Genomic DNA, 496350 nt, shown 5'->3' on the forward strand with positions numbered 1-496350 from the left:
GTGCATCTTGTAGGTGAGCATATACTACTCTTTCCTTAACATTGGACAATTGTTGCTACTGCTTTGTCTAGGAGAAAGATTAGCAGATGCATCCAAGATCAAAGCATCGGCTGATCGATGACATTACAATCTGATCAAGAGATCACAGGATTTCATCAAGTCGTCAGTGACGGTTGTGTCATAACTGACTGATCGGAACAACCCAACTACAGTGTTTTTAAAGAAACCTTGCAAACACCAAAGGATCAAGTGAAACCAATAGGTGGCAGAAAGAAGTCCCAAGACCATTTAGGAAACAGCCTTGGGGTTGGGAGTCTGCTGAACAAGGCACCGGCTATGCAGGAGAATGTACCATTCTTTAACTTATTTGTCCATGGAATGTGTGCGTCAACGGCAATGTCCGTCCTGATTGTCCCCGAACTAAGATAGTTGTTAACATTCAGGAACTACAGGGCAGATCACGCAAGGACATCAGTGAACTAACTTGCTATTTCACAGTTTATTTAATTGCTTGAATTTAAATTTCCTGCTGGGATTAGAACATGTATCAGGATCAATGGTCCAGACCCCTGGGTGCTGGTTCAGTAACTTAACGCGATAGAACCCTTGTTAATAGTTCAGTGAAATTGGCCAACAAATACAATGGGGCCTTCTATACTGTGGGAAGAATCAGGTACGCAGCTAAACTTTTCTCTGACAGTGCAGCATTCTCTCAGTAGTGGCTCTGGAAATCTCAGTTTGGAACATGACTCCCAAGGAAAGTGGGAGAGTTTCCCAGGAAAAGTAGAATATCCCAAGAGGAACAAACTCAATTAGGAAGTTGCCGGTGTCAGTAGGTAAAATGGAAATAGAGGCATCAATAAAAGGCTTGTGGTCAGAGAGTACCAAGAGGTGCTGTCCTGACGCAGGAGGCTGGTGGGGGCAGGAAGAGATGGTATAGCTGCCCTCTGGTCTGCCAAAGGAAGAGGGTTCAACATTAGAATGGAGGGACCCAGGAGTACATGTTTCCCTGAAAGTGGTGTTGCAGGTAGACAGGGTGGTGAAGAAGGCGTTTGGCACACTGGACTTCATCAGTCAGGGCACTGAGTATCGACGTTGGGACGTTATGTTACAGTTATACAAGACGTTGTTGAAGCCACACTTGGAGTATTGTGTTCAGTGTTGGTCACCCTGCTATAGGAAAGATGCCATCAAGCTGGAAAAAGTGCAGAGAAGATTTACGAGGATGTTGCCAGGACTTGAGGACTACGCTATGGAGAGAGGTTGAGCATGTTCAAAGTGGCTGCGCAGGTTGACTCTGTGGTTAAGAAGGCATATGGTGTATTGTCCTTCATCTATCGGGGAATTGAATTTAGGAGCCGAGAGGTATTGTTGCAGCTATATCGGTCCCTGGTCAGACCCCACTTGGAGTATTGTGCTCAGTTCTGGTCGCCTCACTACAGGAAAGATGTGGAAGCCATAAGAAAGGGTGCAGAGGAGATTTACAAGGATGCTGCCTGGAATGCGGAGCATGCCTTATGAAAGCAGGCTGAGGGAACTCGGCCTTTTCTCCTTGGAGAGATGGAGGATGAGGGGGGACCTGATAGAGGTGTATAAGATGATGAGAGGTATTGATTGGGTAGATAGTCAGAGGCTTTTCCCCAGGGCTGAATTGGTGGCCACAAGAGGACATAGGTTTAAGGTGCTGGGGAGTAGATATAAAGGAGATGTCAGGGGTAAGTTTTTTACTCAGAGAGTGGTGAGTGTGTGGAATGGGCTGCTGGCAACGGTGGTGGGGACGGATACGATAGGGTCTTTTAAGAGACTGTTAGATAGGTACATGGAGCTGAAAAAAATAGAGGGCTATGGGTAAGCCTAGTAATTTCTAGGGTAGGGACATGTTCGGCACAGCTTTGTGGGCTGAAGGGCCTGAATTGTGCTGTAATTGTTCTATGTTGGGACTTTATTCATTGGAGCATAGGAGAATGAGGGGTGATCTTACAGAGGTGTATAAAACCATGAGGGGCATAGATAGGGTGAATGCACACCGTCTTTTTCAAAGGGTTGGGGAGTCAAGCAGTAGAGGACAAAGGTTTAGGGTGAGAGGGGAGAGATTTAATAGGAACCTGAGGGGCAACTTTTTCACCCAGAGGGTGGTCAGTATATGGAATGAGCCGCCAGAGGAAGTGGTTGAGGCAGGTACATTAACAACATTTAAGAGGTACTTGGACAGGTATGTGGACAGGAAAGGTTTGGAGGGATCTAGGCCAAATGCGGACAAATGGGGCTAGTTTAGATGGGAATCTTGGTTGGCATGGACTAGTTGGGCTGAAGGGCCTGTTTCCATGATGTATGACTCTTATTAGGTGGAGAAAAGATACCTCAATAGTCGAGTTAATAATTTGTAGATTTTCTTTTATTTATGCAGTGGCATCATTTGATACAACTTCACTTTGTTTATTATGAAAACTGATTCTTAAAAACCCGAATTGTACAACATTTCAGTGCAGTTCCTTTTGACCTCTGACCTGAGTGAACTTGGCACAAGGAGCGATGTGAGGTGGTGCACGAGAGTAGTGTAGGAATCCTGAGAGTCCCTACAGGTCCCCCTTTGATCCATAAGTCCCAATGCATGCCTCAAATTGGAAGGAAAAATGAAACCCTTGAATCGTGACAGTTTAAGTACAGATAGCACCAGGTCTCTCACATCACCACAGGGCACTGGGGAGTGGGGGTGGTGTGTCTGCCCAGAGGTAGCCCTAGTTCCTCAATGGATGGGTTAGGGGACACAATGCATGAAGCCACGTGTCCAGGGGATGGGTGACCAGCTTGGGGCAGTGAGACAACCAGAACACGGCAAAGGGACTGGCTGGGACTCCAAGGCAGGGAGAGTGGGCTGGTGCAGACAGCTGGGTTGAGGACCTTTTCTTGAAGGGGGTGGGGGGGCTGGTACCAGGAAAGATAATGGAGACACAGGAGACGGCAGACGCTGGAATACAGAGCAACACACAATCTGCTGGAGGAACTCAGCGGGTGGAGCAGTGTCTGTGGGGTCCCCATGCAGGGTTTGGATTCGAATTGTCGTCAATTCCTTCCCCCACCATAGATATTGCTGGAGGAAAGATTATGGATTTGGCAGTAAGGTTGGAGCAAATAGACTAAATAAGTTTGGGTGAAAGAGTTACCAGGATGTGAAGAACTCTTCAGAGGTCTTTAGTGTAAAACATCAAACAGCAAACAAAACAAAGTCAGTGGTTACAGATCACTGAGTGTGAATGTCCACAGCGGAAGTCACAGGAACATTTGCTGATTATTGCCTGAGGAATGGAGGTGTGTGAGGCATTGTTGCAGAAAGAGTCAGACAAAACTTCAGGCAAGAACTGGTTGTTTGGGCATTTCACTCAAGGTAACAGCGGCAGGCTACCCTGGCATCTCAGTGCATGTCAATGACCAATAATGTGTACACTCAATCCACAACTAAATGTGTTCAGGATTTAACAATCATCGGCATTCATAGGATAACATAGATGGCAGACAAGGTTGAGAACAGCACCTCATCTCTCTCTCTCAGCCAGGCGCCTTCCAGCCTTCCTGACTTTATATCGAGTTTAACAATTTCAGATCGTGACTCCTGCTTTTCCGATCTGTATCCCCTCTGGACCGATCTCGTTTCTGTACTCACCCCATGACCAACCCCTCTGGCTTTTTACCATCAACCCTCCTCAATCAACTTTTCCTGACTTCTACCCCATCACAGACATTCCCATTTACCCTCTCTCCCCCTTTCCTGCATCTATACTTGTTTAAGGCTTGCTTTAACCTCCTTTGTTGGTGTTATCTCTGTTTGTCCCTCCCAGGACACTCCCTGACCTGTTGGACAGTCCCTGCATTCTATCTGCATGTCCCATTACCACTTTACAGACCCTGTACAAGCAGTGGGGTTTGGCCATTGGCTGAGATTATGATCGAGTTGCCTTGCCTCTGCCTGTCTAGCTGATATGCTATCACCAATCACCAGCCAGAATGTTAAATGTCTACAGCGGACAGCACCTGTGAACTATGTACCCAGCTGGCAATGAAAACCAACCCAAGAGGAAATAATAGTGCTTTTTAAAACATAAGAGATCTTTCAGCAATCAAAAGGGATTAATTTTAATTTTATTCCTTCAGAAACGGTTAAGCCCACCCCAGAATCGAGCTTTAAGGCAAGGAGACTTTAAAGGACCGTTTTAAACCCAGTCCCGCCTCTCAGTATTCCTCCCGCGAAAATAAACACTTTTAAGATTGAATCATCTTTTTCTGTGGGTCGAATAAGTATCTCTTAAAGGCTAAGCTTATGGTTATGGGCTGTGTGTCGCTCTTCTCTTCATCCAATTTCGCTGGGTCGCCCTTTGACCCCTTGGGTTTTTTCTTGCTGGTCAGTGCGAGCTGCTGTTTGGTCTCCGGACTTAGCCCATCTGTAGAGAAAGAACAGGCATCGTCAGGTTACAGAGTGGGAGAAACAGGCCCTTTGGCCCATCACGTCCATGCCGCCCATTGTACCTGCCTACGTTAGTCCTATTTACCTGCATCAGGTCCGAGGCCTTCTACACCTTGGCGATTGTCTCAATGCTTCTTAATTATTGTCAAACATCTGTCTCCACCATCTTCTCAGGCAGTGTGTTCCAGACTGTGTGGAAAAATTCCCCCTCAGATCCCTTCTGTGGAGGAACAGAGGGATCTTGGGTCCATGGCCATAGATCCCTCAAGGTTGCCGCGCAGGTCGATAGGGTTGTTAAGAAGGCGTATGGAGCGTTGGCCTTCATTAGTCGGGGTATTGAGTTCAAGAGCTGCGAGGTGATGTTGCAGCTCTATAGAACTCTGGTTAGACCACACTTGGAGTATTGTGTTCAGTTCTGGTCGCCCTATTATAGGAAGGATGTGGAAGCTTTAGAGAGGGTGCAGAGGAGATTTACCAGGATGTTGCCTGGAATGGAGCGCATGTCTTATGAGAATAGGTTGAGTGAGCTGGGGCTTTTCTCTTTGGAGAGAAGGAGGATGAGAGGTGACTTGATAGAGGTGTACAAGATGATAAGAGGCATAGATCGAGTGGACAGTCAGAGACTTTTTCCCAGGGCGACAATGGCTAACACAAAGGGACATAATTTTAAGGTGATTGGAGGAAGGTATAAGGGGGATGTCAGGGGTAAGTTTTTTACACAGAGAGTGGTGGGTGTGTGGAACGCACTGCCGGTGGAGGTTGTGGGGGCAGATACATTAGGGACATTTAAGAGACTCTTAGATAGACGCGTGAATGATAGAAAAATAGGGGGTGATGTGGGAGGGAAGGGTTAGATAGATCTTAGAGCAGGATAAAATGTCAGCACAACATTGTGGGCCAAAGGGCCTGTACTGTGCTGTAGTGTTCTCTGTTCTATGTAAACCTCTTACCACTCACCTTAAACCTGTGTTTTCTTGTTTTAGACACCCCGACTGTAGGAAAATGATTTTTACCCTCTGTCCCCCTCATAACTTTATCAACCTCTATCACCCCTCTGCCTCCTCCACTCCAGGGAAACAAACCCAGCCTCCCCAATCTCTCCTTATAACTATAATGCTCCAATCCAGCCAACATCCTGGTGAATCTATTATTGTTATCACTGTTTATTATTGGTTTATTGTTGTCACATGTACTGAGATACAGTGAAAAGTTTTTGTTTGCGTGCTATCCAGACGGATCATTCCACACTTAAGTACATCGAGGTAGTACAAAGGGAAAACAGAAAGCAGAATATAGTGTTGCAGTTACAGAGAAAGTGCAGTGCAGGCAGACAATAAGGTGCAAGGGCCATGACGAGGTAGATTAAGAGATCAAGTGATCTTTTAGTGTATGAGGTCTGTTCAATAGTCTTATAACAGCAGGATAGAAGCTGTCCTGGTGGTACGTGCTCTCAGGCTTTTGTATCTTCTGCCCGATGAGACGGGGGGAGAAGAGAGAATTCACACATCCTTCCTATATCGTGGTGATCAAAACTGCACACAGTACCAAGTGTGGCCTAGACAATGTTTTGTAAAGTTGTGACATGTCATCCCAGCTCTAATGTTCCATGACACGGTTAAAGGCGAGCAGGCCATGTGCCTCTTTCAGCTTGCACACCTATACTTGGCATCGTTCTGCTGTTCTGCGCTCGTCACTGTATTTATTGTTGTACTTATCATTACCATGTATATTGTTTACTCTGTGAGCTCCCCATGAGCGAGGAATCTCATTGCATCCTGGTGCATATGACAATAAGCGAATCTAGAACATAGAACAGTACAGCACAGGAACAGGCCCTTCAGCCCACGACGTCATGCCGAACTAATGAAACTAGTCATTAACCAACTAACTAAATTAATCCCTTCTGCCTACATATTATCCATATCCCTCATTCTCTGTACATTCATATGCCTATCTAAGAGTCTCTTAAACACCTCTATCGTATCTGCCTCCACCACCACCCCTGGCAGCGCATCCCAGGCACCCTGTGTAAAAAAACCTGCCCCGCACATCTCCTTTGAAATTACCCCCTCTCACCCAATGCATGCCCTCTTGTGTTAAGACATTCCGACCCTGGGAAAAAGATACCAGCTGTCTATTCTATCTATGCCTCCCATAATCTTCTATCAGGAGTTGAAGTAACAGAATCTGAGTCTGAATCTTTAAGAATTTGTCATTAAAAACCTTGTCTTTTTGCCAGAGCAATAAGCTGTGAAAGGGTTAACAGGTCTACCTTCAAACACTGCTCCTGTATTTCTGTGGAATTCAACCAACAGACACTGTGGCATTGCTCGCATTGTAACAGGCACTGGCAGGGCCTGGGGATAATGTGGCACAAGGCACACCATCGCCACAGGGAAGAAGTGAGAGACGGGAGGGCAGATATGCAGGCAGACAAGGCCCCTGTAGGTATTCTGAATATGTGCACTCACACCTTATCTCGAAACACCAAATCAGATAACTGGTTCTGCCCCCATGACCAAAACAGATTGCTATAGGGTGGGCTGCCATCATGAATCTGACCAATGGTGAAGGGATTCCATCAAAAAAGACCCTGGTGCCTGGAGGTCTACAGATTAGTGCAACTTCATCACTGACTGCTCGGCATGTGAAAATCGTGGCAGACAGAACTCCACCTAATCTCACAGCCACATCTACCTACCTCTGTGGATTTCTCTGGTTACGCAAAACATGCTCCCTTTCACTTTAAGGGGAATTGGGAAAACAGGTCAAAATATTCCCTTGATCACAGTAAACAAGGAACATGCATTAACAGGGCAGAAAATGGGAGAACATTTCTCTGTATTTCTGTACTAATTTCCAGCATCGGTAATAGGCAATGGGATCTATATTTAAAGCTCTTGAACATTAGCCTGACTTAACCCTTTCTGGATTAAAGGTCAATTGTCAGCAAGAGAGGCAGCTGACTCCACTTAAGTGAAATGGACTCAGTTTCTCAAGGGATCCTTGACAACTTACTAACGCGTAATCACAAGTAGTTTATTGAACAGTTTGCTTCAGAATTTATTAGCCTAAAATTAGTAGCTGAAGGCATTCTCTGGACAGCAATTCATACTATGGATGCCACGTATATGATCTGAAGGGCTTTCATTTTAAAATTTTAGTTCTGCTTCAGTTTGGGAGTGTTTTTCTGATTTTTTTTTCACACAGAGAGTGGTGGGTATGGGGAAGGAACTGCCAGAGGAAGTGGTAGAGGCGGGTACAATTACAATATTTAAAAGGCATTTGGACAGGTCATAGAGTCATAGAGCAATACAGCACGGATACAGGCCCTTCGGCCCAACCAGTCCATGCCAACCACGGTGCCCACCCAGCTAGTCCCAATTTTCTGCGTTCGGCCCTTATCCCTCCAAGCCCCACCCCTCCATGTACCTATCCAAGTGCTTCTTAAATGATACTATTGTACCTGCCTCACCCACTTCCTCTGGCAGCTCGTTCCATCTACTCACCACCCTCTGCGTGAAAAAGTTGCCCCTCAGGTCCCTTTTAAGTCTTTCCCCCTCTCACCCTAAATCTATGCCCCCTAGTTTTGGACTCCCCTACCCTGGGGAAAGGACTGTTACCGTCCACCTTATCGATGCCTCTCATAATTTTAAACACTCCTATAAGGTCGCCCCTCATTCTCCTACGTTCCAAGGAATAAAGACCTCTCCTGGCCAACCTCTCCCTCTAACTCAGGCCCTTGAGTCCTGGCAATATCCTCGTAAATCTTCTATGCGCTCTTTCTAGTTTAATCACTTTTCTATAATAAGATTTCTTTATTAGTCACATGTACATCAAAACACATAGTGAAATGCATATTTTGCGTGGTGTTCCGAGGGCAGCCTGAAAGTGTCGCCACGCTTCCGGCATCAACATAGCATGCCCACAACTTCCTAACCCATACGTCTTTGGAATGTGGGAGGAAACCGGAGCACCCGGAGGAAACCCACGCAGACACGGGGAGAACGTACAATCTCCTTACAGACAGCGGCCAGACTTGAACCTGGGTCACTGGCACTGTAATAGTGTTATGCTAACTGCTACACTACCGTGCCTGCCAAAACCGTACACAGAACTCCAAGTACGGCCTCACCAATAACTTATACAACTGCAACATAATGTCCCAACTCCAGTACTCAGTGCCCTGGCTGATAAAGGCCAGTGTGCTAAATGCCTCTTTCACCACCCTGTCTACCTGTGATGCCACTTTCAGTGAGCTATGCAATTGGACTCCTAGGTCCCTCTGTTCCATTACACTCCCTAGTGCCCTACCATTCATAGTACAAATGTATATAGATAGGAAAGGTTTCGAAGGATGTGGGCCAAATGCAGGTAAATGGGACAGGCTCAGGTGGGCAACTTGGTCGGCATGGACAAGTTGGGCCGAAGGGCCTGTTTCCGTCCTGTATAACTCTGTGACTCGTGCATGAGCCAAAACTGCAACAAAATCGGATATTTTACGTTACTACAAAGAGATGCATTGACTTTCTATTTCTATATGGAAATCATGGACAACAACAGTACAACTACATTCAAGGTCATATTAAAATTAATACCGATCACGAACCAAACACCCTCCAAGCAAATGGGATTGTTCGGTAGTGTATGGGAGCATTTAAAAGCCACATGTGACATTCCTGTAGTAAAATGAATGGGTAAGAGAGATAACAAGTTGGTTCAAGTAGCAAGAACGGAGTTCTCTTGTCCCTCACTTTCTCCGCATTCAATAGATCTACCACTGCCTAAAGCAACTTGTTCTTCCTCTTTCCCAGTTCTGATGAATGACCCCAGACCCAAAACGGTAACTGTTTTGCTTTCCGCAGATGCTGCCTGACCTGAGCATTTTTTCTTTTTATTTCAGACTTTCAGCATCTGCCGTTTTGCTTTAATTTGGCAAATTGGTTTATTATTGCCACATGTACCGAGGTACAGTGAAAAACTTTGTCTTGCATACCGTCCATACAGATCATTTCATCACATCAGTGCATTGAGGTACGTTTAAGAGGTGCTTAGACACATGAAGAGGCAGAAAATGGAGGGACATGGACCATGTGCAGGCAGATAGGATTAGTTTATATAGGCACAGACTTGGTGGACTGAAGGGCCTGTTCCTGTGCTGTACTATGTTCTATGATCCTTTACTGGTGACTTCTGAAACCCCTGATGATACCAGGGAGAATGAGGTCACAGAAAAACCAATAAAGAGGAATAAAATTACGTGAGGGAAGAATTGTACAGATCTAGTTCAGAAACCTTGAATGCGCCTCAGAAATGGTTGTGTGACAAACTGCAATGGGACGAATGGTGCTCTATGATTCCCAGGACATGACTGAGAGAGGAGAGAGGAACAGATGACTGAAACGCTTTTGGTTTTCTCTCTCTCCCACAACAGTGCGGTTGAACTGCACTTTCCTTTTCTCAGCACTGCGTGTGTTGCTGAAGCGCCATCCAGTCGCCAGCTTATTTGCATTCTTGCTTTTGTGCAATGCTGACTCACCTGAAGAGACAAGGTGCTGGCCTCTGCTCGGAAGCCTCCGGATCGCTGCAGGGAGATAAGGCAGCAACCACAGTCGCTGGCAGCGTGATCACTGGCAATCGACGCGGCTGATCTTAACAACAATGCCCGAACTGGCGGCAGACTAGATTACAGCAGGCAAAATACCCGCAGCCTAAACAAAGCAGGCTGAGGGTGCCGAGGATGCCTGCAAGCTCTTGCTTTGTGCTCAGCCCTTATTTCGATATGGCCTGCATGTAAACAGTGGGGACAAGCAACAAGGGCGTCTGATTCAACCCATGAGACAAACCTTCAAAACAAAAGCTATCCACAGATGCCTGCTAGCTCCCCATCTATTGGCAGAGCACCAAGTATGCTCTGACTCCAGAATTCTTTTTTAACGTATAATTAAGCAGGAAGCAAGCCATTCAGCTGAGTCGAGCCAGACTGACATTTCTATTGCGCCATAGTTTCTCCCTGTACCAGCATTTCCTCCACTCCTTTCTCCCTCCTCTTTCTTCAGCTTCTTTTTCAAAGCACCTTTGTCTCTATTACTCCTTTGATGGCACATTGGCACAGCGGGTAGAGGTGCTGCCTCTCAGGTGTAGAGACCCGGATTCGATCCTGACCCTGGGCGCCGTCTGGGTGCAGTTTGCACGTTCTCCCTGTGACCGTGTGGATTGCCCCCGGGTGCTCCGGTTTCCTCCCACATCCCAAAGACATGCGGTTCGGTGGGCTAATTGGCCGCTGTAAATTACCCCCAGTGTGTGGGTGAGGGGCAGAATCTGGGGAGAGTTGATGGGAATGTGGGGAGAATAAAATGGGTCAGGGTAGGGATTAGTTTTAAAATGAATGCACGACAATGGGCTGAAGGGCCTGTTTCTGTGCTGTATCTCTTTATGACTCTAAATATGGTGACAACTCTATATCTATGGCCCTTTATTTTTCCCTTCCCTGCTCAAACATCATTGGAATTGGCTAACTTCCACAAGCTGCCCTTGGTAATGAACAGGATCTGTTTTTACAGAAGTCCATAAGTGGATTTTGTCCATAAGTTAGAAAATACACAAAATTCACTCAATCCGGTAACCATACCTCCACAGCATTGTAATGAACGGCATCAAAAGCACACAAGACTGATAAGAAAGAACAATTATTAAAAGTGGAGAGAGAGAGAGTGAGAGAGTGTGTGAGAGATTGAGAGAGAGTGAGAGAGAGAGAGAGAGAACAAACTAGTTCTGCCATTTGTACGACTGAATGTACGTCGGATACGTTGGACTTTTGAATGTAATAATATTCTGGGAGCTCGCTCGTATGTATGGGTGTCCATAGGTCAAGCATTCGTCACCTGGGGACAACCTGTACATCTATTTCATAATTTTAATGACCTCCTTTATCAGGCCACCCCTCAGTCTTTCTTAGAAACATAGAAAACCTACAGCACAATTCAGGCCCTTCGGCCCACAAAGCTGTGCCGAACATGTCCCTACCTTAGAAATTACTAGGCTTACCCATAGCCCTCTATTTTTCTCAGCTCCATGTACCTCTCCAACAGTCTCTCAAAAGACCCTATCGTATCCGCCTCCACCACCGTTGCCGGCAGCCCATTCCACACACTCACCACTCTCTGAGTAAAAAACTTACCCCTGACATCTCCTCTATACCTACTCCCCAGGAAGAACAATAACAGTCTGTTCAATTATCCCTGACACTTAAGTGCAATGTTTTTTTTCTTTTTCCAAAGGTGATTATAGGATCACATTAATACAATATTACTGTACGTCACGATACACACTATTTACAGTTTCAAATTAGAACATGGTCATTGCTATCCAGAACACACTCGAGCCCCTGTGGTGCCCACCGGTCATGGAAAGCCCCCACTGTACCCGTGGATACCGTGTGCTCCTTCTCCAGAGACACACGGGCACGGACGTAACTCGGGAAGAGGGGGCGGGCAATCGACTGGGGCAGAACCCTCGACTGCCCGCTGCCTGGACCCACGCGTGGCCACCTCGGTCAGGCCCAGGGGCAAACCCACCAGGAGATCCCCCGACCAACACCCCCAGACCCCCTCCGCACATGGTGACTGAAGATCAGGACTGTGGGGCTGAAGTGCAACCAGAACCTGAGCAGCAGCCCCTTCAGATACTCAGATAAAGGCTGCAGCCTCTCAGAGTCCGTATGTACATGATACACCATCTCCTCCTGGCCGCAGAAATCACAGGCGGCTGGGGAGTCCGTAAACCGACTTAAGAATCTGTTGCACGGTACTGCTCTCTGCAATACTTTCCACCCCATTGAGTGCAATGTTTAACTCAGAGTAACACCAAAGCTGGTTTGCATTGGCTCTTTCACCTTAAATTGATCAGGACTGGCTGAACCAGAGCAAAAGATTGCGGGATCTTAAATTACTCTCAATGCAAATGCCCTGACCTTATGGGTGGAGCTAAGAAATAGCAAGGGTAAAACGACAATAGTAGGAGTTATATATAGGCCCCCTAATAGCAGTCAGGAAGTGGACTATAAGTTGCAGTTAGAAATAGAAAACGCGTGTCAGAGTGACAATGTTAAGATAATTATGGGAGATTTTAACATGAAGGTGGACTAGGAAATCTAGCAAGGCAGTAGATCTCAGGAGAGCGGGTTTGTGGAATGTCTACGGGACAGCTTTTTGGAGCAACTTGTTGATGAGGCCACCAGGGGATCAGCTGCTTTGGATTGGGTGCTGTGTAACGAACCAGAGGTGATTAGGGAACTAAAGGTAAATGAACCATTAGGAACCAGTGATCACAATGTGATTGAGTTCAGTTTCAAATTTGAGAAGGAGAAGCTGATAACTGGTGTATCGATATTTCAGTGGAACAAAGGAGATGACAGTGGTATGAGAGGGGAGCTGGCCCAAATTGATTGGAAGAGTAAGCTAGCTGGAGGGACGGCGGAGCAGAAATGGATGGAATTTCTACAAGAAGTAAGGAAAATGCAGGATAGATATATTCCAAGAAAAGAGGTTTTGAATGGAAAAAAGGCACAAATGTGGATAACGAGAGAGGTGAAGGCTAAAATAAAAGCAAAAGGGAGGGCATACAAGGAAGCAAAAATTAGTGGGAAAACAGAAGACTCAGAAACTTTTAAAAACCTGCAGAAAGAAACTAAGAAGGTCATTAGGAAAGAAAAGATGAATTATGAAAGGAAGTTGGTAGATAACATTCGAAAAGATACTAAGAGTTTTTTAAAATATATAAAGAGTAAAAGACATGGGTTGATATAGGACCGATCGATAACGGCGCGGGAGAGATTATAATGGATGATAAAGAGGTGGCAGAGGAACTAAATGAGTATTTTGCATCGGTCTTCACTGTGGAGGACATCAGCAATATACCAGATAGGGGTCTCAAGGAATGGAACTGAGTTCCGTTAAGATTATTAGAGAGAAGGTGCTAGGAAAGCTAAATAGACTAAAGACTGATAAGTCTCCCGGACCAGATGAGGTGCATCCCCGGGTTCTGAAAGAGGTGGCTTTAGAGATAGTGGAGGCACTGGTGATAATTTTCCAGGAATCGATAGACTCCAGCATGGTTCCGGAGGACTGGAGGGTCGCAAATGTAGTTCCGCTGTATAAGAAAGGTGGGAGGCAGCATAAAGGAAATTACAGACCTATTAGTCTGACGTCGGTGGTGGGAAAGTTATTAGAATCGATCCTCAAGGATGAGGTTATGGAATACCTAGAGGTGCAAGGCAAGATAGGTCCAAGCCAACATGGTTTCGTGAAGGGAAGATCCTGTCTGGCCAACCTATTGGAGTTTTTTGAAGAAATCTCAGGTAGGGTGGATAAGGGAGAGGTGGTAGATGTTGTGTATTTAGACTTTCAAAAGGCCTTCGACAAGGTGCCGCACAAGAGACTGATTAATGAGATGAGAGGTCATGGAATTACAGGTAGGACATTGGAATGGGTGGAGCATTGGCTGGTTGGCAGAAAGCAAAGGGTGGGAATAAAAGGATCCTGTTCTGGTTGGCTACCGGTTACTAGTGGTGTTCCGCAGGGGTCGGTGTTGGGTCCACTTCTTTTTACCTTGTACATTAACAATTTGGATGATGGAGTAAATGGTTTTGTGGCTAAGTTTGCGGATGACACCAAGATAGGTGGAGGAATAGAGAGTATTGAGGAGACAGGAATGTTGCAGAGGGACCTAGATAGTTTAGGAGAATGGGCAAGGAAATGGCAGATGAGATTCAATGTTGAGAAATGTGCAGTTGTACACTTTGGAAACAAATAAACGGGCAGATTATTATCTAAAAGGGGATAAAGTTCAAAGTACAGAAGTACAAAGGGACTTGGGGGTACTCGAGCAGGATACCCTAAAGGTTAACCACCAGGTCAGATCGGTGGTAAGGAAAGTGAATGCTATGTTGGCATTCATTTCGAGAGGTATAGTGTATAAAAGCAAGGAAGTGTTGATGAGGCTCTACGGGGCACTAGTGAGGCCTCATTTGGAATACTGTGTACAGTTTTGGGCCCCATATCTTAGGAAGGATGTGCTGATGTTGGAGAGGGTTCAGAGGAGATTTACGAGGATGATTTCCGGAATGAAAGGGCTTACGTATGATGAGCGTTTGTCGGCTCTTGGACTGTACTCACTGGAGTACAGAAGAATGAGAGGGGACCTCATAGAAACATTTAAAATGTTGAAAGGACCGGACAGAGTAGATGTGGCCAAGCTGTTTTCCTTGGTGGGTGAGTCCAGGACCAGAGGGCACAATCTTAGAATTAGAGGGTACAGTTTTAAAGCAGAGATGAGGAGAAATTTCTTTAGTCAGGGGGTAGTGAATTTATGGAATTCCTTGCCACGTACAGCAGTGGAGGCTAGATCATTTGAGGTGTTTAAGGAGGAGATAGATAGATATCTAATTAGTCAAGGTATCAAAGGATATGGAAATAAGGCCGGAAATTGGGGTTAGAATAGTTTTGTTTTGCGCTCATGGAGTAGACATTCCCCCTCATTTCTTTTCCCCCTTTTCTTTGAAGCAGACTCGATGGGCCGAATGGCCTACTTCTGCTCCCTTGTCTTGTGATCTTATGACTGAATTAGCCACTCTTGGGAATTTCTGCAAAAAATGCAAGCCTTTGAGGAGACTCTAAAATTTAATTTTTTTGGTGCTAAGGAAATTAATAGGCACAGCTTAAAAGGTTTTGACTATAATTTAACGTTTACAAAGAACCTGACCATTGTAACCCAATGTAACTATTAACTGGTCTGCAAGGTGTTTTAAAGAAAGAATAGATTCCTCACTGGTGCTGGATTGACACTGTGATTGAAATGTTAATTTTTGGTGATAATTTCATTTTTTGCTGCATTTGTCAAACTGCACCAAGTAACCACTTAAATAGGGTATACTTTTAAACTTTTTAAAAAAACTTTAAACTTTATTTATATAGTATGGTGCTGTAATAGCGTTACACTAACTGCTACGCTACATAGAACATAGAATACTACAGCACAGTACAGGCCCTTCAGCCCAAAATGTTGTGCCGACATTTTATCCTGCTCTAAGGTCTGTCTAACCCTTCCCTCCCACATCGCCCCCCCCCCCATGTCTCTATCATTCAGAGATAAGATAAGAGACAAGATATCTTTATTAGTCACATGTACATCGAAACACACAGTGAAATGCATCTTTTACGTAGAGTGTTCTGGGGGCAGCTCGCAAGTGTCGCCACACTTCCGGCACCAACATAACATGCACACAACATCCCAACCCATACGGTTTTGGAACATGGGAGGAAACCGGAGCATCTGGAGGAAACCCACGCAGACACGGAGAGAACGTACAAACTCCTTACAGACAGTGGCTGGAATTGAACCCGGGTCGCTGGCACTGTAATAGCGTTACGTTAACCGCTACACTACCATCCCTGCCCCTTAAATTCATGTGTCTACCTCAGAGTCTCTTAAATGTCCCTAATGTATCTGCTCCCACAACCTCTGCAGGTAGTGCATTCCACGCACCCACCACTCTCTGTGTAAAAACCTTACCCGACATCCCCCTTATACCTTCCTCCATTCACCTTCAAATTATGTCCCCTCATGTTAGCCATTGTCGCCCTGGGAAAAAGTCTCTGACTGTCCAACTGTAAAACTGGTTAATGTAAAACTAAACATATAAAAGAATAAAATGTCTTAAGACACTGTGACTGGATGCAAAATCAGCTTGCTGGTCGGATTCAGATGGTGGTAGTGGAGGGTTGTTTTGAGATTGATCTGCAACCCATGGTGCGTACAGGGAATGGTTGTGTGTCCTTTACTGTTCATCATAAGTATTAACAATTTGGAAGAAAATTAGGTGGCATGAGTAGTAAGTTTGCAGGTGACACCAAAATTGGTGGCATAATGGACAGTGAAGAAGGTTATCTAACAGGATCTGGATGAATTGGGGTAGTGGGCCAAGGAATGGCTGATGGAATTTAACTCGGACAAGTGCATTTTGGTCAGTTAAACCAGGGCAGGACCTATGCAGTAACTGGAAGGGCCCTGGAAACTGTTACAGAACAGAGAGACCCAGGGGTACAAGGTCATAGTTCCCTGAAAGTGGTGACACAGGTATACAGTGGGGAAGAAGGCATTGAGTATAAGAATATATGGTGTGCATTGAGTATAGGAGTTGTTACAGTTGTACAAATTGTTGGTTAGGCCGCACTTGAAGTATTGTGTGCAGACCCTGCTATAGGAAGGATGTGGTTAAGCCAGGGAGGGTGGAGAAAAAATTCACAGGAATCTTGCCTGGACTGGGAGGTCTGTAAGGAGAGACTGGATGTTATGTTATAATTAGCTATAAGTTATAGGGAGAGACTGGATAGGCTGAGACTGTTTTCCCTGGAGCGAAGGAGGCTGAGGGGTGACCTTATAAAATTATGTGGGGAATAAATAGGATAGACTGTCAGTCTCTTTCCCAGGGCAGGGGAGCCTAAAACTAGAGGGCATAGATTTATGATGAGATGGAAAAGAGTTAAAGGGGATCTGAGGGGCAACTTTTTCCACAGGGAGGGTGGTGGGTGTATGGAATGAGCTGCCATGGTAGAGGCGGGGACAATAATAACATTTAAAAGACATTTTGGTCAGGTACATGGATAGCAAACGTTTAGAGAGATACAGGCCCAATACAGGTAAATTGGATTACAGTAGATAGGAATCTTGGCAGGAACGAGTTGGGCCGAAGGGCCTGTTTGCGTGCTGTATCTCTATGAATCTATAATTGCTTTGTGCCACGGCATAGTTTGTATCTGGTGGATATGCAAGTGAACTTAAGCATTAACCTTAGAGGGAAATGTTGCTTACAATTTCACATAATGTTGGTGCAATTTGCTGACTGCAGCCAAAATGAGAGAACAAAGAAATAAAGAGTAGAATTCAAGTGCAATGCATACACATTGGTGACAGGTGATACCCTGGGCAGGGAGAACTCCTCTGTTCATTAGAGATAAGAGTCATAGAATCATACAGAAAGGAAATAGGCCTTTCGGCCCAACTCATTCACACCGGCAAGTGGGCAGTCACCTGTATTAATCCATTGTCCATAGTCCTCCATGCCCAGGTAATTCAAGTGCTCACCTAGATACTTAAATGCTGTCAGTGACCCGGCTTCTATAACCATCTCAGGCAGTGCATTCCAGATACTCACCGCTCTCTGGGTAAAGAAGGTTCCCTTTGTATCCTTTCCAAATCTCTTCCCCCTTATCCTAAATCTGTGTGTCCTCTAGTTCTATCTCCCTCTTATGTTTCCTGCAGTCCACGCTATCTATACCTCTAATAATTTTATAGACCTCAGTCATGTCCCCTCTTAACCTTCTCTGCTCCAGGGAGAACAGAGCTAGCCCCTCCATGCCAGGCAACTTCTGGTGAATCTCCTCTGCACCCTCTCCAGCGCTGTCACATCCTTCCTGTAGGATGGTGAACAGAACTGCACACAGTGCTCCAGCTGAGGTCTTACTAAGTTGAAGCTTAACCTCCCTATAAGCAGCCAGCATAATCAAAGACCACTCCCACCCTGGACATTCTCTCTTCTTCCCCCCTCCCCCCAATCAGGCAGAAGATACAAAAGCCTGAAAGCACGTATCACTAGGGACAGGTTCTATACAGCTATGATTAGACTATTGAATGGTTCTCTAGTACGATAAGATGGACTCTTGACCTCACAATCTACCTCGTTATGACCTTGCACCTTATTGTCTGCCTGCACTGCACTTTCTCTGTAACTGTAACACTTTATTCTGTATTCTGTTATTGTTTCCCCTTGTACTGCCTCAATGCACTGTTATAATGAATTAATCTGTATGAATGGTATGCGAGACAAGTTCTTCACTGTACCTCAGTACGTGTGACAATAATAAACCAATTTACCAATTTATTCGATGTCCCAATATTCCTCTATACACCTAGAGAAGCTTCAAAACTGGACAGAACATGGAGCATTAAGGAAAAGACTGGGGGAAACAGTGTTGGGGTGTAAATTTGGGATCAGAACTGGAAACAGAAAGGGAAGATTGGGAGAAATATTTTCCTTCAAGGATCGACCTTAAATAAAATTTAAGTGACATGTGACTAAAGTCAATTCAATCACAACCTTTCAGAAGCAATAATGAAGAGCTGTAGGACAATGGAGTAAAATGAAACAACTTTGATGTGAAACTTTAATTCTGCACCTCAGAGAGCGGTGGATGCTGAGTCCTGTACATTTAAGGCTGTTATAACCTTATTACTCAGGAACTGTCCAGCTCTCTTCTGGGAGAGAAATAAATGAATCTAGCTTTGTCTATCAGATCCTAATCCATTAGAATTGGCAGCACTTGCTCCTTTGGATCTTCTAGAAAGTTACAATTGTCTGAGGGGTTCAGAGGGGAAATTCCAGAGCATTTCTCAAGCCTTGCGTTAAAATTTGGTTGTGTGAGAAGACATCAGAAATAGCCAGATATCATGTGTAGGGCAACTTGATGGATTGGCAGTTTAATCTTGCTCAACTTTTTTGTAAGTTTGTATATAATCACAGCCAGAACGTATGGGGGCTCAGATCCCATAAACATCTAATTGAAGCTTTCAAGGTGATGAATAAAAATGAGCAAGTTAATCAACAAAAATTGTTCTTTATATTGAAAAATTCAATGAACGTAGGCAGGCATGGTAGCGTAGCGGTTAGCGTAACGCTATTACAGCGCCAGCGACCTGGGTTCAATTCCCACCGCTGTCTGTAAGCAGTTTGTACGTTCTCCTCGTGTCTGTGTGGGTTTCCTCCGGGTGCTCTGGTTTCCTCCCACATTCCAAAGACATACAGGTCAGGAGTTTGTGGGCAGGTAGGTGGAGCTGAGTCCACGGCCAAATCAGCCATGATCTTATTGATGGCCGACTCCTGCTCCTATTTCTTATGTTCTGAAATTATCTGTATGGATGGCTTGCAAAACAGTTATAAATAATAAACCAGCACCAATTCCAATTCCATAGTGAGAGCTAAAGCCTTGAACTTGTGGGGGCTTTTCATGATCCCAGGATGTCCCAGCAATCTATAGCCAATGACTCAAGTTTTTCTTAAGTGTAGAAATTGTTGTAATGCAGGAAACATGGCAGCCACCTTATTCACAGCACTCTCCCAAAAGCAGCTCCATATAGTATATCGACCAGGTAGGTCTACTTTAGTGATTGGTCAGGACACTGAGGAGATTTTGTCAGATATTGGAGAGATCTTCAATTCTGCTGCCAAGCCTTCTATAACCATCAGAGAACGAAGAAAGGGTTTTAGGCGATTGTATCATTTAAAAAAAAAGCAGTTCTGGTGGAAGCAGATATGATAGTGGCGTTTAAGAGGCTGTTAGAGACATGAATATGCAGGGAGTGGAGGGATACGGATTGTGTGCAGGCAGAAGGGATTTGGCTTAGAACATGGAACACAGAACACTACAGCACAGTTCAGGCCCTTTGGCCCACAATGTGCCGACATCTTATCCTTCTCTAAGATCTATCTAACTCTTCCCTCCCACATGTTTAATTCAGCATCGTGCTTGGCGCAGACATGGTGGGCCGGAAGGCCTGTTCCTGTGCTGTACTGTTCAATGTTCTGACAGTGTAATATTCTTTGGACAGTCAGCCTACATTCCGTGCTCATGTTTCCAGCATGGGACTCGAATCCACAATCTTCTGAGTCAGCCACAAGTGAGCCCCTGGGGAGCAGAGCTCAATAAGGTTGCATCATTGCTCTACTCCAATATGTCAATGCAATCCACACAGGAATCTTTCTTTTCCTGTACACCTTCCATCATTTTCCAATAACTGTGTCCACTGAAATAATTACATGCATGATAGTGACCTCCATGAAAATTTACATGACCCTTCTCCAGTATAAAGTCTGGTCACTACGACCATGAACACATTGACTGAAGAGCTATTGAGATGATCCCTCAGGCTCAAACTTGGGTAACTTAAACCAGTGCAAGCTCCACAAACAAAGCCTAAATAGTTCTGTCCATATGGTACTCAGGGAGTGCTGAATGGTTCTTCAGATGAGATGTCAAGACATGGGCCAGTTCTGCTGCACTAATGGTCCAAACTGACTTTATATTCCTAGGGGCTATCTCAGGATGAGTAGCTGCCTTGATCAACAGTCTTCCCTATTTAATAACAGCTTGCACTGACATTTAATGTGGTGAAGTTTAAGGTGCTTCTCAGGAACATTACTAAACAAAATTTGTCAGGAAGAGGAGATATTAGGGCAGATTAGTGGAATCTCACAGGCTCCCCTCCCTCATCTCTCCTCTCCCACCATAAGATATAGGAGCAGAATTAGGCCATTCGGCAAATCGAGTCTGCTCCACCATTCAGTCAAGGCTGATTTTTTCAACCCCATTCTCCTGCCTTTTCCCTGTAACCCGTAACCCCCTGACCAAAACCTATCAATCTCTGCCTTAAATACACTCAATGACTTGGCCTCCACAACCATCTGTGGCAATGAATTCCATAGATTCTCCACCCTCTGGAGAAGAAATTCCTCCTCATCTCAGTTTTAAAGAGACATCCCTTTATTCTGAGGTTGTGCCCTTAGATCCCAGACTCTCCTACTGATGGAAACATCCTCTCCACGTCCACTCTATCCAGGCCTTTCAGTATCCTCTAGGTTTCAATGAGGTCCCCCTTCATTCTTCTGAACTCCATCGTACAGGCCCAGAGACATTAAATGCTCCTCATACGTTAAGCCTTTTATTCCTGGGATCATTCTTGTGAACCTCCTCTGGACCCTCTCCAGGGCCAGCACATCTTTCCTTAGATACGGAGCCCAAGATTGCTCACAATGTTCCAAATGTGGTCTGACCATCACCTTATAAAGCCTCAGCAGTACATCCTTGCTTTACTCCGAGACCATGTCTGGAGATGTCAGGGGCATTACTTTCTGCCCACACCTGATCCTGCCTTTCCGAGACACATTGCTTGCCATATCCCAACACTTTCAAAAGCTTCCTGTTTTGATGTTCCATTGTCTCAACTCCCTGAAGTCACACTTGGATGAATTACATGAAAGGAATTATGTAGTTCCACTTGACACTCTTCACGTTGTAGAAAACTTCATGTGCGCATTTTCTGATAAAAACTGAGAACAAAACAAGAAGTATACATGTAGGGAAGTCACAACAAGCGTCAAGGAAGTAAATTGCAAGGAAGTATTGTCCTTCATCAATCGTGGACTTGAGTTTAGGAGCCGAGAGGTAATGTTGCAGCTATTAAAGGACACTGGTCAGACCCCACTTGGAGTACTGTGCTCATTTCTGGTCGCCTCACTACAGGAAGGATGTGGAAGACATAGAGAGGGTGCAGAGGAGACTTACATGGATGCTGCCTGGATTGGGGAGCATGCCTTATGAAAGCAGGTTGAGGGAACTCAGCCTTTTCTCCTTGGAGCGACGGAGGATGAGGGGGGACCTGACAGAGGTATATAAGATGATGAGAGGCATTGATTGGGTAGATAGTCAGAGGCTTTTCCCCAGGGCTGAAATGGTGGCCACGTGGACATAGGTTTAAGGTGCTGGGGAGTAGGTTATAGAGGAGATGTCAGGGGTAAGTTTTTTACTCAGAGAGTGGTGAGTGCGTGGAATGGGCTGCCGGCAACGGTGGTGGAGGCAGACACGATAGAGTCTTTTAAGAGACTTTTGAATAGGTACATGGAGCTGACAAAGATAGGGGGCTATGGGTAAGCCTAGTAATTTCTAAGGTAGGGGCATGTTCGGCACAGCTTTGTGGGCCGAAGGGCCTGAATTGTGCTGTAGGTTTTCTATTAGAAACATAGAAAACCTACAAAAGCACAGGAACATTAGAGAGGCAGAGAGGTTTAGGGAGGCAATTCTAGAATTTAGGAACTTGGCAGCTAAAAGGCAAAGCTGCCAGTGGTTGAGTGATTAAATTCTGAGATGCACTGGTGGTCAGAATTGGTATTTGTATTGGTATTCGTTTATTATTATCACATGTACCGAGATACAGTAAAAAGCTTTTGTTTGCGTGCCCTCCAGAAAGATCATTCCATACGTAAATTACATTGAGGGATTAAAAAGAAAACAGAATGCAGAATAAAGTGTTACAGCTACAGAGAAAGTGCAGTGCAGGCAGACAATAAGGTGCAAGGCCATGACGAGGTAGATTGGGAGATCAAGAGTCCACCTTTTAGTGTATAAGAGATCCATTCAAGAGTCTGATACTCCTCAGAAGGCTAAGGAAATTTGGCACGTCCCCAATGACCCTTACCAATTTTCACAGATGTGCTACAGAAAGCATCATATCCAGATGCATCACAGCTTGGTACGGCAACTGCTTTGCCCGAGACCGCAAGAAACTGCAGGGAGTTGTGAACACAGCTCAGCACATCACGCAAACCAGCCTCCCCTCCATTGACTCCGTTTACACTTCCCACTGCCTCAAGAAAGCAGCCAACATAATCAAAGACCCTTCCTCTCTCAGACATTCTCTCTTTTCCCCACTCCTGTCAGGCAGAAGATCCAGGAGCCTGAGAGCACGTATACCACCAGACTCAACGACAGCATTTAATTGGGAAAAGTGCTAAGATTTTGAAGACTTGTAGGAGGTTTGGGTGAGGGGTGAGGTTGTGGAGGAATCTGAAAACATGATGAGAATTTTAACAATGAGGTATTGCAGAACTGGGAATTTACCATAGGTCAAGAAGCACAGAGTCATGAATGAATGGTGCAGGCTAGGATGTGGGCAGGAAAGTTTTGCATGACAGGATGTTAAAAACAATTGTCACTTGTTGCAACAGTACAGAATTTAGGTGAGACCACACCTAAGGTTCTGTATCCAGTTTTGGTCTCTGCAAAAATGAAAAACTACTTTTTGTTTTCGAGGCTGTGCAACACCGATTCTACAGTGATTTCTTCAAAGAAGGGCTTGTTCTATAAAGTGAGATCAAGTAGCATAGACTTACACTTTTAGGCATTTAGAAGAATAAAAAGTGATTTCATTGAAACATATAAGATTCTGAAGGGACACAACTAAGGAACTGTCTCAAGATAAAGGGTTGGTAGTTTAGGATAGTGAAGAGAAGGATTTTTTTCACTCAGATGAGAAGCTTTGAATTCTCTCCCTCAGAGGACACTCAGAATTTTGGATGCAAAAGGGATCCGAGGATATGAGAATCAGGCAGAAAAATGGCATTGAGGTAGAAGATCAGAATGAACAGGACTAAGATAGCCTGAATCCTCATCCTTAACCATACAAAGGTAGATGGAACCAGTTATTCATAGAATCATAGAACAGTACAGCACAATACAGGCCCTTTGGCCCACAATGTTGTGCCGAACTTTAAACCTCACTTAAGACTATCTAACCCCTTCCTCCCACATATCCCTCTATTTTAAATTCCTCCATATGCTCATCTAGCAATCTCTTGAATTTGACCAATGTACCTGCCTCCACCAACACCCTAGGCAGCGCATTCCATGCCCCAACCACTCTCTGGGTAAAAAACCTTCCTCTGATATCTCCCTTGATCTTCCCACCCATTACTTTAAAGCCATGCCCTCTTGTATCCACTCTATATATTCCTCAATATTTTGTACACCTCTATCATGTCTCCTCTCATCCTCCTTCTCTCCAAAAAGTAAAGCCCTAGCTCCCTTAGTCTCTCCTCATAATGCATACTCTCTAAACCAGGCAGCATCCTGGTAAATGTCCTCTGCACCCCTTCCAACGCTTCCACATCCTTCCTATAATGAGGCGACCAGAACTGGACACAGTACTCTAAGTGTGGCCTAACCAGAGTTTTGTAGAGCTGCATCATTACCTCGCGGCTCTTAAACTCGATCCCCCTTGGCTGCATGCAAAATGGTTCAACAGGACTGCATTTAAAACAACAAACAAGAAGCTGGAGGAACTTAGCGGGTCAGAGGGAAATGGACAGTCAACGATTTGGGTCGAGATCCTTCATCTGACCAGAGATGTCAACTGTCCATTTCGCTCCATAAATGCTGCCTGACTGGCTGAGTTTTTCCAGCGTCTTGTTTGTTGCTCCAGATTCCAGCATCTGCAGACTCTTGTGTCTGCATTTGAAGCAATCTATCACAACGCTTAGACATCAGTAACATCAGCCAAAGTGTTAGCCTTAGATGTTAATTAATGACTGGTTCAAAGTTATTGAGTCCTGCATTTACTTTGCGCAGAAGTCTCTCTGAATCACACAGTTTGAGGCAAAGTGGAAGCAGGTTCTCTCATAATGTTTAATATTTAGGTGAGCACTTTAATTGGTAAATTGGTTTATTATTGTCACATGCACCGAGGTGCAGTGAAAAACTTTGTTTTGCATGCCATCCATACAGATTATTTCATTACACAGTGTATTGAGGTAGTACAGGGGAAAACAATAACAGAATGCAGAATGAAGTGTTCCAGATACAGAGAAAGTGCAGCGCAGGCAGACAATAAGGTGCAAGGGCATAACGAGGTAGATTGTGAGGTCAAGAGTCCATTTTATCGTACTAGGGGACCGTCCTAGAAACGCCAGTGTATCCAGGTAACAGATGGGCACTTGATGGTTGGCATAGACACAATGGGCTGAATGGCCTGTTTCTGTGCTACATGACTATAAACCTGTACTTTCTCATTCAGTAGGACAGACTGTCTGTGAATAATATTTCATACTTGCCACCAGCTAAATGTGTTATGCCAAATGGCAGTTCTAAGCTTTACAGATGCAGGGAGGTGAAATCGTTTTAGATTTCAATGGGAGCAGAAGCAGCTGATGTGTGACTTGGAGGAATTGTTTAATTTTGCAGCTACTCTGTTTGACCTCGGGTCCCCGGCACTTCATGTTGTTAGACGTGGAATTAAATCCAGTCTCATCGGCCTCAACAACTTCCCCTTCCCTGCATTAACAATGCTGTAATCTAATTGATCCACCCTTTAATATCCTTATTTTCCTTCCCTTCTTGCTTTATCTCTGTTTTGCTTTTTCAAATCGAGCCTCCGACAGTTTACAAAAGCAGTAAGAAATTCTGAGCACAGTGCAGGTCACACCGGGGAGAGGTCGGTGAACAGGGCCCAGGGAGAGGTGGGTGAACAGGGCCCAGGGAGAGGTGGGTGAACAGGGCCCAGGGTGAACAGGGCCCAGGGAGAGGTGGGTGAACAGGGCCCAGGGAGAGGTGGGTGAACAGGGCCCAGGGAGAGGTGGGTGAACAGGGCCCAGGGAGAGTTGGGTGAACAGGGCCCAGGGAGAGGTCAGGGAATGGACACCAGGGAGAAGATGGGCAGTGGAGCCTCGGGAAAGGATGGAATCCCTACCCCAGTAAGAGAATGGGAAGTGGAGAGGGTTAACGAGCAGGGGGCAGTTGGGGGGGGGGGGGGGTCATCACACTGGGGCCCAGTGGCGGGGAGGGGGAGAGATCATCACGTGGGGTCCAGTGGTGGAGGGGTCACTGTGTCACTGTGTGAGGTTCCAGTGAGGAGCGGGTCACTGTGTGAGGTTCCAGTGGAGGGGGGGTGGGAAGGTGGGGGGGATAATGAGGTTAACAAGCAGGGTCCAATAGGGGCGGGTCACTGTGTGGGAGCCTGGTTAGGGAGGGGTCATTTTACGGGGGACCAGTTGGGGGAGGGGGTTAGTTGTCGAGGAGGACCCTGGATGGGGCGGGGGCTTGTCGAGGGAGGGGCAGTGTTATCCAGTAGGGGGGTTATCGAGGGGGGAGGACAGTGAGGTTATCGGGGGGGGCACTTATCAAGGGTGGGCAGTGAGAAGTTATTGAGGGGGGAGTGGGGGCATTATCGAGGGGGCAGTAAGTAGTTCTCTAGGGTAGGGGACCCAGTGAGTTATCGGGGGGGCACTGTTATCAAGGGGGGGCAGTGAAAAGTTATTGAGGAGGCAATGAGGTTATTGAAGGGGGGCAATGAAGAGTTATCGAGGGGTACAGTGAGGAGTTATTGAGGGGAGGTACAGTGAGGAGTTATCGAGGGGAGGGGCAGTGAGGAGTTATCGAGGGAGGGGCAGTGACAAGTTATCGTGGGGGTGAGTAAGAAGTTATTGAGGGGAGGGGCCGTGAGAAGTTATCGAGTGAGGGAGTGAGGTTATCGAGGGGGGAGTGAAGTGTTATCGAGGGGGGAGTGAGGTGTTATCGAGGGGGAGTGAGAGGCTTTCGAGGGGGGCAGTGAGGTGTTAAGGAGGGGGGGAGTAAGGTGTTATCGAGGGGGGAGTGAGATGTTATCGAGGGGCAGTGAGGGGTTATTGAGGGGGAGTGAGATGTTATCGAGGGGAGGGGCAGTGAGGGGTTATCGAGCGGGGCCACTGTGGGACCTGACAACAGCATCAGTGTGAACCAGGACGGTTGGAACTCTTTGGTTTCAGAGACCCCCCTGTTGTTCTGTCACTCACCGAGTTCCCGGATGTCCTGCTACCCTCACCAATTCCAGTTGCAATTCCATTGAGCTCTGCTGGTACGATGTTACAAGCCAAAGGGTGCATGAGGGTGTCTAACCGGGGAGGTTGAGGGTGTAAATCGATGGCCGCCTCTACAACTTCCCCTCCTCCTGCAACATCCAGACCATTACCTTCCCAGTTAAAGAAACTGTGTTTTCAGGTAAATAGAACACAAACACTGGGCCCAGTTAAATCCAGGTGCAGTGAAAATCTAACTGTGAAGAAGCAGGGATATACTTACAACAATATGCCCTTTTATAGGTGAAAGGGGAGCATGAGGAAAAAAGGGGAAGAGATATTTGGTAGAAATGTGCACTGTGAGGCCAGGATCCATTAACACAGCAATTACAGGCACTCTGAGCTGTTTGGAAACGGCTTCATTCCCACTGAATAGCTGCAGACCCATTCATTGCTGGACGGAGGCATTCGCCGAGTCTGCCCTTCTACATGAAAGTGACGCCAGCAATTGGAAGTAATTTGCTGAACTGTTTGAAGATTAAATTAATCATGGCACCAACAAACAGCACTTGGGAAACAGTTTTTGTTTTTCTGCATTCTTTGCTGATTACCCAAAATGAAAGCAAGATACAAAACGTGCTCTTGGTACTGGAAGTTTGACAGCAACAAACGCTCCCATACTCACTGCTTTGTTTGTAATTACTTAATACTTGAAAAGACTGAGTCAGATTTTTTTTACACCGTATACATGTGGTCTTTGTTCCTTTCTATCACAGCGTGGTTCCTACTCTCTTGTTCCCTTTCTTATCAAAAAATGGAATTCTTTCCCATCCTGACTCCTGCCCAACAGTAATTGGTCTGTGGTTAAGAATCCAGCTCTGTCATGACTTCCTGGAGCTCTCTTCTCCTTGATCTACAGAGGTGAATTAGCCAATCTTAACCCCAGTCTAAGGGGAGATCCCTAGGTCTCTGTGACACAAACATAACCTTCCTTCCCATTAATCAGTTGCTACAGTGGCAGATTCAGCAGCTACTTTGCACACTTCACTATCCCACAGCTGTTCATCTGTGCAATGCATTGTCAATTGAGGAAGGAATTATGATTTGGGCTGGGACAGGTCACTCATTCCATTCCAATGCTGTCACTAACATCCACTTGATCTCAAAGTGACTTATTAACATCTCACCTTTGGCATTGCAACCCTGGATTATGTGATCAAGCTCTAAAAGCAGGGATCAAGCGACACTGACTGTTAAAATGGGATAGACCATAAGATATTGGATTAGAATTAGGCCATTCGGCCCATTGGGTCTACTCCGTCATTCAATCAAATTATTCTTTTTTCAACCCCATTCCCCTGCTTCCTCCCCGTAACCTTTAACCCTCTTACCAGTCAAGAACCTATCAATCTCTGCCTTAAATACACCCATTGACTAGGCTTCCACAGCCCTCCGTGGCAACGGATTCCACAGATTCACCACCCTCTGGCTGAAGAAATTCCTCCTCATCTCAGTTCTAAAGGGACGTCCCTTCATCCTGAGGTTGTGTCTTTGGATCCCAGACTCTCCCACTACTGGAAACATCCTCTCCACATCCACTCTATCCAGGCCTTTCAATATTCAGTAGGCTTCAGTGAGATCTGCCCTCATCCTTCTGAACTCCATCAAGAACAGGCCCGAGACATCAAATGCTCCTCATACATTAAGTGGGATGTATTGCTTGCAGGCCAGTCTCAACACCACCATAATCACATCGAGGTTAGTTCCTTGATTAGGTGTCCATCAACCTCCTACAGATATTTGCCCCCATTAAAGCAGGGGCAGCATTTTGGAAAGACTTAGTTGGTTGTAAGGTGCTTTGGGACATCCTGAGGTCATGGAAGAAGTGGCATAAAGTTCATCTTTTGATATTAAAGGTCAGGCCCAAGACAAAATCAGGGAAAGGAAATCAAAGACTAGAGGGCATAGGTTTAAAGTGAGAGGGGAAATATTTAAAGGGGACCCGAGGGGCAACTTTTTCACGCAGAGGGTGGTGAGTATATGGAACGAGCTGGCAGAGGGAATGGTTGGGGCAGGTACAATAACAAAAGACATTTGGACAGGTACATGGCTAGGAAAGGTTTAGAGGGATATGGGCCAATATAGGCCAAAATCACTGCACTTATCTGAATGGTTGGGAGCAGGGACTCCCATGGAGTCTCAGAGTAACAGAGGCAAGGGATCTTCTGGTGATTACCACCTACTGTCCATCATCTGATGGTCAGTACTTCTCCATGTTAAATGGAGACACAAGAGGCTGCAGATGCTGGAAACCTGCAGCAACATACACAGGAGCTGGAGGAACTCAGCGGGTCAGGCAGCATCTATGGAGGGAAATGGACAGTCAACATTTCGGGTCAAGACCCTTCGTCTGGAGTGGCCAGCCGATCACCTTCATCTACCACCTATCACCTCCCAGCTTTTTACATCCCCCCCACTCCCCCCCAACCTGCCTATCAACCCCCTCACCTGAACCTACCTATCACCTGCCAGTTCTTGCTCCACCCCTTCCCCCCACCTTTTTATACTGGCTACCTCCCCTCTTTCTTTCCAGTCCTGATGAAGGATCTCGCCCTGAAATGTCGACTGTCCATTTCCCTCCACAGACACTGCCTGATTTGCTGAGTTCCTCCAGCTCCTTTATGTGTAGCTCCTCCATGTTAAACACTATTGGGAAGGGCGGTAACAGTAGCAAGGATACAGAAAAGGCCTGCAGAGAGTAGTGGACTGTGCCCAATACATCGCGGGCACATCCCTCCCCACCATTGGTAGTATCTACAGGAGGCGCTGCCTCAAGAAGGCAACATCCATCATCAAAGATCCCCACCATCCAGGCCATGCCATCTTCTCACAGCTCCCATCGGGCAGGAGGTACAGAAGCCTGAAGTCCCCACACCACCAGGCTCAGGAACAGCTACTTCCCTTCAACCATTTGGTTCTTGAACCAACCAGCACAACCCTAATCACTACAGTTTAACAACACTATGACCACTTTGGTTACTTTGCACTAAAATTGACTTGTTTTTGTTCTAATTGTGTTCTTTCTTGCAAAAGTTGTGCTTAATTTATGTTTAATTTATGTTTTTCTTCTGACTGCTGCTTCTGGCCACTGTCTGTAGGGAGCTTGTACGTCCTCCCTGTGTCTGCGTGGGTTTCCTCCCACATTCCAAAGACGTACGAGTTAGGAAGTTGTGGGCATGCTATGTTGGTGCCGGAAGTGTGGCGACGCTTGCAGGTTGCCCCCAGAACACTCTATACAAAAGATGCATTTCACTGTGTGTTTAGATGTACATGTGATTAATAAATAAATCTTATCTGATGCTATGTGCCTGTGATGCTGCTGCAAGTAAGTTTTTCATTGCACTTGTGCGTACGTGGTGCAGATGACAATAAACTCGACATTGACTTTGAATGTGCTCTGGGTAGTAGACTTCAGTGTCCATTACCAGCAGCCTGGAGCATCACCAAAGGCCAGGCCCTGAAGGAATTACCAGAGAGAACCGTTGTGAGTAGGGGAAATAAGTTGCGAGGCTTCAAAGGGATATAGACAGGTTGAGCAAGTATGCTAATAGATGGAAGTTGGAGTGTAATGAGGGGAAATGTAAAATTATCCACTTTGGTCAGAAGAATGAAAAAAAATTATTGAATTATTTACAACTGTACAAGGCACTGGAGAGACCACACCTGGAGTGCAGACAGGTTTGGTCTCCTTGTTTACTTGCTCTAGAGGCCAGTTCATTACATTGATTACTGGCATGATGGGATTGTCCTACAAGCAAAACCATGCAGATAGGGCCAATCCTCTCTAGAGTTCAGAAGAATTAGAGATGATTGCATTGAAACAGTAAAGATTCTGAGTGGGTTTGACAGTGTAAGCTTTGTGAGGGCGTTTCCCTTGTGAGGAAGACTAGGAATTAGGCACGCAATGTTTCAAAGGGAGGTGTGTTTAAGGTTGAGATGAGGAAGAACTACATAGAGTCATGCAGCACAGAAACAGGCCCTTCAGCTCACCGAGTCTCTGCTGACCATCAAAAACAGATCTACACCAAAGCCATTTTACTTTCTTCTTTTCCAGATCTTTGGATCGCAGATCTTTGGAACTTATTACTGGACAGAGATGTGAATGGTAGATCATTGGGTATTTTTAAACCTGAGGAAGATTTTTGGACTAAAAGCAAATTGACCGAGAGAGGGAATCAAACAAGGAACAACAAAGTTGAAGCCACGAAGCATTTTAGGTCATAGAGCCCTGGAACAATACAGCACGGGAAACAAGCCCAATTCGTCCACGCCAACCACGGTGCCTTCCTGAGCTGGTCTCATTGGTCTGCATTTGGTCCTTATCCTTCTAAACCTTCCCTATCCATGTACCTGTCCAAATGTCTTTTAAACATCAGTATTGAACCCACCTCTACCACTTCCTCTGGCAGCTCGTTCCACACACCCACCACCCTCTGAGTGGAAGAAGTTGCCCCTCAGGTCCCTTTTAAATCTCTCCCCTCTCACCTTAAATTTATGCCCTCTAGTTGAGGACTCCTTTACTCTGGGGAAGAGACTGTGGCCATTCATGTTAACTATGTCTCTCATGATTTTATAAACCTTTATAATGTCCCCCAATGAGCTCCCTACACTCCAGGGGAAAAAGTCCCAGCTTATCCAACCTCTCCTTATAACTCAAACCTTCCAGTCCTGGTAACATCTTCATAAGTCTTTTTTACACCCCTTCCAGTTCAATGGCATCCTACCTACAACAGGGCGACCAGAACTGTCTGCAGCACTCCAAATGTGGCCTTACCAATGTCTTGTACCGCTGTAACATGACGGCCCAGCTCCTGCACTCACTATCCTGACTGATGAAGGCCAGTGTGCCAAACGCCTTCTTCACCACCCTGTCGAGCTGTGTCAACAGTTTCAAGGAACGATGTACCTGCATCCCTAGGTCTCTCTGTTCTACAACACTCCCCAGGGCCCTACTATATATTATAATTTTATTGGATGGAGGAGCAGGTTTGAGAGAGCACATGGGGAGGGGTTCATAATGCCTACTCTTACTCCCATTTCTTATATTCTTATGTGTGGAAAGATTTACTTGTCCCAGTCCTGATCAGACAACCTGTCACGTACGGATCTGTCCATGGCCCTATCTGTAGGAGAGACCACTGCAGAAGCATTCAGATGAAACTCTGCTTTTGCAACCGTGTTTGAACAAGTGCTTGTGTGAATAAATTGACGGGATAACACAGCTTTTTAAAGTTGATTCTGACTGGCATTAGGTAGCTCCTCCAGTTCTATCTCCAGATGTCATTATTGTTCCAGTCTAAGGAATAACATTAATTTTAGTCTTAGTCTTTTTTTAATCCTTAATCTTCCAAAAGAATTCAGTATTAATTTTAATTTCACTCTTTGATCCCAAATTTTAAATCTAATTTTTTAGATGTGGAAAGAAAGGGAGACAAAAATATCACCTTAGCAAGTTTGCAGTTTGGAGTTTTAGGAGCACTTTGCCAAAAATTTTTTTTTTACTTTACCTACTCTTGCACAATGCACAAAGACACAAAAATTGGGAAATAAAGCAGGGCTTCAGTGACGACTGAGAACGTATTTAGCCAATTTAATTCCCATCATCTGTTGCAAGTGTTGTACGCTAACATTGGCTTAGCACTCAGTTTCATTTTTATTTGACTTTTAATCTCTTCTCATAATCTTGAGCTTTTTTTTAACAAATTTCATAAGAAATTTAGTTCTCATTTTAATTTACTGCTTAAATTACAATAATTTTCATCGCTGATTATTTTTCTGCCTGCTTTAGTCAACAAAAAACATCACTTACGTCAATCCACAACAAATAAAAACAGTTCTATTATATTTTAGACAGCTTAAGAGTCAAAAAGGATTACTGTACTTGGCATCTATCTGTGCAGTGGCTGATAAGCATTATGTAAAGGGAGATTATTGTCTTCTGTGTAAAGTTGCTGCCATCTATTAACTATTTGGAGAATTTTACGCAGTAAAAGTGAAGCAGAGAGGTGGATGTAAGTGGGAGAGTTGAAAGGCAGTAAGGGCAACAATGCATAAAGAATGAAGAGTCAGGACGAGTAAAAGTGAATGGAGGAGAGGCATGGGGTAGGGTACAGTGCAAGGAAGAGGCCAAAGAACAGTAGGTCGCGTGAAGGGTTAGGGGAAGAGAAGAAAGAGAGCGAGGCGGGGAATGCAGTGAAAAATGGTCAAAACCAGAATATACAGGATAGGAGGAGGATGAGAGAGAGAGGGACAAGAGAGGGAGAACATAGAACATAGAACAGTACAGCACAATACAGGCCCTTCAGCCCACCATGTTGTGCTGTCCTTTAAACCTCGCCTAAGACTATCTAACCCCTTCCCCCCCACATATCCCTCTATTTTAAATTCCTCCATATGCTTATCTAGCAATCTCTTGAATTTGACCAATGTACCTCCCTCCACCACCACCCCAGGCAGCGCATTCCATGCCCCAACCACTCTCTGGGTAAAAAACCTCCCTCTGATATCTCCCTTGAACTTCCCACCCATTTAGAGAAATGGAAAGAAATGGGGAGAGAAATGGGGAGAGAGAAAGTGCAAGGGGGGAGAGAGAGAGGGGAAGGGAGGCAGAGAGAAAGGGAGAGGGGGGAGAGAGAGAGAGAGGGAGGGAGAGAAAGGGGGGTGAAAGGGGGATGAGGAGAGGGAACAGAGTAAAATACAGGTCAGAGAATGAGTGTGTGGAAGCAAAAATGAGTAAAATCTGGATTCAAACTTGGCTTGGCCATAGAAGACAGAGGGTAGTGGTGGAGGGGTGTTATTCTGGCTGTAGGTCTGTGACCAGTGGTGCTTCGCGAGGATCAGTGCTGGGACCTCTGCTGTTCGTGATATTTATAAATGATTTGGGCGAAAATGTAGTTGGGCTGATTAGTAAGTTTGCAGATGACACAAACATTGGCAGAGCTGTGGATAATCAGGAAGCTTGTCAAACGATTCAGCAGGATATGGACCAGTTGGAAATTTGGGCAGAGAAATGGCAGATGGAGTTTAATCCGGATAAGTGCGAGATGTTGTACTTTGGGCGGAAAAATGTAAGGGAAAAGCACAGTAAATGGCAGTACCTTTGGAAGCATTGATGTACAGAGGGATATTGGGTCTGTCCATAGTTCCCTGAAGGTGGCAACACAAGTAGATAGGGTGGTAAAGAAGGTGTACGGCATACTTGTTTAATAGGTTGGGCACTGAGTATAGAAGTTGAGGTGTCATGTTGCAGCTGTATAAAACTTTGGTTAGGCTATATCTGGAGTATTGTGTGTAGTTCTGGTCATCCCATTACAGGAAGGATGTGGAGGCTTTGGAGAGGGTGCAGAAGAGGTTCACCAGGATGTTGCCTGGATTAGAGTATTAGATATAAGGAGAGATTGGACAAACCTGGATTGTTTTCTCTGCAATGTCGGAGTCTGAGAGGCAACCTGACAGAAATATATAAACTTATCAGAGGCCTCGATGGGGTAGATAGTCAGTCTTTTTCTCCAGGGTGGAAACGTCAAACACGAGGGGGCATAGCTTTAAGGTGAGAGGTGAAGAGTTTAAAGCGGGTTTAGGAGGCAAGTTATTTTATACTGCGAGCAGTAGGTGCCTCGAACACACTGCCAGGGAAGTGGTGGAAGGGGAAATGACAGCAATGTTAATGAAGCGTTTAGACAGGCACATGAACAGGCAGGGAAAGGAGGGATATCGACCATGTGAAGGCAGATGGGATTAGTTTAGATTGGCATCACAGACAGCACAGACATTGTGGGCTGAAGGGCCTGTTCCTGTGCTATATTGTTCTATGTTCTAAAAGTTTATATTTCTTGAAAAACCTATCAATTCTGATAGAAGTTTATAAAATTATGAGAGGCATAGATAAGGTGGACAGTCAGAATCCTTTTCCTGGGGTAGAAATGTCAAATACTAGAGGGCATGCAGTTGTGAGAGGGGGAAGGTTAATGGAGATGTGTGGGGTAAGTTTTTTCTACACAGAGGGTGGTGGGTGTCTAGACTGGGCTGCCAGGGGTGGTGGTGGAAGCAGGTATGATAATGGCGTTTAAGAGGCTTTTAGACAGACAGATGAATACGTTGGGAATGGAGGGACGTGGATCAGGTGCAGATAGAAGGGATTTATTTAATTCGGTATCGTTTTGGAGCAGACATGATAGGTTAAAGGACCTGTTCCTGTGCTGTACTGTTCTATGTTCTATGATTGTCAAACTTCACCTGTTATCACATGAGTTTGTGAGTGGGCTAGATTTCAAATAATGTAAAGTGCTAATACTGGTCAGCTAATAGCCACTCCAGGTGATGCTGAACACAAAGCGAGACAGTCTGCATACCTGCCAGACCCCAAACTCACTCAGTTGTGGAAAGAAGCTACTGATGAAGGCTTTATGATATCCAGCACACTCTCAATGCTTAATGATATCGGGAGGCACATCTGGTTGGGTGTTGAGAGATATATCTGGAAGAGGATAGGCCCATTTTGGCTTCTGCCAAAACAATGAATAAGACAATCAGGGAAAGGTAAGACTATCACTTCTGTTACTTCACGGGACTAAGTACTGGAGAAGATGCTGGCAGAGTCGTTATTCAACCTTGAAATGTGTGACCAGTTACAGATGCTGTTTACATCAAACTTTACAAACCAAGGTATCAGAGAAAGATTCAGCAAAGATAAAACTGAAATAGGAAATATGATAGAGAAGAAAAATTATTTGTCAAGATTCAAGCAGAGATAGTGAGCTTGTGTTGGAATTTCACAATAAACATGGATTGGAGGTGGTATGTTTTGAGTGTTGACCCATTTTTTTCTTGTACAAAGCAGCATGGTAGTGTAGCATTTAGCATAACACTATTACAGCGACAGCAATCGGGGTTCAATTCCCGCCGCTGTCTGTAAGGAGTTTGTAAGTTCACCCCGTGACTGCGTGGGTTTCCTCAGTGTGCTCTGGCTTCCTCCCACATTCCAAAGGCGCACGGGTTAGTAGGTTAACATGGGTGTAATTGGGCGGCGCGGGCTTGTTGGGTCTGTTACTGTGCTGTATACATAAAGTTTATTTTTACAGTGACAAGTCATTGGTCCCAAATCCTGTGCTGGGGATTATACAATGAATGAGCCACCTTTTAGGCCAATCACCTCAAGGATGATGTACTTGCCTCTCGAGAAAGACTTGAATCCACAGAGTGCTGAGCAAACTTTACAACCCAAGGTATTAGAGAAAGATTCTGACTGCCTCCTGGTGTCACTGACAGACATCATCAAATTGACTTCAACACTTCAGAAGAAACAACTACCTTGTGGGATCTCCCATGAAATCCCACAAGGCCTTAAAGCAGCGGGTCACGTGAGATGGTGCACCACCATCTACTTCAGTCGTAGGGATGGAAGAGAAAGACCATGCCTGATCTGTCCCTTTCATCCATCTTGGTTCCATATCCCTTCATAACCTTGCTAAGCATTTCTCAAAAATCTGTGATTTTTATCAATGACTTGGATGAGGATGTGGAAGGGTGGGTTAGTGAGTTTGCTGATGATACAAAGGTTGGTGGTGTTGTGGATAGCGCAGAAGGTTGCTGTAGATTACAACAGGATATTGATAGAATGCAGAGCTGGGCTGAGAAGTGGCAGATGGAGTTCAACCCGGATAAGTGTGAAGTGATACACTTTGGGAGATTGAATTCGAAGGCAGAATGCAAGGTTAATGGCAGGACTCATTAGCATTGTGGAAGAACAGAGGGATCTTGGGGTCCACGTCCATAGATCCCTCAAGGTTGCCACGCAGGTCGATAGGGTTGTTAAGAAGGCATATGGAGTGTTGGCGTTCATTAGTCGGGGTATTGAGTTCGAGAGCCGCGAGGTGATGTTGCAGCTCTATAGGACTCTGGTCAGACCACACTTGGAGTATTGTGTTCAGTTCTGGTCACCTCATTATAGAAAAGATGTGGAAGCTTTAGGGAGGGTGCAGAGGAGATTTACCAGGATGTTGCCTGGATTGGAGAGCAGGTCTTATGAGGATAAGTTGAGCAAGCGAGGGCTTTTCTCTTTGGAGAGAAGGAGGTGAGTTGATAGAGGTGCACAAGATGACAAGAGGCATAGTTCGAGTGGACAGTCAGAGACCTTTTCCCAGGGTGACAATGGCCAACACAAAGGGACATAATTTTAAGGTGATTGGAGGAAGGTATAAGGGGGATGTCAGGGGTAAGTTTTTTACACAGAGAGTGGTGGGTGCATGGAACGTACTGCCTACAGAGGTTGTGGGGGCAGATACATTAGGGACATTTAAGAGACTCTTAGACAGACACATGAATGATAGAGAAATGGGGGACTATGTGGGAGGGAAGGGTTAGATAGATCTTAGAGCAGGATAAAATGTCGGCACAACATTGTGGGCCAAAGGGCCTGTACTGTGCTGTAATGTTCTATGTTCTATGTTCTATGTCCTATCAACCTCAATTTTGAAACTTACAAATATTACCCAACCCTGTTCCCCCACTGCTTCCAGCCACAATTCCTTTTTTGGGGAAATTATCCCAGATTTTCGCTGCTATCTGTCACCACCTCGGAAAAGCCTGGCTCTAATTTTAAGGTTATGCTTCCATTAGAAACAGTTTTCTTTCTCATTACCTTATCAAATTCTTTAATCAAGTGTAACACCTCAATCATATCTTCTGCACTCAAGGGAATACTTGGCTGGTCTGAGCAACCTCTCCGCATAACGGTCCCTTTTTAGTACTGGTATTGCAGCCTCCATGGACAATTATAGATTGGGGCAAGGCCCGGGAAGGATTTTAAAGACAATGGAGGGGGATGGGAGCCCAGTGTAGCCTCAGCCAAGGCAATGAATGGGTCTGGGTGCAGGACAAGATGTGCACTGCACAGGTTGGGACAAACTGATTTACACAGAACAGTACAGCACAGAAACAGGCCCTTCAGCCACAACGTCTGTGCCAAACATGATGCAAATTAAACTAAATCTTTTCTGCCTGCACATAATCCATATCCCTCCATGCCCTACACATTAATGTGCCTATCTAAGAGCGTCTTGAACCTCTCTATCGTATCTGCCTCTATCACCACCCCTGGCAGCCCGTTCCAGGCACCCACCACTCTTGGTATAAAAAACTTGCCTCACACATCCCCTTTAAACTTTCCCCCTCAAAAGCTATGCCCTCTAGTTTTTTGAGATTTCTACCCTGCGAAAAAGAATCTGACTGCCTACCCTATCTATACCTCTCATAATTTCATAAACTTCTATCAGGTCTCCCCTCAAGCCTCTGACGCTCTAGTGGTGTAGGGGTCAGCGTAACGTTATTACAGCGCCAGCGACCCGGGTTCAATTCTGGCCGCTGTCTGTAAGGAGTTTGTACATTCTCCCCGTGTCTGCGTGGATTTCCTCCGGGTGCTTCGGTTTCCTCCCACATTCCAAAGACGTATGGGTTAGGAAGTTGTGGGCATGCTATGTTGGCGCCGGAAGCGTGGCGACACATGCGGGCTGCCCCCAGAACACTCTAAGCAAAAGGTGAATTTTATTGTGCGTTTCGATGTACGTGTGACTAATAAAGAAATCTTATCTAATCTAAAACAACACCAGTTTGTCTAACCTCTCCTTATCGCACATGCCCTCTAATCCAGGCAGCATCCTGGTAAACCTCCTGAACCCTCTTCAAAGCCTCCACATCCTTCTTGTAATGGGGCAACCAGAACTGCAAGTGAGGCCTAACCAAAGTTATATACAACTGCAGAATGACTTCCTGACTCTTATACTTTGTGCCCCAGAGATGAAGGCAAGCATGCCGTATGCCTTCTTCACCACTCTATCTACTTGTGTTGCCACTTTCAGGGAGCTATGGACTTGGACCCTAAGAGTTCTTTGAGAAGCCAGAAAGGCAGAGAGAAGAGCTAAAGGAATCAAAACTGTGCCTGACATTTCAGAGATTGCCTTGGTGGTGATGGAGTTTGGTGAGGAAGTGGAATTCAACCATCTTTGAGTGGGAGGGGATGCAAAGATGAAACTCTGTGGAAAACAAATCCTGTGGATGCTGGAGTGAGAGGCATAACTCATTCTTAATCACCCCTATTTTCAGCTAACTGTGGTCATTTATACATATAAAAAGCAGCGAGGAAGAGAGATCCTTGCATAAGTCCCAGGGACATTGCACTCAAAGTAAAGGGTCAAAAAAATAACTTCATAAAAATTTCCGTGTCGCCCCTTAGAATCTCAAAAACGATAATTAAATTTAAGGATGTGCCTGCTGGAAGGGCATGAATTAATGGAGTCAGAATGCCTTATAAAGTAATGTACAGATTTTACACCAGGTTAATCGATAGCAGATGTGGTCCAATACTGACAAAGGGGAAGGCTGCATTTACTGGAAATACAATAAGAGACACCAATAGAGTAAAGTAAGATAGATTTTGTAAAGAGTATTGGGATATGGTACACAGTGGTTAAGTTAATGGACTGGTATCCAGAGACCTGGACTATTAATCTGGAGACACAAATTATAGCTGGGGGATTTAAAATTCAAGTAATTAAATAATTCTGGAATAAAAAAAAAATTATATCAATAATAGTGACCATGAAACTACCAGATCGTCTTTTAAAACAGACCTTCTTCACTGGTCCATGAAGGAATTACCTGGCGATGTTAGGTGACCCAAGATCCAAATCAATGCGATTGACTCATAACTGTGAAGTCATGGATTTCAAGGGCAACTTGGGATGGGCAATAAATGCTGGCCTGGCCAGTGAAATACACGCCCTAAGAACAATTAAGTTAAAGGTAGTCATATATACACAATCATGAAGAAAGCACAGCAGCTTGTATTCAGGCAACTGGTTTAGTTTCAGTCACAACCATTTAGTTTGCTATTCACTTTCAATTGCACCCGCCAGTGGCTCTACTTCGTTGGAAGTTTGAGGAGATTCGTTATGTCACCAAAGACACTTGCAAATTTCTATAGATGTACAGTGGACAGCATTCTGACTGGCTGCCTGGTATGGAGGCTCCAATGCACAGGATCGCAAGAGGCTGCAGAGGGTCGTAGACTCAGCCAGCTCCATCACGGGCACAACCCTCCCCACCATTGAGGACATCTTCAAGAGGCGGTGCCTCAAGAAGGCAGCGTCCATCACTAAGAACTTCACCATTCAGGACATGCCCTCTTCTCGTTACTACCATCGAGGAGGAGGCACAGGAGCCTGAAGACCCACACTCAATGATTCAGGAACAGTTTCTTCCCCTCTGCCACCATGAACACTACTTCGTTACTTCTTTTTTTTGCACTATTTATTTTGTAATTTGTAGTAATTTTTATGTCTTGCACTGTATTGCTGCTGCAAAACAAATTTCATGATGCACAAGTCTGTGATAATAAACCTGATTCTGGTTCTGATTCTGGTGTACTGGAAGTCCCAGTTCACCTTTCCCTTCTGCCCATCACTGTCTCAGAGAGGAAGGAAAAGGCTAGCTTAAGGGGTGGAAACTTTGTACCTTGGTAAATTTGTTGATGGGAATCTACAGCTGGAGTCAACACTCAGACACGGAGATGATTCTGGTGGCTGAAGCCACTCATCTCAGTCTCAGTACATTTCAAATGCACTGTGATTGGCTCATTCAGCGGCTTCATCATTGACCTGTCTTCCATCACAGTGACAGAACTGGAGATGTTCACTGATGATTACAGAACGTTCAGTTCCATTCCATTCACAACTCAGATAAGCAGTGCCTGCCAGCAGCAATATTTAGACACCATTCATGCATGCTCTGAAAAGTAGAGAAGTAACAGTTGCACCACAATATCTTTGCACCACAATATAAAATGGCCAGGCAATATCTCCAACAAGGCGAGAGTTGAACCAACTTACTGTGACATATTGCCCAGTCCCTCACCAAGAACATCCTGGTTGCCACCAGCTTAATGAGATCAGCCACCTAAGCACTGGGGCTATAAAGGCAGGTCAAGAGCTGGGTACCCCATGAAGAGTGACTCACCATCTGACACCCTAAAGCCTTTTCCACCATCTACAACCACAGGTAAGAAGTTTTGCTGGACTCTGCATGTCCAGAGATAAGTGCCGTATCCACAACACTCCAAAAGCTCAGCACAGTTCAGGACAGAGTACCCTAACAGCCACACTACAAATTCCCACTTTCACCAACAATGTACCATGGCTGCACTGTGTGCTAAAGGAAAGTACATTCAACAACTCACCAAGGCTTCGGCCTCACCACTTCCCACTCACAACCTCCACTACCACAAGGCCGAGGACAGTAGACAAGATGGGATGTCACCACCTGCAAATCCCCTCCCAGGTAACGCACCATCCTGACTGGGAAATGTGTCACGTTTTCTTCATTGCCAACAAGCCTAAATCCTAGAACTTCCTACTTAATAACTCTGTTGATGTACTTTCACCATCTGCAGAGGCTGAAGAAGCATCTTGTCAGCACATTTTCAAGTAGCAATTAGAAGTGGACAGTAGCCAGCAATAGCCACATCCCAAAATTAGCAATAAATTAAAACATTTCTGTATTGCTATAACCTTACATTAGATATTAAGAGCCCTGGACATCCCAAGGGGGTTGCTTTACAGCTTGGAAAGGAAATGTTCAAGACATCCGAAGTATTTTCTGCACAGAGGAGTCTCAACAGCCGAGACTAAATGGCAAATGAGGAAAATTATTGAGGCCTGACTGGAGTTATTTATGAAACCACAAGATGCAATAGATGCTGAGGAATGGTACTCAGGAACATAACATGAAAAGAAGGAGTAGACTATAGAGTCCCAAAGCCTACTTTGCTCATTCATGCTGCCCAGTTCCCAAATTCCCCTTTATCCAAACTCTGCTGATCCAGACCTTGAATACACTCAACAACGAACCATCCATAGCCTCTGGGATAGAGAATTTAAGAGTTCATAACCTCGTGGATGGTGAGAACAAAGAGCCTGAAGAACCTTCTTCAATTAATCCTTGGACTCTCCTTCATTGAACCCTCCATCAGATTATTGGTCTCCTAGTATGTTAAGATGGACACGACCTCACACTTGACCTTGCACCTTATTGTCTACCTGCACTGCACTTTCTCTGTGCTGTGACACTTTATTCTGCATTCTGTTATTGTACTACCTCAATAAGATAAAATAAGATATCTTTATTAGTCACATGTACATCAAAACACACAGTGAAATGCATCTTTTGCCTAGTGTTCTGGGGGCAGCCCGCAAGTGTCGCCATGCTTCCGGCACCAACGTAGCATGCCCACAACTTCCTAACCCGTATGTCTTTGGAATGTGGGAGGAAACCGGAGCACCCAGAGGAAACCCACACAGACACGGGGAGAACGTACAAACTCCTTATAGACAGCAGCCAGAATTGAACCCGGGTGTTGTAATGAATTGATCAGTATTAACGGTATGCAAGACAAGTTTTTCACTGTACCTCAGTACATGTGGCAAAAATAAACCAATTTACCAATCTGAATATTTGTCCAGATATTCTACAGCAAAATGCTTGTCACAACAATACAATGACTTGACATTTCAGAGAAGCCTTATCAAACATTAAAGAATACTTTAAGACAATTGATCAACATCTTTGTTAAGGTAATAGTTTCAAAGCAGCGTCTTCGAGGCACAGATTAGTGCAACCCAGTGCTGCCAATAGTGCAGCGCTCAGCCACATGTGGCAAATGGAAAATCCAGATGTGTTGGATATTATTTTAAAGAAGTAGAAGTTTTATTTTCGTAATGGAATGTAGGTGTGATTGAGAAGGTTAACAATTATCACCCATACTAAAAGAACTTAGTGGATTGCTTATTTCTGAGGCAGTTAAAGGTATTGAGTAATTAACACAATCACTGGGGTTATGACCTCAATAATCTTATTAGAAGTAAGTTAAGAGATATGATATCTTTATTAGTCACATGTACATCGAAACACACAGCCTGCAAGTGTCGCCACGCTTCCGGCGCCAACATAGCATGCCCACAACTTCCTAACCCGTACGTCTTTGGAATGTGGGAGGAAACCGGAGCACCCGGAGGAGACCCACACAGACGGGGGAGGATGTACAAACTCCTTACAGACAGTGGCTGGAATTGAACCTGGGTCGCTGGCGCTCTAATAGCGTTACGCTAACCGCTACACTACTGATTTAAACTTTAACCTGTGTTGGTAAAACAGTGAGAAGAGTATAGTGCAAGCTTTTGTGACCAACGCAAGGGTAGTACTTCATTGTTTACTGAATGAAAATAGATATTTGTTAAGAAAATATCCACACATGAACTACTTTCACATGGAGGCTTTTTCTGTTAAAATCTGAGAGTACAACAAAAGCAGCATGACTACAGTCACAGCAGTGGACAGTTTGTGGGCTCTGTTGGTCAACAATTGTATACAGTGGTAATTCAATGCGGCCAATATTAAATAAAATCAGTAGGGTTACACTCCGGCCTCGATTAGACTGAAGTAGGGCATGTGTGCTGCTGTCAGCAAGTGTTAAAAGTTGAAGGTGTTCCTAAGGTAGCTGGTAATAGGTTTATTATTGACACATGTACCGAGGTACAGTGAAAAACTTTGTCTTGCATACCGTTCATACAGATCATTTCATCACATCAGTACATCGAGGCAGTCCAAGGGAAAAGGATGCAGAATAAAGTGTTACAGTTACAGAGAAAGTGCAGTGCAGGCAGACAAGAAGGTGCAAGGCCATAACAAGGTAGATTGTGAGGTCAAGAGTCCATCTTATTGTACAAGAGGTCTGCTCCAATAGCCTTATAACAGCGGGATAGAAGCTGTCCTTGAGCCTGGTGGTTCGTGCTTTCAGGCTTTTGTATCTTCTGCCCGATGGGAGGGGGGAGAAGAGAGAATGTCCGGGGTGGGTGGGGTCTTTGATTATGTTGGCTGCTTTTCTGAGGCAGCGAGAAGTGTAGACAGAGTCCATGGAGGGGAGGCTGGTTTCCGTGATGTGCTGAGATTCGTCCCCAATTCGCTGCAGTTTTTTTGGGCAGAGCAGTTGCCATAACAAGTTGTGATGCATCCAGATAGGATGCTTTCTATTGTACATCTATAAAAATTGGTGAGGGTCAACGGGTCATGCTGAATATCCTCAGCCTTCTGAGGAAGTAGAGGCGCTGGTGAGCTTTCTTGGCCGTGGCGTCTACTTTGTTCGACCAGGTGATGTTTACACCAAGGAACTTGCATCTCTTATGACTTCATTCCCTCAAACCGCCTCGGTCTTTTGATGTGGGTCACCATCAGGTTAGAGAAGAGCAGGAGAGAAATAGAAGGGTACTCAAGATGTAGTGCTTGGATGCCTATTGGGTTTTGAAGCATGTTGGTTGTTGGAGGAAGAGAGAATAGAGGAGTGCCAGGTGTCTCAAGGCATACTGAATTAGAGTAGGAGATGTGCCTTCATTTGAAATCAATGGTGCTTTATAGAGTCATTCTCTACAGCATGGAAAGAGGCCCATCAGCCCACTGAGCCTGTGCTGACCATCAATCACCCATTTACACTAATCCTACATTAATCCCCATTTATATTCTCCCCACATTCTCATCCACTCCCCCCAGATTCTACTACTCACCTACACACCAGCAGCAATTTACTCTGGACTGAAGGGCTTGAGAGATTGGGTAGGGTGGGTCTGCTTTTCTCTGAGTGAAGGAGGCTGAGAGGCGACATATCAGAGGTGTATAAAATTACGAGAGGCATAGAAAGGATAGATAGCCAGTGTCTGTTTCCCATGGGAGGAGTGTCTAAAACTAGAGGCCATGGGTTTAAGGTGACAAGGAGGAGGTTTAAGGAGAATCTGGGGGGCAATTTTTTCATGGCAGGAGTAATTGGTATCTAGAACGAGCTACCAGAGGAGGTCATGGACTGATACAGCATGGAAACAGGCCCTTCGGCCCGACTCATCTGTGCTAACCAAGATGTCTACTTGAGCTAGTGGAGGCAGGAACAGGAACTCAGTTGAAAGGTACTTGAATGAGCAGGGCATAAAGGGATATGGAATTATATTATTATTATAAGATATTTATTAGTCACATGTACATCGAAACACACAGTGAAATGCGTATTTTTGCATTACTGAGAATGTGCTGCGGGCAGCCCGCAAGTGTCGTCACTCTTCCGGCGCTAACATAGCATGCCCACAGCTCCTAACCTGTCTTTGGAATGTGGGGGAAACCGGAGCACCCAGAGGAAACCCACGCAGGCAGGGGGAGAACGTACAAACTCCTTACAGACAGTGGAGGGAATTGAACCTGGGTCACTGGCGCTGTAATAGTGTCACACTAACTGCTACACTATCGTGTCGCCGATGCATGGTAAATGTTTTCACGTTGTTAAATCTTGAACATTTAGACAATCGTCTGACATCAAAATTTTGACAATGCAGACAAGTTGGATTAGTATAGATGGGTACGATGGCTGGCATAGACCTGGTGGGCCGAAGGGCCTGTTTCCATGTTGTACAGCTCTATGACTCTACAGTGGTCTATTAACCTAGCTAGCCTACCCAGAGGGGGAAGGATGTGCAGGATGAGGCAAATACAGCTAAAGTAGGAGGTGAACCTTCAAATCATGCAACCTTCTCCAAGCCCAACAATCCTACAACATCTCTGGTCCCTTGTGGATCCCCATTTTAATCATTACACTGATACTGTTATGCTTTCACCTGGCTAGACCCCAAGAAATGGAATACCCTCCCTTAGCCCCTCTCCTTCTTTCTTGTCCATCTCCACAAAGAATCTCCCGTAACCTGTCCCAACATCTGTCTGCAGGACAGTGGCAAAACTCTCCTTGATCACACTCTTGTGAAGTGCTTCAGAATATTTTATTCTATTGAAGATCCAGTATAAATGTGCGTGTTTTTCGCTGGAAGGTTGAAAGAACCCTTGGCTCAAGGCAGTAATAAAAATTAAAATAAGGGAGAAAAACATGTTAGCAGGAAGTTGTTTCAACATTCATGGCTGATCATTCTTCCTTGACCTGGACAAATCAAATTGGAACCTTTGACTCATCTCTTAATTCACTTTTTGTTTTCATGTTATTAAATTTTGAACATTTAGACAATGATCTGACATCAAAATTTTGACAAACGGTTTTGAATGTGACCTGCCTCTTTAAGAGGTCCAGGCCTTTTATGTGGTTTTCTCTGATCTCTCCCTGTGATTCTCTCCTTAAACGGAAGTTGTGCTTCATTCAGGGAAACAGCCCAAAGTCTTGCATTACTTTCAAATGGTCCGCTCCCTCGTGTAACAGCGAGTTGTTCAAATGCAAAAAAAAGGAAGCTTATAATGCAAACATCCCAAAATAGTGCATTGCTGTTTGATGAAAACTGTATTACTTATGATGTCTTAAAAAGATCAAACAAAACCACATCAAAGAACTTGGTCCTTAAAGGGACAGCTCCAATCACAGACGTTTACTCCTGCTTGTCGCTGGACTTGCAAATGTCAAAATGCCACCTTTTGAACCCCAATTAATGAAAATTGCTCAAGCTTTCACATCACCATCACATGGCAATAGAACACATTTGCATGATATACTTCTCTTCATTGTTATAGCAGCGGAAAACATCTCTCTGTTTTACTTTGAGCTCTAGATTATGGAACTTCAGGACAATGCACAAAGTTGTTCCTTCATCTTATCATCAGGGCCTGGATTCTCACACATGGCATATAATGGGCTCGTTGACCAGGAAAAGCAAGACAGTAAAGCCCCAATACTTTGAATTTTGGCCAAAGAGAAGTTAGGTTCAGCGCCCCCTGTTGCAAAAAATTAGGAGGCACGAATAAAGTAGGGAGAGTCCTTTTTCCCAGGGTGGAAATGTCAAATACTAGAGGGCCTAGGTTTAAGGTGAGAGGGGGGAAGTTTAAAGGAGATTTACAAGGCAAGTTTTTTTTTTCATGCAGAATGGTGGGTGCCTGGGACGCACTACCAGGGGAGGTGGTGGAAGCAGATATGATAGCAACATTTAAGAAGCATTCAATCAGACATTTGAACAGGCCGGGAATGGAGGGATATGGACTATGTTCAAACAGATGGGATTAATTTAATTTGGCATCATGGTTGGCACAGACATCATGCCCTATTGCTTCACACACTGGTCTCTCCCACCTTCTCATCCTGACTATCATAGAATCATAGAAACATACAGCACAGGAACAGGCTATTTTGGCCCACCTCGCCTATGGCAACCATGATGCCTAACTACACTAGGCCTATATCTGTCTACTCCTTTACGAGCCAAATACCTGTCCAAATGCCTTTCGAACATTGTATTAGTATCTGCCTCCACCACCACCTCTGGCAGCTCGTTCTAGATAACCACCTCCCTCCCTGTGAAAAACTTGCCCCTCAGATCTCCTTTAAATTTCTCCGCTCTCACCTTAACTCTGCTTATAGGCACCTCTGCACAGGGAAAAAGATTCTGACTATCTATCTCATCGATGCCCTACACAATTTTGTAAACTTCTATAAGGTCACCCTGCAGCGTCCAGTGAGAATAACCACAGCTCTCCACATTCTCCTTCTAACTACAGCCCTCCATTCCAGGCAACGTCCCGGTGAATCTCTTCTGCACTCTCTCTATTGTTATCACATCCTTTCTGTAGTGTGGTGACCAGAACTGTACACAATACTAATACAGTACTAATCAACACGCTTCAAAACCTGGGCATCTGTACTTCCGCAACTGGATCCTCGACTTCCTTACGGGGAGACCACAGTCAGTGTGGATTGGTAGTAACACCTCCTCCTCACTGACAATCAACACAGGCGCACCTCAAGGATGCGTGCGTAGCCCACTGCTCTACTCTCTCTACACTCATGACTGTGTGGCCAGGCACAGCTCAAACGCCATCTATAAATTTGCTGAAGACACCACTTGCTGACAGAATCTCAGATGGTGATGAGGTAGTGTACAGGAGTGAGAAAGATTGGCTGGTTGAGTGGTGTTGCAACAACAAGTTCACACTCAATGTCAGCAAGGCCAAAGAACTGACTGTAGACTTCAGGAAGGGGAGGTTGGGAGAACACACACCAGTCCTCATTGAGGGGTCAGCGGTGGAAAGGGTGAGCTGCTTCAAGTTCTTGGTCATCAACGTCTCCGAAGATCTGTCCTGGGTCCAACACATTGATGCAATCACAAAGAAGGCACGCTAGCGGCTCTACTTCATTAGGAGTTTGAGGAGGTTTGGTATGTCACCAAAGACTCCTGCAAATTTCTATAGATGTACAGTGGAGAGCATTCTGACTGGTTACATCACCTCCTGGTATGAAGGCTCCAATGCACAGGATCACAGCGGCTGCAGAGGGCCAGCTCCATCATGGGCACAGCCCTCCCCACCATCGAGATACTAATACAATATTCAAAAGGTATTTGGACAGGTACTTGGCTTGTAAAGGAGTAAACAGATATGGGCCTAACACAGGCAAGTGGGATTAGGGTAGTTAGGCATCATGGTTGACATGCACGAGGTGGGCCAAAAGGGCCCGCTTCTGTGCAGTGCCTCAAGAAGGCGGCATCCATCACTGAGGACCCTCACCATCCGGGACATGCCGTCTTCTTATTACTACCATCGGGGAGGAGGTACAGGAGCCAGAAGACCCACACTCAACGTTTCAGGAACAGCTTCTTCCCCTCCACTGTCAGATTTCTGAACGGTCCATGAACCCATGAACACTCCCTTGTTATTCCTGTTTTGCACTATTTTATTTATTTATTTTTGGGTAACATACAGTAATTTTATGCCTTGCACTGTACGGCTGCCACAAAACAACAAATTTCACGACACATGTCAGTGATAATACACCTGATTCTGATTCAATACTCTAAGTGCAGTTTAACCAATGTTCTGTACAGCTGCAACATGACTTCCCAACTCTTATATTCAATGCCTCAGCAAATGAAGGCAAGCATACAAAATGCCTTCTTCACTACCCTATCCACCTTCAAGGAGCTATAGACTTGTACCCCTTAGGATCATCAGTGATCCTCAAGTTCCTATTATTTATTCTATATGTTCAAACAGAATTTGATCTCCCAAAATTCATTACCTCACGCTACTCTGGATTGAATTCCATCAGTTATCGCCCTGCACAACTTTCTAGCTGATATATATCCTGCTCTATGTTTAAACAACCTTCTTTGTTATCTATGACTCTACCAATTTTTGTGTGCAAACTTATTACTCATACCCCATGTTATTTATATATATTTCAAACAATAAAGATCCCAGCACTGATCCCTGTGGTACACCACTAGTTACAGATCTCCAGTCAGAGAAATACCTATCCACCACTACCCTCTGCCTTCTATCACCCAGCCAATTTTGAATCGGATTCCTTGTGCCTTCTGGATCAGCTGACCATGTGGGACCTTGTCAAAAGCCTTACTACAGTCCATATTGGCAACATCTACGGCCCTACCTTCATCAATCTCCTTGGTTACCTCCCCAAAAAATTCAGTCAGATTTGTGAGACATAACCTGCCCTTTTTGAATAAACTAACTCATTTCTTTCCCAGTTCTGATAAAGGGCTCCAACCCCGAAACATTAACTGCTTCTCTTTCCACAGATGCATCTCACTTGTTGAGTATTTCCAGCATCTTATGTTTTTATCCTCTAGGGTAAAGTATTTTGAGAGGGGCACAGTTCAGTCTTGAACTCAAATAAGGACAATTACAATGTGGATGCCAATGAACTAATAACATTAAGAAAGTAGATTAAAATGTTCACCAATGGGTAAACAAAGGCAAATGTTTAAAGAAGTATTTGGTAATACTCTGGAAATGTGCATTCTATTGAAAAGCAATCCATCCATGCCTCATTAAGGGTAGCATACGATTAGAAGGAAAAGGCTTATAATGTTGCTTTGAAGATTGAGGGGCATAGATAGGGTGAATGCACTCAGTCTTTTCCCCAGAGTTAGGGAATCAAGAACTAGACAGCAAAGGTTGAAGGTGAGAGGGGAATGATTTAAGAGGAACTTGAGAGGCAACTTTTTTACACAAAGGCTGGTATGTATGTGGAATGAGCTGCCAGAGGAAGTGGATGAGGCGGGTACAATAACAACTTTTAAAAGACAGTTGGACAGGTACATGGATTGGAAAGGTTTAGAAGATTATGGGCCAAATGCTGGCAAATGGGACTAGCTTGGATGGGGCATCTTGGTCGGCATGGACCAGTTGGGCCGAAGGGCCTGCTTTTGTGCTGTATAATTCTATGACTGGTAAATTAGGAGACTTTGGAGAGGGTGATAGAAAATAGCAATAGATGATCAAAAAATTGATAATGAAGACCCCACCCACCTGGGTCATTCTCTCTTCTCTCTTTTTCCATCAGGTAGAAGATACAGGAGTCTGAGGGCACGTACCATCAGACTTAGGGACAGCTTCTACCCCACTGTGATAAGACTATTGAACGGTTCCCTTATACAATGAGATGGACTATGACCTCACGATCTACCTTGTTGTGACCTTGCACCTTATTGCACTGCACTTTCTCTGTAGCTGTGACACTTTACTCTGTACTGTTATTTTTTTTATCTGTACTACATCAATGCACTCTGTACTAACTCAATGTAACTGCACTGTGTAATGAATTGACCTGTACGATCGGTATGCAAGACAAGTTTTTCACGGTACCTCGGTACAAGTGACAATAATAAACCTATACCAGTACCAATACCAAGAAAAAAGTTAGCAAGAAATACAGAAAATTGGAAGATTCAGTAATGCAGAGAGGGAAGAATATATCTTTAAAATAATAGAAAATTATAACGGGGAACAAAAAAATGGCAATGCATTAAGGAAATATTTTGTATCTGCCTTCACATTAAACATTCCAGTATTTATGGGGAACTCAGGGTTCAAAGGTGGTGAAGAACATTAAAGAGAAAGTACTGGTGAAATTCCCTGGGTTCGAGGGCAGCTCCCAGCAGGTTGGCAGGCAGTAAATCTAACAGTGATATACAAGGAAGGAGGGGGGAAAAGAATACAAAACTGCATTTAGTTACTCTGGCACGTCAGGGAAATGCTGGACTTCATTATTAAGGACGTGGTAACTAGACTTCTATGAAATCATAATCTGATTAGACAGTTAACATGGTTTTTTTATGACAGGGAAATTGGCTTTGACAATCTAATAGTTTTTTTTGAGTAACTAACAGAGGCAGCAGTATACTATATCTGGATCTCCAAAAGGCATTTGAGAATGAACTACTGTTACATAAAATAAAGGCTCACAGGATTTGGGAAAAAATATTAGCCTGGATATTAGATTAAAAGGACGGAAAACAGCAGGAATAAATGGGTCATTTTCAGAAAAGTCATACTGTTATGTCGGGCAGCCACAGGTATCAGTACTGGGTCCTCAGCCATTCACCATTTATTTTAATGAATTAGTTGAAAAGACAAAGTATAATGTGTTCAAACTTGTTGACAATATAAAGCTTTGAGGGATACATAAAGGGACTGCAAAGTGATATAGACAGGTTAAACAAGTCGGCAATAATGGATGAAGTATTTGGAGTATAATGCGGTAGAGTTATAGAGTCATACAGCATGGAGTACTGTGCGCAGTTCTGGTTACTGAGCTATAGGAAGGATGTTATTAAGTTGGAAAGGGTGAAGACAAGATCCACGAGATGTGACCAGAATTGGAGGGCTTGAGTTATAAGGAGAGGCTTGATAGGCTGGGACCTTTTCCCTGGGAGCAGAGGAGGCTGAGGGGTGACCTTGTAGAGGTGTATAAAACCATAAGGGGCATAGATAAGGTGAATGGTCACAGACTTTCTCCCAGAGTTGGGGGGCCTAAAGCTAGGCACAGATTTAAGTGAGAGGGGAAAGATTTAAAGGGGATCTGAAGGGAAAATTTTTCACACAGAGGGTGGTGGGTATGTGGAACGAGCTGCCAGAGGAAGTGGTAGAAACTGGGACAATTCCAACATTTAAAAGGCATTCAGACAAGTACATGACTGGAAAGGTATAGAGGGAAAGGGCCAAACGCAGGCAAATGGGACTAGGTCAGGTAGGCACCTTGGTCTGCATGGATGAGTTGGGCCGAAGGGCCTTTTCAGTGCTGTATAACTCTATGACTATGATATTGATATTGGTATTGGTTTATTATTGTCACTTGTGTTAGTGTGCAACCTTCTCGCCTCTTGAGTTAGAAGGCTGTGGTTCTACTCCAAAGACTAGAGCACAAAAAATCTAGGCTGACAGGCTCGAATGATCTATTTCTTATGTTCTTAAATTCAGATCATAAACTGGAACTTAATAACCACAAAACCACTCAACCATTGTAAAAACCCATCTGGTTCACTCATGTCCTTCAGGAAAGGAAACCTGCTGTCCTTACCTACTTAATTTATAAGTGCATCCAGATCCACCAATGTGGTTGACTCTCCAATGCCCTTGTAAACGGCCCAGCCTTACATTCAGTTCAAGGGCAATCGGGAGTGGTGAATAAAATGCAAGTCTTGCCAATGAAAGCCAGATCCCAAAAAATAGTTATTTTCACATTGCTGTTTGTGGGAGCTTGCTTTACACCAACCGGCTACTTAGTTTCTTGCACTAGAAAAGTGCTTCAGAGAGCGCTTCATTGGTCGCAAATCACTTTGAGGTTATGAAATCCCATGTATAAAAGCTGCCTCTTTTTCTTCTTGTATTATTTTCTACATTAAAGGTGTGTTATGAATGCAAGTTGCCGCTGAGCCTCTCTTCCCATTGCTATGCAATTTACTAATCCAATTTTCCAGCTCTCCCCACCCACACAGCCCCAGTGAGCTCAAGACATATAAAGAGAAATTTTAAGCTTTGATTTTTGAGAATTCTTGGCTTCCTCAAATCATAAGGCTGTCTCAGGCATTTCCAGCAGATAAAGAGAGAAAGAAACAACATTGTTTTTAAGAAAGTGCACCATTAGATATCGTGTTTATAATTGCAAAGGTCACAGCCCAGGTCCGAAGCATGGATTAACAACACGGCAGGCGGCTTGAAGCACTGTTTAGAATCTGATGCATTGCTTTTAATTAACAGCAAATTGATTACGAATTAAAAGTGCACATGAGAGGGAGAAGGAGAGGGAGAGGGAAAGATAAACACCTCTACCCCCATTATTATATTTGTAAAACCTTATTTCAGACTTTGTTATAAATTCTTTGCTTTTAGCTACAGCCCACCCATAAACAAAAAGACAGGACTGCAATAATTCAACAGCAAAGGGGAAGGATTTCTTTTAAGTCCCCTCAATGAAGAGACAGAACAAAGCTCTTTCATTTGTTATTCCCATTTTTCTCCCCCTATGCCAGAATCAACATCATTTTCTGAGGCTCTCAACTGGAGTGAATAACGTTCTTAACTGTCATGTGTTAAATACATAGGAATAATCACTTCTTTAAATGTTATCTTTGGTAATATTCCGTACTAAACTCTGCCTCCCACCCACATTATTCCATAACCTCCAAACCCCGAATGCCACTCCTAATTTATCAACTGATTAAACTATGGAGAATCTGGCCTCAAATGCACAGAATCCCTCCGGTACGATCACACCCACAGAAGGCTCCACTGGGTAATACTGTGCAACCCTCTGGAAAACACAGTGCTCAACAGACCCCTGCGTCAGTCCTGTATGTTTTGCAGTGTCTCATGTCAAACTCTGTTTCTCAGTGACACTGGTTGAGGGATACTATTAACCCGGAATACCTCCCCTGCTGATTACTGAAACAGGGCCTGCACATCCACCCTAGAGATCAGATGGTGGCAGAGGCTGATGCAACAGGGACATTTAAGAGACTCTTATATAGGCACATGGACGAAGAAAAATGGAAGGATATGGACTGTGCAGGAGGGAAGGGTTAGATTGATCATGCAGTAGGTTTATATAGGTCGGCACAACATCGTGGGCCGAAGGGCCTGTACTGTGTTGCATTGTTCAGTGTTCTCTGATGTCCTCGTATAACGTTTCATCTGAAACATGGCATGTCTAATAGTGCAGCGCTCACTCACTGTTACCTGAGAGCATTAACCTAGATTTTTGTGAAGTCCTTAGATTGGGACTCAATCCCATCAATTTTGAACTTAGATGTGCGACTTCTCAACCCTCTGTAAGGTAGCAAATTTGTTACTCTGATCAATTTGTAAGGTGATTTGGGACGAGTTATTGTCTTCAGGTGATGACTGAACTCTGCACATTCAATTCTTCTGATCTTTCACCATTTTTTCCAAGCTCAATTTCTTGAGAAGATCTTGATTCACTGTTATCTGCTGATTGTACCACAGAGTTCCAACCAACATTGATGGCCATCCAAGTTAAGGGAACGAAATGTCCCAAAGAAGTCAAACTCTGATAACAGTATGGTGGGATCTTGGACATTTTATCATATTTTATGTATATGAAATGTATATATTGCTAGATGACAGAGAAAGACAACAAGGACTGCAGACTAATCAAGTATAGTAGAAGATGAAGAACTTCCAAGCAAAGAGATTAATTTACACCATCAATATCCCTTGCAACCCACAAAATGCTGGAGGAACTCAGCGGGTCAGGCAGCATTTATGGAGGGAAATGGACAGTCAACGTTTCGGGCTGAGATCCTTCATCTGGACTGAAAGATAGAGGAAACATGGCTGGTATAAAGAGGTGGAGGGAAGGGGTGGGGCAGGAGCTGGCAGGTGGTAGGTGGGTCCAGGTGAGAGGGGGAAGATAGGCAGGTGGTGGAGGGGGGGAGTGGGAATGATGTAAGAAGCTGGGAGGTGACGGGTGGAAGTGACAAAGGGCTGAAGAAGATGGAATCTGATAGGAGAGGACAGTGGACCATAGAATAAAGGGAAGGAGGTGAGGAGGGGAACCGGAAGGAGGAGTGTGTGGGTGATGGGCAGATGGGGAGGGTGGGGGAGGGGTAAGAGAAGGGGTATAGGGGCTGGTAGGAAAAGGGAAAACAGAACATAGAATATTACAGCACAGTACAGGCCCTTCTGCCCACAATGTTGTGCTGACATTTTATCCTATATCTATCTAACCCTTCCGTCCCACACAGCCCCCCATTTCTCTATCATTCATGTGTCTATCTAAGAGTCTATTAAATGTTCCTAACGTATCTGCCCCCACAACCTCTGCCGGCAGTGCGTTCCATGTACCCACCACTCTCTGTGTAAAAAACTTACCCCTGACATCCCCCTTATACCTTCCTCCAATCACCTTAAAATTATGTCCCCTCGTGTTAGCCATTGTCGCCCTGGGAAAAAGTCTCTGAGTGGTCAGCGGAAGTTGGAGAAATCGATGTTGATGCCATCAGGTTGGAGACGACCAAGGCGGAATATGAGGTGCTGTTCCTCCCAATCTGCATCTGGCCTTAACTATCCCCTGTCTGGATTACAATCTCTCACTGTCCCGTCTAACTTGCATTGCAGAGGAAGTGAACCTGAATTATGAGATAATCCTCCAGGAGTTTAATGTGATTTACTTATGAAGGATTTCTCAGATGATTCTCACTCTGGTGGCTTTAAAGCTTTATAGAACCGTGGCCTGCGTTAGGTGACCATTTCCATTCTAAGCTCTGGAGTAGCTCATGAAAAGCTGGAGGAACTCAGCAGGTCAGGCAGTGTCTGTGGAAGGAAATGGACAGTCGATGCTTTGGGTCAAAAATCCAGTCCACATGAAGGGTTTCGACCTGAAACGTCCGATGCTGCCTGACCTCTAAACCAAGGAAGGATATACATTCAAAAGAAACTGCAAAAAGAAACATAGTGAGCTACCTGATCACTGAACTAGCATCTTTCTCTGATTTCATTTCTCTCTCTCCTCATGGTCGTTTTGAACTCATTTTGTCCACTAGACTCACTTCCTGCTGATCACCGAACCTCTATTCCAAACGCCTATGTTCATTGACATTGCAAACAGTTTTCTTTCAGGTACCGTCCCCTTTCCACTGTCACCTCTTGTCTCAAAAAAACCTTGAGCCCATCCTCCTTCAAGGTATCTCCAGCTTCATTTTCATCTTCTTGAATGCATTAGCTGCCCAAATGCATGACCATCTTTTCTGGTTGAGGTATAGTTGTTGGCCAGGACACCAAGAATAACTTAACCACCTGAGAGGACAGATAGTTAATATATTTTCCAAACGCAGGTAAATGGGACCAGCTCAGGTCGGCACCCAATATGGACGAGTTGGACTGAAGGGCCAGGTTCCGTGCCGTATAACTCTATGACTCTGTTAGACAGCAGCTCTTTAGTTCCTTACTTCCTTAATACTGCATTTGAACACAGATTTTGCGCGAAAGTCTCTGGAAGGAGCTCAAACCCACAATCTTCTGACACAGCTATCGGTGGAGTCATGGTCAATGGCCAAATCTGGTACCACCACTACAATCAAGCTTTGTGTTCCTGACCATAACCTGCTAACATCTTTTCTGTGCGCCAGCTGTCCAATCCCACCCCATTGCTCGATGGCCCTGCCAACTAAACCCCTCCCTCAGTGCACACTCCCCTGAAAGACCATGCTCCTTCATACTAGCGTAGAAAATATAAAGCAAGGTTTCTATATCATAACCATGTGTACTTGAACATCTGAGGGATGTGAAATAATGCATATGCAGAAATTTGCAACGACTTGCTAAGTGTGTGTAGATTATACAGAGCAAAATGTTGATATTATAAGCAAGATTGGAGAAAATAACCTAGGTGTCTTAATTACGTGTCTGTGGAGAATATGCAATGTGCTAATTTTGTGTGCATCTTATAGATCGTGTGTGTGGGTGTGTAAGTTATCAGAATCAGACTTATTATCACCGAATTAGATGACATCAAATTTGTTGTTCTGCTTCAGCCGTACAGTGCAAAGACATAAAATTAATATAAATTACAAAAATAAATAAATAGTGCAAAAAAAAGGAATAATGAGGTGGTGTTCATGGGTTTGTGGATTGTTCAGAAATCTGATGGTGGAGGGGAAGAAACTGTTTCTGAATCATTGAGTGTGGGTCTTCAGGCTCCTGTACCTCCACCCCGATGGTAGTAATGAGAAGAGGGCATGTCCTGATCACTATTCTCAGTTTAATGATTTTTTTTTGTGGTTGTGTAATTTTGGCTCTGGTGGATAATGGAGGCAAGTCTCCATGGTATTTTTTATAATTTCATTTTTATTTTAAGGAAGGCCATTTTCTTTGGGTACTCTTGTAATTGAGAGGGCCAGGAACCTGCATTGCTTTAATTGAATTTTATTAGCCTATTAAAATTGATCAGCACTTGTTATGAACTAAGCAGAGTTTCACATACTAAAACGGCTAACTGCAGGGCTGATTAAGTTGTGCAGTTGAAGGACTACAAAGTAAAGTTGCTCAGGAAACCATGTACAAACATTTAGAGGAGACTTTTATAGATGATGTTGTGACCATTAGTTGCAAATCACGCAGTTGTCCCTTGAGTTCAGGATAATTAGCATGCTTCTCTTTACTGTAAATCATATGGTATTCAATTTGAAAAAGATTGACCTAATTGCGTCCACAAATAGACTTTTTGTGGGGTTATTCAGGAGAATCTCATTAACTCAAAACTCCAGGCAAGCCCTGCTAGAAGTGCTTCTTATTGTATAAGTTTTGTGATTGAAGTTCTAAGCCACTTGTATTGGGAAGTGGAATTCCCAGTGTTGATGGCTACAGCCCTTATTTATCAGATGTTTCACTACGTTGGATGTGTGGGTGCTATGACCTCGCCACATACAATACACAGGTGTTTTCTAAACTAGTAGGGAATTTAACTCAGACAAGTGTGAAACGATGCATGTTGGGAAGTTAAACCAGGGCTGGGCATACACAGTGAATGGTAGGGCCCTGGGGATTGTTGTAGAACAGAGACACATTGGGATACAAGTCTGCAGTTCTCTGAAAATGGCAACACAGTTAGACATGTGGGTGAGGAAAGCGTATGGTGTGTTTGCCTTCTTTGGCTGAGGCACTGAGTTGGGACGTCATATTAAAATTTCGGGTAGGCTGCACGGAGTACTGTTTTCCCTGGAGCGAAGGAGGCCGATGGAGGTATATAAAATTATGAGGCATAGGTAGGATAGATAGCCAATGTCTGTTTCCCATGGTAGGGCTGCCTAAAGCTAGAGGGTATAGCTTTGTGAGAGGGAGGAGGTTTAAAGAAGATACGAGGGGCAAATTTTTCTGGTAACTGGAAGAAGCTGCCAGAGGAGGTGGTGGAGGCAGGGACAGTAACAACACTTAAGAGGTATCGGTAGCTGTCCACCTTACCTGACGTTTTAACATGACGTCACAACTCAGTCTTTCTGCCGAAGAAAGCAAACATTCCATGTGCTTTCCTTGCTGCCATGTCTAACTGTGTCACCATTTTCAGGGAACTACGGACTTGTACCCAACGTGTCTCTGTTCTACAACACTCTCCAGGGCCCTGGCATTCACTGTGTATGCACGGTGATGTAGCGGTTAGCATGACGCTATTACAGCTCCAGTGACCCGGGTTAAATTCTGGGCGCCGTCTGTAAGGAGTTTGTACGTTCTCTCCGTGTCTGCGTGGGTTTCCTCCGGGTGCTCCGGTTTCCTCCCACATTCCAAAGACGTACGGGTTAGGAAGTTGTGGGCATGCTATGTTGGCGCCGGAAGCGTGGCGACACTTGTGGGCTGCCCCCAGAACACCCTACGCAAAAGATGCATTTCACTGTGGGTTTTGATGTACGTGTGACTAATAAAGATATCTTATGAGCAGGGCATAGAGGGATATGGAATTAATGCAGGGAAGTGGGATTAGTGTAGATAGGTATGATGGTCGGCATAGACCTGGTGGGCCGAAGAGCCTGTTTCCATGCTGTACAACTATTTAAAATGAAGTTGTATAGAGTATAGAAATACACACACATATACAAATACTGTAACTTCTTCATTGATTACACACACACACACACACACACACACACACACACACACACACACACACACACACACACACACACACACACACACACAAAATAATGATTATAACATGAAAACAAAGTACGTTATATTCACTCCACAGATTGAGACTCCTAGGTTATATACCTGTTCCAAATTTTCCACATATTTTCCATGTGCACACATCTCTCAGTCACATAAACACCTAAGTCACATAACACAAAATATAGAAACAAGTTGTATGCACTTCATACCCATTTATGTAGTGATTTTGCTATAAATATTACACACACACACACACACAGTTATAGAAACTTGTTATGTATACTCCACACACAGTGTATAGATATCCTCACACACACAAATAGATTTGGTTTTATATTCACATACCTATGTACATACAGAGTTTTATTAAGGACACTTTGCTGGATAACTTCCACATATACCTATTACTGAAATCCTTATAGTTTTCAGTTAGGTAAATACAAATTTCACTGCTGATCAAATTGTGATCAGGTGACCAAGAAAAGCTCTTACATAAGTGGTGAAAAAATCCAAAACAATATCCTATTGGTGAGAAATCACACGATTTTTATATAACATGTTTTTGCAGTCACTCATCACCTCAAATTGAGGCTGTTCCTAAGCCAATGATAACTCCCCTGGAGGAGAAGTGTTCACTGAGTCATCCAAACTTGCCTCTAGTGTCACTGGAATCCCTCAAGGTGTTAACCTACACTGACTCTCAATCCAACAACATTTCAATTTAAAAACTCTCTCCTTTTTTCAAATCTCTGGTTCCTCCCTATCACTGTGACCTCCTCTGTCCCTGTAAGGTTTACCAGGTTATTGTCTGGACTTGGGGGCCTGAGTTGCTTAGACTAGGAGCTTATTCCCTGGAATGTAGGAGATTGAGGGGTGACCTGATAGAGGTATATAAGATCATGAGGGGCATAGACAGGGTGAAAGCACACAGTCTTTTTCCCAGGGAGGGGGTGCTAAAACAGGAGGGCAGAGGTTTAAGATCGTAGGCGAGAGATTTAAAAGGGACGTCAGGGGCAGCTTCTTCACACAAAGGGTGGTGCGTATTTGGAATGAGCTGCCAGAAATAGTGGTTGAGGCGGGCACATTAGCAACATCTAAAAGCCATCTAGATAAATACATGGATAGGAAAGGGTTAGAGGGCTAGGGGGCAAACATAGGATTAGGTTGCTGGGCAACACAGTCGGCATGGACCAGTTGGGCCGAAGGGCCTGTTTCCATGCTGTATGAGTCTATAGTGCTCCTGTGTCCCTCCAGTTCAGGCCTTTCGATCACTCCACCAGTTACGATCATGCCATCAGCAACCTAGGCTCTTAGCTCTGCAATTCCTGCTGTAAATCTCTCTGCCTCTCTCCCACATTTGTTATTAAAACTTTCCTTTATAACCAAGCTTCTGGTCATCTGTTCTAATACTTCTTTGTTTGACTTTGTGTCTGATTTTGTTCAATAAGGCTTCAATAAAGTACCAGGGAACCTTTTACTCAGGTAAAGGCACTGTATAGAAGTGGACACGAGATTCTGCAGATGCAACAGAAAAGGTGCTGGAGGAACTCAGCGGGTCAGGCAGCATCTACGGAGGGAAATGGACAATATAGCCAGTAATAAAAAGGTGGAGGGAAGGGGTACCTATCACAGGCTAGTTCTTGCCCCATCCCTTCCCTCCACCTTGTTATATCGCTATCCCCCCTTTTCCAGTCCTGATGAAGGGTCTCGACCTGAAATGTCAACTGTCCATTTCCCTCCACAGATGCTGCCTGACCCGCTGAGTTCCTCCAGGGCTTTGTGTGTTGCATGATACATAGAAAACATAGAACATAGAAAAAAAATAGAAAACCTACAGCACATACAGGCCCTTCGGCCCACAAAGCTGTGCCGAACGTGTCCCTACCTTAGAAATTACTAGGCTTACCCATAGCCCTCTACTTTTCTCAGCTCCATGTACCTATCTCAAAGTCTCTTAAAAGACCCTATCGTATCCGCCTCCACCACCGCTGCTGGCAGCCCATTCCAGGAACTCACCACTCTCTGAGTAAAAAAACTTACCCTTGACATCTCCTCAGTACCTACCCCCCAGCACCTTAAACCTGTGTCCCCTTGTGGCAACCATTTCAGCCCTGGGAAAAAGCCTCTGACTATCTACCCGATCAATGCCTCTCATCATCTTATACACCTCTATCAGGTCACCCCCTCATCCTCCATCGCTCCAAGGAGAAAAGGCCGAGTTCACTCAACCTGTTCTCACAAGGCATGCACCCCAATCCAGGCAACATCCTTGTAAATCTCTTCTGCACCATGGCTTCCACATCCTTCCTGTAGTGAGGTGACCAGAACTGAGCCTCCAAGTGGGGTCTGACCAGGGTCCTATACAGCTGATACAGATGTAACAGATTGAAGTCCCGGTAACAGTGAGGGCAGCATGCTGGCGCAACAGTTGTTGTTGTTGTTGTTGCCTCACAGCCCAGGCACCCAGGTTTGATGCTGTGTGTGTGTGTGTGTGTGTGTGTGTGTGTGTGTGTGTGTGTGTGTGTGTGTGTGTGTGTGTGTGGAGTTTGCACGTTCATGGCAGGGTTCCCCCGGGTGCTCCAGTTTCTTCCCAAACCTCGCAAAGATGTACTGATGAGTTAATTGACGACTGTAGATTACCTCTTAGTGCAGGGAGGTGGAAGAAGAATAAAACGGCCGTCCGCGCAATGGGAGAGAGAGAATAAGTTTCAGGGCTACAGGGAAATGAGGGGGAACGAAACTGGAGGGATTGCTCTGTTGGCTGGTATGGATCCAATGGGTTGAACGGCCACCTTCTGTGTCATAATAAGAAAGAAAGATTGGGGTTCATTGTCTGAACAATTACAACTTAAAAGGGCAACTGTTAACAACAGAGTTTAGATGTCCGTGCCTAGATGAGTGAAGAGTTCAGACAAAGGGTCTTGACCCGAAACGTTGACTGTCCATTTAGAACATAGAACAGTACAGCGCAGTACGGGCCCTTCAGCCCACAATGTTGTGCCGACCAATATAAACCTACTCCATGATCAATCTAACCCTTCCCTCCTACACAGCCCATAAGCATCCATTTTTCTCACATCCATGTGCCTATCTAGGAGTCTCTTAAATGTCCCTGTTGTATCAGCCTCTGCCACCACCCCCAGTAGCGCATTCCAGGCACCCACCACTCTCTGTGTAGAAAAACCTACCTCTGACATCTCGCCTAAACTTTCCTCCACTCACCTTAAATGGGTATACTCTGGTATTGGCCATTGCTGCCCTGGGAAAAAGCTGCTGACTGTTCACTCTATCTATGCCTTTCATAATCTAATACACATCTACCAAGTCACCTCTCAACTTGTGTCGCTCCAAAGAGAAAAGCCCTAGCTCGCTCAACCTTCCCTCATAACTCACGTTCTCCAATCCAGGCAGCATCCTGGTAAATCTCCTCTGCATCCTCTCTAAAGCTTCCACATCCTTCCTATAATGAGGCGACCAGAACTGAACACAATACTCCAAGTGTGGTCTAATCAGAGTTTTATAGAGCTGCAAGCTTACCTCACGGCTCTTGAACTCAATCCCCCGGAAAATTTGCCTCCACAGATGCTGCCTGACCCACTGAATTCCTCCAGCATTTGGCTCTTTTCTTTGAGTGAAGTTCACTTGTAACCAGTGATCACTTCCTTGATGAATACAACTTAATGTAGACCATCTACTTACTGCTTGTGGCTGGCACCAAACAGCTGCTGCATTTACTTTAAGAAAAAAACTAATCTATAATATCTTTATAGCCAAAGCACTTCTTGTGTCGTGTAATTACTGTTATACTAAAATGTGACAGTCAATGTACCTGCTCCAAGGTCTGACCAAGGGCAACATGCCAGTGACCCCTTTTAGTTATGTTGTGAAGGATGCTATATAAATGTAGCTTCTTTCTTTTCATTGGTATTGGTATTGGTTTATTATTGTCACTTGTACCGAGGCACAGTGAAAAACTTGTTTTGTATACCGATCGTACAGATCAATTCATTACACAGTGCAGTTACATTGGGTTAGTACAGAGTGCATTGAGGTAGTACAGGTAAAAACAATAACAGTACAGAGTAAAGTGTCACAGCTACAGCGATAGTGCATTGCAATAAGGTGCAAGGTCACAACAAGGTAGATCATGAGGTCAGAGTCCATCTTATCGTATAAGGGAACCCGTTCAATAGTCTTATCACAGTGGGGTAGAAGCCTTCCTTAAGTCTGGTGGTACGTGCTCTCAGGCTCCTGTATCTTCTACCCGATGGAAGAGGAGAGAAGAGAGAATGATCCGGGTGGGTGGGGTCTTTGATTATGCTGGCTGCTTCACCAAGACAGTGAGAGGTAAAAACAGAGTCCAAGGAGGGGAGGCTGGTGTCCGTGATGCATGGTTCTGTGTCTTAAAATGCAGATTTTCAGCTGTGTGATCTCACTTGGGTTAAAGCTTGCTCACCCTGCTGGTCATACGGAGCCCACAAGTCCACGTGGGTGAAATAGAAATAGGCGGGAGGCCTTTCTGTCAGCTCCCAACCCATCCCCCAGTTCCCTGCAGGGGGAGTGGTTCATAGTGTGGGAGGCAAGCATTTTCTTATATTTTCCTATCAATATTTTATTGACTATCAACTTACAAATTAAAGACCGTGTTACTTCCTCTGTTTGGAAGTGAATACATCTTCAATAAATGCCAGATGCCAATAAAACTTCATTGCACTTTCAAATATTGTCCATAACAGTGCCATAAAACATAGGTAAACCTGAATTTTGTGCATACCGTGGACAGAGCCTCATTAAACTATTGTGGGAGTCAGCAGAGAAATAGCATTGGCTCTTAGCCACAGCCAGCCTGAATCATCCAGAGCCAAATTTATCTTTGTTAGAATTATCTGCAAATCCCTTCTTGGGTCGGGACATGGAACTTTACTGTAGAGGAGCTTGAACTTCTGCTTTACCTTTGTTCTCTTCTAGTCTCCTGCCAAGGTTGCATGTTACTGAGATTTCTGTAATTCCTCTTTTTATCCTCCTCAATCCTGTTGGCAAAACGTCTAGCTCTCAAAGGGAAAAACTGCACTTGGCTCAGCTTTCTCCTCCAATTCAAACCTCTATGGCTTTGGTAAAGAACCTCTTTTCACTAAGCCAATCCACTGAAAATCCTTTCATTGCCACTGTTCTATAAAACCATAAGATATGGCAGCAGAATTAGGCCATTCAGCCCATCGAGTGTGCCCCACCATTCAATCATGGTTTTTATTTCTGAACTCCATTCTCCCGTCTTCTCCCTGTAACCCTTAATCCCTTTACCAATCCAGAACCTATCAATCTCGGCCTTAAGAACACCCAATGACTTGGCCTCCACCGCCCTCTGTGGCAACGGATTGCGCAGATTCACTGTCCTCTGGCTCCTCATCCCTGTTCTAAAGGGACGTCCTTTCATTCCAATACTGTGCCCTCGGATCCTAGACTCTCCTACTGATGGGAACATCCTATCCATGCCCACTCTATCCAGGCCTTTCAGTATCCGGGAGGTTTCAATGAGATCCCTCATCCATCTGAACTCCACTGAGTACAGGCCCACCTTGATCTACCTGAATATCACTAAGGAATTCTTGTCTTGATTCTAACTTCAGTTGACTGGCTGCTTCCAATTCTGCCTTGTCCTGTGTGATTCCTTAATTACACCCACTTTTATCATTCCTTGTCCTGGGAATTTTGCTCACTTTCACACCATGAAGCATGAGCAAATATTTCCTCATCATCTTACTGGCTCAGGGCACTTCCAGCAAAGGTAGAAGGTCCACTCATTTTCCACTCTCCAGGTGTGTTCTACACGGCGGAGGGGAACTCTCATGACAGAGAAACAAAGGACTGCAGATGCTGGAATCTAGGTGAAAAACATGACAATGCTGGAGGAACTCAGCAGGCTAGGCAGCATCCGTGGAGAAAAGCAGGCGGTCAACATTTCGGGTCAGGACCCTTCTTCCTTCAGTCCTGTCAAACCACCACAAGGCATCGTTTGAGGAAAGACCACACTGCCTTTCAGTGAGTAGAGACGTGAGAAAGGCTGTGGAATCAGTGGTTATCTACCACTGGTTATCTACAACAGAAAATGCAGAGTGCTCTGAACATGCTGGTCCAAGAGGATGCACTGAAGTTTGACCCCAAAAGACAGCTACATCAATGCATGGATTTCCCCCAGGTGCTCCTGCTCCCCCACCTCATCCCAAAGATGCGTAGGTTGGTGGGTTAATTGGCCGCTGTGAATTGCCCCGAGAGTGCAAGTAATGGTAGAATCTGGAGGGAGTTGACGTGATTGTGGAGAGAGAAAAAATGGGATTAATGTAGGATTAGTGCAAATGGGTGGTTGATGGCTAGCATGGACTCAGTGGGCCAAAAGGCCTGTTTCTGCACTGTATCTCTCTACAGAGTCATCAATATCGTGAGTGCACTGATCCAGCCTTCTCTCACCAAGATGGAAAATGCTCCCTGTGTTTCAAAGTACTGCAAGAGGCCCTTCAGCCCATCATGTTGCTACTAGTTCTTTGAAAGAGTTCTCCAACTTAGGCTCCACAAATCTATATCCAATTGAAACTTTTTCACCATCCATTTGCATACTCCATTCTGGATCGCAGCAACCCTCAGTGTACGGAATGTCTCCTCTTGTTCTTTACCAATAATTTTAAACCTATGCCTTATTGACATACTTGTCCGAGGAGGTAGTTTCACCCTATTCCCTCTGCCCTGGAACCATTTTTGTAAATCTCCTCTGCACCTATTCAAGAACTATATTGTTGCAGCTATATAGGACCCTGGTCAGACCCCACTTGGAGCACTGTGCTCAGTTCTGGTCACCTCACTACAGGAAGCATGTGGAAGCCATAGAGAGGGTGCAGAGGAGATTTACAGGGATGCTGCCTGGAATGTGGAGCATGCCTTATGAAACCAGGTTGAGGGAACTCAGCCTTTTCTCCTTGGAGCGACGGAGGATGAGGGGGGACCTGACAGAGGTATATAAAATGATGAGAGGCATTGATCGGGTAGATAGTCAGAGGCTTTTCCCCAGGGCTGAGATGGTGGCCACAAGAGGACACAGGTTTAAGGTGCTGGGGAGTAGGTATAGAGGAGATGTCAGGGGTAAGTTTTTTACTCAGAGAGTGGTGAGTGCGTGGAATGGGCTGCCGGCAATGGTGGTGGAGGCGGATACGACAAGGTCTTTTAAGAGACTGTTGGATAGGTACATGGAGCTGAGAAAAATAGAGGGCTATGGGTAAGCCTAGTAATTTCTAAGGTAGGGACATGTTCGGCACAGCTTTGTGGGCCGAAGGGCCTGAATTATGCTGTAGGTTGTCTATGTTTCTATATTTCTATAACTTCCACATCCTTCTTAAAGTGTGGTGATCAGAACTGGGGTCAATACTTGGGTTGTTACTTATTAAAGTTCAGTATAACTGGTAAAGAACTAGAAGAAAAGTCTCTCACACTGACAGTTGTTGCTTTTGTCTATTTATGAAGCCCAAGATCCCAAATGCTTTGCTCACTGCTCTGTCACCTTGAAAGATCTATCCATATGATCCCCCAAGGTCACTCTGCTCCTGTACATCCTGTAAGGCTGTGCCATTAAGTTAATATTGCCTCTCCTAATTCCTTCTGCCAAAAGACGCGAGGTAATGATGCAGCTCTACAAAACTCTGGTTAGACCACACTTAGAGTACTGTGTCCAGTTCTGGTCGCCTCATTATTGGAGGGGTGTGGAAGCGTTGGAAAGGGTGCACAGGAGATTTACCAAGATGCTGCCTGGTTTAGAGAGTGTGCATTATGAGGAGAGACTAAGGGAGCTAGGGCTTTACTCTTTGGAGAGAAGGAGGATGAGAGGAGACATGATAGAGGTGTACAAAATATTAAGAGGAATAGATGGAGTGGATAGCCAGTGCCCCTTGCCCAGGGCACCAATGCTCAATACAAGAGGGTAAGGCTTTAAGGTAATGGGTGGGAAGTTCAAGGGAGATATCAGAGGAAGGTTTTTTACCCAGAGAGTGGTTGGGGCATGGAATGCGCTGCCTGGGGTGGTGGTGGAGGCAGGTACATTGGTCAAATTCAAGAGATTGCTAGATAAGCATATGGAAGAATTTAAAATAGAGGGATATGTGGGAGGAAGGGGTTAGGTAGCCTTAGGCGAGGTTTAAAGGTCGGCACAACATTGTGGGCTGAAGGGCCTGCATTGTGCTTACTGCTCTATGTTCTAAAATGCACTACCTCACAATCTTCTGTAATAAATTCTACCCAGTGCTTGTCTGCCTATTTACATGCAGCAGTCCATTGCAACAATTCTCATTGTTTGCTATGCTTTGAAATTTCAAGTCATCCACGTACAGGTTCTCCAGAGGTTACGAACAGTTCGTACGTATGGACAAGTGTTTGGGAGACCAGCGGGATGGACTTGTTGGCTGGTATCTTCTGCCGACTGGGAACTCGGTTTATGGCAACATCATTGCACCTTGCAGAGAAAGCTGAATGGTTGAGCGAAATGCCCTGGTTTAACTACACGTTGCCTGTGGCTGGCCTATCGTTTTATTTAAATATATTACCGGGTGGCTGCATTTCCAACTTGCAAACTGTTCAGGGTACGAGCAGTCCTCAGGAATGGAACCCAATATAACCTGGGGAGGACCTGTCTATCAACAAAAGCCACGGTGCTAGTACCGATCCTTCGGGAACACAGCTGTCTCCCATCATCCAGTCCGAAAAAACACTATTTACCATGACTTATACTTTTCCTCCAACCTCTTATCCAAGATGCCATTGACACTCCTGTTCCTGAAACATGTTTCTTGTTAACCCTCCCCGCTAGCTCTCCACAGTTAACTCGAACTTTTCAATCTGTCTGTAAATATTTGCCCTGATGATTGTTTTTAAAATTTTACCCACTTGGGTGATTACGTTCTCTCTTCACCATCCAAAGGTCTGTGATAGCATATTCTCTTGGCATTTAACATCCACACGGTGTGTCAGCTCACTTATTGCTCGAGAGTACGTTCCTGTTTTGGTTTCTTTTCAGATGTTGTTTGATCTTCTTGAAACTCAGATGGACCAGGTAGCCATGGGGGGAGGTTGCAGTGGTGTTTGGGACTGAGGGGACTGTGGATTGAGAGGACGGAGAGTCAGTTTTCTCAGAAGGGAGGGTGACACCAAGCTTGGGTTTCAAAGGGGGAGGGATTGTGGAGGAAAATCAGGCGGAATAGATGTCAACGATCTGTGGCATGTGAAATAACGTACAGCATTACCTCACCATCAGCTATGTAGCAACTCTCTATACACCCCATGCTTTGCAACGAGTTTCAAAAGCATTGACAAAGTTACTACAGTCAAAAGGAGCAGAAGATGAATAGGAAATAAAAGAGGGATTAACCGGATTATCTGAAAGACCAAAGGAAATATCCCTCTAATTGATCGTTAGTGGGGATCAAATGCCACTTGGGACAGGGAGTATATACTTAGCCTGTTCAAAGAATTTTTTTTTATTTTAAAAAAAATTTTATTTACAGCATGGTAACAGGTCCTTCCGGCCCAACGAGTCCGCGCCACCCATTTTAAACCCCCAAATTAACCTACCTGTACGTCTTTAGAATGTGGGAGGAAACCAGAGCACCCGGAGGAAACCCATGCAGACACGGGAGAACACACAAACTCCTTATAGACAGCGGCGGGAATCGAACCCCGATCGTTGGCGCTGTAATAGCGTTGCGCTAACCGCTACGCTACCGTGCTGCCTAAGCTTATGTGCAATTTTTTCATATTTGTTTCGTTTCACATTGCCCCAAAGGCCTTTCGTATCACTTTCACTTAAAAGTATGCAAGAAAGGTAATGAATTTTAATTGAAATGGGTCACCCAGCTACTGTGGTTGAACTTTGAGTACAAGAGTAAGTCATGTTGCAGCTGTATAAAACTTTGGTTAGGCTGCATTTGGAGTATTGTGTGCAATTCTAGTTGCCCCTTTACAGGAAGGATGTGGAGGCTTTGGAGAAGGTGCAGAAGAGGTTTACCAGGATGCTGCCTAGGATTTGAGGGTGCGAGCTGTAAGGAGAGGTTGGACAAACTTGGGTTGTTTTCTCTGGAGAGTTGGAGGCTGACGGGAACCTGATAGAAGTTTAAAAATTACGAGAGGCATAGATAGGGTAGATAGACAAAATCTTTTTTCCCAGGGCTGAAATGTCAAATACTAGAGGACATGCATTTGAGGTGAGAGGGGGAAAGTTTAAAGGAGATGTGCAGGGCAAGTTTTTTTTACATAGAGTGGTGGGTGCCTGGAACAGGCTGTCAGGGGTGGTGGTGGAAGCAGGTATGATTGTGGTGTTGAAGAGGCTGTTAGACAGACACATGAATATGCAGGGAATGGAAGGATAGGGACCATAGACAGGCAGAAGGGATTAGTTTAATTAGGTATCATTGGTTTAATTAATTCAGCACAGCCGGGACATTCTCTCTTCTCTCTTCTTCCATCGGGTAGAAGATACAGGTGCCTTAGGGCACATACCACCAGATTTAAGGACAGTTTCTACCCCACTGTGATAAGACTATTGAACAGTTCCCTTATACAATGAGATGGACTATGACCTCACGATCTACATTGTTGTGACCTTGCACCTTATTGCACTGCACTTTTTCTGCAGTTGTGACACTTTACTCTGTACTGTTATTGTTTTTACCTGTACTACATCAATGAACTCTGTACTAACTCAATGTAACTGCACTGTGTAATGAATTGACCTGTACGATTGGTTTGCAAGACAAGTCTTTCACTGTACCTCAGTACAAGCGACAATAATAAACCAATACCAATACCAAAGATATCGTGGACTGAAGAACCTGTTCCTGTTCTGTACTTCTCTATGTAGCTCGATTGCTTTGACTAATCTGTGTGCTTGCAACAGAATTTGGAAAACCCATTTATTTGGTGATGTTTATTTCTATCTCTGCTTAGCTCTTTCCAATCTACGATGAAATCAGCTGTTAACTCTCCATCGCTGAGGCGCATTCAATGTTCCGTCTAGACATCGGGATGCCAAAGCAATGGGACTTCAACCCAGCTGGAGATAATGTGAACTGACCATCTAGAGTCAGATACCCAAACCTGACCCCTCTCAGATTCAGAGCTCTTTCCCCTGTTGCCATTCACTTAATCCTTTCAAATTAGATGCTTGTAAAAAGCTTGGAAATAGATTGAGGCCATCAGGGAAAGGTGGAATCTCATTGACCTGCTGACCTCGAGTTTAGTCCAAATTTGAAGGGAACTACAAGGGTGGGACTGGTCATCAAACAAGAATCAGCAGTACTGGGGCCATGTGATTTGAGAAAGAAACAGAAGTCCCAACAAAGGGAAAGGAACCACTCCAGAATGTTTGAATAGCCTTGTAACTTAGCATAAATTGGCAAACTCTCCCAGGCAGCCAGCAGAATGCAGAGGAGCAGCTTGGTGGAAAGAACTTTTCAATGAGGTCACCTCTCACTCCTCTAAACTCCAAGGGATAGATGTCTTCCCTATTCTATCACTCCTCATAAGACAAACCTGCTATCCCAGGAACCAGTCTGGTGACTGTCACACCCCCTCTGTGTCAAGGATATCCCTTTTTAGATAAGCAAGCCAAGAATGTACATGATACTCCAGGTAGGACAAACAATCTGATGGAGGGGCTCAGTGATCGAGCAGCATCTGTGGGAGGAAAGGGATTATCGACGTCTCGGGTCAAAACCCTGCATCACTTATCATGCATCCAGTGCTCCCGATGTGGTTTCCTCTACATCGGTGAGACCAGACACAAACTGCGTGACCGCTTTGCCGAGCACCTGCGCTCTGTCCTCTGTGGCCATCCGGATTTCCTGGTTGCCGGCCATTTTAATTCCCCTCCCCATTCCCGCACTGACATGTCTGTCCTTGGCCTCCTCCACTCCCAGGGTGAGGCTAAGCACAAACTACAGGAACAGCGCCTGGTATTCCCCTTGGGTATCCACAACCTGACGGCGTGAACGTTGAATTCTTCAACTCCTGGTTAACTGCTCCCCCCCGTCCCTTCTCTCTCCTCCTGATCCGGTTCTTCCTACACCCACCCCAGCCCCTATCCTCTTTCTTTCGATCTCCTCTACCCCCTCCATCTGCCCATCACCCACACACTCCTCCCACTGGTTCCCCTTCCCCGTTCCCACCTGCTCTCCTCACTTCCCTCACTCGATTCCAGGCTCCAGCTTCCCCTCCTGTCAGATCCCACCATCTGCAACCCCTTTGTCACCTCCACCTATCCCCGCCCAGCCTCTGTCGCTATCTCCACTCTCCCCTCCTCCACCTGCCTATCCCCCCTCCTCACCTGGATCCATCTATCACTCACCAGCTCTTACTCCACCCCTTCCCCTCCGCCTCTTTATACCGGCTATCACCCCTCTATCTTTCGGTCCAGATGAAGCATCTCGACCCGAAACATCGTCTGTCCATTTCCCTCCACAGATGCTGCCTGACCTGCTGAGTTCCTCCGTACTTCTATGTGTTGCTCCAGATTCCAGCATCGGCAGTCTTGTATGTCTCCACTTCTGGGATCTTGCCGTGTGCAAACTGGCTGTGCACTTCCAGAGGATGCAGCGAGGTTCAATATAACTATAGATTGCAGGATAAATGCTACAAGGTTTCCGTCCTATTGCGTACGGTATAACAAAGGAACAATGCTGAATTGTTGCCCTCATTCAACCCAATTCTGTGATAGCGACAGCTGTGCTCCCAGGTTTGGGGTGGAGCAGTGTGGGATAACAAGGGATGACTTAGAGAGCTTGGGTTTCGGTTTTCCTATTACACAGATTAACATTTTTATTACTGAGCTGGATTTTTACTTTGATTGAGCCTCACACAGGAAATGTAACCAAGGTGACACATCCCTTCTTAATTTTACACAAAAGAAGATGGTAATGCAAACTGAAGCACAATTGAACGAAAGCCACGGTTTCTAAAACTTCCATTGGTGCAAACAATTCTCTCTGGTTTCAGCTCGAGATCAGTTCAGAGAAACACCTGACAGAACCTAATTAGAACTGGAACAAATTCTGATGTGCCACGTGGTGAAAATTGGGGCCCCCCTTCCCTCATCAGGTTGTGGATGTCAGAGGGTCAGTTGGAGCTCCCAAGACAGACGTGAATTCTTGGTGTGTATGGACACCGTGGGACATGGTGCAAAGATGGGAAATTCAGCAGCCCAGCCCATCACGGAAACCAGCCTCCTCTCTACGGACTCTGTCTACACTTCTCACTGCCTCAGTAAAGCAGCCAACATAATCAAAGAACCTACCCACCCTGGACATTCTCTCTTCTCCCCCCCTCACATCAAGCAGAAGATACTAAAGCCTGAAAAAAAGGATCACCAGGCTCAAGGACAGCTTCTATCTCATTGTTATAAGATTCTTGTATGATAAAGATGAACTCTTGACCTCACAGTTTACCTTGTGATGGCTCTTGCACTTTATTGTCTACCTGCACTGCACTTTCTCTGTAACTGAAACATTATATTCTGCATTCTGGTATTGCTTTGTACTATCTCGATGTACTCATATGTTTCAATCTGAACTGTATGGATGGCATGCAAAACAAAGTGTCTCACTGTATCTCGGTACATGTGACAATAATAGACCAATTACCAAGGTGATGGAGGGGCTGACTAGTTGCCTCTTGTTCCCTTCTACTTGTGTCTTCACCTACTCTCACAGTGGGCCACCATCCATGAAGTAACTTTCCATAACCTTCCTCCAGCACCACAGAAGCTAATTATAGTTCACACAACATGTTGAGCCCACCTCCCATTTGGCAATTCAATGAACTCTTTTGCATATTGGTATTGGTTTGTTATTGTCACTTGTACCGAGGTACAGTGAAAAACTTGTCTTGCATACCAATCGTACAGGTCAATTCATTACACAGTGCAGTTACATTGAGTTAGTACAGAGTGCATTGAGGTAGTACAGGTAAAAACAATAACAGTACAGAGCAAAGTGTCACAGCTACAGAGAAAGTGCAGTGCAATAAGGTGCAAGGTCACAACAAGGTAGATCGTGAGGTCAGAGTCCATCTCATCGTATAAGGGAACCATTCAATAGTCTTATTACAGTGGGTTAGAAGCTGTCCTTAAACCTGGTGGTACGTGCCCTCAGGCTCCTATATCTTGTACCTGATGGAAGAGGAGAGAAGAGAGAATGACCCGGGTGGGTGGAGTCTTTGATTATGCTGGCTGCTACACCAAGGCAGCGAGAGGTAAAGACAGAGTCCAAGGAGGGGAGGCTGGTTTCCATGATGCGCTGGGCTGTATCCACAACTCTCTGCAGTTTCTTGTGGTCCTGGGCAGAGCAGTTGCTGTACCATATCATATCATTAGTGTGTGATTACACAAACTACTTAATCTTCTATTAGTAATTTAAAAGCTCCACTGATTGCAAGCAAATTAAATGCACAGTCTTTTTCCAGGGTTGGGGAATCAAGAACTGGAGGGCACAGGTTTAAGGTGAAAGGGGAAAGATTTAATAGGAACCTAAAGGGCAACTTTTCCACACAAAGGGTGGTGGGTATTTGGAACGAGTTGCCAGAGGAAGTGGTAGAGGTGGGTACAATAAAACCATTTAAAAGAAATTTGGACAGGTACATAGATAGGAAAGGTCTAGAGGGATATGAGTCAAATGGGACTAGCTTAGATGGGCATCTTGGTCAGCATGGATGGGTTGGGCTGAAGGACCTGTTTCCGTGCTGCATGACTCTATGACTCCAATAAATATTCATAAAATTCGGCTTGTCCCATGAATTGCTCACCTGGTACATGCCCTCAGGCTCCCGTATCTTCTACCCGATGGAAGAGGAGAGAAGAGAGAATGACCCGGGTGGGTGGGGTCTTTGATTATGCTGGCTGCTTCACCAAGATAGCGAGAGGTAAAGACAGAGTCCAAGGAGGGGAGGCTGGTGTCCGTGTGCCAAAAACACCAGCATCCTTTACAAAAATAGGTATGCAGGTAACTGCAAGAAGAAAGACTACTGGGTTAAGGGAGTCACAGCGCTGGCTCAGAGAAAGCATTTCCATCTTGAGGTCAGAGGTGACGGGTTCAGACCTATTTTCAGAGAGGCGAGCTCTAAATTCAGAATAACACTCCCACTTAGGGAGCACAATGCTGTCTTTTGGATGCAGTGTTAAACTAACAGTTTTCCTGTCCTTCCCCTAAAGTTAGTGAAAGATCCCACAGCCACTTACAAGACGAGCAGGGGAGTTTTCCCCAGTAGACGAGCTAATACGCGTCCCTTATCTAACACCTAAAAAGATTAATTGGCCATTAAGACATTGCTGTTTTTGGGAGCTTGATGTCTAAAGTTGGCAGCTGCAATAGCGGCAACACTTCAAACGGACATTATTGGCTGTGAAGCACTTTCAGAAGCTCTGGAGCTCTCTCAGTTCCAAAACATTTGTTCTTTTATTCATTCATGGGATGTGAGCATAACTGGCAGAATTTAACAGAGCCATAGAGTTATACAGCACGGAAACAGGCCCTTCAGCCCAACTTGTCCATGCCGACCAAGGTGCCTACCTGAGCTAGTTCCATTTGCCTGCGTTTGGCCCATATCCCTGTAAACCTTTCCTATCCATGTACCTGTCCAAAGGCTTTTTAAATGCCTTAATCGTACACATCTCCACAGCTCGTTCTATATACCCGCCATCCTTTGTGTGGAAAAAGTTGCCCCTCAGGTCCCTCTTAAATCCCACCCCCCACTTTAAACCTATGCCCTTTAGTTTCATACTCCCCTACCCTGGGGAAAAGACTAGGCTATTCACCTTATCTGTGAGGGATTGGGTCAAATGGAGGCAAATAGGATTAGCTTGGTTGGGCATCTTGGTCAGCATGGACGAGTTGTTACTGGGTCTGTTACTGTGCTGTATTACTCCATGACTACGACCCTCATGATTTTATAAACCTCTACAAGAACATAAACACACGATGTTGTGCCGACCTATATAAACACCCCTCAGCCTCCTATGCTCCAGGGACAATCCTTTTTGTACCTTTTATTTATTCATTCAAGGGATTTGGTCTTCGCAGGCTGAGCAAGCATTTAATTACCCATCCCTAGTTGCCCTTGAGAAGGTGGTGGTGAGCTGCCTTCTTGAACTGCTTCAGTCCTTGAGGTGTGGGTGTACCCACAGTGCTGTTAGGGAGGCAGTTCCAGGACTTTGACCCAGCGACGGCGAAGGAACGGCGATATATTTCCAAGTCAGGATGGGGTGTGGCTCAGAGGGCAACTTCCAGGGGGTGGTGTTCCCCATGCTTTTGCTGCCCTTGTCCTTCTAGCTGGTGGAGGTGGCGGGTTTGGAAGGTGCTGTCTGAGGCGTGTTGGTGAGTTGCTGCAGTGCGCCCTGTAGATGGTACAAACTGCTGCTACTGTCCGTCGGTGGTGGAGAGAGTGAACGGTTGTGGATGAGATCGAAGCTGCACTCATCCAGGCAAATAGAGAGTATTCCATCACACTGATAGGGGGCTTGTGAGCTACCTTCCTGAACTGTTACAGTCTGTGTGGTTAACCTGGGCATTTGGAATTTTCATCTAGTAATAGAGTCATTGTCATGGAGAGATATAGCACCGAAGTGAGTCCTTCAACCCAACGAGCCCATGCTGACTATCAACCTCTTGTTTGCATTAATCCTTCAATATTCACATTTGTCTTAATAATGAAGGAATGGCGATACATTCCCAAATCGGGATAAAGAATGGATCTAATGCTAAATCTTTCTCTGGCAGAACCCGCAACTGAGTATCCACCTACTCAAATGCTGTGTCTTTTCAAGATGCCTTGGGTTTCATTTTACATGTGCAGCCTTGTCGTACCGCCCTTTTGGTGTGTTCTGAGACTGTTAGCAGCCAGAAAACACTCTGAGGTTCCGCGAGCCTCTCATTCGATGTAACACAAAACTTCAGCCTCGCAAACCCGACCACTGCCAGAAACGTGAAGGGGAAGATGTGTCACCGCAGTTTGAGATGAAGTGGGGTCTCAGTGAGTAGAGAGTTCACAAGATGACAATATCACAAGACAAAGGAGCAGAAGTAGGCCATTCGGCCCATTGTGTCTGCTCCACCACTTCACCATGAGCTAAACTATCTCCCATCTAGCTCCAGTTCCCAGCCTTTTCCCCATATCCCTTGATACCCTGACTAATTAGATACCTATCAATCTCTTCCTGAAACACCCCCAATGATCGGGCCTCCACTGCTGTACGTGGCAAAGAATTCCATAAATCCACGACCCTCTGGCTAAAAAAATTTCTCCTCATCTCTGTTTTAAATGGGTACCCTCTAATTCTAAAACTGTGCCCTCTTGTCCTGGACTCATCCACCAAGGGAAACACCTTAGCCACATCTACTCTGTCCAATCCTTTCAACATTCGAAATGTTTCTATGAGGTCCCCTCTCAGTCTTTTGTACTCCAATGAATACAGTCCAAGAGCCGACAAACGCTCCTCGTATGTTAAGCCCTTGCATTCCGGGAATCATCCTCGTAAATCTTCTCTGAACCCTCTCTAACATCAGTACATCCTTCCTAAGAGAAGGGGCCCAAAACTGCACACAGTATTCCAAATGAGGTCTCACCAGTGCCCCATGGAGCCTCATCAACACTTCCTTACTTTTATACACTATTCCTCTTGAAATGAATGCCGACGTAGCATTCGCTTTCCTTACCGCCGATCCAACCTGGTGTTTAACCTTTAGGGTATCCTGCACGAGGACCCCCAAGTCCCTTTGCACTTCCGAATTTTGAATTTTCTCCCCATCTAGATAATAATCTGCCCGTTTATTTCTTCTTCCAAAATGTACAACCACACATTTCTCAACATTGTATCTCATCTGCCATTTCTTTGTCCACTCTCCTAAACTGTCCAAGTCTCTCTGCAACCTTTCTGTTTCTTCAACACTTCCTGCTCCTCCACCTATCTGTTTAACAGACCTGTCAGTGAGGCGCAGTTACAGCAGCCATTAGAGTTGCTCACGGGCGATGCAAGCTGCACTGTCGGGGAGAGGGCAAGGGGAGCAAGGAATGCAGTCAGTCAGTTTGTGAGGCTACACAGCCAGTCCTTAATGATGGGTGTGTGCACTTCCAGCACTTGGCTGTTCTCTGGCATTTTCACGCTGGTGGTCTGTGCAGATGCACTCAATTTGGAACAGGCTGGGTTCAAAAGTTCAGCTGGGATTCTTAACCTAAGGGTGGGGACCACACCGCTGCCTTCACGTACAAACCTCATGGCTGTATGTGGGAAAGAACTCGTGCTCCCTCCCTCCCTCCTTCCCCATCCACTCACTCCCCCTACCCACCCACCCCCATCCAGCACCCCACTACCCTTGCTCGTAAGCAGGGCAGAGTTAGTGGAGATCGCTCAGACAGTGCTGCTCCAGCCTTGCTGATTAAACCTAACCAAGCTCATTTAACTTGCATTTAAATGAGAAAATTACTTTTATTCTGAGTGAGTCCCGCAGTACGTCTCTGCAAAACAATCCACCTGTCACACTGCAGGCAACTTTCATCACTCTGGATCCAGCCAACTGTGGATTTGATATAAACTTTACCTAACATAAGGAAGTGCTGGCTTATAGTTACAGTGGAGTTTGGATAAGAGGAATAAGACTGGAGAGGCGGACATTAAAGCAGAAAGAAAAAAGACATTGTTTTAAGATCCCTTTTCCATGCACTGTAAAGAAATCCTACTATTTATATTGTTTTCTCTGGAGCGTTGGAGTCTGAGGGACGACCTGATTAAAGCATCTAAAATTATGAGAGACATAGATAGGATAGACAGTTAGAGTCTTTCTCCCAGGGTGGAAATGTCAAATACTAGAGGGCATAGGTTTAAGGTGAGAGGGGGAAAGTTTAAAGGAGATGTGCGGGGCAAGTTTTTTTTTACACAGAGAGTGGCGGGTGCCTGGAACAGGCTGCCGGGGAAGTGGCGAAAACAATGTTTAAGAGGCATTTGGACAGACACAGGAACAGGCAGAGAATGGAAAGAGACACTACACGGCAAGGGCAGGCACAGTAGTGTAGCAGTTAGCGTAATGCTTTACAGCGCCAGCAACCTGGGTTCAATTCCCACCGCTGTCTGTAAGGAATTTGTACATTCTCCCCGTGTCTGTGTGGGTTTCCTCCGGGTGCTCCGGTTTCCTCCCACATTTCAAAGACGTACGGGTTAGGAAGTTGTGGGCATGCTATGTTGGTGCCGGAAGCGTGGCGACACTTGCAGGCTGCCCCCAGAACACTCTACGCAAAAGATGCATTTCACTGTCTGTTTCGATGTACATGTGACTAATAAAAATATCTTATCTTATCTTACAATGTGCAGGCAGATGGGATTAGTTTATATTGGCATCATGGTCGGCACAGACATTGTGGGCCGAAGGGCCTGTTCCTGGGCTGCACTGTTCTCTGTTCTATATGTAGCACATCTCACAACCTTAGATATTCCAGGGTGGATTACTACCACCAGAATACTCCTGAAGTGCAGTCACTGATCCAGGGTAGGAAACATGCTAGCCATTCTGTACATAGCAAGCTCCCGCAAACAGCAATCTGTTAACGCCCTGGTAATCATTTATTACCGAGTCACTGAGTTACAGGAAAGGAACAAGCAAGCTGCGAGTAGGGAGAAAAGGTAGCAGAGAGGAGGGGCTGTTAAAGCAAATCCAAATCAATTGCTTTGTGCAGTCACAGACACCATAACCAGGGGGCACAGACTCCAAATGAGACAGAGAGAGGTGAACAGACATTTCAGAATTAACTGCATACAGAGGTCTGTGGAGCAATCAGAGTAAGGAGACGGCAGAGATGGAAAATAAAGAAATTCAAGGGACACGGACAGATTTTTGGAAAAATAAATAAATGCATGAGAGTAGGCCAGTCGGCCCCTCAATCCTGCCCCACCATTCAATATGATCATGGCTGATCTGTCCTAGGCCTCAACTCTTCTTCTATACCAGTTTACCATCGCCCTCAATTCCCCGATCTTTCAAAAATGAATCTACCTCCTCTTTGAATACCTCCAATGATCTACCTTGTTGTGACCTTGTATCTTATTGCACTGTACTTTCTCTGTGGCTGTGACACTTTACTCTGTACTGTTATTGTTTGTACCTGTACTACCTCAATGCACTCTGTACTAACTTAATGTAACTGCACTGTGTAATGAATTGACCTGTAAGATCGGTATGCAAGACAAATTTTTCATTGTACCTCGGTACAAGTGACAATAATAAACCAATACCAATACCAATCCTCCACAATCCGCTGGGGCAGAGAATTCCAGAGAATCACCACCCTCTTCAGGAGGCTGGAGATAAACTATCGAGTTTTAGGCAATGTGCTTTGTGAAGGACATTGCGGGTGAAGGAGCAGTTCATCAAAAAAGCATCAAGACTTAATGGAGGATAAATTAAAGCTGTTTTCACGAAAACCAAGGTTAGAGAGCTGGGAGAAATGCTCAAAACTAGGTGGAACTTGATAACATGGAAGGATTTGTTTTTACTGGTCAATGGGTTAGAAACTTGGTGAGTTATTTCTAAGTTTACCACCAAGAGGGGCAAAAAGGGAGAGGTCAAGAATAAAAACAGAAAATGCTGGTGATACCCAGCAGATCAGGCAGCATGTGTGCAGAGAGAAACAGCCCACCTGAAACACCAAATGCTTCTCTCTCCACAGATGCTGCCTGACCTGCTGAGTGTTTCTAGCATTTTCTGTTTTATTTCAGATTTCCAGCATCTGCAATTTTTAAAAATTTTTATTTACCAGACAGATTTTTTTGTTTCATTTTCTTTCACACAGAGGACCATAAGGACATACAAGGGTGGGCTGAGGGCTTGTTTCTGTGCTGTATGACTTTTCTCACCCCTTCAGTTACAATATCCTCCACTCCCTCTCCAAATTAAGACCAACTCAGTCAAGCCATACAGCAAGGGATTGCAGATTTGGATTCCAATTGGTTATTACCACTTTGGTACCATCTAGTATCACAGTCGAATGCCATCAGCATAAACTGACAGCACAGCCAAGTTTTGACATACTGGGCAAAACTCAACAAAGTCCTCCAAACACCAGAAAAAGATACAAAGAACAGACAAAAAGAGCTTTCATTCCACTAACACAAGACTGCTGTACTCAGCGGTTATTGTAACACATTCCGACGCAAACTGCCACTGACTAACAATTGAAGTGGAAGAGAACTAGAGATGTCCTTCCTCCCTGAGGTGGAATGACTTTCACACGTGCACTGCCGGTCTCCTGGTTTCAATAGGAGGAGGAAATAACAGGAATAGTCTTCTTCGTGACATAATATCTTGACAAATGGGCTCCCACTGAAAAAAAACACTTAACTTGCTATAAAGATTCAAAGATTTGAGAAGCGTTATTGACCAAGATATGGTTTCAAGATCAGGGCCAAATCACAGAAGAGACTTCATTGTACTCAGCCCTCATTGTTCACATCTTTTCTTGATTAGTGACTTGTTCATATCAAAGAATGATATCCCGATCTCCCACCTACATCCTATCCTGGCCTTGCCTGAATATCAGGAACCCTGGAAAACAAGGGGGTGCACAGGAAATTTAAGGGGGAAGTGCGCACGACTGAACTGTCACGTCAGGTAAAACAAACATTAAACGAAATGAAACTACCGCTAAATGACACAGTTGTAGAGGGATGGGGAGGGGCTGAGGGAGGGCCATTGAAGAACAGAGATATCTCGGGTGTTTCCACACGAATCTTTGAATGGGGGCAGGACAATTTAACAGACAGTTACTAAAGTGTGTGGGAAGCTGGGCTTTATAAAAAGAGACATAAAATATATAAGACACAGCATTATGCTAAACTTACAGAAAACATTAGTTAGACCCCTGTTTGAACATTGTGCCCAATTCTCATATGCTTTAGACGTGAAGAGAGGGTAGAGGGGATTTGTTGGAATGATTTCAGGATTGAGCGACTTCCAGTTACATGGTTAAATTGGAGAAGTTGAGATATCTCTCCTCCTGGTATAGAAGAGTGAAATGGAGATTTGATGACCTTGTTTGACATCATTTGTAGAAAGACTTCTCATCCACATTGGAGAAACCAGATGCAGATTGAATGATTGCTTTGCAGAGTATCTCTGTTCGGTCTGGAGAAGCAACCCTGAGCTTCCAGTTGCTTGTCGCTTAGTCTCTGCCCCATTCCCACCCTAGCATCTGTCTTTAACCTAACACTGCCCAACTCATGAAACAGCGGCTCAGCTTCTGACTGCACATTACAATCTGCAGGACTTAATATTGGGTTCAACGGTTTCAGGTCAATCCAGCCCCTCTTTAACTTTTCTTCAGGAAGCGGTCGAGGTAGGTGCAATAACAACAGTTAAAAGGTGCTTGGACAGGTACATGGATAGGATAGGTTTAGAGGGATATAGAACATAGAATAGTACAGCACAGAACAGGCCCTACAGCCCACAATGCTGTGTCGACATAGCTAATCCCTCCTACCTACAGAATGCCCAGATCCCTCCATTTTCCACTCATTCATGTGCCCATCCAAGCCCCTCTTAAAAACCCCCAATGAATTTGCCTCCACCACCCTATCGGGCAATGCATTCCAGGCATCCACCACTCTCTCACTAAAAAACGTACTCCTCTCGTCTGTTCTGAACCTACCCCCCGTCACCTTAAATGCATGCCCTCTGGTATTGGATCTCAACAATGGGAAAAAGATATTGCTTGTCCTCCCTATCTATGTCCCTCATAATTTTATACACTTCCAACAGATCACCCCTCAGCCTCCACCACTCCAGAGAAAAGAGCCCAAGTTTGTCCAGCCTATCTTGATAGCACATGCCCTCTAATCCAGACAGCGTCCTAGTAAACTGTAGGAATGCACTGCCTCAGAGGGCAGCGGAGGCCAATTCTCTGGGCACTTTCGAGAAGGAGCTAGATAGGTTTCTTATAGATAGGGGAATCAAGGGATATGGGGACAAGGCAGGTACAGGATATTGATTGTTGAGGATCAGCCATGATCTCAAAATGGTGGTGCAGACTCGAAGGGCCGAATGGTCTACTTCTGCTCCTATTGTCTATTGTCTATAAACCTCCTCTGCACCCTCGCTAAAGCCTCAAAATCCTGCCTTTAGTGAGGTAACCAGAATTGTACGCAATACTCTAAATGTGGCCTAACCAGAGTTCTATAGAGATGCATCAAATGCAGGCAAATGGGACTAATTTAGATGAGCATCTTGGTTGACATGGATGAGTTGGGTCAAAGGGCCTGTTGCCGTGCAGAATGACTCTATGTCGCTGTGTCTTTCTGGTTCAATTAGTGTTTTTCCATATTTCTATACCACTTTGCTCCAACTGCTGTTATTTGACAACTTTGCACTTTATTGCAAACAATCCCTTTCTCCAGTTCCCCCTCTCTGCAACTTAAAACATGTTAATCTGGAGTATCGCATTCAATTCTGGTTGCCCCATTATACGAAGGATGTGGAGGCTTTGGAGAGGGTGCAGAAGTTCAAAGGAGATGTACGGGGCAAGTTTTTTTTACACAGAGAGTGGTGTGTGCCTGGAATGCGCTGCCAGGGGTGGTGGTGGAGGCAGGTACGATAGAGGCGTTTAAGAGGCTCTTAGACACACAAATATGCAGAGAATGGAGGGATATGGACATTGTGTATGCAGAAGGGATCAGGTGTCATTAGCTTAATTAGTTTGGCTCAACATTGTGAGCCGAAGGGCCTGTTCCTGTGCTGTTCTATGTTCTACGTTTGTTTCTTTCACCTTTCCGGCTCTTGACCTGAAATACTGACTCTGCCTCTACCTCTACTGATGCTGCCTGACCTGCTGAGTGCATCCTCCAAGCTTTGTGATAAGCTAGCCCGTTTTTAGCACCATATAAATCCTATATGTGACAGATGTAAATCGAATGTGGCTTCTCTGACACATATGTTTTGGTCCTGTCCTCTTTTGGAAAAATATTGGAAAGACATTTTTAACATTATCTCAACTGTATTGAATATTGATTTACAACCTCACCCTATCACTGCAATTTTTCGATTACCAAGGATAGAGTCTGGCCATTTATCTCCTTCCGCTAACCGTATGATTGCCTTTGTCACATTAATGGCCAAACGATCCATTTTGCTTAAATGGAAGGGTCCAATACCCCCTACTACTTTTCAATGGTTCTCTCAAACTATATCATGTTTAAACTTGGAAAAAATTAGGAGTGGTACTGTTGATCCTTCGCTTAAATTTGAAGATATTTGGAGTCCATTTATTCAATACTTTCACATGATATAGATCCCTTTTCAACAACTTTTCAATTTAGAGGAACGGAGTTGACGACATAATATTGCTCTGTTTCTACTGAGAAATTTCAGTCCAGTTCTTTTTTCTTTTTTTTTGTCTTTTTTTCTGAAATTTTCTTTTTAGTTTGGTTTGATATATTATTTACAATTTTTTATTGATTTGGGGATTTTTTTTTCTTTTCTTTTATATACACAATAAATCTTTTTCTTTTCTTTCTTTTATATTATACTCATCTACTAAGAGATCGTGGGATCTAAATTTTTTTTATATTTTATTATTCTTTATGATTACCTATGCCATGATTGTTCTCTTGATCTCTTTGTATTACATGTACAATCATCGATGTTATATATTAATCTGTATTAATTTGGAAACTAATAAAAAGATTGAAAAAGAAAGAAAGGAAGAAAGAAAAAGAAAGCTTTGTATTGGCTTTGGAACTCCAGAATTTATAGCTCCTTACTCCAACGATTTTCAAATGGAACTGGGTAAATACTGTGGTTAAAACTCTGCAAGGATGTAAGGAAAGACATTAGTGGATCGGAGCATGAAGAAGCCAAGGCCGATTTTTTGACCTGCTGAGTTATTCCAGCATCCTGTTTTTATTTCAGATTTTTAACATCTGTAATTTTTTTATTCACATCAATCCCAGCTGGAGGTTTCGAAAATTATCCTAAAATCTGTTTACTAACACAAGAAATTCTGCAGATGCTGGATATATCTGGAGCAATACACAAAAAGTACTGGAGGAACTCAGCAGGTCAGGCAGCATCTATAGAGGGAAATGAACAGTCAACGTTTCGGGCTGAGACCCTTCATCAGGACTGGAAAAGAAGAGAGCAGAAGCCGGAATAAGAAGGTGGGAGGAGGGGGAGGAGCACACGCAGGCAGGGGAGAGGTGAAATCAGGTGATAGGCGAGTCCAGATGAGAGGGGGAAGATAGTGGGTGCGGGATCCAGGTAAGAGGGGTAATCCTCACTGTTTTCACCTTGTCTACTCTATCTGCCTGTCTTTTGATCACTGCTACATCTTCCCGTAATCTTTTCAGGCTAAAGTGTATAATCCAGTTATCCAAAATGTTTCATGTGTGGCAGCATTCGAATCTGCACATCCAAGTCCCTGGCATCTGTTCTAGACAGTGGGATATATTACATTGACCAGTGATTTATAAAGCTTCAGTATTTCCCCAGTTTATCCATCAGTTTATAAAGCTGAGGGTCTGGTGTTGTCTCTTTAACAGTAAGGATTTGCTGGGTATGAGTCAGAAGTTATTCAAGCTAAAGAGATTCCCAAGGATGTTGCCAGGACTGGAGGGCTTGAGTTACAAGGAGAGACTGGATAGGCTGGGACTGTTTTCCCAGGAGCAAGGAAAGATGAGGAGTGACCTGATAGATATTTATAAAATCATGAGGGGCATAGATAAAATGGATGGTCACACTTTATTCCCAGTGTAGGAAAATCCAAAACTAGAGGTTTAATGTGAGAGCGGAAAGATTTAATTTAAAGGGGACCTGAAGGGAAACTTTTTCATACAGAGGGTTGTTGGGTATATGGAACGATATACCCAACACCCTCTGCCAGAGGAAGTGGTAGACTCAGGGAGTCATAGGGTACTACAGCACGGATACAGGCCCTTCGGCCCAACCAGTCCATGCTGACCATGGTGCCCACCCAGCTAGTCCCAATTTCCTACATTCAGCCCATAACCCTCTAAGTCCCGCCCCTCCATATACCTATCCAAGTGCTATGTTTCTCATAATTTTAAACATTTCTATAAGGTCGTTCTTCTACGTTCCAAGGAATAAAGACCTCGCCTGGCCAACCTCTCCCTATAACTCAGGCCCTCGAGTCCTGGCAACGTCCTCGAAAATCTCCTCTGCACTCTTTCCAGTTTAACCACGTCTTTCCTATAACAGGGCGACCAAAACGTACACGGTACTCCAAGTGTGGCCTCACCTATGACTTGTATAACTGCAACATAACATCCCAACTCCAACAGGTAGAGGCAGGTACAATTAAAATGTTCAAAAGACATTTGGACAGGTTTATGGATAGGAAAGTTTCACAGGGATATGGGCCAGATGCGGGTAAATAGAACTACACAGGAAGACACGATAGAACATAGAACACTACAGCACAGTACAGGCCCTTCGGCCCACAATGTTGTGCCAACATTTTATCCTGCTCTAAGATCTATCTAACCCTTCCCTCCCACATGGCCCTCCATTTTTCTATCATTCATGTGTCTATCTAAGAGTCTCTTAAATGTCCCTAATGTATCTGCCCCCACAACCTCTGCCGGCAGTGCGTTCCATGCACTCACCACTCTCTGTGTAAAAAACATACCCCTGACATCCCCCTTATATCTTCCTCCAATCGCCTTAAAATTATGTCCTCTCGTGTTAGCCATTGTCACCCTGGGAAAAAGTCTCTGACTGTCCACTCGATCTATGCCTCTTATCATCTTGTACACCTCTATCAAGTCACCTCTCATCCTCCTTCTCTCCAAAGAGAAAAGCCCGAGCTCACTCAACCTATCCTCATAAAACGTGCTCTCCAGTCCAGGCAGCAGCCTGGTAAATCTCCTCAGCCCCCTCTCTAAAGCTTCCACATCCTTCCTATAATGAGGTGACCAGAACTGAATACAATAATGCAACACAATGGTCAGCACGGAGAAGTTGGGCCAAAGGCTGCATAAGTCCATGACTCTTAACTAACCTCAATTTCACCAATGAGAGAGAGGAAATTTGTACACCATTTTTCTGTGCTGTATTTACGTAACAGGGCTAGGGATGAATAATGTTCTAACTCAGGAGGATATTTTGTACCTTGCAGCCAGCAGTTCTGTTAAACTGATTTTCTTCAGTAACAGCAGGAGACTGAATATAAAAAAATGTCAAAAAATGTTTATGATCCCTAAATAGATGCCTTAGGATTGGCATTTGTCATGAATATTTGTTGCTTCAGTGTCAAGAGGGTAAATCCCAGCAAGAATTAGAAAAAATAAGCTTATCTTCTCCCTGAGTCAGTCCAGCTTGCTGAGTAGCATTTGGGGTGAAATAGTTGCAATTTTAAGTCCCATTTCAGGATTTGACTGCATTAGCTAGGTCAACACTGAAGTGCTTAAACACGGCTGTTCATTCAAGATTCTACAGGGCTATTCACAAGGATCTCTCCTGGGACTGGTTGTGTTCTGAATTCTGCACCTCATTGCTAAATGTGCCATTTGTCAGCAGGTTTTCCAGGAGCTATACATCTGCCTTAGGACATATTATGTCATAGTGACACAAACAATCTGCTGGAGGAACTCAGCAGGTCGAGCAGCATCTGTGGGGGGGAAGGAAGTGTCGACATTTTGGGTTGAAACCTGCATCAGCACCAGCATGGGTCCAAGCTATGCCTGTCTTTCTGTTAGCTACGTGGAACAGTCCCTGTTCCAAACCTTCTCTGATACCACTCCCAACTCTTTCTCTGTTGCACTGATGACTGCATCGGTGCTGCTCCTGCACCCTTGCAGAACTCAACAATTTGATCACCTTCGCTGCTACCTTCCACCCTTCTCTCAAATTCACATGGACCATTTCTGACACTTCTCTCCCTTTTCTAGATCTCTCTGTCTCCATCCCAGGAGACAAACTATCTAATGCGGTCCCAGTGCAGGGTTTCAACCCGAAATGTCGACAATTCAATTCCACCCTCCACAGATGCTGCTCGACCTGCTGACTTCCTCCAGCAGATTGCGCGTTGATTCAGATCCCAGCATCAGCAGTCTCTTGTGTCTCTGTTATGTCCTGGTGATTTGGTGAGTGGTATGTATGGGCATGGTAGGGTAGCAGTTAGCATAACGCTTTACAGAGCCAGCGACCTGGGTTCAAATCCAGCCACTGTCTGTAAGGAGTTTGTATGTTCTCCCCGTGTCTGCGTGGGTTTCCTCCCACATTCCAAAGATGTACGGGTTAGGAAGCTGTGGGCATGCTATGTTGGCGCCGGAAGCGTGGCGACACTTGCGGGCTGCCCCCAGGGCACTCTACGCAAAAAGATGTTTTTCACTGTGTTTCAATGTACATGTGACTAATAAAGAGATCTTATCTTATCTTATGTACATTGGTCTGTAATTCAAGTATGAAAAACCATTGTCCATACTGTTGTGAGCAATTTGGAGTATTGTCATGGTGAGCTTTGACACACAACTGTTTCCAGTAGCAGAGATGTCAATACTCAGAGCAAAGGAGGTTGAGAAAAGAGTCGAAGGGCAGGATGGATCATCTTCTGATGAAGGAGTTCTGAGCTGAAACATTATCTGTTTTGTTTTCCACAGACGCTGCCTTACATCCTGACCAGGAAGCATCTGCGGATAGCGACACAAACATAATATTTCGGCTCTAAAACCCTTCATCAGATGATTCATTCTTTCAGCATTTTGTTCATATCTCAAAGGGGAGAAATTTTTATTACGTACCAACTTGAGAATCCAAAGGCATTCTATACCTATGTCAGGAATAAGAGGATAATGAGGGAAAGGGTAGGACCACTTAAGGATAAAGAATGGAATCTATGTTCGGATGCAGAGGATGTGGGTGAGTTTCTGAATGAGTACTTCTCTGCAGTATTTACCCAGGAAAGGGACATGCAGGGCACAGAAACTGGAACAGGGCATTTAGAGGTCAAGGAGGAGGTCTTTAGAGGTCTCCTAAACAGTATTAAGGTGGATAAGTCCCCGGGGCCCAATGGGATATACCCCAGGTTACTGAGGGAGGCGAGAAAGGAAATTGCTGGGGCCTTGACCAGTATCCTTGTGTCCTCTTTTACCACGGGTGAGGTCCCGGAGGACTGGCGAGTGGCTAATGTTGTTCCTCTATTTAAGAAAGGAACAAGGGAAAATCCGGGAACTATAGACCAGTGAGTCCCACGTCAGTTGTAGGGAAATTGCTGGAGAAAATTCTTTGAGATTGGATATACAAGCATCTGGAATCCAATGGCTTGATTAGGGAAAGATAGCATGGCTTTGTGTGGGGTAAGTTGTGTTTTACTAACCTGGTTGAGCTTTTTGACAGGGTGACGAGAGAGATTGATGAAGGTAGAGCTGTGCATGTCATCTACATGGACTTCAGTAAGGAATTTGACAGGCTCCCACATAATTGGTTAATCAAGAAAGTTTGGATGCATGGGGTCAGTGGAGAATTGGCTGTATGGATCCAGAACTGGCTTGCCTGTGGAGGACAGAGGGTGGTACCATAGAACCATACAGCACAAAACAGGCCCTTTGGCCCACCATACTGGGGACAGTAGGTACTGGGGTAGGGACACAGGAGACTGCAGATACTGGGGACACTGGAGACTGTAGATACTGGGGACACGGGAGACTGTAGATACTGGAGACACAAGAGACTGCAGATACCGGTGACACAGGAGACTGCAGATACTGGGGACACGGGAGACTGCAGATACTGGGGACAGCAGATATGGGGAAACGGGAGACTGCAGATACTGGGGACAGAAGATTGCAGATACTGGGGACAAGAGACTGCAGATGCAGATATGGGAGATCTGCAAGACCCTCTCCCACTGACCTCCCCCCCCCCCACCCGTGGTTTCATTTACTACTCCATATTTACAATAACTATTGATAGAACCTGAAGGGAGAGAAGATTTTTCTTAAACACAAGTTGTTGTGATCCAGAAAACATTGTCTGAAAAGGAAATGGAAGTAGATTTAGAATGAATTTGTGAAAAAAAAAGCTGAATAAACAGTGGAAGAGATAAAATTTGGAGAGATTCAGGGAAAGTATGGGGCAGTGCCTCTGATGGGGAGCTCTTTCAAAGAGTCAGCACTGGTACAATGGGCAGATTGGCCTCTTTAAGTGCCGCAATACTCTGCAGTAAATGGAAATGTAAAGTAAACAGCAGATGCTTTAAAGCAGAAATGAAAACAGTTTGTCAAATTCTAGCCCTGCTGAAATACAAACCTGAAGCTGCCTATGAATAGAAACCCTGCCTCTACAGCACCAGCTGCTTTGGCGAAGAACATTTTACACCTAATGATTTGGATCTCGACTTGAAAGGGTGCTTTGCTTCTTCAATGAAAGAGAAAGCTTGACAATTAGAAATTGATTTGGAACTCCATATATACAGAATGAACTGTTTCGCATAATGTACTCCCATTTTAATTCAAGCTGAAAAGCATGTTAAGACTTATGGCTCTTACAGCTTTGATGATGCATTGACAAGACTAACCACAGGCAAGAGGAGAGGGAAGAAAGTTGACATGCTCTCCGAGGAAATATTGATAGCAATTATGCATAGTTAACACAAAACTGTGCCCAGTGGACAATGAGAATCACTCAGGGTAGTTGAGACAGTGGAATAATTCATTTAACACACAGCATTAGTTGTGTTGTGCACGGCTGATGAAGTAAATAAGTACACTCTGTTTCTCTCGCACCCAGCCCATCCCCCACCTCTCCCAAGTGTAGCTAATATAAATCTTTCCTGTGGCTGGTTTTCCATCCAGAGTCCTCCAAGTCAAATAAGCAAGAAAGAACATCAAACTATATAATGGATTTTCTCAAGTCCACATTGCCACCACAGGACCTAAGATTAATGCAGCACGTAACTGTAAAGTATATGTTTTCCCCTAAAGCCATCTTCCTGTGCTTCCTCTATATTGTCTGTGTTTAACCTTCTGCACTCAACGGCATTGCACTTTGCAAAACTAAAACAAAGACATGACTTAGTTCTGACTCCAGCTCTTTGTCGTCTGGGAAATTCAGTTATGGAGATTTCACTTAGGGGAATTGCTAGCCAGACTCCACGAAGCTGTGCTGTCTCGGCACTAGGGGTTAATTTGCAGACAGTAAAAGCCCTTGTCAGTACACTCAAAGGAGTGATAGACCTAAGTGACCCAATCAAATTTTGGCTGACTGGCCCTTGCTAATGCTCCAGGCTAAAATAACTGAATGGTGCCAGGAAGATTTTTGGTTTTGGTGATGTTCTGGGAGCGACTGGGAGGGAGACAGTGGGGTTACAGGATCGCTGTGATCCCACCCTGACAATAATTCTTCTGTTAGTGAGAAGGGGAAAGGTTATGCAGAATATACACGGTGTAATAAAACTGTTTGAGAACACAAATGAAGGTTTTCTTAAGCTTATAATTACTTTTTAAGAATGCAAAGGTTACTTTCATTCAGAGGATTCTGTTATATACATAATATTAGCTACATTTCATTAATTATATTGCATTATTGTTAAATTGGTAAATTGGTTTATTATTGTCACATGTACCGAGGTACAGTGAAAAACTTTGTTTTGTTGGCCACCCATACAGATCATTTCATTGCAACAGTGCATCGAGGTAGTACAAGGGAAAACAATAACAGAATGCAGAATAAAGTGTCAAAGTTACAGAGAAAGTGCAGTGCAGACAGACAATAAGGTGCAAGGATTCTGAGGTCGAGAGTCCACCTTACTGTACTAGGGGACCATTCTTATAACAGCAGGATAGAAGCTGTCCTTGAGCCTGGTGGTACGTGCTTTCAGGCTTTTATATCTTCTGCCTGACGGGAGGGGGGGGAAGAGACAATGTCTGGGGTGGGTGGCATGAAGTGATCAATGAATCAGTTGCATACTGCACTTGTGTTGACTCAGATGAAGATTGGTGCAAAATGGGAATCAGGAACTGGGTTAGTAATGAGAGTGAACACAATGTTCAGGCCAATAGATTGCTCCATCACCGTTAGGAGGCAGTTTTGAGCTGAATGGGATTCACAGCAGATGCATCTTTCCTGGAATCTGATGTAAAGCAAAGCTTAAGAAAATTGGCTAGCATGGGTAATTTCTACAATTGGCTCCCGCTGTTTTAACTTGTTCCTGGTATTGATCTTAAAAGACAGTTTCTTTCTTGTATACAGCATTCTACAACCTCCAATGTCCTAAAGTACAACGACCAATGTGCTGGAAACATGACAGCCAATTTGTGCACAGTAAGCCTTCACAAACAGCAATGAGGTAATAACCACTTCATAAATGTACTCTTTTTTGAGATGGTATCACGGGAAGCCCCTTTCACCTGAGAAGGTGAATAAGGTCTCGTTTCAATGCCCCCTCCAAAAGACAGCCCTCGCTCAACACCACATCGGAGGTGGCCTGGCCTTTTATCCTCAGTCTTTGGAGCAAGATAAACACGTGATCTTCTGACCAAGATGTGCAAAACTGTCAGAAGAACTTCAGGGAACCTTTTGAAGTGGAGCACAGGGTTCACAGTCTGATCTCTGGGGAAAGCATATCATTGGAGATGTACATCTCTGAATTTAAGGACTCCTTTATTACAACCCATCCTTGACTTCAGCACACTGTCAAAACATGCACACATACAATGTACATGGTATTCAGTAATAAGAAATTTGTGGACTGAACTGGAAATTGGTTCAGGACTCAGCCCAATACACCACAGGTACATCCCTCCCCACCATCAGTAGTATCTATGTGAGGCGCTGCCTCAAGAAGGCAACATCCATCATCAAAGATCACCACCATCTGGGCCGTGCCATCTTCTCACAATCACCATGGAGTGGGAGATACAGAAGCCTGAAGTTCCACACCACCAGGTTCAAGAACAGCTATTTCCCTTCAACCATTCGGTTCTTGAACCAACCTGCACAACCCTAATCACTACCTCAGTATAGCAACACTATGACTATTTTGCACTCCAATGGACTTTGTGATTTTTTTGTTCTAATAGTGTTCTTTCTTGTAAAAATTGTCTATAACTTATGCTTCATTTATGTTTTCTTGTGAATATTGCTTATCTGATGCTATGTGCCTGTGATGCTGCTGCAATTAAATTTTTCATTGTACCTGTGCACACATGTACTTGTGCACCTGACTATAAACTCAACTTTGACTTTAAAGAGAATTAGCAAGTCCTTCCACACTCAGTGCAAATGGTGGATTAACCATTCAGTTGTCATTTGATAATGGCCAACTGTGCACCGATACTGTTTTATTTACAGTGGTTACAAGATGGGTAAGGTGCTTTCAAGAAGTTTGCCATCATTTTGTTTAGCAGCTGTTCAAGTGCAGAGATGCGACTGGTTAATTAATATCTCTCGTGAAGGTTTAACCCTTACATTGGCCACAGCATGAAATCAATCAACCATTCCAGAGATTTCCTTTAAGACAAAATAGCAGGCAAATGTGAAGTGTGCACCATCACGTAAATATCACCTTATCTGCCAATTCACTAAATATTCCTGACTGAGGCTCAGTCTGCAGATATTTAACACTGAAAAACTTTCAGTCAAATGCCCTGATCAGGAAAGTTTGCTTGCAACTTGCTCTAAACAGATTATATATGATGAGGCAACTGGAGTGCGCTGTTACATTTTGCTGGCAATAAATTTAATTCAGTTGTCGAGCAGGTAAGACAACAATAAACTCTACATGGTGACCGGAATAAGCCCCGAGGTTAAGATCATAAATTAGAGATTCAACAGAACCTGTGAGGCATCAGTTTATAATAGAATAAAATTTACAAATGACTAGAAACTCGGGATATCCGGTTACACTAAACAGATGCTAAATAGGTCATTCACTGCAGCCATAACACCCACGTGTGGCTTTTACATGGTCCCTGTCACATACTTAACAAATTAACATTGAAATTGGTAGCAATATTTGCCAGATTTAACCATGCATTTAATAATCATTCAGAAGAGCAAAGATTTAAAACAGAATGTTTAAAAACAAGATTGTTTGTCTAACGGGAAGAATCAAATCTGAGGCACACTGTGCAGAATTCATTGCAAACACGGAGGCACTCCCTCTTAAGGATAAATGCGGCCCCTCAGGGTGACACAGTCATGAGGCTGATCCAGGCCTAGTCTGTGCTGTGTTGTTGTGACCACAATGATGCTAGAAATCTGAATTAGAAAAAGAACTTGCATTTCTATAGAGACTTTCTTGATCTCAGGATATCTCAAAGCAACCAATTAAATATCTCTAAAGAACAAACATAGAACAGAGAACAGTACAGCACAGGAACAGGCCCTTTGGCCCACGATGTTCTGCTGAACTAACTAAACTAATCCCTTCTACCTACACAAGGTCCATATCCCTCCATTCTCTGCACATCCATGTGCCTATCCAAGAGTCTCCTAAATGCCTCTGTTGTATCTGCCTCCACCACCACCCCTGGCAGCACATTCCAGACACCCACCACTCTCTGTGTAAAAAAACCTTGCCCCACACATCTCCTTTGAACTTTCCCCCTCTCACCTTAACTGCATGCCCTCTAGTATTAGACATATCGGCCCTGGGAAAAAGATACCGTCTGTTTACTCTATCTATGCCCCTCCTAATCTTATAAACTTTTATCAGATCTCCCCTCAGACTCCAGAGAAAACAACCCAAGTTTGTACTTAAACATTTACACTGTACAGTGGTATTTCTAAAATATGGCTACTGCTGTAACACAGCCACAATAAATAAACTCAAATGAATGACCTATCTTTAAGTGACGTTGATTAAGAGATAAGTGTTTGGAGACCTCGCCACAGTGGATATCACCTGCTGTTCTTCAAGTAGAGAAATGGGACCCTTTAAATTCAGCTGAGAGGCCTGGGACATTAAGACAACTGGAAGAGACAGGAGACCAAAATGCAGATCTTCACGAAACAGAAAACATGGGTAGGCCACCTAACCTCTTCAATCAAAGCATAGCTGACTATCTGCCTTTGGTCCAAAGCTTTGGGTAACGTTGTCAAACTAAAATGCGTCCATCTCAGGCTTCACAACTTTACTGAAGCCCAGCACCCTGGCCATAGGGAGGAGGAGGGAGAGAGCTCCAGATGTTACACAAACAATGGTTAGGTAGCATCTTTTGCCAAGGACAACTGGTGTTTCTTGAAGCTCTCTGAGCAGTTCTTTCTTTTTAAGAGGTTGCCTTCTGCCAGCTGCCAGTTTAATGCACAGGGCCAAATTTGGAGAATTTGTAAAAGGAATGGTTGGAAGAAAGTGGAACTTCACATAAACTGACACTAGAATGTAGCCGAATGATCTGCTGTTATATTTATTAGCAGAAAGTCCCTGATCTCCTTAACATAACTCCAAGCAAACTACTCCCAAACCTTCAGAAAACTTTCAGGTCAGGTTTAAGTGGGTGAGCTGTCACTACAGAGCAACTTCACAGGAAACAGAAATAAATCTCTCCTGCTCATCAGATGCACAAAGGACAAAGGAAAGGACAGCCTTTCATGGGCAGTATCTGACTTTGGAGTGTGGCTCCTCAATAGGAACAACATGTATTCATATAGGAACTTTAACAACTCAGGAATTGATATACAATGAAATGCATTTCATACTATATCTCATTATGACATAGGAAGCTGCCACTTGACCCCTTGAAACAGAAGCAAATAAACTAAAGAGCTGGTCATTGACTTCAGGAAGGGGGGCGGTGCACATGCTGCTGTTTACATTAATGGTGCTGAGGTGGAGATGGTTGAGAGCTTCAAGTTCCTAGGAGTGAACATCACCAACAGCCTGTCCTGGTCCAACCATATAGACGCCATGGCCAAGAAAGCTCATCAGCGCCTCTACTTCCTCAGAAAGCTAAAGAAATTTGGCACGTCCCCTTTGACCCTCACCAATTTTTATCAAAGCACCATAGAAAGCATCCTATAACACCTCATATTCCGCCTTGGGAGTCTCCAACCTGATGGCCTCAACATCGATTTCTCGAACTTCTGGTAACCCCTCTCTTTCTTTTTCTTCCCCTCCCCCCACCCTTATTCCTGCGGCTCCCTTCCCCCGCCTTGAGGACCTGCCCATCTCCTCTCCTCCCCTCCCCCATCCTTTATCCATGGTCCACTGCCCTCTCCTACCAGATTCCTTCAGCCCTTTGCCTCTTCCACCTATCACCTCTCAGCTTATTACACCTTCCACCCTCCCCCATCCACCTACCTTCCCCCCTCACCTGGACTCACCTCTCACCTCGACTCACCTATCCCCTGCCCCTGTGTGCTCCTCTCCCACCCCCCACCTTCTTATTCTGGCTTCTGCCCTCTTCCTTTCCAGTCCTGATGAAGGGTCTCGGCCCAAAACGTCGACTGTTTATTTCCCTCCATGGATCCTGCCAGAACTGCTGAGTTCCGCCAGCACTTTTTTTGTGTATCTATCCAGATGCATCACGGCTTGGTACGGCAACTGCTCTGCCCGGGACTGCAAGAAACTGCAGAGAGTTGTGGACACAGCTCAGCACATCACGGAAACCAGTCTCCCCTCCATGGACTTTATCTACACTTCTCGCTGCCTCGGTAAAGCATAGTCAAAGACCCCACCCACCGCGGACATTCTCTCTTCTTCCCCCTCCCATCGGGCAGAAGATACAAAAGCCTGAAAGCACGTACCACCAGGCTCAAGGACAGCTTCTATCCCGCTGTTATAAGACTACTGAATGGTTCCCTAGTACAATAAGATGGACTCTTGACCTCACAGTCTACCTCGTGATGATCTTGCACCTTATTATCTGCCTGCACTGCACTTTCTCTGTAACTGTAACACTTTATTCTGCATTTTGTTATTGTTTTCCATTGTCTTACCTCAATGCACTGATGTGATGAAATGATCTGTGTGGACAGAATGCAAAACAAAATTTTTCACTGTACCTTGGTACCTGTGACAATAATGAACCAATTTACCAATGTAATTTACCATCAAGTCTATGCTGACTTTCAGTGTCAGTCCCATTCCCCCATTGAGGGCAGCACAGTGGCACAGTTAGTAAAGCCACTGCCTCTCAGCTCCAGAGTCACGGGTTCAATCCTGAATTCTGGTGCTGTCTGTGTTCAGAGATTTCATGTTTTCCCTGTGACCGTGTGGGGATTCCCCCAGGTGCTCTGGTTTTCCTCCCACATTCCAAAGATTTGTGAGTTGGTAGGTTAATCGGTCATTGCAAATTGCCCCTAGTGTGTAGGTGAGTGGTAGAATCTGGGGTGGGGAGGGGGGGGATGTTGATGAAAATTTGGGGAAAATAAGATGGGATTAACGTTGGATCAGTGTAAATGTGTGGTTGATGGTTCTCTATGACTGTTGCCCTGTGACCTGTTCTCTCTCACATGCCCATCAACTCTTTCTTGACTCAAAGTCAAAATCAAGCTCATGCTTATTGTCATGTGCACAAGTCCATGTGTGCCCAGGTGCAATGAAAAACTTGCAGCAGCATCACAGGCACAGAGCATTGGATAAGCAGCATTCACAAGAAAAACATAAATTAAACATAATTAAACATCCCTCTCTTACCTGGTTCCACCTATCACCTACCAGCCTCTGTCTTGATCCCACCCCCACCTGGGTCCACCTGCCCATCATTCCTCCTCTCCTCTGATCTGGTTCCACCTATTACCTACCAGCCCCTGTCTCATCCCTCCCCCTCACCTCTGTATACTGGCTATCTTCGCTCTACATTCTCAGTCCCAATGCAGAACTTCAGCCCAAAAATTGACCATCCCCCCGTGTCCACAGATGCTGCCTGACCTGTTGAGTTCTTCCAGCAGATTGTGTGTTGCTCTAGATTCCAGTGGCTGCAGTCTCTTGTGTGTCCAGGAGATCTATTGGTGCTTTTACCATAGTGACTACTGGAGTCAACAGCACCAGGAAGGATGAGCTGGTCATACATCTCACTGCTGTTTGCAGGACATTATTGTGTGCAAGTTAGACTCAGTGTACGATTACATTAAGCCCTGACTACTCCCAACATGGTACAGAGTTACAGCAGTTAGTGCTGCTGCCTCACAGACCCTCGACCCAGGTTAACTGGTCACTGTAGATAGCACCAGTGTGTGGATGAGGGGTAGAATCTGGAGGTAGTTGATGGGAATGTGGGGAGAATAAATTGGGATTAGCGTTGGATTAGTCTAAAAGGGCTGCTTGATAGTCAGCATGGACTCAGTGGGCCAAGGGGTCTGTTTCTGTGCTGTATCCTTTGCAGTTTACTGAGCTTTAGCACATTCTTATGTGAGGGTACATGAACTTTATCACTCTCAGAATAACTTGCCACAATAGATACTGTGTTTGTTCCTGAAAAGTACCTGCACTGTTTTGTCCTTGGCATCGTCTTAATCCTTCCTTTTCCTTTCTTCCCCTTATTAAGAATATGACTGAGGCATACCAGGTTGGCAGGCCTTTTTAAATGAGCGTTTATAAGACTCTCATTCATTGACAGACAATGAACATGCCCTTCTACTACCTTTATTTTCTGTCATAATAAAGGCTTCGAGTCTTTTTATTAAAACAAGAGTGCACATAATATAACTATATACAAAAGAGCAGGTAAAGCACACCATTAACTTAAAACTGGGAGCTAATATTACACCCCAGGCTGACTAATCCAATAGTTAACAATCATTCAGTGCAGAGGAAGGCTCAAAATAACCTTACTTAAAGAATGACGACAAATCCTCTGCCATAGGCTCACCTGGTTTATTAACCATGTTGCCTCTCACAGCCCAGAGCACTCTTAAAATGTAGTCACTGTTCTAATTTAGAAACATGGCCACCAATGTGTCCAGTAAGCACTGTGATAATGAAGAGTTAGTCTGTCTCGTTGATTTTGATTCTACAGTTAACCAAGGCATGAAGGAGAAGCCCTTGCCCACTTTCAGAACTATGCCTTTAATGCCCACCTGAAAGGAAAAACAGGGTCTGTCTCAAAAAGAAAATGTTAATAACCACAACATACAGATCGACAAAGGGCTGGATTCATATGTGATGAAGCAGATGGACTTAACAGAGGCATCACTTGGAATGTTTTAACTGGGATTATCTTTTGCGTTTGGATATCCTCAGATAGCCTGTCACAGGCTGATCAATATTCAAATTTGGACATATTGGGCAACTCACACTGATTGAAGAGAGTCAAAGCCTTTCAGTGAGATTAACTACTGGTATCACATCAGCTGAACTGAATGAGTTATGGAGAGAGGTTGAGCAGGTTGGGACTGTTTTCATTGGAGTGTAGGAGAATGAGGGGTGATCTTATAGAGGTGTATAAAATCATGAGGGGCATAGATAAGGTGAATGCGCACAGTCTTTTTCCCAGGGTTGGGGAATCAAGAACTAGAGGGCATAGTTTTATGGTGAGAGGGGAGAGATTTCATAGGAACCTGAGGGGCAACTTTTTCACCCAAAGGGTGGTCTGTACATGGAACGAGCTGCCAGAGGAAGTGGTTGAGGCAGGTACATTAACAATATTTAAAAGACACTCCGACAGGTACATGGATAGGAAAGATTTAGAGGGATATGGGTTAAACGTGGGCAAATGGGACTAAGTTAGATGGGATCAGGGTCAGCATGGAGCGGTTGGGCCAAAGGGCCTGTTTTTGTACTGTGTGACTCTATGATACACATTTACACTGTGGGTATTTCTCTCCTTACGACACAGAGGAAGGTTGTTTTGGGCCATTGAGTCCACGCCAGCTCACAGAGGAATCCTATTCCTCCACCAATTTTCCCTGTCACCTATTCTCCCCACATTCTCATCAACTACCTCCAGATTCTACCACCCACTAATACACTGAGGGCAACTTACAGCAGCCAGTTAACCTACCAAGGTGCATGGTTTGGGATGTGGGAGGAAACTCACACGGCTGCATGGAGAATGTGTAAACCACACAGACAGCACCGGAGGTCAGGATCGAACCTGCGTTGCTGGAGCTATGAGTCAGCACCTCCACTAATTGCACCATCGTGCCTGAATCCAGTGTTTGACAGTTACACTGAGATGTGCAGGCACGGTAGCATAGTGGTTAGCATAATGCTTTACAGCACCAGAGACCCAGGTTCAAATCCGGCCACTGTCTGTAAGGAGTTTGTATGTTCTCCCTGTGTCTGCATGGGTTTCCTCCGGGTGCTCCAGTTCCCTCCCACATTCCAAAGATGTACAGGTTAGGAAGTTATGGGCATGCTATGTTGGGGCCGGAAGTGTGGCGACACTTGTGGGCTGCCCTCCAAAAATCACTACGCAAAAGATGTATTTCACTGTGTGTTTCGATGTACATGCGACTAATAAAGATCTTATCTTATTATTTAACTAGAGTATGTGAGAAGGCAATAGAATCCAGGGGTTCGCTAGAGTTGTATCAGTGGGTGAGAGGGACTGTGGATCACATGACATCTCTAGAATTTCTGCAGCTCCACATTTACACAAGCCACTTTTGTACAAATTAATTCTTAATGAGGATTCTCTTTGCATTTCCTCAATGTACTGTTTTATCCATGGTATAAAATAAAGTCTCCCTATAATTCAGTCCCTCAAGTCCTGGCAATATCCTTGTAAATCTTTTCTGCACTCTTTCCAGTTTAATGACACCTTTCCTATAGCAGCATGACCAAACCTGAGCACAATACTCCATATTCTACTTTGTTCAATGTTTGTATACAAATACATACTATTAAATACCTTAACCTCTGCTTTACAAAGGCACCACTCTGCTTAATTTACATCTTTCTATTTGGCTTCAATCTTTGCTGTACATTCAATATAAATAGCTTTCAATGAAAGCTTCAGGCAACTGTGTATTAATGTTGTACAGTGTCATTTCAAGGTCCCCATCTTTGCTGCCTATTTCTCTCTTGGATTCAAAGGAATGTTTTGACTCAATTGTTTAGGAACTAAATTTTCTACAGAAAACAGTTTGGATGATAAGCCATTAATTTATTCAAATGTCTGCCAAAGGTGGAGTGCCCTGTGCAGGTGGTGTTCACAACACAGTGACAAACTAGCAGCAGAAGATGGATTTTATTGCGTCCTCTGCTGACATATCCCATTAAAGTACAAATCACCTTGGTAGGAGATAAAGAGACGGTGAAAAGACTCGGAGAACTGAGCAAAGCTGCAGCACAGTTGATTCTGTTGAAATAAATACCTGATGTAGGACAGCAAAAGAGCTAAGAGAACAGAAGCTGAAGGGAAAGAAAACCTGAATGGGCCTTTCGATGGAATGCAAATCTCCCCCAGGGTATGATTTTGGTTATCAGGCTTGTCTTCATTCAAAGCTGCACTGGTTTTATTCCTTTCTTAGTTTGACCCCAATTAAATTAATGAAACACCGGAGAGAGTTACTGCCTTTACCATAGGTATTAAGATTTTGTTGTTTCTGCCATCAGGCATCGATATGTGGTTGTGGATGTCAGTGTGAGAAGGCAAAGCCCAGGGACAGAGTGCGGAATAGAGAGAGATGACATGCGAGAGAGAGAGATGACATGCGAGAGAGAGCGAGAGAGTGAGAGTGAGAGCGAGAGAGAGAGAGAGGGAGAGAGAGAGAGAGAGAGAGAGAGAGAGAGAGAGAGAGAGAGAGGGAGAGAGAGAGAGGGAGAGAGGAGTCTGTGCGGGAGAGACAAAGCGAGGAAAGATTAGTTGTAAAATCACAGGCACAACCCTCCCCACCATCGAGGACATCTTCAAGAAGCAGTGGCTCAAGAAGGCGGCATCTATCACTGAGGACCCTCACCACCTGGGACATGCCCTCTTCTCGTTACTACCATCGGGGAGGAGGTACAGAAACCTGAAGACCTACACTCGATGATTCAGGAACAGCTTCTTCCCCTCCGCCATCAGATTTCTAAACAGTCTATGAACCCATGAACACCACCACATTATTCCTTTCTTTTGCGCTATTTATTTAGTTTTGTAATTTATAGATTTTTATATCTTTGCACTGTACCGCTGCCACAAAACAACAAATTTCACGTCATCTATCAGTGATAATAAACCTGATATTGATTCTGAAGTAGTTGTAGAATCAAGGAGAAATAGAGCACAGAAACAGGCCCTTCAGCCCACCGAACATCAAGCATCCATTTGCACTAATCCCACATTAATCCTTTTTTTTGACCAAGCGGTCTAAGGCGCTGCGTTCAGGTCACAGTCTCCACTGGAGGGGTGGGTTCGAATCCCACTCCTGACGGTTAACTATTTTGGCAGACACGGTAGTGTAGTGGTTGGTGTAACACTATTACAGCGCCAGCAACCTGGGTTCAATTCTGGCCGCTTGTCTGTAAGGAGTTTGTACACTTCTCCCCGTGTCTGCGTGGGTTTCCTCCGGGTGCTCCGGTTTCCTCCCACATTCCAAAGACATACAGGTTAGGAAGTTGTGGGCATTCTATGCTGGCGCAGGAAGAGCGGCGACACTTGCGGGCTGCCCCCAGATCCCTCTACGCAAAAGATGCATTTCACTGTGTGTTTCGATGTACATGTGACTAATAAAGATCTATCTTATAATTTTTTTAGAATGTGCTTCTGAAGTAAGTTATCACAGGAAAATGAGAGAGGTCAGAAACAGCAAACAGTGACAAAAGACACAGACCATTAGACAAAAGGGTAGACTAGGTGAGATTCAGAATACAAGCAATTTACTACACTGTCCTGGTGTGACAGAGCACTGTTGCAGGGCTGCATAAGGAAACGAGTATCATCAGGAATTTGACCTCCAGAAGTACACATGCTTAAAGCTGGGTCCGGTAGGCATCTTTTACAACAAACACCACCATGCGGTTTCATGTCCAATCCATCTAACTCATTTGGAAGTTAAAACTCTTATTTATATTCTTAGTGTGGTCAGTATCCAACAATTGTAGTTGTGCACCTTTAATAAACATCTTGCCCTGAGTAGCAGCCAATGATAATTCCAACACAAAAGGAAGAAAATGCTTAAAAGATTTACTGGCTGAATTGTTTCCAAAAATATTTATTCATTGTATCCATTACTTACAGTCTGGAGCACTGAGGTAACACGGATGCTTGTAATATAAAACCATCCAACCCTTTCCTATAATGGATCAGGCCCATGTGCTAGTTTTAAGTTACAAATCGGAACAGAATTCACATTAAGTCAGGAAGTGTCTTGAGACTGTCCAATCCTTTTTTGGCGTGGGGGGTGAAAAAAGAGAGAGAGACAGAGAGAGATTATGGTTGTGTATATTTTAAATTCCTAAATTCAGCAGCAAAGAGTAAAAGCAAAGCAAACCTGACCAAGCTTCCTTTACACACTATCATTGACACTGGTATCAGTGGTAGGGAAGATACTGGAAACATTTCTGAGAGACAGAATTAATGATCAGTTGGAAAGACAGGTACAAATCAGAGACAGTCAACATTTCTTTGTCAAGGACAGATCCTGTCTGATTTAAATGAATTATTTGAAGAGGTAACAAGGTGTACAGATGAGGGCAGGGCAGTAGACGTGATTTACATGGACTTTAGCAAGGCCTTTGACAGGGTCCCACCTGGGAGACTGAGAAGGTAAGATATCTTTATTAATCACATGTACATTCAAACACACAGTGAAATGCACCTTTGCGTAGAGTGTTCTGGGGGCAGCCTGCAAGTGTCGCCACGCTTCCGGTGTCAACATAGCACGCCCACAACTTCCTAACCCATACGCCTTTGGAATGTGGGAGGAAACTGGAGCACCCAGAGGAAACCCATGCAGATACGGGGAGAACGTACAAACTCCTTACAGACAGTGGCCAGAATTGAACCCGGGTCGCTGGCGCTGTAGTAGTGTTATGCTAACCGCTACACTACCGTGCCTACTAGTTCATAAGTTTAGGGCCCATGAGATCTGAGGCAAGTTTGCAAACTGGATCCAAAACTGGCTGGGCAATAGGAGACAGAGGATGATGGTGGTGGAAGAACTCAGTGTGTGATGCTGCATCTGTGGAGGCAAAGGGATGGCCGACATGTTGGGTCGAGAGTATAAAGGGAAGATAGCCAGATGATGCCTATCTAAACTAATCCCATCTGCCTGCACATGGTCTACAACCCTCCATCCCCAACCTGTTCATGTGTCTGTCTAAATGCCTCTTAAACGTTGCTATTGTATCTGCCTCCACCACTTCCCCTGGCAGTGTGTTCCAGGCACCCACCACTCTCTGTGTAAAAAAAACCTACCTTAAAAATCTCCTTTAAACTTTCCCCCACTCAGCTAAATGCCCTCTGGTATTTGACATTTCCACCCTGGGAAATGGGCTGAGAAATGGCAATTGGAGTTTAATCCAGACAAATGTGAAGTGATGCATTTTGAGAGCACTAGGGCATAGACCATGAATGGCAGGATCCCAGGAAGTACTGAGGAACAGAGGAACCTTGGTGGGCAAGTCCAAAGATCCTTGAAGGTGGCAGTGCAGGTAGACAATGTGATTAGGAAGGCTAATGGGATACTGGCCTTTACTAGTCAGGGCACTGAATACGAAGTAGGGAGGTCATGCTCCAACATTGTAAAACCTTGGCCAGACCTCAGCTGGAGTAGTGCGTGCAGTTCTGCTCACCACACTATGGGAAGGATGTGACTGCTCTGGAGAAGACGCAGAGGAGACTCACCAGGACTTTGCCAGGGATGGAGCATTTCAGTTCTGAGGAGGGACAGGAGAGGCTGGGTCTGTTCTCCCTGGAGCGGAGGGGTTAAGAGGGGACATGGCTGAGGGATATAAGATTATGAGGGGTATAGATAGGGTAGAGTGCAGGAAGCTTTATCCCATATCAGAGGTAGATAAAATTACTCAGATTTAGGGTAAGGGGGAAGAGATTTAGAGGGGATATGATGGGGACCTTCTTCACTCAGAGAGTGGTGAGTACCTGGAATGCACTGCCTGAGAGAGAGGTGGAAGCAGAGTCACAAACAGCACGCAAGTGTCAAGATGAGAACTTGAATCATTTGGGCATAGAGAGCTGTGGACCAAGTTCTGGGAGATGGGATTAATATGAAAGTATGCCCACTGGTCAGTGTGGATGAGTTGGGCCGAATGGCCTGTTTCTATGCTGTACTATTCTATGACTCTAACTCAACTCACTTGATTCCTGAAGAAAGGCAAAGTTTCCCTCTGAAAGTAAGCAGAACAAAGTTCTGACCTGCTAATCTCATCTGGTGTGTTGGGCAGAACACAGCTTAGAACAATCACTCAGACCTTCTATAGTTCATGGCCATCTGTGTCTTTGCCCCTTTCAGTGTGCCTATTGGCAACGTGAGGACCATCTGAGTTGTTCATCTGATCAGTGGATCAGCGTGAGCAGTATCCAGACTACCAGCCTTATGCTCTGGGACTTGGTCTGATGGTTCACTGTGATAGAATGGGAGAGAAGATGTTTTGACATCGACAGAGCGTGTGATGGAACACTGGTCTGGCAATTCCAACACACAGGGCTGCCGAGAGGAGTGGACAGAGCCCTCCCTACCATTGACAGAAGGCAGCATCTATCTTCAAGTCAGGCAGTATCTATGGAGGGAAATGGACAGTCGATATTGTCGGTTGAGACCCAGTCCTGATGAAGGGCTATTGTCCATTCCCCTCCATGGATGCTGCCTGACCTGCTGAGTTCCTCCATCTCCTTTGTTGCTCCAGATTTCCAGCATCTGCTGCCTCTTGTGTCTCTATCTATCATCAAGGATCCCCACCATCCGGGCTATGCCCTCTTCTTGCTGCTACCGTCAGGCAGGAGGTACAGAAGTCCCACACCATCAGGTTCATGAACAGCTACTTTCCTACAACCATCAGGTTCATGAACTAACCTGCACAATCCTAACCCTACCTCAGCGATGAAACACTATGGACCACTGCCATGGATTTGTCTCTGATTGATTTTTTGCACTAATTACTTGTTTTTAACCCTTTTTTCACTGTCTTGTGTAATTTATGTTCTGTGTGTTGTCTGAACATATGTATCTGTGATGCTGCTGCAAGTTTGTCATTGCACCTGTATCTCACCGTGCAGATGTCAATAAACGACTTGACTTGGATGAGTGCAGTTCCAACTATATTCAGGAAGTTCAACCTTATCCAGGACAAATCATCCCACTTTACTGGCACCTTATTCACCTTTCATTTCCTCTACCACCAGCGCACTATGGCTACAGAGCACATCATTTACAAACTGCAGATACTCCAACAACATGTCCCTAATGCACAAAGGCAGAGGCACATAGGAACACCACCATCTGCAGGTTCCCCTTCAAGTCACACACAAGAACATATTAGGAGCAGGAGTAGGCCACTCAGCCCCTCAAACCTGCCCTGACATTCAATATAATCATGGCTCATCTACGCTGGTCTCAACTCCACTTCTGTGCCAGTTCCCCACAACCCTCAAGGTCAATGCTATTAGTTTATTATTGTCACATGTACCGAGATAAGGTGAAAAGCTTTCGTGCCATCCAGACATATGTCATACATAATTACATCAAGGTAGTAAAAAGAAAACAGTATGCAAAATATAGTGTTGCAGTTACAGAGAAAGTGCAGTGCAGGTAGACAAATAAGGTGCAAGGGTCATGATGAGGTAGATTGTGAGATCAAGAGTTCATTTTTTAGCATATGAGAGGTCCACTTAACTCTCCGATAACAGCAGAACAGAAGCTGTCCTTAAGCTTGCTGGCTCGTGCTTCAGGCTTTTGTATCTTCTGCCTGACGGAAGAGGGGACAAGAGACAATGACAGAGGTGGGATGTTCCTTTGATTATGCTAGTTGCTTTCCTGTGGCAGCGGGAAGTGTAGGCAGAATCCATGGACGGGAGGCTGGTTTGCGTGATGGACTGGGCTACGTTCATAACTCTCTGCAATTTCCAGCAGTGTTGGGCAGAGCAGTTGCCACACCAAATTGGTAAGTCATTGGGGACATGCCAAATTTCCTTCGCCTTCTGAGAAAGTAGAGGCGTTGGTGTGCTTTATTGGCCGTAGCGTCCACAGGACAAATTGTTGGTGATATTTACACCTGGGAACCTGAAGCTCTCAACCAATGCTGTGGTCATACCAGCTGACTTGGAAATATATCACCAAGCCTTCATTACAGTTGGCTCTAAATCCTGGAACCCCAATCCCAACAGCTCTGCAGGAGCACCTTCAGCAGAAGGAGTGCAGTGGTTCACACTCCCTTCTTCTCAAGGACAACTATAGAGGGCAATAAATGCTGATCTTGCCAGCTCTGCCCACATCCAGCAAATGAATGTGATGTGTGGTGGCTATACTGTGGTCTTGAGGAACACAACATTTAATCTTCTGTTTCCTAAACTTCCTTTCCAGTGCCAAATTTCTTCATTTCATGTCCAGTCTGTTGTCAAATCTTTGACAGATATTGTCCACTGTGACCTGATGGCAACTCATTTAATGTTTTTTAATTTGTGTACCGAGGGGAGAGGAAACCAAGACTTTTACTGCTTCAATGGTTTCTTTGTTCTCAATCAGTAAATTAACTTTTGCACGTATCCTAGATGCCAATAATGTAAAATGAATAGTTCGAACAACATTACTGACAAGAGCAAATGTTTTACAGTAAGTCATCACCAAGCATTAATATCTCCTCACATTATCATCAGGAAGAAAGAAACAGTGGTTACAGTGAAATTGACTTGTAACAACCACATGAAATGATCTAAATAACTTTTATCTGTGATGTAACAGATCAATAGTGTTTGAGATTGTTGTACTTACAGCAAGGTCAGGTCAGGAATGGAAAAATTACAAGTGGTTGGGGTGGGATTGGCTGTGGTCGGGTTTGATATTGTACCTGCGCAGATCTGTATTGACTTGAGGTTAGAGTCATAGAGTCATACAGCATGGAAACACGCCCTTCAGCAAAACTCATCTATGCTGACCAAGATGTCTATCTGACCTAGTCCCACTTCCTTGCATTTGGCTCATATCCCACTAAACCTTTCCTATCCATGTACCTGTCCAAATGTCTTGTAAACATTGTACTCTAATTGTACCCACCTCTACAGCTTCCTCTGGCAGGAATGATTCACAAGGATGTTGCCAGGACTGGAGGGCTTAAGCTGGGGACCTTTCTCCCCTGGAGCGTAGAAGGCTGAGGGGTGATCTTATGGAGGTCTACAAAATCATGAGGGGCATAGATGAGATGGACGGTCACAGTCTTTTTCCCAGGGTAGAGGAGCCTAAAACCAGAGGGCATAGGTTGATGGTGAGGGGAGAAAGATTTAAAAGGGACCTGAGGGGCAACATTTTCATGCAGAGGGTGGTGGGTGTATGGAACAAGGTGCCAGAAGAAGTGGTAGAGGCAGGTACAATACAATGTTTAAAAGACAGTTAGTCAGGTACATGGATAGGAAAGGTTTAGGGGGATATGGGCCAAATGCAGGCAAATGGGATCAGCTCAGGTGGGCACCTGGGTCGGCATGGATCAGTTGGGCCGAAGGACCTGTTTCCATGCTGTATATCTCTATGACTCTCTGACTCCACAACCAGACATATCTTCCCACCCTCTTTCCTTTCAGCATTCCAAAGGAACTGTTCCCTCTAGGATGCTCAGGTTTACTTTTCCATCTCCCTGCACCCCCACACCCCTTCTCTTGGCTCCTTGCCATGCAATTGATGCAACACCTGTTCTTTTACCTCTTCTCTTCCCACCACCGAGAGACCCACATGATTCTTCCTGGTGAAGTAACAATTCTCTTGCACCTCTTCCAAATGTAGTGTACTATAGTCATTGCTCACAATGTGGTCCCTACACTGGAGAAACCAAAATGTAGGGTGGGTGATCACTTCAGAGGACATCTCTGTTCAGTCCACAAGAAGGGCCCTGAGCTCCCAGGTGCCTGCACCCCATCTCCCCTCTGGATGAGTCTGGCCTCTTGCGCTGTTCCTACGTAAACTTGAAGAACAGCATTCGTCTTCCAACTGGGCACATTACCGCACTTAGAAGAACAATAAATGCAACAATTTCAGAGAAATAGCCTTTCTGGTGTATATCATTGGCTGCACGGTCCAGATGAAAGATCATCAACCTGAAACATTAACTCCGCTTCTCTCTCCACAGATGCTGCCTGACCTGCTGAGTACTTCCAGAATTCTCCATTTTTATTTCAGATTGCCAGCATTGGTAGGATTTTATTTCTCCAGTGTACATATCACAGTTCCTCCACAGCTTTCAATCATCTCTTTCTATTCACATCACAGCTTGGCATAGCAACTGCTCTGCCCAAGATCGCAAGAAATTGCAGAGTTGTGAACGCAGCCCAGTGCATCACGAAAATCAGCCTCTGCCCTATTGACTCTGTCTACACTTCCTGCTGTCTCAGTAAAGCAGCCAGCATAATCAAGGACCCCTCCCATCCTGGTCATTCTCTCTTCTCCCCACTTCCATCGGGCAGAAGATACAAAAGCCTGAGAACATGTACCACCATGCTCAAGGACAGCTTCGATCCTGCTATTATTAGACTCTTGAACGGACCTCTCAGACGATAAAGATGAACTCCTGAGCTCCCAATCCACCTCGTCATGGTCCTTGCACTTTATTTGTCTACCTGCACTGCACTTTCTCTGTGACCTCAACACCATATTCTGCTTTCTGTTTTTTTTTTCGCTTTGTACTTACTCGATGTACTTATGTACAGAATGATCTGTATGGATATAAGATAAGATCTTTATTTGTCACATGTACATCAAAACACACAGTAAAATACATCTTTTGTGTAGTGATTTTGGGGGGCAGCCCGCAAGTGTCGCCACGCTTCCGGCACCAACATAGCATGCCCACAACTTCCTAATCTGTACGTCTTTGGAATGTGGGAGGAAACCGGTGCACCCGGAGGAAACCCACGCAGACACGGGGAGAACGTACAAACTCCTTACAGACAGTGACCGGATTTGAACCCAGGTCACTGGTGCTGTAAAGCAATGTGCTAACCACTATGCTGCCGTGCCGTCCACGCAAACAAAAGCTTTTCTCTGTATCTCAGTAGATGTGACAATAATAAACCAATTCACGTCTTCTCCAGGTAGATCATTTGCCATTAAGCCTTCACCATTCTCTCAGCTACCACCATACTGTTAGTACCTCCAGTAGTGTGACTGAGTGGTTTAAGGTGCTGGATTAAAGCTTCAGTCTCTTCAGGGGTGTGGGTTCGAACCCCACCGCTGTCATTAACTTATTGCACAGTTCTGCTGCTGCAAAACAACAAACTTCACGTCATCTGTCAGTGATAATAAACCTGATACCGATTCCATCCTATCACAGACATCCTACCCCTCCTGCTTCTCTTATGCTTGAAACATGATTTCTAAGTTTTTTTTCAGTTTGTCAACCTGAAACGTTGACTGTTTCTTTTCCCAACGACATTGCTGTATTTGCTGAGTATATCCAACCTTCTGTGTTTTTATTATCTGTTCATTGTCAGATTGCTGTGGAAAGGTTGGCAGAGTTTTGTTAACCAAAGGTATTAAGGGATGTGGGTGAAGTTGTCCAGTGGCACGGTAGTGTAGCGGTTAGCATAATGCTATTACAGCGCTAGCGACCCGGGTTCAATTCCCGCCACCGTCTGTAAGGAGTTTGTACATTCTCCCCTCCGAGTGCTCTGGTTACCTCCCACATTCCAAAGATGTACAGGTTAGGAGCTGTGGGCATGCTATGTTGGTGCCGGAAGAGTGGCGACACTTGTGGGCTGCCCCCCAGCACCTTCTCAGTAATGCAAAAAGACGCATTTCATTGTGTGTTTTGCCGTACATGTGACTAATAAATATCTAAGTATCTATCTAAATTTGTGTGAAGTCACGACAACCACAATCTGGCTGGAGGGCAGATCAGGCTCAGGAAGCTATAAATGCAAGTTATTTTGTACTGTACATTAAGCAGTACAAATAGGAAAAGATGGGGCTAAAGGATATTTTACTCCCAATACTTTATAACGCAGAAGACCACTGGGCCCAGGCCAGCTCCCAGGATGCAATCCCATTGGAGACACAAGAGACTGCAGATGCTGGAATATGTAGCAACACAATAGTCTGGACCCAAATCATCGACTGTCCATTTCCCTCCACAGATACTGCCTGACCCGCTGAGTTGCTCCATTTTGTGTTGATGCAATCCCATTGGTAGCATTCCCCCTCTCCTTATTCCCCTGTGCCATTGGAATTTACTCTCTCTTACACAAGCTTATCAGCTTTACTTGGATTCTGTTTGCCATTAACCCACATCAAGGGGCAATTTACAGTGGCCAGTTAACCTACTAGCATCTCTTTGGAATGTGGGAGATAACTAGAGCACCCGGAGGAAAGCTAGAGAAAACTTGTAAAGTCGACACAGATATCAGAAGGTCCATCTGCACATGGAGAACGATCAGCACTTCAGCTGATGTAACGGGGGACCAGAGGGGCAAAGCTAGAAAAAGCAACAATTCTCATGGCAATGAGAGACCATAGTGATGTCCTGGATGGATGAATTAAAATGAGTGAAATGCTGTAACATACATTGGGGCAATAAGCAACAGAGCAGCACAGTGGCACAGCTAGGTAGAGCACTGCTTTGCAGTGCCAGAGACCAGGGTTCAATCCTGACCTCCGGTACTATCTGTGTGGAGTTTGCATGTTCTCTCTGTCACTGTGTGGGTTGCCTCCCAAAGACCACGTGGGCTAATTGGCCACCGTAAGTTGCCCCGAATGTGTCGGTGAGTGGTGGAATCTGGAGGGATTTGAAGAGAATGTGGGGAGAGTGAAATGAAATTTTCTTGTGAACTTCTACAGATGTACGTTGGAGAGCATTCTGATTGGTTGCATCACCGCCTGGTACGGAGGCTCCAATGCGCAGGATCGAAAGTAGCTGCAAAGTGTTGCAGACTCGGCCAGCTCCATCACAGACACAACCCTCCCCACCATCGAGGACATCTTCAAGAGGCGGTGCCTCAAGAAGGCGATATCCATCACTAAGGACCCTCACCATCCGGGACATGCCCTCTTCACGTTACTACCATTGGGGAGGAGGTACAGGAGCCTGAAGACCCACACAACATTTCAGGAACAACTTCTTCCCCTCCGCCATCAGATTTCTGATCGGTCCATGAACACTACCATTTTGCACTATTTATTTATTTTTGTAACTTATATTAATTTTTATGTCTTGCACTGTACTGCTGCCACAAAACAACAAATTTCACAATATGTGTCAGTGACAATAAACCTGATTCTGATTGGAAATAGTGTAGGATTAGTGTAAATGTGTGGTTGATGGTTAGTGGGGACTCGCGGGCTGAAGGGCCTGTTTCTGTGCTGCATCTCTCTGTGACTAAGATCAAGAACAGCTATAGATTTTGGAATCATGGCTGATCTGGATGGCCCTCACCTATAGAGCACCAGGGTCTGACGGATCCCTGAAAACAGGGGAGAGCATCAAACTTTACCTGCAATATCCTTTCTCCAGACTGCTTGTCTGCATCGCAGTGCAAAGACCTCACACCAAGAAAGACTGTTTGTCAAAGAGCTGCACAATTGGTCTCTGCTGACAAAGGTCAGGGGGTGGGGGGGGGGGGGTGCCTAGGCTTAGCAATAAACTGACAGCTGCTATTTTAGCTGAAAAATCACCCAGGGTTGCTGCACAAGAAGTGAGCTTTTGATTGATTGACAGCATTCCTGCCTTTCAAGTCAGAAGGTGGAGGTTTGAAACCAAACCACACGCTGTCCTATTGGACTCCAGTCTGCAATTCGGCAAGCACAGTAGTGTAGCGGTTAGTGTAACGCTATTACAGCACCAGCGACCCGGGTTCAATTCCCGCCGGTGTCTGTAAGGAGTTTGTACGTTCTCCCCGTGTCTGCGTTCGTTTCCTCTGGGTGCTCTGGTTTCCTCCCACATTCCAAAGACATACAGGTTAGGAAGTTGCAGACATGCTATGTTTGGCGCCGGAAGCGTGGCGACACTGGCGGGCTACCCCCCAGAACACTCTACACAAAAATATGTATTTCACTGTGTGTTTCGATGTACCTGTGACTAATAAAGATATCTTCATTCAGCGTTGACATCCAGCAAGATGTTTGTGATGTGGGTGTCCTCATCTCTCTCTGTACAATGGTGAAGGCCCCTGAAAGTCTCAGTGCACTGACCACAAAGATGGCTACAGCGTGGACTGTTCATCAGCCCACGAATCTTTGCAAGGTTTCACACTGTAATCCAAATATAAAGATACAAACTAAATTGTCAAAGCATTAGTCCAAATCTTATGGCAAAGTGCCTTCACATAAAAATTTTATCACAGATCTTCTCTGTGGGATCTTGCCATGAAGAAAATGTCTGTTGTACTAGACTGTGGCATTGTTTTCAGTACAGACATCATGGGCCGAAGGGCCTGTTCCTGTGTTGTACTATTCTATGTTCTAGAAATCAAAATTCATCTTTGATTACTAGCACAAAATGTATGGGTGAGTACTAGAGTCACAGAGCAATACAGCACGGATACAGGCCCTTCGGCCCAACCAGTCCATGCCCACCACAGTGCCCACCCAGCAAGTCCCAATTTTCTGCATTCGACCCATATCCCTCCAAGCCCCACCCCTCTATGTACCTATCCAAGTGCTTCTTAAATGATACTTTTGTATGTGCCTCAATCACCTCCTCTGGCAGCTCAGTCCACATAGATAACACCCTTTGTGTAAAAAAAAGTTGCCCCTCAAGTTCCTACTAAATCATTCCCCTTTTACCTTAAACCTAAACCCTCTAGTTCTTGATTCCCCAACCCTGGGAGCAAGACTGTGCACATGCACCCTATCTATGCCCCTCATGATTTTATACACCTCTGTAAGATCACTCCTTATTCTTCTACACTCCCAGGAATAAAATCTTCTGCACTACTAGGAACAAAGTCCAAGCCCGTCCAACCTCTCCCTATAACTCAGTCCCTCAAGTCCTGGCAACATCCTCGTAAATCTTCTCTGCACTCTTTCCAGTTTAATAACATCTTTCCTGTAGCAGTGTGATCAAAACTGAACACAATACTCCAAGTAGTTTTCTTTTAAAACTACTTTCAGTAACGTGAAAAAAAACTTTGTACATTCTTGAAGCATGACGTGGAAACAACTAATGGAAGACTTACACTTTTTAAATTCAGCTTTTACAGTGTAAATCTTATGTTCCTGCCATTTGTAATCAATCTTACTGTCAACTTCTGTCAGGTTTTGCTTTGTTGAAACAATAGATTATTATTGGAAAATTTCCCAGCTTGGACACTTTATATTAGAAACAAAACTACAAAAGACAGGTATCTTCAGACTGATTCAGTTTATCCTGAGTGAGAGACGGGGGTTTTCAGGGCAGTCCAGACAGTTCTTATGGGCTGTATGTGTATTGGCAATCCAATCCTCAAAGGGTAGGTACAGTGGATGATACTGGACTTGCAGTCACGAAAACATATGGAAATAAGAAGCAAGCCTGAAGCTGCTGGATTGTAGTCAAAACCCAACTCCCTTAAAATTTATTTAAATGATGTGTGTGCCACTGGCATGGTCAACCTTCATTGGTCAAGTATAATTGCTCTTGAGAAGATGTTGGTGGTGACCTTCTTGCAGTACTGTGCTCCTGGGTAGGGAAATACAGGAAATCCTGGCGAGTTCCAGGATTTAGCCTTGACGACAATAAATGCTGTCAAGCACTAAATGTTTTACATAGAAACATAGAACACTACAGCACAGTACAGGCCCTTCGGCCCACAATGTTGTGCCGACATTTTATCCTGCTCTATCTAACCCTTCCCTCCCACAGAGCCCCCTATTTTTCTATCATTTATGTGTCTATCTAAGAGTCTCTTAAATGTCCCTAATGTATCTGCCCCCACAACCTCGGCAGGCAGTGCGTTCCACGCACCACCACTCTCTGTGTAGAAAAACTTACCCCTGACATCCCCCTTATACCTTCCTCCAATCACCTTAAAATTATGTCCCTTTGTGTTAGCCATTGTCGCACTGGGAAAAAGTCTCTGACTGTCCACTCGATCTATGCCTCTTATCATCTTGTACACCTCTATCAAGTCCCCTCTCATCCTCCTTCTCTCCAAAGAGAAAAGCCCCAGCTCACTCAACCTATCCTCATAAGACATGCTCTCCAATCCAGGCAACATTCTGTTTTTTTTGAAACTTATTCACTGGTTAACTGCCAGAATAGTGTGCAATCTGAGGGCAGTGTTATTTCCAAATGCTTGAAACTCCTGCCCTCTTTGGTTTGGGAGGTACTCTCAGTGTAGTCTAGACAATGAAATGCAGTGCATTTTGTAGATGGCACACACCACAGCCACAGTGTGCCAGTGGCAGAGGGAGTGAACTGTTCACTTACATCTTTTAGAGTAGAAAGCTTTTCACTCTTTCCACGCTGGATCTATATGCAGCTTCAGGCCCACACTTGTGGATAACTGTCATTGGACAAGGTTCAGCAGGTCACTCAGTCATACCAATTCAGAACAAAGCTTTTGAAAGGATCCACAAGGGTGACATTTCCTAAGGCAAATTTTTTTCTGGGAAGAGCAGGGGAAAGCTCCCCAGTGTCTTCACTAATGCTTACTTCTCAACTACATCACCAAACAAAATGATTACTTGGTCTTATCACATTGCTATTTGTGGAAGCTCATTGCCCACAGACAGTCTACTGCATTCCCTATACCACAATTGTGATTACAGTCGAAAAGCAGATGCTGAAATGTGCTGTAAAGGACGTGAAAAGTGCTATAAAAATCCAAGACTTCAATCTCATGGAATGGATCCCATCTTGAACAATCAGGTCCAGTCAGGATGGATGAGGTTAATCACTGAACAGGTAGCGATCTACACAAAGACTGGATAAGGGCTCTATTCCAACAATTCCTGCAAAACCTTGGGTTGGGCAACCAAAGTGGGCTTTGCCAGTAATGTCCAATAAATCAAGCAGATTGGTACCATTTGTCGACCCATTAATTGCCTACATTTCATAGTTGTTTGAATTTTACACCATGCTACTGCCTTTTAACCTGTCAGTGCTTTTCATATTCAACATGACTGGATGCAAGTTTTGAAAACCGTTCACAAAGAGTTTCAGAATTTAGATCCAATGACCATTAACTCTTTGGAGTACTAATCCTCTTTTGGAACCCCTTGAATTTTGTCCAGCTGGATTATTAGCAAAGGTTAAAGGCTGATATTTAAGGTGATGAACCTGTCAATGTCCAGGGGTTATTTCATAAACTTTGGGTATTGATTCAGAGATATTGATTGAAGAGCAGTGGAGAAAATATGAAATTCATGCTACCCTAACCATACACATCTGCCCTCACTAGATCCAGTTCTATTATAGAATCATACAGCACAGAAACAGGCCCTTCAGCCCAACTCGTCCATGCTGACCAAGATGCCCATCTAAGCCAGTCCCATTTGGTCCATATCCCTCTAAACCTTTCCTATCTATGTACCTGTCCAATTCCCTTTTAAATGTTGTTAATGCACCTGCCACATCTACTTCTCCTGGCAGCTCGTTCCACACACTGTCCACCCTCTGGGTGAAAAGGTTGCCCTTCAGGTTCCTATTAAATCCCTCCCCTCTCACCTTAACCCTATGCCCTCTAGTTCTTGATTCCCCGACCCTGAGAAAAAGACTGTGCACATTCACCCTATCTATGCCCCTCATAATTTTATACACCTCTATAAGATCACCCCTCATTCTCTTACATTCCAATGAAAAAAGTCCCAACTTGGTCAGCCTCTCTCCATAACTCAGTCCCTCAAGTCATGGCAACATCCTCGTAAATCTCCTCTGCACTTTTTCCAGCTTAGTGGCATCTTTCCTACAGCGGGGTGACCAAAACTGAACACAATATTCCAAATGCGGCCTCACCAACACCTTGTACAGCTGCAACTGTTCTGAACCATCCTTTTCATTTGAGGTCATTGTCTGGCTATAGGGTCCTGGATGATAATTATAGCAGGTGACATTAGCCCAGTGGCTCTCCCCTCTTTTAGTATAATCAAGTCATTGTCAAAATACAATGGAGTAATTTTACTCTGGTCTTTGGGTTGCTCTTTCGTTCAGTAATGAGCAGCATTTTAAGGTTAGCCTTAACTTGGTGCTCACCACTGTTAATAATCCATAAAAAATCCAAAAAATCCCCAATAATCCATTAAAAAATCCATAATGCATCAAAGGAAGGAGATAGAGAGCCTAGTGACATGATGTCATAATAATAGCCTTACCCTCAATATCAGCAAAACAAAAGAGCTAGTCATTGACTTCAGGAAGAAGGGTGGTACACACGCTCCTGTTTACATCAATAGTGCTGAGGTCGAGAGAGTTGAAAACTTCAAGTTCTTAGGAGTGAATATCACCAATAGCCTGTCCTGGTCCAACCACGTAGACGCCACAGCCAAGAAAACACACCAGCGCCTCTACTTCCTCAGGAGGCTGAAGAAATTCAGCATGTCCCCTTTGACCCTCACCAATTTTTATCGATGCAGCATAGAAAGCATCCTATCTGGATGGATCATGGCTTGGTATGGCAACTGCTCTGCCTATGACACGTGGAAACTGCAGAGAGTTGTGGACACAGCTCAGCACATCACAGAAACCAGCCTCCCCTCCATGGACTCTTGTCTACACTTCTCGTTGCCTCAGTAAAGCAGCCAACATAATCAAAGACCCCACCCACTCTCGACGTTCTCTCTTCTCCCTTCTCCCATCGGGCAGAAGATACAAAAGCCTGAAAGCACGTACCACCAGGCTCAAGGACAGCTTCTATCCCACTGTTATAAGGCTATTGAACAGACCTCTTGTACAATAAGATGGACTCTTGACCTCACAATCTACCTTGTTATGTCCTTGCACCTTATTGTCTGCCTGCACTGCACTTTCTTTGTAACTGTAACACTTTATTCTGCATTCTGTTATTGTTTTCGCTGTTACCTCAATGCACTGATGCGATGAAATGATCTGTATGGATGGAATGCGAAGCAAAGTTTTTCACTGTACCTCAGTACATGTGACAATAATATACCAACTTACCTGCCTCCACCCCTGGCAGTGCATTCCAGGCACCCTCCACTCTCTGTGTAAAAAACTTGCCCCACACATCTTCTTTGAACTTACCCCCTCTCACCTTAAATGCATACCCTGTATAGTATTAAGCATTTTGACCCTGGGATACCAGTTGTCTACATGATCTATGCCTCGCATAATTTTATAACCTTCAATCAGGTCTCCCCTCAGCCTCTGACACTCCAGAGAAAACAACCCAAGTCTGGCCAACCTCTCCTTATAGCACATGCCCTCTAATCCAGGCAACATCCTGGTGAACCTCTTCTGCACCCTCTCCAAAGCCCCTACATCCTTTCTATAATGGGGCAACCAGAATTGAATGCAGTACTCCAGATGTGGCCTGACCAGAGTTTTATAAAGCTCTTAACAGATGGTTACAGCACTTATATTGCAGCTTGCCCAACAAACATCAGCCTGTAAGTTCTTTTCCACTCTAAGGGAAATTTAAATAGTGTCATGGAATGATACAGCATGGAAACAGGCCATTCGGCCCATAGAGTCCACACTGACCATTGAGCGTCAATTATACTGATCCTGCACGAATCCCATTTGTTTATTCTGCTATCAAGTCTGTCCAGATTCTACCACTCACTCACACACCAGGGGCCAATTAACTTACCAACCTCCACATCTTTGGGATGTGAAAGGAAACTGGTGCAACCATGGAAACCCACATGGTCACAGAGAGTAAAAAAACAAGGCTGCAAGAGAAACCGTGGAGGCAGAGGGATGGTCGACGTTTTGGGTCGAGACCATGAATCAGGACAGGGAGAAAATGCAAACTCCAGACAGAGGGATTGGGTCAGGATCGAACCCAGGTTGCTGAAGCTGTGAGGCAGCAGCTGTACTAGCTGTGCCACTGTGCCACTGTTAAGTGTACGGACTTCATGGTGGAGCAAGTTGAGAAGCCATTTAGCCTCCTTGTCCCCTTGGACCTTGTGGGAGGCTGGTGCAGAAATTGCAGGGGCCCTGGCAGAGATATTTAAAACGTCCTTAAGCACAGGTGAGGTGCCGGAGGACTGGAGGATAGCTAATGTTGTTCCATTGTTCAAGAAAGGCTCAAAGAATAACCTGGGAAATCATAGGCTGGTAAGCCTGATGTCATTCGTGGGTAAATTATTGGAAGGTATTCTAAGGGACAGGATATATAAGTATTTTGACAGACAGGGCCTGATTAGGGATAGTCAACATGGCTTTGTGTGTGGTAGGTCACGTCTAACCAATCTTATAGAGTTTTTCGAGGAGGTTACCAAGAAGGTCGATGAGGGGAAGGCGGTGGACGTTGTCTATGTGGACCTTTGCAGGGTCTTAGACAAAGTCCCGCATAGGAGGCTGGTCCTGAAGGTTGTGTCGTTTGGCATTCAGGATGAAGTAGCCAATTGGATTCAACATTGGCTTAGCGGGAGAAGCCAAAGAGTGGTAGTAGGTGGTTGTCTCTTGACTGGAGGCCAGTGACTAGTGGTGTGCTGCAGGGACCGGTGCTGGGCCCATTGTTGTTTCTCATTTATATTAATGATTTAGATGATGATCTGTTAAACTGGATCAGCAAATTTGCGGATGACACCAAGATTGGGGGTGTAGTGGACAGCGAGGAAGGCTATCAATGCTTGCAGCGTGATCTGGAAAATGGGCTGAATATTGGCAGATGGAATTTAATGCAGACAAGTGTGAGGTGAAGGATGAACCAGGGTAAGACTTGTACAGTGAATGGTAGGGCTCTGAGGTGTGCTGTAGAACAAAGGGACCTAGGAATACAGATCCATAATTCCTTGAAAGTGGCAGCACAGGTAGATGGGGTCGCAAAGAGATCTTTTGGCACATTGGCCTCATAAATCAGGGCATTGAGTACAGGAGTTAGGATGTAATGTTGAAGTTGTATAAGACATTGGTGAGGCCAAACTTAGAGTATTGTGTGCAGTTCTGGTCACCTACCTACATGAAAGATATCATTAAGTTTGAAAGAGTGCAGAGAAAATTTACACAGATGTTGCCGGGACTTGAGGACCTGAGTTATAGGGAAAGGTTGAATAGGTTAGGACTTTATTCCCTGGAGCACAGGAGAATGAAGGGATCTCTTATAGAGGTATACAAAATTATGAGGGGTATAGATAGGGTAAATGCATGCAGGCTTTTTCCCCTCAGGTTGGGTGAGACTAGAACTAGAGGACATAGGTTTATGGTGAAAGGTGAAATATATAAGGGTAATCTGAGGGGGAATTTCTTCACTCAGAGGGTGGTGCGAGTGTGGAACGAGCTGCCAGCGGAAGTGGTGGATGTGGGTTCATTTGTAACATTTAAGAGAAGTTTGGATAGGTACACGGATGGGAGGGTTTTGGAGGGATATGGTCTGGGTGCAAGTAGGTGGGACGAGGCAGCAGATCAGGTCAGCATGGACTAGATGGGCAGAAGGGCCCGTTTCTGTGCTGTTGCGCTCTATGACTCCTTCTGGTCCCAGTTTCACCTGTAAAAACTCAGAGCATTTCGGTCACTCTTAATTAAACGGGACTCGAGGAAGTGAGTCGGGACTTGAGGGCCTGAGTCAGAGAGAGGTTGAGCAGGCTGGGACTTCATTTCTTGGTGTGCAGAGAATGAGGGGTGATCTTATAGAGGTGGGAGCACAAACACGTACCCCAGGAACAGTCTGTGTGAAATGGGAAAATGTTCACTGGGTTCTGCAACAGATTGGACATAATTTACAAAAACTACAATCTGAGAGCCTCCCACTCCTTTGATATGATGTGTGTTCTAACCTCAGCAAATGATAGAACTGCTAAGATTTTTAATTTATTTCACTTTTTTGTCCATAAAAAGGAATTCAAGGATTCAATTCTCTTCTTACTTGAAAATGCAAACTGATAGAAATCTGTGTGTCCAATTCTAAATAGTGACCTTTCAAAAAGGTTAACATATGAAGTGAAAGAGAGGAACGTTGTTAGCAATACTAAGTTACAGCGATAAGCTGGACGAGATGATCGACCAGTGCTGAGGAATGCTATCTCTGTGGTTGCATGCACATATTATCTGCAAAATTTACCTGACAAAAACAGGCTTCAATAAATGAAAAGGACAGACAGGAAGATGAGGATGTGGGGGAGGGGGGTGGTGTGGGAGAAAGAGAGAAAGGTTTCAATGAAAAAAAGCATGCCCCGGGTCTCAATCACTGCCACTTTACCCTTATTGTGCACTTTAGGGATCCAGTTCTGATTCCTATCAAGGCATTACAGTGAAATTTAATATTGCAAACTAGCTAGAATGGCCAAATGCACTCTTTGGCAGCCTCCCTCCCCCAGTGCTGAATAGTCATCTTGGCTCCAGAGGCTGATGAGTGGCACTGCCATAGATGATCAAGGGTCCTTGAGCAGGAGACTGATTTAAGGTTGGGAGGAAGGTGGGGGTGGGGCAGAGAACTCCCTGGAGGAGACAAGCAGACGAGTGTAACCCCTTTCTAGATCCATCCAAATAAACAATCAGACATGAAGTGCCCTCACCAAAGGCACAGCTATTTACCTAACCCCTGAACCACTCAAGGCATCAAACCCAGCTTATTACAGGCACAAACACACACTGCCAGAGATTCCTCAATAATAGTTCTGGTTTATTCACACCTCCCAACGGCACAGGATGTTTATGCAGACACTGTGACTGACTATTTTGAAGAGAAAAACTGATACTCTGCAACCTTTTAAATATTTCCTTTTATTAGAACTATTATTTGTTTGAAGAAAAAAAGACTTGGATTTACATAGCACCTTATACGACCTCAGGACAACCTAAAGTGCTTCATACCCACATTGACCCAACTTCTGAAGTACAGGCACAGTTGTGTAGGAAATGTGGCGGCCAATTTGCAACCAGATAAATGGCAATAATCATACAATCTGTGACAATGATGGGATAAATATTGGTCAAGATAGTAGTTTGAAATAGTGCCAGGAATTTTATATGTCCATCTTAGTAGGGGAGCTGGATCCAACTCTGGAAACTCCGGCACATAATCCAGACCAACACTTCTAGTGCATTAAAGAAGTGTTAGACTATAGGTGTTATACTTGGATGACACTTTAAGGTAGTGTTGCACTAATAGTAATGTCCAATGAATGATACATTAAGGGAGTGTTGCACAATAATTGGTAAATTGGTTTATTATTGTCACATGCACCGAGGTACAGTGAAAAACTTTGTTTTGCATGCCATCCATACAGATCATTTCATCACATTAGTACATTGAGGTAGTACAAGGGAAAACACTAACAGAATGCAGAATAACATGTTAGAGTTACAGGGAAAGTGTAGTGCAGGAAGACAATAAGGTGCAAGGTCATGACAAGGTAGATTGTGAGGTCAAGAGTCCATCTTATCATACTAGGGAACCGTTCAATAGTCTTATAACAACAGGATAGAAGCTGAAAAAACACCGAGATGCTGGAGGAACTCAGCAGGCCAGGCAGCATCCGTGGAGAAAAGCAGGCGGTCAACGTTTGGGGTCAGGACCCTTCTTCGGGACTGAAGATAGGAAAAGGGAAAGCCCAATATATAGGGGGGAGAAACAGAGCAGTGATAAGTGGACAAAAGAGGGGAGGCGGGGTGGGCACAAGGTGATAATAGGGATAGAAGAAGATGTCCTTGAACCTGGTGGTACAGGCTATAGGTGCTGTCCTTGGATGATACATTAAGTCAAGGCCCTCTGTATCCTTTCAGGTGGAATCAAAAGATCCTCTGGAACTATCTTCAAGAAGAGCTGGAGAGCTCCCCCAAGAGAAATGCAAAAAAAAACTGCAGATGCTAGAAGTGTGAAATAAAATTGAAAAACGCTGAGAATACAATTAAAACAAATCAAAACTCAATGGTCTTTATTTAAATGCACATAGTGTTTGCAGTAGGATTGAAGAGCTGACAACATGCACAGCAACATATCATGTGGTTGCAGGGTGATCAAGCTCAGTATTCTTGGTTATACAATGTTGCCACAAACAGGCTAAATGGGAAAGGAGATGGGGGAGTGTTGTCAATCAAGGAAGGTATCAGAACGGCGTTCAGTCATGAGATAGAAGCAGTGGATAGTAATGTCAATCGGTTTGGTTTGAAATCATGAATAGCAGGGGAGAGAATACACGGGTGGGAGCGGTCTGCAGGTCCATGATGTGATCTCTCAATAGGGCGAAGCATAAATGGGGAAACATCCAGGATGTGTTTGAAGGGAACTGTGATTGTCACAGGAAATTCTAATCGACATATTGATTGGACAAAGCAAACTCGCAAGGGTATCATAAAAGAAAAATTTATGGAGCATGTCAGGGACTTCTTCTCAGAACAGTATGTTATAGAACCTACCTGGGAACAGGCTACTTTAGATTAGGTCATGAGTAATGGAAGTTTAAGGAGAGATCTCATGGTTAACAGTCTCCTTGGAGATAGAGTCATAGAGCAATACAGCATGGATATAGGCCCTTCGGCCCAACCAGTCCAACCCGACCACAGCGTCCACCCAGCTAGTCCCAATTTCCTGCGTTCGGCCCATATCCCTCCAAGTCCCACCCCTCCATGTACCTATCCAAGTGCTTCTTAAATGATACTGTTGTACCTGCCTCACCCACTTCCTCTGGCAGCTCGTTCCATATACTCACACCCTCTGTGTGAAAAAGTTGCCCCTCAGGTCCCTTTTAAATCTTTCCCCTTTCACCCTAAACCTATGCCCCCTAGTTTTGGACTCCCCTACCCTGGGGGAAAGACTGTTACCGTCCACCTTATCTATGCCTCTCATAATTTTAAACATTTCTATAAGGTTTCCCCTCATTCTCCTACATTCTAAGGAATAAAGACCCAGCCTGCCCGACCTCTGCCTATAACTCAGGCCCTCTAGTCCTGGCAACATCCTCGTAAATCTTTTCTGCAATCTTTCCAGTTTAACTACGTCTTTCCTATAACAGGGTGACCAAAACTGTCCACAGTGCTCCAAGTGCGGCCTCACAATGACTTATACAACTGCAACATAATGTCCCAACTCCTGTACTCAGTGCCCTGACTGATGAAGGCCAGCTTATTAAATGCCTTTTACACCACCCTGTCTATCTGTGATGCCACTTTCACCGAACTTTGCACTTGTACTCCGAGATCCCTCTGTTCTACAATATGATAGAATTCTAGATGAATTTTGAAGGTGAACACCACAGGACTAAAAAACACTGCCTTCAACTTAAATAAGGGCAATTATAATGGTATGAAGTTGGTGTTGTCGAAGGTAGACTGGGAAAATCAAAGAATTGTACAGCACAGAAATGGGCCCTTACGTCCCACTTCGTCCGTGCTGACCACGATGCCTATCTACACCTGCACTGGGCTCGTATTGCTCTCGCCTTTCCTATCCAAGTACCTGTCTGAAAGCCTTTTAAATATTGTAACTGCATCTGCCTATACCACATCCTCTGGCAGTTCACTCCAGATATTCCCCACCCTCTGTGTGGAAAGCTTACCACTCAGATCTCCTTTAAATGCCTCCACTCTCACACTAAACCTGTGCCTTCTAGTTCTAGACCCCTGCCCTGGGAAAAAGACTCTGAAATATCCTGTCTATGCCCCTCATAATTTTATAAACCTCCATCAGTTCACCCCTCAGCCTCCTTTGTTCCAGTGAGAACAAACCCAGCCTATACAGTCTCTCCTTATAACCACAGCCCTCCATTCCAGGCAACATCCTGGTGAATCTCTTCTGCACCCTCTCTACTGCTACTGCATCCCTGCTGTAGTGTGGTGACCGGAACTGCACACAATATTCGAAGGGCAATCTAACCAATGTTTTGTACAGCTGTAACATGATGACACTCAGTGCCACAGCCCATGAAGGCAAGCATGTCAAATGGATTCTTCACTACCCCATCCACCTGTGTCTCCATTTTCAGGGAGCTATGGACTTGCACCCCAAGGTCTCTCTGTACATCAACACTCCCATCAGCTTCTTCCCTTGCTTCCCTTAGCTTCCTGGGATAGATCCCATCTGGCCCTGGGGATTTATCCACCCTAATGTGCATCAGTATTCTTACTCTCTCTCCCTGATACAGATGTGCTCCAGAATACCAGCGTACCCCCTCTCTTAACTTTCCAGCCTCCACATCCTTCTCTCGGGTGAATATTGATGAGAAGCATTCATTTAGGACCCCATATAACCCCTGGCCCTGCACATAGATCACCTCTTTGGTCCCTAATGGGACCTACTCGTTCCTTAGCTACATTCTTCCTTCTAATATACAAAAAAGGTTTGGGTATTCTCCTTAATCCTAATTGCCAAGGTCATTACATTGCTCCCTTTTGCTCTCCTAATTTATTTCTCTTCTCCTATATCCACTATAAATCTCAAAGGATGCATTTGATGCCAATTTCTTATATTTGACATATGCTTCCTTCTAAGTTAAGAGACAGGTCAGTAGGTGAACAGTGGAAGATATTCAAACAGCTGGTATGTAACACGCAGCAGAAACTTATCTCAATTAGAGTGATTCCCTAAGAAAGAGGCATGATCTCTGGTTAAAAAGGTCAAGGATAATGTTAAAATGAAAGTTGGGCATACAAAGAGGCAAGGACTGGTGGTGTGCAGGAGGAAAGCCATCAGATTTCTGAACAGTCCATGAACCCATGAACACTACCTCATTATTCCTTTTTTTTTTTACATAGAACACTACAGCACAGTACAGGCCCTTCAGCCCACAATATTGTGGCGACATTTTATCCTTCTCTAAGATCTATCTAACCCTTCCCTCCCCCTATTTTTCTAACATTCATGTGTCTATCTAAGAGTCTCTTAAATGTCCCTAATGTATCTGCCCCCACAACCTCTGCCGGCAGTATGTTCCACACACCCACCACTCTCTGTGTAAAAAAAAACACCCCCGACATCCCCCTGATACCTTCCTCCAATCACCTTAAAATTATGTCCTTGCACTATTTAGTTTTGTAATTTATAGATTTTATGTCTTTGCTCTGTACTGCTACAGCAAAATAACACATTTCACATCATATGTCAGTGATAATAAATCTGATTCTGACCTACCTTTGCTGCCTTCTTCCTAATTATATGCCCATAGAAACACTAACTCTTGGTTTTGATATTACACACAGTTCAATTTTCTCTCTTGTTAGGAACTTTTTCTCAAAAATTTTTGAGGCAGTGAGTTGTGGACACAGCTCAGCACATCACAAAACCACCCTCCCCTTCATAGACTCTGTCTACACCTCTCGCTGCCTCAGTAAAGCAGTCAACACAATCAAAGACCCCATCCACCCCGGACATTCTCTCTTCTCCCCTCTCCCATTGGGCAGAAGATACAAAAGCCTGAAAGCACGTACCGCCAGGCTCAAGGACAGCTTCTATCCCACTGTTATAAGACTATTGAACAGTCCCCTAGTACGATAAGATGGACTCTTGACCTCACAATCTACCTCATTATGACTTGCACCTTATTGTCTGCCTGCACTGCACTTTCTCTGTAACTGTAACACATTGTTCTGCATCCTGTTATTGTTTTCCCTTGTACTACCTCAATGCACTGATATAATGAAATGATCTGTATAGATGGCATGCAAAACAAAGTTTTTTACTGTACCTCGGTACATGTGACAATAGTAAACCAATTACCAATTTTAGTCTTTCGCTGCTGGATCCTAAAAACTTCCCTGATCTGAAAGCAAATAAAAATAAATGGGTCCTTTACAGGCTGGAGGCACGTAATTAGTGGATCACCCCAGGGATTAGTTCTTGGCCCTCAATTGCTTACAATTTATGTTAATGACCTGGAGAAGGAAACAAAACGTAAAGTTTCTAAGTTTGTTGATGAATCAAAAATAGGTGGAAGGGCAGGTTGTGATGAGGACATTGTGATTTTGCAATGGGATGTAGATAGATTGAGTGACTGGGTGAAGCCTGGCAAATCGAGTTTAATGTGGAGAAGTGTGAGGAGTCAAAATGTGGATTATTATCAAAATGCGGAGAAGCAGCAAATGAGTGAAGCTCAGAGAGTTCGAGTGCAGGCAGGTCCCACAAGTAGTTAAGAAGACAAACAGCATGGGGTTGGAGTTTAAGTATAGGGAGGTTTTGTTGCAGTTGTACAGGGCACAGATGAGGCCATATCTGGAATACTGCACTTGGATTTGGTCCCCTTACCTAAAGAAGGGCATAGTAACATTGGAGATGGACCAAAGGAGATTAATCAGGCTAACTCCTGGGATGCGAGGGTTGTCCTATCAAGCGAGGCTAGATAGTTTGGGTCTGTATTCCTTGAGTTTGAGGGGTGACCTTATGACCTTATTCAAACATATAAGGTCCTAAGGGACTTGACAGGATAGATGTTGAGATGTTTCCACTAGCAGGGAAGTCACAAACAAGGGGACACAGTTACAAAGTAAGGGGCCTGTTATTTAGAACTGAGGTGTGTAGAAATTCCTTCTCTCAGAGAGGGTGAATCTCTGGACTTCTCTGCCCCCCAAGGGTGGTAGAGGGTGGATGATTGGATATAGTTAAGGTGGAGATAGATAAATATTTGAAAGATCGAGGGTTATGGGGAACTGGTATCAAAGACGAGTTGAGGCCAGCGTAGGTCAGCCATGATCACGTAGTACGGTGGGGCAGGCTGGAGGGGCAGGGTGGCCTACTCTTGCTCCTGTTTGGTATTGGTATTGGTTTATTATTGTCACTTGTACCAAGGTACAGTGAAAAGCTTGTCTTACAAACCGATCATACAGGTCAATTCATTACACAGAGCAGTTACATTGAGTTAGTACAAAGTGCATTGATTTAGTACGGGTAAAAACAGTAACAGTACAAAGTAAAGTGTCACAGCTACAGAGAAAGTACAGTGCAATAAGGTGCAAGGTCACAACAAGGTAGATCGTGAAGTCATAGTCCATCTCATTGTATAAGGGAACCATTCAATAGTCTTATCACAGTGGGGTAGAAGCTGTCCTTAAGTCTGGTGGTACGTGCCCTCAGGCTCCAGTATCTTCTACCCGATGGAAGAGGAGAGAAGAGAGAATATCCCGGGTGGGTGGGGTCTTTGGTTATGCTGGCTGCTACACCAAGACAGCAAGGGGTAAAGACAGAGTCCAAGGAGGGGAGGCTGGTGTCTGTGATGCGCTGTGCTGTGTCCACAACTCTCTGCAGCTTCTTGCAGTCCTGGGCAGAGCAGTTGCCATACCAAGCCATGATACATCTAAATAGGATGCTTTCTGTGGTGCATCGGTAAAAGTTGGTGAGAGTCAAAGGGGACAAACTGAATTTCTTTAGCCTCCTGAGGAAGTAGACGCACTGGTGAGCTTTCTTGACTGTGGCATCTACGTGATTTGACCAGGACAGGCTGTTGGTGATGTTCACTCCCAGGAACTTGAAGCTCTCAACCCTCTCGACCTCAGCACCATTGATGTAGACAGGCGCATGTACACCGCCCCCTTTCCTGAAGTCAATGACCAGCTCTTTTGTTTTGTTGACATTGAGGGAAAGGTTGTTGTCATGTTTTCTTGTGTTCTTGTATTCTCAGCAGTTCAGTAAGTGCTGCCTGACCTGCTGGGTATGTCCACCATTTGCTGCTTTTATTATTTCATTTCTGCACTGCATGAATTGGTTGCTATATTTCCTATATTGGTCTATTAGTACAATAGAGTAGACATCAAAAAGTATTTTGTTTGCTGTGTGATGCATTTTGGGTTCATCTGAAAGCAAATGCCAGTTTTATTTCCCTTTCACTTAAAATGTATTGATGCAAACTATGGAAGGACAGAATCTGGGAAAATACTCACAAACATTTCACTAGTCTGCAGTTTTAGTGAAGTGTGCATCCTACAGGCAGAATGAAGGTTGATTTCGTAGAATCATAGGACATAGAACAGTGCAGCACAATACAGGCCCTTCGGCCCACAATGTTGTGCTGACCCTTAAACCTCACTTAAGACTATCTAACCCCTTCCTCCCACATATCCCTCTATTTTAAATTCCTCCATATGCTTATCTAGTAATCTCTTGAATTTGACCAATGTACCTGCCTCCACCACCACCCCAGGCAGCGCATTCCATGCCCCAACCACTTTCTGGGTAAAAAACCTCCCTCTGATGTCTCCCTTGAACTTCCCACCCATTACTTTAAAGCCATGCCCTCTTGTGTGGAGCATTGGTGCCCTGGGAAAGAGGCGCTGGCTCTCCACTTTATCTGTTCCTCTTAATATTTTGTACACCTCTATCATGTCTCCCCTCATCCTCCTTCTCTCCAAAGCGTAAAGCCCTAAGTCTCCCCTAGTCTCCCTTTGTTGGTCTTCATACCACACCTAATTCTCACTCACCAGTGAAGGGAAATGAGAATGACACTGGGTAGTGTGTAAACCTGACAATTTGCCCCAGTCCACAGGTTTTCCGCCTAAATATTAGTTTAACACCCTTTTGATTTATTATTCTAACCTACCATTATAAGACTATTGAATGGTTCCCTAGTATGACAAGGATGGACTCTTGTCCTCGCCATCTATCTTGTCATGGCCTTGCACTTTCTTGTCTACCTGAACTGCACTTTCTCTGTAACTGTAACACTATATTCTGAATTCTGTTATTGTTTTCCCTTGTACTACCTCAATGCACTGATGTGATGAAATGATCTGTATGGATGGCATGCAAAACACAGCTTTTCACTGTACCTCGGTACATGTGGCAATAATAAACCAATTTACAACGTGTACCGAGATACACCAAAAAGCTTTTGTTTGCGGGCCATCCAGACAGATCATTCCATAGCAAGTACACCATGGTAGTAAAAAGAAAACAGAATGCAGATTATAGTGTAGTGTCTACACAGAGAGTGCAGTGCAGGTAAACAAATAATGGGCAGGCACGGTAGTGTAGCGGTTAGCGTAACGCTATTACAGCACCAGCGACCTGGGTTCAATTCTGGCTGCTGTCTGTAAGGAGTTTGTATGTTCTCCCTGTGTCTGCGTGGGTTTCCTCCGGGTGATCTGGTTTCCTCCCACATTCCAAAGACGTACGGGTTAGGAAGTTGTGGGCGTGCTATGTTGGGGCCAGAAGCGTGGCGACACTTGTGGGCTGCCCCCAGATCACTCTATACAAAAGATGCATTTCACTGTGTGTTTTGATGTACATGTGAATAATAAAGAAATCTTAAGTGCAAGGGCCATGATGAGGTAGATTGGGAGATCAAGAGTTCATCTTTACTGTATGAGACAACTGTTCAAGAGCCTGATAACAGCGGGATAGAAGGTGTCCTTGAGCCTGGTGGTACGTGCTTTCAAGCTTTTTTTTATCTTCTACCCAATGGGAGAGGAGAGAAGAGGGAATGACTGGGGTAGGTTGGATCCTTGATTATGCTGGCTGCTTTACCAAGGCAGTAGTGAGAAGTGTAGACAGAGTCAGTGGGAGGGGAGGCTGGTTTCCATGATAGACTGGGCTGCGTCCACAAGGTTCTGTAATTTTTTTGCGGTCTTGGGCAGAGCAGTGGCCGTACCAATATGTGATCCATGGAAGGCAAGATGAGTATCAGGCCCAGTGTGAGGGATGTGAAACAAATGAGCTGTTCTGCCTGGGTTCCTTCCCACTCTCTCTGGCTAAGGTTTAAGCTGGGAGTGTGCAGCACCAATAAATACTATCTCCTGGAGTATAAATAGGAAGTGAGAAAGGGACGAATCACAACTAAAGCAATCCTGAGGCACATTAATTTCCTTCTAATTGACATCTGCAGATTAATTTCTTCATGTTTTGACACCTCATAAATCAATATTGGTTGATCTGGCAGGCTTCATAGTCCCTCCAGTATCAGCTCCGATCACAGGGCTGATTGGGTGGTTCGAGACCTATGCAGTAATTAATGGGAAGGGTGTTGGAGCTGAAGAAATAGTTAGATGCAAACTCAATGCTTCCAGCTGAAAATTTTACCCAGAGCTGGAAAATAGTAATAATTTGGGGAGATTGCTGGAAAAATTAGCCTATTGCAAGAGGTAAGAATCGAGCATTAAAAAGATAGATCCAAGCACCCTACTGTTGGGATAAACATTTCTTTCCATAACTTATTCTATCGCCATCCCTGATTCTTTCTTCTCACATCAGGCAGATACAAAAGCCTGAAAGCACGTACCACCAGGCTCAAGAACAGCTTCTATCCCACTGTTATAAGACTATTGAATGGTCCCCTAGTACGATAAGATGGACTCTTGACCTCACAATCTACCTTGTTATGGCCTTGCACCTTATTGTCTGCCTGCACTGCACTTTCTCTGTAACTGTAACATTTTATTCAGCATTCTGTTATTGCTTTTCCCTTGTACTACCTCGATGCACTGATGTGATGAAATTATCTGTATGGATGGCATGCAAAACAAAGTTTTTCACTGTACCTCGGTACATGTGACAATAATAAGATAAGATAAGATCTTTATTAGTCACATGTACATCGAGACATGCAGTGAAATGCATTTTTTGCATAGTGTTCTGGGGGGGCAGCCCGCAAGTGTCGCCACACTTCTGGCGCCAACATAGCATGCCCACAACTTCCTAACCTGTACGTCTTTGGAACGTGGGAGGAAACCGGACCACCCAGAGCAAACCCACGCAGACACGGGGAGAACGTACAAACTCCTTACAGACAGCGGCGGGAATTGAACCCAGGTCATTGGTGCTGTAAAGCATTACGCTAACCGCTACACTAACGTGCCTGACCATACAAACCATAAACCAATCAAACTCCTAACTGCCCACATAAACCAATGAGAATTTCAGGAATGTGTGAAGATAGCTGCATTCCATGTTTGATTCCCCACCAAAAAAACCATGAGTAAGATTACAGATCTTGTCCACCCAATGTATCAGGTCCAGAGGGAGCACAGTGACATCTCTCTGGTGAACACGATAGGTGGTTAAAACTTTCACACAATGTCCAGTTGCAACATACACTGCACTTAACAGAGCAAAAAGGACCTAAAGTTCTTTACACCAGTGTTATCAGACATAATTTAGCAGTTGGTGCTGCTGCAACCTGGGTTCGACCCTGACCTCCAGTGCTGTCTGTGTGGAGTTTACTCTTTCTCTCCGTAACCATATGGGTTTCCTCCGAGTATTCCAGTTTCTTCCCACATCCCAATGACGAGCAGGTACAGTGGGCTCTGTAAATTACCTGTTGTGCAAGCGGGTGGTAGGAAAATTGGAGGGAGTTGGTGGAAACATAGGTTGTGGGGAAATAGTGGGGGAATGGGACTGATGAGAAAGCTCTGAGAACCAGCACGGACTCAATGGGGCAAAAGGCCTGTTTCTACGTCATGAGACAACATGCAATAATGGAAGCTTGCATAAAGAGAAACTGAAAGATAAGGAGGGAAGAAAATGGGGATAGAGTTCACCAAAGCAAGGATGCATCTGTCCCAGCCTGTGAACAAGAAATAATCCATGGTGGAAGGAGTAACAGCCCTGTGTGAGGACATGGTAGGAGTTGGGATGGTGGAAGGGTGGACAAGCTCCCAAACTGTTACAGTAACTGGAATTCTGTTGACAACTCAAAATGCATAGACAGAGTAAGGAAAGGTCTATGCATCAGATGGAGAATTCTCCTTGAGAATTATCTCCTGAGGTACAGAGCCAAACTTCCGTGAGTCACCGTTATACCAATGCATGAAAACAAAAACTGTGCAGAATGCTTTGCTGCTCTACTTTGTTAGGAGTTTGAGAAGATTCAGTATGTCACCAAAGACCCCCACAAATTTCTACAGATGTACATTGGAGAGCATTCTTACTGGTTGCATCACAGCCTGGTATAGAGACTCCAATGCACAGGATCACAAAAGGCTGCAGAGTAGCCTCTTGGAGACTCAGCCAGCTCCATCATGGGCAAAACACGCCACTACTTTTGTAATGTTTATGTTCTTGCACTATACTGCAGCCACAAAACAACAAATTTCACGTCATAGAAGTCAGTGAAAATAAACCTGATTCTGAGTCAGGTAGTATCTGCAGAAAGAAAAAATGTTAACGTTACAGTTCAGTAACCTTTCTTCAACAGCTCCAATGAAAGGTCATCGACTTTAAATGTTAACTCTGTTTCTCGATCCACAGATCCTGCCTGACCTGCTTGAGTATTTCCAGTATTTTCTGTTTTTAAATGTTCAGCATTTGTAGCATTTTCCCTTTATACTGAGATAATTTGCTCAAATTCTGCATCAAAACATTAAAAATCTTCGATGGAACTGCTGACTTGCACAATACTAAACATTGTCCTCACATCAATATGTGTCCTCAGGGTTGTGAACTATTGGGGTGGGTCCTCAACAGATTTATATCTAACATTTTGTAATGCTGATATCTGAAACAAAAACCCATAATAATTGAAATCAGAAACAGAAGAAGCTGGAAGAGAAAGAAGAGTCTGTAAACAGAAAGCGTCAATGTTTTAAATCAGTGACCTTTCATCCAATAACCAACAGAACTACCAAGCATTTTTAGAATTTTTATTCTCATTTGTTTTTAAGCTATTCTTTTCATTTCTCATACTTCCTTATGATGGCTCAGAGGAATTTCACTTATTTCCCTGTAATCTATTCTCCCTAATGCATAAATCAACTCCCACTCCACCCCCCCCCCCCAATGATTTTCCTAACACCCACCTACACTAGGGGTAGTTTACATTAGCCAATTAACCTACCATTCACCATTCTTTGGGATGTGGCAGGAACAAACCTTCCCTCCCAACCCCCATGGTCACAGAGAGAACGTGCAAACTCCACATGGACAGCATCGGAGGTCAGGATTGAACCCAGGGTCACTGGAGCTGTGAGGCGGTAGCCTTTTAATGGGTTAACATTTCCCTCATGATAACAGACAAATGGAATTTGAGATCAACATGGTAAGCCATGCTTGATTTCATCAAGGTGGTCGGTCACTTGCTTCTGAATCAGGTGTGGGTTCAGAATATGGATTGGTGGGAATACTGTAATTCCATAGGGTTTGTCTTTCCAATAAAACTTTAATCCAAGGCCCTGTCTTCCCTCTCAGATTCCAAGAGCCCGGCTTGAAAGGTATTCTTTCTGGTCTCCTGCCCAATATCATATTTCAATTTGTAACTAAAAAGCAGAAGATCCAGTTATCGCACTGCTGTCCGCGGGAGCTTGCTGCTTGCAATTTAATTTTCACATGTCCTACATTACAACACTGACTACACTTCAAAACCCATTCTATTAGCTACAAGTCATGTTGATACACTGAGGCTGTGAAAACCACTGCACAAAGCTCTCTCCTTTCACTGTGTCAGAGCACTTTCCCGTGGTACAGACCCCATTCATTTGCAGCTGTGCAGTTGCTTGCACTCAAGAGGTCAAAAAGGAAGGTTGCCTCTCGCGTGGTATTAATGGAGCATAACACTTCCAAGTGCAGCTCTATATTGAGAAGGCCTGCAACTAATAAGGTGATGGTTTATGGCTTTCCTTCACAAGCTATTAAGGCTTTGCTGGGTGAAAGCTGATAAGAATATGAACAATGTCAGATTAACACACCAAGTCCAGGGATAGCGGTATGTTTACAGCCAGTTAGGGGATGACACAGATAGAAATAATTAGTAAAGATCGTGCAAATGATCAATTTCTACTGTCCCAAGAAGCAAAAAAAATCTTGCTGTTTGACTGTTGCCCTGGATTTATGGGCCTGCAGTGAAGATGGGAAAATCATTGCATATTTTGGGCTTTCCTGTGGACATGTTAACGTGTAGTTCAACCTTGAACTCAACATGTGAAATATTCAGCAATGTTATTTTAACCTTTGCAAAGTATTGGGGGCATGCTTTCATTATTCTCCAAAGAATGTGGTTTTAGGAATTCTTTATGTAAAAAGGAAAGTCAGATGTAGCATTTTGAGTAGTAATGTGTAAGCAAATGATTTAATATTGTACACTTTTATGGAAAAGAAAAGGTTACTTTGAAAGTTTTGCAGACAGGACTTGTAACTGATGTTTATTAAACTGAAACAAGACAGGTTTTTAATCACTACAAGAATATGGATCCCATATTCTTCCTCCCCATTCCTTTTAACGTTCAATTAGCAACGACGAACAGAACAACTGCTGCCAAAACAGGGGAGGCCCACCAGAGATGGAAGGCTGCAGAGATCACGGCAAATGTTGTTGTTCATGGTGCAGGGATGTGGGGGTGGGAAGGGGTTGGCGGGTGAAGGATTGCACAACCTGATCCCAAAGTAATGACGCAATGTCCAGAATCACACCGAATAAAACAGGATTAGACTTATACTGTAAAGGCACATTTGTGCAACATTTACTAATTTCTGTAAATGTACGGTGGAGAGCATTCTGACTGGTTGCATGACCGCCTGGTATGGAGGGTCCACTGCACAGGATTGCAATAGGCTGCAGAAGGTTGTAGACTTAGCCGGCTCCATCACGGGCACAACCCTCCCTACCATCGAGGACATCTTCAAGAGGCGGTGCCTCAAGAAGGCAGCATCCATCACGAAGGACCCTCACCATCCAGGACATGACCTCTTCTCGTTACTACCATGGGGGAGGAGGTACAGGAGCCTGAAGACCCACACGCAATGTTTTAGGAAGAGCTTCTTCCCCTCCGCCATCAGATTATTGAACGGTTGATGAACCCATGAACATTATTCGATATTCCTCTTTTTGCACTATTTATTTTCGTAACTTATAGTAATTTTTATGTCGTTGCACTGTACTGTTGCTGCAAAACAACAAATTTCATGACATCTATGCCAGTGATAATAAACCTGATCTGATTGCTTTGCACTTGGAGACAGCAGAGTCTACTGGTTTATTGAGGATCTGATGTCCTGGCCAACAGTGTTCCTTCAACCAATATATCATTAAAGCAATACCTCACTGTTATTACATTGCTGTTTGTGGGAGCTTGCTATGTGCAAATTGTCCATTGTTTACATTTCCACATCGACTACAATTCTAATGGGATCTTAGTGGCTGTGAAGCTCTTTAGCACATCCTGAGGTCATGAAAGGCACTGCAAAAGTTCATTACTGAATGTTTGGGAGAGACACACACACACACAAAGTAAACCACTAATATGGGAAAATAAATAATTGTGATGCAGGGAACAGTTTTGGAACTAAGAACATGCAAATAGATATGTAACCTATTTTCAGGCCAGTTAGACCTGCATGTCCTCAAGCCTGACTCATTGAAGTAAATCAGTGTGCATGATCTATCCTGTGCCTCTCAAGAGGAAATGCCAAAAAAGTTAGGATCAACTCCTTAAAAAAATTATAATTTATTAAATAATTGAAGACATCCTGTGTTATTCTGGGGACATATATTTCCCTGAGTAGAATGCGTGGCGTCACTGTACGGTCACATAGAGGAAGCTTTTCATGTTTTCCTGAAATTATGTCAATTATCAGCATTAATTCATCAAAGGTCAGTCTCCAGTGACTTGTTTGATGTTTGATCTGAAGTTGTTGCAGAGAAATTTGCTGATCTGCGATTGCAGGAAAACTTTTCCTCCGATTCTCCCCACAAATGAACATTAACGTTTAAACTGTCAAGACATTCATTAAGGGGAACCCGTTTAAAAGAGAAATAAGCCTATCTCAGGGCTAACGTTGGAGGGGGTTTTCTTTTATGTTGAAGATTCTTTTAACCAGTGTGTCGGATGGATTTACTGACTGAGCTTTTGAGGGGAAGCATTGCTCCACACGCCCAGGTCCTGCTCACTGATATGGAGAACTACGTAGTCCTGAGCCATCTTGAGTCATAGAGTCATACAGCACAGAAATAAGCCCTTCCGCCCACTGCGTCCGTGCTGACCTTTTTGACCACCTACACCAATCCCATTCGCCTGCATAGGACCGTATCCTTCTATGCCTTGCTTATTTAAGTGTCTGTCTAAATGCCTCGTAATGTGGTGATGCCTAATAGCTGGTCTGAGAGCCTGCAGTCTGAACTCTGGCATGGGAGCATGTTATCCAATGGGTGGCCCAGGATCTGGTTGTCCAATGGCTGGCCTGGAAACAGGTTATCCAAGTCCTATGCTGGAAGCCAATTGCCCAACGGCTGGTCTGAGAGCCTGCAGTCTGACGTCTGGTGTGGGGGCACGTTATCCACTGGGTGGCCCATAGAACAGAACAGCAGAGGAACAGGCCCATCAGCCCACAATGTTGAGCCAAACTAATTAAATTAGTAATTAAATGCCTAACTAAACTAATCCCTTCTGTCTACACAATGTCCATATCCCTCCATCCTCTGCACATTCATGTGCCTATCTCCTAAACGGCTCTATCGTATCTGCCTCCACCACCACCTCTGGCAGCACATTCCAGGCACCCACCACTCTCTGTGTAAAAACCTTGCCCTGCACATCTCCTTTGAACTTACCCCCTCTCACTTTAAATGCATGCTCTCTACAGTATTAGACATTTTGACCCTGGGAAAGAGATACTGGTTGTCCGATGGCTGATTATTCAAGCCCTATGCTGGGAGCCAGGTGCCCAGTGGGTAGTCTGACAGCCTGCAGTCTGACCTTTGGTGTGCGGATTGGATATCCAATGGGTGGTTGTGAGATCGCTGGTCTGGGAGCTGATGGTCTAATGGCTGACCTGTAAGCAGGCTGACCATCAGCTAGAGCACCCATGAACAGTGCCCAGTGTAAGAGAAACAAGAGGTGTGTAGAGACAAATTTTCAGTGCAATTCATTCTCAGCCATCGGGCGGCATGGGCAAGGACAGCTTTAAATCCACCCACCACCTGATCCCCCACGTCCCTATCTCCGAACCAATGCACGAAGGTGGTTGAATGAGAAAGAGTTCAACATATACATCTGAAAAATGATAACTAAATAAAGCCCAGTGAAGTGAAGTTCAGATTCAAATCGACAAGAAGGGCAATTGCTCCCTTTAAACAGAATTATTTTCTTCTACTTCCAAGTAATCGCCTTCAGCTGAAAGACTGGAGTTGATTAACAACACACAGCTCACTGACCCTGCATCAAGCCCATCTGCACTACATTTTAGGTGAAGTTTTCTACCTCTTGCAACAGTTGATTCAGGAAATTACAAAGACCTTTAAAATTGCAGGCAAATCAGGTACGCCCTCCCCTTCATTTTGGGGAGGTAGCATGACGGGGCGGTGAGGAAAGCAGATTTCCTGGGCCATATCAACAGCCAAAGCAAGGAAAGACCTGACAAGCCCATTGTTCAAAGATTAACTCTCCCTCAATCCTCTCTCAGTCCAGAATTCAATCAAATTGCATAAAATCTGTACAGGAACAAGCCATTTTGTGGTTGGAGTAGTATTTTTGCTCCACATGAGTTTCATCCACTCTATTTTTCAGACCACACAACCAAATTATCCCTCAATTCACTTTCACTCCTGTGAACTTGCCCTAAAATATTTCCTTGTTGTTCTCTTCAGCACACTACTTTTGTACCTGGTAATGTGATAGTGAGACACCTGATGCCTTAATTTTAAAATGCTGACCCTTGTTTTCAAAACTCTCATTGGCCTTGCCCCTACTTCCTTCAGTCTGTAACTCTCCATGACGTTTGCATTCATCCAGTTCTTGCCCCTTCAACACCCCAAGTTTTAATCACTCCACGATTGGTGGCCCTAGCTCTCTCACCCCTACCTCATTTTTTCTCTGTTAAGACCCACTTTAAAATCATCTTCTTTGACCAAGCTTTTGGTAATATTCCTATGAAGCACTTTCAGATATTTTTCTATGGTAAAGGCATTGTAATCATATGAAGGAGCCTAAATGTACAAGAACAAAATGATGAAAAGAGTAATAGGCTCTTTGGACCCCTCGGTAAAATCAAAAACTACAAATGCTGGAAATCTGAAATAAAAACATAAAATGCTGGAAACACTCAGCAGGTCAGGCAGCATCTGTGGTGAGAGAAGCAGTTAATGTTTGGCCCCTCATGTCTGTTCCACCAGGATCATGACTGATCTTCTACCTCACTGCCACTTTCTTTACTATCTCTATATCCCTTGGTTCCATTTGTGTTCCAAGAATCAAATGACTTCTTGAATGAAGTCAATGAATGAGTAACCACAGGGAGGGAGAACTCCAAAGAGTTAGAACATAGAACAGTACAGCACAGGAACAGGCCCTTTGGCCCACAATGTCTGTGCTGAACACGATGCCAAATTAAACTAAATCTCTTCTCCCTGTTCATGATCCAAATCCCTCCATTCCCTGTATATTCATGTGTCTGTTCAAAAGCCTCTTAAACACCACCATCATGTCTGCTCCCACCACCACCCCTGACCACCCGTTCCAGACACCCACCACTCTCTGTGTAAAAAACTTGCCCCACACATCCCCTTTAAACTCCCCCCCCCTCACCTTAAATGCACATTCTCTAGTATCTGACATTTCTACTCTGGAAAAAAGATTCTGACCGTCTACCCTATCTATGCCTCTCATCATTTTATAAACTTCTATCAGGTCTCCCCTCAGACTCTGACGCACCAGAGAAAACAACCCAAGTTTGTCCACCCTCCTTTTATAGTGCATGCCCTTTAACCTGGGCAGCATCCTCGTGAACCTCTTCTGTACACTTCCCAAAGCCTTTGCATCCCTCCTATAATGAATTACAAAGAGGTACAAAGTTTTTCCAGGGTGCAGAAGAGGTTTGCCAGGATGCTGCCTGGATTAGAGGGCATGTGCTATAAGGAGAGGTTGGACAAACTTTTCTCTGGAGAGACAGAGGCTGAGGGGAGACCTGATAGAGGTTTATAAGATCATGAGAGGTATAGATAGACAGCTGGTATCTTTTTCCCAGGGTTGAAGTATCAAATACCAGAGGGCATGCATTTAAGGTGAGAGGGACTAAGTTAAGGAGATGTGCGGGGCAAGTTTTTTTTTACACAGAGGGTGGTGTGTGCCTGGAATGTGTTGCCAGGGGTGGTGGTGGAGGCAGATACGATAGAGGCGTTTAGGAGGATGTGCAGGAAATGGAGGGATATGGACATTGTGTAGGCAGAAGGGAATAGTTTAGTTGGACATTTGATTACTAATTAAATAGTTCAGCACAACATTGTGGGCCGAAGGGCCTGTTCCTGCGCTGTGCTGTACTGTTCTATGTTCTGTGGTTTTTCATTCTAGCCCTAAGTTACTGCCCTTACCCTCACCTTATGAGTCCTAGTTCCGAACTCCTCATGCAGGGGAAACATCCTCCTCAGAAACACCTGTAAAGCTCCTGCTGTGCACATTCCCAGCCAATGAAATGACAGTGGGTGCAGGGTGGGGAAGGATGCAGCGAGGGAAACAATTTCCAGTCAGATAGGGTAGGCTGAGCAAGGAACACTACACAATCGATAAATAAATACATTTTAGAGACACAAGAGACTGTAGATCTGGAGCCAAGAAAGAAAAGCTGGAGGAACTCAGCGGGTCAGGCAGCATCTATGGGGGGAAATGGTCGACATTTCGGGTTGAGACCCTGCATCTGGAATAAATTTTAACTGCAACAATTATACATCTGCAGACTTATAGACTTCAATGGAGATTTTGATAACCTAGAAGATATTAAACGTTTAAATAAATTTCAAGGAAATAAATGATCCAATTATATCTTTTTTTCTAGGCAAACGGGTGATATATTCTAGTTCTAAAATACATTTGAAAGATTTGTGAGATGGGAATTGTTAAGCATAGATTCTCACTGAGTTGCAGGAAGCAATATCCCTAAATAAATGTCATCCTTAGTAGAGGTACTGATTTCACTCCACATTCAGTACTTGTATATCATTGACTCAATTCCCGAACATAAGCCATCCTCAAACAATTCCTAGCAGATTACAGAGGGGGGGTTGGTGGGAGAGAAAATATTAAAAATACAATAAAATGTCAAGGAGGATCTAGTTTCTTAAATCTGAACCTTTCAAGGTTATCTGATTAAACAGTAATAAACCCCAAAGTGAACAGATACATCGAGTCCCAGAACAGCAAACAGCAGCCATGCATTAACTGAATCTCCACTGGAGAGAAGAGAGCTCGGGGGAGAGAGTATCAAAGTTTGTGAGGATCGAAGAGATGCTAATAAATGAATATGATGGTTGAATTAACAATGTCCACAAATCGGGTGGGATGGAGCAGATCTCAGGGAGAGGGAAAGCAAGCAGGGAGTTTAGAAAATACTTTATGCTGCTATAGAAACTACTTTGCACAAAACCACATCAATGGGTGAAACAGGAAGCCAAACAAAGAGTGGATGAAAAATCTTTTGCAAATTTGAGTAAGTTCGATTATTTTAAATGTGGAAATAGAAACAGAGGGATCTCACAATACTAATGCATGTACCAGCGGGGTCAACGACAGCTTCTATCCCAGTTATCAGGCTCTTGAATAGACTTCTTGTACACTAAATATGAACTCTTAAACTACCAATCAACCTCACCTTGCACCTTATTGTCTACCTGCACTGCACTTTCTCTGTAACTGTAACATTATATTCTGCAATCCATTTTCTTTTTACTACCTTGATGTAATTATGTATGAAATGATCTGTCTGGATGACATACAAAAACAAAAGCTTTTCACTGTACTTCAGTACATGTGACAATACAGTACGGTAATGTAGTGGTTAGTGTAACACTATTACAGCGCCAGCGACCCGGGTTCAATTCCAGTTGCTGTCTGTAAGGAGTTCGTACGTTCTCCCCGTGTCTGCGTGGGTTTCCTCCGGGTGCTCCGGTTTCCTCCCACATTCCAAAGACGTATGGGTTAGGAAGTTGTGGGCGTGCTATGTTGGCGCCGGAAGAGTGGCAACACCTGCAGGCTGCCCCCAGCACAATCTCAGTAACGCAAAATGATGCATTTCACTGTGTGTTTCAATGCACATGTGACTAACAAATAAATATCTTATCTTATAATGATAATAAACCAATAAACACAGCAAGCCCAGAGGATCCAAAGGGGTTTTAATAGAATTTTTAACATAAGCTGTGAGCTGGATGAAGATGTTTATGTATAATAAAGATATCTTGTATATCTTATGTGCAGGCAGAGGGGATTAGGTGTCATTAGCTTCATTAGTTCAGCACAACACTGTGGGCCGAAGGGCCTGTTCCTGTGCTGTACTGTTCTACGTTCTGTTCTGTGTTCTATGAATATTGAGTTGTACTGCTTTGTGAGCTGTGACCAGTTTTACCCACACCAGGTGGGTTCAACACAAGTTCAAAAAATTATAGTATCAGAGAGAGGGGAGGGTCACCTACACACACCTCGTTCTTCTGACCGAACTATTCCCTAGCACGACCCTCTTACTGATGTCCGACTCAACACTAATGCAATACATCACTGGAATATTTCAGTCCACTCTAATACCTTGGGCTGCTTGTACTGGCAAACATTGTTCCTCCAGCCACACAGTGTGACATCCTAACCCTTTGTGAAACCCAGTTCCCCATTGATCCAGCCCACATGAATATCCATGGGTTGCTCAGTCCATTCTGAATCCACACACCCAACCTCGAGTCTGTTGAAAGTATCCTGACAGGTTGCATTATGGTCTGGAATGGCAGTTCAAATGTGCAGGAACATAAGAAGGTGCAGAGAGTAACCCAATACATCACGGGCACACCCCTCCCCACCATCGGTAGTATCTACGTGAGACGCTGCCTCAAGAAGGCAACATCCATCATCAAAGATCCCCACCGTCCAGGCCATGACATCATTTTGCAGCTCCCATCGGGCAGGAGGTACAGAAGCCTGAAGTCCCACACCACTGGGTTCAGGAACAGCTACTTCCCTTCAACCACTTGGTTCTTGACCGACACAACCCTAATCACTACAGTTTAACAACACTATGACCACTTTGATCACTTTGCACTAAAATGGACTTTGTTTTTTTTGTTCTAATTATGTTCTTTCTTGTAAAAATTGTGTATAATTTATGTTTTCCTTGTGAATGCTGCTTATCTGATGCTATGTGCCTGTGATGCTTTTTCATTGTACCTGTGCATATAGATACTTGAACATATGACAATAAACTCGACTTTGACTTGACTAGGGAGGCATTTTCAATCCTGAAGCAGCTTTGAAAGCCAAATGTAACTCACAAGGAGACACAATTAAGTCAACAGTGAATGAGCCAACGCAGAGGGTCTCTTGTCTTTGATCTTCCACGTAAATTATGTTCATTCATAGATTACACCTTCATGAACCATGACAGATGTGGCCAACTAATAAACAAATGGAAATTAAAAACTTCTCCATAAGTGACTGAGGTAATTAGGAACAGACTATGGAACACCTAAGAACCCAATGAGCAATGTTCAAACATGAAGCAGGTATCACAGCAATACCGTCTGCCACCTTAGATTCAATTATCTGGTTTCAACGTCCAACTGTAAAATGATAGTTGCTGCTCTACAGTTACACCAGACAGCAATATGAAAGAGAGATCCAGCACATATTTAAAATGCTTTCTCTTGCCTTGATCTCATCCCTCGCATTCTCTGTAAACTCTGCAACTTTCCCTGAACTCTTTGTTCTGCCAACATGGGCTACTCAGATCCCTTTGCTCTGTGGCGGGTGCCCTTGCCCTCAGCTGTCTCAATCCAAAGCTTCTGCAACAACTCTACTTTAAAACCCATCTCCAACCAAGCTTTAAATCATCCTGATAAATTTCCAGCTTTGCCACAGTGATAATTTTGCCTGAAAATTCACTTTTTGAGTTTTTTTTCGTGTTCAATGCCCACTTGTTTGGATACTTGAAATTTTAAAAAGGCGTGTAAGGGTAACAATAGGGCATGACTGCTGGGTGAAATTAACCGATGAGGTGTTGGTGGGCAGGACTTGCTGAGGCCTGGATTGATGGACAGTGGGATTCTGATAGGGTTAATAATACCTATCGGAGGGAGATTCTCTCCTATCTGCTAGAGTTAGTGACCAAAGATGAATTTCGTCTGTAAAAATAGTTGGATGAACAAAATGATTGGATGAAGGAAAACATCCCAGAATAGTTATGGAGACACAAGAGATCGTGCAGAAATAAACAGTTGATGTTTCGGGTTGAGAACCTTCATCGGGACTGCTTATTCCCTTCCATAGATGCTGCCTGACCTGCTAAGTTCCTCCAGCATTTCGTGTGCATTGTTCCAGAATAGTTTTATCAATGAAGTCACTCTGTGAACTGGACAATGGAGTTTTGATTTTTCCTGGTCACCACAGTGCTCGGACTGGAACACTTTGTTTCAGGAATCCAGTCCGTTAAAGACACAAATGAGCCCTAGCATAGCCAGATAGAAAGGACTTCTGCCTTGGACATACCCTTGCAGACCAGCAACTCAACCACTTGGTATTGTTTTAAGGTACAGTGAAAAACTTGTCTTGCATACCGTTCGTACAGGTCAATTCATTACACAGTGCAGTTACATTGGGTTAGTACAGAGTGCATTGAGGTAGTACAGGTAAAAACAATAACAGTACAGAGTAAAGTGTCACAGCTACAGAGAAATTGCAGTGCATTAATGTGCAAGGTCACAACAAGGTAGATCATGAGGTCAGAGTCCATCTCATCGTATAAGGGAACCGTTCAATAGTCTTATCACAGTGGAGTAGAAGCTGTCCTTAAGTCTGGTGGTACGTGCCCTCAGGCTCCTGTATCTTCTGCCTGATGGGAGAGGAGAGAAGAGAGAATGACCTGCGTGGATGGGGGTCTTTGATTATGCTGGCTGTTTCACCAAGGCAGCGAGAGGTAAAGACAAGAGTCCATGGAGGGGAGGCTGGTTTCCGTGACACACTGGGCTGTGTCCACAACTCTCTGCAGTTTCTTGCAGTCATAGGCAGAAAAGTTGCCATAGGATGCTTTCTATGGTGCACTGATAAAAGTTGGTGTGTCAAAGGGGACATACCGAATTTCTTTAGCCTCCTGAGGAAGTAGAGGCGCTGGTGAGCTTTCTTGGCTGTGGCATCTACATGTTTGACCAGGACAGGCTATTGGTGATGTTCACTCCCAGGAACTTTGAAGCTCTCAACCTTCTTGACCTCAGCACCATTGATGTAGACAGGTGCATGTACACCGCCCCCTTTCCTGAAGTCAATGACCAGCTCTTTTGTTGACATTGAGGGAAAGGTTGTTGTCATGACACCATGCCACTCCCATCTGTCTGAGTGAGATTACAAACTTTTGCTTAGCTAGATGTCCACTATGGTCAGGACTCAGGCTGAACAACTTATTCTCATGTGGCCCTCCTGCTTGGTCTTCATCCCACTGGCTGGGGCTGAATATAAATTCAGGTTCCAGAAATATCCCTGTGATAAACATTTAATACTCCTCCCAGTAAGGTTCTGCTTGTGCTATGGTCACCCCAGCCCCACAGCTCTCTGGGATCACTGCAGTTCTAGCCAGCAAGTGCTTTTGATGTGGGAGGATCAGTCCCCACCGTGGGTTTTATCAACGTACTGTCAATCGTCCAACCACTGTCAGCCATGTCTTCAGTAGCCCAGGCCTTAGGCTCTGGAAATGACACTGCCCTTTGACCAACCAGCCACACCTACTGCCTCTTCTTTTGAGATGCACCTTACAATCTACCTCTTTGATCAAGATTCTTGTTGCCTGCCTCAATATGTCTAGGATCCGAGGGCATGGCCTCAGAATAAAGGGGCGCCCCTTTAACGCTGAGATGAGGAGGAATTTCTACAGCCAGAGGGTGGTGAATCTGTGGAATTCGTTGCCACAGACGGCTGTGGAGGTCAAGTCATTGGGTGTATTTAAGGCAGAGGTTGACAGGTACTTGGTTGGCAAGGGGATTAAGGCTTATGGGGAGGAAGCAGGAGAATGGGGTTGAGAAGGAGGATCAGCCGATTAAATGGCGGAGCAGATTCGATGGGCCAAATGGCTTAATATAGCTTCTATATCTTATGATCTTACGTCCTTATTTGAGTCAGTGTCAATATTTGTCCTAAAATTCTCCTGTGACATCCTTTGGGATACTCTACTTTCCTAAAGACGCACTGTATAAGTGCAGATTGCTTTTGTCTTAACACAGACTCTGTACATTATCAATTAGCTTCATAGAGTTGTACAGCACAGGAACAGGCCCTTCGGCCCACCATGTCCATGCCAACCTTCATGCCCATCTACACTAACCCCATTTGCCCACATTAGGTCCGTACCCTTCTATGCCTTGCTATCAAAGTGCCGATCTAAATGTCTCTTAAATCTAATGACTGTATCTGCCTCTACCACCTTCTCTGGCAGTGAGTTCCTGATATCAACCACTCCGTGTGTAAAAAAACTTTCCCCTCAAATTCCCTTAAAAACTCCTCCTCAATTCACTGCTATAATATTTTCATTACTGATTTTTTAAAATGTATTTTAATATTTTAAATAGCTTTTGAAGTTTGTTCTCGAAGATGTGACTCCCCCACTCCAAATAGGAACTGGAATTGGAGTTTAACTTTCTTTAAGAACTACATAAGAAATTCATTACTGTAGATTGCTCTGAGATATAAAGTTAAGAGTTTGGAGAGGAAAAGCAAGGAAAATTGTTTAATTACTTTTGCACTATGAATGCAGTGTAAAGGGTTTATTTTAGCCATTTATTAGAATAGAAAATGGAACACAGCTTCCTTTAACTCTGTACTATTGTATGCTATTGTGATTCTAAAATAAATCCTGGCTCCAAGGAGATAAGGAAGATTAAGATATCTTTATTAGTCACATGTACATCGAAACACACAGCGAAATGCATCTTTTGGGTAGAGTGTTCTGGGGGCAGCCCGCAAATGTCGCCACACTTCCGGCGCCAACATAGCATGCCCACAACTTCCTAACCCGTACGTCTTTGGAATGTCAGAGGAAACCAGAGCACCCGGAGGAAACCCACGCAGACACAGGGAGAACATACAGACTCCTTACAGACAGTGGCGATTATTGAACCCAGGTCATTGGCGCTGTAGTAACGTTATGCTAACCGCTACACTACCATCAATTTCCTGGGACTGTTGGCATGTGGAGAGTTAAAGCACATTGGAATTTCCATTTTTGATTTTAGAGACACATTAATCAGCTATTTATTGTAAAACATTGGTCTGAAATGGTTTTAATTAGGAATTCTTCCAGGAAACTAACATCCGGTGCTATTTAACCACAAGACTTTTACGTCAAAAAAGCCTTTGAAGATGGAGTTCAGTTGTTGCATTTTGAATATACCCTGAATAAAAGTGCACGTGGGCCAGAGGTAATATGCAGAGTGACACAGGGAAAAGAAACATTCCCTGCAAAAGAATTACCATTTCCCCACAAACCACGGCAGACATGCCAGCAGCCCCAAGCAGGGATCTGAACTGCACTTGACATCTATCCTCTGCATCAATCATTTTACTTACATAAACTTTTGCCAGAAAAAAACTTGAATTTATGATGGAACCCTTCGTGACATTAGATGTCCAAATGCTCTTTACGATCAGCTAATGTAACTTTGAAGTTTCACCACCAACACTGCACCCAATTTGTGCACAGCAAGCTCCCATAAAGAACACAGAGCGGCAGCAAAAAGGAAATCTAAAGTGTCATTTACAACCTCAGGGTGACTCAGAGCACTTTACCGTCAATACGTCGGTTGAAGGCAAATATCAGTCAAATGCTGAAGGAGCATCTGAGGGATGTCAGTCCTTAGTTTTAGAATATGTGATCTCCCTTGAGAAGTGCCATGTACTTATAGGAACAGGTCCCTCATTATAACAAATATTAACATCAAATGCTGGAAAAAACAATTCTGATAAAGATTCATTGACCTGAATGTGAACTCTGCTTCTTCCCTCACAGATGCTACCTGACCCGCTGAGTATTTCCAGCATTTTCTGTTGTTATTTTAGGTTTCCAGCATTTGCAATTTTTCGAGCTTTACACACTATAATGGCTTTGTACGACTGCCAAGGGGCATGGGTACTATGTTACATTCTCCAAAATCCAATATTTTGTAATCTCATAACAAAGGGCCTGTTCAGCAAAGGATATTTTCCAACATTACAATGACGAATAAAATTAATTTGTATTTCAATGCCTTTAGGGTATTTTAAGACATCCTGTGGTCATTAACAGTACCAGAGAAAGGTACTTTCTCTAAATTGACTCAGTTTAGCCCAGCCCTGCCAAGGTTCTTTAGAACACAACTCTGTCATTCTGGAGACACAAAAGACTGCAGATGCTGGAATCTGAAGCAAAATAATGAGCCGTTGCAGGAACTCAGTGGGTCAGGCAGCACCTGTGAGGGGAAATGGACAGTCGATGCTTCAGGTTGAGACCCTTCAGCTGGACTGAGGGAGGCACTTTGGCAGGGAGTAAAATATGGCTGGATCCTGCTAACCCAGTCCTCCCTGATCAAATAAGTACATGGCAATTCTCAAGGGAGATCACATATTCAAAAACTAAGGACTGATATCCCTCAGATGTTTCTTCAGCACTTGACTGATATTTGCCTTCAACCAACTTATTTACGATAAAGTGCTCTGTGTCACCCTGAGGTTGTAAATGATACTTTAGATTTCCTTTTTGCTGCCCCTCTGCGTTCTTTATGGGAGCTTGCTGTGGACAAATTGGGTGTGGTCTGTCAAAGGCTACATTTAGCTGAGCCTGATGTGGAGGGCCTACCTCGCTATCCTATTCTGAAGTCTAGCAGAGTTGCCGGAATGGCCTCCAGCAGTATAGTAACAGAGGTCACACACTATGAATGCCCCTGACAGTCAGCTAAGCTGAGGACCAGGCTTGGCCACTTGTGAAAGCTGTCATTGGTTTTGTGATTTTTAAAAATATCATTGACATTCAGATATGTGATAACTATTAAAACTGAAATAAATTTATAAAATATTAATAATTAAAAATATAAACAAAACAAAAATGTAAAATAATTAAAAACTAAACAAGCAAAAAATATGTAAAAAGTAACTTCCCTTCCCTTTTCTATCCTGATCTTTGCACTATCACCATTTACATCAATAGCACCTGAAACTCTGCAGGTCATAGAGTCATACAACACAGAAACAGGCTCTTCGGCCCAACTGGTCCATGTTGACTAAGATTCCCATCTAAGCTAGTCCCATTTGCCTGCGGTTGGCCCATATCCCTCTAAAGCTTTCCTATCCATGTACCTGTCCTAGTGTCTTTTACATGGTGTTAGTGTACCTGCCTCAACCACTTCCTCTGGCAGCTCGTTCCATGTACGGACTACCCTCTGAGTGAAAAAGTTGCCCCTCAGGTTCCTATTAAATTTCTCCCCTCTCACCTTAAACCTGTGCCCTCTAGTTCTTGATTCTCCAACCCTGGGAAAAACAAAGTGCATTCACCCTATCTTTCCCTCCCATGATTTTATACACACAATGTACGGCACGGCATGGAAGAGAATCACAGCGCAATTCCCTCACGATGACAGCAAGACTGGGCTCCACCTCTGGACTCTTTGGAATCCAGGGGAGGAACGAATTAACAGATTCAACTTTGGATCCAGTGGGAACCGTCAGCTAAAGTCACCTTGCTCAGCCTTCAGCATACATAAGGTAGACAGTAACAGTCTTTTCCCCAGGGTAGGGGAGTCCAAAACTAGGGGGCATAGGTTTAGGGTGAGAGGGGAAAGATTTAAAAGGGACCTGAGGGGCAACTTTTTCACACAGAGGGTGGTGAGTATATGGAACGAGCTGCCAGAGGAAGTGGTTGAGGCAGGTACCATCTGGATGTATCACGGCTTGGTATGGCAACTGCTCTGCCCAGGACTGCAAGAAACCGCAGAGAGTTGTGGACACAGCCCAGCGCATCACGGACACCAGCCTCCCCTCCTTGGACTCTGTCTTTACCTCTTGTTGTCTTGGTGAAGCAGCCAGCATAATCAAAGACCCCACCTACCTGGGACATTCTCTCTTCTCTCCTCTTCCATCGGGTAGAAGATACATGAGCCTGAGGGCAAGTACCACCACAGCTTCTACCCCACTGTGATAAGACTATTGAACGGTTCCCTTATACAACGAGATGGACTATGACTTCACGATCTACCTGACCTTGCACCCTATTGCACTGCACCTTCTCTGTAGCTGTGACACTTTACTCTGTACTGTTACTGTTTTTACCTGTACTACATCAATGCACTTGGTACTAACTCAATGTAACTGCACTGTGTAACGAATTGACCTGTACGATCGGTTTGTAAGACAAGCTTTTCACTGTACCTCGGTACAAGTGACAATAATAAACCAATACCAATACCAATACAATAGTATCATTTAAGAAGTACTTGGATAGGTACATGGAGGGGTGGGGCTTAGAGGGATAGGGGTCAAGCACAGGAGATTGGGACTCGCTGGGTGGGCACCATGGTCGGCATGGACTGGTTGGGCCGAAGGGCCTGTATCCGTGTTGTATTGCTCTACAGACTCTCTGCTCAACCCGGAACCCCTGAATCCCTCAATCCCATATGGTTTACTGACCTCTTTCTCAACATGCTCTGCCACATTCAAGGACTATGCACATGTACACCTGCTTCTGACGACACTCTTTACAACTGTGCCACCTCACACTTCTCTAAAGCAAATATCATCTGCTGTCTCTGCCCATTCAGCATGTCTTGTCATCTAATTGTTGTCTTCCACTTTGTTTGCCATACTTCTGAACTTTATGAGATTTGCAAATTTAGAAATTTTACCCCCCATGTCCCTATGCATTGGACAAGTTCAAGAGATTGTTAGATAAGCATATGGAGGAATTTAAGTTAGAGGGATATGTGGGAGGAAGGGGTTAGATAGTCTTAGGTGTGGTTTGAAGGGCGGAACAACATGGTGGGCTAAAGGGCCTGTATTGTGCCGTATTGTTCTATGGTTCTGTCCAAGTCATTAATATATATTTTAGGCATACAAAACATTTAGGTACATGGATAGGAAAGGTTTAGAGGAATATTGTGTGCAGTTCTGGTTGCCACGCTATAGGAAGGATGTCATTAAGTCAGAAAGATTGCAGAAAAGATTCACAATGATGTTGCTGGGACTAGGCAGCTTGAGTTATAAGAAGAGACTGGATAGGCTGGGGCTGCTCCCCCTGGAGCGTAGGGGGTTGAGGGGTGACATTATGGAGGTTTATAAACTCATGTGGGGTGTAGATAAGGAGAATGGTCACACTTTTTTCCCTAGGGTGGGGGAGTTTAAAATTAGAAGGGAAAGATTTAAAGGGGACCTGAGTGGCAAGTTTTTCACACAGGGAGTGGTGGGTATGTGGACGAACTGCCAGAGGAACTGGTAGAGGCAGGTACAATTATAATGTTTAAAAGATGTTTCGACATGATCATGTGCAGGAAAGGCTTAGAGGGATAGGGGCCAAATGCAAGCAAATGAGACTAACTCAGGTAGACAACTTGGTCGGCATGGATAACATGGGCTGAAGGGCCTGTTTCTCTGTTGTTGTAACTCCGTGATTCTATATCAAATAAAGCACTTCAAAGCCAGCAAGCACTAACATGATGATGGTGGCGTTTAAGAGGCATTTAGACAAGCACATGAGCATGCAGGGAATGGAGGGATATGGATCATGTGCAGGTCGATAGATTTAGTTTAATTTGGCATCATGGTCAGCACAGTCATCATGGGCTGAAAGCCCTGTTCCTGTACTGTTCTATGTTCATCAAACACTTCCGTTCTACCATCTACAGCATTGCCTTCGTCGACCCTTTCTATTACCTCATTAAAGACTTCAATCAGGTGGGTCAACTCTGTTTGCCCTCGACACAACTGGGCTGGCTGTTCTTTATCAACTCCGACCTCTCCAAATATCAACTATACCTTTCCTTGGATATTGTTTCTGGCTAAACCGGCTGACCAGTGGTGGCCTGGCATTTGTTTCTGCTTGTTGAAGAAGGATGGCACATTTGCCATTTTCCAGTCCTTTGTATCCAAGGAGAACCAGAAGATTATAACAAGCCTTTCTGCAATCTCAACCTGCCCCTTCCTAAGCAACCGATGATCCGTCCCATTTTCACCAGTGATTCGTTTACCTAAAAACATAACCAGCCTTTCCAGTATCTCCATTTATCATTTTCCGTCCATTATCATACTACCTCACCATCCACTGAAGTTTTGATAGCATCTTCCTTCTTTGGAAAGACCTTTATAATGTATTCCAGCTAACACCATCTATCTCTCTGCATTGAAGGCACAAGCGACTGCAGATGCTGGAATCTGGAGCAACAGAGAAATCTAACCTGAGCCATACAGTGAGTGTCAAACAACTTGCGGGAAGAACTCAGCTAGTAGAGCAGCATCTGTAGGAGGAAAGTCCTGATGCAGGGTTTTGACCCGAAACTTCGACAATTCTTTTCCTCCCACAGATACCGTTCGACCTGCTGAGTTCTTCCAGCAGTTTGTTGCTTCCTCTTTGCATGGGGCTCCTGTTTACATCAATGGTGCTGAGGTGGAGATAGTTGAGAGTTTCAAGTTCCTGGGAGTGAACATCACCAACAGCCTGTCCTGGTCCAACCACGTAGATGCCACGGCCAAGAAAGCTCACCAGCATTTCTACTTCCTCAGGAGGCTAAAGAAATTTTGCATGTCCCCTTTGGCCCTCAGCAATTTTTATCAATGCACAGTAGAAAGCATCCTATCCAGTATGGCAACTGCTCTGCTCGTGACCACAAGAAAAAACAGAGAGTTGTGGACACAGCTCAGCACATCACGGAAACCAGTCTCCCCTCCATAGACTCTGTCTACACTTCTCACTGCCTCAGTAAAGCAGCCAGCATAATCAAAGACCCCACCCAACCCGTACATTCTCTCTTCTCTGCCCTCCCATCGGGCAGAAAATACAAAAGCCTGAAAGCACGTACCACCAGGCTCAAGAACAGCTTCTATCCTGCTGTTATAAGACTATTGAACAGTCACCTAGTACAATAACATGGACCCCTGACCTCACAATCTACCTTATGGCCTTGCACCTTATTGTCTGCCTGCACTGTACTTTCTCTGTAACTGTAACACTTTATTCTGCATTCTGTTATTGTTTTCCCTTGTACTACCTTAATGCACTGATGTAATGAATTGATTTGTATGAACGGTATACAAGACAAGCTTTACACTGTACCTTGGTACATGTGACAATAATAAACCAATTTACCATTGATCCCTGAGTACCCTAACACCTCCCCCCCCCCCCCCCCCCCCAACTTACTAAGCATTTCCTACTCACATGCCTATAGGACATTTCTACACTGGTCGTCAGCTTTGAGCTCCTCCAGGCCAGTTAAACAAAGAGTAAAGCTCCTTTTACTGGGTGTCAACAATCCTGACCAACCCAGTGTGGATGACTCTACCAGTCTGGTAATACGTAAGTAAACTCTACCTACCCCCAGCAAACTCTGAATGAGAATGACATTTTGGTGGCACTTCAATACAGCACTAATACAGAAGATAAAGGAACTAGTTCCTCTTGCAGAGGGTCAGAGTCTAGAATCATAAGATAAGAGGCAAGCAATTCAGAGGTTTACGTCAGGAAGCACTTCGTCACACCAAAAGGAGGGGAAGTCTAGAATTCTATTTCCCATAAAGCTGCCAAATGATGTTTGTTCAGCAAAGGAATTGGAACTGGATTATTATTATCATGTACTGAGGTACAGTGAAAAAACTTAGTTTTTCCAAGCCATCCATACAGATCATTTCAAAATATGAAGGTGCATTGAGGTAGTACAAGGGAAAAGCAATAACAGAATGCAGAATAACGTGTTACAGTTACAGAGAAAGTGCAGTGCAGGCAGACAACAAGGTGTGGGAGCCATGATGAGGTATGAATGGTCATGGAACCAAGATGGGTAGATGGAGTTAAGATACTGATCATCCATGATCTAACTGAATGGAAGAACAGGTGTGAGGGACCGAATGTCCTCCAGCTGTTTCTCCTGTTGTCTATGTATCTTCACATTGAATCTTTACAGTTTGCAGACTTTAATTGATTGGTATTACAGAGCAGGGGCATTTCATGGGTAAGAAGTATTGTTGCAATGGATAAAGCTTGGGTGAGATCTAACAATAAGAGGTCAATCAATTCAGCTGAGAAGAAATTTCTTAGCTCATAGATTTGTGAGCTGGAGTCCTTTTTGTGGATACAGAGTCATTAAGTACATTGGGACTGATGGACTTTAGCAACACTGAGGATTGAGCAGAAAAGTGCATCTCATGCCGTGACCTCTGGACAAGCAGAGAGCAGATTGACAGGCCATGCGGTCTACCTCTCTTCCAATTCCCTTTGTTCTAATGCCTCATTGTGAGTAGTTATCATCTGCTTAATCGTGGCTCAAAAATAAGGCTTAACTTTCCCAGAGTAAAAGCAGTACTGCACCCCATCGTATTTCAAGAGGAGGACCAGGACATTCACTCAACAGGTCCATACTGATAAGTACATAAACAGCAGAAGCAGGAGTAGGCCACCAGCCCCCAAGCCTCCTTTACGAAGATCACAGCAAATCTGACTGCAATCTCAACTCCTTGTTCCATGAACCCCAGATAACCTTTCACCCACTGCTCTATCAAGAATCTATCTATCTTTGCCTTAAAATATTCAAAGACTCTGCTTCCTTTCCCACTTCCTGTCTGACGAAGGGAATTTGAAAGACTTACAAGACCATGGGGGAAAATTTTTCACTTCATCTATGTCTTAAATGTGTGACCTCTTTTTTAAACAGTTCTCCAACCAATTTTCATCTATAGGTACACAATAGACTGCAGATGCTGGAATCTGGAGCAAAAAAACAAACTGCTGGAGAAACTCAGCAAGTCAGGCAGCATCTGTGGGGGGAATGGATCAGAAGAAGGGTAACTTGGTAAATTGGTTGATTATTGTCACATGTACTGAGGTACAGTGAAAAACTTTGCTTTGCACGCAATCCATTCAGATCATTTCTTCACATCAGTGCATTGAGATAGTACGCCCCCCCGCAACTCTAGTTTAAACCCCCCTGAGCAGAACGACCAAACCTTCCCAAAAGGATATTGGTCCTCCTCCAGTTCAGGTGCAAACTGTCCCGTTTGTACAGATCCCACCTACCCTGGAAGAGAGCCCAATGATCTAACAATCTGAAGCCCTCCCTCCTGCACCATCTGCTTAGCCATATGTTAAACTGCACTATCTTCCTACTTCTTGCCTCACTAGCACGTGATGCAGGTAGCAATCCTGAGATCACCACCCTGGAGGTCCTGTCTTTTAACTTAGCACCTAACTCCCTGAATTCCCTTTGCAGGACCTCGTCACTTTTCCTGCCTATGTCACTGGTACCAACGTGTACCACAACCTCTGGCTGCTCCCCCTCCCCCTTAAGAATGCTGTGGACTCAATCTGAGACGTCTCTGACCCTGGCACCTGGGAGGCAACATACCATCCGAGAGTCTCGTTCTTGTCCACAGAACCTCCTGTCTGCACCCATAACCAATGAATCCCTCATCATTACCACTTGCCTCTTCTCCCCACTTCCCTTCTGAGCCAAAGAGTCAGACTCAGTGCCCAAGACCTGACTGCTGTGGCTTTTCCCTGGTAGGTCGTCCCCTCAACAATATTTAAAATGATATACTTGTTATTGAGGGGAACGGCCACGGGGTACCCTGCACTGACTGCCTATTCCCTTTCTCTCTCCTGACATTCAGCCAGCTACCTGCCTCCTGCAACTTAGATGTGACTGCCTCCCTGTAACTCCTCTGTCTATCAACCCTTCAGTCTCCCGAATGATCATCCAGCTCCAGCTCCAGCTCCCTAACGTGGCTTATAAGGAGCTGCAGCCAGATGCACTTTTCGCAGATGTAGTCATCAGGGACACTGGAGCTCTCCATGACTTCCCACATCATGCAAGAGGAGCACAGCACTGCACTGGGTGTCAATCCCACGTGCAATAATAAAGAAAAAAAGAGAACTTAACAGAACCTCACCTTGGCCTCCACCTCTTCATGCCTAAGCCTCTTGAACCAAAGCCTCAGCTCCCCACTCTTACACTGGCCCACTCACACAACGGCCGTGTCCACAAGTCTAGACCCAAAACGTCGACTGTCCATTTTCCTCCAAAGGCACTGCCTGGCCCATTGAGTTCCTCCAATAATTTGTCTTGTACTCCAATATTCATCTATCCCTTGCAACATATCTTTGTTATTTCTTCCTCCCTTGCTACCTTATCTTGCTTTTCCTTGAATGTGTCTGGCAGTCTGACTAATTAATTCATCAACGTGCCAAAAACCTCAAAGAAGTCCTTGCAGAAATAAACACAAGGGGACTAATTTTAAAACTGGGATCAGATATTGGCAAACTTTATTCCATAAGGCAACTCAGTTATTAAACAGAAATCTCTATCAACAGAGGCAATGTAGGAGGAACAATAACTTTTGTGTATTAGGGTGCAGGATTTAGCCCAAATACAGCAGAAAAAGTTTTTTTTTAAGAACAACTCCTTTCTACCTGCTAGCCCTAGTGTGTAGAACACTGCAGTCCCAAGATATGTTGATTGGGGAATCCCAGTTTTGATTCTTAACCTCGGCTCAAAGGCAGTGTCCCAGGACTCATCAAACCTGTATCGTGCAAACCTGCAACACACCAGTCAGTACTTGAAGTCACTGGGTCCAGGAGAGAAATGGACTAGGCAGCAGGGGAATATGTGGATTTTTCCGAGAATGGGAGTTTGAATGGCTGAGCCAAAAGCCTTTAAGAAATCAAAGTTGATGGATCAATAGGGGCTTGACTGAACATGGAACAGTAGAGCATAGGAACAGGCCCTTTAGCCCACGGTGGCTGTGCTGATCATGATGCCAATCAAAATTAATCCCATTTGCCTGCACACAGTCCACATCTCTCCATCCCCTGCCTGTTCATGTGTCTGTCTAAATGCCTCTTAAACGTTGCTATCATATCTGCTTCCACCACCACCCCTGGCAGCCCGTTCCAGGCACCCACCACTCTCTGTGTAAAAAAACTTGCCTCATACATCTCCTTTAAAATTTCTCCCTCTCACCTTAAAGCTATACCCGCTGATATTTGACATTTCCACCATGGAAAAAAGGACATTGACTACTGTATCTATGCCTCTGGTAATTTTACAAACTTCAATCAGGTCTCCCCTCAGTCTCTGACACTCCAGAGAACACAATCTGCCCTCTCCTTGTAGCTGAAAACTGAGAAACTGACTTTACTTATTATTCATGAAAAATCATGGTGTTGGCAGTCAGATCTTTAACACAAACCTCCTAATGGGCCAGATCTCCCCTAAATCATTTTAGAATCTTTATGCTAATATCACAAACGGTAATTTTTATGGCTATGTTTTTTGTATATAAATACAGAGCAAGTTTAGACATTGTTCTATCTGCCAGTGAGTTGGTGGGTGAGGCACAGAGCAAGTGGATTTGTTCCTAGGCCTGTACGAGGTGGCCATCAATAGGTTCCAGCATGATTGAGGGGGCTTATAGTCACTTTGCCTGCCTAACTCTCCATTTTGTGATATGACACGACACTCCTTTAGTACAAAATCCAAATACACCACACTCACTGGTTCCCCCTTATTCTATTAGTCACATCCTCAAAGAACTTCACTGGATTAGTCTTTCCTAAATCCATGCCGACTCTGCTCAGTTCTAGAATTTTCTTCAAGTGTTCTTCTTATCACATCCTTCATTATAAACTCCTCTGTTTTTCCTACTAATTCCCTGTTTTCTCTCTCCATCCTTTAGATATTGGGGTCACATTTGCTACTCTACAATGCAATGAAATGATTCCAAAATCAATACAACAGAGCATTCATTATCACTATAGCCACCTCTTCCAAGATGCTGTGATGTAGATCATTGAATGTTTGAAACTTCAATTTTCACCAACTTAAATTGGTAAAATTGATAACTTGGTTTATTATTGTCACATGTACTGAGGTACAGTGAAAACATGTCTTCCATACTGTCCCATATTGATCAATTCATTACAACAGTGCATTGAGTTAGTACAAGGTAAAACAATAACAGAATGCAGAATAAAGTGTTACAGTTACAGAGAAAGTGCAGTGTAGGCAGACAGTAAGGTGCAAGGTAGCAATAAGGTAAATTGTGAGGTCAAGAGTCCATCTTATCGTACTAGGAGACCATTCAATAGTCTTATAACAGCTGGATAGAAGCTGTCCTGGAGCCTGGTGGTACGTGCTTTCAGGCTTTTGTATTTTCTACCTGATGGGAGGGGGAGAAGAGAGAATGTCCAGGGTGGGTGGGGTCTGTGATTATGCTGGCTGCTTTACCGAGGCAGCAAGACGTATAGATAGAACTTCTCCAGTACTTTTTTTTTACTATTACTTTTACTCAAATACTACAAAATATGCATTTAAGATGAGAAGGGAAAGTTTAAGGGAGATGTGCAGGGCAAGCTTTTGACATAGTCTGGTAAGTGCCTGGACAGGGCTGCTAGGGGTAGTGGTGAAAGCAGATACGACAGTGGCATTTAAGAGACTGTTAGATAGACACATGAATATGCAGAGAATGGAGGGATATGGATCATGTGCAGGCAGAAGAGATTTAGTTTAATTTGGCATCGTGTTCAGCACAGACATTGTGGGCCGAAGGGCCTGTTCCTGTGCTGTACTGTTCTATGTTCTTTGTACATATTTCTTCCAGTTCCTCATTCTTGCTAGATTGGTTCTCTGGTATTTCTGGATGTGTTCTTTGTGTCTCCTTCCATGAAGACAGACACAACTTTGTTGTTTAATTCCTCTGCCATTTACTTTGTCCCCATTATAAGTTCTCCCATCTCTGTCTGTAAAGAGCCCATTTTGCCCTCAGTAGTCTTTTCCTTTCTACATTCCTATAGGAGCTTTTACAGCCCAATGATGTTTCATACCACCTTACTCCCATATTCTATCTTGGCTTTCTTTATCAATTTCTAGGTTCTCCTTTGCTGAGTTCTAAAATGTTCCCAAAACTCAGCCCTGTATATCTGACAACTTTATAAGACTCTACCATGGATTTATTTTTTTTTTGTTATCTATTCATTCAAGGGATGTGAGCTTTGCAGGCTGAGCCAGCATTTAATTGCCCGTCCCTAGTTGTCCTTGAGAAGGTGGTGGTGAGCTGCCTTCTTGAACCATTGCAGTCCTCAAGGAGTCTGTATGCCCATGATGCTGTTAGGGAGGGTGATGGTGAAGGAATGGTGATATAGTTCCAAGTCAGGATGGTGTGCAGCTTGGAGGCCAACTTCCAGGGCGTGGTGTTCCCCTGCTTTTGGTGCCCTTGTCCTTCTAGGACAAGGATGAATACTGGGTTTGGAAGGTGCTGTCTCTTGGTGAGTTGCTGCAGTGCATCCTGTACATGGTACAAACTGCTGCTACTGTGCCTCGGTGGTGGAGTGGATGTGGACATTATATCCACAATGTAAATGTTAATGTTGTGGACATAACGTTAACTGCTATGTGCTGTTAATACAGTGTTTAATTTATTGAATTGTCCATCGCTACTGTTGAAGCTCCCTGCCTCTGGCCCGTAGTGACTAAAGTGCACATCATGGGCATACGAAACAGCTGAGAAACAAAGGACTGCAGATGCTGGAATCTAGATGAAAGACACGATGATGCTGGAGGAACTCAGCAAGCCTGAGTTCTCTCACTTTAGGTAATTCCCTTCACCTCAACCACACCCCCCCACCATGCTTCTTCACTTCTTCCCTTTCCTAGCCTCTTTTTAAAATTTTTTTTAGAATTTTATTTACAGTGTGGTAGCAGGACCTTCCGGCCCAACGAGTCCGCGCCGCCCATTTTAAACCCAAATTAACCTACCCGTACGTCTTTGGAATGTGGGAGGAAACCGGAGCACCCGGACGAAACCCACGCAGATATGGGGAGAACGTACAAACTCCTTACAGACAGCGACGGGAATCGAACCCCGATTGCTGGCACTGTAATAACGTTGCGCTAACCGCTACGCTACCGTGCCGCCTAACTACCCTTTTTCCCTTTCTCTCCTTCCCTTTGACCCATCCCCCTGTGGATCTGCTCTCCCCTCCTCCCCCGCACCTGCCTATCATCATCTCTTACCTGCATCTACCTACCCCCTGCCTCCCCTCTTTTGTCCACCTATCACTGCTCTGCTTTTCCCTCCTATATATTGGGCTCCCCCTTTTTCTACCTTCAGTCCTGGAGAAGGGTCCTGACCCGAAACGTTGACCGCCTGCTTTTCTCCACAGACGCTGCCTGTCCTGCTGAGCTCCTCCAGCATCATCATGTTTTTCATCACATGGAACAGCTACTTTATTTAATCCTACATATGACCTGGCACAAGTCCAACAAATCTCTTCATTGTTCAGCATATGGAATTCTGACAGATGACATCATGTTCTCTATATTACCATATCGAAAATGGTAAATCATTAGTAGTTAACAACTAATAAGCTATTAAGTAGTTATTCAACCAGGTCTTAACTATTGTGACTGGCTATTATAAAAAGGCTTGTGTTTCCCACTCTCCCACCAACTACACACACAATAAACACTCCAATTACTCATCAAACAACACACAAATAAACTTCTCGGTGAACGACAGCAACAATAAAATTCATGACTAAAACTATGTCAACATCTAACAAAAAAGGGAAAGATTATTTCTCCTACAATGAGTGGTAGATAATTATATAACACGTACGAAGGACTCAAATGCAAATCACTTTCAGCAAATGCTTCTGACAGCAACTGAAGGGAGAAATCACACAATCATCTTTACTCTGGTAATGAGTGATGCCACTGTACTCCACCTTGTTGACAGGACAGCCTAACTTACCCTAAAGGTAATGTAATGTGGAAAAGCTGTGACATAACCCCAGTTGACCTACTTCACTGCAAGTCTGAACTGTATATTAATGCTTCACAGCTGTCTGAAGAAGGGGTCTGATAAGGAGGCAAATGTCAAGTTGGACCAGAAATGCTGTGGACATCACCAATATTTCCGATACCCACAGGCAACAATCCAAATAAACCATGAGATTTATTTAATAAACTGAACCTAAATGTCACGCACTTAATCATTGTCATCATAACCAAAACATGAATGAATTGAATCAGATCCTGCCATCTTTCCAATTTTGTACTTCATCAACATTCCACCTTCCACAAGTCTGTTCAAAAGTCTCTGGCAGATATAGATCCTCCACATGTCGAGTTAATGCTCTTGGTTCTCTCGGTGACGAATTAGCAAATGGACAACATGTGAGAAGATGAGAGAACAATTTTAAGCAAATCTGAGGTTAGAATAATTCATATTTTGTTCATGGAACCCCCTCTTCTCCTCAGACCAAGACAGCAAACTCAGAAGAAACCTGCAGGGATAAATGTCATATCTGTCCAATAAACCAGGGCTCAAATGTGCAAATAACAACATACCAAATAATATTTGGCGTGTGTACTTTCCAGTTTCCATTCATTAAAACCAAAAAAAAAGGAAACCATAGCAACTTACCTACTGAAATAAGAGCTTCATTTCACCGATAAAACACTCTGTTGTCAATAAATGTCATCTCTGCAGAATTTAAATTTTCATTCATGTTCTTTAAACATGGATTTCAAAATGCACCTACAAACCACAGACCAATCTCATTTATCTGTTTGCACTGGTCAGTAGCAAAACAATAGTGATCTGGCAGATGACAGTAAGTTTTAAGAAGTTCATATGACTTTAGGTGCACACATACTATCACTGAATTCAATTGATTTGTGCTTTACAGAGAATGGGAATTGATGCACTGTTTAACTGAATTTTATCAATAACCAAAGACACCAAGCGCTAATAAAAACAGAAAACACATCCTAAACTGGACCAAAAATAAAAAAAGGGGAAATTTATATATATATTAATATATTGTCACTCATTCTACAGTAAATAAGAAGGAGATCTGGGAAAGAGGAGAGGGTCTAATTGGACTGACTTCTCAGAGAGCTTGCACCAGTGCAAGGGACTGACTGACCTTTTCCTCGGCCATGTGAACACCTACCTGGAATACGGATTTTGAACTTCCCGCTCTGTCCGAAGCCCCCGTCGATCACTCCAACTTCGCCTGTCGACAGTTTGACTTTCATGCCGACAAACAGCTGCATGTTGGTCTCCTTCTTGAACAGGGAGCGGCCAATGACACTGTAATCATCTGAGACCTGAAGAGCAGAAAGCAAACAGCCTCAGCAGAAAGTTAACCACTCAAAATAAAACCTATTCCACTCCTCAAAAAGCTGATAGAGCGCACTCAAAGTCAAGGTTGAGTTTATTGTCATATGCACAAGTACATGTGTGCACAGGTGCAATGAAAAACTTACTTGCAGCAGCATCATGGGCACACAGCACCATATAGAGCCATAGAGCAATGCAGCACGGATACAGGCCCTTTGGCCCAACCAGTCCATGCCGACCACAGCGCCCACCCAGCTAGTCCCAATTTCCTGCGTTCGGCCCACATCCTCTAAGCCCCGCCCCTCCATGTACCTATCCAAGTGCTTCTTAAATGATACTGTTGTACCTTCCTCACCCATTTCCTCTGGCAGCTCGTTCCACACACTCACCACCCTCTGTGTGAAAAAGTTGCCCCTCAGGTCCCTTTTAAATCTTTCCCTGTCACCCCATACCTATCCCCCTAGTTTTGGACTCCCCTACCCTGGGGAAAAGACTGTTCCATTCACCTTATTTATGCCTCTCGTAATTTTAAGCACATCTATAAGGTCGTCCCTCATTCTCCCACATTCCAGCCTGGCCAACCTCTCCCTAGTTCTGGCAACATCCTCATAAATCTTCTCTGTGCTCCTTCCAGCTTAACCACGTCTTTCCTATAACAGGGTGACCAAAACTGTACACAGTGCTCCAAGGGCGGCCTCACCAACGACTTATACAACTGCAACATTATGTCCCAACCCCTATACTCAATGCCCTGACTGACGAAGGCCAGTGTTCCAAATGCCTTGTTCACCACCCTGAAAGAAGATCTAGCATCATATAAGTAGCATTCACTCCCATGGCTCCTGACAAGTTTTATCCATTCACCCAATTGTCTGTGCATGTAGCCCTGTGCTGAGTTTCAGAAAGCACTTGCCCATAAAGGAACATCACAGAAATCTTAAGTGAAATTTTTAATTCCTTCCCTCTGGAGCCTTAGATCAAGTTTTAAGTTCCCAAGTGCAGCCAACTAAACATTGCCCAGTTATTAGAGCTGAAAACTTCCTCGTCTTTGTAGCTCATGAAAGCCACAAGATTTTAAACAGCGACCTTCAGAGGGATTGTTGTACTCAACGTAAGAGTCATAGATGTTAACTTTGCTCCTCTTCCCACAGATGCGGTCTGACCCACTGAGTATTCCCAGGATTTTCTGGCTTTGTATAAGAACTATGAGCGGAAATGTGCTGCTTTTTCCATTTTTCCTTTCCCTTCTAAAGGGCATAGCCTGGAATATTTATTCCCCAACACTGGTCACTCTGCAAACACATAGAGCAGTGCAGAATAGGAACAGGCCCTTCAGCCCACAATGTCTGTGCCATCAATGATGCCAAATTAAACTAAACCTATCTGCTTGCTCATGATCCACATCCCTCCATAATGCCAAAAGGTCAATGCCATTTATTTATACCTTGATCTTGCTGAAAGTGGTTCATGCATTAAGATATAATGCTTTGAGCTTGAGCTTGTTTCTGCTCCTTTCCTGATGACACCTGGTGTCTGTAAGGTGAGTGGATGATATATTCCCACTAACAAGTTCTCTGCCATTCCTGATCCCTCTGCTTATTTAGGACTAAATCATGATCCTTCTCCACAGAAGATACAGGAGACTTCAGATGCTGGAACCTGGAGCAACGATCTGCTGGAGGAACTCAGCAGGTCGAGCAGCATCTGCAGGCAGGAGAAAGGAATTGTCGACGTTTCGGGTTGAGATCCTGCATCAGGACTGAGTGGGGAGAGGGGAGGTGGCCGGTATAAAAAGGTGAGGGGAGCGGAGAGAGAGGAGCCCGAGGCAATTGGTGGACTCAGGAGGGGTGGAAGATGGCAGGCAGGTGGTGCCAGGTAGGGGAGGTGAGCGGGGGTGGAGTTGGGAGACAGTGGCAGGTGGGTAATAGATGGAGGCAGACATAGAGAGAGAGGAAAAAAGGGACAAAAAATAGATGGAGTTGGGGGGGAAGGGGAGGGGAAGGGGAGGGGGAAGGTTGGAGACAGCTGCTGGAAGGAGATGAGCAGGAACGCAAAGGGCTCTGGTAAGTAAAGGAGGTGAGAATGGGAACCATTAGGGGAGAGGTGTACGGCCGTTGGAACCAGATCGTAGGTGGGTGGGGGGGAGAACCGTGTGTGTGTGTGAAGTGGGTGGATGGAACCAGGATGGGCAGGGAGATGAAGATGGGTGAAGGGGGGCTGGGGGGAGTGTGGGAAAGGAGACAGAAATGGAAGGGCCAGAGGATCAGAAGGCGGGGGGGAAGGGGAAAAAGGGGTTACCTAAAATTGGAGAACTCAATATTCATGCCATTGGGCCTGTAGACTACCCAGGCGGAATACAAGGTGTTGTTCCTCCAATTGCAATGGGCTTCATCCTGACAGTAGAGAAGGCCAAGGATTGACAGGTATACCGGCCGTCTCCCCTCTCCACTCCTAGTCCTGATGCAGGGTATTGACCCGAACCATCAACAATTCCTTCCCTCCCACAGATGCTGCTCAACCCACTGAGTTTCTCTAGCAGATTGTTTGCCACCCTTCTCCACAGACTATGACATTACCCATACGGCTATTCAATTTGCCTTTTTCCTGATTCCTCCCACCTCCACTCCTATGCTTTGTTACTGGATTCACTGAAGTACTAATCCCAGCACCATTTAAGTGAAAACCACCCAACATAAGAGCTCCCTCTTACCCCAAATGAATATCACCAGACTTAAGGACAGCTTCTACTCCACTGTGATAAGACTATTGAACGGTTCCCATCTACAGTGAGATGGACTATGACCTCACAATCTACCTTGTTGGACCTTGCACCCTTATTGCACTGCACTTTCTCTGTAGCTGTGACACTTTACTCTGTACTGTTATTGTTTTTACCTGTACTATGTCAATGCACTCTGTACTAACTCCATGTATCTGCACAGTGTAATGAATTGACCTGTTCGATCGGTTTGTAAGACAAGCTTTTCACTGTACCTCAGTACAAGTGACAATAATAAACCAATACCAATACAAGTGTCCCGTGAATGAAATTATGATTCCCACCCACGTGGCTGAATAACATTTACATGTTTGTACACACTAGTCACAGTTCTAGAAACCTGCGATCAACATAGCATTGAAAATAAATGTTGACTGTCAGACAGTGAGTTGGTGATTCTTGTTAGTTTAAACTTTAAGGCAATGCTGCTTTCTTAGCCCAGTTCAACCGAAACCCACGGCCACAACTCCTGTACCCAGTAATCCATTCAAAACGGTCAGCTGTCTTGCGGTTAATCCTCCCTTTTCAGTTTCAACAAGTGTCTGGTTAACTGATCCCAGCGTCCATGAAGAGAGCAGCCACACAAGAATTCTTCCTCCACCAATAAGCCCAAACAGCTAATACGGCAGTGAGAACATACAAATAATGGGCACAGTATGAGCAATAAGCAGCAGTGCAAAGGGCAGACCAATTTTATTAATGCCAGACAAAGATCAAAACCTCCTTAATGCCAGACAGAGACAAGTTTAAAGTGGATTTTCGTACAACATAAACAAAAGATTAGGTGGAGAGAAAGTTGAAGGCTCCTCGCCTTTCTTGTTCCTACAGTCACATGAGCCATGGAGTGAAGATAGATCCCAACTCCCGATCTAATCTTCTTGCAATCTATAGAAGCTTTTCAACATCCCTTAGTGAACACTGGGCTGAGAAGAGACTCTCTATATTCAAGAGCATTCAACCAGACAAACATTCCCAAAAGTCTCTTTCAAGTTTGCATTTCTGTGAAATGAAAGCAGAAAAATGTTGCACATACATAGCAGATCCATCTGAGAGAGAAAGGACAGGTTAAAATTCCAAGTGCTGAACCTTCTTCAGAGAACTCTGAGTCTACACACAAAATTTTAAACTGCCAGCTACCAGCTGAGTGGGAGGCAAGCACACAGCATTTTTGGTTTTCATCAAAAGGTTCCTTATTTCCTTTGACTTTTTCCTTAGTGTATATGTCATCTGACAGAGTGGACCAAGCTTCATTTCTACAAGACAATTTATGATGCTAAAAGAAGCCATCGACTAAACTCAAAAGCTACTGCCATTATGAATAAGATACATTTGCCCATTTGGAGGTAGGACACATTCATACAGAGCCTTGACATACCACTTAGCAGAGCGCTTCATACAAATAACTCTTTTGAAGAGTAGACAGTGTTTGTATGCATCTGAACACACTGCATTTTGAGGATACCATGCTACACATTCACAATAATAGCAATGATCCATTGACATTAAGATTGATAGCAAGGGTGAAAAAGATAAAATCTATCTATCCTGGGCCCAACACATGGATGCAATCACGAAGAAGGCAAGCCAATGGCTCTACTTTGTTAGGAGTTTGAGAAGATTTGGTACGTCACCAAAGACTCTGGCAAATTTCTATAGATGTACGGTGGAGAGCATTCTGACTGGTTGCATCACCACCTGGTATGGAGGCTCCAATGCACAGGATCACAAGAGGCTGCAGAGGGTTGTAGACTCAGCCAGCTCCACCATGGGCATTACCCTCCCTGCCATCGAGGACACCTTCAAGAGGCGGCGCATCAAGAAGGCGGCATCCATCATTAAGGACCCTCACCATCCGGGATGTGCCTCTTCTCGTTACTACCATCGGGGAGAAGGTACAGGAGTCTGAAGACCCACACTCAACGATTCAGAAACAACTTCTTCCCCTCCGCCATCAGGTTTCTGAACGGTCCATGAACCCATGAACACAAACTCGTTATTCCTATTTTTTGCACCTATATTATTTTGTGATTTATAGTAATTTTATGCTGCAAAACAACAAATTTTACATCATAAGACAGTGATAATAAATCTGATTCTGATTCTCAAATTATGTAGTTCGAGAGAGAAACTAGTTGGAAACTAGACTTTAGAACTTAAATAATACCAATTATGTTAAGCGTGAGAGAAGCATTAATTAAGGTAAATTAGGACATTGGATTAAATGTTAGTCAGTAGATAAACAGCGGCAAGCATTTAAAGAAGGCTGCTACAGTGATTATGCTGTAGCCAAGGAGAGAGTGGATGAATGGACAATTCCCCTGACAATCAGCCTTGGTGACCACATTGCTGTCATTGACTGAGGATGATCTTATGCACGTAATTTATTAGCAACAGTTATTCCACTCCTGTCTATTTCTGGAGAATTTACTTTGGCTTTTATTGGGAAGTTTTCTGGAGTTTCTGTATTCTCCACTCTTTAATGGATATTAATTTCTGGCTAAATTGATTTCATCCCCTAGACAACAGCTTGTTTTTGTGGGTCATACTCCCCACTCCATGGACTTGTCTCTGATTGTGTCTTTTCTTTTTGCACTGTCTTTTTTCCTCTTTCTCTTCACTGTCTTGTATAATTTATATTGTGTGTTGTCTGTACCTATGTGCTTGTGATGCTGCTGTGAGCAAGTTTTTCATTGTACCTGTACCTCACCATACTTGCACACATGACGATAAACTTGACTTGACTCCATCTCCAAGTCATTGGCTGAGCAAATATAAATTCCATTGAGAAATAAAAATTCTGCAAGAAAAGTGATTGGCTAATTAAGGAGGTTGACAGTATTTAAATTATAAGAGGCTGATAATGTTGCCAAGTCATGGAGTGTGTCAAAAAACAGAGTCACAGAGTTATACAGCACGGAAACAGGCCATTCATAGTGACCAAGTTATCTACCTGAGCTAGTCCCATTTCCCCGTATTTGGCCCATATCCCTCAAAACCTTTCCCGTCCATGTACCTGCCCAAATGTTTTCTTAAATCCTGTGATTGTACCCGCCTCTACCACTTCATCTGGCAGCTCGTCCCATATACCCACCACCCTCTGTGTGAAAAAGTTGCCCCTCAGGTTTCTTTTAAATCGGTCCCCTCTCACCTTAAACCTATGCCCCTCGAGTTTTAGACTACCTATCCCAGAAAAAGACTGTGACCATCCACCCTTATCTCTGCCCTCATGATTTTACGTACCTCTATATGGTCATTCCTCCATTCCAGGGGGAAAAACTTCCCAGCCTATCCAGCCTCTCCTTGTAACTCAAGACCTCTAGTGTCATTCTAACACCCTTTGTGAATCTTTTCTGCACCCAGTTCAGCTTAATGACATCCTTCCTAGTGCTGATCGACCAGAACTGCACACAATACTACAAGTGTGGTCTCAGCAATGACTTGTACAGCTGTAACATGACGTCCCAACTCCTGTACTCAAAGCTGGATAAGTATCTTGATTTTCTTCATTTAGTGCCAAGGGTGCTGGCCAAGGATATTTGGAAAAGCACGCTGGTGCTAATTTTCCAGTCAGCAGAAGGAATGTCATTCACTGCGAACCTCAAAGAAATCTTCTGTGGCAAGGACTATCCCCTTTTCAGAACTGAAGCTGCTGTCAAGAGACCTGATTTGGAGTACTGCGTGCAGTTTTAACCCCTAAAGGACAATATATCTGTATTGAGGTCAGTGCAGCACAGACTCTATGGATGGAAGGCCTTCAGCTTGTAACATTAACTGTTTCCTTTCCCACCGATGCTGCCTGATCTGTTGGATGCTTCCCAGCACTTTGTGTTTTTTTTATTTCATATTGGCAGCATCTGTTTTTTTTTTTTCCCCAGTCATTTTTTTTTCGAATTCAGCTGTGGTCAGGCATCAGTTCAAGGGATCTCTGGCATCTAGCAGCCGTGATGTCATCAAGCTGGCTGCATAGCCCAACAGGTTGAAAAGTTCAGACAAGAGAAAAAAGCACAACTTCTAATAACTTTTCTAATACATTTTAAAGAACAACTAAGCTTAGACCAATACCTACACTCTATGAACAGCTACTTCCCTTTCAACCACTCAGTCTTGAACCAACCAGCACAACCCTAATCACTACAGCCTAGCAAACTCTATGACCACTTTGCATTAAAATGGACTTTTTTTGTTTCTAATTGTGTTCTTTTTTGTATGATTTCTGTTTAATTTATGTTTTTCTTGTGAATGTTGTGTATCTGATGCTATGTGCCTGTGATGCTGCTGCAAGTAAGTTTTTCATTGCAGCTGTGCACACATGGACTTGTGCACATGACAATAAACTCAGCTTTGACTTTATTAAGGTAGGAGCTGAAATAAGTTAAATAAACATTTTAAGATATAGATTATAGCTGTTATTTTTCCAATTTTGTTTGAAGAAATTACAATAGAGTCATACAGCAAGGAAACAGGCCCTTTGGCCCAACTGGTCCATGCTGGCCAAGATGCCCATCTAAGCTAGTCCCACTTGCCCACATTTGACCCATATCTCTTTAAACATCTCCTATCCACGTACCTGTCCACATATCTTTCAAATGTTGTTATTTTACCTGCTTCAACCCTTCCTCTGGCAGCTCACTCCACATTTAAAATCTGTTCCAAGCCAGAGGGTTTGCTACGCAGTAATTACAATTAGTATGCTATTAAAAACTCACTTGGAACTCTTGAAGCAAGGTGTAATAATTTTCAGAGTAAGTTAGATTAAGTTTGTCAATACACTTGGGTACAATGAAATCCTTGCTCACGTTGAAGCTCACAGAGTAAACAGTGTACATGGTGATAATAAATACAACATTAAATACAGCGACGAACGCAAAACAACAGAATGGTGCAGAGTGCAGAGGTGTTGTCTGAGGCAGTGCAGAAAGAAATGTTAAAGTGACAATAACAGAAGAGAGAGAATTAAGAGTCAGAGAACGTGGCAGCACCACCAGGAAGGGAATGTGAGAGAGGGGACTGGTTCAGGAGTCTGGCAGCAATGGGGAAGAAGCTGTTCTTCAGTCTGGACTTTCCAGCTCCTGTATCTTCTCCCAGAAGATAGGAGAGAGAAAAGGGAATGGCCAGGGTGACAGGCATCCCTGACGACACTGTCAGCCTTCCTGACACAACACACGATAAAGACAGACTGGATGGAAGGAAGGGACGAGCCTGTGACGGACCGGGCAGTGTTTGCTGCTCTCTGCAGGTTCCATCGGTCCGAGCAGAGCTGTTGCCTGTAGCAGGGCTAGATGCAGCCCATCAGGGTACTTTCTAATAGCGCATCTGCAGAAGTTCGAGAGAATCCTTGTGGATAAGTCGAATCCTTCTCAGACACCTTAAGAAAATACTGATGCTGATGTGCTTTCTTGACCACTTCATCCAGAATAGCTGAAGTTCACTTCAATTTGAGTGATTTCATTGGTATTGGTATTGTTTATTATTGTCATTTTGTACTGAGGTACAGTTGAAAAACTTGTCTTGCATACCGATCGTACAGGTCAATTCATTACACAGTGCAGTTACATTGATTTAGTACAGAGTGCATTGATGTAGTACAGATAAAAACAATAACAGTACAGAGTAAAGTGTCACAGCTACAGAGAAAGTGCAGTGCAATAAGGTGCAAGGTCACAACAAGGTAGATCATGAGGTCAGAGTCCATCTTATCGTATATGGGAACCATTCAATAATCTTATCACTGTGAGGTAGAAGCTGTCATTAAGTCTGGTGGTACGTGCCCTCAGTCTCCTGTATCTTCTACCCAATGGAAGAGGAGAGAAGAGAGAATGTCCCGGGTAGGTGGGGTCTTTGATTATGCTGGCTGCTTCACCAAGACAGCGAGAGGTAAAGACAGAGTCCAAGGAGGGGAGGCTGGTGTCCGTGATGCACTGGGCTGTGTCCACAACTCTCTGCAGTTTCTTGCGGTCCTGGGCAGAGAAGGCTGCAAACTGCTTGCAGAGGAATTCACAGCAACTTTGAAACTTCCTCACAGAAATCCCTATGTTCTTGTTATTTCGCAACACAAGGGCACCAAATTCTGATAGTTTTGTTACCAATATCACTGTAAAATCCAGGCCATAATCATTGCTGAACACACAGGAATCCCTGTACCAGACATAGGACGGTAATTCTGATAACCAATTCCCCCTGAGATCTGCACTGGAGATCCAGAAGAGATGATAAATTCAATCCCTTCGATACACTTGGCCCAAGCAGCAACATACTTTCTGTAGCTTTGTTTGTATAAATGAAAACATCTCAGATCACTGCTTTGTGAAACCAGATAAAAATGGAGCAAGAAACAAAATAGTTTTGTGTAGACTTAGGGGCACAGAGGCAGATTGAGATCAAGACATTGTAGCCAGAATAATAGTACATTATTAGTGTTATCATGGGATAGATTTATTTATTGACAATTTAGTTAATGGGATAGAAAACCACACATCCATAATTGTCAATAACAGTACTGTGTGCATTAGGAAGTATAAAATTACAAGAGGATATTCATAGATTAAGTAAATGGCCAAAACAATTAATATTTTTGATAATATGATGGGTTTATTAACGTTATTATGTTGAAGATTAGACAGCAACATCTCACATATCCTCCTGATAGCTAAATGCTGATCTGCCTCTCCACAAGCTTCCATGCTGAAAGACTCACTTTGAATATACATGGAACAATATATTAGACCACCAGATACCCACTAAACATATTGTAAACATTAGGGCTCACCCATTAGGAACACAGATGCAGAATCGTCCTGAAAATAACTAATACTACCTCAGACTATATTTCTCTCAACTTGCACGAGTGTTGTTATGTTTATTTTGTCATGTACATTATGTATAACTTATGTTAATTGATGTTAACTTATGCTTGTAATTGTTACGAGCCAGGTTACTACTTGGTGAATGTCCCTTTAAGGCACCTGGACAGTAGTGTGTGTGTGGTGTCATCTGAGGACTGCAAGACTATAACTGAAGTGTAAAGGCTGTGAGAGAGAGGGAGAGGGAGAGGGAGAAGGCGGGGGGAGAGAGAGAGCAAGAGAGAGGGTGAGAGAGAGACCGCGACTGACCGACTGACTGCCGGTCTCTGTATCTATGGATGAAGAACAATAGCTGTGACTGTCACTATACAATCCATGTATGGATTTTTGGAGCAATCTGTGGTGCCCACTTTGTCGTTAACCTGTACTGGAAAGCAGGTGGTATATGTGGGTGGCCACAAATTGAGTGCCCTCGGTGTGGCAGATACTTTGGAACAAAGCAATGGAAATCATTGGTGATTGAGGTGTCGTATGGGTTCCATCGTGGAACATGTGGATTTCGTTAATTCCCTCTACAATCTACTGTGGTTTTGCAAAAGCCTCTGCTCATCATTCTACCTTATGACTTACTGAACTGAACTTTGAGAAGTATTCCCAGACTTGGGGTTTGGGAATTTGCCACACACACACTTCGAGTTATATTTTTGGGGTCAATGTTTAATATCTAGCATTTTTAATTTTCGTATTATTACAAGTAGTTATTAATAAATAGATTCTAACACTTATATATGGCTTATTGTGTTTCTGTTGTTGCTGGTACATAACAGTAGTGCATTGTGCTGCCGCTGCAAAAAGCTAATTTTCATAGTATTTATACCCTGATAATAAATTTGAACTTGGAACATAAGAAAATCAGAGTAGGCCACTCAGCCCCTCAAACCTGTGCCACCATTCAGTTTGACCTTGCCTGCTCTGTCCCAGGCCTCATCTCCTCTTTTATGCCAGTTCTCCATAGCCCTCAATTTCCTGATCTTTCAAAATATGTCTCTACTTCCTCTTTAAATACCACCAATAATTTAGTCTCCACAGCCCTTTGGGGTAGAGGATTCCAGAGACTCACCACCCACGGTGAGAAAAAGTTTCTGCACACCTCAGTTTTAAATGACTGTCCCCTAATTTTGTAACTACATTCCCTCATTCGAGATAGGGCTGTGGATATCATCTATATGGACTTCAGTAAGGCATTTGACAAGGTCCCACATCATTGGTTAATCAAGAAAGTTCAGATGCATGGGGTTAGTGGAGAATTGGCTGTGTTGATCCAGAACTGGCTTGCCCATAGAAGACAGAGGGTGGCAGTTGAAGGGACTTATTTGGGCTGGAGGCCTGTGAGTAATGGTGTTCCGCAGGGATCTGTGCTGGGACCTCTGCTGTCTGTGATGTACATAAATGACCTAGATGGGTATGTTGACGGGTGGGTTAGTTAGTTTGCAGACGATACCAAGATTGGTGGAGTTGTGAATAGTGTAGAAGACTGGCGACGGACACAGCGTGATATAGATCAGCTGCAGATGTGGGCAGAGAAATGGCAGATGGAGTTTAACCTGGATAAATGTGAGGTGTTGCATCTTAGTAGGACTAATGTCAAGAAGCAGTACACTCTTAAGGGCAAGACCCTCAACAGTGTTGAAGAGCAGAAAGACATTGGGGTGCAAGTCCATAGCTCATTGAGAGTGGCCACACAGGTAGATGGGGTGGTTAAGAAGGCTTTTGGAACGCTTGTTTTCATTAATCGGGGTATTGAGTATAGGAGTCAAGAAGTTGTGATGCATCTCTATAGAACTCTGGTTAGGCCGCATTTAGAGTATTGCGTGTAATTCTGGTCACCTCACTACAGGAAGGACGTCAAGGCTTTTAGAGAGGGTGCAGAGGAGGTTTACTAGGATGCTGCCTGGATTAGAGGGCATGTGCTCTCAGGAGAGGCTGGACAAACTTGGGCTTTTTTCTCTGGAGCGGTGGAGGCTGAGGGGTGATCTGTTGGAAGTGTATAAAATTATGAAGGGCATAGATAAGGCGGACAAGCAATATCTTGTTCCCATTATTGAGCGATCAAATACCAGAGGGCCTGCATTTAAGGTGAGAGGGGGTAGGTTCAGAACAGACGTGAGGGGTAAGTTTTTTACTGGGAGAGTGGTGGATGCCTGGAATGCGTTGCCTGATGGGTGGTGGAGGCAAATTCATTAGGGGCTTTTAAGAGGGGCTTGGATGGGCACATGAATGAGAGGAAAATGGAGGAATATGGGGATTCTGTAGGTTGTACTGTTTCTCTCTTGGACTGTTTCCAATGCCAGTATATCCTTTCTTAAATAATGGGAACAAAACTGTGCAAGGTATTCAAGGTATACCTGTACAACTGCAATAATATTTCTCTACGTCTAAGCTCTGAACCTCTTGCAATAAAGGCGAACAAGTCAATTTGCCTTCCGAACCACCTGCTGCACCTCCCTGAAAACTTTTAGGTCTGTGCATGTGAACACCCAGATCCTTCTGCACTTCACTCATCTACAATCTTTCTCCAGTTAGATATTAGTTTGTCTTTAGATTCCCCTCATCAAAGCATAATAATAAACTCACACTTTCCCACATCGAAATCCATTTGCCAAATTTTCACCCCCTCACTCAATCTATCTATATCCAGTTGCGGAGTCTTGTAATTGGCTTATTATTGTCACATGTACCGAGATACAGTGAAAAGCTTTAGTTTGCATGTCGTTTAAACAGATCATTCTATATGTAAGTACATTGAGGTAGTACAAAAGGAAACGCAATAACAGAATGCAGAATATAGTGTTACAGAGAAAGTGCAGTGCAGGTAGACAAATAAAGTGCAAGGGCCATGACGAAGTAGATTGAGAGATTAAGAATCAGAATCAGGTTTATTATCACTGACATATGTCGTGAAATTTGTTCTTTTGTGGCAGCAGTACAGTGCAAGACATGAAGACATCGATGGAGACGGGAGAGGTTCCAGAAGGTTGGAGGGTTGTGGATGTTGTTCCCTTATTCAAGAAAGGGAGTAGAGATAGCCCAGGAAATTATAGACCAGTGAGTCTTACCTCAGTGGTTGGTAGACTGATGGAGAAGATCCTAAGAGGCAGGATTTATGAACATTTGGAGAGGTATAATATGATTAGGAATAGTCAGCATGGCTTTGTCAAGGGCAGGTCCTGCCTTACGAGCCTGATTGAATTTTTTGAGGATGTGACTAAACACATCAATGAAGGGAGAGCAGTGGATGTAGTGTATATGGATTTCAGCAAGGCATTTGATAAGGTACCCCATGCGAGGCATATTGAGAAAGTAAGGAGGCATGGGATCCAAGGGGACATTGCAATGTAGATCCAGAACTGGCTGGCCCACAGAAAGCAAAGAGTGGTTGTTGAAGTGTCGTATTCTGCATGGAGGTCGGTGACTAGTGGTGTACCTCAGGGATCTGTCCTGGGACCCTTACTCTTTGTGATTTTTATAAACAACCTGGATGAGGAAGTGGAGAGATGGGTTAGTAAGTTTGCAGATGACACAAAGGTTGGATGTGTTGTAGATAGTATAGAGGGCTGTCAGAAGTTACAGTGGGACATAGATAGGATGCAAACTTGGGCTGAGAAGTGGCAGATGCAGTTCAACCCAGATAAGTGTGAAGTGGTTCATTTTGGTAGGTCAAGTATGATGGTAGAGTGTAGTAATAATGGTAGGACTCTTGGCAGTGTGGAGGATCAGAGGGATCTTGGAGTCCGAGTCCATAAGACGCTCAAAGCAGCTGCACAGGTTGACATTGTGGTTAGGAAGGCATATGGTGTATTGTCCTTCATCGATTGGGGAATTGAATTTAGGAGCCGAGAGATATTGTTGCAGGTATATAGGACCCTGGTCAGACCCCACTTGGAGTACTGTGCTCAGTTCTGGTCACCTCACTACAGGAAGGATATGGAAGCCATAGAAAGGGTGCAGAGGAGATTTACAAGGCTGCTGCCTGGATTGCAGAGCATGCCTTATGAAAGCAGGTTGAGGGAACTCGGCCTTTTCCTCTTGGAGAGACAGAGGATGAGGGGGAACCTGATAGAGGTGTATAAGATGATGAGAGGTATTGATCGGGTAGATAGTCAGAGACTTTTCCCCAGGGCCGAAATGATTGTCACAAGAGGACATAGGTTTAAGGTGCTGGGGAGTAGGTATAGAGGAGATGTCAGGGGTAAGTTTTTTACTCAGAGAGTGGTGAGTGCGTGGAATGGGCTGCCGGCAACGGTGGTGGAGGCGGATACGACAAGGTCTTTTAAGAGACTGTTGGATAGGTACATGGAGCTGAGAAAAATAGAGGGCTATGGGTAAGCCTAGTAATTTCTAAGGTAGGGACATGTTCGGCACAGCTTTGTGGGCTGAAGGGCCTGAATTATGCTGTAGGTTTTCTATGTTTCTATAAAAATTACTATAAGTTACAAAAATAAATAAACAGTGCAAAGGAGGAATAACAAGGTAGTGTTCATGGGTCATGGACCGTTCAGAAATCTGATGGTAGAGGGGAAGAAGCTGTTTCTGAAATGTTGAGTGGGGTTTTCAGGCTCCTATGCCTCTTCCCTGATGGTAGTAATGAGAAGAGGGCATGTCACCAAGTTCCTGGCTGTCAACATCTCAGAGGATCCATCCTGGGCCCAACACATTGATGCAATCACAAAGAGGGCGCGCCAGTGGCTCTACTTTGTTTAGGAGTTTGAGGAGATTTGGTACGTCACCAAAGACTCTTGCAAATTTCTACAGATGTACGGTGGAGAGCATTCTGACTGGTTGCATCACCGCCTGGTATGGAGGCTCCAATGTGAAGGATTGAAAGAGGCTGCAGAGGGTTGTAGACTCAGCCAGCTCCATCACCGGCACAACCCTCCTTGCCACACACATCCTTGAAGTTCATCTTTAGTGTATAAGAGCCTTATAATAGCGGGATAGAAGCTGTCCTTGAGTCTGGTGGTACGTGTTTGCAAGCTTTTGTATCTTCTGCCCAATGGAAGGGGGGAGAAGAGAGAATGACCTGGGTGGGAGGGGTCCTTGATTATGTTGGCTGCTTTCCCAAGGCAGCGGGAAGTGTAGACGGAGTCAATGGAGGGGAGGCTGGTTGCGTGATGGATTGGGCTGAGTTCACAACTCTCTGCAATTTCATGCGGTCCTGGGCAGAGCAGTTGCCAAACCAAGCTGTGATGTATCTGGTTGCTATCTTCATAGTAACATGCCCTCTCATCTACTTATTTATAATTGAGACACAAAGCCACTCAAAATTGTTCTGCTGTCTAAGGTCGCGACTGATCTGTGACCTAATCTCATATATTCACCTCTGCCACATTTCTACAAAATTCATCAATCTCAGGTTTAACTCTATCAGCTGATTAGTTGATTGTTGCAGTTTGTGACAAACAGTTTCAGATTTCCAATACCCTCTGCAATTTTCCTAACTTCATTGATCTGGCTTTAAATATTTAGACTTCCAACAAGCAGAAATAATGTCCCTCTCTTAACATAATGAAAACTTTGATCAAATCATCACTTAATTGTTTAGACTACTACAAATACAACATTAGTTTGAGGATTCTCCTGTCAAACCTAGATAAAAGTTTATAAAATTATGAGAGGCATAGAGTAGATAGCCTGTATCTTTTTCCCAGGGTTGAAATGTCTAATACTAGAGGGCACGCATTTAAGGTGAGGGGGGCAAGTTCAAAGGGGATGTGCGGGGCAATTTTTTTTAATAAGATATCTTTATTAGTCACATGTACATCGAAACACACAGTGAAATGCATCTTTTGCGTAGAGTGTTCTGGGGGCAGCCCGCAAGTGTCGCCACGCTTCCGGCACCAACATAGCACGACCACAACTTCCTAACCCGTACGTCTTTGGAATGTGGGAGGAAACCCATGCAGACACAGGTAGAACATACAAACTCCTTACAGACAGCGGTGGGAATTGAACCCGGGTCACTGGCGCTGTAATAGCGTTACACTAACCACTACACCACCGTGCCTGCCCCGTGCTGCTTTTTTTACACAGAGAGTGGTGGGTGCCTGGATTGGGCTGGAGGTGGAGGCAGATACGACTGGTGTTTAAGGGACTCCCAGACAGGCACATGAATGTGCAGGGAATGGAGGGATATGGACCATGTGCAGGAAGAAGGGATTATGTATCATTAGTTTAATTAGTTCAGCACAACATCGTGGGCCGAAGGGCCTGTTCCTGTGCTGTACAATTCTATGTTTTTTGTAATTCAGAAAATACTCTGGTGAATTTAGCTGCATTTGCACTTAGGTCAATATATCCATCCTGAGATCTGGTTCCCAGAACTGCTCAGTGTACCGGACATGATCTGACTAAGGCAGCAGACTTGTAGCGTAATACACACCCCATTTTCTTTTCTGCACCTGTCACTGACATTTTAATAATATGCATACATTCCCAAGCCTCGTCACACCAGCACTGCTTCCAGCTTTTCACCATTAACAATTCAGAAATTATTTGCCACTGCTTTGTCAAAATGTTAGTGTCTCTCTCCATTAACACCATTCACAATACTGCCGACATCATTGGCAAATTTTGAGATGTGGCTACATTATTCAATAGAGTTCAGGTCCTTGCTAGACAACTCTGATCACATCCTGCCAAACTGAGACTATGCAGCTTATCCCTAGTCTAGCCCCTACTGCTCAGCCAACTTCTTAACTGAGTCAAAAATTTGCTTTTAATTCCACAACCTTCCACTCTAGCTATCAGTCCCTTATGAGAATCCATATCGACTGACTCCACATAAACGGCATCCTCCATCCTCAGGTCTGGGAGGCATGACCCACCCTTTCCAATTCCATGCTGACTCTTTCAGACCAACCAACAATTTACAAGATGTTCTCAGGCACTCAATTAAAGACTCCAACAAATTTGCAACAATAAACGATAGGCTAATAGTCTGTAATTCTCCCCTCAATGTTGTTAATGCAGAAGCATGAACAACTTTCTAACCAAACCAAATGATTCCTGAATTGCAAGAAACTTGGAAGACTACAACTCAGCTATCAATGTTCTCACCTACTTTCTTCGATATCATAGAATGAAAAGAATCTTATCCTGGGAATCTGTCACTCTTTAGTGTCATTATTTTCTTCATCAATGCCATTTTGCTTTTGTTAATTATAAAATTGTTGAACTCCCATCCCCAATTCAACACTAGATTGCATGAGATATCCTGCATGCTAATCTTTTCCTCACCAACTTTTATCGCTCACCAACTTTTACCGATGCACCATGGAAAGGATCCTATCTGGATGCATCACGGCTTGGTACGGCAACTGCTCTGCCCATGACCACAAGAAGCTGCAGAGAGTTGTGGACACAGCCCAGCGCATCACGGACACCAGCCTCCCCTCCTTGGACTTTGATCTTTACCTCTCGCTGCCTTGGCGAAGCAGCCAGCATAGTCAAAGACCCCACCCACCCGGGTCATTCTCTCTTCTCTCCTCTCCCATCAGGTAGAAGATACAGGAGCCTGAGGGCACATTCCGCCAGGCTCAAGGACAGCTTCTACCCCACTGTGATGACTATTGAACGGTTCCCTTATACAATGGGATGGTCTATGACCTCACGATCTACCTTGTTGTGACCTTGCACCTTATTGCACCGCATTTTCTCTGTAGTTGTGACACTTTACTCTGTACTGTTATTGTTTTTACCTGTACTACATCAATGCACTCTGTACTAACTCAACGTAACTGCACTGTGTAATGAATTGACCTGTACAATTGGTATGCAAGACAAGTTTTCACTGTACCTCGGTGCAAGTGACAATAATAAACCAATACCAATACCAATAACATGTCACCTCTTCCTTATTTTCACTTACAATAGCATCATTACCAAGTGACCCACGTGACTCCTGGTGTCCTTTTTTTAAGATACACAACATAATATTTTGGGGTTGGCTTTGACATCCACTCACAAGTTTTTTGTCATATTCCCTCTTTGTAACTCTTATTTTGTCACTTCGTGTTGTTCTGATCTAATTTAATATGCCCTTTCTCTTTAGCTTTATGGTGTCATACAACTTTTTCATTAGACCATACCTTTTATTTTGGTCATTGGAGCTCTTTTCTCTTAGAAGTAAAAACTGGTTCTGTTTTACACAGAGTCATACAGCACAGAAACGGGCCCTTCGGCCCAACTGGTTCATACCGACCAAGATTCCCATCTAAACTAGTCTCATTTGCCCGTGTTTGGCCCATATTCCTCTAAACCTTCCCTATCCATGTACCTGCCCAAGTACCATTTAAATACCATACAAGTTCTTTTATGAACACCCCCTACTGATCTACTGATTAGTCCATTAACAGATGTGCAGGGTTCACATAAGAAATTGAAGTAGGAAAAAGCACCTGCTCCACAATTCATGAAATCTTGCTTGATATTTTATCTCTGCACATATCCCTTTATTCATTTAATTTCCAAAAATTTACAAATCTTGGTCTTGAAAATACTCAGTGACAGAGCGTCTACAACCCTCAAATGATGAAACTTCTTTGCTCACTCCTAAGTAACTGACCTCTTTATTCTGCCCCTGGTTCTAAACACCCCATCCAGGAGAAGCAGACTCCCTGCATCCGTCTAAGAATTTTGAATACTTGATTGGTCTCAAAAGGAATCCAACAATTGCAAGAGCTCTATAGTTCAACGCTGACATAAATTATAAAGTTCAACAACAAGTACTTCAAATAAAACATTTTATGACTATCACCTTACATTTGTGACTACATTGCAAAAGCACTTAAATAAAAACTCAGTAGGTCAGGCAGCATCGTTGGAAAGAGAAGCAGTTAATGTCTCAGGTTTGACTGATTGCATCATGGTCTGGTACGGCAATTTGAATGCAAGAAGCTGCAGAGAGTAGTGGACTCAGCCCAATACATCACTGGTACCTCCCTCCCCAACATTGGAAGTATGTGCACAAGGCACTGCTACAAGAAGGCAGCATCTATCATCAACAGGCCGTGCCATCTTCTCGCAGCTGCCATCAGGCAGGAGGTACAGAAGCCTGAAGTCCCACACCACCAGGTTCAGGAACAGCTACTTCCCTTCAACCATTCGGTTCTTGAACCAACCTGCACAACCCTAATCACTACCTCAGTGTAGCAAAACCATGACCACTTTGCACTAAAATTGAATTTTTTTTGTTCTAATTGTGTTCTTTCTTGTATAATTGTGTATAATTTATGTTTTGTTTATGTTTTTCTTGCGAATATTGCTTATCTGATGCTATGTGCCTGTGACGCTGCTGCAAGTAAGTTTTTCATTGCACCTGTGCACACATGGACTTGTGCAGATGACAATAAACTCGACTTGACTTATTCAGAACTGAGAAAGAGAAGAAAATTTGTCTAGGTAGCAGAGCGGGTGGGGCAGAGCAATGAGTGGAACAGAGAGAATTTCTCTGATAGCATGAAATAATGTGGCTGTTATGAGGCAGTCAAGCTCCTTTGACGTAGGAGACTGAGGGGTTACCTGATAGACGTATATGAGGGGCATAGACAGGGTGAAAGCACATCTTTTTCCCAGGGAGGGGGTGCTAAAAACAAGAGGGCAGAGGTTTAAGATCAGAGGTGAGATATTTAAAAGCAACATCAGCAACAGCTTCTTCACACAAGGGTGGTGCGTATTTGGAATGAGCTGCCAGAAATTGTGGTTGAGGTGGGCACATTAGCAACATTTAAAAGCCACCTAGATAAGTCCATGGATGGGAGAGGTTTAGAGGGCTCTGGGACAAACGCGGGCAGATGGGAGTAGCTCGCTGCGCAACACAGTCGGCATGGACGAGTTGGGCCGAAGGGCCTGTTTCCGTGCTGTGTGACTCTATGGCTACTGGGACGTGCTCAGTTGGACATACTATACAATGGAAGCAAAAGCAATCCTTTGGGAATAAAGTGTTCCAGGACATCCTGGGGTTAAAATAACACTGCATTTTTCTTTTCTTTCTCCCATTCTATACCCTTTATTTCCTTTATCTCTCTTCCTTTGCTTCTTCCTCTCTTCTTTCTTCTTTTCCTTGCTAAATATACTACCTCTTAAAGACTGATTTCTTCGATGTGTAGCATAGTTGCAATGAGGGCATGTGGCACCTTGTATAATGCAGCATCAATCTAAATGATACCATCAAATACATATGATTAATGGTTGAAATGATTAAATATTAACATCTTTTACCAAATAAGAAATCAGGAAACTCTACTGCCATCACTTGGGTAGTTGTCGGTGGTGGACAGCAGAGGAAATTGGAAGGAAGAAGGGGAAACAGAAGAGGAAAAAAAGAAGCAAGAAGAAACTGAGACAGGGAGAAACTAAGCAAAGAGAACAACACAAAGTAAAAGGGAAAAAAAAGCGAATGAGAAAGAAAAGGAGAAAAAGAAAGGAAGCTACCATGAAAAGATTGCAAAGAAGTTAAACGTGCCTTAACAGGAACCATTTTAATATTCAGATCCTCATTCCTGTTGTGGGCTTGGTTTAGCAATAATTAATTGCCTTATATGCTTGTGTAAACATTGCTGGAAAGGCTGAGTCAAATATCCAGTTTATACCTAAAATTCTTTTTCTTAGTATTTGTTAACCTTTAGTCGACCTTTATTGCAAGAGGATTTGAGTACAAGAATGATGTCTTACTTAAGTTATAAAGGCCCCTGGGAGGCTGCACCTGGAATACTGTATTCAGCTATGGAAGGATATACTTCCAATAAAGGTACTGCAAAAAAAAGGTTCACCAGATTAATACCTGGGATGGATGGGACTGCCCTATGAGGAGAGATTAAGCAGAAAAGGTCAATGTTCCCTAGAGCTTAGAAGAATGAGAGGCGATCTCATTGAAACAAACATAATTCCGGCAGGGGAGACACAAGAGACAGCTGATGTTGGAATCTGGAGCAACAAACCATCCGCTGGAGGAACTCGGTGGGTTGAGCAGCATCTGTGGGAGGAAAGGAACAGTCGAAGGAAGGAATTGCCAAAACGTCGACAGTTCTTTTCCCCCCACAGATGCTGCTTGAGCTCCTCCAGCAGATTGTGTGTTGCTCGTCATCCTTGTAGGGGTCAGCCAATGAGGACAGAGAGGAGAAGAAGCACAAGAGGGTGGTGAATCTTTGGAGGATGGTGTAAATCAGAAATCAATGCACTTTTGGATGTTTAGGGAATCAAGGGAGATGGGACTAAGGTGGTACTGAGGTAAAAGATTAAGCATGATTCAATTAAACACTGGAACTGGTGTGAGGGGGCAATTGGCTTCTACCTGCCTCTACCTCTTAGCTTAACTAATATAATTTGTGCCACGAAGAATCACTATGAGTGGTTGGCTGCACTGGGAGTGCTCACCCACTAGAGCAATTACAGAGGGGTCTGGGGTGATTTGAAGAATATATCTGAGGTTATGAGGGATCCAGAGAATTTGACAGAAAACTCAATACAAGGTTACCACAGGAACGCAGAGCTTGTGTTACAACCAGAGCAGCCTTAATCTTATTACATGGTGGCCTACTCTTTCTTCTAATTCATTGTGTTCATAATGGGAGAGGAAGAATAGCTGCTGTTGCTTCACTCCAAGGACTTGATTCAAATTCTAACCTAGAATAATTCATCAAAGATACCCTCACTGACTGGAAGGGTCTGGGTAAATTTTATAGAGTTCCCACTTACTGAGAAATTGGAGCAAATGAGACATTCTCAAAGAGGCTAAGGGAAGAGGAATGGGGGTTGGTAATGGCAAAAATAGTCTGAGATCGGGACTGAGGCCAGTCGTCGGTACAAAGCAAAATGGACTTTTGTTCAGCCTCTAACCAATGTTGTATTCCACTTGCAAGCTTCCCGCTCCCCGCCCCCTGAGATCTATTTTTGGAACACGGATGTTGCTGTCAAAGCCAACATTTGTTGCATATCACTTGAAAACAAAGTAGTAAGCTACCTCCTTGCCCCATGGTAGTCCTTCAGATGAAAGGACTCCAACAGTATGGTTGGACAAGATGGAGATCCAGTGACAATGAAAGAACAGTGACATCCAAGTCAGGATGGTGTGTGAGACTTGGAGAGAAACCTGCAGGGGATCTGCTAACGTTGTCCTTCTTGGTGGTAGAGGGCACAGGTTAGGGAAGTGCTGTAAGAGCAGCCTGGGTGAGTAACATCAGTGCATTACACAGATGGTACACACTGCAGTTACATGCACCAGTGATGGAGGACATTAATGTTTAGGATAATGGATGTGGTGTTAGTCAAGTGAGCTCTTTCATCCTGATGGCGTCTAGTTTCTTGACTTGCTGAAGCTATGCTCATCCAAGAAAATGGAGGGTTTTCCATCATCCTCCTGACTTGCGTTTGCTGGAAAAATTTGTGGTGTCACTTTCTGCAGTAAACTCAGCCTCGGAGGTGGTCTGGTGGCTGGTCCATTCTGTTCATCTGTTCTGGGACTCAACACCTCCCTCTACAACTGGATCCTTGACTTCCTGACCAACAGACTGCAATCAGTGAGGATAGGCGACAACACATCCAGCACGGTTATTCTCATCACTGGTGTCCCACAAGGCTGTGTCCTCAGCTCCTTACTCTACTCCCTATATACTCAGGACTGTGTGGCCAGATTCTGCTCCAACTCCATCTACAAATTTGCAGATGACACCACCGTAGTAGGTCAATAACGATGAGTCGGAGTACAGGAAGGAGATAGAGAGCTTAGTGACATGGTGTCATGACAACAACCTTCCCTCAATATCAGCAAAACAAAAGAGCTGGTCTTTGACTTCAGGAAGGAGGGCAGTGCACATGCTCCTGTTTACATCAACGGTGCTGAGGTTGACAGCTTCAAGTTCCTCGGAGTGAACATCACCAATAGCCTGCCCTAGTACAACCACATAGACGCCACGGCCAAGAGAGTTGTGGACACAGCTCAGCACATCACGGAAATCAGCCTCCCCTCCATGGATTCTGTTTACACTTCCTGCTGCCTCGGTAAAGCAGCCGGCATAATCAAGGACCCCACCCATCCCGGACATTCTCTCTTCTCCCCCCTCCTATCAGGCAGAAGATACAAAAGCCTGAAAGCACGTACCACCAGGCTCAAGGACAGCTTCTATCCTACTGTTATAAGACTATTGAATGGTTCCCTAGTACGATAAAATGGACCCTTGACCTTACAATCTACCTTGTTATGGCCTTGCACCTTATTGTCTGCCTGCACTGCACTTTCTCTGTAACTGTAACACTTTATTCTGCATTCTGTTATTGTTTTCCCTTGTACTACCTCGATGCACTGATGTGGTGAAATGATCTGTATGGGCGGCATGTAAAACAAAGTTTTTCACTGTACCTCCGTACATGTGACAATAATAAGGAGAAACAAAAGATTCTGTAGATACTGGAATCTGGAGCAACACACAGAAAATGCTGGAGGAACTCAGCAAGTCAGGCAGCATCTTTGGAGGGAAATGAAAAGTCAACATTTCAGGTTGAGACCCTTCATCAGGACTGGAAAGGAAGAGGGCAGAAGCCAGAATAAAAAGGTCGGGGGAAGGAGGAGGGGGAGGAGCACAGGCTGGCAGGTGACAGGTGAGTCCAGGTGAGAGGAGGAAGGTAGGTGGGGGGGGAGGGGGGATGAAAGGGAGAGATGTGAGAAGCTGGGAGGTGATAAGTGGAAGAGGCAAAGGGCTGAAGAAGAAGGAATCTGGTAGGAGAGGGCAGTGGACCATGGAATAAAGGGAAGGAGGTGGGGAACCAGAGGGAGGTGATGGGTTGGTCGTGAGGGTGGGGAGGGGAAAGGGAAGGCGTAAGGGAGCTACAGGAATGAGGGAAAACAAAGGGAGGGGGAGGGGGAAAACAGAGGGGAGGGGTTACCGGAAGTTCGAGAAATCGATGTTGATGCCATCAGGTTGGAGACTCCCGAGGTGGAATATGAGGTGTTGTTCCTCCAACCAATGTCCTCTTACCTTGACCACATCTCTTCCTGCCCTGTCAATTGTAAGGATGCTATCCCCTTCTCTCAGTTCCTTCCTTCGCCTCTGCCATGATGAGGCTTTCCATTCCAGGACATCATAGATATCCTCTTTTTTCAGTGGTTTCCCTTCCACCACCACCAAGGCAGCCCTCACCCTTCTGCCTTCACCCCATCCACCCCCCGAACATAACAGGTTCCCCTTGTCCTCACCTACCACCCCACGAGCCTCCGCATCCAACACCTCATTCTCCACAACTTCCGTCATCTCCAACGGCATCCCACCACCAGGTACATTTTCCCCTCCACTTTCCGCAGGGATTAGCTCTCTCTGCAACTTCCTTTCCACTCGTCCCTCCCCACCAATCACCCTCCCGGCACTTATCCCTGCAACCGTGGCAAAGTGCTTACACCTGCCCCTACACCTCCTCCATCACCACCATTCAGGGCCCTAGACAGTCCTTCCAGGTGAGGCAGCGCTTCACTTGCGAATCCGAAGGTGTCATTTATTGCATCCGGTGCTCCCGGTGCAGCTTCCTCTACACTGGTGAGACCTGACGCAGATTGGGTGACCGCTTCATCAAGCGCCTTCGCTCCGCCCGCCACGATCTCGCGATGGCCACCCACTTCAATTCCACATCCCACTCCCACACTGACATGTCCATCCACGGCCTCCTCTACTGCCACGTTGAGGCCAGATGTAGGTTAGAGGAGCAACACCTCATATTCCGCCTTGGTAGTCTCCAACCTGGCGGCCCCAACATCGATTTCTCCAACTTCTGGTAACCCCTCCTCACTGTTTCCCTCCCTTCCCCTCCCCTTTGTTTTCCCTCATTCCTGTGGCCCCATCAACCCTTGTCTTTCCCCTTCCCCACCCTCACAAACTTCCTATCACCTCCCTCTGGTTCCCCACCTCCTTCCCTTTATTCCATGGTCCACTGCCCTCTCCTACCAGATTCCTTCTTCTTCAGCCCTTTGCCTCTTCCACCCATCACCTCCCAGCTTCTCACATCACTCCCTTTTATAACCTGTCCCCCACCTACCTACCATCCCCCTCTCACCTGGACTCACCTATCACCAGCTTGTGCTCCTCCCCCTCCCCCGACCTTTTTATTCTGGCTTCTGCCCTCTTCCTTTCCAGTCCTGATGAAGGGCCTCGGCCCAAAACATCGACTGTTCATTTCCCTCCATAGATGCTGCCCGACCTGCTGAGTTCCTCCGGCATTTTCTGTGTGGTGTGACAATAACAAACCAATTTACCAATGGAGGTGCCAGGATATTGATGCTGGGGGACACAGCCATGATAATGCCATTGAACATTAAGGGTAGGTGGTTAGACTCTCTCTTATTGAATACAGTTACTGCCTGGCACTTCTGAGACATGTTTGTTATGTTCCACTTAACAATCCATGCCTGAATGCTGGGCCGGTCTCGCTGTAAGGAGTTGTTAAGAGCTATTGCTTATAACACAGGCACACAAACAGGATTACAATCAAAAATTAAGTTAGCTCCCTCCTTGGATTCTGTGTGCACTGAAGGATATCAGAAATGCCCTGGCAAGTTGCCAGCTACACGATTTTGCTTCCCTTTCACTTAATTGGTGGGCAGTGACCTGAGCTACTCCACAACCACTTAGCACCACTGCCGACTCCCACAGCCTTTCTCATCGTTGTAAATACAGCAAGTCTGGGATGGGTTTCAAGTGAGTGTACAGAGCTGATTAAAATAATGGGAGCAGAGCCATTAAGGAGCCGTGATAATATCGGCAGCCTGCACAGGGCTTGTTCCAGCCGTCATATTAGCTGGACTTCTTATCTGACCTGAATAATCACTTTCATTTTAATTGTTTGGCTCTCAGCAGAAAACATCTGAAGAGCAAAGCTATAAGATGTCATGGGTCAGATTATATGGAGCATCCTGATTTCCAGGGATAATCGATTCACAAAAACAAAAACACGGGCCCCGTTGATTTCTCAGAGTGAGCTCTAAATTGAAGAAAGGTGTCATGGATCCATTTCCTTGCACTGCACAAAGAGGTCCCTATTAATTTTCATTCATCACCTAATTCTGCTCCAGAAAATTGTTCCAACTCACAGCTCATTGTCCAAACAAAATTCAGCAATGCTCCACACCCCCTTCCGAACTTTGTTATCTGCCCCTAGTCAGTTTGGCCTTCATGACCCCTGCAGCGTGTTAATGTGCTGAATATTTTGTTTAATCTGTTGAGGTAGCAAATCAGATGTTAAAGCCTGAGATTCTAATGTGCTCGGCTTCCCTTCTCTCTGATTACTCACAGTCACCCCACACCACTCTGTCAAAGGTTATCAAACTCATCCAGCTTTACAGACATATTAAAAAATATAAAATCTGAAAAGCTTTACAGAATAAACTCCCTGTATTTATGATGCCATTGTTCTTTTTCCCATCTGCATATATTTAATCTTAAAAGTATGTAGAGTTTAAAATTACATCCTCTGAACCCTCTGCGTGGAGCTTGCACGTTCTCTCTGTGGCTGGTTGGGTTCTCCCCCAGGGTATTCCAGTTTCCTCCCATGCCCCACAAAAACTTACTGGTTGGGACATTAATTGGCTCCTGTAAGTTGCCCCGAGTGTGTAGGTGAGGGGTAGAATCTGGAGTGAATTGATGGGAATGTGAGAAGAATAAAAATGAGATTTATGTAAAGGAAAGGCTGGCACGGACTCAATGGGCTGAAGGGCCTGTTTCGGTCCTGAATAATTTTATAGCTCTTATTTTAATCTAAGGCTTCCTAGATGTTTACACCAAAGTAAAGGACAATGTCAATATTACAACCTGATAGGTATTCAAAGTGCTCAAATAGATTACGTTTTATTGCTTTAATTCATTTATTCAAAGGAAATAGAAAAGGTAGAAGTCTGTGCTGGAAGATAGAAAAAGAAATTGAACTGAAAGCACTGAATGGAATTTCTAAAAACATTCCTCACAGATTGAAATCTCAATGAAATATTAGATGGCATTCACCTCGATGATAAAAACTCAAGAAGAACATAAAAACTCCTTTGCATTTTATTGGGATATTAATATCAATACATTATACCTCATAATTCAGTAAATTTTAGTTGTTTATTTAATCTAACAAACTGGAAAGCAATGTATTCTTTCCTGTCTGATAATTAAGTTATTTCAGTGTGCACAATTGAATCTTACATGTGTTTCTTTAAAAACTATACCTGGTCACCTCAAATAAAAGTTATTCACCAATATGCGCACAAAAAAAATCTAATCACTAAATTCCACCGTAGATACTCTGCCCTCAAATTCCCTCCTGAAAATCCTGACTCTTCTTCCTGTTTACTTCAACACTGGCCCCAGTAGTACAATAGATGAAACAAGAAACAAAATGAAAGCAAGACAACAGCACAAGAGCCCATTCAGCCTGTGCTAGCTCTGTGAAAGAGTTGTCCAGACCCCATCTGTAACAAGAAAGGACACATCATCTAGCTGTAGCTTTTCGGTTTACACCTGACAATTCAGGTGTACGTGCTTCAAACGTGAATTTTGACTTGCAGTGAACTAAGTGGTACAGTACTCACAATGATCAAAACAACACTGACTAGTTGATGAGAAATCCACAGAAAGCTTAAAATTCATGTTTATACCACATATTGGTATTGGTTTATTATTGTCACTTGTACCGAGGTACAGTGAAAAGCGTGTCTTACAAACCAATCATACAGGGCAATTCATTACACAGTGCAGTTACATTGAGTTAGTACAAAATGCATTGATGCAGTACAGGTAAAAACAGTAACGGTACAAAGTGTCACAGCTACAGAGAAAGTGCAGTGCAATAAGGTGCAAGGTCACAACAAGGTAGATCGTAAGGTCCATCTCATTGTATAAGGGAACCGTTCAACAGTCTTATCACAGTGGGGTAGAAGCTGTCCTTAAGTCTGGTGGTACATGCCCTCAGGCACCTGTATCTTCTACCAGATGGAAGAGGAGAGAAGAGAGAATGTCCCAGGTGGGTGGGGTCTTTGATTATGCTGGCTGCTTCACCAAGACAACGAGAGGTAAAGACATATAAATGGGCAATTGAGATGACAAACCTGCTGAAACTGTCTATCACTATTTGGACTCCCAACAGCAACAAGTGGTTGTGGCTAATAAACTGGGCAACATTGGCCCCAACCACAGAACTCTCTCAGTGTCTCCTTCATTCTACAATTGGAATTAGTTTATTATTGTCACTTGTACTGAGGTACAGTGAAAAACATGACTTGCATACTGTTCGTACAGATCAATTCATTACACAGTGCATTGAGGTGGCACATAGCGCATTGAGGTAGTACAGAGTGTATTGAGGTAGTACAAAGTGCATTGAGGTAGTACAGGGTAAAAACAATAACAGAGTACAGAGTAAAGTGTCACAGCTACAGGGAGGTGCATTGCAGGTAGACAATAAGGTGCAAGGCCAACAAGGTAGATTGTGAGGTCAAGAGTCCATCTCATCGTATAAGGGAACCGTTCAATAGTCTTATCAGCATGGGATAGAAGCTGTCCTTGAGCCTGGTGGTATGTGCTCTCAGGCTCCTGTATCTTCTGCCTGTTGGGAGGGGAGAGGAAGAGAAGAGAGAATAACCCGGGTGGGTGGGGTCTTTGATTATGCTGGTTGCTTCATTAAGGCAGCGAGTGATATAGACAAGAGTCCAAGGAGGGGAGGCTGGTTCCTGTGATGCGCTGGGTTGTGTCCACAACTCTCTGCTGTTTCCTGTCTTTCTGCAATCTCCTGTATTTTAAGTCACTGCTGATATAAATAACTCAGTGTAGAGGCTGGTGCCAGCTAGGAGCACCTACCTAGTAGCACTCACACCTGTCACAGGAGGCTGGGAGTTCAAGCTTATTTCAACAGGAACACAAAATCCAGCAATCTAACATTTTCACACAATACCAAGAGACTGCTGCATCATCCTAAATGCTGCCATTCAGATAGGACTTAAACAGACGTCTACCTACCAGTTTAGATGGGCATAAAAATCTTCTTCCCAATCGCTTTGTTTGCCAGACAACAGATGGAATAACGATGCAGGTTCACTCCCATCACATTGATTTCAGTGGATCAAGAAGGTCACTCACAACTAAGCTTTTGTGTTCATAGTGCATCCTCCTCCTCCTCCTCCAGTTAGCTACTTAAGTGTCTACTACCACGTACGTGGATGTGGCAGGACTGCACAACATTGATCTGATCTATTGGTTGTGGAATGGTTTAACTGTGTCCATTGCACCCTGCTGTTGCTTCACCAGGGGTGGCAGCTTAAGTTGCTCCAGGTATGCTCATCCATGCTCCTCACTGAGTAACACTGGTCCTCTTGTTTGACGCTAACAAGAGAGTCAGGGATATGCCAGACCATGAGGTTACAGATTGGAGTGGAACACAGTACTACTGATGCTCACAGCCTCCTGTTTGTGAGCTCCTGAATCTCTTGCTTTGTCATGGTGACATTACATTACAACATACGAGTACGTCAGTGTGAAGACACAACACCATCTCCAAGAGATTGCATTGATGCTCATTTGTGGACAGATATATCAACTACAGGTACATTAGTGAAGATAAGGTCAAGTCAGTCTGTCCCCAGCTCACCACCTGCTATATTTTGAGTTCAAGAGCCGCGAGGTAATGTTGCAGCTCTATAGAAATCTGGTCAGACCACGCTTGGGAATATTGTGTTCAGTTCTGGTCACCTCATTGTAGGAAGGATGTGGAAGCTTTAGGGAGGGTGCAGAGAGATTTACCAGGATGTTGCCTGGATTGGAGACCATGTCTTATGAGGATAGGCTGAGTGAGCTAAGGCTTTTCTCTTTAGAGAGAAGGGGGATGAGAGGTGACTTGATAGAGGTGTACAAGATGATAAGAGGCACAGATCAAGTGGACAGTCAGAGACTTTTTCCCAGGGCGACAATGGCTAACACGAGGGGACATAATTTTAAGGTGATTGGAGGAAGGTTTAAGGGGGATGTCAGAGGTAAGTTTTTTTACACAGAGAGTGGTGGGTGCGTGGAACGCACTGCCGGCAGAGGTTGTGGGGGCAGATACATTAGGGACATTTAAGAGATAGCCACATGAATGATAGAGAAATGGGGGGCTATGTGGGAGGGAAGGGTTAGATAGATGTTAGAGGAGGATAAAATGTCGGCACTACACTGTGGGCAGAAGGGCCTGTACTGTGCTGTAATGTTCAATGTTCTATACAATCTGGCAGCTACGTGAATCATAGAATTGCACAGCACAGAAGCAGGTCCTTATGGTCCTCATCCATGCTGACAGCGATGCCTATCTATGCCAATCCCATTGGCCCACTTTAGGCTTATACTCATCTACACTTTTCCTATCCAAGTACCTGTCCAAATGTCTTTTAAATGTTGTCCCTGCCTCCACCACTTCCTCTGGCAGCTCACTCCAGATATTTACCACCCACTATGTGGAAAAATCTCTCAGATCTCCTTTAAATGTCTCCCCTCTCACATTAAACCTGTGCCTTCTAGTTCTCATCTTATCTAGACTCCACTGCCCTGGGAAAAAGATTCTGTCCACCCTATCTGTGCCATTCAAAATTTTATAAACTTCGATAAGATCACCCCTCAGCTTCCTGTGTTCAGTGAGAATAAGCCCAGCCTATTCAGTCTCTCCTTATAACTATAGCCCTCAATTCCATGCAATGTTCTGGTGAATCTCTTCTGCACTCTCTCTATTGCTACCACATCCTTCATGTAGTGTGGTGACCAGAATTGTACACAATACTCCAAGAGCACTCTAACTAATGTTTTGCACAACTGCAACATGACGTTCCAACTCTTATATTCAATGTCTCAGCCTATGAAGGCAAGCATATCAAATGCCCTTTTCACTACCCTTTCAGGGAGCTATGGACTTCCACGCCAAGGTCTCTCTGTACATCAGCACTCTTAAGAGACCCTGCCATTTATGTCCTACAAGAATTTGCCTTCCCAAAGTCCATTACCTTGAACTTGTTTGGATTAAATTCCATCTTCCACCTCACTGCCCAACTTTCCAGCTGATCAATGTCCCGTTGTATCCTTAGATAGATTTCCTTGCTGTCTATGACTCAACTAACTATTATGTCATTTGCAAACTTACTAATCATACCACCTATATATATATTACAAACAGCAAAGGTCCCAGCAATGATCCCTCTTTAGAATTTGGCTAACACAGTCAGTATGGTTGCACCTGAGGCACTCCTGATGATAGACATTGAATCTATCCACCCTTTCTCCCCTTGTCCAGTCCCTTCCCACCTGTATCTGGGACACCTCGCATGCCCTCCACCAGTTTGACAACTTCCATTTCCCTGGCCCCCACCACCTCATCCTCACTATGGTGTCCAGTCTTTATACGCAGTAGTGTAGTGATCAGTGTAATGTTATTACAGCACCAGTGACCTGGGTTCAGTTCCGGCCATTGTCTGTAAGGAATTTGTACGTTCTCCCCGTGTCTGTGTGGGTTTCCTCTGGGTGCTCTGGTTTCCTCCCATATTCCAAAGACATACGGGTTAGGAAGCTGTGGGCATGCTATGTTGGCGCCGGAAGTGTGGCGACACTTGTGGGCTGCCCCCAGAACACTCCACACAAAAGATGCATTTCACTGTGTGTTTCGATGTACATGTGACTAATAAAGATATCTTATCTCATCTAATACACCTCCATTTCCCATCAGGAAAAACTCTTCAATGGAAGATGTCTACCCTACCTCGTTTTATTCTCAATAATTTTTGATTTGGGATCATATTGGATTACATAGGATATACAGCACAGAAACAGGTCATTGGGCCCAACTAAGTCATGCCAGTTCCATAAGTCTCTTCCCCTCTTTCTCATCAGCATAACTCTCTATCCTTTCTCCCTCATATTTTACTTAGAATGACACAAGAGGACGCTATTCAGCCCCTCATGTCAATGCCAGGGGTGCATAGTCATTAGTTCCAATCCCCCTCTCCTTATTTCTCTGTATCTCTGCAACTTATTTGTTCTCACCCATGCCTATCAGTACCTCTTTGAATCGTTTTACCATGAGCCTACCTGCAAGTATTTTGCGATGGGGGAGCAGTCAGTGAGAAGGTGCAAAGTCCACACAGATAGTTCTATCTGTTCTGTTAGGATTGAGGCATGGAACTGTGAGGTGGCAGTACTAACTGCTGCGCTTGTCCAGCTTTCCCTAACAGTATCGATACTATTCATTCAGACATCCCCCGTGGTAGGGAACTCTACATTCTCACCAGTCCTTGGGTAAAGTCGTTTCTTATGAATTGCCGAAAGGATTTCCTTGTGACTGTCTAATGTTAATGGCATCTGGTTATACCACAAGTGGAGGCATTCCTTCTGCATCAAGTCTTATCAAAACCTTGCATTATTTGAAAGTCCTCTATGAGATCACCCTCAGCCTGAGACCCAGCACGTTTATCCTGTCCTGACATGCATACCCTTACATTTCTGCACCCTCTCCAATGCCTCTGCCTGTTTTTGTTCCAAAAGGCAACCAGAACTCTTTAGAATACTCTGAGTATGATCTAACCAAGATTCACGACAGGTTTAGTGTGGTTTTATTTCCTGACTGGGAAGCTTGCCCAGCATCATGATGCATCTGGAGCCAGAATTGGTCAAACTTGATAGATATCCTTCCACGAACTAGATGGATTCTTAATCGACAATCCAATAGTTTCCTGGTTACCACTACTGAAACAAGCTTTTATTTCAGAATATTTAATTGAGTTCAAATTTTCCAGTTGCTGCAGTGGAGTCCACAGCCCTGGATAACTAGTCCAGGTGTCAGGGCTGGTAGCCCAGTTATTTAAACGTATAGAAGTTCATCATACCCTTCATGCCTTTGTATTGCATGCCTCCACTTACAGGGCCTTCTGAATGTTGCCCACCCACATTCAAAGAGTTTCCTGCATGCATCTGCCCCAGATCGCTCCACTCCTTCACTTAGAGCCATAGAGCAATACAGCACTGAAACAGGCCCTTCAGCCCAACCAGTCCATGCCGACCACAGTGCCCACCCAGCTAGTCCCAATTTCCTGCGTTCAGTCCATATCCCTCCAAGCCGCACCCCTCCATGTACCTATCCAAGTGCTTCTTAAATGATACTGTTGTACCTGGCTCACCCACTTCCTCTAGCAGCTTGTTCCATATACTCACCATCCTCTGCGTGAAAAAGTTGCCCCTCAGGTCCCTTTTAAATCTCTCCTCCCCTCACCCTAAACCTATGCCCCCTAGTTTTGGACCCCCCTAACCTGGGGAAAAGATTGTTACCATCCACCTTATCTTAAACATAACGCTTGCCACCCTTCCAAGAAAAACCTCTATGTGAATTTAATTGGCCTTGTGTCTTCCCATTTCTCCGATTTGTTATTTGACAATCAGGGACATCTAAAAACCAATAAAAAGCTGGTGAGCCTTCCACTGGATGTCTTGGTGGGTATAGAGGGTCAGTTCCTCTGGTCCTACAGTACACCACTGGAAAAAGTACGAGCGGCAGGGACAGTGGGTGGTGGGTGAAGTTCCAGACAACCTGGCACATACTTCTACTCCTTTCTGTCTCACCTGCTGAACTGGCTAGTATCTCACTATTCTACAGGAGAAGACACGGATGTAGAACTGGCGCTGTTCTTGCCTTCGGAAGGGGAACCATTGAATTCTACAGCTATTCATTGCACGATGCACTGAACCAAATGGATGCATTAATGGTTGTTTTACAACACCACAGCACCATCTCCCCTGTTCTATTTATCATACAACCAGCACCTTTTAATATGTACAAGGAGCTCGTTCACTGCATTCTTTCACTTTTGCTTTAAGCATACTTTCTGTAGTCAAGCGAAACCAAACAATGCATTTCTCAGACTTCAAACGAGAAAAATATTTAATTCGGCGTCAGTGCAAACCCACAGTCCGGCGAGGTACATAATGCAGGGAGGTATTTACTCACGCTACAGACTCTGAACAACCCAAGACATGCCACCCACAGCTTCTCACTATCAGGGCCTTTTAAGGCCAATACAACCTCATGAGATGTTGTGCTCTGTGTTATACCCTTCCATCTGGAAAATTTAATACATAATGGAGACCTTTAAATAACTGAGGTCACACTCAGATTTTCGATCAGCAAATTGAACTGATTTTTTTAATCTGGTTTTGACTATGCCATTACTTTTTTTTCCCCTCCTCAACATAACCCCTTGAGCCTTGTCCTTGTTGTGAGTGAGTCCTTCTGGTTTTTCTGTTGTTGCTCCAGTTCTTTTAAACGTTTACAGTATATTTCCTGAAATGTCCAACAACAGCTTAAACGTCTTTAATGTGGAGAAGCATCTCAAAGTGCTTCAACGAAACAAAGGACAACGAGACAGAGATGGAAATGTTTGCAGGGGTCTGGTTTGCTTTAAAATTAGCCTCCTCTCCAACAGATTGCTGGATAAATGCTTGATGTAAAAATTTACTAGATCTTTCAACTCCAACTCCTCGTCCTCATTAGGTAATCACTGGCAGGACATAGTCAATTCATTTCACTGTCATAGAACCATAGAAAACTACAGCACAGAAAACAGGCCATTTGGCCCTTCTAGTCTGTGCTGAAACATTATTCAGCTAGTACCATTTACCTGCCCCAAGCCCATACCCCTCCAGACCTCTCTCGTCCATGTATCTACCCAATTTACTCTTAAGAGTTAAGAGCGAGCCCACATTTACCACACCCGATGGCAGCCCATTCCACACTCCCACCACCCTTTGAGTGAAGAAGTTCCCTCTAATGTTCCCCCTAAACCTTTCCCCTTTCACCCTAAAGCCATGTCCTCTCGTACTTACCTCTCCTCATCTAGGTGGAAAGATCCTACTTGCATTAACTCTGTCTATGCCCCTCATCATTTTGTAAACCTCTATCATATCTCCCCTCATTCTTCTCCGCTCCAAGGAAATAAAGTCCTAACATGCTCAATCTCTCCCTGTAACTCAACTCCTGAAGACCCGGCAACATTCTTGTAAATCTCCTCTGCACTCTTTTAATCTTACTGACATCCTTCCTGTAGTTCGGCGACCAGAACTGCAACAATATTCTAAATTTGGTCTCACCAATGACTTATACAACCTCACCAAAACATTCCAACTCCTATACTTAATACTTTGATTTATAAATGCCAGGATGCCAAAAGCCTTTTTTACAAGTCTGTCTACCTGTGACTCTAGTTTCAGGGAATTATGTATCTGAACTCCCAGATCCCTTTGTTCCTCCGCACTCCTCAGTGTCCTACTATATCCATGTATTAGGGTGAAGGAGAAAAAGGAAATTAATATTCTTACTAATGATCATTATCCCATGCACTCTGCTGTAGAGTGTCAGTGTACTCGTGCAATCACCTTCACGTTTGCGAGTTTGTGTTTGTGTGGGTGAGTGCATGAGGATATGCAACTAACGAAATTCAGCATGTCCCCTTTGACCCTCACCAATTTTTATAGGTGCACCATAGAAAGCATCCTATCCGGATGCATCACGGCTTGGTATGGCAACTGCTCTGCCCGGGACTGCAAGAAACTGCAGAGAGTTGTGGACACAGCTCAGCACATCACAGAAACCTGCCTCCCCTCCATGAACTCTGTCTACACTTCTCACTGCCTCGGTGAAGCAGCCAATATAGTCAAAGACCCCACCTATATTCTCTCTTCTTCCCCCCTCGCATCGGGCAGAAGATAAAAAAGCCTGAAAGCACGTACCACCAGGCTCAAGGACAGCTTCTATCCCGCTGTTATAAGACTATTGAACAGTCCCCTAGTATGATAAGATGGACTCTTGACCTCACAATCTACCTTGTTATAACCTTGCACCTTACTATCTGCCTGCACTGCACTTTCTCTGTAACTGTAACACTTTATTCCGCATTCTGTTATTGTTACCAATTTACCAATTCTCCAGCACCAAAAAGGCTACCTACACAGCCTCAACACACAAGGCCCACCCTGCTGACAGCCAAGAACAGAGGTGAATTTATCTAACAGGGAAAGGCAGTCAGCACTCACTGGAAGAAACACTCAATTCCAACTGTCATTGACGTGAGCGCCCTTGATAATTCACAGCAAATTACCAGTACCCTCGAGGTTCAAAAGAACACAATACCTCCCAAACTACCCAGCCACCCATCCCATCAAACACCTCCTGCCCCATCTGAGGCAGGTCCAACAAGGGCCTCCTCAAAACCCACAGAAGTGGAGTGGGAGCAAGTCCTCCTCAATCCCGAGTGACTGCCTAAGAGAGAGCCGATAACGTGGAAGTAAGTACGTGTGAATGGGAACGATTACTGGTGTTATGTTAGTACCGTGCCAACATGGAAAAATATGGTGGGGGGAGAGTGAGAGAGAGAGAGATAGAATCACAATGAAGGTCTTCATGAATGCTCACTGCCTCAGCCCAGAGTGGACTATGAAATCACGCAATCAATGCTTTTAGAACTAGGCAAGGGAATTTTAAGAGGAAGAAAAGGTAAAGAATACCTTGAGAGGGTTAGTAATCCAAAATAGTGAAGTCAACCATGCAAGGCATGAGACAGTCTTATCTCAATTCATCTATACAGGTCATGAACCTGTCAACGCCACAGCAACACGCTCACCTATCCACCAGTAAGCCAAACCGACCTGGTTGCCATGGTTCTGTTCTTATTATACAGACAGTATGGTTACATACTCCACTGATTTCAGAAGCTGATTGTGATTTTTTTGTTAAACAAACAAACCTCAAATCGAAATATTCACCATAGTTCATGCTCTATATCTCAGGTACATTGTGCAAGTCTGAAACTGGGCTCTAGTTCAGCTGGTACTGATCATTTGTCGTATCACACATAGGGTTGGTAAATTGGTTTATTATTGTCACATGCACCAAGGTACAGTGAAAAACTTGTCTTGCATACCATTCATACAGATCAACTCATAACACAGTGCATTGAGGTAGTACAAGGGAAAACAATAACAGAATGCAGAATAAAGTGTTACAGTTACAGAGAAAGTGCAGTGGAGGCAGACAATAAGGTGCAAGGTCATAACGAGGTAGATTGTGAGGTCAAGAGTCCACCCTATCGTACTAGGGAACTGTTGAATAGTCTTATAACAGAAGTTGTCCTTGAGCCTGGTGTCTAGGCACCGGTAGGGACAGCCATTGTCAGTGGTCTTTGTTACTAAATTCTCCTTCCTGCATCAGACTGCTTGCAGCCTGGGCATCTCACCTCTGCCTGCAACGTGACGCGGTCTGCAGATCCAATATTCCACTCTAGTTTTAATCCGCGGTGACAGTATTGAGGAGGTGCTGCACAGTCGTAACCGCCATTTTTTTGGAAAGAACATTAGGCCGAGGTACCACTTGCCCTCTCAGCTTAGTGTAAAGTTCATCAGGTTCTTCTTCAATGAGCGAGGAAGTTCTCCCCAGTGTACTGCCTGATATCCATTCTGCAAACAACACTGCTAAGGAAAGACTGTCTGTTCTCACCACATCACTGAGTGCACAAATTAACATTTATTGCAACTTAACAGTGATTGCACCCCAAAATAAGAACTTAACTGGTTGCAAAGCACATTGTGATATTCCAAGATCGTGACATGCTCCATTTCTCTGACCACCTAGCTTTGCCTCTATAACATCGCTCACCTCCATCCATTCCTCAGCTTGCTTGTTGCTGAACTCTCATCCATGTTTTTGTTACTTTGCAACACAATGATATCTGTTCAGTCTCCCACACCACACAATCTGTAAACTTACTGTTCACTGTAAGCTTGGTTGCTGCTGTTCTAACCAACATATGTCACCTATGGCGCATGCTGACCCATATTGGTTCCCAGTCAGCAATACTACAATTTTTAAGCTAATATCCTTGTTTTAAAACCTCTCCCTGTCCTCGTCTGTCCTTTTCTCTGTAGGGATCTTCAGCCCTACAACCTCCCAAGTTATCTGTGCTGCTCCACTTCTGGTGCCTTGCCCATCACTAACTACTGGTAATCTAACAAGGCAGATGGAATATAAGCATCCACTTTGATGCACAAAATGGAAAAGCAGAGCAGTTTTTTTTAAAAATGCTGATAGTTTGGGAAATGTTCATGTTCAAAGGGACCTTGGTGTCCTGTTTCACCTGCCTGGATTGAAGCATTACACTTGTAAGAGGAAACTAGGTAGGCTGGGTTTGTTTTCCCTGGAACAGAGGAGGCTGAGGGGTGATAGACGTATGCAGAATTATATGGGGGAAGATAGGGTAGACAATAAAAATCTTTTTCCCCATAGTGGGGCGTCTAAGACAACGAGGGCATAGGTTTAGGGTGAGAGTGAGGGGATTCAGAAGGGTTCTGAATCTTTGGAATTTTGTACCCTACAGGAGGTTCAGAAGTTAAGTTCAATCAAAACAGAAACATTTCAGGGTATTGAGGGAAATTGGGGGAAAAGGAGACAGAGTAGGAAAATAAAGCTGAGGCAGGAGATCAGCAAGGAGCTTACTGAATAGCAGAGCAAGGCTCGAGGGGCCCGAATGGCCACCTGCGTCTCCTATTTCTTATGTTCGTACATGGGCCTTAAGCTCTGGAAAAACCCTCCACCACCTTTATGAATTCCCTTAAAACCCATCTTAGTATCTCAGAAACAAAGTACTGCAAATGGTAGAACTCTGAAATAAGAACAGAAGATGTTGGAAATACTCAACAGACCAGGCAGCATCTGTGGAGAGAGAAAGATGTAACAGGACTAAATTGAATAGATCTCTCCCTTCATGGATGTTTCTTAAACCTTCATAAGTGTCTTTATTAAGTTTTGCTTCTCCTCACCCCCACTATAAAAGGCTTTGAGATGTGTTATTGCAAATAAAGCAATTTATAAACACAAGATGCTATTTATACCGTAGGTGGTTGGTTTAGGAAGTCTCACATGTCTTCAAACCAGCAAGTCTTTTTTCTTAAAACAGATGGGGATGTGGGAGGATTGCGTGGTTCAAATGAGGGAGAAATGTGCATCCATTTGGTTTTACAGGCCCAAATGAAGCCTGGAATGCTGGATATAAATTCTGATGCCTTGTTCCCATTCAGCCTTCAGATTTATAAAGCTTCTGATAGCAATTTTAGTGACCTGATTTAGAAGTAAAAGAAATAAATGTAAGATATCTCAGGATGTCCCAAAGCATTTCACAGACTGGACTTTTAAAGTGTGGTCACTGTGGACATACAGCGAGACTAGCATGAGCTTTGAACACAGCAAACTCCTACAACAACACTTATGATGTAACTGCTGTATTTTTAGGTTGAGAGATAAACACTGTCTCAAGATGATGGGGGAAAAGACTCCTTTAAAACAGTGCCTTAGAATCACCTGAGGCATACATGTGGTCTCAATTTAACGTATCGTCTGATAGAAGAAACTGCCAATATTGCAACCTACACTCCATCAGAAATCACTCAAGCATCAGTTTAGGTTACATTGTCAAATTTCTAAGATGGTACTTGAATTCAGAATGTTTTGCCTTCAAGGCAAGAGTCTTACCCACTGAGGTAAACCTACAACTCAATCAGACACCAATGAAAGAACCTTGCCAACACCAGATCCTTCCAAATCAGCTGGCTCTCCAATTGCAAAAACAGAGCTACAGGCCCTCTTTGGGTTAGGAACAGCTGGTTGGCTACAGATGTGCATAGTTTACATGAGAAATCAGAGCAGGAAAAGGCACCTGCTCCACGATTCATGAATTCTCAGGAACAGAATCCTGTCATAATCTGGGGACTGACTGTATAGAACAGCAGGTAAAAAGTTAGCATAGGACCAAGTTGCTTGATAATTGAGGACCAGGTACATTAAGTAGACGCGAGCAGTCACAAATTTCTGCAATAACTTCAAGGGCAAGTACCAAAGATAGATTTCAGTGACATCTAAAACAGAGATAGAGCTTGAGGAATAATGGAGGGTGGACTTCAATGAGAGCCATGTTGGACTTGGTTGACATGAGGAGACGATATGACAGAGTCACTCTGTACGGATGAGTCACAAACAGGCAAGGAAGTTTTGACTGGCACAGATTTATTAAATTCAATTTCATGAGTCGTCACAAAGAGATTTGAACTTGGGATTGACGGCATACCACCACAACGCTATATCTGTACCGGAGTGGTTCGCTCTGATGGCACAATTAGAATTTCTGATCATTTGGAGAGTTAACATTCCAGAGAATAAGCTCTCGGGGAGAAGGACGTGAAAACAATTTGTTTAGAATGGGGAGCTGGATTTGAAGGAGTACAAGTTGGATAGGAGATGAGGTTGCAATCTAAAATGAATTTTGATTGTTTTAAAAGGAAAACAATTAATTTAGTGGGCATTGAGATTTGTAGTTATACAAGGCTTTCTACCACTGCAGAATGCCCAAAGTGCTTTATAGCAAATGAAGTAGTTTAGAAATGTGATTATTGTTGCAAGTTAGGAAATGCAGCAGCCACAATAGCAACGAGATAATGACAAGATAATCTGTTTCAGCAATGCTGACTGAGGGATAATATTAGTTTATGACTTAAGAGGATTTTTTTTGGGAATAAAAATGCCTTTTTTGAGGTTTCCAACTTCCAACAAGGGAGCTACGCAATAGAAATGAGCCATCTTTGGGTCTAATGCCACAAGTTCTAACAACATACTGTCAGTAATCGTTACACACTGCTGCCTCAATATTGTGGGTGTCATGTAGAGTTCCAGTGCAAGGTTATATCTGGGTCAGTATATTCTTGAAAGGCTAATTTTATCTGACCGGGGTTAACAGTGAAAATGTCCCCAGACAACATAAATGTTGGCTACAGTACAATTAAGAAAGACAATATGTGGTAAGGATTAGTTTTTTTTGACATTCTTTTCTTTAACCCTTTATACACAAAGTTTCCTTTGTAGTTTTTCAAGCTGCACATGTGTTTCCTATCAAACAACAGCTGCTAAATCTGATCCTGAATATTTCAAGGGTAGAAGTAAAGAAACAAGGAACAGATCTTCACTTCAAATAAAAACAACTTGTGACTGAGTTATAAAGTTATTCTCAGTATGCAAGTGCTGCCACAATTCTCAAATATAAAACTGGTTTCAGCTTACAGACCGTTTGGATAATGCCAATGGTCAGAATTTAACAAAACCTTAAATAGGTTCTGTGAACTCCACAGTATCAATGAGATTCTTCCTTCCTGGGCTTTTAGTAAATTACTGAATATTTAAAATATGGGTTCTATGCGACATAATCTGTTGAGCACACACAAGTTGTGTTGTCTGTCTATCCTCTTTAGCTATTAGTTTACAAAATTTGTACACACAGAACAAATTATACTTAATACGATATTGCTATTAGTCTCATTACAAGAGCAAAATAGAATTATGCATCCAGAAACATGCCCTTCAGCCCAACTGGTCCATGCTGACCAAGATTCCCATCACACCTAGTTCTATTTGCCTGCATTTGGCCCATATCCCTCTAAACCGTTCCTATCCGTGTACCTGTCCAAGTACCCTTTAAATGTTGTTAATGTACCTGCTCAACCACTTCCTCTGGCAGCTCGTTCCATATACTGACAAGCCTCTGGGTGAAAAAGTTGCCCCTCAGGTTCCTATTAAATCCTTCCCCTCTCACCCTAAAACTATGCCCTCTGGTTCTTGATTCCCCAACCCTGAAAAAAGACTGAGCGCATTCACCCTATCTATGCCCCTCATTGTTTTATACACCTCTATAAGATCACACTCCATTCTCCTACACTCCAATGAATAAAGTCCCAACCTGCTCAACCTCTCTCCATAACTAAGTCCCTCAAGTCCCAGCAACATCCTCATAAATGCACTTTCCAGCTTAAACATCTGGATCAACATCAAGAACAATCTTCTTCTTGGCCAGCTCCTTGGGATTGAGGATGACTTGATTCCACTTTGTGGTTTCTGACATTGCTGATGAGACCAATGTGGGGCAGGGCTCCTTCTGCCGCTTCCACAGGGCTTCTGTGGGCTTCCAAGGTATGATCCTGAGGTCCTCAATACCATCCAGAATGTTTCTTCACCACTGTACGCAGACGTAGGCCAGAGGTTCTCAGAAGTCGAAGGGGATGGTGCATTTCTTTCAGTGAGCTTTGAGTACATCCTTGAATTTTCTTCTGTCCTTATGATAATCTTCTACCATGACAGAGCTCAGAACAGAGTGTTTGTTTTGGGGTAGATTGTTTTGTGGCATGAGAGGGTTGTCCTATCAAGAAAGGCTAAACGGGTTCAGTGTGCATTCTTTGGAGTGACCTTATTGACTGGTTGCATCACAGCCAGGTACGGCAATTCCAACGCACAGGAGCAGAAGAGATTGCAGAGAGCAGTGGACACAGCCCAGTCCATCACGGGCGCAGCCCTCCCCACCACTGACAGTATCTACAGGAGCCGCTGCCTCAAGAAGGCGGCATCTATCATCAGGAATCCCCACCATCCAGGTCATGCCCGCTTCTCACTGCTACCATCAGGTACAGAAGCCTGAAGTCCCACACCACCAGGTTCAGGAACAGCTACTTTCCTACAACCATGGTTCTTGAACCGACCTGCACAACCCGAACCCTACCTCAGCAACGGAACACTATGCACCACCTCTTGCAATACCGGGGACTTGTCTCCGATTGTGGATTTTTTGCACTAATGCTTTGTTTTGCACAGTCATTTTATTTTCCACTGTCTTGAATAATTTATGTTCTGTGTGTTGTCTGTACCTACGTACCTGTGATGCTGCTGCAAGCAAGTTTTTCACTGCACCTGTACCTCACTGTACTTGTGCACATGACAATAAAGTCGACTTGACTTGAGACATACAAAATCCTGAGGGGGCTTGACAGGGTAGATGTTGAGATAGAGACACAAGATACTGCAGATGCTGGAACCTGAAGCAACCCATGAGATGTTGGAGGAACTCAGCGGGTCAGGCAGCATCTGTGGAGGGAAACGGACAGTTGACGTTTCAGTTCGAGACCCTTCATCTCGACTGAAAGACAGATGGGAGATCGGCAGTATAAAATGATGGAGGGAAGGGGTGGATCAAGAGCTGGCAAACGATAGGTGGATCCAGGTACGCCGGGGGGGTGGGGGGGGATGAAATATTTTCACTAGTGGGGAGAGTCTCAGATGAGGGGACACAGTTACAAGACAAGCAGCTGGTCACTTAAAACAGAATTGTGTAGATATTTCTTTTTTACAGAGGGTTAGGAATCTCTTGAATTCTTACCCCAGAGGGTCGGGAAAGCTGGATTACTGGAAGCAGGTGGAGGTAGGTAAGTTTTTGAAAGATCGGGGAACTTAGGGCAACGGAAACAAGAGGTGCCGAGGCCAATGTAGATCAGCCATGACCATATTGAATGGTGGGACAGGCTTGAGGGAGCTGGTGACCTACTATTGCTCCTGTTTTCTTGTGTTTCTGTGAGTCTGGTGTTGGTCAGCATAGTCAACCGAGGGTAACTAGGGCCTGGGAAGAACACTGACATTGGTTTGCTTATTCTTTTTTAATGATGGACCATAGAAAGCATCCTACCCGGATGCATCATGGCTTGGTATGGCAACTGCTCTGCCTGAGACCGCAAGAAACTGCACAGAGTTGTGGACACAGCTCAGCACATCACGGAAACCAGCCTCCCCTCTACAGACTCTGTCTACACTTCTCACTGCTTTGGTAAAGCAGCCAACATAATCAAAGACCCCACCCACCCCAGACATTCTTTCTTCTCCCCCCGCCCATCGGACAGCAGATACAAAAGCCTGAAAGCATGTACCACCAGGCTCAAGGACACCTTCTGTCCTCTGTTATAAGACTATTAAACAGTCCCCCAGTACGATAAGACAGACACTTGACCTCACAATCTACCTCATTATGACCTTGCACCTTATTGTCTACCTGCACTGCACTTTCTCTGTAACTGCAATATTTTATTCTGTATTCTGTTATTGTATTACCTTGTACTACCTCAATACACTGTGTAATGAATTGATCTGTATGAACAGTATGCAAGACAAGTCTTTCACCGTGCCTTGGTACATATGAGAATAAAAAAAACAATTCCAATATTCTTCTGGAGAATATAGAGGGTTATATGCAGATAACTTTTGTTGTATTTGTCCAGTGCATTGAGGTGCCTGCTATAGGTAGTCCAGGTCTCAGAAACATTTCGGATGGTAGGGATCACTGCAGCCCAGTAGGCCGTGGGTGCTGTGCCAAGTCAACCGACCAAAGGTGTGCTGATGTACTGAAGGTGATGGTAAGTTTAATTATCAATGCCTGCCTTTGTCAAAGTTGGCTCCCAGAATATAGGAAATTGCCCATATTTCCCAGAGTCACGCCATGAGGGCACTTTGGTGCAGTGGGGAGAAGTTGGTAGAGGATCTTGGTCTGCCGTCTTTGAGTGTGAGGTCCGTCCTCTCGGACACTTCGGTGAATGAGTCGGCAACACCTTGGAGTTCGGACTCTGAGCACGTGCAGATGCAAGTGTCGTCAACAAACTACAGCTCGGCCACTGAGCTTCAGGTGACCTTGGTTCCAGAATATGGTTGAACAGTTTCCCATTAGTTCTAGAGATTAGCTCCACCACTCCCTCAGTAAGTTCATCGGAGATCAGGTGCAAAAGAAACTGTTGGGGTAATCATGCAGCCTTATTTGACACTGATCTTCACTGAGATTCGTTCTGCTGTAGACCCATCGGTTAGCACCATGGCTTGCAATGTACATTGGAGTCGAATTTCTGTGGCCATCGGAAGATGTTCCCCAGTCCCTCCCAAATGATGGAGGCAAAGACTTTACTGACATTGAAAGGCCACGTATAGGTGCTAGAGAGGCTAGCAGGTGACTGGTGGACTGAGGAAGGGTGAAGGATGTCAGGCAGATGGAGCCAGGTGGGGAAGGAGTGGAGCTGGGAGACAAGAGGCAGTTGGGTAATAGGTGGAAGCAGACAAGGGAAAAAAAAAGGGCAGATGGAGCAAAGTGCGGGGAGGGGAGGGTGAAGGTGGAGACAGCCCGGGTTCAATTCCGGCCGCTGTCTGTAAGGAGTTTGTACGTTCTCCCTGTGTCTGCGTGGGTTTCCTCCGGGTGCTCCGGTTTCCTCCCACATTCCAGACGTACGGGTTAGGAAGTTGTGGACGTGCTATGTTGGCGCCGGAAGTGTGGCGACACTTGGGGGCTGCCCCCCAAATCACTATGCAATAGGATGCATTTCACTGTGTGTTTGGATGTACTGTACATGTGACTAATAAAGATATTTTATCTTATCTTATCTTACCATCCCCTCCCCTGCCTCCTTCATCCCTCCTCACCTGGTTTCATCTATCACCCACTGGCCCCTGTCTCATCCCTCCCCTCTTTACACTGGCTTTCTTCCCTCTCTTCTCTTCCTCTCTTCTCTCTTTCTTGACCCAAAACATCGACAATTCCTTTCCCTCCACGGATGCTGCTCGACCCGCTGAGTTCCTCCAGCTGACTGTTTGTTGCTCCAGATTCCAGCATCTGCAGCCTCTTGCGTCATCAGCATGGAGCATTTGGGTTAACTGGACTGCTCCTGTCTTGTAGGTTCTGTGCAATGGGATGTAATTGTTGCGTACAATTCAAAGAGGAAGTCTGTGGAAAGGGTGAGCGGCTTCAAGTACTTGGGCATCAACATATCAGAGGATCTATCCTGGGCCCAACACATTGATGCAATCACGAAGAAGGCACACCAGCAGCTCTACTTCATTAGGAGTTTGAGGAGATTTGGTACGTCACCAAAGACATTTGCAAATTTCTATAGATGTACAGTGGAGAGCACTCTGACTGGTTGCATCACTGCCTGGTATGGAGGCTCCAATGCACAGGATTGCAAGAGGCTGCAGAGGGTTGTAGACTCAGCCAGCTCCATCACGGGCACAACCCTCCCCACCATCGAGGACATCTTCAAGAGGTGGTGGCTCAAGAAGGCAGCATCCATCACTGAGGACCCTCACCACCTGGGACATGCCCTCTTCTCATTACTACCATCAGGGAGGAGGTACAGGAGCCTGAAGACCCACACTCAATGATTCAGGTACAGCTTCTTCCCCTCTGCCATCAGATTTCTGAATGGTCCAGAACCTGTGAACGCTACCTTGTTATTCCTTTTTCTTTTCACTATTTATTTATTTTTTAGTTTATAGTAACTTTATGACTTTGCACTGTAGTGCTGCCACAAAACAACAATTTTCACATATATAAGTTAGTGATAATAAACCTGATTCAAATTCTGAGCAATCAAAAGTTTCCCAACTGCTCTTATTGTTAAGCTGGGTCACTGACAGCATTTAAGAAGCGTCTGGATGAACACTTGAATCAGTTGGGCACAGGGCTATGAACCAAGTGCTTGGCAGTGAGGTTATTACAAAAGGGTCCTCCACTGGTTGGTGTGGATGAGTTGGGCCAAATGGCCTGCTTCCATGCTGCACAATTCTACACTTTCTGTGATCAGCAGATATTCCACACATTTGCGGTGTCATTGTGACAGGAACACAGCGCTGCAGAGGTTTGACGTCAAAACTGTAAAGCAGTGTAAAATCACAAGTGCTGCAGGTTGGGAAAACACCGAAGGGCAATGTTTATCTGAAGCCTTGGTGAGACGGGTGCTGCACAGATGCTGAGCAGAAGCCACAAACCAAGTACCATGCCCTCAGCTAACACTTTACTCTGTACTGTTATTGTTTTTACCTGTACTACCTCAATGCACTCTGTACTAACTCAATGTAACTGCACTGTGTAATGAATTGACCTGTATGAATGGTATGCAAGACAAGTTTTTCACTGTACCTCGGTACAAGTGACAATAATAAACCAACACCAATACTACACATATCACTGCTGGAATAAACAATTCATATCAATAAGCATCCTGCAACATGTTCTAATTAGAGACGAGCAATTTTAGCCCTTGGAAAAGGATTTGCAGAAGAAAAACAACCAAAATGCTGATTTCCAAGTGGAACAAAATTAAAAAATGAATCAATTTTTTGGACCAATCGTTCTTCCAAAATATTGACATATGTGTCATTTCAAGGATGCTTTTCCCCAAGACATGCAAATAGATTTGTTAAACTTGGAACCATGTGATTTTTTTTGTATGTAGGAATTTCAAGCTCACTAAATTCCAGGGTTGGCGAGTACGACAAATCTGCAATGCCAACAAATACGCACCACGTTATACACAGAGTGAAGCACTTTTATATCATTGAACAACAGCTTTGAAACTGGGCTGTGCAATCTTTAACATTTGATTATGTAAAGCGCATATGAATTATTTTGTTTATTGAGGAACAGCTTCTTCCCCTCCGCCATCAGATTTCTGAACGGTCCATGAGCACTACTTTGTTATTCCTTTTCTGTACTAATTATTTATTTTGTAATTTATAGTAATTTTATGTCTTTGCACTGCACTGCTGCTGCAAAACAACAAATTTCACAACATATAAGACAGTGATAATAAACCTGATTCTGATTCTGAACAACAGCATGATCGCAATGGTGGTACAGTATCAGTTCAAAGTTATCCCAACAGTTGAGATACAACTGGAACTTGAAACCTGACATCAGCTCTGAATACCAAGAGCAATACACAGAGTGCTAGAGGAACTCAGGGTCAGTCCAGATGAAGGGTCTCGACCCAAAAAATTGACTGCCCATTTCCCTCCATTGATGCTGCCTGACCCGCTGAGCTCCTCCAGTGCTTTTTATGTTGCCCCAGATTCCAACATCTGCAGTCTCTCTTGTCTCTGAATACCAAGATGCTCTTTACATGATGCTGCCTGACCCCCATCATTTTTGGTTGGATTTCAGATTTCTAGCACCTGCAGTTTTTTTGATTCTCCTACTTTATCTCCTTTACTCTCTAGTTGATCTTCTAGGAGTTCTATGGAGCTAGGATTTGGGGGAGATGTGTATCGGATATTCCGCAAGATGGCACATTTTCTGATCTACTTGGAAAGAGCACAACATAAGACTAATTGGATAGTTCTTCAGATGAGTCAGACAGGGACTGATGGGTTGAATGAACATAGAACACTACAGCACAGTACAGGCCCTTCGGCCCACAATGTTGTGCCAACATTTTATCCTGCTCTATCTAACCCTTCCAATCCACATCGCCCCCTATTTTTATATCATTCATATGTCTATCTAGGAGTCTCTTAAATGTCCCTAATGTATCTGCCCCCACAACCTCTGCCGGTAGTGCATTCCACGCACCCATCACTCTCTGTGTAAAAAACTTACCCCCGACACCCCCCTTATACCTTCCTCCAATCAACTTAAAATTATGCCCCCTTGTGTTAGCCATTGTCACTCTGGGAAAAAGTCTCTGACTGTCCACTCGATCTATGCCTCTTATCATCTTGTACACCTCTATCAAGTCACCTCTCATCGTCCTTCTCTCCAAAGAGAAAAGCCTTAGCTCGCCCAACCTATCCTCATAAGACATGGTCTCCAATCCAGGCAGCATCCTGGTAAATCTCCTCTGCACCCTCTCTAAAGCTTCCACATCCTTCCTATAATGAGGCGACCAGAACTGAACACAATACTCCAAGTGTGGCCTGACCAGAGTTCTATAGAGCTGCAACAGTGTACTTGGCAGTGTAGAGGAGCAGAGGGATCTGGGGGTTCATATTCACAGTTCACTGAAGGTTGCCTCACAGGTGGATAGAGCAGTTAAGAAGGCCTATGGGATGTTAGCTTTCATAAGTCGTGGGATTGAGTTTATGAGCCACGAAGTGATGATGCAGCTTTACAAAACTCTAGTTAGACCACACTTAGAGTACTGTGTTCAGTTCTGGTCGCCGTATTATAGGAAGGATGTGGAGGCGTTGGAGAGGGTGCAGAGGAGATTTACCAGGATGCTGCCTGGATTAGAGCGTATGGAATATGAGGAAAGGCTTAAGGTGCTAGGGCTTTATTCACTAGAAAGGAGGAGGATGAGAGGAGACATGAGGAGGAGAGGTATATAAAATATTGAGAGGAATAGATAGACAGTCAGCGCCTCCTTCCCAGGGCACCAATGCTCAAGACGAGAGGGCATGGCTTTAAGGTTATGGGTGGGAGGTTCAGGGGAGATGTCGGGGGAGGTTTTTCACCCAGAGGGTGGTTGGTGCACGGAATGCACTGCCTGGGGTGGTGGTGGAGGCAGATACATTGGACAGGTTCAAGAGTTTGTTAGATAGGCATATGGAGGAATGTGAGATAGAGGGATATGCGGGAGGAAAGGGTTAGATAGTGTGAGGGTGGTTTGATGGACGGCACAACATGGTGGGCCAAAGGGCCTATTTTGTGCTGTATGGTTCTATGGTTAACATCACCTTGCGGCTCTTGAACTCAATACCCTGACTAATGAAGGCCAACACACCGTATGCCTTCTTAACAACCCTATCGACCTGCGTGGCAACCTTGAGGGATCTATGGACGTGGACCCCAAGATCCCTCTGTTTCTCCACACTGCTAAGAGTCCTGCCATTAACCTTGAATTCTGCCTTCAAATTCAATCTCCCAAAGTGTATCACTTCACACTTATCCATGTTGAACTCCAATGTCCCCCTTTCCTATGAATATGCATCTACAGGGCTCCTTTCACATTCTCAAAGCATCACAGCCAACAATTTTTTTTGCTATAACATCAGAAAACAACAAGAATTTATTCATTCAAAGGATGCCGATTTCATTGACAAGGTAAGCACTTATTCCCCAAAACACCTGAAAAAAGTGGCTTGCTGGACCATTTCACGGCGCAGTTAAAAGCCAACCACACTGGGCCAGAACACGCTGGTGGCTAGACAGCATGCAGGTGCAGAGCTCCAGGCAAGCCGCTGTCCACTTGTCAGCATGCCCTGGATCTCTGCATCTGTGTGCTGCAGCATGGAATCAGGAATGTATTGACTCTGCTCCCAGGTTTACCATCGAGTCCTGGATCGTTTCCCAAAGTTGCTGGGCTAAGGGGATGGATACAGCCCCACAGCTTTGTGTCACCCATTGGTGGCATCTCGAGTGAAGCTCCAAGCATTTGAATGGAGACACTGACTTTCTTTAAAAAGGGAAGTATTCGGTTTAGTTTTCTTTATTTCATTGTACATTTATGTTTTAAATAATTGTATTTATTATTACTCTGTGAGCTTCACATGAGCAAGGAATTTCCTTGTGTATAGGACAATAAACTAATCTGACCCCATCACATCAATTTCATGTGTTTTAAATAAATGTATCTTTTAACTCTTTTAAATAATTAAAAGCATTAAAAAATCACTTTATTTGTTTTCCAGAGTCAATGGGAAACCATCAGAAGCTGTCAGAAGGCCACCAGGGCAGTCTGTGGTTGGGGCCTCAGTTTGTACTGTCCGAGACCTACTCGCTAACTGCTGCTTACTGTGCCTCACAGAATAACCACCGCGACAAAGCCTTGAGATCAATGGGACTTTCACAGGGTAAATACTGTGGGGGCAGGTCCATCATAATGCTACCCATTGCTGGGGCTTTAGAGCAAATTACTGTCCAGTCTGATTAAGGCGGGCAATTAGTGAACTGAGTTTCTACTGACAATCTGTTCACTTTATGAGTGCGATTACTGAGGCTGCATTTTTTCTTTCAGTTTTATGCTTAAATGCATTCAATCAATTTAAGTTCCCCAGCTACCATGCTGAGTTTTGAACTCAGTCGGCACAACATCGTGGGCCGAAAGGCCTGTTCTATGTTCTATGAAATGTCTCTGGAAAGAGATCCAAGGCCTCAGGGTTACTTGTTTTGCAACAAAACCTCTATAAACAATTTAATATTGCTATTGATTAAACAGATATATGGCCCCAAGGTATGTCCGTAAGTAGCCAACCAAAATGCTACACACATAAATGAACACCAGATTACACAGAATTGCAGACATTAATTTAGCTTGTATGCTTTTCTTTTTGAAAATCAAAATAAAACTGCAGATGCTGGAAATATGGAATAAAAACAGAAAATACTGTAAACAGAGATACAAAAAATTCTGCAGGTGCTGGAATCTGGAGCAATACACAAAAAGTGCCGGAGGAACTCAGCAGGTCAGGCAGCATCCATGGAGGGAAATAAACAGTCGACGTTTTGGGTTGAGATCTTTCATCAGGACTAGAAAGGACTGGAAGCCAGAATAAGAAGGTGGGGGGAGGGGGAGGGGCATATGCAGACAGGTGATAGGCGAGTTCAGGTGAGAGGGGGGTGGTAGGTGGGTGGGGGAGGGGTAGAAGATGTAAGAAGCTGAGAGGTGATAGGTAGAAGAGGCAAAGGGCTGAAGAAGAAGGAATCTGGTAGGAGAAGGCAATGGACCATGGAATGGGAGGAGAGAAGATGGGCAGGTCATCAAGGCGGGGGAAGGGAGCCACAGGAATAAGGGAATACTGTAAGCACTCAGCAGGTCAGGCAGCATCTGTGGAGAGAGAAACAGTTTCAGGCCTGGGAACATTAATCAGAACTGGGAAAGAGAGAAACATGTTAGTATCTGCAACAGAGAATCTGGGAAAGCGAATGGTTGGAACAAAGGAAAATTCTTTGATAGGTTAAGACGGGAAACCTGATGTGGAAGTTAAGATCAGATTAAGCTTCTTTTTCTGTGTAATGTGTTGTTTACGGCAAAGCTGTCAGACATGTTCAGCAGACCGGACCATACAAAAAACGGGGAAAAGCTCAGCCAAAATGATTTTTTTTTAAACTACATTACCAATATGTCATACAACTTCAATGAACTATGTATATTAATGTGCAGATCTCTCTAATCTTGTAGCCCTTTGGGAACTGTGCTGTTCAGTTCATACAGGTGACGCCTGGTTACACCAGTTTGCTTATCGGAATTTCACCCTTATGGAATTCACCAGTCACCACCAAAAAATCTGAGATATGGAATAACAATTTGCTCTTACGAGATCTGTGCAAAAAAAATCACAAAATAAAATATTTTTCAACTCACATTTCTTGATGCAAGCATAGATGATGAGGCTTCACATTATGGAAAATCGCAATATGTACCATCTTATAGGAACACAACCCCCATTAATGTGTATTCACCTGTATTCCCACTTCCCATTCTTCCCACCAAAATGTTACACTTTGCAGTTATTAGCTTTAAACTTCATCTTCCATCTATCTGCCCGTTCCAGCAAACGGTCTATATCTCCTTGTCTTTCACAATCCTTCTCTCAGTTCACAGCGCCTCCAAGTTCTGAGATCTGCGGGTTTGGAAATTGTCCCCTGTACATCCATCCAAGTCAGTAGTATATATTAAGATAGGCAGTGGTCCTAGACCCAGCCCCTGGGGAACTACACGTAACCATTCTCCGCTGGTCTGAAAAACAAACTTTCTCTACCATTACCCATATCCTGTTTTTTGCCAATTTTCTTTCCTTACTGCTGCAGCCACCTTATCAAACACACTTTGTAAGTCCAGGTGTTCTATCTCATAGAACATAGAACAGTACAGCACAGGAACAGGCCCTTCGGCCCATGATGTTGTGCTGAACTAATTAAGCTACTGACACCTAATCCCTTCTGTCTGCACATGGTCCATATCCCTCCATTCTCTGCACATTCATGTGTCTATCTAAGAACCTCTTAATCTGCCTCCACCATCACCCCCAATAGCGCATTCCAGGCACCCACCACTCTGTGGGTAAAAAAAAACTTGCTCGGTGCATCTCCTTTGAACTTTCCCCCTCTCGTAAATGCATGCCTTCCAGACAATCTCAATCATATTTCCCTGACTGACCCCCTCCGTTATTGCATCAAAAAATTCAATCAAATTGAGGAAATACGATTTGCCTTTGACAAATCCATGCTGGTTTTCTATAGTCAATCTACACTTGACTATAACTTCTGGAATTTTTCACAACACCAAGGTTAAACTGACAACTCTGCGGCAACTAATTTTACCCCTGTATAATTTATTTTTGAAGTAGGGTGTAACATTTTCTAGTCAGGCACCACACCTGAATCCATACGTGTTTCTCCCTTACTTCAGCATTCCACCTGTCCTTGGTGATTTATTTATTTTAAATCCAGTTTGCCTTTCTAACGTAAAAGCAGAGTACTCAGCTGGTCAGGCAGTGCCTGTGGGAGAGTTACTATCCAAACGAATGGTCATCAGCCTGAAACATCAACTCTGTTTCTCTTTCCACTGATGCTGCCTGACTCGCTGATTACTTACAGCATTTTCTGTTTTCTTTTCCAGATTCGGATGAGTTCATTGTCATACACACCAGGGTGCAATGAAATTCCTTGTTCTCGTGAAGCTCACAGAGTAAACAGTGTACATGGTAATGATAAACACAACGTTAAATACAGCAACGAGTGCAAAACAAAATGATGCAAAGATTGTAGTGCAATCTGAAGTAGTGCAAAAAGAAATGCTAAAGTGACAATAACGGAAGAGGTAGAATGAAGAGTCCGAGACCATGGCAGCCCCACCGGGAAGGGGGCGTGAGAGAGGGGACTGGTTCAGGAGTCTGACAGCAGTGGGGAAGAAGCTGTTCTTGAGTCTGGATGGCTGGGCTTTCCAGCTCCTGTATCTTCTCCCAGAAGGCAGAAAAGAGAAAAGGGAATGGCCAGGGTGGCAGGCATCCCTGACGATACTGTCAGCCTTCCTGACACAACGCACAGTGAAGATGGACTGGATGGAAGGAAGGGACGAGCCTGTGACGGACCGGACAGTGTTTGCCACTCTCTGCAGGTTCTGTTGGTCCAGAGGAAAGCAGTTCCTGTACCAGCGCTGAGATGCAGCCCGTCAGGGTACTTTCTATAGTGCATCTGCATCGAGAGAATCAGGATATCTGCCATCCTGGCCATTCCTTTCTTTTTCTCCTACCTTCTAAGAAAAGATACAGGAGCTTGAAAGCCCGGACATCCAGACTGGTTCAGGAGTCTGACAGCTTCTTCCCCACTGCTGTCAGACTCCTGAACCAGTCCCCTCTCTCACACCCCCTTCGCGGTGGGGCTGCCACATCTTGAGCCCTTCATTCTACCTCTTCTGTTATTGTCACTTTAGCAATTTTTTGCACTATTTCAGACTGCACTACCATACTTTGCACCATTCCATTGCTTTACACTCATTCCTGTACTTGTTGTATTTAATACTACCATGTCTACTGTCTACTCTGCAAACTTCAAGCGAGCAAGGAATTTCATTGAACATTCATTTAATTGAAGGAATTTCAATTCTGGTCACCTCACTACAGGAAGGATGTCGAGGCTTTAGAGAGGGTGCAGAGGAGGTTTACCAGGACGCTGCCTGGATTAGAGGGCATGTGCTATCAGGAGAGGCAGGACAAACTTGGTCTCTTCTCCCTGGAGCAGCGGAGGCTGAGGGGTGATCTGTTGGAAGTATAAAATTATGAGGGGCATAAATAGGGTGGACAAGCAATATCTTTTTCCCATTACTGAGATTCAATACCAGAGGGCATGCATTTAAGGTGACGGAGGGTACAGAACAGACGAGAGGGGTACGTTTTTTAGTGAGAGAGTGGTGGATGCCTGGAATGCATTGCCCAATAGGGTGGTGGAGGCAAATTCATGGGGGGTTCTTAAGAGGGGCTTGGATGAGCACATGAATGAGAGGAAAATGGAGGGATCTGGGCATTCTGTAAATAAGAGGGATTAGCTATGTCGGCACAACATTGTGGGCCGAAGGGCATGTTCTGTGCTGTACTGTTCTATGTTATATGTTCTAATGGTGTATATGACAATGAACTAATCTGAATCTGAATCTGAATCTGAGCTTTAAGGTGCATCTTAAAGGAAGAGATAGCAGTTAATGGTTAGATCCAAGGAGGGAACTCCAGACTTTAGGGCCCAGGGTGCTGAAAGCAGGGTTAGCAATGTTGGAGCAATGAAAATTGGAAGGTCCACCAGAGGTCAGAATTGCAGATGTCCAGATGTTCCAAGGGTTGCAGAGCTGAAGAAGATTCCAGAAGAGAGGGGAATAAATCTCCTCAGCCGATCTTTGGTTCTCAACAACCCCCAGATTATAGGGTCAGTACATGCACAGTTCCATTTCAAACATCCACCAGAGTACAAAGGGTTTAGTTTCCTTTTGAAGGCAAATTGACCTCCATCTTACCCCCCACCAAAATATTTGTTTCACCTCAAGGAAAGGTTAGTTTAGCCTGTGAGAAATGTGCCCTTTCACATGGTAAATTCCCTACAGCCACTAAAAAGTTAGCTGACTGAAAGATCCTCCCTATCTTACCACCCCCCCCCCCCCCCAACCGATTGCCACATGAATCTGAAAGATAACAGTTACTGCACAATATGGAATGTGTTGGAAGAAACAAAAAACTTAGGCTGCAAAGGCTTTTGGATGCTGGCAATAAAGCAGGAGTGTTCCACAGCTTTTATTGTGAAAGACAAAGGTAGTTGTGTTTTGTTGAGTGCCGAAACTGGATAGCAGAATGTTTTGGTTAAGTACAAGACAATCGGGGATGTGCAGGCATTACACAGAATGAGACTTTTGAGAGTGGCCATATTTTCAGCTCTTTGTTGCGTAAGACAAAAGAGGTATTACATCCTGTGCTTCTGAATCTGAAGTGGCTACTGTAACACGGCAAACAATGCGGCCTATTTTGCACCTCATGGATTTACCAGCTTGTTCTGAAATCCTATCCACAGCATTGATAGGCTTTGAATGGCCAGAGTGGATGGTGAAGGCAGTCAAAGTAGCTTCTCACGTGTAAAGTAAGTGTTTCCCACTGTAGAAGCGTAAAAACCAGACTGGTTTTGTAACATTGGCAGAAATTTCACATCAACCAGCACATGCCCTGTACAGTAGTATCCAATGTGCTAAGTACAAACCATGCAATAAGATACTCTCACTACGACAAATAAATACACATACAGAAATTTAACTGTTTAAAAAAAACTTATTGACACTCAGTGGTTTCACACAAATCACACTCACCTTACCCACCACGCTTTGCGGAGAAGCTGTGGATATCCCTCCACTCAGACTGAATGGAGTACAGATGCAGATATCCTTCTTTCTAGCTCTGTAGTATATAAATGCTGGTATTCCTTTCTCTGACCAAGCACAATACAAATGTCAATATAACTCCCTCTGACCAAGCGGATTATAACTACAAATATCTCTCCCCTTCTGACCCTGCAGAGCAAAGCTTGCTTTTCCTTTTCTCAGACTGAGTGCAGATATTGTTCTGAGGAAGTATGATTGCAAGTATCTCCCTGTCTCTGCAGAGTGTAACGGCAGATATCTCCATCTCTGCAGAATGTGACTGCAGATATCTCCATCTCTGCAGAGTGTAATTGCCGATATCTCCTTGTCTCGACAGTGTAACGCAGATTGCCCTCTCTGACTGAGTAGATTGACATTCTGCTCTCAAACCCTACAAGTATAATAGCAATAAGAAATCAGCTTCAAAACCATGGGCTAGAACTTCATTTTGTGTGGAATCGTTCTTTTCCAGATAAAAATGCTCTATTAGCAAGGAAGGCTGGATTGGTGGGCAAGGGAGTGAATTCTCAGCTGCAAACTTCTGAAGGGTCCATACATGAGGAATGAGATGGTCCCCTCCTTGGACTCTGTCTTTACCTCTTGTTGTCCTGGTGAAGCAGCCAGCATAATCAAAGACGCTACCCACCCAGGTCATTCTCTCTTCTCTCCTCTTCCACCAGGTTGAGGATACAGGAGCCTGAGGGCACATACCACCGGACTTAAGGACAGCTTCTACCCCACTGTGATAAGACTACTGAATGGTTCTCTTATACAATGAGATGGACTCTGACCTCTCGATCTACCTTGTTGTGACCTTGCACCTTATTGAACTGCACTTTCTCTGTAGCTGTGACACTTTACTCTGTACTGTTATTGTTTTTACCTGTACTACATCAATGCACTCTGTACTAACTCAATGTAACTGCACTGTGTAATGAATTGACCTGTACGATCGGTAGGCAAGACAAGTTTTTCCATTGTACCTCAGTACAAGTGACAATAATAAACCAATACCAATACCAATGATAATCTGAAGCTGAGAGGAGTGAGGAAGATTGTTGAATTAGATTATAAGGATGATGTTGAAAAATACATCAAGGAAATCAATAATCCTTCTGGCCTATTTTTGTGCTGCATTATTTTATGTTTCTGACCAATGGTTTCAAGTCAAAGGTGTGTTGTAATATGGTGGGACTTCATATAACCTCCTTTTTCTCAGAGTTTATAATATAGTATATCCATGCTTAACCACTGGTCTTGTGGACCCTGTGTGTGTGATATAACTGTATGTAACCATTTTGATTCAGATTCCAGATGAAGGGTCTCGACCCAAAACGGCAACCGTCCATTTCCCTCTACAGATGTTCCTCCAGCAGCTCGCTTTTTGCTCTAGATTCGAACATCTGCAGTGTCTTGTGCCTCTATGTTTCTTTAGCTGTCAGATTCACACTTACTGTTTCATAAGAAAATGGAAATAGTAATGTCTCCTAACCATTGCTTCTAGTGTAGTGGTTAGCGTAACGCTATTACAGCGCCAGCGACCCAGGTTCAATTCCCGCCGCTGTCTGTACGGAATTTGTTCATTCTCCCCGTGCCTGCGTGGGTTTCCTCCGGGTGCTCCGGTTTCCTCCCACATTCCAAAGACGTACGGGTTAGGAAGTTGTGGGCATGCTATGTTGGCGCCGGGAGAGTGGTGACACTTGCGGGCTGCCCCCAGCACACTCTACGCAAAAGATGCATTTCACTGTGTGTTTCGATGTACGTGACTAAAAAAGAAATCTTATCTTATCTTAAGTAAAAGAAGTGACAGATGTGGTGCGGATGTGTCAGATTTGCTTACCCTCTCCACTTGTCCCTCTTTGTGTTTCAACTTGAAGACCTTCAGTTTGGGCAGTGACACTTCAGGATAGTTTTTCTCCTCGAAGCCTTCCAGCAAGACCCCATGAAATGCAAGCCTGCAGGTATTGGTATGGATGTCAATGTCCAGCTTGGAGCCTATCACTAGGCACAGCTTGGGGCAGGTGACAGGCTTCTCAAACTCCAACAGTGCCCACTGTTGCCTGGGGGCTTGGGCTCCCTCAGTTTGGCCATCAACGTTGTTGTCCTTGCCTGGTGACAGATATTCTTCCTGATAAAGGTACTCCTTATCAAAGTCAAAACAATCCACCACAGGCTCGGCATCAAAATCCTTTGGGGCAGGGCTGAAGAACATTACCCTTCCCATGATAGTTTCGTGGCCAACAGTGATATGGAACTTAGCCTTGGTGTGGACTGGTCCTTTGAAGTAAGGGATCTTCTTCACGGAGATAACAGCCGCATAGAGGGTGCGCAGGGACTCAGGGGAACAGACTAGGCCCCTCTCAAGCTGCTTGGGGTCAAACTGGGTGACACAAATCCCTACCCGGTCACCTTGAATGGCAACGTTCACTGGCTTACGGAACATCTGCATGGACTTGACCTTACGGGTGATCTGTGTAGAAGACAAAAGTCAAGAAAAAAAACAATTAGTGTATAAAAGAGCGACAGGGGATTAAAAAACAAAAAAAGAGACAGAGAGCCAGAGAAGCTAACATCCTGAAGAAATATTATCGCAGAAAGAACCCAGGCCACTGGGGCATATAAATTATGCATGCTTATCCTCAGTATATTGAAACACGAAAGCCATTTACGTGCTCTGCTATGATGAATATTGTACAAATGCTGGATCCTTGGCTTCTGATAAAAAGATGACCCTTTTTAGAACTTGCATGTTATTACTGCGGGCTTTGAAATCAAATGCCACATCTCGCCTGTCTGTACCATTGTAATACAGGATGTGACAGGACAGGGAAATCTGTATTCGTAAACACACGATGACAAAAGCCAGACAGAGGCAGCAGCATCTACAGTTATTGAAAAATCTTCCACTGGACTCTGTAAAAAGAAAAGTGAGCATTATGAAAACAAAATCTGCACTAACTGGGAAGCCCAAAGTGTCAAAAATTATAGACCCATACCATACGGCATGGTGAGTCCTATCAATACTTCATGTAAATTATCATTGCCCATCCTACTCTTCATTTAACCTCTAAGAAGCTGGAACATGGATCCACCAGTGTCAGAAGTCTTCAGATACTTTGTCTGATTGATTGTATTTTATTTTAGCACCAATGAGGATTGGTAGGGCCGGAAACAACTGCTCAGGAGTGGAAACCTTGGGTAATGTTCCCCATTTCTGTGACTAGAGGGATGAAAGTGGCCTGGTTAAAACCAGCTGTCTCATTAAAGTCAAAGTCAAAGGTCAAGTTCCCCTTCGCTAACACTCTCCTCCACCTGGCTGAACATCCTCACCCTTAACAATTTCACTTTCGATTCCTCTCACTGTCTGCAGACCAAGGGCGTAGCCATGGGCACTCGCATGGGCCCCAGCTATGCCTGTCTCTTCGTTGGCTGCGTTGAACAATCTCTGTTCCAAGCCTACTCTGCCCCATTCCTCAACTCTTTCTCCGCTATATCGACGACTGCATTGGTGCCAACTCTTGCACCCGTGCGGAATTCAACAGTTTCATAAATTTCACCACAAATTTTCACCCTGCTCTCCAATTCACTTGGACTATCTCTGACACCTCTCTCTCCTTCCTCAATCTTTCCATCTCCATCTCAGAAGATTCCTTATCCACTGACATCTTCTACAAACCCACTGACACCCACAGCTACCTCGATTACAGCTCCTCCCACCCTATCTCTTGCAAGGATGCTATCCTTTTTTCTCAATTTTTCCGCCTCCACCGCATCTGGTCCCATGATGAGGCTTTCCACTCCAGGACATTCGAGATGTCCAACTTTTTTTCTAACTGGAGCTTCCCCCCACCCGTGGTCGGGAGAGCTCGCACCCGTATCTCTGCCATTTCCCACACCTCTGCTCTCACCCCCACCACTCCCAGACCCAACAGGGATAGGGTCCCCCTTGTCCTCACATTTCATCCCACCAGCCGACATATCCAACACATCATTCTCCGCCTTCCTCGCTTCAAGCTTATTGTCATCTGCACAAGTCCATGTGTGCACAGGTGCAATGAAAAACTTACTAGCAGCAGCATCACAGGCACATAGCATCAGATAAGCAGCATTCACAAGAAAAACATAACTTAAACATAAATTATACACAATTTTTACAAGAAAGAACATAATTAGAACAAAAAAAAACAAAGTTCATTTTAGTGCAAAGTGATCAAAGTGGTCATAGTGTTGCTAAACTGTAGTGATTACGTGTTGTGCTGGTTGGTTCAGGAACCAAATGGTTGAAGTAGCTGTTCTTGAACCTGGTGGTGTGGGACTTCAGGCTTCTGTACCTCCTGCCCGATGGGAGCTGTGAGAAGATGGCATGGCCCAGATGGTGGGGATCTTTGATGATTGTTGTTGCCTCCTTGATGCAGCGCCTCCTGTAGACACTACCAATGGTGTGGAGGGATGTGCCTGTGATGTATTGGGCAGAGTCCACTACTCCCTGCAGCTTCTTACATTCATGTGCATTTAAATTGTTGTGCCAGATTATGATGCAACCAGTCAGGACACTTTCAACAGTACATCTGTAAAAGTTTGTTCGAGTGTTCGGTGACAAGCCGAACCTCTTTAATTTCTTAAGAAAGTAAAGATGCTGGTGCACCTTCCTTGTGATTGCATTGTTCATTACCATCAGAACTGCAATCGTAATTCTCTGATCTGTAGAGTTCAACTTCACATTGATTTTACCAAGGAGAGATACTGAGCAAATTAACGTCTGCAGAATCTGTTCGGAAATATTTTCTTCTAATTGACTAGTAGGTTGGGGAAAGTAAACAACTGCAAAGTGCTTATGGATTTCATTGTCTCCAAACTAAAGGCTTTCCTTTCAAGTTCCTATTCCTCCTGGCCAAACCTCCCTCCACTCCCATCCCCAGGTTCCCCTCCTGCTCCTTGGATCCCATATCCCACTGAACATCTGGTCTAACTTCCTTGTACTCACTGTAACCCATGTTGTCAACTGTTCCCTCTCCCCAGAATCTTCCCCCACCTCTTCAAAGCTAGAACCAACACTTAGACAGAGATATGCACAACAATGTTCCCTCGGGAGACACAAGAGACTGCAGATGCTGCAATCTGGAACAACAATCTGCTGGAGGAACTCAACAGGTCTGGTGATGATCTCCAGGTACTGGTGCCATACATCTGTGTCACATATCATACTTGCCATCAAAGGCTTTATAAAGAAGGACTTCAGCCTCCACACACTCCCTATCTCACCATACACACGTGGGCCTCACTCAGACCTCAGGCTGCTAACATTCCTTCTAGTTTCTCTCTTGTTAACAGCTTTCATGAATCTTATACCTGGTTCAACCTGCCTGCATTCATTCATTCATTACAGCTTAGCCATCAACACCATAATATCTAAAAGGCTGCGTCTGAGCCTGGTACGGCTCTGCTCTGGACCAACAGAACCTGCAGAGAGTGGTAAACACTGCCCGGTCTGTCACAGGCTTGTCACCTCCTTCCATCCAGTCCGTCTTCACCGTGCGTTGCGCCAGGAAGGCTGACAGTGTCGTCAGGGATGCCTGTCATCCCGGCCATTCCCTTTTCTCTCTCCTATCTTCTGGGAGAAGATACAGGAGCTGGAAAGCCCAGACGTCCAGACTCAGGAACAGCTTCTTCCCCACTGCTGTCAGACTCCTGAACCAGTCCCCTCTCTCACATCCCTTTCCTAGTGGTCAGAATCAGAATCAGATTTATTATCATTGACGTATGTCATGAAATGAGTTGTTTTGCGGTAGCAGTACAGTGCACGACATAAAAATTACCATAAGTTACCAAAAAATAAATAAAATAGTGCAAAAGAGGAATAACGAGGTAGAGTTCACGGATTCATGGACCGTTCAGAAATCTGATGGCGGAGGGGAATAAGCTGTTCCTGAAATGTTGTGTGTGGGTCTTCAGGCTCCTGTACTCCTCCCTGATGGTAATAATGAGAAGAGGGCATGTCCCGGGTGATGAGGGTCCTTAATGATGGATACCGCCTTCTTGAGGCACCGCCTCTTGAAGATGTCCTCGATGGTGGGGAGGGTTGTGCCCGTGATGGAGCTGGCTGAGTCTACAACCCTCTGCAGCCTCTTGCGATCCTGTGCATTGCAGCCTCCATACCAGGCCGTGATGCAACCAGTCAGAATGCTCTCCACTGTACATCTGTAGAAATTTGCAGAAGTCTTTGGTGACATACCAAATCTCCTCAAACTCGTAATGAAGTAGAGCCACTGGCGTGCCTTCTTCGTGATTGCATCGATGTTTTGGGCCCAGGACAGATCCTCTGAGATGTTGGCGCCCAGGAACTTGAAGCAGCTCACCCTTTCCACCGCTGACCCCTCAATGAGGACTGGTGTGTGTTCTCCCAACTTCCCCAGCCATGTTCTTGAACCTTAATTCTACCTCTTCCATTATTGTCACTTTAGCATTTCTTTTTGCACTGCTTCAGGATGTACTACATTCTACATCATTCTATTCTGGATTCGTCATTATATTCATTGTTGTATTTATTATTACTATGTATGTTATTTACTCCAGCAAGGAATTTCATTGCACCCTGGTGTATATGCCAATAAACTAATCTGAATCTCCACAACTTTTGTCGTCTCCAGTATTCCTGCACTACTTGACAGTAATTGCAATCGTAATTGCAAATCTCCTTGACAGTGGTTGTACTTCTGTTCTTGGGGACCATTTAAGAAAATGAAAGGTGGTTTTGTGGAATAGGAATGAGAAAAAAATACATTGTTCTTGGAGAGAGAAATGAGGAAAGATGGGAGAAGGATCAGGGGAAGGCAGGAAAAGTGGGAAGAAGAACAGAAAGATAGCCGAACACAGAGAGAAAAGGATCAAAAGTCAGCGAATTGGAGACACAAGAGACTGCAGATGCTGGAACTTGGAGCAACACACAAAAGGCTGGAGGAACTCAGTGGGTCAGGCAGCATCTGTGGAGGGAAATGGACAATCGATGTTTCTGGTCAAGACCCTTCATCTGGACTGAAAGGGTCTCAACCAGTGACGTTGACTGTTCACTTCAGAAGTACTTTTCCACAGTTGCTGCCTGATCTACTGAGTCAGAGAGAAACAGCATGGAAACCGGCCCTTCAGCCCACTGCGTCTGTGCCAAACATCAGTCACTCACTTACACTACTCCAACACTAATTCTGGGTTTTGTTTGTCCTAGATTCTCTTCAACTCCCTCCAGATTCTACCATTTAACTAGGAGACAGCAGCGAATTAACCTACCAAGCTGCACATCTTTTGGATTTGGGAGGAAAGCAGAGCACCCGGGGGGAAACCCATGCGTTGTGGAGAGGGTCCCAATACACATCCATTGTCAGGTCAACACATCCAATGGTGTTTTTAACCTCTGCTTTTCATGTTTGGTCTCTCCACCTACAGGGCTGGTCTGCAGCCTCCCATGGTTTAGGTCAGACCCTCCCTGCACTGTCAGAAGTCATAGGGAATGAGGCATTAAACCCAGGCTCTGTGTGACTCAAAAGGTCCCACAGTCGGTGATGGGGGTAGAGCTGGGTTGATTGGTGCTTGGAGCTTTGACATTCCATAGTACATGTGACCCAAGTGTTCCCACCATTTCCTGATCACTGTACCTTGGTACATGTGACAATAATAAACCCGAAAACAATGACCAATTATGTTTCAGATTTCTGGCATTTGCAGCAGTTTTTTTTTGATTTTCAGTCCTTTAAAGTTCTCTGCCATTCATTTAGATCATGGCTGATCTTTACCACAGTTCCATTTAAGATAAGAGTATAAGATTTCTTTACTAGACACAAGTACATCGAAACACACAGTGAAATGCATCTTTTGCGTAGAGTGTTCTGGGGGCAGCCCGCAAGTGTCGCCACACTTCTGGCGCCAACATAGCATGCCCACAACTTCCTAACCTGTACGTCTTTGGAATGTGGGAGGAAACTGGAGCACCCGGAGGAAACTCTCTCAGACAGCAGAGAATTTCTGGAGTTCTCTGCCTGAGGGTGGTGGAGGTCAGATCATTAAGGTGCAGATAGATAAACATTTGACAGGTTGAGGGATTGAGGGTTATGGGGAACTGGCATAGAAGAGGCCAGTGTAGATCAGCAATGACTATATTCAATGGTAGTGTAGGGTTGAGGGGCCAAGTGGCCTACTCCTGCTCCTTTTTAATTGTGTGTCACAGGATGCGGCAGCCAATCACATTAGTTGGCCAGCTGACCAAAAGCTTGGTCAAGAGGTGCCTTTTACAGTGGATCTTCTACAGAGGAGAGGTTTTGGGAGTGAGTTCCAGAGTTCAGAGGTGGACAGTTGAAGGCATGGCCAACGGCGGTGAGGAGATCAGGGAGGATCCATCTGTCAGAAGTGGAGAAGGGCAAACCCACTGTAACCCTTGACTCTAAGTGGCAGATGAGACATTCCCATCCTACCTACTGAACTTTGTTCCCTAACTCTCAATGCCTTCACCCAAAAAACAGACTCAATCCCAGGCCTGAGCAATTCAATTGACCCTGACCAGATCGGTCGAGGGAAAGAGATGCAAGAATTAAGTAATAGAGGATTTCTGATTTTACCCCTCAATGGCTTTGCTCTTATTTTAGTCTAAGAGCTCCCTGCCCTGGATCGCTCTACCAGATGAAATAGTTTCTCCATCCATCCTATCAAATCTCCCACATACATAAGAGGGATTGGGAAGGTCAAATGCACTCTATGACATTAACGCCAGGTTGATTAGACCTGGCTGTGACTCAAGCTGGGCAGCACAACTGGAGAGGAAGGTGGGTGAGGGTCTGTTTGATGGCAATAGGTGACAAGGATTATGGTACATAGAGAAGTGGTAAGGGGTGATGAGTTCTTCATAGGGAGGGAATCTATACAAGTGACACAAGAGATTCTGCAGACACAGGAATCTGGAGCAATACATACAAAATGCTGGAGGAACTCGGCAGGTCAGGCAGCATCCATGGAGGGAAATGAACAGTCGACGTTTCAGGTCAAGACTCTTTATCGGAACTGGAAAGGAAGAGGGCAGAGGCCAGAATAAGGAGGTCGGGGAGGGGGAGGAGCGCAGGCTGGCAGGTTGGGGGGGGGGGGGGGGGAAGGTAGGTGAGTGGAGGAGGGGGTATGAACGGGAGTGATGTAAGAAGACGAGGGGTGATAGATAGAAGAGGCAAAGGGCTGAAGAAGACAAGTGCCCAGGAAGGACCAGTGGCTGTGGAAGCGAGTCTGGGTGAGCACGTGGCTGAAGAGCTGGAGAGCAGCAGAGATCACAGAGGGGGAGCAGGGAGAGAGGGTCTCACAGAACTCCCATCAAAGGGAGGAGGAAAACTTCCTCAGGGTAGGCATACCTCGAGGAGACTTCACAGTGGAGCAGCAAGTGATGCGTATGGAGACTGGTGTAGTGATATTGCCAAAGCTGTTAACCGATGTGAAATCAGCTTGGTACCAACTGCTCTGCAGCAGAGAAAGGACCTGCCATTTGTGCCCCTTCATCAGTGACTCACCCCCCAGTCTGAAGAGAAGGATGGTGCAAAATCATTGGACAACAGAGAAGCCGAAGACCAGCTAGACAGAAAGGTTTGACACATATATAAGAATGGCAGGTGAGAGAGAAACCCTCCTACACAGCAGTACCATCAGTAAAATATTTTCAGAAGCCACAGTCTAATGGCCTGAGAAATACCAAAAGGTACGGTGGGACCTTGACCGGAGAAGGCCTTTTATACTTTCTCAAAAATAAAGTTATACTGAGCCACATTTTTTCACGCAGTGAAGACTTGCAGGGAAACCACTGTCACAGCACGTTTGTGCTGGTGTGCCAAATTTAGGTGATTGGTACCATACTAAGTCCCTGATTCAGCACACCTCTGCCCCCCTCCATCAGCCCTGTTACATTTACCATTCAGGTAGCTGCCCTCTCAAACACAGGGAGAAACAGATAACAATAAACCAACATGGGGTAGGGTAGCATATAATTAAATTATTGGACTCGTAGCCAGAGACCTGGGCTAATGATCCAGGGTTATGATTGAATCCTACTGTAGAAACTGGAGAATTTAAATTCTTCGTCTAAAGTGAAAAATTAAGGGTGCCCTTAAGTTGAAACCCATGTGCTTCACCAGGATTCTTCAGAGAAGGAAATTTGACGTCCTTTCCGTAGCAAAGAGAAGGTAAAACGTCACAAGGACACAGATTGGGTGAAGTCCAGACAGGTAACTGAAGTAAGTTCAGAGAGGTAGGATTTACGAAGTGTCTTAAATAGGAAAGTCATCTGGATCTCAGCAGTTAGCCAGCTGAAGGCGCGACTGCCAAGGTAGCAATGGATATCTGGAAATATAAATGCAGCAGCATAGAGATCTTGGAGGACTGTGGGACCAGGGGAGTTTACTGAGATACAGACAAGGTGAGGGAAAAGGGTATAAAAGGTGGCTTTGCACCAAATTATCAACCGTGAGATTTTCCTTTGCAGAATAACATGAAACTTTTGGAAGCACTCCTTTTTTTTCAATTTTGGCAGCAGGATTGTATCTATGGGGTGGTGGAATCATAGGTAGAAAAGACCTTTTGACAAGCATGGAATCAACATTATTTGACTTATCACACACAGGATTCTGTCTATATTAAGAATGATTAAGTTTTCAAGTATTATCCTCTCAGTCACATGAACAGTCTTGAGTGTCTGCAGCAGACCACTGCAGTATTTATATAACACAGGAGATCAGAAATTGCATTCAGTAACTTTATGGAAATCACAATGGTATGGCTTGGAGTTCGGGACACAAGTTAATTACAGACAGAACTGTTATAATTTCAAAAATAGTTTTCCAAGTTCTGAAAGCAATGTGTAAGCCAGATGCAACCAGAGTCAGAAATACCACATGGTAGGCTGGTCCACAAGGTTCAGACACATGGGATCAAGGCGAACTGATTAACTGGATATATAATTGGCTTGGTGATGGGAGGAAGAGGGTAGGAGTGGAAGGATTGATTTATGGAATGGAAAGACTGATTTGAAGTCTGTGACCAGTGGTGTACCACAGGGATTGGTGCTGGGACCATTCGGTTCTTGAACTAACTGGCACAACACTAATCACTACAGTTTAGCAACACTATGACTACTTTGATCACTTTGCACTAAAATGGACCTTTGTTTTGTTTCAATTGTGTTCTTTCTTGTAAAAATTGTGTATAATTTATGTCTAATTTATGTTTTTCTTGTGAATGCTGCTTATCTGATGCTATGTGCTTGTGATGCTGCTGAAAGTAAGTTTTTCATTGCACCTGTGCACACATGTATATGACAATAAACTCGGCTTTGACCTTTGTTGTTGGTGATATACAGTATTTTAATGATTTGGAAGTGAATGTAAGAGGTATGATTAGTAAGATGGCAGATGACAAGAAAACAGGTGATGTTGTGGATAGCAAGGAAGGCTGCTTGCAACGCAGGGCATGAATCAGGTGGAAAGTTTGGTGAAGCACTGGCAGATGGAACTTAATCCTGGCAAGTGTGGCAAGTCCTGATGAAGGGTCTTGACCCAAAACATCGACTCTCCATAGATGCTGCCTGACCTGCTGAGTTCCTCCAGCATTTTGTGTGTGTGTTGCTCCAGATTCCCGTGTCTGCACAATCTCGGGTGTCGAGTGTGGAAGTGAAGCATTTTGGGAAGTCAAATCGGGGAAGGACACTTCCAGTGAATGGGAGGGCACTAAGGAATGTTGATGAACAGAGGGACCTTGGGGTTTGTCCATAGTTCCCTGAATGTGATGAAGGCAGCTTACGGTATGCTTGCCTCCGTAGGTCAGGCCATAGAATACACAAGTTGGAACGTTACATTTCAACTTTACAAAACACTGGTTAGATCGCACTTGGAGTCCTGTATGCAGTTCTAGTCACCACACTATAGGAATGAGGTGGCTGTGCTAGATAGAGTGCAGAATGTTGCCTGGATTGGAGGATTTTAGTTACGGGGAGAGACTGGACAGGTTGGGCTTGTTTTCCCTGGCGCGAAGGATGCTGAGAGGTGACCTTATAGAGGTTTATAAAATTATAAGTGGCATAGACAAGGGTAATTGTCAGAATCTCTCTTCCCCATGGTAGGGGGTATCCAAAACAGGAGGGCATAAGTTTAAGGTGAGAGGGGAAAAATGTAAAGGAGATCTGAGGGATTTGTTTTTTTACACAGAGAGTGGTTGATATCTGGATTGTGCTGCCAGAGGAGGTGGTGGAGTCACATAAAATCACTATGTTTAAGAGACATTTGGTCAGGCACTTGAATAGCCGAAGCACAGATGGATACGGATCTACTGCAGGCAAATAGGATTGGTATGAAAGTTCAAAAGGTCGGCATGATGGGCTGAAGTGCCTGTTTCTGTGCTGTGAAACTATGAAATGAGATTGGAATCACTGATAGTTTTTGTAAATTATCAGCAGTGGAAGAGAACACTAACACAATATGAAAAAACGGGAGGTGAAAGTGGGGATAGGAATCAGACTCAGAATCAGGTTTATTATCACTGACATATGCCGTGAAATTTGTTGTTTTGCGGCAGCAGTAAAGTGCAAAGACATAATAATTACTCTAAGTTACAAAAATAAATAAATAGTGCAAAAGAGGAATAACGAGGCAGTGTTCATGGGTTCATGGAGAAGTAGAAAAATGATGGAAAGTAGACTGATGAGAGGGAGACATCCAAGAAAGTTAGGAGGTCAGAAAGAGGAGGGAGGATACAAAGACAAGACGAAGGAGATAAAGGAATGATGAAAGGAAAGAGAGACACAAGAGAAAAAAGGAAGGAATAGGGAGGAAAATAAATAAAACAAGAGGCAAGAAGGAAGCAGAATAAAGGAGGAAGGAAGGAATGAAGGAAGAATGACAGAGGACTGAGAGAAAAGTTGCAGTTATATTGTACCTTACTGCATTACTGGAACAACCCAGATCATTGAATTATTTTTCAAGCAGTGGTGAAAGAAATCAAATGCCTGATTTTTTTCTTAGTCACAGAGTTATACAGCGCAGAAACAGGCCCTTCGGACCAACATCCATGCCAACCAAGATGCCCATCTAAGCTAGGCACGGTAGCATAGCGGTGAGCGTAACGCTATTACAGCACCAGCGACCTGGGTTCAATTCCCACTGCTGCCTGTAAGGACTTTGTACGTTCTCCCCGTGTGTCTGCGTGGGTTTCCTCTGGGTGCTCCGGTTTCCTCCCACATTCCAAAGACGTACGGGTTAGGAAGTTGTGGGCATGCTATGTTGGCGCCAGGAGAGTGGTGACACTTGCGGGCTGCCCCCAGCACATTCTCAGTAACGTAAAAAGACACATTTCACTGTGTGTTTCGATGTACATGTGACTAATAAATAAATATCTTATCTTTTCTTATTTTCCCACATTTGACCCATGTCCCTCTATCCTATCCAAGTACCTGTCTAATTTTAATGGCTATCGCTAGATAAATTTGGTAAAAGATATAGAATGCTTTAAATTATTATCATACAGAAATGCTAGACACTCTAAATATATAGTGTAACTCTAAAATCTCACAGGATCCAGTATGACTTTAGGACTTGAAGCAACGTCGGAGAATTGGAACACAAATATTTACCACAGGGGATTTACAGCAATCTGTCAGAACACCACTTTACATATTAAAATATTAACTAGTGGAATTGTTCAAGGACGCAGAAATTAAAAATAAAACTCTGAGTGAGTGTGGTTTACCTTAGTGAGGAATTAAAAGATCTATTTCTCCATTACCTGGCTCTGTGGGGGGAGTACAGGTCAGGTAACTATCTTCAGTTGCTTAGAGGTCATGCAACAAGTCATTCAGAAAAAACAAAAATCAATTTGAAGATTGCATATACTGGGATAAATGCTGTCTATGTTCCACAACCTGTGGGAAATTTAATTAATGGGCTGCACAATCTCGTGCGTGAATTCTTTTTAAGCTTTTGTTTGGACTGAGGAGTGGAAAAGAGTAATTTAAGAACTTCAGCCCACCCCAAGCGGCTAACTCTGAGGAAACAGATCTTTACTGAGGCAGATGTTTTCCAAGGAGACTTCAAACTTTTTGAAGTGGCATGAAGTGGTCATCTCCCCATTGCCAGTCACTTCAACTCCTCCTCCCACTCCATCACAGATATGTCAGTCACCGTCCTCCTCCACTGCCAGGAGAAGTCCAAGCGCAAACAGGAGGAACAGCACCCAATCTTCTGTCTTGGAACCTTGCAGCCTAATGGCATGAACACTGAATTCTCCCACTTTCAGTAATCCCCTCAACCACCCCCACCCTCAACCATGCCTTTTCTTCCCTTTCCAAGCCTTTCTCTCTTTTTTCTACCCTTTTTTTCCTCCTTACCTTTGACCTATACCCCGACAGTTCTGCTCTCCCCTCCTCCCCTGCACCTGCCTATCACGATCTCTTACCTGCATCTTGTGCCCACCCCACCTCCCCTCTTTTGTCCACCTATCACTGCTCTGCTTTTCCCTCCTATATACTGGGCTTCCCCTTTTCCTATCTTCAGTCCTGAAGAAGGGTCCTGACCCAAAACGTTGACCGCCTGCTTTTCTCCACGGATGCTGCCTGGCCTGTTGAGTTCCTCCAGCATCATCGTGTTTTTCATGTAGATATTCCAGCATCTGCAGTCCTTTATTTCTCTTTCTCAAGACTCCATCTTATTTTAATAAATGCCAGCAACCCCCCACACCTAAAAAAAATCAATAGAAGTTAACAACTCCCATTTATATTAATAGAGCCATACAACCCATGTTCTCCTGATCACAAATACACATCTGTGCTAGTCCCATTTTCCTATCTATCATAACCTTTTATGCTCTGGGAATTCAAGTGCCCACCTAGATACTTAAATGTGAGAGTTCCCGCCTCCACCATCCTCTTAGGCAGTGCATTCCAGATTCCAAACACCTTCTGGGTGAAAAATTCTTTGTAGATCTCCACTGAACCTCCTACTGCTAAACCTCCTCCCTTAAACCTATGTCCTCTGTTTTCAGGCACCTATGTTATTGGTAAATGTTTCTTGCCATCTGCCCCCCACCCCCATTCGTGTCCCCTCATAATTTTGTACACCTCTATCAGGTCACCACCTCAGCTTCTTCCCCTCCAAGGAAAACCAACCCAGCCTCTCCAGTCTCTCCTCATGACTGAAACATTCCATCCCAGGCAACTTCCTGGGGAATCTCCTCTGCAGTAAGTCTTTTCTACAGTGTGGTGACTGGAACTGCACATAATACTCCAGCTGTGTACTAACCAAATGTTTCATAAAGCTGTACCATAACCTCCCAGTTCTTTTACTCCCAGCTAATGAAGGCAAGTATCCCATATACCTTCTTCACCACCTTATCTGTTTGTGCTGCACCCTCAGGGACCTTTGGACTTGTACACTAAGGTCCCCCTATTCTTCAATACTCCCTAGAGCCCTACCATTCATTGTGTACGTCCTACCCTTAGTAGTCCTCCCAAAACGTATCACCTCACACCAGGATTGTGCTTTCTGCTATCGCTCTGACCTGAGTACCAACATCAATATCAACAATATCTAAGACAACCTTCTGTGGTAAGGATCCTGAAATGTCGGCCAGAAAGCGCAAGGAATGATCGCTGGGATCAAATGCGTGCACACGCAGAGGAAGGGTGACTTGGGTGCTAGGTAACCAAGGTATTGTCTCTGCAGACATGAGCCTACAGTACCTGAGGCAACAGTCACATGATGGGTCGACCTGGACAAAGGATCAACCCGGGTAGGGGGTGGAGAGAAGTGACCAGGGTATAAAAGTGTGAGCACACCGGTGGTGAGGTCCCTTGGATTGGGGCTCCCCACAGGTTAGGTCGCAACTGACGCCGTGGACCAATTGGAACAGGGCACTGCAGTTAAACAGGCTCAGGCACGCTTCCGAGATAAGTACCGCTTGTTGTAACTTAGCAATAAAGTGCGTTGTGTGCAGCATCGAGTGTGCAAGGCTCATTTCTATCGGATCTGTGAACAATCCTGCTTAGCTTTGGCACAACACCTTCCTATCATCAATAAAATTACCAGCCATATCTCCTATATACATATCCAGATTGTTTATAGAGTCATACGTCACAGAAAATGGAAACAAGCCCTTCAGCCTATCAAATCCATGCTGCCAATCAAGCACCCATGTCCACTGATTCCATTTTATTCTCCTCACATCAACTCCCCTGAGTTTCTACTATTCACCTACACACAGAGGCCAAATAATCCACCAACCTGGATGTCTTTGAGATGTGGGAGGAAACCAGGGCGCCCAGGAAAGTGCGTGCAGTCACGAGGAGAACATGCAAACTCCACACAGACAGCACTGGAGGTCAGGACCGAACCTGGTTGCTGGAGCTGTGAGGCAGCAGCACTGACTACTGTACTAGTTCTTGTACTCTATGTCCCAGCTAATGAAGGCAAGTATCACAGGATCATAGAACAGTACAGGACAATACAGGCCCTTCGGCCCACAATGTTGTGCCAACCTTTAAACCTCGCCCAAGACTATCTAACCCCTTCCTCCCCTATATAACTCTATTTTAAATTCCTCCATATGCTTATCTAGTAATCTCTTGAATTTGACCAATGTACCTGCCTCCACCACCACCCCAGGCAATGCATTCCACACCCCAACCACTCACTGGGTAAAAAACCTTCCTCTGATATCTCCCTTGAACTTCCCACCCATTACTTTAAAGCCATGCCCTCTTGTATTCAGCATTGGTGCCCTGGGAAAGAGGCGCTGGCTGTCCACTCTATCTATTCCTCTTAATATTTTGTACACCTCTATCATGTGTCCTCTCATCCTCCTTCTCTCCAAAGAGTAAAGCCCTAGCTCCCTTAGTCTCTCCTCATAATGCACACTCTCTAAACCAGGCAGCTTCCTGGTAAATCTCCTCTGCACCCTTTCCAACACTTCCACATCCTTCCTATAATGAGGCGACCAGAACTGGACACAGTACTCCAAGTGTGGTCTAACCAGAGTCTTGTAGAGCTGCATCATTACCTCGCGGCTCTTAAACTCGATCCCACGACTTATGAATGCTAACATCCTGTAAGTTTTCTCAACTACCCTATCCACCTGTGAAGCAACTTTCATACACCTTCCCATACACCTTCTTCACCGCCTTATCTATTAATTGTGCCGCCATCATTAATGCACGTGGAGATTGAGGGTGTGCGATTCAACATGCAGCAACAGCTAAGTGCTGCTTTAACGTGTTTTGCTACCCGGCTTCTGTAACTTAGGAGACTGAGGGATGACCTTATGGAGGTGTGTAAAATCATGAGGGACACAGACAGGACAAATACACACAGTCTTTTGTCCAGGTTGTGGAATCAAGAACTCGAGGGCATAGTTTTATGGTGAGAGGGGAAAGAACTAGTAGGAACCTGAGGGACAACTCTTTTTGCTCAGAGGATGGTACACATATATGGAATGAGCTGCCAGAGGAAGTGGTTGAGGCAGATACAATAACAACTTTTAAAAGACAGTTGCACAGGCTCATGGATAGGAAAGGTTTAGAAGGTTATGGACCAAATGCGAGCAAATGGGACTAGCTTGGATGAGCATCTTGGGCAGCATTGACCGGTTGGGCCGAAGGGCCTGTTTCCATGCTGAATGACTCTAACTTGGAATAAAAAAGTATTCTGGCACCAATCCCTGCAGTACTCCACTGGTCATAAGCTTCCAACCATGAAAACAACCCTCCAACATCCCCCTCTGCCTATTACCAAGCCGACTTGGGATCCAATTTGCCAACTTAACCTGGATCTCATGGACTATAAACATTTGGACCAGTGTCCCACATGGGACCTTGTCAAAGACCTTACTGAAGTCTTTGTCAACTACATCAATCGCACTGCCATCAACAATACACTTTCTTACTTTGAAAAATTCTATCAAATTGGTCAGACAGGATCTCCCCCTAACAAAACCATTCTATCTTTATTAGTTACTGCCTTTCCAAGTGTTGATTAATTCTGCTCTTCATTTTGTTGTAAGTGACTTCCCAACCACTGACGTTAGACTCACCAACCTGCAATGACCTGGTTTATCCCTGCTGCCCTTTTTGAATAAAGGTACCACATCTGCCGTCCTAACGTTGTGAAATGTCCAAAGGGATTTCACAAGAGCAATTATCCAATAAGATTTGCCAGTGAACTACAATCTCCGGTATGGGTGAAAACAAAGAGAATAATGTCCAAGCTCACTCAACGTCCCTTGTCACCCATCACCTAATTTTCTACTCGACTGTAAGGTCAGAGAAGCACAGGGTAGATTTCATTACACAATGCACCATGGAAACCTGCTTCCACTTGTTTTCAACCTGAGAATCCTTTAAATGCTCCATCTGATTAATACTTTAATTTGTAAAACTGACCAGTAACAAAGTGATTCATTCCCCAGATGATGAACATTCCCCAGATGATGAGTTTCTGCAGTTCCCCTCTTCACCGAGGTAGAACTTCAGTGCCAACATATCAACACCGAATACACTGCCATGTTAACAAAGGGGAAGGAACGCACAAGTGTACCCATGGCCAGTGTTCAGCAAGTATCAGAAAGTATCCTGACTGGTTGCATCATGGTCTTGTACGTCAATTCAAATGTGTAGGAACGTAAGAAGCTGCAGAGAGTAGTGGACACATCCCTCTGCACCAACATAGAACATAGAACATTACAGCGCAGTATGGGCCCTTTGGCCCATGATGTTTGGCCCATCGGTAGTATCTACAAGAGGCACTGCCGAAAGAAGGCAACATCTATCATCAAGGATCCCTACCATCCGGGCCATGCCATCTTCTCGCAGTTACAGAGGTACAGAAGCCTGAAGTCCCACACCACCAGGTTCAAGAACAACTACTTTTCTTCAACCAGTCGGTTCTTGAACCAACTGACAAAACCCGAAGAACTAAGTTTCACAACACTTTGACCACTTTACACTAAAATGGACTTTGTTTTTTGTTCTTGTAAAAATTATGTATAATTTATGTTTCATTTATGTTTTTCTTGTGAATGCTGCTTATCTGATGCTATGTGCCTGTGATGCTGCTGCTAGTAAGTTTTTCATTGCACCTGTGCACACATGTACTTGTGCAGATGACAATAAACTCAACTTTGTCTTTGACTACAGTAGGTTCCTGGATTGACTACAAATGCACTCACTAAAAATTTAAAGATTCTCTTTTATAATGTCAGGGTTTAAAACCAATGAACCCAAGAATAAAGCTGCTGTTTTCAAAGCTGTCAACTGTTTCATAGACTGGTGGTACAGAATGGGACATGGGTCTCCCACAACATCACCTGAAACAATGAACATCAAGGTTATGAACACAAGCATACAAGTTGAGCTTAAATCATCAAGGATAAGTCTGTGCCTTGCTCCAGAAATTAGCAAATTTAAGACCCTTTCCACACCCAGCTGTTCAGATTCAGGCTTCTAAAATACTGCCCTTGCTCTCTACAGTCATGCAACAGTTCACTTCGACGGGCCTCAAGCCAATGAACAGGAAGCCCAAATCATGCTCCACTGGTTCTTGAGGGACTGCACGGTTAACAGCAAGCCATTAACTCAGTGGGTTAAATCACACACTGAGCTGAAAGCAATCACATCATATACCAGCTTCCTTCGGCCAGTGTTGGCTATATAAAACAAGAGCAAATTGCAGAGTATTAAAGATGATAAGAGGCAATAACTGCGGATAGAATGTCACACCACAACAGAAGTACTTTTAGATACACCACTGGATCATTTTACATTGAGGAATCAAGTGGTTGATTGTTTCAGAAGGGCTCAGGAAGAGTCAACATAAAAATACACAATGTCCAGTGGTCCCAGTGAGTAGGAGGTAAACCCTATTGTTGGTGCTACGATGTATCAATGGCCAAGAGCATGGTTAAAACTTGGTCGAGGCAGTAAAAGTCACCAGTTAATCAATGCCCTTTGATCAATTGAAAATCAAATTACTGTTAGCTGCAAACCTATGGGCTACAATGAAGGGCCAATACTGAAAGAAAGGAAACCGCAAGTAATTCCATTACTTGTTGATCTTATGACAATAATCTGGTACAAAATTAAATGGCTTTTAGAAAGCTATGAGCAAACAAATGGAAACAAAATAAACTTAGCTAACATGTTCAAGTTCTGAATTTGCAGAAGGTTGATCAGAGTAGTGTATTGGATTTTGTATGCGTGAACTTCCAAATGAAAACATGGTAGACTTGTTAGCAAAATGAAAACCCATAGAGCACAGATAAGGAAGTAGGTAGGGTAAAGGACAAAGAGCAGGCTGCAGATCCGAATGGTTGTTGGCCCAGACTGGAGAGAGTTATGGAGCGGGTTATCAGGGTTTAGTATGAGGAACACTGCTCCTTTTGGAGATAATTAATGACTTTGATTTGAGTAAAAGGCACAATTTCACAGTTTGTAGTTGGTACCAAACTGAGAAAAGCAGTAAACAGAAAGCTGAATAGTAACAGACTTCAGGAGGACAGATAAATGTTGATGTGACTTGAATCAATTCAGTTAACTTTCTGTAAAGTGATCCACCTTGTAGGAAGAATGAGGAATGATAATAAGGATCGGTTGGTATGAATTTAAAGCGATTGCAGGAATAGAGGCCAAACAGAATAACAAATCAGGTGATCGCTTTGCGGAGCACCTGAGTTCAGTCCGCTGAGGTGACCCACAGCTTCCCGTTGCCTGCCACATTAATTCTCCATCCCACTCTGACCTATTGCTCTGTGGCCTTCTACAATAAGGCTCAACACAAGCTTGAGGAACAGCACCTCATCTTCTGTCTGGGCAGGTTGCATTCCTCTGGAATCAACATCAAATTCTAGAACTTCAGGTAACTTGATTTGTTGGTCTGAATCAGTCAGTCATCTGCAAAGTTAGCTCAGCTTGTTTTTTTCTTTTTTTCCTCTTTATCTTCTGGGAGTGGAGGACATTCCCAGCCTGACCTGCCGAGCACATCTTCCTGCTCTGAATTTCATAACTCCTACATTCCTTTGTCTATGTTCTCACTCTCTAACTACTCCCATTCACTCACTGACCAGATAACCTTGTTTAAAGCTTATCCCCATGGTCACTCCAATTTTATCCCATGAGAGAGACCATTCCCCCTCACCCCCCGCACCCCCCCCCCCCACAGCCTAACGATCTTCTTTTCTCTCCTTCCCAGTTCTGATGAAGATTCTTGACCTGCTTTCCACAGATGCAGCCTGACCTGCTGAGGATTTCCACTATTTTCCATTTTTATTTTACATTTAGAGTCATAGAGTTGTACAGCACGGAAAAAGGCCCTACAACCCATCATATATCCATGAAACCAAGATGTATATTCAATCTAATCCCAATTCCTAGCACTTGGCCCACATCCCTCTAAACTCTTGTTATCCATATACCTGTTCACACACTTCTTCAACATATCACCTCTCACTGCGTTGGTGAAGCAGCCAGCATAATCAAAGACCCCATCCATCCTGGTCATTCTCTCTTCTCTCCTCTTCCATCAGGTAGACGATACAGGAGCCTGAGGGCATGTACCACCAGGCTTAAGGACAGCTTCTACCCCACTGTGATAAGACTATTGAACGGTTTCCTTATACGATGAGATGGACTATGACTTCATGATCTACCTTGTTATGACCTTGCACCTTATTGCACTGCACTTTTTCTGTAGCTGTGACACTTTACTCTGTACTGTTATTGTTTTTACCTGTACTACATCAATGAACTCTGTACTAACCCAGTGTAACTGCACTGTGTAATGAATTGACCTGTACGATCGGTATGCAAGACAAGTTTTTCACTGTACCTCGGTACAAGTGACAATAATAAACCAATACCAATACCAATCATGTACCTGCCTCAACCACTTCCTCTGGCAGCTGGTTCCACTAATCTACCACCCACTGTGTAAAACTGTTGCCCCTCAGGTTCTTTTTAAACCTTTCGCCTCAAAACCATGTCCTCTAGTATTTGATTCCCCAACCCTGGAAAAAAGACCGCTCACCCTATCTATGCCCCTCATGATTTTATATACCTCTATGAGATCTAGCATCTAAGATTTCTAGCATCTGCATTTTGTTTTGATTTTCAGGGTAATTATTATTAACGCCTGCTCTGTGCTTTGATTTACATTGGGGTTACTCTCCATTCAGCTACCTGTCTCCTGACTCCACATCATTCTAATCTTAGTCAAGAGTCTGCTACACTGTACATTACCAGGATTGTCCATACATACATCTTTAATACATACATCTCATCATACAAGTCGAAAGAATATACATCAAATTCAAAGAATCCAAAAGGACAGCATAACGGAGAATAAAGTAAAATTATAAAGTAAAAAAGGATCCACAAAGTTATCAAGGGAATACAAAAAGAAATAGTATTCTAACAATATAAAAACAAACTTCAGAAAAATCAAGATGACAAGATCACTGAGGACTCAGTAAACTTACAAGTAATGTTAGCACATGTGGCAGAAATATTAAATAATTACCCTCCCTCAGTATTTACTAGAGAGACTAAGGTGGCAAGCATGACATTAGAAGAGATCAATAAAGATATAAAGACATTTAAGACAAAGGGTAGTAGATAACTGATGAACTTATCAAACTTGCCAAGGATTGCATCAGGACATAATGAAAGTAGTTACTGAAGAGACAGCGCAGCCACTAAAGCATACATACATATTCATTAAAAAGTGAGTGGTAGTACTGTGTACAGCTAATGGGATCACCATATCTAAAAAGGGAGGGAGAACAGGTCCAGGGAACTACAGACCAATTAGCTTAATGTCAGCGGTAGGAAATAATAGAATCATTATCAAAGATGTAACTGTATAAAAAAATCTGGAAACTAAAACTATAATGAAAAATAGTCAGAATAGATTTCAGAAAGGAAGAGCCTACTTGACTAATCTAATTGAATTCTTTGAAGATGTAACTAAAGCATACTGTAGATAAGAGTAATGCAGTGTACATAATGTATTTATTTTTACAAAAGGCTTCAGATATATACTGCATTGTAGACTCATGACTAAGGTTAGAATCATGTGGAGTCAGGAGACAGGTAGCTGAATGATGAGGAACATGACTGCAAAACAGAACAGAATGGATATGGGTTAACACTCATTCCTCTGATTGAGAAATAGTGGGATATGATGGTGAACAATGACTGGTGCTTGAACCACCGCTGCTTACCATTTGCATACATAGTTTATTAGTATTGGTATTGGTTTATTATTGTCACTCGTACTGAGGTACAGTGAAAAACTTGTCTTGCATACCGATCGTACAGATCAATTCATTACACAGTGCAGTTACATTGAGTTAGTACAGAGTGCATTGATGCGGTACAGATGAAAACAGTAACAGTACAGAGTAAAGTGTCACAGCTACAGAGAAAGTGCAGTGCAATAAGGTGCAAGGTCACAACAAGGTAGATCGTGAGGTCATAGTCCATCTCGTCGTTCAATAGTCTTATCACAGTGGGGTAGAAGCTGTCCTTAAGCCTGGTGGTACATGCCCTCAGGCTCAGTTTAGGCTCTGAAATTGGAAGTACTATCTCAGAGGATGGCTATGGAACCTGTTACTGGGAGAGTAGGGTAGCCTTAGAGCAATTATATTTAAGGAGAACCCGAATAAACAGAAGGTAGCAACGAATTGAAGGATATGTTGATGGGTGAGATGAAGAAGGATGGGAGGGATCTCCTGTGCCTGTATAAGGAATGATCATAAAATGCAGGAAAATCCTCTGGAAGCCTTTTCTAAACCTATCTGTGATTATTTTCAATGGGTAATATGCATGCTTTGTAGCCCTCCACTGTCAAAATATTTTTAAAAAATCTGTCATTGGATGGCAAATTTCACGTTTCACTCTGACTCTGCAAATAGGAATTGCTTGGCTGAAAATAACTGCAGGAAAATCCAGCCCTAAAAATCAAGGCAACATTGTGAGAAATAATTATTAAACAACTATTCTATCGACAAAGCTGCACCTTTGATGGTTATCAAAACATATATATTGATTAATACAACATTGCTATGCACTAATTAGCTCTCAGGTTTCTGAACTTACAACAGAAACTAGTCAAAAAATATTGGCTGTAAATTAAAACAGATCAATAAACATGAATTAAAACTCAAAATGTCAATTTACAAAATGTTCCTTTAAGAGCTGCAATTGCAAAATTTCATCAATTAACATGCTCTAACCATGCAGTGCATCCAGAAATTACTTTATTTGCCCTCAGGGGTGAGCGCTGAAGATGACGGCAGTCATCTGAACTTATCTGAATGTTGTGTGTTTGTTCAGAGCCATTTCACACTGCCACATGCCACACACAGTTTCAGATGCTTAACTGAAGTTCAACTCTAGCTGCGTTCCACGCAACTGGAAACGCCTCTACCTGTGGAATCTTTCTCACGCTACCCCAGCTGATTGACTTGATTAGTGCATCTGAACCAAAACATAAACGAAACCTTCAGCAAATATTTCATGAACATGAGGTTGCTGCTGGACTTGCTTGCTGGGCTGACCTGTCAAGCTTGTTAGTTGTGATCCACATCAGGCAGAAAAATGACAGCTACTTTACTGGGTCTACACGAAGTCACCTTTATTCAGGAGTAAAATCCTGAGGGGGCTTCACGAGATTGATACTGAAAGGCTTCTTCCTCTGGCTGAAGACTGGAGAACAAGGAGGCTAAGTCCTTGGAAAAGACTGGAAATAATTTTTACATTTAAGAGTGTTGGAAATTTTAATGATTTAGTAAATTTAAGAGTGAGATGGATCCAGTTTTGAATATTTAAGGAATCAGAAGGTATGAGGATTAGGTGGAAAGTGAAGTTGAAGGTCAGACATGGTAGTGAACAGCAGAGCAGACAAGGGGCCGAACTGCCTACTCCTACTTCTCATGTTTAGCCAGGATGACACTGGGGTTACGACAACTGGCCTCAGTGCCAACGTACCAGCAAGAGGGAAAGAAATCACTCAGTGACCACGGCTAGAAACTCAGTGACTGAGTGTTCACTGATCCAGTCCCAAACTGGCACCTTATAACTGCACTGTTTCTATCCTAACTCACACCAAAGTCTTTTCTTCTATCATTATTGTGTTCACTTACAGTTACAGAGAAAGTGCAGTGCAGGCAGACAATAAGGTGCAAGGTCATAACGAGGTAGACTGTCAGGTGAAGAGTCCATCTTATTGTACTAGGGAACCGTTCAATAGTCTTATAACAGTGGGACAGGAGCTGTCCTTGAGCCTGGTGGTACGTGCTTTCGGGCTTTTGTATCTTCTGCCTGATGGGAGAGGGGAGAGGGAGAATGTCCGGAATAGGTGGGGTCTTTGATTATGCTGGCTGCTTTACCAAGGCAGCGAGAGGTATAGACAGAGTCCATGGAGGGGAGGCTGGTTTCCGTGACGTGCTGAGCTGTGTCCACAATTCTCTGCAGTTTCTTGCAGTCGCGGGCAGAGCAGTTGCTGTACCAAGCCGTGATGCATCCGGATAGGATGCTTTCTATGGGGCATTGATAAAAATTGGTGAGGTTACAGGGAAAGTTAGTGGAAAATTGGATTGCTCTGTAAGCCAACTTAGACTTAATGGGCTGGAAAATCCTCCTTCTATGTTATAAGGAAATATTGAAATCCTAGAGAGACAAGGGTCTGCAGATGCCAGAATCTGGAGCAACAAACAATCTGCTGGAGAGACTCAGCAGGTCGAGCAGCATCTGTGGGGGGTGGGGGGGGGGGGGGGAAGCAACAGTTGACATTTCAATACTGAAACCCTGTATCAGAACTGAAATCCCTCCATGGTCACTGCACCTCCTTATCTCTGCAACTTCCTCCAGAAACATGGTCCTCCTGAGGAAGCTGTTCCTCCATTTCCGGCCCATTGTCGTTGTAGTCATCGTCATCGTGGCTATCCCTCAAAGGTTGAGGATGATGGTCTTTGTTATGTTGATCTATTTATGGGCTCTCAAGTGGCTTATAATCCAATCTTGGCTCTGAAAGTTCTTCCTCATTCAGGACAGGTGGTTCCAGATGGCAGATCAGGCTTTGGTTCTTGCTGCCTCTCTTTCCATTTTCTTCTAATTCTGCACATCTGTCGGCTTCGAAAGTTGCTGTTCCTTCTCGGATGACGATTTGCCAAAGTTTCCTGTCCTTGGCTTTCGTTTCCCAATTGTTGATGTCAATGTTACATTTCTTCATGTTGGCTGTTAAGACGTCTTTGAATCTCTTCTGTTGTCTGCCTCTTTTACGTTTGCCTACTTTAAGCTGGGAGTAGAAGATTTGTTTCGGCAGACGTTCGTCTTTCATCCAAACAACATGACCACTCCATCTTAGTTGGTTCTTGATAACGTAGGCTTCAATGCTTGTTGTTTTTGCTTCATTTAGCAGACTGACGTTGGTTCTTCTATCTTCCCAGCTGATATTTAAGATTTAGGATGCAAAGTTGGGCTGAGAAGGGGCAGATGCAGTTCAACTCAGATAAGTGTGAAGTGGTTCATTTTGGTAGGTCAAATATGGTGGCAGAATATAGTCTTAATGGCAGTGTGGAGGATCAAAGGGATCTTGGGGTCTGAGTCCATAGGATGCTCAAAGCGGCTGCGCAGGTTGACTCTGTGGTTAAGAAGGCATATGGTGTATTGTCCTTCATCAATCGGGGAATTGAATTTAGGAGCCGAGAGGTATTGTTGCAGCTATATAGGTCCCTGGTCAGACCCCACTTGGAGTACTGTGCTCAGTTCTGGTCGCCTCACTACAGGAAGGATGTGGAAGCCATAGAGAGGATGCAGAGGAGATTTACTAGGATGCTGCCTGGAATGCGGAGCATGCCTTATGAAAGTAGGTTGAGGGAACTTGGCCTTTTCTCCTTGGAGTGACGGAGGATGAGGGGGGACCTGATAGAGGTATATAAGATGATGAGAGGCATTGATCAGGGAGATAGTCAGAGGCTTTTCCCCAGGGCTGAAATGGTGGCCACAAGAGGACACAGGTTTAAGGTGCTGGGGAGTAGGTATAGGGGAGATGTCAGGGGTAAGTTTTTTACTCAGAGTGGTGAGTGCGTGGAACGGGCTACCGGCAACGGTGGTGGAGGCGGATACGATAGGGTCTTTTAAGAGACTGTTGGATAGGTACATGGAGCTGAGAAAAGTAGAGGGCTATGGGTAAGCCTAGTAATTTCTACAGTAGGGACATGTTCGGCACAGCTTTGTGGGCCGAAGGGCCTGAATTGTGCTGTAGTTTTTCTTTGTTCTATGTTCTATGTTTCGAAGACAGCATTGATGGAACTTTTCAAGTGCCTTCTGATGTCGTCGGTATGTTGTCCAGGTTTCTGATTCAATACAGGAGCGTTGGGATCACCACTGATTTGTACACTAACATTTTAGTGTCTGTTCGAATGTCACGATCATGAAAGACTCTTGTTCGGAGACGTCCAAAAGCTGTTCCAGCGCATTTAAGATGATGTTGGATCTCTTATGTGAATTATAGAACTTCCTCCCTGCACCCCTCCACCTTCTCCCCCTCCATCTCATCTTTAAAACATTCCTTAAGGCAAGCTTTTGGGTTGTGTCACTCAGAGGAGATTTATTGCCTGATTGCAGCCCACTGCTATACCCAGGGTGGTTCCCCCCCACCCTCCCCCAGGAAAAGGACAATGCTGGCAAGCCCAGCATTTATGACCCATCCCCCTGTCCTTGAATTTAGTGCCTTGCTAGGCCATTTCAGAGAGATTTTAAGGGTCAACTGTACAGGTGTGTCTGGAGTCACATACAGGCCAGGCTAAGTAATAATGGCAGATATCGTCCCCTGAGGACATGGGTGAACCAGATAGGTCTGTACGTGAAACTGGTAATTTTGTGGTTGTCATTACTAATGACTAGCTTTTTTTCAAATTTGCATTATTAATCTGAGTTTAAATTTGACAGATGGCATAATGGAATTTGGACTCATGTCTCTGGATTGTTAGTCCGCTCCTCTGGATTACCAGCCCAGTTACAATCACTGCGCTGCTGTTATCTGAATTAGCACAAAGGATGGCCACTCAAGGGAGATAAACGATGGACCAGCAGCACGAACAGAGGAGTACGTGGTTTCAGGAGGAAACAGAAAAGGGAGAAAAAGCAAACCGAAAAATTAAATTGCCATTTGCACTAATTTCCCTTCTGTAAACCGTCACCAGATCAATCCTGGCACAAAGCTTCTGGCACCATCTACTGGGAGGCAGACAGATCTCTTGCAGTTGTAAAAAGGCCGTGTTTGTACTTGATCGGAAATTGTTCATGGATGGAATTGAAGTCTTCCCTGCAACAGATCTTATACGGGAATGGGAATACTAAAATATTGAGCAAGGGAATGCAATGTTAGCAAGAAAGAAAGAAATTTAGGATGAATTATTTTTTGAAAGGTAATGTTGCTCTAGTGGAAATGGAGCCAAAGCATTAAGAAAACCGTGATGCAGAAATGGTGTCTCTTGAGTTTAAAAATATAAAGAGCCTTCCTCATTTATAATTATCTTATGATAGTTTTGGAACTTTGAAATAAAGTGTGGTAGAATAGGACTTGCAAAGTGTTTTTTACTCATACAATTCACTATAATCACCAGGTAATTTTTAAACTTTGGAGCAATTAGTTGGTACAGTTGGCCTCTGACATTCTCACCTCAGAGAAATATGGTTGCATATGCAAATCCTATCCCAGTGCACAAGCGCATAATCTGAGGTGCTCCAAAGCTCCACTGCCTATGTCCTAATTCAAGATAACTCTCCAAATGCAACGTACTGCAGATGCTGCAAATCTGAAACAAAGACAGAGGTGCTGGAAATACTCAGCAGGTCAGGCAGTGTCCGTGGAAAGAGAAGCAGAGAGTTAAGCTTTCACATCAATGAGCTGGAATCAAAATGGGAGCATTGAAAATAAAAAGATTTAGGTTGCAGAGAAGGAGAAAGAGAGGTAGGGTAAGAGAACAGAGGTCTGTGATTGGGCAGAGAATGAGAGATGTTCAAGAGCCACGAGGTAATGTTGCGGCTCTACAGAACTCTGGTTAGACCACACTTGGAGTATTGTGTTCAGTTCTGGTCGTCTCATTATAGGAAGGATGTGGAAACTTTAGAGAGGGTGCAGAGGAGATTTACCAGGATGTTGCCTGGATTGGAGACCATGTCTTATGAAGATAGGTTGAGTGAGTTAGGGCTTTTCTCTTTGGAGAGGAGGCTGAGAGGTGACTTGATAGAGGTGTACAAGATGATAAGAGGCATAGATCGAGTGGATAGTCAGAGACTTTTTCCCAGGGCGACAATGGCTAACACGAGGGGACATAATTTTAAGGTGATTGGAGGAAGGTATAAGGGGGATGTCAGAGGTAATTTTTTTTTACACAGAGAGTGGTGGGTGCATGGAACGCACTGCTGGCAGAGGTTGTGGGGGCAGATACATTAGGGGCATTTAAGAGACTCATGAATGATAGAAAAATAGGGGGCTATGTGGGAGGGAAGGGTTAGATAGATCTTAGAGCAGGATAAAATGTCGGCACAACATTGTGGGCTGAAGGGCCTGTACTGTGCTGCAGTGTTCTATGTTGAATAAATCAAATGGTGAAGGTTGTTTAGGAGCGAAGGCTGAGATGGGGAGGTATAAATTGAGGACAAACAGAATGTGAACTTACCAGAAAAGGAGAGAAATTAAAAAAAATAACCGAATGGTGTAGTTGAGTTACTAGACTGGAACGGCTGATGAACCAAAATTGTTAAATTCAATGTTAAGTCCGGAAAGCTGACCTTCTTCATTCCTTTCGCTCTTCCCCTCTTCTCTGCAGCTTTAAACTCGTTTTATGTCCAATATCCCAGTTCTGATAAAAGATCGTCAAGCTGAAACTATAGACCCATTTCTCTCTCCACAGATGCTGCCCGGCCTGCTGAGTATTTCCACCATTTTATGTATTTTTAAACCAGGCCCCATTCACCATTCACCTCCTGAACATGCTTACTGATGTTGGCTCCCAGATAAGCCATGTTGTTATTTTCAAATTCCCTCCTTTGCTTCATCCTTCTCCTTCTCTATGGGCTCATCAAGCCTCACACACATCCAAGAACCATGCATTCCTCCTATTCTGGCCATCTGCTCTAGACTGTGGCAATCACTTTACCATTGACCTTCAGGCACCAAGGCTCGAAACTCCCTCCAACCGTTCCAGCCTGTCCTGGTCCAGCCATGTAGACACCACGGCCAAGAAAGCTCACCAGTGCCTCTGCTTCCTCAGGAGGCTAAGGAAATTTGGCATGACCCTTTTGACACTCACCAATTTTTATCGATGCACCATAGAAAGCATCCTATCCGGATGTATCACGGCTTGGTATGGCAACTGCTCTGCCCATGACTGCAAGAAGCTGCAGAGAGTTGTGGACACAGCTCAGCACATGACAGAAACCAGCCTCCTCTCCATGGACTCTTGTCTAAACTTCTCACTGCCTCAGTAAAGCAGCCAACATAATCAAAGACCCCACCAACCCTGACTGTTGTCTCTTCTCCCCTCTCCCATTGGGCAGAAGATACAAAAGCTTAAAAGTACGAACCACCAGGCTCAAGGACAGCTTCTACCCCGCTGCTATAAGACTATTGAACGGTCCCCTGGTATGATAAAATGGACTCTTAACCTCACAATCTACCTCATAATGGCCTTGCATCTTATTGTCTGCCTGCACTGCACTTTGTCTGTAGCTGTGACACTTTATTCTGCATTCTGTATTGTTTTACCTTGTATTACCTTGATGCACCATGTAATGAACTGATCTGTATGAATAGTAGGCAAGACAAGCTTTTCACTGTACCTCGGTACCTGTGACAATAATAAACCAGTTCCAATTCCAACCTCTCCAGCTCTCTTTCCTCTTTTAAGATGCCCCTTAAAACCACCTTTGACCAACCTTTTGGTCATCTGCCCCATTGCCTCTTTGTGTGGCTTGGTAGAAACTGGTTTGATAAATTTGCTCTGAAATGCCCTGGGATATTTTCCCACATTAAAGGCACTAATATTAATGCAAGTTTTTTGTCTTACCCCATCAGAGGTGCTGATGGCCTTCAGATTTGAAGAGAAGTGGTGTACTTACCTAATCTTCCATTTTATAGAATCATGACCAACAAAGGAATTTTGTTGCATTCGTATCAGCTCCCAGAATGGTGACACAAGTGAGTGCAGAACCTGGATTTCAGGTAAACTGTTCCTCCTCTGTCTCTTTTCTCTCTTCTCTTGATCTATCTCGGTTCTTCCTACACCCACCCCAGCCCCCCCCCCCCATCACCTGGTTTCTTTTCTGTCCTCTGCCCACTCCACTAGGTCCCCTCCCCATCTGCCCTCCCCACCTCCCCTATTTGGTTCCCTGCACCAACTTCCTTTCCTATCAGATTCCGCCGTCTGCAGCTCTTTGTCACCTCCGCCTACCACCTCCCAGCCTCTGTCACTGTCCCCACCCTCCCCTCCTCCATCTGCCTATCCCCCCTCCTCACCCGGATCCACCCATCACCTGCCAGCTCTTGCCCCTCCCCTTCATACTGGCTATCACCCCTCTATCTTTCAATCCAGATGAAGGGTCTCAACCCAAAACATTTCCCTCCACAGATGCTGCCCGACCCACTGAGTTCCCCCAGAAAGTGCTGCCCAATTATTCCTACTTGTTCTGCACTTTCTCCAGACCCCTGCAAAATTTTCACCTTTCAGTTAGCAAATATGAAATAATATTGTCTTTGGATTCACTGCCCTATCAGAGTATTCTAAATCACAGTACCTCATTGCTAAAAGACATTTCTCTTTGCCTCTCCCTGGTTTTATCTCTAACAGCAAATTCAAATGTGAAACAATTCACATTTATTCAGTAACAGCTTATGTTAAGATTCTGCAATTAAGAAGATCAAAAAACACAGATGTTCATTTCCAGTATTTTCCATTTAATTAAATAGATTTATGTCCTGACGTTTACTAGCTTTTAACACGATCATGGGAATTGGCCAATTGATCATGGGGAAGGGTTCTGTGAAACGGAATTTATGTTCAGCAATGATATGGAATTTGGAAAAACAACGGCTAGTTATTAGTGATGATAACCACAAAACTTGTGAACCAGATGAGTTTTTATGACAATCTGGAAAGTGTTCTGTAGGGCAGAAAATGCACCATCTTTATCCAGTCTGACCTATTACAAGACTCCAGACCCAGTACAAGTGTGTTGACTCCTAAATGCCTTCTGAAATGGCTTAGCATGCCCCAGTGGTACCATTACTGCTAAAGTCAGACAGAAGAAGAATAAAGCTGGGCAGATTGCCCTGCATTGACCTGGCACTGAATTCCAACACAGCAAAGTAATTCCCATAATAAAAGCAGAAAATGCTGGGAAAAGTCATTCACAGCCCAGTCAACCTTGCAAAGTGATCCAAATCAGACTCAGATTTATTGTCACTGACTTAGATGATGTGAAATTTGTTGTTTTGTGGCAGCAGTACAGTGCAAAGCCATAAAATTACTATAAAATACAAAAATAAATAAATAGTGCAAAACAAAAGGAATAACGAGGTAGTCATGGGTTCATGGACTGTTCAGAAGTCTGATGGCAGAGGGGAAGAAGCTGTTTCTGAATTGTTGAGTGTGGGTCTTCAGGCTCCTGTACCTCCTTCCTGACGGTAGTAACAAGAAGATGATAGTAATAAGATGGTAGTCCCAAACACCTGGGGACTGATGTCCAAACTGAGAGAGCTGTATCACAAACTAGTGTAGAACAGCTTGACATGGTCGTATATACAATGCGCCAGATTCCTCCATCACAATGCCTGTGTATGTGTTGTCCCACCAGCAAGACAGACCAACCGGTCCGAGTGTCATTCAACATGGAGGAGTACCGATTCATCAGTGGAAGGATGGCGGTAGATGGCAATTAGGAGATTTCCTTGCCCATGTTTGACCTGATCCCATCAGACCACAGAATCTAGAGTTGAATACTCCATAGACTCTGTCTACACTTCTCGCTGCCTCGACAAAGCAGCCAGCATAATCAAAGACCCCACCCACCCTGGACATTCTCTCTTCTCCCCCTTCCCGTCGGGCAGAAGATACAAAAGCCCGAAAGCACGTACCACCAGGCTCAAGGACAGCTTCTGTCCCGCTGTTATAAGGCAATTGAACTTCTTGTATGTTAAGATGGACTCTTGACCTCACAATCTACCTTGTTATGGCCTTGCACCTTATTGTCTGCCTGGACTACATTTTCTCTGTAACTGTAACACATCATTCTGCATTCTATTATTGTTTCCCCTTGTACTACCTCAACGCACTGTTGTAATGAAATGATCTGTATGGATGGCATGCAAAGCAAAGTTATTCCACTGTACCTCAGTACATATGACAATAATAAACCAATTTACCAATTTACTTTCGAGCCACTCTCTCCTGCCAGTAAACAAGAATGCAGTAAGGGCACAGGATGTACTCTGGCTGGGGGACTTCCATGTCCATCACCAAGCATGGCCAGTAGCATCACCACTGACTGAGCAGGACATAGCTGACATATGGGGTCAGTAGCAGGAAGTGAGTGAATTAACACAAGGATAAACATACTTGATCTACCCGTGGCAGATGCCTCTGTCTCTTTGAACACTGGTAGAAGTATTGGTATTGGTTTATTATTGTCGCTTTTACCGAGGTACAGTGAAAAACTTGCCTTGCATACCGATCGTACAGGTCAATTCATTACACAGTGCAGTTACATTGGGTCAGTACAGAGTGCATTGATGTAGTGCAAGTAAAAACAATAACAGTACAGAGTAAAGTGTCACAGCTACAGAGAAAGTGCAGTGCAATAAGGTGCAAGGTCACAACAAGGTAGATCATGAGGTCATAGTCCATCTCATTGTATAAGGGAACCATTCAATAGTCTTATCACAGTGGGGTAGAAGCTGTCCTTAAGTCTGGTGGTACGTGCCCTCAGGCTCCTGTATCTTCTACCCGATGGAAGAGAAGGGAAGAGAGCATGTCCTGGGTGGGTGGGGTCTTTGATTATGCTGGCTGCTTCACCAAGACAATGAGAGGTAAAGATAGAGTCCAAGGAGGGGAAGCTGGTGTCCGTGATGTCCTATCTTCAACACTGTGAGGATACTCTTAGACCATAAGACATAGGAGCAGAATTAGGCCATTCAGCCCATCAAGTCTGTTCTGGCATTCAATCATGGCTTATTTATTTTTACCTCTCAACCCCATTCTCCTGCCTTCTCCCCATTCCCTTTGACGCCCTCACTAATCAAGAACCTATCAACCTCCGTTTTAATGACTTGGCCTCCACAGCCGTCTGTGGCAATTAATTCCACAGATTCACCACCCCCTGGCTAAAGAAATTCCTCCTCATCTCGATTCTAAAGGGAAGTACTTTTATTCTGAGGTTGTGGCCTCTGGTCCTGGACTCTCCCACTACTGGAAACATCCTCTCCACATCCACTCTATCCAGGCCTTTCAATATTAGGTAGATAAATGTGATCATATTGTGTGGTACTGCTAACTTGCGAATGGGATAGATTGAGAAGAGATCTGACAGCTCAAAACTGGGCAACCACGAGGAACTGTGGACCATCATGAGCAGTAAAAACAGGGACAGACTCCAACAATCTATAACCTCATCATCCAGCATATCCCCTCACTCTACCATTACTATCAAGTCAGGGGATCAAGTCTGGTTCAATGAGGAGCTCAGAGATCAACACCAGGTGAGTGGCAGTGCAATACAGGACTATATGCATTCTAAAGAGCATGCAACGAAGAGGTCAAGTTGAAGTTCTGCAGTCCTACTATATTGTCATGACTGGAGGTGGACAATTAAACAGCTAATGGAAGATGAGACTCCAGGAATATGTTCATCCTCAACAACGGCATATCCTGGCCACTGGGTACGGAAGTATGCTGAAGCATTCTCAACCACGTTCAGCCAGAAACGTTGAACAGATGAACGATCTCAACCCCTTCCTGACATCCTCACTATCAGAGAAGATTCTTGCCACTTCCAGTCACTCCATGTGCTATTGAGAAACATCAGAGGGCACAGGATAAAAGCCACAGAACCAGACAACATCCCAGCTGTAGACACAGGAGACCTGAAGATGCTGGTATCTGGAGCAAGAAACAATCTGCTTGATTTGTGGCGGGAGAAAGGAATCGTTAACATTTCAGGTCAAAACCCTGCATCGCTACCCCCTTTCTCCTATTTCTACCGGCCAGCTCCCCTCTCCACTCTCAGTCCTGATGTTGGGTTTCGACCCGAATGTCGACCATTCCTTTGCCTCCCACGGATGCTGCTTGACCTGCTGAGTTCCTCCAGCAGATTGTTTGCTATCCCAGCTGTAGTACTGAAGTGCTGAGCTCCAGAACCAGCACTGCCTCTGACCAAGCTGTTCCAGTACAGTTACAACATTGGAAGCTCCGCAACAATATGGAAATTTGTCCAGTTATGTCTTGCTCATAAAATAAAAGGACTGATCCAATCTGGATAATTACTGTCCAATCAATCTGTTCTCAGCTCCCATCACTTTGCTGATAATTGTCATTTGGTAAATTATTGTCACATGTACAAAAGTACAGTGAAAAACTTTGTTTTGCATGCCATCCATACAGATCATTTCATACAGCAGTGCATTGAAGTAGTACAAGGTAGACCAATAACAGAATGCAAAATAAAGTGTTACAGTTAAAGAGAATTGCTGCTTTAATAGCATTTGCAGTGCTATCAAGCAGCACTCAGTCACCAATAACCTACTTAGCAATGCCCAGTTTGGATTTTGCCAGCACCACTTAGCTCCAGACTCCATTACAACCTTGGTTCCAGACAGGTGAAAGTGACTCCCCGAGACATCAAAGCAGCATTGAACTGACAAAGAAATTGGGCAACACCAAAGTTATGGCATCGAAGGAAGAATACTCCAGTGGGCGGACTTAAACCTCACAATAAGGAAGATCATTGTGGCTGTTGGAGGTCAATCATCCCAGCCCCTGTGCAACACTGAAGGAGCAGCGTCCTAGGCCTGACCACCTTCAACTTCCAACGCAAGGTCAGAAGTGGGGATGTTCACTGATAATTGCACCACGTTCAATTCCATTTGCAGTTCTGCAGTAAGTGAAGCAGTATGTGCCTGCATGCAGCAAGACCTAGACAACATTCAGGCTGGGGCTGATAAATCTAACCACATAGTCTTGGGATATAATGATACTATCATCACAGAATCCCCCAACATCAATGTCGGGGTGTCACCATTTACTAGAAACTGAACTGGACCAGCAACATAAATACTGTAGCTATAGGAGCAGGAAAGAGATTGGGTACCCTGTGACATGTGACTAACCTCCTGACACCTAAAGGCCTTTCCACCATCTACAAGGCACAAGCCAGGAGCATGATGGAATATTCTTCACTTGCCTGGATGACTGCAGCTCCCACAACTCTGAAGAAGTTTGACATCACCCAAGGCAAAGCTGCCTGCTTGATTGGCACCCCAATCAGTTACCCTAAACATTCATATCCTTCACTGCAGGTTACAGTGTGTACCATTTACAAAATACGTTACAGTTATTCACCTTACTCTAACAGCACCTACCAAACTCACGACCCGTCCCAGCAAGAAGAACAAGAGCAACAGACACTTGGAACACCACTGCAGGCTCCCTTCCAAGTCGCACACAGTCCTCATTTGGAAATACATTGCCATTCCGTCATCATCGTTGGGTCTAAATCTCCTAGCAACTGCACGATGGAATTGCCTTCATCAGAAAGACTATTGCAATTAATGAATTATTCCAAATCCAACTGCCTTATGACAAAAGAACCAGCAGACATAATTGAAGCAAGGCATTGAGGAGCATCTTGAAATTGGTGTTCATACTTTCTCTGGGACTTTTTATTCCAAGTTAGAGTTATACAGCATGGAAGTGGGTCCTTTAGCCCAACTGGTCCATGCTGCCCAAGATGCCCCATCCCAGCTAGTCCCATTTGCCCGCATTTGGCCCATAAGCTTGAAAGGCTTTGCTTTCCTTGCACCTGTCCAACTGTCTTTTAAAAGTTGTCATTGTACCTGCCTCAACCACTTCCTCTGGCAGCTCATTCCATATACTGACCACTCTGTGTAAAAAAAACTTTGCCCCTCAAGTTCCTACTAAATCTTTCTCTTCTCACCTTAAACTTATGCCCTCTAGTTCTTGATTCCACAACTCTGGGAAAAAGACTGTGTGCATTCGCCCTATCTGTGCCCCTCATGATTTTATACACCTCCATAAGGTGACCCCTCAGTCTCCTAAGTTGCAGAAGCCGGATAGCAAAACATGTTAAAGCAGCACTCAGCTGTTGCTGCATGTTGAATCTCACACCCTTGCTCTCCACACGAGTGAGTGAAACCAGCTTTAACTATTTCATTCTGCAGACCTGGCAGTTGATGGAATAGAGTGCCATCTAGTGAAGTGAACCTTTTTGCACAGAGGGACACCTCACTTAGAGGAGTTACGAAGGTGTCAGCCTTAGTGGGAAAGCGGTACAGAAACAAGACATGTTGACTAAAAGTTTATCCTCAAGGACCTAATGTTAACTCTCCAGGCCTAGTAGTTTAAGACTGATAGCATTAGACACCTCCAGATGTGAAGCCAAACTGCAATATATGGCCTAAATGGGCCTGCCTGATGCATTGGCTCCAGCTCCACTCACTGAGGTGCATCAGACCCTGCAGGCACTGTTGGTAGGAGCTGCAACCTTAGCATCCAGGAACTTGGGTGGGAGGTGGTGGGGAGAAAGAAGAGAATGAATCCCATTCCCGTCGCTGTCGTTCTCCCGTGTCTGCGTGGGTTTCCTCCGGGTGCTCCGGTTTCCTCCCACATTGCAAAGATGTACGGGTAGGTTAATTGGGTTTAAAATGGGCGGTGCGGACTCGTTGGGCCGGAAGGGCATGTTACCACACTGTAAATAAAAAAAAAATTTCTATGGTAACTTTCACAATCACAGGCCACCTATGATCCCTTACAGCCAATCAAGTGCTCTTCTCTCTCCACAGATGCTGCCTGACCTGCTGAGTGCTTTCAACTTTGCGCGTTTTGTTTTCAAGATTTCGACAGCATCTGCAGTGTTTTGATTTTGGATCTGATTTCGCGATGTTGGTTAGGGTCAAAATATTGGCCAGGACACCAGAGAGGACTTCTCGGCTCCCACCCAAGAATGGGAAACATGAATGCTGCAGCTGTAAATTTACAAAGAAAGGCACGTAGAGCTATTCAAGGCAGTAAACATTGCAGACGGATGAGTCCAGTACACTGATACAAGTAAAACTGTGACTGTACATCATGGGGCACACTTTAAATGGTAAAAGGCAAACTGTGGGATCAGTGTCACGGAGATCTTCATACAAAGACCTGAATGTTTCAGGTACATTTCTGGATGGGAAGCAAGAACAACTGAAAATTATTTGTGTTTTTAACAAAGTAAACACACAAAACACAGATGAACCCTTGATCTCCCAATCTACCTCGTTGTGACCCTTGCAAATTACTTATCTGCCTGCACTGCACTTTCTCTGTAGCTGTAGCACTATATTCTGCATTGTTTTCCTTTTTACTACCTCAATGTAATTATATACAGCATGATCTGTGTGGATGGCACATAAAACAAAGGCTTTTCACTGTATCTCGGTACATGTGACAATAATAATAAACCATTAAAATGTGGGCAGGTACGGTGGTGTAGCGTTTAGCATAATGCTTTACAGCACCAGCGACCTGGGTTCAAATCCAGCCACTGTCTGTAAGGAGTTTGTACGTTCTCCCAGTGTCTGCGTGGGTTTCCTCCGGGTGCTCCGGTTTCCTCCCACATTCCAAAGACGTACGGGTTAGGAAGTTGTGGGCATGCTATGTTGGTGCCGGAAACGTGGCGACACTTGCGGGCTGCTCCCAGAAAACTCTACGTAAAAAGATGTATTTCACTGTGTGTTTCGATGTACATGTGACTAATGAAGATATCTTATCTTAAATGATTATTAAACAGAATTTGAATTGAGCCACAAAGAATGTTAGGAAAAGTGATTGACAACTTGCTCAGTGGTCAGTTTTAAAGGAGTGACTTTGAGCAAAGAAAAATCAAAGATGTCACTGAGCAATACAGCACGGATACAGGCCCTTCGGCCCAACCAGTCCATGCTGACTATGGTGCCCACCCAGCTAGTCCCAATTTCCTGCATTCAGCCCATATCCCTCCAAGCCCCACCCCTCCATGTACCTATCCAAGTACTTCTTAAATGATACTATTGTACCTGCCTCAACCATTTCCTCTGGCAGCTCGTTCCATATACTCACCACCCTCTGTGTGAAAAAGCTGCCCCTCAGGTCCCTTTTAAATCTTTCTCCACTCACCCTAAATCTATGCCCCTAGTTTTGGACTCCCCTACCCTGGGGGAAAGACTGCTACCATCCACCTTATCTATGCCTCTCATAATTTTAAACACTTGTATAAGGTCGCCCCTCATTCTTCTACGTTCCAAGGAATAAAGGCCTAGCCTGGCCAACACCTCCCTATAACTCAGGCCCTCTAGTCGAGACAGGTAGGATTTTGGAGGGAATTCCAGAGCTCAGGGCCCAAACCAGGTGAAAACAAATTTACCAATGGTGGAGCAAGGAATTCAGGGAAGCACAAAGGACCAGTAATGGAAGGAAGCAGAGAGGGGTGTACAGGTCAGACAGGGAGAGGAAGCAAGGCCTGGGGACCGATTAATAAGTATTTGGACGCTGTGTCGGAGATGTTCAGAGTCTTTTAGGATAGATGAAGGGAGACTAGTTTGAATGGTTTTCCTCATTTCTAACAGTCAGACATACTGTTACTTCGGCTGCACAGTGAAACAGCCGAATGCCAGTACACCAAAGACAATGGAAAAAGTTCACCTGACTGGACCAAGGTCCAGCTTTGCCCCCTATTAAGTTCCTTTGCTTATGAGAGGAGATCTAATTACACTAAAGTAAAGTCCTTGCCAGAAGACTGATCAACCCCTGTCCTCACCCAGAGACTGCATGTGAACGTGCAAGAGCCGCAGCAAAATCCGCTGCTGCTGTTCCTACCTTGATGGAGCACAGACTGAGGGCTCCCTCTGGACCACAAGGCTCAGTGAAGGAGACTTAGCATCCGACTTTCCAGAATGGTTATAATTAAAATATAAATGGAAAGCTCGCAGAAAGCCATTCCATGCTATTATCGCATTAATCAGGGATCTGGGAAGGTGACTGACACAAAAATCCACTTCCGGCTTGCTGGAAGGCAATTTCAAAGTTTCAGCTTTGCCAATAATACAAAATATCACAGTCCATTGATGTGGTTATGACTGTCATTAATCACTAATTATCATTTCTATCAAATGAAAAAGACGCACGCAGTCCCAAACAAAGTTGCATCTGCCGCTGGCAAATTAATTTTTACCGACTTATGAACTGGTCCCCCTTTGCTTAACAAGCTAGATTTGAAGTAACTGTCCAGGCTACAAGTCATCAGACCTTGCCTTGCATCTGCCCATGTGGTAGATGGAAATAATTAGATACTTTATTTTTTAAAAAATAGTACAGTCTGGTTGTTCAAATTAAATTTTAGGTTAAAGGGTGTGCAGGTTAGTCACAAACAAAACCGTTTTGATGCCATTAAGTGGACATTAATGTTGAGGTCCTGCAGGCAGACAATTACACAGAAAACATCAAATGGTGATGTATTACTGAAGCACAGAATCAATACAAGACACAGGATTACACCTGCCTGTACCAATCAAGATAGACTTTATTAAGGAACCAGCAAGCAGAGGGAAATCATGTCCCCATGAAGATGAGACTGAAAGCAACAAGTTAATGCGAGACACAAGAGACTGCAGATGCTGGAGTCTGGAGCAACACACATGATGCTGGAGGAACTCAGTGAGTCAGGTCACAGATGCTGCCTGACCCACTGAGTTCCTCTAGCATCTCGTTTGTCACTGAAGTTAATGCGAGCGTTGTTATGGAAGAGCTCAGGGGTAGCACACACAGGACCACAAATGATCAACGTCTGAAGGACAGGGTTGAATTGTGGCATAGGAAAGTGATGACACTATTCATGGAAGGATAGATTTGCACTTGTACCATTCATAGAACAGTACAGCACAGGAACGGGCCCTTCAGCCCACAATGTTGTGCCAAACTAATTAAGCTAATGACACCTAATGCCTTCTGCCTACACATATCCCTCCAATTTCTGCATACTCATGTACCTGTCTAAGAGCCTCTTAAATGCCTCCATCATATCTGCCTCCACCACCACCCCTGGCAGTGCATTACAGGCACCCACAGCTTTAGTCAATGAAGCGATTTTGGGTGTTACCACTACTATAATCTAGGATAGCAGCAGCCGATTTGCATACAACAATCTCCCACAAACAGCAAAGTGATGATTATCAGATAATCTGTTTTCAGTGATACAACTGAGGAATAAGTATTGGCTAGCGCACTGGAGAAAAACATCATTGAGCTTGTTTGAACTAATACCATTTACATCACCTGCTGGGCAGTGGTTTAATGTCGATTCGTGTCACAGCCTTATGACTGCAAGGTTCACTCATTGTTGGACTGAATTATTAATTTGTCATCTGTCATACTACAAGAACTGCAAGGAACAGACTAATAATATTTGCAAAATATCCCAATCTGCTTCAATCACCAGATTACGTTGAAGTGGAGTGAAGGAAGCATTTTGGCCAACTGTGGCCCACAAACAGCAATGTGACGAATGAAATGTTCATCTAATATTTGCTAGTGTAAGTTGCAAAATGAACATTGAAGTTACTGGAGATCATCCAGTGCTTCTTTTTGAGTAATGGCACAGGTCTTTTCACATCCACCTTGAACCACTGGAAGTTGCAGACAATGTCTCAGTAGAATATTGTATCTGAAAGGCAGCACCTCTGATAACAGCAACACACTCTTAGCGCTGCATAGGACGTTTTTCTCTGTGCATGAAGCCCTGCCACAATACCTCATCTTCATTTACAGAAAGACTGGGTCAGTTATCCCATAAAATACAAGTGATATTATTGCAGGAAAGCAATAATTAGGTTTTATTTCTGATGACCACAATTTGACACATTTTTAATTTTATTCTGGTCTTTGGGGAATAATTTGAAATAGTATAAGAAGAACTCCAAAGCTTATTTTATAGTTAGAGCTGAGCAGCAAATTGTTTGTTACAAACACAGTGTGTTAAAACATTCGTCATGTTGTAGTTGTCTAGGAGAAAATTTGTAATCGGTACAATCAAATTACTGATTTAAAGAAAGAAGTTGGGACTGTCGGCAATGAAAATGTCAGTGCAGGATGTGTAATGAATGCTATCTACGTGTAGACAAATATGGGTCTGAGTAGGGTCTGATTAATTTAATGAAACTGTTGCAACTAATTATTAGAACTTAATGCTGGGCAAGAGTTATCCATAAACGCACAGCATAATTAAAAACGGGAGTGAACAAAGTTACTGCTTGTCACTTATTCTGTTTTCTGCCCACAAGGCATTTAGTTTAATATTTTATTAAAGACATTTTCATAGATATTATTAACATTCATAAAGCAGCACATAATTTACGTTTAAATTGAAAAAATGCTTTTGTATCAGAAAGATAAACTTTGGTCCAAAGCTACTTCTTTTGAAATTATGGGTGCAATATTCTGGGAATTAAAACAAGCAGTGTCAATATATCTCATAAATTGGCATCTAAATTCTTATGGATTCACAGAAGGTACGTGTGCTTTTTTAAGAGGAAGTTGCCTTTTCTATCACAAGCTTTGCTGTTATCACTTTATCTTCTGCATGTTTGGAAATAATCAGTTAACTTCTTTCAGATCAGAGCACTGCAGAGACCCTTCATGAAAGTTATTATGGAAATTTAGAGCAGCGTTTTGTGGTCACGAATTTCAATTACTAGAAAATCGTGTTAAAACGTAGCAAAATATTTAATTCAGTCACACTTGCCATTAAAAACAACTACAACTTTACGTTATGAACGTTGCAGTAAGGATAGAGGGTCAAATCAGAAGTCTGCTTACAAAACAGGATCAAAATAATGTTCAACAGAAATTGGATTTTGTTCGATCTTCACCTACTTCATAAATGTCACATAAGTTAGAAGGTAAGCATGAAAATAAGGAATTACCGTGGCAGAGTACCATCTCTATACAATAATGTGATGTGTGTTTGTTTCTTGTACAGACATTGAAGACAAATCAAATAGGGAAAGTTTCTGAACATTTGAATGAGAGTCAAGGTTCAGTTTGAGATTTTTCATTGCAAACCTTTCAATATTTCTTTATTTCTTAACTGATCTTTTTTTTAATCTTCACAGGATTTTATTTTATATTTTTGAACTTTTTCATCTTAATTCTAACAGACAGAAAAATTGAGGCTGATTTTTGGTATTGAATGACTCTTATACAATCAGTACATATTGCAGAAGTGATTCTTAGTGTGAAAGGACTCTGGGACTCTGTGAATGTGTTATTTTAGTTTTCTTTTCTGATCGAACAAAATGTTGAATGATTATGATGCATCATTAAGCACAATACTCTATCAGCCCAGTCTCTCACTTGTTCTGTTTGTGCTGTAAAAAAAACCTTAATTTGATGGAATACAAAAATAAATCAGACCCTTTTTGTCTCACTACCTTCCAACTTTGCAAGATTAAAGGCAAATAAAGGCTACATATTTTACATTAGTGCAGACATAGACATCTCAGATATTATATACTGTAGAGAAATCAAAAAGTAGAATACAGGCTATTCCTAGATAACAAACCGGTTCCATTTTTTTTTACAGATGTCCTTAAGCCGATTTTTGTCCACAAGCCGATTTTTGTCCACAAGTCAGAAGACACACAAAAATCACTCGATATGGTGACCATACCTCCATAGTATTGTAATGAATGGCATCAAAAGCACATAAGACTGATAAGAAAGAACAATTACTAAAAGTGGAGAAAGAGAGGAAACTAGTTCTACTGTTCATAGGAACAAATGTATGTTTGTAGATCGGACTTTTGAATTTAATAATATTATGGGAGCTTATATCATTCATGTGTAAAGGAGTCCATAAGTCAGGTGTTTGCAACCCAGCGCAGCCTGTATTTCAACTCTAGGCAAAAATGACAAAAGGTAAAACAAACAAAAATGATATAAACGAGATCATCAATCTCAGTTTCTGAACTTGCCATGGAAGATGCTGGAAAAACAAAGCATCTATGAAGACAGACAGACAAGTTAGTATTTTCATTGCAAGCTCCTTCCACAGACTAGTTTGAGGACTGCTTCACAATGAAGCATCCAGCATTGGTGAGCCTGCTGTGTACTTTCTGCTCAGTTTGTTTCCTCATATGTCATGGTCTGTACCAGGCTGAGGTATCCAAGTAACTTACAGTGCATTGTCTCTACTTGAGATGTTAGCATTCATAAGTTGTGGGATCAAGTTTAAGAGCCGCGAGGTAATGATGCAGCTCTACAAAACTCTGGTTAGACCACACTTAGAGTACTGTGTCCAGTTCTGGTCACCTCATTATAGGAAGGATGTGGAAGCGTTGGAAAGGGTGCAGAGGAGATTTACCAAGAAGCTGCCTGGTTTAGAGAGTATGCATTATGAGGAGAGACTAAGGGAGCTAGGGCTTTACTCTTTGGAGAGAAGGAGGATGAGAGGAGACATGATAGAGGTGTACAAAATATTAAGAGGAATAGATAGAGTAGACAGCTAACGCCTCTTTCCCAGGGCACCAATGCTCAATACAAGGGAGCATGGCTTTAAAGTAATGGGTGGGAAGTTCAAGGGAGATATCAAAAGAAGGTTTTTTACCCAGAGAGTGGTTGGGGCATGGAATGCGCTGCCTGGGGTGGTGGTGGAGGCAGGTACCTTGGTCAAATTCAGGAGATTACTAGATAAGCATATGGAGGAATTTAAAATAGAGGGATATGTGGGGGGAAGGGGTTAGATAGTTTTTAGGCGAGGCTTAAAGGTCGGCACAACATTGCGGGCCAAAGGCCTGTATTGTGCTGTACTTTCTATGATTCTTACTCCCAAGGAGCGAACACTTTGTAAAGATGTTAAGACTAAGATGACCATTGACCCACCTTCACCATGGATAATTGGGTTTGTGTTTTATTTCACAAGATAAATCAAATATTCAATGAGAAAGGTAAAGACCACAGGTGAAGACCATCAGTAATGTGACTGTGGGTTCATTATCATCTCAAAAATTATAATTTACTTTCCAGTGTCCATCCTTTGCATCACTGGTTCCTACCGTTCTTCTCTTATGCTCAGAAGAAGACAGAGGACAGTTTAGATTTCAACTGTGACACACACACAGAATGGGAACGCATAGCAATGGAGTACACACTTAGGAAGGTTGCTTATATCTGCTCACTGCCATGGGGAATTGAAGCTGAGAAATCTATGCCATGTTTAGATTCAAATAGAATATCACGACTGCCTCCACAATAGGAATTCTGTAGTAAGAAAGATGTTGTGCTATAAAGTGTTCTCCCATCTTTTTAATAAATGTTAGAAAGAAGAATTTTCAACTGTTTCCCCTCATTTTTGTATCGGCCCAGAGAGTCAATGGAGAACAAACGAACCTTTCACCTCAAAAATCTCGCCACTCTAACTCCAGCTCTGTAGCAACAGAACATCTCTTGAACAGGTATGTGCCTCATGGCCAGTCCCAAAAAAATGGATGGAGGTAGAACATAGAACAGTACAGCACGTGACAGGCCATTTGGCCCATGACGTTGTGCTGATCTTGATGCCAGTTTATACTAAATGTCCTCTTCCTGTATATGATCAATATGTCTCCATTTCCTTCATATTCATATGTCTATCTAAAAGCCTCTTAAACACCAAACTGCCTGCTTCCACTGGTAACCCATTCCAGGCACCCACCACCCTCTGTGTAAAAAAACTTGCCCCTCACATCGCCTTTAAACTTCCCCCCTCTAACCTTAAAAGCACATCCTCTGGTGCTTGACATTTCTACCCTGGGGAAAAGATTCTGACTGTCTACCCTATCTATACTTCTCATAATTTTAAAAACCTGTAACAGGTCTCCCCTCAGCCTCCGACACTCAAGGGAGAACAACCCAAGTTTGTCCAACCTTTCCTTATAGCTCATACCCTCTAATCCAGGCAGCATCCTGGTGAACCTCTTCTGCACCCTTTTCACAGTCTTCACATCCTTCCTATAATGGGGTGACCAGAACTACACACAATACTCTGTGCAGTCTGACTAAAGTTTTATACAGCTGCAGTATGACTTCCTTACTTTTTATTTAGGTTTATTCTTAAATTACAGAAGCACTAGTTAGTGTCAATAAAATTAAACTACGAGATCGGATATTAGCTAAATGTTTTTGTATAAAATGAAGTCTTCTATTTATAGTTTACTGCTTTTATCCTTATAGTAACATGAATGTCACACCACTGTGTTAAGCTGTCTGCATTGTTCCACTCAATGATTTCACTGCAGTGAAAGTATTCTACACGAGTGTGCCACAGAATAATTTCGAAGTCTAGCAATGTTCTAAAAGGTTTCCAAATTGGGAGGCTGAAAGTTCAGTCGAGGTCAACACAAAATATTATGTGCTGCTTGCTTACTCCTGTCTGTGTTTATTTTGAAAAGGAATGAACGGTTAATCATTTCGAAATGACTTTGGGGTTTATGTACAAGTGAGCTTTGCCCATGTTTAGGCAAAAAAATTGGCTGCCAACAGTGAAATCACATAATCTGCTTCCTGTTGTGAAATTGTAATGAATTTATCTAAATGTTTTAGAAGAATTTTATCACAGGATACATCTCAAAATTAAAAGGGGAGACTAACTCCAAGACTGTCCCAATCCTTTAGAGTAGTTGCAAATTATGTCCATAAGTAGACACTTCCGTCTTCCATGAGCTAACTGATGTGCTCTGTGTCACGCACCAACACCATGGATGGAACCCACGAAAACAACAGAAATGAACATGATTTTGAAAGAATTTAAAACCATAATCGAGTGAAGCCCTTTCCACTTGAAGCATGCCACCAGCTGGATCAAGCCAGCGTTTAAATATGCTTTAATAAAAAGGCTAAATCTTGAAAATATATTGAACTTCCTTGGTGAACTTTTTTGCTATCAGAAACTATTAGTGTTCTGTGAGGATAGCAGCCAGCAAATTCCAAACAGCCAATTCTACCTGTTGAATGGGCCATCCAAGCCACCTCACTCAACTGCTCCTTCCTCGTAGCCCAGCGAATAATTCCATTTCTGTTGCTATTCAGAAAGTAAGGCTTTGCATTGAGATACTTTGTAAGAGTTTAATCTGTGCACCATTACCTGCAGACAGCCAGGAGCACTCTTATATTCGGACTAACGGAGCCCACCTGGCAGAGGATGATGACCACATTGATCACTTTGCACTAAAATGGATTTGGTTTCTTCAGAACATAAGAAATAGGAGCAGGAGGAGACCAGCTGGCCCATCGAGCCTGCTCCGCCATTCAGTAAGATCATGGCTGATCTGGCCGTGGACAGTTCTGCCTACCTGCCTTTCCCCCATAACCCTTAATTCCCCTACTATGCAAATATCTAGCTGTGTCTTAAATATATTTAATGAGGTAGCCTCTACTGATTCCCTGGGCAGAGAATTCCACAGATTCACTGCTCTCTTGGAAAAGCAGTTTCTCCTCATCTCTCTCCAAAATCTATTCCCCCAAATCTTGAGGCTATGTCTCCTAGTTCTAGTCTCACCTACCAGTGGAAACAACTTCCTTTTTGTTCTAGTTATGTTCTTTCTTGTAAAAATTGTGTTTAATTTATGCTTTTCTTGTGAATGCTGCTTATCTGATGCTATGTGCCTGTGATGCTGCTGCAAGTAAGTTTTTCATTGCACCTGTGCACACATGGACTTGTGCACACATGGACTTGTGCATCTGACAATAAACTTGACTTTGACTTTTAAACAACTGTACATTCCCCTACATCTCTCATTCCTGTGCCAGAGGAATACCATTACACCTTCTCCCCATTCATTTATATTACACCCAAGCACTTCACTCAAACTTGTCAATGCACTGCATGAAAACTGACTGACATTAGGGAGACATGGAAAACATAACCACCAGCATTGTCAGGGATGGCAAACTAAGCTGCTTCAAATGGTGCCACTAGCAAAGCTCCCACATTCCTCCTCAAAAAATGCCCTTTATTATTTAATAGCCATTTGAATTCCTGAAATAGGATGGTAGGACCCCGTTTTAATGTTTCACCCAAAAGGAATGAAGCATTTTACGAATATATTACTGGCTCATTTAATTTGGAAATGGTAAACACAAGAGCTAAAATCCAATAGAACTTAAAAATAATATTGTGGCCTAATAAAATAAGAATCCAATTGAAGGCCTCTATTTGAAATATCTTTAGAACATAAAACCATAAGATATAGGAGCAGAATTAGGCCATTTGGCCCATCTAGTCTGCTCCGCCATTCAATCATGGCTGATTTTTTTTAACCCCATTCTCCCACCTTCTTGCCGTAACCCTTAACCCCATTACCAATCATGAATCTATCGATCCAATACACCCAATGACTCGGCCTCCACAGATCCTCTGTGGCAATGAATTCCACACATTCACCACCCTCTGGCTGAAGAAATTCCTCCTCATCTCAGTTTTAAAGGGACGTCCCTTTATTCTGAGGCTGTGCCCTCGGATCCTAGAGTCTCCTACTGATGGAAACATCCTCTCCATGTCCGCTCTGTCCAGGCCTTTCAGTATTCAGTAGGTTTCAATGAGATTTCCTCCCCATCCCACCTCAAGTGAGATCCTCCCTCAATTCCCCTCAAGTAGATAAGACTATTGAACAGTTCCCTTATACGATGAGATGGACAATGACCTGACGATCTACCTTGTTGTGACCTTGCACCTTATTGCACTGCACTCTCTCTGTAGCTGTGACACTTTACTCTGTACTGTTGTTGTTTTTACCTCAATGCCCTCTGTACTAACTCAATGTAACTGCACTGTGTAATGAATTGACCTGTATGATCGGTTTTCAAGACAAGTTTTTCACTGTACAAGTGACAATAATAAACTAATACCAATAGAACAAGTAGTTTAATGAGGAGGAATATCAGAGCATTCAGTCATAAATATTCCACACAATAAAATTTAGATTAATTTAAATCCAGACAGCCTAGGCAACTATCTCCAGGGGTACTCATCAACCTGGTCAAATTCAAGGAGTAGATCTGAATCCTTCAAAGCAGTTGGTCCAGGTAACTGCCACAGTTGGTAAGAACTGAAGAAAAGCATTAATATAAAGGAGTAACTTATGAATATATATCACCATATGGATTACAAATTCTTTACTCCTTACTTTCAGTTAATGTCTAACATCCATGGTAATAACATATTATATCACATATTTATTCACTTACTGTTCAAAACATTTAGTTGCCAGTTAAACCCATAAGAAAGTTTAGTTTTGTGAGAAGCACATTCAACAGCTAAAGTAAATGAAAAACTTTGTACACTATGAGTAACAAGGGAAAATTAACACAAAGTTGTAGGAAGGAAACATGCTAGCCCACAACTGAAAAATGCAGGCCCATTTCTCTAGTATTCCAGGTATCTACCCCTTACCAGAAATGGTTTCTATATATTGTTTTTTTAACAAAATCAAACATAGAAGAGCTAATGAAAAGACCCTTGTTATTTTGCCAACTACCATTTCTTATTAAGACTAAAAGTAAAAGTTAAGATCAAATTTCAGTTCTTTTAAGCAGTTAACCAGTTTTAGAAACAAGACAGAAATCTGCATCACAGCTTCCAGCCTCAAATTTTTTTCTTCCTCACAGTCTGGAGACAATTGGGGCATTTTTTTCTTACTGAAAAAAAACATTAATTTAGGAAAAGGTTTCCTGAGGTGACTGGAAGAAAAATAAGGAAAGCGGAATCCAATTTTTCATTAAAACTTTTCTTCTTGGATGACCCCCAAATATAACTAAAATAAGGGGAATTGACAAGAGGAAACTGGAGATCATTCTTGCCCAAAGACTAGAAATAAAACTAAACAAAAACTTTAAACCTAAAAATGAGTTAAAAAAAATAATAATTTTACTGATACTGATCGGTGAAAAAACATAAGCTCATTTTTGCTGTTTCGGTTACCGATTCCCAGTTTTAGAGAGAGATGTTCCCACTTGCCAGTGCATCCAAATGGGGGCATGAATAGTTCCTCATAAACCCAATGGACAACTTAGGAGAAACTCCTTTAACATGAGAGTGGTGAAGACGTCAGGGTCTACACAAGATAATGGATAGACATTCATGGGAAAATATGGGAAAGAGTGTGGGAATGGGACTGAATAGATTGCTCTATCGGGAGCTAGCAGGGACATGATTGGTTAAATAGAGTCATTATAGTACAGAAGGAGGCTACCATAGAACTCGAGAGTGATTATGACAGGTAGAATAGATGCATTTAAAGAGAAGCTGGATAAGATGAGGAGCTCTACCTATGGAGGAAAGGAACAGAATAGATTAGATGAAGTACAGCTGAAGGAGGCGCCATTGGAGACTAAACACTTTGGGTTGAATGGCCTGTTTCTGTACTTTTTTTATATTAAGACTGTACTGACAGTACTTAAGGTGCCTGAGCTGCCTCGGGAAAGCAGCTAACATAATCAAAAACCTCTCCTACCCCAGTCATTCTCTCTTCTCCCCTCTCTCATTGGGCAGAAGATACAATAGCCTGAAAGCACAAGCCACCAGATTCAAGGACAGCTTCTATCCCACTGTTATTAGGCTCTTGAATAGACCTCTCATAAGATGAACTCTTGATCTCGCAATCTACCTCCTCGTGGCCCTTACACTTTATTTGTCTACCTGCACTGCACTTTCTCTGTAACTGTTCTGTAACTGTAACACTTTATTCTACATTCTGTTTTACCACCTTGACATACTCATGTATGGATTGATCTGTCTGGATGGCATGCAAAACAAAAGCTTTTCACTGTATCTTGGTACATGTGACAAAATTAACCAATATCAATATCAAAGAGCAATACATTACACAGAAATATCACACACACACACACACACACACACACACACACACACACACACACAGAGTGGGATGATAAAAAAGCCCCCACATCACAGTTAGCTGCAATCTCTGGTACACCTCAAGCCTAGATAACATAGCTTCTGCTCTAGCACTTCTCTTAATCTCAAGTATAACTTCATGCATTTGATTTTGTAAACAGACTTTAGGGAAGTTCACTACCCAAGGCAAGTACTCCAAAAGGTGACCAGCACTCTGAAACTCTTCAAGTGAATTGGAGGCAATTGACTGGCAGGAGCAAAATTCAGTCATTTCCAAGCGCAAACTGGAGGAACGGCACCTCATTTTCCATCTTGGAACCTTGCAGCCTAACGGCATGAACATTGAATTCTCCCACATTAGGTAATTCCCACCCCCCTTCCCCACAACCTCCACCCCCACGCTTCCTCTCTTCTTGCATTTCCCAGCCTTTTTTTTCCTCTCTTCTTGCCTTTCACCCACCCCCCAGTGGATCTGTTCTCCTCTCCTCCCCTGCACTCTTACCTGCATCTACCTATCACCACCCAGTGCCCACCCCGCCTCCCCTCTTTTGTCCACCTATCACTGCTCTGCTTCTCCCTCCTATCTATCGGGCTTCTCCTTTTCCTGTCTTCAGTCCTGAAGAAGGGTCCTGACCCGAAACATTGACCGCCTGCTTTTCTCCACGGATGCTGCCTGGCCTGCTGAGTTCCTCCAGCATCATCGTGTTTTTCCTCAGTAATAACCTCACAAGATATTTCCTTTATGTCTTAGTGCTAAAGGAAGTATCCCCAAGCTTCAAATATATCCAACAAAGAAGATGCAGACTCAAGTGAAAAAACCAAGAGAAAGTTGATTAAGGAGAAATTTGCAGTATAATTAGAAAAGGAGGTCTGTGAAGGTCAGGATAGAGGCAGCTAGCTGAACCTTTAATATGAGTCGTTATGTGGAAGAGGATCAAACGAGGAGAAACAGCAACCACGATCATAATCACTGTGATCCATAGCGGGGAAAATGGATGCAGCAAACGAGAGAAAGAAACAACAGTTGAAATCAAATCAATAACAGAATTTATCCTGTATTTCTTTATGCATTTCGCCTTACAGGAGAATGCAAGATGCCAGAGCTACCCAAAGCAAAATCCTCCGCCTTCACAATTAGGTTTGCTGTTCAAACACCAAAATGTCTTGGGGTGCTTAAGGTGTACTTTACTTTAGGGTGGTTAAGGTTACTTTACTTTAGGGCACTTTAGGTATAATTTACGAACAACATGAATTAGATCGAGTGGTGGCAGATTGTTACTGTCTAGAAATCCAATTAATAAACAAATCGCTTTGAAAATAACTGTCCCATGATTTTTTGCCCCCAAAAGCAGCAGACTTCTCAGCACCACAGACCACACGAACCGATTAACTTTGAGCACTGTGAACAGCTCTAGTCTCCATATTGTAAAAAGGATCCAGAAGCATTGAAAAGATATAAAAATCATAACATAAAGCTGTGCTGAAAAATGATGCTTGTACCTATCAATAAAAACTGAATAGACTGAGGTATTTCCACTTGGAAAGAGAATACTGAGCTGTGACCTAATAGAGATGATGATGAAAAGGCTTGTCAGATGACATTTATGCTTGTAGATGTCAACAGACTAGGGGCCAAAAGAAATTGGCTAGTCACTAATAAATCCATTAGTGATTCAGGAGAAACCAATTTACCCAGTGAGTGGGAGAATATGGAACACACAATTAGAACATAGAACACTACAGCACAGTACAGGCCCTTCGGCCCACAATGTTGTGCCGACATTTTATCCTGCTCCAAGATCTATCCAACCCTTCCCTCCCACACAGCCCCCTATTTTTCTATCATTCATGTGTGTATCTAAGAGTCTCTTAAATGTCCCTGATGTATCTGCCCCCAAAACCTCTGCCAGCAGTGTGTTCCACGCACCCACCACTCTGTGCAAAAAATTTACCCCCGACATCCCCCTTACACCTTCCTTCAATCACCTTAAAATTATTTCCCCTCATGTTAGCCATTGTCGCCCTGGGAAAAAGTCTCTGACTGTCCACTCGATCTATGCCTCATCATCTTGTACACCTCTATCAAATCATTTCAGGGAAGAGATGAGGGACAAGCTGAGTTATAGAGTCATGGAGTTGTACAGCATGGAAACAGGCCCTTCAGCCCAATTCATCCATGCCAACCAAATTGTTCACTTGAGCTAGTCCCACTTGCCTGCATTTGGCACATATCCCTCTAAACCTTTCTTATCCATGTACCTGTCCAAATGTCTTTTAAATGTTATAGTTGTACCCGCCTTCACAGTTTTGTCTGGCAGCTCGTTCCATGTTCCCACTGCCTTCTGTTTGAAAAGGTTGTCCCCTCAGGTCCCTTTTTAATCTTTCTGCTCTCACCTTAAGCTTGTGCCCTCTAGTTTTGGACTCCCCTACCCTGGGAAAAAGAATATGGCAATTTACAGCATGTTGATAAGCGAGCTGGATACAAGAGAAAGGAACAGAAAGAAACATTGACAAGGTGAGATGAAAGCATGATTGAACTGAATCTCCTATTTCTGTGCTGAAAATATCAAGTAATATCTTGCAACTCAGATATACCACTATGGGATACCACTGGCAGAATATCACAAGCAGGAAGGTCAGTGCCTACAAGGCAAAGATTTAAGACTGACGAGAAATGATCACAATATTCATTGATGGGGGGCGGATATACATTTAGGAGGATTATTGGTATTGGTTTATTATTGTCACTTGTACCGAGGTACAGTGAAAAACGTCTTGCATACCAATCGTACAGGTCAACTCATTACACAGTGCAGTTACATTGAGTTAGTAATCCACTACCTGATACCTTGATGAGAAAAAAGGAAAAGGGAAACTTTTACAGCACAATGGGAAGAAGGAAAGAGTGGGACAAATTGCATTGCTCCTTTAAAGAAATGGATCAAGCAGGAAGGATAAACAAGTCAATGTCAGACAAACCTCTCCCACACTAACAACCCCAACACTGAGCCCTGAGTTACACTTTGTCAGCTTAGAGGGATAAACATGGGCAAATGGGACAAGCTTAGATGGGAATCTTGGTTGGCATGGACCAGTTGGGCCTGTTTCTGTGCTGTATGACTCTAGGACTACATCGGGCAGGCTATATTGCTCACACGCCTGACACCAGACTCCTGAAATGGAAATTAAAGGAAAAAGTGCTGGAAAGATAATTACGTATAGCAACAATCTGTTCTGGGCTATGTCATGGGAGGAGATTACCAGGTGGACAGAGAAAAGGATTCAAGGATGTGTTCAAAGCTTTCTCGAATGAGTGCAACATCTTCACTGACCCCTGGTTGAGAACCTCGCGTCCGTGCATCAGGAGCACAAACAGGCTCTACGTGAACAACAGGAGTGCACCACCTCACCAGCCCACCCCTGCCCCACCTGCGGAAGTGTCTGTGGTTCCAACACTGGCCTCATCAGCCACCTCAGAACACACAACACCAGAGTGGAAGCAAGTCATTCTCAATAGCAAGGGGTCACATAAGAAGACAGCGGTAGGATTAGACTTTCTTCCATAAAGAACCTATTAAACCGCTATGCAATGAATGCCCACTTGGAATCCTAACTTTCAAGGTTCAGATACTACACTGGAATGGGACAAGGAATAGAAGGAGAAATACATCCGAATGGACTGAATGACTTGGCCGTGGTATTACATTCCATAAAAAATGGAATCTAATACAAACCAAAAATTTCCTGACTATGACATGCCACAATAATGGAGCTAACAAAAGATTTTAAAGTCGAACTCGGTACTCCTTTAAAGCTTGCACTGTAAGAAGCTTCATGCAGTAACCTGATCCACGTTCCCAGCTCCGATCCCTCCGGGATTACGTGCACTCTATTGACCAGGTCGCCTGACTGCCTTTAGGAGAGAAGTGAAAGCCACAACCTTCCTTCCCAGCTTATGGTTTGCATTAGAGCACTTCTGCCTGGCTCCTTTCCCTTTGGCTCTTTTGGCTTCTGAATAATACACACCATTAAACTTCTGACCTTCCTCCCAATACGAATTATTAGTTAATGCTGCTCGTGCAGATAGGAACAAATTGGTTGCTTTAATTGCAACGAAAGAAAGGGACACAGATGTCACATACACAAACTCCTGAGAACTATTCAGATTATCACTTTAAAAAAAATTAAATCATTTTAAAAGAATGATTTTAAAAGAGGAAGACGATTTGGGAAAATACTTTGTCCGAATCACTCTCCTCACTGAAAAAGACCTCTAGGCTTTGAATCTTGCATTTAATTGTGTACATCTGATAACATTTCTGCACTGTACAGTCCAATTAAATGCAACCATATACTGGAATCTTTTACAATATAATTAAATAAAGCATAATAAACACCAAGATCACACGAAATAAAAGACATGTCTCGTGCACAGAATCATTACGAGAAGTGACCCACAACATTAACATTCAGGTCCTTCAAGCAGATGCTGATGGGCCTACTGTGTCTTTTCAGCACATTTTCCATCGCAGACAGAAGGATCAGGTATACCCTGGTGCCTCTAATACTCACATCTTGACATTTATTATTTGGCAACAAACGGTTTGTTTAAAATGGGAAGAAAGGATAAACCAAATGATCACATTCCAGTTAGTTTAATTTCAATTGGTGGGAAACTCTTGGAATCCATTCCAAGGGACAGTGCAAAAAAACAAGCTGCTGGAGGAACTCTGCAGAGGCAAAGGGTTAGTCGACCCTTTGGGTTGAGACCCTGCATCAGGCAGTACACAGTGTACTGAACGACAGTGTAAATCTTTATTTAGAAAGACACAGATTAATCCAGGATAGCCAGCACAGACTTGAAGAGGGAAAGTCTTGTCTGACTAATCTGACCAATTTATTTTTGAACAGGTAGTAAAAGGGATCAAGGAGGACAGCAATATTTGATAAATTCTTCATGGATTTCAGCTTTTAGGGAGATATTTAGGAACAGAGGGACTTGGACTGCATGTCCACCGATCCTTAAAAGTAGCAGGACAGGTTATTAAAAAGACATAATAGATACTTTTCTTTATTAGCCATGGCATAGAATATGAAAGCAGGCCAAATAACACAGCTCGAGTATTGTATACAGTTCCAGTCACCACATAAATGGCAAGATGTGATTGCACCATATTGGATACAGAGAAGATCTATGAGGATATTGCCAGAACTGGAAGTTTTTAGCTATGATGCAAAAACAGAAATTGAAAGGAGCTGTTTTCTTTAAAACAGAGATGAGAAAGCTTACCTAAGTTATATAAAATTAATGTTTTAATTAAGTAAAAATGTAATAGTAAAAAGTAATAGCATACACAACACAGAATGAGGGATTTGCAATCCAATCCCATTACTCGAGCCTATAACCATTGCCATTGACGTGGTAATTGGGGAAATTGCCACACATACTACATGCATAGAAACACAAAAGAGGCAAAGGAAGACTAACCAGTTCATTGACTTGCTGTTAACTACAAGCTAATTTGTACCTCCTAACCACCAACAGCCACGTTTTCTCTGGCTTCCACCAGCCCCATGCATAAATTGTTAGCTGCGCTGCTCTTCAGTACATCAATGAATGCACATCAAAGAATACTTCAATGATAAAGTGCCTTGGAATGGTGTGATGTCATGAAAGGCTTTTTTTTCATTCAAAGCAACAATTAACCCCAGGTAAATCCATGCAGTGGATGGGAATCTATGCAGAAAGACAGAGGGAAGCAAAGCAGAGACCAGAGCAAAATTTAGAAAAGAGAAGAGTTAGAGTGGAGTACAGAAAAGTCAAACACAAAGGACACAAAGGTTACTGGATTCGAAAAGGACAACGAGTGTAAGGGCACTTTATCTGAATGCCCGTAGTATTCAAAACAATCTCAGTGAACTTGTGGCACAAATCACTACAAGGGGGTACGATTTAGTGGCCATTACAGAAATGCGGTTGCAGGGTGGAGATGAGTGGGAATGAAATATCCAAGTGTATCAGGTGATACGGAAGGATAGGCAGGAAGGTAAGGGAGGTGGGGTAGCGCTCTTAATTAAGAATGAGATCAGGGTGATAGTGAGAGATGATATAAGATCTAAGGAGCAGAATGTTGAGTCCATCTGGCTAGAGATTAGGAATAATAAAGGAAAAAAAAAGTCACTGGTGGGAGTTGACCACAGTTCACTGAATAATAACATTACAGTGGCACAGGCAATGAACCAGGAAATATTTGATGCATGTAAGAATGAAACAGCAGTTGTCATAGGGACTTCAACTTCCACATAGATTGGGCGAATCAAGTTGGTTGAGGTAGTCTTGAGGAGGACTTGATAGAATGCATCCGTGATAGCTTTCTTGAACAGCATGTTAGTGAACCTACAAGGGAAAATGCTATCTTAGATCTGGTCCTGTGCAATGAGACAGGTAAAATTAATGATCTTGTAGTTAGGGATCCTCTTGGAAAGAGTGATCATAGTATGATTGAATTTCTCATACAAATGGAGGGTGCAGTAGTTCGATCTAAAACCAGCATATTATGCCTAAACAAGGGAGACTACAACAGGACGAGGGAGGAGTTGGCTAGCGCAGACTGGAAATACAGGCTGTATGGTGGGACAGTCGAGGAACAGTGGAAGACTTTCAAAGAGATTTTTCATGGTGCTCAACAAAAGTATATTCTAGTTAAAAGCAAGGACAGTAAGGGTGGGGAGAGCCAGCCTTGGATAACTAAGCAAATAAAAGAAGGCATCAAGCTAAAAGCTCATGCATACACAGTCACCAAGAGTAGTGGGAAACTGGAAGATTGGGAAAACTTTAAAAAGCAACAAAGAACCACTAAGCAAGCGATAAGGAAAGGGAAGATAGATTATGAAAGTAAACTAGCACAAAATATAAAAACAGATAGGAAAAGTTTTCATATTTATATAAAGTGGAAAAGGGTGGCTGAAGTGAACGTAGGTCCTTTGGAAGATGAGAAGGGAGAATTAAAATTGGGTAATGTGAAAACGGCCGAGGCCCTGAATGACTATTTTGTGTTGGTCTTCACAGTGGAGGACATGTCTAACACGCTAAAGAGAGATGTTATGGATGCGATGGGAAGTGAGAACCTCGATATAATCACTGTCACTTAGGAGGTAGTGATGAGCAAACTGATGGGCCTGAAGGTAGACAAGTTCCCCGGCCTTGACAAGATGCATCCCAGGGTACCGAAAAAAATGGCAGAAGTTACAGTATAGGCATTTCTGATAATTTACCAAAATTCTCAGGACTCTGGGCAGATCCCGGCGGAATGGAAGACAGCAAACGTCATGCCAGTGTTTAAAAAAGATGTAGGCAAAAGACAGTTAACTATAGGCCAGTTAGCTTAACGTCTGTAGTCAGTAAAATGCTTGAAGCTAAGGAAGAAAGTGGGACTTCTGGCTAGAAGTGGTTCCACCAGGCAAACACAGCATGGATTCAGGAAGGGTAGGTCCTGTTTGACATACTTACTGGAGTTCTTTGAGGAGTTCTTTGAGGATATAATGAGCGCAGTGGATAGAGGGGAACAGGTGGGTTTTGTATACTTGGATTTCCAGAAGGCATTCGATAAGGTGCCACGTAAAAGACTTATCCATAAGATAAGGATGCCTGGAATTGGGGGTAATGTATTAGCATGGATAGAGGATAGGTTAACCAATAGAAGGCAGAGAGTTAGGATAAATGGGTGTTTCTCTGGCTGGCAATCAGTGGTGAGTGGGGTACTGCTGGGGTCGGTATCCAAGTTTGCTGATGACACTAAATAGAGTGGAAAAGCAAATTGTGCAGAGGATGCGGAGAGTCTGCAGAGAGATATAGATGGGTTAAGTGAGTGGGCAAGAGTCTGGCAGATGGAGTACAATGTTGGTAATCCGAGGTCATCCACTTTGGAAGGAAAAATAGAAGATCAGGTTATTATTTACATGGTGAAAGATTGCAGCACGCTGATGTGCAGAGGGAGTGCTTGTGCATGATGACAGAAGGTTGGTTTGCAGGTGCAGCAGGTTGTCGGGAAGACAAATGGAATGTCGGCCTTCATTGCTGGAGGGATTGAATTTAAGAGCAGGGAGGTTAGGCTGCAACTGTACAGGGTACTGGTGAGGCCGCACCTGGAGTACTGCGTGTAGTTCTGGTCTCCTTAATTGAGGAAAGATATACTGGCTTTGGAGGCGGTGCAGAGGAGGTTCACCAGGTTGATTCCGGGGATGAGGGGGTTGGCCTATGAGTCATCTGGGACTATACTCACTGGCACACATAAAATTATGAAAGGGATAGATAAGATAGAGGCAGGAAATTTGTTTCCACTGGTAGGTGAGACTCGAACTAGGGGGAGTTGATTTAGAATGGAGGTGAGGAGGAACTGCTTTTCCCAGAGAGCAGTGAATCTGTGGAATTCTCTGTCCAGGGAAGCAGTAGAGGCTACCTCATTAAATATAATTAAGATAAAGTTAGATAAATTTTTGCATAGTAGAGGAATTAAGGTGGCAGGTGGAGCTGAGTCCATGGACAGATCAGCCATAATCTTATTGAATGGCAGAGCAGGCTCAACGGGCTAGATGGCCTCCTCCTGTTCCTATTTCTTATGTTCTTATTTTAAAGTTTGTGCATCTACCTCTGACACTGCATGTTGATATTTTAACAAGTCTCCAAGACATAAATCCATACTATTCAGATCTGGCTGGTCAGATTCTGCAAACGCTTTCAAGTAGTTACTGAGGTTGGCCAGTGTGGGAGTAGCTGCAGGACAATGGCAGACTCCTCTGATGGCAGTTCAATGGTAAATGTTCATTCAACTCGCTCTTGCAGGTGGGTGTCATCAACAATCTCCACACGGAAAATAATGGGACAAATTTCTGCTAAAGCAAGAGCTTATGCCTTGGCAGTGATCTCATGATGCCATAGTGGAGTTGAGGACAAAACTGGGAACATAAGGAAAATGTGCTCAAGTGCCTCTGCTTGTGTGCCTGTGAATAGCATTTTGACCATGTGCATTGTGTTTAAAACGTATGTAAAAGATAAACATACTTAAAAGCTCTTGATAACCTTGCCTTTCCCCACGGACAATGGCTTGGGGATCACAAATAACTGCTGTCCCACACTCCCGCTTCAACAATTACAGTTATAAAAATCAGCAGGTCCAGCAACATCTATCTATGTTTATGTTTTTCTTGTGAACGCTGCTTATATGACACTATGTGCCTGTGATGCTGCTGCAAATACGTTTTTCATTGCACCTGTGCACACATGGACTTGTGCATCTGACAATAAACTCAACTGAATTGTGGGGGGAAAGGATTGAACTGACAATTCCTTCCCCCTACAGATGCTGCTCAACCCGCTGAGTTCCTTCAGCAGGTCGTTTGTTGCTCCAGATTCCAGCATCTGCGATCTCTCGTGTCTACAGGTGTAAAAGTGTTGGTTAGGCCACACTTGGAAAATTGTGTGCAGTTCTGGTCGCCATGCTGTAGGAAGGACATGATTCAACTGGAAAGGGTGCCGAAAAGGTTCACAAGAATATTGCCTGGACTGGAGGGGTTGAGTTATAAGGAGGGATTGGAAACCCTTACCCCATGTTCAACTCCTTGCAATCCTGGTCCTCCCACTTTTTTTCCCTTCCCCATACCCCCACCTCCACCCCCCAATTTTGTCGCCATCCCCATCCTGGTTCTTTCCTTTTACCCTCGCTCTCCACCCACCAGATCCCCTCCCCTATCTGGTTCCGTCTGCCCATCCCTCAACTGATTCCCGTTATCAGATTCCAGCCTTTGTGTCCCCAAGTCATCATCATGCAGCTTCTGTCTCCACCTCCACCCTCCCCTTCCCCCCACCTGCCTCCATCTACCCCCTATTTTTCTCCCCAACTTCTCCCCCTTTGTCTGCTTCCACCTACTACCCATCTGCCTCTGTCTCCCAACTCCACCCCTCCTTTTCCCCCACCTGGATCTAATTGCCCACCATTCCTCACCCTTCCTGGGTCCACCTATCACCTACTGGTCCCTATATCACCCTCCCTCCCCTTCTCCGCTTTATACCGGCTGTCTTCCCTCTCCATTCTCAGTCCTGATGCAGGGTCTCGACCTGAAACGTTAACAATTCCTTTCCGTCCACAGATGCTGCTCGTCTTTAATTCCTTAGTTGGACGGCACGGTAGTGTAGTGGTCAGCATAACACTTTACAGCGCCAGTGACCAGGGTTCAAATCCGGCCGCTGTCTGTAAGGAGTTTGTACGTTCTCCCCATGTCTGCGTGGGTTTCCTCCGGGTGCTCCGGTTTCCTCCCACTTTCCAAAAAAACACACGGGTTAGGAAGTTGTGGGCATGCTATGTTGGTGCCAGAAGCGTGGCGACACTTGCGGGCTGCCCCCAGAACACAACACAAAAAGATGTATTTCACTGTGTGTTTCGATGTAAATATGATGAATAAAGATATCTTATCTTCCTCCGGTAGTTTGCTATTTGCTCTAGATTCCAACACCTGCTCTCTCTTGTGCCTCTTGGATAGGCTGGTTTTCCCTGGAGTGAAAGATGTTTATAAAATTATGAGGGGTAATTATAGGGTAGATAATGAGTCTTTCACCCAGGGTGGGGGAATCTAAAACTAGAGGGAACAGGTTTAAGGTGAGGGGGAAAAGATTTACGGTGAATAAGAGGAGCAAATTTTTTGTTTTACACAGAGGGTTGTGGGTACAAGCTGCCAGAAGAGGTGGCCGAGGCAGATACAATTACAATGTTTAAAACACATGTGGACAGGTTAATGGAGAGGAAAGTTTTAGAGGGATATGGGCTAAACGCAGGAAAATGGGTAGACAGACATTTTGGTCAGCAGTGATGAGTTGGGCTGAAGAGCCTATTTCTGTACTGTACAACTATTAATTTACAAACAAATAACCATTCTTTGATGGTTATTTCTACAAGCAGAAGCTGATCAGTTAGTTGTTTTGGAGGGAGAAGTGATTTTTTTTAAAAGAACCATAATAACTGCACTCAGGTTCAAAATTCCAATTCTAATTACAATGAAAAAACACAGAGGAATTGTTGGCATATTTTCTGGAGATTGTTGTTACCACCCACCTGCACAAGTGTGTTAAATCATCAGAAGTGGTCAGTGGCTGACCAAACGTTCTGTACAAAATAACCATGAGTAATGCCTCATGAAGATTAACTAACACTGCATCTGTAAAAAGATGTGCAGTCTCTCTTTGGTTTGTTGAAAGGTTGCAGAACATGGGGTTATAATCTGCTGGTCGGTCCAATTACAACAATCATTAGATTCTGTGATTGTAGTCTGTTTTATTTCAGACCCAGCATTCACAGTTTTTTTTATTTTCACTGTTATAAAATGTTCTACATTGTTCTGATGGTGTGTGGTAAAGATGCTTTGATACAGATAATGAAGCTGAATGGTGACTGAATATTACACAGTGATGTAGTTTATTCTAGGGCTCTATGCAAAGATATAAGCCAAATTATATAGCATCAATAACACGCAAAGATTGGGATAGTGTAGCAGTGAGCATAACGCTATTACAGCGCCAGCAATCAGGGTTCAATTCCCACTGCTGTCTGTAAGGAGTTTGTATGTTCTCCCCGTGTCTGTGTGGGTTTCCTCCAGGTGCTCCAGTTTCCTCCCACATTCCAAAGATGTACAGGTTAGTAGGTTAACATGGGTGTAATTGGGTGGCGCAGGTTCATTGGGCCTATTACCGTGCTATGTAAATAAAGTTTTAAAAAAAAATAAAAATTTCTAGGATCAGAACTTCACTGCTTTCTTAAACCCCAAAGACACCCAACTCAAATCCAGAAGGTCACTCTTACACCAACTTTCCATTACTACATAAGAGTTAACACCATAAGGGAAGAACCAACAATGCCATAACTGTACAATGAACATACTACCAACATCATGGAGTGCAGCATGTTTCCCATACTCTGAGCCAACCCATGACCTATAAATACTACACAGCATGCTAGAAAAATCTTTATGTTTTAGTTTTTTTTAAAATATACTACAAAGAGTGAAGAAAGAATAATAAGATGGCTCAGTTCCAACCAACTGGCGATCTTGCCAGGACATCAGAATTGGCTGCTGCAAGAGTCCATATTGATCATCTTTGGACACACCGAGGTAAGCAGACATGAGAACGTTATGTTCCCAGCATTTCATGCATGACTGCAGCTGGCTTCCCTGCTACAGGATATGACTGTACAGGGAAAATTCTTGTCCAAATTGCAATTACCACAATTGAAAATGATTGGATATTTCCTTGAGAAAGAATGAGATCTCCATGGAATTTCCTCCACTCATACTAGTGCAACCTTCATCAAAGAAGTCAGCAATTAATTCTTTGCTCAGCTATGATTTTCCTTCAATGGAGTTGGTCAGTCCCTTACCGTTTAATTATGCATACATTGTTTTTAAAGTACATTAAAGTAAGATATCTTTCTGCTCTCACCTTGCTCCTATCTCTCCTGAAGGTGCAGTGTTCTTTTCAGGAGAAGGAGCAAGCTCCTTGTGGTGCGTTGGACCTTATCAAGATGTTGTTTCTCCATTAACAAATTGAGACGTGCAGGAAAACTACTCAATCAAGACAGCATCACGGCCTAGTTTAATTCTTGTCAGCTTCCCGTCTTTGCCAAAAACAGTTATTAACTTGTTTACTGTGTGAGGTTAATTCATTTGGTAGTTTTCTTGCAACTGTGTTGGAAGGTTGAAGCTTCAAGACTGTGCCAAAACTTGATGTAAATCTGGGATAATGGTTCTCAGAGTAAGATCCACGAACCTGGGAATGAGAAGACACTTTCCAGAGACCCAAAATATTGTACAACTGTGCTCCCACCTCACAGCATCCTGAATGAGGGGAAGGGATCATGCTTTGTGTCCTATCTTGGCCCCTTGTGCTGCCACAAGTATTGTCAGTCAGAGGTAGATTGTAAGAACGATCTTGTAAGATACAATGGGAATAGAGAGGCTCATGTAACTACCAATGGAGCAGTGGTGGGAGGGGGAGTTAGATTGGGGAGTGAAGAAACTGTGCACATCGTCATACTCAGAGGGGTGGAATGTTGAATATGTTTAAGGATAAGATTATAGGTGAAAGAAAAAGGCAAATGCAAATAAATGGAGGGATTTGCACACAATGTTGAGAATTTTAAAGTGGAGGCAAGTTGAGTTGGCTCAGAGTATGGGAAACATGCTACATTCCATGATGTTGGTAATATGTTCATTGGGAATTGAAGCTCACGTAAAGAATGCAGGTGTGGGGAACAGTGCAGGAGAGGGAAAGGGCAGCGGGGACCTGGTTGCTTGCAGAGGGTAGAGAATGGGAGGTCTGTCCACACAGCACCGACACAGTTCCATTCAATCACTGAATGAACCACATCAAACCTGTAACCTTTCTGAACTGCACCATATTATACAATCCATCTGATATCACTCTTAACCCAATTGCATTACAGATTGTAGTAGGCCATTCAGCCCTTTGAGCCTGTTCTGTCATTCGATACACTCAAAGCTGTCCTTCTAGCTCAATTCCATATTCCCACTCTCTCCCCACACCCCTTGACACCTCTAGAAACCTATCTCCTTCTTAAGTATATTCAGCAATTTAGCCTTCACCACACTCTGTGGTAAAGAATTGCACAGGTTCACCCCCCTCTGAATAAGATAATTTCTCAGTCCTCAATACCTTGCTCCATTTCCTGAGATCATGACCCCTGGTGACATCCAGCCTGCTAAACTTGATACCTCTTCAAACTCCAAATAAAATTGGGGATTCACTACAAAGGGTTAAAACAGTATTGAAATGTTCAAAAGCACAAGGAGATTTCATCGCTGTGTACTGGAAAAATTCAAATCAATTTACAGTTAATTTACAAAATCAAGTGCACAGTAAAACAAAAACCTCAGTAGGCCAAATACAATCCCACCAATCTACTCTCTGATTGCTTTAATGGTTTTTTTTTGCTACGATCGCAGAATCTAATGATTTTTCTCTGTTAGCACAAGTAATCATTGCCAGATGGTAATTACAGTCAGCTAGATGCACAGCAATACATCTCAACAGTCCAGGTTCACTGCCTGTCCCTCTGCAGCCCCAACACCCTGGCTCTCCAATTAATGAAGTCACCAGAACCAAACACACAGTTCTATTTCAACGCTTGTTATCGGCTACATCTGCCAAACAAGACAGTCTGTTGCTGCCTTGAATTCCAGTCAGCAGTATTCCCGGTGGATTCCAGGAACAAGTGGAGTTGGGCAAGCTGCTGTTAGCACCAAGGACCTAGTATAAAGTGGGTCTTTGGTGCTGTGGAGTTATACAAATTTTTATTGCTAACAGAACATGACAGTTAGAGTACAACAAGAGAGTTTTTTTTCCCTCAAAGTGGCTTCAATTTGGTTAAATGAAACAACCACAGGAGTGAGTGGTCAACAGTGAGGTTATAAGCCATACGATCACATTAGAACAGAAGAGGAAAAGGCCTTCCTCCTTCAAGCCTGCTCTTCCATTCAACAAGATCACAAGAGCCTCTAGGCCTGCCCTATCCCCATATTCCTCAATTCCCCTCATGTACAGAATTCTTATTTCGAATGCCATCAATGACTGTACTTTCACATCCTTCCCAGTAGAGAAATCCAAAGATTCACCACTTCTGAGTGGTAACATTTCTCCTCATTTCAGTCCAATGTGACTTACCCCCTTACTTTGGGATTATAACCACAAGTTCTAGATTCCTCAGCTAGGGAAACATCCTCCCAGTATCTACCCTGGAACGGCCTCCAAGAATTTTGGACGATTCAACTAGGTCACCTCTCATTCTTCCAAACTCCAGAGAAAAGAAGCCAAACTTATTCAATCTCAAACTTACCGCAGAGAGTTGTGGACACAGTTCAGCACATCATGAAAACCAGCCTTCCCTACATGGATTCTGTCTACACTTCTCACTGAATCGGGAAACCAGCCAACATAATCAAAGACCCCACCCACTTCAGACATTTTCTCTTCTCCCCCCTCCCATCGGCAAAAAATACAAAAGCCTGAAAGCACGTACCACCAGGGTCAAGGACAGCTTATATCCCACTGTTATAAGACTATCAAACAGTCCCATGGTACGATAAGGTGGACTCTTGACTTCACAATCTACCTTGTCGTGGCCCTTGCACCTTATTGTCTACCTGCACTGCACTTTCTCTGTGACACTTTATTCTGCATTCTGTTATTGTTTTCCCTTGTACTACCTCAATGTCTAGATGTGATGAAGTGATCTGTATGGATGGCATGCAAAACGAAGTTTTTCATTGTACCTTGGTACATGTGACAATAACAAACCAATTTACCAAATCTCTCCTCTTATCACATCTAAAGCATGTATACCTTTTCTTAGTTAAGGAGACCAAAACAATATTCCATCTATGGTCTCATTTTAACCCCTTGTTATTGTAGCAAGAAACATTGATTCTATTTTCAAGTCCTCTTCCAACAAAATCCAACACACACAGTTTGCCTTATTAATTGCCAATTGCACCTCTGTGTTAGCTTTCAGTGACTTGATGTACAAGGACATCTAGGTCACTTTGAAAATCAACATTTCCCAATTAGTCACCATTTGAAAGACATTCAGCATTAGCTTCTGAAATGTTCTTCTTCTTCCAGAAACCTCTGCCATTGTAGACGGAGCCCTTGCTCGCATTTCTTCCATTTCCTGCACAGGATCTCACCACTCCCCCCCACTTCCCAAACAGAACACAATAGATTTCCCTTGGTCCTGACCTCTCACCCCACCCACCTCCACATCTAGCACATCATCCTACACCATTCTGGTCAGCCCCAACACAATCCCACCACCAGTCACATCTTCCCCTCTCCTCCCCTTTCTGCTTTTCACATGGAGCTTTCTCTTTGCAACTGCCTGGTCTGTTCATCCCTCCCCACCCACCAACCCCACAATCCCCTGGCACTTTCCCCTGTGACCATAGGAGGCACAACACCTATCCCTACACCACCTCCCTCACCACCACCCAGGGACCTAAACAGCCTTTCCAGGTGAGGCAGGGGTTAAGCTGCCCCCCTTCCAACCTGGTCTACTGCATTCAGCCCTCGTGGTGTAGTATATGCTACATTGGTGTTAGCAAGCGCAGACTAGGTGACCATTATGTGAAGCACCTACGTTATGTCCGCAATGGCCATCTTAAGCTACCGGTTACATGTCATTTTAATTCTCCACCCCACTCCCACACCAACCTGTCAGTCCTTGGCCTTCTCCATCGCTATCGCCAAACACAAATTGGAAGAACCATGTATTAAACTCCGCTTGACTATCTTACAAGCCAATGGTTTGAACACTGAGTTTTCCAATTTCTGGTAATTTATACCCCCCCCCCCCCCCCGGTGTTTTCCTCCTACACACACTCAACCTGCTTTTGTTCACCTCTCCCATCTCCCTCCCCCCCACCGGTTCCCATCTGCCCATCATCCCCTCCCACCTGATTCCACCTATCACCATCTGGCCTCTTATTTCCCAGCTCCTCTCCACCCCCCAAGTACAGCTATACACTGGCAATCTTTCCTCTTCCCCCTCAGTCCTGATGTAGGATCTTGACCCAAAACATGGACTTGCACCTTTTGCCTCCACGGACGCTGAGTTCTTCCTGTGTTCTGTTTTCGTTTCAGATTCCACCATCTGCAATGTGTTTTGTCTTCAGCACTTCCATCTTTCTACTGTAGTGACTGACGTCACATTTTTCCCCACATTGAACTCTATATGTCATGTTTCTGCCATTCACTTGGCTTGTCAATACCTCCTTGAAGTTTCATTGTGTTCTCATCACCACTTAGTTTCATGTCACCAGCAAACCTGCAAATGTTACATTTGGTCCTCACTGATCTCTCAAGCAAACCATTGATATGGATCATGAGTATTTGGGATTCAAGGGCCAATCCCTGCAATAGTCACTAGCTGCCAACCTGAAAAGGATGTGTTTATTTAGAATCAGGTTTATTATCACTGACTTAGATGATGTGAAATTTGTTGTCTTGCAGCAGCAGTACAGTGCAAAGACATAAAAATTACTATAAATTTTTAAAAATAGTGCAAAAAAAAGGAATTATGAGGTAGTGTTCATGTACCGTTCAGAAATCTGATGGCGGAGGGGAAGAAGCTGTTCCTGAATCATTGAGTGCGAATCTTCAGGCTCCTGTATCTCCTCCCTGATGGTAGTAACGAGAAGAGAGCATGTCCCGGATAGTGAGGGTCCTTAGTGATGGATGCCATCTTCCTGAGGCACCGCCTTTTGAAGATGTCCTCGATGGTGGGGATAGTTGTGCCTGTGATGGAGCTGGCTGAGTCTATAAACCTCTGCAGCCTCTTGTGATCCTGTGCATTGGAGCCTCCATACCAGGAGGTGATGCAACTAGTCAGAATGCTCTCCAACGTACATCTGTAGAAATTTGTGAGTCTTTGGTGACATACTGAATCTCCTTAAACTCTTAACAGAGTACAGCTGCTGGTGTGTCTTCTTCGTGACTGCATCAATGTGTTGGGCCCAGGACAGATCCTCCAAGATGTTGACTCTTTCACTCTTACTCCCACTAGCTGTGTCACTTTGATGCCCTTAAGCCATTAACATGCCTCCAATCTGATCCACATTCCACTAAAAAGAAATTCAAACTCCATACAACATTTAAAGTTTATGCAGTAAAACACACAAGATTCCTTCAGAGGCAGCTGTTAAAAATATATCTGTCAATTGACCGATTCTCAAGGCATGTTGTATTCCATCTCCAAATCCACGTGTTCTAATCTTGACAAACCTCCAGTATGGGACCTGATCAAATACCTTCTGAAAATTGAAATGCAGCACATCCACTGGTTCCCTTTCATCTCGTTTAGATCCATCCTCAACAAACTTCTCTCCAGTCCCTCCCCAAAGACCTGTGCATCACTGATCTTAAGGAAGGGGAAAGAGGGAAAGAGATTTGGGTAGGGTGAAAGAAAGAGGTAAATTCATGACCTGAGGACCCAAACAGTTGAAGGCATGGCTGACCATGGTGGAGCTAAGGAAATTGGAGATAAGTAAGGTCATATTTGAAGGAGCAGAGATCTCAAAGGTCTGCAGGACCAGTGAAAGTTAAAAAAGTCTGTCCCTTCTATTAGTCAGTCATCAGACACATCATTAAAAAAGAGTGATACGGCAATGGAAACGGGCCCTTTGACCCAATGAGATCAGGTTGACTATTAACCGCCCAGTTTAATCCCTATTTTATTCTCCCCACATTCCCATCAACCACTCGAGGTTCTACCACTCACCTACACACAAGGGACAATTTACAATGGCAAATTCATCTCCCAATGCACACATCTTCGGGATGTGGGAGGAAACCAGAGCACTCGAGGAAACCCACCCAGTCACAGGGAGAATGTGCAGAGTCCATACAGGCAGCACTCAAGGTCAATATCGAACCTGGGTCACTGGAGCTGTAAGACGGCAGCTCTACCAGCTGAGACACTGTGCCGCCCTTAAGCCATAAATACGCCTCAAATCTAATCAACATTCCACTAAAAAGAAATTCAAACTCCATACAACGTTTAAAACTTATGCAGTGAAACACTCAAGATTCCTTCTGAGGCAGCTGTTAAAAATACTGACACCGGACGCTCAGATCCCTACAGCGAGAAGTCTAAATCAGCATTCAATGAGTCATAGAGTAATAAAAGCATACAAACAGAACCTTTAGCCCATGCCAACCATGGTGCCCATCAAGCTAGTCCCATCTACCTGCATTTGGCCCATATTCTCTAAACCCCTCCTATCCACGTACTTATCCAAATGTCTTTTGAATGTTGCTATTGTACCCGCCTCAACCACTTCCTCTGGCAGCTCGTTCCATATACTCACCACCCTCTGCATAAAGAAGTTGCCCCTCAGGTCCCTTTTAAATCTTTCACCTCTCACCTTAAACCTATGCCCTCTAGTTTTTAGTTCCCCTTCCCTGGGAAAAAGACATTGTGGGTTCACCCTATCTTCTTGTCCCACTCTGTGCTCAGTTAGGCAACAGCAAAATATTATTGGTGCTAAAAATGTAACTAAAGTCACAATGGTGGAAATACTTAGCAGGTCAGGCAGCTTCTATAGCATGGGAAACAGATTTACTCCTTCAGGTCGATGACCTTTCATTAAAACTCGTGGTTCTGATCAATCTGGTGCATTAAATTTGTCTCTCCCACTCTCCATAATATGCTTCCTTAACTGGTGAGTATTCTCTGCATTTTCTGTTTTTATTTCTGTACTTGTTTGGCTAAGTTCTGGATTCATACTCTTCCATACCGTCCAGGTGAAAATGCTCGTCCAGTGAGGACGAATTTGGCTCAACAGCATCAGCCCTATCCCATGTACAGTTAAATATCCCCGTGGAACTTCATTCCCTGGGCTCCTGTATGGAAAAAATATTCCTTCCCGTTGTTAGTAGTCGGCAATATCTTCAGCTTGGTGGAAAATGAATTCATAAGAACATAATAAGGGGAGTTATAAGCAGCCTTTGGCTCGGAACATAACATTTTTTCTCTGTGGAGAATATTGTGCTGTTTTAAGATGTGTAACTTTTCCTGAACTAAAATAAAATTCCATTCCTTCCTACATTTTTCAAACACTCATGAGGACACACCAGCCAGATTTATTGGCACATGATCTGTAGCTGTGTGACATTCCTGCCTAAAGCACCTAGAACCTCAGACATTCTACAATTAAACACATAGTGAATAGAAATAGAACGTCAAAAAATCTCATCAGATATTGTTTGCATGATGTTCAATGTTGATTCATAACAGCTTGCTATGTTAAAAATAAAACTACCTCACTGCCACAACCTGCATGTTTTTTTTATGCTTAGAGCGGGCAGGCACGGTAGCGTAGAGGTTAGCATAACACTATTACAGTGCCAGCGACCCAGGTTCAATTCCTGCCGCTGTCTGTACGGAGTTTGTACGTTCTCCCCGTGACTGCATGGGTTTCCTCCCACATTCCAAAGACGTACGGGTTAGGAAGTTGTGGGCATGCTATGTTGGTGCCGGAAGCGTGGCGACACTTGTGGGCTGCCCCCAGAACACTCTACGCAAAAGATGCATTTCACTGTGCGTTTCGATGTACATGTGACTAATAAAGATCGTATCTTGTCTAAGAAAGAAAATTAGTGACTATTCAGAAGCAAAATGGAATATTATTGTTTTATTAATTGGGTTTCAGGTCTACAATGCAGATGCAATGCATTTTGCGACACTGGAATACTATATCTAGAGCAGGCTATCACCCCATTTACAGAACAGATCAGCACACTAATTCCAGCTGGTAAGTCCGACATTAGTAAAATTAATAATCCTGAGGCATCATAGATGGATAGAAGCAACCTGTAATCAATACAATTAGAAAAAAAAAGTCTTCTATTCAGCCACCATATATGTGGTGACAAGCAGAAAGTGCATCAGGTCCTTGGTTATCATGAAACAAACTGAACTGCAGTAATGAAGAGATCTGTTAACTCAATCACAGTAAACCAATGGCTCAAATCAGAGGAAAAAGTTGTTCATTTTCTTCCTTAAAGGCAGGGCCACTGATTTCTATTTATGAAGGAAAAACAAATGGCTTTGTGAAATACACACTGTGAAGCTTAGATGAATATCACAAATTCCAGACCACAAAAATATAACCGGATGTGTTTGGCTGCTGAGATCCTGGTGTCAATGCTGCAGAAACATTGAGAAATAAATGTAACATGAAATAAACTTCAAATGACTGCAAAATACTCCTAGGTCTGGCAGATTATAGACATTCCCATCTGTAAGAAAGCACTTGACTTGACTCTGAATGCAGCTCTTCATTCACGTGAAGAGAATGTTCTTTGAACATGTTACCTTGAGGGAGGGGATCTCCACGCTGTCGTTGACACTGACAGATCCAGAGAGGATGGTCCCTGTCATCACGGTGCCCTGACCTTTGATCGAGAAACAGTGGTCAGCTGCCATGAGGAAGGAACCGGAGGGATCACGTTTTGGCATGTACGTCTGCGATATCAGGAGCTGTGGCAGGGGGAGGAGAGGGGTGGAAGGGAAATAACAAGGGTCATGGACATGCATACAAAGAATGCAAAGAGAGAGGGTAGACTTCATAAAAAAAACTACAAGCATCATATTTCAATCAGGTTACTCCTGGTTGAAGTGTAACCAGTCATTCCATTATCAGTTCACAGCTGCTGTCTCTGTGTATAGTAAGATCACTTGAATTCCAATGAAGTGTAATGGTGAACATACACAGCAAAAACACACAGGAATACAATTATAAATTCATTCTGCCCAAACTTGGGCTTGCAGAAGAATCGGGCCAAATCATTCATCCTCCCCAGCTCTAGCTTACTATTCATTTCTGATTTGCATCCTAACTCCATTCACCTGCCTTGGCTTCATATCTTTGGGCTAGCAAGACTTTATAAATAGTAGATTTAAATTAATTGCATCAGCATCTGTTTTTTGTTGGCGAGGAGAAGGTCTACACATTTAATATTCTTTACATGAGAAAGTGTTCCCTAATTTGTCTCTGGAAAGGGATGGTCTGACTTCAGCCTACAGCCTACAATGTTGTGCCGACATTTTATCCTGCTCTAAGATCTATCTAACCCTTCCCTCCCACATAGCCCTCCATTTTTCTATCATTCATGTGTCTCTCTAAGAGTCTCTTAAATGTCCCTAATGTATCTGCCCCCACAACCTCTGCCGGCAGTGCGTTCCACACACCCACCACTCTCTGTGTAAAAAACTTACCTCTGACATCCCCCTTATATCTTCCGCCAATCGCCTTAAAATTATGCCCCCTCGTGTTAGCCATTGTCGCCCTGCTCCAAGGTCTGACCAAGTGCAACATGCCAGTGACCCCTTTTAATTATAGAATCATAGAACAGTACAGCACAATACAGGCTCTTCGGTCCACAATGTTGTGCCAACCTTTAAACCTCGCCTAAGACTATCTAACCCCTTCCTCCCACATATCCTCCTATTTTAAATTCCTCCATATGCTTATCTAGTAATCTCTTGAATATGACCAATGTACCTGCCTCCACCACCGCCCCAGGCAGTGCATCCTATGCCCCAACCACTCTCTGGGTAAAAAACCTTCCTCTGCTATCTCCCTTGAACTTCCCTCCCATTACTTTAAAGCCATGAAGTTCACTTGTCCTATACAATAAAAGGAAAATTTTCTCTCCATCTCCCATTTTAATTCCTTTCAAAGTTATCAAAAACCTCAAAACAATTCACCCAGCTACACCTCTCAAAATCTAAGCCAATCTTTCCACTCTTAACATACATGTAGTTGTGATTCTGAAGGAGCTAAAAATTGATGAAGGGGAGGTACCAAAAAGGCTAACTGCACTTAAATTGGATAAACCTGATCCAAATAGGATGCATCCTAAAATCACTGAAGGAAAAGTATGAGGCTGCACTTGGGAGTATTGCATTCAGTTTGGTCACCCTGCTACAGGAAAGATGTTATTAAACTGGAAAGTGTGCAGAAAGGATTTGCAAGGATGTTGATAGGACTCGAGGGCCTGAGTTATAGGGAAAGGTTGGACTGGCTAGGTCTTTATTCCTTGGAACACAGGAGATTGAGGAGTGATCTTCTAAAAGCATGAGGGGCATAGATAGGGTGAATGCGCTCAGTCTTTTTCCCAGAGTTGGAGAATCAAGAACTAGAGGGCATAGGTTTAAGGTGAGAGTGGAAAGATTTAATAAAAACTTGAAGAGCAACTTTTTTTGATATATATATGGAATGAGCTGCCAGAGGAATTGGTTGAGGCAGGTCCAAAAGACATTTGGACAGGTACACGGATAGGGAAGGTTTAGAGGGATATGGGTCAAATGCGGGCAAATGGGACTAGCTTGGATGGACAGCTTGGCCAGCATGGGCCAGATGAGCTGAAGGGTCTGTTTCCGTGCTGTGCAATTCTGTGTCTCTTGCCATCAAAAATTGATGGCCATGACATAAAAGGGATGCTATGGCCATCAGATGCAGGGTTTTGACCCGAAAATTACTTTCCATCCACAGATGCTTCTCAACCTGCTGAGTTCCTCCAGCAATTCATTTGTTGCTAGCCTTCCTCTATGCTGTAACCATTCTGTGATCCAATACGTGTTTTCCAAGATCAACTTCCAGAACTGCACTGATGTGTTCTAACCAGAGTTTCTAACTGCAGAAATACCTCTTTCCCTTTATATTCCAGACCTCTGGTTACAAAGGCTAACATCACATTAGCTTTTTTGGATTTTCTACTGAACTACTCACTAAATCTCTTTGGCCCTCCCCAATGTGCATCACTAAAAGTGCTTCAATCTCTGTTTGTTTGTAGAAGGCTATTTAAGCTACTTGACCTAATCTTCTAACAATAAGGACCCTATCGTCTCCTTGTTGCAGCATCAGGCTGTTCATAAATGGGACCAGTGCCCTAGTCTTGCTCTAAATGTTAGTGGGCTAAAACTAATTAAGGTGGCTAATAGAACTTAAGATTAGACCCTGGCTGGTTTCTAGGAGATAAACATTTTCTTTAAAAGTAGGGAAAATCTCAAAATTCTCCTCCAAACAAGCTGGAGAGTGCGGGCACAATGAAAAATTAAAAATTGAGATGTTGAGCCTGGCTTGCCACTGAGAAATGCAAAGTGCCAACACTTCCCTGGGTCTGGTGCAGAGGGCCAATCTCACTGACCACCCAGACCTCGGATCGGGCAGCAAGATGGCAACTAGGCCTCAGGAAGCATCAGGCAGAGGCCCCAACCCCAGAACACACCTGGAAGTGGCTAACGGGAAAACTGGGGTTGAGGTACATTATTTTATTTTATAAACTCTTAATTAATTAGGAACATAAAGAAAAATTAAAAACATTAAACTGAAGTAGAATAACTTAACATAAATAACTTATCCCTCTTCTCTGCCTCCTAATGCCAGGCAGGCACAGTAGTGTAGCAGATAGCGTAATGCTTTACAGTGCCAGCAACCTTGGTTCAATTCCGGCCACTGTCTGTAAGGAGTTTGTATGTTCCCCCCGTGTCTGCGTGGGTTTCCTCCGGGTGCTCCAGTTTCCTCCCACATCCCAAAGACATACAGGTTAGGAAGTTGTGGGCATGCTACGTTGGCGCCGGAAGCGGGCTGCCCCCAGAACATTCCACGAAAAAGATGCATTTCACTGTGTGTTTCAATGTACATGTGACTAATAAAGAAATATTATCTTATCTAAAGCACATTGAAATCAATGGTGTCTCAGATCCCTCATCTACTCTCACCTGGTGTAGAATCAGTGTGTCAATTCCACAGCATTATACTAGGCATACCAAATTAAGAATTTATTTTTTAAGTGTAATCATTGTTTTAATGTAAGGAACAGGCAAATAATTCAAGTTAGCTAAATATAGCACTCTCTCCCTGCTCCATCTCCTCCAGATAGATTAGCTACCATTAGCAGGACTTCAACAGCCTCTGTCTGTATCATTTACTTTGCAGGAGTGTACTGAAGCTGAAACATTAATTGTTTCTCTCCCTACAGATGCTGCCTGACCTGCTGAGTGTTTCCAGCAATTTCTGTTTAATTTCAGATTTTCAACATCTGCATTTTTTTGATTTTCACATTTCAGCTTGGTCTTCATTTTATTACACACATTCTTTTTATTCCTCCCCATGCCTGCTCCTCCTCCTCTGCAACGTAAAACATGCCTGTTTCCTAAACTTAGACAAGAGATTTTGCAGCTGATGGAATCTGGAGAAACACACACAAACTGCTGGAGGAACTCAGCAGGTCAAGCAGCATCTATGGAGGGAAATAAACAGTCGACGTTTCGGGCTGAGTCTTCATCAGTCCTGTGTGCATCATTTCCTAAACTTGTCCACTTCCGATGAAAGATCATCAACCTGAAATGTTAACTCTGTTTCTCTTTCCACAGATGCTGCCTTACCTGCTGAGTGTTTCAAGCATTTCCTGCAACACACACACAAAATGCTGGAGGAACTCAGCAGGTCAGGCAGCATCTATGGAGGGAAATAAACAGTTGACGTTTCAGGTCGAGACCCTTCATCAGGACTGGAAAGGAAGAGCGCAGAAGCCAGAATAAGAAGGTCAGGGAAGGGGTAAGAGTACATGCAGGCAGGGGATAGGTGAGTCCAGGTGAGGAGGGACGGTTGGGGTTGGGAGGGGAGTGATGTAAGCAGCTGAGAGGTGATAGGTAGAAGAGGCAAAAGGCTGAAGAAGAAGGAACCCAGTAGGAGAGGGCAGTGGACCATGGAATAAAGGGAAGGAGGTGGGGAATAGATGGGCAGGTCATGAGGACGGGGGAGGGGAAAGAGAAGGGGTGAGGGGACCACAGGAATGAGGGAAGACAAAGGGGGAGGGGAAGAGGGGAGGGGTTACCAGAAGTTAGAGAAATCCATGTTGAGGCCATCAGGTTGGAGACTATTAAGGCAGAATACGAGGTATTGCTCCTCCAACTTGTATCTGGCGTCAACTGTCTCTGTCAAGCATGTCCTGTTTTTATTACACTATGGAATCTCAGTGAGACTGGGCTATTCTGTTGGGCTCCAATATCAAGTCCAACAACAGATGTGGCTCTCTCATTCCACAAGTGCCAGACTGCATCAAGTTTGGGCCAGATTTTCACTCAAAAGGTTGAGCCGGTTGGTTTCAAAGCCAAGAAGATTGGCCCAATAGGTATATAGTTATTAAGTCATATGGAGCTAAAGGTATAAAGAAATATTCCTCTAAATCTTTTTCTCTCTTTAAGTATACGCCATATTACCTTACAGCCAATTAAATATTTTTCAATTGTGGTCACTATTTTAACATATAAGCCATGTAAACAATTTCTATTGGGGCAGATAATCCGTTATAGAGATGTTGAGTGAAGGATATATTAGTCAGGATATCTCTCTTTTTCGAAATAGAGCCATGTTATTACTTTCCTATCCACGTGAGAGGAGATGGAGTTTTGGTTTAACACTCTATCAAAAAGATAGCACCCTGACAGCTCAATATTCCCTCAGTACTGCCCTGGAGCGTGAACATAGTTTTGGGAGCTCAGCTCTCTGGAGTGGGATTGAGCCTATAGTCTTTAAAGCAGGAGGGCTTTAAATTGACCCACAGCTGACACCACAACAGATAAATGGTGTTGAGATACAGATCAACCAAATTCTGATTGAATAGTGAAGTGATCCGACTCCTGTTCCAATGTATTTCTGTGTTCTTGCCCTGAAGGTAGGTTTATTTCCTGCATCCCATTAAAAATATCATGCACTGCAGGTGAAGGGTGCTGACTCCCAGAGTCAATACTTGTCCATTGTTTCCAGGAAAATGATTTCCAGTTATCAACAACACAGATCAAGGGGTCACTCTTTTAATCCCACACACGAAACAAACAGCTTCTCTGATATCATTCTGAGCTATTTTCGTCCTGGTCCAACCATGTAGACGCCACAGCCAAGAAAACTCACCAGCGCATTGACTTCCTCAGGAGGCTAAAGAAATTTGGCATGTCCCCATCAACCCTCACCAACTTTTAATCGATGCACCATAGAAAGCATCCTATTCAGATGCATCACGGCTTGGTATGGCAACTGCTCTGCCCAAGACTGCAAGTAACTGCAAAGAATTGTGGACACAGCTCAGCACATCACAGAAACCAGCCTCCCCTCCATGGACTCTACCCTTCTCGCTGCCTCGGTAAAGCAGCCAGGGTAATCAAAGACCCCCACCCACCCCGGACATTCTCTCTTCTCCCCTCTCCCATTGGGTAGAAGATACAAAAGCCTGAAAGCACGTACCACCAGGCTCATGGACAGCTTCGATCCTGCTGTCATAAGACTATTGAACGGTTCCCAAGTACAATAAGATGGACCCTTGACCTCACACCTCGTTTGGCCTTGCACCTTATTGTCTGCCTGCACTGCACTTTCTCTGTAACTGTAACACTCTATTCTGCATTCTGTTATTGTTTCCCCTTGTACTACCTCGATGCACTGTGTAATGAAATGATCTGTATGGATGGCGTGCAAAACAAAATTTTTCCACTGTGACAACAATAAACCAAAATACCAATTTATTTTAATATACAAGCCATGTAAACAATTTCTATTAGGCAGATAATCTGTTGTAGAGATGTTGAGTGAAGGATATATTAGTCAGGATACCTCTCTTTTTCGAAATAGAGCCATGTTATTACTTTCCTGTCCGTGTAAGAGGAGATGGAGTTTTGGTTTAACACCCCATCTAAAAGATAGTACCCTGACAGCTCAATATTCCCTCAGTACTGCCCTGGAGCGTGAGCATAGATTTGGGAGCTCAGCTCCCTGGAGTGGGGTTTGAGCCTATAACCTTCTGTACCTCGGTACATGTGACAATAATAAACCAATTTACAGTGTACAGCAGAGAAATTCAGTACACAGGAAGAGGAGCAAGCAAAACAAAGTCACTAAATCTAAAGAGTAATATTTTATAAGTTTTCATACAGGAGAATTTTCAAGCTGCCTCAAGGATAAACTGAAATGTTTCTTTGAACTTTTATTACAGCTGTGAGACATTTCACTGACCATGCAAACTGAAAGACAATTTTGTCGGAAAAACCTTCCCATTTGAGCCCTCCCTCTTGCCTAATCACAAAACATACACAACCTTCTTTTCATCTCACTTCTCTCTCTGTGACTGCCAGCTCTCTCATTCTACAGCCTTTGAGTCACTGAGCAGAGGTGATGCTTACCTCTATGAGCTTCGAAATGCCTTGTGGAGTCTCCGTCTCTGGAGCATCTGGTCCTCCAGGCTTGGCAGCAACAGGAATGATGGGACACCCATTAAACCTACAAAACAAATCACAAATGCCAACTTTCTTACAGTTGCTTCTATCCTGCCACCAATTCTTTCCTCAGTTGACTGACGGTTCTGTTCTTGAAGAGAGTGGGTAAGGAAATTTGCTTCAATGGGAATCAGCAGTCAGATATATGCACAGGATTTTCAGCCAAAGGTGATCATCTTACAAGGCATCAACACAATGTTCATCGGACAGTAGCCAGGAACTAGGGCTGTATCTAATTTATTTCTCCTCAGAATGGATGTGAGGTGCCCTGAAAACCTAGACAGCACTCTGTGGCACAAGTGGAGAAGTTACTAACATTAAAAACAGTAGGAATCTCCCTTGGGTCATAAAGCCAATAGGCAATGGTTGAACCAAAACGTGTCCGGAGCTCTGAGCTTATTATTGCTTTTAACCCCTCAAACGCAGACTGCTATTTGGCAAAACTTCTCATTGCCAGGCTAAGTGCATCCTTGAGACATGAACATACACGTCATAAGGACCCCCACCATCTGGGCCACACCCTCTTCTCGATGCTGCCATCAGGCAGGAGGTACAGGAGCCTGAAGACCCACACCTCAAGGTTCAACAGCATCTTCCCCACTGCCATCAGGTTCTTGAAATGACCTGAAACACCTCAATTCTACCTCAGACTATATTTCCCTCAACTTGTACTAACATTGTTATGTTTATTTTTGTTTATTTTGTCGTGTAAATTATGTATAATTTATGTTAATTTAAGTTTATGTAATTTGTTTGTCGTGTTTGTAACGTGCTGCTGCTGCAAAGAGCTAATTTTCATGGCATTTATACCCTGGGTATGTGTGCCCATGACAGTACACTTGAGCATGAACTTGATATGGGGCAGGTCTGGTGTGCGACCCCACAACTGTCCTCTGTTCTCCATCAAGTAGTCTTTTTGTTGTTCATCACTCATTCTCAAGCAAGACCATTCCATCCATGCCATAGTGTTGCAACGTGTCCGGAGATGGCTGATTAGACCAATGTGGGCTCTGGACTTCCTTTCTCACAGTGGCAGAGCTGGTGGTAGCATCAGTGATTCTTGATTCTCGAGATTCTCTTTTCCTCTCTGCTCCTCCATCAATACTTGGTGGTTCACACTCAAACAAATCAATATTGGTATTGGTTTATTATTGTCACTTGTACCAAGGTACAGTGAAAAATTTGTCTTGCATACTGTTCGTACAGATCAATTCATTACACAGTGCATTGAGGTAGTATAGAGTGCACTGAGGTAGTACAGGGTAAAAACAATAACAGAATACAGAGTAAAGTGCATTGCAGGTATAAGGGAACCATTCAATAGTCTTATCACACTGGGATAGAAGCTGTCCTTGAGCCTGGTGGTACGTGCCCTCAGGCTCCTGTATCTTCCGCCTGATGGGAGAGGAGAGAAGAGAGAATGACCCGGGTGGGTGGGGTCTTTGATTATGCTGGCTGCTTCATGCAGAGGGTGGTGAGTATATGGCCAGAGGAAGTGGTTGAGACAGGTACAATACTATAAGATATCTTTATTAGTCACATGTACATCGAAACACATAGTGAATGCATTTTCTGCATAGAGTGTTCTGGGGGCAGCCCGCAAGTGTCGCCACGCTTCCGGCGCCAACATAGCATGCCCACAACTTCCTAACTTGTACATCTTTTGGAAGGTGGGAGGAAACTGAAGCACCCAGAAGAAACCCACGCAGACACAGGGAGAACATACAAACTCCTTACAGGCAGTGGCCGGAATTGAACCCAGGTCGCTGGCACTGTAATAGTGTTATGCTAACCTCTACACTACCGTGCCTGCAGGTACATGGAGGGGAGGGGCTTGGAGATATGGGCTGAACACAGCAAATTGGGACTAGATGAGCGGGCACCGTGGTTGGCATGGACTCATTGGGGTAAAGGGCCTGTATCCGTGCTGTATTGCTGTATGATCTATGACCCTACTGAGGTCCATTTCATCAGCCACTCAAAAATAATCAAATTGGTCAAAGAGGTCCTGTGGTCTACCTGAAATCTGCTGGTTTTCCAGCTGATGGGACAGGCCTTGATCAACCGTTGCCAACTCAGGCACTCTAAGATCCAGAAGTACATGCTTTGGGACCTCCCTCAAGAGTAGTGCATCCTACACAAAGGACCAATGGGGAAAAACCATCACTTAAGACCAGTGTCTCTCTTGTGAGATACTTGGGGTTCTACTCTGTGTTTGTGTAACTTCTGATATGGCTTCTTAGAAATGTATTCACTGGCAATCCAATCTAACTTCTGTCCTTGGCTGATTTGTGTCTATGTAATTTTTAATGAAATGAAGTTCTTAATCTTGTGATATATATATATAAAAAATCAACACAGTCCACAAAAAAATCAAATGCTGGCCTGAAAAAGATTAGCAAATTAAAGAGAGAACAGAAACTAAACCTTGGGACAGCTTGTTCTGCACAAGTGTCACATTTTTATCCGGGCCGTGCCATCTTCTCGCAGCTCCCATTGGGCAGGAGATACAGAAGCCTGAAGTCCCCACACCACCAGGTTCAGGAACAGCTACTTCCCTTCAACCACTCAGTTCTTGAACCAACCGGCACAACCCTAATCACTACAGTTTAGCAACACTATGACCACTTTGCATTAAAATGGATTTTTTTTGTTCTAATATGTTTTCTTGTAAATCTTGTGTATAATTTACGTTTAATTTATGTTTATCTTGTGAACGTTGTGTATCTGATGCTATGTGCCTGAGATCTGCTGCAAGTAAGTTTTTCATTGTACCTGTGCACACATGGACTTGTGTGCAGATGACAATAAACTTGACTTTGACTTTCATCAGCCAGGACTAGGTAGTGTCAGCACACCACATTTGGGCTTAATCCCGTTCTCAATCAATACATCAGTGTTGAACATTTCTCAAGATAAAAACTGATTGACACATTAAATATAAAAGAGTCACAGTCACATACTTTTTCTTCCATGAAGCAGACTTCACGGAGAAGTTCAGTATATGAAAGAAACTAATTGAAAGGTGATTGTCATTCAACACTGAAAGGCTGCTGGCAGATAACTCTATAGTTTAATAAAGAGTTGATAAAAGTGTGTCACAGAAGTTGGGATCCTGCAACTGTAAATCAACTTTACGCAACATTTACCTGGAAATCGGATCTGAAGATTGTTAGAAGAAAGGAGATCAGGTTCTGATTAACTTTACAGACATTTCTGTCATTTTCAACCACTTAGGTCAATATGTCAGAGCACCATTTACAATCACATTAAATGTTAAGTGAAAAAAAATGAAAACACATGTTGCAAATGGAGTAATTTCTTTTCCCCTCCAAGAAAATGTACATTAGAGATGACAGGGAAGATTGCCTGTGTTGCTTCAACTTGACTATCCCAACACTCTTTGGGGTGGCCTCCCTCCTACTTTCTATAAAACTGAGCTACCTGTGACCTAATTCACACCACCTCTTGTCCCCCTATCATTTATACTGTTGCTGACCTGCACTGGACTCTGCCTAAGAAAGACCACGATTTTTAAGTTGTTGTTCTTGCCTTCAATTCCCTCCTTCCCTCCCCAAATTTATAATTTCATCCATCACTGCAATGTTCTAGGGTATTAGTGTTCCTCCATACATGACCTCCTAAGGAACCCTGAATGTAATCACTCCTCTGCAGGTGGCCATGCATTCAGCTGCCAAAGCCTTAAGCTCTGGAATTCCCTCCCTAAACCTCTCTTCTGCTCTCTGCTATGATGTTCCTTAAAATCATATCTTTAAGTGTAACAACATGGGAGGAGGCCACTTGACCCATTCATGTACCTGATCATGTATTTTGGTCCCGATTCCTTGCAACATCAGAGACTTTTTCAGTCTATGCAGGCTCAAAGAGCAAATCCATTCCCCCTTAATTTTCCCTGTAACTCATTCTCCCCACACTCCCATCAAGTCCAGTCCCCCCAATTGTTCAGTGTTTAATTTTGTTTGACAAGGTTTCTGTGAAGAAACTCACTGAGGTAAAAGGTACCTTATAAATACAAGTTATCATAGTTGAAAAGCACATTGCAGGTTAAAATAAACACTATCAAAATAATATGGATTGGAGTCAAACTTATGATTCTCTACATAAAGATTATTGAACAAGAGATGAGAATGAGGAAGCAAAGAATAGACAACAAGAATTACAGAAAATTAATGCCATAAAGGACTTTTGACCTTTTCTGAGTCAGATTCCTGAATGGTCCATGAACACTACCTCATGTTTCTGAGTCAATCAATAAAAGAGCTAGTCAGCCTAATCCAATCTTCCAGCATGGGACCTACAGGTCTCAGCTATTTGTATACCTGCAAGAGGTGATGTCCAGACCTCAATTAGACAAAGATTGAAAACATTTTCTTCACCCTCTCTAATCCTTCTACCAGTTGCTTCAAATCTATCCTATGTACGGTGGAGAGCATTCTGACTGGTTACATCACCACCTGGTATGGAGCCTCCAATGCACAGGATCGCAAGAGGCTGCAGGGGGTTGTAGACTCAGCCAGATCCATCACTATCACGACCCTCCCCACCATCGAGGACATCTTCAAGAGACAATGCCTCAAGAAGGTAGCATCCATCCAGGACATGCCATCTTCTCATTACTACCATCAGGGAGGAGGTACAGGAGCCTGAAGATCAACAGTCAATGGTTTAGGATCAGTTTCTTCCCCTCTGCCATCAGATTCCTGAACAGTTCATGAATATGACCTCATTATTCCTTTTGTATTTGCACTATTCATTTCTTTTGTAACTTATAGTAATTTTTGTCTTGCACCGTACTGCTGCTGCAAAACAACAAATCTCATGACATATGTCAGTGATAATAAATCTGATTCTGATCCTGCCTGGTTTTTGATCCCACAGTGCAGGGGGTTGCCAGTCCTCCCCAGTTACTCCATCTAGGCCCCTCACAATCTTATCTACATTAATTAAATCTATCCTCAGTCTTTTGTTTGAAATGAAACAACACAGCATATGCAATGTTTCCTTATAGCTAAAATGTTCCCATCCTGACAACATCCTCTGCACCCCTTCCAGTACAATCACATCTAGGAACAAATGAGGTACTTGAAGAGTATAGAAAAAGTAAGAAAATAATAAAAAAAGGAAATCAGGAAGGCAAAAAGAAGACATGAGGTTGCTTTGGCATATAATGTGAAGGTAAACCCGAAGGGTTCTACAAGTATATTAAGAGTAAAAGGATAGTAAGGGACAAAATTAGTCCCCTAGAAGATCAGAGTGGTCGTCTATGTGTGGAGCCTCAGGAGATGGGGGAGATCTTAAACAGTTTTTTTTGCATCAGTATTTACTCAGGAAACTGGCATAGTGTATATGGAAGGAAGGGAAACAAGTAGTAGTGCCATGGAACACATAGGGATTAAAGAGGAGGAGGTGCTTACTGCCTTACAGCAAATAAAGGTAGATAAATCCCCCGGGCCTGACAAGATATTTCCTCTGACATTGAGAGAGACTAGTGTAGAAATTGCATGGGCCCTGGCAGATATATTCAAAATGTCCTTAGCCATGGGTGCGATGCCGGAGGACTGAAGTAGCTCATGTTGTTCCATTGTTTAAAAAAGGCTCTAAAAGTAAACCAGGTAACTACAGGCCGGTGAGCCTGACATCAGTAGTAGGTAAATTATTGGAAGGTGTTCTGAGAGATTGGATTTACAAGTATTTGGACAGCCAAGGGCTGTTCAAAGAATAGTCAGCTTTGTGCGTGGTAGATTGTGTTTAACGAATCTTGTAGAGTTTTTCGAGGAGGTTACCAAGAAAGTAGATGAAGAAAAGGCTGTGGATGTTGTAATCATGGACTTTAGTAAGGCCTTTGACAAGGTCCCACATGGGAGGTTAGTTCAGAAGGTTCAGACACTAGGTATCCACAGAAGGTTGTAAACTGGATTCGAAATTGGCTGTGTGGGAGAAGACAGAGAGTGGTAGTGGATGATTGTTTCTCAGACTGAAGGCCTGTGACTAGTGGTGTGCCTCAGGGATCTGTGCTGGGGCCATTGTTGTTTGTTGTCTATATCAATGATCTAGATGATAATGCGGTAAATTGGATCAGCAAGTTTGCTGATGACACTAAGATTGGAGGCGCAGTGGACAGCGAGGAAGGCTTTCAAAGCTTGCAGAGGGATCTGAACCAACTGGAAAAATGGGCCAGAAAAAGACAGATGGGATTTAATGCAGACAAGTGTGAGGTGTTACATTTTGGAAGGACAAATCAAGGTAAGACAAAAAAACAGTAAATGGTAGGGCACTAAGGAGTGCGGAGGAACAAAGAGATCTGGGAGTTCAGATATATAATTCCCTGAAAGTGGTATCACAGGTAGACAGGGTTGTAAAAAAGGCTTTTGGCATCCTGGCATTCATAAATCAAAGTATTGAGTACAGGAGTTGGGATGTTATGGTGAGGTTGTATAAGACATTGGTGAGGCCAAATTTGGAGTATTGTGTGCAGTTCTGGTCACCTAACTATAGGAAGGATATCAGTAAGATTGAAAAAGTGCAGAGGAGATTTACTAGAATGTTGCTGGGTCTTCAGGAGTTGAGTTACAGGGAAAGATTGAACAGGTTAGGACTTTATTCCTTGGAGCGTAGAAGAATGAGGGGAGATTTGATAGAGGTTTACAAAATTATGAGGGGTATAGACAGAGTAAATGTGAGTAGGCTCTTTCCACCTAGATTAGGAGAGATAAGTACCAGAGGACATGGCTTTAGGGTGAAAGGGGAAAGGTTTAGGGGGAACTTCTTTACTCAGAGAGTGGTGGGAGTGTGGAACGGGCTGCCATCTGATGTAGTAAATGCGGGCTCACTCTTAAGTGTTAAGAATAAATTGGATAGATACATGGACGGGAGAGGTCTGGAGGACTATGGACTGGGTGCAGGTAAATGGGACTAGCGGAATAATGTTTCGGCACAGACTAGAAGGGCCAAATGGCCTGTTTTCTGTGCTGTGGTGTTCTACGTTCTATCTTCCTGTAATGTGCTGACCAGAACTGTACACAGTACTCTAGCCATAGAGTTTGTTCCAGCATAACCTCCCTGCTGTTATATTCCATGCCTTGGCTACTAAATGAACACATCCCATAATCTGATAACCAGATCTGTGGAATCTCATAGGTAACAGCCTATTGGCTACAGAAACACCCATCAGCAATTGCTCTTTCTTCCTATCCTTGAGTCAATTTCAGATTCAATTTTCCACTTTCCTTGGATGTCATTGGCTTTTACTTTTTTGGCCAATCTCTTATGTGGGATCTCGCCAAAAGCCTTGCTAAATTCTATGCAGATTACATTAAATGCACTGCTTTCATTGGCCCTTTTTTCTACGTCCTCAAAGAATTCAATCAGATCCATCGGACATGATTTTCCCTCAACAGGTCCATGCTAACTGTCCCTGAGGAATTTGTACACATAAATTAAGGTTGTCCCTTAGAAGTGGATCCAATAATTTGCCAACCAAGATTAAACTAACTAGCATTGAATTATTCTCCGTTTGTACAACAGTGCCACATTATCAGTCCTCTAATCCTCTGGTACCACTTCTGTAGCAAGGGAAGATTGGAAAATGATGGTCTCACCCTCTGCAATTTCCTTCCTGGCTCTTGTTAACAGCCTGGAACTTTCCATTCAGGCCTAGTGATTTAACCTTTTTCAAAAATGCTGAACTCCTTAGTACTACTTCTTTTACTATGTTTACCCCATTTAATATTTCATACAAATTTATACAATTTCTAAAACATCAGCATCCTCTCCCTCTTTTGTTAAGGCAGCCCTAGAGTATTCTCCTTCATTAAGAGCCATTTTAGTCCCAAACAGGCTCTACTTTCCTTAGTTATCTTCATGCTCTTTATGTAGCTAGAAAACATCTTTGGATTTTCTCTGATGTGTGCGCAAGAGACAAAAATATGAATCAAAAGGCTTATTTGCTTATTAGGCTCATCTCTCAACTTCCATAAAGCACATTTCCATTTAAAATCTACGTGGAATGCATCCTTTTATCATCATCTACCATTAGAAATAAACTGTCCAGCTTCCTCAGCAGTACCTGTGATGCATTTAGAATCATAGAACAGTACAATATAGGCCCTTTGGCCCACAATGTTGTGCCGACCTTTAAACCTCGCCCAAGACTATTTAACCCCTTCCTCCCACATATCCCTCTATTTTAAGTTCCTCCATATGCTTATCTAGCAATCTCTTGAATTTGACCAATGTACCTGCCTCCAGCACCGCCCCAGGCAGTGTATTCCATGCCCCCAACCACTCTCTGTAAAAAACCTTCCTCTGATATCTCCCTTGAACTTCCCACCCATTAATTTAAAGCCATGCCCTCTTGTATTGAGCATTGGTGCCCTGGGAAAGGGGCGCTGGCTGTCTACTCTATTGATTCCTCTTAATATTTTGTACACCTCTGTCATGTCTCCTCTCATCCTCCTTCTCTCCAAAGAGTAAAGCCCTAGCTCCCTTAGTCTCTCCTCATAATGCATACTCTCTAAACCAGGCAGCAACCTGGTAAATCTCCTCTGCACCCTTTCCAACGCTTCCACATTCGTCCTATAATGAGGCGACCAGAACTGGACACAGTACTCCAAGTGTAGTCTAACCAGAGTTTCGTGGAGCTGCATCATTACCTCGCGGCATTTATGTGGTGCTACAGAGATGCTGCTAGATGAGAGTCATATCACTTCGAAAGGAAAGGTTCTAAGCCTTGAAAAATTCCAGAAGCAAATTGATTCTGGGAAACTTCTTTTCTTAAGGAACATGTACAAGAAAATCACAACTCTTCTTAAGTCATGTAGCTGTTTATTTGATTTTATGGATATACTTAATGGCCAGCACAGAGAACAATTTCAATATGAGTACTTCCATGCTTCATCCAGTCTCTGGTTGCAATTGAGCCTTTGGTGTTCATCTAATTACACAAGAGTGAGCCCTACCACAGTGACTTCTGCTAGCTATCAGCTCTCTGGGAACGTTTTTGAGTGCAATGAGCCGCAATGTTCAGCACTTGGAGGTCCGTGTGAATTCGCTAACCATTACGGTGATTTGTAGAAGGAGAATAGTAAAATGTTTCAGTGAAAGAATTGGACATTAATCAGTGCCACAGTAATCCTTTAATTCTATAATTTCTAACTATTATCTACCAAAATGTCATGAACTCCAGCCTTGATTGATAAACCTTGGTAAGAGCCAAGAACCAACATGAAAAACACTGCCAAAGACAGGAAAAGAAAGCAAAGTAGTGGTGGCTAGATGAGACCAGGCTTGGATGCGCATGCGTGCACAACAGACTAATACATTGTTCTGAGTATGTTAAAGGATACTGTCACGAACCAGCAACAAAAGAAACACACTGAGCATGATTTAGTGTTTAAAAACTATTTTATTAATCACTACTTATGATAATACGTAAAATAAAAGTAATAATGTTAGTATGTTAGAATTCAAAAATGTTAAACCTCGAACGTTAACCCCAAAACTAAACTCTTCGTGTGTGTGTGGCAAAGTCCAAAACTCCCAGTTCCGGAATGGTTCTTAAAGTTCAGTTCCGCAAGCCATAAGGTGAAACATGAGCAAGGGCTTCTTCAACAACCACCGTTGTCTGAAGATAAGATGTAGATGTAGAAAAACATAGAGAGAGTACATACGAAATCCAAATGTTCCACGATGGAACCCAAACGACACTTCAGTGTTTACTCGGTAGTAACTTCCTCACCCCGAAAAGCATCCGAATTGTGGTCGTCCACACAAATACCTGTTTCCTTCTACAGGTCAGCAACAAAGTGAACTCCACCGGATTACTTCCAACTTCCATACATGGGTTTCAGCGGCAAACACAGTTATTGTTTCTCATCCATCGATAGAGAAAACAAGCAGGCTGGTGTCTCTCTCCCTTCTCTCTCTCTCTCCTTCTAACTTCTTCAACAACGTCATTACGTCCTTTATCTTCTATTGACGTAAGCACGCCCCACACACACATACACACACACTCTCTATCTTAAAGGGACTTTCACTGAGTCCGTAACAATACAAGCAGTCTCCAGAGAGATCACTAAAGGAGTTTGCTGCATTCCAAAATGAGTATAGCAACATACAGGAATATAAAATGAGCATGCTGCCTGACCCACTGAGTTCCTCCGGGTCTCTTATGTGTTCCATACAAAATGCACCGAAGCAACTTACTTCGGCTTCCTAGATATCCCCAAGAAGGTGATCAGTAAGCAAATGAAAGCAACACCGTTACGTTAGTTCGGCTCATTTATTTCCACAATTACAATCTATTTATAATTCTACATCACACAACCCAGCATGTGAATCATTTTAGACTAGCCAGCATAAAGTGGATAACACAGAGACAAGAAATTCTGCAGACGACGGAATCTGGAGCAATACACAAACCGTGCTGGAGGAACTCAGCAGGTCAGGCAGCATCCACGGAGGGGAATAAACAGTCGATGTTTCGGGCCAAGACCCTTCATCAGGACTGGAAAGAAAGAGGGCAGAAGCCCAAATAAGAAAGTGGGGGGAGGGGGAGGAGCACACGCAGGCAGGGGAGAGGTGGGTTCAGGTGAGAGGCGAATCCAGGTGAGAGGGGGAAGGTAGGTGATTGGGGACGGGGGAGAAGATGTAATAAGCTGAGAGGTGATGGGTAGAAGAGGAAAAGGGCTGAAGGAGGAGGAAGCCAGTAGGAGACGACAGTGGACCATGGAATAAAAGATGGAGGAGGAGAGGAGATGGCAGGTCATCAAGGAGCCACAGGAATAAGGGAAGACAAAGGAGTGGGGGGTGGGTGGGGTTACGAGAAGTTAGAGAAATTGATGTTGAGGCCATCAGGTTGGAGACTCCCAAGGCGGAATACAAGGTATTGTTACTCCAACCTGTGTCTGGCCTCAGCCTGGCAGTAGAGAAGGTGGTTTTCAAAAGCTGAGTTAGGATAACAATTACTTGATTTTGCAATACTTGGGGAAACGGCATCACTGCTAGTTTGTTAAATAGAATAGCTTGTGGTGACTGATGTTTAAAGTTAATGTGATTTTGCTCTCCCTTTTTTTAATTAGAAGTAACTCTTTCCCCATGTTCTCTCAGTCAAAATTAGGCGCGAAGTACCTCTATATGCAACAATGGCTTTTGTCATCCAGGAAGGAAGTCTGCTGTTCTGATCTGGTCTAGCCTTTATGAGCTCCAGACGGCCAAGAAAATGCACCAGTGCCTCCATCTCCTCAGGAGGCTGAAGAAGTTTGGCATGTTCCCTTTGACCCTCACCAATTTTCATCAATGCACCATACAAAGCATACTATCCGGATGCATCAGGGCTTGGTATGGCAACTGCTTTGCCCGAGACCACAAGAAACTGCAGAGTGTTGTGGACACAGCTCAGCTCATCATGGAAACCAGCCTCCCCTCCATGGACTCTGTCTACACTTCTCGCTGCCTCAGTAAAGCAGCCAATGTAATCAAAGATTCCACCCATCCAGGATATTCTCTCTTCTCCCCCCTTCCATTGGGCAGCAGATACAAAAGCCTGAAAGCACATACCCCCAGGCTCAGCTTCTATCCAGCTGTTAGAAGACTATTGAACGGTCCCCTAGAATGATAAGATAGTCTCTTGACCTCATAATCTACCTCATCATGCCCTTGCACCTTATTGTCTGCCTGCACTGCACTTTCTCTGTAACTGTGACACTTTATTCTGCATTCTGTTATTGCTTTTCCTCGATGTACGACCTCAATATACTGATTTGATGAAATGATCTGTATGGATGGCATGCAAAACAAAGTTTTTTGCTGTACCTCGGTACATGTGACAATAATAAACCAATTTATCAAACAGCCCACTTGATTGGTGGAAATATCCACCATCTTCCTAAAGTTCATTCCCTTCATCACCAGTAGATAGCAACTGCAGCGTCTACCATCTATAAAGTACTTTCCAGCAAGTCACCAAGACTTCCTCCCTGGCACCTTCAAAATCTATGAACTCCACTAGCCAGAAGGTCAGGGGCAGCAGACGCATGGGAATAATTCCACTTGAAAGTTCCTCTGCAAGGCATGGACTATCCTGTCAGAAGATATGGCCATTTCATTATTAACATGGGATTAAATTCCAAAACACACACAACACTGGAGGAATTCAGCAGGTCAGGCAGCATCTATGGAGGGAAATGAACAGTCGACGTTTTGGGCCGAGACCCTTCACCAGGACTGGAAAGGAAGAGGGCAGAAGCCAGAATAAAAAGGTCAGAAGCCAGAATAAAAAGGTCAGGGGAGAGGGAGGGGGAGGGGGAGGAGCACAGGCTGGCAGGTGATAGGTGAGTCCAGGTGAGAGGGGGAAGGTAGGTGGGTGGGTGGGGGGGGGGGGCGGCGAGGGTGAAAGGGAGTGATGTAAGAAGCTGACAGGTGGAAGAGGCAAAGGGGTGAAGAAGTAGGAATCTGACAGGAGAGGACAGTAGACCATGGGATAAAGGGAAGGATGTGGGGAATGAGAGGGAGATGAGGGAGGGTTCTGAGGGCAGGGGAGGGGGGAGGAGGCCACAGGAGTGAGGGAAAAGAGGGAAAAGTGCTCCTCCCCCTCCCCCAACCTTTTTATTCTGGCTTCTGTCCCTTTCCAGTCCTGATGAAGGGTCTCGACCCAAAACATCGACTGTTTATTTCCCTCCATAGATGCTGCCTGACCTGCTGAGTTCCTCCAGCATTTTGTGTGTGTTGCTCCAGATTCCAGGAGCTGCAGAATCTCGTGTCTACGGATTTAAATACCAGATTTTTTCAACCAACAGTAATTTTTGTCACTCACACAGACTATATTCATTCACAGGCACCTACTTAACAGCAACAAACTGCAACTTTGCTATTAACGCTGCATTCCCTGAATGAGCAAAAATGAAAGTTGCATATAGTGAGGCCAAACTGACATTCTCCACAAATTCAGAGGTAGTTCCCAAGATCTGGGACCAAAAACCTACTCCAAATTGTTGGAAGTACCAGTGCAACGAAGCAATGGGATGCACATTGCAGCAAAGCACAGTCTCAATCACACTACTACAGGGAAGGCCCTGCACAGTTCCCTGAACACGGAGGAACAACTCAACAGTGATCTTTCTTGCTTCATGACTGGTCCTTCAAAGAGGCAAAATCCATCCTGTACACTGCTGTGGTGTGTGTGCTAAAGGAGCAAGATGAGGTTTAAAATGGGATATAAAATAAAAAATAAATGACGTTTTATTTAGTCTGACAGCAAGGTCCAAGAATTTTACCTAAAATTATATAATTGCATAGTTATTTCTGTAACTATGACCTGGAAATTACACTGTGCAAAATTAGTGACTAAATGCTTAATAAGTTAAATTACTTTCAACACTGTTCTATGAAAGTCATCAAAGAACCAAAGCCTCTCTCACACAGTACTTACACATTAAGGCTTACATTTTTTTTACCAGAGGAAATAGTGAAAGTGGAAATTTAGTTTTGTTACCAATGTGGATATGACAACATCAGTTTAAAGATAAACTGGCTGAAATAGGAGCAACCAACCTGAAATTCAAGGTTCTGACGGTAAGGATGACAAAATGAAAATAACATTGCATTTATAAAGCAACTATTACATTCTCAGAACATCTCTGAGAACTTTACAACCAATAAAATTATGCGAAAGTGCAGTTACCGCATCATGTTGACTCAAACCCTAAATATTTTTGCTCTGCTTAAAATAATGACACATTGCCCGACACATTGATGCAATCACAAAGGCCGCACACCAGTGGTTCTACTTTGTTAGGGGTTTGAGGAGATTCGGTATGTCACCAAAGACTCTTACAAATTTCTATAGATGTACGGTGGAGAGCATTCTGACTGGTTGCATCACCGCCTAGTTTGGAGCCTTCGATGCACAGGATCGCAGGAGGCTGCAGGGGGTTGTAGACTCAGCCAGCTCCATCAGGGGCACAACCCTCCCCACCATCGAGGACATCTTCAAGAGTCAGTGTCTCAAGAAGGCAGCACCCATCATTAAGGACCCTCACCACCCGGGACATGCCCTCTTCTCGTTACTACCATCGGGGAGGAGGTACAGGAGCCTGAAAACTCACACTCAATGATTCAGGAACAACTCCTTCCCCTCCGCCATCAGATTTCTGAATGATCCATGAACACTACCTCATTATTCCTTTTTTTTTGCATTACTTATTTATTTTTGTAATATATCGATATTTATGTCTTTGTATTGTACTACTGCTGCTGCAGAACAACAAATTTCACGTCATATGTCAATGATAATAAATCTGATTCCGATTCTGATAATACCATGAAATCTTTAACATTTACCCAAATAGCCAGATGAAATCTAAGTGTAAAGTAAATAGTCCCAGTTTATTTGGGGGAAATGTAGATGCAGCCATCAGGCTCTACACAAGGATATTGTTCATTTGAAATACAACCAGAGTTCAGTGTGAATGCAGTCCAGAGCTTGGCTGCAGTTTATATCGAGTATCTAGATCAACCGCACGTGAACGCTGCTCCTACAGTGAGCCCTGTTTGACCTGGCATGATTCACTGTAAGTCACTCAACTCGCAACAAATTACAAGAAACTGGAAGAAATGCTAGAAAAATTATTTTTCCCACATGAGTATGGATTAAGCATGCAACTCTGCCTCAAACCACTTTTGAAGCAGAGTCCACAAATTTCAGGAAAAGGACTTTTATGTGGCTTGAAAGATGATAGGTGAATGAGACAATGTCTCCTGTGGAAGAGAACATCACTGCAGACCGAAGATTTCAAATGACCTGTTTCTGTAATGGAATATGATGAATAGAATAGAAACATTTCAGGAGAAGCTAGGTATACATTTGAAAGTAAAAGGATAGGAAAGGAAAGGTTTTTAGCAGAGCTGCCACCTCACAACACTAGAGAACCGGGTTCAATCCTGACCTCAGGTGCTGTCTGTGTGGAATTTGTACATTCTCCCTGTGACTACATAGATTTCCTCCGGATGCTCAAGTTTCCTCCCACATCCCAAAGATTGTGGGTTAATTGGCCACTGAAAATCTCCCCGAGTGTGCAGGTGAGGTAGACTCTGGGAAGAGTTGGTAGGAAAGTGGGGAGAACATAAAAATAGGATTAACATAGGATTATTTAAATGGGCAGTTGCTGGTCAGCACAGACTCGGTGGGCTGAAGGGCCCATTTCCATGCTGTCTCTCTTTATGAATTTCTATGACTTTTCATTATTCTGACCTATAAAGGCATTATTCTGACTTTTCAGCAACGTCAGATTTTATCTGATTCCTGAGCAAAAATCCCCTCAAATTCATTTCACTCTTTCCATTCATCAAGGCAAGAAAATAATACTGGTGAATAAATTATGTTGCATTTCAGAAATATCTTGAACTTCTGGAATCGAATATCCCTCCCACCATCGGGAGTATCTACAGGAGGCACCGTCTCAAGAAGGCAACATCTGTCATCAAGGATCCCCACCATCTGGGCCGTGCCATCTTCTCACAGCTACCATTGGGGAGGAGGTACAGAAGCCTGAAGTCCCACACCACCAAGTTCAGGAACAGCTGCTTCCCTTCAACCATGCGGCTCTTGAACCAACCAGAACAATCCTAATCACTGCAGTTTACACTCTGGCCACTTTGATCACTTTGCTCTAAAATGGAGTTTGTTTGTTTTTGTTCCAATTTTGTTTTTTCTTGTAAAAATTGTGTATAATTTATGTTTTTCTTGTGACTGCTGATTATCTGATGCTATGTGCCTGTGATGTTGTGCAAGATTTTCATTACATCTGTGCATACATGTACTTGTGCAGATGACAATAAACCTGACTTTGATTTTGGAAACAAGCCTTTCAATCCAATTGATCTCGGTAAATGTATATGCCTCAGTGCCCTCCATTTCGCCCTGTTACGGACTCAGTGAAAGTCCCTTTAAGATAGAGAGTGTGTGTGTATGTGTGTGTGGGGCGTGCTTACGTCAATAGAAGATAAAGGACGTAATGACGTTGTTGAAGAAGAAGAAGAAGAGAGAGAGAGAAGGGAGAGAGACACCAGCTTGCTTGTTTTCTCTATCGATGGATGAGAAACAATAACTGTGTTTACCACTGAAATCCATGTATGGAAGTTGGAAGTAATCCGGTGGAGTTCACTTTGTTGCTGACCTGTAGAAGGAAACAGGTATTTGTGAGTGGACGACCACGGTTCGGATGCTTTTCGGGGTGAGGAAGTCACTACCGAGTAAACACTGAAGTGTCGTTTGGGTTCCATCGTGGAACATTTGGATTTCATATGTACTCTCTCTATGTTTTTCTACATCTACATCTTATCTTCAGACAACGGTGGTTGTTGAAGAAGCCCTTGCTCATGTTTCACCTTATGGCTTGCGGAACTGAACTTTAAGAACCATTCAGGAACTGGGAGTTTTGGACTTTGTCACACACACACACGAAGAGTTTAGTTTTGGGGTTAACGTTCGAGGTTTAACATTCTTGAATTCTAACATACTAACATTTTTACTTTTATTTTACGTATTATCATAAGTAGTGATTAATAAAATAGTTTTTTTTTTCAGTGTGTTTCTTTTGTTGCTGGTTCGTGACAGCCCAATACCATTTCTTTCCTTTCCTTTCACTTTCAAATGTATACCTAGCTTCTCCTTAAATGTTTCTATTCTATTCATCTCTACTTCACAGGGTAGTACGCTCCACATCGTAACCACAGAGTAAACACAATTCTGTGAAATAATATTAAATGTATCAGTAACTGTCTTGTATTTGGTCTCATCTCCTCACAAATAGAAACTCTTCACGACTTTTACCTTTTCAAGCTCTTTCATAAGCTTAAAAGGTCCCCTCTCAAATTTTTATCATGAGAAAAGTCCAAGCACAACTTGTATTCATATTGGACCTCAAACCCAGTAAAATATCCTAAGGCACTTCACAGGAACCTTATCAGTCATTATGTACAGGTCGCTGGTGAGGCCGCACTTGGAGTATTGTGTTCAGTTTTGGTTGCCCTGCTATAGGAAAGATGTTATTAAACTGGGAAGAGTGCAGAAAAGATTTACAAGGATGCTGCAAGGACTGAGTTATAGGGAGAGGTTGGACAGGCTAGGACTTTATTCCTTAGAACATAGGAGACTGACAGGTGATCTTATAGAGGTGAATAAAATCATGAGGGGCATAGATAGGGTGAATGCACACAGTCTTTTTCCCAGGGTTGGAATATCAAGTACTAGAGGGCACAGGATTAAGGTGAGAGGGGAGAGATTTAAGAGGAACGTGAGGGGGGATTTTTTTTTAAACACAAAGGGTGGTATCCATGTAGAATGAGCTGCCAGAGGAAGTGGTTGAAGCAGGTACAATAACAACTTTTAAAAGACATGGATTGTAAAGGTTTAGAAGGTTAGGGGCCAAATGCTGGCAAATGAGACTAGCTTGAATAGGGCATCTTGGTCAGCATGGACCAGTTGGGCCGAAGGGCCTGTTTCCATGTTGTAAGACTCTGTGACGCCATTAGACATTGAAACACAAAGCGATATCAGGGCAAGTGACCAAAAGCCTGGACGAAAATGTAGGCTTTAAGGAGCAATTTAACAGATGAAAGAGAGAAAGCTAGAGGTTTCAGGAGGGAATTTCAGAGCTTAAGTCTTTACAGCTGAAAGTGTAAGCATTAGTACTGAAGCATTAAAATCAAGGATAGTTATGGGGCCAAAATTAAAGGAGCGCAGATATTTCAGAGGATTGGAGAAGATTAGAGAATCAGGGAGAGATGAGCCATGACAGGCATTTGAAAATAATTATGAAAAGCATTATGAGGTTGATATAACAGTTAAGATGCAATGTAAGCTCCTAACATTCTTCCCAAAAAGTGTGCGGCTGCAGAAAAACAAGGCAATGTGTATCAACGACGGCTTTTCCCATTTCCCAGGGTAATCTCCAAGTGGGATTCTCAGTTCACTACTGAACTAGACTAGATTGAAGACTGCACAAGCTCCTTTCATGTGGGATCCACACCCACATCCTGAAAGGTGAAAGGGCAGTGACTCACCCATTCGGCCACAGATCCCAATTAACCAATCTCAGTATTCAAGCCATCATTAGCTACAGGGAGCAAAGGGTAGCACAGAAAGATTTCCTTAGTGTTACAGGATTAAGGCAGGTTGTTCACAAAAACAAACTGGCTCATTAAAAAAATCAATCATGGTGGAAAAAAAATGAAAGGATTAAACACCAGTTAGGTAAATGGTTTATGTAAAGGCCATTTTTTACGCTTCAACTGCATAAATTGTTTACAGAAAGAATCACTTTGTACTTAAAAGAGGCACACTGGTTTTTAATCCTTGTTTTTTTTATTTACTGATTGCCATCATTAGTGGATCTAACCACATAAAATCTTCATGATTTACCAAATTTGCTAAAATATTAAACAGAGCTGGCTGTTTTCCCCTTGTTTGAAATGACAACTGTTACATTACATAAAGCACAAGAGAGTTGCTTCCCCACCCCAGAAAAAAAACCTTCAGAAAAGGGGGACATTTACTATTTAAATGGATTAACTTGCAATTTAAACAAGATGTATTCCACAAATAACATTATATCCCTTATTGCTAAATACATTTCCATTCCAAACCTATTCAAGTGTAACAGGCTATTTGGAGTTCAATGTTTGCCCACAGGCAGGGTATACTAAAATGTAAATTAATAAATTAGATAACTACATCTGCACAGGCAAAAAAAACTCAGCTGAACCCTAAAGGGGCAATTAGAACAACAAATTTTGAACTCTGCACACTTGGTCACGCAAATTCAGTAAGACCATGGCAATATCACAAGAACAATACAACAATTCATCTTTTATATCCTTACAGAAAACTCTTTCAGAACATCTCTAAATCTCCGCATATACCTTCAGGAGCCTTCAAGCCCTGGAGGTGTTTCATTTTAATTTCTTTCAGAGTTAAATAGTGCAGGGTTATTTTCAAACTAAACTTAACACAGAATACTGTCTCATTAGGAGCGGGAATCCAGAGATGCATTAATAACATCAAGAGACATGGTCTATTTCCAAAATGAAAAGTTCATTGTTCAGAATAAACACCTTGACTTTAAAATAAGTATTTTTTATTCATACTGAGAAGCCATGGTCTCACCCCATCCTGTCTCTGTGTCTCCTCCAGCCTTATCACTCTACAACATGCATGCTCCTCCAATTCCAGCCTCCTGCGCTTCATTCAATTCAATCCATCCATCCAAGGCCCCAAGCTCTGGCACTCTCACCTTAAACCTCTCCACATCTCTGCCTCCCTTCTGTACATTAAACTGCAACATAAATCCTAACTTTTTGGCCCATCTTTGGTCTCACAGAATCAGAATTATAAGTCTATTCAACGCACTGCGTATAGAGCAAATTCATTCAACCATCTCAATATCTCCTTATGTGGTTCAAAGTACTTTTTATTTGAAGTGCCTTAGAATGTTTTTTTTTCCTGTTATGGGTGCTATATAGATGCAAATTTTTTTGTTGCTAGAGGTAAAAGGAGGATTAGATTAGATTATTTTATTAGTCACATGTACATCGAAACACACAGTGAAATGCATCTTTGCATAGAATGTTCTGGGGGCAGCTGGCAAGTGTCGCCACGCTTCTGGCGCCAACATAGCATGCCCATAACTTCCTAACCTGTACGTCTTTGGAATGTGGGAGGAAACCGGAGCACTCGGAGGAAACCCACGCAGACATGGGGAGAACGTACAAACTCCTTACAGACAGTGGCCGGAATTGAACCCGGGTCGCTGGCGCTGTAATAACGTTACGCTAACCGCTACACTACCGTGCCTGCCATTAATGTAAGATACTCATAAGATAGGAAAGAATAAGAGAAAATGAAATAAATCCAGCAGCAGATACAAAGCTCTGCGTTTTCAACTTGGCAGTAAGAGAAAAGGAAAGGTTGCACACTTTCACGGTCTTGGGAAACCGTGAAGCAGTATTAGAATCAGAATGAGAATCAGGTTTATTATCACTGACATATGACATGAAATTTGTTGTTTTGCAGCAGCAGTACAGTGCAAAGACATAAAAATTAATATAAATTAGCAAATATATAAATAGTGCTCAAAAAAGGAATAACGAGGTAGTGTTCATGGGTTCATGGACCATTCAGAAATCTGATAGCAGAGGGGAAGAAACTGTTTCTAAATCGTTGGGTGTGGGTCTTCAGAGATTGTTTAATAAAACTAAATGGGGTGGTATATTTGAAGATCGGGAATAAGAGAAGGCTTAGGAAGCCACTTGATATCAATTAGTAATATCTAGAAAATAAAGAGGGCAAGTTAAAGAATGCAAGGAAAAGATTACAAAGGAAATAGTGAGGAAAACGGAAGACGCGATAAGAATAAAGATTTGAGAACAAAGGGAGAAAAATAATATCACACACAAGATCACTCACGCATTTCTTCCAGGAGTACAAAAGAGCTACGAGTAGAGGGTCCCTAACCTACTTTAAGATTAAGATTTAAGATATCTTTATTAGTCACATGTACATCGAAACACACAGTGAAACGCGTCTTTTGCGTAGAGTGTTCTGGGGGCAGCAAGGAAAAACATTAGATGGTCTCAAGTTTCAGACTGGTTCATTGCTCGTGTACACGATTGAAACACTCAAGAACAGCCCTTTTTCCAGTCTGTTGTGCCATTTCCAAATGAAAATTTTTGGCTTCTCCTCATTTCTTTTTGAATTCATCCCAGCTGAAACACAGAATTCCATAGAGAGGACCTCAAATTGTTGTTTTATCTGGAAGCAGGCAAGCAGAGAGCAGCATAATAAAATTAAACTATGGCAATGTCTCTTGGAAGAAAAGATTAGAGAAGGAAAGGTTAGAAAAATTATCATAGGGAAAACCAAAGACGCAGGAAACATACAAATCAAGTCAACATTTAAAGAAGAAAGATTAACATTCTGATCCCTCAGGAGAAGTAAATAAAATTATAAATCATGTTCCATTGAAAGGTCCCATCCAAAATATTCATCCACTTTGTCTTCAGATCAAATGCTGACTGACATTTATATGTATTTTCCAATTAAATAAATCATTGGTTAATTTCCGTAGGACATAGAAGGAGGCCATTTTGGCCCATCGAGTTTTTACAATCCCAATCCCTATTAATTTTCCCAGTTCTCAGCTGGTGAACTGTATATAATTGAACACTGCACTTTAGGAAGGATATCAAAGCCCTGAGGAGGGTACCTGGAAGGGTGTCTGCAATCCGAAAAAAAATGTGATGGAATCGGAGAATAAATCACTGGGGGCAATGTCATGTTTTGAACAGCACTAATTTTCAGGGTTTGGGGGTAAAATTGGGAGTGGGATTAGTTAGTTTCTAAAAGCTAGCACATGTGTAATATGAATGACTTCCTTCTACGTTGTATCATTAAAAAAAAGAACGAACAGCTAGAGCAAAATATAATAGAAAATACAATCCTAGTATTTTATAGTGGAGTGGGCAGCCATTACAGCTGTGCAGTTATTTTTATAGAATTATCCACAGAATTATTCCCCTGATGATCCACGGGCTCTGTTGAGATTTTCTTTTTAAAATTATTCATCTACTTTCCTTTTAAAGACCACCACTGATTCTAAATCCAACATTATTTCTGAAAGCACATGATGTAAAAAAAGTGTTTTCCTAACAGTTCTTTACAAATGTAATGCACAAGGGAAGTTTGCTCCATTATTAGTGAGCTTCTAATGGAATTAGGAAAACATGTCTTTGGATCAAGAAGCATTATTATCAGTTCATTACTCATTGAAAGAGCAGACATTACCTTAATTTTTTTCCATATAGGAATGTTGGGGCATGTTCAAAAATGGGAAAAGGCTTCAGAGTGAATTGAGAAAGAATAGCATTGATGTAGGCAGTTATAACTGGACATTGAATAGGTTTGTGTCATACACTTAATGACTCAGAATTTTGAAACAGCTCAATATTGCAGCACTGAATATTGATGAAATTCAGGGTTCTTACACTGAGGCATAATGGCTGCAATTTGTAACATCTACAAGGAACATTGCATAAGCTCGCTAAGGCTTCTTCAACAGATCCTTCCAAACTTCCAGCCACTTCTGTCAATGACAAGGAAGTTCTGCGCCCCAGCTTGGAAATATATCACCATTCCTTCATCATTGCTTGATCAAAATCCTGACACGCCCTGTTCAAAAGCTCCGTGCCAGTATCTTTGTGACATGGACTGCAGTGGTTATCCTGGCAATGTGGGATGGACAATAAACGATGGCCACACCAGCGACGTTCACATCTCATGAGCGATTGTTAAGAGTCAACGACCTTATTCTGGGCTACAAGGCAGCAGATTTTACTCTTTGAAAGACACTGCTGAACCAGTTGGGTCTTCAGGACAACCTTTTTTCATTCCACATTTATTTATTTGAATTTAAATCTCTTGGCTGTCTCAGTGGAAGTCAAACTCATTACTGGATAAGAGTCAATAATTTAACCACTATGATATGTAAGCCGTAGATAAGCTTTTAACTTACAGATTGATAAAAAAAATCAAATTCATATTTTCAAAATACCACAAAGGGGTTCAAATTTGTAATGTTTGGGTTAATAATGCTGCACGTGAAGGCTGGTGACACCAGTGGAACTATACTACTGCTGGAATTAGTGTCCAACAGAGAACGATTAAAAGAATCAATGATACAGCAAGAGTCTCAGAAATTCATTCCCCCATAATGCTGTTTTCTCCATTCCTCCTCCAAGGGTAACAGTTTCCCCACAGACAGAAACAGCCCCAGTGGCCTTGCCCAAACAGCTATTCTACCTGTGTACATTGGGGCAACAGTCTTTTACAGAATAAGAGACACTGAGGCCATGTGTGGTCCTCCTCGCATATGACTCCCACCCTCCAAGAGTCACCGGATTGCAATTGAGAGTGCACAGGTCTATTGTAACATTCTTTAAGAATCAAAGAAAACAACATAAAGCAATGACCTCAAAAAACTTGCACAGATCTGTCTTTCAGGGTATTACCAAACTTAACATAAAAAGGTCAAGTTAACTTAGTTCAAAGAAAAATGTTATTCAACACAAACTAAACTCGCCAGCAGTGCCACTGAGTGAAGCACAACTGATACAAAGCATATAGCACATTGATTGACAGTATTAAGTCCTGAGCTAACACCAAAGCTTTTCACTTTCAATACAGAGTCACAGAGTTATACAGCATGGAAACAGGCCCCTTGGTCCAACTTGTCCATGCTGATTAAGTTGCCTATCTGAGCTAGTTCCATTTTCCTGAGTTTGGCCCATATCCCACCTATCTATCCATTTACCTGTATAAATGTCTTTGAAATGTTGCAATTGTACCCACCTCTACCACATCCTCTGGCAGCTTGTTCCACATACCCACCACTCTCTGTATGGAAAAAGGTGCCCCTGAGGTCCCCTGACATCAAATGTATTTGAGTTTGGAGTTGTGCAGGAAGGTGAGGGAAGAGTGACTGGGAGGCTTACCTTGTGTTCTCCAGTGTCTTCTGCATTTTCTTTGTCATTTTGTCTATCAACACCTGTTTCTTTGCCTCTGGTAGGAGGTCAGTCTTGTTCAGGACCACCACCATCCGTGGACACGTAATCTCGCCGATCACCAGGCATTCCGCTGACTGTGTCTGCATCCCCTTTGTCACGTCAATTACCAGCATCATCAAGTCAATGATCTGCGAACCTGCAGGACAACAGACAGTTCATTCCTGGCTTGGTTGAAGTAATCTGCATCATGAATTATTTTAAACTAAAGTCTAGGGAATTTCAACGGAATGTAAAATCAGAATTACACTACCATTTAATTTGCCAACAACCCAGTTAGGTTAAAATTACTCATAGCACATACAAGGAGAGGAATTTTAAACTGATCTCTCCAATCTCAAGTTCAATGTTAGTAAAAAAAAAGATGTACATTTTTGCAATGCTTTTCATAACTTCAGGGCTTCCCTAAGTACAACTGATACAAAGCACATGGCATAATTGCTGACAGTATTAAATCCTGAACTGACACCAGAACTCTTCACTGCCAATATACTGGAACAGAACTGCACAGCCCCTCAAACATTCTATCTGTCTACACTTCTCACTGCTTCAGTAAAGCAGCCAACATAATCAAAAACTTCATCCACTCCGGAGATTCTCTCTTCTCCCCCCTCCCATCAGGAAGGAGAGACAAAAGTCTAAAAGCACTTGCTACCGGGGTCAAGAACAGCTTCTATCCTGCTGTTATAAGACTATTGAATGGTCCCCTAGTACAATGAGATAGTCTCTTGACCTCACAATCTACCTCGTTATGACCTTGCACCTTATTGTCTGCCTGCACTGCACTTTCTCTGTAACTGTAACACCTTATTCTACATTCTGTTATTGTTTTCCCTTGTACTACCTCAATGCACTGTTGCAATGAAATGATCTATAGGGATGCCATGCAAAACAAAGCTTTTCACTGTACCTCAGTACATGTGACAATAATAAACCAATTTTAATTAATGATAGTGGTTAAGTTACCTGACTAGTAATCCAGAATTTTTTGGTTTTGCTCGCCATTAGCAATGATGACCACAAAACTAGTGGATTGTTGCAAGAACCCATTTGTTTCACTTCAAAGGATGGAAATATGCCATCCTTCTATAGAATGGCCGATACATGACCCACCATGGCCTATTTTATAAGATAAGATACATGGCCTCTTCAATACTGCCTGAAATAGCATAGCAAACCACTCAGAGATTAACAATAGGTGATAAATGCTGGCCTTGCAATACCCAGATCCCAAATGCAGCCCTCATAAAAATGATACATAATACAGCCAATTTGTACATAGCAGGCTATTTCAAATAACAATCAGACACTGATGCAATGATTTTGATTGGGGAATAGATATTGATGAAGGCTCCACTAAGAGCTTCTTGCTCCCATTTGAAATAGTACCTGGGATCTTGTACATCTACCTGAACTCAAGTAGTCAGCTTTGAGCTGAATGCTGTCACTAAAGTCCAAGCCTGGTCTGAGCAAAGTTAATTAATTAGTGCAATAAGGATCCTACCAGTAGCTTCAGAGTTTACTGAAGGGAGATTCAGGCTATGAATCCCCTTGCCATTCAGTACTACCTAGAATGGCATAGGACTGGACCTGGGTGTGACTTACACTGTTATCAGATGACTTGCTGATTCCTACAGTGAAAGGTTGCACAAGTCACCGTCACGTGGATATGGAAGTCAAAGACCTTCTGTGTGACATAAAGTAGCATCTTTGGAAAGGCAGCAAGATTGAATAGAATTGGTTTATTATTGTCACATGTACCGAGGTACAGTGAAAAACTGTTTTGCATGCCATCCATACAGATCATTTCATCACATCAGTACATCAAGGTAGTACAAGGGGAAACAATAACAGAATGCAGAATATAAGATAAAATAAGATAAGATTTCTTTATTAGTCACATGTACATCGAAACACACAGTGAAATACATCTTTTGCGTAGAGTGTTCTGGGGGCAGCCCGCAAGTGTCGCTACGCTTCTGGCGCCAACATAGCAGTTACCGTTACAGAGAAAGTGCAGTGCAGGCAGACAATAAGGTGCAAGGCCATGACGAGGTAGATTGTGAGGTCAAGAGTCCATCTTATCATACTAGGGGATTGTTCAATAGTCTTTTGTAGCAGCAGGATAGAAGCTATTCTTGAGCAGCCTGGTGGTACGTGCTTTCAGGCTTTTATATCTTCTGCCCGATGGGAAAGGGGAGAAGAGAGAATGTCCAGGGTGGGAACACCCTTCAGACCCTACAGATACCGTGGGCTGGAGGACCCATTCCTGAGCTGTACTGTTCCGCACTCTATGATGTTTTAAACAAAGGCTGCCCTCTATGGTGGACACAAAAAATACCATTTTTCCTGGTATTCCTGACAATACTTATCCTTCAACCAAAATCACCAGAACAGTGATCTGGTCATTATCATGATGTGGTTGATGGGAGCTGGTTTTGCACAAATAGGCTGTCATGCTTCCCACATTACAACTACACTTAAAAAGGTCTTCATTGGCTGTAATGCCCAGACAGGGATGAGAAAATGGCACAGAAATATTTATTTTATATGGTTAAACAACAGAGGAGCGGGTTATCATTGGAGCAAAAGTATCAGTGCAGAGCAGACAGGTCAAGATGTCTGTTCCTGTGCTGTAAATCCTATGCAACATTAACTCAAAGGGTATGGTAGAATGACCCCTCTGAGCGCTGGAACAGCTGCACGTGGCACAAGAACTGTAGGAGGCAGATTCCATCTACCTACTCCCTGAACTCCTGATTCTCAGCTGAAAATCAATCGCACAAGAATGCTGTTCAAAAGTTTAAGCTCTAACACTCCAAAAATATTTTCATTTTTGCACACAAACCGCAGCCAAACAGAATAAGTACAATGGAAAGACCTCCACTGCTAACACGTCAAAAGTTGATCCTGTAGGACTAATTAATGCAAGTTAGAATGTCTAAAAGTTCACCAGTTTCCTGTTGCGTTTGAATCAACAATAAGCATCAGAAGAGTTAAATGTAACTGCACATATACCATTGCTGTTTTTAGCAGACCAATGGAATCAGTTCAGAACTGAATACGCCCCGAAATATTTTTCCAAGTTCTCCCTCCCTGTTTTGTATTCATAATATACCAATTACATTAAATCCTGCTGGAAAGTGTTCCAATGATAAAAATATAAGAATAAAGAGAAGTAGGTTATAAGGCCCCTAGAGCCTGCTCGACCAATCAATAAGATCATATCTGACGGGATCTTGTCCTTAGGCAAAGGTGACGACTAACAGTAGAGGTGAAGAAAGCTCACCGACGCACACGATGAATTTAATACTAAATGCGAACACGTCATCGAAAGTTTAAAACTTATTGCTGGAGGAGATTGCTCAGATGGTGAATCAAAAAAAAGCAACAGACATAAAAACAGAGATTGCTGGAAACACTCAGCAGGTCAGACAACATCTGTGGAGATCGAAACAGAGCTGATGTTTCACATTAGAAAGGCCCCGTCACGCTAGGCGCTCTCTCTTCTCCCCCCTTCCATCAGGTAGAAGATACAAAAGCTTGAAAACATGCACCCACCAGGCTCAAGAATACCTTCTATCCCCTGGTAGCGTAGCGGTTAGCGTAACACTTTACAGCGCCAGCGACCTGGGTTCAAATCCGGCCATTGTCTGTAAGGAGTTTGTACGTTCTCCCCGTGTCTGCGTGGGTTTCCTCCGGGTGCTCTGGTTTCCTCCCACATTCCAAAGACGTACGGGTTAGGAAGTTGTGGGCATGCTACATTGGTGCCGGAAGCGTGGCGACACTTGCGGGCTGCCCCCAGAACACTCTACACAAAGATACATTTCACTGTGTGCTTCGATGTACATGTAACTAATAAAGATATCTTATCTTATCTTACTGTTATAAGACTATTGAACAGACCTCTTGTATGTTAAAGATGAACTCTCGATCTCGCAATCTCTCAGTCTACCTTTTGTCTATGCACTGCACTTACTCTATAACTGTAGGTGTAACGCGTTATTCTGCATCCTGTTATTGCTTTTCCCTTGTACTACCTCAACACACTTATGTTTTGAAATGATCTGTATCGATGGCATGCAAAACTAAGTTTTTCACTGCACCTCAGTACATGTGATAACAATAAACCAATTCCAATTTGGAAATCAAACATGTTTTGTTGCAGGGAGGTGGTGAGAACAAAGGGAATGCCAGTGATAGCATGAGCAATTGAATAACATAAGTGACGAAAGCTTGCTAATGGCTGGAGGAGGTGTAAACAAAATGAAGGATGAAGAGAGGAGGAAAAGAGAGGGGAAGTAAACAATGCTGGAACTGAGAGATTCAGACTAGAGAAGGAAAATACTGTGCAGGGATGCCCTTTCATCATAACTGCCGTGCCTTGATACAAACTAGAAAGCCTGATCATCTGAAGTTGTTGAATTTAGTGTTAAATCCCAAGGACTGTAATACGCCAAGTCAGAATATTAGATGCTGTTCCTCGAGATTACAGTGGGCTTTGTATGAACAGTGTAAGAAGACAAAAAATAGAGGGGTGAGGATGAGAATGGAATAAAGTGACACAAAAGCAAGAACTTGCATCATTTTCAGTGTAACAAAGCATCTGAAGGGATAACAGCATTAATAAATAAAATTTGACATCAAGCCGCAAAGAAATATTACAGAAAATGACCAAAAGTTTGGTTAAATAATTAGGGTTGAAAGAGCATCTTAAAGCAGGAGAAAGAAAAGTCAAAGTCAAGTTTATTGTCATATGCACAAGTCCATGTGTGCACAGGTGCAATAAAAAACTTACTTGCAGCAGCATCACAGGCACATAGTATTAGATGCACAACATTCACAAGAAAAACTTAAATTATACATAAATTATACAAGAAGGAACACAATTAGAACAAAAGAAGAAAGTCCATAGTACTGCAAAGTGGTCATAGTGTTGCTATACTGAGGTAGTCATTAGGGTTGTGCCGGTTGGTTCAAGAACGGAATGGTTGAAGGGAAATAGCTGTTCCTGAACCGGGTGGTGTTGGACTTCAGGCTTCTGTACCTCTTGTCTGATGGTAGCTGCGAGAAGATGCGCCTCCTGTAGATACTACCGATGGTGGAGAGGGATGTGCCTGCGATGTATTGGGCTGAGTCCACTACTCTCTGCAGTTTCTTACAACAAGTGGAGAGGTTTGGGGAGAAAATTCTAGAGCTTAAAACAATAAGCAAAGCTTCAAATATTAGAGGGACTCAAGATGGCACAAGGGGAAGAAGGTAGACATCTGAGGGTTGACGAGCCTGAAGGTGGCTACAGAGATGGAGGGATGTGATCCTGGGAAGATTTTAAAACAAGGATGAGCACATACAAGGAGTTTTCTAGTCAGAAGCCTACAAAGTTCAGCAGGACTAATGGTGACAAGTAAATAGGTTTAATCCAAGATACCTTTCTTCATAAGATGACACAATACAGGAAATAATTATAATATTTCAACTTGTGCAGTGCTTTAATAGTTTCAGAAATGCAACATAGTGTTAGGATCCTTTTTAAGTTCAAGTTCAAGGTTACTGTCAGAGGCAGACATACCTGGGGTATAAATGCCATGAAGATTAGCTTATTGCACCAGCAGCACAGTACACAGTGAATAATGAAATGACAAACGGTTACAATGGTCATTGAGTTCACCAATCTCAACAAGGTAATCAGACACTATAGTCGAAGTTGCTGCCTAGAGTTTTGGGAATGTGTCCCAGTTTAAAGTCCTGCAGGTGGACAAGGCCTTGAAGAGCAGCAGTTGCCACTGGCTTCCTAAATCTGTCATTTCGCCAACCTTGAAGGCTCAAGAGGCTAGAGAGCATCCTCCTGCTTCGACCTTTTATAGAAAGGACGATGACCTGATGAAAACCCATCACCATAGCCAAGGAGACATACCATCTCCACGAAAGAACATAGAACAGTACAGCACAATACAGGCCCTTCAGCCCACAATGTTGTGCTGACCTTTAAACCTCACCTAAGACTATCTAACCCCTTCCTCCCACATATCCCTCTATTTTAAATTCCTCCATATGCTTATCTAGCAATCTCTTGAATTTGACCAATGTACCTGCCTCCAGCACCACCCCAGGCAGTGCATTCCATGCCCCAACCACTCTCTAGGTAAAAAAAACCTTCCTCTGATATCTCCCTTGAACTTCCCACCCATTACTTTAAAGCCATGTCCTCTTGTATTGAGCATTGGTGCCCTGGGAAAGAGGTGCTGGCTGTCCACTCTATCTATTCCTCTTAATATTTTGTACACCTCAATCATGTCTCCTCTCATCCTCCTTCTCTCCAAAGAGTAAAGCCCTAGCTCCCTTAGTCTCTCCTTATAATGCACACTCTCTAAACCAGGCAGCATCCTGGTAAATCTCCTCTGCACCCTTTCCAACACTTCCACATCCTTCCTATAATGAGGCGACCAGAACTGGACACAGTACTCCAAGTGTTAGTGTTGCTTCACAATCACCAAGTTCAAATCCTACAGACCCAACAGTAGTCTGGGAGCATCTTTACCACACAGACCTTGAATTTCAAGTTGTGGTTTTGGACCATCTTTACAAGGGGGCAACTAGAAATGGACAATTAATGCCAGCTCTGCTACCGTTCCCAAGATGCCATTCTGACTCAGTGACAACAGGTGAGTCTTGCCCATCAGCAGCTAATTTAAGGGAAAGAATGTGTGCATGTATATATCGGGAGAGAGGAAACAGAGGTGCAGGAAGAAGTGGGGGTACTTAATAATTGCGGACACCCCTCAGCAGATGGTAACAATCAGCAATGGAAAACCTCAGCTTATTTTCCTCTTCACTAACTCTGGAATTTTGCAGCTAACCTTCAGCAGGAAAGCAAAAGAGATGTAGTGCATGTGCGGCATGTTGTGGTGTACACACACATGTACTTATTGGGAGGGGGAGGAAATGTGAGTGGGGAAAGAAGGGGAGGCTATTGATAATTGAACACATCCTCTTCCCCCTCAGCACATGGCAGTCATCAGCAATGCTTTCATTTTCCCTAACTTAAGAATTCTGCAACTAATTTTCACCAGGAAAGCAGGGGAGATGGTGTGTGTGGGTGTGGGTGTGGGTATGTGTGGGTGTGGGTGTGGGTGTGAGTGAGTGAGTGAGAGAGAGAGAGTGTGTGTGTGTGAGAGAGTGAGAAAAAGTGTGTGAGAGTGTGTGTGTGTGAGAGAGAGAGTAAGAAAAAGTGTGTGTGAGTATGTGTGTGTGTGTGTGAGAGGGGGTGAGAGTTTGCGAGAGGGGGTGAGAAGAGGATGTTGGTTAGTGAGAAGGCACATATTTAATTTAGAAAAAGTTTTAAAATTCCTCTGACAGCAACTTGCTCCAGTTTCTTCTATAATGGACTGTTGTACCAATATGTTTGTTATTTGTGCATTTATTGATCAGTTGTGGAGATTAAAATCTATTAACAGTGTAAAAACATTCTCCAAGGAAAATAAAATTACAACTGCAGCATGTGCTTTCATATACATTACTGTAAATATTTCAAGACAATGGTTTATTAGAAATTAGCAGACTGAGGAATAAAGAACTTCCACTCAGCAGCACAGCCCAATAAAGATTCTGACCAGCATGGGTACCACTTCACACCTGTTGGATGGACCCCATCCAATCTTCGAATGCTTGCATGCATGTACCTGCCAAAGCAGTTACTAGGTATCAGTCAGGGGTGAAATCACCTGGGTGATTGTGCTGCCTGGTCAGGTACACTGAGAGTAACTGTACCTTCCCAGATCAGCTGAAGTAGATAAAAACCTTTATCCAACAATTGTCCTTCATCAATTGTGGAATTGAATTTAGGAGACGAGAGGTAATGTTGCAGCTATATAGGACCCTGGTCACACCCCACTTGGAGTACGGTGCTCAGTTCTGGTCGCCTCACTACAGGAAGGATGTGGAAGCCATAGAGAGGGTGCAGAGGAGATTTACAAGGATGCTGCCTGGATTGGGGAGCATGCCTTATGAAAGCAGGTTGAGTGAACTTGGCCTTTTCTCCTTGGAGCGACGGAGGATGAGGGGTGACCTGATCGAGGTGTATAAGATGATGAGAGGCATTGATCATGTGGATAGTCAGAGGCTTTATCCCAGGGCTGAAATGGTTGCCACAAGAGGGCACAGGTTTAAGGTGTGGGGGAGTAGGTACGGAGGAGATGCCAGGGGTAAGTTTTTTACTCAGAGAGTGGTGAGTGCATGGAATGGGCTGCCGGCAACGGTGGTGGAGGCAGATACGATAGGGTCTTTTAAAGAGACTTTTGGACAGGTACATGGAGCTTAGAAAATTAAGGTAAGCCTAGTAATTTCTAAGGTAGGGACATATTTGGCACAGCTTTGTGGGCCGAAGGGCCTGAATTGTGCTGTAGGTTTTCTATGTTCTATGTGCTATCTGCAGAAATTCTTGTGTCTAAGTTTTATGAACAGTCGGACTAAGCAAACAAAGCTTCACAAACTGCTTAGAGGTGTTTAATATTTAACACTATAATCCCTTTCCAAACAGAAGCGCGTGCCGCTGAGCTTTCTATGTTTAAATTTAATGGATCATGCAGCAGAGATCTCCTTACCCTTGGTGGAAAACTCTAAAACAAAAACCAGCATTACAAATTAGGAAATGCGTACAAAAAACAAACAGCAGAGAAATAAAATCAATAAGCAACTGAAGTAAAACAAATTGATCCTAACTGCGATAACATGCTGTCAGAAACTCCTCCCCAGGGCCAGCATGCAGGCTTGTTTTATTGCGGACGTCTCTATTTCAGGCCTAGCACGGCTGTGTGCACGCTGTAATGCATCAAACCTCCATGGGACAAGAAGATTTACGGCAGGGAAAGGAAAGGAAAATGATCCCAGATGAGAATTCTGAACAGATAAATGAAACTAGCTGGAGCCAGAAGCAGGGTAGGCATTTTTGCAACACAGAGGATAGTGTGTTTAGAAATTTTTATTTAAGTGTTTATAGGAAAGAAAATGTATACAAGATGTGATTGTTTTCCCCAATGGCATTCTGTTAAATTAATACTGATAGAATTTCTCATTAAATTATGTGAAAGCCATCACAGTTCATCAAGCCATATGATCCAATGGCAAGAATCAGCTCTCTACGTTACACTCTCTCTCAAAAGCAGGAAGAAATCTATTTGAAACCTAACCAATGAACTTTTTTTAAAGTAGAATCATACTATTTTATAGCACAGGAAGATGCAGTTTGACTCATCATAGCGAAGCTGAGGTAGAGATGATTGAGTGCTTCAAGCTCCTGGGTGTAAACATTATCAATAGTTTGTGCTAGACCAACAACATAGACACTGTGGCCAAGAAAGCTCACCAATGCCTCTACTTCCTTAGAAGGCTAAGGATATTCAGCATGACCCTCATCAATTTTTATGGATGCACCATCGAAAGCATCCTACACAGCTTGGTATGGCAACTGCTCTGCCCACGAACACAAGAAATTGCAGAGAGTTGTGGACACAGTTCAGTCCATTATGAAAATCAGCCTCCTCTCCATGGACTCTGTCTACACTTCTCGCTGCCTCGGTAAAGCAGTCAACATAATCAAAGACCCCTCCCACCCCAGATATTCTCTCTTCTTTGCCCTTCCATCGGGTAGAAGATATAAAAACTTGAAAACACGCACCACCAGGCTCAAGGTCAGCTTCTATGCCACTGTTATAAGACTGTTGAATGGACCTCTTTTACATAAAAGATAAACTCTTGACCTCACAATCTACCTCCTCGTGGCCCTTGCACCTTATTGTCTGCCTGCACTGCCCTTTCTCTGTAACCGTAACACTATATTCTGCATTCTGTTATTGTTTTCCCCTCAGACTATCTCAATATACTTACATTTTGAAATGATCTGTACGGATGGCTTGCAAGACAAAGTTGTTCACTGTATCTCAGTACATGTGACAATAATAAACCAACACCAATAGTACAGCACAGGAACAGGCCCTTCACCTATGATGTTTATGCCAATCCAAACTCATCCAATCTGCCTGCACACATGGTCTATATCCCTCCATTCCCTGCCCGTTCATGTGCCTGTCTAAATGCATTTAAGAGGCATCATATCTGCTTCCACCACCATCCCTGGCAGCCTGTTCCAGACACCTACCACTCTCTGTGTAAAAAACCTTGCCTCGTAAAGTTCCTTTAAACTTCCCCACCTCTCACCTGAAAGCTATTCGCTCTTGTATTTGACATTTCCACCCTGGGAAAAGGACCATCTATCCTATCTATGCCTCTCACAATTTTATATACTAGACAGTCACCTCTCAGCCTCCGACACTCCAGAGAAAACAATCCAAGTTTGTCCATCCTCTCCTTATAGCGAACGCTCTCTAATCCAGGCAGCATCCTGGTGAACCTCTTCTGCACCCACTCCACGTCAGTCATCTGATAATGTTCATACGAAACACCCTGCGATACTTTCTACTTTAAGGGCGCATGCTGCTGTTGAAACACAGGCTGCAACAAGGCAGCCAAAGCAAAATATTAATTGGTGTAAGTCCAAAAGAAAACTGATATTGCTAGAAATACTTAGTAGGCAGGCAACACTTGCAGCAGAAGAGTCAACATTTCAGATCGATAATCTTTGAGCCCATTCTGATGAAAGATCAATGACTTGAAATGTTACTAAGTTCTAGCTCCACAGATGCTGTCTGGCCCGCTCAGGATTTTCAGCATTTTATATTATTTCAACAAGAAGACACAACTTCTGTCCTTCGCTGTTAAATCGGTCTAAGCTTTGTCAACTCCTAACAGCCAAAGTCACATCTTCCACTCGAGAAGTGAGAGAGGCACCAAAAGCACCAAGTTGGACAATGATTTATTTAATTGCCAAATCTGGTCAGGCACGAAAATTGCCTCCTCAAGTACGACCGAAAGCCACATATGGGAAAACATGCCGCAATCAAGACAACATAAAAATCTTCCAGTCTAATAAACCTTCTCTGAACTGATTCAGACACAGTAACACCCTTCCTTAACTAAGGAGGTCAATACTGTGCATGTTACTTCAATTGTGATCTCACCACTGAAGCCTCATATTGCCATTTTTGTACTCAATTCCCCTTGTAATACACAATAGTTAGCTTTCCTTATTATTTGCTGTACCTGCCTACTAGTTTTTTATGAATCATGCACTAGGTCTCTCTGTATCTCAGAGCTCTGCCATCTCTAACCTTTTAGATAACATCCTTTTTTCTTTCATTTTTCTGCCAAAATGGTCAGTCTCACATTTTCCCACATTATTCTCCATTGAAATGCTGTGATTCAATGTTGGTCAAAAATGTACAAAACAACTTGACTCAGCAAAAGTGCCTTAATGGCAAAGAGATATTGAAAGGTCAAGTCAAAGTCGAATTTATTGTCATATGCACAAGTACACGTGTGCACAGGTGCAATGAAAAACTTACTTGCAGCAGCATCACAGGCACATAGCATTAGAGACACAACATTCACAAGAAAAACATAAATTAAACATAAATCATACAAAAAAAGAACACAATTAGAACAAAAAAAAAGTCCACTGTGGTGAAGCACTCAAAGTGGTCATAGTGTTGCTATACTGAGGTAGTGATGTGGGTGTGCAGGTTGGTTTGAGAACTGAATGGTTGAAGAGAAGTAGCTGTTCTTGAACCTGGTGGTGTGGGACTTCAGGCTTCTGTACCTCCTGCCCGATGGGAGCTGCGAGAAGATGGTACGGCCCGAATGGTGGGGATCTTTGATGATGGATGTTACCTTCTTGAGGCAGCACTTCATGTAGATACTACCAATGGTGGGGAGGGATGTGCCCGTGATGTATTGGGCTGAGTCCACTATCCTCTGCAGCTCCTTACGTCCCTGCGCATTCGAATTGCCGTACCATCAACTTACGGTAGAGGGATTAACACTGTCTACGAGAACCAGAATGTGCTACCCCAACCCTTCTTTAGAAAGCACCATGGCTCCTCTCACATACATCTGAGGCCAGGCCAACATCTCATCCAGCAGTCTTATAAACAACAATTAATTCATCTCACTCAACAGTCACAAGGCTGGCTGGAATGAACTCTGTTACCATTTCGGCTAGAAATTTAGTTTGGTGCTGAACAGTACTTAATTAGCTCTTCCATTCATGTATAAAGTGCGGACCAGGTTCAGTGTCACACAGAAAAATTATGAAGCAGAAGTAAATGTATTAAAGTAAGTTTGTATTAGGTAGTTATAGAGTAGCAGACCACGGCCAATAACTTATCAGCAGAAAATGACTGTGCTCCCTGGATGTTATGCAGCATGTGTTAGTAATATGTGCCCTACACAATGAGGAAGCAGAGCCAAAATTACCCAGTAAAGTGTCACAGGGAATAAAAGACATTTTGCTTTGTGTGCCAGCAGAGTGCACTGTCCAGGTCAGGTACAGTGCATCCACATGCAAGGTAAAGTCCTGTGTCAATAATCACAGAAAGATACAGCATCGAGGGTTACCATTCCACTAACCATGACTATGCCACTTCTTTGGTACAGCTGTCCAATTAATCCTGCGCTGGACCTTATGACACTTTCTCTTTTCCCTATATAAAAATAATTTCAAGTACTTAAGCAATTCTTGTTTGAATCAGCTTCTACCATCCTTATAGTTAGTGCATTACAGATATCAACAACTCATATGTGAAAACGTATTTCCTTATGTCACTTTCTTTAGCCAGTCAGGTTAAATTCATATCCTCTGCTATCGGAAATAGCTTCACCACATTTACTTTTATCAAAACCAGTCTGAACTGCACTATCAAATCTACGCTTAACCCTTTCCATACAGCTGGGCCCTCTCTAAGACCTTAACATCCGCTGATGTGTAGCACACAGAACTGAATACTGATTAACTAAGCAAAAACCAAAAAAATTTTCCAGCATTGTAAGTCTGACTTCAAAAGAGATGTTGCCAATATTCAACAGGTCAGGCAGCATCTGTGGAAACAGAAACAATTAATAGTTCAGGTCAGTGACCTGCTATATCCCAAGCGTTTTCTGGTTTTAATGCTGCTTAACCATTGGTATTGGTTTATTATTGTCACTTGTACCGAGGTACAGTGAAAAACTTGTCTTGCATACTGATCGTACAGGTCAATTCATTACACAGTGCAGTTACATTGAGTTAGTACAGAGGGCATTGAGGTAGTTCAGGTAAAAACAATAACAGTACAGAGTAAAGTGTCACAGCTACAGAGAAAGTGCAGTGCAATAAGGTGCAAGGTCACAACAAGGTAGATCGTGAGGTCAGAGTCCATCTTATCGTATAAGGGAACCGTTCAATAGTCTTATCACAGTGGGGTAGAAGCTGTCCTTGAGCCTGGTGGTACGTGCCCTCAGGCTCCTGTATCTTCTACCCAATGGAAGAGGAGAGAAGAGAGAATAACCCTGGTGGGTGGGGTCTTTGATTATGCTGGCTGCTTATAGGTTTACATTAGCTTCCTTGTTGTACTGTATTTCTATATTAATAAGGATCTATATAATTTTCTTTTAAGAGTCTCTCAGCTTTCCCCGAGATCAACATAGTCTTGTGCCCGATGTAAAGTGTAGATTATTTTGTTTTCCCTGATTCTTCCCAACAAAGTGTCACATCCTACCCGGATACATCCCGACTTGGTCTGGCAACTGCTCTGCCCGTGACCACAAGAAACTGCAGAGTTGTGGACACAGCTCAACACATCATGGAAACCAGCCTCCCCTCCATAGACTCTGTCTACACTTCTTGCTGCCTTGGTAAAGCAGCCAACATAGTCAAAGACCCCACCCACCCCAGACATTCTCTCTTCTCTCCCCTCCCATCGGGTAGAGGGTACAAAAGCCTGAAAGCACGTACCACCAGGCTCAAGGACAGCTTCTATCCCGCCATTATGTCTATTGAATGGAACTCTTGTACGATAAAATGGACTCTTGACTTCAAAATCTACCTCGTCATAGCCTGCCTGCACTTTCTCTGTAACTGTAACACTTTATTCTGCATTCTGTTATTGTTTTCCCTTGTACTACCTCAATTGTACTGTTGTAATGAAATAATCTGTATGGATGGTGTGCAAAACCAAGTTTTTCACTGTACCTTGGTACATGTGTCAATAATAAACCAATTTACACCACTTATGGCTAAATTTTACGAGGCACATGACCATCAATGTCCCCAGTCTACGCTATACTCGACTCTTATTATGCTCCTCATTGTTTGCTACATTTTGAAGTTTCTTTCCATCTACAAAGTTTGAAATTAAGCCTCATATCCACACAAATAGATCATTGACGTACATCAAAATTTAGCTAGCATTGGAAAGGCTCTCAACCTCTGTGTTAACGAATATTCTGTCCCTACTGTGTTTAAGTCCATCTTTGCAGTCTTTGTCTAGAGTGACTGAGACAGGTGTCATTTTGATTCAGTTATGAGCACTCTTATGTTCTGGTCAGTTTCTGCAGATAGGGTCATAATGAAAATCTGAATCTGCCCTTCCTTCCAAAACTGTCCCCCACCATCGAGGACATCTTCAGGAGGTGGTGCCTCAGGAAGGCGGCATCCATCACTAAGGACCGTCACCATCCGGGACATGCCCTCTTCTCGTTACCACCATCAGGGAGAATGTACAGGAGCCTGAAGACCCACACTCAATGATTCAAGAACAGCTTCTTCCCCTCTGCCATCAGATTTCTGAATGGTCCATGAATCCACGAACACTACCTCGTTATTCCTTTCGTTTTGCATTCTTTGTTAATTTTGCAATTTATTGTACTTTTATGTCTTTGAACTGTACTGCTGCCACAGAACAACAAATTTCAGACATATAAATCAATGATAATAAACCTGATTCTGATGACGTTTGAAAGTACTGTGGTTGTAAAACATTTTCCAAGTGTTGTCACGACAGTAAAGCAGCAAAGACAGCAGCAAATTTACACACAATGAGCTCCCACAGCAGCAGTGTTAATGGACAGGAACACAGTTAGAGACATTGGCTGAGATACAAATGTCGGCCAGAACTTCCCTGCTCTCTTTTGTCAAGCATTTTTTTGTACATCCACCCAAAAAGGCAGAGAGGATCTTGGTTTAACATCTCATCTGAAACACGTGACCCCCAACTGTGAAGCCCTCCCTCAGTAGTAGCCTGGCAATATCAGATTAGACCACATTAGCAAGTCTTTGAAGGGGGAAGGACACAACCTCTTGACTTGGAGGCAACTGTGCTAACTGATGTTTTCACCTATCTACTTCCACAAGAGGGTATCTAACTGCTCAGTTAAATCATAAACCAGGCACAGTAGTGTAGTGGTTAGCGTAATGCTATTACAGCGCCAGTGACCCGGGTTCAATTCCGGCTGCTGTCCGTAAGGAGTTTGTACGTTCTCCCTGTGTCTGTGTGGGTTTCCTCCGGGTGATCCGGTTTCCTCCCACATTCCAAAGACATACGGGTTAGGAAGTTGTGGGCATGCTATATTGGCGCCGGAAGCGTGGCAACATTTGCAGGCTGCCCCCCAAAACACTCTAGGCAAAGGTGCATTTCACCGTGCGTTTTGATGTACAGGTGACCAATAAAGACATCTTAAAAGACCAGGGAAGTTTTCCTAAGAACTTGCCAATCATTTCAGCCAATTTCAACAAAACAAAATTGTGCCTTTGCACCAGATTTCTGTTTGTGAATTGCTGCTGGTGTAGAATGGTGTCATACTTAAAATAGTTAATTACGTAGAAAGTGCCTTCATATATTTAGTCATTTGAAGGCACTTTGTATAAGTGTGGATGAACAGAACAGTAAAGATATTCTCATCAAAGAAGTGTATACGATGAGATCATTCTTCTGGAACTGAGGAAGCAGAGAGAGGGCCTGATGAGTAAATATTGAAACTTCCACTTGCAAAGTGGTCCAAACACTAAAGGACATAAACATATCCAGATGAAAATTCAGAAGAAATGTTTTTACTCAAAGGTTAGCGAGGATGTGGGACTAACTCACAAAAAGTAATGGTCAGGTGAATAGTATGGATGCATTTAATAGCTACCGAGAAAGAAAAAGTTTACGTATACAAGGTGTTTATGTGTAACATGGGATGTTATAGTGAGGTTGTATAAGACATTGGTGAGGCCAAATTCGGAGTATTGTGTGCAGTTCTGGTCACCTAACTATAGGAAGGATATCAGTAAGATTGAAAGAGTGCAGAGAAGATTTACTAGAATGTTGCTGGGTCTTCAGGAGTTGAGTTACAAGGTAAGATTGAACAGGTTAGGACTTTATTCCTTGGTGCATAGAAGAATGAGGGGAGATTTGACAGAGGTTTACAAAATTATGAGGGGTATAGACAGAGTAAATGCGAGTAGGCTCTTTCCACCTAGATTAGGAGAGATAAGTACCAGAGGACATGGCTTTAGGGTGAAAGGGGAAAGGTTTAGGGGGAACTTCTTCACTCAGAGAGTGGTGGGAGTGTGGAACGGGCTGCCATCTGATGTAGTAAATGCGGGCTCACTCTTAAGTGTTAAGAATAAATTGGATAGATACATGGACGGGAGAGGTCTGGAGGGTTATGGACTGGGTGCAGGTAAATGGGACTAGCGGAATAATGTTTTGGCACAGACTAGAAGGGCCAAATGGCCTGTTTTCTGTGCTGTAGTGTTCTATGGTTCTAAGGTCAGATTTATAAAAGGTGGGAGATGGCTTGCGTGGAACATTGAAAATCTGTGCGGATAAGCCCATTTCTATACTGTGGGCTCTTTCACAACTCCATGAGTTTTCTCTGTTACCAGCCAGATTAAGCAGAGTAGACAGATGGGATAAGTTTAATTGTCAAATGATCTGCAGCCCTTTAACTACCAATGAGGATTGCTACCATTAAGTTGAAATTTCACTGTGAGTGGTTATAGGGCTATCTGCCACCCCCATTCCTGAAATAGATCTATCCTCCACTCCCACTGTACCTCACCAAACTAAAATGCACACGACAAAGAAGTTATTCCTTACTACACTCACACATAAAACAGAGGAAGGAATGGTGCCTTCCTCTCAACACAACATGGATTTCATCAATTTGTTTTTCTGGAGTGAACGGTTACAGCAGAGGCAGGAATGCCCAATGCCACTTCATTTCAGGTCCTAAATAAATGCAAGAGGATTAAGAATTCATTTTCTGTTATTTCTGTTGGCCCACTTATCGATTGGGACAGCATTACTTTATGATAAATATCTGAAAATTTCAAATTATGCTTTTGATGATAACTGGCTCTGTAACAGCCACGCAACAGTAAATCCAGGAAAATTCAAATTATAATGAACAAAATGGAATTCATTGTCAGTGTGTGTGGGTGCTTGATGGTCAGTGTGGAAACGGTGGGCTGAAGGACCCATTTCTGTGCTGTATGTCGCAGTTCAGTCAGATCACCTCTCATTCTCCCACTGTTATAAAACTCTTGAATGAATGGATCTCTCATACAACAAAGATAAACTCTTGATCTCCTAATCTACCTCGTCATGGCCTTTGCACTTTAATCTATCTCCCTGCACTGCTCTTTCTCGGTAACTGTAACACTATATTCTGGATTCTGTTTACCCTTTGTACTACCCCGATGTACTTATGTATGGAACAATCTGTCTGGATGGCATGCAAACCAAAGCTTTTCACTATATCTCGCTACATGTGACGACAATAAACGGATTACCAATTCTTCTAAATTCTAGGAAACTTGGCCCGTTCTGCTCAGAAACTCCTTACTGCACTCTTCTTCCAGGAATCAACTGAGTGAACCTTTACTGCGCTTCATCTGAGGCAAGTACATCTTTCCCCAGGCAAGAACAAGAAATGCATCTAATACTTGAGGTATGGTCTCACCAAAGCCCTTTCTAATTACATAAAAGGGTTCCTTACATAAAAATCCAACCTCTTGCAATAATGATCATAATACTTGACAGGTTAACCCATCTTTTCTCTTTATAGATGCTATTTCCAATGCTCCCACCTTTTATTTCACAATTCCAGCTTCCTCTTTACAATTGCATAAAATATTAAATACAGTGTCTGGCCGGTGTTTGAAATCAATCTACTAAACCCAATATTCCCCTGCAATGCTAGCAAATCAGGATCTAAATTCTTGAGGGTGTACTGAGCAAAGAAAAGGATTCTTTGGTCTCAGAATAAGCTTTGCCTCAGAGTGTTTTAATACATTTCAGATAAACAGGTTAAGGCCTCCATTAAATAGCAGTCAGGGGAATGTCATATGATCATTTTAAACCTGCAGCCACTATTACTGCCAACAGCCTCAAAGTTGTCTACTGCCCATCAGCACAGAAATTCACAGGGAAAAACGGTAATTAATTAAATTTGCCCTTTTTAAAGAGAGCTTCCTTTAGAAACGATAATTCATCACAGACTACATGGAGGAATTTCACTAAGGGCTATTGCCCAGAATGCACTGGATGGAATAGGCTCAAGTAATCATTGCATTCATTGTGGTTTTACATTCTCCTTCATGTAAAGCTTCCAAAATAATACGAGACTGACACTAATACAGCATGAAATAATATGGGAATAAGTCTGACATGTTATAAAAATGAATATAATGATCAATTTGGATGCAAGTCCATACAAATAAACATCAAATGTTGAAATGACTAGATTTTTAATGACAAAGTTATTGGTAAAAGGAAGTATGCTGGCCAAGTTATAGTGGAACTCACCCATCTTCCAACTGCACCTTTAGTATTCATCCGAACTAATGAAGCAAGAAACTGTTGTTCAGTGGGTGCACTCTTACCATTGACTCAAAGGATTGTGGCTTCACTCCTCTCGAGTACGAAATCAATGAAAGCACTCCCACTGGGCTGCCAGAAGAAGTGGTTGAGGCAGGTACAATAGTATCATTTAAGCAGCACTTGGATAGGTACATGGAGGGGCGGGACTGAGAGAAATATGGGCCGAACACAGGAAATTGGGACTAGCTGGGTGGGCATCCTGGTCGGCATGGGCTGGTTGGGCCAAAGGGCCTGTATCCATGCTGTATTGCTCAAAGGCTCTATGAGATACTGAGGGAAAACTACAATGTCAGAGGAATCACAATCCCATTGCACTGGCTTGAACAGCAGAGTTTACCAAGTAATCTGGCTAGTATGTAATCATTGACCAACACCAGTAGAAACAAAAATATTGTTATTATCATATTGTACCCAAAATTATTTCCCCATTTCTGACATTACAATGATGAACACACATTAAAAGAACCTGGAATTGGTTTATTATTGTCACTTGTACTGAGAATTTGTCTTGCATACCGTTCATACAGATCAATTCATTACACAGTGCATTGAGATAGTACAGGGTAAAACATTGCAGAAGGCAGAATATAGTGTTCATTTGCTATTAAGTACTTTAGAAGGTCCTGACATTTTCAAAAGATGCAAAACACCCAAATCATTTTTAAGTCACTTCAACCTTTCATCTGATAGCTTCTCAGACAATACAGCACACCCTCACTACTGTTTAATGTGCAGCATTCTCCACCGAGGGACTTGAACCGACAGACTTTCAATTCAAGAGGGTTTATGCCAAACCCATAATGACATCATTATGGCCAACTTGGATTCTGAAGTTGTACTGTACGCTTCTAATGAAAAACCACAGGCATAATAAATTAACAAAAAAATGCTGTGCGGATTTATAAAATTTATTGACCATGTAGAATACAAGCCAGCCATGTAGGTGTCAGCCTTTCCAAAATGCATTACAGGGGAGAGATGCAATTCCTGTTCTCTCTGGCAGACAAAAGGGAGTGCAAAGCAAGCAGCTGGATTTCTATATGCTACATCTGTGTATGGTTTAGTAGACTTGGCAAAGGATTCTGTTCGTGAGTAAACTACTGAAATATTAAAACAATAAATAGAGCAGTATTCCCCTTTAAGCATTTCGCAGGCTATATTTGAACTTCTGGTTAAACAACATTAGACAAATCCCTTGGGTGATTTCAGTATTCCTAATATTAACCTTCTGTTACAAGCACAATATTGCAGTCGGTCAACTCTGACATTGTCTATTTTGGTGGTTCAATTAACAGTAAAACAATGCAAGAACCTTGTCTATATAAATTATAAATTTGCCATTACCAAAATGAAAATCTTGTTGCTTAACCCAAGGTGCTGCAGTGACAACTTGAGTCCCCCACTATCTTGGCTTCAAGTATTATAGACCCTTGGTAAAGCCCAGAATAACTTAAGATGAACTTCCAGCAATCGGAAATTTGTAATTAACAAGCTGCGTGTAGTTAAGGCAGTTTTTAAAAAAATTAATTACTATCATATGCTCAAAGAATACAAGACTAACCAAACTGGCCTGCAAAAAAAATCTTTGTAAAGGAATTAAATGTGGTATTCCAGGTCACATGCTGTTGTTTCAGGAATCCTATCCCGTTCCTGGGTAATCTTAACTCATTCAAAACTAAAACGACTGTCTGGTCCTTTGCTTCCTGCTAACATTGCAGTCTTCCCTTCATACAACTCAACGCAAATGGTCCCACCTCTGAATAAAAGGTCCTCAGGGCATTTTCTGGTTCAAAGGTTCTTCTTTTCTCCCAACCAACATGAGGCCCTGTTCACTCATCTTCTCAGGCAGTCCCTCAGGATCAAGGATGACTTGTTTTCATTTTGTGGCTTCCGAGGTGGTTGATGAGGCCAACGTGAGAACCACAGACTGGACAAGAGGATCGTTTGAGCTGACCCTTCCCTTCCTCCATTCATGAGGGCTTCTGTGTAATCCCAGTGCATGAACTCTCAATATAATCCTGAGTGCTCCTGCATTTTAAATGATCATGGGTCCGAGATTCCAGAGTCAGTGGAGATGTTGCATATTTTTCATAGGTGGCTTTGAGCACATCTTTAACTCTTTTCTCTGTCCACCTGGTGATCTCTTCCTATGACAGAACATGGAATAGAGTGTATGCTTGAGCCAGAACCTGGTATCAGACACATGAACGACAAAGCTTGCCAACTGAACTGACTGTGTGCAACTAGGACTCAAGGCCAAGGATATTGGCCTGGGAGAGGGCAGTGACAGTGATTCACTTATCCTTCAGAGAATTTGGAGGATCTTGTGGAGACAAGAGCTGGTGGCTCTCATCCTCCCTGGGGGTAAGCTGTAAAACCCATGAGTCACCCTGGTTTTACCTTATCAGAGACATCCCACCTCCCCACCCTCCCTGCAGCTTAACAAGCTTCTTTTGTCTCCTTCCCAGTTCTGACAAGGGTCTTCAATCTGAAACATTAGCCCTGTTTCTCATCCCACAGATGCTGCCTGACCTGCTGAGTATTTCCAACATTTTCAGTTTTTATTATAGGAGGGCAGGAATCATGGATGCCCAGTAGACAATAAGATTTGTGCCAGCACAGAGGTCCTGATCTTCATGTACCCTTCAATCGATCAAAGGCTGCGCTGACTTATTGAAGGTAAAGATGAATTTTGTTTAGAGAGTATGCATTATGAGGAGAGACTAAGGGAGCTAGGGCTTTACTCTTTGGAGAGAAGGAAGATGAGAGGAGACATGATAGAGGTGTTCAAAATATTGTGGAATAGATAGAGTAGACAGCCAGCACCTCTTTCCCGGGGCACCAATGCTCAGTACAAGAGAGCATGCCTTTAAAGTAATGGGTGGGAAGTTCAAGGGAGATATCAGAGGAAGGTATTTTACCCAGAGAGTGGTTGGGGCATAGAATGCGCTGTCTGGGACGGTGGTGGAGGCAGGTACATTGATCAAATTCAAGAGAGTGCTAGGTAAGCATATGGAAGAATTTAAAATAGAGGGATATGTGGGAGGAAGGGGTTAGATAGTCTTAGGTGAGGTTTAAAGGTCGGCACAACATTGTGAGCCGAAGGGCCTATATTGTCCTGTACTGTTCTATGACGTCAATCCTTGCTGAGAGCTGGCTCCTGAGGTAGTGGAGGTGATTCTTGTTTTCCAGGGTCTTGCCTTGAACGTTTACTGTCGGAGGGCAGTGTGGTGCAGCAGAGGCAGGGTGTTGAAGGATATTTGGCTTGTGGGACATTTAATGCCAGACTCCAAATGTACGCAAACACAAATGTCATCTGCATACTGTAGCTCATCTACTGAGGTTTTGGAGTGCAGTCACCACAGGTTGAACAGTTTCCCACTAACTCTGAAAATTAGATGCATTCCCATTGGAACTTTGTCGGTGAGATGAAACATTGCAGCAAGAAGGATCGAGAAGTGGCAGGTAACGTGCCACTCAACACCTATGTGCTCGCTGACCGGTAAACACTTCAGTTGTGCATCTCCACCCGCAATCACGCCTCCACTTGCAGCCTTGCCTTCCACTGTTGAAGTCCTGCGCTCTGGAATTTCCCGCTTAAGTCTGTCTGCCTTCTCATTAAAGTGCTGCTGAAAATCAACATACTTGACCAAGTTTTGTGAATATTCTTGTGGCTTGTTTGCTAATACTGCTGTGATTACTAGATTATATGAATGGAAGCTGTTGCTGCTAGAAATCCAATTACTGGTTTCCTCTTTCATCCCTGCTAAGTACCAAATATGATGTCCTACACCTTTTACCTTCCTCCTAGCATGCTCAGGATTTATCTCATCGTCTCCCAGTCAAAAATCCACCTCTTACATCCTGTCTCACATCACTATCCATCTGTCTTCATCATCGCACACTGACAACTTGTCACCTAACATGTTCAGATCTTTTCAGGGCTATCTCTGTAATCCCTTGGAAGTACGTCCTAACCCATACCCCTGAGACTCCAACTGGTGGTGTACACATCCTCCCTCACTCAGGCTGAACAGCAGTCCCCCACCTCCAGTTGTTTCAGTGCTACTTTGAACCTCTTACTACAAGTGGCACAGTGGTTAGCACCACTATCTCACAGCTCCAGTCACCCAGGATTCATTCCTGATCTCCAGTGTGTAGGGGAGTTTGTGGGGGAGGGGGTTGATGAGGATGCGAGAGGAGAATTAGGATGAGATGGATGCTTGATAGTCAATGTGGACACTGTGGGCCAAAGGACCTGTTTCCATTCTGTATGACTGTAAAGGATTCCGTCTTGCTATTTCACTTCCCATGGTTAATAAGAATTCATATACTGTGTACCCTAGCAACCCACCCAAATCTTTCAATGCTCTTCAGTAACAAAATTACAAGTTAGCAGCTCCAACAACTCTCAAAAAGCTCGACATTCTCCAAGACAAAGCAGCCCATTTGACTGGCACCCCATCAACCACTCTAAACATTCATTTCCCTCCACCACTACTAGTGCAGTAGCTGTAGTGTATAAAATTGACAAAATACACTGCAATTAGTTGGCCAGGTTACTCCAACAATATCTCTCAAACCTGGGACCATTACCACCAAGGATAAGGACAGCATTGCCTGCATGTTTTCCTTCAACCTTAATTTGGAAATATAATCACCATTCCTTCATCATCAGTGAGTCAACATCTGGAATGCCCTACTTAAAAACACAATGGGAGAATCATTCTGGCTCTGCAGTGGTTCAAGAAGATTACTCACCACCATCTTCTCTTATTCTCTTAGGAAAGGACAATAAATGCTGGCCTTGCCAATAGCTCCTAGTTCCAATGATAAATAAAAACAAAACAAAATAAAATAAAATGAAATGAAATTGATTGATCTCTGCATTTAAGTAGCACATTTCAGATCATCAAAACTTGCTGTGCTGTGCAAAACTTGCCATGTGAATGAATCATCCATTTTCCTTTGTCAATTACCTTAAATCTGTGTCCTGTGATTACCAATGATTCTGCTGCCAGAAACTGTAATCAGAGACTTACTCCATGGAAGCCTCATTAATTCTGAATAGCTTATCAAAAACTTTCCATATAATTCTCTGCTCCAAGGATTTCTCTGGTCTCTGCACGTAACCATTCTAATAAATCTTTGTACCCTCTCCAAAGCCGTGATATCCCTTATAAAATCCAAGAAATTGTGTTTGGCGCAGACATCATATGACATGCAATGTACCTCCTATATTCTTATCATCTATGGATACAAATCAGGAGTGTGATGGAATACTCCTTCACTTGCCTGGGTGGGTGTAGGCAAAGCAGCCCCTTTGGTGCCCAATCCACAACTTTAACCACTCACCCTCTCTCCACCAGCATGCAATGTGTAATCTACTAAATGAACTGCAGCAACTCAACAAGTCTCCTTCAACAGCATTTCCCAACCAGAAAACTCTACCATTACAAAGCACAACAGCAGCAGATGCATGGTAACAGCACCACCTGCAGGTTCTCCTCCCAAGTCATGCACCATCCCCACCTGGATACATATGGTCATTCCTCCATTGTCCCCATGTCTAAATCCTGGAACTCCTTATCCAAGTGCACTGATGGGAGCACCTTCACCATCAGGACTGCAGCAATTCCAGAAGGTGGCTCAGTAGCATCAGAATCAGATTTATTATCACTGACATATGTCGTGAAATTTGTTGTTTTATGGCAGCAGTACAGTGCAAGACATAAAAATTACTATGAGTTAGAGAAAATAAATAGTACAAAAGAGGAATAAGAGGTAGTGTTCATGGGTTCATGGATCGTTCAGAAGTCTGATGGCGGAGGGGAAGAAGCTGTTCCTAAAACATTGAGTGTGGGTCTTCAGGCCCCTGTACCTCCTCCACGATGGTAGTAACAAAAAGAGGGCAAGTCCTGGATGGTGAGGGTCCTTAGTGGTGGATGCTACCTTCTTGAGACATCGCCTCCTGAAGATGTCCTCGATAGTGGAGAAGGTTGTGCCCGTGATGGAGCTGGCTGAGTCTACAACCCTCTGCAGCCCCTTTCAATCCTGAACACTGGAGTCTCCAATATCAGCAGTTGATTTGTAGAAATTTGTAAGAGTCTTTGGTGACATACCAAGTCTCCTCAAGCTCCTAAAGAAGTAGAGCTGCTGGCGTGCCTTCTTTCTGATTGTATCAATGTGTTGGGCCCAGAATAGATCCTCTGAGATGTTGGCGCCCAGGAAGCTGCTCACCCTTTCCACCGCTGACCCCTCAATGAGGGCTGGTGTGTGTTCTCCCAACCTCCCCTTCCTGAAGTCCATAATCAATTCCTTGGTCTTGCTGACGTTGAGTGCGAGGTTGTTGTTGCGACACCGCTCAACCAGCTGATCTTTCTCACTCCTGTACGCCTCCTCATCGCCATCTGAGATTCTGCCAACAACAGTGGTGTCACCGGTGAATTTATAGATGGCGTTTGAGCAGTGCCTAGCCACACAGTCATGAGTGTAGAGAGAGCAGAACAGGTGCAATTAGGGATGAGCAATGAATGATGTGCTTGTCAACAATGTGAACATGCTGTAAACATATAAAAAAGTAAATTGCATTCTCATTGAGTAATAGCTTACTGTACACAGGACCTGGGATTTCCACTGGCACAGCAACAATAATGCCACAGGAAAACTTCCACATTTACCACAGTTAGTACTTGAATGGACAGACTAATGACAACTTCATGATTCTAGTGAATTCTTACTTGTCCTGCTTGTCAGAAGTTACAATACTTGTACGACAGGCAAGGCAGCACAAATGGCGCATTAGGTGTAATTTGAATTGGAGTTTAATGTGTGTCTTCTCCCATCCAAAGTCAGGACACTTAGCAAAATTGTATAAAATTGTACAGTACCTTGCTGCAAATTATGAATTAAGAATTGAGCATGCCAAATGGGAGGGATGCACTAGCTGCTTCAAATATAATGAAATTACAGATATAAAAGCAGCACAGCAATTGTCCTGCCATTTTAAAATTTAGTAGCTCAGCTGATGTTCCTGGAGCCCGAAGCACAAAAGATGCTGAGTTATGACCCTGACAAAGTCTAAATTGTCAGAGATGCTTCTCTTTCCTTGCAGCAATGCAACTTCAAATAAATAGAATGGAGGGAAGGTGAAGACCAAGCCTGTCCTCCAGCCAGCCTGGGATTGCAAGACATTTGGGGCAGTGTTTTTTGTTTCCTGTGTTACAGTTAAATTAAATGGGAAGTACAATAGCTTGCTTAGTGATGTGAATGGCTGCCAGCCCAGTCCATTGGAGAGTGCGCAGGATGTGAGCAGTTCAACAATAAGATTAAAATCTCGGAAATCTGATAATAAATGTAAACTGTACACAAGCAGTCAGTTTACTGTTGCAAACAGTCTATAATCCATTGGAAGTATTGTTTGACAAATGTGGTCAGTTTATCAGATTACCATTTGTATTACTGGTAAATTTGTTTGTAATAAACTTTGAATCATTGTAGTTTATTGCCAGGAATGATCAAAAAGGTTTTTATTTGACAAGCACTTCCTTCCTTTTTCTATTCCAATTTTAAATGTACTACTTCTAAGGTATTACGAAAATATGATATGAAGCAGAGCCTGGTAATGCTGGTGCATTTAACACTAACAGTAAGGCGCACATATGTACATTCTCCACAACAGTAGTGATCACTATATATCTATACATACTGCACTGTACTAGTTCTTTAATAACAGCCGTGGCTAATTGGTAGATCTAGTACCGATGAATCATCCCGTGTCCCACCCCACAGATTGAAGCACGCAATCCAGGCCAATAGTTGCAATGCTGAGAAGGTACTGCAGTGTTGCAGGTGTCATCTTTTGGGTGAGATGTTATGCTCTGCCTGCCCTATTGATTGAATGGAAGAGATAAAGATTAGGGGATTTATCTCTGGTGCCCTGGCCAATCTTTATCCTTCAACCAACATCACTAAATCAGTTTATTTGGTCATAATCTCATTTCTTGTTGAGTATAAAGTAGCTGCCACGTTTCATATATTATAGCAGTAACTATTCTTAACTACTTTATTGGCTGTAAAGCAACTTGGAACATCCAGAGGGTATGAAAAGCGCTATATAATGTGAGGCTTTCTGAACAACGTAGTTTTCCAGCTCTCATTTCATTGTGATACCAGTACGTCATAGGAACAGTACAAGAGTAATTGTACAAATGATATTAGCATCAGAGCATGATAGTAGTAGGGTATTATGTAGTGTTATCTGTCCATACAGCATTTACTAAATGCCATCTATGGAGATTCTCTCTGTGGATGAGGTAACTATGGATCTTATGTTGTATTCTCAGTGCACATTGCTTGTATTACTTTCACTAATGTTTTGTAATTTGTTTAGCTGTGAATTGCTCATTAAAGAGAGGGGTGCCAGTGCTGGGAATGGTAACCCACTTCAGATATCTATTTTTGACATCCAGATTAGGAAGAGAACAGTTAAGTTTCACCCACGTGCTGCAGCTGCCAAATGCCTGAATCCTTTCCACTGCTCCACGCTGACAGGTTTTTATTATCACTGCCAGGTATCCTGTAACTCCAGATGAAGTCTACAATTGTAAGCCAAATCAGGAGCAGTCAATCCTACTAGGGTCTGGATTCCAATTCAAGTTACTTTATTGTCATTCATCCATGCTATAAAGACACATGGCGGAACGAAATGTCGTTTCCTCCCAGACTCACACAACAGAGGACATACATAAAACAGCATACAATAAACACAGACAAAAAAAATTGTGCAAGCACAAATAGTGAAAAAACCGTATATACAGAATACAAATTTAGTGCAGAGTTAGTGCAAAACTGAGTTGGACGAAGAAAATACAAAACTCAGTGTGTCGTACTGATTGTATAAACATGTTCAGCAGCAGCTAAAGTTCTTATACGCCATTGTGCAAACCAGGTTTTTCCCAACTGCACCTACTACATATGTGAATGATTGGTTAAGATCTTGCTCATTTTGAACCTCAGCTCCAGAAGTAAAAGGCCAATGTGCTGAGAGACCCATCAGACCATCATGAAACAGTTATAACTTGAGCAACTAAGATGCTTGTCTAGTAGTCAGTACCCTACCTCGAAACCAAACGACTTTTTCCTGAACCAGGCAGGTGTCCACCATAGAGTAAAAGATTACCAACTGACTTCATTGCCATATGATGCACTGATTTTGATTTCAATGAGTGATACAGTGCAGAAAGAATCCATTTGTTAAATGAGTTCCATGTTCTGACCTTTGCTCATCACCATGCATTTCTCCTTTACAATCTCTCTCAAGAATCAGAGGTATGTTTTTTTTTGCTTGGTCTTTGGTTTTCTGGGAAGACTCCTATTTACAATTGGTTAAGGGCTCTTGCATTTAAAGTTCTGCTGCCTGCCCCCCCCCCCCCCCACCCGATGTAGTATGACGAAATAATGGAACCCACTGACAAATTAGTAAATCCAAATTGATATCAGTTACAGGATAGCTAGCCATTTAGGAATTTAGTTATGATGAACAACATGCATTTATAAAGCTCCTGTACAGCAATAAATGTCACAGTGGCAAACAGGCAGGATTTAACAAAGTATTATATCAAGTCTACAACACAGATACAGGCCGAACAGGCACGCTTTTTATTTTGCAGACCTCTCCCATTATTTTCAATCTTATCCCAATGCAAAAACAATTTCATTGAGCTGTAAAGTACTTTGAAAAGTCCCTAGGTTGTAAAAGGTGCTGTACAAATTTTTAAAATGTTTTTGTTCAACAGTAAATGTTATCAGTTGAGTTGCTACACAGTGAATAATCTTGGAACAGGGCACATTTTCAGTACTAGGTAAGAAACCAGTTTAAATAGGATGGAGATCTAATGATTGCTTCATTGTGAAGGGAGCAGAAGAAAAAAGATGGACAAAATTTGAAGATAATGCTTAGGTGGTTTCTGGGCTCCATGAAATAAGCATGAAGGGAAAATGTTGGATGATATGTGTAATTTTGAGGTGAGATGAAGAATTAGGGTAAAGGCATTGGCGTTGTAATGAAATAGCATTAAGCAGTTTCTTCTCAGCAATATGCAATCGAAAATTTACTTTACCTCGAGAGAAATTAAATAATCATTTCATATGACCTACTAAACTTGATTGGGCATTTACCCTTGGGGACCTGGTGCAATTTCCCTGTTATTCATGCACACTATGAGGACAATCCCAATACAATTGCCTTGGAACTCTGAGACAGAATTGTCTGGGTGTCATTGGGTACTCCTGAGATGACCGGTGCTGGATTGAAACCCATGTAAGGCAAGTCTGGTACTCAAATTGTAATTCTTCCCCCCCACCTTTGCCCTGACTCCAGCCAAAACCTCACTCCTGATGCCCATGACCCTGATCCTTGTCCACTGATTTGCAAGCCAACTGACACTAGGCTGCAATCCTCAGTTAAAGTCATTGGGCTTCTCTCCTCCCTGAAACCACGGGAGTGGCTTTAGTCCCACACAGTAAACTTTCTGCTAAGGGAAAATGAACCTCCTTTTAAGTTTGCAGTAACCATAACAGTCATTGTGGTGCTCCTGTGTGCACAGAAATTTCTAAGTAATTGTATTGAATTGTGACTCTTTAACTTAGAAGATGCATTAAGACTCTGCCACAGATGGGGTAAGTACTATGAGTTTCCACTGTTTACATTGGGCTTTTGTGCTCTTGACCCACATATTCAAAGTTCCCATTACCAACCCAAATGGTCCTCCTCCACTTTGAGTAATCATCAGTCAGGGATTCCCAGAAGTTGTTGGGATATAATAGAATAACAAACAAGTTATCCATTTGGACCTTCAAATCTGTGGTAGTCAAAAGATCTACCCAATCTCATTTCCACCTTGCAGAAGGTACAAAAGCCTGAAAGCACATACGATCAGGCTCAAGGACAGATTCCATCCCACTGTTGAACGGTCCCCTAATATGATAAGATGGACTCTTGACTTCACAATCTACCTTGTTATGGCCTTGCACATTATTGTCTGCCTGCACTGCACTTTCTCTGTAACTGTAACACTTTATTCTGCATTCTGTTATCATTTTCCCTTGTACTATCTCAATGTATTGATGTGATGAAATGATCTGTATGGATGACACGCAAAACAAAGATTTTCACTGCACCTCAGTACATGTGACAATAATAACCAATTTACTTGATCTTTAGATCTCAGCTCTTCAAATCTGCATCTAATGACTGCTTAAACGTGGTGAGGGTTTGTGCCTCTAACATCGTTTCAGTCAGTGAGTTCCGAGTCTCTACCAACCTCACCTCCCCTCTAATCCTTTGACCTCAGTTTTTGACCTCTTACTTAGGGAACTAGGTCCTTCCATTTAGTTCTCTCCAACACCATCTCCCATAATCTTAGACACCTCAATGCACTCTCACCCAAAGAAAACTTCCCTAGCTTATCCAATCTTCCAACATTTTAGAATTATTTACCCTGTTGTGCTGTGGATGCTTGGACGTTGAGTGCTAACAAGGTTAAGACATTGAAGGCAGTAAACCTTGCTAGGATAAAGTATCATCGCCCTAGGGCAGATATCTGGAACTCACTCCCTAAAACGCAGTGGATCCAGGGTCAACTGAAGTTTTCCCGACTGTAATTGCAAGACTTTTTTTGGGTAACAATACCACTGATTACAGAGCTAAGTGGAATGAAGTACAAATCAGCCATGCACAAACAAAAGGACTCAAGATTTACCCGTTTCTGTGATAAAAATTTACTGAGAACTGTTACTTAACAATTCCACATTTTAAATGACAGAATAAAAAATCCAGTGACTTTGTTTTGAAAAAAGTCAGTCTTTCAGTCCATTCCATCAGAAAAAGTACTTCAAAGTCCTCACCAACTGTGGCTCGGTCCTTGACTGTGAATCCATGCCACAGCAACCAAAGGCTGAATAGTCATCAAAAAGGATAAATGCCAAACGAGAAACATCAAGGCTTTGGGAGCAGACAACACTTTTGCTGAAGTTCTAAAAAATCAATACAGAGGAACATCAGTCACTAATTCAATACCTCACCTCCCATGTCCGGGAAAAGGAAGACGTGATGGGTACAATTGTGACCATGTTCAAGAAAGGAGACAATCTGATTGCAATAACCATAGAAGGGTTGGCATGTCGTCTATGAAAGAGTCATACCCCAACCAGCTCTCCCACCTGTAGAAGACCCATGCCCTGAATCACAGTGGATTTCATCTATCTAGAGGGACAACAGACATGACCTTTACCACATGGCAATTCCAAGAGCAATGCAGGGACCATATGCCTTTGACTCCATCAACTGATAGGAAAAATGGAGCATCCTTCTCAAATTTGACTGCCCATCTTACATCTGCTACATAATAGCATGTCAGCTGTGACTTTAACCAATGGGTTCACCACAAATCCACTCTCAGTGCAAACTGGCATTAAGCAAAGCTGGATCATCGGTACAACATCCTTCTCACCCTTTCTCACAAAAATGGTGGGCCTCACCTTCAACAAGCTTCCTGCCAGAGCAGAACTAATAAGAAACCATTCAACCTACACTGCCTTCTCTCCAGAACGAAGGTCACTCCAACCTCAGTCACACCTACAGCACACATATATGCTTTGGCAAACATTATCAATGACTTGTTCACTAAACAAAACAACAGAATGGGCCTTACATATCATCTACAAATCAAAGGTCCTCAAACGACCTGACCCCACTGCATAGCACCTCATCCTGGCAATACAGTCCATAACAGAGCATGGTAAACGCAGACCACTTCCCATGTCAAGGGAGCAGCTCTCAACAAAGGTAGATATTGATGCATCAACACAACTTTGGGCCATCTGAGAATAAGGGTGTTTGAAAACCAAGACTCCAAATGCAGCAGAAATGTCATGATCTACTAGGCAGTAGTGATCTTTGCCATGCTGTATGATTCAGAGACTTGGACCAACTAGAGCACATAAGGACACTAGAAAACAGGAGTAGGAGTACACCATCAGGCCCTTTGAGCCTGTCTCACCATTTAATAAGACCATGGCTTATCTATGCTGGCCTCAACTCCTCTTCTATGCTATTTCTCCACACTCTATTCCTTGATCTATCAAATAATTATCCACCTCCACTTTAAATACTTCCAATGATCCACCTTCAACCATCAGCCAGGGCAGAGAATTCCAGAGAGCAGGCACCTTTAATGCAGTGGAGAGGGACTGCCTATGTTGTCTCTGCAAAATTCTCCACATCCACTGGCGGGATAACCAAACCAATGTCAGCACCTTCTCCCAGGCCAACATCCTAACATTGAGACCCTAATTAAACAGGTGACTCCAATGGGCATAATTTTACACATGTGGAACACCAGAATCCCAAAATAAACACACCATTCCAAGCTCTGTTACGGTAAGAGATAACCAAACGGCCTGAGAAAATGGTTTAAGGATGCTGGGGAAATAAAAACTAACATCTCCAACTATGGATACTGAGAAAATAGACTTCAGATCCAAACTTCAGGGCCCATACAAATTGTTGAAACTGCGATTTATTTTATTCTGAACTATACCAACTCCCAAATACAACCATACCAACAAATGATCTTATCCATTCATATTGACTTTTTTGAAGACTTTCAACATGGTTTGTCTTATTTTCAAATGGGAAAAATCATTGAAATAATGTATTAGTAATTATTTATACCCACTAAATAAGATAAGATATTTTTATTAGTCACATATACATCGAAACACACAGTGAAATGTATCTTTTGCGCAGAGTGCTCTGAAGGCAGCCCGCAAGTGTCGCCACGCTTCCAGCACCAACATAGCATGCCCACAACTTCCTAACCTGTATGTTTTTGGAATGTGGAAGGAAACCGGAGCACTCGGAGGAAACCCATGCAGACACGGGGAGAACGTACAAACTCCTTATAGACAGTGGCCGGAATTGAACCCGGGTTGCTGGCGCTGTAATAGTGTTACGCTAACCACTACACTACCATGCCTGCCCATACTGAATGTAAAAAACACAGGATAATCCAAATACCTTCCTTTCCAAAAAAAATCTCCATACTGAGTGAACAGAATGATTAGATTTATTTACTTAACTCTGCATTGCTTTGTTAAAATTAAATTGTTGGGCAGATTTTGATAATCTGTTGAGCTCTTGATTTTTGAGTTTATTTTGCTTTGATGGTTGCCTCCAAATAGGTTGTGGAGTTAAACCCAAATCCAGTGCTCAGACACAAAAATGGAAGCAGGTAAGTCAACTGAGTGCTGGAGGAGTGCAGCACTGACTGAGTGCTATTGCTCAGAAGAGAGGTTAAACTGAGGCCCTGCCCATCATCTAAAGTGAATGCAAGATTCTACGGCACCACTTTGAAGATGGGAAAGGTTATTGTTGGTGCACTGGCCAACATTTATCATTCAATCACCAAAATATGTCATCAGATCATTAACATGTTTTTCAGAACATGTCTTGTGCAACCTGGCTAATGCATTTTCTGCTTCAATATAGCAAGTGTATTTCATTGATTGTAAAGCACTTTGGCATGCCTCATCCAAATTGCCTAGAAACCACCTCAGTGATTTTTTTAAAGTCTTTTTCACCACATCAGGTGATGAGGCTCAAGCACGTTTGCTGATCAAAGTAACGAGGGTTTTTGTTTTGGTTGGAAAATCGGCTCAAGTGCTAATTTTAAAGTTCGGTTACGCTATTAACTTGTCTGTGCTTTCGTGACGCACAAACTCTCTAACAGAAAACAGTGGCAGAAACTCCTTCTAAAGAAGACGGCTCTTTCTCTTGCTGATATGGCCAAACAATCTTTATGCTGTAACGCCTGAACCTTTCCCAGACTGAAACCTCCAAAATGTCTGGGACTTTGGCCTTTATGTTAAAGATTCGTTGCACTGCACTAAAAAGATATATAAAAAATAAGCACACTTTCAACTATCCACTATAACAAATGTGTGACTGTTTTGTTTAGAGAGTCCTCTAATTGCAATCCAATTTACATTCCATTATTAGTTTCTTGCCAAGCTTAATACAACTGTTGAAATGGATAAAATAGAATGATTAAGTGAATAAAATTACTTGGCAAAGCCATAAATAGTTTTCCTTTGTAGTTACGTTTTTTTTAATACATCTTTGAATATCTTGAAACTTTTGCTCAATCTGTTCCACAGATTCAAAAGTAATTCTGGAACCCACTTCCTGAAATCTAAAATACTGATTTTGCACATTTGTTAAATTCAGAACAAGAAATACACCCAGTAGTTAAAAACTTCCCACTTATGTGAAATTAAACTTTTTTCTTGGTCCAAATGTAGTCAGAGAAAATATTTATTTTTGTTATTATCCCCTTGAACCTTCCCCTTCCGTAATTAAAATGCTCTTTAAACACCTCACGTAACTAAAAGTACATGTTATTCAACTAAACTAAAAACTGGAGGGAGTAATTTTTTTTTCAAATAAAGTGACCACAATGATGAAAAAAATGAAGAAAGCACTCTGATTAGCTGAGAGGTTTAATTGAGAAAATAACTTTAATTAGCAATTTAAACAAGATTATAAGAAAATAAAACCAGTTAGCATGAATGTTGTGTGTGTATGCATATACACCCTCCTTGTGGAAACTTGAAGCCAATGCATGTAGGTCCACAACTTGAACTGGCTTACTTTTAAATAACATACTGCAGGATGACCACTTTACACAGCCAGGCAAGAGGGAAACCAAGCCCACTTGTTAGTCCGGCTACTCCCTAAAAGTACGGCAGAGGGCTGTCTGTATGATTGATGCAGCTCCTTATCCTGAACTCACGTAAAAGGGCTTTTGGAAGCAGGAGAAAGTGATTAGCCCCAACAAGCCCATCCTGTTTTCATACATCAAAAACATCTGCCCAGCTCTTCACCCTTGAATAATCCTTTCCCACTCCAGGAACACATTCAAATGTACACTGACTTTTTCCACACTGGCTGATTCAATGGCTATTGCTTCCTTAATTATCCACATAACTTCCCCTCAAACTCATAACATCCTCACTAAACTCCTAATTAAAGTTTCTTTTAATAAATACATGTTCCACAGTTTCACTTTTTTGAATGACACGCCTGCACCAATTTTAACAATTGCCTTTTAGTCATTTTTAAGAACAAGGCCATCTAGAAGCTTCTGTTCCATATCACTAAAATTATTTGGAATGAAGGTACACAAGAAGTGTAACAATAGCAACTTTTAATAGACAGTTGGATGGGTACATAGATAGGAAAGGTTGAGAAGGTTATGGGCCAAATGCTGGCAAATGGGACTAGCTTGGATGGGGCATCTTGGTCGGCATGGACCAGTTGGGCCGAAGGGCCTGCTTCTGTGCTGTACGACTCTAAGACGTCTTTGGAAACACAAACAATGATGCTATAACAGAACTCATTGGGGAAATAATTCAATACACATTCAGATCCACTTTCATCTTACAAAGACCCAACTAGAAAACTCTTGTGAAGGTCCTGTTGACTAACTATGCTAACTTCTTGTAATTGTTCTCACCTAAGATTTCGGGTCTCATTTTCTTCTGCAATACATTCATCGTTAATCCTCCTATTCTCGGTATAACCACACCAGCATTCATGAATTACCCAACATCACCTGCACCTCAAGTCTATCATGGAAATTGTCAGGGTTCCTGCTCCTTCTTCATTGGAGTACCTCTTTTCTGTTTAAGTTCACTCAGAATTTATTTCTCATCTCCATTTATGACCCAACCTTCATTTTTTTCTTTCAACTGCTCCTTCTCTTAGATAATCGTTTGCTTTGGAAACATTGCAATCAAACAACACACCGAACTTGGTGTTACAAAATAAACACGAGGACCAACTCACTTTCACAAGACTCCACACTGCAAACCCTGCACATTCTCAGTAATACAAAATGACGCATTTCACTGTGTGTTTCGATGTACATGTGACTAATAAACACCTTATCTTAAATTGTCACTCATGACATTTAGTTTGTGAGGTGTACCTGAAATTCTTGATGTGAGAAGAGTTAGGCTATGTAGGAGCAAAAACCAAGCAGTATTTTTTTTCCTTCACACTAAGCGTAATGGAACTAACAATTCTCATCCACCCACCCCACCCACAAATTTTGGGAAAATTGAGGCATTCAGAAGGAAAAAGGTGATTATTTGCTGAGCATATGCTTAGAGAGTATGGTTTAGAGAGTGTGCATTATGAGGAGAGACTAAGGGAGCTAGGGCTTTACTCTTTGGAGAGAAGGAGGATGAGAGGAGACATGATAGAGGTATACAAAATATTAAGAGGAATAGATAAAGTGGACAGCCAGCACCTCTTTCCCGGGGCACCAATGCTCAACACAAGGGAGCATGGCTTTAAAGTAAGGGGTGGGAAGTTCAAGGGAGCTATCAGAGGGAGATTTTTTCACCCAGAGAGTGGTTGGGGCATGGAATGCGCTGCCTGGGGTGGTGCTGGAGGCAGGTACATTGGTCAAATTCAAGAGATTACTAGATAAGCATATGGAGGAATTTAAAATAGAGGGATATGTGGGAGGAAGTGGTTAAATAGTCTTAGGTGAGGTTTAAAGGTCAGCACAACATTGTTGGCCAAAGGGCCTGTATTGTGCTGTCCTGTTGTGTAATTCAGGGACATGGCTGAAGTCAGATAAATGGAATTGAAGTGCAGATCAGCCATGACCAAAATGAATGACAAAGCAAGCTGAAAGGGCTGAGTGGCCTATCCACGTCCCTTTGATCCAGTGAAGGGTCTGTTGTGTTCGGCTGACTAAATGCTCGCTGCACTCAAAAACAATGTACATCATTGTGTTAAGCATGTTAAGATGCTGGCGAAGGCAAAGCACTATGTAAATGAAACTACTGCAACTAACAAATCAACCTGAAACTCTCAGCAATCTGTAACCAGCTTTGGTAGAAACATGTTGCTGCTAATTTTCATTGAATTCCACTCACTTGTGCTTCACCTGAAATCTCCAAATCCAAACATTTCAGATATAAAATGCAATTGTAAAATATTAATACATCTCATTCCTTTGCATAATCCAAAACCATCATTCCTCTGTGAAACTATTTCTTTGTATAATAAGGGTGAGCACTAATGCAAATACCATGCAAATACCATGCGAAGAAAATTATATTGAAGCCCAGTAGCTCAGTGAAAATATTATAATTATGATAGTAAATAGTGTCAGGTAAACTACTGTCATATCCTTGGGTCATAACATTGAACTGCATTTTAGCACCAGGCATCTTGAAATGTTCCATTGTGGACGCCAGTTATTAAAAGGAGATTCTTATTTATCAGAGTCACCTTTAAAATTCTTAAGACTGGAAAGATTCAGGATTTACTCAGAGCATTGAAGAGCGATGGCCTCAGAGGGAAGCTGCTGGCAGAGTTTCTAAACATCAGTACTAGAATATTAAGATTAAATCGCCAACAAATTTACACTGTGGGAACCACCCTGGCTTATAAAAAGCAAACAGCTGGAGGAACTCAGTAGGTCAAACAGCATCTTTGGGGGCAAAGGAATTGTCAACGTTTCGGATCAAAGGTCTGCATCAGGATCATAGATTTTCCTCACCATTTTAAAAAGAATTATAACACAAGGAAATCAACTTGAAACTCTCACCGAATCTTCATATATATTAGTGAATGTAGGAAAATATATTTTCACACCATACCCTAACCCCCCCACCCCCATTCAAACTAATCCACACCAATGTCAATCACATTTTCCATACTGTCCAAAGTTTCTCCCGATGAACTACGGAATAAACAATGAACTATAGCAATATTATTGCTGGCTTTTTATAATAACCCTGGTAAGCTGAAGCAAAAATTACATGACAATTCAGTTTAATCTTGCACCAGTACATGATGTCAAATTACTCCCACCAGTGAGACACCAGTAACCACTTCACTCCAGTATCAATGACAGACACATACTCACTAGTAGTGGATCCCCAGAGTTAGACAGGGACAGATCTATACCCACCGGTATTGTACTCCAATATGTTCAATAGTGCCTGTGCAAGATATATTTAAGTTTCAGACTCTCCATACCAAAATCCAAGTGACAGATAAAGAAAGCTAAAAAAATTCTTGATAGTGATTATAATATTTCTGATGTTATTTTCTCAAAATGGAAAAACTGGTCTTTTACTTGCTCTTGCCTGTGAGATACATATTCAGCAAAGGCAGTGAGTACAATCACCGGTTAAAAATCAGCTTTAGTGTTTCAATGGCAGTGCAGAAAGTTTCTGTCACTGCATTGCCTCCAGCAATCATCAAGTAAAATGCACATGATATTACCCCTGGACAAATAGCACCTTCTGAAGTACATATTACAGCATTTCTTTTTTTAAAAAACAAATTAATTTTCGATCCAAAAATAGGAGAGCGTTTTGCTCCATGGTGCCTCTCCACATCTGTTTGGACCTTGGCAACAATGCACAAATCAGTGACTTCAAAAATACATAATTGGCTACAAAGTCATTTGGAACATCAAGGTTGTATAATGTATTATATTAATACACATTTGTTCTTTATTTCTTTGATGGTACAACTAAGACTAGAAACATGAGTGTTAAAAATATTTGTTAAAACTCCTGATTTAGACACTCAAATGGTAGAATGAATCTAACTATAAGCTGTACTATATAACATTTATTTAACAAACTTTATAATTTTTTTTAAAACCTTGCTCAAGGAAGAGGAAAGCCAGAACAAACCTTCCTACAACTATCCACCAGTTGATTAAAGAAACTGCCTCAATGTACACAATTTTCATATATCTTAGTTTCATGAGTAAAAACTAAAATTCGAGGCCTGAACTAACTAGGTCCCAAACCGCTCTTCCTTCTATTTCTGGTTAAAGCAACCTCTAATATTACAAATCAGTCCGTGCCTACAAATTGCCCCAGGTACTGAGAAACCAGCTGCAGAGTGACAGGATGGGAAATGGCGATTGGTGGGTTGGTGTGTGTGCGGCTAGGGGCAATGGTGTTGGGGGGGGGGGGGGGGGTGGGTGGGGCGGGGTGGGGCGGGGTGCAGAAGAGAAACACTCTGAGACTGGGGAGGAAGATGGATGAGGAGAAGCAAAAAGCAGAGGTAGAATCAAATTAGGCCATCCTGCATTTTCTCCCAAACAGGGTGCCGGAATTCCTGCCAACGCTGATCTTGCAGGACAGTGTAGAAGAAAAATATTAATAAAATTCTATTTTGAGGTTGAGAAGGGGTTAATCAAAGCATTCTTAAATGAAAACACAAAAGCATACAAACCAGATGGAACTCTAAAGAAGTTGCAGAGAAATGTTAAAACCGTCAGTAATTCAAGAAGGGGAAGACAGAGGAAATGACATTTAAAAAATGGCCCAAGTCAGGAACCTAATCCCCCATGACCAAACATGGAGGGTCGAACCCCCAAGCATATTCTGCTTCCAATGCGTGCCTAACCATACCAGCAAGAATCCAAGTTATTCTGGCAATATCATGCAAATTTCCTTTAATATATTAATTTCTAAATATGGATGTGGACCAAATGCCCATACCTACAAAAAAAATGCAACATTTCTTTCCTGTTCTGTTATCTCTAAAAATACACACACACACACACACACACACACACAGGTATTTTTTTAAGACGTTCAATATAGTGCTTAGTTTTAATACATAGAGCTTTTGTATTTTCAGAACTAGCTGGAGGATATTTAATGTAATAATTAATTCTGTGTTGCATTCGCCAAGATTCAAGCTATGTAAACAAAGCACCCTAAATTACATAAATCCGGCGCCAGTTATTTACAATTGCTGTACAATATATTAGAATCTCATGAAACTAATGCTGTTTAATGTACACAACTACCACTTTTGTATGTATATTTGATAGAATCATTGAAATTGCAGTACATTGTTCTGTTCCTACATTAGAACAGGGACTGCACTGTACTTCATTAGTTGTAGTGCACTTTGTGATGCCTTTAACAGTGTTTTATAAATGCACGTCTTTATTTCTGATACAAGATCGACATTGGAGCTATCTAGTCTAACCCAATTTCCATCTGTTCTTTAATATTTTTCTTTTTTAACTATTTATTTAATTTCCTCTTAAATTATGTAATTGACCCTGCCTCAATAGCCATTTTGTGCATTGCATTCCTCATACAAATAACCTTTCCATAAAAAATTCCTTCTGTCTCCCGACCATTTTTCTCTCAAAGCATCCCCTCCATGCTTGTTTAATAACAAAGGTATAATTTGTTATATTTTCTAATTCAGCAGCCGCAATTGCCAGATAGCATTTCCACTTGTGTGTCGGTAACTTTGGATTTTTCTTTCATTTATAACAGTGCTGTTCTCGCTATCCACCGTTATGTCGAATTTAATGAAAACCAGAAAGAATAATATCAGTCCTGAATGATAAGTATAAAGAAACATTAAAGCCAAAGGACGTCGAAAATGAGCAGCTCTAGTACTAGGAAACAGCAGTTTTCATCATACTCCTTTTACATTATGCACTTAATAATCATTTTGCCACTTAATTACAAACTTAAAACTTTCCTTCCAAAAAAATTTGTAAAGCAATGAATTAATTTCATTTAAAAAAATAACATTTGAAAGTGGACTTCTTAAGAACCAAGTCTGTGATCAAAACTTTAGGCCATAAACAAATAATATTAATATACTGGCTGACAGTCTTCCTTCAGCCTGCACCTCTTAAAATACATTAATTACTCATTCATCTCATGGCTGTTCACTGGATCTATCCATACGAAAAATGACCTGCTTATTTATCTACATAATAGTCAAAGCACTTTGAAATTAACTAAAATTGCTCTTGAACAGTTTGAGGCACAATATGTTGCTTTATAGACACATGTCCTTATCATATTAGAAGCAAATATCTTTAGATGCATCTACACTGAGAGAAATGTGTTGATGGCAAGATTAATTAAATCGTTCAGAGGAATTCTAAGATGTAGCTGTTCATGAATGTGACATATTTATACAAGAGAAAATTACAAGTGTTTTTAAAGTTACAAATTTCAGTCAATAACCTCCTTTCTAGATTGTGTTTCAATTCAGAGTTACATACATACAAGGAAGTGGAAACAAAAAGGTCAGACAACACAAAGAGTTATCAGGTCCTCCAGATTTCCATTTATCCTTAACTCTTTTAACTAATTCACATCTTGTATAGCTTGCTACTATACCAGTCACCTGTGTAAATAAATGTACTTAAATGCTTGAGTGAGTTTTCCTCATTGAATTTATAAAAATCTTAAAAGAATCTGGTTTGAAATGTTACAATCAAGTTTGGAATGTTAAGATTGAGCTTTACTAAATCTGTTGTAAAGCAGGCAAACATTAGCAGAAAATCAGTATTTACAAATGTTAATTACAGCAAATATTTAAAGATAAAGCAAAATTCACATGCTACAGTTTTAATGTACTGAGGCAGCCCATTTACATGACAGGTCATTCTCTTTTAATCATTTTGATGGGAAGCTATTTGAAGGTGACAACAACTCAACCAATGCCTGTAAGATGATTAATCTTGATGCAATGCATCCAAATAGATAGGTATCCAGCGGGAAATTAATTTTAGAAGCATTGGGGAAAGGAATTTGAAACATTTTTTTGGAGCTTCTGGTTTCACCAAAATTAATGCAAATTCCACTCATTAAACTTTTAATGTGGAGCCCACAATATTGCTTGAAATTGTTTTCAGGACTCATACCAGACTCCACAATTTTTTGCTCCACCCTTGGTTGCCAACTCTAGTGTTCATATAATAATTAGAAGCGGGAAACAAAACAAGAATTCCAAGTGCAATTTTAATACAGGTTTAGAAAAAAACCATGAAAACATTGATTTTAAATCCTATCATTTTCATTTAAAACTGTGCACAAAGGCATGCTATTTTTATGAGAGAGACTGGATGTTTTTATTTAAAGGAATATAAAAATATAATTGCATTCCCCAATGCATCGTTGAGACTGTTCTTTAGGGAAGACTCAAAGAAACCGCTGAAACAGAGCACACAAAAGGTTTGACTCTCCACATTTCGCCCTTACATTTAAAAAATATAGCTTATTTTACATTTAAATTTACCGCTGAATTTATTTTAAGATTTCACACTTGTTGTCCCTTTCAAGAATATTTCTTCTTATTCTTTGTATTTAAAATATAATACATATTTCTCACCATTTGCGAAGCAGTCCTGGAAATTCTCTGAAGAATAAAAACACACCTTTTACAGGGTAGTGTATAATGAATAGCAAACATATAAAAATATGTTACTGAATTAATAAAGGAAAAGCAGAAAACACTTAACAAAATGAGTAATGCAGAATTTTGCCCATTCAGCCCAGCTAGCCCATGCTGGTGATTATATTCCACACATGCCTCCTCTCATTTGTTTCAATTAACCATATCAAATCCTTCTCTGTCTCATGCCTATCTAAAATGCAGGAATGCAATACACCTTCATCAATCCACGTGGCGGCAAGTTCTATATTCTAACCACTTTCTGGATAAGAAGTTTCCAGTGAATTTCTTCTTCCATTTATTAATCATCAATGACCACTTTGTACTTACGGTCCATAGTTTTGAACTCCCCCCTGCTACTTCTATACCATCAGCAAAGCCTATTCATTCCTACTGTTGCTTTAGTTTATTGAGTTTTATCGCCAAGTGAAACAGAAATTGTAACTGGTGCATTAAATCTGTTTGCACTGTACAGATTCACTCCCCACAAAAACAAAAGCAGTATAGGAATAGGAGAGGAAGAAGAGAGCATTGTTTTGAAGACTCTTATTTAAATATGCGCACCCTATACTGTGTCAGTGGCAACAGGCATACAAGAGGCAAACGGGGGAGATGCACAATGTTTATCATTATTTTCACATTACTCCCAGATAAAGGACAATGCACTAGTGACAACAGTTTGATAGGACAACTTGCATTTATACGACAGTTTTCACATCCCAAATTAGAAAACAGCAGCCAATTTTGATACAGCAAGCTACCAGAAACAGAACTGTGATAATGATCACATGATGTGTTTTTTTTAAAACTGATGTTGATTGAGATTACAAAATATCAGGGACAACTCCCTCTCTCCTTCAAAATAGCACATGGAATCTTTTATATCTGCCCAGGAACAGAAAGGGCTCTGGTTTAACTTCTCATCCAAAGGATGGGGAAATGTAAAACAAAAAGAAACAAAAATTACTTGAGATTATTTTCGAGAGAACGACGTATAATTTACTCCAAGTTCTTTCCCATTTGAGTGGAGAGAAAGTTGTTCTAATCAGGACCTTATTCGAGATAGTTTTTGCATGCGTCATTGGGAAACATTGAAGAACAGATTTTGATCAGGCTACCCATTTTTCCCCAATATATATTAAATTTGTATTTTGAAGGAAACCCTCTGGAAGTCTCCCCAGTAGCCCCCTTTCATTTTTAAGAGCCATTATGTCAATTTAACAAATAGAGTAAGAAATTACTATAACCTTCCCAACAAGCCCCACTCAAAGTATGCATTCTTTGCAGATAGGCAATTAAACAGTACATTGTTATATGAGCCATACATAGGATCTGTGTCTCTGGTCCCACTAATTATGGTGGCGAGCTGGGGAGGCTAAATTTATACATTTAGTTTTTTAGTTTTGAATTACAGACCAAGAATAAATTATAAAAAGTCCAAAAGGAAATCAAGTCAACATCAAACTATACATGGCAATACTGCAACAAACAATACTGCAACAAAAACAGACTTAACTACAAGATCATAACAGATTGTGCAAAGCGAGACCAAGCTCATTAATAGCAACATTTAAACTACGACAAGGGGTATTGTAGTGAGAATCTTGACAAGGGTTGATCACAAATAAAAGCTTCCAGCAGTCAGACACCTGAGGCCAGATTAAGCCAAACAGCGATAACGTTGAAAGATCATCCAAACAAATACAAATGTATTCTTGCAAGAATCTCAGCAAAGAGAACTATAAAAAGCCTATTCAGGACTAGTTATGGCAGAGGTGGTTGAGGACCAGGACAGAAAGCCATGGAATTTACACCAGGAATAAATTAGGAAGGCTTTAAATAGAAATGCTTTGTAAAAAAATGTTAAAAATGCTTTTCTATTATATGGTTTGTAGGCTGAACATTGGACAAAGCAATGTGAAGACAAGGCTGAAAGTCAATTCAAAGTTACTCCTATATATTTAAGATTCACTTGACTAGTGCTATAGTGTGACAAAAAGGAATGTTTTTGTGCCCACTTTAATAGTTTATACTCCTCTTACACACAGTACATCAAGTGTTTATGTGCACAAGTCAAACAGTCCACGGCAAACAAAAAGGTCAAGTTCAGGGAACCTGGGCACCTATTATTTGCAAATTTGATGTTTGATGGCTCTAACTGTCCCCTAAACAAGAACTTAGAAAGTTTTTTTAAAATCATAACGTCTTCTGAATCTCAAAGACGGTTAAGAATTACGACTTTGAACTCAGTTTAAGTTATCAAATTTTAATCTTTTTTTAATGATTCCACAATTTTTTTAAAAGTACATTAGGGTAAAAATTATGTCGGAAACATTTGGAAGTATTTTACTCCCCAACTTCCCTTTCATTAATGTTTTGGAATAACATCACACGTTTAACATATGCAATCCCTGGCTGTGCACCTCCCCTCCCCTCCCCCCAGATCCTTGTTACTTTGCTGTTCACCAACAGAGCTGACAAAGAGAAAAGTTTCAAAGATTAAAGAGAGAGGGCATTGACTGCTGCCTCCCACAAGAAAAAGTCAGTTTTTTAATAACATTAAACATGACTGCACATGAATATGATCATTGTTCTGGTGGCTGGTTTACGTACAGACAGGACAAATCAGCGACAAGGTCGACGTGCATCAAGAATGAATCTAAAAGAAAATGTGCAGACTGCTTCTTCCCAGAGACAACGAGCTAAGCAATGCGGCCAGGTATGAATCAACAAACAGCTCATGTCCTTTTCAGAAGGTACAACGTCACGGATGGAGATGGGGGGCCTCACTCTGGCGCATCTTTAGAACACGGCGTCCTTTTTAAGTTGAAACCTACCCCCAAAGCCTTTAAAAAAAATAAATGTATATCAAGGTATTGTCAACGGTGCAGCTACGTAAACCTTCATCTTCGGGGCCACATCACGACAGAGGTCAACTAAGCTTTTATTAGGCGTGAGCATAAATCCCCTGATTTCTACCTTTTATTACACTGATTTAGCAATGATTGTTTGCCGTAAATGTACACCTCAGCCGAACAAGTATTTGCTTCGACTTTGGTGCATTAACAACTTTCGCGTCAGACAGAAAACCCGTGTTGGACACGATTTCGTGCATTTAACGTGCACTGCACTACTATAATACACACACAGCACCTAGGCCACCGGTTTAAGATACGGGACCCCTGTAAAAGCACCAATTGCACACTGCATAGGTATGACTCTCACAAGAGCCACGGTGCAACAGAGACTCAGAAAATGAAGCACCTGTGGGCTCCAGGTGTAGGAAGCCCACATATCACGTTGCAAAGATCACTAAATAAACTGAACAGCTCCCCACCCCAGGAGTTACTTGCACTCGGCTTAATGCGAGGCGGTGAGGAGGATTTGAGGGAGGGAGGGAGGGAGGGAGGGAGGGAGGGGGTCAGCGTGACCCTAGCGCTGAGGCAATCTCTCTGGCAAGGCGTCCTGCATCTGGGGACCAGGGTTCTTGCGGTGGCATGACCTGTAGGTTATTGGGTGTCACGCCGACATCCTGCAGCCTCTGAACAATGTGCCCGGTTTGTATAACAAGGTTGGTCACATAGTCTCGCACACACGCCTTTCATTTTACTACTTCTAGTACTTAAATCAGCTTTAGGCTACTTTTACCGGGGGGTGGGTGAGAGATTTATTTTCAAGGACCCCCACGCCCGGGAGTAATGCAATGCAAGAATTGGGCGTAAGAAACCCCCAGAATAAACACTCAAGATCCCAAATGGTCTTGCACTGAACGACAGGATTTGAAAGCTCGTCAATGATCAGAAAACGTTATTCTTGCATCCAGAGAATTCTCTGCAATGACACCGCGATTAGTTTAGTTCCCCATCCTACTTACTCCTCGCTTAGACAAATGCAATAGAGCGAAGTAACCGCGAGGACGAAAGGTGCACTTGACTTCTGACATTCAACGTCAAAGGACTGAGAGAATTGGTCACAATTCTTCTGAGTACGATTTGGACCTTTAGCTTGCCGGAGCAGCGTTAGAAAGGAACGTGATAAAATTAAAATAAATGCCCTTCACACGGGTTACAACCTCTAATCCAGGTAGGTATTATTTCAAGGTCATCAAATGCAAATTAATCTGCAGGACTACACTATTAGTGGCGGTATCCAACACTAAGGACCCTCACCATCCAGGACATGCCCTCTTCTCGTTACTACCATCGGGGAGGAGGTACAGGAGCCTGAAGACCTACACTCAACGATTCAGGAACAGCTTCTTCCCCTCCGCCATCAGATTTCTGAACGGTCCATGAACCCATGAACACCACCTCGTTATTCCCATTTTTGCACTATTTATTTATTTTTGTAATTTATAGATTTTTATGCCGCAAAACGACAAATTTCACGTCATCTAAATCAGTGATAATAAATCTGAATCTATTAGTCCCATTCAGTAACTGCACTAATATTACAGACATCGACATTTACTCAGAAGGAAATCAATCCTGCCCCAAAGGCCAGGTGGGTTTTTGGAGAACGATTTCCAGGTAGAATCTCAAATAGTTATTTTTAAGTGCTCCTGGGGCTGGTGATATGGTCTGAGCTCATCAGCGAAAGCACTGACCCCATTTATTGCCGGGTGTCGATTACAGATTGTTAACTCAAAGTTCATTTCAATCAAAATATTTAATTTAAACAATATTATTTCTGGGCTGCTTTGTTTGCTTCGAGTGTAAACTTAAAGTCAAACCGATCAGTTTATAAATTAAAATACTATTCCCTTCTTGACTGTCAGATTGTTAAACAACTCACTTATTTAAACTGGGTTCGTGGTGCGGGTTCAAAGTAACTCCACTTAACTGGTAAATTTAGTCCCCATTTTTTTGTCGCGGAATCAACATATTTACAGCAATCTCCAGTTTATCAATTGGCAATCGGGATACGTACGGGAAGCGTAGCTCTGAACTAGATGAAGCTCGGCAATTTCCACGTCAACTACCACACCGATTCAGCCCCTTGCCAGGCGAACGAGCCCCAGTCTCGACCCTTCAGTTAATCGCTGCAACAATCGATCGACTACAACGTTACAAAATAAACAGTCGGCCCGAGCTGTGATTCAGTTTTTTTAAAATCAACTAAGCAATGCCTTTTGCAAGGAATCCCCGGCGCGGAAAAGTCTTTTGTTTCATTCGTATGAGAGAGAGTGCAGAGGTTTTCTGCATTGGTTCTAATTCTCGCCGCTAAAGGTGGTAAAATTAACAAGGATTGGGGATAAAATGCGGGGTGGAGAGAGCACGGTAAATTTAAATTTATTTTTATATTGCTCTCGTGAAATCAGAAGCCTGAGATGTTTGGAATGGGAGACAGACACTGGAACAGACCAGGATTACAACTGCAAACTCGTTTAATATTTCTCAACACAAGAAGCGCACGGGGCTTCAGGGGATTTATTAAACAATCTTCTGAAAGGACCAAGTTAAAAATACCGACCGATAAATACTAAAAACAGTTCCAAAATTAAAACAAATTTAGGAAATGGAGATTGGGCTAAAATACGACCGACCGATTAAAACTCATGGTTAGTGATATAAAAATGATTAAAATTACGCGGGTTACATTATCTAATTTGAATCGCTTTGTTAAACAAAAGTGAGTTCAAATTTCGAGCTAGGTTTGATCCGTCTCGGATGGGGAGAGTCACCTATTGTTTTCGCTGAGATCATCCCGTATCGGTGGCGCAATATTACGGTGTTGTATTAAACCTTGCTTAAGTGTATTCTAGAGACAGTACAGTTTTTGTGGAATGGAGATACTAGAAATTGCAGAGGCTGGAATCTGGACCCAAAAAACAATCTGCTGGAGGAACTCAGCGGGTCGGGCAGCATCTGTGGAGGCAGAAGGGTAGTGGCAACCCTACATTAGGACCTCGATTCAAGGTCTCGACCAGAAACTTCCACCGTCCTTCTACCCCCACAGATGCTGCTCGACCCGCTGAGTTCCTCCAGCAGATTTTTGTTTTTGTGCTCCATATTTGTGGAATATAACTTCAAAATGTCTGCAGATTGGGAATGTTCTTACCAGCCGAGAAATCATTTAACATTTTCTAACAGGAAACAGAACCCTGCCCAAGCACACAGGTGAATCGGGTTGTCCCATCAATCAGACCTGGTGGTATAAACAAGGCACAGTCGCTTTCAGAATCAATTCTAATCAGACTCGGACCAGTAGTTATGGCATAAGTCTCTTAGTATATATTCTTGGCATGCGAGCATTGCCTGAGAGGTCAGCATTTATTGCCACTCCCTGATTGCCCTTGATGAGGGCCACCGCATTGATGGACAGGGAGTTCCAGAATTTGGAAACACATCTGCAATTCCTTCATTGTGGCGAGGTCTTCAGGGAAAATGAAGCAAAGAGGAACAAAACACCAAGTTGAATATTATGAGACTTGGATGGGGAACGGAATGACATTTCCATATGCCTGCTGTCCTCGCCTTTCTAGTGCCTGAATTTGCAGATCTGCAAGGTGCTGTTAGAGTGGCTTTGTATTTCAGGGGTGTTTTTGAACATACTGTATGCCAATGACGGAAGTGTGAACGTTTCAGCCGAGGACCGAGTCCTAATCAAGCAGTTGCTTTGACATTGAGCTTCTGTCAGGATTTCCGAAGCCGCATTAATCCAGGCAAATACAGAGTTGTTTGGGGAACAAGTGGTGAGTCAAGTGCCGCAGGCTGGCACATTGCACTACGTGCTGAGGGACGCGCTGAAGATCGGTGCAGCCAATGCAAAGGCTCAGTGGGGAATGACCACAGCCTAGAGTCCTTCCACTACTGGACATTAAGGGGCTGAGTCCAGAAGCTCCTCAAACAGTGGGAGGGTGCATCACCTCGGGGAATGGAGTGGCAATGGTGCCATGGAATAAAAAGATGTCCTAACACTATTTAAGGTATTGACCAAATGACACTATGAATGTAAAGAGCTTTGCACCGTGTTCTTCTTTTGTATATATTTTTTATTATGAATAAAGTTTATTTTTGGACAAAAAGTGCCACAGGCTATTCAGCCTTTGGCCTGAACCATAGCCCTGTTTGTACATTGGCTGATTGGGTTTTTGGTCAAGGGCAGAATCTCCACTGCGAGGTGCCTGTCAACAGTAATGTCATTGAATGTCACAGGAAGCTGACATTGGAAATGGCCATGACCAAATGGTGGGGTGCAAATGTTACCTTCCGGTCTTCATGCCTGAATCTTGTCCAGGTTTACAGACAAGCAGATTCTTTTATTGAGGAGATGCAGTGGAAGGAAAGAAGGAAATATTCCCACTTCGGACCTCGTGGTACAGGACACATCATTGATGGAACTGAAGATGGATGGGCCAAGGACATTTCCTGAGGAATTGCCTCTGTGACATCCAGCGGTTGATGTGACTATACTTTATTGAATGCAAATAACTTCCACCCATGACTCCAGTGGGTGTTTTTTTTCCCCTTGACCCTACGTTTTCCTAGGTGTCTTTGATGCCACTCCTCAACTGTCTACTTGATATTGAGGTCAGTCATTCTCATCTCCAGAATTCAGCTCCTTTTGCCACATTTGGATCAACCCCTAAGGAAGTTTGGAACTTACTTATTTTAGTTTGGAGACCATCATCGGGTCCATGCCAGCTCTTGGCAGAGAAATTCCATCAGTCCCACTGTTCATCCCCTTATTTCTTTGTACCCCTGCAACTTACACTCTCCCTCACATGCCTATTCAACTTCCCCTTGATTCTTTAGCCACTTACCTACACTAAGGGGTAATTTACGGTCGCCACTTATGCTGACTGATCCTGGTGAAACCCTAACTGAGTGACAATGAATTACTTAATCATAAGCTTTTCCACTCTGCTGTTGAGTATAGAACAGCAGCATGGTGGTAAAACAGGCAGTGATACTGCCTCACAGCGCCAGGAACTGAGTCCAATGCTGTCCTTGGGGACTATAACCGTGAAATTGTGATCGTGTGGGTTTCCTCCAATATCTTAGACTGTTCTATGTGCTCAGTTTATTGTTTATGCTCCTGAAATTAAAATTGGAAAATGCTGGCGATCAGCTCAGGCAGCACTTGAAGACAGAAACAGTTAATGTTGTGGGTTTGGTGACCTTTCATCAGAACTAGGAAAAGATGCAATGAAGAGGGAAGACTGGAGAGAACAAAGGGAATGTCTGTGATAAGGTGGAGACCATGAGAATCTGACCATAAGACATAGGAGCAGAATTAGGCCATTTGGCCCATCAAGTCTGCTCCACCATTTGATCATGGCTAACTTATTTTTCCCTCTCAACCCCATTCTCCTGCCTTCTCCCCATAATCTCTGACACCCTTACTAATCAAGAACCTGTCAACCTCCACTTTAAATACACCCAATGACTCAGCATCCACAGCCATCTGTGGCAATGAATTCCACAGATTCACCACCCTCTGGCTAAAGAAATTACTCCTCATCTCTGTTCTAAAGGGACGTCCTCTTATTCTGAGGCTATGCCCTCTGGTCCTATACTCTCCCACTACTGGAAACATCCTCTCCACATCCACTCTATCCAGGCCTTTCAATATTCAGTAGGTTTCAATGAGATCCCTCCCCCTCCCCCCCCCACCCCCCAAATTCCTTCTAAACTCCAACAAGTACAGGCCCAGAGCCATCAAATGCTCCATCAAGAGATACAAGAGTAGCATTGCCAGGTCAGAGAGGGCAGGGAAGGCTTGTTAATCAAAGCCAACCTGTTTCGATGAGATGCAACACAGAGGGACAACAGAACAAAGGAAAAAAAAAGTACTGGAACACAGATGCAAACACTACAGTTGCTCAAAACAAAAAAAAAGGAATGCTGGTCAGGCAGCTTCTGTGGAGAGAGAAAATGAAGGTACTGTTATGGGTTGATCCCCTGTCATCAGCGACAGAGGAAATGAGTGGCATCCCATTCAAACAGGCTGCCTTATCCTGGATGGTGTTGAGCTTCACATGCTTTGGAGTCTTCCACCATCCAGGCAAATGAAAGAGGATTCAATCACACTTCTGAAATGCCCTGTAGATGGAAAATCTCTGGGCTGTCGAGAAGAGACAATTGCCAAAGGATACTAACATTTGACCTGCTGCTTTTAGCTACAGTAATTATGTGACTGGTTCAGCTGAGCTTCTGACCAATAGTGACCCCCTAGATATTTTTGGTGGGGCACTCAGAAATGGAAATGCCACCAAGTGTCTGGTTGTCTCTCCTGTTGGAGATGGTCAATGCCTGCACTTAACTGATGCAAATGTTACTTAGATTATGAGTCCACACCCAAATGTGTTCTTGGTGCCCGAATGCAGAGAGATGAGTGGTCCATTTTCTGATGGCTGGGCATGGAATTGACCATTCCTTGTGGATGATTCCACAACTAACCTTATGAGGGAAGGTCACTGATGAGGGAGTTGGAGATTGTTGGACCAATGATACTGCCCTAGGAAATCCCTGCAGCAATGTCCAGAGATTGAGATAGCTGACTTTCAACAAACACAACTATCTCCCACTGTGCAAGCTACAAGTCAGGCCAGTGGAGTTTTCGTCAATATTGGAATGATGAAAATTAGAGATGAATAGAAGGCCAGATCTGAGGTGCACAAGGATCTTGGACAGCGATTGGACAAGGCCATTCAACTGGAAAACAATGACAAGAGTTTTAAACCAGTGCTGTTGATGGACTGGGAGCCAGTATCATTAAGCACAGTTGTGAAAAATGAACAGAGCTTGCTCCAGGTTAGAATGGGATGGTACCTATAAAGCCTATAGTATGGAGTTACAGTTTCTGATAATCCCAAAGCTGGTCACAGTAAAAGCAGAGTAAACAACGAATAAAACAACTGCAAGAGGAAAAGAAGTGTAACCTCAAAAGCTGGGAAAAAAAACATTTTTCTGAGTTATTTTGAAGCAAACAAAATTAAATTCAAGTTAAAATCAGGTGTTCATTACACTATACTGCCAAACTATACACAGATGGTTATAGGCAAAATAGGAATATTTTGAACAATAAAATTAGCCACAGATTTTTTAAAAATCCTTTAAAGAAAATTAGAAACACAAGCAAAAAGAAAGTTTGTGAGCCTATTTTACATCAAAAAGTTCCCCATGCTGTACTCTCTACCATACAAATTAGCTTTTGACAATACAATAAGCACGTTATCAGAATGTACTTGCTATCACTATCATTTACCATCACAATAATAAAGACTGATGAAAGCAATAATCCAAGTTTACAATAGCACCCATAAATGCAAAGTATGCTGTGAAATACACAAGACTAAAGACTTGTACCAGTAAATTTGCCACAAAGATATTTTGGTGTTACACTGATGTGAACGTTACAGGTTGTACATCTCTCAGAGCACACTTAGACAGGAGGTGGGAGATTATCTCCAAGACATCACTTCACACCCAATCCAGTGGAAATGAAACCTTAATGGAGAGCAAGGTTTATAAAAAAGGCTTCACTTGATTATTGAGCATCCTTTTAAATTGCTTTAATCTTCTTTGTAGCAGATTACAGAATTCACTTTCCTATGAGTGAACATCACCAATAGCCTGTCCTGGTCCAACCACCTAGACACCATGGCCAAGAAAGCTCACCAGCGCCTCTGCTTCCTCAGGAGGGTGAAAAAATTTGGCATGTCATCTTTGACCCTCACCAATTTTTATCGATGCACCACAGGAAGCATTCTATCTGGATATATCACAGCTTGGTGTGGCAACTGCTCTGCCCAAGACCACATGAAACTGCAAAGAGTTGTGGACACAGCTCAGCACATCATGGAAACCAGCCTCCCCTCCATGACTCTGTCTACACTTCTCACTGCCTCGGTAAAGCAGCCAACATAGTCAAAGACGCCTCCCACCCCAGACATTCTCTCTTCCCTCCCCTCCCATCGGACAGAAGATACAAAAGCCTGAAAGCACATACCACCAGGCCCAAGGACAGCTTCTATCCCACTGTTATAAGACTATTGAACGGTTCCCTAGTACGATAAAATGGAATCTTGACCTCACAATCTACCTCATTGTGGCCTTGCACCTTATTGTCTGTCTGCACTGCACTTTCTCTGTAATTGTAACACTTTATTCTGCATTGTGATATTGTTTTACCTTGTACTACCTCAATGCACTGTTGTAATGAAATGATCTGTACAATCGGTATGCAAGACAAATTTTTCACTGTACCTCGGTACATGCCACAATAATAAACCAATTTATCAATACTAAATGCAACTGGTACTCTAATGCTGATGTGCTCAAGCTTGTTGACCAAGCACTTTGGGGAACCAAACTTTCTTTCCTGGATCCAAAAAAAAAGAACATTTGCATTTATACAAACCTTGTCTAGAGCCAATGAAGCACTTTTGGAAGTGTTGTCACTGCTGTATTGCAGGAAAAGGTGGCAACCAATAATCATCGTTTAAACCCCAATAACCTGCGTCACTAATCATTATTTCATTATCCAAGGAGTTGCAGAGGGACTGAACACTGTTAACTTCTCACTAAAACATCCCTTCCATATCATCCAAAAGAAGGCACCTCCAGCAGTTTAGGATTCCCTCTGTGCTGCAACTCAAGTGTCAGCCAGGTGGAGTAGTACTTGAAACCACGACTTCTATCACCTGTGGCAAGACAGAAACTGCTGTGTGATAGTCACTGTGCACATCCACCTGAGTGTAACCCCAGAAGATACAGGAACCTGAGGGTATGAACCACCAGACTTAGGGACAGCTTCTACCCCACTGTGATAAGATTATTGAATGGTTCCCTTACACGCTGAGATGGACTCTGACCTCACGATCTACCTTGTTGTGACCTTGCACCTTATTGCACTGCACTTCCTCTGTAGCTGTGACATTTTACTCTGTACTGTTATTGTCTTTACCTGTACTACCTCAATGCACTCTGTACTACCTCAATGTAACTGCACTGTGTAATGAATTGACCTGTACAATCAGTATGCAAGACAAGTTTTTCACTGTACCTCGGTACAAGTGACAATAATAAAGCAATACCAATACAAAAAGTGATATCAAGCCAATCTACAACCGACTTTCAAATGCCATTCATTACAATAAACAACTGTGGCAGTACGGTTACCATATCGAGTAATTTTTACGTACTTTCTGACTTATGGACAGAATTGACTTTTGGACGTTTATAAAAAAGGAATCCGTTCATTACCTGGGGATGCTCTGCACAGCAGAACTACACTTCAAATGGCCCAACTGCATATGCAAGGACACAAAATATTAGATATCTTTATTAGTCACATGTACATCAAAACACACAGTGAAATGCATCTTTTGCGTAGAGTGTTCTGGGGGCAGCCCACAAGTGTCGCCACGCTTCCGGCACCAACATAGCATGCCCACAACTTCCTTACCTGTATGCCTTTGGAATGTGGGAAGAAACCGGAGCACCCGAAGGAAATCCACAGAGACACGGGGAGAACGTACAAACTCCTTACAGACAGTGACCGGAATTGAACAGGATCGCTGGCACTGTAATAGCATTACGCTAACCGCTACACTACCGTGCCTGCTGAAAAGGACTTTTCAGCATTCTTGAGAGCCTAATGGCACAATAATATTTCATGGAAAGCACTGGCAGGATATTCTTATGTCACCTGTTGTTAAGTGGTAGTTTTAGAAATTCATTAAACAGTATAATCACTGAGAGATTGATTCCAGGGCTGGAAATTAAGCCAAAGATTGTAACTTCGAGTCCAACCCAGAGACCAAGCATGTATTCTGGTCTTGCAGTGCTGAGAGAATGCTGCATTGTCAATGGTGCCATCCCTAGGGTGGGAAGTTAAACTGATCTGTCTGCACATTCCAGTAATTCAACTGAGCGTTAACGATCCCATAGCACCTGAAGAACAGAGTGTTTTACTGGTATCCTGGCAAGTACATGTCCTTCAATCAACAACACCAATAACTGGACATTCCTGGATACCTTTGGGATGTTGCTGTGCACAAAATGGTGCCGTATTTGTCTCTGTAGCAGCAATATCTTGTTCTGATCAAAGAGCCTTGAGACATTCCAGCTGTGGTATCATGAAGATACAAGTGTTTCTATCAAGTGGTTGTTATTTTAAAATTTTACTGAAGATTTTCTCTTTCCTCTCCACACTTCCATTCCCTCTGCCAGTATGTTACACATTAGCGTACTGCTGCTGGATGGAGATCAGTACAATGCACCACAAAATTAGCCTGAGGAAAGTTGCACAAGAACTATCACGCATCGCCAAGGGCTTGTCTTGTACTACGAATTGAGATCTAATTGATAGCATGCAGACATAGGCAATCATAAAACCTACATTTACTTGGAGGCAGCATGCTTTGCTGCAACTATATTTTCCTTTTTAAAAATTACATCTTGTTTATCACATGACTTTTGTACAAATAAGTGCTGTTTCTGTTTGATTCCTGTTCTTCAGCAGCCCTTGTCGCCTTTTGCCAGATGCATTAACCAACGTGGGCAGTGCCAACATATGGTATTCTATAATGGCAGCTGCTGGTACCATTTGGAAATGATTTCAACATATCCAATTCTTGCACAGATTTATTGTGTTTTGACTGTTACAAAAATCTTTAAATTAGAAAAAAAAGTTATGTTAGCTTCCTAGTCTGTACTGACTGAACTAGTCTCAGCTGGGTCAGCACTACGTGTAACAGGATTGGTTCCAAGTACAGCCAGAGAAGAAGGGGAGACATTGCTCAGTTCCCAAATGTTATCCAGCAACTCTAGAGTCAGATTCATAGAGTCATATAGCACGGAAACAGGCCCTTCAGCCCAACTCATCACTGCTGATCAAGGTGCCCATCTGAGCTAGTCCCATTTGCCTGCATTTGACTCATATCCCTCTAAACCTTACCTACCCATGTACCTGTCCAAATATCTCTTAAATGTACCTGCCTCAACCATTTCACTGGCAGCTTATTCCACATACATACCACCCTCTTGTGTGAAAAGGTTGCCCCTCAGGTTCTTATTAAATCTCTCCCCTCTCACCTTAAAGCTATGGCTTCTAGTTCTTGATTGCACAACCCTGGGAAAAAGCCTGTGTGTATTCACCCTATCTATGCCCTTCATTATTTTATACACCTCTGCAAGGTCACACCTCAGTCTCCTTTGCTCCAAGGAATAAAGTCCTAGCCTGCCCATCCTCTCCCTATAACAGTCCCCTGAGTCCTGGCAATATCCTCGTAAATCTTTTCTGCACTCTTTCCAGCTTAATGGCATCTTTCTTATAGCAGGGTGACCAACACTAGACACAACACTCGCACTTAGAGAGCCAGCCATTTTAATCCTACTTCCCATTCCCACACTGACACGTCTGTTCACGGCCTCCTCTACTGCCACGCTGAGGCCACACGCAGGTTGGAGGAGCAACACCTCATATTCCGTCTTGGTAGTCTCCAACCTGACGGCATCAACATCGATTTCTCTAACTTCCAGTAACCACACCTCTGTCCTCCCCCCCTTTGTTTTCCCTTGTCCCTCTGGCCCCATCAACCCTTCTCTTTCCCCTCCCCTACCCTCACGACCTGCCCACCACCCACACCTTCCTCCCTCTGGTTCTCCACCTCCTTCCCTTTATTCCATAGTCCACTGTCCTGTCCTATCAGATTCCTTCTTCTTCAGCCCTTTGCCTCTTCCACCTATCACCTCCCAGCTTCTCAAATCATACCCCTCCCCCCTCCACCAGCTACCTACCTTCCCCCTCTCACCTGGATCCACCTAACACCCGCCAGCTCATACTACTCCCCCTTCCCCACCTTTTTATTCTGGCTTCTCCCCTCTTTCTTTCCAGTCCTGATAAAGGGTCTCAGACCGAAACGTCATCTGTTCATTTCCCTCCACGGATGTTGCCCGACCTGCTGAGTTCCTCCAGCGTTTTGTGTGTGTTGCTCCAGATTTCCAGCATCTGCAGTCTCTCTTGTGACTCGCACTCGGAGGTTTGTGTTCAACTCTGAAGTGGTATGGAAAGCGCACATGCCAAGCACACACTGGGATTGGATTGCTCCTTCCACCTCCCTGCTCTGACCCTATCCCAACCATGTTACCAAATAACCCTCGAACATCCATAATCTGGCCTGATAAATAAAGGTCACTTGTATTAGATGGCACCATCTTGGAGTCAACATCTAGAGCAAAGAAAGAACAAAATGTGGCTCAGACAAGGGAACAAAAAAAATTGTACAAGAGAAATGGAAGCTCTTCACTCAAAATCTGGTTTAGTTAAAGTCGAGTTGAGAATTTCAGAGATCAAAAACACCTAGAACTTTGGGTAAAAATGGTTGATGTGTGCTTAATGATAGGGTTGGGCACAGTCAGTGAAACCCTATATCTGTTTTGTATCTGGAAGTTAGTTTTCCAAGTTAAAATCCTAATAGTTAGAACCTCAGCCAACAAAAGTAATAGGCACAAACAGATGCAAAGCCATGCCACTTCTTCACATTTTCAAGAATGATTAATGCAACATGCAGCAGAATTCAGAAATTATACACAAGGTCTAAGTACCCAGCCACCTTAAACGTTGTCGCAGCTTCATAAGGAAAGGACGACTTGCTGGATCAAGTTTCAAATTTAGCCTTTTCAACTTCTGCCTGATGAATGACAGAAAAATATAAATATGGTGCTGGAAACAAACCACTACAAGTAGGCGGCTGAAAAACAAGTCACTTCTCAGTACTAAGCTTTTACAGTGGATCTATGTGACTGAATTAGTCACAAACAAAATACAGATGGTTAAAGTGCGATAGCTTTACAGGGCTCTCAGGGATGTGGGTACATCATATTTGAAACAGAAATTAAATAAGAACTTGGATTTAAAGGACTCAAGGAACTCTTGAACTTTTATTCCCTTTTTGTTGCCAACAATTTGCTACAAAGGGAAATGGAATTCATTGTATGGACATTGCAATTATCCCCACAGTTTTTGTACTCTTTAGAGAAATTAAAAGCAGTACTTTTTATCCCCCACAAATGCACATTTGTTTTGGAAAAGCTTGATAAGTTAATTGGATGGTGTACCATCCAGACCAGAAGGTCCTGGATTTGATTCATGAATTCTATGGCTGAGTGATAAACGTTGTCCAGGATACTGGGGAGACCTCCTCTGATCTTGCGTATGGGATCTTTCACATCCATTCAAAGGGCAGAGATTGTGTGTGTGTGTGTGTGTGTGTGTGTGTGTGTGTGTGTGTGTGTGTGTAAAAATATATATATGCAGTATCTTGGATTAACATCTCAAAATAATGCCGTGCTCCCTCAATTCAGATTATCCACTCAAGTATCTGGAGGGAAAATTACACCATCCGCTCCCTTGGACTAGGGTGCTGCCTAGTACAAGGCTGGGTGGCAGTGTGAGCTTTGAGAAGGATGCAGAGAGACCTCAGGGAGATGTAGAAAGGTTAAGTGAATAGCAAGGAAGTAACGAGATGGAATATAACGTGGAAAATGTGAGTGGGACATTTTTTTTCAAATTGTAAGAGTTTGAAAGTTCTCAGGGACTTGGCTGTCCTAAGCACTAAATTAATGTGCAGATACAGCAAGCAATTAGAAAGGCCAGTGCTGTGCGAGCCTCCATTGCAAGAGGATTTGAGTGCAATTTGAATGCACAGGAAGTAAGAAGCTGCAGAGAGCAGTGGACTCTGCCCAGTAAATCAGGGGCACATCCCTCTCCACCATTGGTAGTATATAAAGGAGGTGCTGCCTCAAGAAAGCAACATCTATCATCAAAGATCCCCACCATCCGGGCCATGCCATCTTCTCGCAGCTACCATCGGGCAGGAGGTACAGAAGCCTGAAGTCCCACACCACCAGGTTCGGGAACAGCTACTTCCCTTCAAGCACTCAGTTCCTGAAACAACTGACAAAATCCTATCACTGCCTCAGTTTGGCAACACTATGACCACTTCAATCACTTTGCACTAAAATGAATTTTTAAATCGGATTAACACAGGTGGGTGCCCACTGGTTGGCATGGACGTGGTGGACCAAATGGCCATTTTCCATCTTTATGACTCTATGATTCCATGAGGCACAAAGGGCCGTAAGGCATATTCCTATTTCTATTTCTTATGTTCTTTTTACATTCATGGAGACTGGAGAATTGGTGCCTGGGCGTTGGGGGGGGGGGGGGTGGTATTTTGAAGAAACAAACTAATGTTCAAGAAAAATTAAAAATGAATTAGACATGATGGAAAATTTTCAAGGGACAATGAAATGTTTATATTGGTCGAGTTTGGCATCATTTCTGCAGATTCCCCTCCCAAAAACCAAATAATTTTTTCATTCAGAAAATACAGTGAATGGAAGTATTCTGAGATTCTACAATTCATCTACTTGACTGTTAATACTGAATGTAATAAACAGAATATTCTGGAATATATATGCACAGTGGCCCCACAATGTAACCCTACTACACCATTCTGACACAACAGTCATTGTTTCTGCCTCCCTCACACAAAGAAACCACTTAAGACATCCTCTATGTGACACATTTTTTTTTGTATTGCTCCAAAAGATAGTGTTATGCAGCAGAACAGAGACCCCACTGTATTTTGGAAGCAGCCAAGGAAGTTAGGGACTAGGAAGGTTTGCATAAGCTATTTGCAAGTTCATACTAGAGAAGCAACACAAGACAGGACTTCACATTAATCTATCTTAGCTGGACATTTGCTAATAGAATTGTTACAAGAGAAGGAGTGAGGTCCCTTGAAGACTTGATGGGCAAAATGCACTGCCTGCTGTGACAACGAGTCAAACAGAGCAGAACAATCAACAGTGGCTCAGTTATCCAATCGCAGCCAGAGAAGTAGCAGGCATTCAGTAATTAGCCTCAGCATTCCCGGAGCGAGGAATAGGAGTGGAGGAGGGGGTATCAACCTGGGTTTACGCTTTAAGCTACATTCCAGTGACCCCTACTGGAAAGTGTGCATGCACTCATGTTCATCAGGTGCTGTCAGGATTGTTCTTGGTTATGGTATCCTCAGGCAGGGATAGAAAAGAGTTACTGAGAATAGTAGCCCTCTTGTTTCTCCACTGCTTTGTTTTTTTGAATGAGGAGAGAAGCTCTACTTATACAAGCATCACTTAACACGTCTCACCAAAGGTCTAACTCAGAACTGGGATGTTAAGAGCTAAAGCAGTCGCAGCATGATAAAAGAGCCTAACTTAATCATTAATTAATTACATAATATTAACATTGTCATTACAATAAAGGAAACACAGACACAAATGAAAATGCAGAAAAGGTTTACAGGAATGATACTCTACGCCATCCCAGTTCTAACATTAAGAAAGATTGAACAGGATGTGGTTCTGTTCCCTCGGAGAAGACCAAGAAGCAGGCACAGTAGTGTAGCGGTTAGCGTAACGCTTTACAGCACCAGAGACCCGGATTCAATTCCGGCCACTGTCTGTAAGAAGTTTGTACTTTCTCCCTGTGTCTGCATAGGTTTCCTCCAGGTGCTCCAGTTTCCTCCCACATTCCAAAGACGTACAGGTTAGGAAGTTGTGGCCATGCTATGTTGGCACCAGAAGCATGGCAACGCTTTCAGGCTGCCCCCAGAACACTCTACACAAAAAGTTGTATTTCACTGTGTGTTTCGATGTACATGTGACTAATAAAAAAATCTTATCTTAAGAAGCAACCCTCTTTAATATTAAGGGTTTGAAAGGACAGACATGAAGATCTTGTTTCTACTTGGGAGAAAGACAAAAACTTGGGGCTATAAATGTAAGATGGGCAATAATAAATCCAATAAAGATTTCAGGAGAAACTCCTTCATTTAGCAAGTGATTAGAATATGAAATCTGTCATTATAGTGTACTCAAAGTGAATACCATAGGGACATTTAAGGAAAACAAGAACATGGAGGTGAATTTGCAAATGGGACGAGCTGAGATGGGAATCTTGGGCACACAGACCAGTTGCGCCAAAGGGTCTGTTTCCATGCTCAATGACTATATGAGAAAAGAGTACAAGGGTATAAGAGTGGAAAGAAGTAAAGAGGTGAGAATCTTGTGGAGCATAAAAACTGACTGGGCCAATTGGCAATGTTTACTATGCTGTAAATGCTACATAATGTTGAAACACGACAGTGCAGCAGAAGTACTATAGCTGTTTATAAAATTGCATGCAAGGCATTGTTAAGGAGTTTCTTTTACCATTTCTGCAGTAGAGAAACTGAAATTGTAAGCATAAGTTTCAAGACTGTTTGCATGATTTCAAGTGTAAAATTATCTGTGTTTTTGGATTCAATTTGCATAATGGAATCCTTCAAGAATTACTATACTTACAAAAATGACACCTGTACCTGTCCTCTCATTTGTTCAGGGATGAATAAAATCTCAACCAAAACCCTCAATGTTAGCGCTAAGGGAGTGCTGTCCTGAGGTCTGTCTTTTAAGATGAGATGGTCAAACGGAGAGCCAGTCTACTTTCTCAGGTGAATGCAACAGATTTCATGGTGTTATTTGACAAAGTGTGGGAGTGTTCTCCTCAGTGCCTTTGGGCAGCTTGTATTGTCAATATTAAACAAATAAGAACTTTATCCAGCCACTATTACACTGCTGTTTGTAAGAGCTTTCTATGCACATAACAGGCTGCCACCCCACTCCCCCCCACCCCCCATATTACAACAGTAACTACATCTCAAGAATTTTCTCTGACTGGAAAGCTCTTTGGAATGCCCAGAGGTTATGACAGTTACTATAAAAACGTAAGTTACCCTTTCCTTTTACAACAAATAAAATCAGCAGACTCTGCTGGTTTCTGCACCATCTTTTGTGATGGCTGAGTTCTGCACAGGGGTGCACACATCACCCACCAGCAATCTGACACTGAGGGACAGCCAGAAAAAAATCAAAAGCACTGCAAACTGCACACATCATAGTGTCATTTCAATTCTACAATTTTTTGTCAAAAACCCCTCTACATCAACTGTAACATTAACTGGAAGTCAGTTCAGGCACAACTCGGCACCCAAAATACAGTTGTATGGGATTCCTGCCAACTCTGGATCTTAGACACAAGGTCAATCCCATGGGTCAATTCATTACCCTTTCATCCATTAATCAGTTTTCAAACATAAAAAACATTTAGCAAAGAAAAATGCCTCTCATGAAAAAACAAGAGCTTATTCATTCATTAAACATACAGTGTTTCTATAACTAGCTTCCTTCATTGTTGAAAATTTGACTGAATACAATTCTTTGATCACCCCCACGCTTAAACAGAATGTCCCTTGGTAACAAAGTGGGAAGGAGTGAGTAGAAGACTCATTTAACAATTAATATATACATCAATTTGGAATTATTACTATTTCTGGTCTTTTGGTGGTAGCAATGTCTACCTGGCAGTCAAAGGACAAAATAAGCAATGGCCAGATCTGATAGCACAGAGATCTGAAACTCTTGCCAGCATGGTAACAAAAGCCCCAATGTCAAGGGCTAATTCAGGTGATCAAGCTCCCTTCTTTTAGTGTCAATGTAAGACTTCCGCAGAGGAATCTTATGTTGTGACTGAAAGACCTAAAGAGAGGAAACAATTACTGTCATTAGAATCATCACTGCTCTCTCCCCCATCACGCACTTACCCCGCCCCAAAGTATAAGATTTTAATCTCAGACAGCAGACCCCAAATGGCCCTCAGGGTTTTGATTTCAGACAAATTACACTGTGGGAAAACTGATGATAATATTAGTCAGCAAGTTCAACTCTGAAAGCATTGTCTTCTGTCCATCAGGCAATGCTTGTACAACAATGAATCTCTCTCTTTGCCGTGTTTTGGGTATTTTCTTTCCTCTCTTTTTTAAAATATGCCAACTGACATCATTATGTGGCAAGGATGTCTTACAGCAGTGAGTAAAATAAAAGTGTCCCTTTTCTACACACTGGCGTTTCTCAATTAGTAATGGTTAGCTCCTATATTTAAGTTTAAAGGAAGATCTAAATGGACTTAAAACACCTACACATTTCTAATTATTTGACTTACATCATAAATGTGGCATTATGCAAAAAGAAGCTTATCATACACTGTTTTTTGGAATCACATTCCACGATTCAGCCTTTTTAAACCACTCCTGTGATGTGCAGGAGTGTTGTTCCTATTTCCTGCAAGGATTACAGTAACTTTTTCCAGTTTTATTATGTGGCTTTCAGCTTTCTCTTTCGTATTTGATGACCCACAGTTTAGCATTCCATTTGATTTTCTATGAAAGGCAAAAATCAGTGGCCTGGCTCAATGTTCTTCCTCTCCGCCCTCCACCACCTCCCACCAACCCACCAAAAAGTATATTAAAATGAAAGCAAATTGCTAGCTCATTTTGAAAGCTGAAAGAGCATTGAAAGGATGAGTCAAATTGTTCAGCAGAATGTTTCAGAATGACATTGTCCTCTTACATTTGCAACCAACTGACAGCTGCAACTGTGGCTCTTTGTTTAGTACATCTTCAGAATTAGAAAAAGGACAGTTATAAGGGTAGAATTTCAAAATGTGCTTTAAATTGTTCTGGTTTGGCTTCAGGTTTCCACTAAAATTCCTCTGCATGACCACAAATGTAAAACCTTTCATGAACCAGTGTAATAGAACATAAAAGTTCCTTTTTCACCCCATTAAAAAGTATACCTTGACATATTTAAGAGTAGCAATCTGGTGTAGTTTTATTAATACAGTTGAAAATTTGCTTATCAGGACAAATAAGCATTTTTGGTTAGGGATCCAATCCTCCACCTGCATGTAACCTAATTTAAAACCATTGAAAAGACTTTAGAAGACCATATCACAGGCCGGCTTCTTAAATATTTTCAACCACAAAATACTTTAAAATATGCTGACTGGAATCTGTGCATCTAAGAAAAGTTCAAGATCCTTCCCTAACAACATAATCAGTAAAATGTTAAACATTTCAAACTGGGGTGGGGATGAAGGGAGTGGCAAGTTCATTTCTCTGGCCAGGCCCAACTTTGCAGACGCTGGAATCTGGAGCAATAAACAATCTGCAGGAGGAAAGCGGGTCAGGCAGCATCTGTAGAGGGGAATGGACAGTCAACATTTCAGATCAAGACCCTTCATCTGAAATAAATAAACTTAAGGGTTTGAAGTGTAAATAATTTATTTTAAATTCCCTTCTCACCATAATCCAACCTATTGTATTGGTTCAGACAATTCTACCCAGATTTGGTTGATATGGGATTATATTGTTGCTAGTTAATCTTTAGCATCATTTAAAATTTTGTTGGATAATCATTCAAAAATCTCTATAAACAATAACTTCCAGGTGAGGCAGAATCCGCGGAGAAAATCAGGGCTAATGTTTCTAATCAACAACATCAGATTATTAACTCTCTCCATAGATACTGACCAACTTGCTGAGTATTTCAGACATTTTGTGTTTTTACGTCAGATTTCAAGAATATGCAGCATTTTAGTTTTGGAACTTCAAAGAGATTGTGCACTGCAATTTAGCCAAAATGTTACCCATCATTCGTGACCCCCGCCACTTACACCCCCATTTCCTCCCCATCCCCTTCATCACACCCATCTTCCTGTCAATATCATCAGCAGCCAAACAGCCCTCAAATGTCAATGCTCATGTCAATTCAACACATGAAGACACTGCTTGAGTAGTCCAATGGTATGAACATTAAATTTTCCAATTCCAGGTAACCCACTCCCCCTGTGTTCCTTTCCCACTCTCATTAAGTCCACCCAGGGCCCCTCTCTCTCTTTATTCACCTTTTTCCACCCTTCATTACATAGACCCACCACCCTCTCCCATCTGGTTCCATCACGTAGATCCATCACGTAGACCCACCACCCTCTCCCATCTGGTTCCATCTACCCAGCACGTACCTATCTACCTGAATTTCTTCTCCCTTAGTTCACTGTTCCTATCCCCTTCCCCACCAGTTTCCATCTGTCCATCACCCTTCCCTTATCTGGTTCCACCTATCACCTTACAACCTCTGTCTCAGCAATCTCCCCTCTGGCTCCACCTGCCCACCATTCCCACCTCCCCCTGCTTAACCCAGTTCCATCTATCACCGACCAGCCTGGCTCACCCCTCCCTCTCAGTTCGATACCAGCTTCCTTTGCTCTACATTTCCAGTCCTGATGCAGAGTCTCAACCCAAAACTTCAACTATCCCTTTGCCTCCACAGATGCTGTTTGACCTGCTGAGTTCTTCCTGCAGTTCACTTTTTTTTGCTCCAGATTCCAGCATCTGCAGTCTCTTGAGTCTCCACACCAAACCCAAACTGCCTCATTCCCAGTTTTCCTTTGCAGAACTGCACACCAGCGCACCAGTTCCCCGTGAAGTGAAGCAAGCTCCTCTGTGACTGTGTACGTTGGTGTCAAAACGTCTGTTTTCCTTCACTTTCACTTGCTTTTCCACTTTCTCTGTTCTTCCACTGCATACCCTCAATGTTCTCCCTTGTTGTTCAACAATGAGATTTGGTGACCGAGCTGATGAAAACAGCACAGCGTTCTCGATCTACCTCTGGCCACCGATGAAGCAAATAATCTCAGCCTGCTCCTTAGGGGCATGTGCAGCAGGGACATAGCATAGTCCTCCCCACTTATCAATAAGCAGATTAAATTCATGCCTATATGCACATACGTACAATATGCATCTGTTTAAAGTGCCCCTACCAGAGCAGTCAAATTTAAATGCCTGTGCACGCCTTTGCTGCTCCTCAATCTGCTTCAAATTATTAGTTGATTTTTGTCCAGCCAAATGCTGTTTGCAGCATGATGCTGCCTTGGATAGCTCTGTAGTTGCCTATGTTACAGCAAAATTAATTTAATGCACAACACACACACAAGCATACGTCCATTTGTATCAGGAGTATAACCCATAACTGAATGTCTACCTTCATTGGTCCTGGGAGGCAAAGCCGTGAAATTGTGTATTTTGTTTTCGTGGTGTTAGATTGCACAGAAAGAAATTCATTGAATCCAAGTCCACAATGGAAACTAAACACATGAACCTCTGGTTCGCACCATGAAAGTTGCCAAATTATTGTAAAAGTTCATCTGGTTCAATAATGTCATTCAGAGAAGGAAACTTACCTGGTCTGACTCACATATGGTTCCAGTCTACACTACGTGACTGATTCTTAATGCCACTCAGAAATGCAAACAATTCCTACTCAAGGAAGCTCAGTATTGGGTCAACTAGAACTGAGCAATAACTGTGGCCTTGACAGCATCACCTACCTCCCAAGTAAAAAGAAAGCGGCATTGATCTTGAGTCCCAGAAAACACCAAATATATTTTCCTTCATTAGGGGAGCAATAAATGTCACTTGTTAGGTAGGACTAGAGTGTTCAGGAGCCAAGGTGAGTAGATAATTACAAATCTGCTTCAAGCTAATGGTAGAACATTCAATGTTCCAAAAATCAAACTGGCCAACCTCTAAATTCAAGCGTTAACAACATATTTTCAAAAGTTTCAGATATCATCACAAGTAGATCTTTTATGTTTGCAGTGCTAAGACTGCCTATTGCCCCTTTAAGGTGATCATTTCTAAAACTTGAAACTACTTAAGGCAACATAAATAATTTGCATAATCTCTCACTCCAGAGATGATCCAATCTCATCAAAGTAATGAAGAATTCAGTTGCAATTCAAAAATGAAAATAAGGGGAATCAAAACATGGCATTTTGCCTCATTAATTATTTGCAATACTCTGTACTGGTAGCAAATAGCAAGAGACAATTGAGCTGTTCTTCACTTATTGGAGGTAGCAGTAAAGAAGAGACCTTGTCATATATGTTCACCAGGATGTTGCCTGGATTGGAAAATATTAGCTATGAGATGTTGGAGAACCTAGGATTATTTTCTCTGAAGCATCAAAGGCTGATAGAAGTATAGAAAATTATGAGAGGCATAGATCGGGTAAACAGTCTTTTTCCCAGGGTGGAAATGTCAAATACTAGAGGACATAGCTTTAGAAACACAGTGAATGGTAAGTGCCTGGAACGCGCTGCCAGGGGAGGTAGTGGAAGCAGATATGGTAGTAATGTTTAGGAGGCATTTAGACAGGCACATGAAAAGGCAGGGAATAGAGTGATATGGATCTTGTGCAGGCAGGTAGGATTAGTTAGGCTGGTGTGGTTAACACAGACATGGTGGGCCAAAGGGCCTGTTCCTGTGCTGTACTGTTCCATGTTGGGAGATTTCTGTATTCTTCAAATAGTGATTTTTTAAAAAATTAATTTAATCCTTTAATGCTCTCTTGACAAAAGAGAGAAAACTTTTGTTTACCATTTCTCTCACAAGGCAAAATATTAAAATAGACCACTGGTCTTTCAAGAAATTTTCTGCTTGAATAACATACACTAAAAGAGTCTACTTCAGTTAGCCCAGCAAACTATCAAAATAAAATGATGCGTTTTTCAACACACACTCAGGATGTAACAGTTCATTGAATAAATGGATAATCCTTCCTTCCAGGAATGACAATAGAGGTTAAATGTGGCTGAGGAGGAAAGTACAACAGTGTTCGATATGGTCTGTCTGATTCAGTGATGGATCATAAGACCAGTTTTATATGTTCAACACTGCAACAGATAAGACCCATCAGGTAAGGCTATCCAGAGGTTGAAAAGATAGGTAGGGTGGGGGCATCAAGATACAAATTAGCAACGATGTTATAGAACGGTTAAAGTTCCACCAACGTTCCTATATTGCTGTTTCTCCTCATTTCTGTTATAGAAGCACCCAAAGCAAAACTCCCTGTAAACTGCACTTTAAACACAGTTATACATAGAAATGGATGAGAGCAGAAAGGGACAAATGCACCTGAAATTTCATGGCCTCACTTCCACATAACGGCTCTGAAACAAATGATTTAAATACTCAACAGTTCTGATGGAGAACATTAATTCACTTTGTCTCTCCACAGATGCTGCCTGACCACTGAGAATTCCCCAGCAATCTCTGCTTTTATTTTGGAAAGATTTTGTGCCTTAGGAATATGATCAAAATTTGATCATTGCCACATGCATGTGCAATCTTACAGAAATAAAGAGCAAAAATTGCATATAATTTGTGTTTAATTTATGTTTTTCTTGTGACTGTTGCTTATATGGTGCTATGTACCTGTGATGCTGCTGCAACTAAGTTTTACATTACACCTGTGCACACATGGACTTGTGCAGATGACAATAAACTCAGCTTTGACTTAACTAAAAAAATGTAATACTCAACATGTCACATGGCATTTGCAGAAAGAGAAACAGAATTAAGAGAAACAGAATCAAAGACACTTCATCAGACACAGAAACAGAGAAAACAAGTTTATTTTAAGCTGTAGGAAGGTCAGAGGAGGGATGGATAGGACAAACAAAATCTTTCTGATAGGGTGAAGCAGGGACATGAAGTTATCTGGTTGATAGGTTCATGAGGCCAATTAGAAAGAGAAAATATGAACAACAGAACATTATAGCTATGAAATGAGGGGACAGAGGCAGAGAGAACACATCTTCTCTAACTAGTTCCCTGGTATGGAGCATTTCAGTTAGACAGAGAGATTGGATAAGCTTGATTTGTTTTCCCAGGAGCGGAGGAGGCTAATAGGTGACCTGACAAAAGGTATACAAAATTATAAGGGGGATGAATAAGGTTGATAGTAAGAATTCTTTTCCTGTGGTAGGAGTGTCTAAGACAAGAGGGCTTATGTTTAAGGTGAGAAGGAGGTTTGGAGGGGAACTGAGGGGGAATTACTCACACAGAGTGTGGTTGGAATCTGGAATGTGCTGCCTAAAAAGATTGTGGAGGCAAATACTCTCACAACATATACAAAGCATCTTGACAAGCACTTGAATCACCAAGGCTTGAAGGCTATGGACCTAATGCCTGTAAATGGGATTAGTATAGATGGGTGGAAGAGTTGGCAAGGACGTTTTGGGCCGAAGGGCCTGGTTCTGTGCTGTACAACTCTGTGGGTGCTGCCTGACCAACAGGGTGTTGGCATCATTTTCTGTTTTTATTTCTGAATACCAGCAGCTGCAGATTTTTTTATTCACTGTATTATTAAAAAAAAGGTTTGAGAGACTGGTTATCAACCAATTATGTATTTATAAGCCATGAATACCTATTAAAAAAAGTCATTAAATTCATGTAAACCAGTTCGAGAAGACTATCCAGTCCTTTGAAAGTACTTTTCATTGGTCCCTCTGTCCTGCTCCTTAATATAACAGTTCACTACAAAACAAAAGACTTCAAAAACTTCCTTCTTGTTCACTAGTACTAGCAATTCCCCTACCAGTGGAAACAGCTTCTCCTTTCATACTATCAAAACTTCCAGTAGCTTTATTAATTCTGCTCTGGAACTTCCATTCCCAGCTTTCATAATATCACCACAAAACTGCGGTCCATCCAACTCACTGGCATTCTGCTAAGTCATCTCTACACCCTCTCCAAGACAATGGCATCCTTCCAAAAGAATGATGCCCAGAATTGGCCATAGTACTCCATCAGAGGCATAACCAGTGATTATAATGCTACTGTGTAACTTTGATTTTGTACTCCACGCCTCTATTTATAAATCAATAGAGGCATGGAGGTATGGATTCTATAAGCTATAATAGTAGCTTTATCAATGCCCTGTTCCCTTTGCATTCTGCTGCAGAAATTGTGTTTTAACAAGTTATATTATGCACCAGGATGAAGTCAGAGGATTGTGCACTCCTTTCTGATCAACCACGAAAAGTTGTCAGCTCTCTTGGATTACTGTGGTGAATGAGCTGGCTCCTTCCTTTCCTCACAAGAGCCAACTCAAATACTTACATTTCTGTAGTGATCCTCCTGTATAAAAGCCACTGGCTTGGTCTTTCCATGCCATACAAAAGCCCTCCTATAAATAGGTAAAAGCCTGCGTGGTGGGTACAGTGAAATCAAATTCCCAGACCCTGGTCTGGGTCAAGTTAACCAAGCTCATTGGGAAACTAACTCAAACATCATAGTAGTTTACAACACCAGTAGACAAAAGATGTGCTTTCAGGCATAAAATAGTGGGAGAGAATAGGATCAAGTTCAACCGTGAAATCACAGCACTTGAACATCAAGTGGATTACTAAGAACCTGTGAAGAGAACAATGAACAACTTGGGTAAAGTTCTGAAGGGAAGCTTTAGTACATAGTATCTATACTCTAGCGAAGGACCAACACTTCAGGGGAAGTGATGGACTGGGCTGTGTCCACAATTCTCTGCAATTTTTTGCGGTCTTGGGCAGAGCAGTTACCATACCAAGCTGCATTTTACTTCGTGTCCCTTGCTCTCACTTGGTTCTTACATTTCTCCGTTACTGATGGGTTAAAAGAAAATATCCTGATTACTTCACAGTTGTTTATTCTGAACATCTGTCCATTAAGATTTGCCCTCAAGACATGGGATGCCACGGACGCATCACTTAACTATGACACAGGGTTGTAATCTCTCCAAAGAATCTTTCTCAAATTATTTGTTTTCGTCCACATTTTAACTCATGTTTCCCATTACCATATAATGGCTGGCACAGTAGTTAGTGCTGCTACCTCACAACTTCAAGTACTCGAGTTCAATCCTGACCTTGAGTGCTGTTTGTATGGAGTTTGCATGTTCGCCCCAGTAACCACATGGGTTTCTATCGAGTGCTCAGTTTCCAGCCACATCCTAATGACGTGTTGATCGGTTAACTGGTCACTGTGAATTTGTTCAGCATGGTAGTGCAGCGGTTAGCGTAACGCTATTACAGTGTTCCGTTCCAGTCATTGTGTTCCGTTCTCATCGCCTCATTATAGGAAGGATGTGGAAGCTTTAGAGAGGGTGCAGAGGAGATTCACCAGGATGTTGCCTGGATTGGAGAGCATGTCTTATGAGGATAGGTTGAGCAAGCGAGGGCTTTTCTCTTTGGAGAGAAAGAGGATGAGAGGGGACTTGATAAAGGTGCACAAGATGATAAGAGGCATAGATCAAGTGGACAGTCAGAGACTTTTTCCCAGGGCGACAATGGCTAACACGAGGGGACATAATTTTAAGGTGATTGGAGGAAGGTATAAAGGGGATGTCAGGGGTAAGTTTTTTTTTTACACGGAGAGCGGTGGGTGCGTGGAATACACTGCCTGCAGAGGTTGTGGGGGCAGATACATTAGGGACATTTAAAAGACTCAGATAGACACACGAATGATAGAAAAATAGGGGGCTATGTGAGAGGGAAGGGTTAGATAGATCTTAAAGCAGGATAAAATGTCAACAGAACATTGTGGGCCAAAGGGCCTGTACTGTGCTGTAGCGTTCTCTGTTCTATGGCGCCAGCAACCCGGGTTCAATGCTGCCACTGTCTGTAAGGAATTCATACGTTCTCCCTGTGTCTGCGTGGGTTTCCTCCGGGTGCTCCGGTTTCCTCCCACATTCCAAAGACGTACAGGTTAGGAGCTGTGGGCATGCTATGTTGGCACTGGGTGACACTTGCGGGCTGCCCCCAGCACATCCTCAGTAACACAAAAAGATGCATTTCACTGTTTGTCTTGATGTACATGTGACTAATAAATATCTTAAATTACCCCTTTCTGTAGATGTGGCAAAAGAATCAGAAGGGGAGTTGGTGGGCACATAAAAGAGATTAACTTGCAGGGCTGCAGAGAAAATGAGTAAGAGTAGGGTTGATGGGATTGCTCAGTAGCGAACCAGCATGGACGCAAGGGGCCAAATGGCCTGCTCCTGTGACACAACTAACAAGTGAAAATAGAAAATAAGTGAAAAAGAGCCAAAACAGTGGTGGGATTTCTTCTTTATCAAATAAAAAGGAGCCTAAAAAATGTAAATGCAGACAAGTAAAATCTCTCCAGAAACAAATATATAAAATGCACATTCAGGGGAATTGTATGACATAAAAAGGGAAACATTAAATAAATAGGAAACAACCAGAGGGGGAGAAAATCCAACAGGAAATAAGAGGAAGTGTGTCGGAAGATCCTACAGCCTGCTTTCATTAGAATCAGTCATTCTTTTACACGTTTAATTACAGTAGACTCCCTTCATACTGTAAGGCTGTCTGATATTTTCCAATAATATATGAACATGTAAGTGCTTAAAAGTAAACCCTTCTGCAGCATTTACTCCTACATTAACTTGAAAAAAGTTGCTCCTACTTTTACAAATGCCAGCAATAATAAATTTAAAAATCACTGTCCAACTAAGCTCCCTAGTTAGGCACCGAGCAGTTGCCCAGATCCTCACCAAAGGGAGGGAATGAAAAATCAGATGGAGCGGCAATCTGGACTCCTCTCACAGCAGCTGATGAAGCTTTGGAAGCTGGCTGCCTTCCTATCCACGGATGACGCACAGAGGGAGGCAAACTATGAGACTCCATCTTTTAAGTATTCAGCCTCGAGGAAAACTGCAGCCAGCTCCTGATGGCTTAGTGGATAAGCCCTTGGTGTGGCACTGAGCCACACAGATCTGGAATGTCCTCGAGTCAATTCACAGCCTGTGCTGAGTTAGCTGATTTTGGCAGGACTGGCAGGAGAGTCCATATAATTAACCTCAGCACTCCTGAGCAAGGCAGAGGGGAAAAGTCAGCAAACATTCTTGCTCCTATACAGTAATAATTCCACAGCGTAAATGTGTGTGAATGCGGTCATGTGCAAGCAACCAAAGCCTCAAGCCATCCTACCTCTGGCTTCCTCCAACCCTACAGCTCTCTGTGCTCTCTGCACTCCTTCAACTGCGTCCTCTTGTTCTTTCATCCCTCACCCTGCCACTGGGATTGGGACGTTAGCTGACCAAGTCCTCAGCTTTGGATTACCAAATTTCTTCACATCTCTCTCCTCTTCAAAATCCACCCCACTGAAGCAGCTTCTGTTCACCTATCCTCCTGGCGTCTTGTTTAGCTCAGTCAAATGTTTGGCACAGATAGATTCCTGTGATATGCCTTGAAATGTTTTTACAATATTTGAGGCACTGTATGAATGAAAGTAGTTGAACAGTATTCTAATTAGTTTATTTTAATATACACCAGGGTGCAATGAAATTCCTTGCTCGCGTGAAGCTCACAGAGTAAACAGTGTACATGGTGATAATAAGTACAGCAACAAGCTCAAAAACAACAGGATGGTGCAAAGTATAGTAGTGCAAACAGAAATGCTAAATGACAATAACGGAAGAGGTGCAATTAAGGGTTCCAGATTGTGACAGCACCACTGGGAATATTCCCAATATTGGGTAAAAATATAAGGTATAAAGTGTAATACCCACCGTTAAGAATACCGCCATTGTTCACTGAGTGAGGTCAGCCCGGTGACCAAAACAATAGAGGACAAAAGGGGAATAAGATAAAATGCCACAGGCTCAAGTCACAGACCTGCACACTACCATTCCTTAACCACTGGAAACCATGCAAACTTTTTCAATTATAAGGTCTTTTTTTCATCTTGCCCAATGCTAACAGTCTTTATTCATTAAGATGAGCCTAGTAAGAACTACTACTAGAAATCACAAACTACTTCTCCCAGTGCTGCAGTTCTGACCATCCGCTAACAACTACTGCCATCTGCTGTAAAGCAAAAATAAAAATCAGTCAAGCTTGTCAAAGAGAAAAAAACCCAAACTACGCTAACTGGTGCCCAGCAATAATTCCCCCTCTGTGATTCAGACTTTGATAGAGGAAGTAAGATTTTCACTAAAAGGGAACTGTGCTCAATGAATTGTGAAAATGCTACTAGATTTTCGTGATTAAGATGTCATTTTTAATAAATAGAAAATTTTATTAGAGCTCAAATTAATTTAAATCAACCTTTATATCATTAGAGCACCCAAAAGCATTTGAAGGTAATTAAACACAAACGAAGTGTAGTCATTTTTGTAACTTAGTTAAACAAAGCCACCAATTCACACACAGCAAGGTTACACAAATAACAAAAAATCAAAAGTGATCTGATAATTTTATAAATTTTGGTTAAGAATTCGATGGAAGGATGGTCCATCAATGTGGGTGACCCTCAACTGCTCCCTGAACTTTCCTCACTAGCCACAGAGTTCAAGGGTAATTAGGGCTGGACAATAGATGCTGGTTTCACAAGAATCCTCTGCATGCTATAAATGAATAGGACACAAAGGTAGAATCAGAATTATTATCACTGACTTATATGACGTGAAATGTGTTGTTTTGCAACAGCAGTACAGTGTAAAAACATAAAATTACTATAAATTACAAAAATAAATAAGTAGTGCAAAAAAAGTAGGAATGACAAGATTGTGTTCATAGGCTGTTCAGAAATCTGATGGCGGAGGGGAAGAAGCTGTCCCTGAATGGTTGACTGTGAGACTTCAGGCTCCTGTACCTTGTCCCCGATGGTGGTAATGAGAAGAGGGCATGTCCTGAATGATGAGGGTCCTCAGTGATGGATGCCGCCTTCTTGAGGCACCACCTCTTGAAGACGTCCTCGATGGTGGGAAGGGTTGTGTTCGTGATGGAGATGGCTGAGTCTACAACCCTCTGCAGCCTCTAGCGATCCTGTGCATTGGAGCCTCCATACCAGGCTGTTATGCAACCAGTCAGGTCAGTGATGGGCAGTTTTGGAAGTAGTGTGCACCTTCTGCTGTTGTGCTCTACGCTCCCAACACATGGACTCAAGGTTCTCAATGTTAACCCGAGTGCTCTTTCTACACTGAAGTGGTCATGGCCCAGGGACTTCCAGGACTCAATTTCACATTTTCAGCGAAGCCGTTGGAACATTTTTGAACCTTTCCTGGTAATCTTGTACCATGACATAGCTCAGTAAAGATTGTTTTGGGAATCTGGAGTCAGGCATGCAAACTATGTGGTTTGCCCAATGAAGCCTCAATGCTGGGTATGTTGGCCCAGGAGAAGATGCTGACACTGTTTTGTTTATCCTGCTAGTGGATTTGAAGAATTTTGCAGAGACTGCAAAATCCCAGTGCATTGAGGTACCTGCTGCAAGTAGCCCCAGTCTCAGAAGCTTACAGGAGGGCAGGGATCACTGTTGCCCAACAGACCATGAGCGTTGATCTGAGTGCATGGTCCTGATCTTCAAACATTCCCTTCCTCAGAAGGCCAAAAGCTGTGCAACTGCACTGAAGGTAATGGTGAATTTCATCATCAATGTTTGCATTCATAGAACATAAAAAAGTACAGCACAGGAACAGGCCCTTTGGCCCACAATGTTGTGCCAAAATAATTAAATTAGTAGTCAAATGCCCAAATAAACTAGTCCCTTCTGCCTGCACAATGTCCATATCCTTCCATTTACCACACATTCATGTGCCTATCTAAGAGCCTCTTGAACACCCCTATCGTATTTACCTCCACCACCACCCCAGGCAGCACATTCCAGGCACCCACCACTCTCTGTGTAAAATACTTGCCCCACACATCTCCTTTAAACTTACCCCCTCTCACCTTAAATGCATGCCCTCTGGTATTAGACATTTCAACCCTGGGGAAAAGATACTGGCTGTCTACTCTATCTATGCCCCTCATAATCGTATAAACCTCTATCAGATCTCCCCTCAGCCTCTGTCACCCAGAGAAAACACCCAAGTTTGTCCATCTTTATAGCACATGCCCTCTAATCCAGGCAGCACCCTCTCCAAAGCCTCCACATCCTTCCTATAATGGGCGACCAGAACTGAATGCAATATTCCAGATGTGGCCTAACTACAGTTTTATAAAGTTTGCAAGATAACTTCCCAACTTTTGAACTCAATGCCTCGACTAATGAAGGCAAGCATGCCATATGCCTTCTTTACCACCCTATTAGCCTGTGGATTATTAAAGTTGCCACTGCTGCATGCTGTTGAGGTGTCATTTAAAACACACCAGCAGGACACAATTACGAAACAATCCGAGCTGCCCACTGAGAGATGACTCCTAAAATAAAAAGTGGTCCGTGTTTTCCCAGGGTCTCACTGTGTACCTTTATCGTCAGAGTGCAGCATTATACAAAGGAGATAGGTTGATAGTGGAGCAATACACACAACACTGGAGGAACTCAGCAGGTCAGGCAGCATCTATGGAGGGAAATGAACAGTTGACATTTCAGGTCGAGACCCTTCATCAGGACTGGAAAGGAAGAGGAGAGATAGCTGGTATAAAAAGGGAGGGGGAAGGGGGAGGAGCACAAGATGGCAGTTGATACGTGAGAGGGGGAAAGGTAGGCGGGTGGAGGGGGGGGAATGAAAGGGAGTGATTCGAGAAGCTGGGAGGTGATAGGTGGAAGAAGCAAAGGGCTGAAGAAGGAGGAATCTGGTAGGAGAGGACAGTGGACCATGGAATAAAGGGAAGGAGGTGGGGAATAATTGGGATGTGATGGGCAGGTTCTGAGGGCGGGACAGGGGAAAGACAAGAGGTGAGGGGGCCACAGGAATGAGGGAAAACAGGGGGGTGGGAAAGGGGGGGAAAAAGGGAGAAAACGGAGGGGAGGGATTATTGGAAGTTAGAGAAATCGATGCTGATGCCGTCAGGTTGGAGACTACCAAGGTGCAGCATGAGGTGCTGCTCTTCCAACTTGCTTCTGGCCTCAACATGGCAGTAGAGGAGGCCGTGGATAGACATGTCAGTATGGGAATGGGAAGTGGGATTGAAATGGCTGGCCACTGGTAAAGGACCTCTATTTGCAGATGCTAAGTGCAAGGCCTGCTTCAGTGAACAAGTCAACAATGACGAAGCTTGGCCTCCAAATGTGGGCACACACATCTGCGAACTGCAGCTCAACTACTTAGGTTGGAGTGACCTTTTATCACCCAAGGTTGTCTCCACTCCAGAACCACTCCTCATTCATGCTGTAAATCACCTCCATGACAGTGGGAAACTTGCTAGAGTCAATTTGCAGCATTGCAGCGAGAAAGATTGAACAGTGTGTTGGGGTGATAACACAGCCTTGCTTTACACTGGTCTGTACTGAGATCAGATCAGATCTGTTGCGGACCTATCAGTCAGGATCACAGCCTGCATGAAGGAAATGCAACAGTCAAATTTCTGAAGGCAGCAAATTTCAGGAGGATGTTCCTCAAATGGTCTAGAGATAAGAATCTGCCATTTAGGACTGCAAGGAGAAACTTCTTCGTTCAGAGCATTGCGAATCTTTCAAATTCTCTTCCATAAAGGGATACTCGTGTATTCATTGCTGAGACTGATAGATTTTATGCACTAAAGGAACAGAGGGCTATGGGGATCAGATGGGAAAGGAGAGTTATGTAGCAGCTTGAGCAGATCATACTGAATGGCAGAGCAGACTCAGTACAACATCACCTGCGTTCCTTCCATATTCTTAAAAACCCCTATTTCAAACTATTGCTTCAGTATCTTAGGAAACAGATAGCCTAAACTTCATCTTTCAGATGGGACCTTAGACAAAAATATTATGTTTCTTTTCTAGAAATGCACTCCCTTTGCCTGAATATATATAACTATTTCTACATTTTCTCACAACATCAGAGGGCATTCAGCCCATCAAATCTTTGCCAGTTTTCAGAGAATTCCCATTCCCCGCCAGGTATTTCCCTGTAACCCATTCTCTCTTACATCCCCATCAACTCCCTCAATTTTCCCACCATCCACCTACACTAAGGGCCAATTTACACTAGCAGTTAACCTACCAACCAGCAAGTCTTTGAGATGTGGGAAGAAACCAGAGTATCCAGGAGAATTCCACCCAGATCAAGATTGAACCAACCATCTTGAAGCAAACACAAGATGGAGATGAATTTCTATGAACAGCCAACTTTTGAAACTATCTGCACTATTCCATTCAATAGACTTTCTCCTAAATCTTATTTCTGAAATCTGGTTTAAGATTAGCAGTTGTCATTCTTTGAAGAAATAAAAGGGAAACATCAATTCCCACAAACAAGAAGAAATTTAATCAAAAGATTAATGTTGTGAGCCAGAAGGAAGTGTGTATATCTTGAATCGAATTGTGCATGTCAAAGTCAAAATCAAGTTTATTGCCATATGCACAAGTACACGTATGCACAGGTGCAATGGAAAACTTACTTGCAGCAGCATCACAGGCACATAGCATCACATAAGCAGCATTCACAAGAAAACATAAATTAAACACAATTTTTACAAGAAAGAACACAATTAGAACAAAAAAAAGTCAATTTTAGTGCAAAGTGATCGTAAAGTTGCTAAACTCTAGGGGTTCGAGCATGTTATAGGAGGTAGGTGGTTGGTGAAATGTGTCGGTAGTCTTAAACCCTTCAATACTTTTGCTTGAAGTAAAATTATAAAAAGTTTTCAGAGAGCATTGAGTTTCTGAACAGTCAGGATCACTGATGACATAATGCTGCAAGGTTTCCCCATAAGGTGTAAGGGAACAATAACAGGATTCTTTTCAAAGTGTAAAAATACTTGGCAGTTCAGCTAGTAATCATAGAGAGATAGTGTTTCGGGTCAATGATCTTTCATCAGAATTGATTGAAGATCATCGACCTGAAATGCTAATTCTTTCTCCACAAATGCTGCCTGACCTGCTGATTATTGCAGCATTCTGTTTTCATTTCCGAGTTCCAGCATCTACAGCTTCTTGCTCTGAGGAAAACTTTGTAGCACATAAATACCCCACAACAAAGGAATGTGTTACGCTGGTGCTGAGAGACAAAAATACTACCCATGGGAAATTATTCCACTTTGGTTGAGGAGAATTTTTCCTGAAATTAACACTGAATTCTTCATTCCTGTCAGGGGTTAGTATTATTATCCATTAGAAAAATAAAGTCTTCTCCACTTTCCTTGAACTTCAAAACAGTACTGCACAGAGGGGTTTAAAATTAACAGTGATCCATTAGAGCAAGGCCAGAGACTGTGGGAATCTGACCAAACCCATGGTCTACTGATGTCATTCCTAAAAATAAAAATGCTCACTGTAAAAAAAAAAGTTTCAAGAATTTTTTTTACATTAAAAATGTTTGAAAATAGTGACATTTCCATTGATGTCCTACAATTATCAACATACAGTTGTGGAGATCCTACCTTATCTTCCAAAAAACACAATTTGGATATCACTTCATGGAAGTCAAGGGGCACTGTTCACTTGATTCAATATACCCTGTATTATAAAAGGACACTATGGAGAAACAGAAAGATTTGGATGTCAGGTGCACAGACCTGTATAGAAGAGTGAACAAGCAGAAAAAAAATAGACAAAAGGGCTAATTTCAAGTTACCCATTATCTCCTGGAAAGGAAGGGTAAAAGGCAGATAATAACAGCATTATAAAATGGGAGTATAGAAACGGAGAATATTAGTGGTACATACAAATAGAATGGAGGTAATTGTTTTCAAGAGGTTTAACTCCATGTAGAACATAGAACAGTACAGCACAGATACAGGTCCTTCGGCCCACAATGTCTGTGCTGACCACGATGCCAATCCAAATTAATGCCATCTGTCTACACACGGGTTATATCCCTCCATTCCTGGCCTGTTCATGTGCCTCTCTAAATGCTTCTTAAACGTTGCTATCATATATGCTTCCACCACCATCCCTGGCAGCCTGTTCCAGGCACCTACACTCTGTGCAAAAAAACTTGCCTCGCACATTTCCTTTAAACTTTCCCCCTCTCGCTAACCCCTCTAGTATTTGACTGGGAAACAGACTGACTGTCCAGCCTATCTATGCCTCTCATAATTTTATAAACTACTATCAGGTCTCCCCTCAGCCTCCCACACTCCAGAGAAAACAATCCAAGTTTGGCCAACCTCTCCTTATAGCCAATACTCTCTAATCCAGGCAATAGCCTGGTGAACCCCTTCTGCACTCTCTCTAAAGAGTGAGGGATGTGATACTGAGGGTCCATAGGGCATTGCTAAGACCTCACTTGGAGTACTGTGTGCAGTTTTGGGCTCTTTATTTAAGAAAGGATGTGCTGATGTTGGAGAGGGTTCAGAGAAGATTCATTAGAATGATTCCAGAAATGAGAGGGTTAACATATAAGGAACATTTGACGGCTCTTGGGCTGTACTCATTGGAGTTCAGAAGAATGAGGGAGGACCTCATAGAAACATTTTGAATGTTAAAAGGCCTGGACGGAGTAGATGTGGCAAAGTTGTTTCCCACGGTAGGGGAGTCTAGTACAAGAGGGCACAACTTCAGGATTGTGAAGGGCGCCCATTCAGAACAGAGATGCGGAGAAATTTCTTTAGCCAGAGAGTGGTGAATCTGTGGAATTTGTTGCCATGGGGGGCTGTGGAGGCAAAGTCATTGGGTGTATTTAAGGCAGAGATTGATAGGTATCTGAGTAGCCAGGGCATCAAAGGTTATGGTGAGAAGGCGGGGGAGTGGGGCTAAATGGGAGAATGGATCAGCTCATGATAGAATGGTGGAGCAGACTCAATGGGCCGAATGGCCGACTTCTGCCCCTTTGTCTTATGGTCTAAAGCCTCCACATCCTTTCTGTAATGTGGCTACCAGAACAGCATACGATACTCCAAAACTGATCTAACCAAAACTTTATACAGCTGCAACACAAGTTCCCAACTTTTATACTCAATACCCCAACTGATGAAAGCAAGCATGTCACTTGCCTTCTTTACCACCCTATCTACTCATGTTGCCACATTCAGAGAGCTATGGACATACCCCAAGATCCCTCTGTACATCAATGCTCCCAGTGATCCTGTCATTTACTGTGTACTTACATTTGACCTCCCAAAGAGCAACTCCTCACACTTGTCCAGATTAAACTCCATCTATCATTTCCACACCCATATCGCCAACTGATCTATATCCCGCTTTATCCTTTGACAATCTTCTTCACTGTCCACAACTCCACCAATTTTTGTGTTGTCTTCAAACTTACTAATCACCCCGAATCATTTATATATAATCAAAACCAACAGAGGTTCCAGCGCCAATCCCTGCAGAACACCACTATCACAGGCAGAGAAACACCTCTCCACCACCATCCTCTGTCTTCTGAGGCCAAGCCAATTTTAAATCCAATCTGCCAAGTCACCATGGTTCCCACGTGCCTTAATCTTCTGGATCAGCCTCCCATGAGGGACCTGATCAAATGCCTTACAGAACTCCACGCAGACAACATCCTCATCAATCACCTTCGTCACCTCCTCAAAGACAAGCTGGTACATACTTTAAGAACCCTGACCTGCAGGACTGTGGACCCAGTGCTGGAAAGTGGGATACGGCTGGGTAGTTCTTTTATGACAGGTACAGACAGAATGGGCTGAATGGCCTTCTCTTGTGCCATACATTTTCTATGATTCAAATGCACACAGATTCTGGGTACCGATAGAGTACAAAAGATAGAAGTTATGCTAAACCTATATAAAACATTGGTTTAGCCCCAGCCAAGTACTGCCTCCCACTCAGGTCACTAAACTTTAGGAAGAATGTGACGATTTGGTAAGTGTATTTATCAGAATCATTCCAGGGATAATGGATTACAGTTACATGGACAGATTGGGAGAAGTTGATGTTGTTCTCTTCAAAGCAGTGAAGACTTGAGAAGATTTATCATTTTTTTAATCATGAAAGGTTTAGATTGAGTACATGAAGAAAATCTGCTCCTAATAGCCAGTCAATAACCAAAGGCACATATTTTCTAGTAATCATCAAGAGAAAATTAGACAAATATCTGGACAATTCAAGAAGGAAGCAGAAGAGCAAGCACATGTTCAGTGGGTCAAAAGTCTCTTTAGAACTGTGCTACTGTCTGATTCTGCATATTTTGGAATATCAGGCATATTTATTTTTTTAAATTAGCTTCTAGGGCACTGGAGCCTTCACTACTGACAACTTAGTTTGCGACAACCTTCCTAAGGCCTCTCCAAATGAGACTGCCATTAACCTAGTGATAGTTCACTCTGCAATTCTCATGCGAGTACAAAATAAGGCTGCCAAATCCATTTGACTCAGGATCTTCCAACAGTTTGTGACCTTAAGATTAGAATAATCAAATGTGCAATTCCGCAGGCAGAAATGGGGCAATAAACAGAAAGAGTTCACAATGTAAAAGGAAAAAGGAAAATAAGTAATTAAGGTAAAGCCTGAACCAATCTACAATCGTTCTGACCAGATTTAGATTTATGCGTTACAGAGAATGAAAATAAATTCTCGTCTTGAGTTAAGTTTTTTTAATAACCAAAAATAGCTGATTAGGCTGAACACAAATAAAGATGAAAAAACATCCCTGGACTGAACCAAAGATAAAAACAGAAAAAAAATCGAGGCCTAAATTGATTTGTATATTGTTGGTTGAGACATTATAAGATTCTCTCCCTGGCATCCCCTTCCTCCTGTCCCGTAAACGACAACTGATACCATCATATTTCATAGTTGGGTATTGTCCTGTACCTCTCTTCAGTGACCATTTTTCATTTGTCCAGAAGGTGACCATCAATAGGCTCTTAGATCATAGTGGTCATCATAGTCAAGCCTGACCTGTTTTAACTGTACACCCACACTTTTGTTTTAATACTGTAGAATGTGGCCTCAGTTGGTAACACAAGCATTTATAGCCCAACTGCCTTTGAAAAGATGGCTGTAAGCTGCCTTCCCGAGTTATTGCAGCCCTTGTCTTTCACTGTTCAACGAAGCATGCTATTGCGATATCCTACATATTTCCTGCACTCCAATCAACACCCTACACCTGACCTACCAAAGACTAGCTCATTCAGTTAATATCAGGAATCAAAGCTGGGACAATTCTGGCCTGTGTGGCTCAATACCAAGCCAAAGAAAGCTTGGAACAGAATTCTCATAAGCCCCTTTACCTCCTTCCAGCAGAGTCAAATGAGGCTTCTTTCTGAGTGGTAACTGGCAAGAGATACGGCAACGGTAAAAGCATCAGAAACAATTGTTAATGGAATGCTGAGTAAACTCATTAGCATGCAACTGAGTTTATAGGCTAACACATCCTTAGGCTGGCCCGAGTTAAATAACCTACAGTCAGAATGGCAATAGTGACACTACTGGCAGTGGTAGAGAGAAGTGAAAGAAGAAATAATGCCAGATAATGCTTCTACTTCCCATAGCTGTCTAGCATCTTCTGGTCAAAGTCTAAACTTTGGAGTTACTGTGATGCTACTCACAGATGCTCATCATCCAGTCCCACATTTGTAGCATAACCATTTGAACAAGATATTGTACAGCAAAGTCAGAGGTGCTAAGGCTAAACATAGCAAGCACACTGCCTGCTCTTTGGCTCAAGTCATCCACTTGGTCAAAGCGCTGAATGATGTCCGTGCTCTTGTACATAGCAATGCCTCCTGTTACGAGCCAGGTCCCTTTAAGGTGCCTGGACAGTAGAGTAGTAGTGTGTGTGTGTGTGGTGTCATCAAGACAGCAAGATAACAACGTGCTGGCTGTTTTGTTCAGTGAGTCGAGGACAGAGCGAGAGAGAGAGGGCGAGAACGAGAGACTGACTGACTGCTGGTCTCTGTATCGATGGATGAAGAATAATAGCATGTATGGATTTTTGGAGCAAACAAGTAGAGTCCACTTTGTCATTAACCTGTAGTGGGAAACAGGTATTTGTGTGGGCGGCCACATCTCGAACGCCTTCGGAGTGGTAGATACTTCAGAACAAAGCAAAGGAGATCATCAGTGATTGAGGTGTCGTATGGGTTCCATCATGGAACATGTGGATTTCGTAAATTCTCTCTACATTTTCTCTTCAGTCAACGGTGGTTTTGCAAAAGCCTTTGCTCACGTTTCACCTTATGACTTGCTGAATTCAACTTTGAGAACTATTCCTAGACTTGGGGTTTGGGAATTTGCCACACACATATTTCGAGTTTAGTTTTAGGGTTAACGTTTAATATCTAATGTTTTTACTTTTCTTATTATCATAAGTAGTTATTAATAAAATAGCTTCTAACACTTATACATGACTCGGTGTGTTTCTATTGTTGTGGTATGTAACACTCCACAAGACAAAATGAGGTGAAGAAGGTGTGGGAAAGGAGAATTTATATTACTAATCCTAAAGGTCACTCACTAAAAATCAGATAATACATCATTTTACAATGTACTTAATACTGCATATTCACAATTAAGTTGCCCCATCCTTTTTTTAATTCCAAACAGTCCGATATCGATCTGAGTTTCTATACTATTTGGTACAGGAGTTTGAGATTTGAAGATATTTCAATGTTACCTGGCAGCCAGACATAAAGGAAGCAACTGTCTCATTTTTGGCTCCTTGATTTGGGACAAACATTCCAAACTTCTCAGTATTTGAAAACTTCATTTACACCATTCTTATTGTTACAACAATATTAACAAGCTACAACTGCATTATCAAGACACAAGAAAGACTGAAGATGCTGGAAATCTTGAGCAATGAACACAAAAAGCTGCAGGAACTCAGCAGGTCAGGCAGCATCGATGGAAGGAAATGAACAGTCGACATTATGGGTGGAGACCTTCATCAGGACGGCATTATCAAGATTTTGCTGATAATTTTTAAATCATCAGACTTTGATTCCACTCATCCACAACAACAGAGTTCATTACATTCCTGCAGCAAAGAAACAGACCATCTGGCTCAACTTAAATGTACTGGTGTTTATGCTTCACCTGCACCTTATCCCTCTATATTGAAATGTTCTTCCTTTTTCCTTCATGTATTATTCCAGCCTCCCATTAAATGCATCTTTGAAATACATGACAGAACACAGAACTACACCACTTCAACATCTGCCTGCCAATCAAATAAAACAAGTTTTATACTCAAAACAACAAATGAATCAGTTCAATTGCAAAATTAATGAAATACAAGCAATCAAAAATGTAGCTATCTCTAAGAAAATTCATTACTAAGAAATTGTTAGACCAGTGGAAGACCAAAAGATCAAGTTTAGTTTCTAGCTACGATAATAAATTACTGCATTGACAAGACTTTGACATTCTCTGTAACAGAAAACAAAACAATTGTCATGGTTAGATCAGTTATTATTTCAAATGATCTCATGTGGTCCCCCTAATGATTCAGTGGATAAATTCAACTTCTGTACTGTCAGAAAAAACAGTAAGTTTTTTGGTTCAATCCATGCCCTTTACTGATCTCAGCTATGGAAAATAAATGTTCGCTACTATCTGCTGAGAAGTGCATGTGCCTTTGTACGTGGAATTAGCAAAAACGAAAATCAGTCATGTCCGTATTAATTCCTTAGGTGGAATAATCTGCTGAGCCAGCACATTGAATTCTTTAGCCTGTACAACTTATTAAGATCAAAGGAAAAAAGTTTTTACATAATTTCAAAATATAAAATGAGAAATAATAATAAATTCCTAAAGCAAAAATATTTGGATTACTTTAGGGCATCCTATTATAGAAAAGCCCTTTACAACATAGACCCCATCCAAAGAATCACCAAATTAAGAAACAATAAGTTTGAAGGGAGTAACTGGAATTACCAGCATTATATTTAGAAGAGGAGATACGGCTATTTTTTCTTCCTTCTATTATGATGGCGAAGATAGTCATAGAGTCACACAGCACAGAAACAGGCCCTTCAGCCCACCATGTCCAGGCTGACCAACAAGTACCCATCTATACTAATCCCATTTATCAGCACTTGCACCATAGTCTTGGTGATTCAAGTGTTCATCCAGAAACCTCCCAAATGTTGTGAAAGTACCTGCCTGCCTCCACCATCCTCTCACGGAGTGCATTCCAGATAGCAACCACCTTCTGGGTGAAAAAAGTTCTTCTTCAGATCCCCTCTAAACCTCTTACCCCTCACCTTAAACCTATGCCCTCTGCCACGGGGAAAGGTTTCTTACTACCCACCTAACTATGCCGTTCATAACTGTATACTGCTGTCAGGTCCCCTCTCTATCTTCTCTGGTCCAAGAAAGATATGCGTACCAAGTCTCTCCTCATAAATGGAACATTTCACATCAGTCAACATCCTAGTGATCTCCTCCTGCACACTCTCCAGTTCCTACAGTGTGGTAACCAGAACTGTTCACATATTCCAGCCGTGGCCAAAACCAGTATTTTATAAAGTTTGCATTGAGACCCTTCCCTGTCTTACACTCTATATCCTGGCTAATGATGGCAAGCATCCCATATGCCTTCTTCACCACCCGTCACTTTGTTCTCGTCCTACCATTATTAGACCCCCCCAAAAAATGCATCACCTCACACGAGGATTAAATTCCATCGCCATGAGTTTGTACGTTCTCCCCATATCTGTGTGGGTTTCCTCCAGGTGCGCCGGTTTCCTCCCACATTCCAAAGACATACGGGTTAGGAAATTGTGGGCATGCTATGTTGGCACCGAAGCGAGGTGACACTTGCAGGCTGCCCCCAGAACACGCTACGCAAAATATGCATTTCACTGTGGGTTTCAAGTGTACATATGACTAATAAAGAAATCTTATCTTACCAGCCAATCAATATCATTCTGCTCTCAAGACAATTCTCCTATCAACAATACCACCAATTTTGATGTTACCTGAGAATTAACTCCTACATACAAAATTCAGGTCAATGTATATAACAAACAGCAGGAGTCCCTGCCATTCAACCCTGTGGTACACCACTGGCCCACAGGCTTCCAATCCAAAAACAACTCTCCACCATCACCCTCTATTGCCAAGACAATTTTGGGATTCCATAGGCCTTAACCCTTTGAACCAGTCTTTGGTACAGGACCTTGTCAATGGCCTTACTGAAGTGCATGTAAAGCACATCAACCACACTTCCCGAATCAACATATTTAATCACCTCTTCAAAAAACTCAAATAACTTAGTCAGGCAGGATCTCCCTCCAACAAATCCATGCTGCCTATCCCTGATCAATTCCTGCCTAACCAAGGGTAATCCTGTCCCTCAGAATTTTTCCAAAAACTTCCCTACCACTGACATTAAATTAACTTGCCAATAATTAGGTAGCTTATCCCTGCTGTCATAACATAGAACAGTACAGCACAGGAACAGGCCCTTCAGCCACAATGTCTGTGCCGACCAAGATACCAATTTAAACTAATCCCATCTGCCTGCACCTGGTCCATTCCCTGCCTGCATGTGTGCCTCTTAAATGATGCCATTGTATCTGCTTCCACCACTTCCCCTGGCAGTGGGTTCCAGGCACCCACCACCCTCTGTGTAAAAAACTGCCTTGTAAATCTCCTTTAAAACTTTCCCCCTCTCACTTTGAAGCTATGCTCTCTAGTATTTAACATTTCTACCCTGGGGAAAAGACTCTATCTACCCTAACTATGCCCCTCATAATTTTATATACTCCCATCAGGTTGCCCCTCAGCTTCCAACGCTCCAGAGAAAACAATCCAAGTTTGTCCAACCTCTCCTTATAGCTCACACTCTCTATTCCCAGTGAACCTCTTCTGCACCCTCTCTAAAGCCTCCACATCCTTCCTGTAATACGGCGACCAGAACTGTCCTTCTTGAATAGGCTGATCAAATGAACAGGTAAATACCTTATGCTTTGATTCAGGTTTCCTAACATAGGCTAATGAAATTAAAACTCAGAAGGACTAAACAACAGCAACCGATTACTTTAATAACTTAGCAACTCAAAACTTCAACATCAATCTATAGTGTAAGTACAAGGCTGACACAGGATGAACTAGCTAGTTACTTATCATCTAACATCCCCCATGTTTCCACGAAAAATTTTGTAGGGAGGAATAGCTCTGTGCAGAATGCTTTGGCGCAGGAGGAAATTGAGGCCAGACATCTTTTTTGTAGGAAAGGTGAATAAATAACTGAAGTAGATGAAAATACAAGGATATCAGGAGAGAGTGCAACAATGGATCAATTTTGAAAAGATAAAAAGCCTGCATTTTTATGAAGGATCTTGGACCTGAAACACTAACTGTTTCTCTTTCCACAGTTGCTGCCCAACCTTCTGAAAGTTCACAGCATTTTCTGTTTTTATTTCTGCACTAGTAAGATAAAATGTTTTGAGATATCCCAGACCATAAAACACACTGTACTTTATCAGTGTGTTTTATGGCCTGGGATATCTCAAAACATTTTATTCATTGATGAATTAGTTTGAAATCAGCTGTCTCAGCTTTCAGTCACCTACAAAAACTGTCTAACAGCAAGATAGGAAGTAGGGGTAGTCAAAGTGTCTGTAGTATGTCGTCTTTACACACTTAATGTGTAAAGGAGCAAAAAGTAACCTCAACCACATCCCCATCTCCTCCCAAAACCTTTCACCTGTAAGGTGCTCCTCACCATCAGTACCATTTCTTTGATGATTACGAGTTCCTTCCTTCTGTCCAATTTCTGATTTACAGCTCTTTATAGAAGGTTACCCAAACCCTCTATAAGTGAAGACTATTGCAAGTACAGTTCACCTGCCATTCTCTCACTTTCCATTATTAATTCCCCAAATTCATTTTCTGCGATCCAATATTCACTGTTAACAGTTAGCTCTAATTTTCCATTCTTTATTTCCTTCCTCTTATGTTTTCCCATTTGACCTGAAACATTAACTCTGTTTCTCCACTGAATTTGCCTGATTTGAGAGTTTCTGGCATTTTCTGGCTTTGTTTCAGTAGGACATACTTGAATTTTTGACAAACATTATAATTATTAGTAATTATAACACAGCAGCCAATTTACATAATGCTCTCATAAACAGCATAATGAGCAGATAATTTGTTTAGTTAAGCCTGAATAAGATATACATTGTCCACCACACTAGTAATATTGTTATATAATGTCACAATAGGTTTTACATCCACCTAAATAAGTTGATAGAGCTAATTTGATGTCATGTCTTAACAATACCATCTCCAGCAGTGCAGCATTTGGTCAGTACTGCACTGCATGTCAGCCTTGAGTTCTGCATTCAAGACTGTAGTGGAACTGAAAATCACAACATCCTGATCCACATGTAACATTGCTACATGGTGAATCACAAATCTGAAGCTGTAGAGGCTGATACAATTACAATGTTTAAAAGACATTTAAACAGTTACATGGCTACAAAAGGTTAGAGGGACATGGGCTAAACACAGGCAAATGGAAATAGTTCAGGTAGCCAACTTGGTCAGCATGGACAAGTTGGACCGAAGGGCCTGTTTCCAATGCTGTACAACTCTATAACAACAACATCAATATTCATGTCACCTGTGAACCAACTGATTATTCCTCCTTAATGTAAATTCAGATCCTTAATGTATATAACAAACAGTAGGAGTCTCATCACAAATCTCTGTGGTGCACCACTGTTCCAATTTCAAAACCAACCCTACACCATCAGCTTCCATTTCCTATTATCAAGACAATTTTGGCTCTAATTTGCCAAATATTACTTGGATTCATTGGAATCTTGAGCAACACACAAAAAGCTGGAGGAACTCAGCAGGTCAGGTAGCATCTACGGACAGTCAATGTTTCGGGTCAAGACCCTTCATCTAGATCAGCCTGAACTGCCGAATTCCTCCAGCTTGTTGTCTGATACTCCAGATCCCAGCATCTGCAGTCTCTTGTGCCTCCCTTGGAATCTTACCCTTTGGACCGGTCTCCCATGTGGGGCCTTGTCAAAGGACATACTGAAATGCGTGAAGACTACATCAACTGCACTTATCCCATCAACACACATAGAACATAGAACAGTACAGTATAATACAGGCCCTTCGGCCCACAATGTTGTGCCAACCTTTAAACCTCGCCTACGATTATCTAACCCCTTCCTCCCACATATCCCTCTATTTTAAATTCCTCCATATGATTATCTAGCAATCTCTTGAATTTGACCAATGTACCTGCCTCCACCACCACCCCAGGCAGCGCATTCCACGCCCCAACCACTCTCTGGGTAAAAAACCTTCCTCTAATATCTCCCTTGAACTTCCCACCCATTAAAGCCATGCCCTCTTGTATTGAGCATTGGTGCCCTGGGAAAGAGACGCTGGCTGTCTACTCTATCTATTCCTCTTAATATTTTGTACACCTCTATCATGTCTCCTCTCAACCTCCTTCTCTCCAAAGAGTAAAGTACTAGCTCCCTTAGTCTCTCCTCATAATGCACACTCTCTAAACCAGGCAGCATCCTGGTAAATCTCCTCTGCACCCTTTCCAATGCCTCCACATCCTTCCTATAATGAGTCACCTCCTCGAACAATGCCATCATCCAGATAGAACCTGGTCTTCGCAGGAGGGAGCTTGTGTGTCACTCTGTGTGTTTATCTGTGTAACAGGAGGGAACTCCATTTAAAAGTTTGCAGATGATACCACAGTAGTAGGCCGTATCTCAAACAGTGATGAGTCGGAGTACAGGAAGGAGATAGAGGGCTTAGTGGAATGGTGTCATGACAACAACCTTTCCCTCAATGTCAACAGAACTAAAGAGCTGGTCATTGACTTCAGGAAAGGAGGTGGTGTACATGCACCTGTCTACATCAATGGTGCTGAGGTCGAGAAGGTTGAGAGCTTCAGGTTCCTGGGAGTGAACATCACCAACAGCCTGTCTCGGTCAAATCACGTAGATGCCACAGCCAAGAAAGCTCACCAGCGCCTCTACTTTCTCAGGAGGCTAAAGAAATTCAGTTTGTCCCCTTTGACTCTCACCAACTTTTACTGATGCACCATAGAAAGCATCCTATCTAGATGTATCACGGCTTGGTATGGCAACTGCTCTGCCCAGGACTGCAAGAAACTGCAGAGAGTTGTGGACACGGCCCAGCGCATCACGGACACCGGCCTCCCCTCCTTGGACTCCGTCTTTACCTCTCGTTGTCTTGGTGAAGCAGCCAGCATAATCAAAGACCCCACCCACCCGGGTCATTCTCTCTTCTCTCCTCTTCCATCGGGTAGAAGATACAGGAGCCTGAGGGCACGTACCACCACACTTAAGGACAGCTTCTACCCCAGTGATAAGACTATTGAACGGTTCCCTTATACAATGAGATGGACTATGACCTCATGATCTACCTTGTTGTGACCTTGCACCTTATTGCACTGCACTTTCTCTGTAGCTGTGACACTTTACTCTGTACTGTTATTGTTTTTACCTGTACTACATCAATGTACTTTGTACTAACTCAGTGTAACAGCACTGTGTAATGAATTGATCTGTACGATTGGTATGCAAGACAAGTTTTTCACTGTACCTCGGTACAAGTGACAATAATAAACCAACACCAGTACCAATACCAGAGGGGTGGAGGAGGGTGAGAAAGGAGGACTGTAGCATTGTTTCTCGTCCTGCCCTACCTCCAATGATGGTCCTGATGAGCGAGGCATGGCCCGGGCAGTCCACCAGCGTGACCTGCAGCTTGGAGTACTGCGGCGGCCCCAGATGCGGCGGCGCGGCCAGGCAGAAGCTGGAGAAGCCCAGGTCCAGGGTGATGCCGCGCTCCCTGCTCTGCGGGTTCTTGTCGAAGGCGGCCGTGGACGCCGTGGTGCTCAGCGCCCGGGCCAGCGCGGTCTTGCCGCTGTCAATGTGGCCAAGCACCCCAATGTTGAAATTCAAGGTATCTGCCGCCTCCATGGTTGCCAAGAAACGGTGAAGGAGGGGAAAGGGGGGACGGTTCAATCAGATGGAACACACATTGTGCATCCCCTTCAAAACTCCCCCGGGATGGAGCGAAAGGTTCCGTCTTTACTGTTTGCAAAAGGAGATTTTGTGGATGCGGAGAATCTGAAATAGAAAGAAAGATTATTAAAATCCAGGTCAGCCTGCATCTTCATTGCGGTGGAAAAAAATAACTTTTCTGGTTGATGGTCCTTTATTTAATTTTCTATCCGCAGGTTCTACCTGCCTTCCCTACCACAGAACTTTCCTCCTTGCCCGGCTCTGCCTCTTAAAACTTGATTTCTGATGAGAGGATCATCAGCCCAAAACGTTAATTCTATTCATTTCTGCACAAATTCTGCCTAAACTGCGGTAGGTTCAGGTTTCTCTGATTTCCAACAATCATACTATTTCCTTTTGCATTGTTCTCTGTAATAAGCTCCTTTGCAGAACCTTGAGAAGTTTTACTATATTGTTTCATAAAACGGGGCAATGATTGCTAGTCTTGCCAGCAAAGTCCAAATCCCATGAAAAATAAAGAAATAAAATGTATACCTGTAAAAGATTGATGTAGTATACAAAGCTTGCTAAGGTATAATTATTATTATTTGTTTATTATTGTCACTTGTACCGAGGTACAGTGAAAAGCTTGTCTTACAAACCGATTGTACAGGTCAATTCATTGTACAGTGAAGTTACATTGAGGTAGTACAGAGTGCATTAATGTAGTACAGGTAAAAACAATAACAGTAAAGTGTCACAGCTACAGAGAAAGTGCAGTGCAATAAGGTGCAAGGTCACAACAAGATAGATCGTGCATTTCAGAATTCTTAAACCCAGTTTTTAACATCTTAATTGAAATATATATTAAAACACATATGCTACTAATCTTATATTCATTTTATATTCTAAAATTATAAATATGATTTTAAAATATCAGTACTTATAAATATTAATTAAAAACCATTAAGATTAACGTCTCATTTTAATAATTTGTCTTACAATTATTATTTTACAATATTTAATTGCTAATATTAGTTGATGTAAAGCTGACACAGCCTTCCTCGCAGGCAATTGGTGGCCTTCTGATTGATAGCTGAATTGTCCAATCGCAATCGAGAATGCATCTTCCAACGACCAATAACAAGAACGAGATCGGGTAATTTCCGTTGGTGAGAACGCGATGACCGCCCTTAACGACGGAGACGGAAGTTGGATGCAACCTAACTTGCTGAGTGGTTCTTGGAATGATTGACGGATCGGTGACCATCAGACTCCAGGAAATCTTTGATTGGCGGCGATGTCAGCCAATGAAGGAGGAGAGCAGGCGTTGCTTTGTGCCAACGAGTTAGGTAGCGGCGGAGGATCCCGCCTCACTTGGTAACACGCGCGGTGGGCTGTGGAGAAGCCGCTGTTTGATTCGGGCTGAGGCGTCCGGAGCGAGAGACGCAGCATGAAGATCGAGGAGGTGAAAAGCACCACCAAGACCCAGCGGATTGCCAGCCACAGCCATGTGAAGGGCCTGGGGCTGGACGAGAGCGGCCTGGCCAAGGCGGTGGCCGCCGGGCTGGTGGGCCAGGAGAATGCCCGGGAGGTGAGCGGCGGCGGGAGGTTGGGCCCCGACCCTCGCCTCCCACCCGCTTCATCCTTACGGCCGGCTCCTTGCCTCCTTTCCTTCCTTCCCCCACCCCTCCCCCGGACCGTCCGACTGCCCCATCCCCCCCCCCCCCGGTCGTCCCTCCGCCCCCCCTGCCCCTCCGCCCCCCCTGCCCCTCAGCCTCCATCCCCCCCGGGTCGTCCCTCCCCCCCCCCCTTCTTTCCTTCCCCCCCCCCTTCTTTCCTTCCCCCCCCCCCTTCTTTCCTTCCCCCCCCCCTTCTTTCCCCCCCCCTTCTTTCCTTCCCCCCCCCCCCCAGGTCGTCCCTCAGCCCTCCCAGCTTCCCCTCCCCTCCGGGTCATCCCCCCCTCCTCCTCAACCCCCACCCCTCCTCAACCCCCACCCCCAGGTCGTCCCTCACTCCCCCCTGCCAATCAACCCTCTGCCCCTGTCCTTCACTCCATTCCCTCGTTTGTCCCTCCAACCTCTGTCACTTTCATTCTCCCCTTGCCACAGCTGGTTTCATCTGCCCCCCCCCCCCCTTGTCTGCTTCCACTTATCACCCACCTGCCTCTCTCCCAATTCTCCTCCACCTGGCTCCATCATTCATCCTCTCTTGCTCCACCTATCACCTACTGGCCCCTATCCCATCCCTCCTCCCTTGCTCTTATACCGCTCTCTTCCCTCTCCACTCTCAGTACTGATGCATGGTCTCAAATGTGAAAAGTGGACAGTTCCTTTACTCCCCACAGATGCTGCTTGACCGGCTGAGTTCCTCCAGCAGTTTGTTTATTGGACTACATGAGGGAAATGCATTTGCTTTGCATATGTACTTCAAGAGGGCATTTGAAAAGTTACTGCAAAATAGTCTGGTCATCAAGACTGAGAGCTGTGGAATAAAAAAACCTGTAACAATGTGGTTAGAGAATTGACTGCTAGTAATTCGTAGTGAACTTAGCTGGAAGAGAATTGTGGTGAATTGTTTACTGGAATGGAAGAAAATGGAGTTCTGTGGTTGGGGGGGGGGGAGAGGAGGTCAGTGCTCGGAACACTGCTTTTCTTAATGTGTATTAATTAGGAGTTGAATGTACTAAATTATTTCAAAATCTGCACATACCATATTTGACAGTATAGTGACACATGAGGACAATAATAGACTTCAAAGATATCTGTTCTGGTAGAATGGGCAGGATGGGTGACTAATGAACTTTAACACAGAAATGTGAAGTTTAATTTTGGTAGAATGAGAAGGGGCAATAAACTGAAGGTGAAATTCTCAAAGGCACATAGGAATGGGAAGATGGGAAGTATATATTCATCTTTTTTTAAAAAAAATAACAGGGTTCATTGGAAAAACTGATTTAAAAAGCATAAGGGTCTTTATAAATGGGGGTATAGAATACTAGAGTAAAGAGATACATGGTGACACTTATAAAGCCAATTTGCCATGATAGGAGTATTATGTCCATTTCTGGACATCATGATTGAGGAAACATAAAGGCTTTGGAGTGGATGCAGAAGACATTAACAAAATGATTCTGAGGTAAGCACTTTGACTTTGTGATTATAAAGGAGAAGGTGACGTTGTTACCCTTGGAGCAATGATTTGGGGGGTGGCTGCAAGGAGATCTGATAGAAGAAATTGTGATTGGAGAAATTTGATTTATTGTTGTAGGTTGTCAAGAACTCTCCATTCTGATTAAGTTTTTCTTCAAAGAATGAAGTGCACAGTAGATCCTATTTAAAAGTACTGACCATCTTTTTCTTTAGGCTTGTGGAATCATAGTGGAGCTGATTAGAAGTAAGAAAAATGGCTGAAGAGCTGTTTTGTTGGCTGGACCTCCAGGAAACTGGCAAGGTACAGTAGACATTTGCTGTTAGGCAGTTTTGTCTGGCAACCTACTTTATGGGCTGCAATGGTTACATTAGTAGATTGGGTAGGTATGGACACAGACTGAACATGCAAATTGAGATCCCGGAGTGGAAGGTGTGGAATTTAATCTCTTAATACTCGAGTTCTGGGCAATAAGATCCTTTCTAGTTTGCTAATGCCTCTCTGGGGGGAGGTTGGGTGGGTGGGTTTGGGGGAGGGGAGGAATATCAACTTTGCCTGTCCTGGCCTGTATATGATCCCAGACACCAGGCAATCTGGTTGACTTTTAAATGCCCTTGAAATTACTTAGCAAGCTATATAGCAACAACATTAAAATGCAAAAAGGATGAACATGGGGGTGGACCTCCCAACATTGACCTTGGCACCACATTTAGCTCACAGCCCAATCAATCTTGCAAACATCTGGGGACTGGTGTTTAAATTGGGAGGGGATCACAGAATCATACTTTGGAGATGACATCATTATAATCCCTGGGTGCAAACTGTCCTTTCACAGGAAAGAGCCACCACAGAGGTACACAGGAGGGAGTAACTATAGGAATCCTCAACCTGCTGTACTGTTCTGTGTTCTAATTAATTAAAGATCTTGTGAATTCTCATGGCATCAGATCGGATCTAGGCAAGGAAACCTCCTCCTGAATACCATCTACTTCCTTCATCACTGATGAATTACTGCTGTTCCATGTTGAACAACACTTGAAAGAAGCCCTGAAAATAGCAAGGGTGTGGATGGTACCTTGTGATATCAATGAAAATTGCCAAAAGTGGCTTGTGGCACCACCACTGAGTAAGCTGCAGAATCCTGAGGACATGCTGCTAGACTGGTCGTGAGCAAACCAATTCAGAGACAAACTTCCTTGACCTCATCCTTGCCAGTCAATCTTTGGCAGATGCATCTGGCCATAACATGGAGTTGTATCGTGTAGAAATAGTTGTGGTAAAAGTGGGGCACTGCTCAGCCCTTGCACCAGCGAAAATCCCACATTCACTCTAATAACACCCTCCATGTTGTGCAGCACACAAAAAATTGTGCTAAATAGGATAATTCCAAACACATCTGGCAGCTCAAAACTGGGCATCCATTAGGCACTTTTGGACCAACAGCAGAAACGTATGCCACTGTAACTGGTAACCTTGTGCCCCAACATATCCTTCACTTTATCATTATAATCAAGTCAGGGTATCAACCCTAGCTCAATGATGAGTACAGAAGGACATGCTGGGAACAGCAGCAGGCATACCCAAGTTCAAATGTGAAGCCAAGACACAGGATTACATACACACTAAACAGCATGGAATAGACGACAGCAATCCTGCAATTAAAGGATCAAATCAAAGCTCTGCAGTTTTTCCACACCTAGTCCTGAATAGTGGTGAACAATTAAGCTGCAAATGGAAGGATGCAACTCCCAAGCACATCCCCATCCTCAATGATGGTGGGGCCCAGCATGCTTTTTAAAAACTTGACAATGGTGCTGAAGTGGCCAGTGGATGGTGCATCTCAACTTCTTTCCGAAGCTGCCTCTTTCCCCTCCATCCCCAATGTCACAGAGACCATTGATAAGTCAATTTGATTTACTGCGTTTGATGTCACAAAATGGCCAGCAGCATTGTATATAGAATTCTGGCTGTAATGTATATTTGCCCTCAAAAGGAACAAAAACTTGGGAATATATCACTTGTCCTCCTTTGTTGCTGGATCTAAACCCTGAAACCCCATACCCAGCAGTATGCATTATGGGAGCACTAAAACCTTACCGAGAGCAATTAAGGTTAAGCAATAAATGCTGGCCTTGCCAGTGATGGCAGGTCCCGAAAATGATCTTCTTAAAGAAAAACTCAACTTTCACTCCCTTCACTACCTGCTTACTGTGGCTCCATTGTGAACCAGCTACAAAGTGCACTGGGCTGCTCCATCAGCACCTCCCAAACTGCAACCTCCTTCACCAAGCTACAGCCAGTATCCTTTTCCCAGGATTGAAATGTCTATTACTAGAAGGTATTTATTTAAGGTGAGAGGGGGTAGGTACAAAGGAGATTTGCGGGTCATTTTTTTTAGTGGTTGGGGCCTGGAATGTACTGCCAGGAGTGGTGGTGGAGGCAGATAGCATAGGAGCATTTAACAGACTCTTAGATAGACACACGAATGTGCAGAGAAGGGAGGGACATGGTCAATGTGTGGGGAAGAGGGATTAGATTAATTAGGAGTCATTGGTTTAATTAGTTCAGTAGAATATCATGGGCTGAAGGGCCTGTCCTGTGCTGTACTGTCTATGTAAGAAGGTGGATGGAAACACCACTGCTTGTCGATTCCTCCAAGCTGCACACTATCCTAACGTGGAAATATATTTCTGTCCCTGCACTGATGGGTCCAGATCGGTGAGCTCCATCCTCTACAACATTCTGGGAGTACATTCACCGGAGGTTGAAATAGGTGGTTCACCACCGCCTTTGCTAGGACAGTTGAGGAGGATAATAAATGCTGGTCTTGCCAGTGACACACTAATCCCATCAATTAGATGGAATGAATAAATGCATGTGATGACATTTTGTGTATTAGAAATGGGAAGTTCTCTAATTTGTCCAACTTTTATAACATAAGACGTGTTCCAAAACATTTATTGCTACATCCCATTTAAAAGATTTTTTTCTGCAACCATGTTTTCAATCTATTTACAAATATTGCATGTAAACCATTTTTTTCTATAATTGCATCCCTTCTAACTTTAACCAACTTGTCCTGCCAATTTGAGGCATTAATTTGATGAAATTATTCTCAGTCATCCATTCTCTTTAATGCTGAATGAGTGTGATCACTGAATACTTTTTTTTTGCAGACTGCTTTGGCCCTGGCCATTGCACAGGAGCTGGGAAACAAAGTACCATTCTGTCCTATGGTGGGAAGTGAAGTCTATTCAACTGAAATCAAGAAAACTGAAGTACTTATGGAGAATTTCAGGCGAGCAAATTGGTAAGTGGTATGTTTTAAAATCTCTGTTCTGGCTTTTTGCTTTTGCATACAAGACTACCGGAAAATTCTTCTGTGTAGCACTAAGTTCTGGCTCTTTTTATTTTGTAGAAAGCTAGCTAATTTAGATTAGAACTCTTCCCTAAACCCACTGAACCAATTAAATAGTCACACTGTATTATTAGATGGAATGTTTCTTAAACGGAGTGTTCAAATGCTCCATTTTATAATGTGAATTATGTAGCTAGTAGCAGTCAAAGTTGAGTTTATTGTCACATGCACAAGTCCATGTGTGCACAAGTCCAATGAAAAACTTACTTGCAGCAGCATCACAGGCACATAGCATCATATAAGAAGCAGTCACAAGAAAAATATAAAGGTAAATTATACACTTTTTACAAGAATGACACAATTAGAACAGAAAAAACAAAGTCCATTTTAGTGCAAAGTGGTCATGGTGTTGCTAAACTGTAGCTATTAGGGTTTTGCAGATTTGGTTCAAGAACTAAATGGTTGACGGGAAGTAGCTGTTCTTGAACCTGGTGGTGTGGGACTTCAGGCTTCTGTACCTCCTTCTTGATGGGAGCTGTGAGAAGATGGCAAATCACTAGATGTCAAGTTAAACTCGTTCCACACTCCCACCACTCTGAGTGAAGAAGTTCCCCCTAAACCCTTCCCCTTTCACCCTAAAGCCATGTCCTCGTCATATTTATCTCTCCTAAGCTAGCTGGAAAGAGCCTACTCGCATTAACTCTGTCTATACTCATAATTTTGTAACCTCTATTAAATCTCCTCTCATTCTTCTACGCTCCAAGGAATAAAGTCCTAACCTGTTCAGTCTTTCCCTGTAACTCAACTCCTGAAGACCTGGCAACATTCTAGTAAATTTTCTCTGCACTCTTTCAATCTTACTGATATCCTTCCTACAGTTAGGTGACCAGAACTGCGCACAATGCTCCAAATTTGGCCTCACCAATGTCTCATACAACCTCACCGTAAACATCCCAACTCCTGTACTCAATACTTTGATTTATGAATGCCAGGATGCCAAAGCCCTTCTTTACAACCCTGTCTACTTGCAACGCCACTTTCAGGGAATTATGTACCTGAACTCCCAGATCCCTGCACTCAGTGCCCTAACCATTTACAGTGTACGTCCTACCTTGATTTATCCTTCCAAACTGCAACACCTCACACTTGTCTGCTTTAAATTCCATCTACCATTTTCTGGCCCACTCTTCCAGTTGGTCCAGATCCCTCTGCAAGCATGTGTAAATACTTGCATTTTTCTGCATTAATATTGTTTGTTGTCCTATCCACTTGGATATCTTGTTAAGTTCAGTATGTAATTTCTGAGCTCTTTTCCCTGATTTGTACCGTCTCTCCTGGTTTGGTGATGTTTGTAAATTTAACTGTATTGAACTAGTGAATCAAGTTGGATTATATCAATTAGAAACAATAATTCCACACATCCCCGAAATGTCCAGATGCTCTTTGTCATTTCCTCCCTCCCCCCCCACCTTCCCACCTGCATCTACCAGCTTCACTAACCGAATTCCTTTGTTTTTGTTCCTTATTCTTCAATTTCCTAGCCATTTCCCAGGATCTGCTCTGAATCTTGTGTAGTTTTGTATTTAATAATTTTTCATGAGGATCTTAAAATCGCTGTCCATTTTGAATTCTGTATACACCGTGTCACAGAGCTTGCCACACTTGGTTTACATTGTTACTTCCTCTAAGATATCAAGAAAGTTGTTCGGGAAGGGCTTCCCCCTTTAGAGTCCATGTTTGACAGAATCAAAAAAAAACCATTGCCGCCTCTATTTCCATATTTGCATACGACATAGAAGGAGCCATTTAAGGCCATGAGTTTTTTGCTGATTCATGGAGCAATCCCATTACCCCACTAACTTTCCTTGTAGCCTATACTCCCGACATTTCCCAGCAGCTTCCACCAGATTCTACCACTCACGCTGCTCAGTCGGGCAATTTATGGTGGCCAGTTAACCTATCAACCCACATGGTGCTTGAAGTGGGGAGGTAACCAGTGGTCTGTGGGGGGGGGGGGGGGGGGGGGGGGGGGGGGGGGGGGGGGGGGGGGGGGGGGGGGGGGGGGGGGGGGGGGGGGGGGGGGGGGGGGGGGGGGGGGGGGGGGGGGGGGGGGGGGGGGGGGGGGGGGGGGGGGGGGGGGGGGGGGGGGGGGGGGGGGGGGGGGGGGGGGGGGGGGGGGGGGGGGGGGGGGGGGGGGGGGGGGGGGGGGGGGGGGGGGGGGGGGGGGGGGGGGGGGGGGGGGGGGGGGGGGGGGGGGGGGGGGGGGGGGGGGGGGGGGGGGGGGGGGGGGGGGGGGGGGGGGGGGGGGGAGAGAAATGTACAAATAGAACAAAGGCCACTGAAGCTGTAAGGCAGCAGCTGCACCACTGTGCTGCTCTGTGTCCCTCTGAGGCAACATATTCTTCTTGTACTTTGCATCCTGTTGTGGGTTTGTTTCCATAACAATGGTTATTTCCACAGGTAGTCTAATTCATGTGTAGCCCCATAGAGGAATTGTTGCTCCTTTACTCTCATCAGATATTCATGTTACCAGCACAGTGACATTGCAGTTACATAGACAGGGTTTAGTCCTTATTTGTTTAACATGAAATAAATGTGCCTCTTTTGGCACTCCTTCTGAATCTGGGCACCATAGTAGGCTGTTCCAATCATCTGATACCTTCCAGGTATCTAATGATTTCCACAATGCAACTGTTGTTATTTCATAAATATCTTTCCCCACTCTGTTTCAATGCAGATGGAATAAAGTCCACCCATCCTTTGGGAGTTATTTTTGGGCTCGGTTTGCCTGCCGAGTACTGCCATTTTATTTAATAAACATCAATATTATTTTTGGTATCTTTGCTTGGTGAGGGAATGTTGCTCACATCTTGCCTTGGTTCTGAGATCAGGAGCTTGGCGGTCGAAATTTCAGTTACATGACTACATTGTGTTGCTGTGTACCACAAGGTATGTATGTACAGTGTCTGGGGAGGTTGCCTCTTAATCATCCCAACAAAATCTTGACTCATTGATTCTGAGAAAAATGAAGCTATTGGCCATGCCTGCCTTTTATGTAGCTGTCAAATTAAAAACTTGAAGAGAAATAAAAGGAGAGAAGCCCACAATATTTCCTTGAAGTGATGATGTGCCCTGTCATGGGTTTTAGTAATTCAGCTCACAGATGAAACTGTTGTCAGCATTGTTGTCAGTTTGCAAGATAAAGGCAGTGGAGTTAAATCACTTATACAGCCAGCCTCATTGATAGGCCAGCGCATTCTCTGAATGTCAGAATGGGGGAACTTTGTGAACAAATAACTGGCCTGTTGAAAGATTGGGATGTTTCAGCAGAGCATCTCTCCACTGCTTTCAACCTTCGATCCACCTGGTTGGGACTAAATCCAGCCATTGAAACTTCCATTTTTATCCAAAGATGTCAGAGATTAGCTTAAAGTTTCTAAAATGATTATGCAATGTAGTTGCCATCAATTTGACTGTTTATAAATTTTGATAATTAAATACATGGTATTCTTTTCAAAATACTCTTGCGCTGATTTTTTTTCTACACCACTCTCCCCTGAGATGGAGACCCTCATATTGGAATACGGTGCACTGTAAACAGTCCATCCTTTAATGACTTGTCCTTTGTAATGTGGCCAGTGGAAATGTCAGTAGGATATGATACCATGGATGGACCTGCAAAAACAAAAGTGACCATGCCTTCCTCTGACAAACACAAAATTTTTCATTTTTTAAAATTTTGTTTAAATTTTATTTACAGCTTGGTAACAGGCCCTTCCGGCCCAACAAGTCTGCACCGCCCATTTTAAACCCAAATTAACCTACCCATACATCTTTGCAATGTGGGAGGAAACCGGAGCACCCGCGGAAACCCACGCAGACACAGGAGAACGTACAAACTCCTTACGACAGCGGGAATCGAACCCCGATCACTGGTGCTGTAATAGCGTCACGCTAAACCACTATGCTACCGTGCCGCCCCTTCGGGTATTAGATGCTGATTATTAATGCAATTGCTGCTGTTTGCTATTTCCTTAACTTTTTCAGCTGCATCTCATGAAATAACATCATGGGCAGGATTTGAATCCCAAAGTTTCTCATCCATGTTGCTATACACCACTTTGGAAAGTTGAGCATGTTGCTGTATTTAATGACAGTGGTAGAGACTCCATTGCTATTATCCTTCATTACTACTGATTGCTAATACTTAACCCAGAAAAGTATTATTGTTTCTGGTTGCTTCTGTTTACGTTTTGAATGCATATTGGAATAAAAATACAGTATAAATATTCATTTGGAAATGATCTCTGATATTCATTATTCTGTTTCTTCAACTGAGTCTAATGCTTAGGGACTGAATTTCCTCTGGTTCAATGCCAAACTCCTACCGTAACTGGTATGAATTTGGTAGATAGAGTTGGAAGACACCCAAAGATTGGAGTGTGTTGGGGCATTGTAAGGGAGTCAGGCTTTCCTTGAGATGTTTATACTGCATTAAGAAATCGCCAGTTCTGTCCCACAAGAAAGCAGTCTGAGGTGGGAGGCACACATACTTGATGAGCTGAAGTGCATGAGTCATCAGATGCTTTTCAGGCTAGACTACATCATGGGAAAACTGCAATGGAAACCCAAAGAGGCATTACATTTTTTTTGGGACCAGTCTTTTTTTATTTAAGAGTTGAACTCTTTCGGGTCACCTATCTTGCATATCAGCCAAGTGATGGATTATTAGGTAGGATAGGATATTTTTGGGATGTGGAAGACTCGGAGGAATAATGTGGTTGTCTTTTCCAGAAGCAGTATGATTCACTTACTGGTAACTCAAAACAGAACCCTAAAGATCAAACCTCTGGGTTTGTTTCACCTAACTCTGTACTTAAGCAGTGTCTTTAATAACTAAGTCTCTTTAGGTTTAGTTAATTTGCTAATCCATTTGCAGTCAAGGTTCTCCAAATAATCCTGTAAATCTTCATTTGGAGTTGTCTTTTTTGAGTGAAAGTTAGTTAATAACAGCACATTAGAAACAGATGAACTGTTTTTTTATTGGTGCCAATGAATGCTTTCAGTTCTGGTCTTGAAGTGTAGATCTCATGTATCATAGAAATGCACAATACTGGAGGCCATTTGGCCCATGTCTATACTGGTCAAAAAAAGAATGGCCCTACCAAATCCAATCTTCTAACATTAGATCTATAGCTCTGCAGCTCATGGCTCTTCAAATATACATCCAAGTATTGCTTAAGTGTGATGGCTACCACCCTTTCCGACATTGATTTCCAAACTCTTACCACTCTGGGTGAAAAACAATTTTCCTCATCTCCCCACTAATCCTACAATTACTTCAAATTTATGTAGCCAGAGGCTGCAGAGAGTAGTGAAAACAGTGTGGTCCATCACAGACACAGCCCTCCTCACCATTAATAGCATCTACAGGAGGTGCCTCCTCAAGAAGGCAGTGTCTATCATCAAGGATCCCCACCATCCGGGTCATGACTGCTTCTCGCTGCTACCATCGGGTAGGAGGGACAGAAGCCTGAAGTCACACACCATCAGGTTCAGAAACAGCTACTTTCCTACAACCATCAGGTTCTTGAACCGACCTACACAACCCTATCCCCACCTCAGCAATGGACCACCTCTTGCACTACCGTGGACTTGTCTCTGTTTCTTTTTGCATTAATGTCTTGTTTTTCCAGTTTTTTTTCTTTCTCTCTTCACTGACTTGTATAATTTATGTTTTGGGTGAGCCTATGTGCCTGTGGTGCTGCTGCAAGCGAGTTTTTTCATTGTACCTGTACCTTATTGAACTTGTGCACATGACAGACTTGACTTGAAACCAAAGCTTCACTGGACAGAGTTTGGTGGCAGCAGTTGTTATATTAGTGCCAGATGGATGGGCTGCTGTGAGCACTGCCGTGAAACCTTTAAAGTAAAAGCACTAATTATGTGAAATATTTCCAAAGGCATCTATTTTCTTGTTTTCTTCACCAACCCAACATGTTCATGATTTATTGACTGTACTAAATGTTTCTAATGTTTTTTCAGGCCTAAGGATTAAAGAGACAAAGGAAGTTTATGAAGGAGAGGTCACAGAACTGACCCCTTGTGAGACTGAGAATCCCATGGGTGGTTATGGAAAGACAGTCAGCCACGTTATCATTGGGTTAAAGACAGCAAAGGGCACTAAACAACTGAAGGTGTGGAAAATTGTTCGTAATTATGTTGATATTCCTTCTGTTTTAGCAAGGGGTAATAACATTCTAGGAAAAAGCCATGTAACTTCTTCCAACTGAGTCTGTTGATGACCTGGATGCAATCCACAAGAAATTTCTGAGAAGTATTCCTTTGAGTAATGTCACTAAGCTATTTGACAACCATTCCAAAATTCCCATACTGGCCCTCGGTATGGATTTTTGTCCTTCTAAACTTGGATACAGTCTCTTGTCATAGTTGTACAGCTCAGAAACAGGTCCTTCAGCCCATCATGTCGATGCTGACCTTTTGCCCATCTGCAGTAATACACTTGCCCATGTTAAATTCGTATTCTTCTCAGCCTTGCCTACCTAAGTACTTGTCTGAATGTCTCTTAAACATAGTGTGGTCTTATTGGAGGAGGGTTGATTTCAACAGTATAAGGCAGATTGGGAGCAGCTGGTGGAGGGAAAAGCAACATCCAGAAAGTGAGGAACACTTAAAGGTGACATAGTAAGAGCTCAGAGTCAGTATGTCCCTGTAAGGGTAAGACTCAAAGATGGTAAGATTAGGGATCTTTGGTTTCTAAAGGAAATAGGTTTGACCAGAAATAAGAAGGAAGCATGCGTCAGGTATTAGTGACCCCTGCATTTCAGCTGTTCAGGTAACAGAAATTCCCAAATCACTACCCAGATTCTTGAAATGTGGAATAAAATTCAGTGTAACAGAATTTTATTTGGTGGGGGAAAGTGAATTTGTTTTTCAGCTCTCGTTTCTTGACGCATGTGCAGATGGCGTGGCTTCACTTTATTGAAAATTGCAATAAGGATGATTTTTTTGGAACACAACCTCCATAATGCGAGAGTTGATGCATTTGTTTTGTACTGAGACCTTTAAGCTTTATATGGCATGTAGGAGAGAACTTGAGAAGGAAATTAGGAGGGCAAAAGGGGCCATTAAATGACTTTAGCAAATAGGATTAAGGAGAATCCTGAAATCTTTTATGGCTCCATTAGAAGCAAGAAGTAGGTAAAGAAGAGTAGGTCCCCTCAGACTGAAAGGGTGATATATGTGTGGAGCTATGGGATATAAGTGAGATCCAAAAATGAATACTACTAGGTTATTCACCAGGGAAGAGGGTGGACTTAGGAGAAAGGTAAACTGATGTCCTGGAACATGTCTTTGTCAGGAAGGAGTAAGTATTAGCAATATTGGTACACATTATGGTGGATCAATCCCCACATGCCTGACAGGATTTATCACAAGGTGCTAAGAGAAGCAAGGGAGGAGATCACTGGGTCTCTGACAAAGATTTTTGCATCTTTGTTAGCCACAGGTGAGGATACAGAAGACTGGAGGATAGCTAGTGTTGTTTCCTTGTTCAAAAAGGGCAGTAGGGATAAGCCAGGAAACTACAACCCATTGAGCCTTGCATCGATAATAGGGAAGTTATTGGAAAAAAAATTTCTGAAGGACAGGATTTGTTCACTTGGAGGCAGGGACTGATTAGGAGTCATCGATGTGCTTTTTGTGCAAGGGGAATCCTGCCTCGCTAATCTGAAATTTTAAAGAAGGCAGTGCGGTAGACATCGTTTACGTGACTTCAGCATTGCTTTTGACAAAGTCCCGCAAGGTAGTCTGGTCCAGAAGGTTTGGGCACATGGGACACTTTTCTGAGTGGAACTCTGCACCCAGTGGTGTACCACAGGAATCGGTGCTGGGACCATTGTTGTTTGTCATATACACATATGACTTAAATGAGAATGTAGGTGGACTGATTAGTAGATTTGCTGATGACGCAAAGAAGGTTGTGAAAAGATATCGAGGCATAGACCAGATGGAAAGTTGGCTGGAGTGGTGCCAGATGGCATTTAATCCAGACAAGTGTGGTGTAATGTATTTGTCCCAAAATGCTAATAGGACGTGTACAGTAAATAAATGGGACAGGAGTGTTGATGTACAGAAGGACCTTGGGGTGCAAGCTCATAGTTCCCTGAAAATAGCAACAGTTGGATAGGGAAATGAAGAAGCATTCAGTATGCATGCCTTCACAGGCCGAGGCATTGAGTATAAGAATTGGAACGTCGTGTTTCAGCTGCGCAAAACATTGGTTAGACCCGCACTCGAGTATTGTGTACAGGTCTGGTCGCCATACTGGTAGCAGTAGAGTGCAGAAGTGATTCACCAAGATGTTGCCTGGAATGGAGGACTGTAGTCATAAGGAGAGAGTGGATAGGCTGGGTTTATTCTCACTGGAATGTAAGAGGCTGAGGGGTGACCTTCTAGAGGTCTATAAAATGAGGAGCATAGATGGGTTAGATGGTCTTTTTTTTCTTGGGTGGGGTGTCCAATGCCAGAGGGCACAGGTTTAAGGTGAGAGGGGAGAAATTTAAAATGGAGGGGCAAGTTTTTCACACGGGGGATGTTGGTCACATGGAATGATCTATCAGAGGAAGTGGTAGAAGCAGATACAAATGCAATGTTTAAAAGGCATTTGGACAGGTACTTGGATATGAAAGTAGTAGAAGGGTACGGATCTAATGCGGGCAAATGGGATTAGTATGGATAAGCATCGCTGACTAGTTGGGATAAAGGACCTGCTCCTATGCTGTATGAGTCTATGTATCTCACTCTGTCATCTCCTCTGACAGGGACTTCCAGATATCAACCACTCCCTGTGTTTGTATATTTTTTAAAAAAACTTTTACCTTCAGATCTCTTTTTAAACTTCTTCCTCTCACCTTAAACCTATCCCGTCTTGTTTTTTGATACCCTTACCATGAGGATAAAGACTCTAAATATCTATCCAATCTATTATAAAAATTTGATACATCTCTATTGGGTCACCCCTCAGCCTCCTTTGCTGCAAAGAAAACAAGCCCAGTCCATCCAGAGTCTCCCTATGACTAAAGTTCTGCAATCCAGGCAATGTCCTGGTGAACCTCTGTGCAACCACATACACCATTGTGCTACATAATTTGGTGTGAAATGCTAATAGGTGCAGCTCTGGTGACAGTGATGACAGTGAATGAAGAGCAGGTCACAAAATGCCTTAGGGCAAGGCTACAGGTTTGTAATTCTAGGTAAAATATTTTTTTTAAATTGTCCAAGACAATAAAATCTAATTTACTTGTCACCAATGGCTTTTTGATTATAAACAGATTAAATTATAGAATGTGACCTCTAAATTTTGCTTGTTTATTTATTTTTTTAAAAAAGTCTAGAAAATGTCCAGGTATTTAAAACTTGTACAGTTTATTTTTAGAACAGTTGCATGCACAGTTAAGCATGATGAGTATTTGTGCATGTTTTGTTTTAATCTTCAGCAACTCTATTATGTAATTAATGTCATATGTGGTGCATTTCAGCTTGATCCCAGTATCTATGAGAGTCTACAAAAAGAACGTGTGGAAGTTGGAGATGTGATTTATATTGAAGCAAACAGCGGAGCTGTAAAGGTAATTTTTCCAAAGCTTAATCAGGTCAAGTTGTTGACACAGGATTAAGCAGATTTTTTTTTAAACAATTCTTTGACTTCAAGATTAAATGGATCCTGTGTGGCTTAGCTCTGGGTAGTTTATTATAGGAAGGAAAACTCCACCTTTTTGATTTTAAAACAATGTTGAAAAGGGTGAGGTTGGGTTTTGTCAAAAGGTCAGAATTAAAAATGTGCAGGGAATTCGATAAAAGCTGTATACAAGTTGTCGGTGTTCATTCATGTGTCTATGAGTGTTTAAAACTGATACACTAAGGTTCTGTTTAACTTTGGACATGAAATAAGTCTGTCCATGAAATAAGTCTGTCCATGAGTTTTTAAGGGCATTACAGTTCAATTCCAAGCCAAATAAATGGGAATTTGTTTTTTCTCTGGAGATGCCAAAACAGTGAGAATTGCCTGAACGGGAACCAAGTTCTAAAAGGATATGGGACGGTAGCTGTACTTCATTTCCAAATCTGTGCAAAACACTGAAAATTAAGTTCTCGAGTTCGATTGCTCTGCTTGCACCTCAATATATCTTAAATATAAACTCTGTAGTATGATTCTAATTGTTGTTCAGGTGCTTGAACCTGATCCATTTTATAGCCATGTCTTTCCTGGGTTGTAGATCTGTAATACCAAGTGGACTAAGGGTTGAATAGAAGATTTTGATACACTAAAAATACCAGCAATGAATATTTATTAAATTTATTTTCTTAGAAACACACCTGCTAGTGTAGTGATGATGGTATGGGCAAGCTGAAATGTGATCTTCAATCTCTGATCAATATTGATCTTGGGAACAAGCTTTTAGGGATTCTAAATTTACTCTTGTTGCTCCAGGGAGAGAGAGAGAGAGAGAGATCAGCCAGGTTCCTTGCCCTTAATGCCGTGATCCTTGATACACAAGTGTGTGGAGAACAGCTGAAGAAATTGTTTGGCTACGATCTCAACACAATAGTCTGCCATTGTGCACTCTCTGAATTTAATACATGAAGAATGTTCACTAAAGGGTGACCAATGCAAGTGGAGCCTATATTTCAGCAGGCCACAGTGCCTTTAGGAGACAAGAAGGGAGAAAGTTGACAAAAAGAAATGTAATAACCTAGTGTGTTGTGTCTATAATCTATTCACTACTCAGTCAATAGGTTCTGTACCTCAGGCAAAAGAGCTTTATATGATTTGGAAAAGTTGCTAAGCATTTTATCAGAACAAGTTATCACATGCTGGGCCATCCAGCTACAAAGTGACCTTAACCTGTTCACTGAACTGTGGTTAATGTTATCTGTTGCATCAGGTCCTTTAGTAAGAATAGAAAATTTAGAGGTAGTATTATCTCAGGATGAGAAAAAGGCCAATTTTCTGGGAAGCTAAGTGGTTTTGGCAAAGATCGAGGTGGACAGATGGGCTGACTTTGCTTGCCAAAAATGAGGGAGACAGTTGCAATGTGTCGACACTATGCCATTATGCCATAATTGTGTATCGGGCCTCCTCAGCTCCACTGCCTTTCTTTGAATCTTATTTGGAAAGAAAGCTGACAGTGCACCTGTCTTATTTCCCCCACTGCACCTCCTCCCTGGACATCACAGAGACAAGGCAGGTGTGATACATACGCCACGGAATTTGACCTTGAAGCTGAAGAGTATGTTCCGCTGCCAAAGGGCGATGTTCACAAGAAGAAAGAGATCATACAGGACGTGACACTGCACGATCTAGATGTTGCAAATGCGAGACCACAGGTAATAGACATAGCATTATTTATGTCCACTAACCAACTTAACATAAGAAAACGGGGAAGAGGTGCTCTAATGAGCAACCTGAAAATGTTATGGAGACATGAGATACTGCAGATGCTGGAATCTGGAGCAACAAACATGTTGGAGGAACTCGGCTGAGCAGCATCTGGGAGATGCTGCTTGACTGGCTGAGTTCCTCCAGCAGATTGTTTGGTGCACTAATGTGCAACCTGAAAATGTCTGCATTGGTGAACTTGTATTTCAATTCATCAGTATTTGTGCTTGCAGATCTGTATTATCATAGTGCATCAAAAAAGGGCTGAAGTACTTTCTTACAGGTGGTGGATTTTCCTTTGGATTTTGCTGGGTTTGTTTAGATGACAAAAGAAACCACAATCCTGCTAATAAGTTTGATCAGTTTCTGGTGGTGCTGGTTGAGAGAGGACTGCTGGCAGGAGTTCTGAAGAACCCTCTGACATTCTTTGTATAGTGCCTGTGAGACAATTCTAACCTGAAGAAACAAACAATCTACTGAAGGGCACTGAGTCCTCATGCAGGGTTTCGACTCAAAGCATTGACAGTTCCTTTTCCCTCCACATATGCTGCTCTATTCTAACCTGAAGATTGGAATGAAACTGAGTCAATTTGCCACCCCCTAGATTTACACCAGCCCTCTGTAGAATAAATGTGTCATTGAAATTTACAAATTTGGTATGATTTTTAGCTTGTAGAATCTTTGTTTCCATTTGATGTTTGACATTTTAACCACTTTTGATGTGCTTTTACAGCATTTTGTTTTTAAATATGGCAACACCTCTTGTACTTTTCCTGATTTCCAGACTGTCAATGGTAAACTATCTTCTTAGGAAGTTCCTCAGAATTGAGGGTAACTTGCCTCTGTTATAAGACTATTGAACAGTTCCCTGGTATGATAAGATGGACTCTTGACCTCAATCAACCACATTATGACCTTGCACCTTATTGTCTACCCGCACTGGAGTTTCTCTGTAGCTGTTACACTTTATTCTACATTCTGTTATTGTTTTACTACTACCTCAATGCACTGTGTAATGAATTGATCTGTATGAACGATATGCAAGACAAGATTTTCACTGTATCTCAGTACATGTGATAATGATAAAACAATTCCATTTCCTCTATGCTGATTTTGGGGGTTCTGAGGTGGCTAACGAGGTTAGTAGGTGAACCTTGGATTCTTCCATAGGTAGGACAGGAAGTAGCTAAGAGGGCAAGCAGGTGGGTACCTTGAGGTAGTGGGCTCCTTCCACCACATCCGCAGGGCTTTTGTGCTCACCCAATGCCTGGTCTCAATGTTCTCAATGCCACCCCAAACTCTCCTCCACTTTGAGTGGTCATGGGTCAGAGGTTCCCAGGGGATGTTACACTTCAGGAAAGATTTGAGCACATCCTTGAATCTTTGTCTCTGACCACCTGATAATGTCCTCCCAAAGCTCAGAATAGTGTCTGTTTTTGCTAGACTGGTGTGGGCATTCAAATGACTTGGCCTGCTCAATGTGCCAACCGAGAGCAATCAGGTAAAGTGATCATTATGTTGCTAACGTTGGATCTAGAAAACTTTCAGTTACATAAACGATGTTATTTAGAATGAAACCCTTCTTAAACAATTAGTAAATTAACATAGATATGGTGGTCATTCATTTCATTGCAGTTTCTAGGATGTATCTGTTCCTGGCTGGCTGCTTCATTTATGTTCCAGAACTAATTCCCACTACCATCGATACAACCTTCACCCACATCTCTTCTATTCCCTTTCATCTGCCTCACCCCATTTTCCCCCTCCCCTACCCAGACATAACAGGGATAGAGTTCCCCTTGTCCTCGCCTACCACCTCAAGCCTACACATCCAACATATTCTCCACAATTTCCGCCATCTCCGACAGGATTCCACCATCAAGCACATCTTCCCCTCCCCTGCCCGCTTTCTGCAGGGATCACTCTCTCCGTGACTCCCTTGTCTGCTCATCCCTCCCTGCTGATCCACCCTCCAGTCACTTATCCCTGCAACCATCCTAGGTGTTACACCTGCCCCTACACCACCTCCCTCACCACCATTCAGATGAGGCAGTACTTCCCATGTGAATCCATTGGGGTCATGTATTGCATCCAGGACTCCTGGTGCAGCTTCCACTACATCGGTTTCCTCATCCAATCAACTTGTAAACTCCAACACAAATTGGATGTGTACCATTGGGCATCATTTCCCTCCTTACCTTTTGTGCAGAATTCCTGGACACTATCAACAGAAATTTTTAAAAAATACTGATTATTTACCCCCTTTTCTCTTGCATTCATGACTGATAAAAGAGGATTTGTACAAAACCAGTTGCAGTATCCCAAACGTGGTATGGTTAAGATCAAAGGCAAGTTTATTGTCGTATGCACAGGTGCAATGAAAAACTTACAGCAGCATCACAGGCACATAGCATCATGTAAGCAGCATTCAGAAGAAAAACATAAATTAAACATAAACTATACATAATTTTTACAAGAAAGAATACAATTAGAATTTAAATAAAACAAAGTCCATTTTGGTGTTGCTAAACTGTAGTGATTAGGGTTATGCTGGTTGGTTCAAGAACCAAATAGTGGAAGGAAAGTAGCTATTCTTGAACCTGGTGGTGTGGGACTTCAGGCTTCTGTACCTACTGCCCAATGGTGGCTGTGAGAAAATGGCACGGCCTAGATGGTGGGATTTCTGGATGTACCTTCTTAAGGGCAGCACCTCTTGTAGATACTACCAACTGGGGGGGAGGTGTGGGCAGAGAAGATAGTTTTTACAATTATACAGCTGACAATATCAGCCCTGATATGCAGGACCCCATTTCTCCTCTAGTCCTGATTCCCCAGAAGATTGTCTAGCTGTAATATGCTGTCTTCCATGACAGAACTTTGAAGAAAATCTTGCTTCAGAGTTTTCTGAAAAACCATCTGCAGTCTTTGAAGCTGCTTAGTGTTTTCAAATAGCCTTTCCTGATCATGTTTCCATTACCTGGGGCTAATTGTGCTGTTGGTCAGGCGTTCAACATTTTCACAAAACCAAGGGCTCTGTCCTGATTTACTTTGGCATCTTCCTCCCACAAAAGGGACATCAGGGGCAACTTGTTCACACAAAGGATGGTGCGTATTTTGAATGAGTTTCCAGAAATGGTAGTTGATGTGGGCACATTAGCAACTTTTAAAAGATGCCTAGGTAAGTACATTGTTAGAAGAGGTTTAGAGGACTATGGACCAAACACGGGCAGATGGGACTACCTCACTGGGCAACACAGTTGGCATGGACCATTTGGGCCGAAGGGCCTGTTTCCATGCTGTTTGACTTTTGACTCTTTGAGTCTAACCCCCTGCCCTTGGATTTTATGCTGAAAACTCACTCTTGTTGGAGTTTGATTTGTGTTCTGGTAGCATTCCAGTACCTCAACTAAGTAACTCATCTTCATGACAGTACCTTGGAATATTCAAATGATGGTCGGCAAAAGAGGATTATGTACCAGTTCAAGTTGTTTCTCAATAACTCTGGGAATGAATAGTAGACAAAACAATTGAAATGTTTTATGTCTGAAATTAATTTGGTTTGTGCATCTTGCATTTCCACAATGTTTTAATTTCAGATTTCCAGTTTTTGAATTTTTGTCTTTGAATTGCTGTAATGTCTGCTGAGACGTATCATAGACATCGGCTCAGATTTGATGAGGTAGAGGATTCAACCTCAGCCGAATTGACTTTCTTTTCTTAATTTCTGTTGATCCAGGGTGGCCAAGATATCCTGTCCATGATGGGTCAGCTAATGAAACCAAAGAAGACTGAAATCACAGGTGTGTTTATTACAACAGATGATGAACACTGCACCAAGCTTTTGAATGCAGTTCTCTTAAGAATCTAAGCTCTCTGATTCTTTGATAACACAGTCCTTTACAGCTTCACAGCTTTCAGATTAAGGACATGCAATCCTTCATGAGTTCCAGTAGATTCTGATGTAAACTGGTTTCCCCTGAATTATATTTTCCACATTTTAAGGGGAAATTGGAAAACCTATTAAATCTAAAGACCTTTATCCGTGACGATAATCTATATATTAACACTACAGAGCTACAGTGTGCCTTCAGATTTCTTGCTCCCTCGTCTCCTCAAGTACTGATGTAGAAATCCACCCATCTGAAGAAAGCAGTAAAATTCAAGGAGTAATTCTGGGTTTATCTAAACTGTGACTGTGCAATGATTGTACTTAAAGGTACTGTTAGGGAATTAAAGAGCACACCGACATGTATTTCCTTCAAACATCAGGAATAAGAACTAATATCATTTATGTAAACAGCAGTGAGCAAGGAAAGACCATTTAGTTCATCAAAGCTTACTACTTCATGTTTTGAATGCCTTTTTAAAATGAGTTTTTAGTTTACTGAATAGTTTATTTCTAAACCTTTAACTTGCTTTGAGTAAAGAATGTATATTAATATATCAATTTTAAAAATACTTTGCGCTAATTTAAATTTGAGTCCTACTGCGCTGGCTGACTTTGAAGTAATATTAGAATCATGAGTTCCAGCACAGAGGGAAATCATTCATCCCATTGCGCCTGTGGCAGTGTTCACACTTCAGCTGAAGCAATTTACTCTAATCCCTTTTCCATGTGTCCTTTTATTCTTGTCCTTTTCAAATACTTATCTAATTCCCTTTTTAGAGATGTTATAGTTTCCGCTTCAGTAACCACTTGTGGTCAAATATTCAATGTTATAAAAGGGGGAGAGCATGTGCACGTGTTCCTTCTAACTTTCCATTTAATCTTCCTAGTGATGATTTTTGAATTGGCTTACCAACTATTTAGTATCTTGTATGGATGTTTTGGGTCATGTCTTGACCTCCCATCCCCCCCCCCCCCCCACTGCTACCTACCCACCTTTGTTTTGTAGTACTTGGCCCTTCTCCTAATCTTTCCTCTGAAGCTATCACTTTGCATTTTGGACCCACTCTTGTGGTCTCCATGTATCTCCTTTCTTTTCTGCTTTCTTGACCACACTAGTATTCTTGTGCAATATGATGACCAAATTGGATGTAGTCGACTCAAATGATATCTGATGCTGAGGAATGCATTCTCTGTATAAAGTCTCGCTATGACCTCTCTGGCCTGCACTCTGCCATTCTGGTATTTAACGAACATTCTGTTTGCTTTTTCAACTTCTGAATATTTTCTTAGCATTGAAAGTGACAAATCTAATGTTGCTCCCAGATTCCTTCCTAGATTTCTCGTTGCTGTTTCTGTTTTCTTAATGGTATGCTATATTGATTAATTGTTCAGTATGTCAAAATTTTACATTTGTTGGTAGAAGACATTATTTGTCATTTGACTGCCCATTTAACCACCAACCTGAATCTTTCTGCAAATAATTAATTCATCTCTGTACCTACAGCTTGTCCTCCTAATTTAACCAGCCCCCAGGTTTGATGTCTGTGTCTTATTTAAGGGCTAAAGTCACCACTAAACATCAATAAGATGAGAGCTTTTTCTCACAAAACAATAGTCTAAATGCATCTTCTGCCCTGAATTTTCATCGACCTTGCAGTAATGTAAACTCTTGAGATTTTCTCAAATGGGATTGTGGTAGTGTCTCTTGCATTATATTCTTCCACAATACCATTGAGGGACCTGGTAAAGTAGTTCCTGATGTTCGTGACTGAACCATAGCTGGACAAAGAGTACTTAACAATGGTCTTAGTTCTCAATTCCTGGAGTTAAAAATTAACTTTAATATTGCAGACAAACTGCGGGCTGAAATTAATAAGGTTGTTAACAAGTACATCGATCAAGGCGTCGCTGAGTTGGTTCCAGGGGTCCTCTTCATTGATGAAGTGCCTATGCTCGACATTGAGTGCTTCACTTACTTGCACCGGGCACTTGAATCCAGCATCGCCCCCATTGTTATTTTTGCTACAAACCGAGGAAACTGCGTTATTCGGTAAGATAACCATGAAATATAACTTATTATTCATAGTTCCCGACAGTTATTTGGGGGGGGGGGGCAGGGTTAAAGGGGATAGATATTTATTTTCATCGCCTGACTGGTAAACTGCCTGTTCCAGAAGCTACCAATGTTCCTTTGAATCAATAGAAAGAAAATTAGAGCTCTTGAGATTCAGCCCTGGGCTATCTGCCATGGGTCAGAGTAAAACTAAGGGCAGTTGAGAAAGTGCATTCAATTGTTTCTTGATCACTTCCAGGTGCTGGCTTCTCGTATCTGTAGCTGCATCCCATATGTTGATTATTCTGAAAACAGTTGTCAAAGTTAGTCCTACATAGACACAGCAAGAAACTTGTGGACTTGATGGGCCAGACTATACCATTGTGATTCTTTCTTTCCCTTGAGGACATTAGTGAAAATGGATGAGATTTTTATGACAATCCAATAATTTTGGGGTCCTCTTCACTAATGACCATGCTCATGATCATTACACATTTATTTAAGTAATTGAACTTAAATTCCACAGCTGCCATGGTGATGTTTGAATTTGCATCTCTAATTTATTGGTTCAGGCTCTGGGTTACTCGTTAATGGTGTTTCGAAGCAGCACAGACAAGCACAACAGTGTTCTGCAACACACTTGGTTTAAAAACTGTTTACTTCTCTACAATATTAGTTGGGGGAGGGGGTTGAAATATTGGCCAGGAGTCTGGATGAGATCCCTGGTTCTCTGCTCCTTTTCAAATAACATTTTGGGATCTTCAATGCAATATCCAAATAAAACACCTCTAAAGAATGGCACCTACAGTAATGTAGCACATGACAAATACTGCACTAAAGATTCACCCCACCAAATCATGGAATAAACCTTAAGCTCGCAACCTTTTGACTCTGGTCAGATAAGATGATCTGAGCCAGGAGCACCTGATCTCACTGGGGGGAGGGGAATTGTTTGCAGATGTGATTATTCTTAGAAAGACTGGAGATACCAAATGATTAGTCTAATTATTCACTTCCATTGGTTTTGAATGTTGTTTGGATTGAAGGTCTGATGGCAATAGAAGTCATAAATAAGGTTGTTTGGGCAAGTATATATGGTAAACAGGAATCTAGAACTTTAACATTAACTTGGACAAAGAATGACACTTCCAATATCCATGTGTTTTGGGAGGTGTACTGTGTATCAGAAAGTAAACCAAGTATCTTAATAAACTAAGTGATAATAAACTAAGTATCTCATGAGCTAACCACATTTCGGCTTCCCTGTTGGATCTAGGGGCCTGATCTAGTGCTGACCTGTTCAAAAACCACCTTTAGCTCTCATTAAGTGTAATTACTTATGCTGTAGAGAATTTGGTAACTCGTTCACCTGCAATTAACAATAGCAATTAGAATTTTCTTTTCATTCTGACTTTTTATTTTCTTCCGTCCTCTCCCAAGATGCTGACACTTACTGGGCTATAGGTTTTTTTTCATACCAACTGCTCCCACCAACAGTGTTATCCAACTGCTTTGTTATTAGCTTCTGTGAATGAACAGTATGGCTTGCTAGTGTCAGAACATTGTAGGACCGTTAGCCAGCATAGACCAGGGTGCATGAGCTTTTGCTATACTGTCATTTGGGACTTATGGGCATGAAGAGCATTCACCACTGCATTTTTTTTTTGCCACAGTATTGCTCAGGTGAGGCCTTCTCATCATCAGGCATTCAATTTCTTTTCCCTTTTAATTTGCCTCTGCCGTGTTCTGAAGGCTTCACTTCTCACTGGGTTACAGTCTATGCAGACGAGCAGCTTTGCAAGCATCATTCAAGGGAATGATTGTAAAGGTAGAAAACTCACAACATAGTAGAGGATGAGAGTTTTTTTTTACATCTAAATACACCTGAATGAATCTCAAGAATCAGCACTGCAGTATCCACTTGCATTTTAATACTTTCATCCCCATCTTGAAGACTGTAAAAGGCCTTCCAGCAAACTGTCCTGGTAGCTATTCAAATTGTCACCTGACCATCTGCCCCCAAGATCATTGTACAATCTATTCTTCCTGCAGTAAAAATAGTTTTTTTTTATATAAGTTTTTTATACAAGTTCTCATCGGGAATAGTGGGGCAGCACTGTGCAGGCACATGACGTCAGCAGGTAAAGCGCGGGCAGTTTAAAAAGCAAAGAGCCATATCCAGCGGGCAGCGTCAGAGCGGGCAGCAGAGTGAGAGGGAGCGGAGTGATTAGGCTTTGGCTTAAGGGGCTTAGGCGCTAAAGGGGTGAAGCAGGTGAGTAGCTGGTAAGTAAAGGTAAGGTTTACCTGTTATCTATTAGAGATATTTAAGTAGGAAAAAACTAGGTGGGGGGGAAAAAAAAGAATTAGTTCAGATGGAGGACATGGTGGTGTGCTGCAGCTGCTTGATGTGGGAGGTCGTGGACCTTGCTGCGGTCCACAATGGCCACATCTGCAGTAAGTGCTTGAGACTGGAGGAACTTCAGCTCAAAATTGATGAGCTGGAGTTGCAGCCTCAAACACTGCAGAGCATCAGGGAAGGAGAGAGTTATTTAGATACTGTACATCAGGAGACAGTCACCCCCCTTAGAGCAAGTGCTTCTGGAGTCCAGGAAGTAGATAGAATCGTGACTGTTAGGGGAGAGAAAAGGAAAAAGAAAACAAACGGGCAGTTAGGACCCCGGAGGCTGTTCCCCTCACTAACAGGTTTTCCACTTTGGAAGCTGTTGAGGGGGATGACCTGCAGGGACCTAGCAGCAGTAGCCAGGTCTGTGGCACTGGGACTGGTCCTGCTGTTCAGAAGGGAAGGGAGCAGAAGAGGAAGGCAGTAGTGATAGGGGACTCGATAGTTGGGGAAACAGGAGGTTCTGTGGCAGTGAGCATGAATCCCGGGTGGTATGTTGCCTCCCAGGTGCCAGGGTCCGGGATGTCTCTGATCGGGTCCACAAGATTCTTGAGTGGGAGGGAGAATAGCCAGAAGTCGTGGTTCATGTTGGTACCAATGACATAGGTAGGAAGAGGGATGAGGTCCTGAAAAGTGAGTTTAGGGAGCTAGGCAGAAGGCTGAAGAACAGGACCTCAAAGGTAGCAATCTCGGGATTGCTGCCAGTGCCACGCCATTAGTGAAGGTAGGAATAGGAGGAGATGGCAAATAAATGTGTGGCTCAGAAGTTGGTGCAGGAGGGAAGGTTTTAGATTTTTGGATCATTGGGATCTCTTCAGGGGAAGGTGGGACCTGTACAGAGAGGACGGGTTACACTCGAACCTGAGGGGGGCCAATATCCTTGCAACCAGGTTTGCTCAGGTGGTTCAGGAGGGTTTAAACTAGTTTGCGAGGGGGAAGGGAACCAGAGGAGTAGGTCAGAGGAAGAAGGGGATGGGGAAAAGTTAGATCAAACAGGTAGAGAGGCTTTGAGGAAGGAGAAGCAGAGTACAGGCTGTAAAAGTAGTAAGGCGGATGGGCTAAAGTGCATTTACTTAAATACAAGAAGCATAAGGAATATGAACTGAGAGCTTGGATAAGTACATGGGACTACGATATTGTGGCTATTACAGAGACATGGCTGACATCAGGGCAGGAATGGATATTGAATATTCCTGGTTTTCAGTGTTTTAAAATGGATAGGGAAGGGGGGAGAAGAGGAGGAGGGGTGGCGATGCTGGTCAGGGACACTATTACAGCTGCAGAAAGGGTGGATAATGTAGAAGGATCCTGTCTAGAGTCAATATGGGTGGAAGTCAGGAACAAGAAAGGAGCAGTTACTCTACTGGGAGTATTCTATAGGCCCCCTGATAGCAGTAGGGATACTGAGGAGCAGATTGGGGGGCAGATTTTGGAAAGATGCAAAAATAACAAGGTTATTATAGTGGGAGACTTCAACTTCCCAAATATTGATTGGCACCTGCTTAATGCCAAAGGTTTAGACGGGGCAGAGTTTGTAAAGTGTGTCCAGGACGGATTCCTGTCACAGTATGTTGACAGGCTGACTAGAGGGAATGCCATATTAGATCTAGTTTTAGGTAATGAGCCGGGTCAGGTGACAGATCTATCAGTGGGTGAACATTTGGAGGACGGCGACCACTGCTCCATAACCTTTAGCATTGTCATGGACAGGGATAGGAGCAAAGAGGACGGGAAGATATTTGATTGGGGAAAGGCAAATTATGAGGCTATACGGCAAGAACTTGAGAGTGTAAATTGGGATGACATTTTTGAAGGGAAATGTACTATGGAGATGTGGTCGATGTTCAGGGATCTTTTGCAGGAAGTTAGGGATAAATTTGTCCAGGTGAGGCAGAGAAGGAATGGCAGGGTGAAGGAACCATGGGTGATGAGAGGTGGAAAAACTAGTTAGGAAGAAGAAGGCAGCATACATAAGGTGTAAGCTGCAAGGATCAGACGGGGCTCATGAGGAATATAGAGTAGCAAGGAGGGAACTTAAGAAGGGGCTGAGGAGAGCAAGAAGGGGACATGAAAAGGCTTTGGCGAGTAGGGTTAAGGAGAATCCCAAGGCTTTTTACTCATACGTGAAGAGCAGAAGGATGGCTAGAGTAAAGGTAGGTCTGATTAAAGACAAAGGTGGGAAGCTGTGCCTGGAAGCTATGGGTGAGGTTCTCAATGAATACTTCTCTTCAATATTCACGAAGGAGTGGGGTCTTGATGACGCTGAGGACAGTGTTGGTAAGGGTAATGTTCTAGAGTATGTAGATATTAAGAAAGAGGATGTGCTGTTAGAAAATATTAGGACAGATAAGTCCCTGGGGCCTAACAGAATGTTCCCCAGGCTGCTTCATGAGGCGAGGGAGGAGATTGCTGAACCATTGGCTAGGATCTTTGAGTCCTCGTTGTCCACAGGGATGGTACTGGAGGATTGGAGGGTGGCGAATGTTGTCCCCTTATTCAAATAAGGTAGTAGGGATAGTCCAGGGAATTACAGACCAGTGAGCCTTGCGTCTGTGGTGGGTAAACTGCTAGAAAGGATTCTAAGAGATAGGATCTATGATCATTTAAAGAATCATGGACTGATTAGGGACAGCCAGCATGGCTTTGTGAAGGGAAGATCTTGCCTCACTAGCCTGATAGGGTTCTTTGAGAAGGTGACCAGGAAGATTGATTAGGGTAGTGCAGTAGATGTGGTCTACATGGATTTTAGTAAGGCGTTCGACAAGGTTCCGCATGGTAGGCTTCTTCAGAAGGTCAGAGGCCAAGGGATCCAGGGAGGCTTGGCCATGTGGATTCAGAATTGGCTTACCTGTTGAAAGTAAAGGGTTGTGATGGAGGGAGTGCATTCGGATTGGAGGGCTGCGACTAGTGGTGTCCCACAGGGATTGGTTCTGGGACCTCTACTTTTGCTGATATTGATTAATGACTTAGATGAGGGGGTGGAAGGCTGGGTTAGCAAGTTTGCAGATGACACAAAGATCGGTGGTGTTGTGGATAGTGTGGAGGGCTGTCGAAGCTTACAGAAGGATATTGATAGGATGCAGAGCTGGGCTGACAAGTGGCAGATGGAGTTCAATCCAGAGAACTGTGAGGTGGTACACTTTGGAAGGACAAACTCCAAGGCGGAATACAAGGTAAATGGCAGGATTCTGGGCAGTGTAGAGGAGCAGAGGGATCTGGGGGTTTATATCCACAGATCACTGTAAGTTGCCACACAGGTGGATAGGGTATTTAAGAAAGCTTATGGGATGTTAGCTTTCATAAGTTGTGGGATCGAGTTTAAGAGCCGCGAAGTAATGATGCAGCTTTACAAAATTCTGGTTAGACCACATTTGGAGTACTGTGTCCAGTTCTGGTCGCCTCATTATAGGAAGGATGTGGGGTGTTGGAAAGGGTGCAGAGGAGATTTACCAGGATGCTGCCTGGATTAGAGAGTATGGCTTATGAGGAGAGACTAAAGGAGCTAGGGCTTTACTCATTGGAGAGAAGGAGGACGAAGGGAGACATGATAGAGGTGTACAAAATACTTAGATAGTGGACAGCCAGCGCCTCTTTCCCAGGGCACCAATGCTCAATACAAGAGGACATGGCTTTAAGGTAATGGGTGGGAAGTTCAAGGGAGATGTCAGAGGGAGGTTTTTCACCCAGAGAGTGGTTGGTGCATGGAATGCGCTGCCTGGGGTGGTGGTGGAGGCTGAACATTGGTCAAGTTGAAGAGATTGTTAGATAAGCATATGGAGGAATTTAAGATGGAGGGATATGTGGGAGGAAGGGGTTAGATAGTCTTAGGAGTGGTTTGAAGGTCGGCACAACATGGTGGGCCGAAGGACTTGTATTGTGCTGTATTGTTCTATGGTTCTAAACACTCAGCAGGTCAAGCAACCTTTAGAACATAACACTGGACAGGCCATTCGGCCCATAATGTTGTGTTGATCTTGATGCCAATTTATACTAAATGTTGTTGTCCTGTGTATCATCCATGTCCCTCCATTCCCTTCATATTCATGTATCTAAAAGCCTCTTAAACTTCACCAAACTGCCTGCTTCCACTACAACCCCGGTAACCTATACCAGGCACCTACCACTCTCCATCAATTTTTTTTAAAGAAATAGCCCCTTGGGTCACCTCTAACCTTAAAAGTATGTCTTCTAGTGTTTGACACTTCTACCTTGGGAGGGACGGAGATTCTGACTGTCTACCCTATCTATGCCGCTCATAATTTTAAAACCTCTATCAGGTCTCCCCTCAGCCTCTGACACCCTAGGGAAAACAACCTTCCCTTATAGCTTATCTGTAGAGAAGGCTATAAGAAACTGAGTTACCTCTTCAGTTCAATGGCCCTTCATCGGAATTGAAGGGATATTGATCCAGAACGTTAACTCTTTTTCTCTCTCCACAGATGCTCCCGGACCTTCTGAGTGTTTCCAACATAATATTTTTACTTCCATTTTCCAACCTCTGCAGTTTTGATTTTCTTCTTCCCACACCCCTGCCCAAGCACCACTAAAGGAATGCTGGGACTGTTTGTATTCTAAAGACCACCCAAGCTGAGATCTAATAATTCAGCAGGTCCCATGAAATTAAGCAGGCACCTTTCCAATCTGTCCAGCCCATTATCACCTGACATGTTGGGGGTTACACACGGCACTGTTGCAGGAATGCATGCACTGCTCCGATTTTCAATTTAATCTCAGCACTACAAGACCATGTACTGTTGTGTTGTGGTTGACAGAGAGATGTCTTGCCAATTATGCTATCATGTTTGCTAATTAAATTTTTGAATGTTTTCTTGGCCAAGGGAATAGGTGGAACAGAGTGGAGATTCCTGTGGTCATGTTGACATAGCACCATCTAGCGGCATAGATGTGCTTTGTTTAAAAAAAATCTTTGCCACAAAAACAAAGATTTCTTTGAACTCCAGCAGTGTCAGCACTGAGATGGATTGAACTGCTTGAAATTTTAATCTATATGTAAATTTAATGTAATACAATTAACTAAATGGAATTACTGGGACTCGACAACTTTTACATGCAATTTATAATTCAATTCATAATCTAAATGGGAAATGGGGTTTATTTAAATAGCTGTTTTATTACTTTTTTTAGTTTTTTTAAAAGAGCTTTCTTCTGAAGCTGATGTGGAATTTCAGGCATGCTGCCAAATGAGCTGTAGCTTTCTTCTAGTTATGGACTGTTCATTGAAGTTAACTGTTTTTTTTCCCCCAGGGGTACAGAGGATGTTGTATCTCCCCATGGAATTCCGCTTGATCTTCTGGACCGGGTCATGATCATCAGGACCATGTTGTACACCCCCGATGAGATGATGCAGGTATGTATGGCTTTCTGGGCTCAAATGGTGTGTGGTAGGGGAGAAAAGTTTGTCTTTCCCTCTCCCAGCTCCCTTGCAGGGACTGATTCATCTTCCCTGAAGCACCTACGGTCTTGCAGCATCTAACCCAAGTCACCATTCATGCTTAAGGAAGGATGTGAAGGTCCCTGAGAAGGTGTAGAAAGAACTTAGTAGAAGGGTTCAGGATTAAGGGGTTTCAGTTGCAAGGTTAGACTAGAGAAGTTGGGTTGTTCTCCATGGATCAAGGAAGATGGAGAGGAGAATCGATCAGAGGTGTGCAACATCATGATTAGATAAATGGAGAGAAGTTGTTCCCATTAGTAGATGATTTGAGGACCAGGAAACACGGATTTAAACTGATGGTGGAAACAAAAATTGGGATATGAGGAAAAGCATGTTATGCAAAGTGTAGCGGGTATGAATACTCATGGAAACAATGAATCAGTGTTCTCACTAGGAGGTTAGTTTGGCCCTTTGGAGGAAATACTTTCTACCTGTAGCCCTAAGCTCAAAGGTCAGGGGCAATGGATCCAGTTCCTCAGGGTCTCCCCAACTAATGGTACTAATGGCAATCTCAGTGGCTGAAACCCATTGAACCTGGCTCCTTCTCTCTTAGCCTGCGTATGGTGCTGTGTTCACCCAGTGCATCCTAGGGACAATTGTATTACTGTAAAGTATTTACTAATAGTTATCTCAAACTAATTATTTGCTGATTGCCTATTTATCCTTTTCATTTTCTAACATTTAAGATGTAAGCATCCAAAGATAGAGAAGAGGCAGCTTGACTCTGCATTACTCTTCAGTAAGGTTGTAGTTGATGTTCATCCCTACTTCTCAGTCCAATCCAGTGTCCCTCAACTCAAACCTATTCACCTTTTCATAAAAGTCACAAGATCTGCTCCTGGGACATGAGGGTTATCCTAGGAGCTTTGATTTGGATGGGCCACTGCACTCAAGTTTAGATGGGTACCAATTTCATTGAAACATGTATTGTAAGATATTTTCACTTGAAACAGCTGTACTAGCCAGGAAAGCTCTCTTACTGTTCAGAATTGTACCGTGGAACTTTTTGTATGAATTAATTTAAATCAGTAAAGCTTGTTATCCTTTAAATGGTATGGGTTTTCATAATAATCACTGTACCCCACTTTCTATCTTTTCATTTAGCTTCTACTCTTAGCCCCCATCTCGGTCTCCCAACCTGTATCCCAGCACATGACTGATCTACTGATCTGTTTCATTATGTCCCACTCAGCTGCCTACTGCTGACCACACATTCTCCTCTGTCCAACTGTTTTATGTATGTAATTTACCAATCTTTTGTGTCTAAAGTTTTGAGAATATTGGTGATTTAAAAGCTCTAAAGTAATGAAAGTACTATAAAAACAGATGGGAAGGTCTAGTGTGTGTGATGACAGTGTAAAGTAGAAGTTACCTAAGCATGGAGCAAGAGAGGGAGTAAAACATTGTGTGAGAGGGATGTATTATAGCAGAACTCTGATAGCCATACATATTAAGAAAGAATTGAAGACAACAGCGGGTTTTGAGCCTTGGGGAGAAAGGTAGCATCCTCTGGACCAAGTAGTTTCTATCCCAGGATTTTAAAAAGTCTGGGAAAGCATTGCTGATGGCCTAATCTTCTCAATTCTGAAAGCATTTCTCTTAGATTGGGAAATTGCACTTTAAACCACTGTGTAAGGAAGGTTACAGGGAAACAAGTGAATTATAGAACGATTTGCTTTTTATCGGTTATAGGGATATTATTAGAATCTGTAATCAAAAGTAGAGTGACTGGATGTCATAAATTTTCAGCTGATTGGAGAGATCTGGCATGGATTCATAAAAGGGGCAGGTCACACCTGACAACACTGACTGAATTTTTATTGAAGGGCCTAACAAGTGCACATCTATGAATCAAAACCAGAAAATGTTGGGGGAAAACTGAGCAGGTTGGGCAACATCTGTGGAAAGAGGAAAAAGTCAATTGGTTCTGACAAAGGGTCATAGGCCCGAAACTTAGACTGTTTCTCTTTCCACAGATGCTGCCTGACCTGCTGAGTTTTCCAGCATTTTCTGTTCTTTGATTCAGATTTCCAGCATCTGCAGTTTTATCTTTGACTTTTCATGAATGTCTACGAACGTTGTTTGTGAATTTCCAGAAGCCATTTGGTATGTCCCCCATCCGAGTCTGTTACGGAATTGAAAGTAAATGATTAATGTGGCTAGGAAATTTGCTGTGCAGCAGGGGGCAGATTAGGGATTTAGGCAGGTTCCCAAATTAGCAAGGCTTGTCTGTTGTGGTCCCATGGGGCTCTTTACAGAGGCTACAACTATTTACTCTATTTATGTGACTTGGAGAATCAGACAAGAAGCCACATATCCAAATTTGCTGCAGATAGGCAGCATTGTAGGAAGTGTAAAAGTGACTATTAAATGACAAAAGTATTAATAAATCATGCAAATAGGCAAAACTGGTGGGTGGATTTCAATGTAGACAAATTGTTTTGGACTCAACAAGGTTAAAACAGTGCTTTCTAAATGGTGAATAGCTGGAAGCAGCAGAGAACCAAAGAGCCTTACTGGTCCATGTCCTCTGACCACCCTTAGTGAATTATCTACAGAATATAATCAAAAATGCTGAGAGAGCACTGCCTTTTTCAGGTCGAAGTGCAAGGGCTGGAGAACCCTGTTTAGGTTACACCTTGAAAACTGAGCAGTTCTGGGAACTATACCTTGAAAGATACTTTGCACTTGGAGGAAGTTCAGCATAGATTTGCCATCTGACTTCAGAGGCTAAACTCTAAGGTGCAATTATACAAACTAGGGTATATTCATTTATATTTAGAAGATTATTGGTTGATTTTCTTGAATTTTTCAGGATGTTAAAGGGAATTGACAGGAAGTGTGGCATGGGCAAATATTTCTGCTGGGTGGGTAATCTCTGAATTATGGGCAGTTTGAACATTGGAGCCAGGCCTTTGGAGGAAATTATGAAATAGTTCTGCAAGCAGTTTGGAATTCTTTTCCCCTAAGGGCAATGGGTGCAAAGTCAATTATTAATTTTAAACCTGAGTTTGATAGATCTTTGTTAACCAAAGGGATTAAATTATATGGGGAATAGTTGGACCACAGATTAGGGCTGGTTTCAGTGAATTACTGTATGTACTTGAAGGGCTGAATAACCTCCTGATTCTTTGGGCCATAGAATAAGAGGCAGTAAAGGGATTTTAATTTTTGCAATGGGACCAAATGTATCATGGAATTGGCAAGTATAGCATAATACTGGTGTAATATGAAAATAAGAAGCCGTCTTTGTGGATATTTCCAAGTTCAAGTTTACTGTCGTGGGCATATGTACCCAGGGTATAAATGTCATGAAAATTAGTTTTTTGCAGCAGCATGACAAATATAAATTACATGATTTGCATGACATGTTAATTTATATTTCTGTATAATTTATGGAATAATACTTAACGTAAGATGGTTGCATGTTGTTCCACACATCAGGTCTCCATCTTGCAAATGCCTGACTTATGTACAGATATGATTGAGTGTTTGGGAGACTGGCAGGATGGATTTGCCAGCTGTTGCAGGGCTGCAGGCATCTTTTGCAACGTAGGAATTTGGTTTGAGGCTGCATTTCCGGCTTGCGAACTGTTTGGTTTACAAGCGGTTCACAGGAACGGAACCCTATGGTAACCTGGGGAGGACCCGTAATGTGTGTTTGGCCCTTTTGACCAAGGATAAATTACTGCCCCAGATTCGTTAGATTTTCTAGCCAATGAAGCATTGTACGTGTAGGGAAAAATCACTTTTATACTGTAGGATCATTAATGGTGTCAAACTGAGCCCATCAATAATGACAAGCCTTTAGTCCTGTCACTGTGTGGTTCAAAATGCAACCTTCAAAAGCGGGCAATATTTGGAATGAAAAATCCATACTGTTTGTACTGCTGGGTGTTTCAGTATTCAAGCAGGGATGATGTGAGCATTTTAGATATCCACCTTCACTCTTTACTGAAAGCTTAGTGACAGCACTATACCCTGTCCATTTCTCCCCATCACCAGTATTCCTGCCAGAGCATTAAAATTCCTGTTGTGAAATTGTTTTGTGAGCCCCTATATGGCTCGACAGGTGCCAAATTATTTCAACAGTAGTATTAGGTAAAAGCTGAGTAGCTCACAGGGTGGTGTTTGTGTATGGGATTGACTTTCTTTATTTCAGATGTTTAGTTTTGTTTTCTTAAGCTATTTCAAACTGTTCAGTAGTTCCAAAAGAACAACTTAAGTGAAACCTGTGAATTGTGCAGCACCGGAGCGTGGTGACTCATTGCAAGCTGCTCTCTGCAGATCTATTCATTACTTCTATTATAATCATTCTGCTCTTAAATCTAAATTCTCCCTTGTACAACCTTGATGTGCTGATGTGATGAAATGATCTGTATGGATGGCATGTAAAGCAAAGTTTTTCACTGTACTTCAGTACCTGTGACAATAATAAACCAATATTTGTTATGAAGAGTCTATCCTCGCTCTTTGGTTCCTTTGCTTTATTGATTAGGTGAATATCAGTAAAAGAAAGCAAACAAGGCTAGCAGAACTGGATGAAGCTATGTATTGAACACCATGCAGAAGGCATAAATAGGATGTGGGTCACTCTGTCTACCAGCTCTAAAGACATTATCATGGTGTTAGTCTAGTTGTGTTTAAAAACTGACAACCCTAAAGATATATTGGCAAAAATAATATTGCCTTTTTGGGGTGTGGAGAATTATCACACTACTGGAGTAAAGGGAATTTAAACTTGAGATGCATTGTTTTGACTGTGCGGTGTGAGCTTTACTCTGTGACTACATCCGGAGCGTTTAGTGGGACCATATGGAGGGAACTTTATTCTGTATCTCCTTGGGCAGTCCTTTGAGGTCAAGAACAGCTTATTTTCACTCTCTGGTTGTGAGGTAGCTAGCAAGGTCAACAAGGATCCCTCAGTTTCTATAACAGGTGAGGCAGGAGGCACGTGTTGGTGTGGACAGGTGGGTAGTGGAGCAATCCTTCTACTGTTTGCACTGGGCTTCTGTGTGCTGCTTCTCCATTTTGAACATCCTTGAGACACGCGACTGCAGATGCGAAAAATCTGGAACAGCACACAAAACGCCGGAGGAACTCAATGAGTCAGGGAGTATCTGTGGAGGGAAGTTGACATCTTGGGTCGAGACCCATCATCAGGACCAGAAAGAGGGGAGATAAAGAGTATAAAATGTGAGGGGGGAGGGGCGGGTGGGAATGCTGGGAGGTAATGGGTGGAAGTGACAAAGGGCTGAAGGAGATGGAATCCGATAGGAGAGGACAGTGGACTGTGGAATAAAGGGAAGGAGGTCATGAGGGGAACCAGTGGGAGGAATGTGAGTGATGGGCAAATGGAGAGGGTGGGTGAGGGGAAAGAAGGGGCGATGGGGTCCGGTGGGATAAGAGGAGGAAAAAATAAGGAAGGGACAGAGGGAGTGGTCCTAACATCCTTGAATTGTTTTGCCTGCCCACATGGTACAGCATTGGAATATCAATTACACTTAGTTGGATCCAGTGGATCGACCATGTTGACCTCCTGCTCAACACCAGACTCCTGACTCTCTTCCAGGTTCTCTGTATCTAATCTGTGTTGTTCTTTCCTGAGGAGTACTTGATGGAACAGTGTAGAAGGAGGTTTATTCTGCATCTGACCTGCATTGTAACTGCTCTAATGCAATATAGAGGATGCATTACTCTGTATCTAACCTGTGCTCTACTTCTCATGAGAGTGAAGGAGATTTATTCTAACCCATACTGTTACTGATCTGAGTTTCCAAGACAACCACAGAATTCCTGAAATGAATAATGTTCCATGACCTTAAACCTCCCTCCCTGATCAAGACAAAACAAACGGTATGACAATTTCTAATGGACTTGTATTTAACATTTAAAAGGTAAGAATGCCAGATTTGATATTTGCATATTTTTGCAACTGAAATAATTAGTTACAGCACATAACAATATTAGCAGTTTTGTAATATTCAAAGGCTTGCAAAAAATGCTGGCCATTAATAGCTGGTACAAAGCTGGTCTGCATCATTCAGCAGCCCTGCATCAGCAGCAGAAGTGATAAGAACCTCCTGGATAATGATACTATGTGTAGTATCAGAGAGATAAGTCTGGGAGTAAGAGTTTCATATAATGCCAGTTATTTTTCACTCTGGCACCATTGTAAACAAGAAAGTAGCAAGGCGATCACTAAATCAATAAACAACATTTAGTCGTTTAGAAAAGTGTAGCAGATTATATGGACCCTATATATAGACATTTAACCAACATTACCAGCAAAAAAAGTGCAGACAAGTGACTGCTTGATTTCAATGAAAAGCTTAAGCTATCATTTATCTTCCATTTCATGATCTATCTGAAAGACAGCTTACTTTGCTTGCCACCCATTTAGCTTTATTTTAAAAATGAAAGAGAATTTAAAATCTATGGCCAAATACAAGATGCTTCCTGATTTTTTTTCAAGCATCCTTGGCTTTTTTATTTCAAAATTGTATAAATCTGGTCTCTTATTTCTTAATCTACTTTATAGTCAAATGATTATTCCACCCCACACACATTCTTTTTAGGATGCCTTTATTAGTCACCTGTACATCAAAATGCACGGTGAAATGCATCTTTTGCGTAGAATGTTCTGAGGACAGCCCGCAAGTGTCGCCACGCTTCCAGTGCCAACCTAGCATGCCCACAACTTCCTAACCTGTGCGTCTTTGGAATGTGGGTGGAAACCCATGCAGTCACTGGGAGAGCATACAAACTCCTTACAGACAGCTGCTGGAATTGAACCTGGGTCTCTGGTGCTGTACTAGCGTTACACTAACTGATACACATTGTGTATTCTTTCTTTCATGGGATGTTGTGGCAAGGCCAATCTTTAACACTCGTTTGTAATTGTCCTTGAGAAAGTGATTGAGAGCCATCTTTATCATTCTGTCCCATGTGGTGAAGGTATTCTCACAATGCTGTTAGGGTGAGTTTAGGACTGCAACAGTGGACTTTAATTCGGTAATGATGAAACATTAGCGATACTTCCAAATCGAGAATGATGTGCAACTTGGAAGGGAATGTAGTTGTTGACTGCCCTCGTCTTTCTAGCTAGCTTAGAGGTTATGGCTCTGAGTGGCACTTTTAGAGATGCCTTGCTGAGTTAATGCAGTGCATTTCTAGACGATGCACACTGCAGCTGTAATATACACCCATGGTGGAGGAAGTAATGATTAGGGTTATGGATGCATGTTCATCAAGTGACTGATTTGTCCTAAAAGTTTTGTTGGAGCTGCAATCATCCATGGAAGAGTATTCAACCTGACTAGCCACTTGTATCTCGCAAAGTATAAAGGAAGTCTGTGCCAGAAATTTTCAGAGTAACTGCACAGAAATGCTGGGGCACTGTTACATATCTTGCACTAAATCAGGGAGCTTACATGCCCATTTTCATTACATAACTCCAAGAAACATATTCCAGAAGAGGTTCTACTAATAGTAAGTGTTGCCAGACAGTAATCTTATCTAGGGATCTGGTTAACTGGAATCATCAAAATCCTGCCCTAAAAGCACTTGACAAGTCAGCTGTTCACTGCCCTGTAAACCACTGGTATTGATTAAAGATTGACTGGATTGTCACTAGCTCTCGCGCAATCTATACTTGTTTGGGAGACTGTATACTTACAACTACTTAGAGTAGTTGCTTCCATTCTTGTTCCACATTCTCACCCTTTCCTGATGCTGTCTCCTCACTCTAGTATAATTCAATACACATCTGTGTTCCTCAGCATCCTCATCTTTACGAGAGTTTATCCAGATCCACGTGAAAATATTGGTAAGCTATTTGACCAGGAACATTGCTGTGCCCAAGCCTGATTTGTTATGCTGTGTACTTTCCAATATTGGGAAGAATGGCTGTCTGGTGTCCCAGTTCCAGGGACATTTAAGGATCACTGCAACAAAGGTCAACCAGAGAAGCAAATGACTGCAGATGCTGGAATCTAGATGAAAAACACTATGCTGGAGAAACTCAGCAGGCCCTAGATTCTGCTTGGCCTGCTGAGCTCCAGTATCAGTGTTTTTCAAGGTCAGCCAGAGGATTGAGCCTGAATCCTTCCTGGCCTGTTTGCTACAGTTCAACTTCAAGAAGTGCACTAGAGACAAACCAGGAAATTATAGGCCAGTGAGCCTTGCATCAGTGGCAGGGAAATTATTGGAGAAGGTTCTTAGGCATAGGATCTACTCTCATTTGGAAATGTAGACTTGCTAGGGACATTCAGCATGGCTTTTTGTGGAGGAGATCATGTCTTACAAACTTGATTGAGGAGGTGATGAAGATGATTGAGGGTGGGGCAGTGGATGTTGTATACATGGACTTCACTAAAACTTTTAACAAGGTCAGTGATGGCAGGCTGATTCAGAAGATTAAGACACTTGGAATCCATGGAGATTTGGTAAATGGAATTCAAAATTGGCTCGGCCATAGAAGACAGTAATGGTAGACTGCTGATATTCTGACTGGAGGTCTGTGACCAGTGGTGTTCTGCAAGGATTAGTGCTGGAACCTCTGCTTGTGATTTTGTAGATAAATGTAGGTGGGCTGCAAAATGTAAGTTTACAGAAAACGCAGACATTGGCAGAGTTGTGGGTAGTGAGAAAGGACGTCAAAGCATTCAGCCGGATATAGACCAATTGGAAATGGTGGCGATGCTCCCAAGGGTCCAGAGTTTAATCCAGACAAGTGAGGTGTTGTACTTTGGGAGGTCAAATTTAAGTAGAAAGTATACAGTAAATGGCAGGACCCTTGGGAGCATTGATGTTCAGAGGGATGTTGGGGTGCAAGCCGATAGCTCCCTGAAAGTGGCTGCACACACAGGGTGGTAACAAAGGCATGGCATGCTTACCTTCATGGATCGCAGCATTGAGTATAAAAATTGAAGTCATGTTGCAGTTGTACAAAACTTTGGTTAAGCCGCATTTTGGAGCATTGTGTGCAGTTCTGGTTGTAGGAAGAATGTGGAGGCTTTGGAGGTGGTGTAGAAGAGGTTTACCAGGATGTTGCCTGGATTCTCTATAAGGAGAGATTGGATAAACTTGGATTGTTTTCTCTTGAGTGTTGGAGGCTGGGAGATGACCTGATCAAACTGTAGAAATTGAGAGGCATAAACAGGGTAGATAGTGGGTGGCTTTTTCCCAGGGTAGGGGAGTCTCAAACTAGAGGCATAGGTTTAAAGTGAGGGGGGGGAGGGGGGAGGAGACACTTAAAGGGGGTCTGGGTCAAGTGTTTTACACGAGTGTGGTGGTTGCCTGGAATGCACTGCTAAGGGAGGTGGTGGAAACAGTTACAATAGCAACAATTAAGAGACATTTAGATAAACACATGAACAGGAAGGGAATGGAGGGATATGGACCATGTGCAGGCAGATGTGTGGTTTGACTTGGCATTATGGTCAGCACAGATGTGGGCCAAAGGGCCTGTCCCTGTGCTGTACTGTTCTAATGGTTGACTTTACTCATATATTGTGTACATGATGGGAGCACATCAGTGTAGCAAGTAATTGCCAGATTTTAATTTACTCATCAGGAAATTGAATCAGACCATTTTTCTTTCTCTTTTGTCAATGTATGACTTCAGTATATTGGTCTGTTTTGGTTAGATTGTATTTTTGCGATGGCTATCTGCAATGCAGTGTTGGTGGGTGACTTAGTCTTATTTGTGTTGTTTCAGCTGATTGTAGCCATGACAGCTTTTGCTTTCTGTTTCTAAGGAAATAGATTGGAATTCTTGTTCTAGTGAGCAGTGAACCCCATGGGTAAATACATGCGAATCTACATCAAATTTTGCCTTCCCTGGTAGAATAATCTGCCAGCTTTTGTGAAGAAGGTTGGGAGAAGTGCAGAAAAATTTAGCATGGAGAGTTAGTACAACAGATTTGATACTCATATAATTTTTAAGGGTTATCTCCTATTTAGGAAATCTTGTTAAGTGAGCATTAGAGTTAATACTACATGCAATCCAGTATTTTTGTGTGGCTAGATGAGCCAGTCTGTAGAAGCATGTCACCAGTAGATCACAGATACTCAGTTACAAAGAATTAGGCTGTGACTTTGGAGCTAAATGTAGAGTGGTGTGTCAGGGGAGCTGGATTACAAGAGGCTGTTCTATGTAAGTCTGTCTTTGGGAATGATACAATAAATTCGCTTATAGAATCAATGTGTTTATGTGATTTATCTGTTAGTGATGAGACTATAAGTGATGTGTATTATATCAAAGGTCATCGTACTGTGTTCCAGCAAAGAGTTGGTGTAAATCACATGTCGGTCGGTGACGGATTAGCTGGCATATGCAGGAACAAGTGCATTAAGTCAATATTGTTTAACTCTACGCCAGGGAATCCTTGCTACTTGTGTTGAGAGACACTGTTTGTACTTCAGAAAGTCATATGCAAAGCTCTGGAGACATAAATCCATGCAGTAAATCTATCCCTGAAAGTTGAAACAACTGTAGTTATTAGACATTCATTTATGTTCCTTTCAACATCCCAAAGCATTTTGTACTAATGAATTACTTTTGAAATGTTGTCACTGTTATAATGTAAAAAAAGTGGCAGCTAATTGGTGCAAGGGGTAATGACCAGACTGATTTTCTTTTAGTAAATTGGTTTATTATTGTCACGTACTGAGGTACAGTGAAAAACTTTGTATGGATGGCATGCAAAACAGATCATTTCATCACATCAGTACGTCGAGGTAGTACAAGGGGAAAAACAATAACAATGCAGAATAAAGTGTTACAGTTGCAGAGAAAGTGCGGTGGAGGCAGACAGTAAAGTGCAAGGCCATGACGAGGTAGATTGAGAGGTCAAGAGCTGATCTTATTTTTCAAGGGGACCATTCAATAGTCTTATCAGCAGGATAGAAGCTGTCATTCAGCCTGGTGGTACATGCTTTCAGGCTTTTGTATCGTCTGCCCAATGGGAGAGGGAGAAGAGAGAATGTTTGGGGTGGGTGAGGTCTTTAATTATGTTGGCTGCTTTACCAAGGCAGTGAGAAGTGTAGGCATTCACAGAGGGTAGGCTGGTTTCCACAATGTGCTGAGCTGTGTCCACAACTCTGGTATGATATTAGTAGAGGAATAAACATCAGTCAGGAGGAATTCAAGGAGCAATGTCTTGTCTTTAAACCCTGAGTTTTTCTCAAATCTGCACATGAACACTTAGGACTTCCAATTGTTTGACATAATGAGGGCCTGAGTTATAGGGAGAAGTTAGGCAGGCTAGGATTTTATTCCTTGGCGTGTAGGAGAATGAAGGGTGATCTTATAGAAGTGCATAAAATCATGAGTCTAGAAAGGGTGAATGCAGAGTCTTTTTCCCAGGGAAAGGGAATCAAAAACTAGAGGGCATAAGTGAGGGGGAAAGATTTAAAAGGGACCTGAGAGGTCTCTTCACATAGAGGGTGGTGCGTATATGGAATGAGCTGTCAGAGGAAATGGTTGAGGCAGGTACAATAACAATTAAAAGACACTTGGACAGGTACAGGGACAGGAAAGGTTTCGAGGGATATGGACCAAATGTTGGCAAAGGGGACTAGCTTAAATGGGCATCTTGGTCAGCATGGACCATTTGGGCTGAAGGGCCTGTTTCTGTGCTGTATGACTGTCAGACTCTATATTGCAAGTAATGTTGTTACTTTTGAATGTGCTGAAGGCAGATGGTAATCACATAATCTAGACCAAAGCTGCTGTCATCCATAATCTGGAGAATGGATGAAAATTGCATGGTGTACTTGAGGCTTTATCTCTGTCATAATGAGTTGTTAAGGGGCAATGAACTGCTGCAGTAGCCCTGCAATGTCTACTCCTAACATCTGTATACTGAGCATGGGTGGAAACCTATGCTTGGCATTATACATAACACAAAGGGATTCATGAATACACAGGAGACTGCAGATGCTGGAAATCTGGAGCAATATGCAAAAAGCTGGAGGAACTCAGTGGATCAGGCAGCTCTTGTAGAAGGAAATGGACAGTTGACATTTCAGGTCGAGACCCTTCATAAAAACTGGAAAGAAAGGGGAGATAGCCAATATATAAGTGTGGAGGGAAGGTGTGTGGCAAGAGCTGGCAAGTGATGGGTGGATCCAGGTGAGGGAGAGGGGAGTGGGAATGATGTAAGAAGCTGGGAGGTGATGGATAGAAGTGACAAAGGGCAAAAGGAGATGGAATCTGATAGGAGAGGACAGTGGACTATGGAATAAAGGGAAGGAGAACCAATGGGAAGATTGTGTGGGATGATGGGCAAATGGAGAGGGAGGGGAAAAGAGGGTGAAGGGGTCCATGCTAATTTTGTCAGCCACCATTAGCACTTCAGAAGATCACGTGACATGAGTTGTATTGTGGACATGACTGAAAATTGGAAGTGTCTGTTCATAAGCCAATTAGTAATCTCTCCAGAGTGCAAGGAAAGAGTGAAAATGGACCAGGATCTCCTAGTTCACCAGTGAGCTTTGTGATTAAATGCATGAAAAGGGAGAATTGATCAGTCCTGTGCAACAACAGAATTGGCCTGCTCTGAAGAGGCAGTCAAGTCCCAGACTTAAGAAATGCATTTCTAGGGAAAGTGCTTCTTGTTCTGGATGGAATTGGGCTGCTTTCACCTAGATAAAAAGAAACTCCTTCAAATGCTTCAGGGTCAATAACCAGAGGGCAAAGACTTGAGGTGTTAGGCAATAGGATCAAAGGCAGCACAAATATTTCTGTATAACCCTTGAGTAACTAAGATTTAGTATGCAATTCCTGAGAGCATGGAAGACTACAGATTCGGTAGTCGCACTGAGAAGGAATTTGGACACGTACTTGAAGGAGAAAAAATTGCAGGGGTTTTGGAAAGGAGTGTAGGACTAATTGGATAGCTCCATAGGTGGGGGAGAAAATGAATTCATTGGGCAGATTATAGAATCAGAATACAACACAAAACCAATCTTTGGTTGTGAAACAGTTTGAAGACAAAAGTCTTCATTTAGAGCAGAACCATAATTTACTGGACTATAACAAGTGGGGATAGCCTAAATGACTTTTGTTTGATGGGCCAAATAGCTGCCTTAATTTCTATAATTCAAGAGTTAGATTGCAACCTGTGAAACAGAAATGACTTTGGGGTGGGGGGGGGCTGGGAACTTGTGTTTGTGCCTCATCCATCACCAAGTAGCTTATTCACATAAGATATTTATTAGTCACATGTACATCAAAACACAGTGAAATGCATCTTTTGCGTAGAGTGTTCTGGGGGGCAGCCCACAAGTGTCGCCACGCTTCCGGCACCAACATAGCATGCCCACAACTTCCTAACCTGTACGTCTTTGGAATGTGGGAGGAAACCAGAGCACCCGGAGCAAACCCACGCAGACACGGGGAGAACATACAAACTCCTTACAGACAGCGGCGGGGATTGAACCCGGGTCGCTGGTGCTGTAAAGCGTTACGCTAACCGCTACACTACTGTGGAACATAAACTTTTGAGAATACTTCACACATGGATACTGTGTTATGGGACAGCCAGAAGACATGGAAGCTGTATCCAGAACATCAAAGGTGGCACAAAATCTAAACTCGGATCTGTTTTTAATGAGAAACATTTAGACTCGTAAAACCATTTAAACAATCTCGTGCTGGCTAAATACATGACTGAATACAACAAGACACATGTTCTATTGCAAAATTTTGATGATCCCTGAATTTAACCACTCCAACATCAGTCATATGTTTAGTACCTGCACCCTAAATTCTGGAATTCTTTCTCTTAACTTTCCTGCCACTTCTATTTTTGTATTTTTGCAACACTGTCCTTAAACCAATGTCATACAGTGATGCACCATGCAAACCAGGCCCGTCAGCTCATGGGTGTCTGCCAACTGTTAAGCACCCATTTACACTAATCACATTTTATTCTCCCCACATTCTCACTAACTCTCCCTATTTTTTTTTGGGTTGGTGTCAATCTTCATTTGAGAAGCAACTGGGGCATTTTGCTACACTGAGTGCTGTATAAATTGTTATAAAACAGAGCAAATATATTTTTAATGTAAATGTCCCTCTCTGCTATCTGCAGCCCAAAAGTAAATGAGCCTTTGGGCTGAATAATTATTTGATAGTGAATGGGGCATTAATTTATGCTGACAGGAAGATCAATTGCACTGACACTTAAAGGATCTGCTGTTTCCATATTTCCTTACTCTCCCACTTTCTTTCGGCAGATAATCAAGATTCGTGCACAGATTGAAGGCATCAGCATCACTGAAGACGCTTTGCTTCACTTGGGGGAAATCGGCACAAAGACAACCCTGAGGTGAGTACCCACTGCTGCTTTGTTGAGGAATAATGGCTCTTGTCCAGACCTGGATAGTGTCATTTGTTTTTTTTCCCTCTTCTGACCCCAGTGAGCAGGAATGATTTGCTGCTCTCCCAATGCTGGCGCTTTCAGGCGGCCGAGACAAGGGTTTTAAATCATCCTCTTTAGCTGCAGCCAAACACTCTTCACTGGCGGTATTTAATTTTAGCCAACGCTGTAAAATAACAGTTTCAGTAATAGCTATTGGTTTCAGCTTGTCACAGGAAGATGAATGGTGCTATAGGTAGGGGCCCGTGGGATTAGACACAAAAGGTTTCTGTTTCTTTTTTTTAAAAAATCTTTAAAAACAAAGGCAGCTAATGAAACCTTGTGTGCTGTAACTGGCACAGACATCAGTAATCCAAAGTTCTTGTCTGAAGGTTTATAATGGTGATATTTTTGCACAAGTGCAGAGCACAAAATAAAAGCTGTTCAGTAGATATATCCAAGGAGTTCAAAGGTCAGCACACTTTCAATGCTGTCTTTTTACATGCTGACAGAGGTAGTTTCTTAATTACCTTTTGCATCATATGTACCACCCTGAGGTGTGTGTGTGTGAGAGACAGATGGGGTGGGAAGGGAAGTTAAGACTCGCTCACAAACTTCTGATTCCTCATCTACATCACCACCATTGCTTTTCTTCATAGGACAGTCTGAAAAGTGAGTAACGGGAGGCATTTTGATCCCGGGAGGAATTGCCCAAAGTTAACATCACAAGATAATTGTGGATCCCAACCATGCAGATGTCCTGCCTCATCCCACCCAACCTGTCACAGTATCTGTTTGTTTTCACTTTCACCACTCTGTCAGGAGACTGGTCACTCTCACTGTGCAAGTGTTGTTTCTGCCGTGAGACCAGTGCACTAACCAGGACACCATACAGTATACTCACAACTCCCTCTCACTTTATTCATCCTGCTTCGACTAAATTAGTTTATTATTATCACATGTGCATGCCATCCACAAAGATCATTTCATTACATCAGTGTATCGAGGTAGTACAAGGGAAAAGCAATAACAGAATGCAGAATAAAGTGTTACAGTTACAGAGAAAATGCAGTGCAGGTAGACAGTAAGGTACAAGTCCATAACGAGGTAGATTGTGAGGTCAGAGTCCATCTCATCATATGATGGAGCTATTCAATAGTCTCATAACAGTGGGATAGAAGCTGTCCTTGAGCCTGGTGGTATCTTCTGCCCAATGGGAGGGGGGAGAAGAGAGAATGTCTAGTACAACCTTCTATTGATTTGATTGGATGCAAGTGTCAATTTTCTCAGAACTCCCAGGTCTCTTTCAACATCCTCCTTTATTATCGTGTCCTTTTTATATTTTGGTCCCAGTTTTATTTCCTTGCTGCAAACAAGAGAAACAAGTTTGCCTTTGGGATTGCGAACAGCATTTCTCTTTTGTTGCTCCAATCCCACCATTCGTGTTTAAAGGGAACAGAATCTTTAAATGGGTTTTCATTGGCTGCAAACCAGCTACTCATTCATTGGAATTCCTACCACCAGTTGGTGGGACCCTCACAATTATTTCAGGTGCACGTTTAGAAGAGATCTGTTTGCATTTTGAGCAGTCAATCCCCTTTAACTCAAAAGACTGAACAAGAAAGGAAAATCTTAGACACAAGAGACTGCAGATGCTGGAAATCTGGACCAACGCACAAAGGCACCAGAGGAACTTGGGATCAGGCAGCATCTATGAAGGGCAATGGACAGTCAACGTTTCGGGTCTAGACCCTTCATCAGTCTGGGCCCAAATCTAGTGAAGGGTCTTGACCTGAACTGTGAACTGTCAACTGTCCCACTTCCCTCCATAGATGCTGTCTGACCTCCTGAGTTCCTTCAGTGCCTTTGTGTGTTGTTTGCGAAGGAAAATCTTAAACCAGAAAGTTTAAACTGGTCCATCATCCTTCCAGTATCCTAACATAGGCTATAAATCTTGTGATTCAGAATTGGCTCACCCATAGAAGACAGTGGGTGGTTATAGATGGAGAGTATTCTGCCTGGAGGTCAGTGACCAGTGGTATTCCGCAGGGATCTGTTCTGGGACCCCTGCTCTGTGATTTTATTTTTATAAATTACTTGGATGAGGATGTGGAAGGGTGGGTTAGTAAGTTTGCAGATGAGATGAAGGTTGGTGGTGTTATGGATAGTGTAGAAAGTTGCTGTAGGTTACAATAGGATGTGGAGAAGTGGCAGATGGAGTTCAACCCAGAAAAGTGAAGTGATACACTTTGGAAGATCGAATTTGAAGGCAGAATACAAGGTTAATGGCAAGGCTCTTAGCAGTATGGAGGAACAGGGGGATCTTGGGGTCCATGTCCATAGATCCCTCAAGGTTGCTGTGCAGGTCGATAGGGTTGTTAAGAAGGCATATGGTGTGTTGGCCTTCATTAGTTGGAGTATTGAGTTTGAGAGCCGTGAGGTAATGTTGCAGCTCTATAAAACTCTGGTTAGACCACACTTGGAGTATTGTGTTCAGTTCTGATCGCCTCATCATAGGAAGGATGTGGAAGCTTTAGAGAGGGTGCAGAGGAGATTTACCAGTATGTTGCCTGGATTGGAGAGCATGTCTTGGGTTGAGCGAGCTGGAGCTTTTCTCTTTGGAACGAAGGAGGATGAGAGGTGACTTGATAGAAGTGTACAAGATGATAAGAGGCATAGATCGAGTGGACAGTCAGAGACTTTTTCCCAGGGTGAAAATGGCTCACATGAGGGGGCATAATTTTAAAGTGATTGGAGGAAGGTATAGGGGGATGTAAGACGCAAGTTTTTACAGAGTGGTGGGTGCGTGGAACACACTGCCGACAGATACGTTAGAGACATTTAAGAGCCTCTTAGGCACATGAATGATAGAGAAATGGAGGGCTTTTTGGGAGGGAAGGGTTAAATACTTCTTGGAGTAGGATAAAATATGGGCACAACATTGTGGGCCGAAGGTCCTGTACCGTGCTGTAATGTTCTATATTCTAATTCAAGCCTAACCCAAACACCAAATATTTATATCCACTAACCTGTGGATAATTCTTGGCGCTGTCGTCCGATTCAGCGTAATGTTTTACCTTTCTTTCGTCTAAACTCATTTTATTTTCTCCTAATGCTCTGATAATAAATGTGAGGATTAATAGAATGGATCTTAGCTCAGAAGGTCGAGAAGTAAACTTGGTGTAGGGGGAGCTACAAAACTATAAAGGGCAGAAAACATTTTGGGTGTTAAATATAGCCCCCCAAAGTAAAGTGGCAATGTAGGACATGTTATATGCACATCGAATCTCCTGGTTTGTACTGCAATAATCATGGGAGACTTGATCTACACGTGTACTGGGAAAACTAAATTAGTTGTAATAGCATGGAAGCTGACTTTGTGGAATGTAAACAACTTTTTTTTAAGGTCTAGCATAATGCAATGACAAAGGCGTATTTAATATCCCTGAAGTGAAGGGGCCTTTAGGAAAGAGTGATCATAATATAGAACTTTTAGAGAAAGATTGAAAGTTATTTTAAGATTACGGTCTTAAATGTAAACAAAGCAAACAACAGAATGAGATGAGTTATCATAGATCACGAAAATGTATTAAATGGTATCACAGTAAACAAGCGGTGGATAACATGCAAAGAATTAATAATAGGTTACAAGTAAAATTCAAGACAAAAACCCAACAAGAAACGTGAGTAATGAAAAGTTAAGGATGGTGTTAGATCAAAGTAAAGGGAAAATGGGATCTGAGAGTAATCTAATTGGGCACATAAAAACAGATTGTAAAAGCTTCTATACACCCATTCTTTTGGGGAAAAAAACAGATGATTAGCAAAATTAATGTGGGTCTCTGATCAATTTGGGACAAGAGAAATCATAATAAGGAAGTAGACACAAAACCTCCCAGAAATAGTGGAGAGCTGAAATAGATGAGGAGCTGAAAAGATTTAGCACTTATTTAAATAAAGAAAACTATTAGAGAAATTAATGGTACCGAAAGTTGATAAATCTGCAGGACCTGATGCCCAGCGTCCCAAGGTTTAGAAAGAGATGGAGGTGGTGAATGTACGACGTCATCTTCTATAATTCCATAGACTTTAATAAATGTAACCCCACTATTCTAAAGTGAGGAGGACCAAAGGAAAGGGGAACCTGCAGTCCAGTTAACATGATATCAGTGGTAGGAAAATGTTGGAATTAATTATTTGGGAAGTTGTAACAGGGTAATTGGAAATTTAATGTTGGACAGAGTTGACATGGATTTAGAAACAGAAACATAAAAAACCTACAGCACAATTCAGGCCCTTCGGCCCACAAAGCTGTGCCGAACATGTCCCTACCTTAGAAATTACTAGATTTCTGCAAGGGAAATTGTGTATAACCAACTTGTCAACTGAGAGGATATAAAACAAGTGGATGTGGTGCACTTGCACTTCCAGAAAATCATCGACAAGATGCCACACAAGATTGGCAAACAAAATTAGAGCACGTGGAATTGGGATGAAATACTGATGTGTATTAAAGATTGGTTAACGAGCAGAAAACCAAAGTAAGAATAAATGTGTCATTTTGTCTTGGGAGGCTATGACTGATATGTGGTGCATAGATTAGGTGCGGAAGCACCAGCTGTTCATAACCTATTTTTGGATGAAGGGATCAAGTGTTGTATCTGCATGTTTATAATGCAAAGCTGGGTGGCGATGGAGTTGGGAGAGGATGCAGAGAAACTTCAGGAGGTTATACTAAGTAAATGGATAAGGACTTGGCAGATGCAATATAATGTGGGGAAAATGTGAAGTTTACTTTGGTAGAAAGAATAGAAAAGCAGAGAATTTTTATAAAATGAAGGATTAAAATGTACTGGTGTTCAGGAAGACCAGGGTCTCCCTACACAAAAATCACTAAACATGCAGGTAACAGTGAGCAATTAGAAAGGTAAATGAAATGTTGCCTTTAATTGCAAAAGGCTTGGAGTACAAGAGTAAAGACACCTTACTGAAATTATACAGGGTGCTGATGGACCACAAGTGATCTCCCTACCCAAGGAAGGATTCAGTTATGATCAAAGAAGTGTGACAAGGGGCTGGGGAAGGGGCGTGATTGAAAGATTAAGCTGATTGGGTCTAAACCATCTAGAGTTGAGTAGAATGGGATGTGATCACGTTGAAGTGTACAAAATCATAAGGGGCATGACTGGGTCAATGCAGGGATGATATTTCCCTTGACTGGGATATCTAAAATTTGGGATAACAGTCTGAATAAGGGGCCATTCAGGATGGATACAAGAAGAAATGTCTTTACAATGTGAATCTTTAGAATTCTGTATCTAAAAGGACTGTGGATGCACAGTCCCTGAGTACGTTCCAGATTGAAATCAAAAGAATTTTGCATGTTCAGAGATGTGATAGGAAATGAGGGATGTGCTGTGGTGTGGGACTAACCAGTTTTCTTCCTGAAAGAGCTGGCACAGATCCAATGGGGTGAACAAGCTTCCATCTGTGATGCTTTATGATCCAATAATGGGGGAATGAAGGGTGGTCCATTGAGGCATGTGAATAGTAGTGCCCAATGAAGAGCAAGTGATATACCTATCAATAAGTTATAGCTAGGTCAGTAGCTATGGATCTTGCCTTTCAGCTACTGAGATTCCATGATTTTGGCCCAATACTTTCACTGCTGAATTTCTTCTGTGCAGCTGAGATGAACAGCTTGTGGTGTATTGATGTTAATATTTGTGGGTTTGTGTCACAGGTATTCTGTGCAACTCCTCACCCCTGCAAACCTACTGGCAAAGATCAATGGGAAAGAAGCCATCGAGAAGGAACACGTGGAGGAAATCAATGAACTGTTCTATGATGCCAAGTCATCTGCTAAAGTTCTTGCTGAGCACCAAGAAAAGTACATGAAGTGAGAAGTGTGTGAATGGGCCAATGAACCAAGATGGTAACTGTTGGCAATCCAAAAAAACAAACCGATGGAAATGCCCAATGAGGTCATCAGAGCTTGCAGAAAGGAGGAAGGGTAGCAGTAGAAATGAGTTTGTCAAAATGGAAATTATTTGTTTGTTAAATAAAATATTTTTTTTGAAACAGTCTTCCGAGGGTCCTTTCTTACAGCTAATTTGTTTCTTTTCATTCAGAGGGCTTTGTAAGAATAGGTGGTGTGTGTAGTACCATGGGAAAAAGAAAGAGCCATTCTCTCTTAACCATTGTTGCAGTTTATATTTTCAAACAGGGTGTGGGGGTGGGTCCTCCTGGGGAATGCAGAGCAAAATTAGAGATGGGTGCAGATCTAAAAATAGTAAGTTTTATCTCATTGAAGCATGTGATTCTTGTGGAGTCTGATGCTAGATGGTGTAAGGCTGTTTCCTGTGGTGGAGGTTTCTAGAAATAGATAGCATTGATTTGGGATAAGGGTTCAGTCACAAGATTCGGGTAAGGAGAAGTGTATTCTGAGTTGTAAATCTTTGGAATACTCTTCCTTCAGAGCTGTGAATTCTCAGTGTTTGAGGATATTTGAATAGCTTGTTCGATTATTGGAGGTGAGAATTGCTGGTCCATGCTGGGAAAGGATAACTCTGAAATGGGGCACTGCTGAAAGAGTTCCAGATCCCCTGAACTAGATGATGGCTAATCAGTACTTCAGAATCAGTTATTATCACTGACTTAGATGATGTGAAATTTTTTGTTTTGTGGCAGCAGTACAGTGCAAAGACAAAATTACTGTAAATTCTAAAAATAAATCTAAATAGTGCAGAACAAAAAGGAATAATGAGGTAGTGTTCATGGACTGTTTGGAAATGATTTGGCTGCTTTGGTTTGGTATCCATTAATGTTATAGCCTTACAAAAATCTGTCTTTAGTGGCATCTGTGGCAAAGAACTCTGCCTGCAAAATCAAAAAAAGACTGCAGGTGATAGAAATCTGAAATACAGAAAATACTGGAAATGCTCAGCAGGCCAGGCAGCATCTGTGGAGAGAGAAACAGAGTTAATGTTTTCATTTTAGAACTGGGACTGGCTGCTCTTGGCCAATGTCTGTGCTGCACTTGTGCCTCCGAACCCTCCTCATCTCATCCATCAGCGCACTAACAGATTTAATTGGTACCAAGATACTGTGGGGTGGCGGGGGGGACTTTGTTTTGCATGCCATCCATACAGATCATTTTAAAACATAAGTACAGCGAGGATGTACAAAGGAAAAAGCAATAGCAGAAAAGAGAGTGCTGTGCAGGCAGACAATAAGGTGCAAGGGCAATGATGAGGTAGATTGTGAGATCATTACTGTACAAGAGGTCTGTTCAATAGTCTGATAACAATGGGATAGAAGCTATCCTTGAAACATCTTCTTTCTTTTATCCCATTAATCCCTTCACAAATTTAAAGACCTGTATCAGGTCACCTCACTGTAAGTAAACAAAAAATGGGATAAATACTCAGCAGGTCAGGCAGCATCTGTGGATTGAGAAACAGTTAACCTTTCATCGGAGTAATAACATGTTTCAAGGTGCAGAGAAAATGGGGGTGGGGGGGGGGGGAGAGAATACAAAGCAACATCTATGATGGTGTGTGAGGAAGGGTAGATTAATTAACAAAGGGAATAATGTGTGGCCAGAGTGTAATAATGGGATAAAGTAACAACACCAAAACAAAGGGGAGAAGTAGCACTATCTGAAATTACCAAAGGTAAATACTGGGTGCTGGAAACTTGCAATGAAAATAAAAACATGCTGGAAAAGGTACACTGACAGGCACATGGATAGGAAAGGTTTGGAGAGATATGGGCCAAACACAGGCAAATAGGACTCACTTCGTTGGGAATCTTGGTTGGCATGGACCAGTTGGGCTAGAGGGCCTGTCTCCATGCTCCATTTCTGGTCACTGTCCTCAGTCTTGTTTCTGGAGAAATAGCCCAGCCTGTTCAGCTTTACTGATGGGTAGAACCTCTGGTAACACTGTTGTAAATTACTTTTCCACTATTGCCTGGACCCCTATATCCTTTCCGTAATACAGCGCCTCGAACTGGTCCTCTAGAATCCAATGAAGCTTTGATAATACAAATGTAATAGCTTTCTAATTCCTTCCTTCAAGAAATGAAGTGAAATAAATAAAAGGTTTCCTTTGGCATTGACAATACTGCTGTTAAACTATAGAGAAGATGCAATTGCAATGTTTAAGAGACATTTGGATAGGAAAGGCATAGGGGGATACAGGCCTAATGTAGGCAAATGGGATTAGCATAGATGGGCATCACGGTTGGTGTGGACGAGGTGGTCTGATAGGGCCCACTTCTGTGCTGTACAATTCTATTCTATGAAAACTGGTGCTTTTTATAGTTTTTAATGTCCTTTTACTTGAGTTTCTTGTCATGGGCATGAGTACAGTGAGGTACAGGTACAGTGGAAAACTTGCAGCAGCATCACAGGCATGTAGGTACAGACAACACACAGAATATAAATTATACAAGACATTGAGGGGGATTAAAAAAAGACTGCAAAAACAAGACATCATTGAAAAAAAAATAGACACAATCAGAGACAAGTCCATGGTAGTGCAAGGGGCGGTCTGTAGTGTTCTGTTGCTGAGGTAGGGTTAGGGCTGTGTAGGTCAGTTCAAGAACCGAATGGTTGTAGGGAAGTAGCTGTTCCTGAACCTGGTGGTGTGGGACTTCAGGCTTCTGTACCTCCTGCCTAATGGTAGCAGCAAGAAGAGGGCATGACCTGGATGGTGGGGATCCTTGGATGCTGCCTTCCTGAGGGCAGCGCCTCCTGTAGATGCTGCCTGTGCTGGGGAGGGCTGTGCCCATGATGGACTGGCCAGTGTCCACTACCCTCTGCAGACTCTTGTGTTCATGTGCATTGGAATTCATGAAGTGGGCACATTAGCAACATTTTAAAAACCATCTAGTCAGGTACATGCATAGGAGAGGTTTAGAGGGCTGTGGGCCAAACGCGGGCAGATGGGACTAGCACACTAGGCAACACAGTCGGCATAGACAAGTTGGGCTGAAGGGCCTGTTTCCATGCTGTATGACTATTATAATTGCCTTACCAGGCCAGGACCAAACCTGTCAGGATACTTTCTACAGTGTATCTGTAGAAGTTTGTTAAGAGTGTATTCACGTTCTATTAACGTACATCGCATGAGATTTGTTGTCGGGTCTTGGATCAGGTCGTTTATAGACAAGTGTTCTATTGCTTTCCCAATGCTATTGGAATTGTACTCTCCTGGTATGTAAAGTAGTGGGATGGGTGTAAGAATAGTTTGGGTTAATTGCACACATCGACACCCCCTCTCAACTTTGGGGCGAGGAATAATCAGTAGAGAAAAGCACAATATTAAAAGGTTAGAGGTTTTTTGCTAATCAGTTTGCCATTGTCCAGACTGACAAGCGATCACTCAGTAAACCTGGCTGATATAACAGAGTACCCTTATAAATGTACAGCCACATACATCTCACAGCAGGATGTTTTTACAACCTATTTCACAAGCCAGTGTAAGGGTGAGGCATTTGTTGAAGCAGAGCTGCCGACAGAAATGTTTGTTTAATCTTATCAGTGTGACAACACAATCTAAGAACAATTATAGCCTGGACGTATTTTAGTCCTTTTTATTGCAACTGTGCCTGCAAGAGTGTTCTTGCCACAGGCTGACCTGCTTTAAATTGCTGCTTCAGAACTGCACACAGTCAGCTGTGGAACCTGTTATACTTGTGGGTAAAACAGTCAAGGTTAAATCAGGAGATTTTTACCTGTATAGTTTCCAGCTAGTCTTCCTACTAGGCAGCCCCTCAGTACAGAGGATAACTTGCATCCAGTTTCGTGGCTGTTGAGGCAACAGATGGAGCAGGAAGTGGGTGATGGGACAAGTTGGAGAGTGGTTTGTGAACTGGTGCATTCCTTTCACTGTTACGCAGGGCTTAATCCAAGAGCATGGTCTCGAGGTTCTGAGTGCTGTCTTCTGCAATTGGTCATGGGCCAAAGGTTCCCAAGAATTATTGGAGATGTTAGAGGTGTACAAGATGATAAGAGGCATAGATCGAGTGGACAGTCAGAGACTTTTTTTCCCCCAGGGCAACAATGGCTAACACGAGGGGACATACAGTAATTTTAAGGTGATTGGAGGAAGGTATAAGGGGGATGTCAGGGGTAAGTTTTTAACTCAGAGAGTGGTGGGTGCGTGGAACACACTGCCGGCGGAGGTTGTGGGGGCAGATACATTAGGGACATTTAAGAGACTCTTAGATAGACACATGAATGATAGAAAAATAGGGGCTATGTGGGAAGGAAGGGTTAGATAGATCTTAGAGCAGGATAAAATGTTGGCACAATATCATGGGCTGAAGGGCCTGTACTGTGCTGTAGTGTTCTATGTTCTATGAACTTCAAGGAGCACATCCTGGAATATTTTTTCTCTTTCCACCTAGTTGAATTAGGAATTAGCAGGAGTAAATTGTTCCAATTGCTTAGAAAATCTTAAAGGATGAAGTGAAGCTATTTTTTATTCATTGTTGTTTCGCAATGTATTGGAGCTAGGGAACACTTATCCCTTTTGAACAATCCTCAGTAAAGTTCCCTGTGCACTGTTCCATGCATCACGTCCAACATGGGATGCATGCAGAATAACTTGTCATGATGACCATCTGCATTTAGCCATCCTGAAGGGTTGATGCCCATCATTAAACTATCACAGAAAGGAATGACAGTGCCAGGTTAGAAGGAAGAACATAGGTTGATGGACCAAAATGTGCTGTCAGGACAATGAGTTGCTCTGACAGTATATGCTGATGAGAGTTTACATATTAACATGAAGTATGAACAGGAGATGGCCATAGAGACCGTTTAACCTTCTCCGTCATTCGAGATATGGCTGATCCAATCAAGATCCGATCATCTCCACTAAACACATCTAATTAGGGTTTGTTAGGGTTCCAACTAGCAGGAAATGCAGTGCAGGGAAATGAGTGTATTTGCACAATGAAAAGGTGCTGCATATAAGGTTACTTACCAAAAGGAGAGCACTTGGGGGCAATGTATAATTACAGATAAGTAGTGCTGATGCAGGGACTCATCCCTAAACATCAACCATCCCTATGCCTCCACAGATGCTGCCTTGACCCACTGAGTTCCTCCAGATCAATTTTATTTTGTTCCAGGTTCCATCATCTAAACTGGTGAATTAGTTTATTATTGTCACGTGTACCAAGGTACAGTGAAAAATTTTGTTCTGCATGCCATCCATACAGATCATTTCATCACATCAGTACATCGAGGTAGTACAAGGGAAAACATTAACAGAATGCAGAGTAAAGTGTCACAGTTACAGAGAAAGTGCAGTGCAGGCAGACAATAAGGTGCAAAGTCATAACGAGGTAGATTGTGAGGTCAAGAGTCCATCTTATCGTACTAGGGGATCATTCAAAGCTCCATTTCCTACTATGTTCAAGACAGATAAGATATCTTTATTAATCACATGTACATCAAAACACACAGTGAAATACATCTTTTGCATAGTGTGTTCTGGGGGCAGCCCACAAGTGTCGCCACGCTTCCGCCGCCAACATAGCAAGCCCACAACTTCCTAACCCGTACGTCTTTGGAATGTGGGAGGAAACCGGAACACCTGGAAGAAACCCACACAGACACAGGGAGAACGTACAAACTCCTTACAGACAGCGGCCGGAACTGAACCCGGGTCGCTGGCGCTGTAAAAGTGTTACGCTAACCGCTACACTACTGTGCCTGCCCAAGAGGTTAGTGCAGGAAAGTGACATTGAGTTACAAGATCATTAAGCTGGAAAAGGTGCAGAAAAAATTCACAATAATTTTACTGGGACAGGAGGGCTTGAGTTATAAGGCGTGACTGGATAGGCTGGGACTGTCTTCCCTGGAGCGTAGAGGCTGAGGGGTGAACTTATTGAGGTTTATAAGATCATTAAGGGCATAGATAAGGTGAATGGTCATGGTCATTTTCACAGGATAGGGGAGTCTAAAACTAGAGGGTTCCACATCCCACTCCCATACTCACATGTCTATCCACGGCCTCCTCTACTGCCACGTTGAGGCCAGACGCAGGTTGGAGGAAGAACACCTCATATTCCGCCTTGGGAGTCTCCAACCTGACGGCCTCAACATCGATTTCTCGAACTTTCAGTCACCCCTCCCCTTCTTCTCCTTCCCTCCCCCCCCCAACTTTGTCTTCCCTTATTCCTGTGGCTCCCTTCTCCCGCCTTGGTGACCTGCCCATCTCCCCTCCTCCCCTCCTTCATCCTTTATTCCATGGTCCACTGCCTTCTCCTACCGGATTCCTCCTCCTCCAGCCCTTTGCCTCTTCTACCCATCACCTCTCAGCTTATTACATCTCCTCTCCCTCCCCCGCCCACCTACCTTCCCCCTCTCACCCGAACTCATCCGTCCCTCGCCTGCGTGTGCTCCTCCCCCTTCCCCCACCTTCTTATTCTGGCTTCTGTCCCCTTCCTTTCCAGTCCTGATGAAGGGTCTCGGCCCGAAATGTCAACTGTTTATTTCCCTCCATGGATGCTGCCTGACCTGCTGAGTTCCTCCAGCACTTTTTGTGTATTGCTCCAGATTGCAGCATCTGCAGAATTTCTTGTGCCTACGATTTAAAGGGGACCTGAGGGGAAAGTTTTTCACACAGAGGGTGGTGGGTATGTGGAACTCTACCCTTGCTTGTTTCGTGTGACACCAGTGACGCGGAACGAGCCACCAGAGGAAGTGGTAGAGTTGGGTACTTTTGGACAGATACATGGATAAAAATGGTCTAGAGGGTATCAGCCAAATACAGGCAAATTGGACTGGCCCAGGTAGGCACCTTGGATGAGCTAGGCCAAAGGACCTGTTTCTGTGTTGTATAGCTATGACTCTACGATCAGCCATGATCTTACTGAATGGCAGAGCAGTCTCCTGCTTCTGGTAGTTATGTTCTTGCCTGTTCCATAACCTTTTATTCTACTACAGTTCAAAAAATCATCTTATCTCAGCCCTGGATATAATAACTTGTTGGGACACTAGTATGTGTCTCGACAGGGGGTTCAGCTGAGAGTCATCTCACCATCCCATGTTGTTCTTCCTTCCCAACTTGCTATTACAGCGCCAGCGACCCGGGTTCAATTCCAGCCGCTGTCTGTGAGGAGTTTGTACGTTCTGCCTGTGACTATGAGTTTCCTCCGGGTGCTCCGGTTTCCTCCCACATTCCAAAGACGTACGGGTTAGGAAGTTGTGGGCATGCTATGTTGGCGCCGGAAGCGTGGCGACACTTTTGCGGGCTGCCCCCAGAACACTCTACGCAAAAAAAAGATGCATTTCACTGTGTGTTTCGATGTACATGTGACTAATAATGATATCTTACCTCACATCGTGGGCTGTTGATGCCGTTTGTAGTAGGCTGTCTCAGGCTGGGTAATTCACCAGGGGCTCACCACAGAAGTTCGGCTATTCTCAGCTGGGGCAGAAACGATTGCAGAATAATTTTTCCACCCGAGGTTTGTCCACCCTGTCGCTGGATTGCTGGGGAGTTGCTTAGCTTCTGGCCTCTGATGCCTTTCCATGATGAATAACCTTCAGACTTACGTAAAACCAGAACCACTTGGATGAGATGCTAGGAGATGTCAGGAACTCTGAGTGGAATTTCTTGGTTAAAAATATGTTTGAAGTTTCCCCCCCCCCACCCCCCACCACCCCATCCAACTCTATCTTTTTTCGGCAGATTACATATGACACCAGTAATGTTTCAGTTTCCTGCTATCAAGGACAGAACCTGTACATCAATCAGGTGTCACTGACGGGAAGCTTTTTAATGTTAAACTGCACAGAAAGGCATTTTCTTGTTAAAAATTCTATTAGAGGTATGGGATCAATTATATTTTTTCTCTTCAGTCTGTTCTTTTTGTATCTGAGTTCTAACGTTTTAACTATAAAACACGGTATCGACTGAAAACTTGGTGGTGTAGACCATGACTGGCTTTGACACTTTGCCTTTTGGAATTCATTGCTGGATTTCAGGAGAAGCAGCAATGCAGTGTAATGAACAAGAAATTGAATCATACCAGAGCAGCTGTAATACTCCTCTCTGCTTCTCAGTTGGCACTAGGGAAAAGAGACTGCTCGATTATTTTATAAAGTGGACCGGGGGGATGTATGTGAAGGAGAGCATGAAGGACCTCAGACCCTGGAGCCAGTCCACCACTCAATAAGATCATGGCTGATCCTCCATTTCAACCACTTTCCCATCCAGTTCCCCTTCCCTTGATTCCAAATGTGGCCAATGTAATCCGTTGATCTCTGTGTTGAATGTACCTGGTGACTGAGTATCCACTGGAGCAGAAATTCCAAGGATCCATAATCCCCTAAGTAAGGAGATTTCATCCCTGATCTGTCCTAACCAGCTGTCCCCTCCTCCTGAGACTTTGCCCTCCAGTCTGAAACACTCCAGTATCGAATGTAACCTAACGTTCTTAATTGGAGACAGGAGACCATTCAGCCCATTGGATCCATGCCGATACCCAACAGGGCAATCCCAACAGTACCATTCCACGTCTCATTACCTTGCAGCCCCACAATTTATTCTCTGTCTCACATGTGCATCAACACCCCTTTGGTTCTGTTCCCACTTACCTGTACTGAGGGGCCATGTACAGCAGCAAATTAACCTACCAGCACACCTCCAGCTTGTGGGAGCAGACCAGAGCACCCAGAGGAAACCCGGTGACCTCAAGGAGAACATGCAAACTCTACACAGAAGGCACCCGAGATCAGGACCAAACCAGGTCTCTGGAGCTGTGAGGCAGCAAGCACTAACTGCTGCACTACCATGTCACTCTCTGTAAGAGCTTCATTTTAATTTCAGTTTCCTTTGCCCTCCAGGGTTCTCTGCCTGTCTTTAGCCCTCATCTAACCTCTTGAAAGGTTTCCATTGTTCATTTGCTGTGTTATCTGCCTGTCTGCTTATGGTCTTTGTAGGTCAAAACAATCAAAACAATTTTGAACTCAGCCTCTTTCAGTTTGAATGTCCATAGAGAGATACAGCACAGAGAATAGTGGACTCAGCCCAACACATCACGGGCACATCCCTCCCCACCATGGGTAGTATCTACAGGAGGTGCTGCCTCAAGAAGGCAACATCTATCGTGAATGACTTAGATGAGGGGGTGGAAGGCTGGGTTAGCAAGTTTGCAGGTGACACAAAGATTGGTGGTGTTGTGGATAGTGTGGAGGGCTGTCGAAGCTTACAGAAGGATATTGATAGGGTGCAGAGCTGGGCTGACAAGTGGCAGATGGAGTTCAATCCGGACAAGTGTGAAGTGGTACACTTTGGAAGGACAAACTCCAAGGCAGAATACAAGGTAAATGGCAGGATTCTGGGCAGTGTAGAGGAGCAGAGGGATCTGGGGGTTCATATCCACAGATCACTGAAAGTTGCCACACAGGTGGATAGGGTAGTTAAGAAAGCTTATGGGGTGTTAGCTTTCATAAGTCGTGGGATCGAGTTTAAGAGCCACAAAGTAATGATGCAGCTTTACAAAACTCTGGTTAGACCACACTTAGAGTACTGTGTCCAGTTCTGATCGCCTCATTATAGGAAGGATGTGGAGGTGTCGGAGAGGGTGCAGAGGAGATTTACCAGGATGCTGCCTGGATTAAGGAGTATGGACTTTGAGGAGATACTAAAGGAGCTAGGGCTTTACTCATTGGAGAGAAGGAGGATGAGGGGAGACATGATAGAGGTGTACAAAATATTAAGAGGAATAGATAGATTGGACAGCCAGCACCTCTTTCCCAGGGCACCAGTGCTCAATACAAGAGGGCATGTCTTTAAGGTAATGGGGGGGACATTCAAGGGAGACGTCAAAGGGAGGTTTTTCACCCAGAGAGTGGTTGGTGCATGGAATGTGCTGCCTGGGGTGGTGGTGGAGGCTGATACGTTGGTCAAGTTGAAGAGATTGTTAGATAAGCATATGGAGGAATTTAAGATAGAGGGATATGTGGAAGGAAAGGGTTAGATAGTCTTAGGAGTGGTTTGAAGGTCGGCACAACGTGGTGGGCCGAAGGGCCTGTATTGTGCTGTATTGTTCTATGGTTCTGTGGTAAAGATCCATGCCATCTTCTCGTAGCTCCCATCGAGCAGGAGGTACAGAAGCCTGAAGTCCCACACCACCAGGTTCAAGAACAACTACTTTCCTTCAACCATTCGCTTCTTGAACCAACCGGCACAACCCCAATCACTACAGTTTAGCAACACTGGCAACTCTCGCTGCCTTGGTGAAGCAGCCAGCATAATTAAAGACCCCACCCACCCGGGACATTCTCTCTTCTCTCCTCTCCCATCAGGCAGAAGATACAGGAGCCTGAGAGCACGTACCACCAGGCTCAAGTCAGCTTCTATCCCACTGTTAGAAGATTATTGAACGGTTCCCTATACGAGGAGATGGACTCTTGACCTCACAATCTACCTTGTTATGACCTTCCACCTTATTGTCTACCTGCACTGCACTTCCTCTGTAGCTGTGACACTTTACGCTGTATTCTGTTATTATTTTTACCCTGTATTACCTCAATGCACTGTGTAATGAATTGACCTGTACGATCGGTATGCAAGGCAAGTTTTTCACTGTACCTCGGTACAAGTGACAATAATAAACCAATACCAATACCGCTGTGACCCCTGTAACCACTTTGATCACTTTGCACTAAAATGTACTTTGGTTTTTTTGTTATAATTGTCTTCTTTCTCGTAAAAACTGTGTATAATTTATGTTTAATTTATGTTGTTCTTGTGAATGCTGCTTATCTGATGCGATGTGCCTGTGATGCTGCTGCAAGTAAGTTTTTCACAGCACCTGTGCACACATGGACTTGTGCGTCTGACAATAAAGATGAGCTTGACTTTGACTTTGACTTTGAAACAGGCCCTTCGGCCCATCGAGTCCATGCCAGCCATCAACTATCCATCTTCACTAATCCTACATTACTCCCATATTCTACTCTCCCCACATTCTCCTCACCTCCCCCTCAGATTCTACCTCTCACCTACACACTAGGGGTAATGTACAATGGCCAATTAACCCATCTGCTTGGGATGTGGGAGGAAACTGGAGCACCCAGGGCAAACCCACACAGTCACAGGGAGAACATGCAAACTCCACACAGACAGTGCCTGGGATCAGGATCAAACCCGGGTCTCTGGTGCACATTGCCATTTTCCAATAACCAGTTTCTGAAATGGTTCACAAATGTCATAGTAAGCCATGAGGTCCTCTGTACCTTCCTCTGCAACTGGATCCTCGACTTCCTTACAGGGAGACCACAGTCAGTGTGGATCGGCAGTAACATCTCCTCCTCGCTGACAGTCAACACAGGTGCACCTCAAGGATGCGTGCTTAGCCCACTGCTCTACTCTCTCTACACTCATGACTGTGTGGCTAGGCACAGCTCAGACATCTATAAATTCGCCGATGACACCACTGTTGTTGGCAGAATCTCAGATGGCGATGAGGAGGTGTACAGGAGTGAGATAGATCAGCTGGTTGAGTGGTGTCGCATCAACAACCTTGCACTCAACGTCAACAAGACCAAGGAAATGATTGTGGACATCAGGAAGGGGAAGTCAGGAGAACACACACCAGTCCTCATTGAGAGGTCAGCAGTGGAAAGGGTGAGCAGCTTCAAGGTCCTGGGCGTCAACATCTCAGAGGACCTATCCTGGGCCCCACACATTGATGTAATCATGAGCTGGTTGCATCACAGCCTGGTACGGAGGCTCCAAAAGTGCAGGATCGCAAGAGGCTGCAGAGGGTTGTGGACTCAGCCAGCTCCATCACAGACACAACCCTCCCTGCTATTGAGGACATCTTCAAGAGGCGGTGCCTCAAGAAGGTGGTATCCATCATTAAGGACCCTCACCACCCAGGACATGCCCTCTTCATGTTACTACCATCGGGGAGGAGGTACAGGAGCCTGAAGACCCACACTCAATGATTCAGGAACAGCTTCTTCCCCTCTGCCATCAGATTTCTGAATGATCCATGAACCCATGAACACTACCTCATTATTCCTCTTTTGCACGATTTATTTCTTTTTGTTTAGGTCTTTGCACTGTACTGCTGCCACAAAACAACACATTTCACGACATATGTCAGTGATAATAAACCTGATTCTGATTCTGTTGAGAGGATATCTTTCCAAAGCACTAATTATTCCTGTTCATGCTACACAGAGACATGATGGGCCTGTCTCTGTGTTGTTTGAATCTAAGACACTATGACATTGTCTGTTAATGGTTTCTGAATGATAAATATAGCTTTGATTGTTACTCCAGATGTAAAACTCATGTAAAAGGAATCTGGCCTGTCTTTGAGGGATTCCCTCCCATTTACATTGGGTCTGTAAGTTTCAGTCCAGGAGGCTCCTCCCAGCTATGCCCCACATTAGAGGGACCCATGTGCTGGGTAATTTAAGATGCTCTGGGTATTGGAATTGGAATTGGTTTATTATTGTCACTGAGGGGGCATGTGAGAGAGAAAAGTTTACAGGGAAGTAAGTGGGAGAATGGGTTGATGAGATTGGTCTGAAAACCAGCATAGTCTCAATGGGCCAAACGATCTCCTTCTCTGCATTAAGAGATATAATAATAATTGGGTAGGAATTCCTTATGCATTCGCGGAATGGCAGCACCAACATTTATTACCCATCGCTAATTGCCCCGAACTGAGAGGCAGTTAGGAGTCACCCGCATAGAACATAGAACAGTGCAGCACAGGAACAGGCCCTTCGGCCCACCATGTCTGTGCCGACCTTGATGCCAATTTATAAGATAAGGTTTATTCATTAGTCACATGTACATCAAAACACACAGTGAAATGCATCTTTTGCGTAGAGTGTTCTGGGGGCAGCCCGCAAGTGTCACCACACTTCCAGTGCCAACATAGCATGCCCACAGCTTCCTAACTCGTACGTCTTTGGGATGTGGGAGGAAACTGGAGAACCCGGAGGAAACCCACGCAGACACGGGGAGAACGTACAAACTCCTTACAGACAGCAGCAGGAATTGAACCCGGGTCGTTGGCGCTGTAATAGCGTTACGCTAACCGCTACGCTACCGTGCCTGCCCATCTGCTTATCTGCCTGCACTTGGTCTGTATCCCTCCATTCCCTGCAATGTTTATGCAGAGAGGTTGGACAAACTAGGGTTGTTTTCTCTGGAGCGGCAGAGGCTGAGGGGAGACCTGATCGAGGTTTATAAGATTATGAGAGGCATAGATAGAGCAGACAGCTGGTGGGACAGACATTTCCCACGGTCTAATACTACAGGACATGCACTTAAGGAAAGAGGAGGAAAGTTCAAAGGAGATGCAAGTTTTTTTACATGGAGAGTGGTGGGTGCCTGGGATGCACTGCCAGGGGTGGTGGTGGAGGCAAGTACGATAGAGGCACTTAAGATGCTCTTAGATAGGCACATGGATGTGCAGAGAATGGAGGGATATGGACCTTGTGTAGGTAGAAGGTTTTAGTTAAGTGTTTAGTTAGTTCGACACAACATCATGTCCAAAGGGCCTGCTCCTTTGTTGTACTGTTCTATGTTCATGTATCTGTCCAAATGCATCAAGAGTCACTTAAAGATTTCCTTAAGATTATTAGTGAACCAGCTGTTCGGTTTTACAATATGGGTCCTGTGTAGTTACTCGTACTGAGGCCAGCTTTTCATTCCAGAATTAACGAATTGATGAATTAGGAGCACAGGAGATGCTGGAGGAACAGCATCTGAGTTCCTCCAGCATTTTGTGTGTTGCTCCAGACTCCAGCATCTGCAGTCTCCTGTGCCCCTAAGTAATTAATTAATAGTGTTGTAGCATTTTTAACATGGGCAGGCAGGGGCTCCGTTTAACACCCTCTGCGCTCCCTCAGTATTGGTGTCCAAGGCTCTGTTGGGTGATCTGAACCTCCCAAAGCCTGCAAACAGTCAGCGTTTCTGGGACTGTAGAGCTGGGGCGAGGGCTGACAAGTGCTTTGCATGAATCTCCAGTCTCAGTTGCTGAGTGAGTATTCTTTATCGCAAAGGAAGCTCAGTGTTTCTGCTAATTCCCGCACAATTATTTGGCTGTCTTATTTCTTTCCAGAGCCGAGCGAGAGAAATGAAGAGTTGAGCGACAAGAAGCCAGAGTCACTTTAAGCAGTGGCTTTGACGCCCTTTGCAGTCCTGTGACACTCTGTCACGCGATGATTAATGTAAGAAACTTTCCCCTCAGTCTTTTTCTCCGACTTTGCGGATTTCTCATTATCCATGTATCTTTACATCAGGAACAGAAGGTGCAAAAAAAATACGGTGCCTTTTTTAATATAAAGAGCTGACAGGCAGTTGAGGGCTATATTATGGGAGGTGCTGGTGCAGGTAATCAGCGCTGGGAATAGACCTGTCAATGCAGCAACCAAAAAACAAAATTCCACTCTCCCTCTGTGGTTCTGCCTACCCTTGCCCATAACTCTGAACGCAGTCACTTGGATGAGACAGCCACGATTAATGTCCCTGGCCTCTCTGAGCCCTTGGTAGCTACAGGAGTCCATCTGGCCTGCTGCTGATAAGATGTACCTATTCGATGCGAGGCGCTTGATTGCCTGAACTGTCAGATCACAATGAGTGGGCAGTGGGAGTCCTCGTAGGTTTGACTGACAGATCTATTATGGGAGGTCTTTCTCTCTCCCTGTTTTCGACCATTAAGAACCAGGCTAACGGGTGAGAAGGCACTTTTCTCCTTAATACCACAATGAATTCGTCCACCAGTTCCGGCAGAGATAAAGACCTATCAATTTAGACCATTCTTCCTCAGACTCCGAGCAGTTTGATTAATGGAGAATACATCAACCCCATTTTATTTCTCTCTCTCTCTCCCCCTCCTCTTTCGTGAGCTCTGTCAACGATCAAAGGGGGTCGCCAATGAAATAAGAAGGGGGTGGAAAAACTCCCATCAATATGAGACCAACTATAAAATATTTAGTCTGGTCAGAGGATCAACGCAGAAGCAAAAATAAATATTTCTTTTCTTATTCTGGCTGCTCAGAATACAGTAAATCTCCAGCTCCCAACAAAAATCGCAGATCATTTTTCTTTGCGCTGTGTTGTTAAGTTAGGTGTAAGCATTGACTCCTTCTCACTTGTCCCCTTATCGCGGGGTTAATTCCCACGCCGCAACACCGGCACGTTGTTGATCTTGTCCGAATCTTGCAGCGCCGGGCAGGGGTATAAACAGAATCATAAAATGACTGGAATTTACATGGCGTCTATCACATCTCCAAGGGCTTTGCCTCTGATGTACTGGAGCCATTGTACCATGGGCATGTGCTGTTTGATTGCAGTCTATGGTGAGCGGTGAGTGTTGGTCAGGAAACCAAATTCCAAAGTTTCCCATCAACTAATGTAGGAGGCTTCCTTTTTTCAAAATCTGGTTAAACTCTGATAATCCACCATCTGACTATCCTGAACGGGATCATGGTGCCAAGGTCGAGAGGGTTGAGAGCTTCAAGTTCCCAGGAGTGTACATCATCAATAGCCTGTCCTGGTCCAATCACGTACACGCCACGGCCAAGAAAGCTCACCAGTACCTCCACTTCCTCAGGAGGCTAAAGAAATTCGGCATGTCCCCTTTGACTCTCACCAATTTTTATTGATGCACCACAGAAAGCATCCTATCTGGATGCATCACAGCTTGGTACGGTAACTGCTCTGCCTGGGACCGCAAGAAACTGCAGAGAGTTGTGGACACAGCTCAGCACATCACAGAAACCAGCCTCCCCTCCATGAACTCTGTCTACACTTCTCGCTGCCTCATAAAGCAGCCAACATAATCAAAGACCCCACCCACCCCAGACATTCTCTCTTCTCCCCCTCCCATCAGGCAGAAGATACAAAAGCCTGAAAGCACGTACCACCAGGCTCAAGGACAGCTTCTATCCTGCTGTTATAAGACTATTGAACGGTCCCCTAGTACGATAAGATGGACTCTTGACCTCATAATCTACCTTGTTATGACCTTGCATCTTATTGTCTGCCTGCACTGCACTTTCTCTGTAACTGTAACACTTTATTCTGCATTCTGTTATTGTTTTCCCTTGTACTACCTCAATGCACTGTTGTAATGAAATGATCTGTATGGGTGGCAGGCAAAACAAAGTTTTTCACTGTACCTCGGTACATGTGACAATAATAAACCAATTTACCAATCTACCTCTTTATGACCTTGCACCTTATTGTCTGCCTGCACTGCACTTTCTCTGTAACTGCAACCCTTTATTCTGCATTCTGTTTTCTTTTTACTACCTCGATGTACTTATGCATGGAATGATCTGTCTGGATGGCATGCAAACAGAAGCTCTTCACTGCATCTCAGTACTTGTGACAATAATAAACCAATTACCAATACCTGATGGTAGTAGAGAGAGAGAGACATCACGGAAACAGACCCTTCGGCCCACTGAGTCTGTTCCAACCGTCAACCGCCTATTCACACTGATCCCATTTTATTCTCCTCACATTCCCATCAACTCCTCAAACCCCAAGATTTTACCCCTCACCTCCACACAGGAAGCAATTTACAGCGGCCAATTAACCCACCGACCCACGCGTCTTTGGCATGTGGGGGAAACCTGAGCACCCAGGGGAAACCCACGCGATGACAGGGAGAAAATTCAAACTCCACACAGACAGCTCCGGAGAACAGGATCGAACCTGGGTCTCTGGAGCTGTGAGGCAGTGGCTCCACCAGCTGTGTCACTGTGTCTCACTGGGTAATGTTGACCATGTTCCCCTCACACACACACACACACACACACGCACGCACGCACGCACGCACACACGCACGCACACACACACGCACGCACACGCGCACGCACGCACTGGGGTTCTGGTTCCCACTGTCCCTTTAAATGTGTAATATATAATATTAACTATCCTAATTTTAAATATATATATATATATATATAATATTAACATCTAAAATATTAAATTAAAGGTTTGTTGGGGAAAAACATCCAATAGTCCAAAAATTCACCAGCCGGCAGAACTAATATCCTGAGCATGCCAGATTATTGGAGATTTACTGTTGTTCGTTCTGGTGGTATACGTAGAACATAGAACATAGAATATAGCACATAGAAGAGTACAGCACAAGAACAGGCCCTTCAGCCCACAATGTCTGTGCTGAACATGATGCCGAATTAAACTAAATCTCTTCTGCCTGCACATGGTCCGTATCCCTCCACTCCCTGCATATTCATGTGTCTTTGTTTTTTTTTGTTCTAATTATGCTTTTTCTTGCAAAAATTGTGTATAATTTATGTTTAATTTATGCTTTTCTTGTGAATGGAGCTTATCTGATGCTCTGTGCCTGTGATGCTGCTGCAAGTAAGTTTTTCATTGCACCTGTGCACACATGGACTTGTGCAGATGACAATAAACTCGACTTTGACTTTGACCTTGACTTTTCTTCCTGTAAGTGGCTGGCTCTTTGTAGTTAAGTTTCAGCCCTGACTTGATCAGTAGCTCTGAGGGTTTCGGGCCCACGTAAAAAACTAAATGCTCTACTGGGGGAATGCTGCACTGTCAAATGTGCCTCATAGACTGAAATCTGTGTCCCCAATATCATATCCAAAGGAACTATTTAAAAGGAAACCAGGCAAATTCTCTGTGGTCGCCTTCCCCTCCTATCAGATTCCATCATCCTCAGCCCTTTGTCACCTCGCAGCCTCTATCGTTGCTCCCGCTCTCCCCTCCTCCATCTGCCTATCCCCCCTCCTCACCTGGATCCACCCATCACCTGCTCCACCCCTTTCTCTTTATACCGGCTATCTCCCCGCTATCTTTCAGTCCCGATGAAGGGTCTCGACCCGAAACATCCTGTCCATTTCCCTCCACAGATGCTGCCCCAACCGCTGAGTTCCTCCAGCATCTTGTGTGTTGCTCCAGATTCCAGCATTGGCAGTGTCTCGTGTCTCCAGTGCTCTTTGGCATCTTGTCCAATATTCTTCCCTCAGTTAGCGTCAGTAAAATGGTTCACTATCTCGCTTTTTGTGGAAGCTTTCTGTGTATAAATTAGTTACAGTGTTTTCCAACGTTGCAATGGTGACTACATTTGAACTTCATTCACTGTAGGGTAGTTTGGGCCATTCTAAGGCTATGGAAATATGTGACTTTAATGATGCTTGCCCACCGTGACCATTTCCTTTTCCCTCTTCTACCTCCTGGGAGAAAGCCCGGACATCCAGACTTAAGAACAGCTTCTTCCCCACCGCTGTCAGACTCCTGAACCAGTCCCCTCTCTCACATCCCCTTTCTGGTGGTGCTGCCACGGTCTTGGACTCTTAACTCCACCTCTTCTGTTATTGTCACTTCACTTTAGCATTTCTTTTTGCACTACCTCAGACTGCACCACAACCTTTGCACTGTTATGCTGTTTTGTGCTCGTTGCTGTATTTATTGCTGTATTAATTAAAACCACATACACTGTTTACTCTGTGGGCTTCATGCAAACAAGGAATTTCATTGCACCCTGGTGTATATGACAATAAACTCATTTAATCTAATCTAAAGAAACTGGAGGAACAGCACCTCATTTTCCATCTTGGAACCTTGCAGCCTGATGGCATGAACATTGAATTCTCCCACTTTAGGTAATCTCCACCCCCCTTCCCCACAACCTCCCCCACAGGTGCAGGGAGGTCTGTCTATCTGCCTATCATTATCTCTCACCTGCATCTACCTATCACCACCCTGTGCCCACCCCACCTCCCCTCTTTTGTCCACCTATCACTGCTCTGTTTTTCCCCCCTATATGTTGGGCTTCCCCTTTTCCTATCTTCAGTCCTGAAGAAGGGTCCTGACCCGAAACGTTGACCGCCTGCTTTTCCCCACGGATGCTGCCTGGCCTGCTGAGTTCCTCCAGCATCATCGTGTTTTTCATCTAATCTAGAGGCTGCAGATGCTGGAATCTGGAGCAAGGAACAATCTGCTGGAGGAATTCAGTGGGTCGAGCAGCATCTGTGGGGGACAAAGGGATGGTCGATATTTTGGTGGTGACCATGCATCAGGTAGAGGGGAGATGGTCAGTGTAAAGAGGTGAGGGGGAGGGCTGAGACAGACAGAGTCTCCCGCGTGGGTGGAATCAGAGGGGGTGGAGGATGAAAGGGCAGATAGAGCCAGGTAGGGGAGAGGGACTGGAGGGTTTAGAGACAGAAGTTGGTGGGTGATGGCTGGAAAAAGAAGAGGAAAGGAAGAAGACGAGACAGCTGGAGGGAGGGAAGGGGGAAAGTAGTCTTCAATGAGTTTGAAAACTCTAACTCTCCTGATCCTGCTTAGGGTGGGCAAACTTGCCGTGACATCTGTCCCAAGAACAACTAGAGCAAACGATACACACCACTCCCGACGTCCTGCATGTGGACAATGTTTCCTGTTTACTGTTACCCAGCATCACTGAAACCACTTTGGAAGCTCATTGCTTTATCTCTGAAGCTCTGGACCCTGATCGCTCTGGGTACCCTTACCCTGCGGACGGAAACGCCTGTTATTCTCACACTGACCAACGGTAAAGCAAGCTGGCATATCTAAGAGGAGCAGAATTAGGCTATTCGGCCCATCGGGTCCGCTTGCTCCTATACCTATTGCACCTTTTGTGACTGTGTGCCGCTCCAAAGCCAATGAACTACTTTTGACTCTGTAGGTTCAAGAAAGCTGACCTTAAAAAAAAATGCAGGGAATACTCGTCAGGTCAAGCAGCATCTGTGGAGGCAAAGAGATGGTTGACGTTTCAGGTCGTGACCCCCGATCCTGCCTCTTCCCACTACCCTTGATTCCCGTGTAGTCCGAACCACTGTTAGTCTCAATGAGCGCACTCAGCAACCCTGCCTCCCCAGCTCCCGGGGAGAGAATTCCAGAGATAAGATAAGATAAAACAAGATTTCTTTATTAGTCACATGTGCATCGAAACACACAGTGAAATGCATCTTTTTGCGTTGAGTGTTCTGGGGGCAATCTGCAAGTGTCACCACACTTCCAGCGCCAACATAGCACGCCCACAACTTCCTAACCCGTATGTCTTTGGAATGTGGGAGGAAACTGGAGCACCCGAAGGAAAACCCACGCAGACACGGGGAGACCGTACAAACTCCCCACAGACAGCGGCAGGAATTGAATCCAGGTCACTGGCGCCTCAATAGTGTTACGCTAACCACCACACTACCGTGCCTGCCCATGACCCTCAAAGAATAAAATTTCCTCCTCATTATCACCTGGTAGCCTGAACTTATGCCCCCTGGTTCTATAAGCTCCCCCCATGAGGGGGAATTGAGGATGTTAATTGTTGAACGTTGGCTGGGTTTTGGAGCTGCCCGCTGTCCATGAGGTATGTAACATCTACTGAGAGAGCACAGGGTCTCTGGTCCACCTATAATGCAGTGTTTCAAGAAGACCACAGTACATTTCCAGCCATCTTTTACATGCAGGCAGTTCTCCCATTACTCAGTTCTCTTTTCCCGGAAAGGTTTGGGAAAGAAGGCCAGAGCTGGATAAGTCATAGCTCAGAGATCCATGGTGTCCACACCAGCCACAACTGCCAGGGGAAGTGGTGGAAGCAGATACGATAGCAACATTTAAGAGGCATTTAGACAGACACATAAACATGCAGGGAATGGAGGAATATGGACCAAGTGCAGGCAGTTGTGCAGTTTAAATTGGCATCATGGTCGGCACGGACATTGTGGGCCAAAGGGCCTGTTCCTGTGCTGTACCAGGTGGTAAACCGGAATAAAAGCTCACCTAAAGCACTGGAAGAACTCAGCAGGTCAGGCAGCATCTACAGGGGGAAATGGACAGTCAACGTTTCGGTCGAGACCCTTCATCGGGACCGGAAAGAAAGAGGGGAGATAGTTGGTATAAAGAGAGGAGGGGAAGGGATGGAGCAAGAGCTGGCAGGTGATAGGCGGATCCAGGCGAGGAGGGTGAAAAGCAAGCTGCACTTAAAGTCATACAGCACAGAAAGAGGCCATTCGGTCCAACTGGTCCATGCAGACCAAGAGTAGATAAATACCTGATCCAGACGGGATGTATCATAGGTCACTGAGGGAGTTGAGGGAGGAAGTTGAAGAGGTCCACCAATTCAGGGCTGTGGAGGGAGGGTGGGGAGTGGGAGCAGCTGGTTTGGTCTTACATAGAGCTAGTAGTGCCTCAATGGGGTGAATAGCCTCCCTCCATGCTGTAACCAGTTTGTGATCTTACGATACAGATAAATTATTTGCATGAAAAGAATAATTTGAATATGCAAATCAATGCAATAGGGCAACCGTGACAAAGAGGAGGTTGTTGTAAAAATTCCAGAACCAGAATTTGGATGATGTGTAGTGATGTGTGCCTGTAACTCCAAACCTGATCCTGATCCCATTGGGAATGTGAATTCAGTGTGAACTCGGGGAAAGTGAAGCTGATGGATTGTTTAAACCTCATCTAGTCCTGTTTGCCGAAAGAAATCTGCCCTTTTTACCTGGTCCATGTTTATACGATAGAGGTGTTAGACTCCCTCCTCACACCAAAGCAGCTTTAGTGTAGAAATGTCAAACACTAGAGGACATGCATTTAAGGTGAGAGGGGGAAAGTTTGAAGGAGATGTGTAGGGCAAGTTTTTTTACCCAGTCTGGAATGGGCTGCCAGGTAGATAGAGTCTTTTTCCAAGGGTGGAAATGTCAAATACTAGAGGGCATAGGTTTAAGGTGAGAGGGGGAAAGGAGATTTATGAGGCAATTGTTTTTTACACAGAGAGTGGTGGGTGCCTGGAATGTGCTGCCAAGGGTGGTAGTGGAGGCAGATACGATAGAGGTGTTAGACAGATACATGAATATGCAGGGAATGGAGGGAGATGGATCACGTGCAGACAGAAGGGAATTAATTTAATTCACCATCGTATTTGGCACAGACACTGTGCGCCAAAGGGCCTGTTCCACCATCCGGGCCGTGCCATCTTCTCACAGCTCCCATCGGGCAGGAGGTACAGAAGCCTGAGGTCCCACACCACCAGGTTCAGGAACAGCTACTTCCCGTCAACCATTCGGTTCTTGAACCAACCTGCACAACCCTAATCACTGCAGTTTAGCAACACCATGACCACTTTGCACTAAGATGGTCTTTTCTTTGTTCTAATTGTCCTTCTTATAAAAATTGAGTATAATTTATGTTTAATTTATGTTTTTCTTGTGAATGCTGCTTACCTGATGCTCTGTGCCTGTGATGCTGCTGCAAGTAAGCTTTTCATTGCACCTGTGCACACATGGACTTGTGCATCTGGCAATAAACTCAACTTGGACTTTGACTTTAAGGTAGAAATATTGAATACCAGAGGACACCATTCAAGGTGAGGGGGGAAAGTTTAAAGGAGATGTGTGGGGCAAGTTTTTTTTACACAGGGAGTGGAGGGTGCCTGGAACGGGTTGCCAGGGGTGCTGGTGGAGGCAGATACCATGGTGGGGTTTCAGAGGCTGTTAGACAGACACGTGAATACGCAGGGAGTGGAGGGATACGGATCATGTGCAGGCAGAAGAGATTTAGTTTATTTCGGCATCATGTTCAGCACAGACACTGTGGGCCGAAGGGCCTGTTCCTGTGCTGTTCCATGTTTCTATGTCCCCTGCAGACTTGGTTGCATCAAACTTACATCTTTGCGTGGCTGTTAGTACAGACGTTAGTATAGACCTCCAGCAAGATGGCGCCGGAGCATGGCGACACTTTGCAAGCTGCCCTCTACAGATCAACCAACACCAATTAAGATGGAGAGTTGCCAGTGATGTTTAAATCCCAAGAGTTAAACTGTCTATAAGTGTGATTTAGGAGAGTGAGCACTGGCCCAGGTATGAGGAACCCAACAGTCTGTTTCTACATCTGATAATGCAGTTCTCTGACACTGTTTGAGACAATGAGGATGGCACAGTGTGTACACTGACACAAACAACAGCACCAAGGGGCTCTACTTTGTGGGATCATTGTTGAAGGTAAGAAATCTCGGGCAGCTGTGCCTTGCGGAGAGTGTTCTGATGAATGGAGGGATGGACCCCAGAGGTACACGTCTGTCTGTGAGAGAGGGAGCGGACAAACCACCAACAACTCCGGCACCTCACCACAGACTGACAGCTTTGAGTTCGGCTGGACCAATAACCAAGCACAACAGAGGTGACCTGTGACCTCCATCAATGATCAAACCTGGGAGGAAGTTCAGCCACAATGGAGCTGACTGACATTGGGTTTACTATCACTGACATATGACTTGACATCTGTTGTTTTGTGGCAGCAGTACAGTGCAAGACATAAAATTACTATAAATTCCAAAAACAAAAATGAATATTGGTGTTTGTATTGGTTTATTATTGTCACTTGCACTGAGGTACAGTGAAAAACTTGTCTTGCATACCGATCGTACAGGTCAATTCATTTCACAGTGCAGTTACATTGAGTTAGTACACAGTCCATTGATGTAGTACAGGTAAAAACAATAACAGAATACAGAGTGAAGTGTCACAGCTACAGAGGAAGTGCATTGCAGGTAGACAATAAAGTGCAAAGTCACAACAAGGTAGACTGTGAGGTCAAGAGTCCATCTCATTGTATAAGGGAACCATTCAATAGTCTTATCACAGTGGGATAGAAGCTGTCCTTGAGCCTGGTGGTACGTGCCCTCAGGCTCCTGTATCTTCTACCTGATGGGAGAGGAGAGAAGAGAGAATGACCCGGGTGGGTGGGGTCTTTGATTATGCTGGCTGCTTCATCAAGGCAGCGAGAGGTATAGACAGTGTCCATGGAGGGGAGGCTGGTGTCTGTGGCATGCAGGGCTGTGTCCACAGCTCTCTGCAGTTTCTTGCGGTCCTGGGCAGAGCAGTTGCCGTACCAAGTCATGATGCATCCAGATAGTGCAAAACAAAAAGGAATAACGAGGTAGTATTCATGGATTTGTGGACCGTTCAGAAATCTGATGGCGGAGGGGAAGAAGCTGTTCCTCAAATGTTGAGTGTGGGTCTTCAGGCTCCTGTACCTCCTCCCTGATGGTAGTAACGAGAAGAGGGCATGTTCCAGATGGTGATGGCCCTTAGTGATGGATGCTGCCTTCTTGAGGTGCCGTCTCTTGAAGATGTCCTCGATGGTGGGGAGGGTTGTGCCTGTGATGGAGCTGGCTGAGTCTACAACCCTCTGCACCCTCTTGTGATCCTGTGCATTGGAGCCTCCGTACCAGGTGGTGATGCAACCAGTCAGAATGCTCTCCACCGTACAGCTGTAGAAATTTGCAAGTGTGTTTGGTGACGTACCAAATCTCCTCAAACTCCTAATGATGTAGAGCCGCTGGCGTGCCTTCTTCGTGATTGCATCAACGTGTCAATGTGATTGACAAGTGATGTGGGGATAGAAGTTGGAAGTTCATAGAGTCAAAGAGTCACACAGCATGGAAACAGGCCCTTTGGCCCAACTGGTCCATGCTGACCAAGATGCCCATCTAAGGTCACGCCCACGTTTGGCCCATATTCCTTTTGTTGAACCACTTTTCCCATTTGATCTTCTCCTGGTTCATACACATCACCTGCAATTATATCATAGAATCCTTGCGGCTTATAAGAAGGCCATTTGGCCCATTGTGTCTATGCTTGTTCTCTCTGGAGCAATGTGTTCAGTGCCATCCTAGACCAACATTCACCCTCAACTAACAAAGCTAAAACAGATTTTCTGCTCAGCATCGGGTTGTGGGAGCTTGCTGTGCACAAATTGGGTGCCATGCTTACCAAATTACAATGGTAACCAAAGCAAGAAATTTATTGGCTGCAAAGCTTTTGGGATGTCCTGAAAGGGATGTGAAAGGCATTATACAAACAGTAATAGCGGTTAGCGTAACGCTTTACAGTGTCAGCGACCCGGGTTCAATTCCGGCCACTGCCTGTAAGGAGTTTGTACGTTCTCCCTGTGTCTGCGTGGGTTTCCTCCGGGTGCTCCGGTTTCCTCCCACATTCTAAAGACGTACGGGTTAGGACGTTGTAGGCGTGCTATGTTGGCACCAGAAGCGTGGCGACACTTGCGGGCTGCCCCCAGAACACTCTACGCAAACCATGCATGTCACTGTGTGTTTTGATGTACATGTGACTAATAAAGAAATCTTATCTTTCTCTTTGGTTTTGCTGCTGGGATCATCTCCCCCCTTATATGGTGGACACCTTGCACTACAAGGATCATAGAATCATTGGATCATACAGCATGGAAACAGGCCGTTCAACTCATCCACGCTGACCAGTGGACACCCTTCCATTTTAATTCCATTGCCCAGCACTTAGTCCACAGCCCTCTAAACCTGGGTGATTCAAGTGCTCATCTAGACCCTTCTTAAATGCCGTCAGTGACTCTGCTTCCACCTCTCCCTCCGGCAGTGTGTTCCAGGTCCTCACCACTCTCTGGTGAAGAAGGTCCCCCTCACGTCCCCTCTACATCTTTTCCCCCCTTCTGCTAAACTTCTGTCCTAAAAAGGCACCCACTTGCTGCCCATGACTGACGGTTTGTTTGATGTGACTACACTGCGGAGGGTTGAGAGGAGACTCACCAGGCTGTTGCCTGGGACGGAGCATTTCGGTTTTGAGGAGAGACTGGATAGGTTGGGCTTAGTTTCCTTTGAGCAGAGGAGGCTGGTGGGGGTGGGGGGGGTGACCTGAGTGAGGTATACAAGATTCTAAGGCATAGATAGTAGGAAAACTTTCCCCATGGCAGAGGTGCCCAAGACTAGAGGGCACAGGTTCAAGGTGGAGTAATAGAGAGGATCTGAGGAAGAATTTTTTCTCCCCGAGGTGGTTGGAGTCTGGAATGTGCTCCCTGAGAATGTGGTGGAGGTATGTACACTCAGAATATTTAGGAAGCTTCTGGATGAGAACTTATATCGCCAAGGCATATGGTATTGGTATTGGTCTATTATTGTCACTTGTGAAAAACTTGTCTTGCATACTGTGTACAGGTCAATTCATCACACAGTGCGGTTACATTGGGTTAGTACAGAGTGCATTGAGTTAGTACAGAGTGCATTGATGTAGTACAGGTAAAAACAATAACAGTACAGAGTAAAGTGTCACAGCTACAGAGAAAGTGCAGTGCAATAAGGTGCAAGGTCACAACAAGGTAGATTGTGAGGTCAGAGTCCATCTCATTGTATAAGGGAACTGTTCAATAGTCCTATCACAGTGGGGTAGAAGTTGTCCTTAAGCCTGGTGGTACGTGCCCTCAGGCTCCTGTAGCTTCTACCTGATGGAAGAGGAGAGAAGAGAGAATGTCCTGGGTGGGTGGGGTCTTTGATTATGCTGGCTGCTTCACCAAGACAACGAGAGGTAAAGACAGAGTCCAAGGAGGGGAGGCTGGTGTCCATGATGCACTGGGCTGTATCCAATAGAAGGCTACAGACCAAGTGTGGGTAAAAGGGATTAGTAAAGATGGGTTGGCATAGACATGATGGGCTGAAGGGTCTGTCTCCCTGCTGTGTGACTCTATGCGTCGATGATTCTGTCATTACAGCCAAGATGATGGGTACATTTTCAGTGGAGCGCTCTTTGTGTAAAAGTGATCTTCTGTCTCCCTCTGCAGGCTGCCTCAAGTGGTGCGGCCATTGAATTTCACTGAATCAACCGGGGAAAGGGTAAGGCAGGGGGCAGGCAGCAGTTCCAAACAAAATGCCAGGGACAAGCAGTCATTGTTTGAACACCTGCAGGCCTCTCTGCAGATGGTAAGTGTAAATGACTGGTCGCTTCCACCAGAGAACAAGCTTTGCTCTTTTGCCAGGAAACAGGAAAGGACTGTCACAACAAAAATCTTGGCAAACAACTGCAGGACCAAGGGATCAAGGCATGAGACCTTCGGAAAATATCAGGGCAAGGAATTGCTTTTGTGTTAACACAAACACTATCTGAAGGGAAGCTATACAGATGTTCTGACCACCTTGCAAAATCACAGGTCATGTCTGTCATAGTGTGTCTCGAGCCAAAACTCCAGCTATATCCACGTACTTGGTGACTGCCTCGCCTCAAAGTGATTCCCTTTCTTTGCAGTTTTTCTTCCCAGTAGTGTTCTTTGTTGGTACGTAGTCGCATCGGAGTCCATTTGATACTGGGAAAAATTCACGAGCAGCTTGTTTCTGCAGGGCCAAAATTCTACCATAAACCTTACACAGAGGCTGAGGGGAGACCTGATCCAGGATCATAAAATGATTCGAGGCATAGACAGGGTGGACAGCCGGTATTTTTTTTTCAGAATCAGAATTATTATCACTGACTTTATATGATGTGAAATCTGTCATTTTGTAGCAGCAAGGATACAAACTTACTATAAATTACAAAAATAAATAGTGCACTAAAAGAAGGAATAACGAGGTGGTGTTCATGGGTTCATGGACTGTTCAGAAATCTGATGGCGGAGGGGAAGAAGCTGTTCCTGAATCGTTGAGTGTGGGTCTTCAGGCTCCTGTACCTCCTCCCCTATGGCAGTCACGAGAAGGGGCCAGGCCTTTCTTGCAGGGTCAGGATCTCTAATATTAGAGGGCACGCATTTTAAGGTGATAGGGGCCAAGTTCAAAGGAGATACGTGGGGCAGATTTTTTTACACAGAGAGCAGTGGGTGCCTGGAATGTGCTGCCGGGGGTGGTGGTGGAGGCAGATATGATAGTGGTGCTTAAGAGGCTCTTAGATGAATGCGCAGGGAATGGAGGGATCTAGACCATGTGCAGGCAGAAGGGATTAGGTTTCATTAGCTTAATTAGTTCAGCAGAGCATTGTGGGCCAAAGGACCGGTTTCTGTTCTGTGTTCTATGTTCTAACCTTGCTGGTGACGCAGTGGGGCAGCAGGGCAGAGCCGCTGCCTCACGGCTGCAGAGACCCGGGTTCGATGCTTACTTCGGGCGTGGAGTTTGCACGTTCTCCCTGTGACCGTGGGGGTTTCCCCCAGGTGCTCCGGTTCCCTCCCACATCCCAAAGACGCGTGGGTTGGTAGGTTAATTGGCCGCTGTCAATTGTCCCCAGTGTCTGGGAGTTGGGGAGGAGGAATTGAGGGAATGTAGGACAGAACAGTGGACTAGGTTAGGATTAGTGTAAAAAGTGGCTACTTGGTGGTTGGTGTGGACTTGGGGGTGGATGAAGGACCTGTTTCCATGCTGTATCCCTTGACGACTCCAGGACAATACTTACTGTGACAGAGGAGGCCATTTGGTCCATTCTGGGACCCAACAGAGTAGTCCCATCATTCCCAGTTCACCTCTCCTTATTTCTCTGTACCCTTGCTACTCTCCCAGTCATGTCCATCAACCCCCCCTCCCCCTTTGGCTATTTCCCTACACTAAGTAGTTAACTTAACTCTTTAAGTAACCTGGCGGGATGTTTCTGGATGTGTTGGGAAACCAGAGCACCTGGAGGATGTGCAAACTCCACACAGCCAGCACCACAGGTCAGGATTGAACGCAGGTCTCTGGAGCTGTGGGACATCAGTACTGACTGCTGCACAACCGTGCTTTCCCACAGATAGAGCAGAGGGAAACAATGGAGAAAGAAACGGAGAGACAGAGAGAAAGCAGCAGAGGGAAATAAACCAGAGGTAAACAGACGGAAATAGAAAGAAGCAGAGCACAAGGGAACCTCACGTACCAGGGAGATCTGAGAGACAGCAAACAATAGACAGAAATGTAGAAATACCAATAGTCAGACAGATTAATTGGCTGCTGTAAATTGCCCCCAGTGTGGAGGTGGAGGGTGGATTCTAAGGGCAGTTGAAGGGAAGGCAGGGAGCGTAAAATGGGATTAATATAGGATTAGTGGAAGTGGGTGGTTAATGGTTGGTGTGGACTTGCTGGGCCAAAGGGCCTGTTTCCCAGCTGTTATCTCTTTGTGACAATATCTCAGCCCAGGGTGCCTGGACCACAGCAAGTGAACAGCCACAAGCTTCAGTGACTGAGCTCCCACTGGGCACTTGGTTAGAAGGGGAATGTGAAGGAAGGTCCACACTGATTCTCCTCAGGTGGTGAATGTGCTGCAGGAGGTCCATGCAGAGACACAAGCTGGCGTTGGCCCCCTTCACAGCTGGGTGCTGAGACTTGAGGTATTGGCTCTTCAGGGGCGTGGGAGGGAGAGGCAGATACAAGGCAATGGTGAGGAAGAAGTTACAGAATTATACCGCACTGTACTTATGTATGGAATGATCTGTCTGGATGGCACACACACAAAAGCTTTTCACAATAATAAACCAATTACCAATTATCCTTGGACCAACTCGCCCATGCTGACCTGAGCCAGTCCCATTTGCCTGCGTTTGACCCATATCCCTCTAAACCTTTCCTATCCATGGACCTGTCCAAGTGTCTTTTAAGGAATAGGAGCAATGGAGGGTTGGAGACTCAAGCAGAACCTCAAGATCTGGTTCTGATGTTTGGCTGAATATCCCAGAACAGACCCTTTGGCCCACAAATGTTGTGCCGACATAGCTAATCCCTCCTACCTACAGAATGCCCAGATCCCTCCCATTTTCCTCTCATTCATGTGCCCATCCAAGCCCCTCTTAAAAACCCCCAATGAGTTTGCCTCCACCACCCTATCAGGCAACGCATTCCAGGCATCCAAGGTAGTGTAGCAGTTAGTGTAAAGCTTTACAGCGCCAGCGACCCAGGTTCTATTTTGGCCACTGTCTGTAAGGAGTTTGTACGTTCTCCCTGTGTGTCTGTGTGGGTTTCCTCCGGGTGCTTCGGTTTCCTCCCACATTCCGAAGACGTACGGGTTAGGAAGTTGTGGGCGTGCTATGTTGGTGCCGGAAGCATGTCAACACTTGCGGGCTGCCCCCAGAACACTCTAAGCAAAAGGTGCATTTCACTGTGTGTTTTGATGTACGTGTGACTAGTAAAGATATCTTATCAGTAAAAAACATACCCCTCACATCTGTTCTGAACCTACCCCCTCTCACCTTAAATGCATGCCCTCTGTTCTGTTCCCTGCCATCAGTTCAAATTAACAATACATGGGTTGAAAAGTTCACAATTATTTTAAATAATCAGGAATGTTTTTGCTCTTACCACTGCCCCAGAAATTAAGTGCAGGAAATGTCAGAGAATGATCAGCAGCCCCTGAAGTCATTACCCATTATTCATTTTCTCACATCTGAAAATCAGGTAGGCTGTTTGTTCATTTTGGGATCTTGCTGTGCACATTTTACATCAGGAGCAAGAGGGTAGCCTGAGAATGAGTGCAGGGTGATGTGTTTTGAAAAGTTAAACAGGGGCAGGACGTTTATACTAAGTGGTAGGGTGCCAAGGAATGTTGAACCTTGGAGTTCAAGTCCAGAGTTCCTTGGAAATGGCGACACAGGCAGATAGGGTGCTGAAGGGGCCATTTACTATGCTTGCCTTCATGGGAAAGGGCAGAGAATATACAAGTTGGGATGTTTAGTTGCAACTTTACAAAATACTAGTTAGACTGCACTTGGAGTGTTGTGTGCAGTTCTGGTGTTGGAAGGATGTGGTTGGACTGGAGAGAGTGCAGAGGAGATTCACCAGGGTGTGGCCTGGATTGGAGGGCTTTAGTTATGGGGATAGATTGGAAAGGCTGGGCTTGTTTCCTTGGAGTGGAGGGGTGACTTGACAGAGGTATATAAATAAGGGAACCGTTCAATAGTCTTATTACCGTGGGTTAGAAGCTGTCCTTGAGCCTGGTGGTACATGCCCTCAGGCTCCTGTATCTTCTGCCTGATGGGAGAGGGGAGAAGAGAGAATGACCCAGGTGGGTGAGGTCTTTGATGATGCTGGCTGCTTCACCAAGACAACGAGAGGTAAAGACAGAGTCCAAGGAGGGGAGGCTGGTGTCCGTGACGCGCTGGGCTGTATCCACAACTCTCTGCAGTTTCTTGCGGCCCTGGGCAGAGCAGCTGCTGTACCAAGCCGTGAAACATCCGGATAGGATGCTTTCTATGGTGCATCGATAAAAATTGGTGAGGGTCAAAGCGGACATGCCAAATTTCTTTAGCCTCCTGAGGAAGTAGAGGCACTGGTGAGCTTTCTTGGCTGTGACATCTACATGGTTGGACCAGAACAGGCTATTGGTGATGTTCACTCTCAGGAACTTGAAGCTCTCAACCTCAGCACCGTTGATGTAGACAGGTGCATGTACACCGCCCCCTTTCCTGAAGTCAATGACCAGTTCTTTTGTTTTGCTGACATTGACGGAGAGGGTGTAGTCATGACACCATGTCACTAAGCTCTTTCTCAAAAACAAGAGGGCATAGATTTAGGATGAGAGGAAGGAGTTTTCAAGGGGATTTGAGGGGCAAGCTTTTCTTTTACACACAGAGTGGTTGGTGTCTGGAATGAGCTGCCAGGTGGTGGTGGAGTCAGAAACTTCAGACATAGGAGCAGAATTAGGCCATTCAACCCATCATGTAGTCAGTCTCTGAACTGCTTACAGAGCACTAATGTCCTTTAGTAAGGAGCCCAACAGTGTACACAGTGCTCCGATGTGTTCTCACCAATGCCCTCAATCACTGATACAATATCCCTCAGAAATAATCACTGTGTTTAAGAGGCATTAAAACAGACACTGAAATAGGCAAGGTACAGGATAGTGCTAATGCGGGAAAATGGATCAGTGTAGATTGGCAAAAAGGTTAGCACAGAGCAGGCTTGAGGCACAAAATAGTCTACCACTGCTCCTATGAAGCAAGCCAGGAAATGGCCTTAGCAGGGAACGATCCCATCAGTCATAAAGTCTAGCTGGTTTTCACTGAAGTGCTAACCTGGTGTTTATTGCTATGGAAATAGAATAGAGGAGGGAGTTTGGGCTTCAGTTACATCAGGCATTGGTGAGAACACATCAGAGCACTGTGTACACTATTGGGCTCCTTACTAAAAGACATTAGTGCACTAGAAACAGTTCACAGGCTGACTAGATGATAGCCGGAATGGGTGAGAGGCCTTCTGAGGAAAGGTTAGACATGCTAGGCTGTATCCACAGTTTAGAAGAGGGAGGTAATAATTGAAAGATACAACTTGACAGGGTGAATATGGAGAGGATGTTCCCTCTTGTGAGAGAATCCAGAATCAGGGGGTCACTGATTCAATACAGAAATGAGGCTACTTTTTTTTTCTCTTAGACCGTGAGCCACTGGAACTCTCTTCCCAAAAGGGCTGAGAATAGAGAATGATTTTAAGGTAGAGCTAGAGGGCAAGAGGTTACTGGGAGATGGATGGGAACACAGAGTTGAAGTTACAATCAGCTCAGTCTTGATTTTATTACATGACAGGGGCTCATGGCAGCCACGTAAAATCTCTGCTGCTGAGACATCTAGAGCAACATCCACGGGAAACAACCGCAGCATTAATTTAATTAACATTAGCTGCAACTTGCATTAATTCATAATGCAAATGGCAGGGGAGCATGGCGAGTTGTTGCAAGCTGCTCTCCACATGATCTTCATTCCCGTGCATCAGGACACAGCTTTAGCTTTCCTCTTCCAGCAGTCAGTGTCACCCACTGTAGCTCCAAGTGTGCACTTTGAAATCCACATGCAACATTCTGAATGCAAAATATAAATGCTGTCTCTTCAACATATACAGTCGGCAGAGGTTTATCAGCTCCATTTAAAATAAATCCAAAATGCACCTTCAGGATTTACTTCAAACATGCCAGAAAAATTTCAAACACTACTCTGGGAAAAACCTGACCCTGGGTGCTGTGTGTGGAGGTTGCAATGTTCTCCCTGTGACTGCATAGGTTTCCTCCCACAACTTGAAAATGCAGAGAGTTGTGGACACAGCCCAGTGCATCGGACACCAGCCTCCCCTCCTTGGACTCTGTCTATACCTCTCTGCCTTGGTGAAACAGCCAGCATAATCAAAGACCCCACCCACCCAGGTCAT

General features: G+C 43.4%; 2 protein-coding genes across 2 annotated transcripts; one reads left to right on the forward strand and one right to left on the reverse strand.

Annotated features, from left to right (window-relative positions):
- Nucleotides 1–4120: 4120 nt before the first annotated feature.
- eefsec (eukaryotic elongation factor, selenocysteine-tRNA-specific) lies at nt 4121–411311 on the reverse strand. The gene is made up of 7 exons (XM_052017507.1): nt 410995–411311; nt 319577–319784; nt 295919–296015; nt 289052–289216; nt 218715–219344; nt 161059–161215; nt 4121–4436 (listed from the first exon to the last, which is right to left on the reverse strand). Exons 1-7 carry the CDS (start codon nt 411269–411271, stop codon nt 4258–4260), a joined length of 1713 nt encoding a protein of 570 aa, XP_051873467.1. The 5' UTR covers nt 411272–411311; the 3' UTR covers nt 4121–4257.
- Nucleotides 411312–412660: 1349 nt separating this feature from the next.
- On the forward strand, nt 412661–463513 carry ruvbl1 (RuvB-like AAA ATPase 1). Its single transcript, XM_052017512.1, is given in 11 exon segments — nt 412661–412889; nt 414661–414753; nt 417622–417766; nt 423849–424000; nt 427364–427453; nt 429063–429212; nt 433001–433064; nt 435005–435203; nt 442873–442975; nt 457307–457398; nt 463172–463513. Coding segments are annotated over 11 exon segments (1389 nt in total). The 5' UTR covers nt 412661–412748; the 3' UTR covers nt 463332–463513.
- Nucleotides 463514–496350: the final 32837 nt, after the last annotated feature.

Source organism: Pristis pectinata, chromosome 6 (genome assembly GCF_009764475.1).
Source record: "Pristis pectinata isolate sPriPec2 chromosome 6, sPriPec2.1.pri, whole genome shotgun sequence".
NCBI lineage: Eukaryota > Metazoa > Chordata > Chondrichthyes > Rhinopristiformes > Pristidae > Pristis > Pristis pectinata.

Excerpts from the sequence above, each read along its gene's own strand:
- eefsec (XM_052017507.1), bottom strand. The coding sequence starts at position 411,271 with ATGGAGGCGGCAGATACCTTGAATTTCAACATTGGGGTGCTTGGCCAC. Across the intron at positions 296,016-319,576 it reads AAGACACTGGAGAACACAAG|GTTTAATGGGTGTCCCATCA; the intron begins GTAAGCCTCCCA and ends TTTGTTTTGTAG. Across the intron at positions 219,345-289,051 it reads TGGAGATCCCCTCCCTCAAG|ATCACCCGTAAGGTCAAGTC; the intron begins GTAACATGTTCA and ends TCTTCTACACAG.